The sequence below is a fragment of the Aythya marila genome (genome assembly GCF_965140915.1).
Source record: "Aythya marila genome assembly, chromosome: 2".
In the NCBI taxonomy this organism is placed as follows: Eukaryota; Metazoa; Chordata; class Aves; order Anseriformes; family Anatidae; genus Aythya; species Aythya marila.
The window spans coordinates 134,698,081-135,193,262 of record NC_139043.1 but is presented as its reverse complement, the minus strand read 5'-3'; the positions used below and the strand labels follow the sequence as shown (position 1 = coordinate 135,193,262).

The 495,182-nt window shown below is 36.8% G+C and overlaps 2 protein-coding genes across 5 annotated transcripts; one reads left to right on the top strand and one right to left on the bottom strand.

The window, feature by feature from the left end:
- Positions 1 to 11,118: 11,118 nt before the first annotated feature.
- Positions 11,119 to 16,709, top strand: COX6C (cytochrome c oxidase subunit 6C). Its single transcript, XM_082753134.1, has 4 exons — positions 11,119 to 11,246; positions 11,979 to 12,106; positions 13,733 to 13,871; positions 16,588 to 16,709. Exons 2-3 carry the CDS (start codon positions 11,993 to 11,995, stop codon positions 13,850 to 13,852), a joined length of 234 nt encoding a protein of 77 aa, XP_082609260.1. The 5' UTR covers positions 11,119 to 11,246; positions 11,979 to 11,992; the 3' UTR covers positions 13,853 to 13,871; positions 16,588 to 16,709.
- Positions 16,710 to 18,808: 2,099 nt separating this feature from the next.
- Positions 18,809 to 478,915, bottom strand: VPS13B (vacuolar protein sorting 13 homolog B). Of its 4 annotated transcripts, none has more exons than XM_082753129.1 (62): positions 478,769 to 478,915; positions 477,546 to 477,723; positions 472,437 to 472,580; positions 438,696 to 438,819; positions 433,690 to 433,857; positions 432,506 to 432,687; positions 429,623 to 429,797; positions 418,887 to 419,155; positions 416,386 to 416,481; positions 415,929 to 416,051; positions 413,192 to 413,329; positions 411,701 to 411,788; positions 407,542 to 407,733; positions 406,736 to 406,905; positions 402,429 to 402,623; positions 400,837 to 400,961; positions 382,484 to 382,668; positions 337,006 to 337,140; positions 335,906 to 336,079; positions 280,691 to 280,800; positions 267,071 to 267,218; positions 255,699 to 255,826; positions 247,997 to 248,231; positions 238,377 to 238,597; positions 233,329 to 233,535; positions 219,603 to 219,774; positions 218,498 to 218,612; positions 216,244 to 216,385; positions 214,140 to 214,545; positions 209,641 to 209,752; positions 186,386 to 186,589; positions 175,633 to 175,759; positions 174,466 to 174,609; positions 139,454 to 140,156; positions 130,126 to 130,263; positions 118,261 to 118,668; positions 105,876 to 106,075; positions 103,581 to 103,788; positions 103,064 to 103,248; positions 85,607 to 85,803; positions 77,600 to 77,781; positions 75,403 to 75,752; positions 68,966 to 69,127; positions 59,549 to 59,704; positions 57,953 to 58,216; positions 57,722 to 57,805; positions 57,392 to 57,567; positions 56,716 to 56,886; positions 54,939 to 55,140; positions 54,059 to 54,247; positions 53,489 to 53,635; positions 52,104 to 52,387; positions 49,570 to 49,697; positions 48,784 to 48,983; positions 46,083 to 46,201; positions 44,059 to 44,882; positions 39,326 to 39,502; positions 38,244 to 38,414; positions 31,229 to 31,405; positions 28,669 to 28,771; positions 27,772 to 28,021; positions 18,809 to 21,261 (listed from the first exon to the last, which is right to left on the bottom strand). In XM_082753129.1, exons 2-62 carry the CDS (start codon positions 477,690 to 477,692, stop codon positions 21,016 to 21,018), a joined length of 12,102 nt encoding a protein of 4,033 aa, XP_082609255.1. In that variant the 5' UTR covers positions 477,693 to 477,723; positions 478,769 to 478,915; the 3' UTR covers positions 18,809 to 21,015. The 4 variants fall into 4 exon arrangements, with proteins under 4 accessions (XP_082609255.1, XP_082609257.1, XP_082609256.1 ...); XM_082753131.1 differs by having other exon boundaries at positions 267,071 to 267,215; XM_082753130.1 differs by having other exon boundaries at positions 438,696 to 438,816.
- Positions 478,916 to 495,182: the final 16,267 nt, after the last annotated feature.

Here is a 495,182-nt window from a genome sequence, read left to right as displayed (position 1 = left end):
GCTATGCAGCCCTCCGTGAGTTATCAGAAGTCAAGGACCTTCACGTGGAGCTCCTAGATCACCTGGCTAAGGACAATTCATGAGTGTTTTCCTCTTCAGTGTGGAGTGACAGCTAAAGACAACTGACAGTCTTTTTTTTTTTTTTTCACTCTCCAACCACAACGACCCAGAATCGTATGGGATTTCCATCAGAAGTTCCTTTAGAGAGCCTGGCAGGGAAGGAACACATGTACGTTTATGGCTATAGCTCTTCTGCTGTAGAACCCTACAGAAAGAACACGGGAGATCCAGGAGATCACTGTTTTGCTTCCTACTTTCCCTACAATTCAGATACAGCGTGCTTCATGCTTATCTCTGTTCCTTCTGTGTCTGGGTTGTTTAATCTCAAGGTATTACCCGAGAAGGACATCTTGAGTAGAATCCACAAGGGAGTAAAACAAAGTTCCTGTTCCTTTTTTTTGTGTTATCCCGAATTTCACAGATGCACTGAACTGTAATGCTCAGTACATCTGAGGAGGGCGGAACGCAGCATCTTGCAGTGAGCAGAGCACATGTGGTGCCGTGTGGCCTACCACTCATTAATGTGCAAGGCAAAGAATCGTCATGAAACGCCACAAATGCAGCGCTGTGTGTCAGTCTGAAAAACATACAAAAGGCCACATTATACTGCCACGATCACTCCAGTGCATGCAACCAAATGCTGGAGCACAGCACTCAGTTTCTGTTTTGTTGTACTCTTGCCTTCGTGGCATTTCGAGACAGAAAAATAACATGTAGACAATGCTTATCTTCTGCTGGTAGCTTTTACTTGAACCATACTTGGATTACTTATAAAATGAAAAAAGATTGTCCAGCTATTTGTCACAGATGATGTATTTTCTTGCATGTTTCAGCCTTACAAAAGTGTTTGTGAAATTTTACCAGCCCTCCTCCTGCTGAAACTGCTGCCCCGGACACTTACTGTGATTAACACCGCACACATCTATCACTTAAAGACAAACAAAACCAAAAAACACACCATATACTTCTCGTACTTCCATGAGTGGGTAAAATTCTGCAAACTGGGTCTATTCACTTGAAGTTTTGCAAACAAATGATAGCCCTCAGCCCAGTCTGCAGTTCTGTCTCCATGTTAATACATGAAATATACATATATGTTGTGTGTGTGTGCATTTATAGGACATTTCTCTGGGCTAAATGATCACTGTGTCACTTCAGAAACGTACAGCACTACTGCGTTTTTGTCTTGTTCTTGAGATACGTTTTCTCAGGTTGCTGAGCCACCACCAAAGTGAGCCCAGCAGTTTGAAAGGACTAGAAAAGTTTCAGTCAAGAACTCTAGCACCTCTCCCTTTAGATAAATAAAATTTTATTCCTTCTTTAGCTTAAATATGTATACTTTGGGAGTTTCAGAATTCTATAGCACGGTAGTAGAACTACAGTTCTGTGAGGAACAGACAATAAAAAAGCTGTATTTTTAGAAACCTGGAAATGTAGTTTTTTTTTTCTGGATGGATCTGTGCTTTGGTGGAGCTCAAAATACAGAATCTAATAAAATACAGAGTCTAATCAGACTTTTGTTGTTTACTACCAAGTAATACAACATATTGGAACTATTTTGAAATTTTTTAAACCATCATTTGGATTCATAAATATTTAGACTTAGATGCTATTACTGTGCGTTTCACTTTTCTCTCAGCAGACTTGGCATTTTTATTAAAATATTTTACGACCTTTGCATGCCAGATGCAGCCTAGCTTAAAGGACGCAGTCCCGAAATTGATCACTCAGATACTCCCGATAGCAACACAAGCTGTGACTACTCGCTTACGAGCCTCAGTGCAGTTTGCTTTGACTTCTTCCCGCTACCGCACGACACAAAGCATCAGACTATGGGATGAATTCCTGAAGTTATGTAGTGCTGGATTATGTTCTTAACACGCATTTTTAACATAACTTACAAGTGCGGTGGTAGTGGTGGTCACCAGGCCAGTTAAAAAGGAGTAAAATGCTTTCTTAGTTGTGTCTGCACAGTGCTGCTGTGCCATTCCTTCTGTACTCCTTCAAATCCTTTTTTTTTTTTTTTAGTGACTGATTTTTTTATTTTATTTTTTTAATGACTAATAATGGGAATGGTCTTAAGACAGTGAGCTGTAGATTTATTTATTGCTTTCAAGGTGTGGAAATCTAGACTTAATCATCAGGCACTGAGATAAGCACTGAAGAGAGATGCTTTGCAGGCAGCAGCAACTCAGATTTGCCAGACCCAGCTTCTACTGTTGTTTCTCTTATTAAATAGCACAGGGTAGCCCAGGGCAGGTTGTTTCTGCCACAGTTTCTACATCCTTTACATGAGAAGGATCACTGTGAATCACTTTGCAAACATCTTTGATTTCAAATGAACAAGCAAACAAAAAGCAGCATGCATTAGTGAAGACTACAGATGAAGCATCCGTGAATCAGGTAATTTTATATACGTGGGACCCTCAGTTTCCTGCTGAACATTTCCGGAGCACTGAAAAATGACAGGTGTCCCGTCATTGCTCCATCTGTGCCTTTAGCCTCATGCAGTATTGCAGACCTGGGGAAATCTTCTATCTTCTGCCACTTGTACGTTTGTGAAATGGCAGCCTCAATCCTGCCAAACACTTATCAAAACTACTGACTTGAGCTTATTTAAAAATATATATATTTATTAGTGTGTGTTAGCCTGTGTGTGTGTGTAAAAACAATTGAAAATGAACCAGGCACTTCAAAGTTCTGTTCCAAACTCAGAAAAGACAAACCTTATGTAATTTATGTTTCTAATGTTAAATCTCATCACTGTGTAGCAGCCAATGCCAATGCAGTTGCAGTAATCCAGCTTGAATTTGACCCATTTAAACTGTCCCATTGCATGCAATGTTTTTTTTTTTTTGTCTCTGCTTTTTTATAGAAATGCATTTAGTCAGTCACTGCGAATCACAGCTAAGATGGGGTTAATTTTTTTTATGTTTTTTTTAAGCTTATGGAACGTTGGTTTTAATACATTCAGTAGTTGCTGTAAAAATGTAGGGAAAGACAGGTTTCAACAAAAATTTTAGATCTGGATCTGTACTCACAGTTCAAGCCTACCTCTAATGGCCTGATTTGGAGCTTTCCCAGGATTTCGGAGAGTTATAATTCACATCTGTGTTTCTAACTCCTTCATGCATGATTGTTTGAATGTGCACTTTTGGAACAGGTCCACGTCTAATAGGCTAAATTGTAGTTCCCAAATCAGAAGCCACATGGTATTGCTATATAGTTTTTTATTTTTCCTTTTATTATGTAGCCTTCAAACAAGGTTCTGTCAGGCCGGCACACTGCATTAATACAAAACACCGAAACCTACACTTTCTACCTACCTGCTAATGAACTCATACATTTTCATTTCTACCAGTGATTTAATAAAGCATTCACACAATGGCCACAATGGATACTTCTCTGCCAAGTAATAATTTCTCAGAGTGTTAGAGCAGATTGGAATTACGCAGGACCCATTAAGCTGACACGATACGTTACGGGTAGTCAAGGTATAGATTAGATTCTCTCATTTTTAGTATTCATTGAGCCAAACTAATTCATATCTCAAGCGCAGGCAGCATTTACTTGGATTTTCTCCACTGATTAAAAATATTCAAGTTTCATGGTAACATATGTGAAAGTGTTGACAACAACGTTGCTTATTCCACATGTTAATTATGTATTTGTTCAGAGTGTGCCGATGAACTATGTGCACTTCTCATGTTAACTTTTCATTTCATGTCAAAAGCAAATGTAGTAAGTGGATTTGTGCTTTTAATTTGAGAGACTTCTTTTTCCTCTTAAAACAATCTCGTACACGATTCCTCTGTACCACGTGCATTTGAAAATCTTTTGTTGGCAATAAGTTTAAGAAGAAAGTACTGCTCTCTTCTCAGAAAAGGACTTTTAAACAAAGCAAAGCAATTGTGCCATTAATGAGAAAGTTAAATGAAACAAATGACACGACAAGAAAAAAAACACAGCATCACACTCAAGGAATGCACAGGCACACAATAGCTTATGCAATATTCCCCATCTGTCAAAGCCAGTAAATACAGAGATTTCATTGGAAATATTCATTAAAATAGTCTGCGGTGGCTGTGGCTCAGTAAAGGCGATCAACCAGCTTTTAGCATTCTTAGTAGTTTTCACCTGTAGGCAAGCAAATGAATTCCATCCCAGCTGGAGACCCAACTGAGCAGTACTGGTTTTGGAAGCCCCAACCCCTGATTGGTTTGAATAGCACTCATTCCTGAAAAAGGTATTTTGGGAATCAAACCTGTATCTCTAGAGTAATCTACATCTTTACAGTTTTGTATATGTATAGGTGTGTATATGTGTCTAAATTCTATACTTCATCGGTTTGAGTGTGTTTGTATGTATAAATATACACTATATGCATATATGCATAAAATCAACTTGCTCAGTAAACTATTTGGCTGTTACAATGACATAGGATTTAATCTCGATGTACATCACCATGTTCCTAATACAATTTTCCAATGAGTTGCTTCCGTATAATTTTTTTTGAGAATGAATGTCTTTTGTTTCATTAAAATGATTCATTCTGTACTCGCATTTCAGGGGACGAAGCCCGTATGCTTTCTTTGTTGAGGAATATGGCTCTTCCCAGAGGTATGCGTGGCTGCTGGGAAGAGCAAATAAGTACACTTTTCGGGAGTTCATTTTGCTCTAGAAAGCATATACAAGAAAAAATTAACTTTCCCTCTGTTTTTTGTCCCAAATGAGAAAGTAACTAGCAGCACATGTTGGGCCACTCACTAAAGACTACAATAAATGATTTAGTATTTTCAAGCTAATGAACCCAATACTTGATCTAAAAATGTCGAGTGTATATGATTGTGTTCATCTTCCAGTTAAGACCTTCCAGTTCAAAGATCATCCTAACTCCTGGCTGCTCATTCTCTTAAGTTGTGTCTCCAGAGGTGCTCAGCACCTGGCAGTAGTAGGTCTTCAGGAAGCTATCCAAAGGACTGAAACAGATTTTTTTTTCCCCTCTGAAAAAAAAAAAAAACAAACACAACACCAAACAGGGAAATAGCACTGCCTTGTCATGCAGCTCCACAACCAAGAATATTAAAAAACAAGGCAAAACACAATCAAAACACAGAAATACATAGACTCAGTTGGGCTTGCCAAGGCAACGTAGTACTAATCATAGATTGTATGCTGAGACACTAGCTAAGCATTGGAATAAACTGCCCAGAGAGGTTTTGGTATCCTTATTGTCATCAGAGGGGTTCTAAAAACAGATAAGGTATGTACATCTGCCAGGAACAACTAAGTATTTTCAGACCCATACTGGGGCAGGGGAGCGAGTAGATGAACTCTTGAGGGACTTATTTTCTCCGAATCCGTACTCAGGTTGTTCTGAACGCAAAATCTTAGCCTCTGCTAAGGAATATTACGACAGTCAAGGGCCGTGACACTTCATTTGCTCTGCACCCGAAACTCCCACTGAAGCCAATTATTCAATCTAATTTAACAAAGACCACAGCTTCTCTGGCTGTGCAATTGTTGGTAACCATCAACAAACTGATTCATCTACAATTGGGCCAAATGTTACAAAATCTGTTTCTGAGTTCTTGTTTGTACCCCCTTCATAAGATTACACCAAAATTAAAGCATGCAGTACTTGAACTAACTTCAAAGGCTGAGCTTGCACTTCTAGCTAGTTCAGCCTTTTTATTGGTTCATGTTTTCCATTTGGCTTCAACATCCTGTTCTTTACTGATGCCCTTCTAGAGTTTCATTTACAAATATTACGTCCCTGGTTAGTGAGCCATGCTAATTAATACTGTGGTGGAGGCTATGGATTATAGTAATCTTATGCCTCCTGCTTGGAAAAATGCTGCAATTTTTCCACCCATTTACATGTAATGCCGTATTGAACATGGCCAAATTTGTCTTAGGAAAATGTATCCCGAACTCATTTAATCATAATATATTTAACTAAGGTTGTTTATGCTGTTATCTATTGCCAGTTTTGCTAATCATGAAGCTCAAAAATTTAAATGCAGTAGAAACCTGAGACCTACAATATCCTAATTAGATTATTTCAAACAAAACAGTAAAGTTGAAACAGGCTGGTTTCAGTATACATATTTTTAAAAGCTTATGCCAATAACAAGTTTGTTAAAAAAACACCAACAGATGATTCGACCACTTTCTGGAAGCCTCACACTTCCCACTGTGCCTTACCTCTAAAACCTGGGACCACAACCTGACCTGGATGTAGCTCCACCAGGGATTTTTTAGCCAAAGATTCCCTGACTACTAGCACTTCAATAACTGTCAAAGTTATGCCTGTAAAAAAAATAAAAAATAAAAAATAAAAAAGATCTGTTTTATATACAGTACCAATCAATATCAACTAAAAGTTATGAAACCTTTACACAACATAGCAATCCTAAGTTGATAGGTTCTTCCAACACCAGAATAAACAAAAGCAATGTCATTTTTTAAGAAGAGGAGGTATCTTTTATTAGACCAGGTGACGTAAGTGGAAACAACGGACAAGCTTGCAGGCTCCCAGTTTGTTCATCAGGTCATAAATAGGTCAACTAATACATCATCTCTGGGTACTTGTTATTTTATTTTTGATTTTAATCGCATTCATAAGCTCTCTTTTCATAAATGGACAGAATTTGGTTGACATGACTCCCGTGCGATGATATAAGGCACACCACAAGGCACACAACAAACCTGCAAGAGATGTTCCCCCAAAAAACCAGACTGTCATTGCAGACCCTGAAAGGAAAATCTGCCCACATCCTGTAACACTTACCATGTCATCACCTCGACATGAATTAAAACACTGAAACGAGAGGTTTGTAAGCCTATGAGAAAAACGTTTAAACACTTGCTATAGAAAATGACTGCAAAAGTGCCACTTTAAGCATGCTCTTGACCATTTTTTTTGGACAGAATGAGCAAAATTTCAGGACTCAGTCCCTAAACTGAGCAGGTTTCTGTGCTCTCCATACTGCACCCTGTAGGAGCTTGGTCCTCTCCTGGCACACAGAGCCACAAGCTGCCTAGGGTAAGCATGCTGAATGCAACCAAGGCAGAAAGGCAATGGTAGCACCTCGTGGAGAGCACAGCTCTGCTATTTGAAGGAAGCTTTCCCACCTCACATGCACTGCTTTATGCCTGCAGATAAGTTGGTCTGTAGTTTTCTGTCAGAAAACAAAATGATAGCTGGATGGCCGGCAGCAGCTGACAACTTTCTGCTTTCCTGGAAGTCAGATGATCACTGGTTGGGTCTAGGAAAAATAAAAGCCAGCAAAAGGTCTGGTCTAAGCCCTGGTAAGGTATGAAGAACACTGCTTGTTTAAAAAGCTTTGGACTTCTGAAATGTATCCATGCATCTTCTGCTCAGACTTACTGTAAAGCATTTGTAATCAAGGAGGAAAGTACTGGCAAATGTACTAAGTGCTTGCGTGTATGGACTCACCGGGATTTCTGGGCAGGCCACGCAAACACTGTCTTCAATATGATAAAGTTTCCATATGGTGGATGATGTCTGGAGCTAGAGAATTTTGCCTCCTGTGAAACAAACCCATGTTCCAGCACATCAGCCAAACTGTGCTTTGAGAAGGAGCGTGACAGCCTAAGCTTGGCCTTTCTGTGCTGCGGGCCTTGCTTTCATTTTCAAAAGGAGGAACTCTGTCCCCATGCTGCTCTTACCCAGGACGCTTTCTGGAGCTGAACCCAGGCTCCGGATGCTCATGGCCTCTTTCTGATGGGCTGCCACTTGCTGAGGTGGGACCGTAGAGGCTGCAATGATTGCATGTCACGACTTTATGCGTTCACTGATTGAAATTAAGATTGGAGTACTTGTCTGTATGGGTGGCTTAACTCCACAGGCTCCTGTCTGGAAAAACAAGGATGAGGAATGAAAAAAAACTTACTCAGAGTAAGGCATCTCTCAGCAAATACCGAGCAGTGGAGGAACAGCACGAAAACATTGTTTTTGATGACTTTGTTTCCATTGCAGACAAACTACATAACGTTTAAAACCCCAAAGGAAAACAGAATCCTGGCGTCATTTAAAGGGATTTGAGCAAGGAACAGGGACTGGAAGGAGGTGTCTCTCTGGGCGTGTTTTTTTTTTGTTTGTTTGTTTGTTTGTTTTTGTATTTTTCTTTTTCCTAAGAAATCAGATTATAATGTAGAACGTTTTTGGCAAGTTGGACTTGTCTAAGCTAAACTTTTAGGTAAGAACATGTGCACGGAGTACTACTCGTTTTAAAACTCCAGTTAATCTTAGCAAAAAAAAAAGCAATGTGCTTGTTTCAGATAGGCCCTCTGAACCCGGAGGACTTCTGAGTAATAACAATTAATACAGAACCATACGCCAATTAAAACAGTAAATAAAAATCACATGAATATTAATGTCCAAGCTGTGGAACCTGGTGTGTCTTCTAGCTTTCGTGCCTGAATGCAGACATTAGCCATGCCTTGACTGCTGGTTGGGAACTGGAAAACAGCTGAGTCTCTTTGTTCAACAATGTAACTCTTGATGGTACCAAGCACAGAATCCCTCACGTAATTATATCACCATTTTAAGTGTAGAAATTTACCAAAATCTGTCTCTTTACAAGTTGAATAAAGCTTAAGAAATTACTTGAGATTTTTTTTCTATCTTCAGAAGCATGCATAATATCAACAAAGGCTTGTGAAATCCTTGTCTGCTCCATTTATTCTGATTTGAACTTTTGCTTTTTTTTCTCCTTTGTTTATAATGCCCTTTTGGAAGCCTGAAAATACTATTTTCCCTACTAATTTTGATTTTTTCCATTTAGGAATAATTGATTCGCCCTTAATTTTTGTATAGCTGCCATTCCAATTTTGTTAAATAACTTCTTGTGCCACAGTATCTTTGTTCCACACCACTATTGACTGATGACAACGCAGCTGTAGCAGAGGAGTATTTGACTTGTTAATTTCTGGCACAGAAATGGGAGGAGGAGCACAAATGTATTCATTTTCATATGTGGCACATAGCTACCAGCTAGCATTGTTCCTTTTTTTTTTTTTTAATTTTATTTTTTCTTTTGTGATAAAGAAGTAGATATTATAATAAACTATTTAGGAATGCAGCTGGCTCAGGGGATTGCTGATGTCCCATGTGATCTTTTTTTCCAGTGGAGTTTTGGTTCTAATTTGATCCAGATTATGAGTATCTGAAGACTCTTTGTGGCATATGCAAAATCACTTGACTGTCACAGCCCTGTTCCGAGTCGGCTCCAGTCCACACCACAGAAAGTACAATCCCAAGTATCACAGCTGGCACTCTTTGTGGAAAAGACAAGGATTCACTGCCTAATTCTTCTCTCGCTAAACTCGGAGGTAAACTTTATTTAAAAGTTCAATGCAGCATGAGCAAGAAATGATATCACATTAATGCCTGCTTTCCTTAAAAAATGATCCCTTTCAAGGACACCATGAAGAAGCATCACTTGTTGCTGATGCTCCAGTAATATGGAGAGTAAAGAAGACTGTGGACTATTTTGGAAACTGTGGCATCTTTTGATCAAACAGTCCTGATATTTGGGTACAAAACCCAACTGGAACAGGTGTTGGAAGCCCCACGGACTGTGTGGACTGGGAAGGAGGCAACTGCTGTTGTCTGTGTGTTGTATGCCTCAGTGTTTGCAGAAGACATTTCCTTTGATGCATTGGGATGTGTGGAGTCTGCTCAGGTCTGGAAACACATTCAGCCTTATAATCAGAAACCAGCAACTCTGTGCACTGACTTAACGAAGCTGGTTACCTCTGCCTGCCTTCCATGGCTCTTCCTCTGATGTATCCTGTACCCCTTTTTATTCTTTATTTGCACTGTCCCGAACTGTCCTTTATACAGAACAAGGAGCTGGCTGTATATTCCACAGTAACGATGTCAAAGAATAAAAAAATTAGCATTTCTATTAGCATCTCAGCTATAACACAAAGATGCCTGGCCAGCAGTACCTCAGGCATGTGGGGAAACACATCACATAGAAAAGAATTGAATGACCTGGCCAGCCATGAAGTGAGCTATTGAAAAAAAGCCGTCAGATCCTCTTATACACAGACCTAGGTCCATCTACCAAAACTCTGTCTCATAAACACTGTCATTTATAGGAAAATTCCTCACGCATTATTTATAATCATAGTACCATGAAGCCTGCTGCACTTTTATTCCAGTTAAATTCTCTGTTTCTGACATTGTGTAATATGAGGGTGTGTTGAGCAGAGCTTTACAGACCTCCTAGACAACCTTGTGGCCATTGCTGTTCTGGTCCCATTGAATGCAGTCAGCACTGCCTTTCTGGGGTTTCCTTAGGCCCTCAAAATCAGGTTGTGCCTATATCTATCTTGTCATTTGTTCTGCAGGCTGTCACTAACATTTGCCTTTTTGTATTAATTAATGCAAGAAAAAACTGTTGGACAGCTATTCAGTTTGGTACCAGTTACGGTAGCAAACTTCTCTTTGGTTTGAGAAATGCTGTTCAAATCAAATCTATTCAAAAATGCTGTTGCAAAGACTGTTCCCCCAGCTTGCTGCCGGGGCTGTGTGATTTCTCTCTGCATTTTCTACTGATGCCTTCCCCTGTTTCATCTCGCCAAACGAAGAGCCCTTCTCCTCAGCTTGAGGGGCCTGTCTCCTCGGCCATCTGAAGTCAGGGTCACCAGGTTTTGGCAGGGGTTTGTAAGGCTTGAATGAATGCTTCACTGCACGGGAGGCTTTCACGGCAGGAATTTACAGGATTTCGTGTAAAACCCACGGACTTTTGCTAGGAATAAAGCGATTGAAAACGAACGATGCCACAGGCAGGCAGGTGGTGACGAGGCGGCAACCCGCGGCACCACACCATTTCCAAAGAACGGTACAAAGAGAGAGGGTGCCTGGAAGGGATCCATTTATTGTGGATAAAGGGATTTATTGTGAAGCTTGGCCTTGGGAAACTCTACAAATATTATTTGTTTTCCACTTTCACAGCGATTTGCACAGAGCTTTGTGGATCTCTCTCCTTCCCTCGCCCCCCCCCCCCCCAACACGCCTCAGCCCAACGCGCGCGCGGCGGGGCTTGACCCGCGCCGCTGCCCGTAGCCGCGCGCGGCCCCGCCTCGCGCATGCGCGGTGGCGGCGCCGCAGAGGGCGGGCGCGAGGACGGCGGGGGGCTCGCGCTGAGGTGAGGCCGCGCTCGCGACACCCCCCCCCTTCCCCCTCCCCCCCCCTTTATCCCCTCAGCCGCCCCCTCCCCAACGGTCGCCAACGGTCGCCAACCGTCACCAACGGCGGCCAACCGCCGCGGCAGCGCGTGACCTCTGCGCGTCCCTGAGGGCGGCGGGCGCCCCTCAGAGGGGCGGCGGGCACCCTGGGCTTTTATTTTGTGTTTTTATATTGTGCTTTTATTTTTGTATTTTTCGCCAAGTCTAACGGTTTGAAGGTTTTTTTTTTTGTTTGTTTATTTATCGGTTTCTGATGCTTGCAGCAGGCCTGCAGGGATAGGCCCGGAAGGGTTTAGGGCTAACTGCCTTAACGCCTGCCTTATTACCTGGGCATAAATAATACGGACAGGCAGCTACGGTCCTGTCATAATCAGGTTGCCCTTGAGTGTTGCCCATTAAATATTCTGATCACAGAACGGTTGAGGTTGTAAGGGATTAAATATCCTTGTCACAGGATGGCCGGGGTTGGAAAGGGCCTCAGGAGATCACCCAGCCTGCCCACCCTGCCGAGCAGGATCACCTACAGCACACAACCAAAAAGGCACATGCAGGGGGGCTCTTGCTTACGTCAAGGTGACTTTTATACGACACAAAAGGTTATGGTCTTTCTAGAATAAAATTAAAACTATTTAAGTAGGGCTTCTTGTCCCACAGTTCTCTTCCTTTCTAATATATTTTTTATGTTCTTGTAGGGAATACAGCCACCATGTCGTCTGCACTGTTGCCTAAGCCCCAAATGCGGCGCCTCCTGGCCAGGCGGATGAAGTTTCACCTCTTTGGGGCATTTTTTGTGTCTTTGGGATGTGCGGCACTGTACAAGGTGAGAGCACTGCTCATTCAGTCATGAATAGAGTGCTTTTAAATTCCTAATACTGCTTTCTTGAAATTTGGGTGAGCTCTTCATCAGAAAGCTTCAGTAATGCATTTTTATAAGGGTATTTTCAGAATATAAATAAATACTCACAATCTTGAAGAAACAGCGTGAACAAACTGATGCCTTACACTAATTAAGGTCGTGCAATTTGTGACAGCTTAACCTTGAGTCTCCGAGGCCTAGGCTGCACTTGATTGTTCACACAGCTGATGCTCCTCCCGGTAACTGTCGATAGCCCATGTCTCTGTCACGGTGTCGGAGGCTCTGGAGAGCTGTCTTATATTTTGATTGGCTTCTGAGATCTTGATCATAAACAGGATGAAAGCACTGCCCATCACACAGAAGCTTTCAGTATGGGGAGGGCTGGTATGGTTGTTTTACCCTTTATTTCGGAGGTAGCAGGTAGAAATGGAGCTTTACATTTCCAAAAAAATCCCACTCACAGATTGCAGTTTGTTTTTCATGGTCCTTTAAGAGCCTCCTGACAAGGATAAGAGGGGTAATTGTTCTTAGTGCCTTTACTAAATCTTTCTTGGATCTTATAAGTTATGTTTTATCACAGGCAATTAGAACATGTGTTCCATTAATGTAATGGAAGAACCAGGTATTGCTTCACCCACTGAACTCATTCATTTGCAGCATTAAATACTCCGAAAACTATTGATAGAAGCAGCTAGAAATCAAGTTAACATCAGGTTAACAGTGCCGATTTTGTGGTAAATGTCACTAAATGTCTGTCAGAAACAATGAACTTGCACAGTTAAAGCCCAGCATCCACTTAACGCACCTGCAGAGAGGTGGGCAGGCTTGTGATGAGATCTGCAGTGCCTTTTTTTAATGGCCTGTGGTTTTATACTGCATTTGGCAGCCCCACATTAATACATCAGTAGGGCAGCGGACCGTGGTTAGAACAACTCCGATCTCAGAAGTAAATTACTATGTTATGTGTTGGACAAACCCACCTTAGCCTTTACTTCACGTTTTTTTTGGCTTTTTGAGCGTATCCTCGTGGCTCAGAGGAGCGAGTACCCGAGGTATCGGGACCACATCTTCTGATGCCAGTGAGCTGGAGGATTGCTTTGGGAGCCTTGTCAAATTTTACCAGACTTTTGCAGTTGACCTACAGCATAGCACAAATGTGGTCAAGTATTTTGGGATGCCATTTTAACTGCAGCTACAGTTCTGCAGCTGCCCACAAACACATTCAAAGGTTGGCGTAGCAATTTTTATTAAATGTAAAACTACCATCAGGCTGCGCAGGGGACATTTGAGTATCAATATAGACAATATGTATCTGGATTTTAAAAATGCAGTCTGCTTAAAAATGCAATAGGCTGTCTCTTAGCTGGCCTTTAAAGGTTTCACTTTAGACGTTATTTTCCAGACCAGCAGTCAGGTAGCCTGAACTGTGGATTTGAACAGGAGCAAAGCAGTTTTTTTACCAAGTTCTGTCATTGATCTAAGGCTTTTTTGACTTCTATCCACTGCTAAATTTATTAGTGTTAATAGCAAATAAATAAATACTGCTTATAAAGGTTTGCAAGCTCTAATTTTCTGTGCGTTACTTTCCAGTTTGGAGTTGCTGAACCCAGGAAAAAAGCTTATGCAGAGTTCTATAAGAACTATGATCCCATGAAGGACTTTGAAGCCATGAGAGCAGCTGGTGTGTTTGAGTCTGCGCCGCCCAAATGATGGCAGACAGCATTTCCAGGTAATAAGCTCCTCTGCATTAGAAAGGTTGGTGGAAAATAACATGCTTCTTCCTGGATTTCTTCCTTTTCTATCAAATAGAAAGGCTCTCCTAAAGAAAAGGGGTACAAATAGCACTCCTCGAGAGACCTGTGGTTAGTACAAACATGAAGAAATACAGGAACTGGGAAGGGGGAGTAAGGGCAGAAAGGGAATCTCCTGAAAACCTTTAGGGCAATTTGCTTAAGTCGTGTGATGTAGCAGACCTCTGCAGGCAGCTGCCTTCAGAACAATTCTGTCTTGGCATAGAGAGGGGACCGAGCTTTTGTGTGAGACGTGCCTGATACCAACACATCGATGCGGTGACATCTTGAATTGTGTAGCTTTGGGCTATCAAAATCAGCTTACGTGTTGTGCTGGTGGTGGCACAGGGACTGAGAAATGGATCTCACTGTAAGAAACAGAGACAGCTTCCACACATCCTTGTGTCTTTGGAAGCTCGTGAGGGGAAAGATAACTGCCCATGAGGGAAATAAGTATTTAATATATACGTGTATGTATTTCAATATATAAGTATATGCTTTAAAAAAAACAAACATGATGGCACGCAGCTTCTTGTGTACTAAATTCAGATTTTTGCCTTTCTGAATTCAGCTTGAATAGAACTTTGATCACGATACTATTCTCCTAGTGCTTTTTTTTTGTTAGAGCACTGCCAAACTTTGTTCTTCTTTACTTCTTACCATAACATCAGGAAAAAAAAAGTCTTTATTTCAACCTTGTTACAGTTATTAATAAGCACACTCGGTAAACTGCACAGGCTCGAGATGTGACAACTCAACAAAGAATTCCTCCCCCCTTCTAGATCAAGATTTCTTACATTGAGTTCTCTGCTTCTCTTAAAATGACTTCAAACTAATCTAGAATGATAGCTTTTTCATTCTTTTGGAATGTTTTCATATTGTGATCATTATGTGATAATCTGTGGCTCTAATTATCCTGGCCAGCTGGGTTTTCTCAGCCTGTTTGCTTAAAGCAGCAAGATTGAATAAAATAAAACATTTGTATTTAACGCTATTAATACGAAATTCTGTTGTGTGACAATCTACAACTATCTGGTTACCGCATAATGCAATTGGATGAAAGAAGCAGAGCTCCGGCTACTCTAAAAGATTAAAAAAGAAAAAAAAGAAAAAAAAGTGGCAGTCCCTTTTTCTCCTTGAGGAAAAAGTGTCTCTTCTTGAGTGATGATTTCCCCCCAAGGTAAATAATGAAATGATAAAATTTACCTGGTTTTATTCTCAGTAATTCAGCCTCTCGTTTGGCCCTTGGTGGTACGTAGCGACTTTTTAACTTTCTTAGACACTGGAATTGCATTCTTTAGTCAGGTGGCCTTCATCAGCGTGTTCTGAAAGGCCATCTGGTGGTAAAATCATTTGAAACAAACACTGTCAACAATGATCCATGTTAAATATTTAATTGGAATCACGAACGGGATTTTTCAGTGCAAATAGAGCTCCGCTCTGTAAGCTTATGTTCCCATTTGGAACTTAAAAAAATCAAGTTGCACATTGTGTGCACCTGTTAAAATTAAACGTTTCCTAAACATTTCTTCCATTCCTTAATTACACCGGCTCAAAAGAAAATGTGAAGGCTAAATCTTGATATGTCATTTTGTTTGAGCTGCTGAGGCTTTTTATTCCTTATCCTATTTATGTAAGAACTTGTATTTTTCTATAGAATAGTAGGAGAAAAGGGAAAACAATGCCACTGTTTCAAATGCTCTAAAAAGGCTGTGAAAAAGACAAGTACACAAAACAGATGGAAGACATTTTCGTTTTCCTCAGTAATTTAAATCTTAGCTATGGAAGTTGGATGGAGGTTGAATCTGATGCTTTTTTTGGTATAGTTACCTAAAGGGTACGGTGGTCATGCATATTCTACATCTGCTCCCATTTTATTGGAATCTATTTTGTATGTGGCAGCAAATACGGTGGTTTAGCTTCATTTAATACTCACTCTGGAATCAGCACTTGCCCCCGAAACGAAGGAAATGCTAGGCAGGGAGGAGAATTCATTAGTTAAGGTGTTAGTTTGGGAGTCTGTCTGGAGTTTGTTCCTTCTGGGCACGTAGAGAACTCGGTATCTACATGTGAATTTGCAGAGTTTCAGCAACCTGGTGTGGACTTTGGGGGTACTGGTGATGGAAAAGAAGCCCAAGCATAAATCTGGGGAGTGTCTTACCTCTGGAGTGTGCTCAGTAATACAATAAAGGGGTGAGTCATGGTGCTAACCACTTGCATGACTCTTGTCATGGAGCACAGCTGGTCTTGGATTGCGTTCAATATAATGTGGAGAAGCAATTTGAATTTGGTTTTCTTCCTTCCTTGGTAGGTTGCCTACACCACTTGTTTCCTCTCTGGCTCCTATCTGAAAGTTGCATTCCTTTCTCTTTCAGGCCCTTAGCAAGATTGATTCAGTTATCAGTGCTGCATGTATAGTGAATCTGACGTGCTGTGCAGGATCGTTCCAGCTCTTGATTTGTTCCATGTTTCACTTCTGTTTGCCACATGAAGGGTGTGTGAATCTTAAACTGTCAGGAAATAACAGGGGGAATTCCTCTAGACTAAACCACCACATAAACATTTCTCCCTCTTGCTTTGCATTCATACATACTAATGTCTTTGCTGAGGGTATGAAGTTTGTCCAACATAATTTAATTTCTTTTTATCTTGCAGATCCCGTCCTGTCTGAGGAGACTTGATGACCGAACCTTACTTGTTCACTGAATTATCAAGTGTAATGCACTTAAGTGCATGACACACTCTAATGTATCTCAGTAAATAAAAAATGTACATCAGTGGGGCTTAATTGTCTTCATTAATGTCCAAATGCTTAAAGGCTGGAAAGAGCGGTGGAAAGTCTTCATAAACCGCTTTAGACAACCAAGTCTGGTTTTCTTTCCCCCAAGAATTATTTGCATCTTTGTTTTGGCCAGGTTCCACATTTGATAACAAAGTATATTCTTAAGCAATTATGGCTGGGTTGTCTTTGCTGCTGCTGGGAATGTCCAAGAGGACAGTTGTTACAGGAAGGGAGAGGCAGCATTTCTGGAAGGGTCTCGCTTACCTCTGGCTTCAGAAGCGGATGGACCTCGAGATGAAAGAAACTGGAGGAATTCTGGAAATGCACCAGCCAACCTTCGTATCTTTTTCTGGTGCCATCGTTGTGTTGCCTTCCTTACAGCAGCAAAGTGTTACATCAAGACTTCGAATCTACGCCGCTGCCCGCTCCTATACAAGGTATGTAACTGTAATTGGAAAATGACTCCAAACTGCAAGTAGATTCACATGTATGTGGTGTACAAAGGGAAAGGCGATAAAAGGAGACATAGCAGAAGAGGAAATACTTACTTTAGGACATGAGGGTAATGAAAATGTCTCCATGCTGCTTCTAGACACACACAGCTCTTCATATCTGGAAGCAGTCAGCTGAGCACACTTAATTTTGGATACGTTCTGTAGTCCAAGACCTGGTGCTCCACCTTCTGCCTCGTTACCGGCCACACGGAGCGTGCTTTGTGCGCTGCCTGTAGCTGAGGCTGAAAATACACCAGTGCTACATAGGGCTGGAACTCCTGGTTGCTGAATGGGGGCACTGAGAGGAGTCAAAGCTGATCATGAGAAAGAAGGGGAGGCTTTGTATGAAGAAGCATGACAAATTAAGCCATCTGTGTTGTGTTTGAAGGTCTTCAGTTCAAATCCTGTTTGGAGTAACTCTTACTGTTCTAAATGGATCATTAACTACTTAACTTAATAGGTAACTGTGAGCAGCATTTGGACTAATGAAAGCACGTAAGTAATGTATTTGATCCAGCACATTAATAGGGAGCAACACGGCATTTTCTGTAAAGTTTCTGTAAGTGTGAGGCTGCCTTTGAGCAAAGAAAGAATGTGACATTAGTGGTGCAGGGGAAACCATCGAGTAATCAAAATACCCCCGGTCCTATAAATGTAAACCTAAGCTTAACAATAGCAAATGATACCAATTTATCTTCCAAATGTACAGTATAAACAGTGTGTGCCATTAAATACTGACTAACATTTTCTCAGCCATGTCTGCAGGTTTAAATAGCCAGGGGTCTTCAGTCATGCTGACAGCTTTGGAGGCAAGGAATTGTGCTGCTGCCAGGTGTGCAGGCTGGAGGAACTGCCTCCCTCTCAGCTCTAGCCCACGTAGTCTTCCCAGCTAATCCTATCGGTTCTCCTCTGTTGTTGCATCTTACAAACAATTGGGAGTGAGCCCTGGTGTGGCACAGGGAAGGCCTGTGTGAGCAAGACCCTAATCAGCTTCTTGTTACAGCAGCTGGCACGCTGTTTGTAGGAGCTGCAGAGCTGAATAACATGCCTGTCTGCCCTGAGACCATCTCCAACCATCTGTAAAGGTTTTTGCTATATTTATACATATATGAAATAATATATAAAAGGGATTGTTTGATCTAAACTACTTTGGGGAAGGGCTCGGCTTCCATAAGCCTGAGTGTGCCTCCAAATTTTTGGCTGGCTGGCTTTATTCTTGAGTGTTTGAGGAATGATTGATTGTTCTGGAAGCAAACTAAAAAGATAGATTTGAAGTTGTGAGCTCTCCAGGTCTAAAGAGCACTATGAAAGTAGGTATGCTCAGAGGGTACACATTGGAGTGCTTTAGCAGCTAAGTACAGGCAGCTGCTCTTTGGACAACTTTGTTTTCATAGTTCACACAGCTCATATGTAGGAGAGGCTGATTTATATGCCATCTCCACACATGTTTCCATACATGTGGTCAGAAGGGGGAGAAAGAACCTGCCTAATGCAGTAAAGATGCTAGCTTAATTCATTGAAGAAGAGTGTAATTCAAGCAAGTGTTTATTCCAAGGGAATATAATTCAGGAAAAACACAAATACAGCTTAAACAATGGCTGCCATCTACAAACTTTTAGGAATTAAACCACTGCCTTCCCTCATCTTTTACAGGTGTGTTTGCATCCCCTTGGCTGGTTTGCGTCCTACCTCCATAATGAACAGATTAGGCTAATTCACATGGTGACTATAGCGCTGTTTTGATTCAGTTACTCACAAAACCGTAAAACTTTTCAGCACATGTTTTGGCAAGCTAATCATCAGGTTTTTACTTCCAGCGTATTGTCATGATCTATTGCATTTTCTGGTACAGGACAAAATCCAGTCACCAGCAGGAATCCGGTGGGGTCGGTCTACATGAAGCTTGCGTGTCTTTGTTGTCACCGTTCTACACGATGACGGCTCATTCACTCGTAACCGAACGACCAAACAGCTCACAAAAACAACTCTTATAGCAATAGCTTTATTATCTTTAAACAAACTCTATATTACAATTTACGCATCAATATGCAAAATTAGAATTATTAAACCATTTCCATAAAATACCGGGAATGAATTGTATGTATATGTACACTTTTTCTTAAAATAGTGTTATTTAAACAATGACTCAATTATTAAATCACTATGAAATGTTGATAATTAATAGGCTTATTTCACATTCAGAAAGAACAACTCGGATCCCAGGCTACTGTATTTCAGTACACAAGAGACACGGCTTTTAGAAATATCTTTTAACAAAGCAGAATTCACGAGAAAAACGTTACAAATACTACATTCTTATGTACTGTGCTTTTGGTCGTATCAGGTATGCATAGAAGGTATTAACTAACTAAAGCAGATGTGTTTGCTCAAAATGATGATCAGACTTGATTCCAGTTCTTGTCTCTAATTCTGGCCGTCTTCAGGAATCCCCAGACAAAACGAATGTCCATATACGTATAACAGGGGAGAGAAGTTACAAGCACAGTTCAGAACCAAGCAGGATTTTTTTTTTTTTTTTTTTTAAAGAAAGCTGCTCTAGACAGATTTGGTTTATAAAGTAACCTCACTGTGCCTGGAGAGAATGATTTCTTGTCTACTACAAACTGTAAAACATCTGAAAATAAGACACTTAGAAAGCTCATTTGTCTTGATGTGTTTAACATAGTATTCTTAAGTGTACTGTGATGGCATCATAACTATTAATGTAATCGGACCCCGTGGGTCTTTACTTTTGGATCAACCCGAAAAAAAAGATCTCATTTTGCTTAGCAGAAACATATCTGAAAGGTCGTATTTCTAAATACCCCTGTTTTAAATCACTTCTAAGATGATAGGCATAAAATGAATTAGGGCTTAATTGAACATTTACTACATGTAGTGGTGGCAGATCAGAAGGGAGAGAGACCCAACAAGGCTATATTTAGCACCTGCACATCTACGGTACAATGAGCTTTAGATTCTTGGTAGATTTTAAGGAGGCGAAGCTCTGGTTCTTAAGTTTTTGAATTGCATGTCACTGGCTTCCAGCTAATGACCAGACAATGCACAATGTCATATATACATTGAAAGTCCTGAAAATTTGATGGTGGATGAAATAAAGTTTCTGTATACAGACAGTTTTAAAAATAAATTCATGTTGTAGTTCATGTTTTGTTCTCCAAACCAGACAAAGGCACTAGTTTACATTAAGGACTAATGTCCTGCAAAACTTCAGTCAAATAAAGGAAGCTATTTTAAGGTTAAAGTGGTGCTAAAACCCAGCTGTCACTAGTAACTTAAAACAGCCACACTGGGTTTTTCAGATTTAGTGGGGGAAAATGTTTTGCCTCAGGATGTACATGTTGGGGGGAGTGCATGTGTGGGGGAAGGCTCAGCCTTGAGCAAGTTTTTACAGCTGAGTTATAAACCTGGTTTATAACAGAAACTGGCAGACCCTAAAGTATGATATAGTATGTATTGATATATATTTGGTGTGTGTGGCAAAAATGACTCTGTGCACTCAATTCTTCCTTATTCCCTGATTTTTGGTAATTGAAAGAAAAAGGATTTTGATTGACCCGTAGTCTGAGGCTTTTCCCTTTCACTTCATTTGTTTGCTAGAACACTTTCCTTCCAGCACTAGTATCTTGGCCAGGGAGCAGGAATGTTGTCAAGGTTAGAAAAGCTTAACTTCATTATAATCTCCTACTTCAAAAATTATATGCATCTCTACTCGACGTAGGTTACTGCAGAGAACGCATTATGCTCAAAATGGTAAGATATTACTACATTCACCACAAATATTTATTAAAAAAACCCTTTCCTCAGGGCTTTATTTTTCACCATGGTGAATTTGCTAATGAATACTTGGGCAAAATTTGGGTCAACTACATACTGATACGTTTTCATTACAGTTGGAAGGTGTTCAGCGGCCACGGCTTGCGGTGCTGGCATTGCAGCGGCAGTGGGGGCGAGGTGGTAAGATGTCTTGGTGACGTACTCCACGAGGCGGTTGTACTGTTGTTCTGACAGTCTCTCTCTAGCTCCATCTGCCTGAAATAAGGCAACATAAAATGATTACTTGACAGTAATGACAGTAAAATGATAATTGACAGTAACTGAACTCAACAGTGAAGACAGTAACTTGCAGATCACTTTGTAGAGTTAAAAACCTTCCTCCCTGGGATCTTGCTTACAGTAGTTTCATGGATGTTTTAACCAGCAGAGCTCTCCTGTAGTTTAGTGACTGGAGGAATACTCCTTTCCTTTGCTGTTTTGTACAGTTCTATCCTGAGATGCTCTAACTCCAACAATTACCTTAAAGGAGCCTATAGCAAGGTGAGGATCGGTCTTTTCTCCCAAGCACCAAGTGATAAGACAAGAGGAAATGGCCTCACGCTGCACCGGGGAGGTTTAGGTTGGATATTAGGAAAAATTTCTTCACTGAAAGAGTTGTGAAGTATTGGAACAGGCTGCCCAGGGCAGCAGTTGGGTCACCATCCCCGGAAGTCTTCAAAAAATTTGTAAAGCTTAGTGACATGGTTTAATAGTGGACTTGGCAGTGCCAGGTTAAAGGCTGGACCAGGTGATCTTAGAGGTCTTCTCCAACCTAAATGATTTTAACTCCATCATAGACAGGTCTAAGCAGTTTCTGCAAAGAATTTCAGGGATGGACTCCACACACCTTGCTCAAGAGCTGATCTTTACAACACATCAGCTCTTTGTAAACAGGAAAAGCATCTAAAGTCCTCTTAGAAAAACATCAATAGCTCCCAGCAGTGTTTATCAGTCAGACAGCATTTATAATTAGCAAACCTTTCTCTTGCAAAGTACAATTTATGACAACCCACAGCCATTTCTGGGAAGCTAAGTAAGTCTTTCAGTTACTTGATTCAGAATAAGGACTAGAAGCTACCTTCCAGGTGACTGGGCTATCTGTGACTGGATATATCCATTTGCCTCTGCTGACCGCTGACCAAAGAAGCATCCATGTATATATATTTTTTAAAAAAAAAAAACAAAACGTTTTTGCTACAGGTAGTTTGGGCATGTTATTAATGGAGAAGAAATTAAGGTATACATGCAAACTGCCTTTTCCACCAGGGGCTGTAGGGACTCTTCTGAAGAAATCCCTTTTTGTAGGATGAAATATGCTGAGGTTCAAGGCCCTAGTAACAAGGATACAATTAACCCACTTCCAGCTAAAAACCAATACTGCCAACAGAAAGGTGGCATCTACCCTATGGTTTCAACCCAATAAAGATGAAAAGCCATGTGCAAACTTGGCCCTGGAAAATCAGTCCGCTGTGCCCCTTTTTATTTTATTTTGAAGAAGGAACTGAAGATGACTATGACTAACTTGGGAAGGGCAAGCATGAGAGAAAATACCAAGCTAGCTGACTTCAAAACAACTTCCAAAAAAAGATATTCAGAAATATCACCACTGATACTAGAGGGGTATCAATATCAAAGTCATTCAGAACATAACTTATTTCCAAAATGTGAAAAGGACAGAAAGGCAGACACTATCCTAGGGATAGGGTCTGACGCTTCCTTATTTATAGTGGGAGAATTGCTGACCAATTTCATTTTTGCATGGTTTAAAATGTCTTTCTTTGTTGCATGTCACACTGAGGATTCAAAGACAGCTGTCTTCTGACCGTCTTTCAGGGGGTTTTACACATGCCTCAGTAGATGTGATGGTATTTTCAAGCAGCACCATTGGATTCAATTTAACAGCCACGATCAATATCCTGTCACATCTCCGGACTGCGAGGCTCATTTTATACAAACCATTGCTTATTTGAAGAAACAATTAATATGATTCATAGATAGTGACAGATGTCACATTCAAATCAAAACAGTCCCCCTTTTTTTTTTTTTTTTTTTTTTTTTTTTTTAAAAAAAAACTATGCCTTTGGAGAGGAATTTGCTGCTCAAGAAGTGGGAACGCTCCTGTTTTCAATCATCACCACAAAAATGCTGAAGGAAGTAGGCTCATGAACAAACTCAGAAGCTCAAAGATGGAGCCTATGCTTAGAAGCAGTGGAAATGATAAAATGGACAGAGGAAAGCTTGGTTTCATCCATATTCTTAAAGGGAGGGGAAAAAAATTACGAGGCAGACTGCTGCAGCAGATACAGAGCTAACGAGGGAGAATGGTGTCTGAATGATGGCTTCAGTCTGCAGTCACAGAAAAGGTAATACCTCATTAGTCAATCTGTTGTAGCAGTTGAAAGGAGAGAAATACGCTAAAGTAGCACCTATGTAAACTAGATTACACTTCTGACTCCACTCTGACCAAAAGATCAAAGTTATAATAGGAGATGGAAATGGTGCTGGCATCCCACTCCCCTACTTCTGTGAACCCATTCTTCATAGAAGCTCTCCCCATGCAGACAGGCTGAGGGAGCTGGGGCTGTTCGGCCTGGAGAAGAGAAGGCCCCAGGCAGAGCTTACAGCGGCCTGCCAGTGCCTAAAGGGGGCTGCAGGACAGCTGGGGAGGGACTCTGTGTCAGGGGGTGTAGGGATAGGGCAAGGGGGAATGGCTTTAAACTAAAAGAGGGGAGAGTTAGATTAGACACAAGGAAGAAATTCTTTACTCAGAGGGTGGTGAGGCCCTGGCACAGGCTGCCCAGAGAAGCTGTGGATGCCCCATCCCTGGAGGTGCTCAAGGCCAGGCTAGATGGGGCTTTGGGCAGCCTGGGCTGGTGAGAGGTGTCCCTGCACATGGCAGGGGGGTGGAACTGGATAGGCTTTAGGGTCCCTTCCAACCCAAACCATTCTGTGATTCTATGATTCATTCAGCTCCAGGCTATATCCCATAGATATAGCACAATTATTCAGGAGGAAATATTAACTGTGCTTGGACGGTCTTCCAAAGTAACTGGGACCCTACTTGCTTCCAGATGACTTCATCTGTAACTGTCGACTTCTCCAGCCAGTTTCAGTTTAGCTTACATTGTCAAGACAACAACAGAAACTTGGAGTTGCTGTTATTCTACATTTTTTTTCCTAAATGGGATGTAGTATTGTCATTAACCAACTATTTTAAAAAACTGTAATATTTATAGCCAAACCATTCAATCAGTCACAACTTGGTTAATGGTTGCTTAATGCACCTGTTAGATAAATATTAGAGATTGTATGGCCTTTAATGTTAGAAGGTCACATTTTGGGGCTTAAGAACTCAATTTTTTTTCTAAAATTATCACTCATAAAGAATAATCCTTCAGCAATTCTAAATCGACAGTGGCTACAGCATATTTGTTGTGCAGTCCAGATCGTGTGTAGCACTAACAGTCTATATAGAGCACACTCGGTAAGTAAGAAGGTTCTTTCTTTTTTTATTTCTACTACTAATTTAAAAATTCAGAGTGGTTTTCAGCTCTGGGTATGATACCTGTAGCACCTATCATGAAAACCCTGTTGCAGATCATCACAAAGAAATTCAGGAATGTTTGGAATTCCAGGGCCCGTCAGTTTTTTGCTCTCTCCATATTATAAGCTACACCAAAAGCAGCTGGAAGAAGAGGCCGTTTAGAGTTTGATGTCTGTCTGGAACCAAGCAGCGTCTCAATTACTTTGGAAGATAATCCAAGTACAATTAATGCTTCCCTTTCAATAACAACATTGTCAGTGCCAGAGTTTTCAAGAATCCATCCAGGCTATTCCTAGCCAGATGGATTAAGTTATATATTGTGGAGGCAAACAAGCCATCAGGCAAACCTATTGCTGAAGGAGTCAAAATATGTTCTATAACATCTCTGGTGATTACAGCTGTAGAATAACTCATGTTTTCTTTCCTAATAGTTCCAAGAAGCTGAGAGGCAAGGGGAGAAACTGTTTTGGGTAGAGCTGAAACAAAACTTTTGGCAACTATTTTGGGTGGACAATAAGACACAAAAGTGCATTTTTTATAATGTTGAAATTAATTGTTTAAATTTGTTGTATTATTTCTAGGGTCTTTGATTAATCAGCAAATTAGATATAATTTACATTTGGCAACATTACCTCTGTTTTCTGGATGACATGACTGGGCATTTTTTTAAGCAAAAAATTTTGGTCACCTTCACCGATGTCATCATGTACAGAAGTGTCAGCACTTCATGTAGCCGGACATCTTCAGTGCAACAAGAGAGCCCACCACTAATATTTAGGAGTCATGTCTCTTTAGGTGTAGGTTCTGCAGCTCTGAGGCTGCTTACCTGCAATTCATAGCTTGCTACTCCTAAGGATGCCTTTCCTTATCAAAATCAAAGAGTTTTTTTTTATAAATGCTCCTGTTGGGGAGCTGAAAGGGAGACCATGGCAGAACAGCCCCAAGCACCACAGAAGTGAAAAGCACAGCTGCAGAAAGAAAACTTCCAAGTATGAGAGGTCCCAATCCACTAAGGCAAAAAATAAGGGAACATTAATTACAAAATGATATTACATAACTCTAGGTAATTAGCAAAACTTTATGAAGCTTTAGGAATCTGTTTTTGCGTAGCTGCCTTAGCATAAGAAAAAAAAATCTTATTCTTGCCTGTCTTATTTTTAACTGCTCCTCTTTATAGCACATTTCTTTAAATATTCACAGAAATTCCACTGTGAATTCTGCATTCTGAAGGCATACTTATGCCAAGTCGGTTTTGTACAGCATCACTCAGCTTTTGATGTCCCGCCATCACTGACATTGCTCCACCCCTGGGGGCACAGTCACCGCTTTTATCATGCCATACATTTCCCCTGCATTCTCAAGGGCCTGTGTCAGCAGAAGACGTTGTGTACTGCAGCTGGCTGGCTCGAGGCTTACAGCTCCTGGCATTGCTATGCCACTGGAATAAGGGTCCCATATTTTTATCCAGAACTACACAAAGAAACATATGTATTTCATCCAGCATCTCCAAGGCAGCTCACTTACTGTGTGTAGTAGAATATGTATGTGGGACTACTGTACCCAAGCCATGTAGGGTTGTGCATGTACAGGCTCCACTTGGCCCAGCAGTCTCATATATTTCCAGCTGCAGCAGCTATGGGGACTAGAATTAAGCTCCCTGTCCTATATCTTTCCTCCTCCCAGCAGGCACCACCCTCTTGCAACAACCTTTGGGCAAGTAGTGCTCCCACAGAGTAGCAGCCTACTCCTCACCCCTCGGATAACCAGATATAAAGACAAGAGACACCACAGGTGCTGCAGCCCAACAACAAAAAAATAATCAGGGCTGGTGCTAAGTTAGGGTTAGGGTAGGTTGAGTGCATCAGTAGTCTCAGGGAGAACAAATTATCTTCCTTTTTTCCTCCAGGACGGTAGCTCTGGACTGAAGAGGTTTCAGCACAATGGCTGCCTCCAGCAACCACACAGTGTTCAGGGACAGAAAAACTGAGCTTTGCCCACTTGCACCAAATTTAAGTAATGCCTCATGCAGTTTTGTGGTACAGGAAGGCAACTTCAGTCAACAGTCGGGCAAATGCCAGACTCTGTGAGACTGAGGTTACTGGAAAGACAATAAATGTAAGTGGAGAATTCAGCACTTAAAAAAGGAGCTTTCACAGAAATTCCACATGCTGTCATGACTCAGATGAACTCCTTGTTCTGCTGGAATCAGCAGCAAAATTCTTTGGTGACTTCAGCAAAGTTAGGATTTTACTGAAGGTGCTGAAGCCTCTCATACTTATTGGCACACCTCCTACTTCCTGTTGTTTTACACGTGCTCTTTTTGCATATCTGAACCAGAAATTTCTGGTATAGCAGTCTATGAACTACCTGACACACACGTTTGTTTTTGAATTGAACTCTCATATGACTCCACTTGAGAATTTAATACAATAAACATTGTTTCCCAAAAGTATAAAAATATACCATTCTTCTACCATTAAAAAAAAAAAAAAGATAATTCATTCAAAATCTCAGTATTCAAATGGCCTAGAAATCTTTCAATAAGAAGATGAAAGATTTATGCTTTTACTGGCAAACATATGGTACTTCCAACCTCAGCAAAAGAACTGCTCCATTTTAAAGTCAGCATTTGCAAAAGGAGGAAGATTTAAGGAACTAAATACAGCTGGCAGCCAAGAAAGAGCTCTGCATTGAAACTGGGGAGATAAGAAACATGCTGAAAAGGAGGAAGCATCAGCATTACTGAACTGTTAAAACAGAATTCACAGAATAATAAAAGGAACTGTTCTCACTGTGGCTCTGTAGGCATAGGCAGCAGCTCTAACTTGCAAATAATAAACACCTCACACCCGTGAAGCTAGTCCTGAGATGCTCTTCTGAAACGAGGTGGTGATTACCAAGAACTTACACTTCTGCTTTTTCCCTCAGAAAATTGCTGTCACAGGTACTCATTTTCATGATCAATAAGAGGACAGAAGAGAGGAGACATGTCCCTTTCATCCAAAGGACAACCCAGTCAACAATGAGGTGTGTGAAATCAGCAGATAAATTAAAAAATTAAGTTTGGCACTTAAATCTCTGGCCTCCCAACCCAAAGGTGAGTGTGTCCATTGCTAAAAGCTTCACCCTCCCCCCCCCCACTGTAACTTCATTTTTGAATAAAAATCTTACTCAGTCTTTACCTCCACATCACAAGGCACTCTCTGTTGTTTTAGCTGCACCTTCAGCAGGTCTTTTTGCTGATCATCTTCCAGACAATCAATTTCAGTCACAGGGAATGCCTGCTGCTGCGTGTCTTCACTGATACTGACCACAAAGAGCACTTCTGAGGTGAGCAGCAAGCAGCCTTCGTGCTGCTGGCCCGATCCACTCACAATCATGACATCTAGGGCCATATGGACTTCGGGCCTCCCGAGAGACTGCAGCATTTTCCTGTGTTACCAAAGGAAAAAAAAAAAACAGTTTAAAAAAAGTAGTCAGTGTTGCTAGGCATTGGATCCTTGAGGACTTTTTTTGATCACTAATGTTTTTACTTAAGCCTGTAGCTATTGCCTACAAATATAAAATAAGCCATGGAGTATATTCCAAATCTCCAATACTGAAAGATGTAAGACTTAAGATTTAGAGGATAAATGCGAAAATGTTATTTATCAAAACTCCTTAATCATTCAGTGCAAAATTGGCTAATAACCATGCTAGGTCAGCCTATTTCCCATCCTAATAGAAAAATTACCCTGAGAAGCGGCTTACAAATTCAGCACAGAAAATAAAGCTATCTTCACGAACAGCTGTTTCTGGAGATGTGCAGTATTTTTCTTGGGCTCAGTGCAATGATAAATAAGAGCTCACTGAATGCCATTAAATACAGATCAGCTCTGTAGTTCCAAAGCTGGAAGCAGATCAGCAGCCCATCATTTGCAGATTGGGTTTCTATGCACTACCTTTGTGTTTAATGTTCCTAAACAAACTGCCATAACTCAGCCTTTCCTAGGGAAGCAGCCTGTTAACTTGACCACAGGCCAGAACCTATTAATAAACAATGTGGATGTAAAAATGAGCAAGTGTCTAAATAATTTTACCAGACATATTTGACGTGGCTATTTGGAGCCTGCTCAACGTGTTGATCATTTGGATGAGAGCGCTGCTTGGGAAGCTGAGAAAGTCCAGCTCCATGCAAAATACCTGTGGTAAGAGAACGTAAGTTTTTTAGTAGTTGTTTTCTACAAAACAGTTACATGTTGCAGTGATGTCATCTGTTTAGAGCAGTTCATAAAATAGTGCAGGTCCAAAATGATATCACATCCTTGGAAGCCGTAGTCAAGATAAGTCATTAAATATTACAATGCAAGAGTTGTGCACTTAACCCCAGTGATCTTACATTAGCAAGGAACAAAAAAACCAACAACCTACCACTGCATGTTCTAAAAATCAGCCATACACTTGCAATTAGGAGAAACATAATGCTCCTGAGAGCCATCATTTCATAGTAGGATCGGACACATCACTTACAATTTCTGTATAAAAAATCAAGACCATTGTTAACTTTCTTGCTTAATATTAAAATACTTCCACATACATGTCACGATCGGTACAAATTAGAAGGAAAGTTTGCCTAGATACCGTATTTAAATGTTCAGTTACTTAATCCAGCTGTTAAACACAGATCCATACACATTTATGAGATCTCCCGGGGCATCTGGTTTATTGTGAATTCTTCTTAGTGCCAACACAGAATGGAGACTACAAGAAGCAGTTAAACAGGTTTCTAAATAGACTATCCAAAGCTGAAGATGACACAGTACGTATGCTTTCAGATGGCTTGTAAACTTTTAGAGATGAGGTATGGTCACCAGAAAGAGTGGATTGCAAAACATTCACAAATTAAGTAGTTTTAAAAATTTTTACAAGAAAGTCAGGAAGTGGGCTACGCAGTAAGCACCAGTGTTATAAGGTTTAGTGCAAAGTTAGTCTTTAATAAACAGAAGATTTTTATTTTTTGGTCTAATTAAGCATTCCATTGAAGGAAAAGGCATTTTTGTGCATAAGGGTGTCAATAACTTAGATTCCTTTTTACACAATGGATAATAATTTAAACAAAACATCAGCACTGAAAAAAACCCTTTAATTTTTAACACACATGTTGATGGTAATACTTAAAAGCAGCATCCCAGTTATAACAGTTGGCTTACCGAGGTTCTCAGCATTATGTGAGTGAAAATGTTATTTACAGATGGAGAGAGAGAGAACATGTGTTTATTTCTGTGTGGTCCCCCACCCCTTGGTCCCCCCCAAGAGGCACGGTCCCACTTCCAATCCAGTTGTGGGTAAGAGTTACTTGAACTCTTGTGTTTTCCTCTCACGCACTGTCAGCTATTATTGATACAGTTTTTATGTTTTTTCCTGGCTAACTCTTTTTGTCACATGCTCATGGAAAACATGATGTGTTGTATACCATATCTGCAATGAAAAGTCTCCTTCTACTGTTACAAGCTCCTTGATAAAGACTGCACCGAATAATTCCCCAGTCAAAAAAAAAAAAAAAAGAACACACTCCCAGCCAGCAGACAGAAGCTTCTGATTTTGCCAATACAGGTTTTACACCAATGTTATGCACAATTCAGGAGAACAGATATTATTAGCACTCATACAAACTAGATAAAGTCAAGACAATTATTTTAAAGAAATATAATAATCAAATATTTACTAATTTCTTTCAATAGATTACTTCAATGAATGAGTTGTCAATGTAGTAGTAAGTGCGGAAACAAGATCCTAAACAAACTCTAGGAGAACTACTTGTATTCTAAATAACACATCACAAACATAAATGTGGCTAGCGATTAAAGGCATAAATCTTCAAGATTTGTCCAGTGCAATGAGTGAAGTAAAATTAATAACATCATCCTTGTATCAACAGGTCTTCCCTGCTCACCACTTCTTAAATATCTGGACCAATAGATTCCATTTCGTGACACTGGAAGCAAAGAAATCGGTGCATTTTGATATTTTATTCTTTTATGGTTCTTGCTGGTCCAGAAGCACCTACTTCAGTCTGAAAGGATTCATCACTACTGCCACTAAGTGCTTAGTCTAGCCAGAAAACACACCTCTGGTCGTTACGAGGTTACCCGTGCAAACCACGGCTGTCCTCTCCCAACTCTCCAGATTAAAGGGGATGTTCCCACTACACGACTCCCTTCATTCTCCCAGGAACATAGCTCCCTCTTTGCGTAGAGGTAACCCAACTCTTTCCTTGCTGTAACAAAGCAACCTCAAAATAATGCTGTAATTGGGCATGCTGTTGCGCTGTTACATTTATGTCAAAAACTCTTTTGTAAGCACATATGTTTCTGTAACTAATTCTTCTGTATTCCAAGGATTACTTCATGCTCTCTGCATTCTGTGTTTCTGTGGCTGTACAAGACTGATCGGTAACACAAGAGAGAAGCACAACATGATGATTTTTAAAGAAAATTAATACAACATTTATAACTGTTCAGATGTGGCGCTTCTAACTCTTTCTCAAAGTCACACAGCTACCGAGCCGAGTAAGCAGACGTAGCAGGTTGTGTTTGAAGAGCATTTTAAAGTTCTGGTCATGAAAATTTAAACAGAGACGTTGGGAAAAGAGAAACTCACCGTAACCTGTCTGGGAGACAAGTTCAGCTGCACCTCCAATTGGCTTAGTAAAGACACCCATGATCCCTTTGCCCACACCAGAGATAACGCCCTTGGCTTTATGTCCTGCTGAAGCCTGGCCCTCGGACACTCTCTGAAAGTTCTGCATCGGCTGATCTACTATACCAGCAATTGCACCTGAAAAAAAATAAAACCCCCCAGTAGTTAGTGAAGATTAACATTCCAGAATAAGAAACAATCTTACTACTGCAACTGAGTGCTGTTTGAATTTCAGGTGGTAAGCCACCCATCTTATACAGCCGTTTAGCAAGCAACCAACCCAGTAGCTAAACAATACCTTAGCTTCAGTTTAAGTTAAAACCCTACTTCCTTTTTTTTTTTTTTATAATGTATTTTACTTTTTTAAACATTCAGATCACCTGACAGTATGCTTTCATCCTCCAGCTACGTTCTCTAAATGCTTCTGCTGAGTTGGTATAACGTAGCTCATTCTGGGTAGCAATTCTGAAAATGCTGGGCTTGGAATAAAGTCCGCCAGTCTTAGTTATGGAAATGAGATTTTCACATAAGCCTGAGATAGAATTCATGAGAATAAAAACTGCCTGTATTCAATAGATCATTTTTATATCCTCTTCCACTGCCAGAAACGTTCATAAGCTAATGCAACTTTTGATATATTACTGAGATTAGCAGAATTAGACTTTGAGACTTTTTGTTACTTTTTTGTGAAAACGATCATATTTTACTTTAATGTGCACGGGTCAAACTTTTACAAGTGACACAGTGACCTTCCCAGCTTTTAGTATCAACAGAGAACTCCAACTTAAATCTTCCTAAATGTAAACAGGTATGTGAGGTGGTACGTTTCTTTGATCTTGAGTTTACTCGAGCCACTTAACCACAGACATGTCTCTACTTATTGTAATTTTGATAGATAAGCTATTTGGAAATTGCGAAGAACACAACGATTGGACAAAGTGACATCAGTTAGAAAATGGTTTGCCTTATCCAAAGTTCTTTGCTCGGTGGAAAGCCAGTTTGTAGGCTCCTCGGATAGCTCTCAGTACGCAGCTTCTGCTGCAAATACCCAAACAATTATTTCATGACAGGACCGAGGGTCACCTCGGTAACCAGGCATTTTTACTGCAGTGCAGACATCTTTGAAGATACTGCTTTGTATGTGGAAGCAAACCCAGGCATGCTTCCACAGCTTCTGACGATCACGGCAGAGGTATTTGGCCCCACATGTTCACCAGCGTGACATACACCAGTCAGCTCGCCGCTACCCGGTCTTCAGATGGTTTTAGTTATTGTTACTGGATAAACAGAGAAGTTGCTGCCTTCGAACAACAAGAACCAATACTGAGCTTGTACACTGCTGTTCTGTCCAAATGAAAGACGAGGATGAGAAGAAGCACACAGTTCCCCAGATCCTTGTCCTTAGGATACTACCTATTAGCAGTTCATGTAACTTGCATCCCCCGTAAATGCCTCCCTCTCCTCTTAGATACTGCTTCTGACTTCTGTATGTATGTAATTTGCTGATAAATGTATAGCATTTCTTCAGAAAATACTGGTCTACGTTAATGTCATACTCAGATTTTATTGAGATCACTTGCTGAAGCCAAGTGTGCAGCTGAACATTTACTCTTTGTAACGCAAAGGTCTTGAAGCTTCCTTAACTTTATGTCATGGAAACGATACAATTTTCAATTCGATTCTGTTTCATTGGTCCTTACAGCTGCTCCTGCTGCTTGACTAAAATAATACCCAACACCACATTACACAATTGGGATTGTTTGCTCAGTCTTTTCTTTTGTACGATGGGGATGCATTTGAAGGCATAAAACAATACTTGGTGTTCTGCTAAGTTACAGTATTACATTACCCTGTGACCTCCTTCACCCTATCTATCGAGGTCATCCACAGCAACTGTGCTTTCAGAACAGAAGTTATTGCCTTATTAAATGTAATCCACCTAAGTCCTTGCACTAGTAAATTATTTACTGCAATACACTTGAGCAATGTTATAAGGTAATAATAAATAAGAGCCTACTCCAAGGACCTGCGGTATGCTCCAGGCACTTCTCAGCTGGAATTAGGCCCAGAGGACAAGGAAACAGAATGGAAACTGCTGTGACTGTGTTATATAAGATTATTTACAAAGTACCCAAAAAATAATATATAGCTTAATTAGCCAGTTGTTTAGTACTTCCACACTTTCTGTTATTCTGCCATTTTATGCATGCTCTGCATTTCTTTGTTAGGCCACTGCCCTTTCACTTGTCAAATCCTTTTGCACGTTGTGCCTTCCTACCTGCAAAAAGTATAACCAACGATCTCTTCCCTCTCTGCTCACCCTTTGTAGTCTCTTATCTCGAACTGCAGCTCACTGACTTAACTCACTCGCCTGGTGGGGTCACTCCCACAAATCACATAATCAACTCTAACCGTACTCCTTTCATTTAAGGAGTGGCTGGTCCTAACACATTTGCATGAGGAAGCCAGATCTGTGCAGCTGCTTCCTTCTACACATCATGTATGAGCAGAGGGAAAATAATAATAATAAAAAAAAAAAAAAAGGTCAAAGATTGAGCAACCTCAAAACCCAACAGCAGTGAGATAATGGTGACATACACGTGAGGTTCACTGCATCTCCTTGCACCAGAGACTGTGTGAAGCAGATATCCCGTGGTATTCATGCGGCTTCTTTCTTTCTGATGTTAAGTTAGTGAAAGAAGCACCGTACTGGATGGACTTACCACAGAAGGTCTCTCCCCTGAGTCTTCTGTCGGGCATGAGGTACATGTAGTGGTTCCTCCCTTCCCAGTCTTACCCTCGTAGTCTAGAGATAGCTGTGGCATCCTACCATTGTCCCATCCCTTCTTTTTCTTTTTCTTTTTTTTTTTTTTAATCTTTTCTTTTTTTCCCCTTTTATTTTCTTTGCTTTTCTTTTTTTCTCTTTTCTTTTTTTTTCTCTTTTATTTTCTTGTCTTTTCTGTTTTCTTTCTCTTTTTTTTTTTTTCCTTTTTCCTTTCCTTTTCTATATTCTTCTCTTTTATTCTCTTTCCTTTTCCTTTTTCTATTCTTTTATTTTCTCTTTTCTTTTCAAGAAATGGTTCCCCATTTTTCTTTCCTTCCTTACCCTAGGCATTCAATTTTATATGCATGTCCACATATGTACACACACATTACGCATGTATAAAGAAAACCTCAATAAAATTAAACACCAAAGCAACAAAACAAAAACATATTCTTCCATTACTGGACCAAAGAAGTTCCAGCAACACCGTAACATCTGCTAAACATCAGCTGGGGTGCACTCTAGTTAATACATGTTGCTCAGTAAGCATAAAAAAGATACTTTGATAACTACAAAATTCAGATAGTTCAGAAGTATATGACTGTATTACTTCAAGAAGAATTTGATTACTGGCAGCGAGTCTGGTTCCTGCTCAGATTGACAATATTTGGTGAATGTAGCAAAAGCATGGCTTACAGAATTCAGCAAAGCTTGCTTTGCTTGCGACAAACTCTTCTGGACCAAGAAATAATTGGAAAATATTCCCAAGCCCCCACCAGGAGTAACTGGCCATGCTTTGTCGTGAGGCTGGAAGCTAGCAAAACTGAAACTGTTTCTGTTCCTTTTCTTTTCGCTGTTGTCCTTCTGCGTTGCCGCAAATGTTTTATACTGAAAATACAGCTGGGGCGTAGTCTCCTTACAGCAAACATCGCATGAAAATACAGCTAAAATAAAAGAGCACCTGTTGGCTTGCATTAATATATTTGTACAATTAGCGTGCGGAATAGCAAGACCTTAAGGATTAAAGACAGGCAAACTTAAAACAGCCTTGACACAGTGATCGTTGCACAGTCAGAACAACAATAACAACAACAACCCTTAATAATAGAAATCTGAACTTCTGCAATCCAGGCTTCTCTACCAGGACAATTACATTGTCACTCAGTATTGCTATTAATTCATTTCCCTAAAAAGCAAGTAGCTTTTAGTAGCACTTTTGACACTGTGAAAAAATGTTTTCCCTAATATTTGTCTGCTTTTCAGTTATTCAGGAATGATTGACTTTCTAACGGGAGCTACTTCAATATGGTACTGTTCACGAGGCTCAGCAGCTGAAAACGAAGCCTATAGTTTCAATACTCTTTTGCACCTACTATTTTACGCTTGACCCTGTCAAGCAAAATACAGAAGATAGTCCCTCAGTGGGGAGTGCCTGTCATCTAAACATTTTAAGTACAATTTCACTGCATTTTTGTCCGATCATATTATAAAAACAAAACAAAACAAAAATAACTATCACAAGCTTTTGCTTTTTCACGTACAAATGTGACTAAAATGACCCAGGAGTCTCCCCCAAACTAGAAAAGGAGAAGATAGCCTGCCAAAGATAACAATCAAATCAAACAACACCCTGACAGTGCTTGAGTCATTTAAAATGAGACAGGACAAAGCACTTAAGAATGTACCATGGGGAACAACTTGCACTGAGGAGGAGACAAGAGTACATAATTTTGGCCCTGATTCAGCAAAGCTCTTAAGCGCATGCTTAAGAGCTTTCCTGAATTGGGGTCACCATGAGCCAGATTTTCAGAAAAATCAGAAAGGCAGCTCTTCTTTCTACGTAGATACCACAATGAATCGGTGAACTGAGTACTCTTACATGCCTGTGCCTAGGCATGAAATCTGCATTTGGAATTCTTTAAGCTGCTTGCACGAGTCAGATGGCTTTTTACAAACACGACAGTGCTCTGACTATCCTATAAATCTTTCTTACACTTCTCAATTTTACAATTACAATGTCATAGAAATTATGGCTTCAAAGGGTCTTGCTCTCTGCATTCCTGTACTCATCTGAACTCTTCATGCTTGCGAAGGAAAATAACCCAGCAGCTCCGTTTTGTTTCGTTATGTAGGAAGAACCTGGAGGTATTTTTTCAGTAAGCATTTTCATGTTTACTCTGAACACGCTGGTGAAAAAGAGCAGCACGGCAGTAGCTCCCTTCAGTGACTGTTTTTTGGGAAAGGCACAGTATTCATTAGACTAAATGGTCCAGACAGAAACAGCTTTGTAATGCATTTGTAAAAATTGAAATGTAGGTCTGTTCATAATTTAGGTATCGATGCAATTTATGTGGGTGCTGCTGTGTACACATAGAAAATATTATTTTTTAAATCAAGATTAAATTAGAAATTATGCCTACTACAAGTTCATTGAAATATTTCTGATTCTTCCCTTAGTGACAGGTACCATAATTGCCAGTTCCAGTTACCCATAACGTTGGTTATTTATCTGAATGCTTAGCTGTCTGCCATGCTGAGAATAGAGGTATTTAGAAGTGAGAACTCTCTATAGAATAACAGCAGGAGTAAGGAGAGGATTACAACTTGCAAAGGAGCTCTCTTTAAATGCTAATGTGAAATTCAACATTTCTAATGTGATGTTTAATTTCTTAGGAAAATCAGTGATACTGAAATTCTAAATCTTGTTTTTCTAAACTCGGGCGTCCTCCTGCAGACAACCAAAGCATTGTGTACTGGGACATATTATACTAGCACAGCATATTTGTGAATGCATCTTACAAGTTCCTGGCTTCCCTGAACAGCAGAAACTTTACATTGCAACAGCCAAAGCCACAACGTTTTGCTCTGTAGTTCTGGCTGATGCTTTTAGCTCTGAAGGGCTCCAGCGTCGGTGAAGGGGACAGCAACGACGCTATCTTCTTTATTAATAACTGAGCCAAGATCACCAAACCATTTCACCAGCTCACATACACCAGGCTGACACAGTGCTTCTAAAAGTATAATCTTTCAACCAGTTACTCAACCTGACTGCCCTTAGCCCAATAAAACAAGAAGGAAAAATAAAACCTTCTCTGAGCTGCCTTTGATTTGTAACACCAGTAACAGCTTACTATTGGGGTAGTAGCTACTAATATATGAAATTTCTCCTTTATGCACATTTCTCCCAGGACACTCACTTTCCAGTTTACAGGCATTATCAAATGACAGTACTTCACATCATCTAATGTTATTGCTTAAAATAATTTCCAGTAACTTAACCCAAACTTGTAACATTTTTACCACTTCCTCTTTGGGGCTTTCAGGGCTGCGGTTGCAAATTTAGGAGTTGTGTACACTACTGAAGATTAGGAAAGAGGACGAATCCTTTCAAGCTTCAGCTCTTCTAACCTTTTGCACTGGACTGCATTTGGTCACTTTGATCTCTAAGGGATTCATACTCTTTAATATGCACTAAGGAACTGTGCCAAACAATACAATTCTGCATTCTTTTGCTGTGTGACAAATACAAGTAACCTTGAAAATCCACCCCCTTACGGCAAAACTTCTTTCAGAGATTTTTCCAGTATGGGTTAGTTTTCCAGTTTTCCAGTTTTTAGGTACTATTTTGAAATGGTGAGGGTAATCTTCACTTCTAACAAAACCACTTGGACGCTTGATGAATATAATTACACCGAATCAGGATGATCTGGGTCTCTTTGTAAAAGCAGAATTCCTCATCAAAGATTACTTAACATCTGCACTAAGTTCAGCTGGTTTTCAAACAAAAGCAAGAATCCCCGATATCTACAGTGCATCAAAAACAATCAGTTTCAGAAGGCATTCCTATAACTCGTTGGAAGTAAACACCAGTGTGATGACGTCTTTGTGCTGACTTAGTTACAAGTCACCCTGTCCAATGCAGAATATTCTTTTCTTCTGAGATTTACACCATGTACCAATGAAAATATTTCACAAAGAAAGAGAGTGCAAACTTGTTCCATATCTGCAATTATTTTATCAGCAAAAAGCACACACAGAAGTCACTAAACTTTGCTAAAAGCAAATGGTATTTCATATACATACTGTGCGACTATTTCACAAAACAAAACAAAAAAGAACAGATTTTGCAATTACAACTCACGTGTAGAAAAGGCTGATGAGCAGATTAGAAAACAGAATTATCACTCGAGTTGATATTTAATAGTACATTACCTAGAAGGCTAATGCCTAAACGAGAGAGCCCTTGTCTCAGTCCTTCTCCCAGACTCTCTGGAAGCTGCCTTCTCCATTCTTCCTGTCTGTTGTAATGTTCCTCATCCAGCGACAGCCTATCCATATTCCGAGCAAGACTTGTTGCCAGATTGGTAATTGACGTCAGTGTACCTAAATACATGGAGATATACATTTGGGTCCGGATCAAAATGCTTTAATTTAAAACATGGAGTTGTTCTATGCCTCACTGAAATACTGTGCTTACGAGCAGAACAGCAAGTCAATTGAAAAGTTGCCCATGTGTAACATTCTTTACTATTTGTTAAGCATCACCACACTGCTTCTACGGTCCACATCATGCCTTTTACATTAGCCTTCACCAGGTTTGCCCAGCCAGTGGGAAAAGCAACTCATCCGAACATCCTTCCCGAGGTCCCAAACTTCTGTAAATCTAACCTAAACGGAGAGCGGGCAATGGAAAGGTAAACAAATATTTACAGAATGAGCCCGCAAGGATGTCTCCTGAGTCTGAATCACCAGCAAGCAGCTGCAGATGCCGAGCTGCTGCCTCTGCCGGCCGGCTGAAGCCACGCGATGGCACTGTTTATACAGACTTCGCAAAACAAAAGCTGCTTGTGTTTTAAATCCAGATCTGCCCTTCTGTCAAAACCTATCCGCATACTTACACAGTTATGACAACTGTATCTACTTTTTTTTTTTTCAAAAGAAATAATAAATATGATGAGGCAACACAGTGTAGGATTTCTGATGGTTAGCAGAAGTACAGAACACCTTTAATATTTCTGAAGTTATCACATGAAATACTGGCTGAGCCAAGCTGGATTTCCCAGTGGGAGGTTTAAAATTCTGAAGTTTCTGAAACATTCTTACACACTGTAGTTAAGCAGTGATCTGTTTAATACATAAGATGTTATATATGAGCTTTGTTACCCTCCCAGCATTTTGCTGCAGCCTAGCAAGCCAAACAAAGCTGCAAGCAATATTGCTTAAAACTTTTAACACATCCTTTAACAATGCATGACAACAAAGCAGCAGTAGGAGCGACAAAGTGAAAGATCTACCTTTGGAAATGTGTTTTACAAATGATGTTGTTCCTCTGGAAACTCCACTGACAAATGCTCCCGGGCCTCTGGTCAGCCCTTCATAGGGGAGCCTAAAGAAATCAGCTATGCCGTTTCCTATGCTTCTCACCAGGCTAGCTGGGCTTCCGAGGATTTCCAAGGATCCAACAACCCAGCCTGTATGGAGAAACGAGACAAATGTTACGGCTGCAAAAACTGCAGAAGCAGCAGTTGTGAAAAGGTTATTCCTTAATTCTCTTTTTCACACTAGAATTCATCGCATTATGAACTTCCTTTGAGCAAAACACGGGAAATAACTCATCCACTATGAATTCAGAAATGGCAATCTTTCATACTTCGTAAATCAAAGAAATCCTTTTGGCAAACTCACAAATAGCTTTAGAATGACTTCCTTCCAGGAGCTTCCCGTATTTCTGCTAAAAGTGTGTTAGGGAGGTGGATGCGGGATTCTCACAGCTACGGAGGAACAGTACTGAAAGTTCAGATCGCTCGGTCGGTTTTATATGCTATAAGGCAACGTTGTGATTTCACATCCTTATGTGATAGAATTGTGACAGCAAGTTTATACTGATACAATGTACTGCTTTACAGGAGTGTGGAGGTCAATTGCTTGATGGAGTGTTAGGAAAGGGGATGCAGATTTTTGACAAGTGCTTAAGAAGTTATTTTAAATCCACCCCAACCCTTCTAAGCTGATCATTTTCTTTCAGAGTGTAGTGAAAGCCAGACAAATGTCTTTTTCTCAGTACAGTTGTGTAAACACCAATGACATCTACATGCTGATTAGGTTACTCATAGGGGAGTATTCCCTATGCATATCCCATGAGAGGTATCTGCGGATCTAGTTTCCTATATAAATGCAGGGTTGCCAGCAGCTTGCAGGATGGCCAAGCGCACAGCAATTTCTGCGAGCCTTGCTGGAAAGCTGTTTGCAGGTCTTGTCTTTCTCAGGGTGGTTGGCAGCAGGTTTATTAGGGAAATAGTGCTGCATGACTTTTTTTTTTCTTTTTGGCGGTCCAGAGAGAGTGATTCAGAAATGGCAATAAACATTAAATGGGAACTGCCTGGTCTTCGAGCCTTGGTATCGTGAATTTCAGCTAGCACTGTCAGATCACCACAAGGCACGACAGGGACCGAAGACTGAAAGATGGACTGATTTGCCTCCTGCTCTCCTGCCGAGGGCCCTTGATCTGTGTTGCCCTCCTCATTCCCATCTCGTCACCGCAAACTCCTGCTATCCAGATGCTGTTCTTGTTTTCTAGTAACCCCTCCCAGTCACTCCTGTGGAAGGCTGAATCATGAAACTGAACAGAAGAGAAAATGTTACTCATATGAAATGAATTAATCTCATACTATCATTCTAAGCTCCCGGAAAATCTATTATTCTTGTTGAATCTGTCCCACATTTCAGCCCTGGCAGGTTGAGAGCTCCGGTACATGCCGTATAAAAAGAGGGAATCGCACTGGACATAAGGGAGAGGGTGGGATGGAGGAGGAAAACAAAAAAAAAACAAGCACTACTGGCAGCTCGACGAGCAGAGCGGCCACGAGTGCTTCAGGCCCGCCGTGGCGGCCCGAGAGAGGAGTGTCCCACTGGCAGCCCGCTCCTGCTGGGGACCCAGAGGAAGCCAGCGCTCCAGGCTGGGCCTGCTACTCCCTCAGTGTCATATTTGTAACAAATTATACTTGCCACTGTGTGAAGTGATGAAAAGCTGGAGGGGTGGGGAGCCATGCGCAGATGGAAAAGATGCTCTTTCTGCTTTTTTTTTTTTTCTGATCGATAATATTGCAATAATCCCTTACAAACGGCCGCGTTTTATGTTATTTTTACATCTCCTCGGCATGCCTGAAGCAGTTGCTTCGTTCCCTGAGGTGTCACTGTCACCTTGCTGTCCCCTCTGGCTGAGGCAGGCTGGATGGCGGTGCCTGATAACTGATCCCCTCACCAGAACTGGTGACGGGATGGTGTGAGGTGACGGCCCCGGGCTGTGGGACACAGCTGGGCAATGCCCCGCTGCCCTACAACACCTCGAGCAGGCACCGCCAGGCCCGGACATGAGAGGCTCCAGCTCCACACGCCTGCTTGGCCAGCCAGTGCTTTCAGGCAAGAAAACCAGAATAAAACCAGGAGTTGGGGCTGCCTGGTATCCTGGGGATGGGTCCAGGGAAGCTCTGGAAGCTGTGCACAGCAAGGATGCAGGGAGGGTGACCCTCCTTGGCCAACACTGAGAGCAAAACTTATGGCTTCCTGCTGCCAACATGGACAAGCAGACCCGAGGAAGGTATGGGACTAAGCTGGAATAGAAAAAGGAGACATCAGGAACAATCCTTCAATTCACAAGCTCTCTGCTACTTCACAAAAATACAGTACCACGTTAGACTGCCATATCCCAAAGTATGCTTTGTAATTATATCCACTAATATGAAATAATTACGACTATATTAGCAAAAAGTCACTGCATTTCCTTTGTAGACAACTATAGGGCTAGGTCTGGATGACACTAATATTTTAAAATAGATTTTTTGCTAACTTTTAAATAGAAGCTAACGTAATTAGAAAAGGATGGGAGATTTCCATTGCAAATTTTGCTAATTCGAGACAAGCAATGCTAATCAGCATATTTGAGAAGAGCTTTCCAGCCTCATTCATTGCTTACCAGACACGGAGTCTGACTGCTCCTCTGCAGCACATGGGGCAGGCAGCCTCATACAACCCCGTGAGGAGGTTTTGGGGCAAATCCTGTGCCCTCCACAGGGTGGCAATGGTCTTGCACGCAGCTAGGGGTAAAACAGGAGTGTATCCCACAGGGAGCAAGGCACAGCTGTATGGGAATACCGTGTGCAGATGCTACAATGATTTACACATGGGGCAGAGGTGAGGAGAATGGGGTCAAACGCCCCCTCATCTTGGAGAAGACTAACATGGTTTAAATGTAGCAGAGAGACCCCTCTTCCACGAGAGTTCAGTCCAAGAACTGTAACTCACCTGACAGTGAGGAAAGGATTCAGGGCTTGCAAAGCATATAAAGCTTTCTACACAAATTTTTCCTCCTTTTTAACTTTGTTGAAACAATCAGACTTTTGACAAGTGTCACAAACTCTTCGAAATAAAGCAGTTGCTTTGTCTGCCCAGGCAAACACTTATATACAAAATTCACCATTTTAATAATGGTAACCCCTTTCAAAAATACACGTTATTTTTGAATGTTCTGAGAGTGATATAATTAATAACTAAATATAAGGTTATGTGCTTTTCTGAAGAGAAGTTCCACTGAAACAAACCTATTTCTTACTATTTAAATTTGCTTGCTTTCAGCTATGTTATGAGCCCAAAGTAAGGGCTGGACTGTGCACTGCTGCACTCTGCAAGAGTAGCACAGGAGGAAAGACCAATATCAGGCTCAGGAATCTGTAACTAGCATATGTGCTTCACCTGGGATGTTGCAGATGAAAAGCCAATATAACCCCAATTTCCTGCTGCAGTCTATCACCACTTGTAGCACCACTCCCATATAGTTGTGGGGAGGCAAATTCACACTGGGGACCACAACTGGCCACAGTTTCACTCTTAATTAACAAGAAAACAGATCTCCCCTTTTGTACTATGGGATTTGACTGTAAAATAAATCCAAACGAGTAGCAAAAAGCAAAACCTGCAAATTTTGCAAGCAACTACATATGAAAAATAATGAAACCATGTACAACGTTATGGTGCCCAACTGTACACACAGTTGCCATAATCGGCTATGCAAGTCAGATACATGCACAGTGAAATACCAGATCAGGAACTCACTATTTCTATTTATAAATACCTGAAATGCATCTGTACAATTTGGGCAATCATGCACAGAAAACTGGTCACAGCTATGCTTGCAGCACAAATGGACGAATCAGGTTTTCAGAAAATCAATATGCAGGAAAATAAAGCCTACGTTTCAGTGCGGAGTATGTTACTTGTGTGCAATTGTGGAGGGTCTTCCTCCTTTTTCAGGTAAAATTATGTTGTATGCTAAGATAATTTGCACACTAAATAATCTCATTATTTATGAATTTATATTTATAAATATAAATTAACATTTACAGGAAACAGAATGTACCTGCTAAACCTACAGACTAATAGCTCACTATTGATTCTATCTGGGAAAAAGTTAGTAACAGCAAACTTCATAGTTCTTGGATCAAAGGACAGCAAACATCTGTGTGCCAGTTTAGCATGAAGGCTCTATGAAGAAAGACAGATTCCTAATCATAAACTGCAGCCAAAAGGAGTTTTAACAACAAAACAACATTCAGGGCTATAATTTACTTCTGAATGCAGAGCAACATGCTGAATAATTTGATTAAATGTAGTTTTGGGGAGTTTATGTGAGGAATGTGGGTTGATTCAGTCTAGCACTATAATATAAAATGACAAAACCTAAGCCAGCTAGAATACATTTTTATGCTGTGTTCAGGGTTTAGTAAAGCCTTCAGGCGGCTGGCTAATGTTTAGCACAGCTTTACAAATCTTCACTGGTGTCTGCTCGGCCATTTTATTTCCCTTCTGTCGTATGGCAGGACCTGAAACATGTCTCAAAATATTGTATCATTATTAAACAGTGTCTGAGGAAAACAATAATTGTATGGCTAACATCTAAATTACTCGGCCTGAGAAACAATTACAGAATGCTGGTACCTAATAAAAATATTACAGGTTGAGAAAAAGTACTGACCTGCTCTGAAAAGTGCTCCAGCAGCATAATGCATGGCCAAGGCATGGACGAGCTGCCTGGCAGTGGTGAAGATGGGTCCTCGCTCAAACACAGAGAAGGAGAGCGGAGTGTGATCTGAGGCTATATACAGTTTTAACGAAGCGTGAATACTGACGAGCAGATTAACAGGTTGTATTGTCAATTTTCTTAACTTCACTGGCTTGACTAAAGCTCTTGCATGCTCTCTCACTTGTTCAGGCAGTATCTGGGTAGTATCTGAAATATTAACGGACTGCCAAGCAGCTTTGCTTTCTGGAAGGTATGTATCAAATAAAGTCTTAATGTAGTAAACAAAGGTGTCTTCCACATAAAGCCTAGCTGGTTTGAGCTCAAAGCTGAGGTCATTCACAAGAAACGTGAAATTCTCTTCCTCAGAAAAAGCAATGCAAAGTTTTATAAAGCAGTTTTCCTTATAGTTTTCCAAATCTTTGTTAGAAACAATGAGGTTGTTCACTCTGGACCACTGCATGGTCTCGTTTTTCTCTCCTTGGCACAGCAGGACTGCAAAATGGAAATTGGATTTGCTGTACAGCTGATTGTCCAGTTGCAAGTCTTCACAATACACTTGGAGACTATAAAACGGTGGGAGGCCTTCCCCAGTGTCTCGCTGGAACTCCTGCGACAGGGGTGTCAGGTAGCTGGTTGCTGGGGCCATGTGGAGGAAAACATTGTCTGCTGTGAGACGCAGAAGTTCAGACGACACCTTGTGATTTGTAATATCATCAAACACAGCAAGACTTAACTGACTGATAAACATTTTCAAGGACAGGCTCTGCTCTTGACTTCTAGACAGGAGGGAAAAGAAGTTTGTTACTTTACATCCTTTGAGTTCAGCTAGCATCTTGCTTTCTCAAAAAGCTAACAGGAGAGATGTTCTCTTTAATACATGGGGAACTCATTGTGCAAGTTCTATTAATGGGATCTGGCAGCCTTGATCACCACAGTGGGTACCACCCCGGAGATTTTCTAAGAAGTGGAATATTACAGATCTATGCCAGGTTTCTCTTTCTTTCTTATCAACAGGATAGTTTTGACAGGAATTCCCTATATACACAGTAATCCCCTATCAGATTTGCAGCATAGCCAAATATTAAAGTGGACAACAAATAACATTTTCTAATAATTCAACTACAGCCTCAGCTGTACAGCATTTTCTTGGAGCCACTACTGAAGGCTACTATTATGGATAATCCATTTCACTTTATCAAGGCAAAGTGCGCTCCAACTAAACCACCACAGCATTTTTATAGCGATGGCATTGAGGGCTTCCCCCCCTCCAGTGTTAACTGCTCTTTGCCAAGTTTAACTAGCAAGTGGGCTATTAAGTACTGCTGATGACCAATTTCTGAGGGATTAATACTTAATTATAGCTCAAATAAAAACAGTACAAGACATTCCACTCTAATTGTAACACCATTGCTGGAGGCCAGGCGTTCTGCATGCTAGAAATAGGTAGTGCAATAATCACAACTGAATGGAGTTGAGCTCCAGGCTGTGTGTGGTGCGTGGTGGAAGCAGGGGAAGTCTTCTAAGGAAGAACATTATAATCAGGTCCAGTTAATTACTGGATGTAAGACTTTTTCTGCAGTCCTTACACATCAAGCTTCCCATCAATTTTAGTGGGAGCTTGTATGATGAAAGATGGCAGGATCTGGCTAAATATATTTTAAACTTATGAACACACTCAAAATTAATTATGATTGAAAACAATTTTTTTAATGAACAACTCAGGACTTCTTTTTGTATCAGACATATAAAGTTTACCCTAAAGCAACAAGACTTTTGATGTTAGATTGTCTTTTTTTTTAAGCTGTGATATACAAAACACAACATGTGGTCTAAATATATGCCATGGAACATGCAGCAGTATTAAACAAAACAAACAGTTAAGACAAAGTCCATAAGTCAGTTAACACTTGGTAAGCAGCCTGACTTCTTGGGACTAGTCAGATATGCTTTTACCATATTTTTTATTCTTTATGTACCTGTTGAGGCTGATCTCGATGGGTTCCGCTCTTCCCTCTGGGGCCAAGGTTATAATTATTGTTCCACACTGATGGGCAATGTCCACATAAACATAGCCAAAGCCAGTTAAGAACACAATCTAGTGGAGAGAGGTAAACACATACAGAATGCTACTGAAACTCTTATTTTTAATCTGTCAAAATTTGAATTAATACTATTAATGCCTTCTGGTTGAGATCTTCTACTCAAATCACAATACTGCTCAGGAAAAAAAAAAAAAAGAAACAGATTTCAGTAGTTCAGAAAATAATAGCTCTGATATTTAAAATATTTCAGCCCTAGAGCTAGATGAAATTTGCACCTCATCCTTTGACTGAATACATTTTAATGAGAAACTACTCTTCCAGGAATAAGCAAGATATGCTGCGGGGGGGAGTAAAGAGTAAAGTGAAAATTTTAATTTGTGATTTTGGACTAAAGAGAAAGGCATACTCCTGGAGCTCTGCAAAATCCCACCTTCTTCTCTAGAAAATAAACCCTAAGTTAACATTATGCTGCTATGCTGTAGCTCAGAGCTGGTTAGATGAGTGGCTGATAGCACGATGCAAAACACATGACAGCAAAATTATAAAAACTAAGGCTAAAATATAAGTAATGTCGTGGATTCATGACAACTTGCTTAGCAACTCAACACTGAGCAAATTTTTAAGCCATCTACACCGGTTTTGTGTGAACACCTTCACATGCAAGATGCTGTCACAAAGAAATTCCACTGGAAAGTTTAAAACGTCTAAAAAGTCAGGAAAATGGGAACTTGACAACAGGCTTGTGTCTTGCTTGTACAATGTGCAAATGTTCATTCTGAACAAGTTGCCTTTAGGATTAAACAGTCTCATTTAAAACATGACATTGTTTTTGGAGCTTAATTGTGTGGTATCACCATGTAAGTTTTGTGTTTCCCCGAATATAAAAATTTAAGGTCTTTTTAGGTTTAGAAGACTCACAGCAGTCCTTGTTAGTACAAGCTAGATTCTCTTGTAGTCCCTACTATCAACACAATGATTTACTAGACTGTAATGAAAGAAACTATTATTTGATAGGAACATAAACTCAGGGAATATCACAAAGATAAAGGGCTAGCACAGGTGAAATAAACAGAGTTTGTCCTGAGCAGTATTTATTGCTGTTAACAAGTCACCAGAAGGAAAAGCAGTTGGAAATTCAGTAGGATCAGCACTTAAATTGTTTCTAACTTAAACTGTTACCTGTACATAATAACATTGTATAGATAATTGTTTCATTCATCAAATTACATCTTCTGAGAATTTTGAGAATTCGTCTGAGAATCACATGTAAAATAATTTAATTAACTGTCAACTTTAATCCTTTGCATATCTGAAAGTTATTTTCAATCCTGCATTATGGAATTGGTGAAAAAAGGACATTTACTGACTTTTCAGTGCAATCTCATTATTTTGTTAACTGTCATGGATCTTAAAGATTGGTCATTTTAATTCTAATCTCAGATAATTCTGGTGAGCAGAGATAAATACGTTAAGTTTTAGTAAATTGGTAACATTTTCTTCTACATATTAGTAACATATTCTAAGAGAAGAGTGAATAAGAAGTATCTGAGACTAGACAGAAAGAGCACAAATTACGTAGGATCACCTAAGTTCCAGTTATTTCACAATCTCAACCAAGTTGTATGTGAAGTCAAATCTAAAGCTATTAGCATATTCATTATTTATTTGTATTTATAGTTTTCTAAGAGAAAGACTGACTGAGAAATCCTGGGGAAACTCTACATGTAAACCCTAAAACTTCAGTAACAGAAGGCTACAATTTTTATTTGGAGAGTTCTTCAAGTAGACAATGATCCCCAAATGTTGTCTTAGCATCTAATTCCTTCTAGGAGCCAGATACTTATAAAGAACCCTGGTCTGGCATAACATTAATGACTGAAATTTGAAACCTCGCATTGCTTGACTGGCTTGCTGAATGAAACCGAACTACTTGCTATATAACATAACACTCAATAATCAAGAGCATTTTGTGATTGGTCCCCAGGGAAAACATCTGAAACTAGTATTTCTTTCAAAGAGCCAAGCAGTTTATGTTGATTCCATGTAAACTAATGACTTCAAAGATGGAAAAAATTCCCATCAAAAAGAATTACTCCAGTCAAGGAAGTTTTCATTTACCTCAAAACAGGAGAAAAATAACAGAAGAAAAAGCTTTTTTTTTTTTTTTTTTTTTTTTTTATAAAGACATACTTAGCTTCTGTGAGGACACGGAGAATGACAGTGATGATTCCTACAAGATGTAAAGATAAAAAAACCTGGGATAATGAAGTTACCAAATGGAAGGAGTTTCCTGGATCTTGTGTGATTCTTTGCTTCCAGGGACCAGAAATTTTCAGGACTGATTTTTCCAGGGAATGCCTTGACCTTGCCACATTGACCAAAATTAAGTGAAAAACTTCAGCTCTAGAAAGTGTGTATTTTCAATCTATGTTTAAAATCAGCCACTGATAGGGGTAAGCCATATTCTACAAATCCCACAGGAAGGGCCTTTGGAAGGAGAGTTTCCAAGGCTTAAATAAGAAAAACCAAACAAGGCCAACAGAAAGAATATGCACTTTGCAGAAGAACAATATGCTATGCAGGTCAAAAAGACAGAGATTTATGCTGTAAACTAGGAAATAGTTTATAGATTTACTTGAGTTCCTTGATTGTTGATGTCCACAACATCACTCCATTCATTTACTAATTTGTCAGAAGACATCACTTTCAGAAGAATGCTGGGTAACAAATCTCTTGTTTTGCAATCTGGATAGCTGGAGACTTGATGGTAAAGTTCATGATGAACTGAACATTCAGCTGGAATCTTTCTACAGTAAACTTCAAATTTTGGTGTATCTGCAATTTTATAAAATACATAAGATTAGGTCTCTCTAAAACCTGTATTAAATGAAAACCCACCTATGCTTACAAAAACTAAGTTTCTAAAATACACTGCCTGAAAAATTACTAACAAAGATATTACCTTTCTATTGGTTTGACTTGTATGTGTTTTTTTTCTTCTTCTCTTTATATTATTAAGATTTACATAAATTTCTTTTCACTGATCTTTATATTAACATACTATAGCTGGAATTTTGAAAATATGTTTTGTTTTAGTTACATTTGCCAATCTGAGTAGATTTACTTGTTCTATGGGATTGAACTGATGTCAACAGAATTTCACCATCTACTAGTTTCCTACTACCAAGTCACCTTGGCAGATGGAACCATGGAGACCCAAAAACCTGACCTCATGGTTAGTTTCAATAGCTTTCAGGCTTCAGTATGTTCCAGAGTTTCTCTCTTTGAGATAGACCTTCATGTAAGCATCAACTTCTTTTTTTAATGAGAACACATACTAAATTCATCTTTGTACTGGAAATACAGTAAAATTATTCATACTACAACAGCATATTGTTTCTGATTACTGCATACTACATACCTTTGAAATTCTCCTGTACAAGCAATGAAATGGAGCACCTGTTGTGGATAATTATACGAGGACTTGGATCTTCTGTAAGTGTTAGGTATGTCACACCAAGATGTTCTTGGTAAGTCAGCGTTATAGCTCTAAAACAGAAGAAGATTATTTGGATATGTAATTTTTTTTTTTGTTTTGGTTATGAACTTTGCAAGTGTTATTAATCTGGACAAATAAAAACATTCAGAACTACCATCTATAAGATTCTTTCTGATCGAGTTCCAATGCAATACTTACGCATTTAGGCAAGTACCTGTCTTCACTAAGCACTACATTTAAATGACCATGTAGAAATACCATTAAACGTAACAGTAAAGAAAAAATCATTTCATAGAGACTACTCACGAGTTAAATGGAGCATGTGTGTTTGCAAGATTAGAGCCCTTGCCAGCACAGATTTATATTAAATTAAAAACATCAGATTGTAAGCCCAAATTTTTAACATAAATCTTTAAAATTTTCCAGAAGAATTTGCACGCATACTTCTGTGATACTCATGAAAGATATTTTTAACAAATACATAAATCTGTAACTGACTACTCCCCTGGAATGATCCACAATGCTATTGCCCTTTCAAACATTGATGTTATAGATCATCACTACATAAATTTTCAAAATGAAAATGAATTAACTGTATACTACTCATTAGCTACTTGAATATAAAGTAGTATAAACACAAATTCTTTTTTTTGCACGTGCAAATTTATTGGCTATTTCTAAAAAAACTTCACCTCTTGGTGATTTTGAAATCCAAACACTCTCAAAATTTTATTAAGATCCTCTATAGCAGTCTCATAATTACAAGGAATTATTTCCTTGTTCTTCACATTTTTTTTTTTTTTAAATTGAAGTCTGTGTGGGAATCGTTAGCATCCACAATATCTCTTAGATTCTGCAGAGGAACCATATGAGGGATTGAATGATATCAAATACTTCAGGCAAGAGAAAGATTAGATGGATGATAATTTATACTGATGTAGTTTCTCTAATTTGAGCAGCTTGTTTCTTATTTATACCAATACAAGCATGTATAGATTTATGTATCAAATCTGAGAATTAAAACTGGGCATTGAGATGGAAGAAGCAAATGCATAGGCAGTGAAAGCCATGTGGCCTGGGAAGAGCAAAGATGCGTAGGGATGGGATCAGGAAAGCCAAAGCACTGATGGAACTGAACTTGGCAAGAGCTGCAAAGAATAACAAGAAGGAATTCTATAGGCACATTGGTCAGAGAAGAAAGGCCAGTGAGAGTGTACCCCCTCTGATGAGGGGGGTGAACTGGTAACAACAGACATGGCTTAGGTACTCAACAACTTCTTTGCCTCAGTCTTCACTGACAATCAGGCTTCCTACATCTCTCAAGTCCCTGAACCTCTAGGTGGGGACTGAGGGAGCACAGTCCTTCCTACTGCAAGCAATGACCAGGTTTGAGACCTCCTGATGAAACTAAACAAGTACAAGTCTATGGGGCCTGATGCCATGCTGTGAACACATGCTGAGACAGCTCGGGATGGTCAGCTTGGAGAAGAGAAGGCTCCGGGGAAATCTCACTGCAGCCCTTCAGTACTTAAAGAGGGCTTATAAAAAAGATGCAGAGTGACTTTTTACATGGCCAGATACTGATAGGACAAGGGTGAATGGTTTAAACTAAAAGAGGGGAGATTTAGACGAGATGTTAGGAGGAAATTCTTCACTCAGAGGGTAGTGAGGTACTGGAACAGGTTGCCCATAGAAGCAACCTGTTCCATCCAACCAGGGATGGATGCCCCATCCCTGGAAGTGTTCAAGGACAAGTTGAAGGGGGCCCTGGGCAACCTGATCTAGTGGGTGACATCCCTGCCCATGGCAGCCGGATAGGAGTTAGATGGGCTTTAAGGTCCCTTCCAACCCAATCCATTCTATGCTGATTCTATGGTCCGATATGTAATAGGACTTCTATTTTTAACTAACTGGATGCATTTGTTTGGAAGCAGAATGCATATTTAAATATTTCAAGCTTTAAAACTTGGAAATCTCTCCCTGTTATACTCTTAAAATAGTTTCTCCCCTGTATCACTTTTCCTGTTTTTCTCTTATTATGCTTACTAAAATGTATTTTTACCTTCTATAATCAAAAACTACATTTTTGTATTGTATTACTACACATTGTCCCTCAAGTTTTAAATTGTTACAAAAAAATAGAAAAGACCATAATCTCAAACATAAACTTTCCATTCTCTTACTTTGTATGCATAGATAAATAGCAGCCCATACATCATAAAAATCATACAACTTGTACATGACCAAAACATTAAACCATTTATAATAAAAACAGCAAAACCATCAAAAGATAACAATTTTTAAATTAAAGTAAGACTTGCCTTTACATATGGGTGGCACGTGTTAATCTGACTTTTGAGTTAATCTCTTATGATTTGTTATTAGCCGAGGCTTTATAACAACAAGGGAAGTTCACTATTCATGACTGTTCAGTGTCTACGTTCATCAAACTGTACCTGGTACAAAATCCACTTTCACTACGAACCCCTATGGGCACTGCCACGCTCTGTCTTGGAAACTCCTGTTTAATTACAGCTGGTAGACTCCAGAACTCAGAACTGCCAGCACAGCCACCTGGACTGAAACTCAGCAGCATGCGTTTTTGAGTAGGTGGCGTCCCTGAAGTTAATGGACTGGCGTCCGACATCAGGTCCCAGCACGGCACAGAAGTCAGGGTTTCAGTGGGTGGTGCCCCAGCCGGACTGACGCTGAACACAGTGCTGTCTGGTGAGTGGAATTCCTGGAAAGAAAAGAGATGGTAGTAGGGGGACATGCTGGCTCATAACGGGACTTTTATACACACTGATATTGCACAGAACAGTTGTAGGTAGCCAATTGGCCACAACTAACTATAAGCTGCACTGAGTCTAATGCATTAAAAGATATTTGGCCAAAATCTGTCTCCAGTTATACTTAAGCAGTTCACTGAACACAGTTATCTACAGCCCACTCTCAGTTGCACAAAATAACTCTACCAAAAGCAACAGTTACATCACTGTAAAATAACTGTGAGAAGAAAATCCATTGATAGATATAAAACTTGTAATGGATTTTAGCCTCAGCATTCTTCCAATTCCCCTTAAATTCCCCATAAGACTACCACAAAATGCACAATGCACAAATTTAGATGCTGATGTAAAGAAAACTAATGCAGAAGTAAAACAATACAGAAATAGGGAACTTTAAAAATACGTATATCTGCCAAATCCTTTAGCAAGTTTGACTCTGAGAATTTTTTCCACATATTTTACAATAAATGTAATCTTCAATAAATATATATAAATGGTTGATTAAAATATATTGACCATGCATACATTTTGGTTCCTGTAAGCTAGTTCTTAAATATACTGTGAGATTATTAGAAAACTGATATTCACGATTTGATGCAGTTCACTGAAATACATAAACTTTGGGCACGTCTCTAGTTCTGCAGCTTTGTTCAGATAACTGGAATCTTCCCAAAAGGATAACAAAAACTTTTCAGCCTGCCAGGCCAATATACCTCTTTTACACGCAAACTCAGTAAAAATTCTCAGAACAATTTCAACAGCTACTACGGATTATGCTGCCTATTTTACAGAAATGGCCATTAGTGTTTGAACAGATGGAGAACAGGCAGAACTAATTCTGCAACGTGCAAGAATCTCCTGCTTTGCACAGATTATGATCACAGTTAATTACTGCACTTGAATTTGCCTAGGATTCTGTATTTTAAACTGAAGCGATATACCATAAGCTAGCACTATTATGCCTAATGATTTCTGTTCAAGTTCTGATATATGCAGTTAAATATAAATGCCCCTGTAGAGCACATGACAAACAAAAACAGTATTTACTTTACCTCTTCTCCTGAGTATGGTTTGGAAATACAAAGCTGTGGCCGATAATAGATTTGGTATGATGTATCATTGATTATTGTTGTCTTATCTTCTATCTGTAGAATTTGTATGCCTTGTTGAACCATAGAAGAAATGCAGAACTGACACAACTGTAAGGTAAAAATAATGAAGATGATCAGATCACACGTAAAAGCATGAAATATTGAAATACACTGACAGAACTGCCCTTTAAGACTAAACTCATTTAAGACATAACTCTGGAAGTCCTTTCTACATTCATGTACGTTTTAACTGAAGCCATATCACATACTTCTGAAATTGCATCTGTCAACGTTTTTCAAACAAGATTGAGAAATCATTAATTCTTTTTCCAGGAAGTCTTGTATCTTGATGAGCTGGACAGAATGTTTCTGACTATCGAATGCTTTAAATTATTCTTCATACACTGTTTATATTCTTGTTATGTTTTACATGTATTAACATAATTAGGGAAGAGTTTTTATGCTACATACATTTGATTGTTTTCATCTGCTGTATGATTTTTTATTAAAGTTATATGATTTTCTCCTAACCTTTTGATGACCTGGAAAAGCACCAAGTTTTATTTCAGCTTCAACAAAACCTTCTTCGTCCAGTGTTACCACTTCCCCATTCTCAGCATCCTTCCATTTCGGGGAGGTCACATTATGGACCAGTTTGATTGCGACTGATTTGTGCACAGTATTAGTATTTGCCCAGTATATTCCAAGCTGAAAAGCTTCCTGTAAGTGAAAAATGACCAGTTATCACTTGTTGATAATTCAATACATTTCTACTACAGTTAAATATAGTTTCCAGTATGTGGCCAGTCTCATTTCCTGCCTTTCTCCCTCTGATTCTTTCTACACTGTACAAGGAAAGATGAAACCACAATGTGTATAAGGGACTGATCCAGACAGTGGAATCAAGACTTCAGGCTACACTGAGATGTGTTAATAGGCAGACCTTTTGTTTATTAACACACATTCATGGTGAAAAAGAAGGACAGCAAAATAAACAGGAAGTATCAAATTGTCCAACTTGGAATTGACAAATTGTTCTGTTAAATTATTTTAATCCCTTCAAAAATAAACAATACTAGGGTTGTAATAAAAAAAACAAAAACACATGCATGATGAAGCTAAGGTATGTGAGAAGATCCATTAGACAAAACTCTGTTTTCATGATGTCAGGCATCCTAAAGAACTGTCCCCATTTGTAATTCATCCTGTCTTGCTGTCAAGACTGATCCACTGCTATCAAGTATGGCATTGTGACCCACTCTTAGTCAGCATGGCAAATTTCTGTTGTTATTTCTACTTCTGATCATACGAGTAACAGACATAGTGACTGGAAGGTGGGAATCATCTGGATTAATAAGCATGTTCAGAACCAGGATATTAAGCAGAACTGCACCTCTTAAATGGGAGTTACCTCGAAGTTGGGGGGTATAATTACTTTCCCAGTAGGTACTTGAAGCACTATCTTTTCTCCTTCAAACAGCCAGAGGTCCCACTTGGACTGATTGATTAGCAAAGCCCAGGGTAGGAGTTCTATCAGCAGAGTTTTAACACATGGTTTCCACACTGACAGCTTTACCCGCATTGGACTGTCCCATTGGGAGAGTTGTTCATTGCTGTTCAAAAACAAATAAACGAAACGATAAAGTCAAGGAATAAATTACAAATTCAAGATTACAAATGACATGCACTCATTTTCATAATTTGCAAGGCTTTACCTTTTTTTTGAAACAGAAAAACAGTCTCCTCTTATCATTCTGGAACATACTGAGATGGTTTCAGACAGAGCTAGCTGCTTGTAGGTTATAAAGACATATTTTAAACTGCACAAACTCAGCCTAAATTTGATCAATTAAAGAAATGCCTTAGAAATAGAATTACTGCTGTCCTCCAGAATGAAACCTGTGACTTCTGTAGCCATAAAATCAAATTTCAATTTTATTTTTCTTTGTGAAACCCGTTCTCCCCTGTTTCCCTGCTGAAACACAGCTGCTGAATACACAGCCTCTACAGCTGCAGTAAAAAAAAAGTTGTATTCACAAAAATATAGTTTCATTTCTTTAATCCTTGGACTGATGCAATCTTCTCAGTGTAATCAAGGGTAGCCCCTAGGCTAACCTAAAGCTTTTCCTGCCTGCAACCCATTCTGCAGCTTACATACAGGAATCATATAATTACTGAAAACATATTCAATGTTGATCCCCTATAGTCTTCTTGAACTTGATTTCACAAAGTTGACTACACAAACATGCACCATGCAGAGCTTTTTGTAACAAATAAAATGTTGTAAATAGTATTTCTGGGGTGCTTTTCTGGGAATGGTGGGGTGGCTAAAGAAGACTGGAAATTTTTTTGTCATGCTTCCAAACTGATCAAAACTACAGCTAGTTCAGAAAATACTGTTGCTTAAAAATACATTTGGAATAATCTAATGAAAAATAAAATGCATTAAGCTTGAGCTTTTATGAAACTTACAGTATAGAGTGAAAAATAAAATGTACATGGCATCAACAACTCTTATTAGTACACATAGCTTTACCAGACCACACACAACAAATTTGAGATCACTGAGATTAGTTTTAATTAACAAGAAATCCAATTCAAGCTATGACATATTCTCAGTTGACCTAACTGTGCAAAGGACATAGGTTGACCTATTAAGGTGAGTGCATTAAAGGTTCATTAAGGGTCTTGACAATCCTTACCTTAAGTAAGGAAAATTGTTCAGATGCATAGAGTTTATCCTTGCTCAAGACTCAAAACACTAGTTATTGAGTTGCACTATTAGGTCATTTGCTTGGAATTTCATTAACAAAGTTTTGTAGGAAAATCAGGTATCAATCAGTTTCATGAAGAACTAACCTAGAAATGGGTCAGACCAAAGATCCATCCAGCCTACTATCCCTACAGCAATGACTCTGACATTGGTCAGTAACAGATGTCTACAAAACTGTGAAAAGACAGCTGGCATATTCTGATGCTCTGCCAGTACATTCTCCCAGCCTCCAACAATCTGTGATTGAGGGAGTTATTCAGCAGTAAGTGATACCTTTGTGCTTAATCATATGGATGGCAAAGTTAGTCAGCTTCCTAGATGCTTTACTTCAACTAACAATTGTATCTTTTAAAAGACCATTTTTTATTTGAAAAAACAATGCAACAACCACGAAGAAGGTTTAGCAAAGAATTACCTGTCTGAATCCTTCCTGTTATATGGCCACGCAGGCTGGTGAGGATTAGCAGTGCCATAAAACTCAGAGAGGATCTGGTTGACATTGCCACCTGGATGGGATTTAGTTGCTATCTGTTTAATAAGTGTGGTTGAGATAGGGACTGCACACTCTGATGGATCATCTTCCTCCCTGTCATTGAAAACAGCTTCAATCACTTACAGAACAAGATCAAGTACTGGTAGCACTAACATTTTCTTTAATGAAGCTTTCCAAGCATATTCTGCAACAGAAACATTCTCAAGGTAACTGTGGATGAATCAAAGCTATGATGTTTAATATGGTACTGAGCATCTACAGACATGCATGAATTTGTTATGATACTGTAATGACCTTTTGTGTCTGAGACCCCGGGAACTTAAGAATATTCTCAAAGAACAGTTCAAGAGAAGTTAGGAATTTACTTTTCAAAACACAAAAACATGCATGGTTTAAGCAAACAAATGCCAACATACTTAAGATAGTGATACTAAATTTAATTTTTCCTATCATATAATTTCAGACGACTTATGATAGTTTTGTTGCACCTCCTCTGCATATACTGTACTCTTCAAAATACTGCACCAGAAGTTAAAGTGTAATTGATTTCTTCTTTTCTATACAAATGAACCATTTTAAAAGAAAGTGAATGTTATACCTAGCTTGAAATGTCAGGTGGTGAGTAAGATCAGGTTCTATATTTTGCAGTGCTTTCTCTTGTCCTTTCCCTGGAACCACCTGTGTTTCATTCAATCCCAGACTTCTTTTTTCTAAATGTATGATAATAGGGTCTGGAAGATGGCTCCTTACAATGAAAAGAGGGCTGAAAACAATCTACAAAAAGAAAAAAATATACCAATTTCATGCTGATTTTATTTCAGGATTACAACTGTTGAAACAAGCTATTGAGAAATCTTTCTGCCCTTAATTTATTATATGGCATATAAGATGGAAACATTTAGATTTCAGAGGCATTAAATGTACTTACTATTCGTTGTTGCACATGAGAGTTGGGCTCTAAAGTCAAAACTGTGCACCACACATATGTAATTGAACTCTTTGAGGATGGTACCTGTATGCAGACAGATCAGCATTACGCCAAAATTATTTCAAGCTGGTAATACTGAACATTTCATCATTTCAAACAGAACGTTGTAAGCTTCCCAGTTCTCACAGACATTTTTAATATTATATTCTAAATATCTATTTCTAGACATACCTGAATGACAGTGCTGTGTTCTGTATCTTTAGAGCTTAGACATACATCTCGAGACCAGTCTTCATCTCCTGTAGCCTTCACACTCAGCTCAGTGAGCTCATTGTCTTCTAGGACAAACGAAGGCAACTTCTGCTTGGCTGCAAGGCAGTTGGTGTGTTCTTTTATGACTGCCTGTCCATCCTGACTAATGTAATGCTGAACCACCTTCAGTTCAATACTTTCTGAAAGGTAACTACAGACTGTCTGTCTTCCGCAGATTAGGATCTAAAACACACAGAAATATGCAGGTCATATATAAACAATTGCAAAAAGGAAAGGTCAAAATTGAATTATAGAGTGAAAACCTGTACAAGAATACTCTATCTTAGCATTCTGATTTTGTTAGATTTTCCCAAGTACTGCTAAAGGCAGTGAATGGTAAAACGTTATTTTTATTGGCCAAATGTATGTGCAGTTTCACAGAAACCTAGGCATTAGGAATCTCGAAGTACTGCTAAAGCAATATCTGGGTTTGAAAGACACATGCAACATATCCACTTTCATTCCTACTGAATGCAGCCTATGGCTGACATAATTCTGGTTCTGATTTTAAGAATACTCTGATGGTCTCTGAATACTACACCCTTTTTGGGTAGACACAATGATGTACTTCAGAAGGAAGGTTTCCACTCACACCTCATATTCTCATCACAATCCACAGATCCAGACCTTTCAATAGGTTTGCTGTTTCAAAGCTTATAATTCCACTAAATGGCTGTGCCATATTTCCGTATTTAAGTGCATCCACCTAGAAAATGACCATATAGACTCACAAGTTGTTGCTGTCTATAGTACATGAATTATTTCTCATAAAACATATATCTGACTTTTTCTAAGGTGTACCAAGAAACAGTATTCTGTGTATATCCCTATTACAACTACCTTCATTTGCTTTTCACTAATGAGGCTATGCACCATAGCTACAACCTAACAAGGAAAGTCTCAGCAGGGCTTTCAGCAAAGCCAGGAACTGTTCTTGCCTGATCAGCTATATTTCTTTGCACAACATGAGGCACTCTGCCATATCCATGAGCTAAACATGTTATGTCCACCCCATGTTTTGGCTCCTGCCAATGCTGGCAGAATGACTGCAGTGTTATTACAGATCTCTATACAATGATTGTATGTGAAAAATTACATTTTCAAATGTTAACTTGGTCCTTACTCTTTTAATAATAAAAAGACCTGAATTACACCCTGGAATAAAAAAAGAACAGTTTCTTAACTAACTAAAGTTCTTCTGCTCAAGAGCTTAACACATCTAAGAAATTGTGGAAGTTACCACTGTCAGGATTTAGTAACCATGCAAAGGCAGGTTTATGGAAACATGCATGTAAAATATGTGGTGATAACAGCTTTTATATGTTAAGATCCACACCATAGTGAATTCTTACAGAAGAGTTGTAAAAACTCCTTTAATGAGACCAGAATACTGTTATAATTGCTTTTTTGCAGGTCCCACTAGGAAAGGAATAATAAGGCGACTTATTCATGAATAAACAATGGTTTAAGTCACTCAGATTAAGTTATTTTTTCCAAGTAGGATCAAATACTTACTTGTTTTTGTACTCCACTGAGCTGCTGAACCTTGATAATAAGTGATGCCGTTCGGCCCTTGTACTGAATAGTACGAATAAAGGTCCCTGTATTGTCCACACTGAATGGCTCAGACCACCGCCAGTTTCCCCAGCCTTCGATACAGATGTGTAACAGCTGGAAAGAAAACAATTACTACTTCAATACATAAGCACCCTTGCAGTAGGATAGGAATTCCCATGATAGGGAAATATTCTTGTTTTTAAAACTCAGTAATGCTAAGCACACCAATTCTCTGAATGATTCACTTATTCTGTGATTTCAGATACAAACAGAAGAATGAACAATACCGTAAGATGGCTCTGCATCATGCATTCCTACAAATTACCTGTTTAAATTCTTTGTTTATGGATGGAAAAAATCCTGTACACAACTGTTCAAAAATGTTATGTAGACTAGAGAGCAACAGGAAATAAGATGGTTTCTTTACTGCCCTTAAAATTGGTCTAGAAATCCACCCTCTTTATTACCAGCAAGGTGATTTGGAAAGCAGGTCAGACTTTTGGCCTTCAGGATAGCAGAGAAAATTGCGAGTACCCTTCACTTCAGAAGAAGGATGCAAACCTATTTGTATGTATATATGTAGAGCTCATCCATGTGTTAAATGTATAAGAACGTCGTATATTGCTGAGAGATGGGAAACATTTCATTTCTTATACAAATGTGGTGGCACGTTTAAGCTTGACTGCATGAGAAGAAATTTAACTGCATAATTATACTCCCTGTGTGATTTATTCCGGAAAAGGAGTGGCTTTTTTTCCAGTTTAACTTAAATCACTTCCAGAGCAATAGAGTCTTTCATCATTTGAAGAGCCTTTCATCCACTTACCCACCATACGCACTTACCTCTATCCCATGGAGATTCTTTAAGCCAGAGTAGTGAAAATTGGTACTGTTCCATGTAGGTCAATGAAGTTACATAAATTTACGCCAGCTGAAGATCTGGCTATTTAGCTCTGTATAGATCTTTTGTGGCTGTGCTAGCTTAAGAATGTGAGTTATATATAAGGGATCAAAGCAATAAGCATTCTGGGTAAAATTTATTCTTTGCAGAGGGCCAGCACAGAGTCTAAGCATCACTTAAGTCCTTTAAAACAGTTATATAAAGGCCTTGTGGGAATTCTTTCTTGAGGGTTGAATTTCAGTCTGATTTTGGACATATGACATTAATTAATTTAAGTAATTGGGAACAGGATCAGGCCCAAAGTTTGGTTATTTACACTAGCAAAAATGAAACTTGTAAATATTATGTTCTGCCATGATTTGTTTCCAAAGAGATAGCACTGTCCATAGATCTGGCCAGTTGGACTTCGCGAACGTCTGCAAGTTGGTTTCTTTTCATTGTTTTAAAAAACAACCACAGCAACAACTTTCAAAGATATTACAACTCAGTAGCCTGTTTGCAATTTGTGGTATCCTCAGCACAAGTTACTCACAGAACAAAAACATCCATTCAGTGGGTGGCTTTTGAATTTGCTAGAGTGATGACTGTTGCATTCAGATTCAAATTAGTTTTATGCTGGAAGCACAAAGGCTAGTATGTGCCAGTGGGTGCATGGGCATGCGTTTGGGTATGTACATGCGTGGGCACTTCTTTATATTCAAGAACACGTTGAGGGAACTGTGCACTAGGACACTCAAACTCATAAACAAACACATTGCTTTGATACTTGAGTATTAGTTACAGAAAAGGAAAAACAAAGCAAAAAAAATCCAACTGCAGTGGCTGGAATCAGTTCAGTTTCTTACAGAGGCAGCTGGGAATAAATCTCATCACATATGAAAACTAAGAGAAACAAGAAAACTGTTTGCTTTGGAGAGACTGGTAGCTGGAAATGACAGCCAAGTAATGAGAAAAGGTACTAAGAAGGCACAAAAAATGTGGTGTGCTCCAAAGATAGATGTCACATGAATGCCATAACTGATGATTAGTAATTGCATGTAGCTCCAAGATTAGGATGTCTCCCACCCTGTATAAACAGCTTTCCTCATGAGTTGAACGTTCCCAAGAAACATGCTGTCAGCTTTCACTGTGTAGTTATTAGCTCACAAATGCTGCCTTACTAATGTTCTTTGCAGCACAATAATTATTGTGCATTTAACTTCATGGTTCGGAAACAAAAATAAAAAAAAGAGATACTGCCATATATTGGCAATTCTTATTTCCTGAACATATTATTTGTATACTGATAACTGCTGCATCCAACAGGGAACAACCTTCATAAATTATTTTAAATATATCTAATATATTTGTATTAATGACATCGTAATATAAAAATTGGATATTGCAAGTTTCCTTGTGAGCCAAGAAACTGCATTACATGAAAACACAAAGGGATCTCCTGGTGAACCAGTTACTTGAATGTGAGATTCCTGCACAGAGTGGCTAGAAGCGATTAGCAAATGACACTAAGTGATATAGAGATATATGGCAGGAAACAAAAATTGAAGTAATTTTAGAAAATTAAGTAATCAGGTGTGAACATTATGTTAGCAGATGCCATATTAGATGGTATTAGATACTCAACAAGACAGACCTCTAATGTTATAAAGCTGACCTAATACTACAGATTCACAGCAATTGCCATGTAACCCCTTTCATTTATCAAGTTTTAAGTAAACACTGAGTATTTCTCATGAACCGCTTAAAAAAGTTTAACAAATAAAGCTGAGCATGTTATAGGTTAGGAGAAAAAAGAAGTCACAGCAAAAAGGTACAAAATATTAAATGAACTTCAAAAACATCCTAATGAATATAATCCAGAGACAAATGGCAATTTATAGTTTAAAGAGAAATTTCTGCATTTTCTGTTGGGAAAACATAACAGATAAAACAGAGCTTTTTGTTTGGACTCGATGTTTGTGGGATTTTTAACTCTGAGCCATTATGGATCTCTGTTTTGAAAGGAAAAGAAATTGCCTTCAGGGAGGTAGACTAAGATGAAGCTGTTCCTACCAGAGGGAACGGTTAGAAAAGCTGCATTTTTATCACAGTTCCTTGCAGAATGTTTCCATGCACTCCTCAAAATTTGCTTAGGTTTTCAGCTAGATGTGTGGGTGAAGGATATGATCTGAGTAAATAAAGCTAAGTGTCATATGACAAGGCATGGAGACTAAAATGGGGGATTAAAAATGAGACTAAGAATGGAGCCTGTCCAGAAAAGGCAGCATTTTCCAGCTGTATAAGTAATTCAAAGCTTGTGCCCTCAAAATGCTTAGTGATACAAATTTGATTTCTATTTTGCTTTCTACTTTGCCACTGAAGTCAACTTAGGTTCACTTTCGTTAAATTTTATCTGTTTTCCAGGTGAAACTAGTAAATGCCTTTTGGGAAGAATACGAGAGATTACTGTAAACTCTGAGGGACTTGAAGGAATCAGGTGAGGAGCTGGTTAGTGTATGGAAGCAGATGATTATTTTCAGAGATATACAACAGTAAAATAAAAGCTGGGATGATTCAGCAGCATGGAGGAAAATGGAGACCTGGAGATTGGAACTGAATTGTAAAACTTGAAGCTAAAGCAGTTTTTAATTGAAAAATTAAAAGAGAAGGATGATCTTTATTTTTGGTTGTGTTTTTAGCGATTAGCATTTGGGAAAGCAGTGAATGAAATGTTCATTCTGCACATTGTCAACTGTAGCACTAATCACCAAAGGTTGAATTTCATTTTGGCTTGATTTTCTCACGGCACCTGGGAGATCTGACCATTTCTATGCCATCACCCCTTGTAAGACAAATGGGTTGAACAGAGGGTGGGAGAAAGCAATGTTCATCATCCCCGTCTTGGCCAGTAGAAGCATGTCACACTCAGCAGATAAATTATAACCTTTGGGGGCTCCTGGAGGTATTGTGAGTCTCAACAACCTGCACAGCAGGCCTGAACCTCGCAGGTACAAACTGACTCTAAATACTGTGGAACAGACTTTTGGTTAAAGTATGGCAACCAAATTTTGAAGATTCATGTGTCTCATGGACAATATCAATCCTTATCTTCCCCAGATATCATTTAGAAAGTAATACAGTCTAACCACTGATTTTGAATGTAGATCCTCAGAGGAAAGCAACAACACATTTCTCACTACTGGAATAGTGCAAAATAAAATAAAAACTTCCAACCTCCCCACGCCCAATGTTCTGCAAATAACCTGGGGAGGATTATACGAAGTACAAAAGGTTGTGCAGAGCATCTGTAACATCCCTAAACAATAGAACAGGAAAAAACCCCAATAATAACTGATGTATAAGTCACAGCTTCTAAGTCGGAACCCACAGAGTACTGTATATCATCTTACACTTTACAGGATATAACCCAATACCTGGAAGAATAGCTATTTGGAAATAAATAACAATGAATTATTATCCTGGTGGATATGCAACATAAGTTAAAATTTGGCTTCATTTTTTTTTTTCATAGAAGAACGAGGAGGAGGTTCTTAAAGCTATTTCCAAATCTACAACTGCAGTTAACAATGTTTATAAAATTCTAGCAGAAGTCGAGCTTTGCAGGCACACTATTTGAAACAAGAGGAGAATAACTTTAAATGGATTATACTGTTCTAATGAACATATTATTAATGTAATGACCACTGCTAATAACTTTTCAGGAGTGTGTAAGTGTCTGTTCAGAAGAATAGCAAAACAAACAACAAAGCTTTTCTCTCAAATTCTACATAAGTAGCAAGTCAAGTGGCTGTTTCAGCAAGACCTGTTTCAGGAATACATACCTACTTTGATAAGAAATACATGTATGTGGTTTATAAACAATAACTTGGTCACATTCGCACTGAAGTCATTGCTCAAATCAAGATACAAACTGATTTTTACCCACTGCACCTGCAGTGGGTAGCATAGTGCAAAGTGAAAATGGGCTGCTGCCAGTAGGCTCTGGAGAAAGGTTTGGGAGCTGTTACCTTACATGCAGACTTCCCCCATGCAACATTATGGTTTACATTAAAAGAAAAATCAGAGATTTAGATCCCGAGTGTGGGGAAAACTGAACTAGTGTGCTACAAAAGATTTTTGCTGTTTATTTGCAAGCAAGCAATCTCTGCAGAATACATTTGGAGGACTCTCATATGAATAGTTGGTTTTCAGGTCTGCTGTGGTCCCTGGTGGGACCCTCGGACTGCCTACTGTCTTGCAAGACAGAATTCCTTAACCCTGAGTACATTGCTAGGAAGATCTGATCTCTTCTAACTTCAGAATTTCACCCTATGTATCATATGCTCCAGTTCTCCTAAAAAACGCAGCTGTCTTGGAGACAAACATGACTTTTGACATAACTGGGGCCCATCCCACAAAGCAACTTGAAGATCAAGATAAGGAGCACAGACTGGATCCAATAAAAACGTAGGAGCCAGTGTTGTCTGTACAACACAGGAGTGATGTAGCTTCTCTTCCTTTTTAATGATATCTAACAGACCTCTAACTTTCATTAAAATCTGCAAAGAGAACTCACGAGGTCTGGCAACTTTTGCTGGAATTGCTTAAAGCCTCAAATATCATCAGTTTTGGACTTACCCCAACTCCGAAAAGGAGTATATACTGGGGGTGTCTTATCCCTAAGGAAGGTCAAAAACTCATGAAATCTGAGGAAAACATGGGGGATGGAACAGAGCAGAAGAAATAGCACTGGACCTCAGACTTATTACTGAAATATTAGCCAAACTAGTAAGACTTGCAGGAATCAGAGTGAAAGTTAAAAGGGAAACGTTAGATTCCCTGAAATGTAGAAGATCCAGGCTAGAGAAAAAAACAAAGGAAGGAAGGAGTTTCAAGCTAAGCCAAACAATTGGAGGGACACCACCAATAACTGATATATCCAAACCCTCCCTGTGCTGTATCTGTTTCCTTAACTTTAAAAAGTTTAATAATTTTTAATTATAGCCCATTGTAACTTCGCTAATATTAAAAGAAATCTAAATACAAATAAATCATTACAAAACTACCTGCTATTACAAAAATAATGGATTTTAGGTAACACATTTAGTTTTGTTAAACGATTCAAATAGCCAATTACTGCATCTCTCACTATGCTTAATTAGCAAAAGAAAAATGGAGAATTTTATTGATGTGAATGTAAAAGAAATACAATCCTTTAAAAACTATTTATTTTCATTTAACTGAACTGCCTTGCCATACTAAAAAAACATTTTGCAGAGGTTAAATAAAGTATTTCATGGCAACCGCTGCTTCTTAGTGCCTGTGTAACAAGAAACATGAGCCAGCCGAAGTTGTGCAAGTTGGTTTTCTTTCCCAGTAAGAGAATGTGGTATCTAAGACCTTGTCCTAACTCATTTTATCCCCAAGTGTAAGTCAAGTAAGTCAAGTATGAACTAATGCCTGGAGGGAAGTCCCTGACTCCAGAAGTATGGATTATTTCACATTTATCTTACAATCTGCTCTCAGAGTTCTTAAAATTCACTAACTTGGCAAGTTGGGAATTATCATGAGAAATGAAATAATTTCATAACTATGAAGTCATCTAGCATTCCATGAATATGACACTTGTAGGGTTTGTCCATGCTTGGGCATTATTCTGACCTTTGGATAATAAACTGCTAGATAGTTTTGCATGGAAACAATTAGAAAAGTGCCACAGCATAATAGGTACAACCTGATGTCTTAATTGAGTAGTTGTTTTTGTTTCAAGGATTTGCATTAATCATTAAAAAATCTGTGCATGACAACATTTGTAATAACCTTTAAACAAACTCGTTTCATATGATCAAAAATGACAAAGGATTGCGCTGTTTAAATGAACTACCTTTCTGAAGCATGTTATATTTACAGCAATTCATATTTAACATTAACCAAATGAACAAAGCTTATAGATGCATGCCAAGATCCTGTGACCTCTGTAAAGAAAATTTGCTTCTATCTCACAGCGTGAGGAAAGCTTACGCTTCCATATATTTTCAGTGAAATTATTTCAGGGCTGTTTTTTAGTCTCTAAGTTTCCCAGCAAGAAATGGTCATTGAAAAATATTAAAGGAGCAGAATGCTCTTGAAATTATTCCAAGGGCTGGGATAAGCGAGGCATAGCCCCCCTACTAGAAGAGACTGCTGGCCAGCAGTGTGGTTAAGTCAGGAGAAGTAGGCTGTTAGCTTTGCCATCTCCTGGGATATGGGAATCCAACATGACACTCGTGACTGTTTATCAGCCCAGTTCTTCAGTGAATCTGAATCTGATCAGAGCAAAACGGACTGGGGAAACCCTTTGACATCACCAAGTTTCAGCTGAAGAATGAATATCTGAAAAATAAATCTGAACGTCTTACTGTCACTTCATCCACTCCCTAATCTGTGATTTGTTTTTCTTCTGGACTTTTTCACCTTTCATCCTGCACTTCAAATTTTTCATTTAATCTGAAACTTATATAGAAACCATGAAAATTGAGTATTTTGCACAGCTCAAGTCTGTGCCAGAAAGGACAAGTTAAAGATCAATGTTTTAAGTTCTGCAGGTGTTAGATGGCTAATGCAAAACACTGTGCTGGTGGTCTTCAGCAGCTTGGCTGCAAGTGACAGAAAGTATCAGGAAAATGCTATAATCCAACTCTTCCATTTTCTGCTTTCCTAGGGTTAATCCTCATTTTCAAAGCTTTCCAATTATTGGAAGTACATTACTATTAGAAATCCACCATAATTAGAACTATGCTACCAGCAGAAGGATCGAGAATGATGGTCAGAAAGAGGATTCTCTCAGCCTGGTTAATATTGTACAGGACACCAGAAAATGGATGTGGAAAACCTTACTTACTTCTGTTTTTATTTATAATTGTTTTGAGCATTTATTTCTTTTTCCATATATTTATTAAAAGGTTTAAATGATTTTTTTTGGCGACTGCTACAAGTGATAATCGGTTATGAAAGATGGGTCACATTTTGCTGGCTTTCAAATACAAGTCCTGCTGTTCTTTCTCCTTCACATGCCTGGATGAAGTGATGCCATTTGTAACCCAAATGCAAGTGAGTATTGTCAGCTGATGAGTGAGGATCCTGTCTCGCCATCTGACACAAGCCCACTGCACATAGTTACCCATTTGGTTTGCTTGGCCATGGGCTGGGGGGTCACAGGCATTTTGCTTGCATGAGAAAACATGCTCTTTTTGAAAAGCTGACAAGGGACGTGTAGTAACTCCAGTGTCTCTGCAAGTCTCCAAAGGCCCCCCTCTGTACACTACTACACCAGCACACAAAGTTTATTACAACTCCTCTGTTGGTGGCATTGAGATGGTTCTTTATTAACCTTCCTTCCTCTCAATTTATGCTTTGACTTCAGTGTCAACTTCAAGTGTTTACTCTGGCTGAATTTGCTGTGCAGAGATTACAACATTCATGTGAAGTTCAGTAGTTTTGCATAACCGCTGACATATGAACAGGAACCACAGCAAGTTTGTCATCTCTGTTTCCCAGTGAAGCTTGGCAGTAGTGGAAGTGGGCACAACTCCTGCTGAGAGTGACCATCCAAACTTCACCTTCTTTTTGATGTGCTAAGGCTGGTATTTTCCAAGGCTCTACAGGAGCCAGGAAACCAGAGCCACTACACTTCTCCTAGCTTCTGTAAAAATGTCAGTAGCTCTCTAGCACAGGACTGCTGCTCAGCAAGAGGGCTGGCACAGGTCTCCAGTGTACCACTCAGCAGAAGCTGGGTGTATACTAAAAAGAGAGAAGAAATGGCTTTGCTGCCCCATAAATACCTTCTTTTAAATATAAAACCTTGCCTTATCCTGAATCAGAAAGAAAAGCCCACTTTTCAACACTGCTCAAGAAAAACAACAACCTGGTTTCACTGAAATATTGACAATTTTAAATCATTTTATTTTGGTTTCAGTGTTTATCCCTAAAAGAACAAAACCAAAAACCCAGAAACTGCATTATTTAAACTATATAAATGGGATGTTTCTGATGATTTCCGTTCTTTTCTAATGCAAGCACATGGTGAGTTGGGAGATTTGTCCAGTTTGACCCTTTTCTGCAAACAATTTCAGTGAACAGATGCTTCTGGTAAAAACAATTCATTAAAAAAATTCCCCAAATCTCTAATGTACATCACAGAAAACAGACACTGATCACTTAGTTATAAAAACCTGGCAAGCAATCTTCTTTTGCTTTTTTTCAGAAGCTTCAGTTTCTACAAACGCTCAGTTTTACAGAAAGCGGTTGTGCACATGCAGATCCACCCTTGAGTAACTTCTAAACACTTCTGGCTTTCCTCACTCTTTGTTTACCTTTTCTTTCTGATGTAGCCACAGCATGTGGCTCCTGAAGGAACTGGAGCATTGCAGATCGTTGACACCACACAGAAAATCAATGCATAAAGCCACCAGTCAGCTCTAGCAGTTGCTGCATTTGAAGGGCTGTTTCTGACATACCTGTGGGGACTTGTGAGAGCGCCAGCTGTACTGGTGACTGTGGAGACTAGCCAGCAAAATATTTTCATCAGTATCCACCTGGCCAAACCGCAGTGTCTCCTGTGTGTCATTACAGATCACAAAATGGCTGAAGACCAACTCCTCTGCCTCAGGGCATTGGTTCTGAAAGGAAAAGAATATGAAAGCCAATAAGCATCAGATTAATTGCAAGACGTTTGGCAGCTGTCTGCCCAGTGGCGACTGTTACAACACAGAAATGCTTTAAGATCTCTTGCCATTAGCTTTGGTCTCACAGTATTCTACTCTCAGCAAAAACTAGTTTGGTTTGACAAAATGTAACTAAGAACACATATTCCTTTATTTTTCTGCAATGCAATCCTTAAACATTTAAAGCTAAAATAAAAATTAGATTTCCTAACTGATGAAAAAGACTCCAACAAAATTAACCTCAATGGGAAATGACATGGCACATAGGTCGGCAGGGACACTACAGGCTGGTCAGAGAAACATGGGGAGGATTCTCCGGGCTTGACAACTGATCTCTCAGGCCAACAGGCTGCAGTGCCCCTTCCCCAGCTACAGCCTTTAGTTTGAAATGTTGCTGTGGGTCAGGAGAAGAATCTCTCTCCAGATACTGCAACACTTACAAAAAAAAATAAAATAAATAAATAGAAGGACGTGTGGGAAGAGTATTTTCACAGATCCACAAAGCTAGGTTGAAGATACATTTTGTAATTTTATAATCCAATATGAAAAAATTAAAAAGTATCAAGGGTTTTGAAAGTATTTTAGATTTTACAATGCTCTTTATCCTGTCTAGAACATCCTTACATCTCTCTCTTTCCACTTTTCACCTGGATACTTGTCATTCTGTTGCCACAATGAAACTGTATGATAGAAAAATTATCAAAGCTACAGGTCTTCCATCCCTGAAGGCCCAACCTATGATCCCCTATACAGGAGAGGTCAAATTGTCATTTGATTTGAAGATTGTCCCTCATACAGAATCATGGAATCATAAAGGTTGGGAAAGACCTCTGAGATCACCTGGTCCAACCATCCCCCTACCACCAGTGTCACCCACTAAACCGTGTCCCCAAGCACCACGTCCAACCTTTCCCTGAACACCCCCAGAGACGGTGACTCCACCACCTTCCTGGGCAACTCGTCCCAATGCCTGACTGCTCCTTCTGAGAAGAAATGTCTCCTAATTTCTAACCTGAGAAGAAATTTCTCCTAATTTCCAACCGGAGAATTTCTGCCCTTGTCACTAATGGTCTGGCACTGTCCACTTACAAGCAACTACAAGAAAACACTACTTGGATAGTATTCATGCAATTTAATCGGTGTAACATTAAAAAAAAAAAAAAATCATCTTGTGTTTTCATTACCTGTTTTTGACCTATCTTTCCTAGCACACACTTTTTACAATGCTTAATTATTGGTCGGTTCCCTTCTTCCCACAATATAACCCAGCTGCTGTTTTCTCATCCTTCGTTCCCATGACGTTTTCTCTAACTTAGGGGACCTCCACGGTCTTTGAGAGCAGATTCTATTTCCCCTCCTTGCTCTCTCAGTGGACCTTTTAAAAAGACATAATGAAGGTAGCACCTCCTCTGTCTGTGATCATATGGGTCTCTAGTTCTTTGATAACCATGTGGGTGGAAGCCTGCAGATATTCAGAGATCAAAAAAGAGAGAAAAAAAAAAAACTTCCTGATAGTTCCCTATGGATCCATAGTTATCCATGAAAAACAGTTTGGTACATTGCTCGTAGCACATTGCTGGGTGATACACGTTGAACAGATTTTCTGAAAAAGGAACTGTGCAAAGTATGACCAATTTAACACCTTTGAATGCACACTCACTGCTGTTACTAACTTTCAGAAGGACCTAAGGTGCAGGTCTATGGACAGGTTGTGATTCCCTTTGAGACCATATGTCAACAAATTGGTTGGCTGTGAGCATTTGTGAAAAAAAAAAATTAAAAAATCACTCAGAGTATCAAAGCATGAGAATATTTAAATTGAAGCTTCTCTCCACATCTCATGAATTCTTATGCGTAAGACCAGGTATCTTTTGTGAACCAACAGTTAGCCTGGCATAATCAAAATCTCACTTTTTCGAAGCAGTAAAGCTCATTACATAGCATGTCTGTATCACACGTAGTAGCAGATCTGGGTATGCTAAAGGCTGACATTTACAGTGCCACTTCAGAGTGCACAGTTTGTTTTGGCATTTTCTAGTGGTGGATCTATGACTTTTTACTGTCAAGCTGCCATACCCACATACCCATAAGTCTACCACAAATATATATATTTCCCTGTTACAGCTTTGCAAAATGTTCTTTTTAAAGGGAGGATTTGGTATCCATAGAGCTCAACATGTTGTTATAGTCAAACCTAGATACAACCCAGGGGAATTTAAGAAAATTGTTTTACTCCAATAGGTTTGTCTTGCTGATTACGCACAGAGCAAGTCTGAGAAAGAAAAACAAAATGAGAGGATGAACTTCCTTCTTTTGCTTGGTTCTTGCATTTTCTGAATTGAAAAGGGAATCTAGCAAGGTTCAGTTCTCTGTCTTGACTTCTTGGCGTGTACAGAACTCCTAAATTGTACTGGGGGAATATGGTCACATGAGGGATTATTAACAGATTTACATCCATTTTGGTGCTGAGGAATGACTGCCATCATTAGTCTTAAATGCTTGATTTGCTACTAGAATCCATTGCTTTTAACGGCAACACTTCTCAGACTTAAGCCAGAGAGATATTTTAATTATATTATTATTTGATTTTGTAACAGGTCCAAAGTTTTAACCAAGGAAACACCAAGATTTGCATAATATGAAGTTGCTCTGTGCCGCTAGGCTTAAGAGATAGCTACTGATGCTTCAAGTATTGGTAATAACAGCTGACTAAAGGATTATCAAGGAAATTGGGCATCCTTTAGCTTAGTACAACAGCAATGGACTATGCAGGTTGGGTTCTAGGGAAAACTCTCATTCTCCTTGCAGTAAATGAGGGAGATTTTCCTCTGGCAGAGTAGCACCCATGCTTTTCCATCCCTGATGCACCCATCATGGGGAACCGCATCCCAAAGGTGCTGCTGAAGTTTGACAGCAGAAGCTTCTACAATACACACAAAAAGCCGAAACAAAACAAAAAATAACAGACCAAAAAAACCCAAAAACTACAATCAGAAAAAGGACTGATTGATAAAAGTGAGCGTAAAGAAACCAGACATAATAAAAACAAACAGAACTAAGCCATTTGTGTGGCAGTGATGCTGAAGGGCTGAATGATGACTCCAGCAGTTGAAAACACCTAAGTCTGGATTAGGAAAAAAATCCTTCTCTGAATTAAAACTGCAAATCAAAAGAATCAGCACAAGATCAACAGCCTGAATCAGATACAGATTAGGGTCAGTTCCTGGGGGACAATTTCCTGCCCCTCTTTAGATCATTTTTCAGCTGTTCTTTTCTCTCCGAGAGGCCTGGAAAGTGTCTCTCATTTATTGGGCTTTCAAATATTTTGTGAATTCAATTCAGAGAGGGGAAAAACACCCCACATGATACTAGTCACCAGGCTTTGCCTGTCTCAGGACTTTCTTTTCACATCTCGGCTCACAGCTATTTCCAAGCGTTTCTGGATCTGGAAACAACCCATAAAAGCAGAGGTCCCTTTATGTGCCCAAAGTTATTTTCTGCGTGCTTCACAAGCTACCGAAGACCTGTGCAAGCACACGCACACACACAAACACTCTTTCTCTCTTCAGTACTTATTAATGTTTTTCAAAGTCTTCAGCAATTTCTTATCTGCCTCCAAGTTCCTCCAAGAGAAAAGAACATTTTTCTTCCGATTAAGCTTTGTTGTAACTTCATTCTCATGGGAGCACCCAGACGTTATCAGCTAGAAACTTAAACTGAAGCTACACGCAAGCTTTCTGTACCGTTTTCCTTTGTTCTTTGTGCTTGGGGTAGAAAGACGGGGAAACTACTGTGATCACTGATGTCATTTTGACTGATCCCAGCTCATTAAGAAAACTTATGCAACTGCTAACAGAAAGGTTAAGGACCACGCGGACCTCAAGGAAAAGAAGCTCTAATGGTTTAAAGCAGCTTTAAAACAGGAGCTTTTATAACTTCTGAGGGGTTTAGGAAAACATTTACAGTGGAAGCCCACAGAGGAATAGTTTCTCCTCAGGAACACTCGCTTCATGCCATACCTGGGGAGCTGTTTTCTCAGCTGACCCTGTGTTTCTACGTATCACAAAGCACTAATGCTATGAAACAATTTGTGAAGGCTTAAGTACCAAAATAAAGGGAGTGAACAAAAAAAAACAAACAAACAACCCCACCTTGTATATTCACAGGGGACACGCATTTTCTATCTCGCTTGATACTCCGTACATTATTAAATACTAAAATCAATTAATAACAAATTGATTTTACCTGCCCAGCTACTTGATTATTGAAATTGTGACTTTAGCTTTGTTTTTAGACACACATTAGCCTGCTATTGCTTCTATTTAAGCAGGGATTTCAGATTAGACAGTGAAATATGCCAAAAGGGCAAAGAGTTTTTAAAAAGTGCTAATCCTCTCAGGTTTTCAGCATGTGACCTAGAAGTAAAAGCAAGTTGTACGCCTGGTGTTTTTTAGGCTTAATCTACTTTCAAAATGGTAAGCATTACCTAACAGAAAAATCAGTACATATCTAGGAAACAAAGACACTGACAGAGGCTTCTGTTAATCTTGAATTCTTGACCTAAAGGTGCAAGGCCAAATTGTTTCATGCTTCATCTGTCCGTCCACTGACTACGGCATCACTTGTTTCAGATATTAATCCAGTAAAAAATATGTGGAGAATTCAAATAACCTTTCCTGCTTATTAAATTCATGTTTCTAGTTGGCAGCATCTATACTGTTTTTTTTTTTTTTTGCGCGAACATCAAACATCAAACTATGCTTATCATTGCAAAATTCATTCCTTCCCCGTGCAGTGCTCCCTTCTCCACCGAGCCGGAGGTAAAGCCACATACAAAACATCTTGGTAACAATTAATATAATAAGCCATTTTGAACACACTTGTGTGTTAACTGTTCCCTAATTTCAAAGCGGTGCAAGTTTTTAATCTCAAATACTCAGGGCTAGGTACCCACCACATCAGAACATGGTGGCAAGTACCCTTGACATGAGAGGAAACGAGAAAATTACAGCAACAATTACAGAAGTATATCCTCCTGTGGCTCATGTTAACATTGCCAAATCCATGTATAAATCAGTACCAACTATTCATAGAATGTACCTGTCAGCAATATGCTACGCGACATATGGCTCTACTTAATCAAATATACAATTCCATTTTTTCAACTCTGAATATTCCTTCAAGGCACAGAGTAGTCAGTCAGTCATTCACACTGTGATGTGGTTTAAAACATTTAAATATTTATGCACCATATTTTATTTATATGTATAACTATGTCTGAGAGACCTTTTTTCCCATCCTAAGAGGAAACTGACCTTTCTGAAGGCCATTTTGCAGTAGTTGCCACACATGTCTTAGATGAGAGACTAGTTCTAAGTCAGAAATATTTGGGGTTTAAATAGCCTACCAGGGACTCTCTTATACTTTCTATGTTTGTTTTTTATTAAAAGCATTGTTCAAAATATGACAAAAAACAGAAATTGGAGCTACAAAGATTTTTGTTCACATTGATATTTGAGCCAGCTGTAAAGATTTAAATCACACTAGATCTTGTTTTATGAATGTCCTTTTGCAACAAGAAAACCATGGAATGCCCTTAAAAAAGATTTTTTTTTGATATAAAACAGATGTTTTATCCTTTTTTGGGGGCTTTGTTATTGTAGTGCCATGATAGGTAATTAATTCCCAGGCTCCACATAGGTCTTCAGGCAGATGAAGAGAATGATTTGATTTCAAGGCTATAGTGGAATAAGGGAATTACAGGCCTTCAAGGGGTCATTGCAGAAGCAAGGTTCTTTATGCTGGGACCGGCTTCAGCCATTATTGCTGCTTGTACAGCATGTAATGTGAAACTAGCGTTGAACTTCAAATAAGGATAGAAATAGTAACTGGAAACAATACGCTCTACCACTTAGAGCTGTGCTTACATATCATGCATCATTCACCTTTTCATAAATTAACAGAATATTGTGCATTTCAAGACCAAGATTCTGATTAGTCTGATACAAATCCATGTAATTTCACTGAAACTCAAGCTGTTCGGGCTACATTTACCTTTATATATAAAGGAGTCATTGTCTCCTAATTTTCCCTGCTATCATGGAACACTTTTAGTATAAATTTTTATATCTTGGAATTCTTTAAATGAATTCAGTTCAGAATCATCCTAATTTGCTACTGAATTAATCAAAATAGCTAATTTTTTTTTTCTCACTATTAGATCGGCATACCTGCTGCCAAGCTTGAATAGCTGTATTCAGAGAATGAATTGCATATTGGCCAAAGTTGATCAAAATGGGGTCCACCATGACAGTGCAGTCAAATAGCCTTCCTGCTGTGCTGCTGGATATGGCTGTCTGCCCCCAGATTTTGAAAGGCTTCACAACACTCTGCATCGTCACATTTCGGCATTCCAGAAGTTTACAGTCAGCTTGAGATGAAAACTGGATCTCCTGGAACATTGACTCATCTCTCCATTGACGAAGATAAACATGAGGCTCATCAAAGGAAATTATCATGTATTCTAGTTCAGATGGCATGTTCTTATCAGATAAAAATGGCTGAAGAAACTTTGGTGGTGCTGAAAAGTAAAAGAACAAACAAAGCTAGACCAGAACATTGGTATTGCCACATCATGCATGTTTTTGCAAATTATTTTTAACTGCTTGTATATGTGATTTAAACAAATAAAATTCATAAGAGTGTAGACATTTCTGAAATCTGAAATTAATCCCACTCACACCATTTGTTAGATGTAAAAGAAAACTATACTTAATAGTAGCTGCAAATAAAAAGTAATTGTAAACTAAATTCATTTCATGGTAAAGAGACAGTCAAACTGTTTTACCTACATACAACACAATACTTCAGATTGTCAACCATTTGACGCAGAGACCATATTTTTGTGAGAACTTTTGCTACAGTAGATGTATATGAAGTTCCACACATTGCTCATTATAAATGCAACAGAACTCAGCAATATAACATTTTTGAAATTGCTTTGAAATATAACATTTGTTGAAATTGTGATAGTGCAGGCTAATAAACTCCACGAAGAAATATGTCCTTGCTGCATTTATACAGTACCCAAGACCACAGACATGGAGATATGACATATTACTCCATAATACTAAGAACTGAACAAAAACGTATCCTGAGACTAAAGCATTAGAAATATATTGTCAAAAAGATTTTGTCGTATTCACTGAAGTCTCAGTCCTGCAAGTGCAGCGCTGCAGCAGCAGACACTGCAAAGCATGTATGCTGCTTGTTTAACATTAGGCATGCGAGTATTTCCACTGATGCTATTATTTATATTGCTGCAACAGCTCACATGCTTTAAATTAGCATATGCTCAAGTGCTCTACAAATTTGAAACCAAAAAACTGACCACTTTCCAGGATCAAGCCCTATTATTCTATAAATTGTAATGGACACAATAAGCTTTGTGCTCCCTTTCTGTGTAACATAGCATAGCAGAACCCCAAATCTTAAAGTCTTTAGGTGCTATATCAAGAACAACAGCAGCATCAGCACAAACTCAGTCGTTGTTGAAAAAAAACACCTGTGTTTGACTTTAATCTGAATTTTTGCTTTTTCCAGTGCATGTGATTTTCAAGATCAAGCATCTGGAATTTGAATGCAATAGTGAATACAATTATGTACAGACAGAGGTAGATGACAGGCAAATAATTGCTTGCTAGATGTTGAGTGTCAGACTTGGTATGACTTGATGAATATATTATAATATTTGCAAAAAACAAAAACAAAAACAAAACCACCAAAACTACTCTCGAATAGAGTAAAAAAGCTGGTCCTGTCAAATTTATCTAAGATATTTGCTCATCTTCCAAGGAAAGCATCCCTGGCATTTTAAAATCAGACAATAATCTGAAGATCTCTTGGAATGTATTTGCCATTAACGCAGTGACAGAGAGTACTGAACAAAACCAGATGTAGCTCCAGAAGTGATCATAATTGAAATAACAGTTAAATCTGCAGTTCTCAGAGCTCTTCCAAGGAACTCTTACTAAGCGGGTTGCAAAATCTTCAAATATTTTAATAGTACTGATAATATGCTGGAAAATTTGGAAGATCAAATTCATCCACTAAGATGGCTCAAAAATGAAGTGGCACCTGCTGCCACTAATCAGACCAGGAAAACTGGGCTGCTTCTACAGTTACCCATGCCTGAGGGAGGAAGGGGGCTGATCAGCTTGCTGCATTGCTTACAGCATTTACTCTCTGTGCACAGAACGGAAATCATGAGTTTTACTCTTAAGTCTGTACCACTGGTGGCTCTTGGTGATAATTTATCTCAAGAATGGCTTTTTGAAAGACGAAAAGGGGAACACAGAGAGCAAAATAATGATGAAGCAGTACATATGAACCACTTGCTTTTGTTATTCTACACGAAGGAGTACATACCTGTGCCTAGTTGATCAAGGTGATGGCAGAGGTGGACTTCCAAACAAGTAAATTGGACCAACACGCTAAGTGATGGCACAAACCAAGGAGTAAAGCAGGAGTCAACCCTGGTACAAGCTGCTAATGCTGTAGGAGTTACAAGCTGATCGCATGCGCTTTGTGAGCCGGATTCACTTTCTGAGCTGTGGAAGGCAGAGAACAAAGTGGTGGTTCAGCAGTTGCAGCATTTTATTGCTTTACAGTAGGAATGGAACATGTGTCACGTTGGTTTTCAGACAGCCAATGTCATCTTTTTGTTTCACATTTAACTACTAATGTCACCGTATATATTTTTCCTTAAGCAGAACATCTCAGACAAGACTGCAATCCAAAAATGCTTGTATCAGAGCGAATGTTCAATTTACTGACCGAAACACCTGAATCACAGAAACAAAGCATATCTACAACAATAAAAATTAAAGATACCAATTATATTTAATAATTGAAATAGCTAAACAAAGTACATATGAAAATGATCTGAAAGTTAATGTGGCCAAGACAACAATTTTTTCATTCAATTTTAAGGAAACCAACTCACAACCATCTTAACTATTTTTATGTTAAAACCTTGTCCCTGTAAGTTTTCTTTCCATTATCCTTCTCATTCTACAGCCATAAAAAAAGAATCTCTGGCTGTTACAAGGTCAGCCCAGAGCCTTTTACTAACACCTATTACAACATATTTACTATACATTTAAAATGCCACCCCATTGATTTTTTTTTTCCTAGCAGTGTTCCTGACCCCACGAATATTTCCAAGCATTATCTTTCAGTCTCTTGAGAGAAACAAAAACTGTATCACAATTCTATAGGTTGCTAAGACACCACTGAAGTACAAATAAACTTTCTAATTTAAGCCAAATTTATCCTTAATGTTCCTCATTCTCACTCCCTTTGCAGTTTGGCACTAAGAGTTTTCACTTAAAAGCATAATCTTGATTTAAGACCTGAAAATTAAGTCTGTATCCTCAGTCAAATACTACCTCTATTTTAAAATAGTTTAAATTTCAATATTGGGTTTCAAATAGACATGTTTTGTGATTTTTGTGAAAATGTAATTTTCCTTATTCCCTGAGTGCCTCTACAAAATTAGGCACAAATATGTAGGCACTCAAAACATTAATCTTTAATGTGTGAAAGTCCAAGGATGGGTAAATTTATCAATAGTATTTTGTGTTACAATAATTAGCTAGTATGGTATTTATTTATAAGATGAAATCCAGCTTTAGATTTGCGGATATAAATTTAAATGCTTGTGTAGCAGTAAAACTCAAATAAAGATAAGCTAGTTACCAAAGCATCAAGGCAGGATATAAGGAATGGATTAGGTTGCTGAAGGATGAAAGACAGCTCCCTTAATCAAGTTTTCAGCTGCTTTTTGATGCTTCTCTATGCCTTCAGTGTCCTGTTTGCATTTCAAAAATAGCGTTGCAGGTCTTTCATGAACTGGCACCTTTGGAAATAATTTCTTTCTTTGTGTTCACATGATAAAACATCTATGGCACTGGACTAGAGTCAGAGAAATGGGATGTTTTTCTTTGCTCTTCCATGGGTATTCCTTAGGTTGCTGCAACAGAACTTGAAAGCAATCTTCAAACCCACCAAAATTCACATTTTGATTTAGACCATTAAATACTTTTGAATCTGTGAAACTGGTTAGTTCTCTCAGAATAACTCAATATTGTAAGAATTTTTGCTCTTTGCGTTTTGATTAGAAACAGAATTGCAGGGATGTATGGAATGAAAACTGAATAACGGTAGAGGGGTGCAAACAAATGTTAACCAAACTGAGGAACTTAAAAAAAAAAAAAAAAAAAAAAAAAAAAAAAAAAAAGACTAATAGTGTGAATTAAGTCTTACTTCACATAAAACAGCTATAAAACTCTTACTGCAATAAAATAAAAAGGAATTTATTTCTGAAATTAAAAAAAAATATTTTCCTTGGAAACAAATCTATCAGTGGCTCAGCAATTTTCTTCCCTTTTGATATGGATCTTTTTATAAAATATTAACAATAAAAAAAACAACCTCCAAATTCTTATTTAGTCAAATGTTATATACCTGCTTCTTCCTTATTAAGTATTTTACTGTGATGGAACCTTTCTTACTTCCCACTCACAACCCACAGAATGGTTTGGGTGGGAAGGGACCTTAAAGGCCACCCAGTTCCACCCCCCTGCCATGGGCAGGGACACCTCCCACCAGCCCAGGTTGCCCAAAGCCCCATCCAGCCTGGCCTTGAGCACCTCCAGGGATGGGGCATCCACAGCTTCTCTGGGCAGCCTGTGCCAGGGCCTCACCACCCTCTGAAGTGAGGAATTTCTTCCTAATGTCTACTCTCCCCTCCTTTAGTTGAAAAATGTTCCCCTTTGTCCTATCACTACACACCCTCACAGAGTCTTTCTCCAGCTTTCTTGCAGGCCCCCTTTAGGTACTGGAAGGATTCAATGAGGTCTCTCCTGAGCCTTCTCGTCTCTTCTCTGAGCGTCCCCAACTCCCTCAGCCTGTCCTCATAGGAGAGGTGCTCCAGCCCTCTGAGCATCTTCGTGACCCTTCTCTGAACCTGCAGCCATCTTTGTGGCCCTCCTCTGGACCTCTGGACATAGGTTCATGTCCTTCTTGTGCTGGGGCCCCAGAGCTGAATGCAGGGCTCCAGGTGGGGTCTCACGAGAGCAGAGCAGAGGGGGACAATCACCTCCCTCGCCCTGCTGGCCACGCTGCTTTTGGTGCAGCCCAGGACGCAGTTGGCTTTCTGGGCTGCAAGCACACATTGCTGGCTCATGTCGAGCTTCTCATCCACCATCACTCCCGGGTCCTTCTCCACAGGGCTGTGCTCAATCCATTCCCCACCCAGCCTGTATTTGTGCTTGGGATTGCCCCAGTGATTAGAGGACAAAATGGAATGCTTGATGCTGGAGGAAATACTTTGCTCCGATTTTTCTGCCCTACAAGCAACAGACCAAGTGGAGGTAATATTCTGAAATTTATGATGTTGGGAACAAGAAGATTCAAATCTGCTTTTTGTTTCTTCACGAAGAGTCACCTTAGAAACCAAGAGGTCCCACTATTGACATGACTCGCTAACAAACTTCAGAATCCTTAAAAAAAATAGCCAGAAAGAAAAAGCAAATGAGAGGAGAACAATGCTGCTCCCTGAGATGCAACTGGCTTTGCATCACCTCCTGTGCTAGGGAAGGGACAAGTGCTGGCAGTGAAGAACTGGGAAGAGCAGGAAAATGTAGGTTAAAACACATTTTGGAAGGAAAAGTCATACTACAGAGAGAATATCACCTTCTGGAAATTATCTGTAAAGAGATACAATGAAGATTCTTTCATCAGTGTTATCCTAGCTGCCCAGAGCACAGAGGTAGATCTGATTGTGAAACTGAAATTTGTGCATCCAATGATACAATAACAAAATAATCCCACATTCTCTTGGCTATTCTAGAGGTACCAAATGCACTGGGGCCTGTCCACCGTTTTTCAGCTGGGGAGAAAAGGAGGAGATGGCTTCTGCTGTGTCGTACTAGGGGCAACACACTGTGGGATACAGAACCAGAGGAAATTCTAAATAAAAAATATTTGATTCAGAAGACCAGAATTTTATTTTAATTACCCTTACGTATCAGCATTTTTAAAATGGAAAATAGTTATAGCTGAAGTCATTATATATTATAAAGTACGATAATTTCACATCGTGCAAAGCAATTCAAGCGAGCTATATGACAACTGGGAACAATGACTTAACAGTGACCTGCATTATTCTTGTTATTTTAAGAGTGGAATATTTAAACCCGAACTGCCATTTGTGATGAAACCACAACATGGGAAAATATCCACTGGGAAGAAGAAAGGGACCACTTAACGCATTTAATTTATGACTCAAATGCTGGTCTGAACTCAAATTGTTGGAGGTCAAAATCCAGTACATCATCTACTTTGAATAAAAGCTAAAACAATTAGCAGGAAACATGATCATGATTTCTCACTTTAATTTTATAAAAAGAGGCAATTTAAGGCTTATTTAAAAGTTTTTGTACTTGTTTCATGGTTTGTCTTTTAAGGTGTTTTCTATTACTATTTCACATTAGTATGTCATTAATTATAAAAATACTCTTTACATTACACAGGAGATACACAAGTGTATAAAACATCTTGGAATGTAACCCAATTAAACAAAGAATGATAAACTCTTCCCTACCAAACTGGGGAGCAGCTTTAGTGTCTCACCACCCAAACTGAGCCCTAAATAAAAGCCATTTCAACTATAACTTGCTAGCTCTGCAAAATGCAAATGTAACCTATAAAAATAATGTATTCTAAGATAATTTCCATTTAATCCCCTATTTTAAGGTTGTCCATGAATTGTCACTTATGCCAGATATGATTCTTTCCGTAGACACGACACTAAAACCCCAAGGAGATACTAAATTATTTCACTTAAGATTTCAAGTTTGTTCGTTCATTGACTAAACTTTTGTGAATATTCATTCAAACCTTATTCATTGTTCAATGAATGACCTACAATACTCTTAAAAATAAACAATGCACACATATGTATTATGTCTACAGCCAGATAGCTCCTTGATTTTTCTACTTCTAATTACTTCCTGATCAATCTCAGAAAGAGCTTGCATACCACAGCATTTGGATCATGACATTGTTGCATGTTCCCATATTCACTGTGCTTGATACTACTTCAGCCTGCCAGCTACTACTCAACATATCAGCTGGATCCACATCTTCTCACAAACCTGGTTGTTTTCCTGTCACACGAGCCATATACATTTCATACTTTATTACTGATGTTAGGAATCACCAATAAAGTACTTAAAACACAAGGGATCAGCTCTCTAGTATTAATAATTAGCATATCATAAAGGTTATAACAAAAAAAAACCCACAACCCTGTAGAATTTGAAGCAAAAAATATTATCACTGAGCAGCAGCTGTGTGCATATGGCAGCTGTTAGGGTCTGACCCAAAATAGAAGATCAAACTAAGAAAATAAACTTCAACAAGACTAAGCATTTTTATCCTCTCCCATTAGTAGTGAACAAAATTTTCTAATCAGTCGTGTGGTTTCATCATGTTATTAATGTCAAATTGTCAGGTGTCCACAGGCAAACAGAGATTCAACTTTTATACAGTCATTGCGTCTCACTCTCAGTTGCAGACCTCTCAGCCCTGAAGCTCCCTGGTCTAACAGTTGGCACTGACCCTTGTGGTTCTTCTCACAAGTATGCAAAATCTAATGTTAAACACTTGTTTGCTTTAGGAAGAAGCCCGACACTGGACACTTACTGAGACATGGGGCAGTGTCTCTCTCAAAAATAAAAAGTTGGGGATTTTTTAGTCAGGTAGAATATCGAGTACATTTGAGTGTGCTTGGTCACAAGAAAACATCCGTGCTGGTTGCAGTATGTTCATTTGATGAAGACAAGAGCTACAGCTAACATGAACTTCCTACCCTCTGAGGGGTCTAGAAAGGTTGCCCTTCCTGTGAGTCCACAATATCATCTCCTAAACAAGGAGTTCTCTTTAACTGGACTTCATCCTTTGGGGCTTAACTCTTACCTTAAATGTATTCTGCTCCTTAGCTGTCATTGCATGTATTTCAGTAGTTGTAAACGGTCTCAAAACATCCAGGTCAGTGATACGCCATTGACATTATTTGCTCTACCTCCATGAAATAGATTCTGGGCCTCAAACACCATGGCTCAAAGCCTCATCTACAAGGAGTAGCTGCTCTTTTCCCGATCCGCTAAGTTTCTCTGAGAAGGCTCACTCCAGACTAATCAGGACTACTACTTCCACATCAGTTCATGCTTAAGAAAGCTTGCATGCAGCCTTATTTAAAGTTCATATAAGGAGAGATCAGTTTGAATTTCTACCCAAAACTGCAGGGAATACAGCCTTTTCTCTCACTGAAACTGAAGGCTTGCCTCATGCACCCCTCTGGTTCCTGGCTTCTCAAGGGAGTTCATCCTGACCCACATGAATTCTTAAATTTCCATTCTACTGTTAGCATATTTAGGCTTAAATTCATAAAATAATTATACATTCATCAGACCACCAAAACATCCAGGCTAGTGACTGCAGTATCTGTGCTGGTGCCTAAAGAGCTGGCAATTCAAGGCACCTTCCCTCAACTTCCCTATTTTATTTTATTTTATTTTATTTTATTTTATTTTATTTTATTTTATTTTATTTTATTTTATTTTATTTTATTTTATTTTATTTTATTTTTATGTTCAAATGCTGAAGTGGTGTAGTGCGTGCTTTTTACTGCCTTCTTTCCTTCCTGCCTTCCCTATTCAGTGAGCTGTTTCAATTTAAATCCTGTTCTTTCAGATGTAGCTTCTGGTTTAGTTCTTTGTGTATACATACAACCTGGAGAACACAGTGTCATTGTTGTGGACAGAGAAATTGTCCTCCTAGGAGTCTTCTGGTACCTCAACACCATTCAGTATTGTTACCCAATTTTTATCTTGAAAATCAACGAGGATGTTCACTATTCTGCAAAAGGCTTGTAGGCTTCTAGCTGAAAACTCATGAGTTTAGGCCTTCTGGGCAGGTGAATGCATGTTGTGCTCTAAAATATTTCTGATGTTAAACACAGTCCAAACTGGTGTTATGATTTTTTTTTTGGTTGTTATTTGTATTTCATTTTAACCCTAGATTCTTTCTTAAGAATTACTACTCATCAGCTTATCAGAGCTCCCTGAATGAAATACTGCTTATAGTGATGAACCCTATTTGAGCAAAAAACAATACACATGATTACAGTGTAAAATGCCTTGATAAAAAAAAAAAATCTACTAAATTTCACTACTTCATTTTCAGTTCCCACCGAGTTCACATTTCTGTGGTGTTAAGCTGACCAGGAAGGCAATTTTGCCAAGGTCCCACATTCAGAGGAATTAACCTTGTCTGAAACACTTAACTTCTCAATGATGAAAATGCATTCTTTCACAATTAACATCAAGAAATCATTTCCAACCTGATACTATTAATGGAAACCAGATGTTTAATTTTCTTCATTGATTTTGTTAGCCATGTTCATATTCCCTGATTTCTCTGAATTCTGTAGCATCATGTACATATATGTGAATACTACACATGCACTCAAGCATGTGTTCATACACAGACATCAACAATCAGCAAATACCAATGATTCAACAAGGTCATTCTGGGTTCTCTGCTCTAAATACAGATGTTAAGAAGGTCTTCGACAGTAATTCCACTGCTGTTTATGAAGTGACCTTGCACTTATTTCTTCTGACTCTGCATAGTAACCATAACTGAATGACTACAGAGTGAATTCAGAGCGTACAATGACAGAACTTCAATGTACAACATTGGAAGCTGTGAGCTATAAACGTAATGAAAAACTGATCCCCAGTGTTTGAAAACACCAATTAAATTTTTTTACTGGTAGCATAGTAAGCAAGCAGTGTAAATAAAAGTGTATTATTCTTGAAGAACTAGATTTTACAAAATAAATATATTAAATAGACACATGGCTTGTTTTAGTCATTGGCTCGCACCGAGGTCAGTTAAAAGTTGATGTATGGGGGAGATACATGGAAGAAGAATGATCACTACATTATACACTGTAGTACAGTACATAACGCAGTACATTATACGTCTCAGTCTCCTTTTGTAAATCACCCAATTTTAATACCTTGTGCAGTTTCAGGACCCGGCCTAACTGATTCTCTTCACTTTTCAGTAATTCTCGAATTCAGAAAATTATAATGCTTCCAGGCTGTCTGCAAATCTAAGAGAGCTCTTTTTGCACACACTCCATGACCTTGTGTGGAGGTGAACGACAGTCCAAAGCTTAAGATCCATTTCTCTTACCGTGTATGAAAACAGTATTTTATTTCCTAAGTCTCTTGAGAAAGATCTCTCAAGAGTGTAGCATTAGATTTCTGTTTCCACCCCCCTCTCCTTTAAGATTACCTTTGGTCATCAGCCACATTCTGACTGCTGTTCAGGACAATCCTCCAAAGATCGGAGGCTATGAGCTCCTTCTGATCATTCACAAGGTTGATGCTGGGCAGCTGTAGTTCACAGACTTTGCTTTCTGACAGACTGAATTCCCGGAATGCAACAAATGATTTCTGAAGCTCATCCCAGTACTCCAAGCTGCAAGGAATCTGTGATAAAACAGAGAAGTCGTTAATTACTTTATTCTTCATCATTAATATAATGGCATTTACTGTATATACAAAAAATGGAAAACTAACTAAACTAAATAAAAACTGCAATGTGGAAAATCAGAATTGTAACTGTTACTTAGATTCTGTGCTGCCTTGACTTAAATTAAAATGTTTATTTGAATTTCATTGCAGCATAACATTTCAAGCTTTCTCTTACCAGGTACAGAAATAACTATTTGCTCCGTAGTACCCAAGAATAACAAAGACAATGCAATGAATCATGATTTGTATTATGCAGTCAAAAAACCCAAACCCATCAGCTGTCACTATAGCGTATTGTCAAGGATATTTTAATCATCATTAAAAATTACTTCTTATTTGAAGTAGCTCTTAGTTGCAATGCATACCAAAATATCACCTTGTTAATTACTAATTTATTAATTGCCATATTAAAATCATCAAAGATGCAGAAGGAAAAATATTGATGGGCAACATAATGCCATGCGGAAGGTCAAGATGTGAATAAAAATCCTGAGACAAATCATAATGTACTCGTAATCACACAATCTTTTATTTCATGGAATATGCAATTTAGACGATTGTGTGCTTTTGGAAACCAAGCCTAATAAAGACATAGTAGCTTCAGTTTAATCACATCCCTAATTTTAAGTCTGCAAATAAACCACTTCCATTATTCTTGGCTGCTTCACTGAGCTGGAAAGAAAGAAATCAGAAACATTTCTAAATAAATCAGAAAACAAATTTTAATTAAAAAAAATAAATTTTAAAGGAGTGTGTCTTAGATTTTTTAAAATATATTATGAAAGTTAATGAAAATGTGAATCTAAAATAAATGCTAACTCAGTAAGACAGGAAGATTCTACAATTAAGATACAAAAATCCACAGTTACGACACTTTTACATGCCCAAGAAATACTAAAAGTGGAGTTGCTGGAAAGCAAATAGTTAAAAAAACAAACCATATGTATTCACATGTATGTGATACTCCTTTTTTTTTTTTTTTTTTTTTTTAATCTGTGTATGTGTGCATACACACAAATATAAATAACCAGGAAAGCATTGGGAACATGGTAGAAATTGAAATAAATCTAGACACAACTGAAAAAAAAAAAAAAGCTGCATGAGTATTTTTTCTTGTTACTCAGTAAGGACTACAGTACACATGGAGGTGACAGCAGGTTGATTAATTAATAGGAATGAAGGTTAAGAAGGAAAATTCAGGGAGCTCAGTGGTTCAAGCTGGGGAAAGCAAAGGAACATAAATAATCTCCACCAAAGAATTTTGCAAGAATTAACATGTGGAACCACAAAGGCTGAAACAGAGATTTTTACTACATCAGTCAAGTCACAGTGATACCTGAAGACTGAAAACAGCAACCACAGTCACTAAATTTTTTTTAGTTCAGGATGGAAAAAAAAAGTATAAATCTGATAACTGCTAGCAAAAGTCTGATGATATTAACATATGTAACATAGAGTAGCATAAGACTATCAATCAGGAATGCCAATATAATTTCAAAGACGTGTGTCTGAGAAAAAAGGGATTAATTTAACATCAAAGAGTGCACATCAGATGCGTAAGGTAGCAATATATCCTTTATAAGCTGCATATCCAATCGAAAATGGTGCAAACCTCCAAGTGTCAGCTGGAAAATTATGAGGCAGTAGGACGATGCCCGGAAGAAGCAAATGCCATCCTGAGAAACATCACGTGAGATATTTGCAAATATTAATTGACTTGTATAAGACACCAGTGGGCCACATCTGGACTCTGGCACGCATTTCCAATTATTTATGTAAGAAGTGTTTCAGCTCACACTGGAATCTGTGCAGTGTCGAGGACCAATTCAAGGAAAACTAAAGGAAGACCACTGGTCTCTCCAGACACCTCAGGAGTTAAAAACAGTTAAAAGAGGAAAAGGTTCAGAGAAACTCTAGGTTAAAACTGAGTTGCTCTCAAAAGAAGAAAACTCAGAGTTGCTCTTTTATTGAGCTTCTGCTAGAAACCAGAAGAAAAAAAGAAAGACGGAGGTTTGAACACAGCTTTTGTGCTCATCACGGCTGCTTTTAAAAGCTTGATTTGTTAATAAGATGGAGACAGCAACCAACATTGCCCCTGACGGGAGAAGACGGGGTTTGGTGACCCAGAAAACATCCTTCTTGGTTCTGTGTTGCCAGCTCTGCAGTGGTACTGTGCACAATAACAGTAATATGAAACATTACATTATTATGCTTGTAGCTATGTTTCCAAGTCAAGTTGTACTTATTCTTTTTGCTCTTAGTGTCACTATAGAGTTGAATTAGGATCATTTTCATAATTTAGCACATTTAGAGTTCTTCAAAACTTCTCAATGTTGAATATTTTTTAGGCTTTAATGCCTGTGGACAAACTCTCAAAATTGCAATGCCACAATTATGTTCCTTTCATTCAAATACTGATATATCTGGGGAAATATCCCTGTGCTAACTAAGCATATAAATAGTAACCTTCCATCATGTGCTATCTTTCATACTACATTGTGGAGCCATTCACACTCATATATATCTTTTCTAATCCTCCATAGTCTCCACTGATGATAAAACATCTGACTTAAAAAAAAAAAAAAAAAAAAAAAAAAAAAAAAAGAAAAAGAAAAAGTAATATTTGCTATATTTCCACAAGGTCTTCAAATTATGTGAATATGAAAGGATCTGCATCATTTCTAAAAAAAGACTGCAGCCTTTCATGGTTGCACAGGTACTTCTGAAAACATGACACAGATTCAAGCTGCAGTCTTTATTTCCATTTATTTTTAAATCTCAGTCTTGAAATAACATCGAAATTTTAGGAGTCTGATTCAATATATATGAATACTTGCTTTGGCCCAACACCTAAGGTATTTTTCTTGTCAATGGTGTTATTTAACACGTGCAACAGAAGTTTTGAAGAGCTATCCTATTATTTTACAGTATTTATTTCTTTCAGATTACATCTCACAAGATAATATTTTTTCCAATATGCAAGGAAAATAATCTCTAACAAGAATCTCACAAAACTGGAACACGATGGCAAGTAGCAGGCATTTTAAAAGAGATTAAGCAAGGTGATAAATTCTATTCCTGCTAAGATTAATGAGCTGAAAGAAGTTGTTGAAGAGCATGATAAAGGAATTTCACAAGTGGCACTGCATTATGAAAACTTAAAACCATTAGTAAGGCTAGAGGAAAGTAATACAGGGATTGAAAATAAACACTGAAGATAAAGGAAGAGGGAAAGCTTGAAAAAAAACCACAACAGCCAAACAGATTTCACACGTATTATTAAAAAAATAAATAATGTAGTTACTCAGTAGGTGGTAGGGAAACTGATCTTGAGGAAAAAATGGCAAAGCAAAATGATCAAAACAATTATTATGGCATAAAGACATTAACTACTCCTCTTAAGGCTCTTGTATAGCCTAACATAGTGCGCTTGCTTTTTAGGAACTTCATGGTAACCTCCTAAGTGAATTCTAAATAATTTGGAAAGGCAGATTAGCAACCACTGGACTCAGCTGTACGAGCAGCCAGAAGGAACATACCATCTACCAATTGAAGCAGGCTGGTAGGCATGCTGAAAAGATTATTCCTATTTACTTTTACTCAGGAAATTTTTCCTAACTTCACTGCAGGATGTCAAGAAATATACCAGAGGAAGATACAGTACATTTCAAGATGTCATCTACACATTGGACGTAAAAAGTCAAAATACAGTATGTGAGAGCCTATACAAAATACAGCTCATGCTTTGGGACTGTCCAAACTTTAAGCTTTCTAGTCTGAAGCTTTCAAAAGACTTAGTTGACTTAGAACCTTTGATTCCTACATACCTAGCTTTATTTGTTCTAGGGGGTTTATTACTAATGCCTGATCTGGGCAAATTTAAGGAAAGATGGTAGCTCTGGGCAATATTAGCTGCCAAAAATAATAGTTGTGAAAGCCTGGAAATGGGCTATAACCCCAAAACTGAGTCATAGGCAGTGGGAATAAATGAATTAGCTGCAACAAAAAATCCTCGCATGTGGAATTAAATATGGTATTTTTGCTTTAAAATATCTGAATAAAACCTAAGCTATAATTCAGATAATTGTTACTGCTAGTGCTGCCTCTATAAAACTAAACACTGAAGAAGCGTATCTAACCACAAGCTTCTTTGCTAAACAACAAACACACATTAAGAGACACTTCTCCATATTGTTTTATCTTCTTTCCTAACTCTCAAGAAGTCTGAATTACAATGATTTTATTCACCCATAACATGCAAAAAGAGCCATTAATGTACTGCCTATGTCACCTATATGTGTATAAAACTATTACTTAACTCTGGGCTCAAATTTAACTAAGAACCTCGAAGCTGAGTTTTGCAAGAAAAGCACATCCTACTGCACACTTATTTAGAAGGATGACTCTGGCAATAGAGAGAAAAACATCAGTCAGATGCTTTTTTAACCTCATTAATAATAGAGATCAGAAGCAGAAGTGAAAAGGTACATGAAATTAGCCTAAATTATTAGTGCTTGTAAAAAAACTAACAAAACTGTTGCTAAGATAAATTTGAGACAAAAAGAAAATTTGAAGGTTCATCCTTTTTCTCTTTACCACTGTGGACTATAGATATGGGAGATCTGAAAACTGTCTGTTTCTGACAAACTGTTCTTATTAAGAATGAAAACGGTGTATTAATAATTCTGGCAGGAAGGAAAGCAGTTTCATTGGAATGACAGTTTCAGTTCTGTTCCCTGCAAGGACAGGACACAAAGAAACAATTCTACTGAAATAATTGCCTTGGAGCAGAATTTTTTTTGACTTAGGAGAGTAAGAGAGAGTGGTTTCCCATTCACTGTGAAATCTCTCCTTCTACTCAATTTTGAGAAAAAATCCTCATACGTATTATACTAGCATAGACATTATAAGAATCACCTCTGTGAACATAAATAAGTTCTTCACAAACAGAACCTCTTTTGCTTTGAAACCTTTATCATAAATATTTTGCAAAACAAGCAAACAACAATAACAAAGAAACTTGAACCCCCCTTTTAAAACCTGCATCCTTCAAGTCATTTCCTGAAAGGTTGTTAATCTATCAGCAAGACCGTATTAATAACCAACAAAAATATCCCCTCTAGTGCACTACAATGTGATAGATCCATGTTTTTAATTTTTCATCATGTATTATGCCTCACTTTATCTGTACCTGAATAATTTAATTCCTATTTGGAAAGTGAAGGTCAGGCCTAGCTACATAATCTGCTAACACGATGTTATTATTAATATTTTCATCCATGTGTTGTACATCTTATTGACCACATGGATAATCTCTATTTGTACTTGAAGTTAGGCAGAATAAGACAGAATGAAAAAGGTTTGTTGATCCATATGTGCTTTTTAAAGGCTTTTATGATGACAACATGCTTCTAGATTTTCCTGTGACCTGATGTTATCCTCCCACCTTTAGACCACTTGGCTAATCTGGACTTTAAAAGCCTCTGGTGCCTACCAAACATTGCTAGGTATGTTTCTACAGCTGAGCTCTGCAGCTAAATATTAGACAACGCCAGACATCTACAAGCTACCAGGTTGCCATAAATGATTAAATATATATATACACATGTATATAATATATATATATATATATAATATATTAAATATATATATATTAAATATATATTATATACACTACATATATACATAACTACAGGTGTATTACATCTATATTATTCACTATACATATTGTCCTCATGCTGACAGGTCTCAAACAGGAAGGATTCAAACATCAAACAGGTCTCAAACATTATTGCCATTAAGACAGAAATAATTAAAATATCTCAATTTCTTAGCTAATCACATCACTCTCGCAGACATCGTTTTTGTGTCTAGGAAAACACTATAGCCATCCACCTAGCTCTTTGCGGTTGCTGAATTAAAGTTATATTAAAATATGCTGGTTTTATTACTTAAAAACTAGAACATTTAATTTTAAAATCAGTATTAAAACCAGACCTTTAAATATATACATACAGCTGTCTAAAGAGAAAGATATTATTGGTTGGTTACAGAATAATGTGCTTAATGCTGCTTTCAGTGGTGCATCCTTTTAATTTATGTTTTGTTTTAGTTTTTGCTGGAAAATAAGCTTCTGCAGAATAAATGCTCATTTCTTGAGTCTCAGTCCCTCAGATGGTGGGTGTTTCCTCTTGGAAATGAAGTTACTCTTGTTCCAGAAACAACTACTGTACAAGAAAACATACACAGAAGACAGGAAGCATGTGTGTGTTTTATCTTCTCTGAGAAGGGCCACCTAAGTGAACGAGAGGCAGAATACAATACAAACTAGCACTTTGTGTCAGACGCCAACCCATGCTGAGATTTTAACTCGAGCTTCCTGAGCATGAATAAACTGATTGCTCTGTAATAACGCTATTCCGTTTTTAGGATATTTTCCTGTTTCAGGGCCAACTGCCCTAAAAATACAATTCTGCCTTCAGGTGAACAGAAGTAGCAGCAGCAGAAAACAAAAAGCTCTATCCAGATTTTTATACAGGGAAAATTCTTGGCAGTAACTACCAAGAACTTTAATTTTAAATTTGGTTTTGAACTATGATTTATATAAAAATAGAAAAAAATACACAGAAAAATTAATTACGTAAAAAACATGCTGAAAAGAAAATATTTAATAAAACCTCCTTACTATACCTGCTTACATCACACACACAATCTGATCTGACCACTGGAATATTTTGTACAACTGTAGGATAGTAGGATACTTCAAAATAGACATGTATGTTTATTTTTTCATGTGATTGACACTGAACAATCATGCTACAAATCAAGCTGTTAGTTGCATTTTTTTTTTTTTTTTTTTTTTTTTAGCATTCTTCAGGGCTAACATTGTATCATACCAGTGTAGAAAACCTTTTTGAGCAGAGCCACAGACCACCAGTTTTCTCTTTTCATGAAAAATCCAAATTAAAAAAAAAGAAAAAGAAAAAAAAAAAGTATTTTATAGGAAAAAAATAGGTTATTAGTATTAGCATTAGTACTAGGATTAAATACATTTTAGGTGTTCAAAGTATTTGCTGTCTTCCCACTGCAATCCTCTCTGTATTTTTATTATGTTTTTCTGTTACTTTGACACTATTTTAATGCTTTAAATACCCATATGTTTTGGGCAGTAAAAGTTATTCCACAGTGGCATGCTCTTAATTTTCAACAGCCAGTAATAATCAGATACTGAACTGGAGAAATTAAAAAATTTAAAAAAAGTATTATTTCTTTACAGTTTGCTTTTTTCCTCTTTGAAGTGTTCTAGCTTTAAGACACATTTTGTTAAACCACGTTCAATTTAAAATATTCACTTCCAAATTGTTTATCTGCCTAATTTCTTTGTTTTCCTATACACACTGAAGCCTTTGACTGAATAAAGAAAATAGCTACTATTTTGTTTACTGAGTAATAACAAATACCTTGTCTTTTTCAACTCCATTTAATGAATTTATTTATGGTACTATTAGCATATTTATTTAATTTTGCTTGTATTTACATCTGTACTGCAGTTTATAAAGTAAATATTAAAAACTCAATTATAATAAAGAGATGTGAAAGAAAACTCCTGTCTTCTGAGAGAAATTGCTCTTAAAAAACACATAACTGCCTTTTAGCTGACTTTGGGAAAAAAAAAAAAAAAAAGAAAAAGCTTCTATACATCTTCAACTAATAGAAGCTATAAAAAACCCTTTGTAATATTGGAACCAGTTGAGAAACCACAAGTATTCAAATGCAGGAAATCATGATTTTATAACATTTTAATGTGATCTACTCTTGGGAAACAAAGTTAACCAAGCCCTATTTCTGTACAGGAAATATTCCACTGTACAGTTGTAATACATTGTGGTGAGGGGTACAGCTGCAAATTTTTCACCTGTAATGCCCCACTGGTATTGTGGCTTACTGAATTGCATCAAGATTGCCTTCCTGTCCGGAAAGCCCTCTAAGTACAAACAAGACTCTAAGCCCAGGTTTTATTTTCCCTTGGTATCAGAATATGGTAATTTAAGAGCCCTGAGAAATGCTTTTTAACCTTTTAGAAGAAATATGTAGCATTCTTTTATTAGGAACTCTGTTCTTTGCCTTTTAAAAACAACATGTGACCAACTTATCTTATCAATTTATCAGGCTAGCAGGTTCAGAACGAATGCAGGTGTGTATAGTAATGTAATCTGTCACTGATACTGACTTTTTTCATTACAGAAAAATTAAACACACTAACAGCTTTTGTTAAGAGAGCAGAGAGGAGTGCTATGCTATAATTGAGAAGATTTCTGCAGCATTCTTTTAAACAAGAAAATGTATGCACTACTAAGTGTCAAACCCATTTTTTCTACTAAGTGTCATTTATCTTGACACAGAGTTTATGTGAAGACCACTCGTTTCTCCAATAGCAAAATCTACAGCATTTCATTTAATTTACTAAGATCTTGCTTATTTTCTTAATTTATTGCTAAGTATTGACAAATTTATATAAACAGGACATCTTACATTAGAGACCTAGCTACTTACACTGCTTTTTAATTCTTTTTTTTTCTGATATAAATAAAATGTGGATGATTTTTCCTAAGACTTTCATTTTCTAGGTTTCCATATTTGTTAACAATGCAAGCAGTATACTGTTGAAATGCAGTCACCTCTGGGACTGCGGGTAGTAGTCTGTTAGTACATGAAGTACGGCATAATTTTCAGTACATGGGATATTTTGACCACAGTAAAGCTTGACTCCTACAAAAAGTGCCACAAGATCAGTGAACGGCTGAAAGAACTTTGGTTTGCAAAGTTTCATAAATCAGAGTTACAAAATCTGAAAAGTACAGAACACAACGAGAGTGTAAATCTGTCATTAAGATAATCTGACGGTTTCGTCAGTCTTCTGGCACCCGGTAGAATTTTCACTAGCTCAGTAACCCCAAAGGGTAAATTTCAGTGAGATGCACAGGCAAATTATGCACAACTTCCATTAACATTCCCAACGAGTTACGCTTAACTCCCTGCAGACTGCACCGAAACTGTAGTCCAAACGATACAGCCTCATTTTGATGCAGCGAGCACTAAGATCACACAGCAAAATAATTAAGATTATACACACAAAATACATTAACAAAATAGGGAATTCTGAGATAATCCTACTCTCTAGCAAGGAAGTTCACAATTAATGCTTAAAGCTGGAATTTCTGAAGAGAACAGGCTCTGTTTCAACATCTGCTTAGGACTCAATGTGTAACACCGAAACTTCTTTAGCCCCTACTTCCTTTCTTGAAAGAAAATGAAGACAACACTGATCATTAATAGTCAGAGCCTTAATGTTCGAAAACATGCAAAATTTTGCCTAGCATCATGGTGCTTACATCCAGATCATTTGAAGTGTAATTGGTTTAGGCTAAAAGCAAGTCTTCAGCCCTCTTAAACATAACAGTTGCTTACATAATTCTTTACTGCATTCTTTTTTGTACTTATGCATGTATGTAAACATCAGTTCCAGTGACACGAAAGAAATTTCCTCCATTACATTAAAATGTCTTTGTTAAATTTCTAGTTTACGGTCAGATATGCTCAATAATGAAAATGTAGTGCTTTGTGTAAAGCTTGTTGCAACTCTTCACGTAGTAGAGAGATCATAAAAACACTGTATTTCTAGTGCACTCATTTCAAATAACATCAAAATGTAGAACTAACAAGTATGTTTTAAAAAGAAGAATCCCAGATGAAGCACTGAATTGCTTTCTGTGCAGCTCCCAATTAGACAAATTATGTCACCATTCATTTAAAAAGTCTGATTATTTAAAGATGATACAACTGCATGACAGTTGATTTAAAAATTAGCAAACCATCAAGTGTATCGATGAGCATAGCTGAACTTTACAACTTATTATCGAATAACACTATGAACTTCAATCACTAACCTGTCACGCACAAATTATCTGGATTTCTAAAATAGTTGTTGCTTGGAAATGTAAGAAATGAATCAAAGATGAATAAAAGTTGTGGTTTCCCAAAATGCTCTTTTCCCAGACTCTCAAAATGCCCAGCTGAATATTGTGGCCCCAACAGGGAGTTAAAAGTAAAAAGGAAGCAGAGCCAGCCAAAAATGAGGTATTCTCTGTCAAAAGGGAAAATGAATGTTTTTGACATTGATCATAATTCTTTTCCTGTTGACTGTCATGTCAAATCTTTCCTGAAATAATGACTTACAGTAGGTCTAATGTCAGTCATTCTTAAGCTCATGCTTCCTTAAGCCACTGTTTAAACAACCACAAGGTGTTAGAAAATGACTGTTTATTGGCTGACAGTGTTGAAAAAAACAGATTCCAGGATGTAGAGTTTGCAAATGTGTTAGTTAAATACTGTAAGCATTTAATGCAGTGCAATAGACACTTTTTTGAATCCTCACCTTTTGAAGCTGGAAATATTTTATGGTCTCTTCAAGGAGACTTCACCATCTCAGCAAATACTCCAAATGAAATTTACCAGAGAGGGATTATTTACCTAGTCTTTCCTTATTAAATCTCACTTAAGCCCTTACAACCTCAGAACTATATTTACTTCCCTAGTCTCCTACAGTACACCTTGAGGTCTGGTTAATTTAATCACCTCTTTTCTAAACCAGGAGTAAGTGCTCTGTTTATTAGGATACTACATGAAGAAGAAAGGCCAAAAAAGCAAACTTCAGGACACATTCATCTTTTCATCAGCTCTTGCAATGCTGACTACACTTGCATGCAATAGGAATCCTGGCAGGTACACAAGGGAAACATCATCAAATACAAAAAACCTGTCAGGGTTATAGCTCAGTAGATATTTTAACTTCATACGGAGAAATGAACAAATGCCACAGATTATCTTCCTTTTGTCTTGTAAGCATTAACAGCTTGTATCTATCACTGGCTAACAATCCAGGAGAAAGAATTTTAAGTCATTGTTGGTGATGCAGCTTAAATAAATCACAGAGCTCAGAAGTCAGAGTATTACACCCAATGCGATCACTTTGATTAGGCAAATCTGTTCTTCTCCACCATTTAAACCCAGGGCCACTTGTGTAAACGCTATCATGATGATAGAGCTTTTTGTTTGAGGTATGGGGCAGTGCCAGCAATATCCTTTATTGCAAAAATAACTCTGCACTGGAATAGAAAACACTGAGTATCTCTGTGAAAAATTCACGAGGTAAAACAGGCCTCCAGCTGTACAGGAAATCATTTGCATGTACTATTCACCTGCTGGCACAGAAAAGCCAAATACTTCCTTGATAGCACACAAATTGCTTTCCTGTCTTGGTGAACCCAACCACCCTCAATCTTTGCTCCCTTCCCTGCCAACCCTAACCTGTTGAACTTGTTCCTGGTAAAGATAAACGATATAAAAATGTGGCCTAGATGAAATCAGAAAAATAGATTCTTCTTAAAAGCACTGTACTTCAAGAACTCCTCTTCATCCTTCTGACTGAACACAGGCTGCTCTGAGGCAAAGACAAAAGTAAATCAGAGTATTAAGGATGCAGAAATACATGGGAAGACTTTGGAAAACCGGAAGTATTGTGGAAGTCTTAGCTTTAAGCCTCACAGAATAAATATCCACCGCCACTTTCTTTGAGCTTCAATCCCTAAATGTAGCTAACTCAATATTCTATCTGTACAATTTAAAAATCACTACTGAATCACTAGGTTTTCATTCCTGCCACTCTCCTCCTTCAAATTGTAAAAATAATAAATGAAGAACATTTATCCTCTCTCAGCTGTTGCAACCTGACAGACTCAAGGAACTGTACAAGCACATTTGAATTTAGTATTACACCACACCTTTGAAATGCACCTTAGAGTTCCTTGTTATGGCGTGGCATATATTTCTCTTGCATTATCCTTTATGGTCTGGACTGTGGTATTACCTGCATAACCACAAACTATTGTCTGGAACTAGAAATGGTTGCCCTTACTCCTTTCTTGGTTAGTTGCCAGAACAACGCCACATTTCCAAAGCAGGCAGTACAATCATGACTGAGGGAACAGCCCCAAATTCTCCTTCAGTCGTCCTTGCCACCCAATCAGGCCAATGATCTCATCATTTGGGTAATGAAGAAAGACACCACCAAGGCCCTTTCTCTGCAGTTTAGGCTGACTGGCACACTTGTGCTCCTGAGGTGCTCATGTCTTCAACTCTGAGATTTTACCTGTAGACCTTTCTATATAATTTATAAACTATATTCTGCTTGATGGCTACTACTGTGCTTCAAAGTCCTCAGGAGAAGACGTTTTATGGATAGAATCACAAGACTGAGAATAACCTCCACCAACTGCTACAGAAGAATGTCATGGAGCAAAGAAAAGACCTGTTACCCTGTAACAACGAGCTGGTTGCCTTATATAATATAGTTTACAGTTAGAGTGGGAAAGTGAAGCACACCTTAATTAAGTCTCCATATATGAATTAAGTCTCCATATATGAACTTGCTGAGACAAATCAATAAATGTGTGCACAATTCCAAAGTTCCAACACCAATTTTTACTATAGAAATTATCTGCAAAAGCTAAAGTCCTAAATGTAACTATGCTTTTAAAATTACTCATCCTTTTATCTTCAACCATCAGACTTCCTCTTACCATCAATCTACTTGAGTGATTTAAAAGTTTATTCTGTTGCAATGGAGAAAGTCTCAGAGGACATCTCTTTTGTATCTCTTTTTGACATAGTAATGGTATTGCTACTTCTTCTCTTCTTCTTGCTTATTATCTTCTAATTCATTCTGTGAAAGGTTTCCTAATTGGACTTTTCTCTGCTCCTGAACTGTGAATACGACTCTCACATCAACACTGTTCTACTCCTTGCCCTTGCTGATTTGGGCAGTAATGGATTATCCTGGATTAAACAACATTAGATGGAATCAGCACTGGGATTGACTTCAATCCTACAAAATCTGTGCCGCCCTAAGTGAAGTTACCAGCGTAATACGATTTTTCTCCTCCGTGTGTTTTAAAAATTATCTTAGCAATAGTCAAGATCAAAAGAGTATGCCTTTACCAATATTTGAGTCTCCTGCTGCCTGAAGGCCTTTTCTGTAGACCTCCATTATACGAAGGGTACAGCAGTGGTGTTTTAGAGGCAGTATTTAACACATTACTCTAACAAGCCTAATTGCTTTTGCTTTTCATGATAAAATAAAACCACTTCTCTTGCGCATATTCCTTTATCCCACATCGACCTTTACTAAAATATTTACTTGCTGCATAATTTGAATCTTAATTGATATATAAACTTTAAAACAGTCTTGAGATATTCAGAAAGTATCTTGGCAGTGATGTAGACATAAAAGGGAGTAGTAAGAAACACAACAAAGGTATCCCAAAACAAATCTGTGCTCCTCTCACAATTAGAAAAATAATATTGAAGGAAACAAGTTTCCTATAAAAACAGCACATGACATTTCTTTATATTAATTTAGATACTTCTATGTGTCTTTATTTTTAACCACGAACCATCCAACAATACTTTCAGTCATAAAGTTATACAAGACACAAAACTACCATGGTTCCTGGCTACCTTCTCCTGGCATAGACTACATCTTCAACCTGAAATCACCATAATCTTGTTACTATTGTATTTTGATATCTGTCTTGTAGAATGCTTCACGAATTTCTTCTGTTCTTTGTGCGGACTAAGAACATACGTTTTGGTATTGTGTTCATAGGTTAGGACTCACCCTATCAAAGAACAACCAAGTACAAGAGAAGGCAGATCTCCTGCTTTGCAGATCAAAAAGGGTTAGAAGTGATGTCAGATAATGGTTTTAGTACTTGAGAATTAGTAATACCTTTGAAATGTCAGTTTAACAGGAACTCCTTAAAAAATTAAGAATTACTAGGGAAATCTAAAGGTGTTTCACCAAGTAGTTATCTAATAGAATGGTATGAGAGCCAAAGAACATTTTAACATGTGAAAATGGGACAGTGAGGGATTAAGAATTCAATAGAAAGGAGCTGCAATGTCTGGTAAACAGGAAAAAGAACAAATTTAAATTCTCTCAATCTCACAGAAGAAATACAATCCGGATGCAGTTTCTTGCAAGTGCAACTGGGATTCTCTCTTGCTGCCTTCAAATGAAAAGATTGAATTTCTATTTGAAATCACTAAAGAAAATGCAACATGCTATACACCATGGCAGAAACGTCTGTTTTTCCTTTTTCCTCTACAAATAAAAGCAACAGTGATGGGATTGTAAACAAGTAAAAGAAATTAGAAATTTGACAAGTGAAATTGCTTATCCTTCCAACAACACACATAAAAACACAAGAAAATAAGCTCCTGGTACAAACTACAAATAGCAGCAAGGTAAGGTTTCATAAAAAAATATCGTTCATTTTAACTCTTATAAACTGTAGCTGTTAGCTTATCCTTTGGCCACAGCAGATGACTTACAGCTTTGGTATCTAAAAAAATTCTCTTTATGGTGAAGCTTTTGCAAGTTCCAAGAATTCAAAGAACAGTTACAGAAACAAAGAGACTTCTAAAATCTATTCATGATTAAAAAGATATGCCAGAAGAAGTTTAGCAAAGATAGAAAGCTAGATGAAATGTCACAGCAAGTAACTTGGAATGAAAGATTGTGCAACTAGCAAACTTTTAAGTCTGTTAAGCTCAAGAGAACTCATACAAGTGCACCTTTGCCTGGATTTATGTGAAGGATTAAGGGAGACTGGTAATACACCTGGTGACATTATGGGTCCTCCTAGCATTTGAACATATATGCAATCTTGGGAAAGTTTTAAAAATATATTTCTAATGTACTTTGATATCATTATTGTCTTGAAATTTAGTTCCTTTATCAAAAAAGCTTAAGTCTTTGGCTTGCAGATGTTCCTTTATTGCTTCATGTCAAGAAGTGAATGAAAGTGTTGTTTTATCTTTTTCCTCTTTATCTTTTGTAAATTTCCCATTCACAGTAAACACACTGTGTTTAAGTAACATAGATATATCCATACAGGGAAAAAGTAGAGCTGATGAAAGACCTCCTTTTCATTTAAATCAGCACCAAAAGTTCGAGATATGTACTTGGTGAATTTGAAAATTAATTATTATTTCTCCCACCCACCTATTTCTTTGATTAATAAAAAATGCATTTTTTAAATGGCTGCTTATTGACTTTGTGCAGACCTGCTCTGTCTATGTGTATTTGCCATTTTGGGAAAATGTGATAAATTACCACGTATAGTCAGGCAACAGTAACTGCCATAATTAATGGCCCACTACCAAAATGTGGATGCTTTTGTAGGCATTTCTGCACTCCATCTGCCCAAAAGCATAGCTGTTAAGTAGATATGTTAGTCAAGATCACACATGTGCCATTGTGCTCTTATTTGGCTGATATCTTTAATCTCTTTCCATGTAATTGAAAGCTCATAGTATTAACTACTAAGAAATGATTCATCACAAAATCGAAAGCATCATGGAGGGAAGCTATACAGGGATGCTTGATTACAAACTTAAAACAAGATGGAAACAGTTTGTGGTGGTCAATGTATAAGATTAAATGCTATGCTGAAGAATTACGTGAAGACCAGTAGAAGTTGAGGGAACGTAAGAACTGGCAGCAGAGCACATGCTGGCTTCTGTCTTACTGAGTAAGGTAATCCCAGAGGAGATGACAGAAGATTGCAACTGATTGCTTTTCTCTTCCCTGTAGTATGGAAGCACAAAGGGGCAAAACGTGCTTGCTACAAGGAGTCCAGTTGCATATGCCGTCGAATCCCTGTTGATAACCACTCGAAGAACTGATGCTTCCCTTTTCAAGGGACAGATTATTACAAAACACATACATTATCCTCACGATGTCTGTTGTCTATAAAGGGAGCTTAATGCACTTCATACCAAAACCTTGTTGTGCTATCTTCTGAAAATACCACCCTGAAAGAAGGCAAATTGCTGGCTTTCATAGCAACCTAATAGGTCATCAAGAAAGCATACAATAACATAATTTTCGTCTTTGATTCAAACCTCATGCCAAACGGAGCTGTTTTTTTTTTTTTTTCCATTTAATTTTAATTTTCATATAACTGAAAGGAGCTGACATTTGGCTGTCTAGAGGGCAAAGAAATTGGCAGGACACTTACATGATCTCACTAGCAGTATGTGCACGGTAATAACATTATACCATTTATCTGAAGAAGATTATACTTCTCATCCAAAGCTCAACACATATTGCTGCGTAATTCAATTTTAAAAGCATTTTTTTACAGTTATAGGAACAATAAAATATAATTAAACATTTCTGAATAAATACGAAGAATCGGGAGATACTTAATTCCCTTGACAACACTATAATACTGTTTGGACCAACAAGCAGATTAGATTAAAAAAAACAATGACAGAGAGACAGAAAGATCCAATTTGCAATACAAAAAGAAAACCAAGATTATTAAAACTGAAATTAAGCAAAAATCAAAATAGGCATGCAAGGAGTAAGTAACCTTTATAAACATGTATCACACTACACAGGAGACAGTGTAACTACCTAACTATAAATTTTGGAAAGCAAAAATTATCAGAGTTAAGGATCAGTGCAATCGCGAGGTATGGCCCTATTTTTGAAGCGCTGAATCACGGATTCGCAGCACTCAGCCCTCCTTTGAAGGGCAGTTCCATGATCTCACACAGCCAAACTGCTCACTTCAACACTGTCAAAGCTAAATGAGAGAATCTAGATCCTTTTTCCGAACCCTGTGGATCTTACTAGAAGAGGTACAGCCATCTACCATCACAGACACAGGAGAGAACAGCAGGATTGGAGATTTGTGTTCAATGATTCCACTGCATCTCGGCAATTTCAGACCAGGTTTTTCTTTATACATGTATGTCTCTCTTTCAAATCAAATGAAATCTTTAAATAAAGACTGATGGGTGAAAACATATGAAGGCAGAATAAAGACTTGGTATTCCTGGCAAACCAGAACAGATAAAGCTTGCTACAGCTGAAAGACTTTGCAGATAAGTGGTTAAAATGTTTGGACAAGTAGTTTTAAAACTAAAGATATGTGTAAGCTGTGGAATTTACCTCCTATTGATTTTATAGAGCTCCTGACATTTGTTTTGCACTCATTTTTAATAAATGCAAGTTTGAAAACATTCACTTTACAGCTGTAATATTTTCTTTTGTTAATGAAAGCAGAAAACTTTCATTACCTACCTGAAGAACATCTCCGAGGTCAGCAGTGCTGATATCAGGATCTTCAGTGGTATTAAAAGGGACAGGATTAATTCTTACAAGAGTGAGCACTCTGGGTTCTGGATATCTCCATAGCATCATTCCTGGACTATCCTCAGTTTCATTGTAAAACACAACTTCATAGGCACCAGGCAGTTTTTGTGCTTCTGTCAAATGAAAGAAAGCTATAATCTGTTATATAATTTCTAAAAAGAAACATGCTGGTTTATGAGACCAAAGTAGTTAAAAATAAACCCTTCAGGATCAAAAGGAGAGAAAGTAAAAAAAGCAATTTCCCTGACTTTTAAAAGATTACAGCTTAATGGAAAGAAATCAAAAAACTATTTTTTTTTTCATTCTAGCAGATGTCATTTCTATTGCTTTTCAAAAAAAGAAAAAAGTAAAGAATTAATTGTGAGAAGCAAGTAATCTTTAATAGGTTACTACTGTACTGACTTTATAATTATTAAAATAAAGAGAGTAATAATATTCTTCTTACCTGCATCTTGTATATACTGGAACAGGCCTGTTCTCAGATCATCTGAGGTATGCTCAGTTTTTGAGGCCTGATTCCTTTCCGTCGAAAAACAAGTGGGGTATCTACGTTCAGACATGAATGTCTCTACACTGCCGTGTTTAGTAAGGTACTCCCACAGAAGCTCCTGGAGAAGAACTAAACAGTTCAAATGCTCTTGACCCCAGAAAACCTTTACAAAAAAGAAAAAAAAAAAAAGACAAAATGATTACCTACAATATTCAGTCACATTTGAAGGGAAATTAAAAGGAACTTCATATTGCTTTCAGTCTGCTCTACTTTTATCTTAATTTCTTCTAAGTATTCTTAATGTCAAAATAATGAATAGGAACAACAAGAAACCTCTACAAAATAATTTTGGTAAATTTGTTCTTTTCATCACTCTAAAGAATACATTAATTCATACCACTTGCAACTGAGGGAGATGCTGCCTGGAAGAGCACAGAACTGAAAACACAGAAGTAAAAAGTGATATGCAAAACCATACAGCTGAGTGCAGTACATCCTGCTAGGACTAGTCACAGGTTTTGCAATTCAAAATAGGACAAAACTTGCTAAAGTTTCAAAGTTTAAATTGTTCAAAGAGGATGTTGGAATTCTGGAACACATTAAAAACTGAAAATGCAACAGAGCAAAGAGGATGACTAGAAAGACATACTCTAGATCACCTCAAGCAAATACTGAGAACACACAGAATATAAATTGGATGTGCTATAAGTTCTGAGAGCATGGCATGAAGTTAGGGAAAAAAAAAAAAAAAACAAAAAAAAACAAAAAAACACAGAAATTTATAAAAATATGGAAAGTCAGAATTCTGTGTCACTAAGGTGATCCCCAAGGCCTCAGTTCTCCACTGGTTGGAGGAATGAAGGATGCTTTTTTCCACCCATTCTCATTTATTTTATTTTTTGGCAGCTGGAACTCCAGAGCAAGGAGCTCCTAATAGAGATATTCACAGATAAGGCACCAGTTTTACATAAGCTCTCTAGGCTCTGCTGTAATACAAATTAACAGTGGTAGAAAATGAGGTCATATTTAGATCTGGTAAAATTAGCCCCAAATAAATTCATTTGAAAGCATTCTCAAACCTATTCTGTTGGATCTTTATTTTTATTTTTATTTTTTTTTATTTCCTGGAAAAGCTAATTACTGCAGGATATATTCTAATAATAAATTGTTTCTCAAATTTATAGATGTTTCTCAGGTCCTTGTCAGAAAATAAAATAACATTGAAAACCCAAGCACCAAAGCACCTTTTTAGTAAGAATATGCAGAGGTGGTCAGCCAAGTACTTGTGAAAAACAAATCAAAAAGAAGCAGAGAAACAAACTGACTTTATTTACATACATACATACATATATATATATATGTATATATATTCAATTCATATTATTCGATTAGCCCTATTCCAAGTGCTGTGGTATTAAGAACTTCTGATGTCGATTCTGGGAAAAGGTCTAATTACACAACTAAATGTCAAAATTTCCTTTTTGTGCTTTATATACTTGATTTATATATTTATTTTAGAACATTTGGTGTGTATAGATTCTACAATAAAAATAATTAAAACAAGACATATCTTAAAGCCTACTTGTTTAAGTCCCACAGAATCTATTTTTCATTTCAAGAACTCCCATGTTTCTTGGACTGGTTTCAAGCTATGGGCTTCCATACTTCCAAAACGGAGAGGACAGCATGGAAAACTGAGTATTAATTACTACAAACAACAGTTTATAATTACTCCCCTGAGAAATTTGTGTAAGTTTAAAAAGAAAGGATATGCATTTCTTAAGACTACCCCTAGGCATCACAGAAACATAGCTCATGGACAGACAAACACACACAGATCAGAACAGGGTCCTAAATATTAAGTGTTAGTAATTTGATCCAGTACTTTTAAGGGAACACACACATACAGCTACAATACATAGCTCAAGTAGCATTAAAAAAACAACAACACAACAACACAAAAAATCTTACACAATTTTTCAATCAACAGTTTTACATGAAAGAATACTCATTTTAAAAGGTAAAAATAAAATAAAATAAAATAAAATAAAATAAAATAAAATAAAATAAAATAAAATAAAACAAAACAAAACAAAACAAAACCAAGCAAACAAACAAACAACAACAAAAACACACCCAAATGAGCTTTTGTTATCTGCTTTACAGGCTCCCATGCAATTTGTTTGTAAAATCTCAATCATCCAAAGCCAGGCGAGTTCGATACCAGAACCATAAGCATCTCATACAGACCTGCAGCAGTCCTCCTCTCAAATCAATGTATATTTTTGGAATGGATTGCTCTGGGCCAGGATCACCGCTGTGCTTACACCACTTGGCTTCCACGCTAACAGAACAGCAAAAAGGGCCGATCAGAGACCTCGTTCTTTCTTTGAGACTTGTTTTAAGTAGGAAATCTGTTATGTCCAGGACAAAAGATGATCCATGGATTCCTAAAAAGACAGACGGAGAATTTATCCTACCAGTAGTTATTCTCCCGGCATTTTTGTGTTTGTTGTCCAAATTTACTTTAGGATGACATTGTAAATCGGTACCAGCATGCAGTTTCTCCCAGAAGCAGTCCCACTGACTTCCATGGAAACATTTCTGTGGACCACTGCTCTCCTGTCCAAGCAGGAGGATCACAGTTGGACCACAAGATTTGTCTTTTTTTTTTTTTTTTCCTTCAGCTTGCTCTTCCAACATTACTGAGCACTCTTTATGCGGTATTGCAGTTATGGAGCAGGTATGTTTCATGCGCATTCCTTACAAAGAGCTATTTGCCAAAACATTATGACTTTTTACATGTGTGAGTATTTTACGGTTTATGAGAAGAGACATTTTTCATTAAACTATGAATTTTTTTCAAAAGAGTACATTAAGAACAAGAACAGCTGCTTCACTTGATTATATTCTAAACTGATAGGAAATAGCTATTTTGAAGTATTCTCTCTGCTTTTGTTCAGGTTACCTATAAAATATTGCTTTGCTCGACTTTGGAGTGCTTAGCAGGAGAATGAGGGTAATGTTTGAATTCAAATAATTCAAAGCAATTACTGTAACTCAAAATATATAACATGTGTTTACCTAAAAAACAATTTAATCTAAACTTTTCACATCATAACCATTTGCAGTTTACATAGCTTTATAAAACATTGAAAAAAGACAATGGCGTGCTAGATTTATGATAGGCCTTGTGTACTCTCATTAAAAACAAACACTGTTAGGAAAAAATCCCCATCTAGAAATTTCACATCTCTTGTGAATTTAACTTCTGCAATCATGATTTAATATAACAAACCGCATTTAATATCTCTTTAATTCTTTTGTATATTTACATGAAAAGTACTACATCTGAGGTAGTGTTAACTTTACTCTTCTGGTGCTCACAGTTGGAAAAAACACACTGAATATTGAATGTCACCATCCTTTACAATGCCGATGGCTTATTTTTCTAATGAAACAATATTTACAAACAGTTAACGATTCAAAACCACGTAAGGCTTACACAGACAGATATTTCATGGCATAGTTCCACTTAACAATTTCATACCTTTGCTGGTAGAAAACTCCCCCCAAAATACAACTTTCTATTTTGAATACATGCTGTAAAACTTCTTCTATGAGTCTTTGAGAATCCACAAAAAAAGTCTGCCTGCCTCCTGGGATGTTATGATTTCATAATACCAAGAAATATTTCATACAATGGAAGGAAATATATTAGATTTTTTTTTTATATATATTTATCCAGCATCCACTAGGAAGGTGGTCCAACAGTCCCAATAGCTCTGATGGCATTGAATTGTATTCAGCTTGAGTAGGAATCACAAACAAGAATAATCATTCCCTTGAGCTGTTTGGAGTTTAGTAAGAATGATCAAGGGCTCGAGTGAAGGTTTGTCCCATGCCAATCAAACAGGACTCTTGCCACTGATTGTGAAAGGGGTTTTAGCTCAGGGTTATTTAGGCTGGCTTCTGAGTCCCCGGGCTTGCTGTTACATGTAAAGGGCTTACACGTCAGAAACTGTTCAGTGTTTTTCTGATACTACAGTGATAACCAAGAATACAAACAACACGATGCCTCTCCTTTGGTCTGAGTTCAGACTTGGTTCTGCAAAACTGTGGAATGAATCAGCTTCACATAGTCTTAACCCAAGAAAAGGAGGTGTTCTAGGGGAAGAGATCACCCTCGCCCTGCTATGCCCAGTTTGGTTATTTTCAGAGGCATTACAATCTTTGGAAATTAATTTTTTTTTAATACTCTACACGGAACTTTGTTTTTAAAGAGGAGAAATTCCTGTTAACTATTGCACAATTCCGCAACATACAGAAATGTTCTATAGTTTTATTGGAGTATGTGCCAAGTTGCAAAAATAACAAAAGGGAAAAAGGAATGCCAGAATACAAGTGGTTTTATTTATGTTTTCTTTCACTGGGATTACACTTGGAAGGATTATGTTTTGCAGTCTTTTTCTGTTGTCATTTCATCTCCATGAAGTACAAAGAAAACACAATATTCAACTGCTTAAAAACAGAACTGAGCATTCAGCACATAATCCTGGTTCAGAATCAGCAGTGCCTTTTTTCAGTCACTATGTAAACAACTGAGAAATGAAGACACAATTAAAAGAAAAGGATGTGTTGGTAAATTCTAAACAAATAAATATTATGAAACACCTCCACAAATTGTTTCCTACAAATACCAGGTAAAGCTCACCGACCCAATGAGAGATTTTTCTCCTCACTGGGACACAGACTGCTCTTCCATGGGCAAATATGACACCTTGTCCTTCCCAGCAGTTGTATCTACATGCTCCCCGGGGAAGAAGTGAATTTTAGTATAAAATCTACTGTGCTTTTACTAAAAAAAAAAAATGCAAAGAACATTCAGGTAAGGTTGGGCAAAGTGATGTCCTGAAGAAGCTTAAAGAAAACAGATGAAGATTGACATGGATGCGCAAACCCTAAAAACGGTTTGAACAAAAGGGCATGACAGAAGCTTCAATAGGGTACCATCAGGACAGAAATCCAAAAACAATGACATTAGAAAAGAAATAGTCTCAAATCCTAAGGGAAGGGAGTGAAGAAATATCAGTTTGTGTTAGAAAGGAACTTATTTTAGCATTGCCAAATGCCATACTAAAATTCAAAGTATAGGCTCAGGTAGTGAAGTTGCTTTCCTAAGAATGAAGCAATCATCTCTGAAAGGTAAAGATGCAAAATATTTCTCCTCTGTTTTTTTCCTCCCACACACAGTTTTCTGACAGTCCTTTCATGCATCTCTCACAAACTTCTGTTGTAGAATTCTAACTTCAGTTTAAACAGATTAAATCAAAGTCTCCATTTGAAGTGAACTTGAGATGGCACCACACAGAAGCAATATATCTTCATAAACGATTGTTGTGATATGTAGAAGTTAACTTGTTCTGTTTGGATTATTGCTCGTGAACACCAACACACTTTTCAGTACGTGCAATAATTTACTTCTAGAAACAAATAGTTTCATGACTTCTAAAATACTCCTCCAAGAAACTAATAAATATGAAGCACTTGCTTTAGACAGTGTTTAAAAAATGCTGCCAACCCTCCATTGTCAGACCCCACCCCGACCCACAATAGCACCTCAAGATGCTGCCAGGCTAAGTGAGCAGAATACAACTTAAATCAGGCTTCTCTATGTCACTGCAAGGATTACCTTATGATGACATATAGTCAAAAGGAATATCTAGATATATTTATACAGTTGGAAATAATGTAGGAGGCTTTGAGAAACAGCTAGCTGTAACTTGGTAGTATCTAGCAATTAACTTGCACAGAAATTAAAGATGGAGATCATTACAAGAGAATAATGAATAAAATTTACTAAAAGACAACATTTGCTTTGATTTGTAACATCCCCTTTCTTTTTTCCCAGTCAGTAAAGACTTGATTTATACTAATAAAAACATTACAAAGACGTTTCATAGAATGTGAGTACCCCAATATAACTATCTTGGGGCTTACCAATAATAGAAGGCTCCACATTAATTAAACTGCCCTGCATGCATGAATCTCTGTGTATGCATGCATAGAGAAACAGAGCTGGCCCATTTAAATAGCTGCAGCAAATACACTGAAATAATCCTTGTCTTACAGTAACAATCACGTAGTGTTTAGGCAAAACAGGTGTTAAGAAACAGTTCTGTTATTCTTCCTGGTTCACAGACAAAGGGAGAGACAATGTTTTGACATCAGCTATGGACATCTTGTTTTCAAAAACATTTTAAAATACTTATTCTTGAATTTGCTCCAAATGAAACAAGTAGAAATGCAGCAGGAGTGTTTTTTTTTCCTTCTATAATGCACTGTACTGCTCTTCCTTAGGTAGCTGCAAATCCTGTTTGGTTCAGGGCACCGTCACCTAATACAACAAAAAGCACTATTTTCGTTGGTAAATTTCTTTAGGAAACACTTGAGGAAAGTGTTTTAAGAAAATGGAAGCGTACATAACAAATACAACAAATCGCACCAGACTACGCACAAGCTGTATTTTCAAAAGCCTGTTGGAAGCGAGTCATGGTTTTACTATAAATCTTATCTCTAGGAAGAAAATTGCTTTTCCAAGTTTGGGGCAGCTCAGGAACAAAACCAGGCCCCAGAGCCAGAGCCTGTTCTCCAATTCAGACTGGGCGAGAGGCATGTGAGGGATGGGGCCTGCGCACCACAGCAGGCCGCGCTCCCACCCTAAGTGTCCCCCACTGCTAGTCAGCAGAGACAGAACCTCTTATTAGCAATAAGAAGTTAATTAGCAAGTAGTTTTCCTTATCACCTTCTACTTTATGTCATACATTACACCGGTGATAAACTGTGATACTTGCTTCTGAGCATTCATTCCTCGTATTTGCACTTTTAGCAACTATTTTATAGCTGCCAAAGACAGGACAGCAATGAATATGTAAATACATTACAATTACCTACATAAACTATTTTCCTCAAAAACTCGAAGATACATCACCTAATGAGTACTATAAAACTATACTATGGTATAGTTTTTCCAGAAAACTTGAGATACATCACCTAATGAGTACTTATACTATGGCTACACTGCTTTGCTGATAGGTATCCTCTAAGAAATAGCTTCTGACAAAAAAAAAGGTAACAAAGCTATGAAAATAACTTGGGGGAATACTGCAGTTAATTTAATAGGCAGCCAATTTATCCAAGTCTGGAAACAGCAGTAGCAAACAAACGGTGAGACACGTAGTAAAAGACAATTTTCCAGGAGAGATTTAGTTAACAATCCACTGACTGCACTGGATTTCTCATTAGTCTCGAGCTGAATCTTATGATAGATCATTCTCCCCATGAGAACAATATTTACACATTACCAATTAACTATTCTTCAGTAAAAGAGCATTTTTCAGCGTTACATATGGACACATGTGGGCTCTGTAAAAACATGAGATGTGTAACACACGGTAAACAGAAAGTAATGATCTTAAACAGGCCAAACCCTTGAATTCGTCACTAATAAATGTCCCCATGCATTCAGCAGTCCTGGCTGCTGGGAGCCTGTTTTCTTCAAATACTTCAAACACTAAAATCCAGGAACATTTATTATTTTAATCCATTACAGGCAGTGCTTGATTTAACTTTATTGGTTGTGGTGGTGGTGGTGGTTATAGTGGGGGTAAAGCTATGTTCTTTTACACATCATTTCAAAAGGGCTTAATTATATTTTATAGCTCAGGCCAGGAATCCTGCTTGTTTTGTGTCTAACAAGGTTCAAATGGAGTTCAGGTCAGTGATGAATCAGAAGAGAAGTCAAAGATGGTTATCTATTTGAAATGAGCTCATCTCCCTTAAAGAATAACTGGGCAGGTACATCATGTTCATTACACTACTGAATACTAAAGAGCTGAAAAATTTCAATTCACTTGTTGATTTGGTATTTTTGGATTCTGCCTAATCAGAGAGGGCGTATTAAAATTTAGATCTAAAGGGACTTTCAGTTTTGTTCAAGACTGTCTTTTGTATACAATAATTCTTAAGGTATTCGTAAATTACTATACTGACCTGTCTTATTCTAATTAAATGGAGAAAAATGTATAATGGAAAACAATGAAAATACTGCCTATTTCACATTTGTGAGGCCAGCTTTCAGAACTGACTGAGAGCTATACTGACATGAGTAATGCTTAACTCTTTTATCATAAATATTTGATCTTTAGTAATAAGTAGCTCTCGGAGAAGTGCCTAAATTTTCTTACTCCTGCTTTACAGATGGGCATGAAGAGGTTCTTCAATTAAAAAATTGCATCTGCACATTTTTGCATCTTAATTTTAGGCATTTGGTTGCAAACATTGATTTAGTTTCCAGGCATACCTGGTACCTGTGACTCTCACTGATTTATATACTTGTATTTAGTGCCTGTTAAAAAAAACAAACAGATGTTGAATGGTTGTACAGTAAACAAAGCATCACAAACATGGAAGCTGCTCAAAATGTAGCCCTACATAATTGCCACGTGAACTAGAATTACAGCGTTGGTGTCTTCTCTTTTGCTCTATGCTTGATTCATCAGATTTCAACTGCTTTAATAAATGAAACAGTCTGTGAACTGGATGGTAACCTCTTGTAGGTAAACCATCCCGCAAATAGTGCCTGGCAGCACCTTAATTGCTTGAGCCTCTGAAACCCAGTGAATGAACCATGCTTGTTCAAGTCCAAGGCTCGACAGATACACCCAGGCTATACAAGCTGACTGCAGAGGTTGAGACAGAAAATACATCTCCCTGCACTCCTGATTCTCCAGCATAAAACCAATCCAGGTCCAGGCTCCTGTATTAAAAGTTTCTCCTCCCTTTGACCCTTCCTCCCTCTGCCCTCCTTTATACACTTTTCTGAATTCTTTTTGTGCCAGCATGGCCATTAAAGTGTCCCTATCCAGTGAGCCAGATGAAGGAGATGATCTTGCTGGAAACTCTTCTTTCCTGTTGGATTAGTTTTCAGACAGCTCAGTGCCCTGACTCAACTCACGGAACAGCTGCATAAGTAACAGAGCTAGTACAAGGTAAAGTGTGGAAACGCACTAAACCTGAAGTTCCTATGGAAATGCACCCCTTCTCTGGGTAGGAAGCTGGTGAAGTCATCCCATTAAAAATACGCCTGTCATAGAAAAAGCAGAAATGTGTCTCCAGCATGTCAGCAATTTGAACCTAGGGAACTGGCCCTTAAGATGGAACAATAATAACTGATCACTGCGTTCTGTACCTCATGCTATGAAATGTAGATTGAACTGGAAGAATTGCACAGAAAGCATCAAATGTAAAAACCAAAGAACTCAGCTTTCACTATTATCTCTATTTCTCTGTGAATTTAAACATTCTGTAGAATTGACTACTGTGAAAATGCTGTACCTGCTATGTATATAGCACTGGGACCCACGTAACAAAAGAAATTCCAGTCTCAAAAAATATGCAAACACTTTCACAATAAAAGCAGACGAGATTACAGAAACAACTGTATTTGTTCTGAATTGAATTTCATTTGAAGTCTACTGTTTGAAGTTATTTCAACAGTAAATGCAATTCCACAACAGTGGTGCGCACCGTCTTGAATCAACAACCTACAACTGATTTTCTTCCTTTTTTTTTTTCTTTTTCTTCCAAGTTAACATGCTAGCTCCTCAGTAGCAATTCTGAACCCTGTTACAAAGTACCAGTAGGGAATCTGACCAGGATTAATAATGGTACTCAGTCCTGGGATTAGGTGGTGTCTTGTTTCATGGATTTTGGGCCATCTGTTCTTCCCTCCTACATTATACTCCTGCAGAACTATAAACGCACCTCCACCTCGGGGACTATAGAAAGGAATTAGAATTCTTCTGCTTTTCATTATCACAAGATTCAGTAACTCATTTCATTGTCAAGATAATCCCCTTTTACTCTTTCTTTTGCGCTTGCAGGGTATGCCAAAATGACAAATAAAATCCCAGATGTTAGAGACCTGATGAGGTCTCCACCTTTTCTTGAGTGTTGGGTTTAAGCTACTTGGGACATGGTGTCAAATCTGACAGGACCCTGATGCCCACACCCAATATTCATTAAGGTTTGTTAGTGATTTGTATAGCTGTCTACAAGCTGCACTTCCACCTCAATCCTCGGTGGCCATTTAAATATTTAGTTTGTCCTCTGGCTTTTACTGACAAAGAATTAATTTCCTATTGTTCAAGTGTTGGAAAGAGTTTATATTTCGTTCTAAAAGTAACAAAGGTCTTCTGGGTGTTGTAAATGGCTTGTTACTGCTGCATATTATTTTAGGTAGTCATATCTAATTTAATGTTTTATTTCCCCGTGGGCTAACTTGCATATCTGCAGCATCAAAAGGCTATGACAACGCCTTAGCAGAGCATTCTCAAGAGAGCTGGTTAACTCCAAAATGAAGTTTGGTCTTTGCTCTACACCAATTAATAGCAGCATTTAATTTTTAATATTTCAGTAAAATATCTTGAGTATGCAAATTCTCTCAGGTTTAGTAAAACTACTTGCGATTATCATAGACTCAACTAGTGTTTACTTTTTTTTCCCCCTTCTTTATACGCTAAAGTAATTATATCTGCATTCAGGACAAAGGGCTGGGAACTCAGTCTGTGATCTTTGTAATATTTTATGTCCTTAACTCCCTAACTTCAGACACTGCACAGCAAGACTTCCCTCCCGTGTCCAGCCAGAGCAAAAAAAGGCTCCACTGAGAGGCTACGAGCTTCTTGCTGTCTTGCACTCTGGGGAGAGTACAGTCCTCCACTTCTCTCATTTATCTGCTGTTTTGGCAGGTAGGTAGTGCTAATTTCAGCACCAAACCTAAATTAACTGGAAGTCGTATGCTGAGAATTGCATTTTGTTTCCTATTACTAAAAACGATTTGAACTTGAATGGCATGTGACTGTTCCAGAGTGAGCTACACAGCTCAAGTGTGATACCAAGCAGTCGCAGGCTGAGACACTTGAGAGGTCTTTCTAGAAGATGCCACATACCTCAGAGGACAAAAAACACTGAACCAGGTCTAATGATAATTCTTGAACTCAGGGTTTTTGTCAACAGTACAAAAAAGCTGACAAAAATGAGCTAAATGTTGCTTGCTTGCTAGTATGAAACTGGTACAATTTTTAACTTGTAACTCTAAGCCACAAAGCCTAAAACAACTACAATTAATTATCTTATTTAACAATGATGTGACTTAAGTTCTTGCCCTTTAAGAGTACCAAAAAAGCATCTACCTTTAGGCTTTTCTAAAGTAAAATTAATAACAGTTTTGGAGGAATATTTTTTTTTCTTTCTTTTTTTTTTTTTTTTTTTTTTTTTCCCCCAATACACTGCATCATATTCTACAACAGTATTACTTTACTAAAACCAAAATACTCAGGATTTTACCGTAAGTACAGAGGAGAACATAAGTATTCTAGCAGAAATACTAACCACATTGTTATAAGTAACTGCTGTATTAAAACATGAAAAATGTCCAAAAAATGAAGTCCCTTGAAACACTAAAGATTTGGGGTTGTATAACAGTGCAGCAGAATATGTAGAAATGAATGTGTTTTAATTTGATCCAACTGAAATGTGAACATTCAATACTTTTAATTAATTTTGGTAAAGTAAAACAAATAATTCAACTAATTAGCCATTCATTTTTTCAGAAGCTACAACTTTCTTACTTTCATAGAAAAGATTAAAAAGAAAAAATAAAACAGAAGGCCTTTATCTTCTATCATTAAGCCACGAGAGTCTAGAGGGAAAACTGATAATTAAGAAAAAACTATATGGCAAGCTTTTTTCTTAATTTCAACTAAAAAAATCAAAGCATTACACAAGGTCACGCACTTTTGTTTTCCCCCTATAAGGGAGTAAAAATGCCGACAATACATTCTTATGAGTTTTTTTCTAAATAATTCCTAGCAAATAGGATTCCTTACAAACCAACTTCATCTCCTGCATTAAAACTCATCTGGAAAAGGGGTCGTTTACACTGTTTATAAAACACTGCCACATAAAATGTGTAAAAAAACATATTTCACTAAAAATAGCTTGCGTAAGTAAGGGATTAGAGTAGTTTCTACTGCTGTAATTGTTCCTTTGTAGTTTTTTCCATGATGTTTTTGAACAGTGTTTTTAACTATGTTTATTAAATTCAGCACATCAAAAAGGATCAAAGAGAAAGCTAGTGAGAACCAAAGAAACCCCAAGCGTATTGTGTTGTCTCACTGGGGAGTTATGCAGATTCAAGTAAACAAGTGCAAATTGTTGAGGTTTTAATGAAAATTTTCTACAATTATTGTATCTGAAGTCATTCTATATAATAACATCTGTACAGCAGATGGCCATACTGTACAAAAGGCAAGCAATGCTCCTTTTTCTTTCTCTGTTTTAACAGTACATCTGAGATGACTACTTTTGTCATTGTGCTTAGTTTGGTTCAGCAAATAATTCGTAAAATGCAGCTGCTGCAGATGGTCACAATAGTTACTTGACTGTAAAATCAAAGACAGGGTGAAGTATTTGTGTATTAGTTTCATCCTGTAAAAAAAAAATCTGACATTAACCCTGTTCAGCTCAAAAGGTGTATCTATAAAATGTTCTGTAAAAGGAAAAGTAGTGAAGAATTGATGTATTTAAATGCTCCTTGCTCCCAAGACACAGCTACTACACTTTTTTGTTGTTGTTTAAATTGAGTTAACTTGCATAATTTCTTTGCAATAATAAAACAAATCTAGTTAGTAACTTTGGTATTCTTTTAACTAATTCAACACAAGGCTATAATAGCATTTTCTCCACACAGAGTAATTTGTTTCTTGAATTTATATTTTTCATTTTGGTTTCTTTTCCTTTTTTTTTTTCTTTTCATTAATTTCAAATTGATAACTTTAAATGAAAACAAACAATTTATTAAACAAATATTTTTTTATAGTTTCAGTCAGCTTTGTGGAAGTGTGCCTTTTGTACTTCTTGAAACAGGAAAATGTCTTGTACAGTCACACTTGCATGCAAAATGTCACACATGTATTTATCTTTTTATAAAGCAAAGATAGAGCAACTTTAACTGCAGAAAATGTGAAAAGAGTCTGTTGATATCTATTTATTGTCTTGTTATGGCTGTTCTTCATATAGAAGAACTAACTTCTGTTTTCACTAGATTCAGCATCACTATTGCTTTATTTAACGCTGCTTGCCAGACTACAAACATGCTGAAGATTCACGCATGGTTTGTGACACGAGAAAATAAAGATCCTTTTCCTCGGACTGCCAGAAGAATTAAGAATTAGAGCTTCGTAACAGAGCGTTTCTGAGGCTTTAATGCACACGGCAAGGTAAGTCCTCCTTCTGGGAGGATGAAAAATTCCAGGGTAAGTGATACACTCTGCTGAGTTTGCCAAATTGCTTTATAGTGCAGTGACGGAACAGGCTCGGCTTTGATATATTGAAGCTTGCTGTGGACACCATAATGTACCATGGGACGGATAATGTATAAATGATAGAGGGGAAGTGATGGAAGGAAAGAGGATTATAACACACAAAGAAGTCTAGAACTATTTAAAGGACATTAAAAGACCCCTTACTCCGTTGCAGTGCTTTCTATGCCAGGATTGCGATATGATTGGAAAAGCGTGGGAATGCAGTCACTGTTCCTGCCTGCACTGCTGTTTATTTATGGATAAATCAGGAGTTTTAGGCTCCAGCACTTTCGCAGGCTTTCATGTCCTACGAACCTTAAATTTTTCATTTTTAACTTTTAAAACAATAAAGAAGTACTGCAACTTGCTGGCCCGAGGAGAAATACTTCTGATGAAAAAGAAATAAATCACCACCTAGCTTGGCCTGGGACTCGCTCCTCTCGGCTACAGACCATTTTATCTCTCAAGTGACTCTGCCAAATACCTACATCTGGCTCAACTCCAGATCATGCAAATGTACCATCTTATTAATTATATCAAAAGACTAATAAAGCCATTTATGAAGATATTCAAAATGTCTTGATTTTAAACGAGTCTCTGGCATTCTGTTAATTCCACCCAAGGTGTAAAATTTCCTCACATTTTTGCAGCAATGAAACCAATTTTTGGGACAGGCACCCTCATTTTCTTTGCGAGACTCTCAGCTGGAAGCATGTTACAATTTAAAACTTCAGAAGCCTGGAGCAGAATAATGGTAGAATCCAATATTTACATAGCAACATATGTCAGGACTCTGAATGCTTTTTTCTTCCTTTTTTTTTTTTTTTTTTTTTTTTTAAGACATAAATATAGGGTCCTAGCAAGAAAATGTAGTTACTGAGTGAAAACTGTCAAAATGTTGTCCTTTGAATTATGAGCTGCATAGCCAGAATCCCAGAATCACGTTTTTTGTAACCATTATTCCATCCAGAATTCTGTCAATAAATTAGTAATCACAGTCCAGTGGATATTAACTACAAAATTTTGCACTCTTGGGTGCTACTGAAAGGAAAAGTCAGGTAATGGAGTCAATTGTGGTTTTGCTATTTTCTGCCGTGGTTTTACTATGTCAGCTGCAGGAGTTCCCCTTGATGTCCCATGCTTTAAAATGGTTACTGGACCACCGCTTGAACAAATCAGCAGCAATTCTAATTTTCAGAAACTCTTACCTGTAGTTTTATGGCCACTTCTAACATTCAGGCTTCCACTGAGGTTTGATAAAGAGGCTAGCAAACACGGTTTACTTGGATGTGGGATGGTTTCCATAGAAACAACCATTTGGACAGTGTGAATGGAAATTTTCTGGAAGCAGGACAGAGCTTGCCACAAGTTTTCTTGTACCAAAACCTTCTGTGCAGCATTGGTGTCTGCTGCAGGTAGCAAGTCCTTTGTACTGGAGTGTTTAGTTACTGATGTGCCGGCCCCATCTGGATGAATGCCAGCTGATGGAGCAGCCTCCTTCCTGGGCTCATTATCATTCATGGTCATGATTTTTGTCAAAAACTGGTTTATTTGATCAAGTCTGACAAAACTCAGATTTGCTTTCAAAGGTTTTGATATATCCACATTGATGTCAGCTGTAGGAGAGAAGTGGAGAAAGAAGTATTAGAAGTTATAGTGCAATTATTCAAGAAATGGAAAAATGATAGGCTTTTAGTGAAGAAAACATTATTTCTACTATGTTTCATTAAAGGGACTGAATCAATGATAAATATAACAAAGCAATATTTTTATGAATAAATCTGAATTAATGCACCATGAAATGTACTATAAGCAATTATTTAGAATTCTGAAGGAATAAAAGTGTCTCAACCTAAATCTTTTTTTCTTATTTCTTGCCAGGGACCACCATGGCTATCTGAAAGGTATACACTTCATTTGAGTGTGTAGGAGGGTAAATACATAGCCCTTTTGTGTCAAAATGAAAATATACTTCACATTCTCTTGAGTTTTCCATACAGTAGAACTATTTGACTTAACTCCAAAGCCAACAGTGAACATTTTCAACACATTTAAATGAGTGAATAACATGTATATTCTTTTGCTTCTTACACAACTTATAAGTAGTATTTTTCAATGTATTACCATGTTGGAGTATAAAATAAAATAAAAAATAAATTCTGAGGTATGTTTAGTGTTTTTTTCTTTTTTTTTTTTCCCCAGGGAGATATATCTAATATGCAATATATTAGAAATAATCTAATATTAAATAAAAAATTAGAAATAATCTAATATATATATATAAATCATAGAATCACGCATTCTTTGTCCCCTTAGAAAAGGATTTTGGTACTTCTGAGACTGCTAAAAACCTCAGAGAAATTTTAGAAGTATTATGAACAACATTGGTAACAGTGGTATTTCTTGTAGCTCAGATGTTGCAATTCCCAAGATTATTTTGCAGATGGGAAGCAGGATTTTATGAAGCTGAAACTTACTTCTGTGCTACCTGCCTCTTTATCAGTAAATTACATTTCATTACAGGAATCCAGCTTTTCTTAGCTAAAATTTTTCGTTTCAAATTAAACTTTCACCTAGTAATGAGATAGAAGGGGGAAAAGCTCTACGCTCTTTCATTCTTGCCTCCCTCCCCTCCAGGAACAAAACAGGATGAAAATTGTGCACATATAACTAAACTATATTAAAGTGTTCAGAGAAAACATTGCTACTTAGTTCCAAGTTACACTAGAAATATAAAATGGAAACACTGTTTGTTGAAGGTTTCACACGGATTAAGGGATATTTCACCAAAATTAGGACCTAGTTTCAAGTTGTCCAGGATCACATTCTACACAGATGCAAACTGAGAAACTTGATTCTCCCATCTTTTGGTAAATCAGAAACTTTTACCACAATACAGGAGCAGAGATTTGGATCTGTTCTTAAACACAACCTCATAGTGACATCCTAGAGTGCCAGGCACATGGCGAAGCTCTCCTCTGACTCCCCAAAATATCTGGAGGGTGGGATATGTGTATATGTGTGAAAATTGCAGTTAGATACTTTGGTATCTGAACAGATAAGTGCAAATTTTAAACTAGCCCTTTTTCTACAAAGAAGAGAGGAATTTGCCCTGCAAGATTTGCTACACCTGAATAGAAACACAAAAATAATGTTCTCAGAAATGCCTCAGTAGTACTCCACAAGGCAACGATAACTGAGATTTAAGACTGAAATCTAGTTTAATTGTAACTTTCAATTTTAACTATTAGGTTTCTGGAAATACTTTCTCTAATGTTAAAGACTTTCATGATGGACTAGAAACTGTGTTAAACACTACCAAACACATGGGCCTAATAGAAAGGCAAATATCAAAGCCAAACATCAGAAAAGGGCAAGATTTTTAAGCACCCAAAGCCATACATGACAGACTTGAAGATTTTTTCAAAACATGTATGTACCACTTTTATAAATAAAGGAAGGGAAGAAGTATGTTATAACACTTTTTAAAATATCCCTACCCTTCTTGGCACTAAAAAATACCCCAAGGCATGCCTGCCTTTGCACATAATCATTGGTCCTCTCTTCCCTTTGAATGGAGGAAAGGAAAGCTATTAAAGAAGTATAGATAGACCCATGGGACGTTACAATATTCACTTATACCCAGATGGAGAGTTATTCTAATGAATTGTTAAAATAAAAAATAAAAAAAAAGGAAAAAAAAAGCAGCGGTTTTAAAAATGACCCAAGTTTGAAATCCAAGTCACACACAGTAGGATTTGGGTCCCCGAAGCACTAAGGCACTTTCAAAAAATGTCCCTCATCAACTTAATTGTCTTTTTTAGTTAAGCAGTAATAAAGGATTAAAATAGAATTATTATTTTTTTGGCTTTGCTACATAATTAAGTAATGAATATAAGGAAAGGACCCTTCTTGCTTGGTGTGACAGCTTTCACATCTACCTTCTTAGTCCGTTTTATCGCTATGCTTTCCAGCCCAGAAAAGAAAAAAAAAAAACCAACACCCCAAAACCCCCTTAAAACCTGAAAACCACTTTGACGTAAGTTTGTTAGGACAGGTGTAAAGCTAAAGCCAGAGAATAAAGTGATTGAGCAAAACCTGAAAAGGAGCTGAATATGAGAGCTTTAGCTCTCTCTGAGGTTTTGTCAGGCCAGGGCAGAGAAGAAACGGGGTGCTGGTGATGCTCTGTGCTGGATTGCGCATGGCACTGGCGGTGCTGGGCTGTGTAATCAGTGCTGTTAATAAATGTTTTCATAAATGCAGAACCCCTCCAAGAGGGCAGTAAAAAAAGAAAAAGATACTAGAACACCAGAGAAATGCACATGGCTTCCCTGTTTTGTGCTTGGAAACCGCACGTCACACAGCAAAAATGCTGTCATGACTGATATCTTGACAAAGGTTTGCATTAAGTTATTATTATCCAGTGAATCAGCCCCGACAGAAAGTGGTGGCAGCCAGAAGCATAATTGCAGAAAATGTAACTTTGGAACCTTCGCTGCAAATATTTTAACTATCTCATAATGACATAGGTTATTTTTACAACTGGGGAAAGATTATGTAAGGAGATTCTTTGGCATTTTAAGTAAAACGTTAGAAAAATAAAAATCCAATTGAGCAATCAACATGTTTTTAGTCTTTGTCCTGTTTTACACTTTATACTTAGCCCTGTAAAAGAAACTTTAACATTCCCTCTAAGAAAAACACATTTAAGTGATGGACAGCAACAGTGAAAACTGATGAAATATGAAGAGCTATTTATAGCAGTTGATGAAGATGGATGTTCAGCAGCTTCTCCAGCTATTCAAAATGGGCTAAAAAGAGATGTTACAATGTAAAGGGTCACCTAGATGCAGCTGGAAAAAAAATTCCCAAGGTGCAAACTCCAACAATAACAGTATTTTTAGATGACGTTAAACACCTTGGGAAGCATGCCACACAAGGCTGCACATTCCTTACTAGTAGGAAAGCGCAGGTTCCCACAATTCAAGCAACTCTTTCAATTGTCCAAAATTGCATCAGAATCCAGACAGGGCAAAAAGTAGCTCAAAGTCTCCTTTAACTCCTCAATTACATTGCAACAATTCTCTCCTTTGCCTACCAGTGAATGGCTACCACAATTATGCTCCGACATTTAAGATTTAAGGCAAAATAGCAATACTTGATTTTGCCAGGTGTTACTTATTTACAGCAAATAAATAATAGTTTAATTACTGTGATTGTAAATACACTATGTTCAAGTGACTTACTTATGTTTAAATCAAGCTGAACTAGATGATATCAAAACAATGTATTTTTTAATTACAGATTACCATTTGAGTGTAGAATTTGTATTTTTCTTTCTCGCTCTCAATTTCTTCACTACACCCCTTTAGATTACCAAGTAAATCCATGCCTGTCAATTATTAGTTTCTAATTACCCTTCACAACTTTCTGAACAGCTACTAGGAAACAGAATGATGAAATAACTATTGAGTTAAAAGGAGATTAGATAAATATAAATAAATTACACTTATTATATGCTCCCACCACACCAGGAGATGACTTAACAGCGAAAGGAAAAGAATCACGTTGCAATAATGAAATCAGAGAGGGAATTCAGGTCCCAGAGGCGATTCTACGGAGTTTATGTTAATGTACACCTTGTGGGGGACCAAAAATCAACTGGAATAGTTTCCTGAAAACTGTTTCCAGCTATTTTCTCATTTAAAAAGTTCCAACTTCACTTGACCCATTAGTCATCATATTACTTACATTTATTATGTATTTTGAAATCTATTACAAAAAACCCAATGGATTCAATATGGCCTGTTTGAACAAAATCATAACATCTATAAAAGAAAACCTATAAGCAGCACTCTGAAATTTCTGTCTGAAACAATTTCTTTCTTTGTCATTTTATTACTTATAGCTTCAGATAAAAAAAAAAAAAAATCAGGGTTATGAGTATTTTATCCTTGTTCTCTGTAACATTCAGATTTGTACCGTGAAGATAAAATTTTATTCTGTGAACTTGGGATAATGATATTACTCCAAAGGACTTTTTATTTGGTGAACTAAGGATGAATAAGCAACACAAAAATAACAGAGCTCCCAGCAAGTTGCTTTAGGTCAGTAACAGCTCTTATTGAAGTCAGTGGGCTTATTCTAATATATGCCATAACCTAATGTGCACCAGGTTACTATTTCTATGACTAATAAACTACCATAGGATACTCGTAATCTGAAAAATCAGAAAGTAAACTTCATGAAAATTATTTATAGGTTCTATTTATAAGACTGGGGTCTTTTCACAGACTTTGAGAAATTTTGAACTATGAGAGAGTAAAATAAGGCATTTTCCAAGAATTTGTTAACTTCTCATACACCTCATTCTGTAACGGATCTTTCATTTCTCATGGCCAATATGGAAAAGGCCAGATCTTTCTCTCTTTGGCTGGACACAAGTCTCTCTCTCCTTTACCCCAAGAAGGCTATAAAATACAGGACATAAAAAAAAATAGAAGAAAATACTATTTGCTGTAATCTCAGGACGACTGAATTTCCTAGTTCTAAACAGGAGAGGAGACAACAGGCATGAAACATTTTACCACCAGTAATATCCTTTCTCTGGAAGCCACCCATTCTGATGTAAGAAGTCAAAGGAACAGAGGAAATCTGAGGAAGGTAAAGGTAGTATTGAGCCCTGATTCTGATTTGGAGTCAGGGTGGCCCTTCAGTAACAGGGAAATGGCTGAATTGCAAGAATTAAGTTTATAAAAATACGGAAAGAGAGAGACATGTAAGAAAAAGACTAGATGTACTGTTCTCAATTGTCCCTGGTTAGGCATCAAAAGAGAAACAAATTAAAAGAAATTGAAAAGCAAGAAGAATCCAAAAGAATTGTTTTTATCTTCTAATTCATCATTCCCAATTTGGATCAAGGAAAAAGAAAGAAGAAACTTGAGACAAGGCTTCAGAGGCCATCTGCAGTCCATCTTGTATTCTGCTTCTGTGAGACAGATGCCAGTTAGTCTGGAAGAAACTGGTAGTCACTGCTCAGTATTTCTACCTACTGTAATTTTTATGCTGCAGCCCTTCAGAAGAAGCTCTCTAAGGCCAATATGGCAAACAGAAACCTTCAGGGAGCTTAATAAACTTGAGCCATCTGGGGTGCTCGCCTGTGGTAACAACTCCTACTACCACAACCTAGTATATCACTGATATTATGCGAAGGTGACGTTACCAGCTCTAACCATTGCCTGGGTTTGAGGTCTTAGACAAGGCTCAGAGTGATATATATATATATTTATTTATTTATTTATTATTATTATTTTTAATTGTCACAACTGAACCGAAATAAATTGTTTTCAGACTAGAAGACCAAAGTTACCAGCGATAAAGGATGGAGGATTACTGCTATTTATAGGTTGCTGACTGAAATGAAGCAACTGTGCAACTACCAAATAGATTACAGACATGTGTCAAGGGTTGTGTGGTGAGGCCAAAAGTTATACTATGGGCATTTGGAGGCACTACCATGATAAGAAAACCCTAAGAGAAACATTAACTCTCTCAGATGACAGTCAGTCAAGTTGAAGCACAGTGAGAAGAAATAAATTGTTCCAGATGACTGAGCATGTTTGAGGAAAAAAAAAAACAACAACACCTAAATGCTCACTATTATCTGCTTTAGCTGCCGAATAATACTGTTAGAGTAAGACATACACGAAGAAAAAACTAAAGGGAGTCTAGAAATTTGAGCAAAGTTTGAAATAAGTTTTAAAGAAATGCCAATACACTGTAAAAGTTACCAAGAATATATTTTCAAACTTATCCACATGCCTAAATGTCCAGTTTTCATTTCAATATTTGCGAACTTAAGAAACTAAATTTCATTTAAAATAAATATTGCAAACACTGCTGTTAGGAAGGTGCTTTGCTAATTTTACACATTATTACGCTGATATTACAGAGTATAGACTTGTTAAAAACAAAGCAGTACCTACAGGCTGGTACACCTGTTTGGAATATTTCTGCTTGCCCTCTTAATCAAATAAATATCATTTCATGGCTATAGTGTCAGTGCTTTAAAAACTTGTTTGTAAAAGAGTAAAGGGGAAAAAAAAACCTACTAGAAAGCTCAAAAGTTTTGCAAATGACCCAGAGTTAATTAGAAAAGTCTGCACCCTGGCTAGTTCCCCTTCTCACGTGTCAGCTCTCATTAAATCAAAAAATTCTCATTTCAAAGTTAACAAACACCATGGTTAACAAAACTGTTAAACTGGGATCAAGTGGGCACATTCCTAGGTTTATATATGATGTCATGCTAAGCAGCCCACAGCTGAACTTGCAAGTAGTATGAATGATTTTTCAATATATTAAGTATCTGATCTAATGCTAATTTTCTCTCTATAGGCTAACTGTGCTGGGAACAGGTGGCCCTGCTTTCAATTACGGAGGGCTAACATGCCAGTGTGAGGCCTGGATTAGTTCACCTTCTCACAGGGAATTTGCCTCGGTTGGGAATGGATTTATTATGGCTTCACACATGGAACGGGGCTCATGTCAGCTGAGGGCAGTGATACATCATATGATTCAAATTAACCTGCTGTGGACTGCTCCGCAGGGCTGATATTGTGTATTAAAATGACGACATTTTTAAAACAGCTTGAAAGAAACCAGGATTGCTGAAGTGCAATGGTTCCAATTTGTTCCAACTAATCTATCACCTGCTGGAGATATTATTCTAGTGGGTTTCTGGTAGCTGCTATTTTCCAGGTTTCTCCAAACCACTGACCTTGCTAATGGAGACAATTGTTGCCTTTGGAAACAGGGAAAAAAGCCAGGGAGAGCGTGAGGTGCAGCTTTGTTTGGTGCTCTCCCTGCCTATGGCGAGGCCTAGTGCCGTGCTCCTCCTCACAGCATCCCAGCAGTGCCAGGGGTGTCTGGAGGAGCAGCTCCCAACCCCACCTTTTCTTGTTTTTTCTTATTTTATCATTCAGTGGGAAATGTCTTCATTTGCCCACATAGTCTGCTCTGTACAAATTATTTCCAAAGGCAAACATCAAGGATCTTAGTTATTTCACATCGAGCCTAACTTCTTCCCAAGAAAACGCTTGGGGAAGAGATCTTTGGGATGAACGTTTATATTTTTAACGTTTTATTATTATATGTATTTTGTATGAAGTTGTACTTCACAAACTGATTAAATATTTTACATCATTTACATGCAAAAAGAATACATAAAAAAGACAGCCTTTGCAGTTAAGAAAGCATAGTTCGATAAATTTAAAAAAGACTATTAAAACAAGATGGTCATAATTTTTCCCCGCCTAACGAATAATACCTGATGCTGAAGCAATAAATAGTTCACTTACGTGTATTAGACAAGAATTAAATGTACGAGCTGAATATAAAAGAGAGAAGGTCATGTAAACTGATGTAAATGGCATTTAAAAAATTCTAAATAATTAGTTACTGTAGAAAGAGAAAGAATAGTCCTTTAATACATTGTGGGGTTAGGGTTGAGGTCTGTTCCCACAGGCCTGATGATGAATGCTTATTTCTCCTAGGATCCTATTACCTTAAATCTGGAAGAAATATCATTTTTCTTTAGTTGCCAAAAATGTACAAAATAATCAACTCATGTGGCAAGAAGCGCATTAATGTATCCTGTTATTCTCATTTAATTAGTGGTTTCCAAGTTTAGCTACTTGCTGTAGTTTTTTGATCTCCAAGTTAATACAGACTGACAACCTGGTTTCCTGTGTGGTGAAAGTATACAATTTTTCTGTGGAACACTATCTACTTATCTACTTCAGCTGACAAACTATTTACAAGGAGTACAGTTTTCACCTAAGACAGCAAACACTGGGAACCATTTGCAGATTTTTCTTTTTAACTGCTTGTATAGTATAGTAGTTTGCATCATAAACCACAGCCATGTTTGATTGCTCTATCTGAAACTTAACTTCAGCACGCCAACAAAATTCTTCTTAAGAATTATGGCATTGCAATTGAACAGCTGAACTCTGAACACTTAAAATCTATAGAGAAAACTGCATTTATCGCAACTGCTACATCCAGATTTTTGTCTGTATATGCACAGCTTGTAGGAGTCTTCTGAAAAGCAAATCACCTGTGCCCAAACAACAAGCATCTACTAGCACACATTGCCTTCAGTACATTAAAAAATTAACTTATTGGATTTATGAAATGCACATATATAAATCAACATGAAAATATACAATATGTCCTTAGAAAATACTCATTAGTGGCACCGCTATTTGCCAAATGTTCACTAAAAAATCCCTAGGCCTTTGAGGCATGAAGCATATTTCATCTGTGTATTTATTTAATCAATTTAGGTATTTGTGATGGGAGACATCATAATTAAGGTTGTCTGGTGATCTTACAAACATTTTGCTGAGGTTCCTGTCCTTAATGAACACCTGCAGGCTTAGTTAGGGCCTGGTGATGCAGATACCTTCTCCAGACCCACGCTCTGTACGCCAAGCTACCTCACCCAAGAAGTTGTGGTTAGAGAACTTTTTCCCCTTCAAGTAGAGTTAGTAACTTGTTTTCCAGTAGTCTGCTCAGGAGTTGTCAAGCTTTCATAACCCCTTTGATTGTGCTATTCTGATGCCATCGCATGTGGAAAGTGTCTTTCACTAGTAATTCAACAAAACACCCTTGGAATGGCTCTTGGTAAAGGTTAGCCTAGTTGAAGAGTATCTCATACTGGCCACAACTGAGATGAGAAAAATCTGCAGAGGAATGCAGAGCTGTTCTATTATATTACCCTGGTAAAATACTTTATTAAAATTCAGAGTAATTACTGTTGAGTCATGTTTAACGATAGTTCCAATTAGCAGCAAATAGATGATAAAAAGAATGCCTTTTGGCTAAGAAGAGATTCTGGATGAAAGCTCTGAGGTTTTATGTGCCTTGCAAGAATAAATAGACTGGATTTTATGATGAGTTAATTTATGTGTTTTTTTTTTTTTTTTTTTTTTTTTTTTTTTTTTTTTTTTCGGTTCCCTATTTTGCCAAATACCACGGAGGGGAGAGATTTAACATTGATTCAGGATCTGACTGAATTGTTGAGAATGGGGTAGAAACCGAGACCACTCGTGAACATGTACTTTGCAAGCTGGTACCAACTTCCTTGTTTGTTAGTTTAGTTAGAAAGCTGTCCTACTAGAACGAATGTGTCAGGGAAACACCTTCAGGCATTTAATAAATTAAATATAAATGCTGGGCCAGGAAACTGCAATAAGAACCTTAAGAAACGGGAACGGAAAGACAAGGGATCTGGGAATGTGGGAACCTGCCAGAGATATGGGGAGAGAGGACTAGTAAATCAAAAAATTGGAAAAAATGAGGATAAAAGAAAACAAAACTGGCAGCAGTGACCAAAATATTGTAGTGTCAAGAGAGAATACATTTTCCTTTTGGCTTTCCAATGGAGCTCAAAAATCTTGACTCCCCACATTCCTCTGTTCTTATCAGGTATCTGTAAAGCCCACTGATAGTGTCTCCCCCTCTTATGCTGATCATGCTTAGACTGAAAATCAACTATTACTATTATTAATCTTTTAGCTCAAATGGCAGTAAAATATGCAGAAGGTCTGAAGGTTCAAAACCCTATTAATGAAGCCAAACAGTGATCAATATAAGAAAAACTGCATTGTCAGGTGGTTTTAAAATCTTGTTTTAAAGGAATGCCGTTAAAGCAGCATAGAAAATGAAAAAAGTGGCAATGATGAGGTTGTGAACTTTATTCTTTCAAGACTCTTACCTGTCTGCATGTAAAAAAAATGGATTTTCAAGTTACCTAATGAAATATTCGTAATCATCTGGTAAATACACATCATCTCTCATTCTCTGGTAGTTTAGTTTGATAACCTGAGGGCTGATATGCAGAAATGGTAACTGTTTCACCCAAAGACAATAGGAACTGTGCTTCCAACACCTAAACTCCTGTATTTTTAATTAACTTGGACATAAAATTGTCAGTTTTAAATTGGCAACATTCATGTAATGAAAAAAACCTTCACCTCAGTTACCTCCTGTGAAATGGCAAGGGCATACTACGCCATCACCCACAGGAGGGTTGTGCAACTAAATGAATTTGTCTGTAGTGCTCAGATCTTAAAGCTGTAAGCAATGCAGAGGAAATATGTAATTATTTTGTAGAGCTAGCTTCACATAACGTGTTAGACTGTATAAACGTGTACCAGGATTAATAGAAAAACCCAACATGGAAGAGTTGCTCACTAAATGACTGATAACAGCTCATTCTGTGCTGAGTAAAGAAAATATATTTATGAAGAAAGTTACGCAATTCAACAAACTATAGTAAGAACGCAAAAGGGAGCTGAATTATGATGGCATAGGTAAATGTAGGTCTATTTTCTAACTTTCAATACAACCTTAATTATATTCTACATAGTACTGTAGTTATAAATACATAATTCACAACATAGATAATACATAACAGTTTAATTTGCAGGAGTCTGTGATTCTTCAGGAGTCAGACTTCAAGTCACTTAAATCTTTTTAACTAAATCCTAATGAACCGTCATACTACACCACTTGTATTCTGTATTAAAGAAACGCAATATAAATATTATTTTCATGTTTGCAGTGTTAGCAATTTAGATTGTATGGATTTGTAGTGCCAGGTATCCAGATTCCAAAGAACACAAGAGAAGGCAGATCATTAAAATCTCCAAAACCAATTTAAAAGTCAGCTTTTATAAACATACTTCAATAAATTTTAAAATCTCAGTTGTTCAAGAGCTAGAAGCAGGTTTACATTTTATTGGAAATTTGCCAAACTCAGGCTTCTAGAGGGGTAAAACTTCTATAATGACCTTGAAAAGAAAATAAATAACCAGGCCTTAAACCTGTGACTGACCTAGGACTGACCATTCCTCAACTGTGATTTCAGTTCAGGGTAACAATGGGAGGAAATTTTCACATTCATCAGCAAGGAATACAACATTTTTCTGATGATGATCTGTGTGTATTCACGTGCATATCTATAAATAAATTATGTTATGAAAATGGAGCTTAAAGTCAATGCTTACCTGGTCCATTAAGGAAGTCTTTAATTTGTACCGTGATAAGAGGAGGGGGAATACCACTTTTAGCATCTACTTCTCCTGCTACTGTTTGCAACCAAATCTTGCAATAATCCAGAGCTTCTGGTAGCGTCTTTCCAGGATCTATAGGTGATAATGATCATATTCATTAATGATATTCCAGGAATAAGACACATAACAAAATGCTACATAAAGTCATTAAGTAAAGCTGAGAAGTTTAAAATGTATACACAGTAGATAAAATTCTTAATACTGTTACACACAGCATTTGTGCTGACATAGACAGTGCATGTGTTTAACAACGCATGCATACATATGCAAGAGAGCAAATCCAGTATCACACAAAATGAAGAAAAATTGCAAAAATACCAAGAGAAATATGAGTAAAAGATATCACCCATCACAAGACAACTTTTAATAGCACTTAAACTGATCTTTTAGCAGTACTACTTTGAAGAGAATCAGCAATCCAAAATCACTTTCCAGACTGTATTTTCATTACCGCTTAAGAAAATAATAACAGCAAGATAAAGTTTAAGAGATCAGAATGCTAACAGATCTCAAGGACAAAGCACAATGATATTGCAGTTATGTCATTCTCTTCAGGGTTTCACTCACACAGCATGTTTAGCTTCTAAAACCAGTAGCTATTCTTGGATAGCATCTTGAATGGTATCCCTTTGATCAGACCGTAATATCACATAAGTACATGAAAATTAATTTCCTCCAAGTGGTATTCCTTTCTTTATTTTCTGCGTATCACAGATGGCAAAAACAGTGCTGAAGATAGGCTTTTTATTCTTTAGCAACTTGTGACCTTTGTTACAGTAGTCCTGAATTCTGGTACTACACATCTTAAATTCTAAATACTGCATTATTCTTTAGCATCAAGAATGCTACTTAAATTATCAAATACCTGCCTCACCTTAAAGATTTAAGATTTTCTTGATTAAAGTTCATCTCTCCCATTTTCAGTCAATTAAAAATTGTTAGAATTGTTTTATTTAACTAACTGTTACAGAATGGATTCCTTTCAAGAACAGTATTTACATACCCGCTATTATACTCAACATATGGTATCGTGGTATCACAGTCATATGTGGGCTGGGTATATAAAGTCAGCTTTGGAATTTGTATTTCTTGACCTTATCATGTGATTCATATAAAACTTGGCACATACGAACCCTTATGTGATTTCAAAGAACCTACTGAAACCAATTGATCATGACTTTAGATCTATATGGAAAAGATCAAAAGTTAGCACATTCTTCTGTTTTTATTTGATCAATTTTCAGGCAATGACTTTACAGCAGTATTTGTACTGCATGGCATATACATTACAGCCTTTCCTTCCCTTTATTCCCACTATACATTTATAAAGTCAGCTCTCAACAGTTATTTAAGAGCTGTCACTGCATACAACAGATTTGTATATTTTCCATGTGAATTTCTACATTTTTATGGTTCTCAGTCCTTTTCTTTAATTACACTAACCAGAATTGTATGGCATACTCTCTTTTCTGTAGTAACTGCTTTAGGGAATTTCTTTTTCCTGTGTCTGGATTTTGCCCAGCATACTGAAAATAATAATAAAAATTTTTACCACTGAGGTACGCATATTTTTTCTTCAAAATATAGTTTTGTAGTTGTGCTGAACAAGAATCTCAGACTTGGATCTATTTTGTTTTGCACTTGTAGCTCATCATAAACAATATACTAATGCTTTTCAGAACATACAGCATTGTAAAAATGACACTGTGCAATGCACATCGCTAGATCACTTAAATTCATCTTTTTATTTTATTTATTGTTCCTTCAGAAATATTAATGTAAACATTGAGGTTTGCTAATATGGAGTAAAATATTTCAGTATGCTATTACTTTGTCTCATGTCTGAACGATATTGTGCCATACTTTATATAACAACCTAGATCAACCAGTAGAAATTAAGAAATTCCAGTAAATTTATTCAAACATTGCTTTTTCAGAGCATACTTACAGATATTCCTACTGTCCTAAGACATGTTTACATTATAAAACAGCTAATAATCATTTCACAGTTGTAGTTGTTCAAAGATGAAAATTTATTTAATGAAAGGAACTTACATAGCAGAAAATCCTTGCATGACATAAGGCATTAGCTATACAAATAACAGCCTCAGGGCACTGTACTGCAGGGTTGCATGTATTGCAGCATGTAAGCACAGAATCAAAAAATAAATAAGTAAAGGAGCCATTGGGCTCTTGGAAGATTATTTTGCTCTGTCATGTCTCCAAGGTGTGCAGCACCATCATCACCCCTTCACTATGTGGGATATATCAGGACTGGGACACATGAAAGACCTCAGAATTTATGCATTAGGAACACAATACAAAGACACCTCAACACACAAAATTAGCTCAAGTCCAACAAAACGTATTACCTTTAACACAGCACTGGCCTTAAAGAGTTCAAGCTTTTTTTTTTTTTTAATAATTATTTTTATTTTTTATTTTGTGTGGAACCATGGTGAACAGATAATTCTGGCAGCAGGATAGCTGCATTGTCATAGTTCAGCATCTGAGATAATAATCCTCAGGGGCCAGGGTATAAGTTTTTATACAATAAGAAGAAAGCTAAATTCCAGAGGTTTCAAAACTGTCTATACAAGTGCTTATCTCAAAAACTTGAACGAAGCTCCAACGAGGATCTACTAAATGTATCTGGGTAGGACAACTTCATTTACACTGAAGGTCAAAAGAGTAAAATATGTGTATCCTGATTAAAAAAAATAAAAAATTCTAAGGTAGAAAACAGCATACATGTTTTCATAGGATTAAGGATCAGGAAAAGAATAGAACAATATAAACAAATAAATAATTTCCTATGCCACTTTGCAGAGGAATCACCAGAGAAGCAATAGAATGAAAAAAAAAAAAAAAGAAAATTTAGGCAGAAAAGTAAGAAATTCCTGATGGGGAATAAGGATTCCTATTAGGAAAAGGACTCTTCTCCCTCAAGGAAACGATGGAAATGTTCAAAATGTTTAAAAATACACTTGACAGAACACTATAAAATATACAACAGGGAACAATTATGCATCAGCAGGGAACCGGTCTGAATAATGTATTATAATAGGTCATTTCCATTTCCATTTTCTATGATTCTCCCAAAAATCAACACTTAAATTTGCAGTTATTTGTATAAAGAAAATGCTGGAGAAAACCCAAGGGATGCATATATAAGCAAAAGGAGAGGCTAGAATTACTCCGCAGCAAGCCAAGAGAGAGAAAAGAAAGGCTTGAAAAGTGAAGAGCGGTGAAGACGGCCAGAAATTCTGTCCTCCGCATGATGTGAAAAATTTGTCTGGGGCAGCAAAAGAAAAATGGTGGGACAACCATCACAGATCAACAACCAAGAGTGTAATTTAAAATCTGTAAGAATGAAAAGCTGCGAGACCTTGAATACTTCCACATTGTTTTCCTTTATTATGATTATTACAATTGAAATGAAAAAAATATATATATCTCTCTGGCTATTTTTGAATCCACCAAATATTCAAAGCCACTTTTAGTCCTGGTAAGTTCCAGATCTTGTCTCCAAGATTCAGAGTTTATGAAGTAACTTCCTAAACTCGATTTGGATTTGCAAGTTTTGATTGCAGTTACCTCCCACTCATTCTCATGTTAATAGGAGATGGCAAAGCCCAAACTTCTGAGGGGGGAAAGGAGAGGATGGAGGCAGGAGAAATTTCACATCTCGAAGATTTTCATTTTTCAAAATGTGTTTTTTGACCCTGTTTGTACCTGACAGCCAGGGCACCCTGGGGGAACAGCCCAAGGCAGGCGTTAGCAGGGGGACTGGGCTACCGAGCGACTTGGTCCCTCCAGCTGGAACCTCACCCAGGCCAAATGAGATCTCCAACAGGCTTTTATTTCAATGCATGAATCATGGCTTGGTTTGCAGTCAATTTTGCAAGCCAGTACGATGCTGCAATCTTCCCCGCATTTCCAGCTCTGAAGTGGGACGTTTGGTGTTATTTTAAAAATGGTTTCTATTGGAATTTAGTGAACTTAAATGGGAAAACATTTCTGTGAGCGTACTCACAAGTGCTGTGTCAGGAAGTTCCTAAATGAGCATTTGCAGTAACCCAAGGCATGCACTGCACACCCCTAGGCCAGTTCATCTTTACTGGTGGGGGCTGCACACCTTTATGACCCTGGATGCTGATGCACCGGAACATAAACACACTCAGAGGGGAGGGAACAGGTGATACTCCAGCACAAGTCCCTCAATGCTGTGCTAAGAAACAGCTTTAAATCCTCTTTCTGCTTCGGAGGAAGCCCAAGCTGACAGAGAGGCAGTGAATGAGACTTCCTGCCAGATCCAGCCTGTGTTTCTCTCCATTCAGCCTGGGCTTTTTCATTAGATCAGAGGTTACATGTGGTCTTAGCTACTGCATCTGCTCTTCATGGACCCCCTGCCATCAAAGGCGTGGGTGTAAAAAAAAATAAAATTAAAGGCAAAAAAAGAGAGAGGATAATTTTGGACAGCCTCACAATGGCTATTTTTTTTGCAAATGCTTCACTGGAGGAAGTTGAAGAAATTCCATGCATAACACATATTTATTTGGAAATTTCTCTCCTTTAAAATGGCCAAGCAGCACAACCTCCTCTTTGAAAATAAACAAACAAACAAATAGAAAAAAGATTTTTCAAGAATGCCCAGAGCACAATGCTCAGGAAATGAGGCAATTTTGTATCTGGATTACATTACCTGAAACAAAGCAAATAAAAGTTTAAAAAAATATTTATAAAAGCAGCTTATGAGATTACATTAAAAACAATTGCACCCACTTTTATTTAAGTGGAAATGGCCAACGCTCTGTTAGCAAAAACTAACGGCTAGCAGATGCCATTTTTTTAAAACGTAGGATGAGCAATGCATAAAAAGGGTTGTTTTATAGTATCTTTTGGGCTACCTACAAAGGATCTTACAAGTCAACTCAGGGAACAGCTAGTCTTTTTAATGGCATTTATTGAGGGTTTAATATTTATCCCATTAATTTATTTACTTTGATTTGAAGTTCCTATACCTGGCACTAAGTACCATAATCATAATCAAGCTGTGCGAGTACAAAAATAATTTAAAACACAAATGAAGCAGCTTAGCACAACCATAATAAAACAGAGCTAACATTATAACAACCTAGTAACTTTCCTCCTCCTCCAGACTGACTTGCCAGTGGATGTGCTTTGAGAGAAATACTGAGGAAATTGAAAGCACAGCCACTAGTCTTTAGCTCCAAGGCAGGCAAATGCTCCCAGATACAGACCCAGGCCTGCTGGAAATGTGTTACTGTTAACTGATAATTGACATGCTAATAGTACTTAACTTTTAAATATTCTATTTCCTCCAATTTTCTTCTCATGTACTTATTTGTTTCATCTTTCAGTTAGTGAAAAACAACCCCAGACACAGCTAGCAAACAGAGGAACTAATTTTTTTTGGAAGAAGCTCAGTGTTTTAGCCACTGGGTAATACCCTCTCACACATAAAAGAGTGATAGTTTAATGTAAAAATCTTGAATTTTAAGCTCCATTAACTTGAAATCTTTTTTTTTTTTTTTTTTTTTTAAAGAAAAACGCCTCCCCCCCCCCCCCAAAAACCCTTATCCCAAAATGTGGTTCAAAGTAGTAAATTATCACAAATTTCATTTTGTCAGTTACCTACTGTTACCTATTTTGTTTTCAGACTTCATGCTGGTGCAGCTTTACAGGATAATTTCCCTATTTTATTCAAAGCTTTATAAAACAGACTTTCATCAAATACCCAAATAGCTATAAGGTCCAGAATATTCTTTGTTGACTTACACTCATGGAAAAGGCAATAAAGGGATAAAAGCCATAAGTAGGTCTAAACTATTATCAACTCTTCCTTACTCCAAAGCAGTCTTGGACCTACCTTCCATGAAAAAGTAAGATCTTGTTTCGTAATACAATCTTGTACTGCTTCTGCCTTGCAAGATTTGAGAGAATTGTTTTAAAAATGCAGACTCTTTGGTGAAAAGCAGTAAGGAATTATAGCACTGCATTTCATAAGACCTGAATCCACGGCAGTTGAACTAATAGTAGTGTCTTCAGAATTACACAACGAAACTGATTCAAAATGATTTTCCAAATGTTTTAGAATAGTCCTAAAATGTTCTTATGTGGCATATATGGTATATTTACATGCACAGGATGATTTGAAATGTCACAGTTTTTATTAGCATATTTTGGATCTAATCTACATAGCTCATATACAGTTAGCTACGTAAGCTTAACCGCATTAGTGTAAGTAATGAGAAACCACCCCCACAGGAGTACCAATAAAACTTCATAACAAATGACATATATTTTTTCTTCTGCCCAGAGGAGTCTTGATTTCAGCAGGTTGTGATGAAATTTGCCGTGTTATATCTGTGGCTGTGCTGTTGCCCATCTCCATCCTGTGGTGTCATGCACACAATGTTTTCATCAGGCTTAGTCCCACTGTTAAAATGTTTTTCAAGGGGGAATATCCTCTGCTGGTAACCTAGTTTAAATATATCTTTCATATTTAGCTTGTGTCCTCCTCCCCACTGTATCGTAGATAATTGAGAATTAGTTGGCATGCTGACACACAGACACAAGAAGGGAAGGTTTTTAGAGTTTAACTGGAAATATTCTTTAGCAACATTCCCTATAAATTAAACATCATTTATGCCCTCTTCCCATCTTCCAGTCCTTAACATACAGAGAAAAAAAAGACCACAACAGGACATAGCTATTGTACAGATGGAGAGAATCTAACTTATTTCTTTCAAATGAACTTTATATCATTCTTCATTTGGATGATACATCTCTTTCAGATAAAACTGTCAGCAAATAGTCACAATGTCATGAAAAACTGGAGTGACTGATGAAATCAACTGCAGCAACATAGAAAATGCAGTGCAATGCTCCTGATGTTGTATTATATGCTATGTAATATACAGTGTATGTATATAGATATATACACACACTTATATATATAAAAAATAGTTAATTGCAGTTTTGCCTCAAATACAAGTGCTAGAAATATAAAATAGAAGTTTCCAAAGCTACATGTTACCACAATGGTATGACAACATTAATCTTGAATGATGCAATCACAAGCACAGCAGGTCTTCCTAAACAAGAGGCAATAAAAACTTTATACTGCCTATTTTGTTGTGCAAATTAGCATATGACTTTAAGTGTTTAAGTGTGGATTAGTTTTATTAACTTACTAAAACATTAAGGGTGGTGTTTTTAGGCACTAGAACTTTGGCACCCACCTCTCAAACTCTATTAAAAAAAGGCATAATGCTTTGGCAGAAAGCACAGGATCCTGCCTGATACATGAGTTAAGTATTTATTACTGCCCACAAAAGCAGCAGGATGAGACCAGAACTTCTGCGTTCACATCGTGTCTGATTCCCACCTCCACACTGTTTCACCTTTGCCCGATACAAAGACAAAAAGCCAAAGAAAAGGATGAGACCCATGTAGGCCTAATCTCTGGTTCTCCAAGAAGGCCTTTCCAGCTCTCTAGCTGGTGAGCTAGGACCCCTCAGGCTGTATGTTTCTATCATCTTTACCACTTAACACTTCGTGCCATGCTTCTGTGCTCTCTGACCCACCTTCAATTTGTAGGAAGACTTTATTGCTTTATAGCTCCCATAGGTACAAAGGTAGCGAAAGGCTTTGGAAGTTAACAGTAGCAGCAGAATGGCGAGAACTTTGCCCAGTTTATTGGTAATGCAACAGCAGCTCGTACAAGGACACATCTGAGTGTCTCAGACATGAAAATGAAGTAGTGACTTCATGAAGTTGTGATCTTAAACTTACAACTACTCCCACTGCCCTTCAAGCTTTGCTCTGTTAATTGATTTGCTAATTCTTTTCATATTAATTATTACAATGATAATCTTTTATATGGTATTTAACAAATAAAGATGGGAATCTGAAGTAAATCAAACTCATGACACATCTATGTTTCTCTCAAGACAGGATAGCAAAAACAAAGGAAGATGAAAATGGAGGACTGATAAAAGATGCATTCTCTGCCATGTTTTCTTCTCTCTATTTTAAGTATTTTCTCTCCAGCTGTCTACTCTTCCTCAATGTTTAATCCCAATAAAGTTCCACAATTGCTCAGATTTCTGGAAGAAGTTAAGATTTATCAAAAATAGCATTTATTAGTCTTTAATGGCATCTATTAGTCCAAACACATGGCTTTAATCCCAATTTTCAAAAGATACAATCTATACAATCTCACTCAGTAGAGATTCAGTATAGCTGCATAAAAAAGATATTATACTTTATATAACTGGTGTGCTGTATGAAATCTGGCATGAAAAAAACTAGTGATGTTTTTTATCTACAACTGTCATTCAGTAATCAACTTAAAAAAGAACAAAACAAAACAAAACACAAAGAAAACCTTCTCTAGGTATTTTTTGATCAAATTCCTGCATCCTCAGGTACACTTTTTGTGTGTGTGTGTTTTGTTTTTTTTTTTCATAACAGTTTGTAGAGTAATGATGCATCTCATTAAATTCTTATACTGAGTACTGGCTGTCAGACAAATTAATTGCAATCATTTGATTTCTCTCTTCATCAGTACACATAAGACAGAAAAATAATTGTTCAGAATTTTCCCACTAAACAGTTATTCTGGTCTTTCTTATTATAAACTCTGCATATTAAATTAAAAGAGAAAAGAAGTAAATTCATTAAAAACCTATACCCCAGCTGAATGAAAACTTAAAATAAATGACATCATTAGATGCCTTGGAAGATCACTATAATTTTCTTATAGATTATGATCAAAACACCAGGTGCTTCTAAAATGTCTTTCTTTACATTTTATCAGTATTTTAATTTGGGGAAATTCTGTGATACTCAGCCTTATGAAATGCTTTTTTATGCCTTTTTTTTTTTTTTTTTTTTTAAAAGAAATCTGTTTGTCTTACTACTCTTCTGCAGAAAACACTAAGAAGCTGAAGTCATGGAACAGTCCCTATGACAGTCTGGCGCTGAGAAAGTAATATTGAGGAACATGAAGAAATGTTTGCTGAAAGGTTCGATCTTAATTAATTTCAAACGTTTTTCACACTCGATTGATTTAGCTGTGGTGTGTAATCCTTAAAAAATGAATATTTACCAATTGAATTCTAAAGATGTCCCAGAAGTCCACCAGTTGTTTTCTCTTCCACCACCCCAGTAACTTTCAGAAGTGTGATAATTTTGACATTTATACCCAGGAATGAATGTTAAATGATCTTACCTGTACACTTGTAGTCTGAGGCTACTCCCTTAAGACCGGCATCAAACACTGATATTTCTACCTTCTGCTTTCTGTGGTGGCAGCTGAGGAGCACAGAGGGCTGTGACACAACGAGGTAGAGAAATGGTTGCAGCTCGATGTCACCAGTTCCCCTGCGACCGGGCTGCCGAACAATAGTTATACCCAGGGCTTGTCGAGCAGATGACCTTGTGGAAGCATGCAGACTTTCCAGTGACAAAAGACCTGTTTTTCTTCCAGTAGGTGGGGGAACATTGCTGTTCAAAAGATCATCTGCTGTGACGGAGGAAATGCCTGGCTGACTGGGCTTCTTGGTATCATGGCTGCTACCTGAGCCTGCTTCTGGAAGGTTCAAGGAGCTTTTGCTTATTTTCTCACCATCTTTCTGCTCCTGTGGTGATTTTGGTTTAGGTAGGGCAGTGCATGAGTAAGTCATCAGGGAGATCCGGCTTGCTGTAACAAAAATGTCAAAAGGGATGAAATTGAGGTTCTTCACAATGGAAGACTGGCGGGAGGGACGGGCAATGCGGTGCTGGCTGGTGCCACTGTGCTGCTCGATCTGAACGATTCTGATCTTAACGCTGTCACTGCCAATTCCACTGTCCTGTGCTCCACTGTAACGTGAAGAAGTCTCAACTGTTCCCCCATCAGACACGTCCATTTTTTTCTGCTCTTGTTTGGAAACCTGCAAAGGAAAATATTATATTAGCTTATGATATCCATATCCCAACTGTTTCCATTTCAGTGGCAGCAAACAATCACTATATAAACATGATGTCAAAAAAGAGAATTATAAAAAATATCTGCCAAGTTAACTTTAACAGAGTAATCACTCATGAAAACACAGCAGGTGTCTGTTCCAATGAAATGATGACTCACAACAGATGAAGTGCCAAAACAACATGTGAAGGAAAAAAAATAAAGATTTCTAGGCTTACAATTCATTTTTTTTCTAAATGGTTCCTTATATGCTAAAGATTCTACAAGAAATATAAAGATTAATATGAAACCATATCTCTGTAAAAGAATACATCGTAAATAAAAAGCCTAGTTATAACTATTTTTGAGCATTTTGAAATAGTTTTGAGCACTGATGCTCAAGAAGTCTTCTTTGGCACTAAAATATTTTACTGTGACAACACGAAAGAGATAGCAATATTAATCTACTGCAAAATGACAAAAAGATAAAATAGAAATTGTAAGCTGAAAAGTGTAAATATTATGTTGTAGAATTAGTATTTTTCTTAGAGTTATGGAAATAACAGCTAATTTACATTAAACACCAAAGTTGAAGGAAACATCATGCAATATCTATAGACTACCCCTGTGACGGAGTCTGAGCTCTTAGCTTACCAAGACTCACCAAGAATAACCTTGGCTGGGTTTCCAACCCTGTAATCCACAGGGTTTCAGGTGAGAAATCATTGCACGTAGAAATATTTCAAAAACAAAACACACACCACTGAATAAACACTTAAAATAACTTCTATTGTAAGAAATAAACCAATGAAACAAAACTCATTTGCAGAGCTTACTATCCAGGAACAGGATACACTTGCAAATACTGCTGCTGAAACAAGCAGAAATCCTACAGAGAACTTGAGGACAAGGTGGGGGGCATACAAGCAAAATGATTTGGAAAGAAAAAAAATGCGTAAATTCAATAGTAATAATAATAAGTAATGACGATGGAAGACCAACTCTTGTGATTCATGTGGACTTTAGACTCATGCATTACCATGGAGAGCTTCCACAGAATTACTAGCACTTCTATCTGTGCTGCCCAGAAGAAATATTTCTGCTCCGATTAGCAAAAAGGTTACCGTAAGAAATGCCCAACTCTTTCAGATGCATGACCCACCCAGCACAGTACACCGTTTCTGACAGCGCTAGGAGGAGACCCTATTGAGAGAGACGGGATGCTGGCCACTTACTGCAATTTTTTCCCCCTTCTACTCCCTAAGCTCCCTAAGCTCCATAGCTGCTGCATTTGGGATGCCAGTGGGTACATGCCTGTGTAGTCCTTCTAGTGACACTTTCTGGACTTCTTATCATGATTTATCCACTTCCTTTCTGAATACGCTGACACTGTCTGGCCTCCACAAACTTCTGGGGCAGCAAATTTCAAAATCTGTATTCAGTTTAAACCAATCTCCCGCTAGTTCTATTGCATGACCCCCAATTTTTTGTAGCGTAGGATTTGAACAACTGTTTCATGGTCAGCTTTGTCAGTGCTGTTATGACTTTGTAAACCTTGATCACATACCCCTCAACCTTCTCCTCTCAGGACAGTAGGGTCCCAGCCTTTTGGGTATCTCTTCACAAAGCAGCTGCTCCAGCACCTTTATTTGTTTTAGTTTCCTCTCTCTGACTTATCTAACTCCACTATGCACTTCTTAAACAGTGCACAGGGGAGTTAGATAAAGGAGCACAAATACGAGCACTACAGTTTTATATAGCAGCAAAACAATGCCTTAAGTCTTGCTCTCCATCTCCAAACTGATTATGTCCAGTATTTTGCTTTTTTTTTTTTTTTTGGCTGCCAGTGTGCACACTGACTCAATGATTTCATTTATTTGTTTATTTATTTTTCCAGGGCCTACTTTAACAGTTTCTTTTTGTCTTTTCTACTATAAGGAATCTTTGAAAAGGGAGATATAAACTAGGGTAAAACATACCTTAACTTCCATTTGAAAAATGTAAGCATGAATTAAAAGAACTTACAAAACTTATTAGCAACTACAGAAATGAAGGGCAGTGATTACTGAATTTCTTCAAACTTTAGTCTTTATACAGCAGTAAATGTAGGTTCTACATTTACTGTCGAAAATAGGTGGTGGTGGGAGTTAAAGAAAAGCTGCTTTTCTAAAGGTTCCTTTTCATTGTGCTTTCTGAAACAAAGGGAGCAAACCCTCCCCCTCTATTTCTTTAAAGACATGGCCATACTAAAGAAAATATTACAAAGGAAATCCTAAAACAGAACCATTAACTAGCTGAGATTTTCTTTGAAAAGGTTTTTGCCAGCTCTGGTTACAATCTTTTCAGATTCACTCACGTACATATTTTTCAAATAACCAATAAACTTCCTTGTGGCTGATTTCTATGACAGACTCATATCACTGACTTGTAAAAGTGATACCACTTTTAATGTAGCCTCTGTAAAAATAACTGGAAACCATTCTAATGAATTACAACGTTATAAGCCAAGAAACCATGACCTCTCCTGATATCCTAGCAAGGTTAGACTATTTACACCTCAGCCTCTCCGTTTGGTAAACCATAACGTGCTTTCCCCGTATCTTGTACTGATGGTACTTTCAAAATGGCATAGATGGTTTTATTGTTCATGCATTGAGGGCATGCAAAAGGCAGAAGGGATGGAGCTGTGGAATGCTCTTGCCATCATTTCATGTAAATACTGCCTGAAATGAAGTAGAGGTCATATGCTGTTAAACCCAGAAGTTCTTCGTTACTCCAAAGCCTTCCATTCAGCACTATGAAAAATCTTTTTAGAAACTACAGTTCTGCAGAGAAATATACTTTTATGGCATTACATGGTATTATCTTGTTTTCCTCTATGCAGGAGTAATTTCTACAGATTACTGACATTTAAGTTATATCTGACTTTGCCAGAAGGATTGAAAATAGAACGCCAGCCACTAAATGGTGATTTTCCAGAGAGAAAAGCATTGCATACGTATGACTGAGTGAAGGGAGAAAGCATCCTGCTTCTGCTTTCTGAATGGATCATCTATTCTCACACCTAAATATATTTGACTTAAATCCTAGTTCTTTTCTTCTGCCTTGTTTTAAGCATCTATTAAATGTGTTCCTCTGTGTGAAGCACCTCAAGGAAGGTAGGAAAGTACCTCTACCCTCATCCCCATTCAGACTTTAGTTAGTTTCTCTGACTACTCTCAGTCTACTGCAAGGGTGCTAATTGGTCCCAACTGCTGAGTTTCCTGTTCTGTGGACATTCAACTAAAAGAATTACTGGGACCCCCAAATCAATTCACACAGGTCACTGAACAGCAGTCAGATGGTAACTTCTGCTCAGTACAAAGTAGCATGCAATACGAACCAGTGCCCAAAAGGTAAAAAGCACCATATCCTATTGCAATTTTCCATGCCACCCAGCCCAACAATTAAACTTTGACTTATGCATTCTCTTACCGCACATATTATAAAGGTTGGAACAAGTGAGGGATGATTTGCTAGACAGCTTTTTAATAATACTACTCTGTACAAAATAAAGGTGCAGAAGTACCACTGGAACTTTTTGCATCAATTTCTGCTCGGTAAGCATCAAGCCTTCTCCCAGGTTTCACAGTAAACCTGAAAGTATGCCTATATATTATATGTCTACAGTATGTCTAAAGTATGCCTATATTATATGCCTATAATAATAAACCTGGGCATCATTTAGGTATGGGATTGGAGATGAGAGGGAATGACTCTCAGGATAACTCCTCCAAAAAGATTTTTTGCTTTATTATGGAATAAATGGGCCAATACTTTAAAGATGTCAAGAACAGCAATATCAGCTTGCTGTTAGCAAATGTAATGGTAACATTTATCATTGGGCTGTATTATATCAATTCTCTTACTCTTTACATAACCCATTTAAAATGAACAATAAAAGTTTTCTTTAATTAGCTACTGGTGTGCATTAACATGATCATGATTAAACCATAAAAACCAACTGTACATTACTCTGGTCCCCTATCCCATGTGTTTTAAATTATTTTAGTTGAAAATGTACTTTGAGTCCCTTTTAAAAGTTCGACCTTCTGCTTTCAGAGAATTAAATGCATATTACTGTAGTGGAGAAGATAATGTTTCAGACCTCCAGGCATATATTAAACACACTGGCAGCACATTAGACAAAATGCTTTACTTATTAGATACTTCCTATTCTAAACAGTGTCATCAAAGGCTAAAAACAAAATCCATATAAAAGCTGCACAATGCTTCCACACAGAACCTGTGCCAAAATCCCTGTACTTTCCAACTAATGAGGAAAGGATGTGTACTCTTAACATATGAATGTAAGATTTTCCAAGCATTCACTTTAGGAAACAGGACTATTGATTCCACATGGCTTATGTTAAATGAAACTGTATTGGTAAAATAACCTTTAAGATATTTGGCATGATAACTGTAATTAAACAGTATTCAAAGGAGTAAAACAAAAGGGAATTTGGTTCCACAATGGCTAATTAAAATAAAATGAAAAAACACAGCATGTCATCTATCAAGATAAATTGTTATTGTTTAAGAACTATTTAAATACTGTTAAAATATACTTTTAGATAAAATCTGAAAGGACTGGAAAAATATTTGTGGCTTAAAAATGGATAGTTTGGCGAAGAAAAAAGTATAGGACGCTGAAATTTTATGCTGAGATAATAGCTTTAAAGCTTTGAGCATAACCAGATGGTACTTAAATCAGAGGAATTCTACAGTTTCACTGTCAGAATGAGTTGCAATATGGAAAGGTTTTCAATAGCTAGAAAAAACATGTCAAGATGATAGTTTACTTAGATCACTTCAGTGCATTTTCTCGTCTTTTCACAGTTATATATCCTATCAATACTAGACACCATAGGAAAGGTGTTGAAAGCTACACTAGTAGCTAGGGAACTGCGGCTAATTCTTCCTTTTCATGTGTTGAGATAGGTAACTTTACTAGCTTAACCCCTTGAGTTCAATAGGGCATATGACATATATATCTATCTAGTGAGAGAGTGTGGAAATAGCATGTCCTGCAGAACACACACTGAGAAGCACATCTTAAAATCTATGGTAAATAAACAGATTTGCTTAGCAAAATTGGTGAGCAGTCCCATTAGGTTAGTGCAACCATGGCCAGGTAATCCTTATTTATTTTCTATTTCTGATGAAAGTCTTCAGATAGCAGAGACATGTCTTGAAAGTTTCAATCCATGAAGAGAGGCAGCAAAATTATCAAGGTAAACACACAAACTAATATTTTAGACCAATAATTAACACATTTTCCAAATCAGAGAATGGTGTTTTACAATTGATGTTTTTCATTATATTTTCATTTTCGTAATCTTTCTGGAGTTTTCAACAATAACAAATGTAAACACATGCAGTTTCACTGTAAACCTTTCTACCAGTTTTATTTTCTTTTACTGGTACTTTATTGCACTTTACAGACTAATTCTCTAATTAATGGATCAAACGTAAGCAATATAATCTTTGGAAGTGCAACTGCTCTAGATCAAAACCATCTACATCTGCATAATTTTTCCAGCTACTCATATTAATTATGGTTATATAATGGCACTATTGAAGTAAAATTTCCAGCCTTCAGCATAGCCATTCCTTAACTCTGATCAAAAACCTTCAGCCAATCGTGAGATCATTCTTCACATTACATAAATTATGGAAAGAGTCACAAGTGTGAAACCACAGAATCAAAGTGCCAATCACATCTGGTACATCACTGTGACATATGACCTAGTTTTATTTCTCTTGCTAAAAAGTAGTAGTATTTTCATGGAAATAAAAATCCTGCCTAAGCTACAAAAAAATGACCATTCCTATTTTATTTTATTTTATTTTATTTTATCTTATTTTATCTTATTTTATTTTATATCTTATTTTCCTGTTGTGGTTAAACTGGAATTATGAAGAAAACACTGTGTATTTTCCTTCTGGATTTATTCTACATTCTTCATATACTTCATCAAAGATTCTCCAACAGCATATGAATGTATTTGATGTACCGTTGTTTTCTATAGATCTATTTTTATTTTCTTTGCTAACTTGTTTACCACTTTGTTCTACTGAACAATTCTGTTTTGATTTGAACATGAATTATACGAATGACAATAATTCTGACCACTATCAAAGTTAGTTTTTAAACTGACATATTAATCTCACATGGAAAATATAATGAAACACACATAAAAACATTTTGGACTACTAAATTACTTTTTCTGGTCTAATAAAGTTGCTCTTAAGTTTTAAATTAAAACTTCAGTCCTGCAGTTTAATATAGACAACTTGCTTGTACTTGTATCAATGTAACAATGCAGAAAGTTCTGAATCCAAAACACTCCTACAAAAAGGGAACTACTAAATGAAGTCAAAATGATGCAACAAAAATATCAGAAATTTTAAAAATAGTTTATTTCGTATAAAAGTCAATTTATTTTTTTCACTAAATAATTTTCTTTTTAATCAGAATTTGCTGTAAAATAAATGATGTGAATTTTAAGTGTAATGCTGTTTATGGTCTCACAGGCCTGCAGAACTCTTCCTGACAGGAATTTTCAATTTTAGTTTTCATAATACTGCACGAATTATGTGAAAGATGTGATGGCTAGGAACAATACAACACAGCTTCACAGCTTGTGTAATGCTTTTCCAGCTCTTCAAAACTAAAGTAAGAGGCTACATTCTGTTAAACACTGATCCAAATATTCATAAATCAAAGCTGTGCTAAATGTTCCAATTTTAACATGGTTATATGCAAATGCTAAATCCTTCCTAACTCCAACAGAATTAAATTTTTAATCTTAATACAAACAGTATGCTTATTATGCTATACTATTAAAGGCCAGGAAGAAGTTTTGTGTTCAATTGCTTTTTTTTTTTTTTCTTTTATTTTTTTTGAAGGCACATTTTCAAATTGAAAAGACCAGGCTGAAATCTGCCAGAATTCTTTGTCAAACAGTACTTTTTCCTTAACATTTCTACTAAAAGTATTACTTTTTGTGTTATTTTTGAAAATTTATTTTCATAATTTTTAAGTTCATATCTTTGCCTTTACATGAAAAGCATCTGGATTACAATGAATATATTTACTTTACAAACGATTAGTGTTTGCTTATTTTTGCACATTCTTTTTTTGTTAAGGCCAAGAAACAATATTTTTCATGGGAGTCTGCTTGTATACCTCACTCCGACAAGTTTTAAAAAAAACAGTTGAAATGTCAGCTTGATTTTGCATGACATTCTCTACCATTTCAGTATTAAGATTTCAATATAAGGCTGTAATTGCACCAGTCAGAGTTTTAGACCACATTTTTACGTAGAAAGATCACAGAACTAAATTGTGGTTTAACATTGATCTAATCTTGTAGAAAGAACTTTGCTTCATCAACCTAACTGAAAATGTCACAAGGTTGAATTAACTCACATTCACTGGTGTGTCTAAGTACATTGTAATAACAACAACATAACAACCAAGCCTGTGGTGGGATCGTTTTAAGTGGTGTTGCCACTGACCAGTCCTGGGAAATCACAGTGTGACTGAGTGGGATTAGGTGCAAAAAATCCTGGGTCCTACACACTGATGTTTTCTTGACCAGGTGTTCTATCATGGGTCAAAAACTTTCCTATGTGATGAGGATGTATAAAGTAAGAACTCAATGAACAAGTTTTAAATTCAAGAATTTAAATCATTTTAGAATTCTAAGTATGGGAATATCTGATGATTCAGTGTTAGGACATCCGGAGATGAGAAGCATAACAAAGTTATTTACTCCCACTGGAGTAAATTGGAATATTCTGCCATTAACTACTATTCAATGTTCGAATGAAAAGATGTAGGACTAGATGCCAAATACCATAGCAGTGATTCAAAGCAGGATTCAACAAAACCTCAGGATGCTAATTTAAGCATTGTTTTCTAGGATAGAATGAATGAGTGTACGAACAATGAAATTAGTCATTACTGTAACACAGTAAAGTAACTTAGTTGGCTATCATAACATAGATTCTACCTGTAGACCCTTAATCAAATAAGCATACAGCTAAACAAACTATCCCCCAAATCATATGCTATATTTTTTTTCTTCAGATATATTAGAGCCTCTATATGTTTTGAACATCCTACAGACAATTAAAATAACTAAAATCATAGAAGATTAGAAGACGTTATGTACAAATGTTGCCCAAGTCAAACTTCCTTCCACATTATTTCCAGTAATGTCAGACTGAGTCAGCCTACATGCCACAAGCTGAAAAATCCACAGTACAGCAATCTCCAGTGAGAAATATCCAACTGTTGGCACACAATTGCTCACTGAAACGTATGCTGGGATGTTGAGTGCCTAAGGTTTTAAAGCTTCCAGATGTCTGGAAAATTATCTTTTTTTCCCTTAATGTTTTTTTTTTTTTTTAAGGTTGTTACATCTCACATGTATCAAGCCAGATACACTTGTACCTAGCCCAATGTTTGACTAAATCATGTTTCAATTTGTGTAGAGTACCTTACAAAAAGACTTCATGGGGAAGTAAAGCACATGAAGTGCCATATGAACTGAAGACCAGGAAATTGAGAGTTCTGGAATACAGTTAATTTGATCTAGGCCATCAAAAAATATTCTCATTTTTAGCAAGCTTTTTGTCATGGCCTCCGTGTACAATGCCATGAAAGACTGATTTTATGTCTCCTCATTTGTGCTTAGTATGGCTGTATAAAACAGCCGGTTCTGGGTCTTGAAGCACCCAAAATAATCCCAGAAAAAAAAAATCCAGGGAAAAAAAAGGTATTTGTTTTTGGTATGTTATATTCTGGGCACTGGCTCATTGTATTTTATCTCAAGAGAAGGATCGATTGTGGCAGTCCAGTTTGGAATCACTCAATTAGCCTCAAAATTACACCCTAAGTGGTGCCCTCTGAACTTAAAAATAATTAAAAAATACCAAACAATTGTAGTATTGGAGCAGGAATGAGACGTGAGAAACACAACCCTTGTAAGCCCACTTCAGGAGAGGTAAACACACAGAACTACACCTTCAGGTTTTTCTGACTGATTGAGTCTGGCAGTCTTCCAAGTGCCCTCATCTCCTCAGTGCTAGGAAGCTGGCTTCAAAGTGCCCAGAGCTCAAATTATGCTGAGATTTGACTATATACCTTACAGGAAAATCAACTGAGAATTATTACTAAAGACATCCTGCAGTAGTCTGCCATTTTCAAAGCTTCTAACTGCAGTGCTAAGATTTCATTGGAATCATCTAACAGTGGGCTGGTGATGACATGAAAGAAAAGAAATGGGCCATAGTACACATACGAGTTTTGTTCTCTCACTGAAAAACACTTTTGGCCTTTATCTACTTCTATATGGTATTATTACGGCATATTATATTATATAGATAGATATAAAAAGACTTCAGATTATTACTCAACATTATTTATATACACTGTTTTTTTCATAAAAAGAATTTTTCTAATTTTGGTCCATAAAGTTTCTGTTCCTTCACTAAGAACTGCTGTTTTCTTCTTTTTCCTAGTTATGGAAGTTTATTAAAATACTTTCTTAAATACAATTCCAAGTATTATTGCTCAGTTATGCAACTGCTGCAGTGGCCATGTAGAAAATATGCACTGCTGTAAATGCACACAACATAAAACCAATATGACCATGATCCATACTTTCAAAATATTTGTGAGGTGCTGCCTTAAAGCTAGCGTTCCAAATAGCCTCCAACTCTTCCACTGTATCTTCCATTATGCAAGGTACACCTTTCCAAAGACAATTTTTAAGCTGTTGGTTTTCATGTCTATTACTGAAAGAGTAACCTTTGAAAAGCAAGCAAGCAAGCTCTGGATGGTTCATTTTCAGGAATCTCCAAACAGCTTGCACAAAAAAACGGACAAAACTGCGTTATTTATTGAATACATGGTAAAAAATGACTTTTATTAATGTAATTTAAAATGTTCGTCCTTTATTGTACCACTATAGAATATTTTATCAAAAGCAGTCGTGGAGGAGGTATCTTAACATTTACTGTTTGTCTCTAAAGCCTTTTTAAGATACTAAACCTACAGTATATGCAGCAGTATGACACAGCTATGAACTCCTTTTACTCAAATCTTTCATCTCCAGCAAAATAAAAGTTAAGGAGAAGCATAAAAATGAACGGAACAAAAAAAGACAACACACAACACATAAGAGATCAATGTTCTGCTTGAGTTACTTCATAAACACTAACAAGCTTTAAATGCTTACAAAGATAAGCATTATTATGTACTCATATTTAAATTATATATACAAATATATATATTACGAAATGTATAGCTTTTATTTTAAAATTGGTTTTCAATTTTACAGTACCTACTGGAAAATTCTCTACCAGACTGCAGCACGTAAGTACCTGGGGAACCTACTACTGTAACTAATCATATTTCTTTGCATGCTGAAAAATACAAGCAGAATACAGTGAGGATGTGCAATTTATAAAAGCTAAATTTCTGACATATATTATTTTGTTAGCTGGTCCAAACTGATCTTTGGCATAAATCCCCATACTATGCAGCGGGGCTTCATCATGGACAAGCTTGGACAAATAGAGAGGCATTCAGCTCAAACCAGCCTATTGAGAAATTACTTTGAATTAATTTGAACATCAACAGATTAGCAAAAATGTTATTTGTGATTCCGAATAATTTTTCCTCTCTTCTCTCCATGTTTTGGAAGTCTAAGAATCACCAAAAGTGATTGACCTTTATCAGCAGAATTTTGGAAACCAAATTGCATGTTCCAGTGAGAAACCAAAGAAAAGATACAACTTTGTACTGGGTCTGGCTGGAATGTTAACTTTCCCGGCAGCAGCCCATACAGTGCCGTACTCTGTACTTGTAGCTGGAACAGCAGTGTTATCACACCAGTGTTGTGTCTACTGCTGAGCAGCAGTGGCACAGCATTGGGCCTTTCTCTAACCCTCCTAGGGGGTGGGCAAAAAGTGAGGAGAGAAACATCACTAGGGCAGCTGACCTAAACCAATCAAAGGGATATTCCATACCATGTGGTGTCACACTCAGCAATAAAAGGTGGAAACAGGAAGAAGAGGGGAGGGGTGGGCTCTCATTGAGAAGACGTCGGTCCTCCTCTCGAACACCGGCTGCGTGCGTTGAGGCCTTGCTTCAAGGACGTGGTCAATCATCGCTCATTTGTGGGAAGTAGAGAGTAATTTCTTTCCTCTGCACTTCCATATAGCTTTCATTTATTTTGTTTGTTTGTTTTCCTCCCTTTTTCCCCTTTTCCCTTTTACTTCTCCTTAGTTAAATTGTTTAGTTCATGGTAGTCTTTATTTAATTATTATAATTATTTCCCTTTAATTAAATTATCCTTATCTCAACCCATGAGTTGTTCTTTGCTTTACTTCTCCCCCTCCTCATCTAAAGGAGGGGGAGTGAGAGAGCGGTTGTGGGGTTTAGCTGCCCAGCACGGTAAAACCACCACAAACTTACTGCAAGATCACTGGTGAACTAGTCCAGACAAATACTTAACTACACCTAGAGCTACGTGAAGACACCTGACTTGCTGAAGTACTACATTAATTCACTGCTCTTCAGATGAGTTTGATGAAATCTGTAGGCAGGATCCATACTCAGTAAAGCCAATAGATTTTTAGAATCATAGAATCCTCTAGGTTGAAAAAGGCCTTCAAGATCACCAAGAGCAACCACAAACTTGACCTTCCCATCACTAAACCCTGTCCCTCAGTGCCACGTCCACACATCTCTTTAATACCTCCAGGGATGGGGACTCGACCACTTCCCTGTGCAGCCCATTCCAATGCTTTACCACCTTCTCCGTGAAGAAATTCTTCCAATATCCTACCTAAAACGCCCCTAATGCAACTTTAGACATTCCCCTCACATCCTATCACTTGTCACCTGAGAAAAGAGACTGACACCCTCCTCACTATATCCTCCTTTCGAGTAGTTGTATGGAGTGATGAGGTCTCCCCTCAGCCTGCTTTTCTCCAGACTCAAGAATCCCAGTTCCCTCAGCTTCTCCTCATGAGTCTTGTTTGTTAGTCCCTTCACCAGCTTCATTGCTTTTTTCTACACATGCTCAAGCAACTCAATGTCCTTCTTGTAGTGAGAGGCCCAAAACTGAACACAATATTCGAGGTGTGGTCTGATCAGTGCTATGTACAAGGGGTCAATCACTTCTCAAGTTCCACTGACCACACTATTTCTCATACAAGCTAAGATGCCATTGGCTTTCTTGTCCACCTGGGCACACTGTTGGCTCATGTTTAGCTGGCTGTCAACCAGTACTCCCACATCCTTCTTTGCTAATCAAGTTTAGTTTTCCACATTTTCTGTTTTACCCACACTCACAATAATTTGAAATAGTTGTCACTGTTCATTTCCGAGAATACTCTACCAAGTCATTATTACTCCTATGCTTTGATGGAGAGAGCTAAAATTAATGGAGATGTTAGGAGAAGTTCAGAATGAAGCTTTCAGTCGTGATTCGTGCAATGAGTCACGAGTAGTTCGGGAAGAAGGTACGGTGTCAATTAAACAACATGAGTCGGAAATGCTGGCTAGAAACATTTGCTAAAGAAAAAAAATTCTAACATTGAAGATTATTAAGCAAAAATATTAATTAGCATAGCAGAAACACCAGAGCTACATACTATGGCTTTACATTGTTCCCTCTGAATAGGTACTTGTAGTCACTTATCTGCAGAAAAAAGTTCAGGACTATTTGAAGTGGCTGCAAACCTGAATTTGATTCAGTAGATGTTATTAGTATCACATGCATGACTCATATCAGTCTATCACAATTATAATCTATGATTTCACTGTTTGATACAGCAACTGGTGACTTGATCAGCTGCAAAAATGTACAAATGGAAATATTTTCCTGGTTTTTAATCTTCTCCATACTCACCAAAACCACTCTGCAATGCAAGTTAGTGAGACAACTACCTCTACTATCTAAATGGGAACACAAATAATACTGGATTTCATCATACTAATCAAAGCCATGGGACCTATACATGTGGGCCTCGTCACATTTTCCATTGTGCATGCGTGCACATCTACAAGCATGCATACATTCTTTTGAATATTCGTTATGTGTTTTGTCTTCCTATCTACAAAATGGACCCTTTCTTTTACGATTTTTTATTTTAGAGTGAGGTTACTTTAGTCTCTCGCCTATTATTTACTTTGTTGAAAAAAAATATTTCTGCATTGAAGAGTCTTAGTAGCAAAGTAAATTTAAAGGCATTTTCCCAATACATGAATTGCACCCAAGTTTCTAATAGAATGAAAACATTTGCTTATAGGAAGTATCAAAAAAGTACTGCACAGCCCTTCAAAAAGATTTCTCTCTGCTGTTTTTGGCAACAAAATCAAATGATGAGACAAAGCTTCCTAACAATGGAAACAGGGTATGGCGATGACTCAAGATACTGGCAAGGACTTTATTTTGACAGTGTCCTTGACCTAACCAAAGACCAGTTTATTTTCAGGAAAACATCCGACAAGTGGCTATGTGGGATTCCTGGTAAAGCTACCAGGAAAATGATGCAAGTATTATTCAGCTATTCCAGCTAAGGGTTTTTATTGGCAATCTCACAAAGTTACACTTCTAGCACTCTCTCTGAAACTATCAAGCTACAAGCTTACTTTTAAAACTTTATGAATAGAACAGCCCAATGACAAAAAATGATCAGAAGGTAAACCTCTACTGTCATTTATATTTCAAAAAAATTGGCCATTCCACAAATTTCACTGCATTAAAAGCAAGATGACACAGAAACCAAGTTAATGTCCATGTATATGTGGACCAGCAAATGTCTATTTGTCTTCATCTGAACTCCTTACAAATCACCCTAGCAAAGAAAACAACTTTGTTCAACAGAAATTGTAGATCAAGAATCTAATGCAAAAACCTTACATGTATTTTTAACAGAGATGGGGAAAAAGTTTTTTTTTTTTGCTTTCCCAAGAGAGAAGTCCTCATTAAATTTTTCTCAGTTGAAATGAGAACCTATTTCAGATTTACCAGTCAGTATGCAGCAGGACCATTTACGGATTTTCAAAATTACTTTCTCTTTAGTCTGTGCCTTTCATTCAGTGTGAATAATTCATATTAGCTACAATTTCAGCATTTCTAGAATAGTGTCCCATCTTTAGTATGAAGTAAGGATCCCACTGTATTGCACACTATTAGACTTTTCATATTTTCTCAACTGGGGGCACACTGTGAACACAACAAGCTCAAGTGCTTGTAAGCAAAGGGAAGTGTCTCTTTGCAGGGTTTGGAAAAGATACAAAGCAATAAGCTAGGACTTGCAAGATGAAGTACTTAATCCAGCTCCTGCGATTTTTGTTTGTGACCTTGCTATTTATGTTCAGATCCCTCATTTGACAGAGCAAAATAGTACTACTGCCAAACAAGAAAGGGGATCCTGTGATGATCTGTTAATCCATGGGTGTTGTGCTCAAACTGTTAAAAAAAAAAACAAAACACACACACAAAAAAACAACACAGGAACACTCCTGCTTTGAAAGTACAGGGGGGAAGAAGACAACTTGAAATGTCCTCATCTCTGCTCCTTCCCCACAGCTTACGTGCTTCTCAGTTATATGCACAAAGATCAAGAAAAGCAAAGGCTGTGACATTCAGGGTTTCTGCACCTAAACTAAAGCTACTGGTTGTGCAGAGGAGCTACACACTAAGACATTAGGCTTTTCCCTGTTCTGATTAACAGACAAATGCAAAGTGATATTTTTATATCAGAGAAAAATGTCTTCCTTCAGCAAACAAAGATTAATTTTACATTTATCATATAAAATAGCAAACTACGGGCAGCCGCATGGAAAAAAAAAACACAAAACAAAACAAAAAACAATGAGGTCAACAGTTACTCTATCTCAAAGGAAAGTAAGACTTCGTTAGATGTCAAACTATATGGATTTTAAGTTTATTAAAATCTTTTCTGATGTAAGCAAACTCTCATGCAATTTAAACGATTAAATCTGATTACTATGCAAGTGAATAAGACTAATTTCTGGAACAACTTAAACTAAGAAAATGAAGTTATACGTAGTGCTAATTTTGTCCATGAATTCTATGCACATGTATGTCTCAAACATGCTAATGTATTACACACATGTTCATGTTATTCTGTATTTGGAAAAAAACACGCAGGCACCCATTTATCTCATATAGCTTCCTTTTACAATTCGAGGTTTTAGATCTTCAACATGAGTAGGAATAGGAAACAAGGCTCACCTTGTAATTAAATTAAACATATCTAACAAAGTCCTAAGATTTTCAGATTTAGATGAGATTGACTCATTAGCAATTCCCTGAATTGAAGGAGTATTGATTTTTTATTTTTCAGTTTAAAACATTACAGAAATTATTAAACTGTAATATAGCTATAGCTAATCCTGCTCAGCATAAAACTGGTTGTAAACGGCCCAAGGATACTGCTGCAGCTCAGACTCATGCAAATTCACTTGAGAGGAACCAGTAAACACCACTTAATTCTATCCAATGTAATAATTTGGACTTGTTGAACATCTTTGCATCTTTTTGATCTTAAATAAATAAAAGGCTATTCTCTTTTATGTTTAAACACACTACTGATAAGCAAGAAACTTCATTCATACAAGTAGTCTTGTCACTCTTTAAACTGTATGAAAGGTTCTTGAATTTCTACTAGAACAGGCACATGAGTTTTTGAGAAAATAACCACATTTGTTTCCTGCCAAAATCTCTGGGATGAGTTACAGGATGTAACATTCCACTAGGCTGTCTCAGATGATGCAGCATTACCTGAGTATGAAAACAGACTACAGCTGGCCAGAAAAATTGAAAAAGTGGGAAGGCAGCTAATATGATTAAAAGCAATATACTCTGAAAGATTATGCCTATTTGAAGGCATTCATAATTACGAAAGATTATTGCTTAAGATACAGGGCAGTACTAAAGTGAAATCCTGGCCTTATGAAAATCAGTATGAAATTAAAGAGCATATTTATCCCAAGTTGACCATGCTGATTACACAAGCCACACAAGTGGCCAAACAGTGTCTCCTGCCAGCTACTGAGTAAGGGTTTTCACTCAGTGGCAATACCTGGTTTGGTTTCTCACCATCCTTTTCCTGATTTTTACAAAACAGATAAAAAATGAACTTCAAGACTTCCAGTCTGCTTTTCGAATTTGGTTGAGAACACATAATAATACATATTATTTGTGGAAACCTGATACACAGAGGGATCATAATAGCTTCATATAGTTCTAAAAATAGGTTCAAATGCAAATACATGAAAAAAAAAATATTTCTCATGAAGGAATGTCAGGGAAAAGTGAGGACCCTTCTCTCAAAGAAAACAGGGAAGTTCAAAACTTAAGGTTGCTCACTGTCCACTGAGAATTACTTTAATTGGCTCTCTACTGGCTTCCACTATGCTTTCTTTTTTTTATCCCTCAGCTTTCCCTTTAAGAAAAAAAAAGCAACACCATAATTTCACTTTAAAATCAAGAGAATTAAAAGAGTCCATGTGTTTACAATTAATGTCGAGAATCAAGTTTTCCACACTAACAAGAAGGTGATGAAGAAACTGTAACTGGTGGTGTCTAAAGGTAATGTTGTCACAGAGTCAAACCCTCCTGGATACCAACATCAGATGACTCAAAGGAGAAGATTAGTAAGGATCAGAGAATGCAGAGCCCTCAGTTATACTTCGTATGACCTAACACTCAAATTTTCGTTTCTCCATCAGACGATTAAGCAAATCATCACCATGACACATTCAATGGCTACAGTGTGAGCAAGTCCAAGCACATGCTCTCTCACATTCAGCTTGTGGTGATTTTGAGCCCATGTTGTCCACTCTTTTTTGACATTTTGAAAATCATCTCCCTTGTCCTGCTGTTGTCAACTGGATTTGTGATTTATGGCAGAGCTATCATAATATACTTTTTTTTTTTTTTTTTTTTTTAACAACAAAGTTAACCAATGAGAATTTTTCCACGTTCTGTAATTTAAGGAACAGTTTGAATTTTGGACCTATTTCGTAGCAATATTCTTATCAACTCTGTGAGGAATACAACAGATTTTTTGGTTAATACATTAAATGATCTGGAACAGCAAAGTTTTAAATTAACTTCACATACCATTTAGTTATTAAAAACAATCTTTATTTTGATAAGAAAGTATGATAATATTTAAGTTACTGATAATAAAAAATAATATCCACAAGTTATGTTCAAAATATTGCTAGGCAGGCTATCTAATAAAGAGACTGGACAGAACATTTCTCTTTTTAAACTACCCTAAGGGTTAAGAGTAGTGCGCGACAAAAGAAATATAATCCATAGAGGAGAGACAATAGGGTATGGTTCACGTAGTCAAGTAATGTAGATTAAGACAAAAAAAAGTAGGAAGTCTTTAAATGCTATTGATAAGAAGCTTCTTAGTATTCTTAAGAAATATTTGTATTTTTCATTTCATTAATAATATAAAATCCCTTTTGATTTTGAAGCATTTTTGATGCTTTGGAGTGTCCATACAAGGAAGATTTGGAAGCACGTCTATTATTCACAAACTTATTTGCAGATTATTTTGGGTAAATCTCACCACCAGCTATATTTTGTGTGAGATTGTGGTACGCACATACATCTTAGCACCTTACATAAGCACAAAAAACATTAAGAAAATTGTTTGAGAAACTGGTCCTGAATCATTCACAGCATTTAAAATGTTATGGGTTACAAGATACCATTTTTCCCTTTATTTGTATGCTGTGGACATCAAAATCAGTCAGAAAAAAAAAATAAAAAATACTTTTTTCCTAGCGGAAAATAAATATATTTTGAATCCACAATTTCAAGCTTGGCTTTACTATACTAACAACTCTTGACTTTGTAGATTTAATTTCTATCTTTTTCCATATATTTATCTTTCTGAATTACACTTGTTGGAATGCTTGTTAAACAGACACTTCATTGTAAAATAAAAATTTTCTTAGTTTCAGATTTCAAAGAGAGAACACAAAACATGTTTTTCTCACTTTAATATTATTTTTGCAGAGTCTGAGCATAAGTGAAGATCTCTTCAACACAGCCATTTCGGTTGCAAGAATTATTCTGGAACATTGTTTTTTTTCCTAGTAATTTTAGGATGCAAGCTAAAGATAAGATATATTTACAGTAAAATGGATTTTCCTCTGTCTCCTAGTTCTCTTTTTTCACATTCTAAGAACAATACTCTGAGTTTGATATGAAATGCCATTCCTCCTTATCAAAACTTTGTGGCCCCCTTTAGGTTATGGAAGTGATTCTCTTTCGTATATTCTTGTGGGGTGGTCTTGTGGGGACAATCTGGATTTATAACCATGTAGAAGTGACCTCACTACACATGAAAGGAAGTGTTAACACATCTCTTAGCTCCAATTTATGTCACTGGTGTTAATTTGGACATCTACTTGTGGTACGTGCTTAGGATCTACAACCTTCTGCAATTCTTCTTATCTGAGAAAATGATTTTCTGGGAATATTGCATTATTTCCAAACCCACAAAACAAACATAGTAAGAATCATTGAGCTGAAATTTTAAGCTAATCCATGGCAAACTGTTTGAGAAACTCCATCAAACTGCTTCAAATCTAAATAATCCAAATTCTGTAACTTTTCCTTGTTTCCTACAGCTGTTATGTTAAATTTCACACTTTGTAACCAAAGTAGAAGTTTTATAGTGAAAAGGGAAAAAAAAGCTACAGTTAAAAAGTATCACCATTTAGAAATTATTCATGCAAAAATGCAGTCCCACATCCCCGGTAATGAGATCATCGCTAACAACTATTATCAATTAAACATATTAACCAGCTGCAATGAACTTGTCGTTCTCCAGTCACTGCAGTGCTAACCCACCAAAAAAAGCATCTCATAGAACCACAGAATCATTGAAAAGATCATTTCACTAGATCTGGTTGCTCACTACTGTGTCCAACTTAACTTTGAGCACTTCCAGGGATGGGGCATCCACAGCTTCTCTGGGCAACCTGTGCCAGTGCCTCACCACCTTCATCATAAACAATTTCTTCTGTATATCCAATCTAAACCTACCTTCTTTCATGGGCTTTTATGGGCTCTGGTAAAAAGTCTTTCTCCACCTTACTTATAAGCCCACTTCTATTGAAAAGCCACTATAAGGTCTCCCCGGAGCTTTCTCATCTCCAGGTTGAACATCCCCAACTCTCAACCTTGATTCATAGGAGAGCTGCTCCAGCCCCCTGATCATTTTTGTGGCCCTCCTCTGCATCTACTCTAACAGGTCCACGTCTCTCATGTGCTGGGGACCCCAGAACTGGATGCAGCACTCCAGATCGGGTCCCATGAAGGCAGAGCAGAAGGGCAAAACCACCTCACTTGACCTGCTGGTCATGGTGCTTTTGATGCAGCCCAGGATATGAGTGTCTTTCTGGGCTGTACACGCACTTTGCTGGCTCATTTCCAGCTTTTCATCCATCGGTATCCCCAGGTCCTTCTCTGCAGGCCTCCTCTAAATCAGTTCACCACCCAGCCTGTATTGATACTGGGGACTGCCTCAGCATATCAAAGATACAGGGTTACATGCTGCATGACCTCCCTTTGCCTGAAATGAGCACTGAAAGCTTTACACATGGAGCAAAACTGAGCAGGTATACAAGATCCGATAAATAATGTGCAAACTATGAAAAAGACAAAACTAAGAAGTTTTTTTTTATGGGTTCACGTTTCAATACCTACTGTTTCTGGGATGTTACTGTTACCGTACACTAAGTTTGCTCTGCTTCTAGTCATTGCAACAATTTTCAAACGTATAAAGAAAAAAGACTATAAACCCCTCAGGAAGCTATCTTCACTCAACATTACCTTTTTTATGTGCCAACACACTTGTGACTATCAAGACATACCTAAATTCGTCTGATCTATACAATACCCAGAAACTAAGGCTGTTTTGGCTCTCCAACACTGATTACCTTAGACTTCAGGAATCAAAAGGCAAAAGATAAACAGATTCTTCAAAAGAAACTTGTAAACGAGGATGCCAACTTCTCAAAGTTTCAGCATACTAAAAATACTTCCAATTACACAAGCTTTCCATAAGGACACTAACCAGTCAACACAACATCTGTGCAACATGTGCATCTGCCATTTCACACTTTGGCTGTCTGGCTTCTTAAGTAGTATTATCTGGAAGTTGTTTTACCAGTTTTCTGATTGTTATTATTTTTAAACAAAATACAAATGGAAAACAAAATTATGTTTGTTTTCAACACCAACAAAAAAAACTATTTGATTTTTTTTTCCATTCTTCACAGCAGTAATGCATTGATAACCTCGAGTAAAGTTTCCTTAAGTTGAATTTTACTCAAGAAAACTTGCTCTGTTAAAATACAATAGGCAAGAAAGACTGCTATAATCTCCATTAGCCATCATTCCTTCAACTTTTATGTGAGATGTAATTTTCAACTGCAATTTTGAACAAACCTCCTGCTGATCACATTTTTTATGGTACAGTGAAGTTACAGCAACAACAGAAAGTTGATGAGAGAGCCATAAACAGAAATCAACTACAGGAGAACATAGGAATGGCCCCACCGGGTCAGCCCAAAGGTCCTTCTAGGCTCCTGTTCTCCCTGACAGCAGCCATATGTGGATGCATAGGGAAAAGCAGTATAAAAAAAAGCAAGTGTAGAGAAATACTTCTTCACGATAATCTCCCAGACTTCCTGACCCAGCATATTACAGCATATCATAATTTATCAGAAGTGCTTTCTTAAGCCTAATCTGCAATGACAGCGGATGATTTATATCTTCTGCAGTTATTACTGCATTGTCTCTAATGATCAATCAGCACAGAGTTTGATTCAACCAGGAGAGAAAGAAACCGGCTGCTCTAGGTGATTTTTCTGTGCCTTCCCCTTCCTGGAGACCTCAGTTAATTAGTTTGCTGTAATTAGTACGTTGCCTATCACTCAGTGAAGCGTCTGGTGATTTTGATTGGGTATGTGAGCATGTAAGAGCCGTACTACTCCCCCTTTCTCTCCCCCCTCCTCTTAATATCATTTATTCAGGAAGCTGGTGGGTTGTCTTTGCAATTTATCGGTGTGGGGGTGAGCCTTATGGAACATGTCACATCTGCTGGTGGGGTTTGCTCAGAGTGATTGGCCAAGAGCCAGGTCTAGAGGCAAAACATCATCTGGCAGGCTGATGAACGCTGCTGAGGCCAGTGCTTGGGTACCTCAGACAGAGAGCTCAGAAGTTAAACACTCAGAAGCAAGTATCATAAAAGCAGAAAACATCAGCAGGTCACACCTTGAATTTCTGAAAGAAAACAATGATCCAACCACAACAGCTTTCCGCCCTTTTTGCTCAGCACTGCCCCCAGATCAATGACAACTTGTGTCCCTGGGGTATTGGCTTTGAATGCAAATTATGCTTGGGATACGATCTGTTATGAATAAAAAAATCCAAGCAGACGTTTCAGTCCCAGGTTGTTCTTTGTATGACCACTTCACCAGTACACTAGAGTCCATCCCTCACCATCTCAATAGTTAAATACGGTTTCCCCTCAAGTTGAACAAGAAATTTTCTTCTTGTTTTTTAGACAAGTTTGTGTGGGTTCTACTATATTCTAATTGCTAACAAGACATAGCTACAATAACAGCAAATATGTTGAAGAATTTTGGAAGCTTTTTCCATTGCTAAGGCTTTAAACGGCAGAAATAGCAGAACTCCAGAGGTCTGCCTGAGAGGGCTCCAAAACAGACAATTTTTTTGGACTCTACTTCTGCTGTGTGCAAATATTTCCATATTTGCAACAGTTGATTGTTGAGTGCTACATTCACCACTGCAATTAAAAACTTGTGAATACGAAAAGAAAGATGGATGGAAAAGATGACGAATCTGGCTATGGTTCTTTCAAGAAATAGCTTATGCTGGTTTTTATCAACTACCTGTTTGATTTTCAAATACTGTGGGATAGGTGTAGGCTTGTAGCCTACTGAAGCAGGCAAGCAGAAAATAAACAAACAAGACTATGCAACCTGGCAAACAGCGATAGAGGGAACAGGGAGAATATGCTGGTAGAAGACAAAGACTGGGTGAAAAATTCAGATGACACCCTCTGCAAAATACTTTAGATTCTTAATTTCCCTTAAAGTTAATATGTAAGCATCTTGTGTTCAATAGTGTAATTGTTTTCTCTCCTAGAGCTATAACCCTCATAAAAATATTGTGAAGACAAAGTAAGCATTTGAAAATACCTTTTATGTTCTTCAGGGAAGGTGCATTTTGTATTCATATTTACCTCCAATGTAGATAGTTATTAGGAACACTCTTTAAGGTAGGTTTAAGCAAAAATATTATTTGTGGAGAAATTAGTATTTTTCCAGAAATCTAGCCTTACTTTGTAAGTAATTTGTATAAAAAATAGTTTGTAATGACCTCAATGACCATGTTTAATTCAGAAATATAAGATACACTGATTTGCAGTAAGATATGTTATCTATGTGTGCCTACAGAGAGCTGAAGCAGACCAAGATGAGTGTTGGTTTGTATTTCATTTCTTTTTCAAAGAGAAGTTCTTGTATTTTTTGCTTCTGAATGTTGGCATGACAATAAGATGCTCTCTTGCCAAAAATCTCCAGGCGGTAAGTGATGGACAGCAGGAAATGGATTTGCCAGACTAAGAAATAAACTCCTTGAGAACTCACTTGTTCTATTACTGAGCAGTAAAACCAGTTACCATTTATATTAATAGACTTTAACCAGAATATTAATTTTTTAAGAATATTTAAGAAACTGTTAATAATTTCCTTGTGATGAAATATAGTCCTTTTATTAATAATGCACCTATTATCTTAGGTGCATTGCTGTACAAATACTACATTAACTACAAGTCACTCTTCTATTTCTTTTCCTAGCACTTCTGTTTCTGTTCTCCATGTGGAGGTATTATATCTTCTTCTTGTAAGAATTTGGCATATATTAATTCTAAAAAAGTGAATAATTATGAAAAGGCAGCAACGTTCTTTACCCCTCAGGTAATTTATCATACACCACATATGTGTCCATACTTTAAAACTGTCAAGCAGATCAAAGCAATATTCTTTGCAATAATAGACTATACTCTATGAATAAGTCGGTACAATAGGTCTACTGTACATCAAAGATGAATTTATAAAAGAGTATAAAGCTAGGGCTTACAAATAAGTAAAAACACAACACTGGAGACCAGGCACAAAATTCTTTACAGAATATTAAAATACGTTAAAAAAGAAAAAAAAAAAAAGATTTACACATAAATCATCACTACTTTATTATTTTTGTCTACAGTGTTCTTTACAACACTGCACTATAAACCACCAAATACAGTCTGTTTGGAAATCACACCTTTAAAGTTTAAACTCAGAGTTGCTATTTGACGACTGCCTATATTTACATAAACAAAGCATAAAACAGAGTACTACAATGTATTTTATTTTTGAGGCATGAGACAATTACTTAATCCTTCTATTTACCAAGAACTTCCAGTGAAATTAAGTTTCCTAACTAAGATTAATGATGTTTATAGTTTCTCAACAATCTTCAGGATTTGATCTAGTCAAATATTTGGAAGAGTAAGGATTTTTTCTCAGCTTAAATGCCATTTTCCCCCGGCATTTTTTCCTCATTCTTCTCCTTCGATACAGATGAAAAACATTTTTCCAATGATAATCAAAGCCAGTATATATTCAGTGTATTTTTTTCTTTATTCTTCTAGCTTCAAAATATAGTTAGCTATTTCAAATGTGGTTTCCAGACAAAAGGGAAAAGAGATAAAATAGACTGTCACCTATTTTCTGATACTTGGGCATTAACAGCAATTATTCATCTTATAGAGTCATAGATTATCATAAACAAGAAATAAGATGCACATTTTTAAGAGGAGAATAATTACTTATTGGAAAAGATTAAGAATGATGACTCTATCAGTGATTTATTATTTTTAGAAAAAATATTTTTAGAACGTTTTCATTTAAAATCCCTCAAAGATGAATTAATTGAAGGAGGTCTTATAGTCTGAGTTAATTCTAACTATGATGATTTCCATTTTCACCTCAGTTAGGGATTCTATACAACTATGTATCAGGAAAAAAAAAAGAAAAAAGAAAAAAGGTAGAAAACCTAGGACACCTGCCAGACTGCTTCCATTGTTAAGAGAGCTTTCCAAAGGACATCCTCTTCATTTGTCCAAATCAGTTTTTATTCCATTTCTTTCATCTATAATGCTAATTACATGTCTCTTTCATAGGGCTTACTTGCCTGAAATTGCACCCCTATCTATTTTCCAGTGAATACTGTAATCTTAATTTTGGCAATCTACCAGTTTTCATTAGTTTGTTCAGTTCATAAATCAGTAAAAGTTGTTCCAGTGGTTAGTTCTACCTTAAGTAGTGATTAAAATGAAACAAATCCAGTATTGATATTAATCCATCAAAGTACACCCAATGCCTCCAACAAAATCCATATATACTGATGAATATATTAACCCCTTAATGAAATCAGATGCATTATGGTTGATAAAACAGTATTAAACAACATATTCATGCTTGGAAAAAAATAACAGCAAGTAGATTGGCTTAAGTTATTTAATTTATTGATAATTTATTGATGAGGCACCTGCAATGATTTCATATAATTCTAACCTGCAATGTTAAACTGTTGAAAGGAGACTGTTAAGAACAGCCCTTGACACTTAAGAAGATCCTAGTAGGCTGATCAGTAGATGAAACAGGATTCTAAAAATCCTTATGATTTAAAACCGTACGGCTTCCGTAGTAATAATAAAATATTCCAGAACTACAGCAATGTCAACTCTTCTGTTTCACTAGTAGAGCTAATCAAATACAACTACATTTTGATCATGTCGTGTTCAAAGCACAATTTCAGAATTCTCTTTTTAATTATAATGTTTTGATAAAATCTAACAAATATCAGTGTAATGTCTTCTAGCCCTACTAAACAATTTATTTTTCATGTCAGTAGAACCAGGGAGTCAAATTCACATTTAGTAGTATTAGTTATGGTATGCTGAGTAACTGCAGTTTACCAGATTGAAGTACGTCTGTAGGTTTTGAGAGTCCATATTCTGATCGTTCTGAATTATGTAAAGGAAAATTCAGGCATAATATAAAAGATATTATCATTAAGGTATATTTTATTGAGAGAAGCTGCCAGCAAAGAACCTACTCTCTTCTAAATACTTTCTCAGATGATTGTGATAGTTAGTTTCCAGCATATTAACAGTATTAAATGTTCTTTGCAATCTTTCATCAATTACACTGTTAAACTATTCAGATGTCTTTGCAAAAAGCAAATATTAAACTTCTGAATGAAATCAAAATGTATTAAACCGTTGTCTAGCTTTGTTAGATAAACCAGTGGTAAGAAGCAACTAGGAGAGATCTGTTTTAAGCCTGAAGAGCAAAATTACAAACTCAGCTTTCAAGACTACCTTGAGAAACTGATTAGAACAGATTTTTAAGAATAACAAAAGCAAATAAAAGTAAAAACTTTGAAATGTTTTAATACTGGCCTAATTTCAAGATCAATATTCCCATGTTATAAACTGTAAAAACAGAGAGAGAGAAGAAATCCAAGAGATCCTCTCTAGCAGATGTGAAGTAGTACCAATGTTTTTGCAGAGAAGAAAAAACAGTATGGTGGTCATCTATGTTAGAAAAGATTTGCTGGTTGTAATCAAAAATAATTTCAGGATGTGACTTCTGCTCTACTTTCAGAGAAAGACAGCTTTTATAAATCAAGGCCTAAAATTTTCAGGTTTTTGAAGTTACTGGTATGAACATAAAGTTATTAGGCACAGAAAGACTTGTAATTTTCTGTTTGCATGTTTTTTAAGGGAAGAAAGTGAACATATAGGTCTTTTTTTTGTGCCAGAATACCTGGATTAGAAAGATTAATATAACAATATACATTACTAGAGTATAATTGTCCCTATTAGAATGGTAATACAGTTAATTTCTTTTCTTATTTATTCACAGTACGGGTGCATTTTATCAAGAGTAAGACAATCCTCAAATATTTTACTAGTAGCTTCTAGGTGCCTTTTCAAACACTGAGAGCATATTATAAAAATAACTGTTAATAAGTAAAGGCATGCTCTAAATAAATACTCTAAATTGTAGATATATACCGATTCTCACAGAAGATTGTAAAGCACTTAAAACGTGTACAAGGCACACGTTGCAAGTTAGCATATATCACCAAGGATTAACGCACAGTCACTTCATATCTAGAGTGAAATCCAGAATGAAATTATGCTGAAAATGTATCTGTTGTAATACTGCTGATTCCTACAGTAATAGGAATGATTTGCTACAAGTCAACAGCAAAACAGGAAAAAGGCAATCATTGCATTCATTCCCTTCCCTTCAGAAAATGAACAACAACGTTCACAGCCAGACACATAATTACATTCCTGTAAGTTTTTTATTTCCATAAAAAAAATGAGCTGCTTACATGAGCTTTTTTGTGTTGGACTGAATGCTAAGTGGATTACTGCTTTTCCTTGCCTTGAACCTAATAGTCTTAATTGTATTTAAAACTCAGATTTAGACCGTTGTGCTGCCACAGCTGGCTGGGGGAGGAAATGCACAAAATGAAATTTCGCATTTGTCTAAAAACCTGAAAAATAACCACTGCAATAAAAAGGTCAAATGTCTATGAACACAACAGAACAGGCAACTGTGTCCAGTTCTGGGTTCCCTGGTAGAAAAAAAACATGGAACTACCGAAGCAAGTCCAGCAGAAGGCTGGTCTTAATTACTTGATGGTTTAATAAGTTATCCATTAGTTTATCATAATCAAGTATAGATTAATATAATTTACTGTGTGAAATTTTACACTTAATATTCATACATGTGCATACAGTCATGGGCTAAAGGCAGGGGTCCAAAAAACCTGTTTACTATAACCATGATATTGTAAAAAGATAAATTAGTAGTATTTCATGAGATTATTGCTAGATTTTGATTACTGGAAAATTTAGACAGAATTTTATTATATAGCTTAAGATTTTTCAAATTGACGTGGAAACAGAAATGTATTTGGTTTTGAATGCAACATCCACTGCCAAATGAACCCACATGCTCTTGGAGCCCCTTACATTTCCCTATAAAACATTAACTGTGTTGACTAAGCAGCAGGGATGAATGTGCATTTACGTAAAATGTACGTTATGTAAGAAAATCAGGGCTATTTTCAGCGTGCAAGACATGTGTAATACGTACCTAATGCAAAACATCAAAAGAAAAAATGTTTTCCTTCCAGTGACTGGTGTCAAGAAGGTCATATCCCTTTATGGTACAAACATCTGTTGGGCGTGAATTAATTTCAGTGGCATAGGTTTTCTTAATGAGCGATGTGCCAAAATTGTAATACAATGTGGACAGCCACCTGCTTTCAATCTGCTTAAATCCAGTTCCTTGAAAAGCTACATTCCATCTCTTTCCTAGGTATGTCCTCATTGACACACACAAAAAAGGCAACTGAAACGTTACTTATATAATAGTGACAATTCAGCTGAAACTGCAAAGTCATCAGGAACATCATTGTTCTGACACTGAGTTACCAAATTTGTAAATGCTAAACTTGCTTGCCTAAAGGATACTTTTTTTTTTTTTTCCCCTTTAAAAAGGAAGAACAAACAAGCTCTTCAACTCCTTTTGCATCAGCCATTAAAAGGCTGCTTTCTTTCCAATCATACAGATTAAATATTCAAGAAAAAGCTCTCTGGGCATGAGCCACAGTTAAGCACAATTGAGATAAGAGGCTTTGAGAAACCTGCTGATTCTCTAAAGTTCTTTCATGGCTGAGACCTGAGAGACCAACGAGTAACCTACCAGCAGTAGACTCCCTTTTCCTAAGTAATTCTATGCTCTTTGATTTCTACCAAGACAGAGGTCACTATGAATTAGTAATTTGTTTGTTTTCCTAATATAAGAACTTGATGCATGATAAGCAGAAAGAAAAAAAGGGGTTTGGGGGGAGCTACTTGCTACTGTTTATTATAGGTGATGAAATTTTTCAAGAGTTTCAAAGGTAACTGGGCAAATCCATAAGGAAAAAAAAACAAAACATAACTCTGAAGACTATCAGTTACAAAGACGTCAATTACAAAGAATATTAGAGGATGCATAATTAATGCAACTTTTCTTATATTATTTCCAAGGCATTAGCTAATGTAGGGCTCAATGAACCTCAGTTTTACCCACAATGGCCATTACTATATCAGTACTATATGATGTACCTCGTATCAACTACATTTACATAGTCATTTCAATCATTAATTTGTTAATGGGCCTGACATTTTTCTATTAGCTTGTTTCTAAATTCTGTGCAGGAAGTTCAAACAGTATTGATGAAAGTGATAAAGGAAGCACTTGTAAAATTTTAGGGTATTTACAAAAACAAGACGACAGGATTAGAAAATTGTAATGGTGATTTCTAGAATTAACAAAATTAAACAACAAAAAAACAGTGACTAACATGGTACAAAAGGAATAAGTATGTTATCCCTTCCAGAGGATGATACGGGAAAGCAAGCAAGCAAGGAAACAAAATACATTTTCTGAATAAGAACAAATCTGCAAATGAAACGAGTAATGACCAAAGAAAATCTTCATGCAGGTTTTTTCCCTGTAGCCTAAGTTCAGAAGAAAATCTACAGAAGGTATTATGATATTCTGAAGAATTTTTCTTACTGTGTGAGAAACAAGAGAAGTCAAATATTTTCAGAAAACACAAAACTGTATTTATCCTTGCTTTCATTACTTAATTTCTAAACCAGCAGAAATATATGTAACGAAAGACTGGTGATCTCCAAATGAATATCAAAAGTGGGTCAAGACTACTGGAAGTCAAGACACTTGTGTATGGATTTCTGAAAGAAAGCAGACTGTAGGAGACCAAGAAGAAAGAGAGAAGAAAGAAGAAAAGAATGTTACATTAGAGCTTTATGACTTAAATGATGATTTTTTACTTTTTTTTCTGTGGGATACCGGGCAGAATACATACATAGATCAAAGATCACCCCCATCTCTGGTTTGCTTAATGATGTGGTTCATTCCTGCCCCCTTAAAATATGTTTTTTATTTTGTTAAAAAGTATGAATATTTAATTTGCTTGAAAACACTGGTTTCAAAAAATAGACATGTGTTATTCTTTATATACGGTTGTTTTTAAAGGAGATTTAATATGATGATTACTTGATATTAATGAATAACAAAACTAATTACTGTTGGTAAATCCACATGCCCCAGGCATTCTTAATATGCTGACGTTCCTCTTTATCTAATAAAAACGGATTTAGCTGCTTAATGATTTTTAGTCTTCAGAGAATGCAATTCACTAATTTTTCCCATTTGAACTAAGTGTGGCATAGTTTTTGAAACCCAGGGCAGATGAATGAAATTTATTAAATCCAAACCCACAAAACTAGAAATTTATTGGGGCTGTTATGATCAGTTAGAGATTATAACAACAAAACTACATAAATCACAGCAGATAGTCTTGTCCTTTTATAAAAAATCACTGAAATGACCTGAGCCAAAAATCTTTTTGTCACATCCCTTGGCAGTGTTCAACACCAAAGGTGATTTTTCCAATGTTCAAACTTCAGTCTTTCATTTCATTTAACTATATAACTCCTTCCATATCTCTATAATTATTTCTAAAGCTGTAGATGATTCTACTTCAGCCTTGATGTTTGCATGTCTCAAATATTTGTGTATTCACAGCTCCAAAAACTTTCACTTTGTCATCTAACAGCCAAGATATATGAATTTGACTCTTAAGTTCCACCCTCTGCCTCCCAATAAATCAGTACCCCAGAATCCCCAAATTTTTTGTCTTTCTTGCAATATTGGTTAGTTTCAAATGGCTGCTTGCTGGAAGAGCTGTCAACAGCCCATATAGCTGGCATCCTTGGATGCTCACCTTGCAACCAAAAAATCAGAAAGGGAGGCCTACAGATAAGAGAAGCAGCACAAGAGACAAGCTTTATTTATCCATAGCTTTTACTTGGACATTTACCTCAATTTGGAGAAACTACTGTCTCTGGGAAAATGCAAAACATTGCTAAGAATCAAAAAAGATAAATAAAGCTAAGTTTAATGAGCTTCTGCCTGACATGCTTAGCCCTGCCTCAGAATCCACAAAGCAGATATCTAACAGATCACCCAATTGCCTTCTATTATTAAACAGATGGATATGTGTGTGTGGACAAAGGTAGACCGGGGCAGTTCGTGTACCTCAATTTTTATCAAGGCCTTTAACACTTTTAACACAATGTACCTTGCATCCAAGTTAGGACATTATGGCCTGGATGGGTGAACAACCAGATGGATAAAAAAACTTGTTGAATGATTGAGCTCAGAGAGTATTCATTCATGGAAGATGGTGATATGTCCATCACATTTATTTGAGAAGTTGTGGCAGTCCAGGGAAGTTCCCACTGACTGGAAAAGGGGAAACATAACCTCCATTTTTAAAAAGGAAAAATAGGAAGACCTGAGGAACAACAGACCTTGACTGCATATATCAACTCCGGAGGTCCTGCCCAGCCTAAATTATTCCATGATTCTATCTTACCTTAAGATTTTGCTTTAAAGAAGACCTCATACTCTGAAAATGGCTTCCTGAAAACATGCTAAACATAGCATCTTTAAATGGGGTTGAACAGCTTCCCTGACGGAAAAACACACAATCCAAATTATTATCTTAATTAGTAATAATGGGTGTGCCTAAAGGAAAGCCAAGCAGACAGCATTGCCTTAAGTCAGTGTCACACAAAATCTCATTAATAATGTGAGTTCCAATCTAACTTTGGTTTGTCTCCCCAGCCTGGTGCTCAAAAGTCTGTTTAGACCAAAAATTTCTCTGAACCTTTTCACTAAGCCTGAACTGTGTATTCTATATGCTGGATTGTCTTTTCTTTAAAAACAAACAAAACAAACAAACAACAAAAACAAACAAACATGAAAGCAAAATCCTTACTAGCAATGCAGAATTGTCAGTCAGCTGGACACTGTAGGGAACAACAATTTTTGCAACATTCATTGGCCATGGTCAGATCTGTGTAAACCCAGAAGTATTTCTAGGAGGTCTTTCACTATTTCCCCTGTAATGTTTTTAAAGTGGTATTGGTGCATTAAAAAAAGCGAAGAATTTACCATTCTTGTTCTATTTATAGTTTTAGGGATCTCTCGAATCCTACAGTTCTTGTTACAGTTCACTTTTCAGGACTGAAGTTCAGTTTTTGACAGATAATCGACGAAGTATTTGATAGGTATGTACCTCAGTCTTTTCACTATTTTAGCAGATAAAAGTACATTCAGTAAAATTTTGATTTCACCACAGTCAGCTATTTCAAGAAATTGAAGGCACTGCTTTTTCCCCTTTCCTTTTCAGAAATTCCCGTGTGCAGTTTTCACATACTTTTGCATGTGTGGTTGCTTATTTATTCATGAGTCCTTGAAGAGGAGCACTGAAGGGGCATAAGTTTTTAATACCCTTGAAAACAACTGAGCAAACGCTTAATGCAAATAGATCAGTAATGTAAATTCATGTACAAATACCAAACCTGCATTATTAAAAAAAAAAAAAGACAAAAACAAACCAAACCAAAACCTCAAAACAGTTTTGAGGCCAACTGTTACAGAGCAGCAGAGAAAAGAACTCAAGGGTCCTACTGGACAAACTGAACATGGGACAGTGACATGACCCTGTAGTGATGAAGGATAACCACTTATTGGGCAGCAGAGCTGGAAGATCAGAGGTGAGATTACTTCTCTTTTGTTAGATACTTGTGAGTTCACATCTAGAGTACTGTCTCTAGCTTTGAGCTCAACAGTAGAAGAAACAGAAGAAACTTGAGCAGGCAGAGGATTATCAAGAGGGTTACCAAGTGGTTAGCATGTATCAAAGGATATATAAGGACAAGGTGAGAGGTCTGGGTGTGTTCAGACAGATGAATAAAAGGCTAAGTATGGTGAACAGGAATCAAATTGCTGCTTCCAGTTACCTAAAGCAGGGTTATGAAGATGAAGTCATACTCGTTCTTTAGTCTGAAATGAAACCCTGAAAGGCAGCATCAAGCAAAATGAATATAAACTCAGAAGTTCAACAGAATGAGGGTAGTTTAGCACAAGAAATTTACTGAGACACGTAATGCAACCTCCATTCCTGGAGATATAAGAAGATGTACCTGGACAATGCATTAGTCTTGTTTTGAGCAAAAGAATGGCATCCAGAGATGCCTACCAACCTAAGCCAAGTTTTGATTCTTGTAATGGAATAATTAGCAGGTATGAAGTATGAATAGTTATGTGTGGGCTCCACACTTGGTTCAATGAGTTGAAAACAGCAGCATACAGTGTATTATGTTTCTCTCTGCTGACTAAAGAAACAATAGGAAGATACTAATACATATGCATATATTAGAGGATGGGGTAGCTTCATATAGGCACATGTGACTGCAGAACAGTGAAGAAAGAAATGGACAGAAGAGTAAACAAATAAAATACTGGATTTAAGATTTTCAATATAGTGAATCAAGGTACAGTTTTAAAACTTATTAATGAGAAGGGAACCACCACCTTGACCCAGAAATATTCTCATAACTCATGACAGGACACCTCAATAATGAAAGGGAGATAATAATGAAGGACAAATATATATCTTGGGATGTAGTCAACAAAAAGCTTAATGAAATAATTTAGTAAATTACTTGTAAGCTTGTATAGTCCACATCAGTATTGCAGCAGTTCTGCACAGTGCCAACTCAAAGTTTTTGGCAGCCATTCAAATCTTTTTATTCTATCCATTCCACTGACAATGGGAAAACAGTGCTTCACAAAGTATTGAAGATATTCCCATACATATTTATAATATTCATATTCAAAAGAGGCCCTGTGTCTGCAATGTATCCAAGGAAGAGAGAGAGACATTGCATTTTCTCACTACATCATTCATGGTTCAACATGGTAACTAAACGCCCTTTATTGGTGTTTCCTATGCTTGGGAAGGAATAAAGGAGGGAGCATGATGTGATACCTACGTTAGCAGGATATAAACAACTTCTGGGGTTTTGACAGGGTGAGGAGAGAGGAATACAAGCAATTTGGCTTCTCTAAATCATTTCCCATTTCCACCCAGCCTCTCACGCATGCTGAATCTGTGTGGGCAGGAAAAAGGAATAGTTTCTCCAGCTATTCCCTTAGACTTTTGGAAAGGGCAAGTTGATTGTATCTTGCCTCTTCAACTCTCCCCTTAACTCTTTTTCTTATTTGTGAAGATTTTTCAGTGGGTCTAACAGAAGTTCTAGTGGAGTTGGTGCCTTGTCACACTGACTTCTACTGTCCTTAAAAGATGCTGTCAACCTGACTACACTTTGGTATGAAGATAAGGAATCTTCATACCTTAATAAATAGTGTTGTTTTTTTTAGAAAAAATATTTAAACTTACAATTCTGTCACTGTTAGTGACTACTCTTCCACACTATTGACTGACACTATCGCCTATTGACTTCCAGAAAAAAACAAGAATGTCAAATTCAAGAGATGGCTGCTGAACACTACAGGATTCTATTAAAATAAATAAATTAATTATTTTAATTAATTATTCAGAAGATGATCCGTCATGTGTTCCATCATCTCTCTCACTGAATAAGTACAAGAAGATTCAGAGATGGATTGAGTCCTATGTTCTTGAGTGAAGATACTTAATGTGAGTAGTGGGTACTAGGCACAGAGAATATTTTACGATTTACTGGTTTTAATGAAGAACATAATTAGTGCATACAAATATGAATTCATGAGAAGATGCCAAAGCTTCAACAAAATTTAAACAACTTTAAAAGCCTACTTTAAAATTCATTTTTCATCATTTGTCAGACAATTCTCCTTGTACATAAGGTGTTGCAAAATAACCTCAGTCTAATTTACTGAATAATATTCTTATTAAAGTAAGACCCTTCCTACTGCTAGAATATTAGAATGAGTTATAAGACTGATCAAACAAACAATAATAAAACATGCATTTCACTTACCTCTCTAATTTTGTCACTGTAGATGATGTAAACACCTGCTCAGAGCTATGTTATTATAAAAAGAAATCAGCTGCAAACCAGGAGAAACCTACCTCAGTGGTGGTACTGGAAGATTCCAGCCCAATCATGTTGGCTTGTACCAACTGCTGAAGAAGTTGTACTTGAGCCACATTGAGGAAGAAATCCAGATTTGTTGTCATATTCACTTCCAAAGAATGACCACACACCAAAATTTCCTATGGAGAAAAGGGAAAATATTAGATATCAGGTACTGGGCAAATAATTTTTAGTTTCTATGTAACTATGTATTTAAAATAAGAATTAGTAAAGCTCAGAGATTTCTTTACTGAATAAATTCTAAGCATCCTAGCCACCTCCTAAGCTTTTTTTTTTTTTTAATGTTATTTTATATCTGCACTTGTGATGACCTTTTACACAAAATATCAAGTTTTCAATTTTTACTTTCTACATGTATTATTTGTTACTTTACAACTGTGCACATCTATTGCATTGTTGTAGTACACACCTAATACCCCTTATGTTCCTGTATCAGTTTTGCTCTACCCAGGAGGTAGCTATTATGAAAAATATTCTTTGTGAGCTGACAGAAACTTACTGGCATATTCCCTACATAAAATGTTTTAAATTCTTGAGATATAAACTATACCAAAAAGAGTCAATACCTTTTGGGTGTAACATGCTTCACAGACTAAGCATGAACAAGCTGACACACGGACTGGTAAAAGTGACTGTTAAATCTGGAATAACTTGAAGTACCCACAATAATGACTAGGGATTGGATGCTTTGTGGAAATTTGTGGGCTTAAAAACTTGGCTAAAAGAACACAGCTCAACTAGCTGTGTATACACTGCATGCTCAACTAGACAGTGTATACACTGCATTTTCAGGTTTCTCTATGAGAAGCTTATGAATGCAATGTTTTCTAATGTTATACTATAGCACCTATTTTCAACATCTTTCCATCACAAATTTTTTAAGGATTCCAGTTTTCTCAACTGCAAACAGGCTTATCTACCTCTGGACAGTCTGCCTTTAATATTAAATGCCATACACAAATTCTTTCTGTAGCAGATAGAAGACACTTCAGTTAACGATCAAGATTTTTTTTTCTTTGCAGTTGGTGATGTCTGTATTCAAAAACTTACCACACCTGTGATTTAAAACAGTGAAACAGTAAAATATTAAGATTGCCCACATACTAAGAGTTCTGCTATTTCTGTTCGCATTTTATACTAACCTCTGGGTGTAAATTCTCCGGAGTATCAATTTTTGTAAAAATAATTGCAGGAGCTGCAGTTATTCGAACAGTGAAATCTGTTAAAATTGGAGTTAAAATGGCTCTCCTTTCCTGATGCCGCTTTATGCTAAAAGGAAAAAAAAGGATAGGATTAAATCACATTATAAATTGTTGAGAGGCAAAAACTTCTGACGTTTTTCTTTATATCCATTATGTAGCATAAAACTGTTTCAACAGTAGTTTGGCTTTCTTGTAGTTAAGCATTAAATATCATAAATCACATCTATTCCAATCCTGAAGGCAGGCTTCTTCTTTCATTTCACAGAAAAGATATGTCTAAATATTTGACTCTTCAATCTATCTCCAGTTAGACAACTGGCACATTTGGCATTGCTTTTCTTTTGTTTAACCAAACTATACAAAATCATTTGAACAACGATAAAATGTTATTAGAAGTATTTTTCAAACATGCCTGTGGATGCCCTTCATTTTACAAATAACTGTCCTGAATCCTCCACAACACTTGAATTCATGCATTAAATGCATAAAACCCTGTGGTGAAAAAAATACAGTTGTTGCACACAACAACGTAACTGACAGAAAATCAAAGACATGAAAAATGACACTACCAAACCTCATAAAAGTCTAGGACTTGCACATTTCATTTGTAACAAATAAAGTCCAAAATATTTAAAATGCCTTCAAAAATGAGAAGTGACAGTCCTTCTGCACTGCTTCTTTCACTGCTTGTTCCTAGTAGTTGCTCCTACTTGGTACCTTTTCATCTAGATATTTACATTTGCTTGCCAAGAATATCTGTGCCATTAAACTTGATAATGATGTTTGTTTCCCAGCTGGGTATTAATTTTTTTCCTTTAACCAAATACAAGGCCTAGAGGCACAAGCTCATAATGGATGGACCACTAATAGCTTATGACAACACATTCCAAATAGCCAGAATCTTCTGTGTCAGGTCAAATAAACTATTGCCACAAAATGCCATCTGAGAGTCTCTGATCAGGAAAAAAATAATGTAATGAGATCAAGATAGTGCTCAGTCCTTAAAAGAAGATACAGCTCAAATTCCTGGGACAGCCCTTCTATCAAGATTGATTTTGGTAATTCTTTCTACCTATCATAAGTTACAAAAATGCTAAATGTCTGCATTTCCCCAAAGAGAAATCTAGAAATTACTGAAAAATTATGGGTCTGAGCTAAATTTTCCAATGCCCACAGAATAAGAAATTATCAACTATGAAACAATGCAAGTCAAAGTATACGCTAAATTATGCAAACATCTATTAAAATATAAGACCAAACAACACTTCCATGTAAAAAAAAAAAAAAAAAAAAGAAAGAAGAATATATCTATTCAGATAACTCTTCAGATACATCTGATTGTCAGATAGGTATACCTGTATTAGACCTAATCTCGTTCTATCTAGCAAAGGAGATGTGGTAGTTCAGACATCATCATAAATTGCCCAAGTGAGCCAGACACATGAACTATGTAATTATACAATCAGTTCTTACCATCAACTAGAATTATCTATATTAATGTCATTAAATGATATGGTTACACGTCTGTCTATGTAGGAATAATCTCCTGACACACGTGGAACAGGTGTTTAAAGTTCTTGATTAAGAACAGGTATTGATACAGATATTCCAGAGTAACGATAATAGTTCTGAGAAGGATTCTGTGGAAAGTACACAATCGCAAATATTGCTGGTTTGTTGGCCAAGAGTTAGGCAGAAATGAAATGAAATAGATATCATAACATGACTAGAAGTCAGGCTTCGATATATTTCTACCAAGACACAAAACCACAGATGGCAGTTTACTGCTCAGACTATTTTGATGCTTCAAATTTCACTAGCAGTCTGAGTGTCCTCAGAACATGTAGGAGGCATGGCAAACAATAAGAGAATGTAAACTATCATATGGAGGTAGGCCTTAAGTCTTTTAAATTTATTTAGGACAACGGTATACAGAAGTTAGCTAGCAGATGCTACAGATCAGAGACCTATTATTTACTGAGCACAAGTATAACAAACATTTGCCTTTGTTTCACATGACCTTCACAATCACTGCCAAGTTGGCTGCACACTAGTTATAGCAATATGCTTAAAATCGAGTTGATTTATGACTGTGAGAAATTTACCATCTTACAGTAAAAACTTTAATATTTTGGTAAGCTGTTACTCTGCTGGTCTACAATGATGGTTTCTGAAGCAAGATTAGTCTAATTAATTCCACAAATTAAATGCAGACCAGTTTTTGGTTAGTGTACATCTTCAACTAAAAAAAGTGTCTTAGATTTTGCCAGGTCTACAAATGCTTCTCTCCCTGCCATCACCTTCATTTTAAATTTAAACCAGATGGCTTTCTTCCCAATTCCTACTTCCCCTTCACAATCGGATGAGAAAGAAATGCTTTCATTTCTGAGGAAAATGGAAGAGCTAAGCAGTAGAACAATTCTATAAAAGAGCACACATCTATACGCTACTGAACTTCAATGTGAAGGGACTTAACACTGCTGGTATATATGATTTTGACAAATGAAACAGAGCTATAGAAGCAAGTTATTTGTTGAACCCCAAACCTACAACTGGCTCTTTTCATCATTGTTCAAATTATTTCTCAGCTTATTCCCATTTATTTTAAAATGTTATTCTAGAAGGTACCCAGTACACTGCATCATAGAGGACTTTTTTGTTATTATAGATTGGTTGCTGACTTTTTTTTTCTATTTTTTTAAAATCATCCTTATGTGGTATTCCTGTCCTGCTCTACTTACTAGTTTCCACATTTCTAGTTGGTGAATTTGAAGCTCAGCCAAATCAAGTATTAGCAAAATAATTGTAAGTACAAACAGAAGGCAAACAGAGCACAGTAAATAATGAGGGGAGAGGATATGAGAAAGTGCACAAAAGGAACAAAGAAACAAATTCCACTTTGAATTATTAAGTCTTCCACACTGCACCTAAGTGCACCGTTAACTTAACACAGGTGTACGCCACATGAGCTTATGAAAAAACTTGATTGTGAAGAGCGTAATGATGGCTCTGTGTCTGCAGCACATTCATTCCATGGTTCATTTGTGCATCTGTTATATATTTGTCTTGGAAAAAAAAAAAAAAAAAGAAAAAAAGAAAAGAAAAGGAAAAGCTAGTACTTTTAGAGATGTTAAAGCAGTTGATCATCTACACTTAAAAGTACTGCACAGAGTACTTGAAAGTCCATATGTTAGCGCAGAGCAACAAGGAAGCAAAACAGTTATGATAAGGTCTGGAGGTGCCTTTTACTCAGTGCTGAATTAGGACTATATCTGAATGATTATATGAACTCTGGTTATTGACTACAGATCCACATTGTAAAATCACAGGACAAAAATGGTCTCTGTCCTCAAAGGTTTACAATTTAAATCTAAGAAAAAACAGACCTGAAGACTGGGAAATAAAAGTAACAACTAACGGCATTGTAGGTAATGACATCAGTACAGTGGCAACGTTATAGCTGTTTTATGAGTTTTTCTATTACACTGTAATAGAAATGATTTTTTGGGGGGAAGGATTTGAAAGACAACATTGCAATGATTTTGTGCATGTTCACAGGAGATGCCTTTAAACCTGTAGGATAACCTAGGAGTGAGCACGAAAATACCTTTTTGGAAATTAAATGCAGCAGCCCCGTTAACTGGCATGGTGAGGTTTGATGAACACTGAGTGTAGGCAAGTCAAAGCAAATGAAAGAAGACATACAAGAAGAAATGGACAGTTTGGAAGTACCTTGAAAATAAAGACATATCTAATGATTAATGTAACAAAAAAATGTTGTGGAGACAAGATAAAGAGATATGAAGAACAGAATTTTGTATTCAAAACAACATTTGATTGCATCAAATCATAGAATGGCTTGGGTTGGAAGGGACCTCAAAGATCATTTAGTTCCAACTCCCCTGCCATAGGCAGGGATGCCACCCACTAGATAAGGGTGCTCAGGGCCTCACCTAACCTGGTCTTGAACACCTCCAGGGATGGGGCGTCCACAACCCCTCTAGGCAACCTATGCCAGTGCCTCAATGCTCTGAGTAAAAAACTTCCTTCTAACCTCTAATCTAAATTTCCCCTCTTTCAGTTTAAAACCATTCCCTCTCAACAGCATATGATTACATCCATTCAGAAGCACTTTGAATTTACATGAGGAGGAAGGACTGCCAAAGAGATGATGTTGCTCTAACAGAGGAGGTGTGATGATGTGAGACTGGAAAAGCTATGAAAACGTACAATAAGGAACATAACTTGGCAATCTTATATGCAAACAAAATCCAAACAAACAACAAATACTGGCCAGTAAGAGATAAAACATGACCGAGATGTGAAACTTGGAAATGTCTGCCTTATTCCTAATTATCATTTTTTTCTTAATGATACCTTACTTAATCCAGAGTTTGAGTCCTTCTATAATTAAAATATACATAGCTCAGGAAGTAACTCATATATATTGAATTCATGAATGACAACTAAGAGCTCACTTATGCCATCTAAATTTACTGTCTATGGAGAGATGAATCTTCACATAAAGTTCCATTACGTGAAAAACAAAATTCAAGTATTAGCATGGAACATCCCACATAATCAAGCAGTATTTTCTAGAGGTGTAAGGTATGCAAGCCTGAAGATGTTATATTAGTTAGCATGCTACCTTTGGACTTTTATCTTGCATGCTTCCCTTAGAGCCGTATAAATCATTTAATCCCTGATCTACCAATGCATTGGGATACCTAACTACTGATGACATCTGTGGAAATGAGCATCATCCCGCCTCTCATCTCCATCTTTTGGTTGGTAGAACAGTTCACATCCTTTTAGCTCTCTGAGGTGTTACAAAGAATCATCATAAGACAGTGAAATAGTGTAACTCTACTTTGCGGACTATCTAATGACCAAAAAATTAGACAATGAACAAACGTACACCATCTGGCTGTACAGAATGACTATTGTTATGTAATTATGCCTCAGTAAAAATAATTTTCATCTTATTAAGACTAATAAGATGTGCAACATTTCACTGCTGTGGATTAATAAAGGAAATTACATCCCCCTTGTTATTGAGTAAGACTTCGTACAGTGCATATAAAAATACAACTCCAGGTACAATAAATACAACAAACTGAAGTACAAAACTGAATGCAAACATATTCTATTTTATTCCAAGATTCACAAGGAATGCCCCTACTTCCCCACACATGGATCTACTGATCATTTCTTCTTGGTCTTCCCTCCTAGAATCTGGCAAGCTGCACTTCAACTCTCCAAAAAAGCATGAAAATGAAAACTATTCAAGGAAAAATCTGCAGGAAACATTTCTGAGGATCCTTGCAAAGCAAGAGTGGTATTTTGTTCAGTTTCATACAACAGATCATTGGCTCCCTGACATACTCAATGAGAGTTGCAAAGAGCTGTTCCAGATGGTCGTATGCCAAGGACAGAACTGTAATGCAGTATATTGCCACACTCAATTCATTACCACACAGAGAAGTAATGCTTTTAAGCTCAATTAATTTTTTTTTTTTTTTTAACAGAGTTTATTCAGGCTGCAGGAAGCAGAAGTTGCTGCTGGGAGCTGTAGAAGGATTGCACAGGGATGGGGGCGAGGCCTCAAGAGAGGATATATTTCTTTATTTCCTTCAGGGCTGTTGTTTTTTCCACTGAGAGGAGGGAGAGGGAGGAGGAGATCCGCAAGCTGAAAAAGCAGTTTTCAATCAAGAAAACTTCTTTTGGTTAAGTACTCCCAGTTCCCCACATGCTGTTTGGTAAAGGGAATAAACGTGGACAGGTTTCATTTGTACATAACCTTACTAGAACTGTCTGACTGTTTCCAGTACTCTTTTTATATATTACACCATTAGGGAGCTTTTTATAACATCTACAGCGAAGGATAAACATTTCATAATGGGAAGAGTTATGACCCCAAATCCCCAGTACAGCATGGTATTTGGACAGGTTTTTCTGAGAGCGGGCACCCACCCTACCAGAGCGTTCTAGTTCCCCCCATTCTTCCTGCAGTGACCTCCAGAGGCATGGGAGGCTCATAGATGCTTCAGGATAATATGTTGAAGAATTTTACACTAATCTCCTCAAAACATTTAACACCTATTCTCAAAGTAGGATTACTTTCTTTCCAAATCTCACTGTAAGTGAAAAAAAATAAAAAATAAACAAATTCAAAAGCATGAGATATTTGGTACTAGAAACACTGAACTCCAGAAGAAATGGTGGGAACATCTGAATGATTTACTTTCTATATAAATGTTGCTAAACCATTTAAATTATAAATTATGTCGAAAGCTTTCAGATATTTGTTTACATTACATACAAAAATTTTATATTTAGAATGATTTGGTTTTCATTCAAGTTTTTAAAACAAGACCAGATTTCAACTCAGAAGACTAAATTACAATATAATAAATTCTAGATTTTTTACAGCTCTTTAACTAAAACAAAACAAAACAAAAAACACCAAACTAACACTTTTAGAAATGGGAACGCAAAATAAAGGGTGATATCTCTGCTGAAGTTCTCTGCATGTGAAATACCCAGATATAGATTAGATTCTATACTGTACCACACTTTGTCTATACGTTAAAAATGAGTCAAGTAAGAGAGAAATGGATCTCAAAAAAGAATTTTAAAAATCAGTTAACCTAATAAACCATAACACTGTGTCTAAATGGTAAGTAAAACCAAGGAGAAGTACATGTAAAAATAATGAAACTAACCCTACAATAATTCAGTAAAAATCATTATGTTCCAGGTAAAACATCTGAATGAAACTTAAAGAATTAAAAAAGAAAACAGTATCATAAGTAGGTCAAAGTATAAAGCTTCCATGATAATTGCAGTAAATCTTAAGATAAAAATCACCCTGAAAACACTAAGCACCATGTAAAACACCATGCAGCCATCCTCCTGGTGCATGCTGGAAATCTCTCAATGGATGGCAAAGTTCAATATGGGTTCTTATAGTTCTCAGCACACCACTTGCACAGATCATAAAATAGATCCAGATTCAGCAAAGCTGACTGCCAACTAAAAAGCAAAAATGTGAAAATCCTGAAAAAGAATTGTAGCAAATGTGTAAAAATGTAAGCCAAAAGGACAAGAAAACACTTATTCCAGCTTTCTCTTTAAACATATTCAAGCTGGAATTAAAATACAGTATTGCATACCACAAAGGAAAAGCTAATGGATTTAATTAAAACTGATTAAAAACTATATTAAACTGTATTAAAAAATGAATTAGAAGACTAATGTAAAAACTGTTTCAGAATAAACTTACTTATATATCAAATACATTGTAATAAAAATTTATTTTGGAAGTCTACTGAGAAAACAAATAATATCCAAGCAGTTATATGAAAAAAGAGAATTCTGATTATTTTCAACTGTTTCTCTTATTCTTATCTGTATAGCTTTTTAGTAATCTCACCAGTTTTCCTATCAAAATCGATAACCATAAAGCTCAGACTGAAGTCTGCTAGCAACATGACTTCAGCCACCAACAGGAAGGAAAAAGGAACAGCAATTCCCCAGTGGCTGCTTTTGTAATGTTAGCTTTATTCACAGATTAGCCAGAAGTCCTTTGGAGATTAATTCTCTAAAAAAAATGCTGGTGGCCCTACAACATTTTGTGAGAATGAACTTCATGGGCAACTTGCCCAAAATCAAGGCCTACGTAGAATGGGTCATGTATATATTTTCAAGACCAAGAAATTAAATGCAAAGTTGTCTATGAAATTGTGTTAATAATAAATAAATAAATAAATCATTATATGGCAGGAGAGAACCAGGTGATCTTATAATCGAAGAACCAATACTATCACTGTGTTTAACTGATTTTTCATCTGTATTCCAGTCACTCCTTGTAGTTTTATCATTGCTTTGGTTAGATCTGCTGTTACTGACCTCTGTTTTTCAGTGATAAAACTAGAGTTTATTCTTGGTCATTTTGTTTTCCTGCACGTATTCCTCCAGAATAGCCTTATATGCTCTTTTGATCTTCCATCAATTCATCATGTACAAATCTTAGGCTTCATGTGATCCTCGTGTAGCTTCTTTTGCTACAACTTGCCCTGCTTCCAGGAAAATCTCACAGATTCCAGTCATCTCCTTTACTCTTGAAAATTAAACGACCAATACTTCAATTTTTGTCTTCCTTCATGATTCGTCCTGTTTTTCTATTTCACTTTCAGGAACACAGCCCTTAATTCAGACAGGAAACTGTATCTTGGGAGACATAAAATAGTGCATCCGTTTCATAAAGATTGGACCCATGGCCGAAGAGCCAAGCACACGCAGCACCACAGAATGGAGGGGGGCCAATAATGCAGAAGAATGGAAGCTTGTGATGGCAAGCACCAGCAGCAGGAAGAGATTTCACCCAAAGCCTGAGGTGCTCTTGCAGAACCTCTTCACTACTCTCTAGACTGAAGAAGAAAGGCCCATCACATCAGGGCCCATCAAGTATGAGATATCATGGAAAGACTGCCAAGACTTGTCCGCGTGTTGGACTATTACCCTCTGCTGCTCTTCCATGTGGACATTAATACCAAGGGCGAATTGTAAACCATCAAACAAGATTTCAGAGCTCAGGGAATGGTGGTCAAGGGTCTGGGAGCCCAGGTCATTTTGTCCTCAATCCTGCCAGTGAGGCGGAAGAATGGGAGAAGTTGCAGAGAGATTTTCCAAGTTAACAACTGGCTGCACTGCTGGTGTTAGCAACATGTTTTCAGTTTCTGTGATCACAGGACCCTGACTGAAGACTGACAACTGACGGAGAGAGGCGATATCCACTTTATTAAGCGAGGCACGTGTGTATTTGCCAACAGGTTAGTTAGCCTGGTAAAAGAGGGCTTCAGAATGAAAGAAGGGGGATGGGGAACATCACAGAGACAGAGTAGTCAGCAAAACACGGCTTAAGTTGGGGGTGCATGCAGCCGAGCAACTGTGTACAGGACATGGCTGTGGAGGATCCTCTCACAATCCTGCTGGGAAACCTGCATGCTCGATTACCCCTCTGAAATGTCTGTACACCAGTGCATGAAGCATTGGGAAGATACAGAAGAAATAGAGATCTGCGTGTGGTCGCAGGGCCGTGATCTCATTGCCACTACAGAGATATGATGAGATAGCTCACATGACTGGGATGCTATCAGAGATAGCTATGTACTTTTTAGGGAAGACAGGCCAGGAAGGCAAGGTGGTGGAGTTGCTCTTTATGTGAGAGAGCAACTGGAATGTATCAAGCTCTGCCTTGATGTGCATGAAGAGTGAGTTAAGAACTCATGGGTAAGGATTAAGGGGCAGGCTAACATGGGTGACTGTTGTGGGTGTTTACTACAGGCCACCTGATCAGGAAGTCAATGAGGTCTTCTACGGATAGCTGGAAGTAGTAGCCTTTTGATCACAGGCCCTGGTTCTCATGAGGGATTTCAACGACCCTGATATTTGCTGGGAAGACAACACACCTAGGCACAAACAGTCCAGGAGGTTCTTACAGAGCACTGATGATAACTTTTTGACACAGTTGGAAAAGCCAATGAGGAGAGGTGTGACGCTAGACCTTGTACTAACAAACAAGGAATGGTTGCAGATGTAAAAGTTGACAGCAGCGTTGGCTGCAGTGACTATGAGATGGTGGATTTCAACATTCTGTGTGGAAGAAGCAGGGCAATAAGTAGGATTGCAACTCTGGACTTCAGAAGAGCAAACTTTCGCTTCTTCAGGAATTCACTTGGAGGAACCCCATGGATTCGGGCCTTTAAGGGACAGGAGTCCAAGAGATCTGGTCAATACTCAAGCATCACTTCCTCCAAGCACAAGATCAGTGCATCCCTATGAGAAAGAAGTTATGCGAAGGGGGCAGGAGATCTACATGGATGAGCAAGGACCTCCTAGCAAAACTCAATCAGAAGAAGGTACACAGGAGGCATTTTTTGACTTATACAACCTGTAAAACCTGTATGCATTTTTATAGCACATGCATGAATTTGTAGAGTTAAAAAAAAAAAAGCATATTAGAACTAGAAATTAAATTTCAAAAACTCCAAAATCAGAAAAAAAAAACCTAAAAAACTAATATTTTATAATTTATAATTTTAAAACTTAAAATACCAAGCAAGTGTACGCAGGTTTTACCTTTCAGTTCTATTTACACAGAGGGCAGAGCTTTGCATGTGTATCACACAGTATACAACAAGGAAGACTCAGTTTAAATATCTCATTCTAAAAATTTGTCTGGTTTTAGTTACAGAAGCACAAAAAACACTTCAGAACCAATAGGAAATGTTCTACTTTATCCTCCTCTAACTTAAAAATGACTAAGCTGGTTTTACTCAAGCTTTGTAATAATACAAACAAAAGAAGTTAAAAACAAAAACAAAACCTCCTGTTGCTTGTAGACTGAGAAGCTGGATGTCATGTCTCAGCCCTGGAGTTATTTTTATGGACATAACAATAAGCCACTCAGAAAAGAGCTTATAATGGAAAAAAAGACACAATAACTAGACAATAACTGCAGTGCAGCAATTAATAGTGATATTCCCTTCAAATGCATAATCCAAAACTCCGTACAAATTGTGCTTGCCATGCAAAAAAACAATGCAGAGTTAGTTGATTCAGATATACAGCAAATGGTATCTGTAATGTTTGTGCTATGTAACTTCAGAAGAATGTTAAAAGTTCCTACCTACTGGCCATGTTCCATTCAAGTGCTGGATTTTGAGAATTTCTTTCAGTCTCTGGCAAAACCCCTCCTTTTCCATTTTCCTTCTCTGGTTTCAACTGATTCCAATGAGCAGTACCAATGTTTATAGATTGAAGATCTATTTGATATTGTCTGTCTTCAACTTCTGACCCAGGGTCTCGAAGTATTCCTAGATTCAGTGCTCTTCTGTAATACAAAAAAAAAAAAAAAAAAAAAAAAAAAAAAAGCACTTCAGAAGAACAAATTGCAATGAAGAAAGCAATCACAAACACAGCTCAAATCAGACTAAAATTTGCATTGAACAAGTTTTGCTTAGTAAGACAATTAAGATACAAAAATAAGAAAACTCAGGTATGTGTTTTGCTACTCTTGATTACATCTAAGCATTACTTTAGGTCCAGATCTTCAAAAGTATCCAGATGCCTCTCTCTTATGCATTTGAATGAGGGATACGTAAATAAGTATATTTCAAAGTTTAGGCAGGTCCACCAAAGTCATCAATCCATTGAGATCAATCCATTGACTTTATGAGCAGCCCTATGGGAAATGCAGGAAAGCATCTACTGAATAGATAAAGGATGTGTTATTCGAGTCTTCAAAAAGAACAGCTACATAGCGCTATTGTGAACAACTTTACTGTGAGATAATTGTTCAAATTACCTGAAAGAATAAAAAATTGAAATAATTGTTCAAAGTTACCTGAAAGAATAAAAATTGAAAAGAACATTCTAAGATGAAGAAAATCTTTTTAACACAGACTTTCAGTACAGTGTTGTGTTATTAAAATTCTCCTGACAAGTAAGAAAAAAAGCATTTTTGAGTGAACCACATTACTTGTGGACTCTGCCAAACTCTACTGCATTGGAAGAATATTTATATTTGCAGCTGAGCTTGGAGAACAGTCACATCAAGCTTCAACAAAACAAAGAGATTTTACATGAATGGGTGCTGTGAAGACCATTTGTTCTTACTAGTAACCAGTATGAGAGGAGTCATCTACTATAATTTGCCTTTTGCTAATGAGAGCTAGGAAATCTTCCAAGAAATGAACTTGCCCTTTCTACATGGTGAACAACATAACTTTATCCGCAATGCTCATTTAGTAATACAATAAAAAAGCACAATTGAACTTACCACCTTTTTTTTTTTTTTTTTTTTTTTTTAACAAGCTAGGAAAATGCACAAGGATATGATCTTGTTCATTTTGCTTTGAATCTATGCTCACATCAAATTATAGTCTATTTTTCATGATTTCCTACATTACTGAGTTGAAGTTTGATTTGAAGGATTAAAAGAAGCACACTGCAATCTGTGATACATGCACTAATGTAATCTATAGGTATTGGTATGCACCATATTTCAAAGTGCAGTCCCAATGCTGCCCAAACTCAAACCCAGCTGAAACTGCTGCTACCAATGCCATTGTCACTGATGGAATATGCTAGCAATTAAGATAATGAATTAATTATCTACCCACAGGGGCACGCAAACGTCAGGAAAGCCAACAGTTTTTACCCGAGTGACACCTGCTGAGGCAGTGTGATGGCACCATTCAGTAGTCCTATAACTTTCTGAAATGCTTATCTGAAATGCACTGAAAATCTGTTATGTCAGTAGTGATATTTCAAATTTAAATGTGGTTTCTTAAAATTTAGTAATGTGTTTGTCAACTTTTCACATAGAGAGATCTAACCACAACAACTGTGTCTTTTATTATTCTTTCTAGACATTATTTCCTCAACATGTATGTAGTCTTATTTATTTATAAACTGTAGATTATAGTTTGGCCTAGTGTCTATTTACACACCTTGTTTAATGGAAGTAAATATTGGAATAAGTAAATATTGGAATATATGTTTTGTGAAATACTACTGAAATTAAAGTACCAACTTATATATTTTATGAAACCTGTTTACGTATACAAAATACAGAATATGATCATTTCACCTGCATAATGAATCATTCTCTCCGCTACTTAACAGTAAAGAAATTTTGTCATTCATTCTTTTATGAGCAGCTTGAGAGCTTGCATTAAACTGCACCTAGCACTATATTCCTTAGGCTTGTTCAACACAACCATGATGTGGTGAACTTAATTCCTAGAGCAAAATTTGTCTGTGTGCAGCAATATGAAACTCCACATTGTGACAATGGCTTTCTTCCCCCTCAAAAATAACTTACTTAATTACAAAAACAATGAAATCACTCTTTGACACACACACACTTCCATGCAGCAAAATACACAAAGCTACTATTTAGACATAGGGTACTAGTATATTTCATGGATAGTATATTATTAACATAATGGATTTGTCTTTTTATTTTTTTATGTTTTGACTAGACTGATTATTGCTTTCAGAAGTACAACTTGCCAGCTTCATACAAGGATCAAAATATAGCTTTTTCTCCAAATATGTACATAGACACATTTACATGACCACTTATTTGTGGTTTTCTTTACAAACCATTTTTATAAGTAAGGCCCCTGTTTTCTTAGGTAAATACCTTCTAGAAGGATGAGAATAGGTTAAAATGAAGCAAAATTGGCCTGATCTTAAACACATACATTATGCATAAGGTCTGTAGCCTTTTTCATTCTGTAGCTTTCAAAACCCTTTCAGAAAATAAAATCAGGGAAAAAGAGTAAGCTGAGGTTCGAGACTTCTCTAGCCCTACCATAAAAGATAATTTACTAGCTGAAATGTACTGTAGGAGTAATGATTTTAATTGCTTCACCCTTCTGAAAACAACCTCTCTATCCCATCTGAACCTTTCAGCAGGTGGTATAGACTACAACAGTTGGTCAATAATACAGTAAGATCATAAGCAAACAAAGAAGACCATAAGCATATAACAGGAAACACAGCTTTAATGTTTTTCTTTTCAAATTGATTTAGTCTGGGTCAGGCTTTTTGTATGTTTATATAAGAAACAGCTCATGTTGAACCAGTTACTTCATGCTGCTGAATAGGCATAATTCTGAGACCCACTATAAAGAAGTTAAATCTATCCACTTATAACTCATCTGAGACCTACAAAAAGCTAAACAAGGCAGGAAAAAAAAGCATTGTAAGTCTATACATTATGTAACAATCAAGAAATAACCATAGATTTCACACATAACAGTTAATTTCTTTCAGCACTTACTAGATCTCTGTGTGCACTCATTTCCCCTCCCAGGTATAGAGATGAGAAAGCGATCCATTCAAATTAAAGGCTCTGCCCTGATGGTAAAAGATGCTTCCTATTCTAATTCCAAAGGAAACAGACAACAAGCTGGGATCAAAAAAACACCCTCTACTTTACAGGGGTAAAAGTTGGACCTGGATACAGAGGCTACGCAAAAGGACTATCTTCTCTTCTGCTTACACAGTTTGAGTCTAAATGAGTAGGAAATCCCATGATCTATGAACAAGAATTGGGTGAACTAGTGCTGAAATCATAGTAATATTATAGTTGACCTCATGCTCCATAATTGCATTTTTCACAATCTATTCAACATAATTCTCCCCTACAAGCCCACTGGAAGTGTTATACCAAGTAGGGGGAATTTGAAACAACTGTTTCTTGGGGAAGCAATGGGCAACAGCCCCATTTGGAGTGAGATGCTACAGGGCATGATGTTAAGGGCAGAAAGAAAAAGTGTGGTAGTGTGGTAAACATAGGGCATCTATGATGACAATACTAGCCTTCCAAAATGCTGAGCTTTTATTAGTAAAACTCAAGGCAGGAACCAGCTTTCTGAAAAAAAGACATTTTTTTTTCCCTCTCTATCCTTTTCTTATAGCAAGTGGATGCCATTGCCACAAAGAAGCTAAAGCTTGAGTCACTGGGAGAAAAAAATAACTTTCCTATCACTGCAGAACATGTGCTACAGAGACATGATCATAGAGCATGAATGAAAGAAACCCTGTATCATGGCAGTTGGTGATTGAAGACATGGATTTGATTAAATTTGGAGTGATTAGAAGACATATTTGCCAGAAAGACCCAAAGAAGAAGGCAAAGAAAAGACAAGACACACAGGACATAGGAGAGAACAGGAAGGAGAAGGAAGATGGGATTGGGGCTGTAATGCTAAAATTACATCAAAGTTGTAGTTGTAAAATCCTCTTATTACAGGAAAGGAGGAGGAGACATCCTTAGGCAAGAAGAGTCAGTCCTGACAAATTTCTAAAATCCTGTATGTAATCCTGGGTATGTTGTTTGCCATATAGCATGAGCTCCGTATCTTTCCTAATGGGCAGCCTCAGCTTTTCTTCCCCACTCCGCCATCTGTCCCTACAGAGACTCATTTGTGGCTTAACAGACATAATGTTTTATGATGGAAACTGTTTAATCCATGTCAGTAGAGCAGACTCAAATGCTGCCACAGTATACCCCCCTTCTCACCATTTCTGATGTTTTTTTCTCAGTGCTATGCCACATACAGCTGGCTTTGCTAGCAGACGCTACCTCTCCCCTCTTCAGCTCAGCCCCAAAAGAACTCAACTACTGCCCCATCCCAACACTTGCTGGCAGCACACTCTGGATTGGATACCATCAAATTCTTTATCCAGATCATCATTTTAGCAAATGAATAGTAAACACTAACTTTTATATGATTCTTATCTCTGCACTGTAATGATTAAATACAAACTCAGTACAGTAAGACTCCTCTCTTGGATGCTTTACCAATTACCAAGTGATGTTATCTTGTTCACTTTTCATTGTAACATTAATTAATCTTTGCAGGCATCTGCTTCATAACAACAAAAATTACATTCTCCCTTATTAGCTCATTAGTCTCGTGTTCTGTACAGCCAGATACATCATCATTCCCTGCAGAAGTACAGTACACAGTGGGAGTCCTGTAAGTCAAACTGGTTAAAGTACCTGGATTTAGCTTCAGCTTTGGAGGACCTTGTAAAAGAAAACAGCAATGCTAGCTCCATGAGCAAAATCAAAATGATTGAACGCTTCTAAACATTTACATAGTAGACAAATCCATCACATTACTAAAAGCTAAGGAATAAGTTATTAATTGAATTCCAACTGAATACTTTTTGTAGTCATCAATGGTCATACTTATAACTATATAATGGTTTGCAGTGTTTACAGCTTTTTTGCATAGACATAAACCGATTTAAGAGGTGGATTACTTGTGCAATTAGCATGCTGAAAAAAGAAGACCAGCAGTGACTGAAATATATACAAAAACTTCTTGTGATTGTGCTAGGCAGTTTCAAACAATTGATACAGGAAAGCAATAGTCAAAAGTACAACCTGGATAATTTTCCTCTGTTTTATATAATGCTTCTTAAATGTTTGACTTGTGTTTCTTATGCTACTTGGTTCCTTTTGCTTTTTTGCTTTATGCATACCTACAGATGAGTATCATGGCTAAGAGAGAAAGTGTAAAAGTGTAAAAAAGCAAAAGAGGTGGATGAGACACCAAGTAGTTATAAAGTACTTTAGTAACTCAAGGATACACAAATTACAGCAATTATGGAACTCAGTGGTTTCAAATCATCATAACAATAAATAATAATATTAAAAAAAAAATCTGCTGTGCACTAGCACAGCACGTACTAAGGTACTAGCACGTACTAAGGCATTATTCAAAATACGAATGTCAGAGCGTCTGGGGAAAACAATAAAGGACAATTGGATCTACACAACAGATCATCCAGACCCACAATCATCCAACAGACCAACTAATAAAAGAGTACTAAGGTTTAGCTGAGTGTCATTGTGTGTCTGTTAGTCTCCTCAGAGTCTGGAATACATATGGACGTGGTGTTAGATACATGTATAGAAAAAAAAAGCTTTGAAAAGGAGCTTGATTTACTGCTATTTCAGGACAGCTGAGCTTCAAGTGCAGAATCTACTACTAATAATGTCCAAGTTCCCTGCAAACTGAATGACATTAAGGGAAGATGGTCGTGATCTTCCGCAATGCCATCACACTATCACAATAGAATTGTGTCTCTTAAATATTTCCAACTGCTATTAAACAGTCATGTTTGAAACAAATGTAAATAGGATACATACAAACACAGACTTATCCCCTCTCACAGTTTCTAGACTTTCCCACTTGTTCAGAAAAAACTGTCTTCTACAGAAGGTAGTAATAATAAAGCTTTTTTTTTTTTTTCCTTCCAGGAATCTTACCAAAATATGCCATTTACTTTTTACTGAAAGTTTTCAACACAGCTTTTTTCTTGCCAAGCTGGAGCAGACAGGTTTTCCCTTACAATTAATTTGTAAGCTTTGTAAGTATAAATACAGACAACAATACAGATAAAAATCTCAGTTCTTAATCCTGCTCAGAGATGCTTTTGAAATAGCAAACAATCACTTTTCTTCTAGCTAACTTTGTGGCCTTAACTTAACCAGTTTTATCAACTACCACCTACTGAATTGTGCAGATACTTACTTTCACCCTAAATCATTTTTAAAAGGACTGATTTTCATTGAGCTACCATAATACAAAAGAAAAGAAATATTGTTTTTGAACAGACAGAAGAAGAAATCTGAAGAACTGAATTCAATGTTTTGCGCTATTTTGCACGTGACTGATACCCTCCCCAACAGACTAGAAAATGCTCTTTTGGCTACAGCAGAGGTGACAAACCTAACTGGGTGCATGAATGTGCAGAAGAGCAAAGTCTGCCAGGTGCCAGACATGGTGCACAAGGAGGCCAGGGACATGGGAGGCTGCTGGGACAGGCCTTTGTGCTGGCCACATCCCCTTCTCTTCAAGGCTAGAACATGCCAAAGGAAAATAGGAGAGGCAAGTTTCATTTCTACCCTCCCTAAGCTTATTGTGTGACTCTAAGCAACAAAGTTAACATCTTCAGCCACCAGTTTACTCATATATATGGTGAGCATACTGCCAAAATCACATTGTGAAGATGATTAATTGCATATAAATCATTTCGAGATACAGCGTTATATGAACACAAATGTATAAAAATATGTTTAAATTAAGTACTGCTGATTTTTAACAAGATGTTATTTATGTAACTTAAATATTTTTAGTTTGAACACCAGCGGGTACATATTCAGAGGAAAAAAATAACAGCATCCCTCCACGCCCACTAATTACAGTGGTGGAGCCAGGTGGGTGCTACTATAAATCTATTTGCTATCCGTTTAGGAAGGTCAGAATTTAGTGAACTGGACTATACCAAGGACTGGTAGCTGTGCACTGATCATATAAAAGCCACTGAACACATGAAAGGAATTAGAGTAGATCACACATCAAACATTTTGGCCTGGTGCTTCCTTCCACTAGTCCTACAGGCAGGAAATGCTCTACATATCCTGTGAGGTGACCAGACATTTCGAAGCAGCCCCGTGCTCCAAGGGCTCTGGTACAGTCATTTTCTGCAAATAAGCTGACGAACTTTTGCAGTGCAGTTGTCTTCTAGACTCGTATCTGGACCACAGAATGAACGATCCTATGATGATAAGGTATGGTATGGTAAACTACAAAGTAATTTCAGCCTGTCAGGAAAAAAAAAAAAAGCATGAAACGAAACAAAGCTAAAGTTTGCAGCTGTGCATTTAGATGTCATCTGGTTTAATGACTTTTGTAACTTTATTGTTTAAATTCCTCAGCAAAAATAACAGCCTGAGCAAGTCTGAACTTTTAAAGATCAGTTTTTCATTTTTATACTGTTTAATGTTTAGACAGTTTGAGGAATCTCATTATATTTCTTAAGCATTCACCCAAATTCAGGGAGCATAGTATAAATATACAGTTGACAGACTGTATAAATGATAAGTATGCACAATTCCAAAGGAGGGTCTGTATGATATTTTTGGATGCCAAATGTTTCTACGGAAAACAAGTGGAATAGAGTTTCTCTAAATAGAGTCAGTGAGGACTGAGTGTGAAGAGTGTAAGTGGAAGTCTGGGGTAGGGATGTTAGCAAAAGAAGTCAAAATACAATGTAACCCAAACACTTTTATGCTTTTTGATTCATGGTAGAAATAATTTTATCTCAAAACTTAATGCTGTTTGGCTGTAACAGGATCTTTAGTCTTGATTTCTCAAATATTTCAGGTCTGCTTGGTTTACCATATAGCTAAGGCAAACAATCTTGTTATTCGGTCACTGCTTTCATCCTGTATTTTACTTTGGTTTAGTTGACCATTTCACCTAGTTAACTGATACAATACCTCAGTCTTCTCAGTTCTATAAATTGACCTGGAAATGTTGAGTTTCACTGAACACAGTCTTCTTATTTTATGCACGGTATATCTTTAAGTGGTGCAGTACAATCGGGTATGATGGCATAATCTAGAAGACATACTGTCCATAGTTTGCTTGATAAACTGACATGGAACAGGATTTCTTCTTGAAAAATTGTATATCGAACTCATACCTAAACATAAGTCAAATTCTGTACAAGTATTACTGAACATTAGAAATAAATACCTTTTTTTTTTTTTTTCCATTTATACCAAACAGTATCTACCTATCCGTATTTTCGGTATGTATATATGGTAATATATGCTTGCAGCATATATAGTACAACATGAAACCACCCTAAATCGCAAATATTCAACTGCTTAACGTTCCAAGACATAATCCACATTTAACTTTGACATATATTAATCTCCCAAATGCCACTTGATTTTTTTTCTTTCTGCAGAATCATTGCATTCATATTGGCAAGTTGCAAACGTTTAAAAAATACTGAGTATTATATTGTAAAATACCCCAATAATAGTAATATAATACCAGTAATAGCCCAACCTACTGTTTTAAAGCCATTTTATGCTGAAAAAGATGAAACACTCATCTTTCTTAAAAATGATACTTAAAAAAAATACTCCTTTCCTGTAGTCCCTGCAATGCCTTTGTCATTGAGTTAGACTTGATGATCCTTATGGATCCCTTCCAACTTGGGATATTCTATGATTTAAGTGTCGTTAGGAAACTGTCCTAGTAGAAGAACCAGAAAAATGTAGTCCCGAGAACTTCCAGGATTCCTATGACATTATGATGGATTCTTTTTCCTCTCAGAAAAAGCTTTTGAACAGTCATCTCCATTGTGAAACCACTTCCCCACCATCATTTTCTGATTTTTCTCTGGCTTTAAGGGAAGACTGGGGGAGAGGAAAAGAGTGCTTCACTATAGTATATTTTGACTTTGGAGATTACGATATACCTATTGAAGGTATTTCGTTGGTTCTTTTAGGGACTTAAGGTAAAGCTTTTAATTATGTTGCTACTAGTGAACTCATTTCCTCTATACAAGATCATTTCTAATCTTTCTCATAGCACGACTAACTGAATCACACCTAAAAGTCAAGCATATTCTCCTTGACATATTACCACCAAATAAAGTTTTCACGTATTAACAACGTTTGACAAGAGGTATAAAATTCCATGGAGATCTAGGAAGGCTTTCTTAAAAAGCCCAATCAAACAAGAGACTAAAGCCATTAAGAGGTATTGTGCACATCACGGAAAGGGACTCCCTCCCTCTCTCTCTCTCTTTTTACAAACATTTTTAATTAATTTAGTGAAACATTCAAAAGATGTGGAAGGATGCAGCAGAGCTCCAAGAGAGATCTCCCTGAAAGGTCAGTTTACAAATGAAATTCTGATACACAGATTCCTGGCTTAAAACCTGTAACAAAGCTATGAATATAAACAACACATTTTGAGTTCCCTTCCTTCGGTCAATTGTAAAACCACTAAATCTTTCATATTATTAAACGTAATTACTGCAACTTAAATTTACAAGCAGTTATCTAAGATTGAAGTGACTAGATTTTTGTTTCTTCTGTGACAGAAAATAAATGGATAGCTTTTGTTTTGATAGCATACTACTGCTAAATCTTTAACTGTGATACCAACAAACTGAAGTTCCTAAATATAAGCTTTTAGGAACTCAAAGAGCACACTGTCTTAAAAGGGGTATTTATGTAAAAGTTTTTAAACATATTTTGAGTTTAATATATTAATTTTGAGTTTAATATATTAATGTATGTTAAATATATTTAGCAATATATTTAATAAATATATTAAAACGTGTTTTAAACATATTTAAACATGTTTTTAAACATATTTCACCTTTAGAAGGTGAAAAACAGAACAAGTGGAATCTGGTAGGAAACTGACCTCAAAACTCATTGTTAGTGCAAAAGTATAAAATATACGAAAATCATAAAGAATCATAGGGGACAGGTAAAGGACATGACAAAAACAGCCGAAGCCTAAACTCAGTAGTATTCTTATTAATGATAAACTGTTGCTGAGACAGCTTTTGGCAGCAGGACACAATTCATTCTTAGAAGTCTACCATAGGAAGCCACAGAATACACCATTGCTTTTTTAATCATTAAATGGAAAACCTTCACAGTAAATCAGTTGAAGTCTATTAAAGCCTACAGCATATACATGAAGCTGTCAAAGATGTTTTTGACCAGAGGTTTTACGTAAGCTCCACTTACAGTGCGATGTCAGGCAAGACTAATCCTCATCTACTAGAAAAATCCCTGTATATTTACAGTATCGACCACAAGGACTATGATTCCATTGTCAGGTAGTTCAAGAAACTCCACGAGGCACCCAAAACATACAAACGATGGTGGCTATGAAGAAAATTCAGTGTTTTACTTTCAGCCTGGAGCTAAAAGAAATATAAAATACTGCAAGGATAGTACATAGATGCAGACATACACACAAACAAATGCCCCGCTCACTTGAGTGCCCATTTGGGGAACAGCAAATTTTGCAGCTGGATTTGCTAATGTTTTTCTGTTTCTTCTTGTTCTTTGAAAAACTGTCACATACAAAGATCAAATAATACTATTCAATAGTGAAATACCTTTGGTTATCAGGAAAAGTTTAAATCCGTTCTGTTCCTATCTTGCAAAGACAGGATATATCTCTGTATATTCCTATGTCCTACTCATATAACCTCTGAACCTGTTTCTATTTTACTTGCTGGAGAAAAACTATCAGACTATCATGTCAGAAGAAGGGAGTATCTGTGATTTATGTCAATCACTGACATTGAACTCAATGGAGATGCCTGACACTATCCCTGTATTTTATTACGCTCAACCTACACTTGTGTTAGCCATTAACATACCAGCGTTAGCCGTTGCCTTCTCACAGGGACAAGAAACAAACAAAAAACCCAACAACTACCAAAAGCACCAGAGGGCATGAAAAATGTTTTGAGAGGCTGAAGAATGATAGATTTATCTTTGTGTCCTACAACTAACAGACCCCATAAGAATATATGAACCAGTCCTCAAAAACAAACAAATAAACAAAAAACCCACAAATGAACAAAAACAACAACAACAAAAAAACTAATGGATTTATGTCTTTAAGGACACACACACACAAAGAATAGCCTCTGAAATGCAACAAGAACACTGTATATTACTTTTAAATCTGTATTTAACTGCATCATAATCAGGTTTAATAGCAACTAAGCATGACTTTTGTCTGTGCTTAGGGTGGCTGAGCACTCAGCTCTCTTGGAAAGTCAGTAAGGGCTGAGAATCATACTCACTTAAATAATACAATTTGAGTTCTTTACGATAACTGCAATTAGGCTTTAATTTTGCCATGGGAGCTTTGAATCGAGTCCCATGTTCAAATATCTTTCCTGAACTAAGTTAATATACAATTAGTGCGTGTATTTCTGATAATCTTTTTTGTTAAATAATCAAAAACCAAAGTACTTAAAAACATTAAATGGAAAAGACTTGAGCAAACTGTTTTTCAAAAGAAAAGATCTCCTATCCAAAAAGTAGTTTAAGAACTGTGGTATGAATTTGTCATAGATAAAAACCCTGTGAGGGACATCAGAGAACCCACAAATATCTATGGAATGAACCGCAATCTGTATACAGAAGTTAACAAATGTCTCATTACAAATGGGATATGGTTTTCCCAGTAACAGAAGCACAGAGCTTGCATTATATTTAACTTGAGATCCTGTCATAATTAAAAATACTACAAAGAAAAAAGTCTGCTTTATATATTGCTGGAAAATACTTTTCAACAAACAAAACAGTTGTTGAACCAAATGTGATGGAAATTATAATTACTCACAAACAACTGAGAAGAAAATTGTAATATAATAATAAGTTTTAAAAAGATTTCCTGAATTATTTTAGAATAAGTTATTTACCACAGCCATGACCTTTGGATGTTAATTTTCACTATATAAGAAAAAGTAAACTAGAAGTGGTCACATAATTATTTTATTTTAAGTATCAGCAAAGGAAACCCAGGGAAGAAAGCAAGGAGTTTGCATGAAGTAAATGAATTTTACTGAACGTAAGTAACCTGTATAGGTGGACCACTCTGTCTCTTAAAATGGCATTAATTCCTAAGGATCAACTAATTATTTTTTCCCACACTAATAGAAAACCAGACACCTCTTTCTCTTACTTCCCAGTATTTTATGGTAACAGGCAAAATACTAAAACTAAAGGTTAGAGAAACAGAAAGATTAAAGGGAGGTAACTTGAAAGAAGGAAAGAAATGTAAAAACTGCAATAATGTTGCTTTATGACATAAAACATACAACACAACTCACATAAATAACTCTACTTTTCAGATTTCCTTTTATTTTTCAGTTTTACAGCTCATCTGCAAAATTTTTCATTGCATTCAAGTTGCTGACTATCTACACTGTGAAAGGTATCCTGGGATTTTTAAATGCTATTTCATGTCCTTTTTCTTTGTCTCTGTGCCTTTTTTGTTTATCTTTTAAAACTGTTACAGTATGTTTAATAATGCCAATGCTCAATCTGAGAATTTTATTAAAATTCCTAGTTCATGGTGTCAGAATCTGTGCCGTGTTTCAAAAGGCATGAGCATGTTGGTGGATTAAGCTGCTGCAAGCCCAGGCTGCTGCAATCCTACTCTTTTGCCAGGGCTAATCCTTGTGTGATTATGCAATAAATGGGTTCAGGGGAATGACCTGACTGAAAGAAAAACAAATGCCCGATGCCTCCAAAACATTTTGAGCTCATTTAGCTCCCTCAGCCAGCTCTCTACACACAAGTACAACCAGTAACACCATAGAGCTGGAGAGAGGAGCATGTCTTAGAAGAGCTTGAATTAAGATCTGCAGCCTAGGTGGGCACAAAACTCATTGTCCAAAGAAGACTTTGTCCATAGTTGTGCTTTGAGTCCCTGTCCATGGCGGTGGGGTTGGAACTAGATGATCCTAAAGGTCCCTTCCAACCTGAGCCATTCTATGATTCCAAGATCATGGCTAAAATAATATTAAAAGTCAACGATACATCCACTCTACTCTGGGCTTCTGCAAAGAAACTCAGGCAGTATCCAGTCTTCTATCTGTGTTGAATCAAGAATTCATATTTTTCAAACTTAGAGTTCTTCCAATATTTTCAAATGGGAGTAAATAGTTATACAACCAGATTTCAGCAAAGGAGGTGTGTTTTAGTGCTTTTTGAGGAGAAACAAAGACATAAGACTTCTAAGGGGTTCATTTAAAATGTGCAAAAACATTATGAAAGAAGAAGGAGAAGAAATGACTCTTCCTTGGTAGCAGAACACAAGAATTGCAAGAAACCTAAGGTCTCAATTAAAAAAAAAAAAATCAAAAAAATAAGCATAAAGATATACATAACAAACATTTAAAGATTAGGAAATAGCAAGGCAAGTAGTTCAAAATAATGAGCAATTCAGTTTGTAAAATGGTAACAGAATATAATGAGAAGTTTAAATGGTTTAAAACTAACCGTAATTCAAACAATTCTTCGATTTTATTTTGATTGGCTTTGCTATAATAGGCTTCATCACAGCAGAATTGCAGCTTTTTTGTCAGGAAATGGAAAAAAACATGACTTTATACAGCACCTCAAAGCAGTACATACAAAGGAAATCATAATCTCTCTCCCACTCAAACACCATAAATATATTACAGATTTCTAAACTGAAGTTATAGCAATTTCACATGGAAAGCTCCATACGTGCTACAGCAAATGCTATGTAACTGTGTTAAAACAGTATTTGAGACAGTGAGAAATATCAGAAGACCAAGGAAACTGAGTTCAGGTTGCCGTGTCTCTTGAATTTAGTGTCAGCTTTGCAATAGTTAAGATCACCCACAGCTGAGAAACCTTGTTACGGAACAAAGTGTCCTGCACTGGCACAACAGAGAAAACGATGTCCTTGTGGAAGTTGTGCTTTACAACAGCTATTTATGTCTGATCTACTGTCCAGTGATGGTAGCTTTCTTAAATAGTCACAGAAAGGGAGTAGACACTATGAAAATTACATAAAATATGATATTGAACACTTTGCAGACTCTTTTTCTCTCATGCCTTTCTCCCAAGTTCACAGCCCAACTGGCTGACCCGAGAATTTCACAAACTGAACTCACAGTCTGAAAGCCTTTCCCACTTTAGCTCAAAATTATACACAGTTATTAGTGAGAATGAGCTATGCCTAAATAATGAAACAATCATAACCACACTGTAAACTCAAAAGCTTTACCACAAAAACTTAATGCAGTTGGCTGGGGCACTGAGATCTTCACTCTACTGCAGCAACTCCTTCACCAACTAGCAAAAGGAGTGAGGCAAACAGCCAAAACAAGGCCTGTACATGGAAGATGAGGTAATCACAATCTGATTTGCCTGCCGAAATGTGTGTGCGGTCATCGCTGGTCAGTCATTGACCTGGAAGTGGCACACAAGGCCATGGGATACCACTGTATAGCACTGCACTGTATAGCACTCCACATTGGAGTTCCTCCAAAAACACCTGGGGAAGTTCCCATGATCTTCTAGGTCAAACCTGAAGGAATTTGAGAGATCTTTGAAGAAATCACTGCCAGCCTCTGGGTCTGCACTTTCTGTCACAGAGAAGCAAATCTCTGTGAACCTCCATGAAATTAACTTCATTCCTCCTCCCCACTCCCCATGAAGGGCTGGGATAATGCTAGGGCGAAGAAGACATTTGTGCAAATATCTCAGCCAAATCAGGAGCAGTATACTCAACTGAAAACAAGGGAAAACTTTGCAGATAAAACTGATATATGAAGTTAGTAAAGCGGAAATGAAAGTAACAATAAATAATGGGGGGAGTGGTATTTTTAATCTTAAAACCTTTTCTTTTTTTTAATTTACACATTGCATGAGAGTTACTAGGAGACTTCAAAAAATAACTTCAGCAGTTTAATGGATTTCACCTTTGCTGTGTTTGAATGAATTGGTTAGTTGTGTGAATAGATTCTTTATTGACATTTACTTGACAGTTTATTTTCCTGACATATTTAATAAGGTTTACGAAACAGCTGCCCTGATTAACAACAAATGGATGTTTAAATGACATAATAATGGCCATGCTCTTTGATAGCAGTGTTTCTATGAAGCTTGTTTCAATTTGTTTTCCATGAGGAACTGCACAAAGAAATTCAAAATCATTGTATGAATCAGAGGAAAAAATTCAGTGCTACTAAGTGGAAGAGAAAATATAAAGTGGGTCTGTGTATTGAAAACATGGTGATTAACCCAATGAAATTCAGGAGAAAAGTTGTAGGAACCCTTTACTTATTTTGAAATGTATTTTATTTTGAACCATCAGAGTATATGGGAAAGAAATGATTTTTAAAATATGTATTTAGCCAAATTAGATATGTATTATTGCAGTTCCAGTAAAACGCTCAGTTGAAGAAATCTCAAATAAAAATAAGATTGATGGTTAAAGCTGAACATTTTAAAAAGTTGAATTCCAACTATAAATGAAGCTTTGAATAAATAGCTCTTGGTATTAGATAATTAACAAGCTACATTTTTGAAATTAAATGGGCAGTTCCAGCTGTTATTTTACAATTAGTTTCCACTGAGGGTTTTAAATTAATAACTGCTGCAACAGCCTCAAACATGCCAATGTTAATTAGCAGTGATGTTTCCATGTAATGCTATCCATATATATATATGAATATTTTACTGGGGGAAAGGTCTAGGTAGACTTTTTTTCCCCTCCACTAAAGATAGAAGAATAGACAAATGTAAAGCAGGAAAATGTTACTTCCAAACCCAACTCCAGACAGAAGTTCAGGAAATTTATGCAAAGGAAATATGACTTTCCTAAGCTCTTTATGCAAAACAAAACAAAATAAAAAAAAAAAAAAAAAGAAACAAGCAGCTAGGGTTCAGCTACAGTAGCAAAAAGCAGTATTTAGAACCTAAGAGCTAATGGGAATAATTTGACTTAAAACCCAATTTGATAATTAATAAAGCTAAGATTATTAAACACAAAATAAAAAAGTATTTTTTAATTTTTTTTAAGTAATACTGTAAATGACTCTTAAAAAAAAAAGCCTTAAAAAAAAACAACAAGTGTATTGATCAATAAAAACATACTCTAAATTTCTCTAAATTTCAAAAACTTAGAAGATAAGTTGATAAGTTAGAGGAGCAAATTTAAAACATTCACTGTTACAGTATTTTTTATTGCCTTAGTACAGGAAGAAAAGAACTGAACTTGATGCTAGTGTAACCCTGCTTCACAGTTTCTATGTGATACATGAAATACCTCTCCTTGAAATACTGAGATTTTTTTTTTCTAGAAGTTATTTTTATGTATTACCTCTGCTGTTTGAAAAATTCTGAAATTAAAGAAAAACTGCAATAAAAAGTTCAAGACGCTCTGTACTTTTCCTAATTCCTTATGACACAAATGCACATTTTAATAAGCTGCTCACATTTCCATCAAAATCTATGCACGCACTTTTTTTTTTATGCAAAAAAAAAAAGAAAGAAGCTCAGGTTGGCATTAGCTACTGCCCTGTTTGCCTACCAAATACACTTCAATAAAGTATTAAAAAAAAATGAAGTAAAATGGAAAATAAGTTTTATTAGAGCCTTTATAAAATAATCAACTCTTAAATGGAAATGATTAGGCATGTATTCCTGGAATCATTTAGTTATCTGAATACTAAACGTCTATGCAAAAACAGAAGATTTTTTTAAAGTGTTAATTGGTTTGAAAAGGAAAACAAAGAATTAGCCTTATTGTTCATACTATAGTTGTAGAAATTCTAAGCTTTTTATAACATTAATTTAAAGGTACGGTTTTATAAATGTAAATATGGTCCCACAGTAATTTAATACTGAACAAAAAATGTTTCTGAAGAAAAGATGCTTATAGATGTGGGTGCTGCTGAAAAGTTTTGAAAAGCATTTGATTTTCCAAACCACATTTGAAAGAAAAAACAGATTTCCATGCAGATTGCTGGCTGTGTCTGCACTTCTTGCATAAACTCCTTCCATCATTCTTTCCTTCCTCTCACTCCAGCACTATCAGCACAGGCATACAAAATTGTTTACCACTGCTTTTTTCACTAAAGGACTTTTGTTAACCAATTACGGGATTCAATGATAGTATAGGTATGTTCTAGATAAAGTTCCTTGAAATAAAGATAGCAGATATAAGAGAAATAAGATTGTTTTGTTATTTGTAAATGTTTGAGCTATGAAACAGTGGAAAACAGTGAGGTACAAAAATGAAAAGCAGTAGATGAGATACATTTACAATAGAAAGACTTGTATTGATGAAAGGTTTTAAGAAAAATGCTAAGTAATTTACAGCTATCTTTTCATGATTATACTCTTCACATGTAATTTGGGGGGAGGGAAGGGGGGGAGTAAAGAATTTCCATTTTACATTCACAAATTGAAAACAGTCCAAGTACTGCTTTATGCTTTGATCTATGAAAGATCTACACATGAAAATGACCATGGAACATTCAGACCTGGACTATTAAGCTTTGATGTATGACATGAATGAAATCCTTGGATCTCAAAAATGATGAATCCAGAGTGTGGACAACAATTAGATTCTTTATTGGCCAAGCTGAGGAAAGCTTATGATTCTACTCACCTAAATCGCCCAAACTTGATGGTTTAGTAACACTTACACAGCAATTCATAAACCAGGCCTCCAACACCACCAGTCTGCATTCTCTGTGCTTTTTGTCAGACGTTTCTTTCTTTGCCTCAACAAACTCCGTTAATGCGACGCTATAATATTTTACCTCAAATTTATTTCACTCTCTCTGTTCATGGATATTCCCTAAAATTCTATTCTAATCATTCATGTCAGAGCTTGAAAAAAAAAAAGACTGTCTTGGGGATGACTGGCAATTATCCATATAATTGAGCAGGCAATTTACAGTCTTTGTGATAATGGGGACCTTATCCTGAAGTAGAACTAAATTCAATCTCAATTTCAACTTTGTGCTCCTTCATATTGTATTTAAGAGTGGGTTTATTTACTTTTATATCAGTTGGTGAAACAGAATTGCTGGGTCCTGTGAAGGAGTTTTCTTACTAATACTCCCTAATCCTGACAGTAGCTTAGCACAACTAGTGTTATTCCCTGTCATAAACCCCCAACACGCATAGATTTTTTAAAAACCCACTCCCTTTTATGTTAGCTTTCCACTGATTGCACTAAGCACTGTTTGTATATACAGAAAAATATTATTGTAATCTAAAAAGGTGACAAAAGACAATGTGAGATAATTGAGCAGAAAACTGGTTAAGATGACTACAGACACATTTGATTAGTTCCACTTCTTTAGAGCATTATAATTTATTCACGCTGATATTCCACATTAGTCACTTTTATTAAAAGAGAAAGAACTGAGGAAACGACAAAGGGAAAACACATGAAGACATACAAAGAAGGAAATGTGGCCTTCTGGAGCTACCCCAGGAGATGATGCTTTGTTTACCGCAGCCATCTCCACGCATGGAAAAGGATCCTCTGGTCTGGTGCCCTCATAATTGCTTTATATATATATCAGTCAAAAGCCTTTTTTTGTTTGTTTGTTTGTTTTTGGGAAGTGATTATCGTTTGTCTGGAGAAAGACATGAGCCACTCAGCCTAAATTGCACTGAGGAAGGGGTTGGACTAGATGAACTAGAGAAGTCCCTTTTTACCATTCATAAATTCTATGCTTTGCTTTGATTTTTCTTCAACAGAATCAGCAACACAGCTACTTTTAGTACATGCACACACACATACATATATGTTTTTAGAGAAATGCTCACTGCTAGAAAGAAATTTTAAATGATGTCCTGCAAAGCAAGCAAACTGTTGCTACTAACACCACAATGGTTTGTGAATGAGCTTTCTCATCTCAGCACTCTTCCTCCCGAAAACTGCCAGAACTTTCTCTGTTCTATAAAATGTACTTGAAATTGGACATTTCAAAAGTTATTGCAAACCAAACACAGCATGATCACACAAGGTAAGAAATGACCACGTCATCTTTTCTTTCTGTGACCTGCTGAATCATCTCCGCGTAGTAGCCCCCTAGTCTTAAGTTTATTATGATCAGATAGTTGAAACCGCAAAAACACAGTTGTCTCCTTCACTGGTTCAGCAGAAATTTCATTTGCTCTGAGTAAATGACTCCTCCACAGTTCTAATTCACTGCTCTGCTCTCTCTTTTGCCAAGCTAGGCAGCTGTCTCATCTGCATGCTCATCCAAAATCTCCTTTTTTCCGCTCCCATGCCCCCATCACAAGACCTTTGGGCTCTGCTGCACAGAACAGTCAGTCCCTTGACAAGAACACCTGATTCTGGTTGTGCTTGTTGAAGACAAACCACCTTAGCTGGGGATTAAGAATCATAAAGTCATGATGAATCATTAAAAAAACACAAACTCCTAGGACTTAGGAGGAAAAAAAAAAAGGAGAAATTGTTTCTCACTGTGACCCATACGGTGTAGCTGTACTTTCGGGAGTCCTGTATTTACTGTTATGGTATACAACATCTTTGTCTACTATAGTTATTAATAGGTCTAAAAAATTAGATCATTTTCAATTGGAGGAAATAGTTATTTTTAGACTAATTTTTATATGGTAAAAGAAAACTGAAGTTACTATGTCAATACATTTCTTTCTAACTCGCAATAATCACCTGAAAAAATATTTGTGTCCAAACTTTTGGGGCACATTATGTTTCCAACATTCCATTTTCTATTTAGTTCCCTCTCCAAGTCAAGCAAGTAAACTATTTTTCCTAAGACACAGATGGAGACATTCAGCTCACAAGGCCCGGTTTCATTTAATATGACCCGCAGCCATACCAGATTTACCTTTCATGCACTGATACTCTGTTAATGCTAAACGAGCACTTCCAGTTTTTCATGTATGAATTTAATGGGACAAATTCAAAAGATATTTGGAAATTCTATTCAGCCATTAGCCATGAAAAAGTTTCTAAGCCTTTCCTGAAAGAACAGTTTCTAAACAAGACACAAAAATTCTTCTTTCTCATGAAACACTACTAGTGACATTAATTGCATGTGGTTGTAGTTCAGACCTAAACAGAAGACTGTTTAAACCAAAGTGACACCGCAAATTAAGTTTGAATCCCCACTCCAGAAACACTGTAAAGACAGTGGTTCAGACAATGATTTATTTTCTTTTATTCTATTAAAAGCAGCAGTAGTAAATTAGAGGAGAAGAGAGGTTGGAAAAAGAGGGAAGATGACATGTTGGGATTATTAGAATGCTGTAGCAGCTAATTCTTCAGTAATCAACAGGCTGCTGTAAGGGTTTTTTTTAAGCATCTCTTAAACTGGGTATTGTACTACTTGTACCTCCATTGATATTTACTAAGAAATCTTTCAGCAAAAGTCACGAGTTACACATTGTGAGCTTCTTCGTTTAACTGTATAACTTTTAAGCATTCTGTATCAGCACTACAATTCTCCTGTTACACATTTTTGGTATTCAGTATCTTATACCATGGGCAGGTTAAAAAAGGCAAATACTGCATAACATATGAAATTTGGTATTTGGAGAACAGGATACTAACACCAGGCCTAAGTGTTCAAAACATCCCAATATCCCAACATTTTTTTTTCCCCTTTGAATATTGATTGCATGGTCCGCCCTAACAATCCAAAAATGTTTGCATTTCGTTACCTAATTTTCCGAAGAAAAACTGGCAAATGATGAAGTGAACGCCAGTCAATGTCACTGGTCAAACACCAATGATTGTCACTTAAGAAAATGCACACGTATCTTCAACCATGCATCTGTAACTACAGTATGTTCCAAATCAAAGCATATGTAATTAGAAAATGCATTAATTTCAACACCAAACTGGAACCTTACTATTTTGTGATAAAAATATTCACTGATACTGCTAGAAAGTGTTGAGTCTTGCTTAAACACACCAAAATAGTAATGCCCTTCCCTAAAACAAAAGACCACCCACTACCAACTTCAATATTGTCTCATAAAATTCTGCAAGTAACTTGACACTCTGCCCCAATGTATTTTAAAAACACTAAAGCTAGGATAATTGGATGATTAAAGGAACAAAGATAAGACTGAGTCTTTTGACAGCTGCTGAGAAATGAGAACGCTCAATGAAGTTAGAGAAAATTTCTGAAAATGGCAGACATTTCTCAGAAAAAGACATACAAAGCATATGTTGTGAGGCTGGTCACAAAGAAATCAGTAACATTCAGATGAGAGATGCCTGTGGCCCAGTGCTTATTTCTACCTTACCCCGTTAGTGCCTTGGTTTCTAAAGGAAGACTGGAGCATATCATAAAACCATGAAAACCAAACATACACTGCACAAACCTAATCCAGGATATTTATATATATAAGACCCTGAGACACATCATGCAAAAGAGTAGCAGAACCTTTAAGCAGTTGAGTGACTTCTGGTTTGACCAGCACAGAATGTTTGCATTTCAGGTAAAGCCTGAAAAAGCTGCAAAGGTATCAGCCTCAAGAATGTAAACTGGCATAGCTTCATCGACCTTGAGGTAAATGGCATCCCTCCCATTGCTGATGCACTGACTTGTGATGTGTATACATGGAACATTACACAGTTCACCTAAGTGATGGAAACTACCTTACTCTAGCTGGAACTTGCAGATCCCATTTTTTGACAGGGGATGTTGCTGATGAACTACTAGTTGCAGAGAGAAGAGTGCAACCTACTTTGATTTTCGCAACTCTCAAAGCAGAAATCAGATGGGAGTCTTCTTAGATAGGAGCAGGGTAGAAGCAGGGAGAGCCTGTACAAATAACAGGAAGATCTTTTTTTGTCTGTGGGCACACTGAGGGTTGGATCAGGCCTTGACACCCAGAACAGTTTGTGCCAGGCTTAAGATTTCTTCCATAAGAGCTCAATAATAAAATAGATACAGGACTCATTTAAAAAACAAAACAAAAAATGACCCTGTTATAAACTACTATAAGCAAACATACAAGCAAATACATACAAGCAAATATTTTAAGCATCTCCAAATGGAAATATGAAGAAAAAGACTTCCAACTTCTAAGTGTTCTGAAGAGAAACTGGAAATATTTCATTGGACTCCTAAAAATCCTAGTCTTGACAAAAAGTAAAACTTGCTGTCATTTTCTAGGCAGTAAATGTTTTACTGCTGGGAAAAGATTTTGATGTTTGTAATTTCTATTGAAGAGCACTATGAAGTAGTTAAAAATATTGCCACATCTGAAAAACAGACCAGCGGGAAGTATAAGACACTTGTTCATCTGTATTTCTGTGACTTTTCTCACTTGGTATTATTTGCAACCATACTTTCATGTCTGGCTACAGTGCCAACTCTACTAAGGATCATATATTACTTTTATCATGTTGATTACATATGTTCCCCAGTTTTGCTGCCTATATATGATTAGTGTGGTTTGCGCATACTTAGTGACACAATCCAGAGCATGACATTTTCACAGAAAGTATGTTTACTGGGAAAGAGTTCCTTAGAAGTTTGCTTTCCTTTACAGCTTTGATCTACGTGACATCAAGAATCCTACGGTTTGAATATGTGTTTACCATTTATATTATTAAGATCTATCTCCTTCACACTATATGGCTACTGAGCATTTTGGTAGTCACAAAAAATTCCTTTTCTCTTAGGTGAATTTAGTAGCTGAATAAAAGAAAGCCTCTGAAAATGTTCTCATCTGTGAGCTTAAGCTGTGTAATGACTTGACATTTAAATTCTGTTATTCATCAGCACTTCACAGAAGAACTTGATTTGTCTAAATGGATTTGAAAGCCCACAAGTGAAGAAAATCAGAAAAACCTGGTTTTGAATATCAAAAGATTGTATGTGAAAAGTATTTTTACAGGCTGCACGTACCCATTTTATTGATCAATTAACTTCTCCCAAAATGAATTTTTCTGAGACTATGAAAAACCAAACCCTTCCCCCACCACTTACTGATAAATGTCTTTTCTGAGCACAGCTCTGCTAAGAGGGTTGTCAGCCTGGGGAGCCATAGAGACAGATCCAATCTTGAGAACCAAAGTGTCTTCTTTAATTGCTGGATTAGCTGTAGTTAGGAGAAGAGAAATATGTGTTTGATTAAAATTCAAATGCACATAGCATGGAAAAATTATTTCTTAAAAAAAAAAAAAAAAAAAAAAAAAAAGAACCACCTATAAGAACGTCTGTTAAGGATTCAGTTCTGCTTAGGAGCAACAACTTTGCAAAAGTAATTAAAAAAAACCCAACACCTATAAAAACAGTATTGTTGCTGTGATATTTAAAAGACAAAACTACTGTCATTTAACTCACCCACAGTTTTGTCATGCAACTCAATCCTGACCTGTGACTTTCTATTTTCTCTAACTGCTTTTTTATTTCAATATTTTTTTTCCACGTCTTGTAGTAAACAAACTCCGTGAAGTTTGCTTCTGCTTAGAAGACTACCGGACAGTTGGGAAGCTCTTGAGAACATGTAATGCAGGCTCAGGGTTCAGCATCTGAAGTGCAATGGTTCACTTCAACACCAGTGTGACACATGGCAAAGATGGAACAATATCACACTTGCTCCCATGTTCAAGAAAATTCAGCAAGACTCTCTTACAATGAGTTTGTTAAGCAGATATTAAAAAAAATAATAAAAATCACAGGATTCACAGAAATTCCACTACAATATTTTGAAAACATTGTAGGGGATACCACAGTAAATATGCAGTAGAATGGTAATAACAAGCTACAACACATAATTTAGACACGAACATAAGGGATTTGCTTAAAAGGACCTCATCTACTTAAAAAGCAAAAGTGAAATCCTTCAGTCCACAAAGCAGATCAAAAATCATATACAGATGCTTTGGTTGCTAGAACAAGGGTAGAAAAAGTTAAGTTGACAACAAAATCCTGTTTGCTACTAATTCGAAATAATTTTTCAATTCGATATTAAATATACTTCAGATTCTAACTGTAACTTTATGGCAAATGCCTTATTCTGAGATTTGTTTTTTAATAAAACATATTTTAGGGTAAGAACTGTCATTTGGCTCTGACACTTAGCAAAGCCAAATAAACACAGTACTATTCATTATGGTCTTTATTATGTAAGCTTTTTAGGATTATTATTATTATTATTTTCAAAGGCTGGCATGCTTCTTTTGTGTACAATTTTACTTCAGGTTAAGAAATTAAATTTTATGATTAAACCAGAAAGAATTACAAGCATTAATATTTTCATCTGGTTTGTGATGAGTGGTGATCTGAGTCATGACTTAGGGTGACGAATCCCTATCTCTATTCACTAACCTATGAAATCTCCTATTAGCTTTCTGAAACATGGAAATAACGTACTAGATGTACTAGAAATGGACATGATATTCTGTCATCTGCCCTATGCAGAAGTACAGCTATCTCCCTCCTTTCTTTTCATTAAGTCCACTGTGACTCTTGGGCTCTTTTCAGCCTCTGCTTTCTGGGAAAGAGTCTCCAGTCCTGAAGATGTAGTCTGCATAATCTTCTACTTGATATGTAATGTTAGCATATGAATAATTATCATACTTTTTACAAGCAGTGCTGTAAGTGCAGTGATCCACATGCGTGCTCCATAGAGTCCTTAACATTATCTTTCCAGGGAAATTCTTACAGCAATGATTTAATATTTACTTTCATATTATTATATAGCAATTTTACTTACTACTCCCAACTGATAATAATTTTTCAGACCTTTAGTTAGCTATTTTGAATTCTTTTAATATTTCCACAGACATTAAACTGGGATAGATTTAAATTAGAATACCAGGAGACACTGTGTTAAACTCTTTAGGAAAGTCTAAGCATATCAAATCTTTGCAATCATTTTATCAACTGGAATAGTAACCATCGTAAAGAATGGAAATTAGATGTATTTAAGAAGACTGATTTTCTATAAAATCATATTTATTATCATGTAATAAATATCATATAAATCTTTATTAACTGAATCTTGTAATAGATTTTTCCTTTATGTTTTCCAAGGGAGAAATAAAGTTACCTCTCTTAATTTTATTTGAACATCTCACTTTTCATTTTAACAGGTACACCTTCAGCTGTCTAAAACCTGCTATTCCAAGGCATGTTAAAAATTAACCTCAGAAGACCAAGATCCTTGAGCACAAGTTATTCAGTCTGACCGATTTGAAACTGTTTAATAGTAAGCAAGGAGGATGTTACAGACCAGATGTTATGACAGACTTCAAAGTACAGAGTCATGCTCATGTGACAAGAATATATCACTCCTACAAATGCAGGACATACGTTTATTCGGTATGCTGCCTTTTCTTTTTCACTATCAACAAATTTGTCATGTCCATTCTAGCGACTCCTGATATTTTGCTCCTAGTACATATCAAAAATATTTCTTATTGTCCTCAAACCAGCCAGATGCAGATTTCCTTTGTCTTTACCACTTATCAGCTTTATGCAATTTACATGTTTTTATTTGATTTTTAGTGGCTGTCACACAGTACTTCTTTTTTCTATTTGTTATATATAGTTATATAGTGTGTAAACTCCTGAGGAAAAAAACCTACAATTTTGATTATTTTTTTAATGTTTGGGTACTTCACTTCAGAAGTTCAGTTTTGGACTGAAAAACTAAAGAACAATTTGCCTTTTTAAAAAAACAAAAACGCACCACACTTCTGTATATGAATCGCAATTACATGTGTTTGGTGGGAGAATAGTTTAGGTAACTACCTCTAATTACAAGGTATGAGATGCAGACAATGGAATAAAAGACAAACCAAGATCACTGCTTCTCTACTTATATTGCAGCAATCACACAACTCTTCTTGGACTAAACTCTCTTAATCAACAGATGATGAATGAAGTCTTATGGGTGTATATATCCATGATATTTAACAATTTTCTGATCTAGCACACCTGTAACATGGATCATGTTCAACACATACACTGCATTATTGTTTCTAAATTCTATAGGGCTTGAAGAAAATAAGCAGTAGAAGATAGAAGTGATTTATTTCACATTCAGAAACAGATGAAAGTTTGGAAGAACGGGGACTGAAAAATGAAATGAAAGGAGAATGGAACTGATTTTCATATTGATGACATTTCAGAAGTTTCCACTGGAAGAGATTAATTGACTTTGTTATTAGTTTAGTAAAGATAATCTTTAGCATTATTCTTTAGCAGTATACATATTTTTTCTACCTACATTCATGTTTAACTATAGGCATTATATATTTTACAAGTGTTTTGAAACAAGGAATGGTAATTAAACAAGGAATGGCAAACAGACAAAAGATTTTTTAAAATTTCTTTCTAATGAAGTGTGCAGCTACAGAGCCACAAAAAAAATACTTCCAAAAAGACTCCTTAACAGCATGCCCCAGAACTCCCTTCTAACCAGGATCATAATTCTTTCTTGCCAACACAACCAGTCTAATTTTATCTTCTTGTGTTTGCACCATTCCCACTTGGAAAATTGTACAAGATGCTGGCAAACACATGATTCAAGTAAATTCTCACTGTCTGCACTTTTTGCAATTTGGTTACGAAAAAAAACACAACCCAATCACAAAAAATCTATATTCTTAGTATTATATCATTTGCTATAATCTAAAACGGTTAATAAAAACAAACAAACAAAAACCAACACATACCTATAAGACTTCAGTAAACATACCATGATACCAGTAAAATATCTATTTTTTAATTTCTAGAACAATTGTTGGTAATGGAAGCGATCACATTCCCGCTGTTACTAGGTGTACTTTTAGCCTCAGCATCTATTTATGTGCAACGACTGTAATAGTGATGTAAATATATTTTAAGTAGGATGGAAAAACACTTTTTTTTTTTTTTTTTTTTTTTTTTTTTTTAAGAAAAATGCATTGTTCATGGATCAAATGGCTAATTACTGTTGTTTGAAAGAACAGTTTATGCTATCCAGAATTTTGTAAATAACTGGAAGCTTCTTACATAAGGGAGTTTGAATAACTTCAGCTAAGAGTTATTAAACAAATGATAAACTGTATCAGCTGTTGGGCAACAATCACAAAGTGCAGTTTGCAGAAAATAATTAAAATGAAACAGGACCTGCTTCACTACTGAATGGTTTCCTATGTGCCTATTTCCACAAAAGCTTCCTGTTTAGACTTCTCTTCCAACAATGGAGAGTGTGGAAGACGTTACTGGTATCAGCATAGTAAGAACAGACAAAAGAATCACTGTTGCAGAACTCCATTTCTCTTTTTACTACCTGCAACTCTCTTTTTAACAACTGCAACCTCTTTTCAGAGTTCTTGGATGAATGACAGATGTTTTCTACCTCTGCCCCTTACAATTCTGAAGACCCAAGCAATCATTCTAAATGTAAAGACAGTAAGGCCAGCAAGATAACGAAGTTAGAGCATTTGGTTGCAATACTGAACTGCAAAATTCTGTAACATAACATACTCTACCTTCAGCATTATGATGGTCATCCTCTTTGGGGAAGAAGACTCTTATGACACCAGTGTTGATATAAATCAGAGGTAAGTTGCGGGAAGTCAGAGTATGACTCCTCATAGGTTGGCCGGGTGATTTCCTTTTCTCCTTTTGACTCCTTGGCAACCTGGCTTGAAAAATGCTTGCGATTGCATTAAGCAAAGGAAAACAGAGGACCACATCAAAAGCCTGAGCTGAGAGAAGGATCTCATGAAGAAAGTGAGGAGAACCATCAGTGTGGCCTTCGGACAGCTTATGGAATGTTCTTCGTTCGTTTCGTGATATCAGTTTGTGCCGGACATTTTTTGTCACAGCTTTTGTGTAAGTTAGAGAGAGAAATCCATGTTGTTGGTGTGAGCCATCTAAAAGTTTTGCAGTTGTCTGTTTCAAGAAGAAAACAAATGATGAAAATACGTACACATACATCATCAGTCAATTCTCTGTTAGTTAAGATGTTTAAGGTTCTGTATTTCCTAAGAGCTTTCAACCCTCTCTGAATCCCAGAAGAAAATTTTTCCTTTTCTTTTTTTTATTTTTTGATGGACAATTCACCTCATAGTGTGTCATACTATATGTAACTGTCAGTTACATATGTTGATGTCCATTTCATTTTAGAAGTAAATCTTACTTGCTTTCAGTGTCCTTTACGTATGTGCAAACACCATGGGGGCTAAAGCAACCCTCTGATGCTGAGATAACTTTACTCCCTCTAAACATGAGTAATCAAGTAAATACTCTAAAAATTCAGTTGGTTTTCCCTGATCAATTTTAAGTATTTTAAGAGAATAGCTGTAACGTCTTAAAGCACATCATTTAAATAAGGGTATATTACACTGTCATTCAGAAATAACAGATTCCTTCACTTAGAAAGACTTCCTTGATAAATATTACAATTAGATACTTAACTCCCAGAAGACATACATTAAATTTTTGATATTATCTTTGAGAGTCTTTGGGATTTCAGTTATACATTGTTAGTGACTGAAAACTGCAAAAAAAAACAACAACCAGTAACTAGAAAAAATACTATTTTAAGTGTAATTGTTATTCTAACAGTGTAATTGTAACATTTTTGATAGAATTCTCTGTGATTGTTCAAACATTACCTTCAATTATCTGAGCAAAAATAAAAGCAACTATATTGTGCAAGCAGTTGCTTTTTTCAGCATCTTCAAATTTGATTTAAAATAATTTAAAGTAAATTAAACCACATTAACAGAGCAAACTTCTCTTTCTTAAATAAACAAGATACACAGATTAAAGGTAGCTTAAATGTTGAAAAATTTGAAGCTTTTGTGATTAAGTGAATTAAAACAAATTAGGAAGTTAGATTTTTCTATAAGATATGAAACAAATAGAATAAGATAAAGTATTACCAACCAATATTCATGAAGAAAAAAAAATCAAACCACACAGAACTTCCACTAACATATAAAAATTCCATACAGTCATTTATTTGTGAAGACAAAGGGCCCAATGCCATTATATATAAAGTCTTTCAAGGACAAACCAGTAAGAAGAAGTTTTTTAATATCTCACACTGATATATTCTGACTCAACAAGTACTGTTCTAAGCAGGCAAAAGACAGACACAAACATGAAATTGTTAATTGCTGCATTATCATCATTATATAAAGTAATTCTAAAAGGTTGCACAATGGCATACAGCAGTAATACAAACCATTTAAATCCCCAAGTACATATCAGAATTACTTGAACAAAATGCAGTGTTCAGTACTGGCTCTTCTGTTAGTCTCTGAACATTACTGTATGTGCTTATTTTTAATATAGATAAATCGCATTGACTTCAGTGGACTGTTGTTATGCATGGGGTTGTGAACCATAAACCCTTATACCCCTATCTGATCAAAAACGACTAAAAATTATTACTAAAAGATAGTGGGGAAAAAGCACAACTTACGTAATCAACATACACAATAAATATATCTGGTACAAAAAGTATTTAGATGAAATTGAGATTTTTTTTTTAAACTTTATCTCATTTTTTAACCCAACCCAACTGGCATTTGTTAGTGGAAGTCCTGTTTAAAAAAAAAAAAAAAAAAAAGGGATTCTTACAGAGGGAAAGAAGCCAGAGAAATTACTGAAAGGGTCCTGCTTGCTGATGGGTCGAACCAACAAGGTACGTCTGTTCAGCTTGTCAGTACAGGAAAGGAATACACCTCCACATTGCCCCAGAGACCAAGAATCTTCCCCAAGGCTTGAGGTAATGAACAAGGCATGGAAGAGAGGAAGACAAAAAAGAAAAAAAAAAAAGAAAATCACCATAAGCAAAAAAAAAAAAAAAAGTTTACATTAAACTTGCCCAGTTCTATGTAACTGCAACACAAATCCTATGCCATACTCTCTCCTAAAATCCTAAAATGTCAAAATTCAATTAGATAAAGCAAAAGAATGGTATTAAAAAAGAAACTTTGTAAAATTGGACCTATTGCAGGAGGAGGTAATGTAAGAAAATAAAAGTATGGATAATAGACTCCTACTTACAGAAAACGGACTTACCCCTGGATTCTCAGCAGACAGAATGTAGAGGAGAATGATGACAAGAATCAAATTATGAACGAAAAGCTATACTCAAACACATTATAAAATCATAATATTATTTAGAAAAACAAGTTATTATGAATTTAAATATTGCTCTGTATTGTAGTTCTTGTAATCATTCTTTTCAACATACAAAAGAACAGAGAAAACTTTGTTGCTTAGGAAGAGTTATTCAGGTAAGCACTTTAGGTTACTAAAGAAATCTCACCAAAGACTTTTGTCTGCATTGTAGAAACATTCCTTCAAAATGTCCTGACTGCCAGCCTTCCCCTGGCCTGGAAGACAGAATGTTCACCTTATCTATTCTCTGCTTTTGGCTTAAGTTCATAGAAATTTAATGACAGAGAAGGTTACCCTGAAGAGATTATGAAATGTAAATGAAAACAGTAGCAACTTGGCCACGTGGAATGACTTTAAAAAATAAAGCAACTTCAATATAGATTTAGGAAACAAGAACACTCTGGAATTGATTTTTTTTCCAATGGGAAGATTATACATGTACTCCTGGAAGTGAGGTATCCTCTCTCAAGCTCTGCACAAACTCTGTGGACAATGCAGCTTGTTAAGAGCGTCTGCTACTGGGATTCTAAACCACTTTAAAGCAGCATGACTTGCTTTAAAAAAAAATAAAAATAAAGTACAAACTTTGATTATCAAATATTACCGTATGTTCAAACAATAATATTTGTAACTCAAGCAAAAGAACAGGAATCACATTTTTTTTGTTTGTTTTAGACTGTTGATTAGAAAAAAGTCTCAGAAATGTCAGTAACTTATCTAAGTTGATATTAAATCTCCTTCCTACACAGGCAAGGATAAGGAACGTCCAATAAAACCATGCATTTGTAGGCTCTTAAGTCAACATGATTTGTGCTTCTAAATAGTTTTGCCATTTTCAATGCCAAAGAATTGTTCTAAAGCTTTCAGTTATATTTTTCTCCCAGGAAACAACACAACAGCTATCCTATTTCCTCTCAGTTTCTGTCTCTTAGAATCTGTTGAGCTGTAACAGCAAACAATAACCCAGTTGATCAAACACTTCGTAATTACCTTTCATTTGTGTGCTCATGGCCAATACGTGCTACAAGAGATATGCAATATCTCTACAGAACTGTGTGTTTGGGTGCTAAATGAATACAGTTACATCTCAGCAAATCTTGTTTAGTTTGCTGCAAAGTGGCAAGATATATAGTAGCTCTAACTTCCCAGCCTAAATGTACATAATATTGATGACATATTGGCTGACATTACTGTCTGAAATTTTACTCAGGCTTCTCTGCAAAACACTGTACCATGCCACAGAAACAGAGATGATCATCTTACTTCCCTCCATTACTGTGTTGCTGAAACACGGCAAAAGAAATAACTTGATTTGTTAGAAAATTCTTTTTAATATGTAAAAGCATGGCACCACAAAACACTAAATACTGGCAAATTGATAAAGGTAATGTGTCATGAAATGGTATGTAAGAAATTTCCCATTCAAAAGTTCAGCTAAAAGAAATGTTTTTTGTTAATGGACCAACAGAGAAGCAGAAAATGCTATCCTAATTTGTAATGATTTCCATGTGTGTTATTTTTTCAGAATTGGATACAATTCTGAGAAAAAGAAATTCTGTTTTTGCTTACTTAGAAAGATAACATCTATCTCATTTAAAAGAAATTCAACAAAAATCTTAAATTCAAGTTAAGAAATAAGAAGAAGTAAAAAAAATAAATCTGCCTTGTTTCACACTGAGATTATAACAGTGTAACTCTCAGGAATTACCTGTTTCTGTAATGATCAATGTTGAAGCTTTCTATTTTACATTTGATTTTGGTATACACATCCTGCACGTCCACTGAGGCACTGAGATCTTCTAATTCACTGACAACACAAACTTCTGCAATAGTCCAAGGAGATAAAAAACATTAATATGAAACCTGTAACTTTGAAAGCATAGAGATAAACCTGGGACACTATGTTTCATAAATAGGATGATGCTAACTCAACTCAGAGGTTTTTCATACAGCACACTTCTATTCAACTGTCAAAATGACAGGAACCAGAAGAAACCCTATAATCCGAACCATTTTATACAAAAGTGTAGAGAGACTTATCTATGGGTTTTCTAGTTCAGGTTTTCATAGTATAATTCCTGTAAAAATATAAAGATATTTGACAAGATACATACTCTAACAACACTTGAGATTTCTTTCTCTCATGTAATTATTTTTATCAAAAGTAATATCTCTTTGAAAATTAATTTAATCATTAGTCTTCTAATATTTTCACAGATTAACAATGTTAACTGTTACTCAGCAGTGTTTCCTAACAAAAACATACCTGAAGTCTTTCAGTACATTTACAGAGTATGATTTCCTTTCAAACAATTACTGCCCAGATGATAATCAGTGTAATCTCAATTTTTAAAAAAGCTAATTGTGTTCCACACATATTCCTATTTTTAATATGAAGTTCAATCTTCCAATGATTTTAGGGATTATACTGTGATGATTATTTTGAATTTATCAATGCAAAACTACATGCTTATAGATGGACACACACAAAACACTACTAAATCATATCAAAATGGAACATGATTGCTATTAAGGCAAAAATGCAGTATTCTATTAAGTAAAATAACTAACTTATTTCCAATTTAATATAATCACCTTTCCATATGGAAAGGGAAATTTATGCCAAAGAACAATGCTGAATTATTTTTACATGCACTAACCTAACTCCAGCTTGTTGCTCTGATCCAACCAATTATTTTTGTATTAAATGTCTAATATTACCAATAAATGCTCTGTAGCTAATACTGTGTTGTAAAATAATATATGGAACTTAAAATTGTATGTTAAGGGAAAAAAACAAAAATGTTGAATACCTGTGCCATTATTTCTAGGGTCAGGAGCAAACAATTTTATAGTAATTTTTGGCAACATCCACTGCATCCACAGGCTGACGCGTCCACTTGAGACTCCAATATTACTTGTTGTTTGTTCCAACGTAATGGAGTCAGAGAATGGAGAGTCATCACCGCCCTGAAGAGAATCACCCTATAAAACAGAAGGAACAGCTGAGAAAAGAATATTTGCTTTTCACCACTGCCCATTTTTCTTTTTTTCTTCTGTCTAAAGTGATGTAGACCCAACAGATTATATACATAGAAATACAAGCAGACTCACTGACAGTGCATTTGAATTAAGCCATTTTTTTTTTTTTTAACACCAGGAAAAAAATAAAATATTTTATTTATTTTTTATTTAAATTTTTTTTTTTTTTAGGCAGAGATAATGGATTTTGGCCAAGATTTTATGGTAAAATGGTGATGTTCTTTGACTTCATTCCACTTGGTATAGGGAGCTTTCCTCAATAGCTTACATCCATCTTACAGGAATTGACAGGAATATTCTGACACATATTCTGATATATAAATATTTTGATCTGTTGACAAATGGGCTTGTAGAAGCTTCTTTGCCATCATTAATCAATCCTTGCTCATTCCCAAAAATATTAAGAACTCAGCAAACAAGACATAGAAGTCTATGTTTTCATAAAAAGAGCATGACTTACTAAAGATACACTGAAAATTTATTAGGAGGGCTTATCACAGACCTGCAACCAAGTTCTGATAAGTCTTCATAGGACAAATGAAAAATTCACCAGCAAGAGAACTTCACCACAACTTTCCATTGCCAGAACTTACTGGGTCCAGAGAGGAAAGAAAAGATGCAAAAGCATAATTGCTTCTCAGCTCTTAGCATTTACAGCCTATTACACTCAATGGAGTTGACTCACAAGTCACTGTCAGCCAGAAGCCACTAAGAATCCTCAGCGCCTTCACTTGTAACCCCACCAAATGCTGCGAGTTTCCCTCAAGATTCAAGCATAAATGGAAAAGAAAAAGGTATTGCCACTTTGATTCATTAAGACCAAGTTGCTTTTAACATTTACAGACCAATAAACATCTGAACTTTTAATGAATGCTTTGCGGATTACAAAATATAAATTATGATGAACATCCTTAGGAATTTTGATTTTTACCTAAAGATTAACCATGATGATTTAAATGGAAAACAGTCTAAATCAGACACACATAGAAGGTATTGCAGTTTGACTGAATCCACTTTAATCTGTCAGGCAAGATATACTAATACACTCACTTCAGTTCTGGAAAAAACTTACTTTCAGTAGCAAAATCTAAAACCTGACATTACTTGACTCATTTTGCAGTCCAAGACTGTGAATATGGAAATTCTGTTAGCAATCTATTTTCTGGATGGGTAGAACTTATCCCAGACCAAGCAAAATAGCTCATATGGAAGCATTTATGTTGATAAGTCACATTTTCAATCAACTCAAGCCTACAGTTTAATTACAGGATTTCTATCATGTATACACGTTCTCTTATCACCATCCCAACCGTAAGACAAGACAAAAAGGTAGGTCAAAATCTTTCAGAAATTTTGTACGCAGCATATTATGACTTTGGGCTATTTGATAGACACCAAATGGAGCAGCTGACATTAGAATTTATTACATAATGAAGAATACAATTACTTTTTCCATCTTCTTCAGAGAAACACTGAACGACAGCTTCTACTTTGAGCTTTCAGCTTTAAGTCACTCAGATTAACATTTACTGTGTTTTTTTTTTTTCCCCCTGCAAACTTTTAGAGGATACAAATAGATAGAAAAACAAAGGTATTTTATCATTGTGCAGCTACCTCTATCCTTTAAAAACCTACTGATACCTATTAAAATGGATAAGAACACTGTCAAATCGCTGACATACAGAACTTATCTCTCCAGATATTCATTCACACGACAAAAGGAAAGCTTGTGCACCTAGGATATGTTACTGGAAAGGAATACCTAAATGTGAGACTACAGTATCTGGAGCAGTTCAGCAGATATAGTATGATGTGCTGATATGAAAACTAAGATTCATTTCACCTTTAATTTTCCCACTGACAGTGGTTTTGCATTGAACAAATGCATGAAACCAGGTGTAAGCTCAACTGCTTACAGCTCTGAACAGACTACTTGTAGAGTCACTGGTGACTGTCTTTTGAAAAATTGTTACATTACAGAGAACTACAGAAAATTAGCTGCTAATTGAGGCTTACTCCTCTATTTCTTGCTTCCCTCCCTGCTCTTTCTTGTTTGAGCATTACACGGTATTCTCATTGAATGAACTTCCTTATACAAAAACACCTGAAATCCCTCTCCAAGATAGGGACTTAGCAAGGCCCTTTTGCTTTTATCATTTGTTTATTCATCCTCCTTCTGTTTTTCTCTTACATAGCCTGTACAGTTATATTACTAATGAATAAAAATTGGGAAACTACCATGGAAAGTGTCAGGCCTGGCACTCTCCCAGCATCTGAAAGGATACAGGGAGAGCAGCCACTTCTCCAGTACTATCCAGCATTAGTCCTTATTGCTTCTTAGGAAATGGCAGCCTCCGTTGTAAGGAAAGTGATATAGGCAAGGAAGCAACATCCTATTTTGCCATCCTCTGATTATCTCTGTCACCCACAGAATCAAAGAATTGCTTGGGTTGAAAGGGACCTTAAAGATCATCTAATTCCAATTCCAACCCCCCTGCCTTGTCAGGGACACCTTTCGTTACACCAGGTTGCCCAAAGCCCCATCCAACCTGGCCTTGAACACTTCCAGGGATGGGGCACCAGTGCCTCACTACCATCTGAGTGAAGAATTTCTTCCCAATGTCTTATCTAAACCTATTCTCTTCTAGTTTAAGACCGTTACCCCTTCTCCTTTCATTATCTACCTGAGTAAAAAGTCATTTTTCCATCCTTTTTGTAAGACCCCTTTAAGTAGTGAAAGGCCACAATGAGGTCTCCCTGAAGCCTTCTCTTCTCCAGGCTGAACATCCCCAGCTCTCTCAGCCTTTCTTCACAGGAGAGGTGCTGCAGCCCTCTGAGCATCTTTGTGGCCTTCCTCTGGACCTGCTCTAACAGCCCCACATCTTTCTTGTGCAGGGGGTCCCACACCTGGACGCAGCGCTCCAGGTGGGACCTCACAAGGGCAAAGCAGAGGGGGACAATCACCTCCCTCCACCTGCTGGCATCTCCTCTGTGGATGTGGCCCAGGGTGGAGTTGGCCTTCTGGGCTGCAAGCACACACTACTGGCTCATGTCAAGCTTTTTGTACACCAGAACCCCCAAGTCCTTCTCCAGAGGGCTGCTCTCAATGAGTTCTTCTCCCAGTCTGTCCTCATGTCTGGGATTGACCCAATCCAGGTGCAGCACCTTGCACTTGGCCTTGTTGAACCTTATTAGGTTAATGTAGGCCCCCTTCTCAAGCTTCTTCAGGTCCTTTTTGGATAGTATCCATTCCTTCTGTTGTATTGACTACACCTCTCCGCTTGGTGTCATCTGCAAACTTGCTGAGGGTGCACTTGATCCCACTGTCTGTGTCATGGATAAAGATACTACATGGCACCATTCCCAAGATGGACCCCAGAGGAACTCCACTCATCACCGGCCTCCACCTGGACACAGACTTCACCTGACAGCCGGGACTTCTCAAGTATGATGGAGAGGCTTGGTAACTCCATCAGCCAGTTCCGTCAGGCCCCTGGGATGCATGGCATCAGGCCCCATAGACTTGTAACTGTTTAATTTCATCAGGTGGTCTCGAACCTGCTCTTTGCTGACAGTGGGAGGGACTTTGCTCCCTCAGCCCTTGTCTATGGGTTCAGGGAAACAAGAGACATTGGAAGCCTGACTGGCAGGGAAGACTGAGACAAAGTTGTTGATTACCTCAGCCTTCTCCATGTCTGTTGTTACCAGTTCTTCCTTCTCATCTATCAGAGGGGGTACACTTCCTTGGACTTCTTTCTCTGACCACGGTACCTACAGAATCCCTTCTTGTTGTTCTTTGCATCCCTTGCCAAGTTCAGTTCCATTTATGCCTTGGCTTTTATGATCCCACCCCTACACATCCGGACAGCATCCCTGTACTCTTCTCAGGCTGCATGCTTCTACTACATGTACATTTCCTGCATTTTCTTCTTACACCTCAGTTTGCCTCCAACCTGCCTCCCCTCAGCTATCTATTATGCAAAGATATAAAAAGCAGGAGCAGAAACGTATTCTTCCAGAGCCTGAATGAACACAGCGATTTAAGAATCCCCTTTTAATCATTTCTTACTTGCAAGATCCTCTCTCATCAGAGAAGCTCCATCCTATGTCATGACTGCAGTTTTACATCATTCAGCACGGCATCTGCTCTGAGAGTTTGTTTCTACCAACACATTTCTTTCTCGTTGTGTCTTTTGTATAACTCATCCAAACAGTTCTTTGACACACTGCCTTCCAATAACTTCCCACACCTTTGTAACTAGCCTTTAAATGATACTCCTAAAAGATGATGCTTCTGTTGCTGGAGTCCCATTTGTCTGGAGACGAGAGTACTTTAGAAAAGGGGGGATCCTGTAAGCCAGGCAGCTGTGGAGGAATCAGCCAGCCAAGGCCAACCTGCCATAGCTGATATCCTCAGATGAATTTCACAGGATATCAAGAAATGCAGGCCAGTTAAAGGTCAAGGAAATGGAGGAACAATACTTGTTTAAACCTGAGACTGTGTTTATGTTCAGTTCAAGTCAAAGTTGAAACCAATATTGATGTGTTGTGGACTGATCTGCTGCTCTCTATTCTTTTTCATTTTATAAAAAAGCATTTTTCCTCTTTATTTTTTATTTTTTTTTGAGCTGGAGCATTTTTGAAGTTCCTTTCATACTACTGGCACATTTCATTTGCTAGACTGCAACTTACAAACTGTGATGGAGGGGGTAGGAGTGAGAGACAGTCCCCTCTCTCCCCATTCACTGTCACAGTAGACATGTTCCAAAATGCTTTTTGTATGAAAATCAACTCTGTTCTAAAATGTTGGCAGATCTCTACATTTCTGATAATACAAAGAAAAAAAAAAAAAGAAGACAACAATAGTAAATTAAACATTAAGTGATGCACTTAACAGCACATACATACTGCCACCACGGCAATTTTTTAATTTTACACTTTGGTTCTTCTTTTTTCAGAATGTAATGTGTTCAGATATTTCATGCATTTTTTAAACTTTTTTTTTTCCTCTACAGAGAGCTGTTTTTGTTTAGTGGTTTGAGGATATAGATAACTTTGTTCTGCAGAAAACTGAGGCAACTGTTTTCCCACACTTTTCTTGAAGCTTATTTTTCTGTAGCTATTAAATGATGCAAAAGTATCAGCCAGTTGATAATTTCGACACAAGGTTAATTGCAACTGTAGTTCTTCAAGAATCTCACAAATACTGTTATATAGCATAAACCCAGACATACATAAGCAGCAAATTAACTCAGGAATGTGTAATCAAATTTAAAAGCAGCAAACCCTGAATTTTAGGGAATGTGTCCCCTACCAACTTCCAAGCCCATTAAATCTATGAATTTTTATCTAAAAACAGTTACAGGCCTCAATGTATCATTAGAAACTGCTTCTTCCTTTTCTACATACCTAAGGCTTTGGAACAGGCTTTATATCTGATATATTATAACTGAAAAATATACAGGTGAGGAAAAGAGGCCAAGGTGCCTGCAGTTTCCATTGATGTCGCTGGAGCGAAGCTTACACTGGCACAATTCCAGTTACGTTTGTGCTTATGCTCGTCTGATTTGCAGATGTTTCTGACGTGAATTTCTGTAGCGTGAGGTGGACTGATTAAAACAAATTCAAATGCTGTAGCACATAATTGTGTAGATGTAGAAAGAAAACCAGCCCCTGAATATCTAGGAATCAAGTGGAGGCTGTTGATATAAAACACCAGCGCAGAAAAAATAAGCATCTTGATCTGCGAAGCAAGCAATGCTATCAGAAATAAAAGAACTATGAACCTCTGGCCAGAGCTGTAACACCAAGGAGCTGTTTTCATGGCAGAATAAGTTGGGGCTCTGACACCTGGACCTGCAATCGCTAGCATTTTAGGGCTTGTTTGATCACATAGACTGCAAAACCTAACCAAAGACTCAACTCAACCATGCTTAGCTTTGCTCCCCGATTCTGTATTCAGGCTAGTGGTTGCTCACCTGGTATTTCAAGTCACTTATGTGTTTTACCACTTGCACTTGCTAGCTAGATGATAGAGCTAAAACTGCATTCAGCTGAAGCTTACAGAGATAGCCTCTTCAGTTTGCAGCTATGCCAGCTGAAGAGCTTATCAACAGACATCCCCAGCTGCTCATCGCTATGTCCCAATCAAAGGTTACAGGCTCCTCCTATCTTCTACTTCAGCAATCCAATATGAACATACTATCCACATTTTTTTTTCTATCACTCAAACATACGTAAACAGTTGAACTGGCCCATTCTCTCTCAGTAGCAGGAGCAATACAGATGGATCCTTTGAAGGCAGAAGCTGCTATGTAGCTCTCCTTTGTGGTGAAAAATGGAGATTACATTTCTTCTATTTCTTCTAAACTTTATATTAATGGTATTGTATCCTAAAGCATTGGGCAGAGTCACAGGGATTGAAAAAGTCATGAACTGCAGTAGCTGAAGTCTTTTTTGTTGTTGTTTTAATAAGCTCAAATTCTTAGAATTTTTTTCACTGAAAAACTAAGAAAATGAAGTGAAAAGACAGACTGTGCTCTTGTTTCTCATGCAGTTTCAATTTTTGTTTTGCATTTTCAGCACCCAGCGTGGTATTGTTAAATATGTTTATGCATTAATTTTCTGCTCCGTTTCCAGATCCACAGAAAAATCAAGCCAGAGTCAGAAACACTGAGCTATTTTCCCACAACTTCTCATGCCAAGTCCTAAAATATACAATTTAATTCTTTCACCAATTGTTGCAAATTGACCAATATACTGAGTTTATTTTCTTAGCAGAATTTATCTTTGTTCATCAGGAAGAACCAAACATATGAGGCCTTCATCCTTGGCCTGCCTAAAGCTCAGGGATGATCACAGTTTGGCCACACTACTGCTATGCCTTATCAAAATAACTTCTGCGTTCTTGCTCAATCACTGAGTTTCCCCAAGGACTAAACACTTCTACCACTGTTTGTACTTAAGTAAACAGTAACAAGTGGCCTGTTGTAGTCTGTACTACCTTTGCTCTTGCTGTTCCAAAGGAGGGATGGTAAAAATGATTAACTGTTTCCATCCCTTCAGTACTTATAAGCCTCTCATGTCTTACCACCACCCAGACTAAAATTCAGTAAGCTAGGTAGCTTTATCTGCACTGGACTGCAGTATTCCCTATCAACCTGTCAGCATGGGAAGAATTATACACAGTTTAAAATATAAATAATCCAGGGACCATATAAACAAATTACTTCTTTTACTGTTTAATACAAACAGTTGTGAGAGTTTGCTTTCTTCTTACTCTTTTATAGCAAGTCCACTGCAGCTGAAAGAAGCTTTTAAAAGAAATCATGTCTCCCACAGAACAAAATAATACATTAACTGCAAAACCTCTGAAGTTAAAAAAAAAATATACCTATTGTAGTGAATTATTTTTGTTTGACAGATTGCAAAATTTCAATATTAAAAACTGTAGGAACATGTAAACAAAATAAAAACTCTGATAAACAAAACACAAACGAGATTTCCCAAATTCTTGGAAAATGTCCCTAAGCCAAACCTGTAGATGAATATATTACTGTTTAATTACTCCATATGCTTTGTTGCTGTTAGTCGGCAATAATGGCTATAAAAATAGCTGCAAAGCTTAAACTGTGGCTGATGCACTCCATTTTGATATATCACCCCCTCCGTTTCTTTCATGAAAAATCCGAGTGTTACAGTAGGCTGAATACAAGTTATAACTGACAAACATAGGATGGTATCTTCCAGTTCAAACAACAAGGACCACATTGCTTGTAACTTTAAGCTGATATAAAGTACCTTCAAATTTCCGAAGACCACAATACGCCTCCATCGGTAATCAACAATGTCATTTTAGAGAATGTGAAGAACTGAAGTACATGGTATTTAAATGGAGGTTAAAAGAAAAATATTCTTCTATTTCTCAGAGTATTTGCAAGCTGTCTTCAGACCTGCCAGTATCAAGGCAGTGATCAAGCAAGGTTTTGTTGGTGTTAGGTCTCCTGGCCAGTGAGTGCCAGTATTTAACTGCCTTGTGTGCACTTATTGATCCCTTGATGGAATTCATTCATCCTCTGCTTCCATGCAGTATGACGTATTCTCAGTTGGTTAACTTTCCTGACATCCCAGTTCCTATAGTCACTATTTCTTTGAGGTATTAAAGATAACTTCTGCCTTCTCCTCTTCAAACAGCAATCCCTCTCCATGGCTCAGATTTTCTGTACCAGTCTGAAGAGTACTTGAAGACACTTAGAAGTACTGAAGAGTACTCCATGATATATATGGAGCTGATAAGTATTGGTTACTCCCCCCACCCTTCTTTTACACTTTCTTGAAATTCAAATTATTTCTTCCAGAAGGCACTCTGAAAAATACTCAGCTCTCAACTGAGGGATCTCTCAACAACATAATGCAATTGAGTTTTAAAATACTTGATTGGATTTCATGAATTACGCTCTTATGAACAAATGGGGTCTCCAGATAAAATCTTATTTCTAAAATAGCTGTCATATGCAATGATACATATGTAGACAGACTGTGAAGGACTATGCTTTTACACCAGACCCACAAGAAAACCTTGGCCTAACTAGAAATAGCATGGTATAGCAGACTGACATCTGTAGCCCATTAGGCAAGTTGACAGGTAGAACTAGCTGCTGTACTTCACAGGAGACAAAACAATCAAAAAAATCTGTCTCAATTTCTTGCCTGCAAGGCCTATTGGCTTACTTTGACTACTGCTGGGGCAGAGGAATTGCTGGACAACACTTCCTCTCTGTACAGATACCTCTCAGATGCACCTTTACTTCTATAATAGGAGACCATGCATACTTGAACATACAAAGAAAGTTACCTTTTTTCAAATAAAGTCTATACAGAGACTATCCCTAAGGTTTTCAGTAGAATAAAATAGTCCAAAGTAGCAGCTGGATGTAGCAGAAGAGACCAGGTTCTCCCTCTCTCATCTTCTTATCCTACCCTCTTCAAATAAGGAATTAGAATTTCATGATCACACTACGTACAGCAAGGTATGGTGACTGTAATTGAATTAGCAAAAGGAAACAAGGAAACTAAGTAATTACTCTCAAAAGACAAATGGCTTTCACTGGTTAAAAAGAATGAGGGAGAATATTCCTTAGCTTATTTTTCAATGCATTTCTTTAATTTTCAACAATCCTTACCTCAAAGAACTGCACAGCAACCATGTCACTAATGAAAATCTAGCTTGTACTTTGATACTAGGAAATATGTTGAATAAGTTCAGAGACAGCCACCAACTGCAGAAGAAAATGTGTTGCAGAAATACTGCCAACCATTATGTTACCCATTATTTAATTTATATTGTCTAAAATAGTCCATTAGAACTGTGAGAAGACAGTATGGTTCCTTTTATTATTTCTCGCTGGTTGGCCAAGTGTGTTTCTCCTCCCTCCTTCCCTTTCCTACCCCCAGCAGAACTACACAACTCACAGACATCAGGACTGTGCACAGTCTCAGGAACAATGTTAGCTACTTTTCAGAAGATGATCCACGAAAGATCATTTCATACCTTCAGAATGCTTTGAGATTTATTTTTGTTTCACTGTGCAAAACTAACTTTCATCAATAACTTCTTTCAAGTGATCACAAGACCCATATCAAGGGAGAATTTATAAATGCTAATAGCACCCACAAATTCAAATAAAGCATTTTTGTTGCTACCAGTGTCACAGGAATTTAAACCCTTACTTGACTTTCCATGCCACGGATTCTCTCCAAATCTTTTTTTTTTTTTTTTTTTTTTTCAATCACAGTATTTCTAAACCTTCTCCTTTCTCTTTTTTTTTATTGTAAATGTAAATCCTTGCATGCCCTACATATGGTTTTCAACTTAATCACAATACACTTAATATTCCCACCCAGTGAACCAGAAATGGATTAAGATTCTCATGAACTGCTGGGCCAAAAACATTACCCTTCTATGCTTAAATAACTTCATGAATCCTTTCCTGACAATACCAAATTTAGCCTTCGAATTTTCATTTTGCATTTCTGTAAAAGAACTTCAAACAACCTCACATATCTAGCTACATATCACTGATTCTATGATTCTAAGAATAGTTTGGGTTGGTAGGAACATTAAAGCCCATCTAATTCCAAACCCCTGTCTTAGGTAGGGACACCTCCCACCCGACCAGGTTGCTCAAAGTCAAAATCATTCCATATGACAGCTCAAAGTCCCATCCAGCCTGGCCTTGAACACTTCCAGGTATGGGGCAGACACAGCTTCTCTGGGCAACCTGTGCCAGTGCCATACCACCCTTTGAGTAAAGATTTTCTTCCTAACACCTAATCTAAATCTTTAAACTCTTTTAAGTTTAAAGCCATTTCCTCTTGTCCTATCACTGCAGTCCCTGACAAAGAGCCCCTCTCCAGCTTTCCTGTAGGCTCCTTTTAGGTACTGGAAGGCTGCAGTGAGGTCTGTCTGGAGCCTTTTCTTCTCCAGGCTGGATAAACCCAACTCCCTCAGCCTGTACTTATAAGAGAGCTGCTCCAGCCCTCAGATCATTTTCACGGCCCTCCTCTGGACTTGCTCTACTGCTGAATGTTGTGCAGTACTCTAGGGGAGGTCTCATGAGAGCAGAGCTGAGGGGGACAATCATCTCCCTCGCCATGCTGGCCACACTGCTTTTGATGCAGCCCAGGATATGGCTGGCTTTCTGGGCTGCAAGCACACATTGCTGGCTCATGTTGAGGTTCTCATCAACCAACACACCCAGGTCCTCCTCCTCAGGGCTGCTCTCAATCCACTCTCTGCCCAGCCTGTATTTGTGCTTGGGATTGCCCTGGCTCAGATGCATGACCTCGCACCTGGCCTTGTTGAACCTCATGAGGTTCACACAGGCCCACCTTTCAGGCCTGTCCAGGTCCCTCTGGATGGCAGCCATTCCCTTCAGCGTGTTGACCACACCACACGGCTTGGTGATATCAGCAAACTTGCTGAGGGTACACTCAATTTCACTGTTCATGTCACCAACAAAGATTTTAAATATTGCTGGTCCCAATAGTGAGAAACATCACTCACTCCTGATCTCCACTTGGACACTGAGCAGTTGCCTGCAACTCTTGGAGTGCAAACGTGTATGTTCTCCCACCTCACTGCCTCCACTAAGCAAATGACACCTGCCTCAGTATGTTTTTCTGCCAGTGTATTTGCATATCTCTTGTGCCTGCTCTTTCTTCTGGATTGCCTTCCTATTCTGGCCACAGACGGAACACCTTGGGTTGAGAGCTTTGAATGGAGATGGACAGGAGCTTAAGTCCTCTATCAGTCTTTCAGACATATGATCTATGTGGCTTCACACAAAGATTTTCTCCTGTTTCCATCTTTTTTCTTCCTTCATACCTTAAATAATAATATCCTCCAAGCATAATCAATCTTTTAAATTTATTTATATTGTCTAGCATAAAGATACATTCCTTTCAAAGCAATTTTCAAATCTTGGTTGTAAAGCGCTGTGTCAACTCTAAGTCCCCTATTGTGAAAAAAATCCAATATTAATGCCAAGTGTTTCAATACAACTTTCTTTTCTAACAAGACTGAGATGCTGATCCTACCTTCAGAGTGGAAAAGGCTGAACACAAATTTTACTATTGCTCTGTTAGCTACTTCACCAAACTTCACTTAGATCAGGAGAAAATTTATTTAGCTAGAGCACGATATTTGTTGAGAATAGGAAGAAAATGAAATAAATGATGAACAGTATTTTGCAAGTAGTAGGATGTGAATGCTGAACTTAAACCCACGTTGCCAAAATAATCTTGGTAACATATGGATTAAAACAATTACTGAATCAGTTTCAAGTAATTCTTTAAGTACAGTATGTACTCTAAATACTGCTGTCTATATAGAGGGTCAAAAACAAATTGTTATTTATAAAGCTGGTGGGTTTTGGTTTTAATGTAAAAGGAAGTTGATGTTAGTAGGTGAAAAAATTCTACTTTTGTGGACTTACTGTTTTCTTACTGTTATTGCTTTCCTTCAATTTTGTATCCATAGCAAGATTTTTGCAACAGAGATCACATGCACACAGAAAGAAATTAGAAATTAATATTTTAGCGAAATGACTGAAGAACTAAAGCTTAATCTCTAACACCCTTTAATGAATTACTTGTGTGTACGTATGTGCATACATGTCATGCATATGTTATAGTAAGCACCAGCAATCACCGTTTTATTCTCTCCAAGACCTGGAATTAATACAAGCTACATATAGGGTCAAAGCAATCCTGGTCCAATGTTGTTAAACTATGGAATTGCAGTTAGCATTCAAACTGCCAAGTATTTGACTGTCTCAGAACTTCCAGGTACCCCTAAATCACTGTGGTTATCCTGAGAAAGGAAAGAATTGAGCATTGCATCCATATTATAAAATATTGGTGTACCTTCATCTCATCTTATGCATTTACAGGTCCCTGATGAAGCACAAACAAGGCCAACTAATCAATGTAACTAGTAAGCCTGTGAGGGGCACTAAGAAAATCACAAATACTTGGCCTATTCAGATGCATAGGTTCTTGTGACCCACCATTCTAATGCATCAGCTAGCTGGTGAGCTAATGATGGTCATGGATGACATTTAACAACGTACTTATGCTGACAGGAAGAATCAGCCTTCTTTTCTTCGCATGGGAAAGAAGCAAAAGTCCTTCCCATGCCTCAAAATAACATTTTAGTCTTAGGCACACACAGAGATTAAGATCAGGTACCAGTTTGCTCCAAGCAGTTACGCAGTGCTACAAATTAAGGAAGCAGAAATAGATAAAAACAAGCAGCCAATCTTTCTCATATTTGAAGCTGCATACCAAAATCCTCATGTGACAAAGTTACAAAACACCCCTGAGACATGGGACAGCTGGGACATTGGAAGAAGCAGAGCTCCCGAAGTAGCTGATGGATGGAGGATAACAGTGCCTGAATGGATCTGGCATGAGCGCACAACTGGGTAACCTGCAATGCCAGCCTTGGGAGTCTCCACATCCTGGTACCTCTTCTGGCTCGTCAATAGAGACTACATGCAGCAGCTCTGCAATGTCTCAGTCTTCATTTTGACTGGCTTCAATACGACAGGCTGACTGCCTGAAGCTATTTGGAATGACTCACATGCAGCACAGGTACCACAGGTACTTCAAAAATACCAGTTACTATTCTAATAATTCTGGACTTGAAAAATACCTTATGCTTCTTGACCTGAAAATACTAACCATAATTTTCTTAGAAGAGTTAATATTCATTCAATTCAAAGAGAAACAATCCAGACAAATGAAAGAAATAGAAGAAACACTGCAACCATTTTTTTTTTCCTACACCAAAGAGTAATGATGTATCTTTATTAGTTGATCAGGAGCAAAGCTACTTTCCATACGGACACCACTGCTCTTTATTGATTCTTTTCATTTGTACTTGACTGAACTCCACGAATCAGTATTCGTGTGACATTTTTTTTTAAGACTTACCTCTGTAGTGGTCCCAATGTCAGCTGAAGGGCTGTATGTGCTGGTATCTGGTGGAGCAGTACCAACACTACTTTTAACTGGAGAGCTAGGAGGAGCAGGTCCTGTCATGGTTTCAGGATAAACAGAAGACTGATACAGAATTCCTTTCCTCTGAATTTTATTCCAAACTTTACTTGTAATCTCAGCCAGTTCATACAAAAGCTGCACCTGAAAGAAAAGAAAAAAATTAAGGAAGCATTTCTTAATGAGGTGGAAGAAGATGATCAAAATCGAAGTCCTCCAGTGAGACTTAAAAACATAGAACTGAAATCCTCAGAATTTATAACGTTCTGATAAGCAACTACATTGCAACTAAAATAATTAGCAGCAGTCACAGTATAGTGATTTTGATAAAAATAATCTGTTCTTTGTCTAATAATCCAGTATGTAGTTCATAAAAGTACAGCCAATAATCCAAGCTTGTAAAACTTTTACTAACATAAATTTTAACAATTAAACAAAGGTAATTTGTGGCATACTTCATATGTATAGATACTGCCTCTAGAAAAACACAAACATATAAACTTTACGAAATAATAGCAACACCAAATTTGTTCATTTAAATAGCATTAAAATAATGATCCCATGCAGCACATGAAACTGTTCTATGTTTATCTGTGTTATCATTATTAAACTCAACAGTCTCCTGGCATATGTCATTCCAATATTCAGAAAACACACTGTTTAACTTGCACATTGTTTGACTCAGTTCTAAGATATTTACATAAGTTTTTGTAAATAAGCATTAATCACGGAATTTGTATGACAACATACTGCAATATACTGTATAAAACAAGCTCAGGGAAAACTGCAAACAATATATAAGCAGATCCACAGCTGGATACCATACCCAACTTGCCATTATAAAAAATGGAAATTCTCATATTTATAAGAACTTTAAGCCTCAGGACACATCTACTCTATGAAGCTGGCTTCTTATGTGGGCAGAACAGATGCAGGAAAACACTGCTGTCAATCTACATTTGATATAAAACAGTACTTGATTTTGTGCGTGAGAGTGTGTGATGAAGTCTCAAAGAACATGCTACAGTCCTTTCTTAAGAGGTGAAGTGCTGGAATTTTATAAAAACCTTCTTAGTTCATCTTGGATTTTCTTTTGAAGTTTCAAGGCTTACACTGAGCAGGTCATACACACTTTTGACAGAATTTTTCCTTACAGGAGATAAACTTCTGAGCACTTTTTTATTTTTATTTTTTAAATCTTCATACATGGTGCAATCTATAGACAAACAATAATGGTGGCTGTTTTCACTTATAAAATAAAAACAAACTTCTTTTAGCTTCACTTTAAAAGGTTTAATGTCTGTAGCACTTTGATATGCAGTGGTAGCCTTTAAATTGCTATTCACAAATTTCCAAGTTTTCCTGAGTTTCTTCCATGTAACTCAGGAAGATCAACTAATAATGTCCATCTGATTGATTGAGTAATATAATATTAACTGGTGTTGACACTTCGCTGGCAAAACAATCTCTAGAAAATTAATAGGATACAGGCACACATCCAAATCATACATGCTTGCAGCCTCCCCTCCCTCAAAATATTTATTGGTCAAGAGACGAAAGGATAATTTAAGCTATGCTTCTCCTGAGGAAGCAGGGCTTCCAGAAATTTAATTATGCTACTGTTCATAAAGCCCCAAAATGACATAAAGGAAGAAATGATGCAACTTTTCTGTTTACATGCACGCTACTGTACAGCCTGAAGAGGTTTGTCATCATATAATCCAGAGTTTAGACCTTCTTGGGATTACAACAGTAATAAACAGAGTTTAGTCTGAACTCTGTCTGAACAGAGTTTAGACCTTCTTGGGATTACATCATTAAAGCTAATAATTATTTATATTTTCAGAGAGATTTTTAAAAATTTCTGAGGCTGCAATTCTTGCATCTACTCTGAAAGAGTGGCTATTTCAGACAGCTATGGTCACCTTTCAGACTGTTGCCAGCAACCCATGAGCCAGTAAGTGTGAACCTAATGAACTTTATCATCTGAAACCAGAGACAAAGCAACAAGTTCACTAAGAAAAAAGGCACAGTTTGATTAGAAGGAGATGATTTTCACAGAGATCATTTAAAAAATAGAAACTACATAAAAGCCACGCTACCATACCTCTTTGAAGAAAAAGATATGTTAAAAAACAAACAACAAACAAACAAAAACAAACAAAAAAAACCCACCTCTCACATTAAGAGCTGAAGCTGTCTTTGATTATTTTTTTAATACTCTTAATTTTACCCCAGTGGTTGTTACTCATTAAAATTGAAGGATTTCTGCTAATCTTGTTGGTTAAATTTCTTCAAGTTTTGAAAGCCATTCCTCATAATATCAGAAGAGCTAATGTAAGCGTACAGTCTTTTTGTTTTAGAAGTATTTTGGAGCACAACAGTAAACATATAATTATGTTTAGTACTCCCTATTCAAGAAAAGAAAAATTGTATGACAAAAATAGGAATAACTCTGCCAGTATTTGTTAAGAAATGTTTCCCTCTCTCACTGCTTCCAATCCCTTTGCAGCAAAACCACACATAACTCAGTAAGACCCCACTGGCAACTTGGCAAAATCTGTGAATTTCAATATGTTACAGTATTTTATACTTAAAACACATTACTACAAAATTGAGAACAATACAACAAAAGGCAATATCCTGACAACTTTGCACACAGAGAGTATCTATTGACTTTACAGTGACACAACCATCAGAACATGGTTTCACGTTAAATCATAATAGTCAAACAGTAAAATACTTCACCTTTGCTACCATTTAACAAATTCACCAGGTATCACCTAATTTAAGGCTGTCATCTGCAGACAAATTATAGCCTGTCATTCTAAAGAATCAAATTTCATAGTTACCCTAGGGTGAGTTTATAAATATCAAACGCTGTTTATGTAATTGTATTTTACATCTTCTGTTCTTGAACATCTGGTTAAAGAGGACTCATTTTCTTTCACCTTTTGCATAAATAAAGCAGGGAGAAAGAATTGCTCAAAAACCTTCACTGAATTCTTACAATTTGTCCACGTCTTTTTGGTCATTATAAAACTTCAATAAATGAACAATGTCATAATATAGAAGAACATCATTTAAGACAACAACATTTAGTCTATTTGGTCTGATATTCCAGCATGCAACTTAATTTTAACAATTCACAACACTCATAATTATTATGATTTTTATGGAACTTACAATTTGTATTTTTCTTATAGCAAATATTTTCCTACAGTTTGCAAAACAAATTATTTGAGCAAATTTTGTCTGGAGATCTTGAAAATGTATTTTCCTTATTTTCTTTTTCCTTCATTTGTAACATAAATTTAGGTAAAACTTCCAATTAAAACAACATCTTTCAGCTTGTAAATTTTATATAAATAATTAATTATTATTAACAATGAGTAATAATTTTGGAGATTAAAAAAATCATAGTTGATCAGAATTTGCTGGAATTTCACTAAGTACATTCAAGTCAAAGAGAGCAAACTATTTTGATACATAAACATCTGAATATATTTACAAATTCTCTAAATAGCTGCAATGTGAAATCTGTACAGTTTTATTAACATAGGATAAGGCAGGTTTCCATAGTCTGTGAAATTATTTAATATTAATACATTAAACATTATGGAAATACTATGAAGTTGCAAAGTAAAGACTTCAGGAAATCTTGACATGTAAAAAGTACAGTTTTCAGCAAAATCATAATTCTGTCCTTTCTTATTTACACATTCATAACACAGTGACAACCTTTTATATGTGCAAACACACTTGTCATACAGATTTAAAAGCCTAAGAAGACCTCGTTTAAGTTTCTCCATTTCAAATTTACCACATCTGGTGTGCAATCTCATTTTAACCAACCCTCAATTTGAGCCCAACTAGTGGAGAAGACAATGGCATGAATCAAGTGAGTCAGAAATAAGTTGGATGGAAGTCAGTGAATGGGGCAGGAGAACAAATATTGACGATAAAGTAAACATATAGTTTAAAAAACTTTTTTCATTCATAGAACACAGAACGAGGCAAGGGAAAAATAACACGTGTCTGAGAAGCACACTGTAATGAGTATACACAAAGGACAACATTAAAATTATACCCGCCATCATAGCTTTAGCATTCTCAGTCTTAGGCCATAAGTCTATACAACTTTATAAGCATTATGTACTGCATTTCAGATCAAAATGATAATACTTTGTGTTCTTTTTCCTTCTGTCTATTAAATAAATCACTAAACAGACCATTTTGTCTTTGCTGTCCTTTGAAAAACTTCTACTTGTGTGTAACACTTTAGAGCAGATAATAAATGGATGCAGAGCCCTACTCAGACATAAGCGTATTTGCAATTCTCATTAACGTGAGTGTTACTGCCAACACCACTGTTCATACATCGCAACTGTCATTAAAGTGTTACTCAATTTACAGTAAAAATTACTCAAAATTTTGCGAAGAAAACCTACACTATGTTGACTACAGTAAACTTGATGCAACTCAGTAAAATACAAGGAGCATTTTCTGAAAATTTAACGACCTCTTTGAATTTAAATAAACATACACGAGGTGGTAACTTATTTTCAGACATTCATGTGTTTTTTCCTTACAAAAGGATATAATTGTTTGCCTAAAAACATGTTATGTTCAAAGAAATGCTAGTTCTATGAGAATATGGTAAAAAATTACATTAAACTATTTCAATATATGAACCCACAGTGACAGCAGAAAAGCACTATAGCATTTAATGGTACATCTGCAATTCATTTCATTCCATCAGCCAAAAGATGCATTTATATTGTAGCTATTACATTTTGAGAAGAGTTTAAATTACAAAACTTGAGAGAGCTTCAAAGCAAATCTTAATCTAAGCACCTTGATCTTGATGGCCCAGTTAAAAAAAAATTAAGACAGAAGAGAACTTCTTCAACCAAATGCAGAACAATTGTACTTAAATCGAGTTATTTTTAATTTCCTTTCATAAATCAATTAAATGTACCAACCTGGGGGTTCGAGCATTTTATTTCAAGAGACTCAAGGTCAACATGGAGGCAGACAACAAATGAGTGTCTGGATTCTGGCCCCGAAGCAAGCAATTTCTGTGAAGTAACAGCTAAAGTAGAAGTACAGCCCATTGGCTCCACTAAATTAAGTGTCATCTGTTGTCCCAGAAGAGTATACATACTGAAATGATGCAGACTAATAGTCCATGGAAAGGCATCACCTAATAGTTTAAAAAAAAAAAAAAAAAAAAAAAAAGAGAGAGAGAGAAAACAATTAAATATTTGCATCATAAACACTGGGGTATGATTTTCTCAAAACTCAGTTAAGGCCTTAGAAAACACTTTGAATTCAGCAATTGCTGTCAATGAACATTAAATTAATCCCCAAACCTCAAAAACAGAATTCAGTGCTCTTGCCACCGCTTCCCTTTCTTGCCCCAGAAACAGAATGATGTATTTTGTAAAAACAAATTACTACAGACATACACTGAGCACTCATTTCCGATATTTAGAAGGGAGGCTACCCAGAGAAGTGCCTGGCATCCTATCATGAACCTTTACCAAGAATAAGCAATTGGCAGAGCCCAACAACACAGCTTTGGTACAACCAGTTTGATTGTATCAGAGAAACATTATGGTTTTCTTTAGATTGTCAGTAGATGGGGAAAAAAAAACAGACAGGAAAATTCTCCAAAGCAGGACCAGAGACAGAATTATTTGGGTCAGTCTTCAAAAGGCCTACAGGAACTCTTTTTAGTGAGAGAAAATCTCTGGCTCTACCAGTCAGAGATGAAAGGAACTACCTGAAGAACTGAGAAAACAGATGATCAAAACGGAAGGAGTGTCCAACTTCTCTCTTTCCCAGTGAAAGAATTTGAGGTCTGCAAGAGACCGTGAACCAAAGAATGCTCTACAGAAGTGGGGAAAATAAGACAAGGAAAGATAAGTGGGTGATTCTCATTTCACTTGCAATATACAAATGTGGTTTTTTTTCCTCTTTAGAAATACACGAGGATAACAATTACTTCAGAATATTATTTTCCCTCTAAACAAAGTTTCATTATTCCATTTATCTGATTTTCCGCTGAGGAAGTTAGGCCTTTTTGTCCCCACTTCAATGACAGAGTATGAGCCTTCAATCCACCAAGGGAAGGCATCAGCCCCAAGTAAAAGTCACATAAAGGTTGCTATATGCAGTCTTGCATCCAAGCATAGCATGCTTGTGATCATCCGTAAATCTCATTCAGGACAGAAAAATTCATCTTTGTACAGAGCACACTCATTTGGAGGAAAAAAAAGGATAAAGTACTCCTTCCTATATCAAAATTCAGAAGCACATTTGGTATGGTGTTTAATTTTTTCACAACTCATGGCTTGGAATCACAGTGGTAAGAAGAGTCCAAATTCATCCGACAACCCAGAAGCATGGACGCCAGTCTTAAGAATCAGAACAGATAGCAGAAAAATGCAGATGTACACTGGAATGGATCCTAAGGGTCTCATAAAGCAATAGATAACTTGGACTCGAGAATTTAAACAATATACAGACAGTCAGCTTGCTGCCTTTTGTGTCGTACGGTCAACACTGTCCTGCTGAGAAATCACATTGTTGAGAAATACTACTAGTTAAGTGTTAACTCCCATTAATTAAAGACATTTTAGAAAAGTTTAGAAAAAAATAAAAATGGACCCAAATGCCTTCTTCTATTATTTTAGTAAGAGTTCTACTGAGTCATTCACATGTACTGGGTATATATGGTCAGGAATATGTATCAGGGAAGCGTGTGTATCTCATCCCAAGAAAGAACTAAAAAATTCAGTAGTTTATTTTTCAGCTATGACATACTGAAGATTTCAGCTCAGCCAAAGTAACTTGAAAATATTTTGGAAAGGTTTCAGATTATAAATTTAAAAGTAGTTAGCAATCTGTATTTTTTCCAAGTTTAGTCAGCCAAGAAATACAAAATATTAATTGCAATAGATGGAAAAAATTCAAATGCAAAGTCAACTCTAACGACATGTTTCTAATTACTATGCATGATTTTTTTTTTCCCTGTGACCACCACATTAAATTAACATTGCTTAAATTTCAGGGATTAGGAAGAACTTCTAAAGAGAGATGCAAACTATTCTACACTGCATACAGTATCTACCTTAGAAGAAAAATACCGATCAAATTTTGTTGCACATACAGAAACCACAGTATGCTGTTGAACAAATACTACAGAACCTATATGACAATTTTACAACTATAAAATCCCCCCTATTTTCATCAATTTCCTCTTTCTCAGCTCCATATACACCATGTGACATTCTAACAGTATACCAGAACTGTCCACCTAATAAAGGCTTGTTTTGTGGTTGTACTTAAGTTTGCTTTATTTGCTTAAAAAATAATAATTGCTTACATGCATTCATTTGGAGACTGGTTTTATGAAAATATTTCAGCACCTCAAAGTGCTAACCATTAAAAGCAACAGTGTTTATAGGTCTTACATCAAAACTCATTTATTAGTAGGAATAAAGGATGGAAAAAGGCCAGTGCCACACTTCGCAGATGTTTTCTCTACATTTCTAACCTTACCATCCATGTTTCATCATCTAATTGCTGAGATTCTTTTATACTAAAATATTAAAAGTAAAACTTACATTGCCTTCAGTGGAACCAGAGCTCACCTCTTCGCTTAATGGCAAGAACATAAATGATACACACGAAAGACTCCTAGTACGGTTGAAGATTCTGGTTAGTTCCTGACCTACAGCTGTCATAAATACTTATTTTTTACTTTCTCTAGAGATCACTTCTGTTTGAAAGACTTGAAAGTGCATTCATGAAGATCAACTGTTTTGATAACTTCTTAAAAATCGAAATGCCACTTCCAGATCTTTGGCAGTTGACTGACCTGATCACCAGACAATTTTCTGGAATTCATCAATTATTTGCTCTTTGATATATTTTGACAAGACTTCTTTTCTACAGTGAGTTACTTTTGTAATATGTATTAGACATCACCTAGCATCAGTAAGGTTGGAAAAGACCTCCAAGACCATCTGGTCCAACCATCCTCCTACTACCAATATTACCCAGTAAACCATGTCCACACTGACATACAACCTTTCCTTAAACACCCCCTGGGACAGCGACTCCATCACCAACTTGGCCAGCCCATTCCAATGCCTGACTATTCTTCCTAAGAAGTTTGTCTAATTTCCAACCTGAACCTCTCCTGGCACAACCTGAGGACATTACCTCTTGTCCTAATCTACCTGGACTTGTGCAAAGCACTTGACATTTGTCCCCCATCATATCGTCTTCTCTAAACTGGGGAGACATGGATGTGACAGATGGACCACCTGGTGGGTAAGGCATTGGCTGGAATTGGCTGGATTGGCCTCAAAGTGTTGCTGTCAATGGCTTAATGTCCAAGTGGAGATCAGTAATGAGTGGTGTTTCTCAGGAGTCAGTACTGGAACTGGCACTATCTAACATCCTTGATGAACATGAACTGCGAAATTGAGTGCACCCTCAGCAAGTCTGCCCATTACACCAAGCCGTGTGGTGTGGTCAACACACTGGAGGGAAGAGCTGCCATCCAGAGGGACCTGGACAGGTCTGAAAGGTGGGCCTGTGTGGATCTCATGAAGTTCAACAAGGCCAGGTGCGAGGTCATGCATCTGAGCCAGGGCAATCCCAAGCACAAATACAGGCTGGGCAGAGAGTGGATTGAGAGCAGCCCTGAGGAGGAGGACCTGACCTGGGGGTGTTGGTTGATGAGAACCTCAACATGAGCCAGCAATGTGTGCTTGCAGCTCAGAAAGCCAACCGTATCCTGGGACAGCAAGGAGAGGGGAGGTGATTCTCCCCCTCAACTCTGCTCTCATGAGACCTCCCCTAGAGTACTGCACAACATTCAGCAGTAGAGCAAGTCCAGAGGAGGGCTATGAAAACGATCAGAGGGCTGGAGCAGCTCTCTTATGAGGACAGGCTGATGGAATTGCGTTTATCCAGCCTGAAGAAGAAAAGGCTCCAGACAGACCTCACTGCAACCTTCCAGTACCTAAAAAGAGCCTACAGGAAAGCTGGAGAGGGGCTCCTTGTCAGGGACTGTAGTGATAGGGCAATGGTCTTAAAGTAAGAGGATACTTATTAGGTAGAGGGTACTTACTAGGTCAGCATTGTACTTACTCCCAGTGATGCAACATGGGAGCAGTTATTATGACCGTATATATGCACCTAGTTGAAAGCACAGAGAGCTTTGTCCAAGTTCAGCACTCACTGCAACAGGTGAGATTTAGTTCTACAGACTTCAAACACACGCACACACATGACTTGCTAACTTCAGCCTGGCTATTCAAGAGCTCACATGGATAAAAAGCTCTTTAAGTTGAAGTTCACTGCCATTCAGATGCTAAAGAATGTCACTAAAATGTGAAAGCTAATTTTATAAAGTCATTACCCATAACAGATAAATTGAATACAATAATTACCTTGTTGTGGAGATGGTGACATGGATTATAAAATGAACCAGATGACTATTTGAATGGGAAATAGTTTCCCATAAAAAAAAAATGGCCAACTTACTTGAATAGTCATCTCACAATTTACAGAAATTATTTTTGTGTGTTTATATTGAAATACAGCATTATTTTAATCTAATGCAAGATAATTATTTCTAGGAATGGCCGAAATACTACTGCCAACATTCAGCTGCCATTTTTGGGTGTTCAAGTCTATATGCTGCTATTGTATTGCAGTAGTTTATTATCAAAACACTTCATTACAATTAATTCAGACACTAGTATTAGATATCCTAATTTTCTACTTCCTTACAAGTCACATGACAACTTACTGAGTTTAAACATACACTACGAAATATCTGTGAGGTTATATAATTTGTCATAGTTCACACACACACACACAAAAAAAGCCTTCTCTCAGGGCCCGTCCTCATATTTAAATGTTTGGAGTATAGTGATTTATATGATTGTCAGTATACTGTGATCCATATGAGAATGTGAATGTGATACCCAGCAATTGCAGCAACAATTGGCAACAATTTGAAGCTATTTCAAACACTTTTTTTCCCCTGTATTTTACTGTTTCTTACTTAAATACCTGTCTTACTTTATCTTACCTAAAAATAACATATTTACAAAGACTGCATGATAGAAATTACCAGTATAACCCAGAGAGGAACATTTTACACATGCCAGTTAAGGACTGTAAAAAAAAAAAAAATAAAAAAAAATTAGAAATTGAAGGAGGGGGAACAAACTGACAAACAGTAATTAATTTAAAATTATGAATGGAGGCCAGGAAAATATTCTAACTAATTAAAATGCAAGCTTCTAGCAAAGGAAGACTTTACAAATGCCAAAAATGTCCTCATTATTACTCTAAAACATAGTGCTACATCCAAAGCAACATTTTAATTCCCTTCATGTTTTCAATTTCTTTTCCTATTATAGCATGTCAAATGTGAATGCAAAGATTTTTGGAAGAGCACTTAGCAGTCCAGAAGTCCCATCCAGAACAACTTTTGTCTATATCTAACTTCACCATGTTTTATTTTACTATTCTTGGTGATGACCAGGAAAATATATAGATGAATTGTCAAGTAGCTGAAGTCAGATACACACAAACATTCACAGAAAGTCACAGCTCACTTTAAGTAGTTTCCTAAACATTTCAGTCCTGCTCTTAAATTGGGCAGCTATCTATAAGTAGCTTTCTAGCTACTTATTTTCTCATTTCTAACTGTTTTAATTTCTTCAGTAAATACTACCTCCTGGATAATAATTGGATCTAAAGTTTTCCTCATAAGCTTGATTCGAACTATAAAGATAATACTTAATGTAATCTAAAACTTTTTTTTTAAGGAACTTATCAAGTAGTACCTGTAATTCAACAGAAATTCAACAGAATACCTCATTCTTTAAATAGTTAAATCTATTTCTGATCATATGCTACTTAGTGTGACTGAGCTAAGTTATGTTTCCAAATCAAAGCACTATACTTAAGAGTTATTTCAAGTATAGTACTTAAAAACTTAAGAAGTTAAAGAACATAAAAAGTTCTTTTAAATATCCCTACAAACTACAATTACTCCAGAAAAGACATGTATACAAACTCTGAAAACAAATGGAAAGACACGATTAAGGAATTTTGTATAAGCAGTTTTTACAGTATGCTTATATCTTAAGTCTGTGAGTAAGCTGTAATATCCCCAAATGACAGTATGACTACGCTCCCTTTTTTATGTCCTTCTTCAGTTTTCTTGTGATAAGTAAAATGTATGACTGAGCACACAGCTTTCTTAAAAGTAACGATGCATCCTTGTAAATAAGCCTTTCACATCTTCTTCATGAAAGAATGAATGATTCAAAAAATAGTTTCCAGGACAAGCAAGGCTGAATAAATATCATTTCAGAGAGGTGGTAACATGTTTTATGAATGATGCTATGTCCCTGAAGTTTTGTTCAAAGACAGAATGCAAATTTGAAAGACTCCCAATGAAAGTCCTTAAAAAATATTTACCTCTTCACGGGAAAAAACAAAGAAGTTAACTTAAAAGCTTTAAAAAAACTTTGTAATAGTCTGTTTAAGGGGGAGTTTTGGCATGGGAGAAGGCAACAACTCCATTAGAGAATCAAAAATATCAAGATTGTGAGAACTTCTGTTTGGCATTATTCCCAGAGCACAAAGCCACACACAAATAAATTCCTTACCATAGGCTTTATCCCAACCAGGGGGATTCTTTTCTCTCACTAGGATCTTTCCTTCAAATCTGGGTTTGACAAAATTCAAATGACTTCTTACTTTCATAAATGGTTTAAATTACATCATCAGCTTAAAGCCAACAAGAGACTTTCATTAAATTTATCTTTTATCTGTCACTATGATTAGCAAATCAGATCATTCCTACTGAAAGTAAAAAAACATTACCTTTCTCTATTTTTCCCTCCAGTTGGCTGCATTTAGCACACCTCTGATATGACTTTCAGTACTAACAACAGTATTTTGCTTCTGTTGATCCAGGTTAAGTTAAAATATAGGAAGGAGAAAAAGAGTCAAACCAATATAAATGGTAAAACAAAAGAAGAGGGAAAACACTTACAGATCCAAACAAATTTCAGATGGCAAAAGCAGAGTAGTTCTTGAATATGCCTCAACCTCAATTTTTCACAGCATATCCTTTATAATTGCTTGTTTCAGCAATATATATGCAGAAAACAGAGTATTTTTTTCTCAGAAAAGGCCATCCTCAAAGCAGCATAACAACTGCCACATCTTCACAGAATCACAGAATCACAGAATTTTCTAGGTTGGAAGAGACCTCAAGGTCATCGAGTCCAACCTCCAACCTAACGCTAACAGCCCTCCACTAAACCATATCCCTAAGCTCTACATCTAAACGTCTTTTGAAGACTTCCAGGGATGGTGACTCCACCACTTCCCTGGGCAGCCTGTTCCAGTGCCTCACAACCCTTTCAGTGAAGAAGTTCTTCCTAACATCTAGCCTAAAACTCCCCTGGCTCAACTTAAGCCCATTCCCCCTCGTCCTGTCACCAGGCACGTGGGAGAACAGGCCAACCCCCACCTCGCTACAGCCTCCTTTAAGGTACCTGTAGAGAGCGATAAGGTCGCCCCTGAGCCTCCTCTTCTCTAGGCTGAACAAGCCCAGCTCCCTCAGCCGCTCCTCGTAGGACTTGTTCTCCAGGCCCCTCACCAGCTTCGTCGCCCTTCTCTGCACCCGCTCAAGCACCTCCATGTCCTTCTTGTAGCGAGGGGCCCAAAACTGAACACAGTACTCGAGGTGCGGCCTCACCAGAGCTGAGTACAGGGGGACGATCACCTCCCTAGCCCTGCTGGTCACGCTGTTCCTAATACAAGCCAGGATGCCGTTGGCCTTCTTGGCCACCTGAGCACACTGCTGGCTCATATTCAGCCGACTATCCACCATCACTCCCAGGTCCTTCTCTGCCTGGCAGCTTTCCAACCATTCCTCTCCCAGCCTGTAGCTCTGCTTGGGGTTATTGCGCCCCAGGTGCAGGACCCGGCACTTGGCCTTGTTAAACTTCATGCAGTTGACCTCAGCCCATCGGTGCAGCCTATCCAGATCCTCCTGCAGAGCTTTCCTACCCTCAAGCAGATCGACACACGCACCTAACTTGGTGTCATCTGCGAACTTACTGAGGGTGCACTCGATGCCCTCGTCCAGATCATCGATGAAGATATTAAAGAGGACCGGCCCCAGCACCGAGCCCTGGGGGACGCCACTAGTGACTGGCCTCCAACTGGACTTGGCTCCATTCACCACGACTCTTTGGGCCCGGCTATCCAGCCAGTTTCTAACCCAACGAAGCGTGCGCCAGTCCAAGCCAAGAGCAGCCAGTTTCTTGAGGAGAATGCTGTGGGAGACGGTGTCAAAAGCCTTGCTGAAGTCAAGGTAGACCACATCCACAGCCTTTCCCTCATCATTATAGAACAAATATATAAAATAGCAACAATACTTTCCAAATAATGCATTTCAAGAATACTATAATGAACTACGTGTTCACTGACATTTCCATGAGCTTTTCAACTTGGTTATAGGGCTAGATCTCATGGACGCCATTAAAAAAACAAACAAACACCAAGACTGAAAACTGTTAGGGATATTTGTCGCACCTTTTTCCAATACACATTTTTTCACATGAATATGAGTAAACCAAGATTTTTACACCACTATTCCTTCAAAAGACTGCTGCAAATCTACATGCCATTTACTTTGGTCATTTCTAAGGACTTAATATGATTAGAAAATCATATTAAATGTTAGTAGCTTGTTTTCACTTCTTAGTTGCTTTATAGCTTATCGCCTCCATTTCTCAATCAGATGCATATTACAACCTAATTCTTCCCTCAAATTGGATCACAATTCGAATTTCTATAAAAAATTAGCTTTTCAAATAAATACTACCAAACTTTTTCCTCATCCTCACCCTATGCAAAAGGGCATCCCACCCATAAACATTCATACGACTTTCTCATTTTGTTCTTATTTCTCTACAAAAACCTTTCTACATAAACAACCCAGAACATGGCTGTTGCTTATCTTGATGACCAATAAAGTCTCATTGTTTTGATAGTCTGCTATATGTACGAAATTTATTTTCTTCTCTTACTTCAAATATTAGATCCAAGACACTTTTTATTTTTCCCCCAGAAAAGGCGGTATAAGATATTTTTCCCCACCTACCTCCACTCTGTCTTAGAATTCACAACTCAGTGCCCCCTCTGTTGTGTCAAACCTACTGCCTGTGGCTACACAATAACGTAATTAAAAAAAAAAACACAAAACAAAACACTGAATGAAAAAAATCACAGTCCTTATTTTTTCTGGCTTCCACAAACATTTAAAACATATTACAGAACTACTGCAAGCTCACTGATGATGAATTTCACTTTGATTTCCATGGGGCAAAGATTGTTATGAGTATTCTTAGCCATCATTAAGACACAACATACTGCTAAAAAACTGCCACAGCATCACAAGTTTTCAAAAATAAAATGAAGATGACTTTCATATAAGTTATAAATGGAAATTAAAGAGTAATTTTTGAATTTATCACATTACCTTCTTCAAGGATGGGTCTCAGCACAACAAATGGGATTTCCTGCAGTGGTTCCATATGTTTGTGTCCAGCACTCATAATCTTTACCTGTGGCAAGCAGACAACTAGCGTGCCAGGCATACTGGCCTGGCCATGGTACCAGCTTCGGACAGTCCCAGGAATATCACCTGATACAATAGTACTCGGGGAAGGCAGGCTGTCATTTGGAAGGAATACACAACATGATTGCACTTCAAGCTGTAAAAACAAAGTCAGGAAAGATTTCTCAGAAACAGATTATCATTTCTCCCCTTCCCTCCCTCCTATGGCATATTCATTTTGGTACAAAATCTCATGTTACTTGTCTATCACAGCTGATTTAAAATGGTTCTTAGTAGAATTAAGAGGAAAGATGGTGCAAAATGTTAGAACATTACATTCTTGTAATATATTATTACAGCAGGTGATGGAAGAAAAAGTGTCATTTTGGTCTGTAAATTTCATCAGAAAGGTGTTGCCATGCAAACTGAATATGCATCTGTCTACCTTTCAACAGCTTCTTACAGGAAGCATGATTCAGCCAGAAAATTTTCTTACAATAAAACTGAGAAAGTCCTCCTTTTTTGTCAGTGCATTAGTTTTTGTAAGAAACAGTTAAGTCTCTAGAACTAACCAAAATTTTATATATTCTTAGTTTCTATAAAGACTTCAGCAAAGAGTTATTTCATGGTGAATTCTGTCTTTATGTTGTAGTTGACTGTAATGTGTACGTACAAAAAGGTTAATCATCGGACAAACTGAAAAAAAAACACCTTTGGTGAAAATATGACTTTAAAACAAATGGATTGGTGCATGCATAAATTTAAAAAAAAAAAAAAAAAGGAGAGAAAATAATAAAGTTCAGCTTTTGCCCTGTTTTCTTATGTAGTACATGTAATTTCATATGAAATAGCACTTATTCTGTATTTTCACACAATGGTGTTACTCTGCAACATTTCTGATCATTCTGCCATCTTCTTATGACCTTCTAGCAAGACTGAGTGAGTCCAAATGAAGAACTGAACTGATCATGACTTGTTAATTCAGAGGTGGTGTAAGCTGCAGATTGTTACCATCTTCCTTGGCTCTCAGAAGCGATATTTTGCACCTGGATACCAAATAGTCCTAACAGCCTGAACACTTGAATGCTTTGTTAAGCAAGTACAAACTATGATTCAGTTCACTTCATAATAGTTCGGAAAAGTCTAGTGTACAAAATATTGGATACAAGATGTTATTTGTAGCTGCGATAAAAGAACACTTGCTTGCTGTAAACCTTTCTACCAAGAGTCTTCCAATTTGCTATCATTAAAGACATCATAGCTTAAAATTGATAACCAAGGCTTGTACATCACACCCCCTTTCCCTTAAGGCTAATAATCTCTTAAGACCACAACAGTGATTTGGAAGAGAACTGGAATTCCTGAGCACCATAAGTACTTTGCCAGTCTAGTCAGGAGAACGCAGATATTCATCTTTATTTCAGCATTTTTGTGCCCTTTTGCTTAGACAAACTGACAAGAATTCACTGCAGAAAAGTATCAGTAGAATTTTGCAAAAATAAATACATTGTTTCATGAAGTCTGTGTTTGTTTCTAGTTTTAGAACTGTTTGAGTTGTAAAATGAAGTTAATTACATCTTTGATAAGTAGTTTATTGATCCAAGGTTGCAGAGTGTACATTATTTATACTGGATGAAAAGCAACAGTGTATTGTTACAGATGTAATAGATTTAGATTTTTTTTTTTAACTGGTAAATTAGTCATTGTGTCAATTTGCAAAGATTTTTACGGTGACACGTTAGATCATTTTCTGGTCTATTAGTAATAAGTTGCAGGTCAAACCATTGTGAGATAATGATAAATAGATGACAAAAGAAGTTACAATCAATGTAACTTTTGTTCTATCAGTACACTTACTGAGTAAACAGTTTATAACAGATTAAATATATATACACACACACACACACACACACACATATATATATATTCATGATGACTAACATCAAATACTGCCTGGATATACAAACCATGTGGTAATAATAACCCAAAAATTCCACCAGCTTGGAGAGATGCAATACTTTATCGTATTACCAGCAGCAGGATCTACAGGAGATGTTTTACAGAGTACTCTTGAGAAGAACTCTCAATACTCAGTAGAGTTGTTACACTTAATTTACAGTTCAGTACAGCTTTGTATTGAAGACAAGTTCTTCGGGTCATTTTTGTTTAACTTCAATGCATCAATAATATTGAGGTAGAATCAGAATAGTTTCACTCTTTCAAATGCTTGAGGGAAATTTCGTTCATCCATAGATGGATATTTTAGAATTCATTCACAAACAATTGTATTGGTCTTAGACAGTGAATTTTGATGTACTTGATAGCATAAGGCCCTCAACACATTAAAGATTTGCTTACAGCTATGGTTTGTATACTTGTGTTTCATTTAAAGTTTTACAAGAATAAGTGCCATTTGCAAAACATTATTGCAAGATTTCAAAAGACAATGCAGAGAAAATATGGCAAAATTCCATATTTTAGGGTAAAAATGCCATAATTCTAATAATATAAGAAACTGTCAACTTAGATGCACTAGGGCCTGGTAAGTGCAAATTCAAGCATTTGCATTGCACCTGTTGAACTTCTCAGAGGCAGATTCTGCTAACACAACTATCAGCTTCAGTTGGATTTGTAAATATTTGTCTGACAGAATCTGGGAGATCTCTCTAAGAACAAGTTCCTCTGAAGAAATGGAAGAGTGCACCTAGAAGGATGGAACTATATGTTGGACAAAAAGTGAGAATGTGTGCTACAGATTGTTTCACCAATCAGAAAGTGCTTTAAAATATATGTAGTCCAAATATCTTAAAATTAAACTACATCAATAGCATATATTAAAGCTATCATATAAATCTTTTTACACTTTTTAAATAACTGTTAAACTGTGTGTCTAAAATTGTGAATTTAATGTAAAATGTGACTGATTTATGTAACTGAATATAAATCTGCAGCAGTAAATCTTGCATTAATGTAAGGATCTGACAATCCAAGGGAAAGAAAATGAAGTAATCTGCCAGTAAGAAGTCCTCAAGCTGGGGGTCAGATCCTGTTCATGGAAACCATCTGGTTGGGACCCTCCAAGCCACACCAAACACAAATGATCTTTTAAAAAAATATCCTATTCATTAATGCTTCGCAGCTGCACTGAGTGTTACTTCATTTTTCCATGGCAACATCCTTTCTGTTTCAAGGATCTTATTTCAGTTTTGGTAGCAACGTGTTCTTTTGCCAATACTGAACACATTCATGTGTTAAAGAGAAGGAATTATTACAAATTCTTGAAACAGTATCACCCTCTATTTTCATTTCTATTATGTCAAGGCCTACACATCCTAAGTAACGTACGCTAATGATAAACCTATGAAGTAAGCAGTATTTTCCCTTCTACTTTCAAAAAGGTACTCAAAGCACATTGCTCTAAGCTTTCATTAGTATATAAACCTAAAAAAGCATAATGACTTTAAGATCTCGGTTGTATAAGAAGGAAAGTATTTAGTTACTGGAATAAACGCAGTATTTTATTAATTCATATTTTAGAAGGAGGATGTTGCTCTATAGAGAGAACTGTGAAATATATACACTGCACATGAATTAGGTCTTCAGAGCTGAGGAGAGTGGGTGGGGAGGGAGTGAGCAAAGCAAAACAAGTGACAGTCCATAGCTATTCTGTACAAGCACAACAAAGAGGGAAAGGTTATACAAGAGCCTCTACAGCCTTTTAAGACAGTGACACAGTGAGATTCACTTCCCTAGCCCACATTTTACAGCTATGTAAAGCAATTAGAGCTGTTGAAGATGACCTACTAGGTGACACTCACATAAAGCTGTCTCCTGGGAAATGGCCTCTCTCCACACTAATCATCATCTATCATATTCTCTCCTCACAAAGGCTGATGTGTTTTTCAGGGAGTTTCAGATATGGAATATAATCTCATAATTACTCCCCAAACTGCAAAGATCCACCGTTACACATCCCATGTGGGGTTATGGTGTAGACATTATTATAGGACTCAGCCTCTGACAATCACTCCAACCCAACTCTCCCATTTGCAGTTGAGCCAGACAGCACTGTCTGTTCAAATTTTAAAAGGCAGACTGGAAATTCATGTTTTAAAGTTAAACAAAAAATAAAAAAGATATAAAAGGGAAGTAGAGGATGTGAGTATGAGGACTAAGAGAGCAGGCTACCTGTATATAAAAAGGAGTATAATAAGGATCAGCTGCATTTTTCTTTTACCACTGGAAACATTACATCCTGGCGCTACACAGTATTCCTATTTTATTTTTTTTTAACGTAAGCTTCGTTTAAAAAAGCTTATAGTTACAAAAAGCTTCTTGTTTGACAGTTTGTGATAAGCAAACATCTCAAGACATCATCCCAGTTCATACCTGCTGAATAACTGCTCACAGCTCAACTCCTAAAAGTCACGTCTCTTCCTGACCCAAGAATACAAAATATAGGAGCTTATAGGAGCTTTACTCAATCTCATCCTCAATTTCTGTTCTTTCAGTCAATGTTTCACTGCAACTAAAATTCTGTATAAGTTATATGCCTAAAAGAAAATATTATTTTCAATAATTTCAGGAAACAGACTCATTTTTTCAAATAATTTCAGGGATAGTTAAAAGCATGCTGAATGGCTGGCTAAGCTTTATACGCGATAATTACACTCTTAGTTGGCATTCATTGCAAGATTACTCATTAATTCATTTGCTTTTAACACAGATCCTTCATTATTCTCACTGGAATCCAGTATTAACAACCAATTAAAAATAATTGTGTTTATACTGCTCCACAATTTTAGCAACTATTAGCATGAAGAACACGTGAAAAGTGAGTATTAACCTCCTACACTGTGTAACTGCCAAAAAGACTTAAAGGCTGCATATAAAATCCTACAACAATTAAATAATAAAAGCAACTTTTTACAGTTAAGTATGGAAGTCTTTTCACTAAAATACTAATAGCTTACCACAACTCCAATACACAAAATCTTCATGCAATATTCTATCATTAGCAAGCCAGGGCTAGGGCTAAGCAAGTACCAGCCTTGGATCCAAAATAAACTTTCCAGTTACTTTGGTTCCAAGCACATTTACTTGCTCAAACTTCCACTAAAAGAATAATCCTTTGATGATTTTAAGTTATGAAGTTCTGTTTTATCTGATGACAACTGTAGACTTTTCTGTTCTACAACCATGTTAATAAAAGATCCAGGAACATGAAAATAGCTTTAGAAAAAAAGGCTAGAGTCTAAGTGCTCCAGTACTTAACCAGAAAAAAAAAAAAACAAAACCATTCCAGAAATTTGGCTTTTTCCTATCCACAGAAAATCTAAATACACTGTCTATTTTATTAAAGGCATAAATATCTTATACTATACTTGAACCAAAAAACAGGGTCATAACCCTCCTCTTGTAATAATTTACACATTGCTTTGCACAAATTCACGTTTCCTATTTAGGCTGGTATTGAAGGAAAAAACCTGTGTAAGTATAGGCATTTATGTCTTCAAAGATATATTTAAGTAAAATAGACAAAGGAACTGCTAGGCAACAAGGACAACAGCAAGCACACCTACCAATCCCTTACATTTCACTATGAAGGACTACTGTGTATTTGTTTGGAAACACATTCTTGGATATTGCCTGTGTTTGTGCTATTTCTTTAGAGTCTGTTGCAACTTTCTACCAGTACTTTCTACTTGCCCTTCTGGCAAGATATTGGAAATACTTTACCAAGTATGATCAAAGAATAATGATGAAACATATTAGAAGTGTGTAAACTATGATTTCATAGGGTCATTGAACTTCAATGTAGATAAAGAAGTATATATAATTCCATATTAGTAATGATGAGTTTTGAAAGTATGAGTACCCTACCAAAAAAATAAAAACAAAAATCCCACAAAACAGCCCACCTTCAAAAATCAAATAAATCTAGAACTTCAGACATGAGAAATAGTTCTTAATAAAAAAAAAAATAATAATAAAAAAAATCCTCAGCCACCACTAGATCTAATCCATAAGTGTTTTATGTCGAAGTAAGGATGTATTTACTAATTAGTCTTTGAAAAAAACTATGCCTATCACTGCTATCAATTTTCACCTCCATAAAAAATACTAGTTTGAACACATTTTTTTTCTCCTTGGTAACAGGCAAACTTAATTTTTAACTAGTTCTTACTGGTTAGAATCTTACTAGAATCTTACACATTCTTCAAAAAAAAAAAATTCACTTGATTGCAAAGCTTACCATGAAAAATGTGAGAAGAAAGAAGAAACAGACAAAGTCCTTATTCCATTTTTATCATTTAGAAAGGATCCAGCTCTTCATCATCCTAATTATTTGATTATTATTTTCATTATGACTCAAACTGTAGTACTCATTTATATAAGGAGTTTCATTGTGCTAGGTATCACCCAAACACATACAAAATATACAGCTTCCTTCAAACAGCTTAAAAATGACCTCTCAACTCCCCGTATTTAGTCATTCCATTGGTGACAACATTAAGAAAGAAGTGAAAACAAGCAAAATACCTATGAAACAATAATAAAAGAGCTGAATGAAACCTAAATCAAGTTAATAGAAAGCGTCTCCTCAACTTCACTATGTTGTGCAATTAAGTCACTAATCTGAGGTTCTTGCTCAGGAAAAAAAATTCAACCTTTCAAATATTTTGAAACCTACCAAAGTATTTTCTGCCTCAAACGAGAAAAACAGACAAATTCTGAGAGGAGGCTGTACATGAATAAATATTTTCCTTGGTAGGAAGGCATTGTATTTCTTGACAATGCATTTTAATTTTAATATTATTTTATTTTAATATGAAAACAGTTCAGCTACTACATGCTGGTGTACCATAAAATACCATGCTCATTGAATGTACAGTTCAAAAGGCACAGTTTATAATAATCCTAAATTAGGGTAATTTCCAAGCGGGCATTTGATATGTACTTGGAAGCACAGAGTCCTAATGCATTTCTAAGCCATCTAGTATTTGGTCACGTAATCAAAACACAAGATTTCTAACATTGCCTTTTTGTGTGTGCGTGTGTGTATAGCACGTATATATTTTGATGCCTAAAAATTCTGATCACAGTCTGATGCAGCAGGGTGAAAAGAATTTAATCTGAGTGATCATGTAATTGTCCTTAATAAAAAGGTACATAGGTAAGCATCTGAGCCATCACTGTCTAACATTGTATTGTATCATACACCATCCCTCAAAATATATCATATGCAGTTTCCTCAAATATGTTTTAAAAGGAAGGTATTACACAAATCTAGCTATAGAAGAAAAAAAAGGTAGCTAACTATGTTTATAATACAGGAAAAGTGCGACAAACATTTATTTACTGACATAAGTATTTTAAGGATCTTCCCCTTAAATACAGAAAAGTATTTTGAAAACTCATAATAGAAAATGAAAGAATTCTTAGCCTAATTTACCAAAAATCTGTATTTTATTTTTCAGCCTCTAAGACTTTGAAACTACTGAAATAAAACAATAAAACCTGGGAGCTCCTTTAAAAACCCTCCATAAAAAGCACTAGGATGCATAAAAAATATCATAAAGTTTGGAAAGACATAGTTTTTCTCACTTCCTTTTCATCTTACCTGAAGTGTAAGGCGCTTAACTGCATTCCATACTCTTCCAATAAATTCCTTCATTCTTTCTTCAGGACTTCTGCAACTTTCAGATGAATTCAGCATGGTTTTCACGGGAAGTGACAAAGGGCGAGATTCTAACACAAACAACAAAAGAATATACTGAGCATATGTATTGTTTTACAAAGATTATACTAAGTAACTTATATACTGGTAGCAAAGAAAAAGATTACTCGTTTTAAATTCTAAAACATATTTTCTCTCACCACATATCTCACTATCTATGTGATAATAGCACGTAGCAGAAGCTTCTATTACTAGTTTCAAACTTGGGCAACACAATTGTATCAGTTAAATCCATTGAGAAATGCAATGTTTCAAAAGCATTTGGACAAATACTTGAACTTTTTTAACACAAACTGCTAAGAAAATATTATGGAGAATGCTTGACCTAAGCAAATTAAGCCAGATTTCAAAGTATGATAACCTATTGGGTGATAAAATAGCAGTACATGCGTTTTTCACATACACTGCTGCCAGGATAACGTAAAAAAGGTTTTAGTTTTTTTAACTTGTAAGAAATGAAGCCCATATTAAATTACAGCCTTTGATTTGTTTCCTTTAAAAAAATCATTTGGCAAAAACTTTGAGTATGCATCAAAAAAAGGGTCTAAAAATTAAACCATATTCTGACTTTGTCAAGCTTAAAAGTACTAAAATAAGTATGAAATATTTCAGCAACATTCAATATTTTGTAGTAAAAAAATAAACTACCTTAAATTGTTAGGTATTTTAATATATGCTCAAATATAAGCATAACAGAACTACAAAGAAGGAGTGGATCAAGTAGTAATTGCAAATTTATTAAAGAATATATAAGTGATACATATTTCCTCCTTTCATCTCTTCCAGAATATGTGCTCCTTTCTATGTTTTGGGATAGACACCAAATTATTGTCAGCTTCTTTAACACTTCCAGTATTGGCCTACATCTTATTGAGCTGACGAAACTGCGAGAATAAATTATGAATTCTTCATGACTTCATTTAAAATTAAATTGAAATCAGCTCAAGTGCGACTATTTATGCTTCCAAATTATACAGCTAGGAGAAATCTGTAGCATACCAAGTACAGAAGATATCTTAAAACAAAATTGTGCTATCAACAGAACTCAGGTGAGCAAAATTATGTCCCTTTATACGCATTACTGGTCTTCAGTCAATTTTGAACATGCAAGGAAACATGCAGGGAACTAAAAATGAAATATCTGAGAGATGAATTTCTGCCAAGTGTGCAACGTTCATGCCACTTGAGGAACTAATTTGTGATATTTTTCCAATCAAGTCTAGAAAAGACCAGAGTTGATTAATATCCTAGACGAAATCCTTCAACAAATTACACTGTAATGATCTGAAAAGAAATTGAAACTTTAATTTTATTAAAATGGTGAGGAATCAAGAGATTCTAAGAGAGACGGTCAAAAGATTGAGAGATTATTTTTAACCTCTCAGATATTCCTGGCTCCAATTATGGATCTGTTAAGAGTTATAAACAGTTAAAACTGGATCATAAGAATGTAGAAAGCATGACACTTCAGGATTGTTTATTGTCAGTTGTGCTGGAGAGACAAACTTAAGTAAATTGTCCATATGGAGAAGCAGCATGGAGTCACGGAGTAGCTGTTTCATAATATTTTCTTGTAACTATTTCATAATATTTTCTTTCTTGACTTTTATTGCATGTAGTGAGTATTCAATCCACATTATGAATGGATTATGTTAAAATAAAGATATTTAGTGAGGAATAGCTGCTCTTCTTTAACTTCTTACCCTACCTCAGTTCACACTATCTTCTCTGTGTAGACAAGCCCTATAGTACACTTATTACAAGGCAAGAATTAGGAACGGCTTGACTCCGAAGAAACATTAAAATGTAAGAGTTACTGGAATGCAGAACTCAAGAATAAAACCGTGGGTAAGGGGGAGAATGGTGTGTATAGTCACTGTGAGACTGGAAATATGAGAGGCAGGAATGCCTCAGCTTACGATGAAAGGACATACAACATAAAATTGCTTTTACAACACAGTCAACAGGAAATATCCTATGGCACTGAACAAGTGTATTCGTCATCAGCAGGATCTAAAACTATGTTTTGCTCCAGTCTTCCATGGTTTGTTGGCTGGGAAACACACACTCCAGTAATTCTCTCCCAGTTAGGGGAATCAACCTTCTAGTTCCAGAAACAGCTACCTATGATTTACAAATAAAATTAGATAGCTGAAGCACCACTCATTTTTCTTCTTATATGTGCAACTCAAACCTGCAAAGCTGTTCAAAATTCCAAGAGTATCCATCATAGAAAACAGCTTCACTGTACCCCAGTCTCAACAAAAGACCAAAAAAAGAGAAAACTTCTATAATGCAAACAGATAAAGACCCATTCAGCCAGAAATCACAGAGAACAGAGAAGCAATAAGAGGTGTTTCAGGATGTAAAGAAATCAGCATGGAAATAATTCTTCAGGGGGGGGAAAAAAAAAAAAAAGTAGTCTTCTGTTATTTATTTTTTTTGTACTGGTAAGTCCTACAGCTTTGTCTGAAGGGTCTGAAAGCACGTGTCATAATTCCCTATCAGGCAAGGCCATCAGCAGATGATAGCTGCTAAGAGACTGTAGTAGTCTGGTGTGGCTATCCTGTGTGTTTGGCTAGTCCTCTATAGTAAATACATAGACTGGATCAGCTCCATCTGTCTCAGTATGAAGGTTAATCTCCTAAAATAATTATGCTACTCAGTTACTACTGAACTGAAAAATCTAGGAACATTTCCTGGCACCGTAATCAGCCCTGTGTTGAAGCCAGGAGCCAGTCAGCAATAGCTGGATAGAAAATAGGATTTGTCTGAAACATTTACAAACTGGTAAGAAAGTAAAAAAAGGGAAAGGGGGGGGACTGCCTCAAATTGTACAAAATGTAATTTTTAAGAAAAAACAATGTACAGAAACAGTGCTCCTACTCTCATCCTCTAGTCACATACTGCATATGTGGTATTTTGGTAAAAATCAACACCACATCTTTTTCAGAAGTCACTCGGAGGCTGCCACGCTCACCAAGTTCAGATGACGCAGTGGTAATGAACAGACTTTCTGAAAAGGGCTGATCAGCCCAATCCAGATCGAGCTACCAGAAGCTGCAATTTTCATAATTTATTTCACAACTTATGGTTAGAATCTAAGGGACGTTCAAGGGGCAATCCTTCAAAATTAATTGTAAACATCCTCTCCTAGGAGATGCCCCTAAGCAAGACTTAAGGCATAAATTCAAGATATAGATGTTTTTCCTATACAGACAGATACCTCTTTCTTTGTGTTTTTTAGCCTTCTGGGAACCGGTTGCTTTGGAAATTGAATCCATAAAACATGAGTTTTAAAAATAAAAAGATCTTTGGAAAAAATAGTGCTACACTGTGCTATTAATATTCATTGACCTAAGGAATGCAAAGGGGAAAATAAATCCTTTGAAGTGAGGTGATCTGGGGGCAAATGGACATTTCCTCTAATAAATAAAAGAAAAGATCACAGAACAGGGATTTTCCACTACTGGGTTGAGGGCCAATGATAATCTGTACTCACCAGCGGCCTCATGCTTTTTACAGTTCTTCCTTACAGCTGGTATGTGAACTAGTGGCAGGTAAAATACAATGCTAATACCTTACTCATAATTTGTATGCAGTGCGGTTCTACCATGTCTTGTCCTTTTTGCTCGACTTCTGACTCCCGACCCACTGTGTGCCTCAGGCATTTTATGCATGAAGAGGGTAGAGAGAAGCTTCTTCATGGTTGGAAAAGGTCATCCTGCTGCAGACAAACCCATACTGTCAGTGATCCCCAAAAGCTCAGAGAGCTCCTACTGGTTCACACAGAGACACCCACGCAGCAGCCTGCAGCAGGACGGCCTCTCCACCATCCCATCGCGTGACCCTACTCAAAATGTGCATCGTGTGACCTCAGCATGCTGGGCAAGCTTTCCTTCCTGACATCACATCATCAGTCATACACTTCTCACACATCAGAAATGAGTTAAGCCGAGAAAAATGCTATTGCAAACTAATCATCGATGCTAAGAGGCTATGGCAGCAAAACACACGAACAGGAATAATATTTCAAAGAAGAAATCAAAGGAAAGGATACTGTTATTACATGGGTCTTTCTGGAAAGATTTTTCCTCTTCTCAAACTAAAATTAGTTACCATAGCATCAGAAAACTCATTGGGGTTTCCTAATAGCAATTCATATTTTCATGCATTAGATGTGACTTTTTATCAGAAATAAAAACAAAAATTCCAAGATGTTTGCTGTAAATGCAAACCATTGAGGAACTGACCAAGGAGTCTACGGGATTAGAAATGAGATTAAAAAGCAGTGGAGGAGAAAATTCAAACTTCAAACAACTCTGAAAAAAAGATGAAAACCTAGGACTCTAGTTTTGTGTGTGTGTGCGTGTGCACGTGTCTCCACAAAAGATTAATTGGTTTCTTCATATGTTAAAGGAAAAAAAAAAAAACAAAACACAACAACAGTACAAACACCACCTACTTAAAACTTCCTTCTTCTTTTCTGTAAATCGGCAGTTTTTAGTTTCTACATATAAAACTGTAGGCAAAAGCAAGAGTTCAGTGAAACATGTTATATAAAAGCTTGGTTGGCATTTCAGTTTTCCTCATAAGATTATATATTTTATATTTGCAGCACAATACATATGTCTGTATAAAGAGATACATGAAAGCATTATAAATCATTTGCCCTTTTCCGTATATTATGGTCAAAGAACCAAATTCTGTTCTCAATATAATGCATTTCCATGTAATAATTTTGTTCCATGATTTGATACTAAAACAGTATACATATTTTAAAAAATGCAAAAAGAGGAGTATCTTGCTGAAAATGCTGGCTATCTTCATGCACTAATTTCTCCTATAAACCAATTTTAAATGTTCATTGAAGTAGCAGGCTTATTAGGTGAGGCTGACAGCTCACAGCATTTACTAATATTTTCTGAACTACCAATGTCCATCAGAAGTGTTTCAAAAATATTCACAGTTTATTTTTATGGTGGTGTATCAGAAGCTATGCCCTCTGCCTCCACTGATAGATGACTAATATTTGAATTATTCATGAGGCTGAGATTTTTTTAAGGAAAGACTACTGTGACCTGTATGTAAAAAAGTTTGCACTTTTCATCAGTTGTCTGAAAAGAAAAACATAATAAATACTCTAAAAAAGGCATAAAAACTTAAATAACCCAAATAATAGCACCAAGTCCTTTTAAGCTCATAAAATAAAAATGCAATATATATGCCCACATACTTAATAGTGTTTGCATAAAGAATTTGTCTACTGGGGTTTGAGCATTTTTACACTCTACTTTAGTAATGGTACAGATAATATGTTATTTTTTATCAATCCAGTTCGTAGTTGCACCACAGAATCCCTGATAACTAGCCAGAGGAAGTAGTTTATACCCAGGGAAACTGTAGCAGAGAGGTGTAGTGACTGAATTAGAAAAGTCCTTCAAATGAGCTAGCAGTAGCATAAATGTTAAAATCCAGAATCTTCATACTTCTTACACAACATCCCTTTTTCTAGAGCAAATGTATGTCAGTAAATCAAGATAAATGTGATATGAATGTGGTTATGCAAGCAAAAAAGCTTTCAGTGTGAAAGCAGGAGTTGGCTAGAGAATGGCTATGGGTAGTGTTTTCTCCCATCAAATCCAACGATTACTGCACTATTTCTGGCAAAAAAAATACCTATTTAGTTCTGGGAACAGAAATAAAAAAGGACTGACGCTTTTGTATAAATCGTGGACTTTCACAGGCAACATTGAGCTACTATATTAGCAAACAACAAAACGTGTTGTGTGTGTGTTCATATCTTCAGTCCGTGCCCAAATTTATCTTAATACTGCTTACCATTCCAAGTAACTTTTAGTACATTATGAACTATGAATTTCAGCTTTCAGGTTTGCAAGACCTTTTCTGGTAAATTCAGGAAGAATTCTGATTGTCTGCCTGACTTTCTTTTTTAAATATACACTGAAAATTCCTTAGTCTTTTAAATAGTATATAAAAATAAACACCTGTTCTTTTTCTCTCAACTTTTCCATACAGAAATTGTAGTTGATGTACTACATTGGCTTTGTGTTCCTAATGCTCTTAAAGTCCACACAGAACTGAAGAAATCATGCCATCATTTAACCAAACATTTCACTAGCTAAGAAAACCCACAATAATTATTTCTCAATATAGGTATGCGACTGTCCAGCCATTTAGAAGTTACCATAAATCATCTGAGCCCAGAGACCTTCTATTTAAATAATCCTTCCAAGAACTACAACCCATTTATGAAAATATAAAAATCCTAGTACTTTCAGGCACCCTAAGTAAATGTGTGTCTGATTGAAATTCCTGTATTTTATTTAGCTTACTTAGCATCTATTTCATTTCATTCATTTTCCCAAATAAATCATCAGTGATACATTCCAAGACAGGCATGAATAAACAATAATCATTCGCTTCATTGAGCAGAAGTAGTGATGTACAAATTCTTCAGATAATCCATTGATTTCTCACCAGCCAGACTTCTCTCACATTTGCCAGTTTGGGGATTTTCTTTTGCATTCCAGCAACTCAATTTAGCAGAAATCTAGTCCACAACTCTAGTCGTGCTTCATAAGAAAAAAAATCAGTAACTGTACATGGTTTTGCTAGGTACAGGTCATATTATGCCACACTTCTTTTTTAAGTTGAGTTATCTTTCTGTTGACTAAAGATGAAGCCTCAAATAAAAACACTAACCCCGAATCAGTTGGTCTGAACAGTATGCCGTCCAACTAATTCAAGAAGTTATCAAGCTTGTCCTAAACAGTACTACCTACCATACACCAGTAGTAGGACAAAATAGGTGAATTATTTCTTCATTTTAGTAATAGCTATCAGATGCACCATGTGCTCACTATGTATTAATTTATAAAGAATGGAATATCTAAAATAAATACTCCTTGATCTCTTAGTAATGAATTGTAGCTCCTTTTTGTCACACAGACCCACTACAGATCCACTTATTATTAGGTACATGATACCTAACTTTCCTGGTTTTTAGAAGAGTTCAGAAGTAATTTGTTTATAATCTTTTCTGTAATGCTAGCCTAAACAGCATCAACAAAAAGACAGGTATACATTTAAAGCTTCCTCTTCTCTCTGCTTAGCTACCTTCAAAATAGTTCAGAAATATCACCTATGTATACTTGGAGGGAATTTTAAGAATTACTTGAGAAAAGCTTTCAAAATTGAATTACTAAAGCTCCCCATAATAACCAAGGAATTTAATTTCTAAGAAGAATTTAATGACCAGCTTATAAGCACGTAATTATACCTACGTTATCAAATGTTAGGAAGTGGTTGAAAGAGAAGGTGGGTGGTGGTCTTTGCCTCCTTTCTACAGAAACAAGACTCATGGAATCCTCGTTTGGCATAGCACTCGTTTGCTTGTCTTTTCCTAACTCCCTTTGTGCTTACTGTTCAATGTAAAATTTAACAAGATAAATCTCTCAAAGATTGATTCTACAAGCTCTATGAAAATAAGTAATCAAGGGAAAGAAGGGAGAAATTGGCCAGCTGAGTTCTGCCCTTACTAGGAATCAGACAATTTATACAGGACAGAGAATATAAAGGCCATCTTGGACCAAGCTTTAAACTTTCTTGTTACGACACCAACATCCATCTGCTTGAAATATAAATAATAGAAAACCAGGTTTAACTTAGCTTTAACTTTGCGTGTATGAAACTTTAGAACTCTAATTACATCTCAAAAACAACAGCTCCACAGAACAAAATATCAACATTTCAGTAATGCAACAGATTTTTCCAAACCAGAATTATTCTGTGTTATTTTAAGTTATTATATTAGGTTACATTCTATTTTTCAAACAAAGTGAAAATAATTACTACCATTTATTAACATAAAAAGAATGAAATCTGAAAGTTGTTTTAGTATTGAATGAAGACCCTTCTGAAAGAATGAAAATAGACGGTTTGGATTGATTAATCCTTAATCAGTAGTGCACAGGACAGCTTTCAAAGGCTGCCCTATCTACTCAACAACCCGTATTATGTTCTTGCATAGGTATTCTACATATGCTATATGTATATTACACATTCACACGTTTTGCCACTATGCAATCATAAGAGCTACAATTCTACACCAAGTCTTTAAATTATTTTTTATTGAATTAACAGGGAGCTCGTGAATTGCTGAGAACAGGAAGAGAAGTGGGTGGACAGTGGAATTCAGGTAAATATTTTTTTTTAATATTCTTTATCATCTTGCTCGTTCATGACCGCATCATACAAAATTTAAACCATATATTCTGTTATCTTACTCTGTTTTTGAGGCCTCTGTGGTTAAGGAGATTTATAAATAACTACCATTTGAGACTTAAGTACAGAAACTTTGGATTTTCACAGGCAGTTACCATATAAATAGTAGTTTTGCTCTTTTCCCATGCTTCATTTTTGGCAATGTCTCAGCAGCCATTAGCTAATAAACTGAACTCAAGATCAATGTTTTAAATCATTTTACAGCTGTGATTACAAACTGCTTTCATTTAATACATAGAGTTGGTTTCTAGCAGTTCTCAAGGGAGTGACTGCTAAGATCATGTTAGACTCAAAAAGGGTAAATTCCAAATCATCACCTGAATAGCATGATTTTAAGACATAACCTCTTTTAGTCTGCAAAGACTATGCATATGTGCTTGCTATCAATGCAGCAAATTCAGTTTTCGTACAACTTAAGGCATCCATAGGTACAGCTACAAGGCTTACAAGGATTTTTGCCTTTTATCTAGATGCTTTTGTAGCATAGGTAGCGTTGCACGACCTAGACCTATAATTATGTGCTTTTTATTCCTGGTTTTAGAAAGGTGAGGCAAACAGAAAACTCGGACAGAAATTAGGTGAAATGAAGTAAGGAAATCAAGTGAAAATTACTGGTAGCAAGGGACCCAGAAAAATCAGAAAGGAGAAGAATAACAGGCACTCTATTTTTCATTTAAGAAACCAGACACTCATTCACCATATTCCAGAGCACATACTGCACCTGTAAAGAAACAAGTTGTGAAACAAAGCATCCACTGAAACTTTTCTCAGAATCTCAGAATGAGGTCTCACCTTTTACTCTTTCATTCATCCTACCTTTTCTACACATTTTAACCTGTAGCTTCATAATCAGAGACTTTTTTTGAGGGGGGAGGGGAAGGGGTGATGACACAATGTAAGTGTTAAGTTTTTACTGTCCCCCAAATCTCCCAGTCCAAATCTAACTCTGTTCAACAGATGGAAAAGCTTTTAACACCACATGATGCTTCAGGAGGCTATACAGAGAATGAGCCTGCACGGCACTGCAGTATGACATGGCTCTCCTTTCATTTACTAGAGAAAATCTGAGTGGTCTACTGAAGTGGACAGAATATCCCTTTAAATTACTTAATTAGTAAATTATTTCCTTTTGCTCTTTGGCATTTATTCTATACTTTAATTCCGCTGAAGGAATTAAAGGTAAATCTCAAATATTTCAGGTATTTTGCACTTGGCATTTTATCTCCAGCAGATAACAAATAGATACACAGTTAAAAACACAGGCTGGTCTTCGAACAAGCACTTGTGACACGCATGTTACATCTTAAAAAAAAAAAAAATTAATAACATTTTCATCAGTTAAGAAGCCAAATTTAACGTAATGACTGAACGTACCATCCCTGTATATTATCAGAATGTTTGGGTAACTCCAAAAAACAACTACGTCCCCTCTTCTCTGAGTCAAACAACAGCTTTGGCAACTGAAATTTTCAAAGCTTCTCCATGACTGGGCTTTGTTGAGACAAAAGGGATGCAGAACGCATCATTCTTTCAAACTGAATTTTCTTCAAACACTAAATAAAGCAAACTGAATTCCCTGATTAGCTTTCTTCCAGGGTTATATATGTCTCTGCAAAGAAAGGTTTTAAAAAAGATATTTTTAATCCTATTTCTGACAGTTTAACATAAAAATCATGTATGTTTCTCTAGTGCATTACACCTCTGTGCTTTGTTGTTAGGCACTGGTGGAATTAACCACAAGAGGAGATGAATGGATGCAAAACACGTATGATGTTGGTGTAGCGGGACTATACATGCTAAATATTGCAAACTGAAGAATATACTTAATGCAGTCACTTCATTACAGGTAAAAACAAATGATAGGATGAAAGAATGGTAAAAATAAAAGGATAAATTTCATAGAACCATGGAATCATAGAATATCCCGAGTTGGAAGGAACTCATAAGGATCATCAAGTCCAACTCCTTGAAAAGTAAAATTTTGAAAAATTTTGAAAGTCAAATTCTGAAAAGTAAATTATTAATAAATGAAATAGATTTATTTCCAAGATTTCCTTCTATTATTCTATCAATTTCAACGTGGCAACCCATGTAATATTCAGATTTTCTGGCTTTAGCCCTTTTTATCACAAAATAACAATTAAACTACCACTCATGGGCAAGATCATAATCTCGGTTTCAATAGACAACATCTTGAAGTACTTCATGATTAACTGGAAATAAACATCAATGCAAAGGAAAAGAGAATTTGTTCAGTGTATTTCAGAAGGATTACTGAAAGTCTCAGCTGGATAGTCACTTTTGTTGGATGATGTCCTATTTTACTACTTGCAGACAGTACTGTATGATTAAATAGTCCAGAAAATCCCAGAATGCCATATCATCTTGATTAGTAATAATGAAGTGTAACGCTAGCACTCCCGATGTGCCAGGGAAGATTCCTAAATTTAAAAATTTCTTAAACTCCAGAAACAGAAGTGACAACAAATGTATTTTCTATGGGAGAAAACTGTGAAATTTACTGTATTTATGCACAAAACTTAGATCTGCAATGACTTGCACACATGCCAGGTTGGAAACAATGTGAACAGTTTGACTGAAATCAAAGAGATTAATCTAAGTGTATAAAGTCTGACAAAATTATGGACTTAAGCATTTAATATCAAGCCAAATAGCTATCTTCTGTTGAAAAGGCATCTCCTTTATCCTGTCTTAGAAAATACATTCCATGAAATTATCAGGACCCTCGAGGTAGTATCTATATTGAAAATAAGATGAAAAATTAACATTTTTATTAAAGAACTGGTAATTTTCTGGGACAGTATTTCTTTAAATCTGAAATATGTTCCCGAGTATTTGCACAGCTGATACTGTTCAGCTGCACACGGATGTTATTGAGTAAGGCTAAAAAGGCTGAGTAGCTAGTTTCAATTAAGATGTGATCATACCTGTTATTGTTTTTGTTTTGACAGGGCTGCTGGCATACTCAGAAGCTTGATTTGATTGCTGCCTTGCCAAAGGCGCACTTCCAACTGATGCTTCATCCTCTTTTTTTCGAGTTACTGACACTCCAAGTGGAACAGATCCTACAGACTGCTAGAAAAAGAAGCACTTTGAGAACCACGCACAACCAAAAAACATTAATTTTGAATTATGACATTGTCATAAGAAGCATGTCTTCAGCTGCGTTTTTTTAATTTATAGAAGACGACTTAAAATGATGACTGAAGCAGACATTATGAAAACAAATTTTTACAATTTCATTAAACAGCTGAAACACCACATTCGGACTTGCACTTGCAAGTCTTTTTTTCTCAGACTAACAGGACTAAAATAAATTCTACAATAAAAAAAAATTAAATAGAATTTATTAACTTAAAATACCATGCTCACTAGGCCATCAAAATGCGTATGAATAAACCTGGATCATCCTCAAAGCTAAATCATAACATTTAGTGGAAACTAGACAAATTTAGCCAGATACGAAGACTTCAATGTTTTGCAAAGTAATTTATCAACCTTCATTAATTCAACTTCTAAAAGAAAGACACACAATTAAAAAGAAACGTGCGGCCTGACTCTGATCATTAGTGATTTTGAATTACCTTTCGACATTTAAGCAGACTGGTAAAATTACCAACTGCTCAAAACACAATACTGGTTGACAAAATTGAAGGCATTCAAATCTAGTTTGAAGGCCTGCACCTCTATTTCAAAGATCAGAAAACAGAAAATACATTAATCAACATAAGGCAAAAATAATGAGTTCAGGAACTGAAGGGCCAGAAATAAATACAGTTGAAGGCTTTTGTTGGTGTTGTGTTTTTTGTTTTTCTTTTTCCTTTTTTTTAAATCAACGTGAGTTAGAAAAGACAAAATCATTAATAAAACCTGATCTTCCATTTTGTGTACAAAAATGTTAACAATTCTCTGTAGTGCTAGCTGCTAGGTAAGTTGTAAATATACTCTAGTTGAGAAGAGCAGAGTATTTCTACTGTTGATTTTGCAGAGCGTTATCATTTAAAGATGGCATTAGTTTTTTTCTAAAGATCAGACATTAGGATTACATGCATCTTAATCAATTTTTGTGTAATTTAATTTTGTTGGTATTGGAGTGAAAATGTAATCCATATAGCTGGGTAATGAGAAACCTCACACGTTGCATTAGGAATCTCTGTGGGAAACAAATTCGTGTGAGGCGGGCAATATGCTTGTAAATTTTCTCCAATGGAAAACAGATCACTGAATCAAGCAGTGTGCAACACGTGCACACATACAAAACCCCAAAACAAACAGAAAAAATCGTTTAATTGAAGGAGAATCACTTCCAAATGCCCTTAGCATTTTCCACTATAAAAGTAAATTAAAATAAGACAGACAATCAACTATTTAATCCTATTCCAGTGAAAACAATCAACTTACATATACAATGGTATGCAAAGTTAATAGGAAAATACTAATGCCAATGACAAACAGAACTCTCATCTCTCCTGCTCTCTCTGAATGTACAGTCATCAGCTTTGTCTCCAAAAGCCCTAAAAACCAATTCTGGAAGACAGCAACGTGTCACTTTGGTGTCCTCTAGCCATAACAACAGCAAAAAAAGCCAATCAGCTTTGGAAAAAAAAAAAAAAAAAAAAAAAAAAAAAAAAAAAAAAGTTTTACACCATAGAAATACTTCCCACATGTAGACAGAGAGAGAGAGAGTCTCAAGTTTTATAAACTTTGGTCAGATGTATTACGCCACTTATTTTCAAAATTTATCTGATACAACCTTTCATATGGCAAAGCCACCTGCAGCCTTCCCATAACAGCAACCGTTGAGCCATGTTTTGGCATTTCTGCATTTAACATCGTAAGAACATCAACTTGCCAAAGTGAAGCAAGAGTTCTGAAGAACGAACACGGATAATATAAGACAGTACAAAAGACAATAGGACAGAAAACAGTGTCTGAAGAAGCTGTGGCTGTTTCTGAACCACTGAAGAAATGGATCAGCAGCATACAATAATAAGTTACACCACTAGTCATATAGGGAAAAACATCAAGGCTATCACAGCCAGCCAAAGCTGGAAAAAATTATGACCAAATATTGAGCGCTTGAGTGCTGATCTGGACAATGAAACAGCTGTTTCATCTTTGCTCACTGAAATCAAGCCTGATGTTGCTGTTGATGACGCCCAGTACAATCTTGTCAGATTTTTGGCAAAAGATTTCTGGTTAAAAGAATGCAGAAGATGAAAGATCAACGTTGAAATAGATGGAAAAGGATCATCAAGATTTGGGTTTTAGCCACAGACTGATGAGGAAATTGTGGCTTGGGAAATAGCAGATGACAAGAGCACCACAGCTGTACGAGAAGATGAATCTGATGGGAAAGGAGACATTGCAGTCAAGTGTTTTCATAAGCATTTCATCACAACAACCCAAAAAGCTGGCAATGAAGTAGCATGCAGTAAAGCTTAACACACCTACTTGGGAAGGAAGCTTTACAGTTATTAATTGGTAGTCTTATAAAGAAGATAAAGAGCACAACAGAGATATGGAACTACAGCAGCATTTATATGAGGCTCCTTTACACAGAAGAATACTGTAAACAGAGGCTTCCCACAACAGTCAGGAAAATGCCTTCTACTAGAAAATATTAATCATTTTCTACACAAGTCATCAACAACACATGAATCGCTATCGGCTCTGTCCTGAGTAATGGACAACTTTTCTGAATTCCAGAAGTATAAAAAATCACCCAAAATGATTCAAGTCGAAGCTTCTGTTTAAATACAAATCTGTCTTCACATAATACATAAGATGACAGAGTTTACACTCAAAAAGTAAGCCCAATGTTATGACCTACAAGAGAACTCAGTTCGGGGCTACAGCCTTAAGGTACTTTGTTTTTGCAGTCAAAATCAAAATCCTATTCTATTCTGGAATATTGACCACAGTTTTACTGATGCAATAATATTTTGTGTGTATTACACAATGAACACTAGATTAATAATAATTCATGGCACCTGAAATAATTTATTATTTCACCAGTGAGTCTGAAGAGTATGCAGGCACATGAAGAAGATTGGGAATGCTTTTGTCGTGGTTTTGGCTGGGATAGAGGTCATTTTCTTTGTAGAGACTTATATGGTGCTGTGTTTTGGATTTTTCATGAAAGTAGCAGTGATAACAAACCAATGTTGTTGAAGAGCCGAAGACTTTTCTGCTCCTTGTGCTGCCCTGCTAATGAGGGGGCTGGGGAATGGGGGCATGTTCAGAGCGATGATGTTTGTCTTCCCAAAAAACTGTTAAGCATGATGAGCCCTGCTTTCCTGGGAATGGCTGAATACCCGCTTGTCAATGGGAAGCAGGGAATGAATTCCTGGAACCAAAACATTATAAATAAGGTTAAAAATGAAGCACTGGTCTGTGAAATGTTGAGCTCAATGCAGAAGCCCCAACACAGACATGGGTTGTCATCTGTGAAATGAAACCAAACCCAGACATCCCGTTAGTGTCTTCTCCGTGCACACAGACTGATCTGTACACATGCAATAGCTTACAACCAGCAAGCAGAAAGTGAAATTAATGAAGTCACTGGAATGGGTGCAGATGGAAGTTCTACTCGAGACATGATTTTTGTGAATATGTAAGATCACCGTCACGCAAACATTTTATCTGCCTCTGAGAAGAACATTAACTTATCCTGCAGGACAGTTCAAGCTCTGGCAGCTCGAATAGCAAGGGTCTACCTTGCTCACCTTGAGCCAAGCTTTAATAGCAACTAATCACAGTTGCTGTCTGGCCACAGTTACATTTCATTGTTTTGGTTTCTGACAGCAATAATATAAGAATACACCTGTATTGCTTCCGAAAGCATTAGACATAAGGCCCAGTTTCTAGTTAAAATTAACCAATTATATTGTTTCCTAATTAAAAACATTAGGCAAGCTTAACCTCTGGGGCTCGCAAAAGCAGCTTCATTCGCAACAGATGAACTTGAAAATTCATGTGAAATTCTGTGACTTCAGCTAGAAATTTCAGGTATGCTCAGAAAAAGCGCTTCTGCCTGGACCAAAGATCAGCCACTGGTTGATGAGCTGTAATCTTTCCAAACTTACGTGATAGACTTACGCCAGCCAAGAAGCCCTACATCTTCATCATTTGATGAAAGCACTTTCACGGGTACTTTGAAGTACCATATAAAAGGTTCTAGTCCCATGTAGCTCCAGCCCCTTAAGCAAGCATTAACTTCATTCCTACAGCCTTCAGAAATGGTGCTCCTTGTTGTATGTGAAGACAGATCCAAATAGGCATAAGCATAATGCTTTTTGCCTATCAGAAATCTAAACTTACCACAGTCTTAGAAACCTTGATGCACCAAGAAGATAATTATGTCTAATTTAGAAACATGCTTGCTTTTATCAAAACCTTTCCTGCTATTTATCAAGGTAGAAGAGAAAAACTAGAACTAAAGTAGGGCAACATAGTTCTACCCTCAATAGCCAACTTTGCTACAATATGCAAAAATCTCTAAGTTTAGGTACCGAAACTCACCCTTATATTGTGTTATTTTTCACTGGCATTCATTATCAGAAGTGTTTGGCTCTTGAAGACACAAAGATCTGCAATATTCCAAAAGACACCTTGAGTAATTCCTCAAATTACAGGAATTACATGTTCTAAGTGAGTGTACTGACCGTCATAATGACAAAACTACTTCTTAGGCAAACATTGCAGAAAGACCTCTTGTGCAAACCACTTGAGTGAAGAATTACCAAGCCATAGAATCAAACAGTTCAGTTGAAAGAGGCTTACAAAGATCATTGAGTCCAAGATGGGATCAAGAGTTCATAAGATCCTGAGCACACAGTTAACTTCCCATACAGCAGTGGCAGGATTTTATAATACAGTATAATTCCAAAAATAATGGTAGAAAAAGGGCAAAAGGAGTAGAAAAAAAGTTGAGGGGAAAAAATGGATGAAGTCGAATTGCTACAGACCAATTCTCTAATCTACCTACCCAGATAATGGAAAAGTCTTGTTTTTGAATTGGGATATAAAAACTTCCATGGCATAGACGTTGATGAAAAAGGAGAAATTTGGATTTGGGAATCGTATAGGTATATTAAATTCCAGTGCTTTAAAATGATGAATCTGGAAGAGGAGCAATGTTGTTTCCTTCACTGCTCCTGTACATGACTAAGGATGTTCTCTGTGCACTGTGGTTTTTAGATCTATTCCATTTCTGAAACACTTATTAGACAGTAACACTCACACATGCTTACAGAACAGCCAAAGAAAATGGCAGAAACGTGCAGCCATATACATTCATATACAAAGAGATATGTGTAGGTATACGTTTTTGATAGTTTCAGTCTTCTCTGTGATGATTAATTTTAGTGAAATGATTAATGTAAAAAAATACAGAAAAACAGTAGAGGCTTTACAGTATTATGCATTTGAGAAAAACGTGATTACATGCACTCATATTTTCACTGCAAAGAGTATCATATATCTGATGTTTCATCAAAGTATAGATAATGCTTTTTTGCCAAGGAAAATAAAATCTTTAAATATTTATTGGTGTAAAGCTAAGTAAGGGCTTTTATAAGAGAGTAAATATGTGATAAAAACACCACTGATTTACCAAAATGAAGAACGCCATAAGTGAAAACATCTTCAAATAATAGTCAAAATAAAATATTAAATTGCTGGAAACAATGACACTAAATGCAGCTTTTTTTTTTTTTTTTTTTTTTTTTTAAGAGGAAGGCAATATAAAGATATAGTAACCAACATATGTACAAGAAGTCACTCTATATAGTTGCATCTTTCCTGCTTTCCTGAATTCTGTTCAAATTAATCTTTCTTAAGGCATTAAAAAGCATATCTATTCAACAGGGCTTTCAAGAAACACAAAGGTTTTAGGTAAGCATATGTTACATAATCTGAGTTAAAAAACTAAACTGTTAAAAAGCAGCAAGTAAGCAACTGGTGCACATACTACATGAACACAGCTACTGCTGGCACACATACAGCTCAGCTTTACCAAAACAACCTATGCAGAATAAAGTATTTAAGAACAAATGAGCACCAATTTTGGCTGACATATACAAGAACATTTCAAAGAAAAATCAACTCTAAAATATCTATGCCAGTTTAAGCCCTGTTTAAAATCTAGCATAGGTTCATCAATCATCAAGCAGGGTATGGAAGATATCTATTGAATTTGCTGCTCCAACTTCACGGATTATTGACAGTTATTGAAAAAAATGTTGGTAACAAAAACTTATTTCAGAAAAGTCTAACAAATTCAGGGAACCAGAAATGTGATTATTTTTAACACCCAAATAATCTAAAATATGTGATTTTTATATGGAGCATATGGATGGAGTGCAACGCATCTGGCATATACTAATTTGCCTTTGAGCAGCTACACAGAATATATATAAATCAGAACAAGTACCTTTTTATCAGGCTTCTTCTTAATGTTTTACTTCTGAAAACATAGATCTTAAGAGCACAACGTTGTATAGTGTATTTCCAAAGCCAGTGATAATTTTCTGATTAATTTGAAGTGAACCATGCAATCAAAAGGTCATTTTTTTTTTTGAAGTCACCCATGTTTCCAATATAATACTCTTTAGAAGTACTGATATCTTTAAATCTTTCTTAGTCCTTCCATTTTATACAAACTGTGAAGTAATATAATACAGCAGATATTAGTACATAAAATTTACCATTTAATAACTTTCTCCACAATATTATTTATCTACTCTTCAGGTTTTGAACTGAAGGAAAGCAAAATCAAAAAGGATATTTTTTAAAAATTTATTCTTTCAATATTAATTTAAAAGTTTAAAAAAAAAAACACAAAAGTTTAAAATTTTGAAGTTGAGAATCAATCTATTAAACGTCAGAACTGTTACACAGTGGATTACTATCAAGATGTCAAGATGGTATGACGAATTCACTCTTTTTAAACTTACAAAAAAATGATAAAGTTCTGGTTGTTGGATTTTGGCTTTTTTTTTTTTTTTTAAACTAATTATTTATTGTACATATTGTGACACAATGTTCAAAAAGTGCTTAATTAAAACACCTCTCTCAGATGTCTTTAGCTAACAAGTCCAAGATGAAGGATTTTGAAAATCAGTTTTGAACTTTAAGTTACAGTACTTTGATTTATAAACTTTATTCCTTGCTCTGCACCAGGTCTCAAGTTATTTCAGCTCAGTATTATTGAGGAATAAATTAATATAACTAAATCAATTCCAACAGCTGCTGCCACTTCCAACAATATAGTATCTTGGGTGTCCTAGGGTTTTTTGTTTTTAACACATTGGCCTGCAAAGCCTTCTGATGTTGATTACTACACACTGTATACACAGTACAGTGGTCCAAACAGGAAAGGTATTCTACCAGTACTGTCTTTTTCTAGACAGAGCAGCATGCAATGCTTGCTACGCTGCATATCTGGAAGACCATCAGCTGATGAAGTGAAAACACTCTCATGATAACAAGTACCTTTTCCTTAACACATCCTGTTAAACATTTTTTTGTTTTTTTTTTGACCCAAGATGACTATTTTCTTCTGTTTACATGTTATTCAGGGTATTAAGTCTGAAATCTATATAAAACAGTTCTGAAAAATGCAAGTATTATGCAGTCCTTATTAGTCCTTATTAATATTAACTTCCCGTGTTCAGTTGAGTTTAGAATAGGAGTAGAAAGTCCTAAAACAAAACAAAACAAACAAACAAAAACAAGCTACAATATTTCCTTGTAATATACGCTAATACAAAGTCAGGAAACGCACAAGCAGAAAGGTTCAGTAATTGAATGCCTTTGTCACCTCAGTCTTTACTAGCAAAATGGCCCTTTAGATATCCCAGATTCCAGAAGGGAAGACTGAAACAAAGAAGATGTGTCACCCTTCCCGAAAGAGGATCAGATCAGAGAATACTTAATCAAATTGGACATAAGAATGTCAATGGGCCCTGGTGGGAGGCACCCACGAGCATTGAGAAAGCTGGCAGATGTTACCACAAGGCCACTCTCAATGTTCTTTAAATGATCATGGCAACTGGGAGAGCTGTTTGAGGACTGGAGAAAAGCAGATGTCACTATCGTCAAGAAGAATCTCAAGGAGTAACCAGGAATCTACAGGCTGGTCAGCCTCAACTTGATCCCCGGGAAGGTGATGGAATAGCTAATCCAGGCATACGTAGGACAAGTCATCGGGAGTAGTCAGCATAGATTCTCCAAGGGGAAGTCATGCTTGACCAACTTGATGGATGAGGGGAGAGCAGTGGATATTGTCTTCATGGACTTCAGTAAGGCTTTTGCCACGGCCTCCCACAAGATCCTCAGAGACAAGCTGATGAAGTATGGGCTGCATGAGCAGGAAGGGAGGTGGATCCAAAACTGGTGTAATGATCAGGCACGAAGTCTAGTTGCAGGCCAGTAACTAGCCACGTAACCATGGGGCCAATCCTGGGCCCAATCCTATACAGTGACTTCATTAATATTCTGGATGATGGGGCAGAGTGTGTAACCTCAGCAAGTTTTCAATTGACACAAAACTGTGAGGGCCACACAACCATTCATAGGGACCTGAACAGGCTGGAGAAATGGGCTGACAGGAAACTCATTAAGTGCAATGAGGAGACCTGCAAAGTCCTGCTCCTGGGAAGGAACAACCCCAGGCACCAGCACAGGCAGGGGGCCACCCAGCTGGGAAGCAGCTCTGTAGAAAAGGACCTAGGAGTCCTAGTGGACACCAGCTGAACATGAGTCAGCGATGTGTCCATGCCACTAAGAAGGCTAATGATATTCTTGTCTGCATTAGGCAAAGCATCACAGCAGGTGGAGGGAGGTTGATCCTTCCCCTCTATTCAGCAGTGGTGAGGCCACACCTGGAGCACTGTGTCCAGTTCTGGGCTCCACGGTACAAAAAAGACATGGAAATACTGGGAAGAGTCTAATGATGGGCCACGAAGATGATCAAAGGTCTGGAGCACCTCTTATGAGGAGAGGCTGGGAGAGACAGGACATTTCAGCCCGGAGAAGAAAAGGCTCAGAGGGAATCTTATCATTATATATAAATAACCGAAGGGAGATTGGAAAGAGGATGGAGCCAGGCTCTTTTCAGTGGTGCCTGGTACTGAGACAACAGGCAACGAGTACAAACAGAAGCACAGGAGCTTTCTGTTGAACATAAGGATGCACTTTTATTTATTTATTACTGTGAAGGGGACTGAGCACCGAACAAGTTTTTTTATTGAGCAAGACCCTGTACAACTTGCTGTATTAAGTAACAGGACTACAGACTTCACACATGAGAAAATTAAAGAGCGTGCCTCAAGTTCAGTTTAAAGAGATGTTCGAGATGTTAATTCTATTCCTGATTAAAACAAACTTCAGCAGCATTGACTTTTCTGTATCACCTTCTACAGAAAACATGCTGCATGTTATACTATACAGCATGCAAATAGGAAGTAGGACATACTATTACAAAATGTTTAAGCAGATACACTTTCCTCTATTACTAAAAAAAATTACAAAATGTAAGCTTGCAACAAACATTAAAATAAGCACATCAAAAGCACACAACAACTCTTTTGTATGTGTTTTGTATATATTAACTTATTTTACCTCTGCCAAACTTAATAAGAAGCGTTACTATTTTGAGATTAAAAATCCAGTTATGCTCCCTCCAAATAGTATTGTATTGACCTATGTCCAGTATCACCAATTAGCTAAGAGGTGATAATGGACAAATCTATAATGTAGAAGAGACTTAGTTTACACAATGCTTTTACTTCAGCAAAGAAACTTAAGAACCCTAAAATATGTTACTAGTAGCCATGGGAGAAATTCAAAAGCAGTTCATTGAAGCATTAAGAGAGAGTCTCATGGATTTTTAGACTGCAATATTCTCATTGTTTCTGTTCTTCAAGTGGCACAATGGAAAGCTTATAGAAGCATGTTGAAACTCTGGACGATTATAAAAAAAAATGAGTTACATTTACATCTATTTACCCTAGAGCACTGACCATATAGTCACAACAGCAACCACACAGATTATTATTCAAATGTGTAACAGCATCCACATTTTGGCATGCATAGTCACTTTATAATAAAAGGTAATACACTAAAATGCCATTCATTGAAAGCATCTGGCTCCAGATATTCCATTGTATTTTAAAAATTATGCAGAAGCCTAAAAAAGGACCAGTTGTATTTCCAAATTTCCTGTTGTGTTGGTTTTTTTTTTTTTTTCCAAGTTTTAAATAAATGTGAACAAGAATGACCTATACAACTCGAACAATATACATAGATAGCTCACATGGAATTGTTGTGCATCATTAAACAAACTTCCAAATTCTAACATTTTCTTTAAACACTAAATTCAGTCTTCTGCAAACAGCTGTTGTGTGTATTGTTCCTAAAGACAGAAAACTCTGTATTGGAACAAGATAGAAAATTTCCTTCTGACAAGACTAGAAGAAGCAGGAAACCTTACTGTACTCTTAACTAATGATTTAAAAATGTCTCACTTCTAGCCAAGATATATTAAGAACCTGTTTATATTCACTGCTTATTGTGCCAAACTTAACTTTTTATTTAAATAGCATCTTTGTACTTCCATTTTTTTACCCTTATTCAGACTTAAAAAAAAAAAAAAAAAAATCATTTATAATTAATCATTAATTTTCAGACACTATCTAAGAACATATCAGGACATCTGACTTACTGTAGTAGATATTACATAGACAAGGCTAAAGAGTTTATAACCTATCTGTACAAAATAGACTGGGTAGAGGAGGGGACAAAACTAACAACCATTTAAAACTGGGTAACATAGTGGTTTCAGATGTCACACTGGTTTGACAGTGGGTAAGCAAGGTGCAGAAGTAGACTAAACAAGAAACCAACAAAAATAAATGAAAAGGGGTAGTCCTCATTGGGCTGAGTTTGCCCCACACACCCCAACACCATATTTCCATTGCTCTGTACCAGCTGAATAAAATCTCAATAAGGCCAAAGGCAATTACATTTCTTCATGGCTGTATCACATTAATCTTAAAGGAGAGACAGCACGGCTTCATGGAAAAAACATTGAAAATTTAAGTGCTTTATGAAAATGTTTTGATGTTATGCTTCTGTCCTACCTCATTTCAGCTTAACTAAGTTAAAAAGGTTCTGATATTTCTGTTTTCATGCTTTCAGACAAAACTACACCAACACAGTTTCACTACAAATAGTGAGTATTTCAGTAAGCAAGCTCACTGACAAATTGGCATTGGCAAATTGGAAACTTAAGAGTCTCAAAGTAATAGTTAAAAGGCAAACAAATCTGAAGAAGTTCAGGTACTAAAAGGCATACTTGTCTCTGGGAACACAGATAAACCCAGCTGTACCCTGTGTGTAGTAAGTTTACATGGCAGTAGTTGTGGTCCCAAATTTTTAGCTTGATTTACTTTATCACACTTAAAATGTTATGACATGATAAGATGCACAAATGGAACAAAGCATACCAAAAGATTTTATGACTACATGTTCAGATAAAACTCACAGTTTAGACTTACACAAAATGGGAGAAAAAAAATGTATATAATAGACATTAAAATTTGAAATATGTTAACATTTAAAATCTTTCAATCACACACAGAACTTCTAAAATTATTATTTTTTCCTGTTGCAATTGTGTAAGACTGACAGTTAGAGGAAGAAAAGAGTTTTATCGATTAATAACATTTTGATGATAATGTGCTTGAAAGCGTCATGTTTTAGAATTATTTCATTAAATGTTCAAAAATCACGATGGTTGCACAGAGCATTTTGCTACACCAGACTATGGTAACTCAACCTTTTCCAATAAACATTATACAAGGCTATAAGTTTGACTAGAATCCTTAATCTAGAATAATTACAATATTATTTAAAGAAAAAAAAAAGTATTCTGTTAATATTTTAATAAAGGTATTGTATCTTTTCAAGTTTCTTCATGGCTGCCACAGACACTGTCTTTTTTTTTTTTACTTATATATGCAGCAAATTATTGCAGTTATACTAATGGTGGAACTACTGCCATGTTGACAGATTTCTAAATTCACATTTAAAACCATTTCAAATGACCAAGCAACTCAAGCTAGTAACACTAGAAGCATGAAACTAATTTTACTTAGAAATTGAATAGAACAACTTTTAGGAGGCTGTATAAGCTAAGGTCACAAATTCCACAAATAAATAAATACATGAATGGAAATTAACCAGTTTAATTAATTAATCACTGTTGATCAAGACCATGGAAAAGAAGTTTTCTAATGTAGTCACTAAACTATTCTTATCTCTCGGTATAAAAAGGCAGTTGAACCACTGTTTAACTGAAGATTACAAACATTAATGTTAAGGAAGGTCTTTTATTTGAACATTTGTCATTTATATGAATATTTGAACAGGTTGAATTAAATTTTGGAAAGATACATAACAGTATTGCAAAAATACATTAATGGTCCCATTTTTTTAAAAAGAGTTGTATCTGGAAATACCTAGTCCAGTTATGATGCAAGAATTAAGAAAAAATTCAACACAATTTAAAAGCGCAAAGTTATTAAAATGATAAAATAGCAATTGACACATTGAATTTTATCAGATGGTGTTGTTGCAGAACGAGCTTAATTGGACTCGAATGTTTGACAGTTACACATAACAAGGTCATTTACACACAAGACACAGAAATGTTTTCAGATCATAATAATCCCATAATAATGGCCATTTCAAGGGCCAACTATGAAGCTTGGTTAATGTGCACAGTGTTCTGTATATTGGCAGTGAGACCCGCAGTGAAAGATTCTTGTGTTGGCCACTTAATAGTTGATGACTTAGAACTGAGAGAGCACATCACGCTCAACAAACCACTCACTTGATCAGTTATGACAAATTTAAGGTTTAGAATACTCTATTGGTCTGCCAAACAACAGTGAAAAAATAAGTTCAGAACCAGGCAAAAAGTTTCCAGATTGTTTCCAGGTCAGGAGTCCGCAGGATGAAAGTTAGGATCAAGAATACTTCAAAGCAAGCACTGTGCCATATATACCCACAGCCTTAACTTCCTGTATCTCTTCCAAGCACTTTGCATGCAAATATGTATTTTGACATTATATATGGAATCCATTGCAGCATTCAGTTGTATCAAGTTATGACCTGCATGGTTCATCTCCTATTAAAATCGGTTTTAATAAGAGTAGTGATTTTTCTGTAACAAAATTATGTAATTATTTGATAGACCATCCCAAATGACTAAAACCTAACTGATCCTAAGCAAGGAGCATCAGAAAACACACTCTCTTTTCTTTTACTTAAACACTGTAAATGAAAACGCTGAGAAACAAGAATTTTAATACGCAAGATTTGACATGTTAAATAAATAAAAATCGGATCAACACTATGTGCTGCAAACTAAAATGAACAGGGCAACAGAAAAACATGTGGAACAAAAATGCACTACTGGTAGACATGCAAGAGAAAGTTTTCCCTCTCTCCACTCCTTTAACTCTAAGGATACATACCTGCTGAATGTGTCTACTGGGTCGTTTCTGAGGCTGGTAGATAAGCCAAGTATAAAGCACTGGATCAACATTAATCGCTAATCCTTGTACACTGGACAACAGTACTGCACCTATACACCATGGAAAAGAAAATAGAATACATTTTGAGAATATATACATTAACAGAAAATAATAACTGCCATATAAAGAATCTCCATATATATTATTTTTTTCTTGCCCATACATCTCCTTTGATGCAGACTTTTGTTTGGACTGTACTTCAGATATATTTACTCACGTAAGATTTCTACTAAGAGTAATAATTACCACATACATTTCAATAACTTTCTGAAAATGAGAAACTTGCCAGCACTGCTATTCTTAGAGACGTGCACATACACACAAAATGCAGAGAACTGCTTTTTGATGTTTCTTGTTTCTATTTTTTGCCAAGAAAAACTGTTTTCACAGAAATCGAGCACGTAGCAATACACATAACACCTTTACTTGGATTCTCTGCCAACAATACAGTTATGCAAGAAATGAGTCAAATGCCCCTTGACACAAAGAAAGGAATATAATACATGACTGTATGACCTTCCTCCACCCCCATACACACAGAGAAAAACCTGGTTTAGGACACTGGATTCTTTTTTTTTTTTTTTTTTTTTATCTCTTTTAATAAAGATAGTTCTACTCTAGGCTAGTGTTCTGCTCAAGACAAACATTTTCTGTTTTAATGCAGTCATAAATACTCTTTGGCAGACTTGCTGGGTAAAATATGGCAAAATTTTCAACTCTGCTACTGTTGTTAGTCTTAGTATTGTGTGCTTTTAGAGTTTTAACCTAAGTTTTACAGTACGTTTTGTTTTCTTTAAATCTGATTTTTGAAGTTGTAGGATTAAAAGGTAGGGCTACTGTAGCTTCATTTCTTAAAAGTAAACTCACAGTTTACATATGCTTGTGAAGAAACACCTACATGGGAAGCACTGAGGCATAAAACAGGAGAAAAACTGTTCTCAGTAACTAGAAGTCTTAACATACCACAATCCAGACACCCTCAAGCCCAATTTAAGAGGCACTATTTCATTTCTGATTGCATTAAAAATCTAACTGCACATTAATTTAGTGAGACTTTTCTGTAAATAGTATATTGTTATTCACTGAAGTTTATTTTTTGTGGCAGAAACTGACTGAGCTGCAAGATGCAGAAGCAAATAGATTAATAGAACACAAAGATAGTGATTGTATTGAAAAAGTACAGCAAGCATTGTTAAGTAGATGTCTTTTTGTGCAAGTTTTGCAACTTTGTAATGAATAAATAAATGAAATTAAATATTCCAATAAATAATGAAACACATTCAAAAAAGAAATCCTAGCTACTGGAAGGTCCAGTCCAAGTTCTATAGAATGACAGTAGTTTTACAATTCTAGAAACCATGTTAGTTCCAAATCAATTAGTTCCAAAGCAATATCGAATGTATTTACTCTGAAGTATATAATTAAGCAGCAATCTGAGTTTAATAATAAATTTAAATCCAAAAGGTTTATCACACAATTCAACATATTTTCTAAAAAACTGAGAAACCATATTCCTCAAAACATAATACATCACAAAAATAAACAAAAAAGTAAATAAGTTCTATACTTATTGTAGAGAACAAAATCTTAAAACCTGCTCAATTCCAAATGGCAGAAGTCCAATCAAACTGGGGCTACGCAAGCAAAGACTGACAAGTACAATGGGAAAATGGCAGTCAAGAAATACACAAAGATAAATCACCAGCCTAGCACAGGCTTGGAGTTGGAACACACACTGTGAGGAACTCCTATACTTAGAATAGTCTTTGTGATCTGATGGTTTTAAATGTCAGCAATAAACCTTAGAAATAAATCTGCAATTTAAGGCAAAGCTGATGTTGAGCATAAAATAAAAGGGTAATGTGCAAGTAAGAACAGCAGTGAATGTGTCTTGCAGCAGGATCTGGAGGAAACTAGAAAATGGAAGCAGAAGGTAACAGATTGATAAAAGTATACGCTACAATCATTAGCTTTTATAAGATACTTGGATGCCAAAATGAGAGAATCCTGCATCTTTAAGAGATACTGCCTGTTGTCAGCAATACTTAATGAAAGGTTTAATGTATGTGATATGACAAGTGGGAGTCAGAGACCTCCCAAAGAGTGAGGAATAAAGTCAGCCTACAGGCAAAATCAACAGAAATCCCATATTTACAACAGACTCTTGAAAAAAAAAAAAATAGTGTTACTGTAGCACATGCTGCTAATTACTCAATTTAGTTTCTTGTTTACTGCAAAAAATGAGCTAAAACTAAGATGTTCAAAACACTTAAGCCATGCTTTGAACTGAAACTATCTTTTAACTTCCATGAAGTCACTATCACAACCCCATAAAACTTTAATGTAAGGTAGAATGGAGAGCAACATAGTTTATTTTTCCAGTTGTCTTTTGTCATTGATAGCTTGCATCTGGGGAGAAGAAAAAAAAAAAACACCTAACATACAAGTAGTTAGATAAGCAGTTGCACTATTTGACTTTCAATGTGACTGCAAGGTAATTCTGGCCTCCTACCAAGCCACTTCTGTCACTCTGAATTACCAAAATTTACTGCCATGTTTGCTGCTCAGCTGCTCTGTTCACAGAGCAACGTAATCACCTATATAACACTGTTATCTGTGTAACGGCTCTCCTCAAAATAAGACACTAAATAATCAAAGAAAATATTCTCAGATTTATCCCCCCCCCCAAGCTTAAACTTGAGTTTTCATTCCAAGAAACAAGAAGCCTCCTCCCGACCCCCCCCCCCAGTTTCACGGCAATCTCTGTGGGAGAACCAAGCTGTAAGTTGGCAGCAGGCTCCTTACATGGTTAAGAAAAAAAAAAGAATAAATTAATTGTTATTTTCTCTCTGTCAAGATGCAACACTAGAGTTTCCTGGATTTCATTAAGATTGTGGTGAACTTTCTTTTCTCCCCTCCCCCTTTTCTCCTCCTAATTAAATTTACATTTCAGAAAAAAAAAAAAAAAAAAAAAGAAAAAGCAGACCTTAGATCCATACCATACTAGGTTTCGTTTTCAGATCCCAGCTCTTGCCAGAGTTATCTATTACATCTCTCTAGAAAACGGCTTAAAAACAAGATCGAGCCCAACACCACGCACAATCTTTGCACGTTTGAGAGAATTTCCTCAATGTCGCCCTGGTGTCACGGGCCAGGTGCAGCTAGGCAAAGAATTTCTTTCCTGCCCAACTTGTGCCTGGCCCTGGAGGAATGAACCCAGGGAGGCAGCAGGCGGGCAGGAGGACAAGCAGGAGACGGCTGAGTACAGCTGCGCTCTCGCCCTGCAGATGAGCTTCTCGATGAGTTTCCTTGGAGGACGACAGCTGTGGCTACGGCACTCGCTTTCCTGAGGCTTTCCTGAAGGCCTGGGGGCCCGCAGGGGATAATAACCCAGGGCCTCCTGCAAGGCCTCCTACATCTGGGCCCACTCTGCTGCCACCTCCTCCTGCCAGAAGTACCCAAGTAAAGGCTGCCTGGGAGGAGAGGGGCCCTTAGCATGGGGTTTCTAGTCCTCCCCTTCACAAGGAGAAATTCAAGCATGTAAGAAAGAAGTGTGTAACCTCGCCTCTTGTGAGGCAGCTGAGGTAGAAGAGGATGCTTGGGGAATGAGGCTCCAGAGAAAGGAGGCAGGAGGTGAAAGGAGGAGTGGTGAAACAGAGCAGAGTCAAGGAGCAGGGTGATGGTGCCGAAGGATGCTCAGCGGTGAGTGAGGAACAGAAAAGGGCTTCAAAAATCAGAGCCAGAAGAAAGGAATGACAGCAGCAGGACAGTGAAAGGAATGACGAGGTGAAATAGTGTTTGGGGAACGAGAAAGGAGGTGGCAATGCCTGGAGCAAACAGCTGTTTGTTTGGAAGAATAAGAACCTCATGAAAGAATAAACTGCATTACTGAGTCATTCTCACCATTGTGGTGGAAAAGATTTACTAGGAAGAGTAGACAATAATAGGTCAGTCAGAAATTTAGTTGTTGAAACTCAACATTTAATGCAGCAGCAATAACATATACTGTAACTCGCTTGACATTTAGAAGCAGCCTTGCTATTTATGTGCAGAAAAAGGTATTTTATCTCCGCAACAGTAAAAGATCATCCCAGCAGTGGTCTTTCTAAATTCTGCTGTGTGTATGCAGTACCTAAACACATCTAGATTGCTATTTACAGTAAAAACATCCAGTAAAACATTGCAGATAGTCTCCTATAAAATGAACTGAAAAACCTTTACAGGAAACTAAAATTTAAGTTAATGCACAGTTTATATTGAGGAGGGATCACAAATATGAACAAAGGGAGTGATCTACAAGAAAAACTAATTCTGACAAGTTTTGTTTATTTTTAGTAACTAGGTAACTAAAGAAAACATTACACCATCTTGCTATATAAACGGCACCATGAATTATTTCAGCATTGAGCTTACAACTCCCTCCATCTCAGGACATGTGAATGATAAGCAGGTGCTGATACAGGTCAAAGTAGCACTGTGAGTTTACTATCCAATTATTTTAAAGGATAGCAGAAGAAATACTCTTTTTTAACTTCTCTTATTGTTTTCAAGGGCATTTCCACTCAGGCATATTGTTAAAATGCAGACCTATGTATTGCACAGAAATGAAAAGTTCTTTTTATAAGAAGTGTATAGGTAATTAGTTCTCTCTGCTAGTTGACTCAGAACAGATGCACTGTAAATCACTAAATGTGGAAATATCTAACTCTGTTTAATTTTAGCCTGGGAGTCAACTAAGGGAAAAAGAGTGCTCTTTACTACTCTGCTCACTGCCAAAATGGCTCACTTATCCACATTCCAAACAGGCTTTACCAATTAGCTATCCCATGGCACCACAGCCATTTTCAGTTACATCCCAAGCTGAAGAATGAGAGCTGAAGTAGGAGCTACAGATTGTTAGTTACACAGCATAAAAGTATAACATGCAAGCTCTTTCTCAGCATTGTAATATCTATAACAAGCCAGTGCGATTCGATTGCCTTGCAAAATCTAATCTAATGTTACGTAAGAGATGGAAACCCACATTTCATCTTGAATTGCTGACTAAGGCAAGGAAAATAGACAAAGTTTGTTATTTTGAAAAGTTGTTTTACATTTTACTAGCTACAGTAACTTGACAAATTTTGTCTAGCCACTGAAATGTATGTCTGCATGTGTCTCAAGTCAAGGTTGAATGGTTACAAATGGCCTTTTACATATTACCCCAATTTTATCTCAGAAAAAATCTCCTAATCTACAGTACTTTCACAGTTTCATGTTCACCAAATGCTTAAAATAACCCGAAGATCAATTAACTTAGTTGCCTGGACCGATATTAGAATATTTCATTAAAAAAAACTACTAAAACCTTCCCATGCAATAAGCATTTTGTTCTGCAATATCACAGTTCCTTCACAGTACAGCTATACTTTGCTCAAACATACATACACCACAATATTTAAATACTATATATTTTTGAAATAATAGCTTTTGATCTTAGGAAACATTTAATGAGTATGTACTTCTACCACTACCTTGTAACTCTCCAACTGAGGTTTATAGTTGAAAAGCTCTAAGCGCTGACACAACAGGTCAGCATCATTATTTTGACTTCAAAAATAGAGAAAGCGAGGCATAGAGGTGAAGTTATTAAATCACACAGCAGGACAGCAGGACCTGGGGATAGAATTCAGATGTTGAAGTTGTGTGCCATACCTAGGTATCTACTGTAACTAGTAGCAAAAAAATAAATGTAGGGTTTCAACCTGTGTTAAAAATAAGTCTAAATCACAAATGCCTAATTTCAACTGAATGGTCTGATAAACCACTGTAAGGCTTAAAGAAACAAAACATTCTCTCCCTCTCTATTTATATAAATACCCAAATAGTCACAAATGCTGAATTAAAGAATTAGAGCCAAAGACATAACATAATGAGACAAAATACAAAAACGCTCAACGCATTGGTTAACACAAAGCTATGTATGGCAGACATCATTTTTCTGAAGTACAAGGAGCCATATTTCTGTAAATCAGCCAGAAGCAAGGCACATCAAGTCAAAGTATGGAGAACAATCCTCAGATATTCCATACAATCTCTGTCCTTTGATGTTAAGAATGGAAATGAGTCCATTTAGTGTTTTGCCTTTCTTAGTGAAGAAAAATGTTATTGCGTGCTGAGATGCAAATTTTCAGAAAACTACTGTAAGATGTATATTTAAAATGGTTGCTATATGCTTCTAAAAAAAAGAAAATCATGAAAGGCTGCTTTGTTTTCCAAAATTCACTAGACCAAAACTTTAATTTCCTTTAGAGAATATGGTGATGTGGGTTCAGGGACACAGCTTAATAGGCAATAACAATCATGAAAAACGGGAAATGTGTAGGCAGCTATAGTAGACAGAAATGTCAGCTTTATTTGGGTGATTACTGAACTGTCTCCATGAAAATATAACAGCAATACTCCTATGCTGAGATGCATAGCCCATATCTGTTAATTTTAATTCTTTAATATAAAAAAGCTCATTCAACTATGATTTTGTCATGTCCATCTTTAGGTCCTGCTTATATATTTAACTATCACACTGACTATCCTGTAAATATAAGGAGAATGAGGAGCTCTACATTGAACTGATAAAAAGGACTACACATACAAGGACTATACAGCAAGGATATATTACAATGACTTCAAAAACATCATCAGTGAATGAATAAAAAATGGGGAGAAATACAATGGCTCAAGTTGCCTAGACAGTTGCATTTCCACTCAGAAGACACAGGGTGGTCCAAACTGATGATTTCAACCAGTGCTACAGAAGTAGGTCTTCAAACACCCAGTAGTGCTTACAACTAACCACCTTCGTTTACAGACACCTACCAAAGTCACTTCTCTTTGTCGTTTTTTCTTTTTCTCAAGGTCCCACTAGAACGCCATCTCTTGATGTTAAAATTTCAATCACAAATCTAGCCCTAAGTCCTTAGACAATTTATTATGAAACTTCATTGATAAGATATGTGCTGCTTGCATCATGATACTTTAACAAATAAGAGAGTTGGCTCTCAGACTGAATAGCTCTGCCTCTGTATCTGATGCCACCACAATTACACATATAACAAAATTACTTAGATTTCTAATGCCAAAGACTCCATTAGCTTCACTATACCTGACCAGGTTTTCAAAATGGGCTGAGAATTTTAGCCTGTTTATCTCTGTGATGAAAGAACTTAAATACCTATTTTCATGTCAACATTGTTCTGTTTCATTTCCTGTTTGGAATAAAGTACAGCTTGCAGTTGTTCACCATCTTAGGGATCAAGAGGACACCAAACATTAAAATAAAAAGTCCCAAAGATACCATGAAGCAGATCTTCTTGATCCCATTTTAAAGGCTGTTGTTACTTTTCAGCTTACAAGAACTTTTAGTCTTACTTGTAAAATACAGCAATTCCAGCAAACAGATTTCTGATGAACCACTGAAAAAAAAAGATATTATCTCAAACAAACCAAAAATACAATATTTATATTGATGTTTTTCTGCTAAAAAATATAAGAATTTTGGTAATTCCTATATTTAGTGGACTGAGACTAGAAATGAGATGAATAGGGCAGAAAATCCCTGTTTTCATTTGATCTCAAGAGTCTTGCACTGCTTTTGGATTATGTTCTATATAGCAACAAAAGATATGAACAAATGTAATTGCAAAATAAGACATACTATGGATCAAACTTAGTTTAGGCATAGTGATTCAATACAGTGTTTTTCACATCTTTTGTAAAGCAGCACTAAACCACAGAGGCCCAGAGTTATCCTAGGGAATCATCAAGCATAAGGACAAAGTAGATTTAGTTCTCTAGTCTACTTAAATTTCCTACAGATATTCCACAAGGTGTTTCATCAAAGGCTTTTAAAGAAACCATACTACCTATAAGGGATATGAGAGGAAGTTAAATGGAAAAATAATATAAGATAGAATAAATTAATTAAAAGAAATGAAACAGCGATAAGAATACATGGTAGTTTTCACTATGGAAGAAGGCAGAGTTGTACGGGATGATGAAATGTCAAGATGTTTTAGGAGATGAATGTGGTGACCCAATCTACTAAGCTATCCAGAGCAACCACCAACAGGGCTGGATGAACTGCTGAAGCATCTGGCCTGATTCAATACAGATAATATGCTTTTCCTACTGGTATCACTGCAACATAACTTTACATGTAAAATGACGACTGAGCAAACAAGATTTATGTTATCAAAATAGCTCTAGAAAAGTTTTAGCTCAATGTTCAGCTGTAGGGAATGAACAGGCAATGTAACAAAAAATATCATCTATTCCACTGTATAAATCCATTGTGTACACAGATATTTGCATGCAGCTCTGGTCAGTTAAGAGGTCACTAGGTCAGTTTTAAGCATTCAAACCTGGAAACTTCTGTTTCACAATACCATTCATTCAGTATTTATGCTCGCTAATTCACACTATGCTCCATGCCAAAAGCATTATACATCCTCCAAACCCCAGAGCAGAGAGCACAGAAATAAAAATGCATACACACGTCTTGAACTCTAGTTACTGGTTAAGTAATTTGCTTTTCTTCATTTTTAAACTATTGCCTATTTACTATAAAGCAAATGGGTTTTGAACTACTCTAGGTCCAAGCCACCTGGATGTGGACCTCAGAGCCTTAGGCAAACTACAACTGCAGAAGCTCTTTTCCAATAATATTTCTTTAATGATTTTATTGTTCTTGGAAAGCACGTATACAAATGTATAAGTAAAACCAGTAGCTGTACTTTACATATTGTCTGCACGTATATGATTTGATGAAGACACTGAAGTCTTCAGATATGTAAGAAGGGCTAATCACTGTAGACACAGTTGCTTTAACAACCCTGCTAATGTTTGATTAAGGAAACAAATGAAAAAAATAAAACACACAAAACAAAAACAACCTCCAAATTCCACACAGAAACTGCTGCACAGTTTGAGCCTCAGATGAAGAGACAAAGGGCCACAGAGAGGTGAGCGACTGAGAAAACATATGTCAAATATGTCAAAATTACAAGGACAAAGACCTCGTAAGTGAGTGAAGGAAATGATACTCAGACAGGGTGATTGCTGAGTAAAACTTCGGGAGTTGCCTACTCTGGAGCTTCATTCAAAAATTCCATCCACGCCTGGAAAATCTTAGCCTTCCTTGAGGAAATGATGGCTGTCAGGAAGACTTCCTGGCAAGGGAAGGCCTCAAACAGGTGATTTTACTCTATGAACTTCTAGTTCCTTACAGAATGACAGGACTGCAAGAACTGAGAGAACTGAACATCTCAGTTCCAGCCAGTTAGTGGACTGAAATTGAAGTTACAGCATCCTGACCAACTGATCTTTGAGGTCTAAAAGGCAGTCTGAATGCTCCAGGTGGAAGCACGAATCACAGCAAGCTGGGGGCTGTGGCTGACTTGGATAAACAATCTCTTTTGTGATCTTTCCTGCTGTGAATGAAGATGTTTTCAATAAATTTCCTCTTTAAAGCTCAGATGTCCTCTACACATAACAAAGAGATGTGTACAGGGTAACGAGACGTTACCATCACTTACACTGAGATGTTGTTTAGTGGTGGGACTCAGTAGGTCAGGCTGATGGTTGTTAGTCTTGGTGATCTTAAAGGTCTTTTCCAAATGAGATGATTCTACGGCTCTGTGATGTTCAGCCCAGAAAATGAGCCAGGAAGATGAAGTTAGATTTATCAATATCTCATTCGGCTTAGAAAAGTAGAAAACAGCCAAGGTCTGCTCCAAGTCTCTGAGATCATGGGAAACTGAAGATTGTTGCTGGAATACTTGATTTCACATTTGCCTCAGCAGGGAAGAGAGGACGATATGTCACCACCTCTCTTAATGCAGAAGATAGTATCAGCCATGATCCAAACACATAATCCCTAACTAAGCGAACAGAATGCCTAATAAGCTCTCGCAACTTGTCTATTATGAAAAGCATCAGAGCGAAGCTCTGCTAACTTCAGAGTTCGCAAACCCTGATTTCTATGAGCTGCAGACCAGTTAACCATGCGACACAATATATATATAATCACACTAATATCAGTGTGATTATGCTTTCTTTATTGCTAGATTGGAGGAGTGCTGCCATCCTGTTTCTTTTACAAAACACTATAGGAAGACTGTGAACTAATGATACAGTTAAACTGAACAATGCCTCAATATATTGCCTTGTATGTGTTTTTCAATATTCTTCACTTTGTTACTTTCATAATATGGGTTTTAAAATGAAACCAGAAAATGCTATGAAAACTGCCAAGAAGTTTCTTAATACATTTCAGCTTCTGTATTTATAAACACCTCACTATCCTTTGCAATTTCTTACAGCAGTATTCCTCTGTGAATTGCAATGTGATTCTTCCCCTATGGCAACAGGGCATCAAGGGAGCTATTTTCATTCCTTTTTCAGCAGTTGAACATTTGTAGCACTGTGACTATGGATACCAACTAACTGGTTTTGCACTTGAACTTATAAAATTGAAACTTTTTTTTTTTTTTTACCAGTAGATGATTCATGTATTTTTTCTTAGAAGTAATTTGAATAATACACAGCTGTGTTTTGTTTTTTTCCTTAAAAATTGTAGGTGCTCAATTGAATAAATGCACACATGCTCAAAGGTTGATGAATAAGAATTTTAGGAAAGCAAACAAGCTTTACAGTAGAAATTACATGTAAGTTTATGCTTTTCTGTAGCAGAAATGTAAGCAGAGGAAGAATGGAAACTATGCATGTTCTAAATACAAAATCCTACTTAAATCACATATTCCTTTATATTATTCAAGAAGCCCTCATGCTCTACAACACTGAATCAGGACTGCAATAAATAGCATATAAATGTGCTGCCAAACAATGAGCCAGAATAAAAATAGCCTCAGTACTTTACACTACCACAGTTGTGACACTACAAGATACGTAAAATGACATGGGCAGTTCTCCCCTATTTTTTTTTTTCTAAATGTGCACTCCAACAGAAACTTGATACGTAAGGGGTTAAGTTGAAAACAAGTATTTCCTTCTTAATGAAAAACTTGGAAAAATATGAATTTTTTAGTGCTTGGTAACTGAATGAGAAAGAAATACAAGTATATACCTTCAGATACTAAAAACATAAAATGAACAAGTTTTCTAATGGGCAATCCTGTTTCTTTTTGCAGATGATGTTTGCATAGGCAATAATTTCAAAAGACACCTGTATTTGTGAATGACAGTACCCAGGTAATAAAAAAAAAACTTTCAGCTGAATTGGTGTTCAGTTTACTTACACTAGGAAAATTACAGTTTAGAGGTAAACTTAATGATAACATCAAATTAACTTAAATTTAACTCCTAATTTGAATGAAATTCTACAAGCCCACTAAAGATAATTTGATTTTGAGCTTTTCAGTGCCATTATTGACATACCTACATCTATCATGCAAAACAAAAAGCCTTCCTCAATGTATGCAATGTATGTTTAAGAAAAGACAGATGAGAACAGAGAAGCAAAATTAGCAGTCCTCTCATTTCCACTTGTTTTGCCAAGACAGAAAGAGGCATGGACTCTCAAATTGTTAAATGACTCTGTTCACACCTACAGGAGGTGAACCAGCTTCTGAAAGTATAGGGAAGGTGCTGCAGTTTCAAGAGACTCCAGAAAGAAGAATTAAAATTAGCTACATTATATATTGGAGGAATTCTTCAAGATATACAGCATACTTCTAGCTGGAAAATTTCCATGTCTTAAATACCAAGGAAAAAAAAATTACTGTGTATTGTGAGATGGCCTGATATTCTGATTAAATTTATATATCGTATTGAATGCATATAGTGAAATCTGCATTCCTTGCCTGCAGTTTTCTCTCTTATTTCTCTAACTTTCAATTGGGATACTAGTGAACTCAACAGAAAAAATAGCTTTCTTTTGTATATTGTTCTTGTAAATAAACACAAAACCTATAAATAAACAATTACTGTACTAATCACAGGGAGATTCAGTCAGCACTAAGAAATGATACCAGTCAAGGTGCAACTTTCCAATCTTATCCCCTTCAGAAATAGCTTCATATATACTGGTTGCAAAAAATAACTGATATGGTGTGTCCTTTAATTACTTGGTAGCTTCCTAAAACAACATTTATGATACTAGAAATGAACAATAATACAGATTCTGTGGACAATGGTGATGGTGTCTCTGTATGTTACAAATCAGATTAAAGAAGAATATGAGATGGGCAGGGGAAAGCCCAGTTCTTTTATAGAGGTGAAGCAATCAGTGTTAAAAATGCCTGTAAAGAAATGGTCTAACACAAAGCTCCAACTTGAGTAATACTGGAGGAAACTGTTGATCATTCTGCCTTCATTAAAAATACTCAAAATTGCCGGCACTATTTTAAAAAGTGAGATAATCTTCAAAATTACGGAGATAAATGTATCCAGATAAATTCAACAGAAATTTGGAATTACTTAAATGACTTTTCCCACTGATATTATGAACATGATCACTAATAGACAAATAAAGAAAAATATAAAAAATATAAATGTAAAATAGAATAAAAATAAATACAAAGATATAAAATCAATGACAGATAGCCTTCAGAATATCCTTAAAGATATTCAGATTGCCAAACTAGTTTACTATAAAAGTTGTCTTATTCTTCTGCCTGAAATTCGATGGTGTGAGCATCCAATGCAGCAGGCAGAACAAGTAATTTTCACATGAGAAATGTGAAAGTTTGTGCTGTTCATTTCTACCTGCAATGGACAGGAAGATGGTTATTTAAAGTTTACTAGTTGTTTTGATATTACTACATCATTTAGTTGTTAAGCTGTTAAGATAAATGATTCAAAACCTTGAAAAAGAGCTAGATATGATGCATCCAAAAACCTGAAATACCCTATAAACTCAGTTTCTTTTACATGCGTTCTTGAACGGTGTCAAGACTTCTGATCATTATCTTCTCACTCATGGGAACCAGGAATGTATCAGGTTACAGACATGTGAAAACTCATAGTTAATATAGTAAAAATTAGTATTTCTAAATTCTGGGAATTCTTTGGTATGAGATTAACTGTGCTTAATATAAATTAAAGCACAAATTGTACTATTATATAAATGTATACATTTTCAAATCAGGGTGGTTGGTTTTTATTTTTAACCTCTTCCATCACTGCTAAACATTTAAAAAGCTTTTTGAAACAAGGTAAAACTGAATTGATTGTATCTATTTTGTTTGTTAATCAAAAACGTTTAGATCAGTCATTGCTTTAAATCCCTTCCTAGATAAAGTGACAGCAGGAATTTTACTTTCACTTTTGGGCTTGCGTGACTGTTTCCCTTCCATAAAGATATTACCAATATTGTCTAGTTGGCTAATATTAACATTAAAAAAGCACAAACCTCTCAGATTTGGGTGCACAGGTAAGTTAAATTACAAAACTGCATCTCTTAACTGGTAGTGCAGCAAGCTGCTGTCATACATTTAGGCCACAGTGGGAGCTTTTATATAGATTGCCCTGAAAAACTGATTTTTAAGTGAAACCAGCTTTTACATTTTTACAGTGTCTTCTGAGAGAAATGTTACAAATAAACAGAAACATGTAACCTTTAGTATTATTTTGGCAGTAAGCTGAATGCTGCAGCTTTATGATTTTACAAACCTCATTAAGATTTTTAGCAGAAAAGCATTAAGCAAACCGTATAGAACATCTGCGAGAGCATTAGAAGAACGCTGGGTTTATTTACAAAGCAAATATTCCTGCAGATGGCTGACAATATATCACGATGTCTTCCGAATACTAATTTTCTGAGCAGATCTTCTGGGGATGTGCTCCATGAGAGTGGTATGTGCTTTTGCGTCATATTTTACAGATCAGCAAAAAAAAAAAAAAATAATAAAAATGAATGTGCTACAAACTACTCAGATGAAGTTTGCCGAAGTGCTCATTTCAGACTGCTAAAATTATGATAATTTTTCAAAAAGAAATCCAACCATGTAAAAACAGAAAGAAAATCCTCTGTGTTGTAAGCACCGACATGTCCAAAAGAATGTTTTCTTATAACCGTGCTGTAGATACTCCATGGGATTTGGGATTTTCTGCCTGCCGAGCCACGCTGTGGGCCCTACCACGTAACCATAGCACTGCCTAAACAACTTGCTTTCTAATCCCACATACCTCAGAGCTGCATTTCTACGCTGGGACTGGAGAGCTTCCAGTTTGCAAACCAAGAGATGAACACAACATTCCTGTGAGAGAAAAAAAGCTGATGGTTTTCACCTCATCTTCCTTTTTCTTGATATTAAGGGCAGTAATTCTGGCTTCTTCCTCAGCTCATTAACCTCCCAGCCCCTTATTATGACCGCAACACTGTGTGGAGAAATCAAATTTCTGGAATAAAATGCAGATGCTTATGAAGTTCTGATACTGCCTATAGCTTTGTGTTTTGTGATATTAAGTGGATACTTGGCTTTTGTTTGTGTGTGTGTTTTTTTTTTTTTTTTACTGGTGAGAACATTTTAAAACTGTTTGAATGGTGACAGATTATGCAGCATTTGCAAGCCCACGGTTGTCGTTCCAACAAAACTCCATCTTGGATCACAGACTGAGTCATTTTAAAGTTTAATTAAATCACAAGCTTTATCTTGAACTGGTTGATATGTACTATAGGCAAAAGGAGCAGTGTCATACATGCTGTATTTCAGTGGCTTCCCTTTCCTTATCGCTCCATTAATTCTACGTGGGATAAGGTTTGTCTGCTCTGTTACTATACCTGCACATTTGTTTTCTCCTCATATGTAAGTTTATATCAAGTCCAGAGGCAATTAAATCGCAGAATTTCTCCGTAAATATTAATCCGCTCGGTTATCTCTACCCAAGACTGACAAGCGAGATGCTAAACAGCGTCCAAATGAAAAACATGACACAATATTTCATGACTGTTTACTTAGCTGTTTTCAGTCCGAGGCAAAAGCGGCGGAATAGTTAATATGACTATGAAATTGAAAACTTCCAAAGAATTCTTATTTTACAGATGTGTGTAAAGAAAACACTCTTTGTGTTTACTTTAAATCCAGATAATTCGCCTGAAAACAATTTCACGTAGTCGATAGCTAGCAATATCCCGGTTGCTTTTGCACAGTAACTAATTTGAGCACACCCCAATTTAAGGAAAACAACTTCTCATCAACTCAAACTGGTTGTGGTTGTGATGTGCCTTGGTGAAAGAAATAGCAAGGCTTTCAAGAACAGCCTGCTACAATTACGGACTTGTTAGAAGAACATTATTTAATAGAATCTACAGTAATTTCTTCTACCCCCAGCAGGAAAGTTCCCACAGCGTATGCTATAAAAATAGCAAGGTACACAAAGTAATAAGCAAGCACCTTATTGTGCTGCATGTCAGAGATTGTGGTTGTGTTTGTCTCTGCATCTGTCAAATCTCAGAAGACCTGACAGCGTCCCGAATTATTTCACTGAATGCAACTTTCCCTAGCATAACCCCTTACATATCCCTTGTAACTCAGATGATTATACGCTGAATTGTGCATTAAATTGATCATATTCTTACCTCATTGCTCCGTATGCTGTAGCTCCGTTTATAACCTTTTCACAAGACCACAGCAGATCTTTATCACAAGATCGTGATTTTCTTGTTTCAACTATTTTCGATGTCTTACAATCAATGCTTTTTAACAGCCTGAAAGATTTATATTTTGTAGTATATGCTTGTCTAGTTTTCCTTGTTTGTCAGTACAATCAGCTACACAAGAGCAGAATAGTAGATTTCACTGGATACTTAATGGATGTTTTTGATTAAAACAGGCTAAAAATGAATTTTACTAAAAATCCTAACCACTATGCAAAAGATGTTCCCTACTTGAAATAATTCTAATAATGAAAATAATAATTCTAATAATTGGAAAGAAATGCTATGGCACCTGAAATCTAACCACAGCAGTATAGTAAGAGTGAAAGAAAACATGAAAGAAGTATTTAAACATAAATGAAACTCAGTTGTGACAAATACAATAATCAAATGTATCCAACAGCAAAAGCTACTGAGTTGAAAATTTAAGGTAAATGTGAATGGCAAAGTTAACCTTACTAAAACTTTTGACTTTTACATATCTGTCCTAAGTTGCATATTCATATGAAAAATTCAGATCACATATTCTTTAAATATGTGACAAAATATCGAAGGTGTAAAATCTCCTTTATCAGAATTATGGTATAAAGATATAACACAACCTTTTTCAAACATCTATTTTGTGTCAGACCACAATTTAAAGAATAGTGCTTAAAAACTAAAGCATATAAAAAAAAAAAGGGGTTCTTAAACATGAAAGATGAGCATTTTTAACATCAAAGTACCTACTCAACACTTCTTTATTAGACATGACTTTTTCACTTAAGCGGAATAAAGCAAATTAATGAATAGGTAATCTGTGGATCTAATCTCAGTTTCTGTAGTTCCACCCATATCTTATAATTTCCAGCTGTAGTGGCCAATTGAAGCAGTTACAGACATTGAAAAAAAGACCAAGTTTTATAAATCACATAAGCAATGTGAAACATTTTATAATGTTTCAGAGTATAAGGAGAATACTACGGGGGTAATCAATACAATTCAAATAAACCTTTTACTGATCTAAAAAAATCACAAATTAATTCAGTCTTATGTTATTCTATAGAAGAACAACCGTAACAGTTTTGCCCTGATACCTGAAAAATACTTAACATCAATTCCTCTAATAAATTCTCTGGACAATATTTCTAATTTAATAGATACTGCTGTTCCTATAATATTTAAAAATGATGAGATGTCACAATTTTTTTATAACTGAAAATATCCTATTCAAAATGCTCCTTGAAAATTACACACTGTATTTATTCCCACTTGCAGACTGAATCCTCCAGCCCTAGCAAAGACTGCTGTCACGAGAGACTACGACATCCAGGAAAGGGATGAAAATCCTCCACGGATTCCAGCTGAAGAGCAACTTCTCCCACCAGCACCCTCCAGAAGAACTAGCCCTCCCTCCCAGGCAGGCTGGGCATGCCTCCGACTCATGAGCCAGCAGCCCTGTTGGAGGTGTGTGGGCACCTTCAGACTCTACCATGACCAAAAAAACAAAACAAAACAAAACAAAACAAAAAAAAAAAAAAAAAAAAAAAGGCTTCCACTCTCAAGTATTGGCAGCAATAACAGGTAAACTGCTCATGAAGTGCCTTGAAAGATAACACCACTAATAGCATTACCTCCATTCAACTGGTTCAAGTGAAGCAAAGTCTAATCGTCACAGAATATGACAAAAGGATTCTACCATCTTAAACATCTCACTGGGAAAAAAAAAAAGTAAATTTATCCAATTTATCCTAGCCACAAACTTCACAGCACTCATGCTTGCATATAGCACAAGTCAAAAAATAAAACTGATATCTAATGTAAATCATGATTATATATAAGTTTATTTTCCTGCTACTATTGCCACAATCAGAAGCAACCTACAGTTCCGAATATCTTCTCTTCCATTAGCATAAAATGTTTATAATTCCTCTCGAAACTGAAGATTCAAACAGGTGTTTTGTGAAGAAACTTTTCTCATGATTGTCTCATTGTGAAGTGAATGTATACTACAAAATAATAAATTAAAAATATGAGAAGCCACAATCTTGCTGTATGGAGATACTATTTATTCACAGAGAATGCAATTTTCATGTGGTCCCATGGGAGCATTGAATTGCTACACACAAGTGCATGCCTCTGCTGATTACCAGGAAACTGTGGATCCCTAATGTCAGCCCCGAATCATTTCTTAGATGCCTGATGTAGGAATTCATGAGTCAGACTTCCATGGTTCGAGGAAGTAGAAGGGGCAGTGGGGAGAAATGTGCCTTCTATCATTTTCTTTCTGTATCTTTTATTTGACCAAGAAGAAGGAAAAAAATGTATTACTGGAGAATAAGTACTGGAAAAACAAACAACAACAACTAAACCAGCTAACTCTACAGTCATTGACATCTCCCAGGCATAGATGAACAGTATGGCCCCCTAAAGAGACCCAGCAGTGCCCTCTGGTGATTCAGGCCAAATTTACCTGGTTTATGTGGGAAGAAAAATGGACCAATGCCCTACAAAAGGTCCACGTAAAGAGGGATGCTGTTACCTTCACTGGGGAATTACACACAGGCACATCCAATTTGCGTATATTTGTATGGGTGTGCGAAATTTCTACTACAGAAATTAATTTGTTGGGAAGAATAAAAAATACACCTGTATTTTGGAAGGAAAAGGCACATTTATTTTGTCCACTATGCTTGTTGTGAGTAGTCAATTCTCTAGTAATAGTGAAGATGGCAGTGGCAGGCCAAACAGTTTTAGAGGATGGGACAAAAAAGAGGTATTTGTTTTCTAGTTTCTTTGCATGGTGTTATTTTTTATTTTTTCTGAAGTTATTTAAGAGATGCTGTCCAGGAATCTCCTTTGTGGGAAAGCTCCTGTGAGAGTTTTGTGTCCCACAGATCCCTTCCTACAAGAACGTGGCAGGTTAATATGAATAAAATCAAGTAAGCACAGTGGACTGCCATTATCCTTTGGTCCTTTGACATGTTTGGGAGAAACTGGAAAATGGCAGCATGGGAAATGCTGACACAGCATTACTGGGAAAATCTTACTGGTCTCAGTGAAAATCCAGTATGGAAATGCCACCCAAAATCTTCAACTGTATGGCTAGATCTAACAGGCTGGGCTCCTGAAATTTTGAAAGATTGAGAAAAAAATTAAAGGAATAAGTTATTTAGGTTCTTAATATACTGACTTCATTATTCGCGTCCCGTACTTCAGTTACTTTCACTTAGAGCTCTAATCTTTCTTCCATCTATTCTGAATGTCATCGGACAGCTTTCCATCTGCCTCAACCTCTTCTGCAATTCTCATGTTACATTGTTCCTGACATACCAAATATTTTTATTCTCATTAGCCTCTTCCCTTCCTTCTTCAACTGCAGCCCCTCAAACACATTTAGTTTTCACTAGAAACCCATCAGCATACCCCTTACTGATATGTACTGATATGTTGTCTGACACTACACTTTCGGGTTTGTTTCTTAATTATGTTGAGCTTTATAAACTTGAAAAAGAGATATTCTTGGGGAACAAACAGCTTACTTTTAGAGCATGACAAATAATTGACTGCCATTTCATTTGAAATTCAGTATTTTGGTAACTAAAGTGTTACAACAATAATTATATACAGGTCTCACATAGCAAATAATTATCACTTATAAAGCTGCAAGGTCTGTATTAATTGTATTTGAAATGTAAAAATATATATATATATAAAAAAGTCAAGAAAGCAGGTTTGTTGCCTTGTATAAAGTTTGACACTGTAAGCCAAAGCTGAAAATTACCTTTCAAATATCTTCTTAAGTTGAATAGATTTAACTGGAACATAAATTAAAAGGAACACAAATTCAGAAACAGGGAAAGTCAGAAAAAACATGTTTTGATCTGCTTTTTTTCTCCCCTGTAATATCTATGGTAATAGGACAAGAAGTTTCTACATATTTTGAAGTCTCACTTCACTGAGATTCCCTACAATGTTGTTGCAGAAGAATAACTTAGACCATGTGGATCTGTTTTTCCTCCTAAGGAGAGTAAGGCACTAGACAAGCAGTGTGTCACTCATCTCCTCTTCACCAGTTGTTCTTTCACTCCATTCTGTGTCAGCTAATTTTTCTCTGAAGTTATTTTACTGCTATCTCCTGCGCAATTGGCTTTTGTTTCTGCCCTAAAATGGCACAGAAGAGCAGCAGACTCCTTACCACTTAGCATTACTTTAATTCTTATCTGGTTATACATCAGGTTTAGAAGAAAACACTTTTAAACACGACTTCTTTCCCAAAATACTCCTTCTCGTACATATTATATCTCAGCTATCAATAGGTAATTAGGAAAATGAATAATGTGTGGCGGAGCTACTGTTTCCTTTTCCATAGCTCAAAAATGATTCCACTCCTTTTCTGTTCATCACAGGAGAAAGCAGCACGTACTGTTACGCACACGCTTTGCTGATCCACGCCACTCAGCAGCACAGCCTGCTTGGAAGGCACGCTGCTGAAAGTCACAACAGGGCAAACACTTCTGTTGCTAACAGATAATTACAACGCAAAGCTTTTTGTCCCCATAATACATTTGCAACTTCTTTTTTCATTTTGTCTCAATGGTTTTTGTATTGATTTAATTCCATTATTGCATATGAAAGCCTCAATCATTGTCTAAATGAGAAAAGTGAATTTATAAGTTACTAAAAATATATCTTACTGGTATTTAGAGAGGTTTGCTGTACATATGAAAGGTATTGTTGAAAATGTCACCATTCCTTCCCCTACAGACATTAAAGCACTACTGTCAAAAAGAAATTCACACTTTAGAGGCAAGATAATGCCTTTTCATCTGAAAAATGACTTTTATCAAATGAATAGGCATAAAATAAAGGTTTCCATGGATATCCTAGATTGATCTCTTAGATATTAAACAGGGAAAAAAATATTGCTGCCTGCAGCAAAAACTGCTGTATCCAAATGTGGAGGAAACCAAAAAAAGGGTATTTTCACAAAAAAAAAACGTCTGAAAGTTTTTCATCCTGCCCAAATTATTGGCTACGCTTAATAGCTATAAATCAGAGAGATTCTATGCAGAACAAAGTTAATGTTGCAAATTGTAACATATATCAGCGTGTTTAAAACAAACTGGAGTTAAGCAAGCATATAGTGTAAGTATAACACTGACTTTGTACTTGTAAACATCCTTTCCACACAGAGCCCTTTGGGACATTCAAAGAATTTACTGAATGAGCTACTTGGAATAAATAAAGAACACTCAACTTGGCCTGCAAGAACATTCAACTTGGCCTGTAACACTTTAACTGATTTTAAAAAAGTTTTAACTGTTCCCCTAGTTGCCTGGAAATGGCCATTTAAAAAATGCTGCTGTGGCAATAGTAAATCTTTATTAATTCCTCATTTTTGGATTTTCCTCCACGGGGCCTGTTAAAAATAATCTTTCAATCCAACCAGCTCTGGCCTTCAAATTTAGTACAATATAGTGAACCACACAAATGTACTGAAAAAATACTTTTTTTTTTTTTTTTTTTTTTTTAACTTATTTACAGAAAGCAGTTAATTCTGGCAGTAAAGTTAGCTTCAGTGATAGTTCCATAATCTAAACGGAGAAGATGCAGTTGTGCCAGCTCATTACCATGCTTAGCTTTAATAGAAAATCTCCTTTAATTCAGATCTATGGACCAGCTGCACGACTTTGTTCAAAAGTTGTTACAGATGACCTGTCAAGTTTTATTTTTAAAATCTTCAAGTTGACTTTAAAAGTCCATGTCTACAAATAACGTAAAATTCATTTGCAAAGTTTAAGGGCTTGAATCTCTATTTGTTAGCAAAGCTATTTTATAAAAAAAATAAAAAATAAAAAATCTGGGGCTACAGGTGCATTGGCAAATACCACTGAATTACCAGAGTTAAAATCGCTTTTAAAGCACATTTCTGTTCAAGTTATCTCTTTGAAAACATCACCACCTAGTTCACCACGTATTTTGTTTGAGTCCCAAGCAAATACAAGCAAGTTGAAATCTCGGGAGCTCCGAGTTGACAGAAAAATGATTTTTAAAACTGCTTTATACACAAAATGCCTTCCCTACAACCAATGTATTATCTGAATATATCCATATGGGGGCAGTAATGTTAAAGAAAAATAATACCCAACAGCAGCCACCTTAATTAATTTGTTTGCAGACCCTTTTCTTTTACACCAGGCACTCAATACAATACTGAAAAGAAATTTTAAAAAGAACAACAAAATGTGAAGGCTATTGCTTGTTAAGCCTCTGTTTGAAGTGCTACCACAGAATAATCACTGCACTCAGAGTCTAGACCTACTTCTCAGTGTATTTATCTGTCCCTATGAAGAATCTGTTATTATTTTTGCATTGCACTTAGCAAGTTTAAAGCAGTGTCTGTGATGCAGGCACTGTCCCAGAGGGCCATTCCCAGGGGATGGGAAGGAACTGGCTCGTCCCTAGTACACCCCAAAGAAACAAGGTGCTGAAACACAGCTGTTATGGATTGTCACCAGAGCAACACTTCCTTGATTAGAAGGAACTAATCTGAATTTAAACGATCCTATCAGGCCTACTTTTTATTTTTATTCCCTCTCTCCATGGAGTAGCTGGAATTTTGGTAGGGTGACCTCTGGACATTGAGAGCTGCAGCTTCTCCCTCGAACCGAAGCTGCCCTGAATCAACAGACCCGTCAGACTCATTAATGATTTTTATTTCAACCTTCCTACTGTACCTCTCACGCACACTTTCCCAATTTAGCTGCAAAACCACCATCACATCCTCAGTTGTACGTCCATGAAAAAACCACCAGTTCTTCCACAGCCTTTCTACAAAACCAGATTAAGTCGCCACCCTGCTATTCAGTGACTTCCTGAATTTAGTGGTTATCTACAGGGAAAAAGTCATTTATTACTAGGTGAAAGGCTGTAAGAACACAGCAACCAGCACTACAATTTATCATCTGAGGCAGACCAAGAATATGAGCAATGGAAGCATAGATGTTTGTCATGTTTCACAGAAAATCCCCCAACAAAAATCAAAACCAAGCAAGCATGCACAACAGTGATCGTTACCCTGACCTCTTCACTTAAACTCACCATTTCATTCCCCAAAACTGTCTTCCAAGTCTCCTAACACAATGCTTTTCAACTGTTTTTGGCAGAAGTGTTGTGGTCAGAGGGTGTCTGTGTGAAAACAGACCCTCTAAGATGCAGGCTTCATACCATTCAGCAGTTTCAAAACCCACTAGTTCAATACAAATTGCAAACTATTGCAAAGTAACAAGCAAATAAACAATTAGAAAACTTTTTTTTTTGTGTGTGTGTGTGTGCTTCAGATTCAATTACAACTACTTAATAAATTACGAGGGAAAAAGATCACTCAAAGTAGAGTTGATCATATCAACAAACCCCCAAACCACTATTACAGCTATGCTATCTGGAGATGGAAATCACGTAACAAAATTATCTTCTAAAAATGATATAAAGCTTAACTTGCTCTGAATACCATCAGCTTAGGTGGTAAAAGATCTTGAATCTGCTCAGTATCAATCACATGATTTTGTTTAAAAATTCAAATATCTTACAACCTACATCATTTAATGTGCTAAGGGTATGGCATTTGCAACCAATTTTGAAAAGCTGAGTGGAAGCCTCCTTTCCTCCACCTGTATATATACATTTCAGGATGAAAACACAACCACTGCCATTATCCTTTAAAGAAGGTAACCTCATTGCTCCCTCACTCTGCATTTCCCAACTCTCCTCTCTTCACCTTGCAGTCTCCTCCATCTTCTCCTGCAGCTCATCTAGCTGGTATTCATAAACATCATCCAACCATTCATCCAATTATTCACAGATTTTTCTTTTGTTTATTCTCTCCTAATCATAGAACAGAGGGAAATGGGAAAGTAACCGGTTGACTTTGAACTGAAAAAAAAAAAAAAAAAATCAGCCTCCAGGAATGATACTTTAAACAAAATCATTTAAACAAAATTATTAGTAAATACTCATTTCATCTCGGACTCAAAATCCCAAATACCACTATGGTCCCACTACACCGGGAAATATGCAGACACATCCTACAAAGCAATATAGTAGTTCATACAAATCTGGAACAATTTCACCAAACCTTTTGATATCAACAAGATGTGCTGAGCTCCCAGCCGTTTTGAAAGAAAGAAAAATAACTCAGTTCACTACATAAGAATATAGAGGTCAAAGTTCAAGACCCAGATTTGAAAAGTTCTAATGAGGTCTCCAAAATGACACGAACTACTACAATTTATCACAGGTAATTTGATCCCCATATGAAGGGAATTCATATTTGATGATAATAGCTTGTATTTCTTTACTTCTTTGTTTTGCTAACAAGCTATCAGAACATCTGTGACCTCTGTAAAAAATTAAAAGGAAAATGAGTAGAGAACTTCCTAATTTCTTCCTGTACTACACAAATAACTACGATTAGCAAACGTTATTCAACCACTGTGATGCATGACAGTTTTGAGTATTAGAAGAAATTAAAATGGATAATAAGATGGACAAGACTTTGAACGTAATTTTAAATAAATGGAAACTATCTTGTCTTTCTGAAGATGCAGTAGCCTGATGTCACTTCTGAAGTAACTCATCAATCCCAAATCTTGACTTGCAGTTTTCAAAGAAGCAGTGGTGAGCTCTGTTATTTTTGAGGCTAGCAGGGAATGTATTATGACTGAACAGCAACCTTACTTAGAAGAGAATGACAAGCTTGAAGTAGATTTCCGGGGCAAGGAAAGGAAAGCCTTATTATCTGTGTCTGATCATTAGCTCACGAACAGACACTTTCCTATATAAAGGGCAGAAAAGGGTCAAAGCCACAGAGCATGTCTAGTGATTATGTTGATAGCTATCATGCCAGCCGACAGCTGGGGGAATTGTGGGGTGCATTACACATGAAGTTGACTTTATGGCTGCAAAGATATCAGCTTTCTTCATAATTTGGAACTAACAGGGAGTTTCCTCTTAAGGCAGATGGATTTTCTCTGGCCATTTGAGAAGGATCTTGGTTGTTAATGCTAAGAACCTGTACAAAGAGAGAGAATGCTAACAACTGTCTTAATTGCACTTCTGACCAGAATACCCACAGAGATCTACACCAGCAGAGCTACTGTATCAGATAAAAGTCTTTCCCAAGACATTTGTTTGTCCTATTCAATCAGGATATCTCAGATAAACATTTTGGATTTGGCACTGGCAGATTCTAATTTCACTCATGAAAAGATGTGCTGAAAGGTTTTGGTTTTGAAAAGCAAACATGAGACATCCATGGTAGATGAGCTCGTATTGAATGAAGAAATCTTGTTATATATTAATCATTAGGTATGTACGGGGTTCCTGTTAAAAACTCAAAGGGGCACTAACTTGTCCACTTTCAGATGTCTAAATCAAGAAGGGACTGTGTTCTCCCTAAGTAACAGAGCAATGTGGCAACAGGTTCCAGTACTGATGACTTTCTGATAGTAACTATTGACTGAATTACAATTAAAAAAAAAAGAAAAAAAAAGAAAAAAAAGAAAGAAGAAAGCATATCAGCATACGTGCTTTTTGAGTCATTGACTCTAGTCCCCCTATCAGAAGAATCCAAAACACATCACAAAACACATCACCTGGTTTTACCTACTGGGTTAAAAGGCTTGCTGTTCAATTGCTAAGAGCAAATAGGAGCATATTCACAGTTTAAAAACAATTGTAAGCACACTGCAATAAATAAACAACCCCTGAAATCCAGTAGCTCTAAGTCAGACTTTTATAAAATCTACTGCCCAAATTGAGTAGAATGTGGAGTGATTTTTTTGCCTCTGATTTTCATCAAACATTCCCATCTATTTCAAAAGACACGAAGGGTCTCTCTCAAAGGGATAGGCTCAAAATATCAGGTATCTTTAATTTCACTTAATTATCCAATCAGATCACATACACATTTAAGCCAACCTAGGACTGCTCGGACACTGATAGCGGGTTGTAGCCAACCTGTGTGCTCCTAACCACAGGACCTGCAATATTCAAAGAGTAATTAATGCATCACTTTTTCACTGACAACTAATAACTGTATCAGCCTAAACAACAAAACCTGTTTTTACATACTAACTCACCTGTCTATTCTGTTAGAATGAGATTTCCAATAAAGTTAGGGACAGAGAGAAGAGCATAGGTGTATACGTACATGTATCTCTATATGTACACACATATATGCATGCATAGACATACATAGGTGTACATGGTAAATTTTTTGTCTCCCTTAGTAAAGACAGTATTATTATAAACTACTTCCTCATCATTCCCCTTCACATCAGTCAAGTATCCACCTGCTTTTTATTATATAGTTAAAATGGTTATATACATTAAAAAAAAAAAAAGCAAGAAAATATTTCACTTGCATTGAAATACCATTCAGATTTTATTACCTTTCATCTGTAGTGCAGTGCCTTTACAGGATGACGGAACAATGAAATTCATTCCTGTCAAATAGCTATATACCATATCATTTACATGTTTTAAGTTCAATTTGCTTTCTGGGCACCTCAGATCACATTTCTATAATCAGGGTAGCTAACATATTAAGTCTCAAGCAGGTGAAAGACACTGTTTCAGCCTCTGCAGATACCACGGATAGAAAAGAAGCTTTCCCCATTCATAAACAGGTGTATATACACAGTACATACATATCTACGTGCTCCACACACAAACACTTCTTAGTACCAGCATTTAGTTTCTCTTACACATCTCAGATTCTCTATTAAAAAACAAAGGTTAATCCATACTATATGTTCCAGGCATTGTATCGTGGTTACTTCTACCAGGCCCATTAGTACTCAGCAGAAAACACAGATAACTGCTGGGCTTTACTCTGGGTGTGTCAGTACTTACTTGAAAATACAGAGGAATTTTGAAAACTTTCCTTCTCTCCTTGCTCCAGTGACAGTAAGGCTGATGAGGTGACCTAACAAGCCTTTTCCACGTCTTACTACTGAGAGGCTCACAAAAGTAGAGTTTTTGAGGAGGAATTTCAAGGCAAACAGGGAAGTGTGATGCACAAAGACAGCGTAAGAAGAGTAAAGAAATGAATGGAAAAAAAGACACTTGGGAGACTGGCCAATTTTTACCACTTCAAAGAAAACCGAGTCTTTTGCCATTTGAGCATCTCATCAGCAACTGACAAAACCGAAGTGTTTTTGCCTTATGTATCTTCCATACTACAAAAGGCAACCTTTATATAAACAATATTATTGTTTTTAAAAATATTCACTGCTTGCAATCTTATAAAATGTTTAATAGCTGAAAGGCATGTATGGGTTTACACATATAGACTGAGTTAATAATTGTTGCATTTTCTATCATCGCAATAAAGTGTCTTTTAGAGCAATAAAATACAGCCAAGGATCTATTAATAATTCAGCAAAATTATATATGGAAAGTGAGAAATCACTTTCCAGGTTGTAATAGTGCTTTCCACCAATACTACTGTAATTAAGAATCTGTCAACATTGCTACTTAAGAAAAAGCAGCATGTGGGTTTATACTTTCAGTCATAAAAATCAAAGTTATTTTCCAGGAAATAAATTGTGTTCAGCATCCCCATTCTTTTCCAATAAAAGTTGTGGTCAGGAGAAGTAGCCCCTTGCATTCATGTAATCAGTTTTTGTATCTTTGCTTGTAAACAGGAGCACATAAATAATCATGCAAGTATTGTCATTTCCTGGTACTGCAGAAACATTTGAAGTAGCATGTGCCTTGCAGTATGCAATTAGAATACATACAGTAATTTTACTCCTAGACTCACAAGTAGATACATTTTTTCAAAAAAAAAATTCAATTAAATAGAACATTTCTCCTTATCACAGGCAAACAACTACAAGAAAACCTCCCTTGTTTTCAGACCATTCTCCTTTTTGATATCTCTTTCTCTTCTTTACCATTTGTGCTTAGATTCTCACCAGTAAGTCCTGTAAGCGCACAAGCATTTTAAACAATTATACAAACTAATACACTCAAAACTCTTGAACAGACATACCAAGGTGATAGTATCTATTCTTTGGCCTGAGAGGGTACAATTACTTTCTATTTTTTGCAAAGAATGGCAAACTTCTCACTCTGTCCTGATCAAAACCACACACTTGCATGACACTAATTTAAAGCACTGCCCTAACCCTCCTAATGCTATCACTGCAGCTACTGGTTACGCTTCTTGCCACAGCAGAAGACAAGTCGACTACTTTCTCCTTAGCAGACCTGACAGAAGAAGAAACAAATGAATAGGCAGCAAAGGAAAAAAACAAGCTTGATAAGAAAGGTGTTAACAATGGAATTTGCTGTCACCAAAGAGTTGTTTTACAGACAAATCCATAAATTAGCAGCATAATCCAATGAGACTATAGTGACAGCTCTAAAGCCCTCATGCCTGTTCTTTATCAGGCGAAGACAGATCGAGCTCTTTGACATTTTAATGAAGTAGAGTTATTACTGATTTGAGCTATCAAACCAATAAGCCAGAAAGAGAGAGCCAACCATCAGCAAGCTGATCTTTTTAGCATCAGTCACTTACTGGTAAGAGATAAAGGCTTTAAAGAATCCAACTATTTCTGCTTAAAACCTGAATTATGGGATAGTGCTAGAAAAGTACTCTTTATCTTAAAAGACATTTAGGCTCTTTCCAATAAAGACAAGAAAAGAAAGACCCTACAAATTGGTACCTTAGGACTATGCTATAACGTGAATTCTCTGTCATATCTTAAGTATAAAGTATCCCTGAGCTCTGACAATCTAAAAAAAAATTAGAAAAGAATTGTTATAACTCAGTTTCCTACATTTTTCCCTTTTGCAGTGCATGGAAAAAGAAATAGGAAAGAAAAAAAAAAAAAAAAAGTAAGTTTTAAGGACTCTCAGCTTCCACTAAAAGGAAAAAAAAGTAGCGAACTGAGCGATTTTAATCCACCTTCTAAGGTTAAGTACTTCTGGTAGAGTGATAATTTTACTCCTAGAAGACCATGTGATTAAGCATCAAATGACTTCCAGAAATTCATGCTCTCTGAAATAAAACATCGGTGCAGATCTGTGTAAATAACCTAATTACATTAATTAGGCACTTATTAAATGTTAGCTACAAGCAAAAAACGTTTGTCACGACTCCATCCTAACTCCCCAAGCCTGATGAATCAGATGAGTGATTTTAAATGTTTGCTTCGTGTATTTGAGAAGCCATACAGCTTCATGGTTCCTGCAAGTTCCTTACTAGCCCCTGAGTTCTCTTTTTAAGACCTTCTAATGAGTTTATTTTCATTTTAAGAGGTATATGTGATACTCATGAGGTAAAAATACTGTGATAACTGAGCTTAAAGGAGCAGAAGGGGACGGCACAGTAGAAAGAGGTAAAAGGAAAATACTGGAAACTTTCCTTTTATGAGGTTTCTTTGCGTTACATGCAAACTAATCTGGCTTTTGTTGGGCTGGCTTTCCAACCCCTACTATCATTAGGAGACTTCCTATGTTCTCTTCTGGCCCCAAATCTTACTAGGTTCATGACCTTTTCAGCAAACAAATATAAGCTTTACTAGTATTGGCATAAAACAAGCCTGTTGAAAAGTTAAAAAGGATTAAAGAAAGACTCTTGGTATGAACAGCTGAAGAACCATCTTTAGTTTCTCAGGAAATAACTCATTTCTAAGCCTTCGGAGTGCATATGTAGGGACCCTCTGCTTATTCCCAAAATTTGCTAGTGCTCAGAAGAGTGATGAGCTGTGAGACTTCCAAAAGCTCCCTAAGATTTTGGTGTGGGCCAAACACATGCAGTGATGCCAATGGGGATTACGAACTGAAGAACCCTAAACTTGCTGGATGGAGTGGAAACATTAAGAATTAAATTGTGCGAGTACTTTTTTTTCCCCAATGGAACAGAACTATACAATGTTTTTTTTCTTTTTCTTTTTTTTTTTTTTCTTTTAAAATGATGCAATACCACTCAAATCACCTCCAAATTCCACGTGTGGGAACATTTTTCCTCACTTCACTGAAGATTTGCCAACCTTGTGTTTTTATTAGTAAATACCACATGCTCTCAAGTGATTTAAATGTGGCTACTGATGGGGCATAAATCAAATTTTGGTTGACTTCTGTTTTCAGGCCTCTACATGACAATAAACTCCATCAGCCAGTTTTAAACCAGACTATACAAACACCAATCCTGGACAGTCCTTAAAATGTCATATTAGCTGAAGCTTTTATGTTTTACCAGTCAAAAATGATGCTTCTTCTTTCATTCTAGTGAAATGGGAGTAAATATTGTTCATTTTTGTCTTATTCATGTGGTATCTTATTTTCTAACACAGATTCTCTTTTGAATTAACAAGTTTACAAGCTGAAATATCCCTTATACTTTGGTAAAAGATTTAAGGTATTCAACTTAAGTTTTTATTGTTTTCTCATCATCAAAGCAATAGATAAACCTTTTCTAAAAGAATTTTGTAGCACTCCTGCTAGGATTTTCAGCTGTAAGCATTACTCTTCGCTTCTCCTAAAGCAGCATATGAAATAATTTTACAAAAAGCTAACAAGATAAATTATTGAAATCTTCCTAACGTGTTCGCAGCTGTCATTTAAGAACAACTAGCTAACATTTTACTTAAAAACTACACTAAAAGCAAGCTGTACAGATAATTTGTACTTTACTAATAAAAGGATTCTAATCAGGAAGACCCTCAACAGAAGCTTGCTTGGAAGTTAAAAAAAGTTCATAGTGCCTCACACTTCATAATCATAAAGTTAAAATGAACGCTTGATTAAAGACCCATTCTCAAGTTTAAATGATAATCTATGTTTATATTTAAGACATATTTATATACATAAGTAGGATGTAAACTAAAAAAGATATGAAAAAAATGAACCCACTCTCTATACGACTTTTTTTTCTTATGATCCTAAGACCTCATTGTACAGTACTTGGAGTTGCTATTACACACATTTTAGTTTCTGAGACTATAATGCTCTTTTATCTCACAACGTTCCCCTGTTAAGCTCACTGACCTTCTTTTGGTGGAGGAAACAAAAAAACTAACCCAATTTGACTTCATGAACACCTACCTCCTTGGTACATTTTAAGTGCTCCAAGAACTAATACTGGTTACATTCCTTCAAAAAATAACATGACCTCCAAGGGTTCCTCCAGCTGCTTCTAGCAAACCACTGCCATCCCCACACTGGGCTTTCAGCCAGCTTGCTCTTATCCAAATTTTGTGTCTTCATTAGATACCAATAAAGGCACTACCCAAAACTGACTCATGCATCAGTGCTATGCAATCACTGGTCCACTACACATTACAGGTTGTTAAAATTGAAATATTTCAAGCCTGCTTTTCAAACACATCTTTCACATTTTGCTATGAAATAGAAGGAAAAAAAAAAAAAAAAATAGGCAGTTTTTGGTGCAATCTGACCAGAAACAAGCATGAGTTAACTGAGACACCTGACTGCATCTTACTGAGGGCACATCTGAATGCCTACAAGACTGACAGCTGAAATCTTAGTTTTCAGTACATATTTTCCTCTTATTAAATTTGTCAAATATCACGTCCAAGATAATTATTGGGGGCACATTAAGGGGCACACCATGCTTTTTCTTCATGTATTTTTCTTTTTTATTTGTAAAATTCAAGAGGAGGAACAAACACTGCAGAATATGTTAATAATTTCAAAAAAGAAAAAGCTTCAGGAAATATTGGTAATGGCTCTGCATTGGCTAACTTACCAGATATTCTTTATTACAGAAATCCTATCTGTAACATACATGTATTAAGTATGAGACAGTGCTAAGCCACGATCCATCCATCCACCTAGTTACTTAATTGTACTGCAAAGGAGGCAGTACAGCTTTCCTGAATTGGTCTCACTGCATCAGCATTCAATCAAACAGCTGCACTTGAACAAATCTTCTGAAAAAGTGCACACTTGATTTTAACATTTCTAGTAATAGCGAACACATTGATTGCTCTTCATAAATGTTCTTATCATCACCTTAAGTAAAAATACCTGAGTTCAAATTATTATACAATCATTATTCCAACTTTGCTTCTGAAAATCTTCAAAATTCTGTTTCCTTGTCAATATTTACAGATTATGAAGCTATTTCTCAGCTGCCATTTAAATAATCTTAATGAACTGAGACTCTTCATGAGTTAAAACAGGAAAGTTACACAAGCCTATGTATATTATGTCAATATTACAACAAGATTTTTCGAGTGCTACTGTTCATTATAACAACATCTGGCTGGTAGAAATAAGCACCTTAGATTTCACTTTCCCTTATGACCATCCCTGGCATTAATTGCACTCCATAAGACAAAAAAAAAAAAAAAAGTCCATATACCTATTCCATAACTTACCCAGAACTGGTATCAGCCAACAATGCTAGTTATCGTGTTTCTTTTTAAACCTCTCCTCTTCTATCCTTCCAAAACCCTTAAAAAAACCACAACACTTGCACCTCTGTAGTGCTAGAAATATGTTTTCCCAAAACTTACTGAAAATCAGTCATAGTGCTCTAGACTGATACTCACCCCATTCTTTCATTTACCTTAGATGAAAACATATAGTTAAATGCCAGCATGCAGGCAAATTTAAGTTTGTCTGCCCCCTGCCCCTTTTTTATATCAGGCAACTAAATCTATCTACTTTTTAGAATTACCTAGCAAGCAATTTTCCCAACTTTTGACTTCCTACAGTCCCACTGTTCAACGTAATCTCACCTTTATTGAATCAGTAATTTTTCCCAAAATAAGCTGTTATCTCTTTAGTATTAGTACTTGCCGTGATAAATAATGAAACCTTATCCTAATGCAATTCCCTGGCTGCAATTCTGAAAGAAAACCAAAAATCTGCTGTCCTGTGGGAGAAAAAAATATAAATAATAATACACACTCTCCTCTCCAAAAAGAAGGATTACCATTTTCGAATTACAATTATTTATCCCTTCGCATCATCTCATATTAAAGAATGTCACAAGAAGAGCTTAAAGCTCTTCAAGTGAGTAATACTGAACACTGAGCAGCTGAAGTGACTGAATCATTAAGGAGGGGATCTGATCAAAATCCTCTGAGTGACAGCTACGGATGGGTTTTACTGGGATACAAACTCATACACCTGCTTCCCCAGACCTGACCTGGGCCCCCAGCTGACAAACATCACTTTCACAGAACAAGAAACAGCTCATCCATACATTTCTTCATTCCCTTCACACCAAATTCAAGATCAGGTCATGCCTGAACAATGTAATTAGTGCTAGACTTGTATAAGTAGCTCACTGCTTGGTTCCTTGGGAACTACAAAGGGAAGTATTGAACATATTTTCCCCAGAAAAGCAGTTACAAATTCCAGGGATTAAAATTAGTTTAGTCAAATGTTTCCCTGAAGTAGGACTTTTGAGAAGTAAAAGTAAAGGTCTGGCACAAACAACCTTTTTCCTCTTAAAAAATGTCATTATAATGTATTACTATGCAACTAAAAGGAAGAACATTTACAAGAACTTTCTGAAATAGGAAAAGTTCTTAAAATTTTCTTAAAATTGGGAGGGACAGAATGACCCTTAACTTTGTCCTTTCAACAAGACCAAATTAGAAGGAAGTTATGTAGCTTAATTTTTCATTGCTTTATTACATCCAAACCTCCACTGAACTTGAAAGCCCATTTGCCAGCAGAGATCCAACCGTTAGCTTTAAAAGAAATTCCCATTGCTTTTATCTCTTAGCTACTGTCTGCAAGGATCTCCCCGAAAAGCCCCAAGTAAGGACTTTATGCGTGCTCAAATCTTTCATCCCATCCTGCATTCATTACTTCACCCCATTAACATTCCACGCAGAGAGCCCTTTGCTAGTTTTATGAGGCGAAACCACAGAATGTCAGGTTAACAAAGCCCTGTCGAGAAGTTTCCCTTTAGTAAAACTGTTCATCAGGAGTCTGTTTACATAGATTTGAAATGAATTATTAGCGTCATGGAACTGGAGGAAAATTAGAAACGTTGGTGATAAAATACATAATACATCTCCTATACCTACAAACGAGGTTGACCACTTCCATCGTTGATATTATTTCATCATATCACTGTTTATTACAAGAAATTAATCTAACGCTGTATGTCAGACACTTTTTTGAGGGTCTATGTTACTCACTTTGTTATACGGTGTTAAAACGGAAAGGCTTTGTGCCATTTAGGACAGGTGGGCTGGATGTAAAAACAGCAAAAATAGTAGTTGTGAAAATTATGTATAAGATTAATATCATAACTAAACTACTATTAATGTGCAGATCAAAATTTGTATGTGCACCTATATCCACAACAGTACGCAGGCACAAAATTCAGACATTAACTCTGTACCCCATCAGGACTCCCTTCAAACCATCCACATCTTCTGCCCATCCATGCCTTTATCTTGCTGCTCTAGATTTAATTAAAGACCTCTTCTCTCAACACTTCTTATTTTCAAGAAAACCTTCTTATTTTCAAGTTATTTGTAGCCTTCAATAGGGCCATAAGAATACTTGGATGTATTTCAGATTGAATAAAACTGACCAGATCTATACATTTGTTGTATCTACAAAGTAAATTTCACTCCTGTAGTGAAGATTAAAATTTGTTAGTTAGTGCTTGACTGAGCTTGCAAAAAAAAAAAAAGTAAAAAAATAAAGTAAATTAGATGTTATATTCATGTTTTTAAAATAAGATTGAAAGGAAAATCAGAAAACAAGATGTTAAAAAAAAGTTGTACAGGAAAAGAAGGCTAAAGAAATATAGTAATATGCTTTCATGAGTTTCACATAATGTGCCACTGTTTACTTATATTTTCTCAAACTACCTAAATAAGAAGGTTATAAGATTTTACTGAAACGTGACGGAGAGATTCTGAACCCAAACAACAGCTAGTATAACAGAGGGTATTTTCTCTCAGCAATGATTGTTTATATGTTTTAAGTTATCACTGTTACAATAACACCACTGCCACAAAAGCATGTGTATAAAAATGTTGCTTTAAGTGTTAAATTACAAGACTTACCCTTTATCTAACAAATTAAAAAAGACCTGAATGGGAAAACATTTTGGAATGACAGTTGCCAGAGGAAACACTTTAATCCAAGGGGATTTCCCAGCATTATCTATTTTTAATTCTGGAAAATATTTCCATTCTTCATAGCCATTACTTCGCTGTGATTTTAAGGACAAAACCTGCTACTTTCAATAATTTCCAGAGGAAGGCTTTTCTACATTTTCCAATGGCAAGTTAAGCCCGGGGACACAGCAAGTCTCATGTTGAATCAGCTAGTTTCATATTACACCGTTTCTTACAAACAGAAGCACAGTTAGGGCACTTCAAGTAAGAATTATTTATTTATGAGCACTTCCAATTTGATTTTCATTGCAAATCCTAAACGTGGCCTCATTCCATTATCCCCCATTCAAAATTTCATTTACACATGGCACTACACAAACTCCATAATATCTTGGTATCTCTGCTCAACAGAAGCTCATCGCTCATCTACTAATTTTACTTTTGCCCTAAAGGCAGAAGAAAAAAAAGAAATGTAAGGGGAAGGTCACAAGTAAATAAGGAGCGTGAGTTTCACAGGGACACTGCTAATACAGTGGGAACTTACAGTAAGGCCCACCTCCAGTAGGCAGCCAATTTCTTTAAGAAATCATTCCCGAGTCTTTCCAAGATCTGTGATACAACTTGTTCGACCTCTAGCAAAAGGCCACCTCTTTCTGCCTGTTGTTGGTCCCTTGGGTGGTCCAAGACCTGGGTGGTCTAGTGATTCTAGCTTGGACAGCTTATTTCAGTTTTTACTGTATTTAACTGTCTCGCATCACATTTTAGTCTTCTGGATAAAGGATTCAAACAACTGAAACAAGACAGCCTCTTCTTTAAATCTCACTTCCTGAATATTACTGAGTCTTACGAGAAAACTGTAGCATAAAACCAAACAAACGAAAAGCTGCATCATGCCAAAAGGAGATGAAGGACCCTATATATCCGAAACAATCCTGAACATATAATACATCTGCACAGTAGTTTAAAAGCTTTAACGTTGAGGGTACTATTAAAGTCCCTGCACCACAGTTTCCAGCAGATCACCTGAGAGCCATGTTGTAAGAATTAGATTCCTATTAGCATGAGAAAACCCAATAGTTCAGGTGACATTTCTACTTCAATGGCTGGTTACAGGGCTTCTGTCACCTGGCTGATATCTGCTTTGATTTCCAGCAAACACCCTCAAACAATCTGTTGTGATATGAAAGTGTTTAAACAGTGATGACATGACCAAGCACTTCTTGTAAAAGTGATTTTTAAGACACGTTACTAACCAGAAAAAGAGCAGCAATGACAGAAATCCACAAACGATGCAATCCTACCATTTGAGTAAGAAACGGAGAATGGCAACACTGCGTCTTGATGCAGACCATCACACCATGGTCTTTCAGTGCTTTTTGAGAACTGTCCAAGAGTTTTTGCTTAGCACTACTGGAAGCTCAGGTTTACCCTTTATTTTTGCTGTCAGACTGGTGTTACACTTCTTCCCTATGTTCTTATTCATTATTCTTATAAATTAAGTACATATCCAAAAAACTAAAGATAATTACATTGTCTTAGTTATCAATACTCATAAAAGTTGGCAGCAGACAGCTTGGCTGTTCGTTGCATTGATAAAAATTCATTAAAAAGAGGTCTATGCAGATTCAAATACAAAGAATAGTCCAGTTAGGTTAATCCATTTGCACACTCAACGCAGACACTGAAAAACACTATATAGTACCAGTAAATGGAAATGATGAAGAATGGTAAGTGAACAAAACAAAATGAAACAAAACAGAAGCAACCAAAGACTAGGAACTTATAAAACAGAATTTTGGTCAGATCAAACCAGAAAAATTTGAACTTAAAAAAAAAAAATAATCATTTTTATGCCTTTCTAAAAACAAAAATACATGTACTGATTTTTTAAATTTAGTTCCCTCCTCCCTTTCCTGCTGAAGATCTATGATTACATTAACACAACTTTCTTCTCAGAATGCAGAAAATTTTTAGTATTAACTAAGTATGTTATATATGATATGGTTTTTATATATATGATATGGTTTAGTGGGGACTGCTAGCATTAGGTTAGAGGTTGGACTCGATGATCTTGAGGTCTCTTCCAAACTAGAAATTCTGTGATTCTGTGATTCTGTAAGGTCACAGAAGTTACGATAAATTCAACAAGCACACTGGCAAACAGGAGCATGGCACCCTAAGATGTGAACTACTATTATTAGCTTGCAACCAGTCTTTAGGAAGTCAACGTTGCTAAACAAGCCTGAAATTTTCCCTCAGTTTCAAATTAAGAGGTCATTTAACAACACAGGGATTATCAAAATCTACTTCACGATTTGTTTATTCTTAGCTAATTATTAATGCATTAAATGCTCTACTTTGCCTCGAGTGTATGTTGTCATTACATCTTCTGGGAACTATTCTTGTTACATTGATGTTTCTCAAGGACAATATTGGATTGAGAAGTTAAAAATAACCATTATCCGTTTCCTCAGAGAATTAAGTCCTTCCTCTTTTTGGAGAAAAAAAGCTTAAAACTTGTATGTATGATTTTTTTTTAAATGTACATTCATTATAACTGTTTAATATTAAAATACATTTTACTCCTTTTTAAAATATTTAAGATTAAACAATACACTTATTGAATAAAATTAGGATTTAATAAACTTCTGAATTCTTCCCTATCAGCATTAACACTGGTAAATTCAGCACTTCCCAAATGTTAACACCCCATCAGCCAGGCATGGACAGCTGGCATTCCCCAGGCTTTTGGGGTTTTGTCTCTTTTTCACACAGGATCAGGTATTTTGAGGCATCTGGGAGGGAAATAACCCTAGAAACAAGCCTGCATTTCTTTTGTTTAAATGCATTTTAATAGCTTGATTATGCAAAAGTAAGCTTTATTTTGAAAAGTAAAGCAGCAGCAGCAGACAAAAATCCCTCTCTGACTGAAGGACAAGCTCCACATACCCCAGGTGTGAAATCTCACCGTGGGGCAGAAGAAGCATATGAAACACCGTGAAAAATACCTTTACTTGCACCTATGTACTAAGCAATAAACACATTTAAAAACCCTCAGTTAGAGAATTCTGCGATGTTCCCAATTTTCATATGGAAAATGTCTGAGCAGCATATGTAAAACTGCTCAAATCACTTTGCTGTTAAGCAAACAAGCAAATGCCTAGAGGGGACAGAATAAAGTAACCGGTCTCATTATGATGAATAGCATTAACTTGTTCTGTCTTGCCAAGTCAGTAAGCGGTGTGAATTTAATGGCAATTAGCTGAGATCAAAGTTGAAATGCCATGAACAAAGTAGGTAAAACTGACGATATCAAAGAAGGTAAGTATATCATGGGTGACTGAGAAAAAATTACTTAGATTTATTTCGAATGTTTGGAGCTGTTAATAGAAAAGGACAGATCCTCGTGCAATGTTTATTTTCAAAACAGTATTACTGATTAAGCAGATTTCTAGGAGACTGCTTGCATGGGTAAATTGACCAAAAAACCTGATAGTGAAGTAAACTATTCTGTAATAGCTCCTGTTGTGGACACGCTGCTCTGAATGATATTTTCTCAAGAAATTCAATTCTGAGTCAAAGTCAGGCATCCTCCCTCCAACCTGGCAAACAAACGGGAATGGTAATTTAGCAGCCATTCAGAGCCAAAGTCAGAAAAAGGCATCAGAAAAAGGCAGAAGGGGAGAAAGTTCATGTGTTTTACACCCACTAAGCTTAAGGACTATAATAGGAAAAATATTCCTCTCATATTAAATCTACACGTCTTAATCAAGACTGACATGAAAAAACTATAAATTTAAATTATACATGATTCATCTGGGAAAACCAGCTTGGGTGGTTTTTTTGGTTGGTTGGTTAGGTTTTTTTTAGGGCTGAAGGCGATCTCCACTTCCATGTAATATGTAATATTAGCATGAGTGAAATACCTATCGCACATATTAGGTGTTTAAAAAACCCTACAGCATGCTCTCTAATATTTAATATATTCTCAGCTACTATCAATACGAAATTCCATGCCTCGTGTAATACCTTCTGGGTGAGATTCTGAAAATATTCTACAATAACCCCTCTAACATTTTGCATGGATAAAAATTTATCTTTTACTGATGAGTTGAAACACAGAGATGTTAAATAATTAGCCAAGATTAGTAAGTCAATGGAAGAAGAAGGAATTCACAAAAAAAGAAGGAACGCAAGATAGTTTATTTTTGGCTGTAATCACTAGCCCATTCACTCGATATAGGTAGAATAAGAAACAGCAAAAACAGGTTGCAATGCTGTTTGAATTAAAACCATTAAACCTGGACACAAAGAAATAGTCCAGTATAATAAGCAGCAGTATATTTTTGACCTTAACCTGAAGGGTAAAGACCCAGAAGTTCTTAGGCAATTAGTCAGCAAGGTCAATGAGAGATTCGCTTGAGCAAGAACTAAGTTTCTCAGAAGATCAAAGATGACTAGTGTTACACTCTGCCCTAACCAGACCCAGATTCACACTTTCCATTACTTATTTACATTGATCTTACGACTGTTTTTACAGATCCATCAGAATAAGCGTGCTTTTACTCTTTTACTAATATTTAATTAAGTTAATTAATTACAGCTTAACTGAAATATCGTACAAAAGACCTCACGCAGCTTTCAAAGTGTAGGCTGAATCCTAATCCTCTTTTTTTTTTTTTCCCCTTTTAACTAGCAGTGAGGATGAAGTCAATAAATTGTCAATTAATAACATACTTGCTTTGATGGCTCTTCAGTAATTTACTTTCATACCACTTCATAAATTTCGTAGGAAAACTTCTGGGATCTCTGATACAGTACCTCTGCCATGGGAAAATTTGGTTTAAATCTGCTCGACTGCCAATAAACCAATAAGACTAACTGGCTGATAATCCTCCCACACTACACTGTTTAGGTATATGCACTCAACCAGCGAAAGTTTAATTTGTTCCGCTAATGGCACAGAAAACTACTCAAACTTATTCACCATATAAATTTGAACTCCAGTCTGCTACTTTTTGTTATTCCTTCGGCCGAAAATTCAAGCTATTGAATGCTCTGTAATTCAAACAATTTTATTTTTTCTTTGATCTAAAGCATAACAATAATAGTGGACACTATCAGTAATTAAATATTAAACCGCACTTCACGGACAAGGCATATTAAGAAGCCTTAGAGAAGTCTGAATATTATTTGCATTGGCACACTGACATGCAAGGCACATTCTACTGCTCTAAGCAAGTGTAACATTAGGCTTAAAGTAATGCACTAACACCAGTGATGCCAGCTTTTTACACATTTCAAGCTTCTGTACTTGAAAGCTTTTGCTTAGGATTTCTAGTGGGATGACACACATCTCAACTAGATACAGCCCATTTGTCTGAAAGAGAATTTAATTTATAGCTGGATGTTAAAAAGTTAGTAAAGAAACAACATGAAGCTCAAAATACCAACTTTTGCTAAATTTATGTTGATAGCACTGATGCAGTGACACAAGTTTATATATTCTAAAACATTTATGTATAAGATAACGTGGCGTACAGGCTTCTTCTAGAAGTGTTGCAGGAGTCATACACTGATGACAAGCCAGATACATTCATGACAGACCAGGTGGATTTGTGTAAAAATTTCCTGAAAGAACTATGAATAAATACAGTGTCCTAATATATTTAATTATTAACCCATCTGATTAAAAAAAATAAACTGCAGAATATTAAAAAAATAACCCTCAACTACTACTCTACTTTATATCCCATCACACATAAGGAGAGTTTGTCTATGCTCCCCTAGAAGATATCAACAACGCTGCACTGGTACCGACAGAAACTAGCTAGAATTTGTCCAAAAACTTCCAAATGTTCTGCTGGCTTCTTTCCTGGGGTATGAAGAACCAGCTGGGGAATTTACAAAGGGGCTGAGTTAGGGATAAAGGAATTAAAGAAACTGTCCTCCCGTTCCACTTCCAATCCTCTGCGAAACGAGAGCATCTAGAGTTAAAATTATTTATGTTTTCTCTCAATTTGTAGCTCTCTGATACATTCATAGAAGTAGATCAAACATTGTACTGTGGATTAGAACATCATTTTTTTCAACTTTCTTTCTAAATAACAAAAATATTCAGAACATCCTATTTACTGATATAATGCACACAAGTATCTTATACTCTCCTTACACTTTTGCACATGCGTGTATGTATACACAGGTTCAGTGAAATATGAAAAGACTCAGGAAAATTATGATGGCTGTTTTGTAAAATGCAATTAGGTATACCCACTTTTTTCATCTCTCATTAAGAATTCAACTCTTGCCATTCCAAATTCTTATTTTACTGCTCCGGTTTCAGAAAAGAATGATAAGGAGGAAGACTTCATCTCTACTCTAGGAAAATATAAAAAAAATATATAGGGAAAAAAAGCAGAGCAGGACTGCAAGCTGAGAAAGATTCATATTTTTATTAAATGCTTTTTTTTTTTTTTTTTTTTTTTTTTTAATAGTTTTACTTCTCTGCCAATGTAGCAAGAGGAAGGCTTCAGTGATGCAGGGAATCATGTCCCTGTGATGTGCAAACCCCAAATGACAACCCACAAAGGCTACGTCAAAGGCTCCTGAGCACACCAAACAGCAGTCCTACAAGCTGTGTGCTATGCAATAAGGTAGTGGCTTCCAATAGGAAGAGCAGCAAGGTCAAAGAACAGAAAGAGAGATCTGTATTACACACAAGTAGCAGAACTTTGCTTGCCCCATGCCTGAAAGCATGGTGGGAACTTGGTTGTTGCTCTATTTTCTCAAAGCCAGGACCGAAACGTGGCTGTTACTGCTCTTGAATTATAGTGGCTCCCAATATAACAGCACTCACTGGCAAGTGTTTCACTGTGGGACCTCGCGGAGAACGATGGAAGAACATTTTGTTCCCTCAGCATTACCTCATGCTGCTTTTGTACAAGTATGCCTCAATTTCTAATTCCTGTGCTCTTAAAAAGTTCTGGAGCCACTTGCTGGAGTAGATTCACACCTCAGGACACAGCAATCATGTCAGAGCTAAGCTGAGCGGCTGCCATTTGAGGAGAGGTGACAAATTGCTACAGCTAAAACCAGTGCCAAGCTGCAGTCTGGGCTACAAGGGTTAGTTAGTACACCCTTCTTGCAAATACCCCTCCATCATCCCCTTGGAGCTACACGTTTGAGTACCTTGAGTGGAGAGCAGTGAACCCATTCCAAAATGCCCCGCTCTGCACAGCGGTGTGGGAACACCGCCCTCCTTGGCCGGACCTCCAGTACCTCTAACAGCGCTTGTGAAGATTTTAACCATTGTATTTCTACCTTTAAGGTGGCTTATTCTTGCCTCTCAGTTTTTCCATTAACAGGAAGGCAGGCATGATCTCCGAGCCTGGGGCTTAATTTGCTGCCATCGTGTAGCAAACACCTGCTCCTTCCATCACGATTTTGAGAGAGCGATTTTCCAGAGGAAAAAACAAGTTTGCACGACGTCTGTTAGACACACCCTGTTCCAGGAAAAACACTGAAATAAAGTATAAAGAATCTTAATTCTACTTGTACCAGAAACAAGAAGAAAAAATGACTTGACGGTTTCCTGAATGGTCCTGAAGTAAGCACTCTGCAGTCTCACCAACTGCTGTAAGATCACTGTTATGAATACCCTTGGATATATACACCACTGATACCGTTGTCTGTCTGCAATGTGCCCCACAAAGACCATGTCCCTGTGCCCTTACAGAGATCCCAAGAAGCAAAAGTGGGCATTCCTGCTCCCCCTCACCTCATGCCATAGCAGTGTGCACGTTTCCAGCACTGAAAGAAATTCGTGGTCGCTCCTGTGCTGTTTACTTGGGAAGCACGAGGATACTTGAGACACCACATCTGGCACTTCTGATCGAAAATCTCTCATTCGAGTGTAACGGGATGCACACTCTTTGGTATTGTGCAAGCATTTGAAGAAAAATTACAGTTGAACAGTTAATTTCCTACATGTCTATCTTTTCAAAGGAAACATGGGATCAAGCTGTGAAGACAAGGAACCTGGCAATGGAAATTCGGTGCAGTCATCTGCAAAAGATTGTGCAAGCTGCAACATCTCAACAGAGCAAAGAGACAGACCTACTTTTAATGCACGGACTTTACCAGCTATTATACATATTCTTATGTCCTTAGTGAGCACACAGGCAGCGTTTTTTGAAATTGCTGCCGATACATACGCCTTATTTTGATATTTTACAAACCTATAGTTTTACTTCTCCCTCGTCACAAGCATAATATTAGTTAGAGCAAAGGCTACGTATCATAAAAAACGTTTTAAAGGCTAGAAATTGGAAAAACCTGTGCATTAAAAATGTGCAAAAAGAAGATAAATATCCTGAATCTGAGCTCCTAAATATTCAAGCAGCTCTTGAAAGTCTTGAACTGAAGATACAGTGATTAAAACAATGCTAACCTTGGTTAGCAATTAAATAATCACATCACCCTTCAGTCTCAAAACGCAGACACCAGTAAGTAGCTGACATCTCACTTCAACATTTTACAGCTGCTCTACAGCAAAGACTTGAGACATTTGAATGCATGCATGCATCTTATTTTCCCAGGATTTCAAAGTCCACATCCAGGCTGCTGCTCAGCCATTATAAATGAGTAATTCAAGTAGGGCATGACTGCTTCTTGTATTAACTTGATAAAGATGTTTCACTTGAAGTGCATCAACAGTTGTGTTAAGTCATCCCTTTCACAGGATTATACTTATTTTGTGCTGTGTTACCAGGGAAAAAAGCAAAACTATTTTGTTGCCTTCAAAAGTCCTTATACTAAAAATAATCGGTGTTATGAAGATCACTATGTTACTATTATTACACTTGCTTCAAAACTCCAAAATGCAATCAAATATTCCCTAATATTTTTAATTAAAAATAGTTTTATCAAATAACTGCACTCTGCACTGAATTTTTATTTCATTAAAAATGTAAATGACCACTGATATGGGCATTTTAAACTACACACATCTATTTTCTGAAAATCCAGTTATACTGACGACCATTCCTTATCTGGCAAGTTTTCCAAAAGTTGGTTTAAAGGCACTGATACAATAGGTCAGATCTTTTTAAATAGAAATACATTTTAATACAGGAGATTAACTTTATTTTACTACAACAGATTAATTAAAATACAAATTTAATACAATAGATTTTTAATAGACTATTTTTAAGCTCATCCTTTAATAATGAGTCTATTATCAAACACCATTACACTATAATTTCCATGTCTGAATAATTTTAATCCAGGGCTTGGGCTAAAATATATTTTGAATACTATAATGACATATTAAACATCTTTTGTTTTCTTCTGTGAATTTTCAGTACACAACCTAGAGAGATTTACTAAATACTGAATTCCCTTTCTTATCTCAGCAGGGACATTGTAATAAAACTCAAAATTAGAGGGAGAAGAATTCACATTCTCTTCTATGAGTTTCTATTTCCACTTAACAGATAACCAAACATCAACATAGTTACACTGAATATCAAAAATATTGTGCATATAAAATTGCTAAGCCCAGTGAGGACAAAATATCCAGTTTACTTGAAAGATGATTAATTATGTCTGATTAGAATTACCCTCTATGCAATGGACATTCACAGAACTGAAAAGAATACTATCCAGAGATCATGATCATATCACATGCACTCAATAACCCCACTCGCTGAGAGAATCACAGACTCGTCAAGGTTGGAAAAGCCCTTCAAGATTACCTGGTCCAACCATCCCCCTGCCACCAATGTCACCACTGAACCATGTCCCCAAGCACCGCATCCAACCTCTCCTTGAACACCCCCAGGGACGGTGCCTCCACCACCTCCCATCCCAATGCCTGACCAGAGATTGTATTTAATGCTTCACCTGATTTGCTCATACCTTCTCCTCCATTTTTCCAATTAAAATTGTTTCTTCTTTCAAAACTTGCATTATTTTTTCCATTTTGAAAAGCAAAACAAAACTACGATAGGCAATTCCAATGCTACGCTTCCCACTGTATTTAAGAAACAGTTCTATATGGTTCAACTGGTTCTGTCAAAGAAATAAAAATTAAAAAAATAAAGCACTAGTGGGAGCAGGGATGGGGGGTAGGGTGAGAAGAGACAGTCAGCCTCTGATTTATTCAGGTTATTACTCTAACATTAATTTTCAGGATTACACGTTATTTTCATTGTGGGTTTGAATCTCTCTCTTAGGACATGGTCACTTCCCCCGCTCTGGTGTGACAGTTCTCAACACCAGAATTCAGAAAGCTGTGGCTCAAACTGGGATGGGTCTGACCCCTTTCATGTCCATCTTCCCACGTGCAGCGGGCTGTTATTCCAAGATTTCTGGACATAAGGCAGCCAAGTCAAAGCTACTTCTGCAGCTTGGCACCAATCCCAGGCAAATGGCCCACGAAGCTGTACAGTGACAGATGATGCACAGAGGCTAAAAGTGGAAGAGCTGACAGATGCGGGCAGGCTCTTAGTGGGACGACTCAGAGCTGACACAGTTGTTCGGGACTCCCCATCCTTTCGGTTCCCATTGTTAGGGCACCCGTTCCTCTGCCCACGCGCTGCGGTGCATAACCAGGCCATGTTCTCATTAAGATAGCACAGCCCCCGGATGATTTGCTCTTCTGTTTGTAGATGCAATGAAGCAATTTTATAAAACTCATGGGGAAAATCAGTGCTGTTTTTTTTTTTTTCTTTCTTTCAGATCTATTTACTTCATCTTGAAAAGACATCAGCAATTACGAACACACTTAGGAAAAGCAGACTGCGACGATTTGCTGTGCTGTAAGTGGAGCTCAGTATCAACAATTAGCAGCAGAAGAATGAATGGGAACTCCGGACTCAGCAAATTACTTTTCTCTGGCAAATGTTTCTACACCTTCGCTGAACCAGCTGCAAGATTAGGGCAACCCCTAGAATTTTCTCATTCAGATAACAAATTCAGAAAACGAATCGTTTCCCTTTTTCACCATGACAGTTCCTCTAATTAAAAATGTATATTAGATTATAATCAAGAATTAAAAATACTTGATTTTAATTGAACTATATCCACTATAATGTTATCACTGCATTTCTCAAATAGGTTTAGATCCCCATGTAGTACTGAGAATGTCAAGCTGCCTCAGAGGGGGATTTTTAATCAAATGGACTGTAAACTTAGCAGTTACTAAACATGCAGTATTGTGTCGAAGTTGCACTACTTAGAAATCTGTTATATGGAAGTATTCGTAGTTAAATGCTTTCATTACATGTATGTAGGGTAAATTGAGATATTGAATTGAAATAAAAAGTTGCACGATGGACTATTTTCCTTGTATTAATTTCAAGTATTTCTGCCACCGTAGACAACAAGCACATACACAGGTAGCTTGCACTCATTAGTTCTGTTTCAGTGCTACCAGAGGTAACAGGAAAACGAAGTCAGCTCATACAGCACAGAAGTGATTAAAGGTTGGAAGTGGCTAATGGTTTCTGCAGTACTCATTTCTACATGGTTTGCAGACTTTTGATAAAAATAAATGTTGATTTTCAGAAGCTTCATAGCACATGACGGAAATTAAGCTTATTTAATGCAACCCGGAGACCTTAAAACTAATCTGTTCAAAATAATTTTCAATTCGGTAAACTGTAGCAATGTGGCTTAGCTCATCACTGGGGTTATCTAGTTGAATTAAAAAATCAATTTACTCCTAAGACTTTAACTTATTTTGCCTAATCCTGGCCATGAACTGCTTCTTTCTACATAAAGTTAACTGTTCAGCCAAGTGATAATGGCACAACTTTATACTGTGACTGCAAATGGCTATTTGCAGCATCGTGAAAATGAATTCCTGAAATGCAGGACAGTAATGTTTGGGTGAGAGACGAAAATGGTGAATAGTCACTCTGCATATTTAAGACCACATCCCAAAACATGTAAGTGAGAATATTGGTACGTTTATGTGTATTGTAATTGGAACATGCAACTTTGAAATGGAATGGGTCATCTGTAGTTTTGTTTTTGTTGGTGCTGGGTTTTGTTTTTTTGTTTGGCTGTTGTTTGTTTTAACCTACTGCAGAGCTGAAAATTGCTGGGAAAAAATTATCTAGAAACAAATATGTATTGAGATCACACTTTAAATATAAAGTAGCCAAGCCAAGAGAGTAATCACAATTCCTGCATTTAAAATAATGGAAATACTGCTGTTTTTCATCAAATATGCTACATTTCTGTTCAGTACTATGTTATTTAATCAATTGTTATTAAAATTTGGAAAAACAGAAACTGAGTTGTTCAAATTGCATTTATATTTTATTACCAAAGTCTACTGTTTTTCAGTTATATCTATTTATCATTTTGTTACAAAAATTAGCCATGTTATATGAGCCATTTACATCACAAAAGTGGTAGTGAGAGCAATATAATTCAATTATAAAAGCTGGAAACGGTTTAAACACCATTTGAAAGTAAACAGTTACAGTCCCTTATGCCCACGTCTGGGAAGCATCCAAATGGAAGTTAAAGATCCCATGGCATTTTTTCAAAATGAGTAGGAGCTATCCCAATATGTTGGCCAACATATATTTTCTCAATTAAAAACAGATTTCAGTGTCCAAAGCTATGTGTCAGCAATTGCTGAGAGCATATGCCTGTCACATTTCCAGAAATCTCTGCACCATCAGTAAGTATCTAGTCGCCTTGCTGAATAATGCTTTTCCAGATGCCCCAAGTGGAAAAGGTGAATGTATTTTCCTAAGTATATGGAGGTCAGAAACATTATCCTAAACATTTTTGGAAATAGAAGTTATCATTTGAACCCACTTTGTTTTTTTTTTTCATACCCAAAATGTTAAATATGACTTTGGTGGCCATATGAAACACTCTGATAGCCTGCATACTTGGATTCTGCCAGATTGGGAAGAAATCTTGTGGGGCACACACGCATGCACATGAAGAAACGTTGCAGGGATACCCTATCTGCCACTCTCTAACTTTGGCACATTTAATGAGTTACAGGGTTAAAAAAAGATTAACACTTAGTTTTTGAGTTCGTTTTACAGTACTTTCTAGGTTATTTTCTGGTTAAAGAGAAGGTAGGAAGACTTCCCTTCTGTGCTTTTAAGCATGCATAGTCCATATAAGCCACAACTCAGGAGTTCATTTCAGCAGTTGTCAATACTGAAGCACAAACTCCTATCCTGGGAACTATAAGATCAACTCCATTACCTACAGGCAGAAGGCTGCTATCCAGAGTCAAAAGCAAAGAGAAAGTCAAGCAAGGCATTTCTAAAGAAAAAGGTGTAAACACAACAGAGGATCAGACTTTCCAATTCCCTTGCTCACAGACGTCATAGTGCAAAGTCTCAGACTCCTACTATTTGGGGTTGAGTCCACATCATTGTCCAAATTCTGATATCATATTGCCAGGTTACCAAACACTTAACCAATACTATTAAGAAAAGGAAATGGGACAAAGGCAAAAGCACTCCTTTGGCTAAAGCTTTTACTCTGTTGACTTTCACAACACAGCTGAACAGCACGACTTGAAGTCAGCCGTGCTTCGAAATAAAATAGAACTTAACCACGCGGGCTGACTTCCTAACAACTGAGAGGACAGCGTGTAGCTCTTTTTAAAAAAAATAATAAAAAAAGATTGTTTTTCCAGTATCATTTTACAAATTTCAGAATCCTACTCAGTCACAATTTCAGAAGCCAAGGGGGCATCTATTGCTGAAGGATTTATGGCACGTTGAGAAAAGGAGAATGCAAACATAGCGCAGGGAGATGAAAACAGCCCTTCCACAAAGAAGATGTGCACAATTCCTTGATGGAACGTTGAACAAGCTGCACAATTGCATTTCTATAACCAAAACTTACTACCAGTTGCTGGAGTTATGCAATCCCCTGGAAATAATGTTAATCTAGTTAGTGCACAATAGTATGTCCCTCCCTGATGCTCCTCTCATGGCCAAGAAATTTTTAACTGGAGCCAGTAGAGTAACAGCCTGTGCTTCTTCCTTCCCCCTTAGAAACAGCAGTAAGCTTGGGAGCTTTGCAAGGCAGCAGCTAAAGGGGGATTTAGGTCTGGAAAACATCTGATAATTAACCTGTACACAATATATTGGGCTGTGGGGGTAATGGGGAAGGCCAGGGCACACACAAACTGGTAAATGCACTTAAGCATAGGATTTTACTTTTACAGAGAAGTTTTAGTTAAAACTTACATTTTCCACTGTGATTATCCTGCTCTTCCCCACATGCCCTCCCTCCTAAACCACCCAGTACCACCATCTGCTGCCTCCCGCTTGAACTTGTGTTATTTGGTATGTTATGATGTCTCGTTTTCAGGGGAAAAACCTTTACATTGTAAATTTTGTTGTACCTTCAATGAGGAAGCTGTGAAAGGAAAAACTGATTCACATGAGAGAAACCAGCCTCTTTGCCACAAACACCCATCACCATTACACAGAAGCTTTTAACATGAACAAAACCTTGTCTAGAGGTGAGCATCTTAATTCCAGCCCTATACAATTTCTAAAACACTACCTTTGTATCACATTAATTTAGAAAATAAAACCCATCCTTCCTCATTAGGAAAAAAAAAAAAATAATCTTGCTCTTTGTCAACAAAACGTCAGACATTTTGTTTAGGATGATCAACTAATCTCAACATTAAGATAGAGAGATTGCACTACCACAAAATACTTCTGCCCACAAACTCAGAAATCTTTTAAATTTACCCTCTGAGGCTGAGGCAGTTGAAATGCAATTTTTTAATCTGACTTTGAAAACTACACTAGTAGCTTACACTATTAGCATTCATATTTTCCAAGGCCAAATATGTGAATAAGCCAGATTTTTGGAGTAATTAAGACAATATAAATGCTGTTTGCTGCAAGAGCACAGATCTCGAAAGACCGGAGTCCTGGCAACTATCATAACCCTTTTGAAATCGTTCATATTAAGATTAAAGATCACTTTGTTCCTCTATTCCCACAACTAGTTGGTATGGTAAAAAGATCAGTCCCCTAGTTTTATATGTAACATCTTTAACATTTGCTCTCCTTTCTGTGCATGTGATTAAATGTAACATTTTGAAATCCCAAAGTTCTGAGAAAAACATAAATCCTTGTCCACAGCTGCTGTTTGACTCTGGAAACACATGCATTTTCTTTTCAAGCATCTACCATCAAAAAATCCCAAGGGATTTGAACTGGGGAACACCTGCATCTCTTCATTTAGTTCCAATAACAGAGTCTAAACTTCAAAATTACAAAAATAGATGCTATGTTCAGCTGCAGTTACATTCTGCCCCTAATTCCCGTGAACAAAAATGCTAAGAGCATGAAATCATTCAGGCAAGCTCTGTCATCGAGAGGATAAGATTTTTTGCACCAGAAGCCCAGTGGGAACTTGATAGAAAACTGGCAACAATTACAGATAAAGTACATAGTGAAATCCTCAGGGAGAGAAAAGGAAATGTAATAAGATAGATGGGTATAATTTTTACACATTTATGCCCAAACCACAAATGTGAATTGTCTTTAATTACTACAATATATCCAGCATTCTTACTCATTCATTGTGTCAACTTGCTCCAAAATACTTCAAAATTAGTTTAGAAATACTCTTCTACAAGTTTTCTCTGTTTTCTAGTACAAGCATTCCTTTGAATTGGAACGGAAAACTTAAAAAAAAATAAATAAATAAAAAAAATCATTGTTCTACCTTTAAAATCCAGACTCTGCAGTATCCCCAGTCTAAGCGGTCAAAATTTAATTAATAAAAAGATGTTAATGATAGATTTTGTTCTGTTTTTAACCATAAGAAATGGGAAGTTGGAGGCATAGATAGCTGTTCGAATGTGTGTTTTTTTTTTTGTTTTTTTTTTTTTTTTTAGAAGTATATAACAACTGTTACCTCCTTTCAAATAAGCTCTAGCAAATAAAATCATCCAGTTTATGATGGGGAAAAATATAATGTTCCTGCTGGTACAACATTTGCAACACTTTTTTTTTTTTTTTTTTTTTTCTTCATGTTTGTGGCTATATCTTAATCATTTAAAAATATAAAAATATTTTCACTGCACAAAAATATTGTTCCTTTGGTGGGGGGGTGGATTGGAGGGAATGAAGCAATTCTCATCTAAACTCACAAAAAAGTTACAGGGGAGAAAATAATCCAAAAATCTTTGGAAGCTTAAGAAAAATAACACTTAAAATAAGCAATAAACTTCTTCTGAGCTATTTGCTCTACACTTTTAGTGGAGCTTTCGCACTAACTCGAGAAGCTTTCTTTCCCTCTTACTTCCATCCATGGGGTTCATCAATTTACCATACGTGAGCATGATGTTAATACAGGTACTTTTATTTACTTCCTTATTTCGAAATACTGCTGAATGTTTAAGTGGATCTCAAAGAAAACTTTATTAATTTCATTTTTAATTTCATTTCCTCCTGATATATGTAATAAAGCTCTCCATATACTGGCTATGCATGCACTCACAATTATTCAATATGGCAAACCAAATAGAGCTTAATCAGCTCACCTCATCTATTCAACAGCTGCCCATAATTAAATACTAACACCCACATTCATTTTGCAATCTCTCTATTTCTCTCAAAGGCCAGGTGAAATAAACAAGGTCTGCAGCTTGCTCTGCGGGTTAATAAATCCAAGGTTATTTTAGAGAAGCAGTAAGACGACTTTCCCAAACCTGGGGCTCGTGTAATCATCTCCGCTCTCTCACATATTGCATATGCTGCAGTTCAGATAAAGACTGGGGATCACATCCACTCATTTTTACAGCTATGCACACAGATTCCTGGAGTGGTTTTTCATACAACAAATATATCCAAAAGGACAAGGACCAGCACGCAGACTTGTAATTAAGGACTGAACAGAATTGTATTTATTTCCTGTGTCCCTAAATACTTCCTCTAACATAGGTTTATCAGTTCTCGGTTGTGCTAATGCTACTTGGTGCAGCAAACAATAAAATATTGTTACTGAATAATCACCTGTATATGCATCTGTTATACATAATTTCTACTTTTCCTGTAGGTGCTATATATAGTGCACTTCATATACCCAAAAAATGTTACCTTTTTTGGGTAACATTTTATAAAGACATTTTTTCTCTTTCCTGGTTATACCCTATGCAGCATGCTACTGCAAGAATCGTAACGTTTTTCTCTCCCTCTCAGTAGCCAACAAGAAATAAAATACATGTGTAAAATGCTTTATCACTCCAATTCTAAATACACTGCTTTATACGCATCTTTGCAGGGCCACCTGCAGACAAGAGGTAAAAGGAAGCTACCCATCAGTCTGGGTCATTCTGGATCAATGGATTCAAGTGGTACAATGCAGTAGCTGGTTGCAACAAGAGGAGATAAGATCCCCTACCTGTTCTCCAGGTAAACTCCAGGTAAACTGGCCCTGAATTATTCAGGGAATGCATGTCATCCATGTGCACTGCCTCCTCCCTGGTACTTTATACCCAAACAACTGCTTTGGTTTTAATCCCAGTTGTTTTCCATTCAATTTTACAGATGCATAAGGAATTCATTAGTTACTCTTCCTTCACTTAATTTTTATATAAGCAAAATTTGAAAAAAAGCAAAACAAAAACACTTGGACAGATATGGTGTTGTATTCCAAGATTCTTCCACAAACTCTTTATTTTGTGGTCCTATTGTTTGCTAGAGTACCCAGAAGTTCCTCTGCAATTACTGTTTTTTTTTCTTGTTTTTTTTTTTCCCACTGAAACTTTCTGGGTTTTACCCAGCAAAGCATATTACATTATCCTGTTCTTAATGGAGGTGGCTCATTTGCAGCTCTAAAGCTTTGTATAGTTCCAATATACCCACTTCTCCCTACTGCACAGCATGACCAGCAGCTTCACTGACATCATGTTTGCCAGGTTTTCTGAATCCCTCTATATGGTACTGAGTTTACCTGAGTGCCAGGTGACATCTGAGTCCATCCCGCCAAACTCCTCCTTAGCTCTTTCAGAAGCCACATGTGTCGTGAGTGTAGCAGCTAAACGTCTCTTTCTGTGTAGCCAGCCACACAGCCCTATCTCTAGCAATCTGATAGTACAGAACAACACTAAATAATTATTCTTATCTTGCATGCATAGCTTTTTTTTTATTATTATTCTTTGTGCAAGCAGGTTGCACTATTCTCTTTGCTCTCCTTTGCAGTCTAAACTTCTATTCCAGACCATCATATCTAACATTATTTGGATAAATGGCTCAAATAGCACAACTTCAGTACTGCCACATCATCTCCTGTAATACAGCTTTATTCCCCTGTGGCATAAGTTGAATTTGCTGTCAAATTATCCAGTATAACTTTAGTTCCCAGAAGTGACTGCAACTGACAGCAAAAGCATTTTTATGCTCTCAAATCATTTCATGTTTTCCTCTCCACGTAGTTTTCATAGTCTTTATGGAAAAGATATACATGTCTCCTGTGTTGAATGGCCTCAGTTCCTTCAGCAAGTATTTGAAAGCAAAGGCTTTAATCAACTCCCTAATCCTTCGTATTGAACCTGAGATAATTTAAACACAACTCCTTTAAATTTACTTTAATTTAAAACAACCATTATTTGCAGTACACCATTCTCCACATTTACCAGGACCAAAGCTTTAAAAATCCGTCACCAGTGAGGTGGTGCAGTAAAATTAAAACTTTCTGCATTTAAAAACAGGTCTCCATTCATCTGCAGAATAGGTACCACAGACATTTGTCTATTAGGAACCAATTTTTGCTATGTTATTAGCTGGCCTCTAGAAGTCCCTGCATACAACTCTGAACCACACTTCATTTGTTGGTATTTTAATTCTCTTAGGCATTGTCTGTCACAAACTATCAAATCTGCTCTACAAGCTAACTAGACAATACATTAAGCTGATGAACTACAATATATGCATTAACCAAGACCAGTAAAAATTACCATTATTCTATAATACAGGTGTTTGGTTTTTTAAAAAACATATTTTAAGAACATATTCTCAAAAAAGGCAGAAAATGCAATAACAAATAACAGTAATTATTATTATTATTATGAACATTTAAAAGTTACTTAAGTGAGACAGCAGAATCCACCAGATTTTCATCATTTTCTTTCCTCAAAAAAGAATCTGAATAATTTGGAGACTCTTGAATCATCAATTACTTTTAGGCAATGTTTTAGTGGCAAGAACTTAAGGTAATTGTTAAAAAAAACAGTGTCATAAATATTTCCAATATGATACTTTCCAAGAAACATACGAGCACTGTTACTGAGAAAATAACCTAAAAACTGCTAGAGTGCACAGTGCTTACTAATATTTTCTTTGCATAAGAAAAGAAAATTTTGCTTATATATGCGCACAGAAGTTACGAAGATGGTAATAAATTCACCCTGGCTTTCCAGACTAATGACATTCAACCATTTCATTTTTTTCATTTTTAATGGAAAAGAAAAAAAAAAAAAAAAGCATACTTTTAAACTGTTTTTGTGTTTGATAATACTGGGGTCAATTGATTCTTTTGCTTTCCTTTAATTAGATTATTGTTTGTTTGTTTTTTTTCCTTTTTTTTTTCATCCCATCCTTAGCAGAGAAACATGACAAACCTTTTAATGAGATTTGCCAAATGCAACATACTGACAGCAAAACCTAGATCTATGTGTATTTCACAAGCTATATTACAGTTATTTTAACCTAGACAGATGTCAAATTGTCTGTTTTGCTTGAGACAGAACAATGTTATGTTTAAAGCCTAGAGAAATCATAAGAATGTTAGATAAGATTATTTATGCCCACAAAGTCGACATCTTTATCCAACCAGATCTCTGGAAAATACTAACTTGTTTCTCATTTATATATCCACTACAACACCAAATTTAACAGTCAAATGTATACTCACAAGCATCTTAAAAATCACCTTCTTATTATTAATTTTTATGATAAATGAGTTCTTCATTAAATTCTAAATTATCCTGCAAATTTATGTGAATCAATTTCAATGCATTATGTCAACTTCCATATGAGAAGCTCAAATTATTAGAGGAAAGAAAGAATAAAGCATTTTCAACATTAATCCTGCCCAAAAAAATAAAAACGATTACAAAAGGTCCTGCATAATTTATTTAAAAGGCAACCAAAGTCAGTGAAGCATTTCTTACTGAAGAGGACATAGATCAAAATGCTGCTATAAGTTTTTGTCTCATAGTGAGCTGAAGTTATTATGTGTGCGGTATGTGAAAAAGATACTTTGGCATTTGGCACACTTTATATCAAGCCCCTCTTTTGAAAATTACATTGGATAGGAAAATGTAATGCGATACCAGCTTAACAAGAGTTTTGCACTTACCAGAATTATGGCAGTAGTCCATATACTGTGGAATTTGGATTGTAAAGGCTACCAAATCTGGAGCTAGGAGAGATTCTGGCTTTCTACTCTCATTCAGCCATTTACTGCTGTGTAAGTCTCTGGTGTCAGAAGGCCCTTGAATTAAAGGAATCAGCTTCTCTTTTCCACCATCACCTAAGATAAAGATTAGAGTTCTTACAGCTTTTATTGTAATATGATAATTTTCCAACTTATAAACATTCATTAGTCCAAAGAGGGTATCTATTAGTGTTGTAAGTACAGAATTAAAAAAGGAAATAGAAAGATCAACCACTTATAAACTATTAAACAACTTCCTTAATGTTATCTTGTAAATGTCTTTACATCCAGGAGGATTTCATAACCGATTCTCTCTAAGATAGTAATTTCCATCCTAACTTTATAAAAAAAAGTATATTAAAATATCATCATGATCTCATCAATGAAGTTAAATATACTCCATTTTTAGTGTTCTTAACACTAGCTGCCAAATATATATATAAATATAATATATATAAAGATCATAGATACTGATTTGAAAAGTAGCTGTAAACTTTTAAAAAAAATGTTAGAGAAAATAAATGCATCATAAAACCCTCAAAAAATTCTCAGGTGAAATACTTGTACCATTTACAGAAAAGATTTACAGAAAAGGAGACATTAAAAAAAAAGAACACAACATTAAACTACTAAATTATGCAAAATGCAAATATCCTATGTAATATGCAAATGCAGTTCTACTCCAGTTTCTTCAGTGCTTTTAAATTCATTTTTATCTCAGAAGAAAAAAGTAAAATCTTTATATTTTTCATTCAGTGTCAACATTGGATACACTGAGTCCAGGCTGGATCATCCTCTGGCACATAATAATAATAATAATAATAATAATAATAATAATAATAATAATAATAATAATAATAATAATAATAATAATAATAATAATTTTTAAAAAGAATACAAAAACCCCTCTCTGATTCATAGGAACAATGAGTAAATTCTTGTTTCAGTAACTCTCCTTGTAAAAAGCAAGGCCAATTCTCCTATACAGGCAATAAAGTTTTACATGGTCCAGCTGCACATACCTGGGGCTTTGGCACAAATTTTTATTGATCCCACGGTCCCAGAGGCACATTTGACCAATGATGTGCTGCAGTACTTCAATTCAACATTCTGGATTGAGCCCTCAAGAGTTGGCAGGGGATTCTTAGATTTCACACCTAATAAAAGAAAACTGCAAATGTACTAGCCTGTTGAATTTAAATATTTTTATATTCCTTCACCAAGGCATTTAAACTTAATTATACTTTAATTATCTACCTTAGATGTTCTTATAGCATTTTTGTTGTGATTTGCAGTTTTTAACTGGAAGTGAGAGAACACTGTATACAGGTATTTTAAATACAAACAGTCATACATAAACTATATGTAGATACAGAGAGAAAAACACACAAGGCCACTTAGATACTGGAATCATAAATATGTATATATACACATACATACACTTTTGTTTTCAGTTTATAAGTGCCACCTCAACTATTCACTTTCATGTTTTTATTATGACCCTTTCATTTTGGGACTTTAAAATGACTAAGTGTTTTCAGCTTACATTTAGACAATAACATTTGACTTGGTAGCAACGTAAAAGCATTAAATCCATGCAGCTGAAGAGCACAGAAGGCCAACACGCTTGCCGTTTTTCGACGGAAACTAGAGTTCAAACCTTGCCTTAGGTCACAAGTGGAAATAAGTTCTGGTGGTCTTTGCTCAGCCCCTGTTTGTGCACACCAGAAAACTACCACACGCTTTGGAACAAACCACTGCATTGGCAGGCACTTCTGAAGAGCTGCCTAGAACTGCAGCAGCAGGGGATGTTACAAGTCAGGACTGAGATATGTTGGCAGCAATCTAGAGGGCAGCTTACAAAACAGCCCTGTGCCATGTAGAGAGGAAGCCAGCCCTCCTATTCTGCACAGAGCTACCTATCGGAAAAAAAGAAATACATAAATTTACTCGCAAATGAGAAAGAAATAGTTTCAACACCTGTAAGTAGCATGAAAGGAAAAACGAACAGAAGTTACCACTTTTACTATTTTTTCCCCCATGCAGAAGTAACTGGGAATTTGGAATCAGTAAAAATTGGCAAGACCTTCTTAATTATGCAAGTATTAGCATAATTACGGAACCATCTCCTTACATATGTAACATGGATTTTGGAACAAATTCTATAATTATGCAAGGAAAGTATTACAGAATATCAGATAAAAATGAAAAAGCATTTTGATATGGATGTCAAGACAGTTACACACATTAAATAATATATTGTCTCAAGACTGAATCCATTAGTTTTTTACAATCTCTCAAAGACATCACCAAAATAACAACCTCAACCTTTCCCTAGTAAAGAAAAATTCCTAAAATTGGTAGGAAACAAAACAAAAAAAAAAATCAGGATTAAATCTAATAATTGGGCCTAATTTACTGTGCCTATTTCAGTTCCTAAAAATCAAAATTTATTTGGTAGTACACATAAAATCATTCAGTAACCAGACTTCTTGCTGGATATCTGTGCCATATATTTATGTTCTGGACATCAATTTTTTTAATGTAAGTTTTTTGTTCTGGAGAGACATTAAAATAAATTTTGAATAAAAAATACTTTCCAAGGTAGGAAGAGAAACAGCCTACAAAGGGACACACGCATAACAGACTGACACATGAAAGCTGGTTCTATACATACTTTCTTATAAAAATTTAACCTGTTTTCTGTGGTCAAGGTGTGTCCAGCCTTCTCCTAACTTATGATGCAGGAAGTTTTCAGGCTCAACAAATGCTCGCTGCAACCCATTTGTATGTCTGGCACTATTACACCCCACCAGCTTTCAGTCTAAAAGATAAGCCACCAGTTTTAGTCTCCTGAAAACACCCTCGTACACAATCTTGCCTGGGGCAAGCCACTTTTAAAGCTGAAAATCCCCTTTCATCTAAGGTTTTATATCAGAAATGATGCCTGAATTTGTCACAAGCAGGTAGTTGTCTCTAGGCATTTCCTAGTCTGGGCTTTACCTCCCCATACTTCCTACACTTCTGCAAACATAGTCCATTGTGTTGAAAAAAACAAATATTTGTTTTTTCCTGTCTTCTACCTATTCCAAAGCAAAGATAATAAAATATTGTTAGTAGCAGCCAAGAGTACACTAGAAGCAGAACAATTTGGAGTTCACGATCTGACCCTAATTTTTCAAGTCTTCACTAAACTGGAAGCTTCATGCTATATCCATCTCTCAACAGCTCTTCTTTGCCTCAAAATACAAGCTGAGATGTCTGATACATTCCTCTCAATTCACCACGGAAGATTAAATCCTTTTGAATCTAAGTATTTTCCAACATGAAGTCCGCTTCTAGATGAATTACCAGTGTGACAACCTGTAGGTACTAAGGCTAAAACTTCCCATGTTAGTTACATGCGTGACTGGAACTGTTTTAATATCACATCCAAGACCAGGAAAATGAGTTTCACGTGATTGTGCTACCTATTTGTCTCTGATCACTCCTATTCCCTTACCAAGTAACTTCTGGACTTGTTGAATTTTAGCAAGATACAGAAGAACAATTAGAGATGTTCTATAATCTTCATGAAAATCTGGGTGTGCATTTGCCCTGTTACCTAAACCATTAGCATATTCCCCAAAAACACAAAGCACAACTAAAACTATCCAGGGCATTTTCACCCAGCCAGCAGTTAGGGATAACGTCAGGAAGCTAGGAATGTCAAATGGCTTGGCCTTGAAGAAACCCCCAAACCCTCAATATGTGCTCATATAATTAACGATTATGTGATTAACGACTACACTTCAATGCACATGATGAAGAAGTAACTGAGCAGTAAGATACTCATTTTCAGAACACCTGTTAGAGGGATAGGATGAATACTTTCCCAGCAAATTTCAACTCTGAAAAGAACATGAAAAAGTATTGTGACATAGCAGTCACATCTCCCCTATTCTACATTGTTTTGACATCAATTTGCATCATCATCCTGTTCTGTTTTTACACCTGATAACCAGAGCATACCACAGTAATCTGGCTGAAGTTACAAGAAAAATTAATTCTGCTCAGGTTTCACAGCTCTGAGCTAAAGGATACTCAAAAAAAAAAAAAAAAAAAAAAAAAAAAAAAAACATCTACTGAATGCTAAAACCCTATGCAGAGCGTGCACTAAAGAATATGAAACTTCGGATGGCTACCTAGACTTTCATCATAAAGACAAAAATCCACCTGACCATACAGTGACTCCCCTTGCCAAGTTTCAAATCTCATTTTCAAAGCACAAAAAAAAAAAAAAAAAAGATATTTTTGGTGAACCATTCATAAAGAATAGGTTTAAAATAGGGAAACAGTGTATTTTCTTCAACCTCAGAAAATCTGGGGCAAACGATGAACTACCTTTCACAGAACTTGTCAAATTGGCAAGCTGTACCAAAGAGAAGTAGGAAGCCTTATTTCCTACCTATCTGGCCTCTGACCATCTGTAGTTTCCAACCTTCTGTGATTCTGTGAAGAACTGAAGGTAGAATTTCTAGGTTGGAAGAGACCTCAAGATCATCGAGTCCAACCTCTGACCTAACACTAACAATCCCCACTAAACCATTTCCCTAAGCTCTACATCTAAACGTCTGTTAAAGACTTCCAGGGATGGTGACTCCACCACTTCCCTGGGCAGCCTGTTCCAATGCCTCACAACCCTTTCGGTAAAGAAGTTCTTCCTAACATCTAACCTAAAACTCCCCTGGCGCAACTTAAGCCCATTCCCCCTCGTCCTGTCACCAGGCACGTGGGAGAACAGACCAACCCCCACCTCGCTACAGCCTCCCTTGAGGTACCTAAAAAGAGCGATAAGGTCACCCCTGAGCCTCCTCTTCTCCAGGCTGAACAAGCCCAGCTCCCTCAGCCGCTCCTCGTAGGACTTGTTCTCCAGGCCCCTCACCAGCTTCGTCGTCCTTCTCTGGACAAATATCCTCCTTTATTATCTCAATGATACTTTATTATCTCAATACTTTATTCCCAAATATCCTCCTTTATTATCTCTTCCATAATGACAATATCATTATACTCAAAGTCTCAACAATTGTATACACAGCTAAGATGTTCCTTAAATACTTTTTTTCAGAAAATAAACGCTTAAATGAGTGAAGACTAGGGATCCCCTCCCCTGTAGCATTTATAAACTTTCCAGAAGTCTTCTCAAAAAGTTGTTTCAGCAGGAACATGTTAATATTCCTTGATAAGAAATGCTCCAAGTATCTACCTTCATACTCAAATTTCATATAAACATTTCACATTTATTTTATTTATTTTTTAAACTAAGACATTGAGCATGAACTCAAAGAGGAACCAGGCAAACCAAACCTTATTGCAAGCAGTAACATTATCCAAATTCAGCTTCACAGAAGTTCCTGAAAATGAAGCATGAGAATGGCTTCTTTTTGAGGTGTACGACAACAGTGTAGAATCAGCTCTACTTGATTTTCTGGAACCACACTTTAAAAAGCAGCACCATGATTTACTTGAGTTTTCTGTTCAGTGTAATTAAATATTGGAGAACAGAGTAAGCATGTCTATTTTTCAGTGCATTTCACGTTTTCCTTAGTTCATTTATTATTTTCATCAGGAACACGATAAACAAAGACTTCATGGAGACAGGGAGATATGCATACTTGCCTCTACCAAATACAACCCCAGGCTACTTCCGAACAACAATGAAAATTTTCTACTTGTGTGACTTTTGTAATAGAAATATCTTGCCCACTGTAAAACTACTTGCAATAAAAGCCACCTTACCTTCCCAATATCTAACCAGGTTGGTACTTGGTGATCAAACATCATCTGCTGTAGCCAAATCAGAATACCTCACACACAGAAACACACCACCAAAGGCCTATAAAGCTCTTCTTTCCATGCTGCAGAACTCAAAAATCCACAGAAAGGTTTTCTAACTTAAAATCTAAAGATCCATTTCATTCTAGAAACATGTACAGAAGCATCACATCACAAGGAATGATCTCACACACTTTAAAAGCAGGTATTCACATCCCCTCCCCAGCTTTTTTGACATGAGCTTTGGGCCTCACTTCCCCAAACCCCTACCCCAAGTCCCTGCATTGGGTGACTTTCTATGGGCAAGATGGATGGGGAAAAAAAATACCTACAGACTGAACACAATTTTGTCTTTACAGATCAGCCCAGAACTTCTGTTGACAAAGCTGTCAATTCTGAGCAATAATTTAATTTAAGACCTGTTAAAAAAATTACCTAATTAGTGATTTTTACCAATGGCCTATATGTCTTTTACCAATCCATTTGTAATAAAAGGAATTTGCAATGATTGGAGGAAAACCAAGAGAAAGTCTTAAGTGATCAATAGAAAAGACAAAAAAAAAAAAAAAAAACCAGCAAAAGAGGTATGTTACTGATTCTTGGGACAAGAGTCAGGACCGTGTGCCCCCAAATCCCTGAAATATAATAAATAATTCTTTAGAAAGATCATAAAAGAGAGAACTGCAAAATATGAAATAGGAAATGAATAAGGCATGACTAAAACTTCTAGAAGCAGCTCCACATGAGTTCTCCCCATATTTAGGTTATGGCCTCAGAAGGAAAAACTGCAATATTTAAAGCATTAAGTACCAATAAACTATGGTTTGGCTACATGATATAGTAAAAGATTGTCACATACATGTCAAAATGATTTCAAACTGAGTAAAAAGATCAACCCATGAATAAAAGCAAATAACTATTAACCAAATGAAATAACATTTAGGCCTAGGTCTTTTACTGGAATCAAAAAAGTTTCAATTATTTTCACAGAAACTTAAATATAAGTTCACATGACTAATACAAAACAGCTAATAAATAAATTAAAGCATCGCAGAAACCTCACTTTTTCATGGAAGACACTCATCTGTGGTAAGTTCAGCCTCTGCTTCAGCAGTGCACTCAGTGAGGACTTCAGAAAATCTGTACTGAACTAGGTTAGAGATGGCTTTTGTGAGGAACTTGATGTTAAAAACAAATTTTGTTCCTTCCTGCCTGCAGTAAAAATGTAGCTGAAGCCATGAAGACCAGCTCTAGCTGGTGTCAGTGCTGCTTGTCATCTTCAAAGCATTAAGGGAACGTGGGCTTTCATGTTTTTCATTGCAGCAAGACAGCAGCAGCATGGGCATTTGAACATTTTATTTTATCTGCTTCCTTGAACAGAACACCAGAGAAGAAAACATTGGGTGTGCATTCTTGTTTTTGGGGTGTGTTTGTTTTTTTTAATTGGAATAAACAGAAAAAGAAATTTTCTACAATGCATAAGTCAGGTCACAAAAACTTTTTTATTATTATTATTTTGTGGGAAAACTATATATTTGTGATTAAAATTCCTCAAACATCTTTACTGTGTTCACAATTCCACTTTTTTAATTTGTCATCATAATCTGCAGACCACATTTTGCAGTCTCAGTGTACACACTCATAAAACTATTTTCTCTCTTCTTCGAAATACAGCAATTCAGACAGCTTATTTTAAGCAAGTGTCTGTGGACAGATCTATTTTTTTCCTAACTGAACTTTAATTGGCAATATTAGTGCTATTCTGATTAATATAATTATTTATTTTTTCATAACGGTGCCAATCAGTAGACGTACTGATATTCTAAGAAATTATTTTCTCCTCATGTCTCTCTAGAGTTAACAGGGATCAACAAGAGGAGTCTGATAGACTTGTTTCTAATGTCTGGTGATTTGGACAGCTTTTCTTCCGCCTGTGCTTCTGCCACAGTACCATATCTAAAAGAAACCTGTCCAAAAACATACAGATATTAGACTTTATGAAGTGTCTCCCTCACAAAATCACCTAGACACAGGCCCAAGTAAGCAAGATATCACACTTAAGCTCACACTACACAGCACGGACCTTCCCCAGAGATGGCACAGGCCTTAGGAAGCTCCCAGGGCTGCACAGGACAGAACACAATTTAGTAATGGAGATTAACATATTGCAAAAAATTGCTAAAGAACAACAGCATTTCACCTACAGGAGGAGTCACTGAAAACTGGCAAAACCCTGCTGCTGTATTCCAGTTTCAAGACTACACAATGGCCTTCATAGAGCTCCCTGCTTGCCTTAATCCATAAACTTTCCTGTTTTCCTAAAATCCTGCTTTAAAACTGAGACAGAAATAAGACACCTGTGATTCAAGGACTGAAAATCAACATTAGGGAGATCACAGAATATTGGGAATAACATGTTGAGGCATCCTAGGTCAGAAGTACCTCTGTATTGCTGATAATCTGCCTTAAGTCACATAAGGTAATTCCTTCATTTAGCTCATGGAAGAATTTAACAGCTATTAAAAGGAATAATAAATAATAATAATAATAAAAACTTTACTGACAATATATATCATAGGGCTGCAAAACTTTCCAGAACTCCCTTCACCCACCATGCATGCACCAGCCAGCAAACATTTGCAGACTTACCATGACCTATCAAGAGGACAACTACCATCCTGCAACATCCTCAGTTTAGGGTATAGAAATACAATTCATGCATAGCCTGACCTGCTGTTCCTTTTAATCTAAACTGAGAAGGAAAACTCTCTTCCAACTTTAAATATATAGCATGGCAAACAGCTCTAGATTCCCACTGTGAGAAGTTTAATTTCGGGCAAATGCCTCCTTAACCTTTTTATTCCTAACATTCAAGTAATTCAGGCATTGCCAACTATAAGCTAACTGAAGCAAGTATTTTAGGACGTGGTAACATGACACTGGACAGGACACAAGACTAAAGTGGCTTTAGTGGCACTGTTCCTGAGATTCTAACTAAAGGTTCAAAAAGGAGGACTGATTTTCCTTTCTATGGGATTCAACAGCTGCATTTCAGATACCACTGTATCATTTGACACAAATGGTAAGAACCCAAGTTAATGCATTAAAATAACTTTTTTTCTTCCAAGAAAACACAGAAACATGGTCAGAGTCTGAATCCTTAACTCTCACAAAGTGTGTTCTCTCAACACTCATATCTATACATAGTAGACAAACACTAAAATGACATCCACTCAAATGCTTCCAGGATGCAATAAGAACTTGAGAAACTTTCACCGCAAAATACTTGAAGCAAGATCCCAAAAAAGACAAAGACAGGCTAGCGCACAGAGGAAAAAGCTTACAGTTTTCATCCCTAGAAATATGTCCCTTTGTTAGAAGTGTGCACTCACAATCAGTTGCTTTCATCTTGGTCTTGTATGCCTTCTATCCCTTTCAAATACGGTAGTTTGGCTGTATGTGAGGTCAAGTCCAGCAGGTGATGTGTAATTTCAACTGATTTGCATGAAATGAATATTCTCCTGCCTATATGCTAATCTGACCACACAAAACCTGAACTGCATTTTCTATCCTGGCTTCCATTAAGACTAGAGATTTGGTAATGATGAAACTAATAAAGCCCGGTTTCCTATGAGCTTGTATTCCTTTAAAAAGCCTCATTCATCAAAGCAGGTCCACACCTTAAAGTGCTATGTAACATACCTACTATGCAAGATAAGAAATGCTAAATCTTACCTACAAATGGTTGTGAGCTTACCAGTAACCCAACATAACACCTGGTCACCAGCTTGTTGTCAGATTTATCTAATGACTGAAATTTGTCATAAACTCCATCTGAGATAACCACATACTGGACAGAATGGTTATAGACCAGCAGAAAGGCCAACAAATTGAGGAAGAAGATGGACAATAATTCTTCAAGTGAAGCAGCAGCAAAGGTTAATAAAAATTCAAATGAACGTGGGTGTTCAGTAATGGTATTAACAAAAGATAATCAACAGCTGAAATCTAAGGCATAATCATTAACTGTTTGATTTCTTGTGTTGCTGGGCATGGAATGAAAAAAAATAACATCTTTCAATTAAGTGAAGAAAGCCAACAGTGACATGGTTAAAAGATGGACATCATCTCCTGTGGACACTGCAAAAAGCAGGACATGCTAGAAGACTAACTCAGACAGGATAGTAAAACATGATACAGATTACATACAAAAAATACTTGGTATTATTGAATAGTTGGCAATATTGAAATAATGGGTATTATCTAGAGCAGTCTCCCCATTCTTTTCGTTCTCAGATAGTACATGCTGCTTTAAACAACAAAATTACCTGGGGCTACCCCTTCTCATGTAGTTTTCCAGACGCGTGGATGACAAGATTTCACTTTCTTTAAAAACGAGTTTTGTTTCTAAGTAGAATATCATTCTTATTTAATGACGGCTTGCTTTCTGTATTTCACTCCATTTCTTCGTATCATGGTGCTCCCCCCAGCAATTTAAATATACATGGTTTAGGATACAAGCTTAAAAAATACAATGCTCTAAATTTAGCAAAAATGTTTGTTTTCTTTTAAATATTCTTTGCCACTACTGAGGGCTTAAAAAGAAACAGTACATTTAGTGTCTGGAATGGCAGTTTCTTACACCAGGAGGATATTAACCTTTAATCCTTGAAATCATTAAAGAAATGTTTGTAGAAATATTTTTAGCCTCTTTATCTGGTCAAAGTACTGGAAGTTAAGTCGTGTCTGTACAAACCAATCATTTCACCAGCAGTTTTATATTTCTTTAAAGCCTCATATAAAAAGCACCTGCTTAAAGTGAGTAATGGAGTTTTATATTCATTGCACTTAGGAACAGCGTATGTAACCTATTCCGTTTTCCTCCCTTGTGGAATATATTTCAGCTTATATTGCACAGCACATTACCGATGTGTATAAAGACTCTCTGATCAGCAATTTGGACTGCAGACAGCAACCTGCATGAGTACACTTTTTTCCCTTCCTTAAATACAGTATCCACTTGATTCAGCAACACAAATTAAAACCATCCTTTAAAGATGATGATCTCACCTTCACAGTGAGTGCATGAAGCACTTACATGCTAACACCCTAACAATGTCAGGCTACAATCCGCAGCATACACCCCACACAACCAGTTGACGTGCTGTCACCATGAGAAGTTAATTATCTTATAATCTTCCCTGGGCAAGGAATAGAAAATCTCCACTAGCGTGATTAATTTATGCGAGGTTAAAAATTTTACTGCCAATTTAGATATGTACTTTAGAAAGCTCATACACAAGGCAAAATATATATTAAGGATGAAATTTAATGCTGGAGTTAGCATTTTGTCAACAAAAAGCATTTTAAGAAGATATTTCCATAAAACAGAATATTAAAGCACATGCTTGTGTCATATTTTGAGAAATTTAAGGAATTCTTCACCAAAAACTCAGCATAAGAATTATTCAGAATTATTCAGCAGAAGAATTATTCAGTACTGTTTTTGTTTGTTTTTTTTTTTTTTTTGAAAAAAAAGTATAAACTTTCAATAGCCTAACAACAGTGGTCTTCAATTACAAGAAAATTAATACTATACTCAAGAATGTAAAGTAGGTATGACCACAAAATAAAAAGCACGTACTGTTTTTTCAGTCAGCTGCTCTTTCATTTGAAAAGCAATGGTGAACTCTGAGAGAACAATTTAAATAATTTATGTGTAAACAATATATTTTTTTTTTTATAATTAACCGGAATCATACAATTGTACTCATAATTTCATTGTAATAAGCACTACTATATTATACACAAACATATTGATTTCAATGCATTTCAAAGAGCGTGCTTAGCAGACTGATTTATCCTCTGTGCACAGAATCAGACACTACCTAAAAGTATACGGTTAGTCTTTGTATCTTCTTCTACCCATGTACCTCTAGGTTGATAAGTTTTAAGTAACGCAGAAAATAAATTTGCCAGAACGACTTAAACCAAGCATAGAATTACCCATCAATATTATTGCACGCAAGTACTTACTCACTGATCTAAACAGGAAGAAGGGCTATATTACATTAGCTTGATTAGTACCTCATGGAACACTGCTGAAGAAGTTTTGAGGTCAAAGCAAGTTTACATAGCCCATGAGAAGTGGAAGGATTAGATATTCTATATGCATGCATATGAAGAAGTAATATCTGCGACTAGGGACATGTATGTTTTCTAACTTACTGTTATTAGGTTAGCACTACAGTTTGTTTGTAACACATTTTAATTCTGAAAGTACAGTACAGTACAGTAAAACTTGATACATCTACCCAGCATTATAACATCTGAGGAAATAGAGAGGTTGAAATGAAATCCTGATAAATCTTCGCAGTACCTTAGAGTGAAATCCAAATTTAGGTAGAATTTTTGACACAAGACAAAAAAAAAAAAAAAAAGTATTAACAACTGAAAAGTACGGGCAACTGACAAGCTTACAGTTTTTTCTTCTATCAGTGAAAAAATAAGTCAACTTTTTAATACAGAGGAATGTGACCATGAACATGCATTTTTAACTGCTCTGTTTCTTTTGCCAATTAGATATCCTTAACATAATTTGCAATTTCTACTGAACATCCATATAGGTATCGCAGATCAACTTAGTTTATAAAAAAGAAGCTTATATGAATGCCAGTTGTATGCTTTTCAACAGAAGGATGTAAACTTATTTAGTGATCTGTTTTTCTCTTTCATCTTATCTCTAGTTTCTGTGTAGATTTATAATGCTCATTGTTTCCAATTTTAACAAATCACCTAATGGCAGAAAGGAAAATATGTTAACCTTGGAATTATTTGCAGTTGTAGAAATCCCTTTTGTCTGGCTCATGCAAGGCCTGCAATCTGTTTTAAACACAGATTGTCTGTCTTTTGTCTGACAGCCACCAAGCTGCACAAATTACTTTCTGCCTGTTCACCTGTTTGCAGCTGTGTCTGTAAGCTAAGGATTCTGTAGTTTGACTTGAGCAACCACACCAGGATTGATGACATGTGCTGCTGATAAACTGAGCAATTTGAAGAAATTACTGGCTAAACTTATTGAAAGACATCTGTGCATGAGCTGAGAACTAGAAGCCTTCAATTGTGTGTTTGCAACCTGCAGCGGCGGCAGGCTGTTTGAAGTTATATCCTATAAGAGAGCTGGCCCTGACACAAAATAACTAGACCATCTTTGCAACATATTTCCTCACAAGCAGCAGAATTCTGGTCTTTTGGTCTTAAATACGCTTCTTAAATAGAGGATGTAACAACAATTAAGACTTCCTATACTCATTTAGCAGAAGTAACTTCTTTTGAAGTGTTTCTGTTTTTCACTCAGCTTTGGCGTTCTGCATTATTTCTCAACCTTCTCTGCTGTGTAGGCGAGTTTTCAGCAGTCACAACTTTAGTAGAAGCATCTCACAGGCACAAAGTCTTTTCCATTAGCCAACAAGACATGCATCTGCAATACTGCAGGGTACATCTCAACTCTGCCTTCCACTTAAGTCTATTTCATTACCTCTTCATACTAACACCTGAAGTGTCTTTCTGATATATAGCAGTCAAGAAGTTTTGTTTCTGAACTGTGTGAATCTGGGGAGTGTTTGAACTTCTGGGGGATATTTACAAACCTTCACTTTAAGCTCCAGAAGCCAAAGACTGCTATCTTACGGCGAAAGTGTGAATGCACGCGTGTGTATGCATTAAGATTTTGGTTTTTAAAATCTCCACCAGTCTGGTGAGCTGTGTATGATGGCAAGTCATTTCTAAGCTGTACACAGCATTTAACAAAACTAAATCCTGAAGTCCTTGGGGATATGGTCTATAGTGATATACCTCAAGGCTGCTCCCCTGATGTTTGTTCTTAAGCATTTAGCATAAATATGTTTCAAGTATGCACTGTTACAGAGTAGGCCTAAGCAGAATTCTGTGTGTTTTCACATGCTTTAGTAGCCCAGAGCAAACAAATCAGAAAACACACTAAAATACTTTCAACAACCAAGACATGTCTGTGCAATCTGTTAGTTTCAACAAAGGAAATCAGTGTCATCTGCATTTCTGAAGTATTTGAAGAGAAATACTACTTTTAAAGGTATTCTTCACAAACAATGTCTACTCACAAGGATAACCGTTTTCAAAATCCACATTGTATTTGATGAAAAATTATCACCGTGCTATAAATTAGACACATTTGAAAACAGGAAAGCAATGCTTTCAAGTTAAGTAGCTATATAAATTGGGCTTTCACATTTCAGAACCCATAAACTGGATTCAACACAGAGCTGAAGTGACCTCCTGAAAACAGGGATATATAGTGTAGTGTATATGCATACAATAAATCAAGTCCTGATTATGTGCAGCTAATAAGTATACATCACTAATAATAAAACCCTGAAGACTCTCCGGTACAGCAGATATTTACTTAAATACAGTACATTTTTATCTTTAACCTCTATGCATATCGCAAGTTCAAGTATTTTTAATGTCAGCTTTTATTTTAAAAGAGCTAAGTCGTGAGAACATTCTTATGTACCACTTCATAACTCTGACACCAAGTATGTATAAAAAGATTAGCCTTTATTTGGTATAAAATCAGTTGGCAGTTTTACATCTGTGCAATGCAACATAAATACCCCAGCTGGCATCTCAAGCTCACACACATATGGACTTCAAAACAGAAACTTCCTTATTTGCAGCACTGCCAGGGTAATTTTGTATACTCTGCATACTACAGCTATTTGTCAGGCCTCTGCAGGTGTGCAGTGCACATAAACACACAGCTGTAGTCTAGCAAGCCAAGTGTTCCATCAAACACATAAAGGGAGACCTCAGCAGCTGGATTAGTCATCCCTGCAACAGGTCCAGAGAGAACAATATGGGTTAGTATTTTTGGAAAAGCATGGATGGTAAATTTATGATTATGCTGGCCTTACCAAATAACTGCTGGATTGTGTCATTTTTATGCAATGTCTACTTATTAAAGTTTTTGTTAGAACGGCTGGAACAGACTGAATATTTTTTAGTTTTTAATATAAACAATAAGGTAGTTTATGTATAAAATAGTTTATTAAGTGCAAAATGTTAAAAGGTTTTCATGCTAGTGGTTGGTTTTTGACAGATGTTACAATTATTTGCATTGGCTTTAACAGACAAATCACTGGAATCAATTATAGTTAGCATATCATAAAACTTCTTACTAGTTATATATTATACTTTGTCACATTTACTATAACTACATAGCATTTTTCTATCTCTCTATGTATTTCATTCTTAACTGCTTAGTTCACAGGTGAATATCTAAATGCACTTGATAAAAAGTGCAGAATAAACAGTTTTCTGTAATTCGCTTGCTCGTTAATTTAAAGCATGATTTTAATATAAAAATATATAAATAAAAAATAAAATGACTCTCAGAAATGTGTGGAAGATAGCAGCATCTGTAGAACTTCAAGGTGGTCATACAGATGCTAAAAATATTTTAATGAAACAGTAAAAGCTGTAAGTCTAGTTTTATGCAACTTTGCTACAAGAAGCTTCATATGTCAAAAACAAGAATAAATTACTTAGGATAAGGAACAAGAGCTTTAAAGTAATTTGCTGCATATTTACCCAGAATGCTCAATGTACAGTGCATGTTTTAGCATTTAAAAACTGCCTCAAAAACAGATGAAAAACCATGAACACGACCAAGACAGACCTGTGACAGATTTCATCCATGAAACATTGAATTTAAATAGTATGCATGTGCACGTGCTTGCTTCTCTTTGGTGTTTATCAATCACAAAAATCACAAATCATAACATTTTGAACAAATCACAAAATTTTGCCTATATGTTCTCTTTTCTGAGGACAATGTTTCCACGTTCATGTTAATAAAGCTCTCCTAGATTTCACGCGCTTGGACGATGACACCAATTCAACACATCAGTAGAGTGGATATTCACCTACACTGAGAAAGTTACCCCATTTTTTGTTAGATACAGCGGTATTGGACAGAACCTGGGAACACCAAGAGCAGGAATTCATCCCGAACCGCCACTTCTCATTAAGGTAATTGCACGATTTAAAAAAGGAAGAGAAGAAGGTTCCTAAAGGTCACTTTCTCAACTTGACCTAATGACATTTCAAGACCATCCACCAGAAATATCACCTCTGTTGGCTCAGTAATATACTCTAATATATCTAATATCTAGTAATATACTAGTAATATTACTTTTTTTTCTGGTAAACCGAAGACAGGGTCCTTGAAAGAAGCAATGGAATAGGGCAGAACAGACTGATGGTTTGATGGCAATGTAATCAAATTTTAATGGCATAATATACCATTGATGAACAAACTATATTCAAAAGAAAAAAAAAAGAATTATCTTACTTGTGTCCCATCATATAGGAGCTCAGGAGAAATCTGCAAGCCCTACTTCAAAAGAAAACTAAAGCACCTTTCTTTAAAATAAATCAATAAAAAATATCATGGAATTATAGAACAAATTAATAAGGTGCCCATAAAATAAAACTGTGCTTTTCTAAACAAGTAGTCCTCTTGACAATAAAAAAAAACACTGAATTTTCTGGAAGTCTTTAGGAAATTATAACAAAAATTTCTAAAAGATTTATTAGAGGTCAAAAGTGTTAATAAAATGCAATGGACCGTAAAACAACAGAGATTTGAAGGAGGAGGGGAGTGAGAGGTAGACAGGATGAGTGGGATTTCTTTTTCCTAGGCATTACAATGATACAACAGATTATACAACAGATCTATCAGTCAGAAACTTTATTCAGCTACATTTCTTGTTTTGATTTATTCCAGAAGGCGTTCATACACTCTTGGGTAGGATTGGATTAAGATATACACACTATAACTGTGCCTAAAATCCCAGCCAGCTAAGGTGGACAAATAGTTGAATTTGAGTTTTCAAATAAAAGAAAACAAATGTGTAGATTACTGGATTTGGAAAAAAAATCCTGGTTTTGGCAGGTATTTCCTGTTTGACCTAAAGAAAAGCATTCAACTTCTTTACATTAACTTCCCTAGAGAAACACAAGGTCTTAAAGGAGCATTTATTCATTATCCAAGGGAAGAGTCATGTTTTGTAATAATTTTATTAAAATTATACAAATTAATCGTGACAATTGCATAGAACTACTATACCACTGATGTTATATATGCAGATCTAAATTAAAAAAAATCCACTTGAACACAGCGAAAAACCTTAACCTTGCTGCTACAGAACAATGTTCTGAATTAACGGAATGTCACAATGTGATATGCATTAGATTTAGTATTGTCAAGTCACTTGGATTGAGCCTTTCAAAAAGCAAACCTTCCACATCACCTGGCCAAATGAAGGACTCAGACTCTCCTGGAGGCTCTGTATATTCTACTGCAAGTATTGTAATTTTATACTACAAATGCATGGTGGTTGGACAGAGGGGATGTTCCTAGTACAAGACAGAAGACCAGGAAGGAAAGTTGTGAATCCTGTTGTAGTAGTAGGGCCCCACAAAAAGTCCTAATGAAGCCAGCAAAATGTCAGGCTGTATTTTCCTGAACAGCCAAAATGTAGAACTTGGCTTGCCCTTGTTGTAGGTATACATCTTGGTCTGACCTGAGCTGAGACAGCCCTCCGCAATTTAGAAAATAATCTATGCACACCATGACAACAGCTTCCCTTAGCCCCTTCCCATATCCTGTGGAACTGCTTTCCAGGACAAATAAATCAAGCAGTAGATCCCTCTTTTCTATCTAGAGAGCTCAGGGAAGTGAAGTACTTTAAATGAAAGGTCCTCTCCAGGCAGGAAAGTGAACTTCTTATTTGAGCTAGCTGATAGCAAAATGCAGATCTTGTTCTATGATGGATGTACCTACATAGCTAGATGGCAGGAATGAGTGTTTTTTTTAATGCTTTTTTTTTTTTTGCATACTCGTTAGTCAAGTAGTACACAGAATTTCTTCCAAATCCAGTAATCTACACATTTGTTTTCTTTTATTTAAAATTTAGTTTACTGAAGGATATCTATAACTTTTAATACAAAATTTAATTTAATGAAGTTATGTATCTTGCCTAGCCCAGGAAAACTACAAGCTATTGCTGAAACAATAAAACCAACTTGCACTTCAGTTAATTCATTGACACAGTGTATCTAAGGGAATCCACACACAACTACTGGAAAGATGCAAGGATTTTCTAAATTAAAGTTGGAGTTTCAGCACTGACTTCTAAATTTCAGAACATGCTACTGCTAACACATTTAACATTGTGTAAGAAAAGCATTTATTGTCCCTGTTGAAAGAACTTATCAGCTGAAAAAGGGACAAAAGCAAGATGGCATATGAAGAGATACATTCTTGGTATACAAATTCAAAAGTATTAAAAGTAAGATTTTGTAGTACAGAGAAGTGGATGAAAGAACTGAAAAATATTCTGTGATTTTAGTCTTTATTCTAGTTAAATCTTTTTTTTTTTTTCTGGTAAACATTACAATGAAAACCCAACATCTTCAAATACTTGAGAAATGCATATTGACAGTATTTCCAAAACATTTTAAAACCCTGAAAAAGCTAAATTGATAAGGAACTCGTTCCATTGAGAACTACACTGCTACCAAAACAGCTGAAGCAACATTACCAAACTGTAACCCATTCCAGACCCCTTCGGGCATCACACAGACCAATGCTTACTTCTCTGTTCATTCCCACGCCCACTTTTTCCCATTTTTCTTAAAATACAAGCTATTTTATAGGGTGATTGTAATATGATACAATGATCATTGCTGATTGCAGTTAGAAACAGACCCTTCTAATCCAGCTGCTCTCCACTTCAACAAATGCCATTTAAAAGCTACTTCATAAAAACATTATTGCTTCATACTTAAAAGACATTAAGTCAAGATTTTGGAAATTCCATTCACTTGATTATATCAGCAAGTGCACTATATGTTAGATTTATCATTAAAGCAAAATCCATGAGAACTGTTTTCCAGACTTTAGTTAATGCTCTTATGACACATTTGGCCAATGAAAATGGATGAAAAACAGTAGTGCTTTGAAGCAATAGCCAGTAAATGCCGCTGTGGTTTACCAAGAGTGGGATGCACAACATATTAGACCACAGTTAATGAAATTAAACCATTTCTTATGTTTCTGAAATGTGTCCTGTATTACTTGCCTGGAAACTAAACAACTGCTTCATCTTTGAGATTTTACTTCTTTCTGTAGTAAATAGTATCTCTTACATCTACTGGTAATTAAATCAGTAAGCGACTACCACTGTTTTGTATTTTATAATACTATTTAAGGCAAAATAACTCAATAAATAAATGCATGTTCTTTTTTGTTTCCACATAAAAATGAAATTGTAACTTTATGTTCCTTATTCAAAGATCTGGGGAAAAGATTACTGCGAGGATAAATAGGATAAAGTATTTGCATACTACCTACTTGTGTGAGATGTGCATCGATAAGTAGTTTCCTTTCATAATATGCCCATGAAATGTGGATTTAATGTAATGCTTTCTTTACACTATTTTACAGGGGGAAAAAAGCTCTTCTGGCAAATATTTTGGTGCAGTCGATTCTAAAGCTTTAACTGCAGCCTTCCTGCACAACTTATCCAACAAAGCAATGAGGTGGGTTATTTACCAGCATAAAATACTATTTACCTCTAGTCTTCTGAAGCCCTGAAGAACCAAACAGATAATTCAATTTCCAAATCAATTTACTTCTTTAGCATTTTTAATTATTTACATAGTAATTATAAATCTATGGTTAAAAGCCTAGCTAAATTAAATCCTTAAGAAGACTATGTCTCCTTATTTACATCAAAGAAGGTATGAAAACATATTTTTTCTCTGAATTTAAAGCAGAGAGCTCAAAGGTTAAAATGAATTGCTTTCTGGCAGCCCAACCAGCTGTGGTCTCAAGCTAAGAACTCAATTCTCCTAAGTCCTTCAAGCTGTCTAACTGAAGTCCCTCATACACTGTATTTTAACAAGTTAATTTATAACTCAGCAATGTTAACTAGTAAACTTCTCCGATTATCATACCTAGTTAACAGTGAAACTCAGGGATGGTCAATAGTCCAGGTCATATTGACGCAGTGTCACTGTAAGAAGCCACCACTACTCTTCTCCAAGGACTACCACAGTTGGGCCAGTGATAGCCATTAAGCAGCAAGAAGGATTTATATGTGAGAGACTACCCATGAAGTAGCATCAACAAAGAGATGGCAAACAGCAATATTCCTTCTACTATCTAAACCAGAAGAGATGACAGTTTATTCTCATCTTGTCAGCTACTTTCCTGTTTGCTACTTAAGAACATTTTAGAAATTTATTTGGAAAAACAGTCACAGAAGAATTAGAGCTCTTCTTCACTGATAAGAGGAATGAAGATATGGATCTTCCCGATTAACAGAACAACATCCTTTCAAATAAATCACTTCTTCCAGATAAAAAGAAAAAAAAAAAAGGTAAAGGCAACAAAAATTCAACAACGGAGCTCTCAGTGCAACTTTTAGTATTGAGAATGTAATTTCTGTACGTATTACAACAGAAGTCTCCTAAAATATTAAAATTAGATAATCATTGTGCTTAGCAGAAAACTGTCTTTATTAGCACAAGTGTTGAATAACATGGCCTTTAACACAAGTTACACTGCACACCGAAGTGGCAGTGAAGCTCAGATCTCATAGCCTCATTTCCATAATCACTTTCATATGTCCACAATGCATTAAGTACAGTACCATCTTAAAAATGAAAAGCAGACATTCCTTTAGAAATTAATTCAACATTTAGCATGTCACACAAAAAAAAAAAAAAAAAAGGTATTTTATAATGCAGAAAAATTTGAATTTAATAAATAACTATAGGTTATTATTTTGTTTGCTGTAATTTTGTCCTATAGGCACAAGCATGCTCTACAGTTGTTAAAAGATGGCAGGCACGTCTAGAGCAACATATTCTAGAGATGTAGCAAGAGGTCTTTTTCTGGAAATAAACATATCAACAGAACCCATGAAATAATATGGAACCTTCTTTACCATGCATTTCCATGTACTTTACATGAACTACATCTGCTGATAGACCAATCCCAGTAGTCTCCATCCACTTTCCACCAAGAAACACGTATCACAGAACATTACATCCTATCAAATTGTTTTCCCACAAACAAAAATGTAAGCCTACACTTAACATGTATATGTATCTAGAATGCAAGTAGTATTGGAGAAGTCACACTTAAGGTTCCATGCAGATTACTGTGCATATTGCTTCTCTACACACTGACTTTCAAGAGGATCATATTCTTCACTACTTTTGGGCTATCCATACTCAATTTAATTCTCACGTTAAGCTTAGTTCAGAGAGCAATTGTTTATGGAACAACACTAAAATCACTACATGCACCCATGGCACTGCTCATCTGTAAATATTATTTCTACACACAGCCTGCGGCTCTTCTCACACCACAACAAAATAAGCTAAACTATTAAACCCTTCAATGTGAAGAACCTGATTATCTCTTCTGGATAAATGGCATAAATTGTGAGACTGGAGAATTAGTAATATATAAGTGGAGCTAAGTGACTTTCTCCCTGAAGATCACACAATAAGATATGTTAAATGAATCTTTACCCTGCATCTTCTTTCTGTACTTCTCATTACACTACCACAAAAAAAAATTAGATGTTTTGTGTATGCTAATGGGAATTAATTTTGTAGAGAGAAGAAAACCTTACTCAGCAAATGGGTAATATACCAACAATAAGAAAACTTCTCAAACTGAAGAGTGTGAAGAACAGTAGAGCAAGGGAAAACTCCTCCTAACGTTCAATCATATGATAAAATCAATAAAATGTATTCTTACTTCAAGCTTCTTCATTTAATCACAATACAGTAGCTACTTCTTGTAGCAGTTACACAATACACTATAGTGTAGCTCTCAAGACTTCAGGCAATACTATTAAACGCAGGAAAAAAATTTTCAACACCCCAAACAGAAAGCATAATTAATAATCAGACATGTGTTTCAAATGAATTCCCCGAGGAAACAGTTAACTAATAACCTTTTCACGGAGTACACAGAAGCAATGTGTGGAACAGCTTTGTGAAATGGTAACTGATGTTTAAACTCAATAGCTCTCAATAGGCTTCGTCCTACCATGAGAAAACATATCTGCCAATACATTCACAGGTGAAAAAGATTCTGGTTGTTATCTTGCCAACCTGAAGTATCTCATTGCAAGAAGAGACAATACACTAAGGAAATACCATAAAAAGGCATAGACTTGTTAGAAAATCAAGGAATCAGAAGATGATGTTAATATGATTTGTGAAAAGTCAATTGACCCTATAACAGTGACATTTTTTTTTTTTAAATTAGATAAAAGTTGTTTTATTTTGTTTGTTTTTAAACTCTGGTGACAAAGTTAAAATAGAAATGCTTCCCCTGTACTTAAGATTCAAATGCCTTTTAAAAAAGAAAATGTGTCCATACTGTTATGGCTATACATAAATAAAATGTGTAAAATAAAACAAGCCAGAGAGATCCTTTCTTGTACAAAGAATGCACATTTTTTTATTTCCTCTGCTAAATATGTCATCACTGTAGAATAGGGCCAAAAATATCCAGATGTTTTAATAAGAAAGATCAAGAATAATCTTGTTGATGATTAGATTTTATTTTTCTCTCGAAGACAGTTGTTAAAGATGGAGGCTGCTGGCAGTTTTAGAAGCCTGTTCATTTAAAATTATTCTAACAACTTCTGCACAAATAATGTATTTGTTATGTAAAAAAAGGGAACACAGAAGCTTTACAGCTCATTAAGCTGCTTTTCAACTGCATATAAGCTGACAATTCCCAGTTATATTTCCCAAAATTTTGCAAAAGTGTAAAACATTGGTGCTGCGATTGCATAAAGTGTGTGGTTTCGAAACTAAAACAGTACTGGCAAGTATCTTCGAGGAATGCCATCTGAAGAAATCCCAGTAGTGTTGCAGATCAGTTACCAGTATAAAAACCAGCACACCTATACAAACACATAATATACTGAAGGGAAACATAAAGGCGTGGGGATTGAAACAAGGGAAAACACTCCTCCTTGCTCCCATTGCACCCAATGATCACGCCATAGGCAGACCATTCAAATGCCAAAGCCATCGAAGGAAAGGTTAACCCTCCATAGGAAACAGAAGTCCCAAAGGAAATGAAAGTGGAAATGAAACCAAGGGAAAAAGGTATTTGGCTCTCCACCCTAAGAACTGCCTACAGCAATGCATGACAGAGGCGTCCCTGGAGCCTGGCTGGGCTTCCACAGCAGCAGCATTACACCCTGAGTACTGGGTCATCGGTGGCATAGTTGGCTGATGATGAGATGAGGTCATGTATTGACTTATTCGAGTAAGAAACCACATAAAATACAGCCTGATGTACAGAGAGGTTTTGTACAGATAAAAAACACTCCAAAACAGTGAAATCATTTATTTGGAATTAGAAGGAATTAGAAGACTGAAGGACTTCAAGGAGAGCGTATCTCACCTATTTACAAAGAACACAAACAACACCCCCCATCCTAGCCCCCCTCTCCCCCCCCCACACACACACACAAAAAAAATAAAAAATCACAATCTGAGTAGATCCATTTTTGTTCCAATAATACCAGATGAGAAAGATTTTTAATAGAGAATTATCTACAGGCCAGGTGTGGTAGCTCTTAAAAAAAACGTTTTGATTTTATACTGATATTAATGCCAGGAATAGCTCTGGATACAAATAGTTTTCTTTACACAGTATACCCATGCAGGTTTCCTGACCCTTGCTTCACAGCTCTTTACAACTGCAGGACCCCTTTGCAAGCACAAGCTTCATATGTGCCTTCTTAAAAATCAAGAATTCCTACTCTCATGACATCTACTTCAAATTTTTTCCTCTTAAATCTCCAAGCTAGATGACAACCTCATCCAATTCTATTTTTTTTTCTTTTAACTGTAAGCCCAGAAGAAAAGAGTTGAGTTTTTCAGAGCAGTGTATGTACAGAAATCCCTTCATAGGAGACTGTCTAAGCAGTAACAGCTTCAGAAATGACTGCTCAACAGCAGCACTATATGCAGGAAACTGAAGCTTTGTTTTACAGAAAGTTATTTCCACTTCAAGACTGAGGGACTAAATGCTACCTCCACACCAACTACAGACATCCACTTAAATGTTCAGTGTAGGGATGTTACCAAACATGTTTCAACTATTTTACCTTTTGGGAGGTATATACAAAGCATTTTTTGCACAGAGTTGCAATTATGTTAGCACATAGATTGCAGAATTTAATCAATTTTGACATCCTTTCGTCTGAGGCAATACAGACTCCAGTGTTAATGCAGGAGGCACGGATAATCCTGTCCAGTTTACATATACCTAGCAAAACCAGTAAGTGATTATTAATAATTATTTTAAACACACCAAGAATGTAAACAATCTGAACCTGAAAAATTGGGCATCTTTCATGAAAGCGAGAAAAAAGAAGTTGATGCATTAAAATAAGAGCTTGAGATCGTTGCAGAGTGTGGCATCAAGACCAGCTTACACAATCATTTAAACTCTGAGGTGCTATACCTTGGGGCAATGCCTCAAGTTGCCTCTAGGGCTTATGTGGACACGTTATAAACTGAATAAATGACTAAGCTGACTGAAAAATAACCCTGAGGAGGTGCATTTCCCAGCCAGTCTAACACGCTAAACAAACTGCTCACATATCTGCCTGATCATCAGAAGGTGAGGGAAGGCTGCTGTCAGGAGTGGAAGGAAGGTAGGACCACCCCTTTGCACAGTAGTATGATCCCACATCAGCTAAAAATAAAAGGAAATCACATCTTTTGTAAGACAGCACAAATGAGGCTTTAAAATCCTCTTATCCTTATGGAAGTGCTCACATCCAAAAATCTGGCACCAGAACTCTTTAATAGCATATGCAGGAATAAACAGGTGCCAAAAGTTTTCTAAAAGACCATCTATGCATTTGAAAGAACTAGATCCAAGTTTTATGTGTTTATTCCTTGAACTCTTAAAGCCTTCCATTAGGGATACAGAGATAAGACTGAAACAGCTGAAAAAAAAAAAAAAGTCTGGCTCAAATACACTTTAATTATGGGACTGAGGGAGAAAAAACAAAACCATCAATCCATTATAAGTGAGATATAATAATTATAGAGAAAGAAAACAAAACACTTCTTTGTTTCTGTGTATCCTTCCTTGCAAAGATAAATATTTGTTTTGAGCTACTGCCTACAGACCTCAGGCATCATGGCCCTGATTAAGTGATTCTGAAGAGCAGCTACGTATGCCACCATCACAATAACTTAATAGTTTTAAATGTTAAAGCCCATTATAGATTTGCCATCAAAGTGAAAAAAAAAATTAAAAATAGATCCGTAGTCTAAGATACTATAAACACATTATTAAAGGATGTTCTGAATTTGAAGCACGTTGATCCTAACTAAAGATCTAGAATCAGGAAATATGGAGGCAGACGTGCACAGGACAGACAAACTCTGGAATTGCAGTTTCCACCTCATATTCTTATAAATAAATTAATCAGAAAAAAAACAATTGAGAGCCAAAAATTTGGGATTTTTTTTTTCCCCCATAAAAGGAACAACATGCATTTCTTCCAAAGGGTCCTGGAAGAGTAATTACAGATGACATATGCTCGGGAGCAGCTCAGATGCTTTGGATTCTCAATGGTAGGAACAAAAGAGAAAAGAATGGACTGTCTAACAGAAGAGGAAGAAAAGATGGAAGCTTAAAACAACTTATGACAAGCCCCTATGGCCTGAGAAAAGACAGCAAAACGAACTGTATAGAAAGCCCCTCTACACAATCAGAAAGAAAAAAAAAAAAAGTAAATGAGCTAATAGGCTTGGTAACAGAGCTTTGAGTAAAATTATACGAAGAACATTTGAATATACCCTCCATTTTCTCATAAGAAGTCCAAGTATCTCAATCACTACTGGTAATGTAAATTACTTCATACATACATATATGTATTTGTATATACATATATGTTATGAAGACTGTATTTAAAAACATTATATATACTTGTTTTTTTTATTCCAGAACTTTTCATCATTTTCATCATTTCAAATTTCATCATTATATACATACATACACACCTAAATATACATGTAAATATACATACTTTTATATATATATATATATATATATATATATATATATATATATATATAGCATGTGTGCAAGAGAGACAGCAAGAGGTCATTTCTTCCTAGAACATGATCCATCAGGACTATCTTCAGCACTGAGTAACAAAGCCAGCCACCTGTCCTTGTGGTGAATATTACACAAGATAACAAAGTACAATACTTATAACCTACTGAAAACACTAATTTCCTATTAAGAGCCACTACATTGTCAGAAGTTATTATTAATTTTCTTTATGTTTCACTGGGTACTAAGAAGGAAAATCCCAGTAAGAAATAAGGGAGAGCAGATCTTGGTACAAGGTAATCTGAGTTTGCATAAAAATGGTAACTATACAACATACATTCACTATATATCATTTTAGACCACGAGACACTAAGACAAAATGGTTCCTTCACATAAACAGTTCTTAGACAAAGTATTATTTAAACCAAAAGTCTACCCAGACTCACCTGGAGCCAGCGCTGGATTCCTAGGGAACAGAATACAATGGGGAAAGTCTGCGTGACATCTCCTAGACTATGCTTCAACTGTCAAGAACATGACTCCTGAACCGGAAGGGCTGTCTTTAGTTTAAAAGGTTTTCCATCATTTTGTTTTTCTTCTCCATATTTATCCAGATATTATTTTTTTTTTTATGTAAATTTACAGCAACCACAGTATCTTGTAAAAGGAAGTTTTACAGCGTGGCTACTTCCCCTGTGGAGATGACTCCTTTCGCTTCGCATCCTTTAGAACCTGGTTTCTACTAGATTCATCTGATGATACCTAACTCAAGAAGTAACTTCTTCCTCCAGTATTAAGTCACAAAATTTTTGAAGCTTCTACGCTTCTGTGGGTTGACTGGCCTAAACGTTACCATTCTCACTATTGGCCTTTATTTTAAATATATCAATTTCCAAGGGTTTACTTGGAGGTTTTTAATCAAAGAAAAAGGATATCAGTATGAACGAATTCTTTGCTACCAAATTATTATTCCTTTCAAAGTCCATACGTGGTAGAATCAGAACGATTTTTCAAATCTCAGAGGAGAAAGAGATGCAATCTTTCCTTATCTCAAAGGCCTCTTTCTTTAATTCTCATATGAGCTTTGCACGTCTTTTCTGTGCCCTCTCTACTTTTCAGTTTCCTTTTTAAACTACAATAAAAAAAAAAGACATATACATCATCTTCAGCCTCATAGAGACCATATATAAAACTTGTTAGTGTATTCATATTTTTACTCACCAGTCTGTTATATCACACACTTGTCATTAGCTCCTATTGACATATCACCACACTGGAAGTTCCTGTTGCATCGTGGGCCCCCCTACAAGCCCTGCACATTTTCAGTATCTATCCATTTGAAGAGCGAGATACCCTTAGGATAAGTTTGGTCTACATTTCTTTTTCAAACGTACATAATCCTGGATTTTATTTCAATGAATCCCAATAACAATGTAAGTCAATCATGTTGTGCAACTGCCATATTACTATCATTTGACATTCCTCCTAGATCTTAAATTATATATTTTGCAGTGCATAATGGTGCGTTTTTTTCCACCGGTTCTGAGAAAATATTTTACCTTTGAAATGATGAAAAGTTCTGGAATCACAAAAACAGAAAAGTACATTTAATGTGTTTTTAAATACAATCTTCATAACATTATACAAATGTCACTAAGCCATACAGATGCATAAGCAATCTTGATTCAGGTAAATTACGTATTAGCATGAACAATCATTAAAAGTGCATAAGGAATAAGAAGCCTATTTAATGAAAAAACATAGAAATGTTTCCATATGTTTTATGAAGTATTCTTTACCCTTTAAATGAGCACATTCAGATTTAGTCACTGGCTTTGTTTCAGAGAAACCCCATCTGTACACTACATCGCTTACAGGCACATCTCAGTCATGCAATAGCTATGTCACAGCTCATATATCAAATAAAAATCACATTCAAGGCCACACAACCTTATATACCCAAAGTCTTCCATTCTATTTAAAGTAATCCTAAGAGAGCTCTTATTGCACCTCACTGCTGATGTCACATGACTTTTGTTGGGAAACAGAGTCCTACAACTTAAATATCAAACAGCTCTTAACACAGATGAGAATGATCTAAAGGACAACTCTATTGTACTTATATATTCTGGAAGTTGCTTTTTTTTTTCACTTTAAAACAAAGAAACAGGTGTGGAGCTAAGAAAGTATAAAAATAGTAGCACTGCACGCTACATTGTGCTGTGGAAAGCAGGATGAAACACAGGCAACTCACAGTAGGCTTAAGGAATTCTTCTGATGAATTCAGATTCCAAGGTTAACCAAGATGATTGCTCACAGTAAGGACAGAAGATGAGAAAGAAGTTATTTACCTTTCTGATCATCAAAGAGTTCAGTGGCAGAACCATCTCAAGTTCAAACCCAACAGCAAGGATAACTGATGAATCCAAAGGCTTTATTACGTGTCAGTACACAAACCCATTCGACTTTTGTAATAAGGAAACTGTGCGAACAGCCATGTTAGAAATCTCTGAAATCATACAAATCCAAGCTGCCTCCTTCACAGAACACCTTGAGCACAGAGAATGCTGCTGAAACAGTTCTCTTTCCTTATTTCCCCCCTTATAATCAACAAGTTTCCTTTGCCAAAGAGAAATTGTACAAAACAGAAAAAAAAAAAAATAAGGTAATCAGCTAAATGCAAACACCTAACATTGAAAAACAGCCATCTCCAACTACAAAGGGACAGTCACTCTTGCCAATATCTAAAATTAAAAAATATTTCTTATGTAGTTTCAATACGGATGATTATTAAATAGTTGTTGCTTCCTAAAAAGCTAAAGAATGTTTCCAGAAGTATATGAAATAGCTGAGTGACTACAAAGCAGACTGTTTGTTGCTTTAGTTCTTTTTTACTAAAAAAAAAAAAAAACAAAAAAACCACACCTGATGAATGAAATTACAATAATCAGGAAATTATATTACACTTACCCAACAAACAGTCAGTTTCACGGGATTTATTTTAACAAAATTTGTTTGTATTTAAAATAATTAGTAAAGCAAAAGAAAGATGAGTCACCTTTTATAACGTGTTACAGTCAGCACGCTTTGTAAACTTTCCTTAGGATGTGGTATTGTAAACCCAGATTCTTATAATACCGAAGAGCAATTTCGTTTTTCAAAAAACCTCTCAGAAGTAATTAATGAATAAATTTATTAGGTTAATATGCAACAGAAACCTCATATTAAGAAAGCATATACACAGTAAGATACCAATTGAATATAGAACAATAGCAAAATATATAACTTCAACTAGCACCGAAAGCTAACAGGAGTCAACTGTGTTAAATAGACCCAGCCTGACCGAGAGGATAGTTCAGAAATCAGCTGGCTCCAGTTAGAGATGTGGGTGAAATAACATTACAAACAGAAAATAAGTCGTGAAGCATCAAGTAACACAAAATGAAAAAGAAAAGAAAGAAGCCCTGTGATCATTCAGCCTCAATTCTTATAAAATACAGGCCATGGAATCACCCTCCTGTATTTAACCAGCAGCATGAATCTATCAAAGCCACCACCACCAATAAAAGTGCAGTCTCACTAAGTTGTTTCAGTCATTAACAGTTGCATAAAAAAAAAAAAAAAAGCATCTTTTAACTGGAATTTATTTGGGCTACTAGCACTTGTTACAGCTTAATTTTCTAGATGTTTCATTTTTGGATACACGGTGCAGTTGCCTCAAATACCATTAGATCTGCCTCCTATAAAACATCTCTTCCAGTCTTGTAAACAATTCTGATAAGAGTTTCATCTTCTGCTCCAAATTCAAGTTGAGACTTAAGATCAGTGGCTTTTGGAAATTCAAAGCAAAGACTAGAATTGCATTTGGAAGTCAAGCTGTTCTTTGAGGCTTGTGGGGGCACAAGACCACGTACAGTGCTAATGTGACACAGGACAATCACGGAGCCTTTTCTCACTATTAGGCTATTTTGGTTTACACGTCTAAAATCAGTGAAAGCAGAGACAAAAAAAAGGCAAAGATACTACCTATCTGAATGCAAAGATTTAGCCAAAAGGGTACATGTATATTTAATAAAGAGAAAAGAAAAAGTGAATGCCTGAAATAAGGTATTATCTTTTGTTTAAATAATAATTTTAATGATTTGTGAAAAGATTAAAGCATTACAATGCTAGCAACTTTGAGTTACCCCTGTAAACTCTCTCCTAACAGCACTCTTGAATCATCCCTAAGGGTATGTCAGCTCCAAACTGTGATTTCAGTGCAACTGTGTCAAGAAGTTTCCTAATGAACTAAAATAGAAGCTCTCTATTGCCTCAATGAAACAGAACATGATTCCAAACCACAGAAGAAAACGTAATTTATTTTTTTTATAGGAAAAAAATGGCATCTCTTTTCCCTTTAGACTATGAAATGCTAAAAAGACTTCTACAGATCGTGACTGATTAACAATGTATTAATGATGAAAAAGCTTCAAAGCAACTATAAAGCAAAACTAGAGCTACTTAACAGAAATTTAGACTGCAGTTCACGTCTCTATTTTACTTACTGTATCTACTCATCATTTCTCACTACCATTTTGGGCAGCAATTTCAATTCATACTGCAGGAAAGAAAAAGATTCTTAGCTCAGTGGCACAGGAGTCCACCACAGACTGTAGTTCTGCTCACTGATACAGAGAACATATCAGAGCTCCCCTCCTTTTTTATTCTCCACATTTCATGCTATTAGACCGTAACACTGAATCTTCTCTTTGCATCATCAAGCTCTTTTCAATATCCTACCACCTAAAACAATTATTTTCTTGCCATTCTTTGTAAAGTTTTCAAACTGACTTCTGCAATGTTTCTGTGACCTGTCATAGGCTTCTACTTTCCAAAATGAAATATGGACTGGAGTCCTAAAGAGATGATATTCAAGGCATATACTCAGGCTAGCATATTAAAGCTTCATGCTTCCCATGCCTTTAGCATAGAAACATTTAAACCACTATAAATGCAGGGGAACCAAACATTATCAGAAGAAGTTCAGTTACATTCAAACAACTAAGAGCGTTACACTGAAATACCAGACTGTAAAGGAAGTTAAGGAATGTGACATGCATATAGAGAAATTCTTATTCTAAACACAGAAAAGTCTTACTTCATTATTGCAGATAAGAATTTCAAGGGAAAATTAAAGAAAATCTCACCAAAAAAAATGAATTAAGATGCAGATAACAGATGCTACTTTGAAAGACTGAAAACAAAGCCACCTGGTGCACTAAAATATAATCTCATGTTCACCCTGGCAGCAATTGAACTGTTAGATGGGTTCAAGGAATGCTTGGGCACCATTATACAAACCTAAATGACAAGCTTCACAACTCAGATCAGCTTCTGAATGTAATAGGAAGGGAAACACACCAATCTATGTCTCTAGAAATTATCTGGTTTATTTGTACATGTGCTTCAAGGTGTACTTGTAGAACTCCCAGCTTCTTTTTCTGCAGCTCAGTTTCCTCATCAAATGCTACCACAGAAAATGCAGCATGTGACTGTTTGATAAGGGAATATTAGAAAAAATACGTTTTTCATTGAATACTCAGGACTATATTTCTTTAATCTCACAACCAACCACAGTTGTGGACTTTTAGTGCTTACTGCAACACCCTAAAAACTGGTCACTTGCTCTTTTCTGTTAATTTTTTTCCCCTCGAGTTTTGAAGTCAGAACAGCTCTTTACTGACATCGTTAGAAATTCTGAAAGGTTATACTCAAATTCAGACAAATCATAAAAATGAAGATGGCAAAAAAACTGGGAGGGCATGAGATGGGAAGCACTCTTCCCTTTTTCAGCTAGGCTTTAAGAGTTTTTGAAGTCATTGTGCAAATTTACACAAAGCAAATTTTATGAATTAAAGAGGTAGCTGTTCTTAATGCTGCCTATGGTAGAGGTACTGTCTCGGTGATAAGCACAAATCTGCTGGCAAGCTGTGTTTCATTGATAACATATGGGATACTGCAACATATGAATGGATAGCAGCATAAAAGTGATCCCACTGGGAAAGTAGCCTTGACAAGAAATACACATCAAAGCAAGTTTTATAAAAAGCTCTCTTGAAAGACAGAAGATCAAGTGCTTAGCACTTTGGTGATCACAGCCACCTAATCTAAGCCCAATGGACGGAATACAGAGTTAACTGATGAAACCAGGAGCTGTGAGAGCTACAGCAAGATGCAATCATCTGAGCTTTCAACAGGACTGCAAATGCTGTTACGTCAGTGCCTCAAAGCTGGACTTTAAAGCTTAGTCAGTCTAAAAAGAGTAGACATAAATACCTATGGATTCGTAATGTCTCTGAAGTGACCTGGTTTGCTGGCCTTACACAGTACATTTTTAGATGCAATTTCTTAAGACTACACCCAGAATAGTACACTTCACCCTTTCTGAACTATACCTTAGTTATAATACAATTTCATAGTGTCTGTAAAGCTGTTGAATACACACAGAAATGATGTTCTTTAGAAACCGGGTGGGACCCTGAAAGGATCTGAAAAAAAGATTAAGTATAAAAGATACAGAGCAGGTGTTTTATGTGGTATACCCCCCTGCTCTCAACTTGCCATTTACTGCCAACAATGCACTACACACACTGGAAAGACAATAGGACAAAACTAGTTACAACAGCAAACACTCACTGTCAAGTACTCACACAAAAATTTAAGCATGTTTAAGCATGAAAGGGAACAACTGGTCCCTGATTCCTTGGTTTGTAACAAAGTATAACAAAGACCTCCTATCACTTCAGATTTTGAGTGGAAAGAAGATGAGCTTTTCTTCCTTTCCGGTGAGCAGGACTACCACTTATTTCCACTCTACTGGGAGAAAATGGACTCATTACTGACAGCAAATCACAATAGACTCATGTGATGTCCAAAAGTGCCTGAAAAACACCTATTTTATTCCTAACATCAGTCATTCTTTTGAAGTTTGAAATCTGCTATCCTACCAAGCAAAGAACTGAAATGGCCTCTTCCAACTTGATTCCTCCTTTAACACCTGTTGCAGATGGATTGATGACCAATTCTTGTAACGGTGGTAACAAATCTAAAGGTACCTAGAAAAGAGTTTAATTCCATATCATACAATTTAATTGGGGTCTGAAATTCTGAGATGATTGATATGTAATATCAATCTATATGTAATACATATATATACACACACACAGAGCAACAAAATGTATTATATTCCTTCAATAGTGATGATATCAGAAAATATAAATTCAGAAAGCTAAGTGGACACAACTATCAAACAGTGTGGAGCATGTTTTTTTTACCATCTAAACTGAAACTAAAAGACAACACATTGCTTCTGAGTACAACCCACTGATCTCATATTAAATAAGCTGATACAGAGAGCAGAGAAGACACTTTTCTGAAAAATTTTGAGAAGACAGTAAAAGATGGATGAAAGTGGAAAACTCAAAGATTCCTTGACTTCCAAAAATAGTATAGTTGGCAGAGCTCTTTGACTCAGCAGAGAAACTCTTCTTTGTCAGCCTGTAGTAAAGCACGTGTTTAATCATTATTACTTTTTTAAAGGATTTTTTTCTCCAATAATTCAATTTACTATTAAGCATATGTAGTTTAAGGTAGTTTGACTACATCACAAATCTGAGATTACATCCAGGAGAATGAAAAATGCTAACACAAGAATAAAGTAGTTGGCATAAAAAAAAATCGCTGTATCTAGCTGTGGTATGTCATATGCAAGTCAGGTAGAAGTGAGAGATTTAACGTAAGAAGGAAACTCGAAGCATCTGCAGAGGTGCAAGGTTATATCACTAGCTTCTGTAATATTGAGATTCTTGCATCTTCCTCAGAAAACAGGCAGAGGGAGACTACAAATGTACTTCCAAATGTGAGAACTCATATGAAAAAAAGAACTAAAAGCAGTTCCTTATATGAAGCAATGAAGCTTTTCATCTTGCAACAGCAGGTTAACAAAAGCATGTCAATGTCTTTAATTTAAGAATTAAAATTAAAAAAAAAAATCCTGAAATAATTTAAAAAACCTTTGCACCAGTCTAGAGTTAAAGCATTTCTATGAGGCTACCTGAGAGTTGCATTTCTTCTTAATTTCTGTATTTTGTTCATACAGAATTCCCTATGCTTCGCAATAATTGAGAATTAAAAAAAATAATAATTACAAAACCTTCTAGTTCAGTAAGAAGCATCTTTAAGAGGGAAAACATTTGAAGCTCACATGAAGAGAGTTTTTCCCACCCACCTCCCACACCCAAGTGACCAGATCCCCTAATAAAATGGCTCAAATTTCAACCTGACCCTCTCATATAAAAACGAGTCCAACTTGCTCTAGTATTGATCTAGTCTTGATGCCAGTAACTGCTCTGTTTTTCAGGGTGTCTCTTTGAGCTGGACTCCTCCCATCACACCTATTGTCACTATGGCTAGAGCACCAACTTGTTTACTTCTTGTGTTGGACATCATCTTGGAATCGATCTCTGAAGGTCCCTTCCAACTGAACTATTCTAGGAGTCTGACGCAAGCCATTTTCTAGGGCCAGAATTGGAAATAAGTGAAGACAGCATAAAGGGCAGAAGATGAATCTATTAATTAATTTGCTTCCCTTTTTAATACAGATTGATAATTCTGGCTGTTCCATCACTGTACACTGTTCTGCACAATTTCATCCCACCTTCCTCTTTTCCAGACAGAGCTAGGGATTTTAAAAGACCCCTGTTTAAAATAGGACTGTCATACAACATTGTCTTTAGGTCAATAAAAATATATTTACAATGGATTGAACTTTTCAATACAATTTGTATTATTTTTGGAAATAAGATGGTGCTTTTCAATTTAACTTTTCAACAGTAAGTAGTAAATTAAATTTGCTAGGACACAATTAAAGATCAAATGTAACTATAAACAAGCTTGCTGTTATTAATCAGACAAGAAGTAACCAAAAGGGGAAAGGAAAAAGATCAGACCAGAGATGTCCAATAAAGAAGAAAATGGTAGAATATTCCTGGGATCAGGCATAAAAACAGTAAAAGAAGGAAAACATCAAAAATGAGATGCAGCAACAAAGGAAGGGTGTAAAGACAGGAGAAAGAAGTACAAGAAGGTGTAATATCTGGATTTATTTATCATGTTACCTCCAAAACAAAGCCAAAAGATGACGTTCGAAAAAAAAAATATGAAAAAATAAAACACGTTTGTTTGATCTGTATCCATACCAGCTTTATGATGTAATCTCAGCAGAAAAACTACAGCCAGGCTGGGGACCATACTTATTTAGATTATCTCCAACTAAAACAAAGGTGTTTCTGGAAACAGCCCTGATTACCATCTTTAAGTCAACTTCAGCCTTGGTTCCAAGGTATGTTTTGGAGGATGGTAAGCAGATGTAGGGGCTCTTATTTTGCATAAGACAAAGCTCCAAAAACTCAGGAGCTGTGCTCATACAGAGAACTCTCATACTTCCTCTGAATCCGTGCTTTTAATTATCATATCATGCACACTGTCATATATATGTTTATTAACGAAGAAAAGCATAACAACACTGTAAAGCAAGGAATATTTTCCTACAATAGCAGAACACTTCAAAGTGTGGTCAAAGCAGCTACATCTGCTGTGCCATATTCAATGATACTTCACATTTTCATTTCACAAACAAGAATGGACATTCACTTGATGCTGTTAAATAATATTGTAATAGAACATCACCTTTTATTCTTCAGTAATTCGCCTTCCAATACAAAACCAAAAATTGAAGATTTTCTTGCTTACGATAATTTTCTGAGAATCTAATGTATCCCTAACTTTACCTGCCTTATAGTTACTGTTTTTTTCATAGAATGGTTTGGGTTGGAAGGGACCATAAAGTCCATCCAATTCCAACCACCTGCCATGGGCAGGGACACCTCCCTCCCACCAGCTCAGGCTGCCCAAAGCCCCATCCAGCCTGGCCTTGAGCACCTCCAGGGATGGGGCATCCACAGCTTCTCTGGGCAGCCTGTGCCAGGGCCTCACCACCCTCTGAATGAGGAATTTCTTTGTAACATCTAATCTAAATCTATTAGTTTAAGACCATTGCCCTTTTTTAAAAGAACCTGATTTAATATAATAGATCACCTGAGCCTTCAGACTAGCAATTGGTATTGCAGCATATCATAGGATGGTATCTTACTATGGTGAGATGGTGCCACTGATATCTTTGCCTGCCACAAGAGAAAAAATGCCCCCACAAACATGAGAGCCACATAACATTAAGAGTCATTTCAATGTTAATTCACTATAGTATATTAAATAAAAGTAATTTTAGAGCATCTTGCTATTTTAGAAATTATTAACGTTGTAGGCACTGTTACAGCAAGTTTTAAGTCCAATACCTGCAATCTGTCACATGATTTCAACTGTGCGACTTTTATTTGATCAAGAAGATACAAGTTACACAAACCAACAACTTTTGCTTATCTTTCAGTATTACATCGTTGCAAACAGCAAGCCTGCTTCTACCATATGTATAAACTCAACAGTTTATAAAGATGCCTACTCTTAAACCTATCTATTTTGAATTATAGTTTGTTTGGTTTTATTTTTTCTGAAGAAAAGATTACTTCTACAGCAAACATTTTTGTTACAAGCCTCACAGGAACATTTTCAGTTCTGTACTTACTTTTTTTTTTTTTTTTTTTAATTTTCATTCACCTTCCATAATGATCAATTCCACTCATTATAAGCATTCACCCTTGCTTATATTTTTCCATCAACAAAATCAGAGCCCCAATTAGACAATACTTTCCTGTTACAGAATTTCTCATTATGAATAACAAGGAGGAATATATGGTATTACAAGCTGTTCTAAGTTCTTGTAAAGCTATACAAGGATCACAAAGCGTTTCTATTAAATTTAATTCCATAACAGCAAAACAAAAAACAAGAAAACATCTTATTCAAACAAAAGGACTATCCTACTCAACACTGTAATCTGAACAAACCATCTCACTTGGACTGAAATGCCTAATAGAAGTGACCAAACCACAATTTTTCTCATCACTTTTCTTCATAAACCTTAAGATGTTGGCTTTTGCTCTCCAAGAAAAGATCTTCAGCCAGAACGTTAACTTCTGCAAGTGACGGTCTTGATGGGAACATTTTCTCCTGGATTTACAGTGATTTGGAGGACAGAGAAAGGCTTAGATACCTCATTTAGTCATGTATTTTTGTGCTCTTTTTTAACGCGTACCCCATCGGCTCCTGCAGCTGACAAAAGCACAGAAGACACCCACTCATTTTCAACCATGTCCATGTATGAAATTTAGTACCATAATGAAGGAAAAAAAGGAGTACCTGGATGTATTAGGGAGAGATGAATGATGCAGAAAGGGATTCTTACACTAAACTGCAATTGAATGCTGCAATTTAATACCTAACATTACTTTAATGCACATACACAACATTCACCTGAACAGTACAGCACCAGCGGAAGGGAGAAGACTCAGTATGAAGCTACTACAGCTCAATTTTACAGTCTACTGTAAAGATTTGCTATTAATTTGGTTGGTTTGTCTTTCTTTTTCTAATGTTTTTTCCAACAGTACCATTTTAAGAAAAGACTACAGAATGTGATAGCACATATTTAAGATTTTTTCAACAGTGAATACTGAAGTCCCATAAATTATACTGATGATCAAAACCCCGTAACAGGCAGATTTAGCAGCCCACAACAGCTTTGTTTAGTGTTTAAGCCAAAACGAGATAACATGAAACCATAAAGAGAAAAGATTAGACTATTAGTAGACATAAATTACTAATTCTTTGTGTTGTATCACCTGTACACATCTTCATTTCCCTCTCAGACAATTCCACTGTATAAACTGACCTGAAATCCTGCAACGTAGGATTCTTTAATCTAAAGGGGAAAAGGGGAGATAATGATTTCTGAAATTTCCACAACTGTCAAATTACCACAGAGAGATGGTTTGAGATGGAAGTATTCGATACTGTACACTAACAGACTTACTAACCCAGATGGCAACGTGACTTGAGTTTGTGTGTATTGATAGCACTGAAGCTCAGGTTATATCTAATTGGTGTGAGAACGAGAACAGGAATCAATAGAAAGGGATGACAGCACTTCAGATATATGCACGTGAAGATCCACTAAAGCTGTAAACACCTATTTTTTTTTGGTTTGCTTACTTGAACAACTTTGCCTTCCTCCAGAAAGAAAAAAAAAGGGTTGCTACCAAGACAAACAAAATGGTGTATGTTCCATTCTCAGATTACACTAGGATTTTGTACCACTTCTACAAAGAACTCCCATTTAGCACCACTGAAACTGTAAAAATTACAGTAATAAATAGAGACAAAAAAAAGCCCATTTATTCTTTCTACATGAGTAAGGTACTAGGAGCACCACCACTGCATTTTAGCAGTAGTTTAGATCATCAGTTATGGTTTTCCTTTAATATTAAAAAGGTGAAAAGCAACAATAATACATTTGACAGATAAAATGGGAGATTTTAGTCATTGCTGCTCGAAGTTACTTTCCAATAGTCCCACGGACATGTTTGCTATCAACTGAAGAAAAGAATTACGTATTTTTTTTTTTACAAATTACTAGTTCTGTAGAAAAATGGGTCTCTCCATGTCACGTGACCCTTTACCAACATTTCTTCACCTGCAGGATGGAATGGTTTTTTATTTTCTGGTTACTAATAATCACTGATCATTCACTGAAGTAACTGGCACTGCTACTAATATGGCCAGATCTGAAGATTCAACTAAAAATTAGCCAATATGCTATCACTATGTTATTAAAAATTACATTACTGTAATTCCTTCATCAGTCCACTTAGAAAACAACTTCCCAAGGTCCCTTCTAATCAGAATTTTCTCCTGACCTTTTTTTTTTTTTTTTTTTTTGCCGGGGCAAAGTTTCCTTTTGCTCTTCAGAAAAGCAGTGTCATTACATCATTACAACTTGCAGCATAAGTAGGGGCAATACTTCTGTTACAGAACCTCTCCGTATATGCACCTTCTTAAAACACAAGCAGCAAAAAATACCACCATGGCATTCTCATCTGTGCTTCATACTTACAGTAGCAGTGACTGGTGGCTTCCTGGCTGACACTAACCTTGACACCAACTTCTCTGGAACTTCTCTCCCTCTAAAAAACAATCTTTCCTTCTGTCAACTCTGAAGCTTTTGCGTGTCTGCTTCGAGCTCTTCTCAGGAATTTTCCGCTTCCTATTATGCAGCAGATTCAAGAGCTGTTATGTTCTTCCCATCCTCCTTGTAATGCATTGTATTCCCATATCTTAGTCTCAGCATGCTCAATTGCTCTTAGAAGAGAAACCACCTCACCCTCCGTGTAGTTTTTCACCTGACATAGTCCATGGCAGCTAGAACAAGGCAAAAAGGCAGCCTACATCCCTGCTGTCCAAACACACCTTTCTTAACAGGACATGAAATAACATAAAGCTAACAGCTGAGCAAACAAAACAGGTGCCCTCTGTTACTGCTTCAATTGCTATTTGTGCAAATAAACTACAGACTCCAGAGGAAGGGCACTATTTATAGCTCTAGGCTTAGGTGTCTTGTTTTTGGTAGCCCACCAACATACCCAACAAGAGTTTGCTGTTAATTTCAACAAACGTACATGCTAAACAGAGTTCTCCTGCAATTTTGAAAGATAATTCAACCAAAGAACCTTATGTACATGCATAGATTTCATGTATGTATGTATTCCTTTCACAATCCATTGGCTTTTTTTTTTTTCCTTGGCTGTGCTATTGACGCTATGTATATGTTCACTTTCACCAAAATAGACATTTTAAAAGTCTCTAATGGATTTTTACATACATCTGATTCCTCAATATGACATTACAGATTTGAGTTAAGCTTTTATGAATGCCTCGACTAAGCATACATGTATCACCATCCTTTCATCAGAATACCATGATTTTACTATTTCAAAGCTTACTTGTATACATAAATCACAGCAGAAAAGATGAAAAGGTAATTATAATTACAGGTTTAACATGTTTACTTCGTATGTTAGCTCCTTAGTTCAGGCCACTGAATGATCCAATAGGATCATTGCTTCAAGGAGGGAATTTATTAAGAAGATACTTAACAAGCTAAACACCACTGATTAGACATGGAAGTGATAAAACGCCCACCTACTCCATGCTCAGTTAAATCACTTCAGACTTAGGAATATCACTGAAAATGTCTATAATAAGATGAAAGAAAAGATTACAGAAAACTACGTCGCATTCAACTATTAAAGAATTGCGCTTCGGATAGTTATCCACACCCTATACTGATCTGAAATTAGAGCTGATAATCTACCACACGTTCACAGAAATGTACAACGTATGAAACTACTGCTATTTACACGCTGCAGGTAGATGCCTGAGTGAAGGATAAGGACACGTGGGTACAATCACCGTGCAAGACAGTAAACTGTTTATACCATGCACATTTTGTACAGCTGTGTCCTGCCACTCCCAAGGAATTACTGAAGAGAATGCACCCTTACACTTTGATTTTAACCAGAAAGGTTAAGTCATAGTCCTCAAAATGAATGCCAAAACTGGCCACATTGTGTGGAACAAACACAGATTAAATGCCAATATGTTGCAAGGAAGCAATTAGAGCTTAACAACTTACATTACCACTAACCGTAGAAATTCTAGGCTTTTGCTGGGTTTTGTGTTTTGGGGTTTGGTGGCATGGGAGAGGGGTAAGAGGAAAAAAGTAGTTTTAAAACCAGGGGTATTAGAAAAGCAAGTCACTTATTTCAGTCTTTTTCCTAAGTGGTTAAAAGAACTATGCAGCAGCTCCACAACCCTTTTTTATATGTACACCTGGGAAGAATACTGAATCCTGTTACTTTCCTCAGTGTTACCCTGATGTGGTTTTAGACCAGATGTTTAAATGTTACAGTATGTACATTTTCTTCTCTTCTTCCAAGGCAAAAGCAAAATAAGAGGAATATTTGACTTCACTCCACAAGAGACCTATTTAATAGTTTGGCGGTTATGTAAGTAAAGGTAGCTTGGCTAAGTCAATGTTGACGACATACAGAACGACATGATCCTAATGAGTTGGAAAATATTGGCTCTCATGAGATTCAACCAGATGCTACTGCGCTGAGAAAGCTACTGTATTATTGAATTTCATTTTTATGAGGTAAAATTTATTATTCAACCATTAAGGTATCCCACATGAAATCTTGCATAAAATAGTTTTACAGTTACTTTCTGGAAAGTAGATTTTATTTTAACTTTAAGACATCATTTACATGAGGGATTCAAATGCCTATTTGATCACCTTCAATAGAGAAATGTAAGGTCTGCAAGCAATTTTCCTAAAAATACCAGATTAATGGAACCGAACTGTCAACAAAATAATGAACTACCTGAACAGGACAAGGAAAAAGTGGTAGCAAGTTCCAGTTTTCCAGAGTAAACTAAAGCCATGTGTGACTGTGTATATGTTTTCTTGGCAGGCTGAAATGCTTAGAAACTGAGTGCTTCAGGTACCTACTAACAAATAATGAGAAAATACACAATAAAATTACTCCATAGGATTATTCATGCTCAACTTCTAAAATATATTGTAACAGTATTTTTCAAAAAATTTCAGTACAATAGTTTTTGGAAAAAAAATTGTAAAAGTGTTATTAGCATCATCAATACATCTACTCATAAAAACGTAGAAAGCACAATGTGTATCTGATTCATGTTTCTTTCCGCATGTATAGGAATTGAAATGCAAAATAGGGATGTTTCTCAAGCATGTGCAAGCGTAAGAACTAAAATGCCAATACACTATTGTGTTTATATACATCAAGTGTTATAAAAATAACTTGGGAAAACAAAAAATAAATCTCTGAAGAGCTATGTCTGGGCTGACGACTAAAATCCACTGAATAGTTACCAATACCTATAGATTTCAAACCATTTGTAATCAAAAATCTGTTTTTTGCTGAATTATTTTCAAGGTAAGTAAGGCACAACATTTAAACAAAGAGGAGCATTACAGTAATCTTTAACATAAAAACCACATACCCTTCTTGAAATACTCGTATTTAGCTGTTCTCCACACATTCTGAGCTCAGCCAGGCAGTGACAGTACAGCATGTATCTTTTTATTGGTAGTTTTAACATAACATACATTACTAACGTCTGGTCAACACAAATTTTTAGTATCACAGTCACCTCATTCTTAAATTCTGTAAGAAACCAAAACACACACGATTTGCTTTTGAGATTTCAAAACTTATTTTTTCAGCCACCTTTCCTTTGGATGAGTTAATCAAAAAAAAACCTCAGACTATCTGATGGAGGCAGCAAGTCTACTAACCAACAACTGCAAAATACTTCAGGAAAATGTCTTTCTCCTGGTAGACAAAAGGCTTTGGAGAACAGAGTGAGATTGAAAGGTGGGGGAGATAAGAGTGTTAATCTTTGAGACATTTTCTCCTCCTGGTATTTCTTGAACCTACTCATAATAAGAGTTTATACAAGAAACACCTTGGGAGTTTGTTCTGAACCACTACATTACCTTTGGCCTAAACTAGTTTGAAGGAAGTTTTGGAGCAGAAAATATCTCTGAAGCTACCTAGGACTGAATCCCAGACACTAGGTATAAGTTCTCCTATGTTTCCGGGAATACACAGTGCAGAGCTCCCTTTTTGAACCTCAGCTCTGAGGCCCTGTCCTGGTTTCAGTTAGAACAGAATTTTCTTCCTAGTAGCTGGTGGAATGCTGTGTTTTGGCTTGGGATTAGAAAAGTGCTGATAACACCCCGATGTTTTAACTGTTGCAGAGCAGTGCTTACACCAAGCCAAGGACATCTCAGCCTTTTGCTCTCTCCTGCCAACAGGCAGGCTGGGGGTGCAGTAAGAGCTGGGAGGGGACAGACCCGGGACAGGTGACCCAAACTAGCCAAAGGGGTATTCCATACCATCTGACGTCATGCTAAACAATATATAGGGGTGGCTAGCCGGGGGAGGGGGGCCGGACTGCTCGGGGTTAGGCTGGGCATCGGTCAGCGGGTGGTGAGCAATTGCATTGTGCATCACTTGTTTGTACATATTATTAGTAGTAGTACTATTATCACCATTGTATTATTATTATTATTATTGTTATTATTATTTTTGCTATTATTATTTTCCTGTCTTATTAAACTGTCTCTATCTCAACTCACGGGCTTCACTTTCCATTTCTCTCCCCTGTCCCAGAGAGGGAGGGGGAGGGTGAGCGAACGGCTGCGTGGTGTTTAGCTGCCGGCCGGGTTAAACCACGACAGGCCCCCAGCACAAGGACATGGACCTACTAGAATGAGTCCAGAGGAGGGCCAAAAAGATGCTCAGAGGGCTGGAGCCCCTCTCCTGTGAAGACAGGCTGAGGGAGCTGGGGTTGCTCAGCCTGGAGAGATCTCACTACAGCCTTCCAGTACCTAAAGGGGACCTACAGGAAAGCTGGGGAAGGACTCTGGCAGTGAGTGTAGTGATAGGACAAGGGAAAATGGCTTTAAACTAAAAAAAAGGACAGCAATCAGATGATCTTTAAGGTCCCTTCCAACCCAAACCATTCTATGATATGATGGTAATACTGGTTGGACCTGGAGCTTTCAGAACGAACAAGCCAAGAGTAAGGGCAAAAAGGTAGTCATCAGTCATTTCATAGTCTTGGATTCACAACTTGAATTCTTTACTTAGTGAGAACAAGAAATACAGAAGTATACAATTTATCAGGTCAACCACTAAGCCATAAGCAAGATCAAAACAAGTACATGTATAATATACTGTCCATTTGCTTTATTTTAAGTACTTAGAATTCGTGCTCCAGATTTCTGTTCTGCAAACACATTTGTTAGCATGGCTGTATTACTGTCCATTGAACTGAAGGAATGAAACATTAGGTAAAAGAACAGCAGAGAACTGTGCAAACTGTAGGAACATCTAAGCAATCAAATTTCACATTTGTATTTTCACATTTCTCTGGAGCAGATTTTAAACCTACTACCTTCAGAAGTAGTGGGACTTGAAAATAAAACCTCACCAACTCATCCTTAGGTGACCACACAGAAACAAGGAATAATAATCAATAAGACTTCGGGGAAAGTAGAAAAAAATAAACACTTCTTACTAGGACTTCTTATTAACAGTTACTCCAAGAGTTCCACAACTGAAAATATTGCAGTTATCTTGCATTAGAAAAACAGATTTAACTCAAGAAGAAAAAAAAAAAAGAACAACTGAAACAGAAAAGCAGGACTGAGAAAGATTTCTAATGGTAGTCTCACCTACCATTCTGCCTCAAGTCATGATTTACTATTTCTGAGTCATTCTTCTAGCACATTCACAAAAGCAGGTAATGATAGAGATGCCAAAAGATCTCAGCTATTTTTGTTACATGTTTAGTCACGATACCGGGTCTGAATTATCCTAGCCTGCAAAGAAATATAAATTAAAAATACATGATCTTCTTGGGGATGACCTTATGCACTTGAAGAGTGGTCCCCCAGTAAGCTGGTCAAAATCTGTTACTATGAGTGTTTAGCAGTGAAAGGTTCCAACAATAAATCTGATCAGTTGATGGTATGATTTCCACAAGCAAATATCAGAACAATCAAGTATATTTGTCACATGTCTGTGATCCTCAATACACATCTGACTAGTGGCCAAAGTAAGTGACTAGGCTAGATGATGCAACACCCAACTTCTTGTGGGTTTGGGAAACCCAATAATGAACTAGAGGACACCAGTCCATATGCTGTTTGCCTCCATGAAACAAAACAGAATGTCTACATTAGCATTACAGTCTTTTTGACTTTAGTCTTCTTTTTTAACCTCATAATTAAAAAACAAGGTTTTCCTCATAGTTTTCAGTTTTGGAGTTACTTTTTTTTTTTTTTTTTTTTTAAAAAAAAAGAACAACGCTGGAACACAGTTCAATATCAAATGTAAAACCTTACTTTATAAGCTTATTTAAAGTCTTGACAGTATCAGAAACAATTATTGACAGTATCAGAAACAATTATAAAAGGCAAAATACCATTTTCAGAAACAAACTGTCCCAACAGACAGCAAGAAGACCTATCTAAAAATCAAACATCTTTTGTTAAGAAGCTATAAACTTTAAAATTCCTATCCGGGAATTTCCTCCCAATTCTGAGTCTCCATTCTGTTCAGCCCTGAACAAACAAGGAATTCAATGCTACTTAATGCCTACCTGCAGCTTCTAATTGAGCCACTCTCCTGGAAGGTCAGAGACAAAATCAGAAGGATTTCTCTAGAATCTCTAGAAGGCTTGGCACACTTTTACTCCTTTCACTGGATTACACCCTTTTTTTGCCCTCCAGAGTGGCATAATACGACAATAATATCTAGATGTAAGAGCCCTGCCCAGCTTCAAAATATGAAACCCTTTATTAGCATTTTCCTGGTTCATTTCATAAATCCTTTACTGATAGTACTATTAAATAATCTTGGATTAAATCCCATAAACAATATTTAAATTAATAACCTACACTAATGAAATAGCTTTGTATACTGAACACAGAAAACAAGAAAAGCAAATTTGATTTGTTTCCTATCTTTAGGCAAAACAAACACATTTGTTCATTCATTCTCAAGCGAGAAGAGGGAAGAAGAATGTGCCAGCATTCAACACAGTGAACAAGTACTCATCCATACTACAGTGACCATAGCCATAAAAATATTGGATGTAGTCAATTGAAGTAGTCTTAACTTATTTATGAGGTAGCCAATCAACATCAAGATTCAGAAAAGTAAAGCATTCAGATCATGCATGTTGGTGACAACCTCAGCATTTTATCAATATTCTGGCTAAATAAATCCTTAATTTCTTCCTAAAATTCCTAGATGTTTTGCTAAAGCATGACAGGTACCCAGCTTCATTATTTATGTTATCACATCTGAGACCTGCTATCTTCAGCAGTTTCACAACAGAAACATTTATTTATGAAACTAGATGAGAAACATATGCAGCCCTTTAAAAAAAATCAACCTCTGTATGCCACTGATTAATAAAGCCCTTAATAATCCGGTATTTATTTCATCCAACAGCTTTACCTCTGAATGATCTTAAGTTACAACATGACACCATATAAGGTAGCAAGGGTGGATGTTTCAGATGAGCGAAGTATGGAAAAATTATCCTGTATGGGAAAATTAAATGCATCCAGAATTTGGTGCCAAGGAGCGAAGCTTGGTGGCTTAGCTTACATCCTGGTTTCTAAGCATAAGCTATAAATACCCATATACACACAAAAAACATTTTGTCTGTTAACTACTCTACGTAAAAACCTGGATTTAAAGGATATAGTTGTATGCACATTCACTAGCACTGCACTGTAGCACAGTAAGAGTATTAATCTAACATAACCAAAAACATCACAAATTTACCTGAATACTGGAAAACCTCATTCAGTAAAGCTTCGTTTACCACCACAGAACTGACACTTCCAACAGGATGACACCAGCTCTGATAAATAGTTTGGAGCAGAAGGGTTTGGGCTCTGGTTGCTTGAACTGTCAAATTCGGAAGCTCAAATATGCATTCTGTTAGTGGGACGTGAGCTCGCTTGTTCCTGTTTCAAAACATTAAGAAAAAAAAAAGAGAAATCATTGCTTTGGTGAATAACAATTCAAGAAACAAGTCATAGAATAGCAGACTGCCAGCATTTAGCCTGTAAGGACAGAGCTGTGTGCCTGTTAAAATTTCTTCTCATAAGAGCTGATTCTACTTATATTGAAATTCACCCTATGTAGGAATTCTGTTACATTCTTCAACTTTACATCTTCCTGTAAAATAGGAGAGAATATCAAATGTTTTTTAACTAATTATCTCTTGGTTTTAACACATATAAATAAAAGCAAGTCACCAAAATAAAAGTGACACACAAAGTTGTGCAATTACTAAAACCAGAGAATAAATCTGTTCAATTATTTTTTTTCCCTGAAAATATTTTAAAACTTACTGTGAATCGGTAAACAAAATGAAATATAACTAGTGATCCAAAAACCCATATAGGCAATATCCATACAACTAAATACAATTCCAAAAAAAAAAAAAAAAAAAAAAAGAAGAGTTCTGTACGCTCATTAAGAGATTCCAAATAGGTACTAATGTTTTCCAATGCTTTACAACCTGGTGGGAAGTTGGGGATATTGGGGTGACAGGGCAAGGTGCAGGGCATTCTGTTTGGAAATAAATTCTTCTACATCTAGTCCAGTATCTACAAGAGGGCTCTACAACAACTATCAAAAAGTCACTAAATTCCTTTCTCTTCCTAATATATCTATTATATATTATACTAGTAATATAGTAGTACCTAAAATTAAGCAATAGATTGACTTGCTACATTCAACAAAAACCACAGCAGTTTTTCATTTCCACTCTGGAGCGTTTTCTTGCAGCATATTTACAACATTATCATCTTTGACCTAATCACCTCCTGCTCCATCACTGAGATGTACTCTGTGTTCCAGCAGAATTTTCCCCAGTGTCCCCAGCATATAACCCCTTGCACACAGATAAGTTCGTCTACATAACTGCATTATAGGACAGACCCTTTAAATATACTGGGTGTACTTTTTAGAACCCTTTGTAGTATATTAGATTTAATTTAAGGTACTTGAGCATCTCTTATATGAGGAGAGGCTGAGAGCTGGGACTGCTCAGCCTGGAGAAGAGGAGGCCCAGGGGATCTCATCACTGTCTGTACATCCCTGAAGGGAGGGAGCAGGGAGGACGGAGCCAGGCTGTGTGCAGTGGTGCCCAGTGCCAGGACAGGAGGCCCTGGGCACAAACTTCTCCAAGAAAGCTGTGAAGGAAAAAAACACACCACCACTTCTCAGATTCATCACCATCATCATCTAGATGAAGAAGTAGAATAGCAGAGTACCTTCCTTGCTAACACTTCTGGCCCAGAAGCTACAAATATCTGCACGATGAATGAAAAATGGCTTGTAAACCAGCACTGTAAACATCAGAAGGTTTGTATCAACTACCATACTGACACAGTGGTACAGTCACAGGTAACATCATCACTCTAAATCTGGGCTTGCACAAACAAGCATTCACCTTAAGTCACAGGCAGATCTCCTTCAATTCCTTTTGAACACCAGCAAAGAGCCAACTGAAAATCTTTTTTTTTTTATCTCAAACAAGAGGAATTAATCTCATCAAGCTTTACACACCTATAGTATAAATAAACATCCATCTAAGATGGCTGTCTAGACTTAAGGTAAAAGGAAAGAAAACACAAGAAAGGACTTATAGGCAACACAGATCTAATTATTCCAGACCTGAGGATTATATGAATTGCACTCTACTGGTCACTAAATCTCCCTTTGTAGGGAGTGGGAAGAAAATGATAATTATCTTAGCTGTATATGTCTGCAGCACAGATCAAAGTTTGATAGATGAAGCCCATCTGCAACAGCTAATTCTGTTGTGCCATGCTAAAAACAAAGGAAGAAATGAAAAGCTGATTCGTATGACAGAAGACACCTATGAAAGACTCTCAGAAAATGGATGCAACTACAGACAGAAGACCCCCCCTCCCAAAAAAAAAAAAAAAAAAAAAAAAAAGCATTTTGTAGCCTTCTGTAAAAGTAATCAGCATTTGTTAGACCAAGGTTATTCAGCCTTGTAAAGCCTGGAATCATGGTAGTTCATCTCAAAAACATTGAGAGGAAAGGGAAGGAAAAAACACAGCAGTAGAACTGCCTCTGAGGTGTGACTCATTTGGAGCTAACGATAATTGTGCTGTCAGCTTTGTCAGCTTTTCAAATTAAGCAGAAAAGGTGTGCACAAGTAATGGAGTGCATGCAGAAAGGAGTACACAAAGTGACTCTACTTAGGATAATCCTTCCCTGCAGAACAAAATGCTACATACCCATTAAATAAAAAATGATTTTAAAACTCAAGATTATACAAGTAAAATTATTAACTCTGGTGTAGTCTTACTCTTACATAGCATTCTTACGTAGAAATCCTGAAAATGAGATATGCATGTTAGTAAAGCTTTTTGCAGATATATCAAAAGAAATGTAATGTGTTGTGACATCAATCTGAACGCTTCCTAGCATTGCTTTTATCAAGCCATTTACTGTGATTTCCTACTATTTACCTCATTGCAGAGGTGTACTGTAACTTCTTCTTTTCCTTTTTGTCATTAATAAGTTATATTTTCTACCTTTTCTCTACATTTCTGTACATCATTAAATAGGATTAAAATTAAATATGTCAGAAAAAGATTTCAAAAGACAGGCTCCCTACTGTAAAATTTAGAATGAAGAAAAAAATAAAAACTTTCAACAATATTCAGGACAATCACAGCTACACAATTATTCCATTAAAGTAACACATTTGTATTAACAAACTCATGCACTATAGAAAGTCCTGTGAAGAGCTGTCACAACAGTGGCATACAATGCAGCAGTGGAAAAGATTTTGCTTTATAAGTTGGGCTATTCATTTAATACATATTACAGCTACTGTACTGAACTACGTGAAACTTAGAAGTTTCCCATAAAATATCCCCTTATGGGTAATATCAGCCTATGAAATATTTTCTTTGAAATAATATGCAAATTCTAAGCATATTGTATTTTAACAATCCCAGAGGAATACACTGGACTGTTCTTTTTCAGATGACTTTATAGGATAGGAAGCTGAAGAAAATAAATCCTTTTTTTACAGAAAAAAATCAAGTCCATAAAGGTGTGGGGAGGGGGGTAGGTATTGTACCATGTGTGCAGCAAATGTTGCTTAAGGAAATTTTAACTAGAGCTGGCTAGTGATGAAAGTGCATTTATAATTCAGGATTTATTATAATAGTTTTGAAACACAAATAATGCATTTAAAAGAACTTAAAATACAAGCTTGCTACCAAACTGCACCTGTTAATACAGAAAATCGCTCATTAATACGGTACTGAGCTAAATTTAACCATATTTTATGGCCCAAGAGATATATTCAAGCAATAAATGAAAATAGTTATTTATATTTTTTTTCAGTAAACCAAGTCAGATCTACGTTTCGGTCCTGTATCATTAAATATGTATTAAGCAACTGAATGTGACTTCATATCAAAACTCATCACCACCTTAAAACAGTTGTGACCCAGTTGGATTCTAAAACCACCCCTTCAACTGCACTGTAAAATTGTAACAACAATACAAATAATTATTTCTCAAACCCTTACACTCAAGAGTTAAGATGCAGTCCTGAACATATGTTCATTTAACCGAACAGGTTAAAAAACTACCAATTCAAACACTCTTCTCTAGGGGAAAATAAATCCTAATGTAACTAGCGGGATAGACTACTCATTAAAGCTCAGCTTGGACAAATTCCAGAATAAATTTAAGGAAATATGAACAAGCAAGTCTTGCTGTGTAGTGGCATGGAGTGAAAATGAATCTGTCCTAATTAAATGATTTCTAAATACACTTTGGTTGTACCCAGTTTGCTGACAAACTGTAATACAGACTTGCTGAAATCTTTGGATAAATCTGGCGTACCATTAAAGAAAATAGTTTTCTTCGCTATTTTTGAATGAAAACATGAATTGGTCCTTATTATACACCACGCACAGGCACCAATATAACCAATCCATGTTAAGTTCACAGGCCTGCTATGAAATATTTTCAGTTTGTAGACTTCAGGAACAGCAACTCATTCTTTTAAAATCAACACCTCAGAATGATTGAAAGAATATAGCGGTGAACAGCTGGCTCCAGAGGTTTATATAGAGTCCCTAACTGCAAAGCTGGAACCTGCAAAATGTTTCCAAAAATTTAATTTTTGTTATTACTCATATCCTGTACAGTAAAAAACTATTAGTTCATTTTTTCCAAAATAACAAAGCCAGTAACCTGCTACTAGAACCCAGCAACTGTGCCTTAGAAGAACCTGAATGCAATTTAAATGCCTAAATAACTTCACCCAGCATTTGCACACCTTTCCTCCTCTGCGAACAGAATATGTATGCTGGCTTTATACTTGACAGGAACAAAGGTTTTACCTACACCAAATACGCATTCCTACTTAATCTGATCCTTTACATCAAGTTAAAAAAAAAAAAAAAAAAAAAAAAGACCATTTTGATCCTTTCACTTCACATCATTTAAGTAGCTGCTATTAGGTAAGGCAAACAACAAATATCAAAACAGTGAAGGCAGCATGAATGTAGAAGAAGAAGAGAAAGGAATTTAACCACTACAGTTATGAATTATTTTTAATGCAGAATTATGTCACTGTTATCATATGTCATATCGCACAGCCACATACACTGCCACAGGCTTTAGTCTTTAAGACAGCAACACAGAGTTATTTGTGCTAGAGAACCAAGTCTTACTAACACAAAATTAATTAAACCTACTTTGGAACACTTAATTCCAGAAACATCTCCAAGACTTGTGCCTTTGAAAGCTCTTCTGCTCTTCTATAGATTTCACTAAAGGATGCCTGAACCCTTAAATCATTTCTTATGCAGGTGAGACAGCTGCAGCTATCTTTGTTCTCTTATTTGTATGAAATACTGCTAATCATACAATTTATTGCAAGGGAGACAACAATGAACTTGGAGATTTATCAACATTTTTCTTTTTTTTATTTTTATTTTTTCTTTTCCACAACTTTCAGATCTGGGTTTGGAAGGGAACAATACAATCATTTCTAAGATGACTACAGTACAGCTTTTCATTTGGTTAGCATCAGTTCTGGAACTGAAATTGTCAATGATGAAAAAATCTTTGTCAAGTGTTAATTTATACAAGAACTTCAGAAAAACAGATTTCCTTCAAACAACTGGGAAAATAAAACAAAACAGGAAAAGTCCTAAACAAGTTTTAATAGAAAAAGGGACTTGTTCAGCAAACTAAAAATAAATGATTACAAGAACAAAAATGATTATTAATATCAAATATCTAAAAAAGAAGAAACCTTGCCAAAACAAATCCAAAGCAAAAAAATGCAAGAATCTGGACACGGATGTTAGGAACTGTAACCTTGGTTCACTTTTACATCATTTAGGTTGTTTTGTTACAATCAGACATTAAAAACGATGATCAATACATGAAAATAATACCACTGGTTTGTGAAGCAACCAGGAAGCAAGAAGCAGTGACCTCGGGGGGATGGTTGCTGTCACATCATCTACTGTGAGACACCAGGAGAAAACACTGAAGGCAGTAAGAAAAAACAAACACCTGGAGTGTGAGGACAGGAAATTCTTAGGTTTTCTAGGTTTGAATGCAGCCACACCAAGCATCAGATGAGTCTTTCTATCCACTGGAATAAAAGTTTGAGAGAGAAAGCAAGAAAGCAGTCTACCTCCACAAAGAGTTCAGTCATAGGCAACATGCCCCAAAATGCAACACATTTGAACTAAAACCCTCGTTGACAAGGGAAACTTGTTGAACAAGAGAAAACCTAAAAAAGGGTTGGGTTTTCAGTCTTATTTATGGACACGTTATAAACAAAGGTGGCTGCTGAACCTGTACGCAGGAACTCATTAAACCCGCAGCTGCATTACAAAACCGTATTTAGGAAGTTCAGACCAAATTCAGCTTCCTTGCTTTGCTCATCACTGGGACAGATATCAAGGATCTGCACTCTCACCGAATTGCAAGTGGAAGTCAGCCACTGTTATTTCCTCCTTTGAAAAAAAAACTGTTTTTCTAATCACTAGTTCGTATTCGTCTCCATGTAGAATCATTCAATCGATGTACAAAAACTCTAAAATAATACAATTCCAAATTCTCTGCTCTTGGTAGATTACAATACAATTACTCGGCCTTGTCTAGTCCTTAATACATATATGGTTTGCTTTACACATATCAACCACCAACTGAATCCTGTGCATGAAATTATATCTTTGAAGAGTTGTATCTTCACAATTCCCCAAGGTGTTCGGGGGAAGTCAGAAAACAAGGGATAAGAAACTTACCTCACAGAATGTGATTGATGACAAGTTTTTCTTTACTCACGTGTTAGATATCTATTCTTTATTTCTGCAAGAAGATCTGCCATTTATTATTTTTTGAGTCTAGAAATCTTATTTATTGTGGTTATTAATGGGGAAAAGGGAAGGGATATTACATTTAGCTGCATTATGTCCAAGTAGATGCAAATATAAGGACTAGGAGAAAATTGCCATTCGTAACTATGAAAATTTGGCATTCATAACTACGGATAACTATGAAAAGATCAAATCATACTAAAAAAAAAATGAAAAAAAAAAAAAGGAAGTAGGGACTTCCTATATAGAACCACTGGCTTTATGAAGGTGGTACAGAAGGAATCAGACACTGAGTGCTTTCACATCTACTATTTGAGGTATGCCTGGTTTCTTTTGAGGAGCACTAGGCTGCTGGTAAGTGATAGTTTCCTGGGGAAGGTGCAGGGGATGGAAATCCACAGAAACTTGGAGACGCTGCAGCTGAACAACTGCAAATGACCAAGACCAACAAAACGACCAGAGGGAGCAAGGTAAAAGTAAAAATCGCTACTGTCCATAAATCTCCAAAGAGCCAAGATTTGTGTTTATAAAGAGAAAGTAAGAAGAGTGCATTGCTTTTTCTGTAACATTTGTAAATCAAGTATCATTGCTTTAGATACTGTAATGTAATCCAATCTCAGCAGCCACAGGGGTGGAACAGCGCTCGGGGAGCTGCCGTCCCATAAAGTAGCCTACTTTACTATCCAGACACAAAGCCTCTCCCCCTCCCTTTTCCTCTCCTCCTTCCCCCTCCACACACTCCCAGAAGCAGCAGCAACAGCCTTTAAATCAATCCTCTAAAGCTGCCACACGGAGCCATTTGGTTGCCATTAGCAGGTAAAACAGGGAGCCAGGAGGGCTCAGAAACATGTTGGTGCTCACTGAGGAGAACTGCATTGACAGAGTCATCTGCAGGACACGAAGGCACAGAACAGGAGTGAGACACGAAAGCTGCTGCCGTCCGACACGGAGATCTCTGCTGAAATTGGCGTTATCAGGAGAGGAAGAGTCGTGCCTGTGGCTGCCGTGAGAAGAGCTGTGACACCCATCTTCCTTTCATGCTGCCAGAATTAAAAGCATTAGCTCTCACCGAAAGCATCCCCTCCAGCCTGGGGGAAATTCACACAGTCAATTCAGCAGCTAATAACACAGTCACACAGTCATTTACAGCATATTTTTATAACACTAAATTACTATCAATACAAATAAGTAGTGTTTTTTGTTTTTGTTTTAAATATAGATTTCTATCCAATACTGTCTTTTGAAATTGCCCATTTTGTTTTTAAGTCAAATTACCTTTCCTATTTCCAGGGAAGCTGCAAAATTTGGCAGCTCAAATACAAATTAGTTACCTCCTAATCAATTTATTTCAAAAAAGGCAGAGATATTAAATTTTCCATTCCAGTCTATTAAGGATTTCAAATCTCAGACTCTTTTTCTACCCCAATGTTGCATGCAACTCCTACCTTTGTTATTTCTTACATTTTTTTGGAAATTGTCATACATGTTTGAAGATTATACATATATTACTTGAGAAATAACCTGAAATACATGTACGCCCCAGCTCATGGTCTCTATGTGGAAGACATTCCCATCTGCCAGAGCACAGATGACCAGAGGTATGACACTACCCTGTATTCTGGAAACACCAGAAAAACTGTAGTCCAGAGTCCTACGTTATGGGGAAGAAAAGTGGCTACCCCATAAATCCGATCCTTCTCCAAAAGATGCAGCTGTGAGGATTTCTCACGAATGCAGATATGGGGAACAGAGGCTTTGTTTTCTTCTCACCTGAAGACATCTCCTCGATTAAGGACAAAAGCAAGTCTTGCAAGCTAGGAACAGTGGCTTGTGAGAGCTGAGATGGAGGAATGGAAGCAGAAAGGATTGAAAAGTAGCCTCTTTCTGGGGAGCAAGGGTGAGAAACTGCTTTGAGCAGGAGCAGTCACAAGGACAGATCCACAGACTTCACTGTCTCACAAAAAGGGCCACAGTTTTATCCTCTCCTCTCGGGTTTCATCAGATATGAAGACAAAAATCAGGGGGGTATAACAGACCTTGGATGAAGGAACAAGCATGAAGAAAAGATATCAAAAAATAAAATATTTTAAAAAGACAGAGAAAATACAAAGGAAGAGAAACATCATTTGAGTATTTCTAACAAAATGCCCAGAAGAACATAAGGAAAATGCTCAAGTGTAACCTCCCGCAGATGCTAACACACACATGTCCCTTACCTGCCCTCCCTTGCAAATTTCTCACATACACCATTCTAGAATGTCTTAATTCACCTCTAAGTAGCCATATGAAAATTGGTTGAAACTGGCAAAAATGTGACCAAATCTAGGCAACTTTGCCTAGTTAAGATATTTTCTTGAAGATTAACAGTTGCAAAGTTGTCAAAAGCTGGTCCACAGCTCTCTGAGAGAAGCCCAAAAGTACCTTTTTGTTTCCACTCTGAAAAGTTTAAAGATCTTGGAAATTAACACTGTTTTCAATTCCCTGCCAAAGAGTCAAGCAGAACACCAACTTCAAGTAAGCACTAAGAACTGACCTAAATAAGAAACTTTGTCCAAAGACATAAGCTGGATTTTCTGTGTATTTCTTCTGCTAAACACTTCTGCATATTGCTTATTTTGTTGCATATCAATGATCTTTTGGTGGTAAAAGATGCGTTTACAGTGAGAGACAAAGGGCTGCTTGAAATTCTGGCAAATTTTTTATAGTTAGATCGTGAAGGTCAGAGAGGTAAGAAGGTACATGTCCACATTAGCTATAACAAAAGGCTTCAAAATATTGCATTGAATGGAGATGCCAGAAAGTACACCAGGCTAGAAGAAGCAGTCATATTTCTGTATTCACAGGCAGCTACTGAACTCCTCTGAATCTCTGAAGACAAACAAATGCACCTAACTCTACTCTTCTTTGCCTGCAAGTAACCCATAGCCGCTTCTAATTTCCTTTAAAATAAAAGATACAGCAACAAAAGGAAGTTGCTGGAAGGCAGAAGGGGTGTTTTGTTTTTTCCATTACCAGAAAAGCCTTTAACGTAGTGAAGGATGGATCACAGGCATCATCAACAGCAAGGGCAGGGATGAACAAGGTGTGTTAATGCTCCATGTACAAATAGTGCATCAACGGCAGGAGGAGTATAAAGGGTATTTCAATTATATTGTAGGCTCATTAATTAGTAACCTCAAAAGAATTTTTAAGTATTTCAGAAGCTATTTAAAGCAAAACATTAGCTTGTTATGATAAATCTCAGTAAATGCATAGTACTAAGAAGATTTAGATTTAACAGTAGTTGTAGTCTGTGAAGTACAATCTCATGCACTGATTCCAGAATTGATTTTACATTACGCCCTCTCAAAAGCAAGATAAACTTGGAAGCAGATTCTATGGACGTAGGTTTTTTTATGCATTTAGTTTTGCTCAATCCACTCTGAAAGTCTCAAGTCCATGTCATGAGTCTTAAGACCACCAAAATAATCACATACACTCACGCTGAAGAAAAGATGCTGCCAATAAAACACAGCATCAGAGAAACGGTTTCTTGCTGTCATGTATGTGCACAGCCAAATCTAAAAGAAAAGGTGAGTACAGTTACTTCCAAAGCAAGCCACTAAGCCATTGACAGCACTGAATATCAAAGGAATATTCTAATCATGCTTACCAAATATATTTCCTTCTACTGAAATATTTATTTAGTCATTAAACTTAAAATAAACGCAAGTAAAATATCAGCAAACAAAAATAAGTAAAAATTTACTTTTAAATCCCTTAGATTTTTCTTAAAAACACACATTGTAAATGATTTCTAATGGATAAAAATTCGGATTATCATGGTTATCAAATTGATCTGAGCCTGCCACATTAACATGCCTACAAAAATAGGTACATAATTTAAAACTTGGGATTTTCAGGTACCTTACTCCAGGCAGAACTGAAGCCTACCATCCCAGGCAAGCTCTACAGAGGTGAAGAAGGACATACTATGGCTTTTCCAGCAACACAATAGCACTCCATAATCATAATGAAGATAACCGTAAAAAGTTAAAAATGGCAATTCTATACAGCATATTCAATAAGAAAAAAAGTGTATAAACAGCACTTGTGTGAAGGAGGCTTATTTGGTACACAAGGTGAATAACAGCATTTCAGCCATATAATTCTACAAGGACTATATGAGAAGTCTTAATGCTTGAAAAAGTCAATCTAATTTTTTTTTTCAAGTTACAGAATTGAACAAGTACAAATTTCTTAAAACGGTGCTTTCATCCCTAATGATTCCCATGCCATTTTTCTTAAAAAGAAGTTGCAAAGAGAAAAGTGAAAGGGGAAAAAGTAACACTAAGGTACACTCCTTCAAAAACTTATGTAATAACCAACATTTGAATGGGTCTCGCTAGCAAGATGGCACAACAGTTGTGCCTCATGCCCTTAGTTCCAGCAGGCTATATCTTTATTAGCCAAGTAAACATGGCCAAGTGTCACCATCAGTAATCGTCTGTGACCATACATACTATTTACCTGTTAGCTTGCTCCCTGCCATAGTTTGGGGCCATGGCAGCTGACACTTTCAGCATTGCTTAGGCATTGTTTGAGAAGGAACCAACCATACCAAAAGCTCCCCACAGTCTGAAGCCTGGCCTCATCTTTCTTAGTTTTGTTTATTTTTTCCCCTTTTTCTGAGGGGAAGTGAAGGAAGCAATAGGTAGGTGTGTAGACTTAAACTGAGCCACAACAGGCCACTGTTTTCTGGAATGTTTTATTTAGTAGTTTAGACACAGCCTCAGAGATTTTATTTCTCTTCATCACTCAATGAAAGGAGGAAAAAAAAAAAAAAAAGGCATCAAATTGCAGGTAAAATTCTAGGGGAAAAAAAGGACAAGCACTGTGTGTAATAAATTGCTACTGATGGACCCACAGAGGCTAAAGTTGACACAGGTAATGCTCAAAGCCAGAATCACTGAAAATCCTCATCAGTTTTCTACAGATGGTGGTAACACTAAAAGAAACAACTTCCAAATACAACCAGAAAAAAAGAGTTTATCTTAGGGGTTCAAATTTTCTTCAGCATCAGTTCTACAGAACAGCACTTCAGCACTGTGACAGGAAGTTTTACATCTCTTGTGTGTCACAAGTAAAGCAAAAAGCAGCTTTAACCCTGAAAACCCTACATATTTTAACTGCATTCCTTTAACTTGTTGTTAGAACTAACGTCAGCAAATACTGCTGGCAACGGTTACTAAAACCAGGATAATGTATTCACCATGTGCAATCACTTTCCTTGGATAGATATTAGTTAATAGGCTTAATTTATTTTCAGTGAAGAGCCTTGACAATTAATTAGCCTAAATAATTGCACTAGAAACACTACAGATGACCAACCTTTGCAGTCAGCTTGGCTGATTTTCCTCCTCACAGAGGATACTGAAAAATACAACTGCTTCCAATTTACATTGATTAAAAGTTCACTTTTAACAGATTTGCTGAATGCTGTCTGCCACATCTGCTGAGAAGCAGTAACTTTAGATCTGGACTTGATTTAAAAAAAAAAAAAGTTAAACTTGAGGTTTCTAACTGAAGTTAATTTGTAGTCTCAGTAATCAAGCTGTGAGTCATGTGGCAGAGTGCAAAACCCCTGCTGGACAGAGGGTCCGACTTGGGAACTGCCTACAAGTCTTTCCAGAAGAGCACAGCTGAAAGCGCCACAAAATGTTTGTGTTGAACCTTCATACATTGATATCAGTGAAGATTTAAAAAAAGATTCCACAGCATTAGCAAAAATTCCTTCAGCATCTTCATCCTCATACACCAGCACAGCCTACTTATGATTTTATAATGAAAGAGATGTTATCAGTGAAAGATCATCCTCTTGTCAAAACTATTCACCACCCTAGAGTGCTGTTCACAATTAACTCTGATATATTCATAACCTACTCCTCCAACAAAGATGCAGAGCCACAGTGAAAACACCTACCAAAAAAGGAGTCTGATTTCCTATTATGGGTCTTTTATGCATTTTCTAGGTGATGGCATAGAAGTGCATAAAGCTGAAGTAACTCAGTGTACCGCCGAGGCTGACTGTTCACATCTGAGGCAATTTGACACAACCACCTCTTCAGAACCCAGGAGAATGCCTGTTTCTGTCAGTTCTTGCACAGCCCACATCACTGGCATATCTCAGCAGTTCAAGCAGGTTTTCACACGTGCTGACTGACTCACATGACTCCGTCTGCGCTGTCCCATACGCCGATGGCATCTGTTCAGGCATGCAATCTCAGAGATTTTCCGTTTCGAAGGATACCCTGAATTTTCATCTGGCAGTTAGATCCAATTACTGACATAACTAATAGTCACAACCGAATGCTACGAAATGAGTTTCATGTGTTTTCAACCTGTTTCTGCTTCTGACCCAGGAACTGAGCATGCCCCTCAACTGCCCATGTGAAACATAATCCACGTTCAATCTAAATTGACATTGCTCTTGATTTACTGTGACTAGTCAATAAAGCAGGCTGCCAAATTCAAGACCCAAGTGTCAATTTATTGGAAAACTTCCTGGATTTATGATCTAATGTTCACAGTCTTTGGATATCTGCCTCTGTGTTTCTTGCCAGCAAGGTCCACTTGCCTCCTACTAGCACACAATTGCACCGAACTGCACGATGGCTGCATCTCACAACCCTCCAGCTCCCAAACCTACTGAAATTTCTAGTTCAAAGCAGCATTACTCCACTGGACTTGCCCTGCCAAAAGGTTTCAATTAGTTCTGTAACAATGAGAGTTCACCTGATCCCCCCTTACACACTTTTAATCCTCTCTTTAGCATGCCGCGAATCCTATGAGGTGCCATCGTCATCACAGTAGTACCTTGCTGGTAAAGGCCACAACAGCAGGAGCTAATTTTTTAATTGCTTAACAACCTCTTACCATTAAACAAGGCAGATCTTCATCCACATTACTGGTGGATCAACATGAATTGCTCTCGCTCTGGTCAGTTCATTGCGATACCATTAAAAGTACACAGGTTTTTCAAGATGACCACGAAGGCACACGTGAGCAGATGCAAATTATAACTTACATTGAGGCTTGTAATGCCCTTACTGGATACTGTAAGGAGTCTACCGATGATGAATTCTGCTAAAAACAGTTGTGTGGCACACCACTACATGGCTTTGATTAAGCTAGGGATGTTTGCTTTGCTGGGAGGCAAACAGAAGTAAAGTCATATAAAGATTAAAACACTTGCAGCAAAGGTTCAGCAGTACTCTAAGCAGCAGTAACACAAGGTCTTCAGAATCTTCTCGTATTTTGTAATGTTAATATTAAAGTTACAAATTTAAAAAGATAAAACTTTGTGTACAAAACATTTATTTGACATCTGTATGGCAACAGAATCAAAACAAAAGCTAGAAATTAAGTAAAAAAAAAAAAAAACTCAAAATGTAACAGGCTGCTGGCAAAGCATGTTAATCAATGTCCTGGTATAATAGTTAGCCCAAAGGAGGTTATAACCTAGCATGCCAACCTAATGCAGATGTAAGAGAATCTGGAGACATAGTAAATATTTACCTTCACAGGTAAAGCTGTGTTGAAATATTAAGAGCAGCTACATTACCATAAATGTTCTTAAGGCTTCATAAAAACAAAGTGTGTACACACACACATATATATATATCGTGCATGAGGATAACTGTATCTAGATTTCTGCAATCTTTCAGTATTTTGAGGACACACATTAATAAAATAACACTCAACACTAATCCTTAGCTCTAACAAGTGAAACAAGTGACATTGTTATCACTGGCAGCTGAGATGGCCAGCATTCGATGCATATAACTTTTAGCAAGAAAGCAAATCTTGCAGCTTTTGTCAGTAATGGACAGCTCTTCAATAAAAACATGGAAGGAAACAGAAGAAATAGGAAGACAGTAAACTCTTCAAACCAGGTACAATGGGTCATATTTAGCTCTATCTCACTGCTAGCCTGGACAAATCTAAACTGGTTCTCAATGTTCAAGAAAGCTCCTAAGTCCTAGATTCACGTAATGAGTTTGTTCAGGTGGCTCCCTGTTCAAGATGTAATTAACTCCTAACTTGAATACTTTATCCAGGGGTAATAGTGTTCACTGCATGCAAATATTTCAGCACTCCTAATATTAGTTGTTTTTGTTTTTTTAAAAAACAAATTAAGCAAATCTCCAAAACCAATAGCTATTGCTCTGGTCTCAAAATAGGAAAGAAGAGACTCACTCTGAACCCTTCAAAATGAACTACTGGACTGAACTGAATGGAAAGGATGTTGAGAGAAATCACATCACCCCAATTTATATCCTTACTCCACCATGTTTCAGGATCTCAAAGGCTGTCACAGACGGAGACAGAGACAACCTCCCCAGAACTGATAAAGGATGATGAGAGTCTAGAATGCTTGTCACTGGAAGGGATTATAGAGAATACCAACCCAAAAAAAATCAATTTTTTTTTACACACACAACTGGACCAATTTCTAGCTCATAAAACATATGGATGACACAGTTCAGAATTTATCCAAATACCAGAGAAACAAAGGCTATTCAAAATCAACATCCTTTAATGTTGTTAAAATTCTTTAAATGCACAATAAAGTAGTATTTTATGAGTGACAGAGGGTTGTAACACTGAACTGTCCTACCCTGAGTTGTCTCATCTGTTACTACAGAAATTGTAGCCAAAAAGAAAGAAAGAAAAAAAAAAAATCAACTAATTCCTCTCAAGATTTCTGTTTGGCCATAAACATTCTTGTCATTCATTCTGGGCTTTTAACCATATTCTGCTAATTCTCAGTTGTTTTTAGACATCCTCCTGAAAGCTTTGAAAGCTGCTTTACAATCTGGCATGCAACACTACATAAAGTAGTTGTAAAATATTGACATTAACATAGTATTTTGCATCTTGTTATGCTTGACAAAAGCAAAAGACCAGATGTTTTTACTTAAATATAAAAATAGATTAGGTATACAACAATTTAAAAGATGTCAAAGACCTAGTTAACTAGTGAGCTTGAGCAAATTTCTTTTACAAGAAGAAAGTGTATTAACTGAAATTAAAACAGACATCAATCTAGCAAATAAAATGAAACAGCACTTTTCTTACACTAATGGTTGTTTAATGAAATTTACTGGGTTGATGTTGCTCAAATTTTATCTGTTAGAAAGTTAGCAATGTTTATCAGCTAAAGTTTTTAAAAATAAGTACTACTGCAATATTTAATATACAATATGCATTTTGAGATTATTATATTGAAACTAGAAAAGAAAGCTATTCTACTGATTTATGTCAGAAATAAAGTTGAGATTTTCACTGCTAACTCAAAACATACTACCTGAGGGATTCCATAACAGTTCATAAAATGTCTTTGTTTTTAAAAGGTATGGTCTGTGGTATATATTTTCTAGCAAGAAATAGAAGAACACATGTAGCATCAGATGTGTGTGCTTTAAGAAACTCTGGAATGTGAAATCTAAAAATCCAAATAAAGCAGGTGGTATAATTTGGGGAGGGGGGGGAATGAATTTAAGTTTAATGACATTACCAGGTTATCCTACCAGACTAATTCTCACTCACTGCATGACTTCAATGAAGCTCTCAGTCTTCATGCTGATTTCGATTTAGTTCAAGTGCTATTTGATGTATTTCATCTGGAGTTTTATTCACTTCAAACTACACTTCATTTAACCTGGCTGCTGCTGTACTCATTTGTTTTTCTACTTTATTACCCGCAAATTGGTGTTGCTTAGTTTAGATAAATTGTTCGAATGAATTAACTTTATATAATTATTTCACACTGTTAATAAATAAACAACCTTTAGAAAGATCTCATGTCACAGAAGAAAAATGAGAAAGCTGCTATGAATTTTATCTTTTTTTTTTAAGAAAATACTCTAGCAGTGGTCTCACAAGATCTTCTAATAAATGCTGATAGATTATTTGCTATTTTAAGGCAGTAGCATTGCCCCCACTCCTTCAACTACTGCCTGTTTTTATTTTTCCATGTTATGAGTCTACCTGTTTTTAGTCTACCATACTCCATTTTCCAGCTGGGCACACATCATAATGTGATTGGGGGAGTGGGGAGGGAGAGACCATGAGACAAAAAGTGATGGCAAGCATACAACAGCGCGTGTGTGACAGAGCACAGGAAACCAAGCATGAGCAAGACATTGAGTGCAGTAAGTGCAAGCACATGCAAAAGACAGCACATGTGCACTCACAAGAAAGCACCAGGACTTCAATACCATGAACTTGTCAGACAAAGTATTTTTCACCCATTTTTCATCTCTAAAATAATAATTTTCCACAACTACCCACAGGTCTCACAGCATACTACATAAACCTAAGTTTGCGTAACACAAATTTATTTCAATGGTATACTAATAAGAATCACAAACCAGAATTAAATGTTAAATGTCAGTTAGTTGTCAGCTGTCAATCCTACCAGAGTCCTAAGGTGCTCTGATTACTAAGTGCTGATTATTGGTTATCCTGGTTTATTTATTTATTTACTTTAGCAAAACACCACAACAACACAGCAATTCATTTGAAGTGGTTAGTACTCTTACAATTTATTGATGGAAAATATGAGAAAGTCAATTAGGCTGCTACCACCTGGTGGTGTTCTGATTATGCTAAAAACCTCTTATATTTAAGCATGTTATCAAGGCTTGTAACAGAAAACCTAATATATTCTTAATATAGAACTAAGGACAAACTCACTAGTAGTCCTTTTTTTTTTTCTTCTTCTTTTAAATAATCCAGTAAGCTTTCACAAACAAATCACTATGACAAATCTGCAACACAATGCAGAATGTTTGAAGCCAAAATATTTAACAGATTACCCTGCTTGCCTGTTATCTTATGTAAGATTCCTCATAAGGATTTAGTCATAAAGAAGTATTAGAGGCAGCTACTGCTCAAAATGAGGGATAAAGAACAGTAATGACTTGTCCAACACACTGGCAAAATGCATTTTCTTGAAATTATTTTTAATAAACACAATTCATAAATGATAATAGAACAAAAAGAACTATTATACACTGACATGTATGATCACAATATTTAATTTGTAGAGATAAATTTAAATACTGAATTTCCATGTCATTACAGTACAAAATAAGATATTTTATGTAGGTGATTTCATAATAAAGCAAAATTGTTTTCAGAATGAAAATATTTGCTTTTAAAATCTGAACTAGTACTAGGAACTTAATAAATGATCACAATGCTTAAAATACTTTAAACCATAACAAAAATCATAAATAACTGTCTAGTAGAGACAGTTCTTGGGGAGGGGATTTTTTTTTTTACTTTATTTTTTAGCTTTGTTGAGTTTAAAACAGACCTGACAGTTAAACCTATGAAACTTTCCATCATTATGTAACTTTAGCTTTTGTATCCACCCAATGAAAAATGGAAATTGGTTCACAGGATTCCTACAAGGTCTAAAAGAAATCCATTTACTACAGAGTTTTCATAGACTCTTCTCTCAACGGTCTGAAATTCTGATTAACAGGCATCCTTACAGAAGAAAGTATTAATGGCAACAGACTTAATAGTAGAATGTGATAGAAAAGACAAAGAGAAGTTTAGGGAACTATATATACATGTATATACAGAGCTTGAAATTTTTAAACCATTCATTATAAACTCAGAAGTAGTTGAGTACATTACTTAAATACACCATACATCGTTCATACTCACCAATATTTTGGAAACTTGATCAGCTTGCCATAAAGAGCAGTACTGAAAGAGGGAATAACTGGAACAGGGAAGCAGTACAAGCCTTTACTGTCCACAGAGGTCAGTGCTGCCTGAAAACCAAATACCTGAAAAAAAAATCAGCTGGTCAGCATATACTATCACAATTAGAACATTTCAAATTATTTTTATAACATAATATATAAATCAATCTTTTGAAAAATGTAAGCAATAAATGATTTATTTTTTTTTTTTAGATTATTCCTTTTTGCCCAAATAACCAAGAAGTTCTGACTAACTTGTCTCCAGTAATAAAATAATATCCCAATAGGAATAAGTAACAAATATTTTCTTTGATCAAAAAATCTCATTAAGTATGGTCTGCTGAATTGTTTAAAAACTATCAGTTAAAATGCATTATTCAATATCATGTAAATCTATAAACTGCACATAGTCTTTCATTTAAAGAACATTTTTTGTCATTACAACAACAATGGCCTAAAGAAGTGATATTTAAGGAAATAAGAAAAAAGCTTTGCAATTTATCTTCTCAATAAGAGAATCTAGAGAAAGGTTCATTACAATTGTACTCTATGAATTTTCCCTGTTCAGTATGGAAAATGGACAGATGTAACTCTTAAAATTGTACTCAACATTTTGCAAATGCTGATCAAACAGTTGCTAAAAACTTCTTGAACAAGAAGTCCCAAAAAACTGAAAAAACAAATAGATGAATTGCGATATAGTTATCCCAATCACTTTCAATGTGATGGGAGTAAACATGTCACCCAGAGAACTGAAAGCTTGCCACATAATTTTGGGATCGTGTTTGTGATTTATATACACTGTAAGATTTCATTATTAAGGTTTTTATTAAGATATCAGCACACAAGTGAAGAGCTAACTGAAAATTTTAGCAAAATTAACAGTAGTACATATTTGCATTTAAGTAGCACTCAAAAGCCTTTCAAACTGCCAGAGCACAAAGCTCATCCTAAAAGCCTTGGAGGCCAATTTTAAAACTCCTCTTTATTTTTCATTTTCTCATTCTACTATAACCTCAGCAGATGACAACTTAATTTCAAAGCTTCTTAAAATTCATTCAGCCTAGCAGTAAGAACTGTTCTCATAAAGGATCTTTAACTGAGAACATTTTGGCAATAGTCTGCATACTCCATTATGATGGTTTTGCTCTATCAGTACAACTAAAAAACTATGATTTTTCCTTATAACCTATCAAATTGCTAAGTGTAAATCACTGTAATCTACATATTCTATGACCATTATCCTAAAATAACAAAAGGTTTCCTTCCAAATTATTTTAACTCGATCTTGCCACAAAGACCTTGGGGTTTCCATCTGTATTGTTGCCTTGCGAAGTTCTCTGTTCATGTTACAGAACATTTAGCTCAGCTCTGAAGTAGCAGTCCCAAATGACAATATTCTGCAAGATGTATTTACTTTGCATGTCCTTTTAGATAGGTTGAAAACATTCTTCCAAGAAACTTAACTGTTAACATTTAGGATTATCCACACTTGCTTTAACATTTTCTCAGCATACTGAAGTAAGAAATAGATCTCGAGATTCCTTTTACCTTCAGATAGCAGTGTGAGTAACAGTAATGAAGAAGGTTATCGGACAGCTGGCTGAGGCTGCTGACCATGTGCACCAGTTGCTCAGCATACATTGGTACGGAGTGCTCCAGGTTAATTTTATCCACCAGTATTCTCACAGAAGGTAAAGGCCGCAGGGGCTGGAAGCTTGTAGTATTTAGCAATCCACTTAAGTTCTACGGAAGAGGGAAAAGCATGCAACTATTACGTTTATATTCTATTATTTATACATTTTTACATTTCTTACATCTTTTTCTCTCAAAATACACACACACAAACGAATCTACATGTAATAAATTCTTTACTGCTTACTACAGCATTATGATAAAAACAACAGGAAACCTTAAATATTTTCAAAATAACTTCTTCCTCTGTGTTAAAAACTTAGCCTTTACGTCTAAAATTTTCATCTGTAATTCTATTAAGCATCAGTGCACAGGTGTTGGCAGCAGAGCAGCTGCAGGGGTGGCCTCTGTGAGGAGAGGCCAGGGCCACCCCATGCCGGACACAGGCGGTTCCAGCCAGCACCACCACAGAGCACAGCTGAGGCCAGCAGCCAAGCTGGTGGTGTCTCTGTGTAGAAGTATTTCAGAAAAGGCAAAAAACACCACACAAGCTGAGAAGAGTGAGGAGAAAAAGAGTTAGAAGCAGCAGCAAAAACAGCAACATTAGAGAAGAAGGACATGGAGGGGGTGCTGCAGGCACCAGAGCAATCACAGAATCACAAAATGGTTTGTATTGGAAGGGACCTTAAAGATTATCTAATTCCAACTCCCTGCCATGGGCAGGGACACCTCCCACCAGCCCAGGCTGCCCAAAGCTCCATCCAGCCTGGCCTTGAGCACCTCCAGGGATGGGGCATCCACAGCTTCTCTGGGCCACCTGGTCCAGTGCCTCACCACCCTCACAGTGAAGAATTTTTTCCTTATATCTAATGCAAATCCACCCTCTTTCAGTCTCAAGCCATTACTCCTCGTCCTGTCACTCCACTCCCTGACAAAGAGTCCCTCCCCAGCTTTCCTGCAGGCCCCCTTTAGGCACTGGAAGGTTGCAATAAGGTCTCCCCAGAGCTTTCTTCTTCTCCACCCTGCAGTAAGCGTCCCTGCTGCAGCCCACCAAGGACCCTATGCCAGAGCAGATGTTTTCTGAAGAACTGCAGCCCATGGGATGGACCTACAATGGAGCTGGGGAAAAGTGTGAGGAAGCAGGAGTGGCAGAAAACTGTTATGGACTGAGCAAAACCCCCCTTTCCCCATAGGTGAGGGAAAAGAGGCAGAAGTATCAGGAATGAAGGAGTGAAGGTAAGCCAGGGAGAAAAAGGGGTGGGCGCTGGGGGGTGTGTTATTTCGATTTTTGTCTTTCCCACCACCCAGATCTATTTTAATTGGCAATAAATTAACTTAATTTTCCCCAAGTCAAGCCTCGTTTTGCTCATAATGGCACTTGGTAAAGTGATCTTCCCCCTCATTATCTTGATCTACCTTCCCTGCCCTGTTGAGGAGGGAGAGTGAGAGAGCAGCTGGGTGGGCAGCTGGCAGCTGGCCAAGGTCAACCCAAGAATATGCTAAGTCAAAATATTTTATTCTATAAAATGTTTACTTTTTGTCACTCCAAAGAGAACTGAACGGTTCATCGTACTGAAGAGTTCACCGTACTGAACTCATGCTGATCTAACCTTTTACGTGGTCATATACTACACATTCAAAATCATGCCAGCTGTCTCAGGAAAAAAAAACGCAGCTCCAAAATATAAATATTGCAATTTTATACATCCAACTCTATTTTTCATAGTATCCATTGAAATGGAGTACTGCGTCTAGTACAAGGAAGACGTGCATGGAACAAAAACTCACTGGAAGGCTACCAGGGGCCCTGGAGCACATGAGCTCTGTCTCGAGAGAGACTGAAATAACTGGGGTTGTTTGGCCTGGAGATGAAGAAAGGGAGATCCCACTGCTTTATACAGCTGCCTACTGGGAGGGTACAGAAAAGACAGAGCCAGATTCTTGTCAAAGGTGTACTGTGAGAGAAATTACAACAGACAGAAGAAACACAAGCAGCTCCCATCCAAGCAGGTACACAGGAAAGCTTGTTGTGGAATCTTCATCCTTGGAGCTATCTGGCACTTGGCTGGACAAGCCCTGGAACATCCTGCTCTAACAGGACTTGCTTTAAGCAACTGGTCTCCTAGAGATACTTTCCAGACAGCTCTTCCAATTCAAATTACCCTGGATTCATTTCTTTAAACTTCAGAATAGGACATTAGGTCAATACATGTATCAGTTTCAATCTAGAAGGTGAAATTATTATTTTCAACAGGCTTGCCTTCACACAGGAAATATAAATTGAAACTTCAAATAAAAAAAAAATAGTAACCAAAAAAATCACTTGAGTTGAACTTGTTTTCCTCAAACCTACAACAGAAATGGGGCTATTTTCCCATTGTTAGAAGGCCACCTTTCTATGTACGCTAGACTAGAAGCAGCACAATCCCAAGCTGAAAGGAAACAATGCTTTCAATTAGAGATCTGGTAAGGTCCCATTTTCTAAAATTAGCTTATGTATGTATCCTAATGCGTCAAGAGGTAACGGTTTTGTCACCTGTTCACTCATTGCAGCCAGAACAGATAAGCATGTCTAAATTGAAGAAAAATACACACATGCCTTAAGTATACTCAGTGAAGAAATGAGAACTCTTGTAGAACATAAATGTTATCTCAATTTCAGACAAGAAATTGCCAGTTAAAGAAAGGCTGATACAAAAATTATTCACTAATTCTGGAACACAATTTGAATGCCAATTGTTGAATATTTAGCATAGAAAAGGACTTCATAAATAAATGCCTAACTCTCACTGCTTTAGTTGTAACAACAACTTCTGAGAACTTCTACAAGATACATCCCACTAAAATAAACAAAACACCTCATCTGCAAGACAGACAACATGCAGTTATTAGCCCCTTGTAAAAAATGCATTGGAAGTGTTTAATATCAGACGAAAATTCATGGAAATTTAACTCAATCGATTCATTTTTAAATTCCAGCCTCTTATCCTTTCTGCTTCTGCAGCCAGATGTAAAGCTAACAGTAAGTATTGATTAAAAAAAACACTGATTCATCCCTATAGTATGCTGATTTCATGCACAGAGGAAGAAGGAGTCCTGTAGGAATAAAAAACATACAGGATTCTTTGGCTGAAATTACACTGCGTATATCCAAAAGATGAAACAAATTCGGGCTGTTAGGAAATTTAATTTCTGGCTCTCTTTCCAAGACAGTCACTTTACAAAAATCTTAATTGTGGGCTTTTTGTTTTTTGCAAGTGGGCTTTTAACAGTTTAGTTAGAATAGACCCTTAAAGATCATCTTGTCGAACTGCCTGACCACTTCAGGGTCATTCATTTCCTATATTTTATAAGCATGCTTTTCCTGTACCTTGTTCATTCCCAGCATTTTCTATCCCCAAAGACCCCTCTGATCAACTCTACATCCAGATCAGAAGTTCTCCTCATATTCATGCTGTCTTGAACATTCAGAGGGATCGTTAACAATCACAACAAAAACTGATTCCCCGCACAGTTTAAGTGACTAGATCAAACATTAGCTATTAATGGTAAATTGTGTAAAGTCCTGAAGGTATCCCAGCTAGGACTTGAACACACAGAGCTACACGTTATGCTGTGAAGTCTTTATAAAGACTATGTAATCAAAGATTTCTGATTTGACCAAGTATGGGAAGACATGAATGGCAGAATCACAACAGGCACCCTTCTGATTCAAAAGCTTTTTTAAAAAAAAAAAAACAAAAAAAAACAAAAAAAAAAAACCTCTGAAGTCATAGCTACTTCTTTTTAAGTCTGATGACCAAAAGCAACACAAAACTATTCTATGACTTTTTTTTTTTTTTCCTCCAAATGTTATTTTCCTACTACTACATGCCTTCAGTTTTAACAAGTCTATCTAGGTACCACACACACCATTCATCTTACATACCTGTAGAGAAGGCTGGCAGGCAGCAAACTAATTGGAAACTCAGTAATACATCTAGCACATCGAATAACAGTTCAGTGAGAAAATTATACAGTTCCACCCCAGGATAGGCAGAGTTTCAATTTTCAGTATTTCTCATGAAGACAACAGTCAGAGATGAAAAAAAGCAGAGATGAACCTAGGCCTATTATTAAGGCAATGCGTTTGATGCTACAACTTCACATATTTTAGCCTTAAAAGTTCTATGAAATAGCACATGCTGATATAAAGAACTGAGTAAGCATTGGCGAGTACATACCTTCTCACCCATTATTACAGGCATCAAGTGGTCTAGTAAATTGAATTCTGCCACAGGGATTATAATTGTACACTTAAGAATGGTGAATGTTGTGAGTCGAGTGGGAATGTATTCCTCCAATGATGCCACTTCTTCTGAGCTTGGCACAGTTCTATTTCCATCCATAAGATCTAAAATAAACCAAGATTACATAAGTCTGACTAAAATACCTACCTCCCACAGTGTCTTTTTCAGAAAGTTAGGAACTAACAAAAAAGTAGAAAGCAATTTTTTTTTGCCCTTCATATTTAATACATATAATAACCAATGTTTTACTATAAACTGGTTCTACATAAGGCTAAATGTAACGGTAACTGCACTGTCCTTACTTTGAAATCCAAGTTTTGAGTGTGAGAAGACTGTACAGCTCTTTCTCAGTTTCATACAAGAAACTCATCCTAACAGTTTCAGCATAGCTTGTTTCTATTCATTTTCTTCCCTGTAAAAGTATTATTTCAAACACATAAATGCATTCTTTCTTCTCTTAGACTCCAAAAATAAGCTAAAGTTGTCAATGAAATAAGCCCTCCCACATAAGAGACTTGAATCAAGTGGCTTTAGATTGTCTGAAATTGCGTTAGAAGTATAGCCAGCATTGATGGAGATAACACAATGTTTCATTTTTATTTAAATTTTTGCTCTTTGGACTGGCAAATTTAAAGATTAACTACTTGGAATTTGCAATTTCAAAAGCACTGAAGTTAGTCTGCTTTAATTCTGTGTATTTGTGTACATGTAACACGCATATAGGCAGGCAACGTGCAAACCTGGCTTGGTTCTGCTATATGGCTCATATTCGTGTTCCAGAGCACACACTATCATTTTCATTATCCGGTGTACAGCACTGCTATCCAATCGGAGATTGAGTGGACCCACGATGAGGCTTTTCGTAGACATCTCCTGAACATTTCCAAAATCTTCACTCTTTACTGATGAAAGGTCTTGTTGATTCCCAGAAACTACAAGAAGTTATATAAACAATAACAAATTACACCAAATAACCAGACATGACAAAATTATAACTGTCATCTACTTTTGTTTCAAATCCTGTGATCACAGACTTACACAGAAAATACAACAATGCAAACTGAACACATTAATACACTATGACTGTCTTAACATATTCTTTAAACAAAGACTATTCCTTTCTGATACTGAACAAACAGGACAAGATTTTGCCTCAACAGCACACACAGTATAACCTAGTCAATGAGGGACCTTTTTATTGTGTCTGTATCTTTCAAGCCTGGGATTCTTTAACAATATCCAAACTTTTTGTGGAAACTTCACCCCAGGTGCCAGTGACAGCTGTGCTGTTCAACACTTTTTAAACCAGACTGACAATTGAAGATAAACCCTTCCTTCCATTCAGTGACGAGGTAAAGCATGGGCAGGGAGAATGAAAACTTCTTTAATCATCATGTCTCAGACAATTTTTTATAAGGACCACCACAGGGATAAAAGGATTGTTAAGTCTCTGCATCAAAAGATCTATAACCTTGGTGTTCAAAATAGCTACTAGTGTACCAATTGAAGTAACACTATTATTTTTCTAATATAAATGTAGGATAATGAAGTAGACCAAAATCACACATTCAGTGTATATAGGCAATCTGTCAGCTATAAAACAGTACGTTTACATTTCTCTTAACATGTTTTATTTTAAATTCTTCAGTTAAATTATGCAAATTTCAGACACTTAAGTTTTCCTGTTGCATATGGCTTGTAAAAAAAAAAAAAAAAATACCTTCACCCCTCAAACACTTAGTTTGCAAAATTTCACTTTTTTTCTCTTATAACTCTTATAATTTTGGAAGTGTCTTCATTGTTTTGGTAAAAGCACTAAATATTTAATGTCTTGCAAACCATGACAAATCAACAGTGACAAAATAAGCATCAAGATTAAATGGATTTTCAAACCATTTAATAAGAAAAAAATCTAGGATTTTTTTATCAGCATTTCTTCTGATTCTATCTTGTATCCAGTTCAGATGAACACTATCAGTAAACATAACACAAAAAAAACAAAGCCAAAAGGCTTGAAAAGTAATAATAGCCTAGTTTTTCAATTAAAAAAAAAAACTCACTTGCACTTAACTGCTTGTATATGGATAATATACTGAAGGGACAGACAAACCAATTTATGGAAAAGCTATATTTATTTATAAATGAGTGCAAAAGAACGAGAGTAGAAATTACATCAGTTCTAGCGAAGTCAGTGCTTACAGGCAGGTTGCTTTTTAAACTTCACAGATGCATACAGGAAAATCAGGTTACCAACCACTGGGTATTCAAGCCCCTCCGTAAACTTTTTGTCTAATTCTAGTTGACAAAAAGCTTAAAATCAGAGTGCTGCAAAATAAACACGCCACCAAAATGGATAGATACGCATTATAAACAAAGTAACTTCAAAATTACACTCCGTTAGGTCTGTAGGTCATGCAAACCAGTAATCAATGAAACTGATATACTACACAACATTTCAGTGAAATATTGAAATGCAAAGCAAAAAATAGAAAAATAAAGTTAGAGGGGAAAGACAGGAAGAATTTAAAAATAAAACTACTGTACATGACTCACTATCTTGTTTTTATTCAAAATACTAAAAGTCATTTATACATTTCTATAAGTGACAGATGAAACTCCTGAGGTTAATGTTATCCAGGAGGTACTTGTGGTTTAATCAGTAATTGTATGCTTCAGAAAAGGTTAAAGGGGCAAAGGAGGTGTCAAACCAAAATTGCCTCGATAGATAAAAATCTTACAATCACAGTAACTGCCTCCCTATAATGTAAGCTGTGTTGTTTTTTTAGGGGAAAAATGGCATGCACTGATTGTAACTAAAAACATACTTAATGTCAAATAGAAATACTTAAATGTATAAAAAAGTATTTGTTTAGAAGCCTAAACCATATATTGAAATGTAGTAAGATTTATATTGTTATCAGAATTCTGAAGAATCTGTATATTCATTTTAAATGAGATAATTTACATTTGTTATTTGTTAATGATTTGTTCATGTTCTATTTATTAATTACCTACTTGGTGTTCGATGTGGAAAATCATTTAGAATACAACTAACACAAAATATCATCTGCTTTTCTGAGAAACAAGTGTATTTGACAACTTACGGTTTAAAGTTCTTAATTCTATAGAGACAGCCAATATTTAAACTATTAATATAAAATTAACTACCCTTTTCCTTTATGTGGTCAAACAGCTGAAATTATAGGAATAACACTGAAATAAAAGCACCCAGGAAGGCTTGATAGGAAGCCAAGCTACATTTTCTGAGGTGTTTTCCTAGTGACTGATGCAGAAAATACATGTCATGCCCCTGAGAAAGGAAACTGGAAGAAACAAAAGAGAAACTAAGGAGAAGAAAGCAGTCTCGTCTTGAACTAAAACTAAGAGCTTTTAAGTTGAGCAATTTCTGTAAAGAGTTAGTTACAGTCAGGAATAGTTATGTTTTAAGATTCCTTGTGTGTTCAAAAAAAAACACGGCAAAATACTACATATAATCAAATTTTCCTCATAATCAGATATCTATGCATATACAAATTTCAATACCAAAAGTCAAAAAAGATATGATGTTTATCCTGGTCTTCAACTTCTCTACATAAAAGTACTGTGTGCATGTACGTGGTTATTTCTTTATTAAAAACAGAAATACACTGCAGTAGAAGCTTGACTTCACGTATATTTTCTCAGCTTTAAATCACACGCATGGTAAGCAGACAGGAAAGCCTCAGGGCTGGGAAAGAACTGTTAAATTACCTAGTCTATCCCTCAACTATCGAAAGCAATGGCATCACTTATTTCTGTTTGCAAGCTTCAAATGATCCATCTTCTAGCCAAATTGGAAATTTCTTTCCTACTCCTTTTATATTAAACATGTAATTAATCCCAAAATCAAAACCATTAAGACCTCAGACTTCTCTTAAAAGATAAGTACAGACATAAAAACGAACAAAAAAAAAGCTTCTGATGAATTGGGTTAGGTAGCAAGAACAAATAAAAGTTCAGTCAAGAAACAGCCAGAAGTTCCCAGACATCCATAGAGATGGTATTTGTGGTAATAAGTACACAGGTGGAGAAGAAATCATTACTTAGCCAGCAGGACTGCACAACAGCAGCTGTAGATGACAATGTGGGAGGATCACACCACAATTCATTTTAAGAACATATATATATGTGTGTATATATACACACATATATATATATTACTTATTGACATATTAACTCCTCTTTTTTTCGTGACACAAAAGTAGACACACTTACTGCATCGAACCCACTGTATTGCCTCAGATTTAGAAGGTAATTGATAGAAATCTCAAGAATGACTTCAAATTAGCAAATACCTGGGTTTGTATGGTTTAGACTAGTATTTGCTTACAAAAATATTTGGGATATTTATATTTAAAGATTATTTCTCCCCAACATCAGCTCTGCAACCGTAAATGCCACCTTCACCTATACTTTCAGATGAGTAATTCTAAAAAGGTATAATTCTCTCTTCCTTGCATTTTCTTCACAGGAGAAAATGAGAGTACTCAATCTTCTGTATCATGTGGATGATCGACATAATTCCAGGGTTTCTCAAAACATTTATTTTCCGAAGTCAGTAATAACAGTAACTTCTTTAAAAGACATCATACTTCATGAACTTTACCACTGCTACATGAAAATTATTTTCAGTTTAGCCACTGACTGTAAAAGATCTCAATTACTTAAGCAGAAAAGAAAGAATATCAATAAATCATCAATAAACAAAACAGCTAAACACACTGATGCGGATGAAACCATTTTAACTGTGAACCTGATGGCAAATCTAAGGTAAGTTAGAGGACAGCTGGTCAAGGACCAGCTCTGTCTGAAGAGTCTTTGTTTCTATTATTTAACAGGGTAAACAAAGAAAAAAGGTACCTTTGCCACCAGTGCTTTCCATTGTGTACAAGTAATCCATGTAGAAAGCCCCAAACCTCTGCATTCCAGCTATCTCTGTGTACGTCTCCTACCAACAAAGCAAAGCAAACAAAGAAAACATTGTATAAGGAAAGAATCTTGAGATTACCAACTGATAGGCTGGTATGAGAGAGATATATTCGTGTTTGGATTTGTGCATCAACACACGGAAAGGCTTATCAAAACAAACGACAGAGGTTATCCCAAAGAATTCACCTTTCCTATAGGTAATGTAACTTCTATTTGAGGCCACACAAAGGCACATCCATAATTCCAGCAGACACATTGACCAATTCATCAATAACATCTAGTTAATTAGTACCTTTAATGGAGTAAATATTCTTCACTTGACCTCTTGCATCCAACATATCTGCCTAATTAACTACATTCAAAACTGAAGCTCATTTATTCTCATTTTTTACGGAATATGGTGTTTTTATCTTCAAACAGTAGTAATCTGAGCAAGACTTTATGTCATCACCAAGATTTATATGTAAGCTATTCCATTACTACACATGGAATTTGCTTCCCTACTTGCCAAACGATAGGCAAATCATAAAAGCATAGAAGGCAGCTCAAGTAAATCTTAAAGCTATGGACACCATTTGAGTATGTATGAGTGCTTGTTGTTTCAGTAATTAATTTCACTTTAAGGGAGTCTTCAGGGTTAGACTTCATCAGTAGTACTAAAAAAGTGGAAAAAATAAATTTGAAAGAAAATAGATATATTCAAAATTGTAAGTGGCTTTGCCAGTACAATTACACAGAGCACTTAACAGCACCTATGAAAACACCTGGAAAGGACCACCTTGGTCACTGCATACAGTCTTTAAAAGTCACAGTCAGGGAATAAAATTTTAATGCACAAGTTACAACAGACTATTCATGACTGAAAAGTTGTCTCTATCAAAGGCAGAATTAGCAAGGCTCCTAAGTAGAAGAATGTAAGAACAACACTCAAGGACACAGTATCTAAGAAAATGGCACTCACTGACAATAAAATTAACAAGTTGCCAGATCTGTTTTCCATGAAAGACTTTCTCAGTTTGAAAACCACAAAATAATTGTTTGGTTTAAACAAGTATATGTCAGTAAGCTCAACCTTTTGATAGCATTTCTGTCCTATCTTTGTGTTGTTGTGTTGTTTTTGTTTTTTTTTTCCCCCCGTAGATGTTTTGTAGTTAGCACTTTTGAAAACAATGGCATTAGATTTAGGTTTCAGAATAGGAGGGGTTTTGAGGTTTCTTTTGGACATGTTTTTGTTGCCTTTTTTTTTTTTTTTTTGAACACAAATAGTTTTGATCATTTTTTGGCCATCTGCAAAGTAAGATTCGGCTTAACATGACCAAGTGAAGCAAATCAGTCTTCTAAGAGTATACATCCAAAAATCATTAGAGACTCATTAGAGAGCATTAGAAAATATTTTTGAAAGAAACAAAGTAATTCTCTGACCTTATGATGAGCTGCATCCAATATAAATTCTGCACGGATACTATTATTTTCTGGACTTCTGTAATCAAATAGTGAATTGGTAAGGTACGTCATCCCTTTTGCACTCAGATTTTCTCCACAATTAAAGAAGTAGGCCTCCTTCATCAAGTAGTCAAACATAATAACAAGGCAAGGGAGGAAAAAAAAAAAGTCAGGTTAACAGAGCAGTTTCGATTCTGTCATAACACAATAATAACATGTCAGTCTATCAAGAGAATATGGAAGAGGACACCTCTGCTCCACTCACATATTTCATCATGAATAAACGTAAGACAATTAAAATAATTTTGGTTAAGTAATGCTGATGTTCCTGTCCACTCCCACCCCATTTTTAGGTTAATAGAAACAGCCTGGGCTAATAATGTACAACTAATAATAGAGAACACATACTAGCTTTGTTTTAACATGAATTTTAGATCATTGTTGCTCTGAAATCTGCTCCATCCTTTTAACTGTACATTATCTTGTCACTCCATATTCTATTTCTCTGACTGACCAGTGCCTTTCACATGCTTCATCTATTCTGTTCATAATAAGTAGTTATCTCAATGTATGACCCACTTGCTACTTGAATGTTCCTCTTTCTTCACCTGGGGTTTTACATGCTTTATTCTCCACATCCTAAATCCTCTGCCCTTCTAAAATCAACACAACCTTACTACCAGGAGTTATTCCTTCAAACAGGGAATATGTGAGAGATTGATTTTTGCCAAGTAACTAACCTTAAACAAGAGTATTGAACCAAGGAGCCAGTGGTTCAGCTATCTAGCAACACCAGTATATAACGGCACATCTGCCCTTCCAGTCATTCTCCATCAGTGAAACCAACACAACAGGTTGACGGAAAAAGGAGATGAAGGGGTCAATTGAAGGAGCCACCAGACTTGACAGGAACGAAAAGAGAAAGGGAGAGAGGATCCCGGACACTCACAACAAGGAGAGAGCCAGAGGGAGAGTTGCAAAAACACAACCAAGGAAATTAAGTTCCTCTTGTAGTTCCACTACAAGCACTAGTAGAGCAACGTGGCCAATATCCAGAACTTCCCAAAGGACCACCGGGGAAAATCCTCCCAAAAATCGGGACATACACTTTTTCACCCAACCTACCCAATCAATACCTCACTGATTTGGGAGTAAGGAATGCGTGGGAGACCATGTCAAAGGCCTTGCTTAAGTCAACACATGTCCTGAATAGGGCTGTCAGTTCTTCCTCAGGCAGCTAGCTGCTTGGCCACGTAAGCACAGCCCACTACCAGGAAATAGGTTCCTCTTCTGCAGTTTTTGCATGCTGCAGTTTAAGATATGCTTCATATTTTACCTGTACTTTAGTACTGTCAGGAGTTTTTACGTTCATCCATGCTGGACTTCGGCCACACTTTATTTTTTTGCACATCAGAATGAGCTTCTTGTGCTTGAAGAATGCTGTCCTTGAAACTCAACCAGGTTTCTTAAGTCTCTTTGCCCATTAAAGCACTATTCTACAGGATCCTGCCAAAACCTGCTCTTCTAAATCCAAAGGACACCAGCCTACTGTTCATCTTGCTCACTTCACTCATAATTTTAAACTTCACAGTCTCATCGTCCCTGCAGGCAAGGCTGCCATTCACTGTCAAATCCCCAGCCAGGTCTTCCTTGTCTCTAACAAGGCCGGCAGAGCATCTCTTACAGATGGTTCATCCTTGTCTCCCCAGACTGTTCTTCTGGCAATCCCTCTAACTACTAGTTACAGCATACCAGTTATATATTGCGTCCCACCACACTTCTGTGTTCCCCATGTTCTACAGCTATGTAAGGACACCTAAATCTTTTTTTTTTTTTCCTGATTCATGTATTTGTGTACAAACACTTGAGAGTGGATGACAAGCCATACTGCTCTCACAGGGAAAGTACAAAAATATGACACAACAAACCATATCACAGTATCTATTTTCTAAATAACAGTATCTTTTAACTTAATGTACATTTGCTTTATATAGTTTTTGATATTCTTGGTTTTTCTCCTTAAAATACTAAGAATTTACAGAGAACTAATACCATGCTAACAGGTGTGTAGTTGGCTGATTTTGCTTAGATGTAGTTTGCCACTACAATATGGCACTGTTTTACCTATAACTCAACTAAAAATCCATACTATTAAATTTCGTGCATCAGTTCACTAAATTTTTAAGAGTAGTTCATATGAATACCCAGGTTTGTCTTACTAAGCAATTTATGTTTTGCTTCTACCTAAAATACTGTAATTAATGCTCCTTCTCACTTCACACCATCAATGCTATTGAAAAATAAGGCAACATACTTGTTCACTATTTGAGTAACACCTCTATTATCCTTAGTGTATCACCTTCCTACTTCTTCCCCTCTGAACTTCTGTTGATTTAAGTACTTTCAAAAAATTCCAACTGTGATTTAATTTCCTATACAGAATGAAAGTATGAAAACATATATAATAATGGGGGGGATAAGTGGGGTTGTCAAAAAAAAAATAATCTTATGTTTCACAGCTTCTCACTCTTAGATGTTTGTCATCTTTTCAACCCTAAGGATAAGGCATTGAGTTCTATATTGCAGTGACACATCCAAAAAATCTTATTCACAATTGATAACACCAGCATTTCCAACTCTGGCACCCAAATATTTTAATGAAGCATACCATTAACTGCTGTATTCAATAAGTCAACTAATATTGTAATATACTCACTTCATCATTCCTATTCATGTTCTCTTCAAAGTCTTTAATTCCCATAATTCCTTTAAGGCACATGGCTTGGCAGCCAACAAAACCTATTTGGCAATCAAAGAAACGTTCACCTTTCATAAGGACCTAGTGGGGGAAAAAAATGTGGTATTTTGAAGAATTCCAGTCCATGAGAAACAGAAAAGATGACAAAAGTGAACTAGAGTATGTTCACATTTATATCTTTAGTGCTTAAATAAACAGCAAGTTTATCAAATAGGATGTATATAAAGTCTCTAAATTTCTAGTGCTATGGTGGTCAGATACCAAAGTAACCCCTTCTGCCTATCAATGTCATTATTACACATAAACACATCTAATATAGCAGAATATGAAAATCAGTAATGAAGTAATTCAATATATTTTGTCTTAGAAATTATTTACTTCAGTATTTATAATAAAAAAGTTGACAAGAAATTACCTCAACTGTGGTTCCTTCTTGTTCCCAGCATATAACTTCTTTGGATTTTACTTTCTGAGGGCTATAATAACTACTTTCAGCTTGCATTTCAGTAAGCTACAAAACAACAGGATAAACACTTTATAAAAGTCAATATTAGTATTAAACAGCAGTAATGTCATTAATATACAGAACTGATGAGGACAAATTAAACTATGGCCAAAATTTATTAACAAGCAGGAAACAGGTGCAGTTCAACAGCTGTAACACATTATCCATATTAGAACTTCTCATATTCAACTTCTGGTTGAAGTATGCCATAACAAAAAGTTTTAAATCCACTACAGAACTTTTAGTTTGCTTATCTAAAGAGAAACTATGTGAAAAGATGAAACAGATACGCAGCTACATTATTAACGTGGTATCAAATTAGTTTGTAAATTGCTGTAAAAATCCATAAATATATTTATTCTTCCCAGCAAAAAATTAAACGGCATGACAATATTAAGGAAGTGTTTTGAATTGCAATCATACTTATTTTTGTTTCTTGTCATGGCAATTCAGAGAAACATGCATTCATATTTCTTGCATGATTACAATATAAAAATTTAAAGTGCTAATACACATGCTCTCTGCTTAAAAAGCATATAACCTGGAGCTAAAAGAAAGGGAGAAGACAGAGAGGTACAAAATATTCAAGGCTCTTTTGCATTAAAAAAAGCTTATTTTTATGTTGAACAGCTTAAATAGTTCTAATTTTATATAGAATATCCACAAGCTCTCATTATTATTTTTGAGACTTGATACACGTGGTTGTTGTTTCAAAGTAAAATTTTGTAATCCAAATGTCCATGAAAATTGGATTTAAAAAAAATCACTGATCACCCTTCAGCTGTGTGCAATTATTGTAGAGGAAAAGCAATTAATTGATTAAAAGAACTCAGACATTACAAGAATCATTTTCACCATTATTAGAAAATGCAACATTTAATTTGGCATGATTTTTAGCTGGAATGATATCAACTGTTCAGAATGCTAATGCAGAAACTTGACCTTATTTTTTAACCAAAATATGAACCACAAATTAATTCCATACATTCTTTGCATGCAAGTAGAACAATGAATTCTGTTTTCCTCCTAACTGTCACCATATTCGTCTCATACTTCACATTTAAAATTTATAGAATTTAAGATGTTATATTTTAAGCAGTTTTTATCACTTCCTAATATAAAATGCACAAGCTTGCCAAAGAAACATTAGGAAAGCCCAATCCAGCAAATTCTGTTCAAAAAAAATGTTCCTATTGTTTTAACAAGTTTTCTCACATGCAGAAAAAGTACATAAAGCTAATACTGTATGACAAAGCACAAAAGAAAGACCAATCTGAACTATGATAATGAGAATTTTGAGATTTTTTTAGTGGTGTCCCAAAGATTTAATTAAAGGCAGAAGAATTATTCTACATCATTTATTTTTAGCCTTTTTTCTTTTTCTTTTTTTTTTTTTTTTTTTTTTAAAATGAAGACTGAGGCAGATTGCCAAAAGAACATTACTGAATGTTTGCTGATGCTTCACATCCTCAACTTTTGCAACTAAGTTTACCAGGAGACTGAAAGCTTAAAACACGAACAGAATACTTGCAACTGTCGAAGATGCTTGCTTCATCTTTTCTGCCAGCTGCTGAGCAGCTAAATGCCCTGCTATGCCACCAAACAAAAATAGCTAAGAGAAAGTAGCCATGGAGCCGCTCAAAGCACTACACCTTCTGCACATCTGGCAAGCCAAACAGGCAAAAGAACAGGAGGCTCTGATGATACTGAGCATATAAAGCAGGCACATAAACATTATCTAAGGGTTATGAAAGTACTGCATGTCATCCAAAAGTCTCAAAGGCATGTATTGAAAGTATTCTACAAAATCAGAACCTTAATTTCTAATTTCTGTCAGTGTATTTCAGTATCTTGTTCTAACTCTATATTCCCTTCTGCAAACAGAAAGTATTAGAAAAGCCCAACAACTACTTAGAGATTTGATTACAGCTAAAAAGAATAAAAAAGAAAAAAAAAGAATAAAAAAATAAGTTTCATTTGAATTCACATTTGCACATACAAGAAAAAAAGGAAAACAAATTTCTCCAGCATTTGTGCACAAGCTCTACCAACCTAAAGCTCTTTTATTACTAAATATATTTATACAAACATCAGATGAATACTGTAATAAATTTTCACAAAAAGACTTCTAAGCTTCTCCCCTCAAAAACATTCATCCAAGTATATCAACTGGATTCTCTTTTTCCCTTTAAGATTAAAATGTTTGCAGTTAAATTCTACCTCAAATAGCAAACCAAACCACCTAATTATGATGTGAAAAACTTTCAGCATTCCTCACACCCCCTTTTTTTTGTTATTCCATCCATGTAATGTCCCTTGTCTCAAACCAAACAGTAGACACATTCATACAGTCTTCATGTACTTTCACAACAAATCAATGCACTCATATAATATGACACAGTAATCCTTACCTTAAAAGTCACTGTTGCCTTTGTACAGTAGAATCCAATTGAGATAATAGGATCCTTGAGGGACTGAGACTTCTGCTGATGGAGCGTTGTTCCATCATCGATTCCACCAGAATTGTTCTCTTCATCATCATAACTCACAATGGCAGGAACAAAAGACCAGGCCCAAGAAACCCATCCTTGTTGCTGGTCATCATCTTGATGCAGATAAGGATCTTGATTGATATACTGTGTAGGATACTGCATCACCGAGCCTGTTTCATCTTCTGTACCTTTTAAAACAAGAGCTAAGTCAAATTTCAAATCAACCATGCTTTAAAGTTCATTTATTATGCTCAAAAGTATAGCATGCAAAATTTATCTAGGACAAGATTCCATGTACCGTTCACTGATATTTGGTGTTCAGTGGTAGAACATTTAGAAATTAAAAATTTCTACTTAAGCTTCCAAATGCTTGTTTACTTCACTAATATTTTTCCTCTTTGCAATAATTTTTTGCAATGACACCAGAATTTGTCTTCTGTACCACACACTTTCAAGAATTTGTCCATTAAGGCCCTTCTGAAGTTGCAAATTAAATCCTACTAAATAATGATGTATTACCATATTTTAGTTTTCAATTTTAAAATGAAATAGTAAAGGACTTTAATTGAAAAAGCCATGTCAAGGAAAGTGTAGATACAGCACAGCTCCAAAAATAAGGTTGAAAACCTCCTCTAAGTCAGCTGTTCCAGTAGTGGAAGATGCAGGTTTATCTGCATTCTGCAAAAAGCACAAGTATAGCACCTATAAATCAATAAGCCAAATATCTGTTTTCTGTAAAAAAATATTAAAGGTAGCATACACGACAATACAGGGATTTCTCCCAAGATTCATGATCCGAATGGGTAACACTGTGCACAGCACAGTTAATTCAGGCTATTTGGTTTCATCATCATTCTTATGGGACTCCAGAGAGGTATTAACTACTTCAGAGTTACCATACGGAGTGAATGATGTAGTACTGTTCCCTCAGGGAAATAACATTGGACACAGTATTAAATAGAACGGAGATAGACATATTCCATTCTTATTTCCTCATTTTTAACTCAGAGGACTCACTCCTACAAGCTTCAGAGCTTTTAGTCTTCAAATTAGAGTAAGGATCAACAGGTACCCAAATTATTTGGACAGTGGGAGGACAGGAGAAATAAAGACTATCACAAGAATCCTCTGCAAATGCTTGGAGGCATCTCAGAGGGGTGAAGGAAGCTTCCTTACTCCTCTCCTTAAAAATATTTTCAGGTATCAGATCTAAATCTAAACATAAATCTTGAACTATAGGAAATACAGGAAGGGTACACAAAGTCTTGGAAATGGCCAAGAGCCAGGGCTGTAAGTATATAATTATACGTTTTATAATATATATTTGGTCTGTGCAGTCATATCACATCGTATAGTCCTATTAAGTCATCATTTAGATCATCTCTTGCTGCAGTATGTGTACAACAGTAAAAAGACGCCAAATACAAGTTTGTTTTTATAATATATCGTAATATTTTAGAAGCCATTCAATAAGACAGAACAGCAGATAGACTAAAATAGTTGTATCTATATAACATGAGACAGAAGATGTAAGAGGAGGACACACCTAGCTTCTATCACGAACTTACAATTACCACAATTGTTATGCAATCAGTCAAAATGCAGACAAACACACTGAGAAAGCAACCCACAACATCCTCTAAACACCTCAAAGCATAATTATAATCTGTATTCCTTTATGACATATAATGCATGAAGAAGTATATGCAAATAAAGTCTCCATGGTTTTAATTAACTATGCTAACTACTACATCAACTGCAAATATATACAACTGAAATATAATGACAAAAACCCTACGTTAATTCGAGGTTAATGGTGCACAGTAATATCTTTGTCCTATTTAATAATAAATTGGTAAAACTGAAATGTCAGGAAGCTTTCAGCTGAAGAGTTGAGCTACAGCCCTAAACCACCAGTTTTGCCTTTCACAAGCAGGCCTTGAACGCAAGAATCCTCAGGCTACCCTACGCTGCGATGCTGCATCACCACCTGCTTTCAAGCAAGAGAAGCCTCCAGAAAGAGCATCAAAGCAAAAACACCACGAGACAGATGGAGAGAAAGGAGGAATAAATCAAACCAGCACAAAATATTTGTTAATAATTTGTTAATTTGTAAAAAGAATAAAAAATAAAGCCAAGGCTTGTAATAGAGAGAGATGAGATGACAAAATGAGTGGTATATTCAGATAATTTGAGCTCTCTTCGAGTTCCTTGCAGATTTTTTTATTTTTTTTTTTTATAACTCTGTAAGAAACAGTAAATTGTGCAAAGCCTAACAACAAAAGGAATAGAACATAAATCAGAAAAAATCTCATCCTTGCAGACTTTATACTAGTCTTATAACTCTATTATACAATGTTAGCAGAACACAACATTTTGCCAATTTTTTTCTAATGCTTCTCAATCAGCACTGCAATTCATAGGCCACCTAAGCATTCCTAATTTTTCTACAATATACAAATTATTTGAGTAAGACGCCTCAAGTATACTTTGAGGGCCTGAAGTACTAAAGAAGGTGTCCTGGTTTTGGATGGGATGTAGTTAACTGACTTCACAGAGGCTTGTATAATGCTAGTTTTTGGATTTCTGATGAAAATAGTGGTGGGAACACTCCCATGTTACAGTTGTTGCAAGGTCTTTTGAGCTTCTCCTGGCAGGTAGGCTGGAACAGCTGATCCAAATGGACCAAAGAGAGAATCCATATCATGCTCAGCCATAAAAGCTGGTAGGAGGAGGAAGAGGGGATGTTCCAAGTGATGGTGTTTGTCTTCCCAAGAAACTGTTACACGGGATGAACCTTGCTCTCCTGGACATGGCTTAACATCTGCCTGCTGATGGAAGTAGCAAATGAATTCCTGGTTTTGCTTTGCTTGTAAGCATGGCTTTTGCTTTACCTCTTCATCTCACACTTTTACAATTTATTTTTTTTCTCCCACATCCCACCTGGGGAGAGAGAGGGAGCTGCTGTGTGGTGCTGAGCTGCTGCCTGCCACGGTTAAGCCACAACAGAAGGCAAAGGTCTGGAAGTTCAAAAGACCCCATTCCCTTAATGGCCACCTTTTAGGAAAACCTATCATACTGAGAAACAAGACAATTGGGATAAAAATAATTACTCATGGGTGTTTAGACCTCTACATGCTACACTTTCAAACCCTAACCCTACACAATAATTGAATTTCAGTCTTAAGCTCTTCCTTCAGCTTCTTCTTCCCTGTATTTTACTTATTTTTATGGAAATTACTTTTTTTTTTTTATGGAAATTCTGCTGCACTACTGAAATGGGATGATTATTCTGCATCTTCTCTAAGTGATACCCACACCCTACAACGCCGAAGGAACTTTTACAATCTCTATTTTGACTATTTATCTCAGCATTAAGAAATTTCTTTGTCTTAATGTATACTGCAAGGGAATAAAGAATAGTGCAAAGAAGTATTCAGTCATCAAGAGAGAAAACCTACAGGAACTCTTCCACAACCACAAGGCCAGAAGCATGCTGGAACATCATGCTTTACACCACTTGTCAAGTTTCTGTCTCTACCCTTGCTCACTACCATAGCTAAAATCACAGTGGAAGAACTTTGCTTCATAGTTTATGGCCGCGATTCCAGTTAAGAAATACATTTTATATAAATTAAATACTGTACAGCATGGCTGCATCTGTTTCCATGTTCAGATGGAGTTTGATCTTTGGAAATTCACTTTTAAACGGTTGGAGATACTTAAGGCATCTCTGACTAAGGTTCTGGAAACCAGCATCTCCCATCCAAAATCTGGAACTAACTGAGCAGAAAATTACTCTTTGTACTTCTTTGTTTTTCTGCCTGTATTAGCTTTCAGCCAGGTAAGGTCCCTGATCCAGCTCTGCCTGTGGCTACAAAAATACAGGTGCTGGCACAGGAGGAAGAGGGAGGGAATGCATCACCATCCCTTCTGGCAATAACATCCATTTTCAGCTGGTTGAATCAACCATGAAATGCACGAATTAAAGTTAATAAGGACTTCAAGAACACAGCTGTAGATGTTCATTCTTGTATCATTAAATAATGTAGATATTAAAATTAATTTCCTCGCCCATGTTCTACCTGCTATAAACTAAAGAAGCCATGATGAACTCACTGCTAGGATGATCATTAGTTATGAATACAAAACTTCTGGAACTAATTGTGTTAAGAATAGAAAAACGGGTTTGTGGTGGAGTTCTCGTGACAGCAGCATTGGTGCTGACTTAGAGAACACAACAAACCTTAAATTTGTCCCTGCAGCATGAATTGTCCTGTCCTTGGGGAATCTCAAATAGAGTAGCATACATGCTTGCAGAGTAACAAGCATTTTCTGTACCATTTTCCTTGGCATATGTTTATTATATAAAGAACACAGAAATGACTAATGTACAGAAAAAAAAAGTTCAATGTTCATAAAAGTTGCCCCTAGTATGTTTATACAGCTATTCACTGGCTGTGTTGCCAAACTAAATTTTATTCAAAAGAAGATACATGTTATGGATCTACACCACAGAAAGACAATAAATTGACTCCCACAAGATAACTTGTAATACTCGCTGTGCTAATAAGCTTAACATGTTGATGTTTAACGAGTTTTATTTCACACTACATATTAAAAAAATAATGTCTTGTGTCCTATTGTACATGGAGTACACTAGCCCAGCAGTATGGACTAAGGAGCTGACATACAACTAGAAGTGGTTTAATACCAGCAGAAATTAAAATCCTATGTACCCAATTCTAATCTGAAAGGTATTCTGCATCTCCATGTAAAAGCAAACTGCACCCAGCCCCAACACCTTCTAGTTGAAAATCTGATGCCATCATAGCTGTACCAATATTACAAAGCCACAGATTCAAGGGACAGTACTTTTACAGAGATACCACTTTCTTTTTTTGTACACAACAACCTGCTGCAGTGATTCAGGTAGTCAGGAATCAGAATGGCAAAACAGTAAGCCAAAAGTTTCTTGTTATTCCTGCAGCCAGGATATCATCTTCCTTAAACTGAAACCTCTGACTCCCACTTGACCACAACAAGCTCCTACCTTAGAGATTAACATAAATCAAGGGGAAAAAATGTAATCCCCTTCTACTGCTCAGTTACAGAGTCCACTGTGTATGGACTGTTACTGCAACGTATGAAAGCTTCAGGTTCAACTCTAGAAAACCCACTTTTTCAAGGTGTGTACCTTCATCTCTTAAACTTCCCCAAGCTTCTCCATGTCCAGCTGTCTTATTGTAAATTGAAACTACATGAGTGTAGGATGAATGGACAAGCAAAGGTGGAAGGAGGGAGAGCACGAATCTCCTTAACTGGAGTTTTCATAACAAATTTGGAAAGAGGTGCCACAACAATTCTGAAGTGCTGAAACACCACCACGAATCGCTCTACAGCGCTCCCTGTGATTGCACTTGGGGTTCCTAATCAGTTATTTAAAAATTGCCATCATTTAAATAATATCCTAACCTCAATAAGATCATGAGCAGATGTGTAACAGTTAGTTAAGGGTGAGCTACAGAACAAGTGATAGTAATTCCCAAACACCAGCAGCAGGGCAAGACATAGAAGATCGTTCTATTTTAATGACAAAGAAGATAAAACAACTTGAAATGCCACAATAAAAGGGAAAGGGCCTCTGGTTTGAAGTATAAATTACAAAACAACAAAGCTCAAAATGGTATGTTAAACGTAGATCTCCAACAGATAGAAGAAGGTGCTACTGGTCTCTCCTTGCCAAGCTGAATGCCAAACTGTAAAGTGTTTTTGTTTCATACCCTGCACACAAGCTCAAACAGAACAATTCAAAGTACACTTTATTCACTGAAAGCATTAAGAAAATGATTATATTCAGCATTTATATTAAACCAGTTTTAAAATCAGCAGCAATGAAAATGAAATCTGGTATTTAAGCTTTTATGCAAAAAGTAAAAACAAAAGGTATACGTGCGACTGATGCCAGTGCCTTTCAAGAATATAAATAGATTTCTGAGTTTCTACTCAAAAAGGAGTATTAATTTTTCTTGAAAAACATTAAAATTGAAAGACAATATAAAATAGATTTTTAAAATTCAGAGAAATCTAATTCTCCACCAAAAAATGTTATAGTTCCTAAACAATTAAAATATTTAACATAAATTATATTTCTCTAATTTAAACCTGAAATTATAAAATGCCTAATTTTTACTTTTTTTTTTTGTTACTCGTTTTAACTGCTTCTCATTTAACTGATGTTGGCAGATGCAAGCAATTCTGTGTGCCTGAACGCGTACTCCAAACTAATGAAACCTGTTCATCTCCGTACAACGAACCTGATACCCATCCTCAGCATATGGGATCTCAGCAACCGCTTACAATGCACTACCACAGAAGCCTACAACGAAGTTATTCACTGGCTGCTAGACAGCTGCACAATGCGCTGATCCCACAAACTGCTATCTAGCTACGTTGCATCTTTACAGCCTGTTGAAATATGAATTTCAAGTAAACCTCCCAAGGAAGGTAGGTGATCGAAGTGTATAGACAAGGAAGACGCTCCAGTAACAGAGCTAGACTAGAGGAAAAGAAATGACTGTTGGCTTTCCTTCATGACACACAGAAAAACAAGGAGCCCAAACAGCATAGCGTATCCCAGTCTTTTGGGAAAATAATACATGCATCTCTGTCTCAGATCCAAAACAGAAAACACACAGAAAGTGCAGCAACAAGAGAAATAACAGGTAAGTGTAACTTGGCACACACAACCTTTTATCTTGATATCAACTCTGCCAAACTGGCAACCATTTTCTCCACTGTTTACAGATAACTCTCATCTACCCAAACTCTTCAATGCAGTGCCCAACTGTATTTCCTCAGTCAAATACAGATAAATAAATCTAATTCAACTCTCCCATTTTTATCCTAGTGCCATATTGCAGAGTCAAGCCCTTCTCCAACAAGTAATGCTCACCTCTAATTTCTTGCTATCACAGATTATTTGCAGCTGGTGCTGGACAACCTGCTCTGGGTGTCCCTGTTTGAGCAAAAATGACCTCCAGAGTCATCCAGACTCAGCCATTCTGTGATTTCTTTGTTCAACAAGTGCCAAACCTCCTCTGCTTGAGCTTTTCCTACTGCTCAAACCTCTCAGCATCATACTTTTTAAATAAAGTTACAGTATTTCAGCCTTAGATCATCAACCTCAGCAATCCCATCCAACTAAATTCCATTTTTCTGATGCATCCTAGCTTCCTGTCCTCTTTCATGCCAAAATCATTTTCATTTCTATTTACATTAGTCCTTCTCCCCTACAAACCAAAAGCCTATTTTCAAGCCCCAGCCCCCCACAGCTACCCCTGCCACACTCTTGTCCAAATCCTTCTAACTTTTGTATCTTTATACATTGAAATACATCAATTTCCTTCTTCTACCAAGACATCCAAGATCACAATGCAGACAACTCTCAAATCCTCAAAGCAAAGGCCCTGGAAGATGGTTCATCATGCATGCAGTATTAAGTGAATCCCCCTACGGTACCAAAGCCAGTTTCCACATGTATTTCTGCCCCACTATTTTTACCTATGTATTTTGAATGCTTTCAGTGTTAACAGAATTTAAGTAGATTTTCCTCAGAGGCAGCCTATGTTTTGAACATACATTTTGCTAACCCTACTATCAAATTTCAGGATCCTATTCTTACATTTGGGTGCACAAGAACACTTCAAATTGCTGCTGGAATACCCTTAAATATGCATAGTTGAAGAATTCAGTTGACAAAATACAGGAAGCTCTATTCAAAAGACGAAGATGTAGATAAATTCTTTAAACTGAAATGGTTAGGGCTGCTTCCTAATAATTACTGGGATGAACCAACCTTCAGAACACTTTCAAAGAGTTATAAAAACATAACCTATAAAGTAGGTTAAGTACATTATTAAACTGTAAAGAATTCAGGCACAATTCCAGTGTAATTAGTCTTGGATTTCATAACATGGTACTTCTGAAAAAAAGTGTGGCTAATGTAGCTCAGTAGATAAATTGCAAGTCATTTGTTATTTTTCTTAATTCCTTTTTTTCTCTCTGAAAATAGTAGCATATTTGACGTTCAGAAAAGTTCAAATCTGTGGTTGGAAACTATGATAGCAAATGCATCATGAAGTGTTCAAGAAGAAGAAAGTTGTTTTTTTTTCTTACCAGTCACAGATATAAAATGAAGTCTAAGAAGAAGAAAAACAGGTAACTCACAAACTGATGGTACAGATAACATGGTAATGTCTATTTGACACTCGTTTACTGCACTGAATGAGAGTAAAAAAAAATCATCAGGTATCTAAAAATTTTGTTTGTGTGTGTACATAGTACACATGCACATGTATGCCTACAAATGTATATTGAACTCCATGCAGAAAACAAGCATAAATAGCATAAAGAAAAACAGTTGCTAACAGTTTTAGGCTATGTGCAGCAAACTACTTTGCAGTACAGATAGAAATGGACTTCCAGAACAGTTTCTACAGCTCTGGCTTGGCAACACAACAATTGCCATCTGTTTTGTGTTCGGAAGGGATAATTCTGTCAAAAATACATGATCACATAATTAAGTGGAATATTAGTGGAATAGTGTTTGAGCACAGCATAGCTGAACAAAGATTGCATAGGAAATTACAGATTTCCTACTTGGTAGTTCTTGTCATTGCAACCATAGTTTAATTTCTGACCCTTCTGACAACAACTGCGTACATCAGTAAGAAATTACACATTATTCCTTTTTTAGATAGCTATTTTATGAAAATCTAAGAACATCACATTCACAGTTGTTCAGAAAAACCACATAAGATTTACAGTCAGCAACTGCAATTTAACCTTCCTGAGGACATACGTTCGAAAGGAAGATGACAAGAGACACTTTGTCAAATAATTTACTCATATTTGGACATAACCATCTTGAGTTCCATTCCAGATGCAGAAAACACCAAGTGTTTGTAGGCAGATGCCTTTTGTTTTAACCTCAATTTTCTCTTAAGCTGTATTTCTGTTTTACCATCCATCTCACACCCTAACCAAAACCTCTGTCTCTCCTACCCACCTGCATCCTCTTCCATACACACGTGTTCTGTCCAATCTTCTCATTACCCAGCTAATCTCTCTCTCCAGTCCTTGGATCTTTTCATCTAAAACCCACTGCCTACCAATCCCAGCTGTTCTCATATTGATTCATAGGATTTCTCTATATCACTTCTCCTACACTCAAATGGTCCTACTCACCAAGGTGGCTGAACTTTGATGGGAATGAAAGAAAAACACCCATGGTACAGATCCGACCCTCTGTCTGAAAGCAAGGGTAATGCAACACCACAGAGAACAGCTCTTCGCCCTTTCTCTGCCAACCTTACAATTAAAACATTGGGTAGATGCAAGGAGTTCTTAAAATGTACACTGAGGGTTCTTCTAGAAACCATACTTTTTAAAGTCTCAGGAAAAAATTAATTCAATATTTTCAGAATGTTAATAATTAAGTACTTCTAATCACATGGTGTAACAGACTCCATATTTCTTGTAAGGCAAATAGTTTCTAGTACAGAAAACTATTTGATCTTTAAAGAAAACACAGGAGAACTATTTACAGACATCATATTTATTTGCTTAATTCCACATAGTGGCGGCATGACAGAATTCTACATCTGGCAGGAGAGTGAAATGGTTATCTGTGCCAACCAACATGAAATGCTATTTTTTCTGTGAAGAAAAATTCCACTACTATAATCTTTCCAATAATGTATTATTTTTCTGTAGTCAGAGAAGACAGCACCACATGATCAAAAAAAGGAAATTGAAATTATGTATTTCTTAAACAGAACAAAATCTATTAATGTTTTACACTGACGGTCTCTAACTACTCTAATACTATAAACATAACTTAATGCTGACGCATCACCTCCACATACAATGCCAAGAATTTTCCAGAAGTCATCACATAGTACTCTTGCCTCTGTGGTAAATACTGCGTCCAACTCTCCCTGACACAAATTCAACCTTGGATTGATATGCAAAACATCTCCTCAAGACACTAGCCACAAAGCAATTAAAATTCACCCCTCCTTTTTCTGAAGATCACATCACAGTAAGAAACCATGAAGTATCATGAAGAGGAAATATGTTATATAAAAAGGAGGAGACTACATGATTTACAAGTATACTGGAACTACTGAAAACATCGTGCAAAGTAACATTTTGCTGTTTAGAACAAATGCTGATATAGCTGTCCTCAATGAAAAGTTTCAAAAAAAAATAAAAATAAAAAAACACATCACTCTGAAACTGGCAGCAGCCACACCTGAACTAAAAAAAAAAAAAAAAATCGAAGTTGCCTAAGGACAGGTATCTTGTTGCACAATATAGTGATGATAAATCCACACTTCCTACATCACAACTCTGAAGATGTCTTTATTTAAGTTTAGCCTCAGTTTTGTGAGGTCCATCTAAATATTTTTCAGAACATAACATGAAAAAGATGTTCATGTATTATATACGTAACCAGCACAATGGGCTAGCTCTATCAAACTACAGACTGCCAAATTGCTTTGCAATGGCTAGGTCTTGGCTATTCGTATTTGCAAAAAGCAAAGAAAATAGCATTTTTAACATTTCTTTCAAATAAAAATTATAGTTACCTGTGATGTTTCCCAACATATCCTTCGTGTGGCAAACTGAATCTTCACCTTCCCCCTCTTTGAAGTTGCCTATTTCTCCATAATAAAGAGCAATCCCAAGCTGCATTATACGTATAAACATGGGAAGCTGCTGATCAGAGATTGAAAGTTTCAAACTTTCAACTAACGTGTGAATCTATAAAATGAAAGAAAACAAAAAAATAAATAAAAACAAAGCAGTGTCCACATTACATCCTCTTTTAAAATGACTCATTTTCTATATGCATTATAATAGAAATTATTAAGCAAAAATTAAAAGCAAAACCTGCAATACAAGGCAAAGGGCTGCAAATGATGACTGTCAAAAACTCTTCAGGTTGCCACAAGAAATTTTTATGTTAAAGTCAAATGTAAAATGTTTCACATGGTTGTGTGGTTGGGTTTTTTTGTTTGTTTTTCGGTTGTTGCTAATGAATTTTCTAAGTCATGTAAATGGTTCTGATTAAACTTTTATTTTCATGAACAATTCTTACAAATCTCTGCATTCTAAAGGAAACCTAAATATACTGATTTTCATATAAAAATTTTTCATATACAAATTCCTTCATTTTGATTCTTTCCCGCTCCCGTCAGTGTTGCAAGTGGACAAGTAATGGCAGGGGAGCAGGGGAAGCATTCATTCCAACTCAAGTGTGGCAAACCAGCGTCTCTGGATATTCCAGTTCTACACATGTCATTAAGCAGATCCCTCTAAATGAAAGAGTTTTAAAAACATTGGAATTACTAGGATGAAAATTTATCCTCGTCTCAATAATCTTTTAGTTATTTTATTTAATACTTCAAAATAGTGTTATGACTATGTGTTCGTGCTACAAAAATAAAAATTTAGACTTGATAAGAAAGTTACCTTTATTTAACATAGGAGCTCCATGAAATAAAATTGTGGTAATAATGCTATTTGCTGTAACATTAGGCACATTTGTTATCTCCAGGTCCAGTATCTACATATCAGCTCTGCCCTTAATGCCCTCCTCCTCATCTGCCTCTAAGTTCACTCATCTCAACAAAATTCATAAAACCAGCAGATAACTACTTTAAGAACTGCCCCCAGGAGCTGGACTCAATGATCCTTGTGAGTCCCTTCCAGCTTGGGATATTCTACGATGAAACAAAACTCACTAAGATGAGTTTGGCCAAAATGTTACAGTATTATAAAGGTTGTAAAAACATTCTAGTCCCTACAGCAAAACCAAAAGAGTGGAAGCCACTATGAATGTGGAAGTCCTGGAAACTTTCACTGAACACTGAAAAACAGATTTGCTTTTACCAAGTGAACAATACAGAGTACGAAAGTTTTCATTACAGAGATCTCCACGGCTCTGTAGGAAATGACTGGGTTCTGCTGGCTTTTGTGCTTAGCTGGGAAACAACCAAGCAGCATACAAGCTGCTGATGTTCCAGGAATATCACCTTCAGGTGCACTGAAGCCATGGTCATGTCATGTGCAGCACAAAGTTCAAAAGCTTTAAATGTCCTGGAATTAATCTCATTAATTAAGTAGCTAAATTTGCCGACAGTGGCTTCTTTTACTTAACTTATGTAAGAAATACAGCTATGTCAATTCAATATCCAAACATTTCAAAGACAAACTTTTTAAATTCACAGGATGCAACCTCCACACATAACAACAAATCATTAAGTTACCAAATGTGGAATTTCTTAGGGTTAACAGGTTATAGAGCTAACTGTGGCATAACTGTATAGCAGTGAAACGCTGTAAAATATTTAAGTTAAAGCATCATTACCCCTGGACCATTATACTTGGAAGCATAATAAAAAATTACTCATTCACTTAAATATTGATCTAGCATCATTAAATTATGTTTAGATTTGAGTACATTTCTGAACACCATCATTACACAGTATTTTGTTTAAACATTCAAGAAAAAAAGAGAAAAAAAGAAAAAAGATAAAGAAGAAGGTAACTAAATTATGTGTAACATAACCAAAAAAAAAATCTAAGAATGTGTATAGGAAAAAAAGGCATCAAGTTTTTTAAAAAACTGAAATGTGCCTGAAGAAAGGGCAGAGGCAATAAACAATCACCAAGTTAAGCAGAAGAGTTTAATATAAAATTGAGTCACTATTACCTCAGTGCACGCTAATATGTTTTATTTTAGTCCACTATCCACTAAAAATACTATAATAATCATTTTTATAACAGTACCATTTTAAATTATATGGAAGACTGTCATCGTTTCCACTACATGGTCTGCTGTTGGAAACTCATAATTTGGCTATAAACTTTTGCTCCACATTAAAATTTGGCCTATAGGACTTCAGCTAGGTACAACTTCTCAAAATTTACAGAACTATTTAACTAATTTTTTAATTTTTTTTTTTTTTAAATCAGTCTTTTTAACATTAAGATTTACTGTCTATATACTCTAATCATAATGTCACCACAGAACATAAAGGCCATAAACATCAAGACAAAAGACCATACTGGACTCTGCTTCCTAATTCTCAATACATTCACACTTGCTACGTATGAGACTTTGGGTTACATTTGAAACAATAACATAAGCAAAAAATCATTTCCATCATATTGCAGACACCTTACAACATACAGTACTTTTTCTTCAACAGGTTGTTGGGGACATTTATTTTTTCCTTACAATTATGATGTTTTCAATTTGTATTTTTCCTAAAGCTTTAAAAAGATTAAATAGCTTTACTTCCTTACATGCTGTAAGAGACTAATTGCATCATATGAGTAAAACACAATCAAAAAAATCCTCTTAACAGAATTTTTAACAGCATTGGCTTTTCATCTTACTTGAAATATCCAAGTACATTTTGAAAAACCTCAACATTGTTCACACAAGATTTTGGGATACCTACTTTAATAATAGATGGCATTTTGGAGTTGAGGTTATCATAAGTAAAGTGCAGACGAGTCCTGAAGGAACATTTGTACAGCAGAGGTTCCTGGTAAAATTCAATTTTACCACTAGCATTTCTTTTATCAAGACATACTGTGCAGTCAGAAAAGTTGATCATCTTCCTCAATACCAGATCAGTGGCTTTAAAAAGAAGAAAGAACATATATATAAATTAATAAGTATATTGGATAAGAAAAATAACATACATACATGTTCTTATCTAGAAGAAAACAATACAAGATAATTGCATGGTCATTACTTAGACCATCAGCAAAGCACTTATGTGATTAAAGAGAACAATTTAATACACATCAAAGAATGTTTTTCAGCTGCATACTTTAAAAGCAAGGATAAATTAGTTACAGCTATGAAATTTTCATCCATTCCCTATAGTTATGTATATAAAATAAGAGTAGTGCATTATGTGCAAACATAATACCAATTAATATTATTCTCATTGTTCTCCCCCAAAAAATCCTGTATATTTTGCCCCTTGAGAAATCATTACTGAAATTCCCTGGTTTAGCAGGGACATTCTGCATGATCCTGAAAAACTCCGTGCTCAGATTCTACCTCTATCAGATGTCCGTAGGAGTACCTAGACTTTGAGAACTACTGTAAATACTGGTGATTTAGACTGAGACATTTCGACACTGAAAACCAAATTACAGAAACTTGGTGTTTTGTTTTTTTTCCTGAAAACATGAAAAAATTAGATGTCTTCAAAGTGTTATGCCAGTCACTACAATGCAGTGCAGTTTACTAGCCAGCCTTTAGAGAACTTTAATGTGACGCGAACAATTGCAACACATTAAGACACTGCTTATTCACAGAAATAGAAACAGATTGCATAAGCACTCACCGCCAGTGGCAAGTACAAAATAAAATGCAATCACAGAAGAATAGCAAGTATGAGCAAGAAGGGCTTCAGAATGTGTTGTATAAATATCTGATTCTTAAGACATACGACTACAATCATTATAATTTTTCCATCCTTTATTTAAAAAAGCTAATTAATAAGGTACCTTCTGCCTATTTTCTTATCTTATTTCTAACATAAAAAGGCATTTGTATTAGACTTTAAAAAAAATTAATATAAATGTGACTATCGCTGATACATAAAGCCAAAAAATATCTACCCACCAGAGATGTCCATAAATGCACGATCCCAAAACTCATCCACTGTATAGCATTCTGCAGAAGTGATATTGACTGAGAGAACAATATCATCCTCCACATATTTCAGTATGAGATTGTTGATCACGATGTTGACATTGTTTACGACACGCCTAATCAAACTCTGAACATAACCTATAAAACAAAACAAATATTAAGCAGTTGTAAGGAAAACATGATGTCCAATCTGTTTCTGAAGTGATTATTTTCAAACTGCATTCCTTTTTAATCGAAGACTACAATATCAAATCAAATATCATTGCCTTTATTTATCCAAAAATCACAGGACTCAAAACTGTTTAAAAGGGCATTCAGTGCAGTCAAGTCAATGAGATCCCTGGAAACAGCGCAGAGAAACTAAAAAGGCAAAATTATAAATACTAAAAAACTACTACAGCATAATAGATTACTTTTTGGTGTCAAGAATTAACTTTCAAATTACATCAAAAATAATAAAAAAAACCTCTGGATTATTATAGACCAAGAATTCTAATGGCAAATTTTAATTGAAAGCTATTGAGAAATAGGATTGAAAAGATGAACACCACAGTTGCAGTGGAACTTTCCAAATATGCATACATTATAACAATTTTCACCCTTGACTATTTATTTTTTTTTTAAACAGTTAACTAAATATTAATATTCCTAGCATTTTTTCATTCCCATGAGCTAATATATCCACATCATGCTCAACAAGACCCCTGTGAGATGTAAGAAAATCAGTTTCTGTCAACAACCAAAATAGTAAGCACCTGCACTGAAGCCTACTGGGATGAAATCCATTTAAATTTTTTCAGATATAATGTGACTGGAAAAATAATCTCTTCTGTGAATTCCCAATATGCAGTAAACACTCATATTTTAACAATATGGTAAAGAAATTAAATGCTGCCCATATCCATGTCTTTTCTGTAAAATGAATTTAACTATGGAGCTAACTACCTTACACTGGAAAAGAAACAAGTCTTAAAATTTCTACGTTTTAAAAAATAAGACTACTCACATACTCTATCTAAAAATAGACTTAATATATACCAAAAAAAACAGTTAAAATGTGTACAGGTATAAATCCACAGGTTTAAAGGATAGCTTTCTGAAACGTGCATTAAATCTGACTCATTTTTATCTAGAATTTTAATTCAAATAAAACTTAAAATCAACATCGAAACATCACATGATGTGCAGGAGCAGACTCAGGCTGCTACTTCCATTCTACTCTGCTTTTTTCAGCTACTCAGTTTCATAGTCAAATATTTATTTTTCATCTTAGAGTACATGGAATACATTTAGCAGTGATTTTCATCAGTCCCACAACTGCAAGTTTTTGACATCAGTACTTTTTCTTTTGTAAGCATTCAAAACCTTCACCCACCTCCTTATTAAATGCAAGGCATGCTTTCAGATATCATTAGTAAAACATTTGGATTCTGATTAAGCACAGTCATACATTTAGAAAGTGTTTCAATGTTATAATCTTAATTGTAAAATGTGTATCACATTACTTATCATAACTTACATTGCTTCAGTTTATGCTGTTCTTGAGCATATTTTACCCTTTGAGTAAGGTTAGCTTTAACAGGGCAGAAATAACATTAACTCCTCCTGTCATCTTAATAGCATTGCAATTGTATTGAAACAAAACGTGGAAAATGTTTTAGAGCATTGTCTACACAAACAGGAAAACCAGAAACCCAGCAAAAGTCAAAAATTCCAACAGATTATGTTAGAAATGTGACTGCAAGCTTTTTGGTGCATTAATCTGAAAAACTACTAGAAAAAAATACATCAAATTACTTGTTTTTCAGTATTTTCTCACTGACAAGATGGTAGTGCATACTTTTAGATTATAGGAATTAAATAAACCTGATGTATGATTGTAATAATTAAGGGTATTATTGTGATTTCCATTCATATATGAATAAAGTATATAAGAGACCTATTTTCCTCACCAGAGTAGTGTGAACTGACAGTCTATTAATAGAAGCAGGCACAAATAATTTAGTTGTTTAAGTGCAGGGTGGAGATATCAGGCAGACTTTATAATTGGAAACTACAAAATCATAAACAGTAACAATTATTTTGGAACAAGCTACTTATTCCCTTGAAGAAACTGAAGCTGTCTTTCCACAGATCCATTTTTTTTTTTTTTTTGTTTTGCTTTCAAGAAACTTTCAAAGTCATCCTAATTTACAATTTGCTGCTCTGAATTACAGAAACCTGACAAAGTCAGTATCAGAGCAGCAAAAACAAAAAATAGAGCGCTCTGTAAGTAGATCCTATGGGTAGATTCCAACATTTTTCAGGACAGAACAGAGCAGCAACAAGGACTAACCTAAAATCCAAAACATGAGCTTTCATCTACATGTCTTTTTGCCTGGATGCACAAGAAGAGGGAGCAGAATTGTATCTCCCAAATGAAATAGGGGTCAGAAATTTGATAAAACTTTTACTACATTCTTCAGCAAAGACATTTCCAAACTAGTGGTGCAGCACACTGCGAGAAGCATAATGCAGGTACTATCGTTCTAATTAATTTTAAGCTTCAAATATACTACGAACAGATTCTTATGAACGAGGATCAGTCTTTTAAGAAAATCAACTTTACCCGCATCTTTTAGCATCCAAAACAAAGTTAAAACAAAACACTGGTAACTTCACATGTAATAAAAAAAAGAAAAGGTTATTGTTTGAAAACATAAGTGGGAGAAAACACGTGGGGGATGATTCTTAGTTGTGTAGTTTTTAAACATAACACTCTGACTATCCTTGCCACTAAAGTTCAGATATTCCACAATGAAGTGACCAAAAATACTAGACAGTCCATAGGGTTAAGTCCTGAGGTTCAGCACACAATCCACAGAGATGCTTTTTCCATATTCTCCAGAACACGGTAGACTGCACTGTGCACTAAGAACTCTGGCTGCAGGTTCAGCTCCAACACCACCGAATATCATAGCACTACAGCTCGGAGCAGTCTGTTGATTCAACAGAATTGGTATCATCAGACTTCTCCCCTACATTTAGCAGTGCTCTGTTGATCCCAAAGCTAGACTTTTTGATGAGTTCTGCCTAGCTCCATCCCAGAAAGACACAGCAGAACTAAAGGACACACAAATCTTTGTAACAACAACAATGACAACAAATTACAATGGTAGTTCAATACCTGTGTATTCCCAAGATTAAAGCAGATATAGACTAGGTGACTCAATAACTTACTAAAACCCAGGATGGGCAAATTAAAGCTGTACCACAGAGAATAAAATCTTCCTGTAAGGAAGTCTCTACTCCTAATCTAGGCCATTTTACCACATAGGATTTGTGATTAAATACAGTATTATTTATACATCCAAAAAAAAAAAAAAAAAAAACCACACACCAAAACCTGTATTTAGAGAATGTAGCTGCATGGGCAGTGATTCCAAGCCCAACCAATACGGTAATTTTTTCCCTAATACTCTGCATCATTAAGATTCACTACAAACATACTCTATGCAGTTGACAATGCAGTGTGATCCCGATGAAGAAGGTGATCATGCCTTACAGTTTCAAAGAAGCACAAAATGCACCTAGAAAACCTATCAAATAGTAATGTAAGTTGTCACCACACCTTGTAATCTGCTACAGTATTGCAAATACCTTATATGTCATTTCTATAATCATTCACAGTAATCATTGAGAAGCACGATACATCTATAAAAGACGACATGCAAACCAGTTTTCAATGTCCGTGTTGAATTTGGACATGTGGAAACACATCTTTTTGAATATTCAACTTTAACAGCACAATACACAGGCCTCCAGCCTTTTACTCCACTCCCTAAGGCTAGACCTTTCTGGCAAGCCCACAGATGACACTCATGGAAACAAACTCAAACCAAATCCTAGAGCCATCCTAGAAGGCAATATAAGCCTCCGATACTTTGGCAAGTCTTTGCCTCCTGTTGTTCACAGGTGAGACCCCAAGAACCAAACTTCAGCGTGCTGCAAGAGCCAAAGCGCTGTCCATGGTGGCTGCCCCGAGTCACTGGAGGTTGGTGGATCTTGGAGATCCAAGAGCCTCCAGCTCTGGCTCTACAAGGACCCATTCCAAAGGAAGATGATACCAATGTGTACATAATACTCCATGCACTGAACTTCAGTGTTCTTTTTTTGATTCAAGCTAAGACATGTATGAACTTGAACTGCTAAAAAGACAGGAGGGGAAAAAAAAAAAACACAAAACTGTCATGTCTTTAACCCATCTAAAATTACATGCCCTCAGAAGGCAAACTGCAATTCATTCCAGTGCTCTCAAGTTTCATTTTTCTGCACAAAACTAAACCTCATACATGAAATTTCTGTGCAAACTGAGAGACAAAAATAATCAGATAACATAGTTCTTCAGGCATTTTTGTATCATACAAATATTTCCAAGTTCATCTGAGACAAATTCCATGTCAGAAAAAAAAAATAATCAACATCTCTACAAGTAGACAGAGGACTAAATAAGCAACATCTGTCAGAATTACTACTCTCAAAGAGAAAACCTCTCCTTTAAAAGCATTTTAAGGATCTGAAAACATGTGGGAAAAGAATTTAATGTGAAACACCGAGCAGTTAATGAGCAATAGAAAACACGGAGTGATCTGAAACAAAAGAACCAGAGCAGCAGAGGATAAAATCTAACACACCACCCCTACAGGACTGTTCTCACACTAACCTAACCCTGGTTACTTACAAACAGGTTATGTAAAATTAAGGATACGACAAAATGGAAGGGAAAGATGCAAGGATTAACAAAGTTCTATTGTGCTTCAGTTCTACTATTGCATAATATTCCAGCATCCTATTCTTCACTGCTGTATGATTTTCAGATAGACAGAACTACTGAAAGGTAAAATCATTCAACAGAGGTGTGAAAATAACTTAAAATAAAATTTAGACGTTCTATCATCACTCAAGCACAATCAAGCTTCTGAAATATTATTGCCTACCTGGAGGTAAATCAGGGTCAGGAGAAGCAGATTGCTGAACTCGTCGTGGTTTTACTGCTGATTTCACGCTTTCCGTGGTACTGCGGTTTGTTGAACTAGAACCACAACTTTCATGGTCTTCCTGCTAGAGGAGAAGAAAGCAATTGAGTCAATCAAACAAAGAAGCAAAATAAATGTGGGAAAACCAACTCAGTAAATATTTGGTATATTAAACTTGTAGCCATGCTTTTCCCTCAGTACATTCTGTACATCCATCTAACTACAGAAATGGTTACAGAACATTTGTTTATTAAAAACAAAAAGTATTTTATAATTAATACTTCTATTAACTCAAATAACAATAATACTCTGTTATTTAACTGCTGATTTCACTTGAACAAAGTACGTCTAGCTGCATTTCTGCTGAAACACTCCTTCAAGCAAAGCCAGAGCCCTGAAATGAGAAACACTACCTCGTTTTACGAGCTTATGTGCCTGCTCATGAAACAACCTCACACAAGCTGTCAGAGTCATGCCCTTCCTAATACAGCTAATTGAAGCTGCTTCACAATGCAAAATATTTTTGCAGGCTTCTAAAATAATAAACGTGGCCCCAGAAAAGATAAATGAACCAAAGGCAACTGATCATCTTGAGCCTTCATATAGCTTATTTAGCTTATTTACTTTCTGGAGTTCAGCAGCAGGAAATATTGTTTGTAATCAGAGATTATGAAATATGCCTTACACAATGAATTTTGCAGACAAGAAAACCCTAATGAGCTGAGCTTAGGTTTTAAATACCCCATCCGTATTGCCATTGCATTCCAGAATGACAGTTTAGTTATAAAACTCAAATGCAGGAAACCCAAGAAAAGTAATGTGAATATTCCTGTAAGTATATTAGGAGACCAGCCTGGGAAAGAAGCAATTTCTTACATCTTTTGATGCAACCTGAATTATCTCTTCAACAGATGCAGCCTGCTACAGGAAATTAGTGGGGTACTCTCTGGGTACTACACTGTTATCTTAGAGGGTCTTCACAAAAGAAAGGGTTCAGGCAACAAATGTAAAGCAACACAGTATGAAGCAGAGCAGGTGACACATTTCCTTACATGCTCCCTGGCATTTTTAATAATCTTGGAGCAATTAGGATACAGAAATTTCCCATTACTTGTTTTCTTAATGCTTAAATGAAATTATAAGGAAAAAAAAAGTTACACGATCAGAAGAATTAGTCCTGACAAATCCTAAATAAAAGTCTACAGCTTCAAAAACAATTCGACAAAGTTCATTTCTTTCCATTCTATATTTACATAAACAGAACACAGAGGGAAATTATCCAGGAAAGCAGAAATAACTTTTCAGAAAGAAAAGCAGAGATGATGAGCAATATAAGCCTATGCTGAAAAAATAAATAGAAGACTAAACTTATTTGGAGAAAATGGAAAAAGATACATTCGTACTTTGGAGTAGGTAGATGATAACTTCTCAAAGAAGGGTGAGCACCACAAAGGATTTGAAGTTTTCTGGTCATTAATATAGAATTCAAACAATTTATACATCTTAAAGAGAAGTTTGGTCATGATCAGATCCTGGAAATCTCTGTTCTTTTTTAAATTACCATGATTTGGCCGTTTTAGTCATATAGGACTCTCACTCTGATACGTGAAAAATGACGTGGGTGCTTAGTCATCATCCAGGACTTTCCATTCCAATGTACAAAAAAAATAGAATGGGTGTTCAATATCAATTCTGTTTGGAAGAAGCCACTTCATCAAAATAAATGTTTGATAATCAGGAAAGCTCACCTCTCCTTCACATCTCCAGCTTACTGAGAAAAAAATAAAATTACAGACTCTAAGCTAAAATGTTTAAATTACTTTTAACCGAACCCTTTTTCTTGGAAAGTAGTTCATACATACTATGAAAATATATTTTCAGATGAGTCACCATACTGCTATGTAGTTGCCAGAAAATGAAATGTCAGGGTTACCAACCAGCTCAATTAGCACATTTCCTTCTTTCCTAAGCTCAGACTGCGCAGAGCGCTGTGGTAGGACCACTTAATGATTTGACCTGATAGCACCACATTATGCTCGCCTCTCAGTATTTATGTTGGCTACGTGAAAAAGAAAATTGAGGAGGGAAAAAAAGGCATTCTGTTTTGGAAGTGTTAAGTGTACCAAGCCTGCCGACATTCAGGACTAATTCTTCTGTCCCTGTATTGCCACAAGCATGACCGATGAACTTTTTCATAACTTCAAGCAAAATCTGTGCAACACACTCATCATACATATCACTATCACTTAAAGATGAAATACAACTGATTTAACTTTCTCCTATTGAACCTGACCAAATATTTGAAAAAAGTTCTTTTAATCATGGACAACACCCCCTCGTTTCCTTACGTTACACAATTATGGAAAAGGTTTACAAGAGCTGTATGGTTTGTTTTATTTTAACATGAACACACAGCATTTTCACAACAGCTACTGATGCTTTCTAAAATAAGCGTTGCATTCTCTAATTGCAGAAGACGATACCAGTGGCTGTGACCTTAGAGGAACTACGTTTCTACTTAAGTCCAAAAGCTTTCTGTATCTGCACATTTCTGCTCAATGTTAGCTTTAAGAGCACGCTATTAATTTCTCAAGCATGTGGTTGTCTCATAAGCCCAGAAGTAAAACATGTTCATTAAAGAGATGTGAAAAAGTTCCAAGTGAACTGCCAAAACTAGCATAATTATGAAAATATTTAACACTGGAAACAACTGAAATCACATACTGTATATAGATTACAGTGATGTCATCATAAACACGCAGCCAAAATGTACTAAAACTACTACACTCTAATAAATCTAGCTCACACCAGATGACAAACATTTTAAAGCTAAAGTAAAAATTATATTGGGGATGGGAAGGGAATAATATTCTGAAAGTGCTAATAACTTCAGTTAGAGTAGGATATTTGATAGAGTGCCCATTCATTTTAGCATTAATGGTAGCGATTCCAAGTCAAAAATCGCAACAGTACAAAACTAAAAATATACACGATGCATCTAAAGTGCTGACTTTTAAGAAAGTAACTCATTTACTGAAATCTGCTTTCCCCTCCAGCTTATGCCATAAGTAGATCTGAGAAAATTTCAAAAAATTTTACCATATGGTTCTGCATAGGGGTGTTACTACACTAATGCATCACGGTAACTTTTAACCTATCAGAAGAAATAAAAGTTTGCACAGTCAGGCTTCGCTCTTTTATCCTTTTGGCAAATGCTTCAGGCCAGGTCCTGTCCTGGAACATTTTTGTAGAGCACTATGGTTACATCTAAAACTATGCAAGTCATAAGTAACATGCTAATCGCACCTCGGCTAGTAAATTTACACGTGAGCTCCTCGGTCAACTTTCTCTTGCAATACACCATATAAAACAATTACTGCAAGGTTTAAAGCAAGCTAAAATTGACAGCACCTGAAAATATACTAGATGGGGTTTATTATGATCTTTTCGTAACAGACAGAATTTATCTGTGCTCATTATTCTGTTTTCCACATTTAAAATACAAACTTCTTTTTCTTGGAAAAAAGACACTTTCTCATTTTAAAATACATAAAACTTGTCTCTAACCTGTCTCATGAGCATGCTTTATGGGAAAGAATGTTTTCTCCTTGGGATCACTCAGCTATTTATGCAAATATTGTCCCTTTGCCTTCACGAAACAAAGTTAAAAAAAAAAATTAAAGTTCTTCTTAAAAGAAAACAGGGAAATGTGTAAAAGTAATTACCATTGAATTAAAAAAAAATAAAATAAAAAACCACCAATTCTATGAAACTATTACACACACCTGCATTTTCCCTCTCACTCTCTTTGTCTCTTCCTCTACGAAAACCTTGCTCTTTTTTCCTTCCTTCATCATTTCTAAGGCAATGAGCTTTAATATCCTTCACTGCCCAGTAACATACATATTCCCACCTACATGAAGCATATCTGCAATTGCACCATGCAAAAACCATGGAAGAAGAACTTCTTCCCTGCTGGTGGAGTGTCCTAGCACAGCTGATACTGACTAGACACGAAGGGATAAGTTGAGTGGAAAGCACCTGGACCACCAGGCTCTAAGGGTTGCAATTTGAGGTTCGAAGCCAACTGGTGGCTGCTTACTGGTGGCATCCTTCAATCACCAGTACTAAACCCACCGTGTTTCATATCCTTATTTAAGGCCCAGAGGATGGGACAGTGTACCACAGCAAGACTGGGGGTGGTATCAACCTGGGAAGAGGAGTTTATCTGCTGATGAGCACAACTGCTGTTGAGAGAGTCCTTGAGTGGCTGAGGAAATGGGCTGTCAGGATCTCTGAGAAGTCCGACAGAGGTGAATCCTAAGCCCTGCGCCTGCGATGGGGCCACTCCAGGCAACAGTACAGACTAGGAGCCAAAGGGCTAGAAGACAGATTTACAGAAAAAGACGCAAGGGTCCCAATGGGCAGCAAGTTGAACAACTCAGCAGTTTGCCCTTGCCACAAAGAAGGCCAAGCATGTGCTGGGCTGTATCAGTAAGGGTACAACCAACAGGCTGTGGGACATGATTTCCCCTTCTTTTTGGCCCTTTTGAGACCTCGTGGGGAGTACTGTGTTCAGTCACAGGCTCTCCAGCAGACACACAGTTGTCCAGAATGAGAATGATGTGGGTGTACCACAGTTCCAATAAATGACTGTCAAGGTGGTTAGGGGACCTGCAGCACGTGAGCTCTGTCTTGGGAAAGACTGAGAGAAGAACTGGAGAAGAACAAAGGGAGATCCCACTGCTTTACACAGCTGCCTACTGAGAGGGTACAGGGAAGACTGAGCCAAATTCTTGTCAAAGGTGTGCTGTGAGAGAAGTGCCAATGGACACAAGTTAAAAAACAGGCACTTCCAAGAAGGTCTAGGGAAAAGCTTTTCCACCAGCTGGGTGGTCACATTGGAACAGGCTGCCCAAAGAGGTTGTGAAATCGCCTTAGAGCTATTCAATATTTGGCTGGCTAAGCCATGGAGCAGCCTGCTCTAACTGGGCTTGCTTTGAACAGGTGGTTGAGCTCCATCATATCTGAAGACCATCCCAAATTGCTCTAGGATGGCTCTATGTGGAAAAAGAAAACAAAAGAATACAAGTTCTGTGGGTTTTTTTGTTTTGTTTTTAAAAGATTGTCTTTAAAATGCTTCATTAAAATGGCAAGCACAATCAAGATCTGTGATTATGTTTTGATTACTATATAGCAGTGAAACACATTATATACATATTCATACAGATTTGTCGTATTCATACGAATTCATTACTATTACTCTTCTGTATAATCTTGCAACACTTCTGCTAGCTAGTACGGGTCAAACAGTTGCTTACAAATGAATCAGCAACTTTAATACAGCCCCAATCATTTTGTTGCACAATTACCCTGATAGGAATATTTCATTAAGAGGCATCAGCTAAGTATGTCAATAGGAAAACAGTTTTATGATTGTTCTAATGAATAGCAATTTAGGAATGTCACAACACTGAACAGAAAAAATAGTGATATAGCCATGACATCTGTAAATCTTTTGGGAGGTATAGGTTAACAGTCTGAATGCACATTGACTTTGAAAAGAAATAGTTCGTTATATGACAGGACATACATATGTACATTTTAAATCATGACACTACAAAATATCAAAAAGGAATATTTAACCAAATCAGATTGGGTTGCTCTTTTGTACGATAATTAAGGAGTTCAGTACTACATATGGAAGTTTATGTATATATGTATGTACACACACACACATATTGTCCTGATGAGAATCTGACTATTACAAAACCCAATTTTAAGACTTCTCAAATAGGCAAATCACCCATCTCACAGTGAGTAATCAGATTAATCTGTCTTTCCCTAAGACAGACAAGATGATGAAAGGTCTTGATTTTTTCTACCTCATCTTTTTTTTTTTTTTTTCCAGTATTATTTCATGGAGAAATATGGCAAAAACAACTCTTTAAATTATGTACTGGGTTATTAAGGAGAAATACCAAGGAACTGGGGAAGAAGTGCAGTCTGTAGCCAGCTGACGCAGCACCTTGATGAGTGGGAGAATAAACAAGGATAACCTGGTTAAGAATAATGAACAACCTGAAACAATCAAGAACTGATTTAACAAGGTGTTAATCTGTATTTGCTCTCCTTGTTGCATCTGGTTTCAGCTGATTGAGATAATCAAGTAGTAGCAGTGACCAACAAAGCACGCTGAACAGTTACCTGTACTAGGTCAGGAGCATAATCCAAGTTTAGTTACAGAATAACTAAACTTAGATTGTGCTAATATTCTATATTAGTAGAGCACAGTGTGCTCTGAAACACAGGTATGAGTTCAACTTCTATGTAAAAACTGAGGATACATGAATATGCTGCACCAGCAGCCCCAACTGAAAGCCCAGAAGCTTGTGGTGAGCTGTTACGCAGATACTGCAGAATCTGGCTATTGATTTCTGGGAAAGAACATCTCCCCGTGACATTGCTACTGGTTTGATTAGCTGATTATTGGAGGTATTTGAAAGGAGCATTCTTCTGTTTACAAGAAAGGGAGCTGTCAGAGCCTGAAAGAGTGTGGCGATAAGGCCACAGAGGCAAAGATAAATAAAACAGACTGTTCTCACTAAGTGCTCCTCAGCCTGCTCAGAAATACATCCCTGTTTCTCAACACCCAAGACAGAGCAACTAATAAAATGATTTTGCAAGACTTTGAGGAAAGTGAGTTGTACAAATATCTTCCTTCTGTTTTGGGAAGAAACTTCTATTATAAACTGTTAACTGATCATCTAGTAAAGTTTCTGATATGTTTATTGTGCTTTAAAAAAAAAAAAAATGAGACCACCTACCATGATGTAAGTGCTTTTTAATAGAAATAAACACCTCAAAATGGCTTTTCCACAATTTCTCCCAGGTTAAGCTTCTCAAAGATTTCACTCTTCCTCATATTACAGGAAGTTTGCCCAGTGTTTTGGTTTGGGGAGATAGGGATGGGGGAGCATCTTAATTCTGTAAGATTTTCCTGCGTTTCATACCTAGCACAATGAAGTCCTGATCCTTGACTACAGCCCTCTACTCTACAAAGAAGAAAACAGCAAACAGTTAAAAAAATAAATAAATATTACAGTAGTAACTGGCAGCTATACTCAAGATTTTACATTGCTATAGTAGGAAGAATGGAAAGAATAAAAAAAAAAAAAAAAAGAGGCATATCCAACATGTTTGTTCCACAAAGCTCACAGTGACTTCTGTCACTTGGTAATTCTGAAACCCGGGTGGCCTGGCAGGAGAGGAGTCAGAGGAGAGAAGAGCTAGATGAGCTCTTTCAGCAAAACTAGTGGATGTGGGGCACCCAACAACACTCCGCTGTCATTCAGCTTCACGCACAGGTCAGGGGTGGCGATGGGTTTGCATCACAACACAGCCAGTTCCAGCCACTAAACTGGTCGGCACATTATCAGGCACATTTCTTCTTACATCACTGCTTATCTTCTGTCCCAAAGTAACAGTATTTAAACCAGCTCACATGTTTTTCATGGTATTTTAGAAGATGCATCAAAGACTGGGCATACTCTCACCCTTGTTACAAGTCCCTTGAAATATTAGTTAAGAATAGCTGAGCACCGTATTTCTACAGCATTCATTAATATGGTCTCCTTAACACGGCAGGAAGAAAGAAAAACTCTGGTGAGCATGGTTTGATCAGGTTGCTGATTTATTAAACAACATTTGGGAACCATCAGCAAAATGTTGGCCCATTCAGCTTACTCTTCCTATTGTAATCTGTTCCACCTGCTAGAGGGCCAGCACCAGTCCTCAACCCTATTTAAACTGGCCCCAGACCCTTAGCCAAGATGGCACTTGCCTTCACAGTGGAAGATCACTGGGGGAAATGAGCACCCCTATGTACTGGTGGATTGGAGTTGCAGCTCCATTTCCCGCTTTCTTTAGGGGCTACTTTCCCCTCACACACTTCTCATTACAGTTTATTAGAAAGCCAGATCCCTGTGCAAGAATTCCCTCTGCCAAGCACCTGCCAAGGATGTAGTAATAATTTTTATTACAACATAACCTTGCCACCCACTTCCCTCAGAGGAGGGTATAATACTGTCCAGACCAAATTTTCTCCTAATCCCTACCAGTATCGAGCAGGATACCTACAGCAGGCCCCCAGCAACAACGTGGCCAGTTGAGCAAGCCCCATTTCTCAAATAAACTTCTGCCACATGACAGGGGAAGGCACAAAGACACAAAGCTTTACCTGGAGAACTTCTTATCCAGGAGAGCTCTTATTGCTGAGCATCATTTGGGCAGTGTTTGGCTTTTGGCATCTGCTGGGGATGGGTAGAAAAGGAAGGGGGCAACCACATGGAAACAGATACTACAGGACAATATGGGAAGGAGTATACCCACTAAAATCTCCCCACCTGCTACTGATTTCTCAGAAATTCATAGGTTATTGTCCTTTAAATCCCATTTCTCCATCAAAACTGTTTGAAATTGGTCAATATGCTCAAATTTTAATGGTTGAGCACGGAAGAAGAGGTAGAGAAGAATGAATGACAGATAACACAGCCATACACATCTGGTTTCCTTACTTAAGGTACCCATCTTAAAACCAACAGAACTAAAACATGTTGGGGCCACAGATTTTCAGCCTCACAGTCCTTTGTTCCTGAGCTACTGCCTCAGATGGGTCCAAGCCGAATCTGAGCTTGTGGCAACCCCAGCACCAGGGGAAATGTTACTTTGGCAATCTTTTTGCCAGTGCAGGGAGCTTCACGCAGGAATAAAATTTGTCAACCAATGGGCACAGCAATACTGAGTTTCTCTATAGTCTTCACTGCCTTCTGCAAACTCAAAAGTGTGGGGAATTTCATTATAGAAAAAGTAGGGTCTCAGCATACAATACAGTCTACAAAAGGGAATTGGAACCTTTAATGTAACATGACTAAAAATGTTTCTAAGAACATCCTTCACAAAAAGAATGCTAAGGGCTTTTTAGTGCTATATTAAGACAATACTTAATTTCCTAACTTAGTGAGGATGGTTGCTCTCATGCAGTGTACTATTTGTACACTATGTACATGCACGTAATACACAGTAGTATTAATGAAATTCAAATAGCTTGAACATAAGTAAATTCTGTATTTTATTTTTTATTCTTTATTTTTAAGTTACCTTCACATACCACTATTGGGAAGAATAGTTTTTCACCAAGTGTAATTCATCAACCACATCTTACCTAAATAAAATCAGTTAACAAAACTAATGAACTAAACCACTAAGCCAGCTGAACGGCTGTACAAATGTCTTAGTTAATAAATGTAAAAGAGTACACATAGGTGCGACTTACTCAAGATGTACATTAGGAGTTCTTATAATCTGTCATTTCTTTTGCAATTGTCAGTCTGTGATATGTAAACCGTTTCAAGGAATTTATTGCTCATTATAACACACTGCTTTTTAAATCAAAAAGCTTTTGAAATATTACTTTAAACCTAAACAAACAGTAATTTATCTTCTAAACCAGTCAGCAACCTGTCACACAAAACCACCATATGTTAAAAGAAGTCTAACTGTCAACACTGCATTATAACTGTTGCAAAGTTTCACAAAAGACCTCTCTAATTATAAGATCACAACATGTGTTTATCATATTGGATAGTTTAAAATACAACCTGCCTTCTCCAAGGTAGTTGGGACTTCAGGATGTGACATTTATTACTCTTTCAAGTAATCACCCCATGTATGCCACTGCCTTCCTTAGACAATTTTGATATTACTAATTCCTCAAATGAATACTTTCCTTGGCACAAATTATTCAGAGAAGCAGTGTTTTTTTCCTTTTTTCTTTTAAGCTAAAATTAAAACTAAAATACATTCTCCCAAATCTGTGCCACTCACCTTGAATAGAAATTAATTTTTCTTCCGTAACTAAAGAAAGAGGACAGTTTTAAAATGAGGGAGGAAAATGAGTGTCAGCAAAAACTGGAGCTGAATGCCCAAGGGAACAAAAAGATATGGGACCATTACTGTTAGGCGTTCAGCTGGGTACTCCAGCCACTAGTAAATGCAAGAGATTGAAAACTAGACGATGGAGAAATAAGAGTAATAAGCCTCAAAAAAGCCTCTAATCTTATATAATGCCAAGCAGGAAAGCTCAGGGAGCATTTAGTGTGACAGAAGAAAAGAACATATCTTGTTTCAAATTGAACACAGAACAACATCTGTAACAAAACTTCTGAATAACATAAAATAAGGAATATATTTAAACACACAAATATTCTCTTATCTATAATTCATCAGGTTTTGATCAATTAATTTACATTAGGAAATCTTTTATAAATTTAAGTGACAGACTAATCACAAGTAACACCGTTAGATCATCAACTATGCAGGTTCCTCTAACATTTATCATTTTCCATGGTATATATTCGCACTGAGGGTGGATAGTTTGAGCTTCTTCAGAAGCTAACTTAAAACATACCACCCACAAATACTACTATACATTTGTTTAACACAACTGTATTCATACCAATTGAAAGACAGCTTTCCTTGACTGATGCTATTTTAATCTGTAGCCCTCAAGCAGTTCGTACAATCACAGGAAGTCTTGAGTTGGAAGTGACCCACAAGGATCATTAAGTCCATCTCCCGACCACAGAGGGCCACCCAAAAAAGTCACACCATGTGTCTGAGAACGTTGTCCAAACTCTTCCTGAACTCTGGCAGGCTCAGTGCTGTGACCACTGCCCTGGGGAGCCTGTCCCAGTGCCAGACCACCCTCTGGGTGCAGACCCTTTCCCTAACCCCCAGCCTGACCCTCCCCTGTCCCAGCTCCATGCCGTTCCCTCGGGTCCTGTCACTGTCCCCAGAGAGCAGAGCTCAGCGCCTGCCCCTCTGCTCCCCTCGTGAGGGAGCTGCAGGCCGCCATGAGGCCTCCCCTCAGCCTGCTCTTGAGTTGAAGAAACCAAGGGACCCCACTGCTCCTCTTACATCTTTCCCTCTAGAGCCTTCATCATCTTTATAGCCCTCACTTGGGCACTCTCTAATAGTTTTAATTCCTTCTGATATTGTGGCACCCCACACTGCACACAGTGCCCAAGGTGAGGCCACACAGCACAGAGTAGGACAATCTCTTCCCTCTCCCGGCTGGCAGTGCTGGGCCTGAGGCACCCCAGGGCAGGGTTGTCCTTTTGGGGCTGCCAGGGCATGCTGCTGGCTCATGTGCAACTTGCTGGGACCAGAACCCCCAGATCCCTTTCTGTGGGGCTGTTCTCCAGCCTCTTGACCCTCAACCTGTACATATATGCAAGGCTGCTCCATCCAAGATGCAGAATCAAGCACTTGATCTTAATTCCATATTGCTGGTGATTGCCCAGCTCTCCAACTTGTCAAGACCTCCCTGCCCCCCCATGGAGCCAACAGCTCTTCCTAACTTAGTATCATCTGCAAACTTAGGAAGTTGTTGCAACAGGCAATTCCATTACTCAGAAACTGAATCCTTAACTTCACAGAAGTCTCGATCTGAATTTTAGGTAATGCCTCTAACTTAAGGACTAAGATGATCCAGGATCGCCCACCCACAACAATCACCAAGGGATCATGCTTCAACACCCTCCTGTCGTACTGCCCACGGTACATCCACTCCTGAATCCACCATGCACAAACATCCTCCACTTACTCATCCTTGCCTTCGTTCCCCATCAAGCAGCTTGAGGATCAAATATTTATTCCACATCTCATAGACTAGGGCTGAATCATACCATAGTTGTGCATACAAAGTTGGACACTAACTACTACCTGATTCATTGTACAAAGAGATAAAGTATTTGTTTTTATATTTGATAAGAAAAAAGTTATTTAGTTTCATGCTTCATACACCTAATCGGCTACATCACTATTTCTAAAGACTGGGGGCCAGAAAGTTATGATGCAACAAACCACAAATCCCCAATGCATATACAATATTTAAGTGCTTAAGAAGTCCTTATACGTCCATGTGATCCTCAAAAATCAGCTTCTAAGCTGAGACAGTAGCTTTCCACTTTCAGAGAATTTTAACAACACTTGAATTAATGTAAATCAGTGATGAAATCACACTTACTACCTGTCATTGCTACTTAAATAAGGTCTATTTAAATAAGGTGCACATCACTAATTTTCAAGGCCTCATAAGACAGGGGTTTCATCAAGGCCTTTATGGCCAGTGACCACTTCATTTACATATACCTAAACTATCGTGAAATTTTTTTCTAACCTCTGTAGCAAGTCTGAACTAGAAATTCTTTCTCTTCCTGATATGAGGATGGGAACTGAAATAAGTACTCTCTATTTCTGCCTCCCAACAATCTCACATTGCTCACCTGCTGCATATGCCGTTAGCCCATAGAGTACATTTGTGACAGCACCAGCCACATGCCAATACCATCAGAGAGAGAAGCACTGAATCATGAAAGTTGGGATTTTTCTCTTGTGCTTCCAAGTGTTCAGTAGCAAGGCCAGAGATACTCAGTTTCCTAGAGCCACTAGCCCTGCAAACATCTTCATCAAATTTTTAAAAATCTGTCATAAATCTGCCGAAGAAAAACTTCCAGCCATTTTTTCAGGTGCTCAAAGAAAAACAAATTTCTGTTTGACCTAAAAATAAGGGAAATCTAGTTCAATTTTTAGATACCTTTGTATAATAAAACTGGATTAGATGATGAAAAAAATCCTTTTGGTCTTAAAGGCGTATTAATCCACAATGGTAGAAAGCACCTTCAGTAATTACTTACTTACTCCAATACTTACTAGTAAACAGAGACAAAAAGGACAAATAAGTAAATGATCAGAAATGGACATGGGATAGTATGACAAAGACATCAAAAGTGGTAGAAATAAAAACAAAAGCGCTCCTTAAAAAATGGAGGATAAAATAAGAGACTTCTTAGCCTCCACTCACATTCCATCTTTACACCCTTTTCTCTCACCATAACATTATTACCCCAGAAATTACCCCAGGTGATACTGTATGATATTTGACTAATGGCCAGGTTGGATAGGGCTTTGGGCAACCTGATCCCATGGAAGGTATCCCTAGGAGAAGGGTTGGAACTAGATGATCTTTAAGGTCCCTTCCAACCCAAACCTTGTATTCCATATGATTCTATGAAATACAACATTCATTAAAGAGTATCATAGCATGACCAGTCACCTGCTTAATCCAATGTTCTAATAAGAAGTAGCAGATGTTTCCCTTATTCTCTTTTGCTACATAAAACTGAAATGCATTGATTCTCAAGTGATGTAAAGGGACTAGACTTCACTAAACAGCTTACTATATATAAGATCTGTAAGCCATAAACACCAAGCTCACATTTAGTGGTAAATTTTAATTTTGTATCTGAATATGAAAGTATGTCCAGTATTTTGATCATGTATAGACAATTACATACACAAATATACTTGGACATAAATTAAATACTGCCATATCTATGCAAGTTATCTGAAACAGGTTTTTCCCATACTTAAGATGACTGCCTTTTAAAATCTGAGTTCTCCATGACACGATGTTCAGAAACTAGGTGCCAGTATGCCCCTCAGATATATTCAGCTGTTCTTGACATAAAAGAAGGCCATACAATACAATAGTTAGAGTAAAGCCAAAGATACTGTGTTTAAGCATTTCAGATAAAGCAATGAAAGGCATGTTTGTCAACTTTACATACCTAACAAGGGTGGATTTCTTCTTTTCTTTCCGGAGGAAGAAGATGAGTTTTCCAGGCAGAAGGAGCCTGAATTTGAGTTACTTTGCCCCAGTGTTACCTTTCAAGCAGTCAGGGACATCCTTTATCACAGGGAGAGGCCAGCAGCAGGGGAAGACTCAGCTCATACATTAAACTTCTGCTGGACTTTTGTAGACATACTGCTTATTGTGATCAAAAATCAATTACTTCTATATTCAGATACCAAATTAAAATTCACTATCAAATGTGAGCTTGGTGTTTATATGCTTCCCACCAAGCCAATTTATTAATGCTAAAGCTAATACCTACTGCTCAACGTGGTATATTGTAGTTGATTAAGCATTACTGTGAGATGCTTACGTTTGTGTTTTTTGTTTGCTTTTCATGCTAGATGTGTGTCTGCTGCTCAGAGAACTGTTTATTTTCATAGCTTCTTCCAAACTACTTTGGTAAACTTACAGATCTTGTATATAGTAAGTCATCTAGTATATTTTAGTCCCTTTACAGCCTTTAAGAGAATTAACTGCTTTAGTCAGGTAATGTTTAAGACTCACTAGTCTTTAACAAATAAGCATTTCAAGTACTGTAAACATTTAATTAATGGGAACTATCTTTTTCCTTCAATTAGTTGCTACTCTAATTTTCAACTTAGTTTAGATCAGGATTCTGGAGAAAAACCACAAATATTTCTGGAAGCTGATATGGGACTACAAGACAAAATTCTCCAAAAATAGCTCAAGTAGAATACAGCATCTTACTGAGTAGCAAGTAGCAAAGCAAGTAGTAATCTGAACTACATGATGAGTTCAAAGCTGAAACGTGAGATTTCCTGGGCAGTACACTCAAGAATTATTCTGAAAACGTTCAGGATTAATACAAGGACTGATCCTTACATCAATACGCATTCCTCTGCTCCCTTCCCCCATCTTCATAGCTGCCCTACAACCATTACTAAAACAAGCTTCGGAATTGCAACAGGCACAAACAAAAAAACACCCATGCAAGACTCGTGTTGTCTAGTTACTATCAGCATCACTTAGTATATATTTGATTGCAAGAAGCACTATACTTCAGTATTTGCTTTTACATGCTTCCAATACCTTTGAGACACAAAAGAAGGTGAACTCCATGTTTCTGCTTCAAAAGGCCACACACTACACAGAACCAAAGCTACAGCACAGGCAGAACATATATTCCAGAATCCATTTTCAGTCAATTGCAAAAACAAGAGGGTAACTTTTCATACACAGAAAAGAAAATCTTAATTCAACCATAAGAAGAAACAGAACATAAGAATTTAGATGCAAGAAGAAAGCACCAAAAAGGCCTCAATTTGTACAAGAAGCTGTACCTAGCCAGCATAGAAAACAAGATCACAGCTCATTTAAAGCCAGTTCACTGCAAACAGTCAATGATGGAAAGAAAATCATCATGTATGAAGAAAGATACCAAGCTATTATGTCCCGAACGCGTTCAGGTTATTTTAAGCAATGACTTAAGAAAGCACTTTTTCTCCCTAGAGGCACTGATAAGCACTGAAAATGGCAGAATACTTCAGTATGCACTTGCCTTCTACCTATACACGATGATCATACAGAAGTCTTTTGTGCAGACCTAAGAAATGCGTTTCTTTAATTTAAAAAACAAAAACAAAAAAAAAACATTCTACATGTTGAAGACAAATATCACTATTACAATTTTGAATCAGTTGAAGATATGAAAGAACATTACATATGCAGGAAATAGACGTACATGTCCTATAACAGACATTTTAGACCAGCAAAGCTTACAGGAGGCTTCTGCTCACTTTGGTGGCCATAAAAGACTAGAGCAGACAAAAAAAATAAAAATAGCACCTTTTTTTGATGAGGCACAAGCAAGTGGGGGGAAGGAACATGTACACATATGGTGCTGCTTTTAGACTGCCTTTAAGCAGAGCAGGATAGGTCACCACCAGTCATAAAAAGCTCAATGCTCTCAGACTACACTTCCTCCTTATTCTTGTTACAGGGGCATCTCATGAGCAGGTACATTTTTCAAAGATGACAGCAGCAGTTTCCATAGCCATACGTCTTCCCTGGAGGTGCTCAAGGACAGTTTGGATGGGGCTTTGGGCAACCTGGGCTGGTGGGAGGTGTCCCTGCCCATGGCAGGCAGGTTAGAACAAGATGATTTTTCAGGTCCCTTCCAACCTGAGCCATTCTATGATCTCTAGCCAGATTCAGCATGTCTGCAGAGAAGGCGAATGCTTGTTAGCCAGTCCACCTGAAGCAAGTCTGGTCCTCACAGAATACTAGAACACTGGCCTACAGAACACTGCTGTTACGCTCCATTACCCTAATATTTGCCTTCTGTAGTAGGTCAAGAACCAAAACTGGTGGGAAGAAAAATCATTTAATTAGAAGCAACAGAAAAGTTCACTTCAGAAACACAAAAAAACTGCATTTTGATATTTCCATGTAAATGGAAGTGTTCCAACATTCTTGAAAGCAACAAAACTTATATTCTCAAATCAAAATATTTTGCTGTTTTCACACACAGACACACCTCCCTTGCGGTGCCCTGTAGTCACAGGGCTCCTGAACCTTATTGGGCACTTATATGAAAGAGAGGACAGAAATGCTTCCAAGGAAACAGCCAAAAATCAGTTCAGAACAGAGGACGAGACATCTGTGCTACAACTCACACACAGAGAAGCAGGTTAATTAGATACAACTCAGTACTGAATGGTCCCAAAAACACATCACTTGACAGGCAGGGAAATACTGCTTTGCCTTGTTCCGCATTCAGTATCTTGTTTTAGTGTCTTGTGTTTTTTTCAAGGCAAAAGTCTAAAAATAACCAAACTGGAACTTCATTACAAAGGATTATTTTGCAGAAATTATGACCTCATAATAAAGTAAAATTAAATATTTGATCAGCTGTGTATAGCACACTGCTTTCCAATTCATTTTAAATTATACACACTCAATAGAAGGGAATCAAGTTTTCCAACAACTACATGCACAGTGTGCTTGTTTTGCTTTACTGAGGACAGAACAGAAGTACTTGAACAATCAGTATATGCTAATAAACCACAGTTTTATAAGCCAGATTTATGAGTGGAATACTTTCTAGCTATGTAATAAATGAAGAAAAGATGAGAGTATCTTGACCTTTAAGTAACAGTCTGAGGAGTGAAAGTTAACTGCAGAAGATATAGCATTATCAAACACTGGAGTATTTCAGATGAAAAGAACTGTTTATATATTTAAGCAGATAAAAAAAGATGTCCGTTGTTAACTCCGTGCCACCCAATTTCTTTCAACTTTTATATGGATACAACCATAGTTCATTTCTGTACAAATCAAGCAAAGTAGAACATCCTTAACAGAGCAGGAAATGAAGTTTTATTCATTGCACAAAATAAATCAACAAAAATGTAATGTCTGTTGATGACAATGAAACCACTAGCATATGCACTTGGGACTCTGATCTATTCTGTCCACCAGATGCTCCCTCCTTGTGGAAGGCTGGTAAAAAGAATTAGACGTTCATTGTGGCTTAAACAGATTTTTCTCATGCTGTTAAGTATTTTTTTTCTGAAGTTTTACTGCAAAATCTTAATGTTCATTATGATTGTAAGCAAATATCAAGAATGAACAACCTACAGCCCACAGGCCACATGCAGTATGGCAGGACAATCCATCTAGCCCGCTCCCTTTGGCCTCCTCTCCTACGAGTCTCAGCTGCACACCAGATGACTGCACTGGTGCAGGCAGCCTGCTCCCCAGGACCATTTTATCTTGGAGGCTTGTAGCCTCTCTCCCATCGTGTAACGAGCCATATTTAAATGCATGCCGGGAAAAGGGGCTGAAAAGCTGCCAGGGAAGATGGCCACTTCCCACTGACAGAACAATGCACTTAACCCACAACCCTGTCACCGTCCACAGCTGAGGAGCACATGGCAAAGAGTGTCCGAAACAGGCTGAACGAATCGAATCGTTTGGGATCAGCAGCACGTTCTCGTCTCCCCTCTTCTCTCAGGTCTTCACCAGTCCCTGCTGGGGGAAAACTCCAGGGCAGAAAACTTAAACACTTGATATCTACTACAGATGCAGGAAGGCAGAAGCCAGAAGCTTCCAGAAAGCATCAGCACATACACAATGCAGCCCAGGTGTTAGTCACATACACAACATGTCCTAGAGGCCATGAAATATGACTCCCTGCCACTGGGAATAATAATAATTTTAAAAAGTAGCCCACCCATCCAAAGCACCTGAGCATACTGCTTCCCCCAATACACTGTACAGCACCATTGACTGCACTGCATTGATCAAGAGATCACTCCGCTCACAGAACTGTGTTGAAAACTGTGCTTCTTTGAAAAGCAGGCATTAATTATCTCCACAATTTTAAGATATCAACGCCAACAAGCTTTAGGCCTAATTTTAAGTAATTACATATTACCAATACTGCAGCAGCTGTTAGCTTAGTCCAGGGACTCCTACTCTAACCTAAAGCATTGAGTAACACTGACAGGCTAACAAACAAAAAAAAGGCCCCACACACTAGGACCTTGGCTATCTGATGAAACCAAAATATATGGAAGATGTACGAGGAGCAGCTGAGGTCACCAGGCCTGTTTAGCCTGGAAGGGAGGAGGCTGAGGAGAGACCTCATTGCGGCCTACAGCTTCCTCATGAGGGGGAATGGAGGGGCAGTGACCAGCGACAGGACCTGAGGGAATGGTGTCAAGCTGTGACAGGGGAGGTTCAGGCTGGATATCAGGAAGAGGTTCCTCACTGAGAGGGTTGTCACGCACTGGAACAGGCTCCCCAGGGACACAGTCACGGCAACAAGCCTGTCAGAGTTCAAGAAGCATTTGGACTTTGCTGTTACTCACGTGGTCTGAATTTTTGGGTAGACCTGTGTGGTGCCAGCAGATGATCCTTACTGGGTTCCCTTCCCGCTCGGGATATTCTATGATTCCATGATACATTTCAAGCTTTTATTGAAAATATTTGTGAATGAAATATCTCCCATCAATAAGGCATTTACATAAAGTTTTCCAGAAGAATGATTCATACACGTACAAAAGGGTAAAGCAGCTTTGTGCTATTCATCCCCCAATTAGGGGCAATGCAATAGAAAATATATCAAAAATGAAGGATTGAAGGAGTGCAGGTTCAAGTATTCTGTGCTCTTTAGACCTTTGCCTTTTGACAGATGGCCCAGCTAGGCACCAACTGGCCCAGAGCAGATCACTGCCTGGGTAAATGAAACCAAGTGAAGATCCTCAGTAAGCCAACAGGATGGCCTCAGAGCATGGTTTCCTATCAGCTCAGAGGCAGACTCAATGAAAAACATGTAAATGGAAGGGGGGGGGGGGGGGGGGGAAGGTGTCAGGAGGAAGGCTTTCATATTTCTCAGTGGAGCAATCAAGTTTGTTCTCCAAAGAAATAAATATTTACAGTTGAAGTCTAACTCCAACTGTTAAATAAATAAACATAAACTAAGATGCGTGAGACAACTGGATGGTTCAGGATACTGCTAGCAGCATCACACAATTTCCCCGAGGTTCTGTGGGCTGTTTAAAGGTAAGATGGTGATTTTTGTTTACAAGAGTGTGCACGATTAAAATTGAACATTTGCCTATTCTACTGGCAAAAAACACAGTTTACTGGAGCAAAGTTAATCCTTGTTCAAAGGTGCTGAAAATAAAACACAACCTGTGTCACTTGTGCATCAGATTTACTTATCAGGAGCCACTGCTTCAGTGCGGGTATTCTGAGGTAAGTCACAAGTCATAAATTAACTTTTTCTGCTTAAATTCAGTAACTGTATCTAATAAATTATACTTGAGTCACACCCTTTCAGAGCAAACACCACTCTTTCCAAGGAGAACAAGCTATAATTTCAGAGTACACTCTGTACTTTGAAAAATTAAGAGTATTTCTTGTCTTTCAGAATTTAAAGAAGCCTTTACCAAAGGTGGATAAATGACTGTTTTTTTCCACTACAAAGTCTGTAATCATGCCTATCCTGAAATAGGTTTTGCTATAATGAGGAGCTAAAATACATTCCAACAAATTTAACTACACTTTAATCTATCAACCTATGAGGAAAAACTACTTCCTCTCTAAGGAAATATTTTTAAATGCATTACCTCACCTCATTCCCTGTTAAGCCATACCAATCCAAACTCTTCACCCAACTGCATGAAACAAAGCTGGATTGTAGGGTCTTGATTTTGATGTCAGCTGGACTGGGACAAACCTGGAATTACTCCAAAGTAAATCAGTTGAGGTATTCCACATCTATGCCAGGGAAAGGGGAATCAGAATCTAACCCTAGACTTCTAGGAATTACGCCAAAGATGATACAGTAATCCCTTCACCCTGCACCTTGAAATGAAGACACTGTCTATTGGCATTATATTTCCTTGCTGTAGTAGGTCAAGGGGGAAAAAAAAAGTTAACTAAAACCAGTAATGGTATGAGGATTACTCATAATCTTTCTACTTTATACTCCTCCATCTACATAGGGGAACGGTTTCACTGTACTTCATAAACAGAAATACACATTAGTATTGACATTTGTCTCAATAAACCTATTTCCTGGAATATAAATATGTGAGGAGGTTTTGGTATCCAAGTTTCAACTCTGACATGTACTTGTCCATTTGCAGAATTAAAATAAACATTTTTTAAATAATAAGCTTTTGTTGATAAAACTTGCCAGCTGAAAGTAGAAAGCAAGGAATCTAACCTCATGTTCTTTATTCTATAACCTTGAAAAGATGGTCTGCTCTGCAATGTGATTCTGTAGTGATGGCATCGCAGCAATCACCATCTCTGCTCCTGTGCAAATGGGTTCCTTTCCAGAACTCAACAGCACCTACCATGGCATCAACAATTACTGATTCCCCAAATTAACCACAGCAATAAAAGAAAACCAAAACAACCTTTTCTAGCTCAGGCATCACCTCCAACGGTACACCTAACAACTTCATTCTGAAAGCAGTTGGTGTTAAGTCTGTAACTTGGCTTTAAATTTGAAATTCAGCTACATCAGTGATGTACCAGCCAGCTTCCAACTCTCAGACTTTATTAGTCCCCACTGGAAGCAAAAAACAGACCATGGCAAGGAGGAATCACAATGCTGGCTGGCTAACACATGCCAGTTTGAGCAGTTACCTGCCCAGACAATCCCACAAGACAGTTTCTCATACACAGAATCTCTGCATCATGCTCTTTGCTGTCTTGGTATACAGACCCCCAACACACAAAAACAATGAAGTGGCATTTGTATTACGTTTCCAAGTGTAGGCAGTCAGGATATTTCTAAATTCCCAAAATTATTACATATCGATGCATGTATGTTAGGCAAGACGTCGTTTTATTACCCTACTAATTTTGATGTAATATACTTGTACATGAAAAGCAGTATCTGAGGATATTAAACTCAGAAGCATGTCATGTTTTATTCCAACTAGTCACTCTGAAGCAATTCCTAAGTTGCTCAACTACTAGTTTCCTTAAGTTTATGCAAAAACGCAATAGTTTATTAAACTCTCTGCTGTACCTTGACACATGACCTGCTAAGGCAGGCATTCTTTTGAAGGTTAAGTAGTATCTTCAAGGGGTTGTATTTCAGGAGTAAGTTTCCAGAAGCTCAGAGTGAACAACCAGCAGCCTCATCATCTTCTGAAGGTACAGGTAGGTTTGATGAAGTGTTCTCCAACATGAGCACTCAGTTTTATTACTTATTAAACTTATATACATACACACACGTCCCCATTTGTACTCATACATATCCCAGAGACAGTAAATCATTTAACACAAGTGATCTCATCTGAAATATATTAGCTTATGCAAATCACTATTGTTGGTGGGAGGTATTAATAGCTTCAATTACTAATCTGTTGACAATTTTTTATTTTAATTTTTAGAAGCAGATGGTATTAATCTGCATTTACTGAAAGCAATTTTCCTGAGCTTGCACTCATTCTACCACAACGCTGAGATCCACACTCTGAAGTTCTAGAAGCCAAGTTGCAATGGTCACCCCTGCATTAGCTCTGATGCCTGATTTACTGGACCATCCCTTACCTTACTAAGATTATGGCTTGCTACATGTAATTCCCTCAATTCTCTAGCATCACAACAAATTCAGAGAAAAAAAAAAAAAAAAGTTCTGGATGTTACCCTAGCTGGTACTGGAACAAACCTACTCTTTAGGTTTCAACAAGGCACTTTCTAACTCGTGCTTTGCCAAGAGTTCAACCTAACATTTTAACTAAACACTCAGCCTGGGGTCTGCAGTTTTCTAGTGATTACAGAATATGTGAACGTGGTCCATGAAATGCCAGGAAAAAAAAAAAAAAAAGGGGGGGGGGGGGTTGGTGTTGATTTGAAGGAAAGTTAAATATACATTGATGACCATTCAGGTGGACATACATGACAGTGCCTGCCCACGGAACAGTCAGAAACTGGTCCTTTGTTGGCATCATCACCTTCTTAAAGTGTGGAATAACAGTAGGATTATAAATTTATAGAGCAACTGTTAACCTATGTAGTATGTTCTATTTACATTTCTTGTCGCAATCGTTCCTCCTAAACATCATGCAATAATGAAAACTAGTCAGGTGGAAAGCTACCATAAATACACGTGTGTAAAACATATTTATCTATGTATGTATACAGGACTAGTTTTCTACATCAATGCATTACAACAGATGAGCAAGTCTGCTGCTTCCTTACTTCTTAAGTAACATGAATGAGCAAGGAAATCTAAAGCAACCAAGTAGGAAATAGAGAAATGCAGTTTCAAATGAGTAAAAGCAGCAATATACCAACTTCCTCTGAAATCAAAACAATACCATTCTCACCCTCCATACGGGCAACACCATCAGACTGTCAACTTGTGAACTACTTCCCAGGTGAAGTGGGAATAACTACAACAAAAATGAGATAATGCAGATGTTACGTGTCAAAGAAATCTAAGAGAAACAGCAATAAAGTGAGATTGTATTGCAGGAGAATTTACATACAGAGATGAGCACAAAAACATGATCACACAGAGAAAAGCAAAGCACCTGCTTTTGGTTAAAATAAATAATATTGTTGTTAACATTGGCATTTGACATAGGTTTGTAAGTTTTCATATGCATGACTAATGAGAAATGTGTGTATTTGTGGTCAAGCACTTGTACTGGCTGTTGCTGTCCTGTATTTATTTATTTACATGGAACAGAACTTGCCACTGGCAAGTTACAGACAAATGCTAGGATCAATTTTAGAGAATGTGGTGGAAGCAAAAATAAAAGAGGAGGACATGGAGATGGATATGAAAGAACTGTGTAAAAATTGCTATTACTTGTAACCCACTTGCAAACAATACAATATTATCAGCAATATGCATCTTTCCTCAACTCTGAAATGGAAAAATGCTTCAGCCAAGACATACTCACAGTATAGTTTGAAGCTTCTACATCAGCACAACTCTACTCCTAATACACTCCTGTTCCAAGGAAAGACTTACAGATTGATTTCTACCTACAGAGATCTTATTTTTGTGGTAGCCCATATGCAAGAAGCTCCTCACATTTCAATTTTCAGCAAGTAAAAATAATTATTTTCCATCAACAGTGATAGTTAACCTTCCCGACCAGGGCTCCCAGCTAACTTATCATACATAATAGAAAATAAAAAATAAAAACCTCAGCCACCAAGCATAGGAAAGTTCATCTGGGAGATAATATGAAGCTCATATGTTCAAATGCACTTACATGTATTAAAGCATTAAAACATTAAATGTGTACAATCCATATCTATGCATAAGTACATTTCTGTCCTGGAATTTAAAGGACAATTGAACTGCTGGGGTTTTTTGGAGAACAATGGCAAGACATTTGGGGAAAAAATAAAGTAGGCTTGCCGAAGAGGAAGCAATATATCTACCACCACAAAATATACAACATATCTTAGAAGTCAATTAATCAGTCTAAGCCAATATACCGAAATAACATAAACCAAATCTTAAATTCTAAATATCTAAATTAAAAAGAAGAAAGGCCACAAGAAGCCCAGTTCATATCCTTAAGACAAATCAACTATGAGCATAGTAAAAGGTATGAAGCACACGAATTATGCCAAGGTGGTTAGGGGACCTGAGGTCTTAAGCCTCATCAAAACCCTGATGACTGCCAGCATCACTACACTGGAAGAAAGTTTTTTTTAAATCACAGTCCTCCATCAGCATAGCAGCTACAAGGCAATAAATCAGCTTTACTGTTACCAGTACTGTGCTACAATGATCGTCTCTCAAATCATTTTTTACAAACTGAAGCAAACCACCTGTTTAGAAAGAGGTAGTCCAGGGAAGCAGAAGGAACAAGACAACAGGAATATTAGGACTGGTCTTCTGAGAATTGAAACGAAGAAAATTCGTGCTTTAGGTTCCTACAATACACAGCAGCAGAAAACAAACAGCAGCAGCAGCAGCAGATAGCTATTCATGATAATGAGACCATGCCTTGAGCTTTATCTGCATAAAGGATATAATATCAACTACACTAACTCATGCCTAAGAAAGAAAATTAATGATGAAAATCCAAAGTGCAACTGAACCACTTAGTTGTGCCCATTACCTTCTTTCTAAGTCACTGCGATCTTCATACATCTACAGTTCTTCAATTTTACCTTGAAGGTTTCTTCTTCACAGATACCTTCATAGCAGAATGATCTGCTATTTATACAGAGTTTGAGACACTGCGCTAAGTAGGACAGCAGTAGCAATTTGCTGTCTCCTGTCCATGCCAAATGGCTAGATGAGAAGTACAGGTATTTGTCTGTAGCATTACTCGACCTGCCTGACTACCAGACAGATTTCCTTTTTCTCATAGCCTGAGAAATATTGCATTACGAGAGAGCAATTTCAGACTGTTTGTGGAGTGCTTGCTACTTCAGCTATTTTAAAAACAAATGGAGTGATAAAAAGCTGTCATTCTGAAAGCTTATATTCTGCTTCCCTGGCACTTAAACTTTTTCTGAACCCTTAGGTATGAAGCAAAGCAAAATTTACCAGTCTCACAAAACAGTAGAGGAAGGTGCTTTTACAAAGGAAGGGGGGAAAAAAAAGTGCTTCTGTCATGTTCATAATTAGACATTTCATTAAGTGAGTGTCACAGACATGCTAACCATGAAAAGCAGTGAAGTAGGCATTAAATGTGGATAAGACATAAGACTTTCCAAACCTAGAAAGCCAAAGCAACTTCAGAGAACTGACTCTATTAACAACCCAACAGTCCTCCATCAGATGATCAGCAGCAGATGAAGTGATCCTGGAGTCAAATTTCCTTTTGGTTGCAACCCAAAGGGACCCAGCTCATAATTCTGAGATCACTGCACAATGAGGGCACACTAAGTCTGGACAGCCAAATTTCTTCAAGAACTACAAACTTGATCTGATCTACAATACAAGGAGATAAAAAGTTCTTGTTCAGAAGACAATAGGCAAGCTAAAAAAAAAAAAAAAAAAAAGGCAACGTACTACTTAGTAAATGCTATTACCACAGCTGCTATGGTCACTAAAAGGAAAATTAACTACATGCTAAGCTCCTGGCAGCTTCCTTGTCTTCAATGCATACACTAAAACAGAGCCACGGCTTTGTCTTGTCTTCATTACATTGAAAATTCACAAAGTGCATCTATCAAATATTATATATATGTATATATAAAATCATTGGTGTTAGACAATCTCAATACATTCCGTAATAACGACCAGGATGATTTTGACAATATTCCTCTTGAAATTAACTGTATTCAAAGCCTGAGCTCTTTCCTAAGAATAGAGCCCAAAATAAGTTTGACTGCTTTATGACGTGTCTTGTTTACATCTTCCACGTCCATCTGTACTGTCACGATAACACTGCAAAACATTACAAGCAGCACAAGGGTTGGTTTCACTGAGCGCTCACATACTCACTGTCCTGTTGTCCAGCGTTGGCCTGCTTAGAAAAGCATCCTCCTACTTAGATCCTTCTAACATAAACAGTCACATGTACTCTCAAAATACACATTTATTATGCCTTGTCCCTGTGGTATTCTCACAAACTAGTTACAGCACTGCTGCTGAAGATGTCACCCAGATGTGCTCAGGAAAGCCACCAGGAGTGCTTGCTATCAGAAGTCTTGCTGTTTAGCAGGAACACCTAAAAGCAAAGCTCGCTCATCCAGACTAAGCTAGAGTCTTAAGAAACGTGCCCACAGGCATCTCCAAACAAATTCAAAGCAGAGGCAATTTCTTCATTTGTAAACAGAATTACTGCAACTTAAAACGATACCTTATTTTTAAAGGGTTTTCATATGAAAGCGATTAGTGGGGAAAAAACTAGGTAAATTACATGGTCACTCTTGCTTGCTCAGCTAGAACATATGAATATTAATCCAGGTTTAAGCAAAGCTGTTCAGTATCCCCTCTTCAGCCACCCGCTTGAAAACTCGCTTTTGATTAATTTACTCTGACACAGTCAAAAAGAAGGCACAGATATATATCTTTAGATCTATATTAATCTCCTTAACAGCAACCATGTGCTCAGTTTCACATGTTGTATAAGGCAGTACAAATTAAAATAACCTGATTACAAATCAAATAGGCCACGGGGAAGTGAGAACTTTATGCTGATGTTGTTTTTCCCAGCTGGGAAAAACAAAAATTCTCCATGTTCAGGGAAGTTTCATTTTCTTATCCCTGTATCTTTCCCTTTATTCCACAAATCCCACTGGAAGTGAATGTATTTAAAACTTTCACCACTTACATTGGCTTGCTGGTATTAAACTTTCTCAGTAAGGTTTCCCCGTAATTTTTCCTGGTTTTCATAGTACTTAAATGAAATTAAGACCAGTCATAATCTTGCCTGGTGATTATCCACATGGAAGTTCTCTAGAAGTGATAAACGATAAACTTAAGGGCCACCAAAAGAAAAATATGGACAGCCAATGTTAAGCAATCCTTTTACTGCCATACAAGAGTGTTCAGATCCAAAAGGAAATCATGGTTAACGTTACTAACAGCAGCTATAAATCTAAGAATTAATACAGAGATGTCTTCATCCACCATGAGTGCAAAGAAAGTGTGAAGAAAAGTTTAAGCTAATTCCAGTTGAAAGAGTTTCAGCTACTTACTTGGTCATATTGTCCTTTCCACATTCAAAGCTGAAGTAAAAGCACAGGAGTTGTTGCTTCTAGAAACAGCCCACTTCTCTCCTGTGCTTTATATACTGTTGAGCTAGGCCAGATAAAACAAGAACACAGCTGCTGCTCATCCTGCTTGATTTCTTTTTTGCCCCTTTCCCAGGTGATTGGTTGGGTGCCAGGTGGGCCTAATGGTATATAAGCCACAGGTGTCCCATCAGAGCTCTTTCTGCCTGAGCTGCTCTTTGGGGTAGGTGCTTTGTTCTTCTTTCAGCCAGCTGCAGGGTTCTTCAGGTGGGTCAGAGTGTATGGGCTGATGTGTTTTGTTGTAGGAAACAACCCATTTGGTTAAGCACCATTTTGCCTTTGTAAATCCATGGTAATGACTCCTAGTCACCTTCTGGTCCTTCACGTGCCCAGAAATGGTTTCTGAGTTCAATTGCTCTGTCACCTTCCCAGGAGCTGAGGGGAGGCTGACTGGCCTGTATTGTCCCAGGTTCTCCTTCTTGTCCTTCAGGAACCTCTCAGTCACCACAATCACTGTGATCTTTCAAAGATAATCAAGAGCAGCCTTACAATGGCATCAGCCAGCATCCCCAGCACTAGTGGGTGCATCTCATGAATGTTCACGAAGTCCCATTACGTCCAGTTTGTTTAAGTGTTCCCTAACTTGATCCTCCTCCACTGAGGAAGTACTTTTCCTCTCTGGTCTCAATGGCCTTGGGTTCCTGAAGGCCTGTCTTACAAGTAAATACTGAGGTCACGAAGACGTTGAGTATTTCAGCCTTTTTCATGTCTTTTGTCACCAGGGCCTCTGTCCCACCCAGCAGGGTGCCCACATTTTCCCTTGTTTTCCTTCTGCAGTTTATGTACTTGTGGAATCCTTTTCTGTTGCACTTCACGTCCCCTGCCAGAATCAACCCCAAGCTGGCCTTACCTTTCCTAACCCCACCCCTGCATGATTAGACAACATCTGTACAGTCCTCCCAGGTCACCTGTACCTGCTTTCACCTCTTGTACACATCCATTTTTACATCAGAGTAAGGAGGTATCCTTGAATACCAACAACTCTTCTCTCCAGATCTGTATCCCAGGGGATTCTTCCATGCAAATCCCAACAGGTTAAAGCCTGCTCTCTGTAAGTTCAGGGTTGCAGCTGTGCTGTCTGCCCTGCTCTCTTCTCTCAGGTGCACAAAACTCACCACTTCATGGTCACTGCAGCCAAGACTGCCCCCAGTCTTCACGTCCTTGACTAATTTTTCCTTTCTTGTAAAAGGTCTATCAGAACACTTTTGTGTTAGGGGCTCTATTACTTCACTCTGGAGGCGATTATCAGCGCTCTTCAGAAACATCCTAGATTGCTTGTGCCCTGCTGTATTATCCAGCCAGCACAAATATTGTTTGAAAGCCCCACTGAAGACCAGGGCTAGTAAACATGAGCTTTTCCAGGTGTCTGGACAAAGCTGAAGCTCAGGAAAGAGACTATTCCTTCCAACACATCACATAAAGGTTATAAGGGTTGTCTTTACACTTACAAAGACCTATAAGGCTCTCATTCCTAAACAATTTAAGTTTGGACCCTCTATGCTGGAAAGACAATCCCCAAATCAGTCACCTGAACAAAATTATGAAGATGGGAGGATGATGATGAAAAGATGCAAGAAGCAAGATAATGCTGGGAGGATACTAAGAAAGGTGAGAAAAATTAGAGTAATGCACATTTGGGGGAAAAAAAAAAAAGCCATCCACCCTCTAACTAGCAGATCTAAGAAGGCATCTTTTCTCTTTTGTGCCAGAAAGAAAAAAAAAGGTAGACCTGTATTCAAATTTACAACAGTCCTTAAGTTTTTCACAGGGGTATTTTAGAGTCCATAAGGACAGTGAACAAGAGAGAAAACAGCTGTTTACGGAGTCCATCAACAGCAAGCCAACAGAAGCCAAGAACTGCTCTTTGAGGCAGTGATTTCACTCTTATTTTGTGCACCTGGCATTGCAAACTGGTGTTTGCATCTCAGTTAGGTGATGTCTATGAGGCCTTAAATTCTACATCAAATACCAGCATTGAAGACTTTCTCCAGAAATTGAAACTAAAACGTCTAAGTCAATTTTAACAATGTACATACACACAGGTTTCACAAATAGGTCAGCATGTGGTAGATATTCTGAATCAGTAAGAAAATGTTAAACCCTGTTTCAGAAAGAAAATGTGAAACCCTGTTTCAGAAAGAAAAATCAATCATCAGAAAGGACAGAAGTTAAATGGAAATAAAGATTTCTTTTTGGTTTAAGTGGGTCTCAATTCCTGCCTTGAACCACAAAGGCAGAAGAAAATTGTCTTTTTTTTTTTTTTTTTAAAGTCTGGTCTACACAAAGGAAACTTTTGTTAATTAAAAGCAATATAAAAAAATCACTTTTTACTTCCATATACTTATTTGTTTGTGCACACAGAGAAACAGACAAAATCCTCCTTGTTATATTAAGCTATTAAATCACAAATAAAAGCAGCATGAATTGACACTGAATTTCACATCTGTTATTAATGTGAAATTATGGTTCAAGCAACACTAGCTGACAACATAGTTTGCATCCTGCAGGGCAGCCTTGATGTGCTCTTGACCTCACACTTTGCATGCAAATGTGAAACTTCACTATCACATTTACTGCTCTAAAGAGACATCACTATGAAAATGAGCAAGTACCAAATGAAAATATTTCGATAAAGACTTGGATTGAGCTCATACATAAGCAAAAGACGAGCAGAAAGGTGAACCACTAAAGGACTATCAGTCCTCTGATTTAAAGTCTTACCATATTTTTACTGCCACTGAACAGCATACACATACACTCCAACAGAAGAAAACACTGATTGTCCATACAATCGCATTCAATTGAACTACTACAAGCAAGGTGAGAAGGGGAAAAAAATAACAAACCACCATTAAGGAGCTAGAGCTAGCTTTACCACCTAAGCAAACACGTTATAACTATAACCTCATCATCAAATACAAGCCTTCTGTCTTCCCTTTCAAAGTCCTTCATAACCTTTTTGCACACCCTATCTACCATCTCAATCATTTCCGAGTCAAGATCGATTTCTGCTTTCAGCATTCCTCGATGACAGTCTCTGCTGATTTTCAGATAAGAATGTGTCTGCTCTTCTGACAGCCACGCTTGCAAGCTGTTTCTCCAGTTTTCACAAAGTTATTAGATTCCCTCAAAACCTTCTTTGTAACGCCTTATGAAAGGAACAAGTGGTTAATTGTCTATATGCTGATCCAAACAACTACTTAGTTTTCCTGTGCCCATGTGAGTGTCTGTATCCAATTGTCTTCCCAACCTGGTAATTTGTTGCAGAATCATACAAGATCCTGAGTTGAAGGCACCCACAAGGATTATTAAGTCCAACTCCGAGCTCCACAGAGGACCTTGGGGCAGAGACATTTTTCATCATACACACTGACTGCTCCCTGATGCACTGTGTCCTGATTAAAGACAAGAATTCCAAAGCGAAGCAGTAACACAGATAATACATTTCTCCTTGAATCTCCTTGCCATCTGCATCATTTCCGAGACTAAAAACCACAAAATTCAAGGTTGAACAGAACGATTAGTCTTGTGGTTAGCTACAATGCTGTTAAGGTGAAGGAGACAGATGCAGACTTACCCTTTCCAATTAGCACAGACTGAATCTAAAGCCTCTGGTTTGGGCACAGAGTTATTGTGGCACAGGAGAGGAATGAGCAAAGAATTCCAAACAGATTTCAATTAAAAAAAAAAAAATGGGTAGGAAGAGTAGGAAAAGTAAAGCATTAGGAAGTCCAACAGGACAAAAAAGGCAACTGAAACTCTACTGTAGGGAACTGACCCAACTGAGGTTTGGCAAGGGGATTTCAATTCTAGATAAAGTTCTGGCATGCAAATAATTACAACAATATAATACAGGAACTTCAACTACCCTCTGAAACAATACCTAACAGTCACAAGGAACTCTCTCATAGAAGTAATTACCATAACTAAGTGAATGCAAGTCAGAGTACAAGGTCAGAACTGCATTTAGGTCTGGAGGAACACACCTCAATCGTACTTACCAACACTTCTCAGGAATTTGGTGATGTAAATGGTCATGCTTAAAGCTCAGTGCTGCAGAAGAATACTCTCAGAAGCAATAAAACAAGCACAGTCGCACAAAGCTGGCAGACATCAAAACATAATGCAAAATGCCACACACCAAATTTGGACCGCACTAACGTTAACCAAATTTATAACCAAAAGAGGATGTTCAACCAAATACCTTATTCACTGCAAAGTTCTGTCCCTGATGCACTTAGGTTTTATCTTCTTATAAAGCAGCCATATTTATTAACACTTCCACCAGTTATGAAAGTGGGAGTATTACCAGCAAAGAAGGAAAGAAAACACAGAAAGGGTGGGAAAAGCAGTGACCTTCAAGGATTTTCCAATTTTCAAATTTGCTAAAAGCATCACTAATCCCACACTGTGGGCTTTATAGACCACTTGCACAACAGCTCTGCTTAGAATATTACCATGAAACTAGAAGTTGAGCCAATATTGTCCATCTTACTGCCTACTCCAAACTTACCTAAATAAAGGAGACACTGCAATAATATCAAAACCAAACAATAAAAAAGAAAACTGAACAATGAAACTGAACCAACAACGACATGGCATCAGTGAAACTAAAGCACAAACATAGAGAAGCATTTCCAAGAGACTAGCACTACCCAAAAAGACACAAAGGGAAAGATTTTCTTTGTCCACCAAAACCTATAAGGTTCAAGGCACAGTAATGTCAAACAATGCTGTGAACTATAATCCCCATACCTCTTCAAAACAAACACTCTTCAAAATAGCCCCTTTCCAAAGGAGGGTATACGTTATGCTAGAGTCTGAAACAGGATTTTTTGCTCAGGTGAATTTATACTTGTGCACATTAAAGGTTTTGCCTGAGGAAGGAGATGCAGAACTAAGCCAATAAACTATTGAGAACTGAACTTTCTTGCTATTTGTGCTATTTTCTGACATGAAGCTCTGGGCAGAACGGTTCTAGCTTCAGCTAAATTCTCCAAAAGTTATTTTGCTTCCATCTTCCACAGAAATATTCTATTTCATCCAATTTTTTTTTTCCATGTACTAATTACAAACATTTTTATGACAACTGGCCTTAGCCAACTGCACAGTCATACTGGAATTTACAACACAAGAATTTGTCAAAATATTTTCTTTTTAGAACAGTAATTTAAGAAATAAAATTCAAGCTGTCAACTTCTTAAACCATATCCTCAGAAAACAGCATAGAAGTATTTTCATTTACATTCTTATTAGTCAAAGATAATCCTGCTATGGCACAGATCCAAATTTTACTCTCCTGAGTGTACGTACCACTGAATAATTTGTCCAAATGTCAGTTGCAATTTTGAAAAATCCTTTCTTGCCCCTGAATCTTAAACATCTGTAACAAATACTTGTTTTGAGAGCGCCTTACATTCGTGACATTTGACCTTTTGCTGTATGCACCACAAAATTTAAGTTTCAAATACCACGCAAACAGGAAATCTGATCATTCCAGCAGTAGCCATCTGCATGGTCCAATATCAAATATTAGTTCTGGATTGCACAAAGTCATGGGTTACAGATCTTTTTCTGCAGCTTCTATAATTAATTTTAATTTGCTGCTTCTCAAACACATTTCTCAAAGAACATCTGGCCTCAAAATCTTACCGTAACATTGGAAAAGTACTTAGCATTTAGGTGTTGGTGTGCGTACCTGTGTATGTGCATGCATGCAACACAGATCAAGTATAACTACAGGACATAAGTATATGCTTTGCTGGTGGCATACCTAGGGCTAGAGATTTCTACTCCAGCAACAAAAGCATTTTACCTCTGGAACTGTGGAAAAAAAATTACAGGAAATATCAAACATAATAGAAAAGCGTACTGCTATGTTCTTGCTGGCTAATATCTAATTTTTGATGTTAAATGTTAATATAGCTCATTAAGCTTCTTACCAAATACCTGAGAGCTTTGCACAAATTGCAAGTTTCTTTTACAGGATACTTAATACAAGCAGAGAAACATGTTGAAATTAAAATGTGAACAAGGCTTACAAACAAAAAACACTTAAGGGTTCCCTAGAGTTAAAGTGCAACACTTACTAAAAAGACAAGTTCAAACGTTAACATACCCAAGTACCTTTTGTTGACAAAGTCACAAATACAACAAGATTGAGCCACTGCATGTTTGAGCTTTGCCATGTCAGAAGAAAATCTTTTCTAAGCATATGAAGCAGTCTAATGGACAAATTATTACAAGCAGCTAAACAAAAAGCCCTTTAACACCCTTACACGTAATCATTCCAAGCACATTATATTAATTAATACAATGTCAAAAGGTAAAAGAGTTACCCTCCCAAATCTTTAAAGCATTCCTTCAACACTAACTCATCTTTTGAGAAATGCCTCATGTCCAGTGGTGCCACACGTTGCGTTCTCAAGCAACCATCACTGTTTCCTGGAAGGGATGCTATATTGCTCTCACAACCCATTTGTTGTCAAGCAAAATGAAAATCATGGCAGAGCACTCTTAACACGGGTTTATACCTGAAAGAATACTGTTACAGCTAATACAGCATTAAAAATGCATATCAAGTAAGATACTAATCACGATGGGAATAACAATATTAGCCTCTGAGAAGATAACAAGGACTACAGCTTCACTTGCCTGATTCCTCAGATGGCTTAAAAGAAAGCGACCTATAGAAGCCAACCTCTAAATGTTAGAAAAACATTTCTTACCTGAGCCCCATCCTTCAATTTCAAGATACATTCCATTGTATTGATAGTGATGACAACTGGTTCCGATCCTAATTTTGTCCATGGCACATGAATCCGAAGTTCATGAATATGCCCACTTAGAAAAGTAAATGGTAGCTTCAGCTCCTAACAACAAAAGAAAAAGGGCGATCAATTAACTACTGAAATATATCAAAATTCAAGACACACTTGTAATTTATTACTTGTAACTTGAACCTTATTATTTTAAGGATCTAGCGCAAGACCTAAGTCAAAGGTTCTTCTCCCTCCCCAAATTAGCAGTGTGCCACTGAATTTGGCAGCTGGCCCAATAATTGCTCACACATTACAATTAGTCTGTTTTAAAGACTCATCTGGATTACTACGTCCTTGATAATAAAAGGTTTAAACCACCTCTTCCATGGAGCTACCACAAAATGTGTCACTATTCCAGAGATAAGTAGAAATGAACCAGGTGAAAGTACTTAAATTGATACCCAAACTGAATTATTCTGAGAACAACTTTGGAATTAAACATTGACAAAGCACTGACTTTTTCCAAAATATGTTACTATTTTGAGTTGTAAGAGCTCAGCTCTTAAGATTGGACACAGACAAAAACAAAGTCTATACGAAAGCCATGAGGTGCTAACAACGAAGAGTTTTAATAAGAAATACTAATGAGTTTTTGTTAGATACATGCTTATTTGGTCCCTTTATTTTATGTAAGTACAGTTTGTACTCTCATTCTAGTGTTATAATAAATTTAAAGGTTAGGGAAGAAGAACACATACCCTGTCATGGACTCTTGGCTGCCACCTTGACTACGCCTACACAAGATCTCAATTTCAAGTCCTCATTACAAAACATGAGTTACAGACCTCCTCTTGAAACTAGTTGAAGAATCGTTAATTTGATTTCACAACGCGTTTCTTCATCTCTTTCACAAATACACTGGAAGATTTTAGCTAAAAGCCTCTCTCCTTAGGCAGAAAATCAACACAAATAAAATGTGAATCCAGACAGTTGCAGTTGAGCTACTGAAAACCAAGTACAGGGCAGTTTAGCTACAAACATCGCTGCACAGATAATATCAAAAATGAAAAGGTATCTTCTGTCCTGCAGCTTTGTGGGAGCCCAGAGAAATAAATGATCAGAAAAAATATGCAATCTAAAAAACATGCTGCAACTTAAGGAACAATGCTTTCATGACTCAAACAGCAAACTATTACTATTTATGATAATAGAAATAAATTCCCTTTCCTCACTCACAGATGCATAATTTTATATGTACCTCGGTACTACAATGTCTTTTTAGATCCTGATTTGTTTTCACACATGGAAGTTATGAATTTACTTCAAAGCCCATTCTACAACACATCTTCTTCTGGATGGATTTAACATATTCCCTTTCTTTTTTTTTTCTAGCTAACTGCATGGTATTGAAAAAAATGAATGGAAGTCGGAATTCTTTCAAACTGAAGCAATGCAGCCAAATGCATAGCGACACAGAACTTCTGCGTATTTACAAAACATAGTTCCTTTGTTTCAAAGGAATTTTGATACAAACAGTGTCTGACATTATCCTAATTGCACAAGCAAGTTTTCTTAGAGCAATGCAGAGAAATCTTTGTTGTGTTACTTCGGTAGACAATACAAAACAAATGTGTGCCAAATTTAGTAACTTGTTTATAATCCAACATAACAAAGACTGGTTTTATTTCTCTTCCTTTCCTGTGCAACCTTTCCCCTTTCATTAAGTACAGCATGAAATTCTGAATGTATTATTTGTACTTATGACAGATTAGGCCCTACCTTTCACGTTTTACATTTACATCATATAAATCTTTCAAAAGTTATGACATGGCTGAAAACAAACTCATGGGCTTGACATGTAAATAACTGGCTGACATCACGCAAGACTGCAGACCAGATGATATTAATTCCCCTTGCTCTAAAATACAGGACTCTTCATAACTTTGGGGTCTAAATACTGTTCCTGAGTGTCAGTGTTCAAATACCTCTTCTTCACATGGTGCTTCACAAGTAACACAGTGGCACATTGCTCAGGCACTTAAGATATTTTTACACCCTTATTTCCTTGAAGTTATTTTAAGTACATTATCATTTTTCATATTCATCTTTGCTATTTCTGAACACTTTCAGATGAAAACATTCCGTCATCATAGAAGTGTAACACTATAGTGAGGTTTGCTGGGTTTTCTACTGTGTGCGTGTTTAATCACACATGCTATCCCTGCAACACAATTTGAATCTGCATTGACACCTGAAACACAATCTTAATGAAGTCTTAACACAAACCATATTTTGCTCTGCTCATTAATTTACAAGAGCAAAACACAGCATAGTGAAACAACATACATGACCCAAAATGTACTGACAGTTACTACTGTAACCAAGGGTTTAAAGACCCTACAGTCACACACTGATTACATTTTTAATTAACTTTCAAAAACACTTCCACCAAGATAACAGACAGAATATGTGAGCTAGCTAAAATGTTTGAAGAACCTTTCCATCACTAAAGAATTATCAAGCTATTAACATGTATCTGGCAATTACAGTAACTTTGTACTGTTAATCTCAAGAATATCTTCAGAGATGCTAATTTTATTAGCTTTAATCTTCAACTAAAGATAATTATCATGAAAATAACTGAGGATTCAAAGAATGTCATAATTATGTCTGAAAGCCACATTGTAGCTAGAAGGTTGAGCCTGAGTGCTCAGCTTTCACTACAAAACTGGTATTGTCAAAAATACCGCCTGGTGGCAAATCAGGCAGGGGAGAAACAGACCCTAGAAGTTATTGTAAAGTTACTCCGAGAAGTTATATTCAATTTAGTTTCATGACTGCATATAAAATATACGCGTATATATCAAAAATATATTTTCAGGTACTGAAATGTTCTCTCTTTGGGTCTGATAAATCTACATCAACAGCTATATCACAAAAGTGGTCTTGAGAAGCTGGAATCCTCTAACAACGTTCAATGTTCCCAAGTAAATTAACAAATACAGTTAACTTCTCATGATTGCAGCTTTTTATGGGAATTTCCTGCCAGCTGCAAAGGCTTAGGGATGTTGCATTATTACATACCCCAAAAAAGAAAAGTTTTGTTGAGCAGGAATCAAGCAGAATCCCTTCCAAAAAAAAAAAAAAAAAGGGAAAAAATAAGGGGAAAAAAAAGAGAAAGAACTAAAAATGAGAAAAAGGACATCCTAAATATGCTAAATATGCCTAAATATGCTAAATATTAAAAAAAAAACTGAGCTACACTTTGTATTTATTATACATTCACATCCCCAAAGCCAATAAGATTTGTGCATGGGTGCATAAAGCAGCACTTGCCTCTACAACAGCCAAGACAGCAGCAGATCACACTGGGTATTTATGGACCCAGCTGAAGCTAATACAGGCAAGGATGAGGCCAAGGTTTGATCATTTCTGAGAAACTACTTGAAAGTGAATGATAGAAGTGATGGCAGCAGACTCCTGTAGTGCCAGGTAACATGCATGGCTTGATGTGTCCATCCCAAGTCACTGTTTGTTGTGAGGACAAACTCTGTCCCTACAGCAGCAGTACAGCACTGGGAGAGTTTACCCAAAGGAGGTTTTCACAACCCAGACTGGAGAACCCAAGATTCAACAGAAGAAAGCTGATCTCACATAATGCTGGTAAACAGCTCTGAGTGCTCCAAGCAGGAGGTTGGATCAGACAACCTCCAGAATTCCCTTCTGATCAATCCTCCTTCAATTCCCTAACATGCACATTAAAAAGGCTTTAAATATACACAGGAGGAACACATCATGCCAACTGCCATCTAGTATCCACACTAATTGTATGGGCAACCTGCGCCAATAAAATGAGGAACTGAAAGGCATCTGCCTTGACAGAAAACACAAAGGGCACCAAATACTTGGAAGGATTAATTGGAAGGAAATTAATCCGGGTCTTTACAGAAACACTGACAATTTGACACAACCTCTTGAAAGGCTTGATCCTATTCTGAAAGAGGATCAGAAATACTTCATTGGCCATAAACACTTCTTTCATATTTCTAAAGGTTCCCCCGATAATACCACACAGTCTCCACAGTCTACTCTGATGCCTCATAATCTGACTAAAACATGAGAAGAAATTTCCTTAATGTCCAGTCTAAGTCTCTCTGAGTGCAATTTATTCCATTCTTTTTTATCTCACACATACGAGGCACATATAAAAGACTCTTGCCTCATCTTACTCTATTTAAAGAGAAGACACTGTCCTTGTCTTTTGCCTCTCTTCCATAGCTGTATTATCTATATCTTCCATTAGTTTTTGCTTCCACTGTTTTATTTATCTCTCAGCCCCTTCATTTGGAATACAATTGGACACGGGTCTCTAGCTCAGACTTGCTACTCCATGTACAACAGCTTTATCTGTCTGACACACTTCAACTGTCAACACAGATAAGCACAGAAGGAAGCAGTTCCTCAGCAAAGACTGACCTGGTTCATTTTAACTACAGGCTCCAAATTCTTCATCAATTGTTTTACTTAGTGAAGCTTTTCTCTTTAATGCTAAATTATGGAGCCTCAGGTTTAATCCACGTAAACTTGCTGACAAAATTCATCCCTCAATTACTCAGGCTTAGATACAACTGGAATGATTAAAACTGTAGCCATAAAACAATACAGAGAGCACAAATCTGTGTTTAGTTTGCATAATTAAAGAGGTCTTACTTGACTCTGTGACATTCTGAACTAGTTACTACATGCAATTGGTAAATATGACCGGCAAAGTGATTTAGTTAGATGTTTCTGTTGTTAAACAATGGTCACTGAAAGAATAAACACACACACAAAGAACCTCTCTCTTCACACCCCCTTAGCTTGTAGAACATGAAAGGAATTACCATTCACCACTAAACAAATAGCATAGAATTAATGCAAGAGTAACTAAATGCAGGAAAAAGAGATCTGCATAAGAAGAAAAACAAGCAGTAAACGAACATTTATCTGTGCAGACCCACGTAAACCATTTGGTAAACTCCTTTGATTTTCCTGAAATCAAAGACACATAATGCAGCTCCTGTAAACAGAACATACCTGTTCAAGTACATCCAGCTTCAGTTCAAGTTTACTAAGCACAACATCTCCACCCCAGAGTGACAACTGGAGATCTGACGGCTTCAAGTTCTTGATGTAGCGATTCACATAACTCATCAAAATGGGAGTTACATAGGACTCCAACATTTTGGAAGATTTCTGTGTTACGTGTCAGGCACTAGGAACAAAGACAAGACAATGAGATATTATTCACAAATCTGTCAGCATAACTTCCAATAAATTGACAACCACATTGCTTGGACACAGGAAGAAAATCTACCTCAAATTCTAAGCAAAGGATATGTATACAGACAGAGAACCACAGAATGGTTTTGGCTGGAAGGGACCTTAAAGACAATCCACTTCCAGCCCCCTGCCATAACAGGGACACCTCCCACCAGCCCAGGTTGCCCAAAGCCCCATCCAGCCTGGCCTTGAGCACCTTCAGGGATGGGGCATCCACAGCTTCTCTGGGCAGCCTGTGCCAGGGCCTCACCACCCTCTGAGTGAAGAATTTCTTCCTAATATCTGACCTAAATCTCCCCTCTTTTAGCTTAAAGCCATTCCCCCTTGCCCTATCCCTACACCCCCTGACACAGAGTCCCTCCCCAGCTTTCCTGTAGCCCACTTTAGGCACTGTAAGGTCTCCCTGGGAGCCTTCTCTTCTCCAGGCTAAACAATTCCAACCATCTGCATACTTACACATAAAGATCAAACAGGTATCAAGATGAAAGCATATCTATTTGGGTTTACAAATTCCCAGCTCTCATATATATAAATACATATATATACACACATATATATACATATATGTGTGTGTATATATACATATATATATATATACACACACACATATACACATATATATATAAAGGAGCTAATAACTAGGATGTTCACTACCCAAAAAACAGAAAGGGAGGGAAAGAGAGAGGATTTCAAGCACCCTCCCCTGCTTCCACACAAAACTTCCACAAGCCACAACTACAGCTACACCTATACAAACCCTACACCCCTAACCAACAAACACCCGTACCAAAACACCCCCGACCAACCCCTCACCGCTCCCACACCCCAACCAACGCGCACAGAGCCCGAACACCCCCCTGAAACCCCCGACACCCCAAACCCCCCTCACCCCAACGCCCCCCACCCTGCCCCCGGGCTACCCTAGCACCACCCCACACCCCCTCCCCGCAGCTTCGCGCTTCCCCAGGGACACGCACCCCTCCCCAGCGAGCCGGGGCACCCCCTGCAGCTCCCGTGCCGGCCGTGCCCGAGGCTGTGTGGGGCTGGGCGGCCGCCCCACAGCGGCTCGCTGCCCCCCCCGGGCCGGCCGGGCAGCGGGAGCCCTGCGCTCTGCGCGGCCGCCTCACGGCCGCTTCCTGGTTCCCCGCTCCGTGCGCTCCCTTCTATCGTCCGGGCCGGAAGGGTTTAAGGGGAGCACCGCGGCGAGGCCGGAAGTTGGGCGTGAAGGCGGGGGAGAGGTGTTTTTGCCAGGAGTTCCGCCCCGGTGTTGTGGGGTGGCAGCAGGCGTGTAGCTGGTTCGCAGCCTGTGTTAATAAAGATGTGTGTTTCCTTTATTGTTCCGTGTGGTGTTCTGCCTAGGCTCTAAGTTTCAGCACTGAACGTGAGGAGAAAATTGGCTTTCGGCGTGCCCAGAGCCGTGCTCGCAGAGGAAAACCCTCTGGGACAGCCCCAATTGGGAATGGGGATTAATGGGATCCCCACAGGCTCCCTGTGGGAAAGAGCAGGGGCTGATTTCTTCCAGGGTGGATGACTAATCTGTTAAAAAAATAAAAAATCTCCTACTTAGATTTTTAAAGAAGAGTCTGATATGCCCACTGAGTTTTACATTCCTTGTAGAAATACCAAATTTTGTGTATTTAACCTGCACAGTGTACTTCCATGTCTGGAAAACAAACAAACAAACAAACAAAAAAGTTGCAGTGATGTGCAGTGTGGGGAGTGGGTTCATGTAAAGCAGGGCCCAAACAGTGAGGTCTCCAGTAGCACTGACTGCGGTACCAGTCCCTGTGTTGGAGTCTGTGGGAGCTAATCAAGGCCACTTCGTGATGAGTTAGCTGTCGACCCTGCCTACACATGCTGAGTTAATCATGAATCTATCCAGTTTTTCGATAAAGTCACCTCACTTGCTGTGCCATCTTTGCTCAAAAGTCACAGCCCATAAGGCAGTTTTCCCTCCAGAAACCTGAAGCAGTTTGGGCTGCTTTTACTCCTATGATGGTCACCACTTCCACAGCTCACGGTAGAGAAGTGTTGGGCAATTTTCAGCAGCTGTAACATGTCAACCTCTAAGAGATGCTAGCAGGCAGCTGAAGGTCAGAAATACTTTAACAACATTGGTGATGTTTCAATAAAAATATGGTCTCAGCTTGCAATTTCTCTAGTGCTAACATTCTTGAAGCGTTCCTTTTCATAACCGCTACGCATTTCTGTCCCTGTGCTGGAGTTGTGGGAGTGGTGAATTTACTGATAAAACTTTTTGGGAGTGTGTGTTGTGAGCCAGCTCAGTGAAATGATGTGTGTTAATGGAAGCAACCTCATTCATTGCACGACCTCCCTGTAGACTTGCATTGACACAGCAGAGGGATGTGCCAACAGATAAGTGTAATGCTGAAGCACACCCTAAGCATGCATCAAAAGCCTTCATATTCAACAGAAAAACATTCCTCTGTTCCTTTGTCCATTATGTGATTACTTTTGAATGACACATCCAATCAACGCTGGAATGTTTTCTGAAAGTTTGGAATTGAAGAACAACGCCCTATTTTGGTGAAAATCAGTAAACTAGAAGAAGAGTAGGGGAGACACGTAGTGTTCCTGGCAGCTGCTTGGCAGACCTAGCAGCTCTGAACAGCTCTGTAATTTTCCTGGCAGTTATTAGCATTTCATTATAACTACCTCCATCTCAGTTCCAGTTCCAGTATGTTGACGCCCTGAATAATTTATTTCCTACAGAAGAGAAAAGCACAAAAAACTGGGATCATGCAGGAATTGGTCTTTGACACAAAGGAGATGGTGGCATGAAATGAAAGCAGCCGGAGAGTGTTCCCTGAAGAACAAAGACATGAGAGCTTGGGACACAGGGAATTTGCAGGTAATAGGTGGAGAAATTAACTTGGGCCCACTGAAGCAACAAAGGCATAGCATAGCTGCTGGAAATGTCAGCGTAGTGCAGCTGCCTGAACTAGCCCGATTTATTCAGTATTTCAGCAACCCAGTGAGACACACAGGTCAGGTACAACCTAAAAATGCATATTTAGTGACACACGCATCTTCATTCATATAGTGGATGGCTTGAGTAATTCTGATTCCATTAAAAATTGATATATTTAAAACTAGAGAGAGGGGAAGTGTGCACAAGATTGTGTAACATTTGGCCAGAAGCGTGAAGATAACAGGACTTCAGGGCAGTCCTCCAGAAACGTGTCTGTCTGCACAGGACTCTATCTTGATAAAAGAGACTGTAGGAGTGCTTCTAGCTTCAGTGTTGCTGCTGATATGTACATGTATGATTTGCCATTTTCTGCAACAGAGGCAGAGTAAATGAAACACGGAAGGGAAAAACAGAGTTCATAAGAAATGAGGAAAGATGAGGAAACACAGAGTATGAATAAGTGACTATCGCACTACCAGAAGGTGCAGAAGGGGAAAAACAAGGAAATTAGACTTTTAAATAGCTTTAAAACAATAAAATGAAACAAGAATCAACCATGCAGCCAATTTAGTCCAATTCTACCTCTTTTGTTCACAAATTTAAAGCAGCCTTTTCTTTTGAGCATAGTTTTGCAAAGCCTCCTGCTATGACATTGGTGTTTGACAGCTGTTACGCTTCTAATAGCACAAGAGGTAGACGAGGTAGTCTCCCACCTTGGGTACATCAGGCAGCCAGGAGCAGTAGTGTCAGCAGAGGTTTTTTAAAGTAGATTTGCCCAGGCTGTCTGTAGTAATCTGAGGTTGCTGACAAGGAGGGCTGGGAGACAACCTGTGACAACTACACAGGAAAAAAAAACTTTCCAGTCCTCTATACTTTCTCTGTATCCTTTAGCTAATGTTGGATACTTTAATGGGGTTAACTTGATGGGCTGTCTGTGTCTGTCCTGGTGGACAGTCCTGCCTCTCCTGCTTCAGTGCCTTCAAGACAGCATCATGGATGCGAGCGGTTGGTCTCAGAAGCCATCAGTCTACCCATGTGTGAGAAGAAGTCTACTATTTTGTGATTATATCCCCCATAGACAACAAGAGATTGACAGCATGAGAGAGTTGCTGACCATAAGCTGTGAAAGAAAGAAAAATTAGTTGGGCTTCTTCCTCGTCTCCTGTTCTGGGTGCTAACACATGGACTAGTTAATTTGTAATGTTTCCTGGTGGTTTCTTTTTGTGCTTTTGCTGCAATGATATTAAATTTTGTCCTGTTTCACTGGGAATTTGCTGAGCTCATTGCTATACTGACTAAAATTACATACTTTCTAATATTTTTCAGGCTTTTAAAAATTACACCAACAAAAGCAAGCAATACAAATCAAATCTGTTTCTCTGTTAGAGTTACCCTGCTTACTCGTACTGTCACATATCCAATTATTGCATCATATGTAGCCTTCAAAAAGTGGGAAACAAATCATTGCCCCACTGTTTATATTGCTCTGAAATTACTTTCAAATTCACCAAAATGCACACAGATTTGGCATTTGGGGAAAAATTATCTTTTATTAAATTTGCACATACACTTTCATCATGATCTGAATGTTAGGTATATTACAGATTGAAAGGTGCAGATAATTGTCTATTGTAAGCTTAATTTGCTCTTCTATTTCCTAAATTTTGCCTGAAAATTATACTTAAAAAGACATTCAGATATAGACTTAAGGTAAGTGGTTTTGGTTTTGGTTTTGTTTTTTTCCAAGCATTAAGATCAATTAACTGAACTATGGGATTTTTAAAATGAAAAATTAAAGCTCAAAAAGAAAAAAGCTGTTTTTAAAATAAATTTAGAATTTGTAGCTATGATATGAGTGTGAGTCTGTTGAGATGGTGAAATCCAAACTAAGTAAAACTAGAAAGTGTTCATTTACTGTACTAAATTCACAAGGTTCTGGAAAAAAGTAGCTTCCGATATATAATCCCAGCTCACTGCTGCCTCAACTGGCTTTTTAGAAGATCACATATCCCAATACACTCTTAATATGTTAAAATTCCTTTACAGATGAAGGGCAAAAGGCTGAGCATGCTGGGGAGTGAGACACGTTTACAGAGTAAACAGAGAGTTTACAGAGAGTGCTAACCTGTCTTGAGGTTTTTGCTGGCTTCTCCAGTTTTCCCTGTTATTGAGTGCTCACTCTGTCTTAAATGGGGAAACATCTCACAGATTAGGAGACATTTCTTCTCAGAAAGAGCAGTCAGGCATTGGAACGGGTTGCCCAGGGAGGTGGTGGAGTCACCATCCCTGGAGGTGTTCAAGGAAGGGTTGGACGTGGTGCTTGGGGACATGGTTCAGTGGGTGACATTGGTGGTAGGGGGATGGTTGGACCAGGTTGTCTTGGGGGTCTTTTCCAACCTTAATGATTCTGTGGTTCTGTGGTTCTAAAGTCCCTCTTCAAAAGTGTGTGCAATGGTCTAACAACCAACTTAACCAGCATGAGCATTGCTGGTGTGCAAAGGGTCTGGTGTGGACAGCTGGGCTACACTCAGGTGTAAGGATTTAACTATGGTAACTGGGGTTTTAAAAAATAGACTGAATGCATAAATTCTTTTTACATACATTCAGGTTGCTTTTGGAACTGCTAGCCCTCCGATATAGAGGCTATATTGTTTCTGCAGAGCACTGAACTTCTATTCACATACCAGAGTGAAGGAAAGATATGATAGGGAACCTGAACTGAAGACAGCGGGAGCATACAAGCAATGCAGTTTTGGTCTTCTGGGAGTGTAATTTCCAGGTAAATCCTAGGAGACATGCATGCACATCCAGATCAGGAGAGTTAAATCTTTAAAGTCTTCTGAAAGGTTTTGTTGGATCGGTAACAAAGGAGAACAATTACCTGTGCTTCAGTAGTGCAGTTTTAGGGTATATAAAGCAATTTGACCCGTTTAGAAACGCTTAAAGAGTTTGTGTGTCCTTTGGGTCTAAAGAGATCTCTTTGAATTCTACACCTAATTATGGAACACATCAAAAAAAGCCAACCAAGAAGATATTATTCTTGGTTCCAATATATGAAATGTGTATTTGACAATGGTAAATGTATCTGTGAAGAAACATGTAATTTATTGCTGCCTCCAGGCATGAGGAGATTTATGCACTAAATGTTTCACACAGGTTTTTGCTTGACTATTGCTGTACTGTTCATGCAAAACACATGTACTTGTAATGACAACTTCTAGCATACATTGTGTTGGAATAGCCCTGCTTTTCAAGAGTTAAATGGCCACTGTTCCTTGTTATTAATGGATTTCTATTTCAATCTCTACAGATATAGAACTACAAATACTACAGATATAGAAATTTGTATTTGTTTATTTACATGTACAAATAATTAGAAATAAATACAAAATGCATAAATACAAGTACCATCCTATTACTGCATTTTTCCTTTAAAAACATTATGTATTATCAAAAGATAAAAAGTAAATGGCAGCTTTATTTTGTGTCACCAGGTGGTTCTTTAGAGGATGAAGATAGAAATGGCAAAGCTCAGGAATGTGTTTGGTTTGAATTATGCTAAAATCCAGTTGTTTCATTATTTATTGGCAAAATCGGTGTCTCAATGAAGCTGTGGCACTCTGTGATGTCCTTTGTCCTGCAGCTGAAGCCAGGAGCATTTCTGCAGAGCTGATACCTGTTCCAAAGTTTCTTCTTTATGTAAATGAAGACATGCTTAGGCTTGATTTGAATATTGTAGCGCTGATATTAATGAATATCAGACAGGTTGAACAGCTACAAGAACTGCAAAACCAAGAAAATGTGTTCAGCTCCAAAAATCCAGCCTTGGCATCTTACTGGCTGCCACAGCTCTGTGTGAAGAAAATGTTTGTTCTTTCAGCAGTGATCTCCTTGGCTTCCAGGACTTTATAGGTGAGTAAACATGGGTTCTAACACTGAAATCTGGCTATATACGTTGAAATCAGGCTACAGAAGAGACCAAGGACTAAAGAGAACATATAAAGCTCTACCCCTGAAAAGCAACATGTAAAGTCTGGGGAATATACCTGCACACAGTGGGAGATTAGGAGGAAGTGTATGACAGCCTGAAAATATGGACAAGTGACAATGCTGACACAAGAAAGGAGACTGCACCAATGCTTAAGGCAGGAAGCCTAATGCTTTGATTGAATTTTAAACTGAGGTGAAGACAGAGCAGGTGAATACAGCACAGAAAAAAGTAGAGGAGACCTGGAAGACATGATTAGGAGTTGTATACATCACCTATTGATCATTTTACAGTTTTGACACATTTGTTTTGATAAGTTTTGAGACACTGTGGATTTGTTATTGCTTTAAACCAAGTGCTTCTCACTATCTAGGCAGCTGTTATCAATTATTTGCTTTCCTGATTTATTTCTTTTAATTCACGTTGTTTTCTGTTCATGTTTTGCGTTCAACATTACTAACATTAATTTGGTATGAAATGGAAGTTGGAGAAAGTGGAAACCATTCCATTTAGTGTTAAGTACACTGAGTAGGCAACATTGCACAGAGTGTTTTCTACTCCAAGGACCTGCTATTTTTGGTTCATAATTTACTTAACCTATTCTCTGGCAACTGGTATTGACTTCCAGTGTGTCATATCCAACATGCATTTATGTGATGTACAAGAAATTCTGAGTATGTTTTTTATTATCATCCTGTCACAATGCATTGAACAGTTCATTATGTACAGGTAAACATCACTCAGTAACCCAAAGATGAATAATTATAACATACAATTTACACTTTTTTGAGTTTTAGTACAAATCAGTGTTCTTAGTTCCATTTGAATTACATGCTATCCAGTATTTTTCCATATAATCTAAAATATGGAGGGATGTAAAGAAGGGTGGGAAGACCATTGACTTATCTCAGCCTATTAATAGTAGCCAGAGCTTGCAAGAGTGCTTTATAGAATATGCAAATATTTGTAGCATGATTTAAGTGAGAGGTGATCGTAATGTTTTATGAGTTATTGCAGAGAATCTTATTAGATAATTTATTACCACTCTTTTCTGAGTTTTGCTCCATAATGGAAATTCTTAAGATCTATGTGAGAAATATGTAAGAAAATATGACTAACACACTCCAGTAGTAATTTACATTAGTGACACAGACTGCAGAAATAATGTTTGCTGATATCAGGACACTGGGTTTCTGATAGTATGTTCAAGCTTTACTTTTTAATTTTTACATATTTCAATAAATATGAGTCTATGAGATGGAAAGAACTGACTGTCAAAAACGAATTCTTAACTTTTGTTTCAAAGACTTGACACCACACAAATTACAAGGATTACAATAATGGATCTCATATCCTTACATCCAGATGTCTCTTAATCACCTTTATTGTGTTTTCAGACAAACACCTGCCATTTCGAGAAATGCATAGTTCTGAAATGGTGTGATCCTCCCAGCAGAACACAGCTGCTGATACAACCCATCCTGATTTTAATTCTGGTCACAAATTACCTGGAAAAATTAAGTAGTCTTAGGCTATTTTCTCTTCATACCCATGCTTTCTCTTATGTTTAACACAGTTTCTTCTCCAACAAGAACAAATCTCTGTGAAAAGGGGAAAAATAATTGTATTTTATAGGAGAGTATATTTGCTTCTTTCAAACATACAAATATGGTACTGAGAAAGGATGAAAGTTTTAGAGAAGATGAACAAAATCATCACCAAGGTAATCTCAACTTTATTCGTGGAAGACTTCTGAAAGTGGGGCAGCTCCTTTTAGCAAAGCTAAAGTTCATGTTCTCACCTTGTGTCTCAGGTACTGCAGCATGCTTTTCTACAGCACTTGACAATTGCAAATCTACACCATGTCTCTTCTCTGTCACATATCAGCTTCCTCTTTGTATCCAGCCATTAAATTTTCTGTTTATCATGGTAAAAACAAAGGATTTAATTCCTAGTGCCTTGCACTGCTTTCAATAACAATACCCTTCCTCTCCCTCTTTTACTCCTGCAGCAGATCCATACTCAGTTCTGCTCTGTCATTGATGCTCATCACCTTCCACAGGTTGTTTTTCCCACTTTTTGTGTTTTTTCCTAAGCAGTCTCTCGTGCATTGAGACAATATGTTTTAAACATCTATGAAGACCCTCGCTATACTTTGTCATCTCCCTCTGTCACCAGGATGTCTACCAAAATGACAACAGCTAGGAGCAAGTGAACTGATACTCTCCCTGTCTGGTAGATCACTGTCATAAGATTATGTCCTTGGGCTCCCCATCCATCCATCCATCAGTCACATCTCCAAGTTATCTGTTAACTTAGGATGTAATTAGGTGCAACATTTCTTCCCATGGCAAAGCTGATGTACAGAACACAAGCCAACTGTTACATCTTGGGAAAATGTAAAGACAGATGACACCTCTATGTTGTATGTTTTTCAGGCAGGGACCATCTTTTTGTGCTGTACAGTGTCATATAAAACGTTACCTCAATTTCTGACTGCAGCTGTTAGCTGCTGCAGCAATGCAAATAATTTTGGTAGCAAAATCCTTTCAAGGAGATCCAGTCCATCAGACTGAAGTAATGCAAGTCCAGTTTGCATTACTTGGATGACCTTTAAAACCATTTGAGTCAAAAGCAATGGGTATTGGCTGATGAAGAATTACGGGGCTTCTAAAGCTGTCTGTGAACCTCTTCCAGCTCAGGAGCTTCCCAGCAGTAGCCGATGTGAACTGGCAGGAGGACCAAAGGCCTTCCTGTGTACTGCACTTCTCGGAATTTTTGCACTAGATAGAGGGATATAGTGGCCACAGAGAAATGCAGCCAAAGAAAGGCAATGTGTAAATATGACTGGAAAAGTAGATGAACACAAGTCTGAGCAGAGCGGGAGTTTAAAGCAAAACATCCTCCAAACTTCAGGGAGTTGGGAGCACCTCCAGTTGGTCTGTCTTTGTCCAGATGCAACAAGAAATGAAGCACTTCTTTCCAGACACTGAGACAAAAAAAAAAAAAAAAAAAAAAAAGAGAGAATGGACAGCAGATGTGTCATTTTCCCCAGCTAAACAAACTTCTGATGGACTGTTTCACTCTCACTTTACAAAGAGGAAAGAACCAAACAGGATACTCTTAACTGGGTTGCAGCAGACAGACCGACCCTGCCTGTCCTGCTCTCCAAGGGCGTGCTGCCTTTGTGCTTTTTCATAGATGGTTAGCACTAAAACCACTAAAACATTGCCATCTCCAACCGAGTGAGAAGCCAGGGCCATATCACAGTAGTTCCCTGCTTCTGAATCGGTGCTCGATCCATTACAAGAAGACAAAAATACAGAATAAATATTTTTATTAGAATACATATCCTGGTCGTATTGTTTCAGGCTGTTTGGCCATACAGTCTGCGAGACAGTGCACTGGTTAACATTGTAAAGGCTCCTTTCAGAACCTGGAAAGTTAGAACATATATTATTTTAATGAAAGCATAGATTGTGGAGGCTACAACAAAATCCACAGGAAGATCCTAAATCCTCCAACACTTTGGATTTTTCAACAGCCTGGATTTGGATTGACCCTAATAATGTGTATACTTAGCGCTTAGAATCACATGTGTAAGGTCCATAGAAAATACAATTTACCAGCTGTGCAAGTATTTTTCTAATGACTCAGACTCTCTGCTTTTTTGTTATTGTATAAAAATGTGATGCTTTTAAACTGAGCAGCATAAATTACATTGTTGCTTCTCTGCAGTAATATAAGGTAACCTTTTCCCTTGGTTATAGGTTTTTAAAGGGTGGTATGGATTGTTCCATGTATCCACTGCACCTCCTGGAGTTTGGTTATTCTCTGTCCTCAGATAGAGTGTCTTTCGGGTACTTTTGATATAATTTGCTTTTTAATTATGAAAGATATTAAATCTTCCTCTTAGGTATTTCTACCATGGGAAGCATTTGGATGTCTCGCTCTAGCTGAGGAGATTAAGTATTTAATTGCTTATGGGAAAAACACCATTACTGTCACAAAACATACTTGTTATTGACTGATGCTGGTCATTTATGTAAGTCTCATATGAGAGAAAAGTGGCCAAAAAAACCTTGCATCTGTGGCAGTTTCTCTACAGGGAAGAAAGCAGGTGAATACATAAATTGTTTCCAAGCATGGAAGGTAACGATTCTGCTTTCTCATCATTAAGAGCTTCACTGAGATAAATAGGATCAGGACATGACTGAGCCCTGCACTTAAGAATTGTGAACATAACTGAGTCATAAGTATTGCATTACAATTTTTATTTATTTATTTATTTTTAAGATTTGGCAAAAAGATTGCACTGTGCCATCAGTCATTAAAAGGTATGTGCAAAAGATAGCAAATGTCTCAATTAAAATCAGAGGAAAATATTCCTCTGCACTGCATTTTCTTTAAAGAGACAAAATTAAGATGATGATGCAATAAAGCAAAACATGAATCTGGAAGATGCGTGGCATTACTTTCTGTGTAGGACACATTTGACTCATGACTTAATGTGTATCCTACTGGTTATGGAACAAGTACCCCTGTAGTGGGACCTCCACGTGAGGGAATCAGTTTTCAGAAGGACAATAGCATCTTATTTTCTGCCCACCTAGATTTATGGCTGAAGTACCACCAGTAGTTTGGCTGCGGTGTAACAAGTATCTGTCACCTGGAACACAATCCTAAGGGCTAATGACTGCCAAGCTGATGCAATGCGTAGTTCAAGAGGCAACTTAATATAAACTTTGGGTTACAAAGTACCACATTGTGCTCTAAGTGCCCATTCTTATGTAATTTAAGTTTTCCTCAAGTTCAGCTTCCTACTGTATACCCACATTTCTGGATGTTAAAAGGAACTATCTATTATTTTTCCTTACAAAATAATTGCAACAGTTTCAAATGAAACATTCAAAAGAAATGAATGCAGTTCCTTATATTAATGAAATAAATACATAGGTTGTGTTTTTCAAGGAAGTGTTACGAAAAGATTGATAACTAGTGCAAAAAAGTAAGTGTATGAACACTATTATGAAACTGGGAACAAAGATCAGTTATGCCCTCTGTTTGTTTATTGATAAAAGATTTCCTATTAATCCAGAGAATTATATTTGTAAAATGTGATTTCCCTAGATATGGTGATGCAAGGCCATTTATATTCTTTTAATTTCTTGCACTTCTATTTCACTTAAGTACCATATACATGCTTGGAAACCTAGCTTTCAATAGCAGCAAAGTATGTACATAATTAGTAATGGGGCCTTCAATCATTCTCCCTCTCATGTTCCACTGTTTTCCCGTATTCCAGCACAGTTATGTGCCCTTTAAGCTATTTTTATCAAGTGTGACAACTTTGAACTTGTTCCAAGACCATATTGCCTTAGATGTGACCTTCTGGTGTGGAAGTTAAATGTTCTCTGAAAATCTTGCATATAACATGTACTTCTCTATATTTACTCTTAATGTAATATCTTCAAAGAATACCAAAAAGTCAGTGAAACATGAACTTTTTCTATAACAGCCTTAGAGCCTGATCCTTTATACATGACTTCAGTAGGATTTACACATGTGTAAGGGCTGTGGACCATGTGTGCAAATATGGACACATGTTGTATCATATTAAGGTTCAATAATAGGGCTGGCCAGGAAACAAGGATTCTGTTTCGTGAAAAATTCTGAGGTTTTGGCATTTGGTTACATTCTGATGCAGAATGAGATGAAGACTTTTCAGGATGTTTTGAAACAAGACAGTCCAAGAAAGAGACAGACAGACCGACCGACCACGGGGGCTAAGTAGTTACCTGGTGCAGTGAATCCCCATTTCAGACAGCTTCAGATCTGACAGCAATGATTTAAATCTGGACAAGATGAATTTCCTCACTACCACGTCATTTGGTGTCCACAAGCAAATGAAGCAAGCGTCCTTGTTTTGACTGGAATTCCGCTCTCATTTTGGGGTGGGCAGCTCCTGTCCATCCCTAAGCAACAGATCCCACATGGCTGTGAATTTGTGATTCTCTGTGCTTTGACCTGTGGAGCATCACTTAGCCATGAGAAATGTTGCATGCCCGGGGATGCAGGGGTGTATTTTGTCACAAGGTAGGTGACAGGCCACAGTGCTGTGCTCTGCTACCCGGCAGGGCTCTTTAAACCCATGCCCAGTGGTATTCCCTGGGCAGCCACAATGTACTCAGCATGCACTCATGAAACAGGTTTTGGGGGCAATGATGTAAGGAAAAGGGCTGGGTGTGATGGTTTTATACCTCAGTTTTTTATAACGTGCCACAGGAATTCCTGTCACTCGAGTTGTTTGTGTGCTTTATCTACAAAATGTTTGTCCAGGATATACACCTCTTAAGTGTCAGCTTTTCTCCAGGTTTACAAGGAATTGGGTATCCAAGGGAGCAAATTTTCTGTTTGATGAATGATGTCTAGTTAGAAAAGAAATACTGAATGAGTACAAACCCCATCAGGTCTGTTTTACTTTCTCACAAAATGAAGGTTAACATTATTTGATTTATTCTTTCAGAAGAGTGTTGATAAAAAAGATTTTGATATATTTTTATGCATATGAGAGAGATATATGTTCCGCAGCAATAGCAAAATCAGCAAAATTTTAAGTGTACCTGCAGCATTTTGTTCCCCAAAATAACAACAAAACATTGCGCTGAGTTTCCCTGCAGTGATGTAAATAATTACAGTAAAGCAAAAATTATATTTCTGTTTGCATTACGCTATTAAAAAAAATGACTTTTTCAGGTTACATATAAGCTCTAGCAAACATTTGATGTTAAATTAACTGAATATGTATTTGAATATATATTTTGTATTTCATGGAATAAAGAGAGAAAAAGAGAGAGAGAGAGAGAGAGAGGAAGGAAGGAAGGAAGGAAGGAAGGAAGGAAGGAAGGAAGGAAGGAAGAAAGGAAGGAAGGAAGGAAGGAAGGAAGGAAGGAAGGAAGGAGGGAAGAAAAGAAAGAAAGAAAGAGAGAAAGATCTACAACCTTGAGTGAAATTCTTACAGACAAATGGAATATAGCTTTGCCTGTGGGTTGAAAAAGACTTGGAAATATTAGCGGATGCCTATTTTGTTCAGCTGCTTTACTGTCTGCAAGCACTCAACTGTGATAATGATAGGAAACAGTTAAAACAAGTATAGAAAACTTTCTAGAAGGGGAAATAGCAATTGACTGATACTGCTTATTTTAAATTTGAACAGTTAGAAAATTAATGAGCAGAAACAAAATCCAAATTTCCTGAGTTTGTTTCCAAGACAATTGCCTAAATTTAGTCTCTCTGTATAAAAAAGTTCACAAACTAAAATTAAAATAATTTTTAAAAGTGTTTGCTTTCTTCATCATTTGTTGCTAGCATGACCCAAGACAAGTTTCTGGAACATTTTGCCTAAGGGCCAGAGTAATAATTTCAGTCTGAATGTAAAGTACTATCCAGCAATCTGTCCTAGATCTTGACATAAGAATTGGCCAAGTAGACTTTTTTTCTGTTCTCTTTTATTAAAACAGTATTTCAAAGGGTAGTTTTCCAAAAAAGGCAGGGAATTGGATCTGCCCTTTTCAAAGATCAGATGATGGTAACTTTTAGCATTTATGTGGTAGCACCAAAGAGGCATGACCTAGTCAAGCAGAGGCAGCTTAACAGATGATATGAAGTGTAAATGCTGAAGATCTGCTTCAGTGTGCCTGGTAAGTATTATAAGTACGGATTATTCCCACTTTGTAGATGTGGAAGCAAATCAGGAAGATCATGACTAGATTTAGACCAGAACTCGGTGTTAGAGACAGGGTTAGCATTTGAAAGCCGATTGCTCTCAGTTTTGCTCATGAACTCCAGCTGCTGGCCATGCTGTGAGGTACCTGGGACTCCTGTGGCTGGCAGTCACACCACAGGTGGCCCAGCCCTGATGTCCATGGCTCTGAAGGCAGCACTTTTGGGCTCTGAGAACTGACCTGCAGTGTCACCAGCTGCGAGTCCTTGCTCACGTGGCTATGCCGCAGCAGGCCGCAGCCAGAGCTAAGAATGAGTCTTTTCACAGAAATTCTCAGTCTGAGCTGTTTCACTAGAGATGTACTGTTAGCATGGCATTCCCCCACTGCCTGTGCGTTCAGATATAGCAAACCGTCAAGGCCACCTGCAGTTAATGCCTGTCTGACCACGTCTCAGATCTCCAGAGAACCAGGAGACCAGCAGCCAGGCTGTCCTGCACCCCAGAGCTCAGCTGGGAATGGCCGTGTGAGGGACTACAAACACTGTCATCGTGGGGAGGAAAACAGTGGCACTGATACACACATGTATCAATAATATACCAGAAATATCATTTTATCAAACAAAGCCCTGAGTGGACTCCATGGACTGTGAAAGCTTTTGTCTGAAAGACAGAGGTGTCAGTCTTTATGTTCCATTGACCCACCAAAGGTGGTGTGAGCAGCTATGATCCCATGAATGTATAAAATATAATAAACAGAGTGTTTTAAAACTCTTTTAGAAACCTGGAGGAACCAAATTTGTCTTTATTTTGAGCTTGGTGCGTAGAGGCGAATGCCAGCCAGAAGAGGGAGCACATGTCAACTGGAAGCCTATTCCCAGAGCTCCCCTGACCCAACTCATCATTCTGCTGACGAATACAGCCATGTTGGCAAAATAAATAAAGGAGATAAATCATGGCTTGCTTTCTGCAAAAGGGCAAAGCTGATAAGAATCAGATCCTTGCCTACCCTGCAGAACTGCCTTAGCAGAAGGATTTCCACGTTTAAGAGTGGCTGGATTTGAGACAGAAATGTGTGTCATTGTGCTTTCCTGTACATCTCTCAGCTCATGAGAGCAACGCTAGGCTCCTTGCTGGGCTCTCCTACTTTCAGCTCCCAGGGATCGCGTATGTGTAGCATGAGTCACTCCTTTCCCCAAAGAGGCCACGACCGTGAATTAATTTTCCCAGCTCTCTCTCAACTCTCTTCCCTTTTTCGCCCTCTTTCTGTGACCCTTTCCCCATGACGGCTTTCACTTAGCCTTATTTCTCCTGCTGCTCTCTTCCCCAGCTGTTTGCCCAGCTTCACCTCATTTAGCTCCAGCACCCAACGAAGACGGGAGGCTGCAGGGGTCTGGCTGCCAGTGATAACCATGCTGTGGTGGGGTGGCTCACCCCATGCCCAGGGCAGCCCCGCTGTCTCCAGCTGCCACTGCCCCTGGGGCAGCTCCGCTCAGTGCTGGCAGAGGTGCCGCTTCCCCACCACACGGGACTTTCTGACATCTTTCCCCACTGGACCACAGCTCCAAATACTTATCTTGGCATCGAGACTGAGCAGCTACGGCCGTAGGGTGCCTCGGAGGAGTTACATGTGTGTAATTGGGAAGTGCTGATTCATCCAAGAGGGACTTATCACTCTTCCTTCAGTTTAGCACTCAACTCTGGTTGTGTGTGTTGTTGTTTATTTTTCGTTTCCTCCCTTTTTAACTTTTTCACCCTGCCCATATTTCATGTATTTCTCTTTCATTTTCCTTCCCCTTGGCTTCTTACACTCTCTGCCCCCACTTTTTGCTCTTCTTTGTCACATTCTTTACTCTCCACTCTTTCCTATTGTTCCTCTTGTCCTTGTTTTCTTTAGCTGCCCCCCTTCCACATTTTCTTTCTTTCTTCCACTTTCTCGCTCTTTACTTTTGTCCCCACCTCTTTGCCCCAATCCCATCTCCAAAGTGACAGCTCACATCTTCATTCTGTCGGAAAATAGTCCTGCTTATAAAACTAACATCTATCTTTCTTTCTCCTACTCTTCATGCCACTTAATACACCTTTCCCCATTTGAAAGAAATAGTCTCTAATCAGGGTTGCAAACATGTTTTAAATGTTCAGAATTAAAGAAGGGTTTCAGAAATATTAATTTGATAAATTATTTTCTCATTAATGTTTAATGTGTTTACTTCTCAAATAGCCGTTGTGTTATGTTACAGCATATTTCACTTCTAACAGCAATCAATGAACATATAAACAACAAATTTAAAACAATAAAAATTCAATTGTTACCAAACTGGAGATATTTTGATACAGCTTGGCATACACAAAACTCAGATATATTTGCAAATCTCGTTTTCATTTCAATTTTTCTGATCATATATGTCAATCATGTTTCTGCACATATAAATCGAGAAGCTAGGTATAAGTATTCATTTATATATATATATTTTTTTTAATTTGTCCTATAATGTGTTTTTTTTTCCCAAATATTTTTCAAGCTGAACCAAAACCAGAATACTTTCTTCCTTGCTATATTAAGACCAACAGAGGAGATATAACTGACAGTTTTATTTACATACTACAATGGGGCAAGAGACCATTAGGCTTTACATAGTGTAGAGTAACTAATATTATTCTTTTCCATCTTTTTTTCTTTATGAGCCATTGAGCCCTTGATCTTTTTAAACAACGCTAGGTCAAGTCACCTATCTGAGGAATAGTTTGCTA

Excerpts from the sequence above, each read along its gene's own strand:
- COX6C (XM_082753134.1), top strand. The coding sequence starts at position 11,993 with ATGTCGTCTGCACTGTTGCCTAAGCCCCAAATGCGGCGCCTCCTGGCC. Across the intron at positions 12,107-13,732 it reads GATGTGCGGCACTGTACAAG|TTTGGAGTTGCTGAACCCAG; the intron begins GTGAGAGCACTG and ends GTTACTTTCCAG.
- VPS13B (XM_082753129.1), bottom strand. The coding sequence starts at position 477,692 with ATGTTGGAGTCCTATGTAACTCCCATTTTGATGAGTTATGTGAATCGC. Across the intron at positions 407,734-411,700 it reads GGAAAGCACTGGTGGCAAAG|TTTCTGGGAATCAACAAGAC; the intron begins GTACCTTTTTTC and ends AACTTCTTGTAG. Across the intron at positions 52,388-53,488 it reads AACCATACTCAGGAGAAGAG|GAATTCCACTCACCAGACAG; the intron begins GTAAAGTAAATA and ends TTTTCTTTCCAG.